A 543,436-nucleotide genomic window follows, 5' to 3' on the forward strand; every position below is an offset into this window, starting at 1 on the left:
TCTGACGTGTGGCCAGTGTGCCTGGAGCACAGTGAGGAAAAGGGCTATCTGACTCAGATGGAGGTTCAAGGTCATTTGAGGAGGTTGCATTGCATTCCAAGGGGTGACTAGGGAACAGACTCCAGAAGAGAGCTGGGGCACTTGGGTGGCTCAGTCGGGTAAGCATCTGACTCTTGATTTCGGCTCAGGTCATGATCTCACGGTTCGGGAGTTTGAGCCCTCCATGGGGTTCTGTGATGACAGCGCGGAGCCTGCTGGGCTCTGTCTCCCTTTCTCTAAGTCTCTCCCCAGCTTGTGCACACTCTCTCTTTCTCTCAAATAAATTTAAAAAAAAAAGACTCGAGGAGGGGAGGAGTGGAAGCAGAGAGAACTTGCTGTGATGTCATTGAAATGGAGTGATGTGGCCAGAGGGAGGAGGACAGGACTGGCTGGGTGGTGGGTGTGGGCGAGGCTGAGAGCGAACAGCGTGCTCTCTGCTGTGAGTGTGGATGACGGAGGGACCGGCCTCTGCAACGGGGAAGGCTGCCGGATGAGGGAGCTTTGGGGTGAGCTCAGGAGTTGAGTTCAGGGAGTGTTGAGTCTAAGATTCCTGTTGGAAATCTAAGTATTTGGAGATGTCAGGGAGGCACATGAAAATTGCAAGCCTGAAACTCTCAAGGGAGGTCTGGACTAGAAAGAAATCCGAGCTGGAGGGTGGTCAGCCCACAGCTCGTACTGAATGCCGTGAGAGTGCGTGAGGATATGGAATACACAGAGAGGAGACAGACCTTAATGCTCTGTAATTACACACGCTGTAACATTGAACTTGGGGACATGGCTATGTGCATTCTGCCTCTGCCCTTTGCAACTGTTGTGACTTTGGGCAAGTTATCGCGCCTTCTGAACCCCACTTCCCTTATCTATGAAATAGAATGTGAAGGTTTCCAGGAGGGTGAGAAATGATAGGCCAGCGCCCCTGGGTGCACCCTCTGGGCACCATTAAGGATAGCAGGCTTGTTGGGGCCCCTTGTACTTCCAGACTCTTCCCCAACCTCCCAGCCTGCGCCCCCATCAGGAGACACCACAATGGTCTCCTGATGTCATTCCAACCCCCCCCAGCAGCAAAGGCAGACCATTGATCTCTCTGTGGGGTACCTGTGATTTCAGATATCTGTTCAATTTTCCTTTCTCCGAGTAATTTCTGGCTCATCTGAGCCATCTCCAGACTTCTCATGTGGAAAAAGAAGAGACTTTTGGGATGAGCCACTTTCTAAGCTGCATGCTAATAAGTAGTGTTCTTATTGTTATTATATTTGCTTTCAAATCAGCAAGAATTCTGATTAGATTGTGTAGCTGGGGGACAATATTAGCCAATGGTGTGAAGAAAATAAAGGCTATTCTTAGAAAATCTCTCTTGATTAGACCCTGATGCTTATTGGATAGTGGATGGTGTCAGTAGCTGAGCCGGAGAGGTGCTGGTGGGGAAGCCGTAGGCGGCAGATGGAGGTGCACGCGTGTGTGCGAAGAGGGGCACGGGCTTCCTTGTGCAAGGCCGCCTCCCTCACCAGCAGGTGCTTCCAGCCCGGGACCCCCACCCGGTGCCTCTGAAGTATCTGGCATGAGGCCAAGGGAAAGACAATGAAGGGCTCAGCTCAGGTTCACACAGGGTGGGTTCCAATGTGGTCTCTTCCTGTTCCTGTGACCTTGAGTGGGATACCAATCACCCAAGGTTTCCACGTCCTCCTCTAGAACACGGGAGACAGGATGCCCCCTGCCTCGTGGCTTTGTTGTGAGAGTTCAAGTGGGACAATCATGGGAAGGACTTAAGGACTTTAGTTGGAACATGGTCACTGCTCTACAGATGTCGTTTTTTTTGTTTTTTTTTTTTTTACCATCTTATGATTTTGGGCAGGTGGTAATATCTTCTCTCCCTGTCTGCCCTTTGCCCAACTCGCCCAAAAGGAAGCTCCAAGGTGTTAAGGACTGATCTGGAGACCCAGAGAAGATCCACAGGGCCAGTGTCCGACTCAGGTTTGAGTTTGGGACTTCCCTAATCACGGCCACCGTCTTTTCTTCTAAACCCATAACCTGAATGCATGCTGGCAAACCAGTGACAGTGTCACTGGGGTGACGTAGAGCTGACGGGTGATGGTGTCCTGGGTGTGTGTGACCTGCCTGAAGACAGGCCTGCCGTGCTCGATGTGTACATTCACATGTGCGGCAAATACCCACCGAGCTCCCAGGAGGGCCACCTGCTGGGCCAGACGCCGGGGGAGTCAAAGTTGGGGAGTAAAAGGCAGCTCGAATCTCCGTCCTCCTGGACCTTACAACTTGTGGAAGGGGCTTGTATGATGCACATAATCACCAGATAAGGGTACAATTACAAAGCAGATAATTTCTACACTGGGAACCTGCAGGGTCTCTATTTTAACATGTGTGCAGACACACACACACTCACACTCACACACTGTGTCCCTGACTCCCTGCCCTAATCTGAGGGCTCAGAGAAGGCTCTCCCAAACAATGTTACTATGTAATAATAATTACTAATGCTTTCATAGCATTACTATGTGGGAGACTGAGTTTTCTTGTTCTGCATTACACATTATTCTCGCAGCAGCCGTATTATATATTGCTGCTGTTGGGCCCATTTTAAGAGGTGGGGACACTGAGATGCAGAAAGGTTAAGTGGATTACTTGCCCAAGGTCCCACGGCTAGCGAATGGCAGGGCCGGACCAGGCAGTGGGCTCCAGAGTGCATGTCCTTAGCCTTGCTGAGGTCTGGGGGATATGGGGCGATCAAGCAAGCAGAGAGAGGAAGTAGGGGGCTGCTCCGGGCTGAGGACGCCACGCACAGATCCCCTTTGCAGTAGGGGCCACAGTTTCTAGGACTGGATGCAGCTGGAGCTCGGGGAGCCAGGACAGCAGTGCAGCAAGAGGGGTCCCCCAAGGGTCTCCGAGGAGAGAGGCACCAGGGGGACCGTGAAGGCCGCCAGGTGGGGTTAGAGGTTTCGGTCGTTGACCTGAGAACTGTGGGTGTCCGTGAAGGGTTTGCAGACAGGAGCAAGGTTTGCATTTTCTAAAGTTCACTCTGGCTGCTTTGTGAGGACCAGGGTGAAGAGGTAAAACGAGAAGAAGGGGGAGCCCAGTGTTAACGAGAATCTCATCCTCGTCTGGGACCGGATGACAGGGGCCCAGACGGCAGGGTGATGGCGGAGCCAGAGGGAAGCTGGCAGATGAAACACACTGAAGGTGCGGGACAGACGGGATTTGTGGTTAACCGGTGCTGTGCGTGAGGGCGAAGCACCAGTCAGTATTTCCTCACTGGGTCGAGGGCATGGTGAGCTGGTCTCCAAAGCCAGTGCTGGTCCACAGAGAAAGGAAGAGGGATGCAATTGTCAACGGTTTGTGATCTAAAGACTCAAGCGGTTCTAGTTAACTGGTATGAGTATAGATCATTGGAATCGGGCCCCAAATACAAACTGTCCAAGAACATGACGGGGCTGTTAGTTCTCATCAGAGCACATAGAGGCAGGACTTTGGGCTCTGAGTCAGTGGGGCACGGGTGAGTCATCTGTGTGACACAGCCACTGGAAGATCTCCTATGATCTCTGGGTGCCTCCCCTGGGAAAGGGACACATACCCTTCTCTCTTTTGAGATTATCAGAAGACACAGTATGATGCCCAGTCCTACATATTATGCATTCAAGGAACTGACCCACTCTGGCCTGTTGGACCGGCATCTAGGACATTGATGGAAATTTAACACACATATTCTTGTTTTAGTTTTTTAAAAGTTTATTTATTTTGAGAGAGTGAGAGCACACAAGTGGGAGAGGGTCAGAGAGAGAGAGAGAGAGAGAATGAGAATATCCCAAGCAGGCTCCACACCGTCAGCACAGAGACTGATACAGGGCTCGAGCTCACCAGCTGTGAGATCATGACCTGAGCTGAAACCAAGGGTCGGATGCTCAACCGACAGAGCCGCCCAGGTGCCCCTCCAAGTGTTTATTCTGCATCAAGCAAGCATTTGCTAGGCTCTTCACAAACAACCCTTAATTTTCCTGACCTTGCCATATGTCATCCCTGTTGACCAGGGATGGCCACAGCTCAGATATTTAAGTGACTGCTGCTTGGAGGTGGTACAGCTCACAAGAGGCCAGGAGAAGTTTTAATTTGGGGCAGCCTGACTCAAATGACTACTCTTTGTCTACCCTACTGGGTAAAATGGAAGTATGGTTAGCCTTGAAAATACAGAGTTGGTATTTGTTTTTTGATACATGATGCAGACTCCCCATCTGTAAACTGGGGATGCTAAGAGTACCTACCTCGTGGGGTTATCATAGGAATCAATGACATATGTACATAAGGCACTCAGCCCCATGTCTGACACAGAGTCCTTCAGAAATGTTAGTTTTCATTCCCATTATTATTACTGGTAGTGGTGTTGTTGGAAGGGACTTGAACTTCTTTCAGACAAGTCCAGAAAAGAAGATGAATACAAATGGGTAGAAGGTGTGGAGAAATTCATTTGTCTCTGTGGGGCGAGGTGGGGGGGGGGTCCTTCCAAAGGTAGAGCTGACCCACCGTGCAAGGAACAGCCTCAGAAAGGGGTGAGCTTCCCATCACAGGAGCTGCCCAAACCTCGGCTAGACAGCCATTCAAGGAAATGGCAGACGGCAGATCTGCTCCTCAAATTGAGTTGTACAAACCCAGTGGCCCTTTAAACTGAAAATCTGATATTATCTCCCCCCCCCCCACTCTAAAGTGACAACTTTTATTGTGACGTGCAGTAAATCTAGGGCACCAGTTCCCAAAATAGCCTCAGAGTAAGGTGGGAGGAGGGATTGGGCTTGTGCACGTCACCGTCACTTTGACTCCCTCCTCTTGTCTGTCCCAAGGCCAGATGGGAGCTGGGAACCAAGGGGACAGTCCGTGACTTCCCCCACTGTCTCAACTTGGTTGGGCGCAACTCACTCCATCTGGTCCTGGGAGACCTGGCTCGGTGACTGCCCCTGAGGGACAGGCACTCTAACTTTGAGGCATCTGCCCCAGGGACATTGGCCTGCCCTCCCTAAGGTCCCGATTCTGAATGTCAAGAAGCTGTCATCCTAAAAGGATGCCAGGCTTCTGCTCTTAGGAACTTAGGGCTAATTGAGACTTCTTGAGGATTAATTGATACTAAGCCAAGTGAGGCTTCTGAAAGATAGGGATTATATTTTGTCTTCATATGCATCACCATTTAGTCCAGGACCTTGCACCTAATCGATGCTCAATGAATATATATGAATGAATAGATCAGGTAATGAGAAAATACTTGTGTTGGAATCCATTCACTTGGCAAATATGGATCTATTCAATGCAAGTGTTAGTGTGTGGCTACAGGTTCAGGCAATATCTATAGGCAAGGAAGAGTCCCAAAACTCCAAGGGGTACAATTGTATTTCTGTTTCCATGTGCAGGGCTTGGTTGGATGTAACACCCACTCCATGCAGCGAAGACAAGAAACAAGAAGAGTTGACCTACCCTGAGTAAAGTGAGGTCACACGTACTTGGCTGTCTCCTGTGCTTCACTCTGTCTTGATAGTGGGCTAGCATATGGCCATAAATTCTTTGATACTCTTCATTTCAAAAAGCAAAGTTTTGGGGCACCTGGGTGGCTCAGTCTGTTAAGCACCAGACTTCGGCTCAGGTCATGATCTCACGGTTCACTTCATGAGTTCAAGCTTCGCATTAGGCTCTGTGCTGACGGCTCAGAACCTGGAGCCTGCTTTGGATTTCGTGTCTCCCTCTCTCTCTGTCCCTCCCCCCACTCACGCTCTGTTTCTCTCAAAAATAAACTTGAAAAAATTAAAAAAAAAAACCCAAAAGCGAAGTTTGATTCCCTCTTCTTGAGTATGGGCTGGATTTAATGACTTGCTACTCTTGCATAGACTTTGATAGAAGAGCGGGGGGGGGGGGGGGGATCCAGTTCTGAGACAGTGTCCGGGAAGGCATGACAGTCATCTCGCTCATCACCAGCTCTCCCTGGACAAGCAGATTTCATGTCATGAGCATGCTCCAGCAGCCTCTGCAGAGGCCATGTGGCGAGGAGGTGGAGCTTCCAGCAGGCATGTGAGTGAGCCTGAAAGGGGATCCTCCAGCCCCAGTTGAGCCTTCGGATGACTGAAGCCCTTGTTACCCTCCTGACTGCAGCCTCGTGAAAGACTCCGAGTTAAAACACCCAGCCGAGCTGCTTTCAAATTCCTGACCCACTTTGAGGTATTGTGTGCCGTTGCTTGAAGCCGCTAAGTTTGGGGGGTGGTTGGTTTTGCAGTTGTAGATACCAATGCAGCTGTCATCCCCGTTCTTGGTCCACATTCTGTATTAGCCAAGGTCCAATCAGATTAGAAGCACAGGAGATGGATTTGTTACTGGGACCTGACGTCATGCGCTTGTGGGGGCTGATTAAACAGTGTCTGTCGGGTTTTGTTCCTCAGGGCTAATGCTGGAATCTGCAGGGAAGACGGCGAGGAAGGTGCAGACTGGTGTCATGGAAGGAAAGGGGAAGAGCACTGGGGAGCCTGTAGCATGAGCCCGGTACCCACACTGGGAGACTGGAGCCCGTGGTGGTTCTCACCACCTGCAGGCACGACGAAGTGAGCGGTGTCCTGCTGGAGAAACGGGCACCTTTGCCGTGGAGCCCCCAGAGTCAGAGGAGTGAGGGGGGTTCCTTGAGGGTGGTGGAGGAGTTGTGGGTCGACATGTGACCCACCCCAAGGAGGGGAGTGGCAGATGAGCAGCCCATGTGAGCCACCCTGACCTTGCAAGCATAAATGCCGTGACTGCTTTCCCCCTCCATATCTCCCTCCATTTCTCTCCTGGCCCAGCCGGTCCAGAGAGTCCACCCAGTGCAAATCCAACCCACTCTTTCAAGTGGGCTCAGCTACACCCATGGATCACGATCTCAGGGAACTTGCAGATTAGCTCAGCTTTGGTCCTGTGCCTCGTCTAGGTCACTGTCTTTTTTGTTGAACCACTTTATTGAAGTATGGTTGGCATGTAAAGAGCCTTACATATTTAATACATACAACTCGATGAGTCTGGGGATAAGTACGCACGCATGTGGCCATCACCACCATCAGGGCATAGACATACCCATGGCTTTCCAAAGTTTCTTCCTGCTCCCTTCTCCTCCTCCTTCTGCTGATTCTCATCATTACAAGAACACTTCACATAAGATCTATCCTTTTACAAAATTTTAAGCATATAATGCAGTGTATTTAGCTAAAGGCTCCCTGCAGTACAGTAGATCTCCACAATGTTTTTATCTTGCATAAATTAAACTTCCTATTCTTTGATTAGTATCTCTCCACTTTTCCCTCCCAAGCTCCCACCACCCCCCATGCCACCATTTTGCTCTCTGCTTCTATGAGTTTGATTATTTCAGAGTCCACATATAAGTGAGGTCACACAGCGCTTGTCTTTGTGTCTCTGGCTCATTTCACTCCACATGACGTCCTCCAGGCCCATCCATGTTGTCAGAGATGGTAAGATTTCCTCCTTTTTGAAGGCTGAGTAATACTTGATCATGTATGTGCCATATTTTCTCTACCCATTCTGCCACAGACCTGTTTTATCTGTGTCTTGGGTGATGTGCATGATGCCACACAGAAGCTTGGCATGTAGGTGTCTCTACAAGACAGTGATTTCATTTCCCTTGGATCTATACCCAGAAGGGGGATCGCTGGATCAGGGGTAGCTCTGTTTTTAGTGTTTTGAGGATCCTTCATACTGTTTCCCCTAGTGGCTGCACCAATTCACCTTCCCACCAACAGGGTAGCGGAGACCCCTTTGCTCCGCATGCCCACCAACATTTACCTTTTGTTTTGTAATAATGGCTGTCCTGACAGGTGTGTGTGGGGGGTGGTATGTTCTCGTAGTTTTGATTTGCATCTTCCTGAAGATTAGCGATGTTGGGCATCTTTTCACATGTCTGCCGAGTCATGCTGGCCATCTTCTTTAAGGGGAGCCTCACAGCAGTAAACCTATAAAGGGGTAAGTGACGTGCTACTCTGAAAAAATACACAAAAGGTCAGAGGAGCTCAGAAGATGGTGCTGCTACCTTTGGGGGGGTGCCGAGAAAGGGTTCATAGAGGTGATGTGCGAGCCAGGATATCTGTTTTTGCCAGGTGGTTGCAGGTTATTTATGAAGAGGAAACAGTATCTTTGGGGGACCATTTGGAAGGTTCCAGAGGTTCCTTTTGGCTATAGGTGCCTGTGTGTGCAAGGAAGTAGTGGGAGACGGGGTCAGAGTGCTTGCGTCTGCAAGAACAGACCAGGAGCATCTTTGCAGACACGTCACAGAGATGGGTCTTCACATTCTAGACAATGGGGAACTATTAGCAGTGCCTCCGTTGGGGATGGTGTGGTCAGAGTTGCACGGTAGAGCAATTCCTGCGGCAGGTGCACAAATAATGAAATGTGGGTCCGTATCGGGGGCAGGGAGACCCGTCACTATAGACTATCACAATCCATCACAAGGGAGAAGGTCAGAGACGGAAGGCCGGCAGTAGGGGTGGAGGGCAGGAGGCGTGTGGGATGCACAGGACAGGAAAATTAACTAAAATGGGGGAGTGACGAGAGAGAGGAGAAGAAGGGAGGGTCAGGACTTTGACCTGGTGACTGAGGGGTGATGTTGCTCCGCTCTGACACCGGAGACCCTAAAGGAGAAGCAGGTGCTGGCCTCAGGGGGCATGGATGCATTTCATTTTGAATGTGTTGAGTTTGGGGTGCCTTTGAGGTATTGAAGACACAGCCAAAAATGTATTTCTGTGTTATTTTTTTTAGGATTATATATGGTTTGTTTGTTTATTTTATAGTTTTTATTCTCAAGATAGTGAACATTCAGTGTTGTCTTGGCTTCAAGAGTAGAACCCAGTGATTCACCTCTTTACTTACCTTATCTTTGGTGAACGGAGGTGAACTTTAAGGTCCTGAGCTTTATCCCTTACGGCCAAACATCAAAAATGCCCAAAGCCAGTTTAACACCTTCCCATGTTTAAGGCAATATCACTGCTCACGCTTTTTTCTCTCAATTACTCTCCCCTGCATCTCATGATGGGAAGGATGGGGGAAGGTGTGGAAAAGGCTTTGCGGGTTGTGGATTTGGGATGCCCTGGATTCTCAAGCGTCACGTGCTTGTTGGCTACGTTGCAACAGGCTCATGGCACCACATCCCCTACTCTGATGATGTGTGAACAGTTTCAAGTCTGTCAAACATGCTGTGGTTCTCTGAGCCAGACTGGACCCAGACCTCTTTGTATTACTCTGAGCACCATAGGGAGGCCACAGAGAATCACCTTCTTGAGCAACAGTTGTTTTTAATTGTTCAAATTTACACCCAAGTTAGTTAGCACATGGTGCAACAGTGATTTCGGGAGTAGATTTCTTAGTGGCCCTTACCTATTTAGCCCATCCCCCCTCCCACAACCCCTCCAGCAACCCTCTGTTTGTTCTCCATGTTTAAGAGTCTCCTATGTCCTGTTCCCCTCCCTGTTTTTATATTATTTTTGCTTCCCTTCCCTTGCGTTCATCTGTTCTGTGTCTTAAAGTCCTCATATGAGTGAAGTCATATATTTGTCTTTCTCTGATTAATTTCACTTAGCATAATACCCTCTGGTTCCATTGACGTAGTTGCAAGTGGCAAGATCTTGTTCTTTTTGATTGCTGAGTAATACTCCATTGTATAGATATACCACATCTTCTTTATCCATTCATCCATTGACGGACATTTGGGGTCTTGCCATATTTTGGCTATTGTTGATAGTGCTGCTATAAACATTGGGGTGCATGTGCCCCTTCGAAACAGCATCCTTGTATCCCTAGTAATGCAATGGCTGGGTCATAGGGTAGTTCTATTTTTAACTTTTTGAGGAACCTCTATACTGTTTTCCAGAGTATAGAAAGCTGCACCAGCTTGCATTCCCACCACCAATGCAAAAGAGATCCTCTTTCTGTGCAGCCTCACCAACATCTGTTGTTGCCTGAGTTGTTAATGTGAGCCATGCTGACAGGTGTGAGGTGATACCTCATTGTAGTTTTGATTTATATTTCTCTGATGCTGAGTGATGTTGAGCATTTTTTCATGTGCCTTCTGGATGTCTTCTTTGGAAAAGTATCTATTCATGCCTTCTGCCCATTTCTTCACTGGCTTATTTGTTTTTGGGGTGTTGCATTTGATAAGTTCTTTATAGATTTTGTATACTAATCCTTTATCTGATATGTCATTTGCAAATATCTTCTCCCATTCTGTCGGTTGCCTTTTAGTTTTGCTGACTATTTCCTTCGCTGTGCAGAAGTTTTTATTTTGATGAGGTCCCAGTAGTTCATTTTTGCTTTTGTTTCCCTTGCCTCTGGAGATGTGTTGAGTAAGAAGTTGCTGCAGCCAAGATCAAAGAGGTTTTTGCCTGCCTTCTTCTCGAGGATTTTGATGGCTTTCTGTCTTACATTCAGGCCTTCCATCCATGTTGAGTTTATTTTTGTGTCTGGTGTAAGAAAGTGGTCCAGGTTCATTCTTCTGCATGTCGCTGTCCAGCTTTCCCAGCACCACTTGCTGAAGAGACTGTCTTCATTCCATTGGATAGTCTTTCCTGCTTTGTCAAAGATGAGTTGGCCATATGTATGTGGGTCCATTTCTGTGTTCTCTATTCTGTTCCATTGATCTGAGTGTCTGTTGTTGGGCCAGTACCATACTGTCTTGATGATGACAGCTTTGTAATACAGCTTGAAGTCCGGGATTGTGATGCCTCCTGCTTTGGTTTTCTTTTTCAAGATTGCTTTGGCTATTCGGGGTCTTTTCTGGTTCCATACAAATCTTAGGATTGTTTGTTAGAGCTTTTTGAAGAATGCTGGTGTTATTTTGATAAGTATTGCATTGAATATGTAGATTGTTTTGGGTACTATTGACATTTTAACAATATTCTTTCTCTCCAGGAGCATGGAATATTTTCCCTTGTTTGTGTGTGTCTTCAATTTCTTTCATAAGCTTTCTATAGTTGTCAGTGTATAGATTTTTCACCTCTTTGGTTAGATTTATTCCTGAGTATTTTATGGTTTTTGGTGCAGTTGTAAGTGGGATCGATTCCTTGATTTCTCTTTCTGTTGCTTCATTGTTGGTGTATAGGAATGCAACCGATTTCTGTGCATTGATTTTCTATCCTGCCACTTTGTGGGATTTGTGGATCAGTTCCAGCGGTTTTTTGGTGGAATCTTTTGGGTTTTCCATTTAGAGAGAGTATCATGTCATCTGCGAAGAGTGAAAGTTTAACCTCCTCGTGGCTGATTTGGATGCCTTTTATTTCTTTGTGTTGTCTGATTGCTGAGGCTAAGACTTCTAATACTGTGTTGAATAACAGTGGCGAGAATGGACATCCCTGTCTTGTTCCTGACCTTAGAGGGAAAGCTCTCAGGTTTTCCGTACTGAGGATGATATTAGCATTTCTCTGCACAACGGCCGGCTGCTGGCCACACCTGGGAACGTTCGAGGGACTCTGCTACTGCCGTCGCCAGAGACTGAGGCTGGGCGCCAGCCCGTCCCAGAGAAGGTTCATGCGATTGTGTAGCAGCAGCGTTGGAGGGATCATGGAAGATCACAACACACATCCGGTACCAGGCTTCGCCCTTCCCACCAGAGCACTGCCAGGTATGGAGGCGAGGAGTTTCAGACTTTGTGCTCCCCATTTATAGAGTCTTAATAGAATTTAAATTCTCTTCTTTCTCTTTTCTCCCTTTTTAGTTCAGTGTCTGTGGCTGTTTCCACTTTTCTTCTTTCTCTCCAGCTGCTGTTGGGGTGGGGGGTGCTTTTCCCGAATCTCTCCCTGTCTCAGTCCTCTATTGCACAAGCAGAAACAACTCCTGCCCTCAGCGGCTTGTCTCTCCCCAGTTTACCTCTCTGCACCATGTACCTGCTGAGTTCTGTGGTTCAGGTTGTGCAGACTGTTGTGTTAATCCTCAAACCAGTTTTCTAGGTGTGCAGGATGGTTTAGTGTTGATCTGGCTGTATTTCATGGACACAAGATGCAAAAAAACAACACTTCCATGCTGTTCTGTCATCTTGGCTCCTCCCGCACAGTGTTTGTTTTCTTTTGTTTTTGAGAGAGAGAGAGAGAGCGAGAGAGAGTGCAGAGGAGGAGCAGAGAGAGAGGGAGACCCAGAATCTGAAGCAGGCTCCAGGCTCTGAACTATCAGCACAGAGCCCAAGGCCGGGCTTAAACTCACGCACCTTGAGATCATGACCTGAGCTAAGTCAGATGCTTAACTGACCAAGCCACGACTCTAATTTTCCAGGTGGGAAGTCAGCTCTGCTCGGTGAAAGGGAAGACGGAGTGGGTTCAGGGAGTGGATTCTTAGGGGCTGGCCCGCTCTTCCTTCTCTTGCTGCACATCCCCATACTGGGCTCTTGTTCTGGGCTCTTGGGGCATTAGAGGCCCCAAGCAATCAAAGTTAACAGCGGCGGTGAGCACATCGGATCCCATCATTTCTGGGGCCCCTGCCTCTGATGTGGTGACTGGGATTTCTCCTCTGCTCTGGAAGGAATGTGAGAGGAGGAAGCTCTCCCCCTTCGAAGGGCTGCCCGCAGTCCCCTGAGTTAAGAAAAACAAGACTGCTGCTTCTTCCTTGGGCAGGAGCAGAGACAGAAAGGGGAGGCTTCCGAAACACAAAACACGCTGGTATGTCAGCGAGGGTTGGGAACTGGGAGAGACGTGGGCTCTTCTTCCAGGCAAAATAAAGAAGTTCAAATGGAAAGTCAAAGCATGGTCTGCTCCTGGTGTCTGTCAGCATGCAAGCTGGACGGAAGTTCTTGCCGAACCAGAGAGTGTAAGCGTTTGCATCTACCTCCCTAGAAATTTTAGCCCCTTGGAGCTTTCAGAAACAGAAATGTGGACCTCTTTTCTATCTGCCGTCTTAGGACAGTAGTGAGGGCTTTGCACAGTCAGCCCTGGAAATTTCAGCACCCCGGAGAGCTCAGGAACAAAGCCCGTTTTTCTACCTGCTTCCTTGGGGGGCGGGGGGAGGCCTGATCTGTGACCTCTGATTCACAGAACCATTGTCACCTCCAGTCAAAGATACTCTGTGTCTCCGGTAAAGCTGGCCAGATGGCATATGGACTTCCAGCCACTTCAAAAGGAAGTTGTTTCTCCTCGGATGTGCCCTGAGCACAACTTTTAAGTTCTGGAACTGAGAAAAGTACAAGGGGGAGTTATGTTTTGTATTGTATGGTTAGAAATGTTTCTGCGCATGCCAGTGAGGAGAGCAGGTTAGAGCCGAAGATGCTATTGTACAGATATGCATGAGAAGAGCAGGCAAAAAAGCGGAGGAGTAAAGGGATTGGCCAGAGGTCAAGCAGCTAGGATGTGGCCAAGAACCTAGACCTCCTGGCTCCTCTTTCTGTTACTTACCGAGCATCTACGGTGCATAAGGCATTAGGCACCCAGGCAGTTCCTGTCTGCTCTCTATCAGAATCGACGTAATAGCACACAAGTAGAGATGAGGGCCACCTGGGTGACTCAGTTGGTTGACCCTCGACTTGGGCTCATGTCATGATCTTGGGGTCCGTGAGTTCGAGCCCCACGTCGGGCTCTGTGCTGACAGCTCAGAGCCTGGAGCCTGCTTCAGATCCATGTCTCCCTCTCTCTCTGTCCCTCCCATGATCGTGCTCTGTGTCCCTCTATCTCTCTCAAAAAGAAATCAACATTAAGAAAAAAAAGTCGACATGAAAGATCACAGCGTGTGGAGTCCAGCTGACAGGTGCTCACCACTGACCCTAGTGTCACAGCCACCTGGGTCACCTCAACTCTCTGAGCCTTGGCTTCCAAATATGTCAAATGGGGTTTATAATCTCAGCTACAAAGAAGTGCTCTGAAGATTCTAAAAGGGTTTGGTTTTGTTTTTTTTGTTTTTGTTTTTGTTTTTTTTTTTTTTTTTACAAAGTTGGGTTAGTTTAATGGCCCCAAACAAATTTCATCAGACCTCTTGGAAAAGAAGACAAATGACCCCAAAACTGCATTTCTAGCAGAAGACTCCAGGGTCTCCCAAGAGAAATCTTTTCTATCCTCAGAATTCTAGCCACCTTGACTGATAAGTGGGAGCTTTTCCTCCCCCAGGACTGCCTGGTAATTAGGTTTGCTCGGCTGTCTGGCCACCTGACTTCAGCCAGCAGAATCTTGGGGCGTAAAGGCAAGAGCGGAGCTGTTCTGGACAGCCGCGTCACTGGCAGGAGCTAACGTCCCAAGTTCCAAGTATAAATCGCCTTCTAATTAGGAAATAATTATGTCCCCAAATGGGGCTACATGGATGTGAAGGCATCTCGCAAATTGCCGATTAGTTTCGTAGCAGCGATGGTGTTTAGTGCCACTTCAGTTTGTGGAAAATGTGTTGGAAATGGCCCATCTTCAGCCACTCAAAAAAGAAAAGAAAAGGTCACGGATGAGGAAAAGCTCAGAAGACAGGAATGAAGGAGGACAGGGAAACACTTGGCGTTTTTTTCACAGTGAGCTGTCCTGTCAGAGTCTGGGGCATGGTGTAACGGGGGTGGGGGGGGCGGAATTTTCCTTTTCTTCCGGCCATAACGGAAAGTGGTGTAGGCGCCAGAACAGGTGAGGGGTATGATCTAACGCCTGTCTTTAAAAGATTACCTGCGTCTTCTGGAGAACGGCGACCCCAGGAGGCAAGAGTGGAAGCAGGTGGAGGGTTGGAGAGATACCCCAGTTACATACGTGGGAGGTGGCCGACGGCTGTGATGGTGCCAGAAGAGATGAGAGGCGGTGGCTCCTGAGGGGAGTTTTTTTAAAAAAATGTTTATTGATTTTAAGTGAGAGCTCACATCCAGGGGCGGGGGAGGGGCATAGAGAAAAGAAGAGAGAGAATCCCAAGTAGGCTCTGTGCTGGCAGCACAGAGCCCGAAGCAGGGCTCGAACCCACAAACTGTGAGATCATGACCTGAGCTGATACCAAGAGTAGGATGCTTAACCGTTGACTGAGCCACCCGGGTGCCCCACTTCTGAGTGGATTTTAAAGACTATGCAGACTGGGCTGGCCAATGCATTGGATGTGATGGGGGAGAGACGGGTGAAGGACGACCAGTGGGTTTCTGGCCTGAGAACTCAGGTCAGTGGCAGTGCTGCTTCCTCAGATGGGGACCCTGGGGAGCATCAGGTTTCTATTAGGGGAGGGTGGTCTAGAGTACTTTTCAAAACATTTTAAAATGTGAATGTCTGGGGCACCTGGGTGGCTCAATTGGTTAAGCATCCGACTTCAGCTCAGGTCATGATCTCGCGATCTCGCGGTCCGTGAGTTCGAGCCCCGCGTCGGGCTCTGGGCTGATGGCTCAGAGCCTGGAGCCTGCTTCCGATTCTGTGTCTCCCTCTCTCTCTGCCCCTCCCCCGTTCATGCTCTGTCTCTCTCTCTGTCTCAAAAACGTTAAAAAAAAATTTAAAAAAAATGTGAATGTCTGTGACATCTCTAGGTGGAGAGATAAACTATAGGTGTGGATATATGAGTTCAGAGTGTATAGAGGAGGTTGGACCGCACATACGAAACTCGGGGTAATCCGTGACATTTGAAGTCAAAGGATTAGATGAGATATGGTAGATGAAGCAGGCAGTGAGGGAAACCAAGAACAGATTCCAAGGCACTCCATCTGTCTGCCCACCCAGCCCTCCGCCCACCTGTCAGCCACCCACTCTTCAACTAGCCATCCCTCTATCCGTCCAATAGTGTTTAATAAATGCCCTGTTTGGGTCAGATGCTGGGCTGAGTGCTGAGATTCAAAGGTGAATAATTTTATTAGCTCCCACCCTGAAGAAGCTCCCGGATAAGGAGGGAGAGCACACATAAACAATATAGCGAAGCCTCGTAAGTTCTTTGGTAGAGGTGTGTATACGGGGCTGGATCATGGAGAAGTCACCTGTTAACTCTGCTGCTGGGGAGAGTTGAGAAAGACTAACAGGTTTCATTAAAGATACACCTCAAAGGAGGTGGGACCGGTGTCCCAGGAATAAGGAAGAGCATGCGGGAAGGCAGGGAAGCAGAAGAGCTTATGGGGTCTCTTCGGAGGAACACAAAGACCTTTGATCCTAGGAAGGGCTGTGGCAGGGACGGAGGCCGTGTGTGCTGGGCTACGGAATCCAGGTTTTTCCTGTAAGCCGCTGTCTTTTTTTTTTTTTTTTTAATGTTTATTTATTTTGAGAGAGAGAGAAAGCAGGGGAGGGGCCGAGAGAGAGGGAGGGAGAATCACAAGCAGGCTGTGTGCTGACAGTGCAGAGCCTGATGTGAGGACTGAACCCACAAACTGTGGGATCATGACCTGAATTGAAATCAAGAGTCAGATGTGTAGCCAGCTGAGCCACCCAGGTGCCCCATGGGCCACTGCTTTAAGCTCAGGGTTTTAAAAGGGGCAGTGGAGCGGACATGACTGGATTTGGGTGTTAGAAATGATGCTTGATCTGGGAAAAAGAGTGATCAAATAAAAATACAATCTGGATTTAATAAGGAGAGGTCCTACTGAGGAAACTTACTTTAAGGGGGAGACAGGGACTATTATAGTGGGATAGGCCGCAAGAGTTTTTCTGCTACAGGGAGGAGGAAACAAAACCAGAAAGAAGGGAGTCAGGAAGTTATGTGCATTGGCAGCAGAGGGGTGGGGGGGGGGCGTGTGATTGGATGGATCAGAGGGTGTGAGATCAGCCTAGTCCTGGGGGAGGGTGTGTGTTGACTCAGGCTGATGGTGTTCAGGGACCTGGGAGGAGGAGAGAAGCTTAACCAATGTTCACTTGACAGGCATTTTGTTCTGATCGATTAGTGGGGACAAGAGGTTTGGCTAATCATTTATGAGCAAAGACAGGGATCTTGGAGGGTCTGTGTCTGGCCGTGGCATAGGGAGCCAGGGAGGGGGTGTCCGGGGGTCATATCTAAGTCCTATTGAAAAGGGTGGTTCTTTACAGTAGGCTGTTTCCTGGAATTCATAAAGGAGAGAAGGTCTTTAACTGCCCCCTTTTTCCCAGAATCATGAGTCACAGAAGCTTGACGAAGTTCAACATTATCAGAGTCAAGGCCGCGAGCGTGGGAAACTGCACAGGAAGAGGAGAACCAGGTAAGGGACGGCGGCAAAGCTTGCTGCTAAAACCCGAAAGCCGATCCCTGGATTCTTCCGATTCTCTGCTTCCTTCTGCACTCCTCCTTTGCACAGAGTGGGAAATCAAGTTCTCTGCCCCTTGTGCAAATACCGAGCCTGCTCGAAACATGCCCGATGGCCAGCGCAGCAGCAAAAAAGACCACAAAGACCACAACAGCATTTCTCATTTTCATATCAATCGGCAGAAATTATCTTTATTAGAAAAATGAAATTTTCCTGTATTTACATTTTTACACCATAGGACTGGGCACTTTTGTTGCCTGGGGAGTTATGTACATATATCAGTTTGCACACACAGTTTCAAACCCCATTCCTTAAAACAGTTGAGAACACGTTGAACAAAAAGAAAAGACATACTACAAGAAGACAACCATAATATATACTTCCTCTATCATAGAAAGGTGTTAAGCAAACGTGTAATTTTGTAGCTATGCTTGGAAATATTTAATACAGTTATCAGCACTTCCTCATGCGGTTGATTAAAACATGACAGGTATAAACTGCTGGGATTGGTAAGTGAGTGTCTGTTCCCAAATGAGGACCGTTGAGTGGAGCACACAGCTTGCTTTGGGCCCCACCATACAAGAGATCAAGCCAGTTCTGATGTGGGTTTTTTTGGACTGGGTTTGGGTGTCGCTGTGAATGGGAAACGCTCTGCATATGGAGTGTTCAATCCTGCCCATGTTGGGTGAGGGATGGACTCAGACATGGGTCTTCAAAGCTGCTTCCCAGTCCTTCCTTGTGGGTAAATGACCAGCCTGTGTGTTACGCAACAGGTCGTCATGTGTCTGGAAGGTGAATAGTTGACCCTCTTTTTCTGTCTGAGAAGGCCACTGTTGGTGACTCTGATGGTCTATTTCTTATTCCAACCACCCGTGAAACTCACCTCATCCTTTTGGAATATTCAGCTTGAAATACTATACATAAACACATATGCACAGACATCCTTTTGTGATCAACAGCAAATTCTACCGACTAAGTGATTTGGCAAGTGTATGCTTTTCAATTTGTTTTAGCAGGGGAAGGAACCGAGACTAAGACTCATAGCTTAAGAACAACTGATAAAGAAATCTTTGAGGAACCTCAGGCTTGGAAGGCCTCTGAGCCCCATCTAGCCGTGTAATTAGTTGTTACCGAGTAGTTTCCTGAATTTTCTAAGAAAATGTTATTCTTGGCCTTATCTCCGATTTGGGGAAAAAAAAATACGCACTTGGCATCCTTTCCCAGTGAAAAATGTGGGGGAACGTGAAAGTTAAAGTGCCATTTTCATCTCTGTAAATCCACCAGAATTTTCAAAGATGATCGTCTGAATTTGACCCCAAATACTCCGAGTCTTCAGTTTCTATACTGGAACATTTCCTTAGCGGCCAGGGCTTCAGAGCTATGTCCACAAACCTAATAAACCTAGAGTTGTTTTTTTTTTTTAATAAAATAGTTTTAAAAAGTCAATACCGCTCATTTATTTGAATTAGCTTAACTGAGAATAGAAATAATTCGATAGGTCTTAGATGTAATGCAATGTAAAAACCTCAGTTGAATTCAAAAGGCTATGATTATTTTTCACGGAAAAACTGACAATGTTTTTATATTTCTGGACCTTCACTATTTGCTCAGATACCAATAGTCTTTGATTTGAGCCCTTTAAAAGCTTGAAACAGCAAAATGTCAGATCAATGAGAAGCATTTAAAATGCCAAAGACAAACTTACGTTTGCTGGAGAACAATTAACCTTATTAATTTAAAAGGCAGCTGTGGTATTGGCTACGTGTTACGTTAATATTCTTTAGAAGGCTCGTCTTAAATCCTTCCCAAAGGTGTGAGAGAATTAACTGGAGGAGGTTATGACCCAGGGCTACTGCTAATGAGGAATGTTCCAGAATCGCGAAAATGCAAACTTACTGTTTCATGGACCTGGTCCCTAAGAGGGGTTTATATGAGTGATAATCTCAGTTTTGTCCTGTTTGTCTCTGCACACTGCGGACACCTTATTTGAGGAAGTTGATCTGAGAAACGATTCTACTGGAGACAGTTCGGTTCTGGCTCCCTGGAGAGCTGTATGCTTTGAAATACAGCCCCAGAGAAGAACCCCTACCAGCCAGATGGTTCTTTGGAGTGTTCCAGTTTCTGCACAGCTCATCATCCCCTGGAGAATGTTGTCATGCCCTTGTAGACCCAATGACAGGATCTCAAAAGAGCTATTAAATCATAATAACTTTTCTGTCTTAAGAGACTTTTGACTGCCAGCTTGGAAGATTGTAAACAGCTAGAGAACTTCTCAGGGACGAGGACACGGGCGCTCAGTTAGATGCACTGGCCCTCCAGAAGGACTGAATCACAGAACCTCCCAGAAGAACATTCCTTCAGATCTCAGCTCAGTTTCTTTATCTATAAAATGACCTTAATGTGTCCCCAATTCATGGTAAACATCAACGCCCGCTGTTCTGTGGCTCAGAACACAGGAGCCGTGCAAGAAAGGAACACACGGGCTCAGGGTCTTGGCCTCCCTGATGCGTTATGCACGCTGTCATCTTGGACTCCCAGAGAGCCCGATGGAAACATTCCAGATCGACACCCTTTAAGGAGGCAAACGGAACACTCTGTGGTTCAGTAGTTACCTTGGTGCCAGTGATGACCCTGCAGAGACGGTCCCTTGCAAGTAACAGGACCTTTCTGAAAATGGGCCATAATGTTTAGGGGAGCTTGAATGGGGGCACCCCGGGGCAGCCTGTGTGCCCGCACACACGTGGGAGAATACGATTGGCCCATGTTGAATGGAATGAGCCCTGATGTCTACTGAGAAAAAGAAGAGAGGTGTGGAAAGGGATAGTTGAAAGTAGGCACGTGCCAAGGAGAGATAGTAACTCCCCAGGAACCAAAAAAAGTGAATGCCGAGTGCAAGCGTATGGGGAGAGACGCAAAACCGCATTCGAGTCTCAAAAGGGACCTGAACAGAGGTGAGATCCCCAGGAGTTCTCAATACACCCCAAACCAGACAACGGGGGGGGGGGTAGGACACTAACAAACCTCCTCCCCACAGAGGCTGAAACTCCAGAGAGAGCCCCAGGGACCTCAAAACAGCACATCTCTCTTTCCGACTCACATTCTGACCTCCCTGGCAGAGATCAGGCACTTCAAGAATACACCCAACGTTAGGGGTTTATTAGCAAATTCCTGTTGCTGATGAGGCTGAGACGAACCTGAGCCTCAGTTTCCTTATCTGTAAAATGGGAGCAATCACACTTCTATCCTATGGTTATTTTGAGGATCTCGTTCTAGGATATGCCTAGGATAGTCTACACTCTGTGTGGAGACATTTTGGTACTTCCAAACTCAGGTGCTGACTGACCCAAGGCACGTAGCTGGGACAAGGAGAGACTCCAACACCCTGGCAATGCACAGAACAGGAGGGACAGAGAGAAAAGAAGCTCTGCCCCCTCCCCCCCCCCCCCCCCGATTCCTGAAACACATCCTGATTCTTCTCACCATCTGTTTGCCCCATTTTCTCTCCAGGGAACCTGATGAGCTCTCTTCTGTCAGCCACACAGTAGGCACTTGGGACTCAACAAGGAATTCTCCCCACTCCCTTCCCTGATACATTTATACCCTGAACTATCGAAAGTATTCTTCATAAGTCAAAAATAAAACGAACCAAACAAAAAAACCTTTCAGGAAATAGTTTTTTTATATCACGGTCTGTTTTCTAATCCTTTGGCGATTTCTTTCAACCTTTTCTTGAACCACACATCATAAAGTGGAGCTGGAAGGAGGCAGGATTTGGCAAGAGCTGGAGAACCCCATGGACCCAGATCTGAGTCTCCTGCACACAAACGTGAAGGGTAAGTCTGGTCACCTGTTTAGATGCTCTTGGCTTTCCCAGGCTCTGTCTTGGAAGGTTAAAATCATCAAGGGTATCTCCGGGAGACTGTCTTTTCCAGAGTTACTTACAGGTCTAAGGAAGGAGGGGTCTGTTTGTTTGATCCTGGAAAAAGTTAGATTTTTATTTCCTGGCAAGAACTTGATTTATCATTTCCAGTTTTTACACTCAGTCTCTGCTTGCGTTTCATGGGTCCTCAGTTATCTTTTGTCCTAGGGAGCTGAATTTCTAGACCGTAAGCTGCTCATGGGAAGAGACGATATATTTTCTATCACCCTTGCATCTCCCAAACCCAAATTGGTCTTAAAAGGAGAGTAGATCCTTAGGCAGGTGCTATCAGCTGGTCAGTGTCCTTTGTTCATCCTTGGCTCATGAGAAACAGGACTGTTACCTCCGTGATCGCTGCCAGCTTTCATCTTTGGTTTGAGGTTTTAAACTCTATTCCTTGTTGACTTTCCAGGGAACAGGTCCCTGAGAAAAGGTTTCTCTTCCCCAGGAATCTGAGGCAGGGAGTGTTGGGGAGCTTAAGGGAAAACCGAATTCAAAGAGGGATGTATGGGTCTGTATAAGGCAAGAGGCAAAGAAAGCGGGGTCAGTTCTGTGAGGTTCTCTGGCTCTTATCCCAGAGGTGCCCGGAGACCACTTGTGAGAGAAGCCTAGAACTGAGTCACCTGGTCCAGGGAACCAGATGAAGAATTACGTGGACCATACGTGTGGGTCTTGGTTTCCAGACCTGGCTCTGATACTGTCTGTCTGACCATCTTATACAGATGGTGCCTTTTTGGGACCTTCATTATCTCTTGATTTTCTCACCTCCCTTCCCCCCAAATCTTGGTGTGGTCCTATAAGTTCTGTTTTTCTAAGACCCTTCTGGGCAGGCATCTTTAGCTGATGCCAGATCAAGAGTACTTCTGGGCACACACATGGAGATGGGGAAGACGATGGGGATGATGCCCTTTGACGGGTTTGCAGAAATCACACACACGTCCATATCGGCACTGTCTTCAGAAGTAAGTGTGAGTAGAACGTGTGCTGTGCCCCTAACCCCACATACCGTTTTTGAACAGAAGCCAAGGACACCAACCCCCCAGATTCCACTTGGGCCCTGCCATCCTCCCTAGAACTGAGTTGTTGTTGTTTTTTAAAGAGTGCCCTCTCTTCCTACATATCCTTGCACCGATAACCAGAATGGGTTTTCCGCGGGTCCATAACCATCATCGTCACATAATTTTTAACATAAACTTTACACTATATACAATGTTATTTGGATAATACAGTTATGTGTGAATTGTAGAAATCAAGCATGTGTATGATATGTACATGTGTACCCGAGCATTGGTATTCACAGGATAAGTGCATTTTACCACGTCTGATGTCTATCGAGTGGGAAGCTGACCTCATCGGATAGGACTAGATGTGAACACAGCATGATGTGAGGGGGTTGAATGGAAAAGCACAGCTGAATTTTGGTATAGACCCCACCAAACCTCTCATTCAGCACCTCCAACCCTGTTGGCCAAAAGAATATGAGGCATCCGGAAGGCCTAATTTTGTCTCAGGTGGAAATAAACACTGCTTTTGCATTGAAGACCGCCTTTACGTGGAACCCTGGACTCCCATGAAATACCGACCAATCAGTTTTGTTGCCACACGTGCCATTTTTTTACCCCTAGAACTCTGAGTTCTGCCCACGTTCGTCGCGGTCAAACGCACACAGCCTCTGTTTCAGAAACAACTCCTCCCCTCGCAAGGATTCCTGAACAACAGCTCTGCACAAAGAAACAGTACAGGGATGTGCCTGAAGTTAACAAATATATTCAGCTCTTCTGAAAGATATTTTGGTTTCTCAAATGAGTATTTAGGTCTTATGCCATAAGGGATTTCAGTGCAAGGTATTTATTTATACGGCAACCGATTATTAGAGCTGCACTTCTTAGGTTGAAAGGACATAAATTTTTAATCACCATTTAATTAACACCAACTTTGTTTTTTTGTTTGTTTTTTTTTTTTTTCCTTTTTCATTAGCAATTCTATTTGCCAAGAATTCAGGGCATTTGTCATTTCCTGAGAAGGACGCAGAATATTAAACACACATCACTGGCAGACATATCAAATAGAATAAACAATGTGGGGCTGTATGACTGCTATGGATCTGTTGACTAATTAACAGCCTTGGCTAGAGTCCCATTTAAGTGAAACTCTTTCATTTGTAAACAAGGTGTAATTTTCTTGTTCCTTCCTTGAAAATGAGTGTGAGTCGATTTGACTGATTTTTGCTGCGATGATCGGTTTCATCAGAACAGCAGAGGGTGAAAACTTCTTAGGCTCTCTGCAACAGGGAAGAGAAACCTAGTCTAATCCACGAGACACCCAGTCACGTGGCTGGCTGTAATGACAAAGTGAGATGTGCAGAGGACAGAAGAGTGGGGAGATCATAATCCCGCACCTCTCAAGGAAGCCTCACTGGCAGAAACACAGACGCACGAGGAACCTGTCTTCTCAGATCAGTGAAGCCAGAAGTGGCCTAAGGCTGTAAGGATAGTGAGGACTCTTTTTGAGAAACTCAAAGGTTTCCAGGGTAGAATTCATGCCCTAGAAGGCCCTCCTCTTACACAGACTGTTTTAAGCTGGGCCTGTGTATACTGTTACCGATCAACAGGAATGTATGGATCTGCATTCAGAAGTACGAGCCGGATCCCTCTCAAGTAGAGAAGGCCAGTTAGGGTGGCCAAAGTACCATTATGGATGCCAGCTGTGACTTGAGTCAGGTGAAACTCAGGCACAAATTTGGGTTCAGAGATTCTGGCTCTTTGAGATCTAAGATCTCAAGCTGGAATGTCAGCGGAACCGTCTGTGATGGGTCCAGAGTCAAGGGCTTCCTATTTATGCCTTGATAGGCTTCTGCAAAGAACAGAACTGACTTGATTACTTTGGAATCGCTCCGCGTCATTATCTTTCTCTTGGCAATTGCCCATCTGATTCGACGGTCAATTTTCTGATGTTTGCGATCATCACCGTTGAGAGTCAACAAATTTGGAAAAGAGGGAAATTATACATTCATTATAAATAGCATTCCAATCCTCATTGTTTATTTTGTTTAAAAAAACCCTTTGGGTATTAAAGGAAGCACGTGTTTTTTTCAGTATGTTACTGTTGGTTCTTCAAAAAGCCCCATCTTTAGTTTCTTTACCTAGATAAACATGGGGTTAACAGCGGAAATTAGGCTGTTAGCAGGAGGGTTTTTGATCTATGGGATGTTATGAGTGTAAGTCACCTTCTCCCTGGAGGTCTCTGTCACAGTTGGCAGCCCCCTTGGGTTTTGAGGACACGGGAAGAAGACAGAAAACCTCTTTGGGTTGATGACACAACACTGCCGTGTGTGCTGGGGAGACTGTAATTCATTTCATGTCATGACACGCCAGTCTTGTGAGGGAAGGAGGTGATCCTGACTGGGGGGAATGTAGGTCTGGAAAGCAATGGGAGGGCAGAGGCAGAAAGTTCTAAAAGACAATACAGTCAGGGCTGTGCCTAAGACCGGAAATGGATATGGGGCTCTCGCAGTCTAGGCTTCTCCACTGTTGGCTCTTGGGCAGCAGAAGCATACCGTCTGAGAAAAAAAATACAATGTCTGAATACGTTTGTCCTCAGTGCCTAGCCAGCCTCTTGGGCCTCTCAACCGCAAAGGTGAAGAGAGGACTTTTGGCCCCTCTGCCTCCCCACCGATGACCCTGAAACTTACTGCGACCACTTCTCATTACTGCTGGGTGCACTGGCCCAACGATGGAGCTATTCAATGAATCCTGAAGCTCTGAAAGAATCGTTCCTGGCCCCGCCCCCTGGCAGGAAAACCCTGCCTACAAGACAGAACGTGCCATGTGTAAAAGAAACAGGGTAGCTACCCCTCCGTCCCCTTCTCTGAGAACCCGAAGCAAAATGCGGGAGGAAACCAGGAGACTGTCAGGTTCATCTTAGCTTAGGGTTTCCACAGTATCTTGTCAAGCAGACTCAGCTACTCTACAGAACCTGAGGCCTAGTCATCCCAGAAATCTCAGGGGTGATAATGAATGTAAAATAACCTAAATCAGAACTATATAAAATGTGCAACTAACATTGTTTGTGGGGGTTATAATATTTAGTTTTTAAACTAGGAAATTCTGATAAAGTGTCAGAACATAATTACCTTTTTGAGGGGGGGCGGCACTTGGTGTGAGCGAGGCACTGTGCCAAGAGCTTCTGATGCTGAAGCTTCCCCTTCTCCCCGCACTGGTTTTTAAAGGCGTATCATTTCATATCACACACGCACAGATCTGAGTAAAGCAAGAAACGGACAACGGGGGTGGCTCGGAAATGACAAATGCTCTGGGGAGTTTGTCATAGATCTCTGTTGGTGCTGGTGAAGCACTGTGCCTCCAATCAAGCGAGTATTTCAGAAGAGAGTAATCGTGTTTGCCACTAAAGTTTATCCACGATTTTGGAGGATGCTCAGGGTCGATGCATGAGGGTCTCTCATGTTTTGAAGGCTTTTGATCTGAGGAGGTTGGGGTGGGAACGAATGTCCAACTGAATTTCATGAGGTTAAGGACAATTAACCTAAAAGCGTGCCAGCCTTCAGTGGACAGACGGCATCATACTTTTTACAGATCATGGTACACATGTGGCTGCTGGCATATGCCACGATGTTGACAACCCTGGGAACAGTGACACACACTTGGACTCCACCATAGCTGTTCGGGGACTGAACGAGTGATGGTCACTCTAGGAGGTAAGGGGTAACAGATACTATACAACCCTGAGTCGTCACCAGAAGGGGGGGAAACACAGACTTACGTACATAGGAATCTTCGGGATAAACTACAACAGCCTCTGTGTCCAGAGACAGAAGATCCACAGATTAGGTGTCGGAGACATACACGTATCGGTTTGTGCAGCTCTGAACAAGACCATCGAAGCCAAGGGTGAGAGAGTGTCTGTGAAACACACAAGTTGACATCCAGAGAGATTCTCGTCGTTCTCCGTCTGAGGGCCCTCCTGGCTTTTTCCTCCAGACGAGTCTTGGAAACAGACTCTAGTGAAGGTAGCATGGTTACTGTGAACACGGGAATTTGCGATTCTTTGTGTGTGTGGTGGTGGTGGTGGGGGGGAGCCTGGGGCTGGTTCTGGGGTCGGGCCGGGGCAGTGACGGGAGGCATGACACTAAAGCTGGGATGGGTACAAAGCCAAACTTCCTCATCTCTTGCACGTCCATCTCGCTGCGGTGCAGACGCGTTCGTAACTGCTGTGTCTGTGTCGGGTTTACATGCGTACCATATTGCTTATTCTGGATGAGAGAGACCGTTAGGCATTTCTGATGAGGAAATTACATGGTGGACTGGTCTTTGTGGACTTTGGAATATAGAAAATCATAACATCACCACTGGCCTCCGACGCATCGTTATTGCCAACATCCCTAGAGGGCGTGTCCCGGAGACCTGCCCTATTATTTATTATTTATTTGCTTTTTTTTTTTTTTTTTTTTTTTTTTGGTTAAGGACTCACCTATCCGGTATCTGCTATGCTCAGCACACGCCTCACAAGATTCCTTGAGGGGAAGACTATGTATGGCGTGGAGCCAGGTGCAAAAGAACCAACAAAAAAAATACCTTCCTAAATCCCCTTCTCTTTGCAGGCACCATCGGACATCCGACATTTACCCTCCAGAACATTGGCCGTTACGTATGTTTCCCTATAGATAAAACATTAATGGAAGGTTCTAAACATCAGATTCGATACTAGGCATTTTCTTGTACACACGTCTACTGCTGCAGGAATTCAAAACCCTGGGGGTGGAGTACATATTGTTCTTATTTGCAGCATAAGGCCTAACATGCTCTGAGATATACACGTCGTCGTGGCCTCTACTGTCCCTGGAACAGTACGACGCTGTGGACCTCAAGGATGATCGAAGGTAGCTGTCATTCACGGCCTGGGATGGCAGCGAGTGTTTGTAAGGGTCCGAGGGGCATCTCCCAATGACTAAGCGTCGCTCGTCCCCATGGCAGCGGAGGAAAGGGTTCTCGGAGGTGTGGTCCGGCAAGAGAGACTTGCTCCGTTTGCTGTCCTGCAGACCCTGGGGTAAGAGGGAGCTTTTGTTCCCCAAGAGTTTGCTTGAGGGCACGCTACAGAGACTCCCATACAGGTTTCCCTCCAGAAGCCGTTCCCGGTCCTTGAGGCTTATGCTCCTGGAGGGCCTGCTAAGGTCTGTCTCCCGAGGTTTGTCGAGAATGTTGTCATAGGAGTGCTGACGGCTGATCCTGAGTTTGTTCTTCTGGAACTGGAGGGTGCTGTTCTGCGCCCAGTCCTGCTGGTAGACCTCCTCCTGGGCGGCCGGGCTCCCCGTCTCCTGGAGCATCTGGTCTTCGTCGATGTCGTACAGGTTCCCCATCCGCAGGCAGGCGTCGCACTTGAATGGGGACCTCACGGTGAAGTGGCCTGAGTAGGTGGGCAGGTTGGAAAGGCAGCTCCTGCAGTGGGTGGAGTTCTGTCGGTACCGCTCGCTGCCCTCGCTGTGAGGGGGACTCTTGTCTTTCAGGGTGAAGTGCTTAGAGTAGAACTTATACTTGTCATTGTTGGGGGGTCCGTCTTCATTGTGCAGGGGGTTCCTGGTGGCCGGCAGCACGGGGTCCCCCTTGTGGAAGTTCTCGTCGTGGTCTGCGTAGGCGTCTGTAAACTCCACGTTCTCGGGAAGGGCCATGTTTTCAACGAACTGGGGAGGGTCTAAGTGGAAACTGGGCTCCTTCTCACCATCGATGGTGTAGATCTTGTCCCTGGGGGAGCTCGCTTTGGTTTTCAGGTAGGAGCGCTCGACCTCACTGCAGTCCTTGGGGTATTTGGAGGCTGCTGACCTTTTGAAGTTGTCCTTGGTCTTGTGGTTCTTGTTGTTGTCTGGCTCTCTGTGGCACGTGGCCCGACTCGAAGTTTCCGAGATGTCCGAATGGGCCACCTCTTCTGGAAGGTATCTAGGACTCTTTAGGGAGTGGGTCCTGTTCTCCACTGCTCCCTCGTCCCTCTGGGAGACAGGGTTCTGGCTCAGGGAGTCTTGGCGCAGTGATTCCATGGATTTCTTCCAAAGCTGCCGGGGCCTGGAGTTGGCTTTGGATTCTGTGCTCACGGCCACCTCCACCGTGTTGGGGTTGGACTCATTGAGCGTGAGAGGGTGCTGTCCCTGGAACACATAGTTATTGAGGCTGTCCTTGTGCCTATTGGCCACGAATGTTTGCAGTTCGTTCATGTTGTCCCCAAAAATGGTGTCTTTACCCTGAAAGGACCTGTTGTCTGAATAGATCAAATTTCCCTTATCTGAAACCATGTCCATGATGAGGGAACCTCTTTGGATGAAGTCTCCAGCCCTTTTGGGGGAATCCATTCTTGAGGAGTTCATGTTGGACATGTCGGAGATGTTTTTGGCTGACCGAAGGAGTTTTAACATGTTGCTCTGGGATCCGGTCAGGTTGAAGTCTGGAGACTTCTTCTTCTCTTCGATGTGCACTCCATGAATGCAGCTGTAAATGCCCTGTGGGAAAGAACACGAGACATCATCAGTGGCAGCAGGGACAGAAAAACACTGCACACCCAGGCTTTACCTGCGAAGGTGAGATGTGTCCTTCTGGGAGGAGACTTGGAGAGATGGCGAAATCCAATCTGAATCCTGGTACTGTTTCTTAAATGTACCAGACCAGTGGCAAAGTGCCCGGCTTCTCTGGTCTCCCTGGCTCAAGATGATCTGACACTTTTGCCTGCGACACTCATACACAGAGTTTGAGAGAAGCTATCAACTAACGGTCACGTAACCATACAGGTCTCAGTGCCTCCACGGTGGAACCTGGGGTACTGGATTGATATGTGGGTTGCTAACTCATCTTTCCCCATGGTTTCTCAGGATCATCTTTGGAGTGTGGATACCAGGGTCAGTTATTAAACTGGCACGGGGCCCCTGGGTTGCTCAGTCGGTTGGGTGTCTGACTTCGCCTCAGGTCATGATATCACGGTTCGTGGGTTCGAGCCCCACGTTAGACTCTGTGGTGATGGCTCAGAGCCTGGAGCCTGCTTCGGATCTGTGTGTCCTTCTCTCTCTGCTCCTCTCCTACACACACACACACACACACACACACACACACACACACACACACTCTCTCTCTCTCTCTCTCTCTCTCAAAAATGAATTAAAAAGCATTAAAAAATAGAATAAACTGGCATAAAAGGACCACCCATTATTAATTCTTCAGGGGAGCTGCCCCAGCAACACACTGAAGCTGTCCGTCAAGGCACGAGACCCAAGCAGGTCAACCAGAAAACCCTTTGTGGTCACTCTAAGGGTGAACATCAAATCCATGGGTGATCAATCACACATTTTGGGGAAGGATAGATACAGAAGCTGGAATAAAAGGAGCAGATGCAGGCAACTAGTCTTGTCACCATGTGGGGATGTTAGCCTGAGAGTGAAGCCATCATAGGAGGGAGCACGGTACAGGGGATGGAGAGACAGGACATGGTTGGAACCCCTGGGGCCGCCACTTGGGACTTTTCGCTTATGCCGCTTAATATATTCCGTGTGTGTGTGTGTGTGTGTGTGTGTGTGTGTGTGTGTAAGAGAGACAGGGTGTTTCTGTGCATCTCTGTGCCGCGTGTGGTTCCTGCTTACCTGCTGCCAGGAGGCAGGGTCTCCAGTGTGCGCCCCTGTGGCTGCTGGGTGATGGGATCACCCAAATGCACTGTGCAGTTCACAGCACGGTGCTTCTGAACCTGGCCTGTGAACCTGCACCTCCCACCCAGCTCAGTAACATGGGAATCTTACACCCTGACCCAGTGAGATTCGGCTTGTGTGGGTGAAAACTGGTGTATCTCCTGTACGTTTGGATCAACCCAGATCTGTGCCTTGATTTCATTTTGTCAGTATTACAAAAAAATAGGAGTTAATTTTTGTTGTTTTCTACAGGCGCCTGGCTGGCTCAGTCGGTAGAGTACGCGACTCTTGGTATAAGGGTCGTGAGTTCAAGCCCCACATTGGGTATGGAGCCTACTTAAAAAACATTTTTTTTTTCTAAATCTGTAATTTTGTTCTAATGAGCTCCCCCCACACTGCTAGAGATTTTAAGAACTTCTGTCCCCCCCTTCCCTGACAGAGCAATATGTTAAAACCAGCCGAGATGGGCTGGCTGTCTGTTTGAGGGGGCCCACAGAGGTGGTCAGGGGGCTGAGTTATGTTTCAGGAGCAGGAGGGTAGCTGCTGACTGCTTTCGCTCTTCCCCAGTTTGCCCTAGGACTCACAGGATACTGGGAAGGCACTTCCAGCTGCTGGGGTGCAGGGGGAAGCCTCGGAAAGGAGGCCACGCGATGGACCCAGCCCATACCCCAGGCTTGGGTGCTAGTGTTCTCCCACTCAGTTGACCCACCTTCTTGATGGGCTGCTGAGGAGGAGGGGGTGCATATCAGAGACACACGGAAAGAGCCGGAGCCTGGAACCCACTGGAAGTGAGTCCCAGCTCCACCTGTTAGTAGCTCTGTGACCTTGGATAAGCTGCTGCAGCCTAAAAAAAATGTGTTTTAATGTTTATTTTTGAGGGGTGGGGAGGGACACAGGGAGAGAGGGAGACAAGAGAATCCCAAGCAGAGCCCGACGCTGGGCTTGAACCCATGAGCCGTGAGATCATGACCTGAGCCAAAGGCGAAGGGTCAACTGACTGGGTGCCCACCTTTTCTGGTGCCCTTCTTTTCTGTCACCTTTTACTCCTTCACACACTAGCACGAGACCCCACTGCACACTTCCCCACGGCTGCAAGAAGACGCATGCTACCCTTTACTACCGAAGGTTCGTTCTCCTCGGACAGCAGCCCAGACCCTCCCTCGGCCCTGCCGTGGCTCTCCTCAAGGGCCCCTGACCCCTCAGAACAACTCCTGATGGGGCATGCACCCTACTGCCCTCTGTGGTTCCCTGGAGTCTGGGCTTGACCCCTGATGTATCTTCCAAGGCCTACACGCTTGTGTCCCCCCAACAAATTCACATAATGAGATCCCGACCCTAAAAGTTGATGGTGTTAAGAGGTGGGGCCTTTGGGAGGGGGTTAGGTCATAATGGTGGGGCGCTGGCCAGGCAGATGACTGCCCTCGTAAGAGAGGCCCCACATTGCCCACGGCCCTTCCATGTCATGAAGACACAAGGAGAAGCCTTATGACCCAGAAGGGGACTCTCACTTGACCACGCTGCACCCTGATTTCACACTCCCAGCCTCCAGAACCATGAGAAGTAGGTGTCTGTTGTTCACAAGCCACCCAGTGTGTGGTGTTTGGTGATAGCGGCCCTGGCAGACTGAGGCAGTATCTACTTCTGCTCTCTTGGTCCTGACTGTGGGGGAGCCAGAAGCCCGTCACTGTCCCCAGGATCCCCTCCAAGGAGCCCACGGGACAGGCTGCCACCGTCTCCATCCCGTGGTCTCTGTCTTTGCTACGTCTCCAATTCCTCATGGCCGAAAACCCAGGTGGGTTATTTTGCTGGTGACACTATTTTCTTCTAGGGGAGAGGGAGAACATTTTGGAGAGAAAAATTAAGAGCCTCCTGGAGACTAGAGGGCACATTTATTTTTTAACCTGGAAAAGCCAAAGGCCCCGACTATGGGAGAAACTGGGTTCTCATGTGAAGTGAATGACTTCTTCAAGCTCTGGCCTGCCCCCTTGGCAGGCCAGGAGTGCCCATATGTCCAGTCTGTATTTTGCTGCACTATCCAGGAGCTTCCCGAGGGACATCGAGCCCACGGGGACAGCTGCATGTGTCTGCTGCGTGGCAACAGCTAGGTCCACAGGCTGGGTGTTGAAGGTGCTACCAGAACTGGTGAGTGGAGACCCCTGGCTGCTGTGCAGGAAAACACCTGCCTCGGGTGCAGGCACATTTCAGAGCATCCTGGATCCACGTTCCTACACTCAGAAATGGGCGGAAGCATGCGACCCAGCCTGGTGCACAAGACAGTCCTCCTCTTTCCTGCCTTGTTCTGGCATGATAGGTGAAGCAGGAGACATAACATGAGGCCGAAAGGGTCCTGTTCTGCCCTTCTCGGCCTCAGTTTCTCCATATCCATAGGATGGGTGTGGTCATGTCACACACACACAGGTGCTGTCAGGATTAGAGATGACAGGGAGACGTCAGTCACCTGGCCCTTATTCACATGCTGGGCATGATTCGTTGTGGGGTTGTGATCTTGGCTTGGTAGGAAAGTGGGTTCTTGGCTTGGGGATTCCCCACTGCAGGTTTGTTAAAGAAAATGTTTACGTGCCTACAATGAGGGCGCTTCTGTTTCTGTGTGTATGGCCTGCTCGGTGTGAAGAATATACATGTAAGCTGGCATGTGTGTGAATGCGCCCATAAGACGAATTTAAGAGATGTGTGTTAGCCCTTGATCAGAAAGGAGGAACATTTTTCTTGAGCAATCTGAAAGCCCTGCTATGCGTGAAATTGGGTGCTGAGCTCATTCTGAGTTCCCTAACAAATGAGAGAGGCAGGAAAAGTATATTAAATATGAAATCCTTCTCTTCACACATATTAGGGCTGCACTTATTTAAAACATAGTATCTGGGGAGAAGGAGGGTCAGTGCTCAAGTAGCATTCCCTGCAGCCTTTGAGGACACAGGAATGCTGGTGGATGGGAGTCCCCAAGGGGCACAAAAGTCCTTGCAGTGCTCCTGTGAGGCACGGGTCCTCCCTCCCCCAGGGAGGGGAGACTGAAGTTCAGATTCCAGCCTGTAAAGCTGACGATGCCTACTCCTGTGTGCCCCACTGCCCCCCAATCCTGCTCAAGATGCTTGCAAGAGAAGCGGGGGATTTAGTTCATGCCTCATAATGACAGTCCTCTCAACTGGCTGCCTTAATGGTATCTCAGAGGAAACGCTCTTCCAGATCCAAGCAGGATTTACAAGGAAATGCAACAGTGTGCATTTGCTCATTATAATCCCAGAGTCATTTGGGTATGGAAAGCCTTTAGTAATTGGTGGAGAGAATTAGCTTAAAGTTGGCATAATACCTAGCTAGATGCGTGCACATTGTTATTTTTAAGCAGTCTGTGTTTAGATGCCATCAAGTTAATTAGGAAATATGTATTTGCACAGAATGCAAGTTAAGAGTGCCACTGAACAGAAAAAAATAAATCTTCCTCACTAAGCTAATATGTGCCTTCTGAATCTCCAAAGTTCTTAAAATCACCAAATGCTAAGAAAACACAAATTCCTTTAAAAATGATTATTTAGTTTTCCCAATAACCATTAGCATATAAAACCAGGTGTTTGTACCCAAGTGTTTTTCACCATGTTTCATGTCTCAATTCATTAAATTCTTTCAGAGTGAAAACATTCCAAGGTGAGTAAATGGGAGAAATAGGTAGATAAATACATGGACCGGATGGATGGATGGATGGATAGGTAAATGGGTGTAGGGATGGATGTACAGATGGATGAATGAAATGGGTAGATGGATAGATAAAACAGGTGGGTGGATGAGATGAATGGATGTATGGGTGAAATGGGTGAGTGGATGGACGGATGGATGGATGGGTGGGTGAATGGATAGATGGACGGATGGATGGATGAAATGAATGGATGTACGGGTGAAACGGATGGATGGATGGATGAACTAGGCAGATGGAGGAAGGAATGACTGATGGGCTGTGAGGTAAATAGATGTTATATTCTGTTAGAAGATGAGTGAATGATATGTACATGTGATGTAAGTGATAAGATCATGTCAGTTGCGTGCACATATGTGTCATGTAGTATGATCTGTATCAAATCTCTTGTGTTGCTTGTATTTGATGTTTGTTGCTTGTGTAGGAACCTGTGCTCTGGCTGGTACCACACCACCTCGGCTCAAGTCCCGGCTCCACCAAGGCTGGGCAGCCGTGGATGATCCTCTAACCTCATTCCCCATCTGTAATCTGGGATGAAGAACAGTTACACGCCTCACAGAAATGGCTTGTAGGTGAAATGAGATGAAGAGGATGAAGTCCGTACAGGGTGCTTGGCACCTATCTGTGCTGCACAAATACAGGCATTGTCCATGATCGTTGCTATTACTGATGACCCATATGTGCTTTTTTATGGTAACATACACATGCCACATTGCGTAACAGGAGAGGGGTTTTCCTTGCATTGTGGGTGAGTTCGTTATAGCATGTGTGTTTGCGGCTGTAGTTCATGCTGGGTTGAATGTGTATTTTGTTTTCTGTTTGACATGTGTGCCTTTCCTCGTGGCCCTTCATGTCTTTGTTTCGTTGGAGGCTCTGTTGTAATGCAGACGCTCTTTGTGTTTTGTTAGATGTGCGGATGCAGAGCATGGCATGGGATGTATATTTGGTTTTGGCATATGTGTCCCAGGGGGATGTGTGCATAAACTGTAACATCCTGCACAGGAATGGTAGTCGTGTCGTAAAGCACATCGGCTGCTAACGGTGGATGCCACAGACTACTTCGTTTGGCCTACGTGGTATTTTGGTGTTGTATAAAAAAAAAAGGAATTAGTTACTAATATTTAAAGAGTGGAAAGGCTTCACATAAAATCAGATGACTACTTTCTCTCTGACAACCTACAAGATCTCATAGTATTGCCCTTGAATTCCCATAAGACCATACTCAGCAGGACCTGAGGACTGCCCCCTCCGGGTGTGGTAGGCATTCTCAAGTGTTCCCTCACCTTGAACCCCAGGGACATTTGCTGTTTTTATCTCACTGGTGCTATTTTTCTCATGCCCAGCCTGCATTACCCATTTTCCTTCCCTCTCTGGCTTCCGCAGTCACCTGGGTTTGCTACCCCTGGGTTAGGAACACACAGAATCTGGATGCCTTTACGACAAGCCCACCAGGGGTTGGTGAGCGAGGGCAGCATGGGCAGACCGCCCCCCACCCAGGAGTCCAGCGTCCTCAATTCTCTGGGAGCCCCGTGCTCTTCTGGACCTGCCGCTGCATCAAGAACAAGCCGCCCGAGGTACTGACCCTGCTGATGGAGAACAGCAGCCCCGGCCGGTCGGAGCACACGCCCGTGAAACAGAAGCGCAGCTTCCAGTAGAAGAGGTGTTCCCAGATGAAGGTGATGAGGCTGAGGGCCATGGCAGCTGCCAGCATGTAGAACACGCCCGCCATGTTGTCGATGTCCAGCTGACTGCTCATCACCTCGTTCTTCTCGTTGTGGCAGATCCCCGTGAGCCACAGTGTCTCCAGCTCCTCCATCTCGCCTGGACAGAGGACAAGAGCCACAGGCAGTGAGGAGCACGGCATGCACTCTGGTTCTGGACACATGCGGGTGACCCACAGCTGGACATGCAACCTGCAGGCAAGTTCCTGAGTGCACCATGTCTGCGTGCACTCACTCGATGGGCGAAGCTAGTAACGGTAACAATACCTACCTGGTCTCGTGAGGAGGATGAAGTGAGATAATGGATAGTTACGTTCAGTCCGGGTCATGTTTTTGTTTTTGTTTTAATGTCATTGCGTTCTGCCCTTCCTGCTTTTCTCTACCTGTGTCTCTGACACCCACCCAAGCCTGGAATAGGGCCCTACCATGGAAAGGCTCATGTTCCGGGTACGACTTCATCACTTCCTAGCTCCTTCAGAACTACATCTCTCCTGTCTATAAAATGGATATAATAATAGTGCATACTTCCTAGACTTCTGGGGAGGACCAAATGAGCTGATGGGTGCAAACTTGCTAAAGGTAGTGCCCGGCTTATGGTAAGTGTTCATAAATAGTAGTGTTCACAGGATGGAAACGCCCAGCACCATGCCTGGCACACGGCAGTCCTCGAATATATGTTGCTTCTTTCATTTTCCTTTAGAACATCTGGGGCTATTCCAAGAAGTCACCCACCACCAGTGCACTTGGGGCAAAAAGCACGAATGGAAAAGAGGCTTCTCGATCAGCTCTGAATGGCTCCTTGCAAACTAAACACCTCGCCACTTGAGCAGGCAGCTAGAGAAGCAGGTGGAGTTTTCAATGGAAAAGAAAAAGTAGGCGTGCGTAGCATTATTTCATCTTTTATGTGCGTTTCATCCAATTGCCATTTAGGAGGAAATTCTCTGATCTAAACGTCTAGCAATTAAACTGTCTAGCAGTTCACGAAACTATGGCACTTACGCTATGATTCAGACTTTAAAAATTATCCTTCAAGGACAGTGAAAATCACAGAAGACGTATATAATGTTAAACGGAAAGTATGATTTTGGGGCATGTGTGTGTTATCTAAGATATAATATGAAACAGGCAGAGAAAAGTAAATACTGCAAATGTTTCTTTGATTCCCTTTTGAAGAGGTTAGCACAATTAATGCTTTCAAGTTGCTTTCTTTCTCACTCTTGAATGATTTGGCTGAACAGAGCAATCTAGGTGGATAATGATTTTTTTCTGGACCTTTTGAAGATCTTACTGAGTTTTCTTCTGATCTGGATTATAGTCGTTGAGAAGTCGGCGAGTAATCTAACTGTTGCTACCTTCTATGCACTCTGTGCTTTTTCTCTGATTGTTTTTGAGACTTTCATTTTGTCTTCGGTGTGGAATTGAAATGTGGATTTGCTTTAGGATTTTTTCTGCTCTGTGACCCAGTGGCGTTCTTTGGCGTGTGACTTATAACTTTAATTCTGGAAAAATCTCACCCATCCTTACTTTGAATATCGACTCTCCCTCTCCCCCCCCATTTTTAAAAACTTAATAGAATGTAATTTTTAGAGTAATTTTAGGGTTACAGAAAAATTGAGAAGTACAGTGGGTACAGCAAGTTCCCATACACTCCTTCTCTCATCCTCCCCCCCACGCTGCCTCAGTTTCCTCTATTAACATCTGGCACTGGGGTGGTAATTTTTTTTTAACAATTCATGAACAGGTATTGATACATTATTACTAATTAAATTCCACACTTCACATTACAGTTCACGCTTTGTGTTGTATGGTTTTGTGGGTTTTGCCCAATGCTTAATGCCATGTTATATGCCATTACAGTATCGTATAGAATAGTTTCACTGCCCTAAAATTCCCGTGTGCCCCCGATTCACCTCTCCTCATGCCCCATCCCAACTCCTGACAAGCACTGATCTTTTAATGGTCTCTATAGTGCTGCCCTTTCCAGAACATCCCATAGTTGGAACCATAATGCACACAGTAGCCTTTTCAGACAGGTTTCTTTCACAGTAACAACATGCATATTTTTTATTTATTTATATTTTTTTAATTAAGAAAATTTTTTTAACGTTTATTTATTTTTGAGAGAAAGAGACAGAGCATGAGGGGGAGAGGGACCAAGAGAGAGGGAGACACAGAATTGGAAGCAGGCTCCAGGTTCTGAGCTGTCAGCACAGAGCCCGACGTGGGGCTCGAACTCACGAACCGTGAGATCATGACCTGAGCTGAAGTCGGACACTCAACCGACTGAGCCACCCAGGTGCCCCAACATGCATCTTTTTTAAATGTGGGCAGTCATCTGATTTATAAAAAGATGCAACAAAATTTAAAATGATACAAAATATCAATTTCAAAATGTCAAAAAGTGAGTGTATTTAACCATACTCAGCCCATAACAGAGCAAATGGGTAAGTGGAATAATTCAAGCTGGAGCATATTGCTATACGAACTGGCAGCAGTAAAAGTTGATAAATGAAGGCAGAGGAACTCTATTCAGAATTAGAACTGAGGGGCTTCGTAATCATCTGGCGTCTGTTCCATGTTGTACTTATGGCTGGAAATGCACATGATGGGAACTTCAGAGATCTTTTGGATCCTTCCTTTAAGCTCCTGGTCAGCAGTGGCTACAGTGCAGGGCTTGTGCTGAGAACAATATGCATTTAAGTTCCTCCACGTCCTTCCGTGGCTTGACAGCTTGCTTTTATTTGTGAATAATATGCCATTGCATAGATGCGCAGTTTGCTCATTCCCCTACTGAAGGATATTTCGGCTGCTTCCAAGTTGGGGCAATTACGAATAATGCCGCCATAAACATCTGTGTGCAGGTTTTGTGTGGACGTATGTTTCCAGCTCATTTGGGTAAAGACCTAGGAGCACGATGGTAGGATTGTGTGGTAAGAAGATGTTTAGCCTCGTGGGCAACTGCCAAGCCCTCTTCCGAAGTGGCCGTGCCATTTCGTGTCCCCTGTTGAGCTCCCGTCAGTCCACATCCTCACCAGCATTTATCAGTGTTGTCAGTGTTTCGGGTTTTAGCCGTTCTACTAAGGTGCGTAGTGGCATCACATTGCTCTGAGCTGCAAGCCCCTAAGGACACACGACAATTCTCTTTTCTTCTGATTGTGTTTTAAGTATTCTAAACCTTCTCATTCTGTTCTCTAGGTTGTTCACTTTGCTTTAGTATTTTCCATTCCTTTATCACTCTGTCCTGTGGTTAGATGCTTCCCGCAGATCTATTTTCCAGCTCATTTATTCTTTCATTAGTAATATTTAGCGTTATGCTCTCATTTAATCTATTCTAGTTCTTATATTCACCTGGCCATTTAAAAATTCTGCCCGTTCATTTTTATAATAATATCTCATTCTTCTGTTATGACTTTAAAAAAAAACTTCTATATTTAATAATTTCAAACCCACCATCTTTCAGATTATTCTCTGCCTTGCCTCCTCCCCCCAGTCTTTGTTGGGATTCACATACGTCTGGTTGCTGTGTGTGCTGACCTCATGGTGGATTTCTTCCTTGTGCTGTTTGTAACTTCTGAGTCTGAGCTAATACTCAGCAGAGGTTGTTTTCCCCCCAAAAGCATGGGACCCCCAAGCACACTGGGCTATAGGAATGTTCCTACAGTGGGGTTGAGTTAGCTTCTTCTGTGGTTCCCAAGGTACTCCCAAGGTACCAGTTTCTGTATGAAAAAAAAAATGTGACTGACTTTGCCACACCATTTAGTGTACATTTGGACCTCCATACTCATTTAGGTTTTTAAAAACTATTTATTTTGGGGGGCGGAGAGCACAAGCTGGGAAGGGGCAGAGAAAGGAGAACAGAGGATCCGAAGCAGACTCTGCAGTGACTGACAGCAGTGAGCCTGCCGTGGGGCTCTAACCCACAAACCGTGAGATCATGACCTGAGCCGAAGTTGGACACTTTGCCGACTAACCCACCCAGGTGCCCGGATATTCATTTAGGTTTTAATTTCTCACTCAAGAGCTTCAAAGAGATGGCAAGGCGACTTTTACTTCCTTCACTTTTATGGACAGCTTTTTCTAGTCTTTTCACAGATGCGCTGATTCACTGGAGAGCTCAGATTTATGCATCCACATACCTTGGATGTTAAAGCCACGGCCCCCACCCCTGCTGCCTAGGTCCCCTGAGGCTGCCGCACCTCAGCAGGAAAAGTGCCGTGAGAATATCCCATCCCCCTTGGTTTCCTTTCCCTTTGCTCTTTACTGTGCTTTGTGCAAGCGTGCATGTGCATATGCATGCGTGCCTACATATGTGCAGATGTGCGTGCGCGGGCGTATACGTGAGCATGCCCGGAAGGGTGCGCATGCACAGTCGTATGTGTGCGCATGCGCCTACTTCTAATCCTGCGCTGTGATGTGTTTGTAGCCCCAAGGGGGCTGCTGCTGATTTAGCCTCCATTGTACCGCAACCATAGAGGCATGTATACCTTTTGGTATCAGGGCTACAAAAGCATTGCATTTTTGAGGGGAGACAACAGAAAACCTCTCCCTTTGTAAGTTCATCACCTACAAGGAAGGGTGCTGGCTCACCAGTGGTGCAGGCTAAGTTATGGGAAGGGACAGCTCAGTTTCAATTCCTTTCCTTCCGACAGCCTCCAGAACTTTGCACATGATCACATTTGTCTCGGGATCCTGTGTATCATCATCTCATCGTCTAAGCCGACACCCCCACCTGCTCATCCAAACCCTTCTACGTTTTTGCTTCCTCTTCTCAAAAACACCAGTGCCGTCCCTTCGAAACTACTGCGTGCTGTTGACTTTCCTCTCCCTTTGGAGTTTGCGAGGACACAAAAGTGAGTCTTCTCGCCAGGTTTCCATCCATGTTTTGTATGCCCAGAACAGGGTCAGTCTGGGTAAGGAAGAAACATCATTAGATTCCTTTCACGATGTAAATACAAAGACTGCCTTCTCACCAAACATCTCTGAATAAGTCACCTCGGTAAACCAGACCCGTGTTGCAAAAGGAGGGCAGACGCACATTTCTCAATCCCAATTACAGCCTGTTCCAGTCATTTTGCAGTTACTCATTTCCTGCCTTGTGGCCTTCTACTAGTTCACTGAACTGTAGTTCAAATACTTTCTTATTTCGTTTTTAATTTACTCAAGTATGTTGTAATCTCCTTGGGGGAGATCAGGGACCGTGTTTCATGATTTTGATATTTTTCATGGCCTGCAGCACACAGCAAGCACTGAATCCCTATTTTCTGTTTCTATTTCTTTCCCTGCATCCCGGGGCTTAAATTAGGCAGCATTGCAAACATGTTCAGATCTGCCGGGTGAGTTTTTCTGCCATATAAATAGAGGAAACACAGATCAAAAGGGAACTTGCCGTGGGCTTGGGAGTAAGAGGCTGAGACGTATGCATGTCCTCAGCTGGGGTGAAGCGGCGAGGGTCATTTTTTGAAGGAACAGCTCTAAGATGCTCATTCCACCGTCCGTTTCTTCCATTACAAAGAGGCCGCGATCTTTGTCAATGTGGTCTTGTGAGCTGGAGCTGGTAAGTGGGACAATTAAATCTGTTTCCTGAAGCAGACTCATTCTTGCTGGGAAGACAAAAGCTAAGTGCTCTCCTGGGAGCACAGAGAGCCTGGGCCACTGTGGGTTTGTAGCCAGGCTCCAGTGTCGTCCTCCTTGGACCTGAGAGGACAGGTCCCTGCATGAAGCTGCAACACCCCCCACCCCCCCGCATATATACATTTAGGGGCAGGAGGCTCACAAGCACCTGAGAACACCTCTCCATCCACGTATGTCACACCTGTCCGAAAGTTCTTCCTGTATCTGTCTTCAGGGGGCACGATGTTGTCTGCCACAGGTAATCCCTGCCAACCTCTGAGTTCTGTGCCACCCTGACGAAGGCTGTAAGGCCCATACACAGAGCAGGCATCCCAGCTCTCTCCCTTCCCAGTGTTGCCATGAAAAGGCAGAGTGGTGGGGCTTTAAGAGGCAGGGGCCAGAAAGATGGAAAATCTAAAAGGGAACAGGTGAGAATAATTGAGACAGAATCAGGCATATGCCTGAGACTTGCTTCCATCAGCTGCTTGGATGATGCTGTGAGGCTGCTGAGTATGTATCCAGCCGCTCACTCAAAAGGTACACGCTCGTTTCTAGTTTGCAAAAAGGAAGCACTGCAAATTCAAATAGACACCTTCCCCAAAAGCACAAGAAAGAACGTTGCACGTAGAAAACACTAGGATGAGCCTCACGAGGGAGGGCCCTTACCTGACAGGTTTGAGGAGCAAGTCCAGGCATGCTGTCGGGTGGAGACTGCCCGCACTGGACTGCCTTCAGCACTTAGGACCCATTTGACCTTGGTCCTGGTACTCTGCTTGCCTACCCATCCACTCATCCATTCCTTAACCTATCTTCCTATTCTCATATTTAACAAAGTTACATAAATTCCCTTCCATTTCAGGCACTATGCCAGGATTTTCCAAAATTAACCCACGCAACCCTCATGTCAACCCAATGTGTTTGGAGCCATCACCACACGCATTTTACAGACGCACAGAAAGGAATCTGCGCACTCTCTCTAGCGCCTACAAGCAGCACGTGACAGCATCTCCTACGAGTCGTGCTGGAATTCAATGAGGTCACGTGCACACCCATTGCTCAGGAATCGTTGGAGATACTGTTAGTTCCTGCATGAAGCCAGGGCAGCTGGGGGTGTTGGTGGATCTCATTCCCCCCGCCCTCTGCCTTGCCAATTCGTGGAGTCTGTGATCCCCGGAGGGCACGTCCAGAGAGAAGGCTTCGCCCTCCAAGAGGAATCTGTTATGTCCAAAGTAAGAGAAATCAGTTCCTTATCTGTCCTCAGACTCCTCTGCACTTCGAGAGGGACTGAAGTAGCTTTTCAGATTAGATTCATTCTGCTCCATAAGACTGTCTGAGAGCTGAGGAGATTGCTTCGGGAAGAGATTTTATAGCATGTGGTGTGCCTAGCCTTCAGACTTCCTGAGCATTTCTCCCCCGAGGTCGCTTGTAAAAAGTTCATTTTGGACCTGTACCCTTTAGGCTTTGTCCGGGGCCTGAAAATATGCTGCAGTACATCTTGTGATACCAGCCCACACACACACCCTCGCTGGCACATATCCACATACTGCTTTTTCTTGGTGTCGGGCCAAAGCACCTGCCCCTAGGCAATGACGCTATGGAAGGATGTAGCGTGTGGTTTGAGGAAGCTGAGTGTGATGCCCTCTTTCATTTCTAGTCAAGGAAGCTGATGCTCTTTGGTTCTCCGAAGGCTTCATTTGGTCTTGCCTTACTCCCTCATTCATTTGCTCGCTCATTCATTCACTGAGAAAAGAACATTTTTAAAGCATTTAGATGGGGTGCCTGGGTGGCTTGGTCGGTTAAGCGTCTGACTTCGGCTCAGGTCATGATCTCACGGTCCGTGAGTTCGAGCCCCACGTCCGGCTCTTTGCTGACAGCTCAGAGCCTGAAGCCTGTTTCAGATTCTGTGTCTCCCTCTCTCTGACCCTTCCCTGCTCATGCTCTGTCTCTCCCTGTCTCAAAAATAAATAAAACATTAAAAAAACATTTAGCACATGGTTGGCGGCATCCCTGTATTTTCATGTAGAGACAAATCCTACGTAGTCTTTGGGTGCCGCCAACTCTGAGTCCTTTGGGAGGGAGCATCCTGCAAACCAGTAATTCTGGCAAGATGAGATGCCTGTGCATGGGGCTGGAGGCAGGAGAAATGTGGGGCACCTGGACATCAGAGAGAGGTGCAGAATTTTGCAGGGAGGAAGAAGTGATCAAAGGGGGCCCAATCACAAAGGACCTAGCTTTTGTGAAGAGCTAGGGTGTCCAGGGGGTGGGGGTGGGGGGGGGACACCAGATGAGACCAGCTGTATGCTTGCTGCATCCAAGATTCTTCAGTGGCCGTCTCCCCACACATAATGTAAGGCAGGCTGTTACAGGTGGGTGGGGTGGCAGATTTGAGTGATGGGGCTACAGTGCAGAGGTCTCCAGTAAATTCCATCCCGGTGACAGAATCACTGTTGGAGTCCTGTCCCGGTCTCGGGGGCAGGCAAGCCATGCGGATGAAACTCTCCTGCTCTCAGGATATATGGTAACTACAGAGAACTCTATCCGCAGGAAATCACTGGTAAGGATCCGTTGTGAATTGTCATCCCTGTCACCAGGGCCCATGACAGTTTACTCTGGATGTACCAGCTGTGTGGTATCATGCTGAAAACTGGCCAGTGGGTACCTCTTCAGTGCAGCTCAGAGGTCTCCACTTGCAGGAAGTCTTCCCTGAATGCACAAGGACATGGGTACGAGATCACGGTTTCTCCTTCCACAACATCCTGGGTCTTTCATCACCAGAGAATCTGTCGCACTCCAGTATAGTTGCCACTTGCTTCTAAGTCTTCTCCATTGGGAGGTCACTTTATTCCCCCATTTGGGGACTTTCTTCAGGGTGGGCATCCTGCCATATTCTTCTTATATCCCCAGTCCCTGGCACAGGGCTCAGCACACAGAGGATCCATACAACTGTGTTGACTGTGGATGACACGAGGCTCCTTTCCTTGATCAGCTTCCGATACACTGTCTGGAGCATCAGCATAAGACGAAGAGAGGAAGCAATCTGTGAAGTCCCAAGCAGAGGGGTCAGGAATAATTTCTGAAGCCCAGAAATCAAGGCCAACTCTCAGGGCAAGCGAGTTCCGATCAAAGATCCTAGCATAGATTTTGGTGGTTCCCCACAGGGAACCAACTTCCATCTATAGCCGAAAGACGTCAGGATGATGTCGCTGCTGATCCCATTAGGGTTTTGCTGTGAACGCCAAGAGGGGAGCTGACCCCGTTTCAATCCTGTTTTCATGTCTTGCCCAGGGACTGGGCACTTCATGTTTCTCAGAAGCCCGAATGGAATTGGAAACGGCAAGGGAACAATTTTCTTTGTCGAAATCTAGGGCACCGTCAATGACAGGCTCATGCTCTGGACGATAACAGATCCGGTCACTATGAGCTCTGAACTGTGGTCCCCAGAGTGAGGACAGTTTGGGGTCTGCAGGGTTGACACCACGTGTTCTCTTTGTCCAGTTGCCCTGGAAAGAAACTGCTGTCAGGTCTGGGATGGAGTCTGTGGGCCTCAGTGAGGTCAGCTAGATGGTTCGATGGCTGACCTTGGTGCCTTCCCTTTGTTAATTGTACACTCTTGACTCAAAGCCAGGTGACCTTGGATCTGGACATAGCATTCCAGAGCCTAGGACCTCTGTATCCATGACCTATGAGGGTCAATGAACAATTTGCTGGGGAGAAAAAATAAAAAAAACCTTCGGTGGTGGTGATAGTACAAGAATCTGGACACAAATAGACTAAATCTGGAAGATGCATCTCCCTTATTTAAGTGTCAGAATATCCCATTTCTGTATAATGCTGAGAAGTCACAAAAGCAAAATAAAAATAGGGCCAAGCTTAAAAGTGTCCAGTCAGATGCAGAGACAGGCTGTCTTTGGCATCAGTGTTTTACTACCACCTTCCAGCTGAGGTCTCTGCTCTGTGGACAGAGCCCGGAGCACTGCATGAGGCAGTGCTGCTGGTCGCCATCTGGCTGAGATGTCACAGGCCACATGATCAACGGTGCACTGCGGACTTGGGGACTTGCATGCACACAGGTCCCCAGCCTGTGTGCTCCTGAAGAAGGGGAAGGAAGAAGAGTGTAGAGATTGTGCAGCCCCATCAAACATCAGACGACATGCATGGTCGCAATTCTCCAACAGACGGTGGGGGTGGGGAGAAAGGATTCTCTAGAGTAAAACTGCAGAAAAATGGCAAGATGTCCAGGAAATCCTGTGTGGGCCAAGCACCTGTGGAGTCTGCTTAATGCATGTGCCTCACACATGTATGGATGGCCAAGGTGCCATGGCTTAGCAGGCTTATGCACTTGTGAGCATAAATGAATTCACAGTAACTTTTTGACAACTGCTCATTTCCCCCATCAATAGCCCTGAAAATCCTATGACTCATCTTGTATGAGTATGGGGGCTTTTTAATACCACAAGGGGGTCCTTGTGTCTTAAAAGGCCATAGACATAAGGGGCCGGCGCTGGGGGGCAGGTATAGAAAAGGAGAGCAATAATCCCACATGCCAGGTTGAGGAAGATCTTTGAGCAAGTAAAATGGTATTGCAACTTTCTGGTCTCCTTTTTATTGAAGGGTGGTCAAAAGGCTACCCGAGACCGTGGAGTCCTTAAGCAAAGGGGATCCCATCCAGTGTCCATTGTACCCACATTCCTCATCCTCAAGGACAGGGCAAGGACTTAAAGGGCACTCAGGACTTGGTTGTGGCATGGAGGAGAAAAAGGAGGACAGGTAGGAAGGAAAGCGGAAGGGAGGGGAAGGAGAGAAGAAGAGAAGGAAGAAGGAGAATGGAGAAGAACAGAAAGGGGTATAGACCTTTCTAGGAAGTCCCCTGTATCTGCTGTCACTGCTGTCCATAACCAGAGTGGAAGGAAGACCAGTCTGTTGATGGACAGGGTGGGCTACAACTTAAGAGAGCTCTGAGACGGCTTTGATGACAGCCCTCTTCCTCCATTAGGAGCAGCGGTGTTCCTCTGGCCTCCTCTTTCTTCTCCCAAGTCTGAAGTACCAGATAGGGGTGAGACCGTTGCCAGAGAAGAGTGGGAGAGTGGACAGAGATGGTTAGATTAGATGTCAACTCAGGAAAGTGTGTGGGGCAGACACCACAGTCCTCTTGCTCCATTCTACACAAGAAGGAAGGAAGATGGAGAAGGAATTGGGGGGTCTCTAAACTATGAGCTTTGATCGTACCAGAACATCCAACCAGTGCCATAATGCACACACCTAGCAATCAGTTATACAAGCCCACTCTGCCTCTCTCCTAGAAGGGAGAAACAGGGCACTCAGAAGTTTCCAGAACCACACGCTCTGCTGATGGGAACATAAACGGGTTGTACTTTCCCTGCAAATTGTTTGGAAGTGTCTACTGGAACAGAGTATATGCACACTCTGTGACCCAGCAATTTCATCTGTAGGTATATTCCCAATTAAGTGCCTACCTGCACCAAAAATGTACACGAATGTTCAAAGCAGACGAAATTGCAAAATAACACAAATGCCCATCGACAGCAAATGTATAAATAAATTCCAGTATGTTCATATAACAGAACGCCATGCAGTCCTAAATAAACGATACGCTTTAGTTATATGCATTACTATAGATTAATGTCCTAAAAGAAAGGTCAAAAGGAGGCAAAACCTGTCCGTGTTCATGAGGGGCAGAGTGGTGGTCACTGTGGGGGGAATACTGGCTGCAAGGGATTTTCTAGGGTGCTGGTCATGTTCTAGATCCTCATCTGAGTGGCAGTTACACAGCTGTATAAAAATTAATTGGACATGGAGATTTGTGCCATATAATGAACATATGTTCTAATTTACAGAGGGAAAAAATGGGCAGCCGTGGCAAAGTAGAGGTATAAAGCATTCTTCCATTTTGGGGGTCAAGAGAGAAAATAGTAAGCAGAAGAAAAAAGACTTTCTAAACCAGAAAGAAAAAAAACCCTCATTTTTTTTTTTTAGAAACATTAAATTTTTTTTTTACAAAGAATAAGTTCTCAAAGGATAAAGAGGAATGAGTTAAATTAAATTCTTCCATATTGTTGGAATTATTTTAAAAGAACATTTTGGACTTTAATGATTGGAGCCAGAAGCCACCAATCTTTCTATAAAGGTCTAATTAGTAAATATTCTCAGCTTTGTGGGCCATCTGGTGTCCGTTGTAACTACTCAGCTCTGCCCCTGCAGGACAAGAACATCCTCAGACACACATGGTGAATCAAAAGGATGTGTCTGTGTTCCAATAAAACTTTATTGACAAAAACAGGCAAAAGGCCAATGTGGGCCATAATTAGCAGAATCCTGATTTAAGCAATTTTAAAAAATGGGAAAAAAAATTTTTTTAAAGTATATACATGAACAAGAATAAATCCCAATTTAAGGAGACGCTTATCACTGTTATGATCTATGATAACTTGCTGAGTACTTACCATTTGATGGGTACCATACCTAGAAGTTCTTATACATTATACGATTCAACTTGGTGAGGTCGGTGCCATTATAATCCCTAATATAAAGAGGAAGGTGGCCCTTACAAAGGATAAATAACTCTCCCTAGACCGTGGAGCTAGAAGACATCAGTTGTTATATTTGAACCCAAAGCCTTTGGTCTTCACTAGACCCCATGTTGCCACATTTATGACTTTTTTTGTGTGTGAAATATTACAACTAGAGTCTTAATAAATTACTTAGATATACAAACTGTCCATAAAAATCTTTATGTAAAAATAGTTAAATGTTCCAAAAAGAGGAAAAGACAACTCACTTTTTTTTTTCCACTTTCACTACTATTCAAAGGAACTCAAATTAAGGCAACTCTAAGATAGCACATGCTCCTTCTAAAACAGCACAAAGAGCCATAATGCTCGAAGCTGCTTGACTGTTTTAAAACTGGTACATTGGTGCATTACTAATAGTACTTTTAGATGGAAATAAACTTTTGGGGTATTAATAGGATACTATAGATCAAGATTCCTAGACATGTTTATAGCCATTAACCCTTTGAATTCTACCTCCAAGGGCCTGTTACAAATAGACAAATTAAAAAAAATAGGCATGGGGGCCCCTGGGTGACTCAGTCAATTAAGCATTCAACTTTTGGTTTTGGCTCAGGTCCTGATCTCCTGGTTTGTGAGTCTGAGCCCTGTGTTGGGCTCTGTGCTGACAGTGAAAAGCCTGCTTGGGATTCTCTCTGCCCTTCCCCTGCTCACACGTGTGCTCTGTCTCTCAAAATAAACATTTTTTAAAAAGGGAAAATAATGTAATAAATTATGGCTTCATAATGTTTATGACATTTTATACACAATTGGAAAGAACCGTGAGGACTAGACGATGTAATGACCTGAAAAAAAAAGTTTAAAATACAATATAAATGAACACAGTGGAATATAAAAGTGTATATAACCAATGCTTATATATTTACAGCAGTGTTTCTGTATGAAAAAGGACCAGGAGGTATAGCTAAACTGAAAATAATTCTGTTGAGGTAGTAGGCTGGGAAATTTTGTATGGACATTAGACTGCCTTTCCAAATACGGGTTTTACAAAACGTAGACGGAAAGGGATTCGGGGCCACTGTTTATGCATCCTGTAATTCCCACATTGGGTTCTGTGACATCAGGGTTTGACTTACCAGCAAGCTATTCATTATGTCTCATTTCAACTCTGACGGTTCTCTTGACATTTGACTTCCCCTGGTTTGAGCGATTCACTGCTTGTCAGGCACGGATTTGGCACTGCTGACCTTGTTCTAATCCTGGCATCAGATTGATAATAAACACTGCAGCTCTGAATCTCAAGGGACCTATTGGGAAATTCACTGCTAACTTAGGCATATGAAACCCCTCCAGCACAGAGGGAAAGTCAATGGCCCTTCAGGATATTTATGGATTTTATCTGTTTCTTAAGTAAGTGCTGCTCCATTATTATTCCAAATATGTCTCTAGTTAAAATTAGGAGGGAGATAAACAAGTCTAATTTTTATGGTACCATCTGGTCACAGGCCAGTGAAGAAGCACTTAAACCCTTTGTGGCTAATGTAGGCTTAGGACTGACACATTTCTTCCTTTCAGAACATTTCCTTTCTGAATGCATGGTTTGCCGTGCGGTTACGTTTTACATCCTAGGAGGGTCAAAGTGACTTGGTTGCTGGGGCGTCCAAATGGCCATCGATCACCACGCCCTATGGGTGGATGGCATCAAAGCTGCCATTCTGTGTATTAGTGACGTCTGTGTGCCTGTCGCAGTCATCCACGCACAGGATGTCCCTGTGTTCCATACTGCGGTCACTGTGCGGGCTGACGCTTACACGTTCTACAGCACTTACTTCTTGCGTTTTCACCATCTCCAAGGTCTCTGGATATGGAAACCCAGCTAAGAGCCTTGAGAGACGAGGTTGGAGAGAACTCACGGTGAAGACCCAATTTCATGGACCCCACACGAGTGATCTGTTGGCCCCTGGCCTCTGTATCCAGTACTGACCAATCAGAGACGCGTGCTACTAAGGGCTAAATACTGTTATTCTAAGGAGTGGTTCTTACATCTTACTGCGTTTTAGATATCCCAGAGAGGATGTGAAAAAATGCCCCATGGGGTAAGAATCAGGTATCTATATTTTCCACACGTTCTCCAAGAGAGTCTGACGGACAGAGTGTGCCACGAAAGCACTTTGTAAGGAAAGTAACTATTAAGAGCAGTAGAGCAGGAGCCTCTCATCATTTTTATATTCCACCACCTGGAGTTCAGAAGCTGCTCAGTTATTGTTTGTGAATGAGTGTCTAGAGGCAGACTGAATGAATGAATGAACAACTGGGTTAATAAATCAGGGGGCTTTGTCAATGGCACCCGGTCTCGCTAACTTGATTATAAAGTTCATGATTTATAGAGTAGCCTAGCTCAGCCCAAACTGTGATTTCTACCTTTGAAGTCTCAATTTGATTAAAACACGTTTAGCAAGGAACAATAACCTTCTGAAATGCCGGGGATTATGCAGCTCCGAGGAGCTCTGTGGGGAACAAGCAATTCCGGCAACCAGGACGGGTCTTTGTGAACCTGGAGAGGCCTCTCTGCAAGCCTGTATCGGGGCCAAACATCTGACTCCTCTTAATTGCACTCTGTCCTTGCTCCATTCCTTCTCGTCTCTGGCTTCTGGGTCCTGAGTGTTCCCCAAACTGCCAGGGTTGAATGATCTCAAAAATTAGGCTGAGCCTGTCCCCGTGGTGCCGGGGCCTGGGGCATGGACAAGTCTCCTTCTCCGTGGAAAAATGGGAAAAAAGCCTAGGTCGCTTGCTCGCCTACCCTCAACCTCTGTTGCCAAGTTATTCTGCCCAGGGTCATCTGCAGGGAACCGATGCTGTGCCTTCAGTGAAAGAGGAATGAACGCTGAATATGGATTCTGGCCAATCTGCATTTAAATCGCAGATGTGACCCTTTCCAGATGGGAAACCTGCTGTAGAGATGTCGACGACAGTTGGGAGTAGACAAAAGGAGAAGCAGTACTGCCACATGGTTAAAGCCAAGGCCCTGTGGCCCGTTTGCCTACATTCCGATCCCAGATCTGCCACTTAGGAGCTTGTACATATTCCTTGACCTGCCTGTGACTCAGTTTCCTCATCTGCAAACAGGCGTTAATGATCATAATTCATGCCATTTAGCCATGGTGAGGACTGGGTAAAATTAATACCTAGATAGAGTGAGATTATTCTGTGACCCATAGGGCTCCCTCCCTAAGTGTCATCTCTTACTATAAACATCTATAACACCAGTGATCATGGTGGCTGTTGACCCACGGAAGCATTTAGAGAAGTGGAAACTGTCTCTTCCCCTGAAACGGGGCTCTCAGATCCTTGGCACCTCCTCTCCTCCAAATCCTCCCTGCTCACCCACCCCAGCCTTATTCTGGCATTTATCTCTTTAAACCGGTTGAAGCTGCTGGTTGCACGAGGGTGTTGCTGAGTCATCTGAGGACACGGGGACCTATGTCACGAAGAACTGCGGGCAGGGAGGCCAGCGGGAGACAGTTTAGAGGGCTCTGAGGCAGGAGTGAGTCAGCCCGTGGTCCGTGCCTCGCTCCTGCGTGGAGCTGGTCGAGATGGGGCGGCCGTGGGCTCTCAGACTTTTCCAGTTTCCACCGCACCGAGGCTAATTGCTCAGCGGAACAAATGCAGCTCGCTCTGGAGATGCCCGGGCTGAGTCCTGCCTCCCTCTGGCCTGCTCTCCGTGGCTCCTCTGTCTCCTCCTCCCTCCCCTTCCTTCCTGTCTCCTTCCTGTTTGACTCTTTTCTTTGTAATTCCTCCCTGCTCTGATTTCTGGCTTCCCTTCCTCCCTCTTTTCCCACCCTCCCCTCCCCCTTCCCTTAGGAGAACTGGAAAACCTCCAGTCTTAAGTCTTCTCTGCCCTCTCGTCTTTCTCCAGACAGCCTAAGACCAGGAGCCATCACACTTTTTCTATGAAGGGCCAGACAGTAAATATTTGGAGCTTGGCAGTCTGTGCGGTTGCTCTTGTGGCATCTCGACTCTGCCGCTGCAGCGTGAAAGCAGCCACGGGCAGTATCTGAGTGAGTGGAGATGGCTGTGTTCCAATAAAACTTTATTTTTAAAAACAGGCAGCGGCTGGATTACACGCCACGGCCATAGTTGGCCAAACCCGGGGGAAGATACTATTTCTCCTGTTTACTTCCTTGATGCAGAGACCACAAACTCGTTAACAATTGATGATCCATTTAGGTGCTAAAAGCTAGGAAATATTTAATTTTGCCAGTTATGTCCATCCCAGAAATTCGAGTTAAAAAGACGAGTGCACGACAGATATCTGACTACAAGAGCACACAGATTCAACAAGGCAAGAACTTGCCTCCATCTTATAGTGAATGAGGGGGTCAGAGGCTTAGGGAGATTTTCAGACTGGACAGTGATTGAGTGATTACTTTTTGCGACTCCCTCCCTAGAGAGGCACCTAATGTCCTTCCTAAAGAAAATGGCATCCCCTTCATCAGAAGAGATATTTGATGAAGTCAGCCCTGTAAAAGTGTGCCTGTAGTGTTTTCTTTAAAACGATGTTTATTTTGAGAGAGTGTCAGTGGGGGAGGGACAGAGAGAGAGAGGGAGAGACAATCCTAAGCAGGCTCTGCATTGTCAGCGCAGAGCCCAACACGGGGCTTGATCTCACAAACTGTGAGATCATGACCTGAGCCGAAACCAAGGCTCAGACAGTCAACAGACTGAACCACCCAGGTGCCCCCGCCTGTAGCGCCGGCAAATCTATGCGTTCGTTTGTCCATGTACCAGTGAGTTCTGTGTCAGCACCAAGCTCAGTCGTGGGTCCTAAGGGAGACAAAGGGGCAGCAAGAATGGACACGATAGCGTCTGCCCTCCAGGGACTGAGAACGCAGTGCCCCTTAGTGGCACAAGGAAGTGGGAGGTCCACAGTGAGCAGGCATGTAATACGTGCCAAGCAGTAGATTAGTTTGTGTTTGCTTTCACGTAAGCCCCGAACAGCTCCAATAGAGAGGTAAGGAAACTGGAACGCCGAGAAATTAATTTGCCCAAGATCACACAGCGAGGGAGTTGGGGAACCTTCCACCTTTCCCCTTCACGCGTGATGCTCTGCCAAAGGCCACAAGAACGCCGTGAGCGCGGCGCTAAAGGGGGTCACGGTTTATGAACGCTATCTAGTGGAGAGCTGTGGTCTTTAAGGAGACCTTAAAGGAGGACACATGGGCTGAAGGGTCAGACACCCAATCAGCAAACGGGTTCAGGAGCAGATTGGAAGAAGGAACTCCATTTTTAAAGGGGGTTTCATGCAAGAGTCCGTGCTTATCTGAAAAAACTTCTGTAGAATTTGAGACACTGCAGAAAGTTGAATGAGGAAAATGTTTAGGGGTCCCTCAGTGATCTCCTCAACCAGCGCTGCCCACACATTCCTAAGTCAGCCTAAGAAGACAGGCCAGGCCACCCAAGCTGTGGGGGTGTCCAGCTCTCCCCAAGACTCGGACGTGAGCGCAAAGATATTAAGCTGGGAAGTTGGACTAGGGCGGGGAGGAGTATATTAACGACCCATCCAGTGGCTCAGAGCAATTTATGAGAATCCTAATTAGATACACAAAGAGCTTCTGCAATCACAAAACCACTCTCTACTCTGGCTGGCAGCATGGGGGCCCTTCCCACCCAAACCCACCCTGCCTGCTTCACTGAAAGAGAGGCCAACAGATAAAAGAATTGGGAGCACTGATGGACCCACTCAGAAGTAGGGAGTGGGCTTCCCCACCAACTCCCTCCAGCACTCCCCAGTCCAAGGTCTGTGAGCACTGTTCTCCTGGAGTGGTGCTTTCCAAAGCTTTAGAGAGTCTGTTGTAGCAAGACGTCTTACTGACACAAGAGCAGAGTGTGCGGACCCTTCAAATCTCACATCAATCTGGATGAGTCTTTAAAACGATTGCTGGTGGGCGCACCTGAGTGGCTCAGTCAGTGAAGCGTCCGACTTCAGCTCAGGTCATGATCTCACGGTTCGTGAGTTAGAGCCCTGCATTGGGCTCTGTGCTGAGAGCCTGGAGCCTCCTTCAGATTCTGTCTCCCTCTCTCTCTGCCCCTCCTCACTCATGCTTGGCCTCCCTCTCTCTCTCTCAAAGATAAATGAACATTAAAAAACAATTTAAAACGACTGCTTGCAAAGTTGCAGTTACAAAGGGGCAAAGGGCCCCCAACGTACCTGTCCAAGTGAAACGATATATATATGGTATCTTTCAAATATGTCACATATGATATCTGTCATATGTGCTCAGATAGGATATAACTGGGGTCACTAGTTTTAAACTGGGAGAGTCCCAACAAAATGGGTTGAGTTAATCACCCTATTAATGCAATATTAACACAGGGGCTGTATGTGTCATACTGCTCAAATATTTGATATGATATCCATCATATAGATGTAGATATGATATAAGTGCAGTGGAATATAGCATATAGCTTATAAAGATGTACGATATACATACATATATTTGGTTTTATTTGTTCGGTGAACTCGGACGAGATACCAGGGACAAGTAATGTATTTCTGGGTTTAAAAATAAACCAACAATCATGAAAACTGAGCAAAGTACAAAGAGGAAGATTAAATGTGTCTCTGTGCTAGAGCATATTATTTATAGCTAAGGTGATCTGGCTACTAGCAACTGAGGATTTGCCCCTGGAGCATGGCCCCTGAGCAAGACGATCAGAACCGGAGTTACACGAACCATAAAAAAATCCATACAGGGTGTTGTCCATAGACCAACAGCAGCTTGTTAGAAATGCAGAATCTGACCTGTGCGCTTGCTCCCCCCATCCCCCGACTGACCCACCGAACCAGAATCTGCACTTTAACAAGATCTCCAGGTGATTCCTGTTTACGTCAAAGTCTGAAAGCTCTGCCTTGGCTCTCTTAACCCAACAGAGCCTCATTTTCCTGCTCTGCAAAATGGGGATAAGATCTGCCCCAGAGTAATGTGGGAAGGGCTGCTAAGAATATTTGTGAGGTACCTGGCCCTGTGCTGGGCCACTGACAACAGGCTCCAACAACAACTGTTTTCCTTCCTCTTCCCAACATCACTGGCTGCTGAACAGTATTATCATACAGTCTTGTTCTCCTCAATATCTACTTGCTGGCCTCTATACGCCCACAGGGCTTTAACCTCTATGATCTTCCATCCATCTCTTCAAATCCCAGGATCACATTTTTAAAAAGTACAAAATCCGGAAGATTGATGGGACCTAACATCTCTCATTCAACCTCTCCTGTGAAGCCAGAAATGCCGTTTTTTAGGTCCCAGACTTACTCTTTATTTCTCACTCAAGTGTCACCTTTTAGGTGCCAGGGAGATACCAGATACTCAACAGATATTTGCCACTTGCTGGATGAATTAATGAATGAGGCTCTATGAACTCAGGCCGTTCTATTTTTTGTCTAAATCCTACTATACCTATTCTTTATGACTTACTCTGCCTTTTCATTCTTCCATTAAAAAACTCAAGTGTATCCCATATTTCCTCTGGACTCCTCTCTCACCTATCCAAGATACCTAAGAATATATAGCTACATATATGTATATGTTACTTCATATTTATGAATTATTATAATAAGCTTGCATCTTGAGATTAGATATTTTAAGTTTGTACATTGCCAACCAACTGGGCTGTAAGTTCCCTGAAGGAGAGAAGAAAAAGACCATGACATTCCCCTCTAGGAAAGTGTGTTTCCCAGTAAATGTTGGATACTGATGATCAATGCTGAAAAGTACTCATGAGTGTTGTTACTAAAGTACTGAGAAGCAAAGATCCCCGTGGGGTACTCCACTATTTCAGAAAGGATACAGCAATTAGACAGGAAAAGGAAGGTGAGCTCTTATTGGGATTCTGTGTACCTCTTAAGGGAAATCAGCAGTCCATCTCCTAGGGAAATGCCTGGCAGGCTTCACGTAAGAGGCTCCCCCAATAACTAAATGCTCCACTCAAAGGTTGCATTTACACAGCTCATTAGGAGAATTTTTTATACTTTTTACACACATTAGACTCGTAATCGTCCACCAAAGCTACTCTATAACAAGAGATAAACACTCCATTCTAGAGGATGAATAATAATTAGGTACTGCTTAGCACTGTGCTCTTTACAGGTCTAATTTTAGAGCATAATTAATCCTGCTGAAGCTGCATAAGGTAAGTGAAATATTTATGCAGTTGTGTTAATTCATGTATTTACTCCTAGAGAGACATTCAGAATTGGACATGCCTTTGCGAGAAGATTATCTTAAGACACCCCCGGGAGCAACGTCATTTTCTCTCTAATGTCTTTGCTTCCAGATGGCCGCTAGAGATGAAGCCGAGAAGACACGTGTCCCAATCCTGACAGTCTGACCAGGAAAGCAATGATTGAGGACAGAAAATATGTGTAAGAATCTAGATGCTCTGCTACTACCAGAAACACACTTTTGACCTATCTGGATGCCTGTATTTTGTATTTTTTATTTGCCACAAAGAGCGCATTTTATGTTCAGCACCATAAAAGTTGTTTCCATGATACTACTAACCACCAATACAATACTAAATAGGCTATACTGAATATTGGAGTTGTGGATGGACAACAATGAGGAGGAGGTGGAGACTGGTAATGATGAGGATGGTGGTGACGATGATCATGCTGGTGATAAAATGGTGATGATGATGATGATGGTGGTGATGGTGATAAGGACAGTGATGATGGTGATGGGGATGGTCGTGATGGGGATGGTGGTGATGATGGTGATGGGGATGGTCGTGATGGGGATGGTGGTGATGATGGTGATGGGGATGGTCGTGATGGGGATGGTGGTGATGATGGTGATGGGGATGGTCGTGATAAGGACAGTGATGATGGTGATGGGGATGGTGGTGATGATGGTGATGGGAATGGTGGTGATAAGGACAGTGATGATGGTGATGGGGATGGTGGTGATGGGGATGGTGGTGATGATGGTGATGGGGATGGTCGTGATAAGGACAGTGATGATGGTGATGGGGATGGTGGAAATGGTGGTGATGATGATGGTGGTGATGATGATGGTGGTGATGATGGTGGTGATAAGGACAGTGATGATGGTGATGGGGATGGTGGTGATGATGGTGATGGGAATGGTGGTGATAAGGACAGTGATGATGGTGATGGGGATGGTGGTGATGATGGTGATGGGAATGGTGGTGATAAGTACAGTGATGATGGTGATGGGGATGGTGGTGATGATGATGGTGGTGGTGATAAGGACAGTGATGATGGTGTTGGGGATGATGATATAATGATAATGATGGTGATGACGATAATGGCGATGGTCCTGATAATGATGATGGAGATGATGATGGTAATAGCTAGCATTTATTGAACCACTTCTATTTCCAGGTGCTGGGCCTAGCTAAGCTCTTTACAGGTCTCCTTTCATTTCATCCACATGCCAGCCTTATCAAGGAAATATTTCTGCAAGCATTCATTCACAGATGAGTAAACTGAGGCTAAGGAAGATCACCCCCTTCATAGAAGTATTTGTCAGTGGGGCAAAAGATTTCAGTTCAGAGGTATACTAGATTACTTCTTCCTGAAGGGTCTATAAATCTCACAGATACAATTATCCAACTTTGATAGACATCGTTGGGAATTAAATGAAACAGGAGTGTGACATCATCGATCCCCTTCCAGATTAAGGCCCCTGACATAGAAGCTCTACCACTTTCCATTTCCCCCTCTGTGAAATGGGCATAAGCAACACTGAACGTCATAAAGTTATCATGAATATTAAAGAACACAGGTAATGTATGCAGTCTGGCAGCTGGCTCCCAACTCTCCACCCCTCTCTGTGTCCACACCCCTGGTCATATAACTCCAAACTCCTCCCATAAGAGGCAGAGTGTACCTCTGATCCCTTTACTTTGGGCTTGGCAATCTGACTTGCTTTAGACAGAAGGGTGTTAGCAGATGTGAACACGGCCAACCAGAGACGTGAACAGCACGTGTCCAGTTAGATGTCCTTCTCTGTGCCTGTGACATAGCCGAGAAAAGAGCTTCTGCCAGGCAGCCTGCTGCCCTTTTGGCCTGAGACCCAGAATAAACACACGCAGAGCAGAGACCACACATTCGGTCCACGGATGCACAGCAGGGGCCAGAGCCACCAAGGCCACCACAGCCTGACACAGAGCCCCTCCACTGAACCTGTACTCCCACAGGCAAAACAAATGCTTACCGGAATATGCCTCTAAGATTTCACAGCCAGAGCTGACCGACACAGCCACAAATCACGATTACACAACAGAGAACACAGATCGTGATCAGAAGAAGGTGCAAATGCCCCACAGGGAATTCACAGGATCAGACGTTCTTATTTGGGAGTTAAATATAAACACATTTAGATGTTTGATGGTACTTTGAGAGTCAAGGGCTTAATTCTGGGAGCAGAGAAGAGGGTGCATTGAATGATGCACCTTGTTCAGATCCACACCACGCTGTGTACTAACCTCTGCCCATTTCAGTATTCTGTCTGACTGCAGTGTTGACAGATCTGCCTCTCCCAGCTGCAGAGGCACAGAATCCTGTGTAACCATCTCTGAATAGGGCCTCCAGCCGTCCTTGAGTACAGCTTCTGCCCGGGGCCCAAACTTCTGTACCCCGCTCCCACCCACTCAAGTCTTCAGGCGTCACTGGCCATGAGGCTCACTTTGCTTTTCCCTTCTCAGTGTTGGCAATTCAAAGGGACACCCACATGCCATTGGAGCCAGGACGGGATCCTAAAACCCATGGCGTGGAACTCTCGTGTGCTGAGGTCACCGACCAGGGAATACGGAAGCCCAGACTGAAGGAAATGTTGGCTGGAGACACAGTCGGCCCAATTACCTACACCGATCCGTACATGCCAAAGTCCCATTAGACTGTGAGACCCACGGGGGTGGGATCTATCTTTTGGTCTGTTGAGCAAGAGGCAGACTTTATTCCTTTCTACAGACTGCTTCTCCTTCACCCCTCCACGGGATAATAACAGGAGCTGTTTGTGTTAGAACAACATAACCCCACCCCTCAGGCACTCCTGATGGGCCCAGGAAAAAGAGGTTGATTCAAAATGCATCAGGAATCCTTCCTCTGCAATGTGAAATTTAGAATTTAGAGAACAGAGCTTAGGACTGGAGCCGAGTTCATGCAGAGTCATGGTTTCTCTGGCCCAGCACTACTAACATTTGGGATCAGGTGATTCTGTGTTTTGAGATGTGGAGGGCTGTCCTGGATGCCGTAAGATGTATGCCAGTACCCTGGCCTCTACCCACTAGAATCCAGGAGCAAACAGCCTCCCAATCATGACAAAGATGTCTCCAGACATAGCCCAATACCCACTGGGGGCCCAAACTGTCCCCAGTGAGACCTGGTGCTCTAGGACAGATCTACGAATTCCTGCTATTAAGACTCCAGGATCGCTCTGGTTCCTGTTTTCTTTTCTCTAAACCTATTTGCTCAACCCTTCCCTCAATTCACTGAGATAGACACTTCTGCATCCTTAAAATAAATCGCCTTTGACAATTTCATTGTCTAAAACTGGTTTCTGTACAAGCAACCTAAAAAACGTGGTGTCGTGTGAGAGGCCCCTGACCAAGAGTGGGCGAGCTCACCCTACCAAGGTCTACTGGAAAGCCAATCAGAAAACAGAGCGCAAGGGTGTCACGTCCCCCGAAAGTTAGGGGGTCACCCAAGGTCTTACCATCACCCACAAACTGGAGCAGGGCCAGGTCAATCTGCCTCTTCCAAGGGGAGCCCTTCTGGAGAGCAATTCCGTAGCCAGTGGTGGCGAAGATGTACCCGCTCCCGATGGTCACCAGCTTGCAGCCTTCATCCCTCCCAGCCTTGTAATTCAAGACCGCAGCATCGTAGATGAAAGCGTCCAGTTTCCTGCAATGATAAAAAACCAGGGGGTCATGGGGATGGCGGGGTACCATTTCGGGGCCCAGCTCCTGGGGCCCGAGGCAGCACCTCGCACTGTCTTTCACACCACACGGGGTGACTCATGGCCACTTCGTCCCCTCGTCATAAAAGGATCTATTTTTAATGAGGAGATAAAAGCCAGAAGCATTTCTCTCCAAGTTACAAGAGGCAGCTAAATAAAGACATAAAGAATCCTTATGCCTAAGTGAGTAAACAGTTGAGTTTGCTGGTTTGTTAAGCACTTAGCACTCCCAACAGTGAAGAACAGCGGCCTATTTAGAAAGGTTTGCATCAGACCAAAATAAACCATTAAGGTGCAGGAGAATTTGGTGGAGGGTGCAGGAAGGGAGAGCTAGTACATAGGAATGATGTCTTTTCCTCCCAGAGGAAACATGTTTACTGTCTATGTATATTACAGAAATTATTACATTATAATTTTTAGAAACCTCAATAATATAGAAAGTATCAAAAATATAATTAAAATTTAAATTGCCCATAATTCCATAATTCAGAAGCAGAGGTTAACACACTGGTGAACAGCCTTACAAATTTCTCAGTCAGGTATACACATGTATGCTTGCACACACACCCACACCTTTAAAAAAATTCTTTTTAATTTTTAAAAATGTTTTATTATTTATTTTTGAGAGAGAGAGAGAGAGAGCAAGCGTGAGTCAGGGAGGGGCAGAGAGAGAGGGAGACACAGATTCCTAAACAGGCTCCAGGCTCTGAGCTGTCAGCACCAGGGCCTGACACAGCACCTGAACTCATGAACTGCGAGATCATGACCTGAGCCAAAGTCAGAGGCTTAACGAACTAAGCCACGCAGGCGCCCCCATACCCACGTGTTTTAAAACAGGGGTTGGCAAACTTCTTCTGTAAAGACAAGATAATCGATTAAGCTTTGTGGGCCACACAATCTCTATCACAACCTCTCAACTCTGTTGCTGTAGCATGTTTTGGGCTGGTCCCCCCCACCCCCAACAAATTCCTATGTTGAAGCCCTAACCCCCGGCATGTCAGAATCTGACCTCGTTTGGACATAAGGTCATTGCAGATGTGATTCGTTAGCCTAAGGTCACATGGGGGAAGTGTGGGCCCCCGAACCACTATAAAAAAAAGGGGAAATTTGACCACAGACACACAGGCAAGGAGACCACCACCATGGGGAGGCTGGAATTCACACTGCCACAAGCCAAGAAGCTACCAGAAGCTGAGAGAGAGGCCCCGGAACAGATACTACCCTTGTGCCCTCAGAGCCAGCACAGCCCTGCGGACCCCTTGGTCTCAGATTCCAGCCCCACAACAGTGAGACCAAAAAATTCCTATTGTGTAAGCCTCTCAGTTTCTAGTACTTTGTTCTTGCAGACCTAGGAAGTGAGTACACAACACAAAAGCGGCCCTAAATAATGCAGAAGTGAATGAACTCAGCTCTGTTCCAATAAAAGGTTATTTATAAACACAGATTGGCCCGTGGGCCATAGTATGTCCTTGTTTCAACCTGCAAATTGTCATTATTCCATACAAACCACTTCCCAAGTTGCCTTCTTTGCTTGTTGCCATGTCAATAACAGCACATTTTTTTCCCTTTGTGGATGTATTTATTTTTATTAAGGTCGAATGAAGTGCCACATAAATTTGTACCCATTCTACATCCTGGAAATCACCACACAGATTAAGGCATCAAAGTTATCATCCCAGAAGTCCTGCATGACCCTTCCCAGCCCACGCCCACAAAAGGCAAGCATCAAATCATCCCTCGATACCGTGGCTGTACCTCTTTCATTAACCAGGTCACTGTCAGTGGGTATGAGTACTGTTCGCAATTTTTAAAAACATTTAACAAGGCTGAAGTGGTCGCCCTTGTACATGGGGATGGATGGCTCAAAACTAGGTAGGGATGGGATGGGATGTCCTCAAGTAGATAGAAAAGCTAAATCGGAGATTACTCGACGTCCTGGTACTTTCTCAACTTTACTGCCTTTCTTTATTTAACAAGAACACATAAAACAGTGAAGCAAAGAAAAATAAAAGTGGCAGGGAAAGGAGGTAAAATGTTGCATTCTTTCAGAGACAGCTGCTGAAGGCCTCCCGATGGGAATAAAACTATTTGGAAGGTTTACAGCGGCATGCTTCATTTTAATTTTTCGTTTCTGTAATGGTTAGAGGTGGGGCAAGACTGCAAGGCTCATCTCACCAACACAAAGACTCTAAAGTCTTTCTCCCAAGGCTGCAGAACTGAGGGTTTGGGATTATAGTCAGAGAGTATTAAAAGGGGATGAGATCATCCAAGTGGAAGGGGAAGGAAACTAAGCATTGTTAATGGTGATGGTAAACCAGAGCTGATGAACCAAGAGGAAACAGCCTTCTGGACAGCCAGCAATGCAGAGAGCTGTGGAAATAGGAGATGGAGAGTCAAAAACAATTTGTACATGAAGGCGGAGGAGCGTGTGACAGGAGCAGTGGATGGGCAGGTAGAGAGGCTTGGGATTCTCTAGTAGACTCAGAGACGGTGGGACCTCGGGAAACTCACTTCCTTCTTTTGGATTGCCAGTTCCTCATCTGTGAGGTGGTCACTGGGGTGCTGCTGAGATACTCCTCTAGCTGTGGCATTCTGATTCCACAAGCCAAGAGTCATCTTCTGTGACTATCAGTAGGGAAACTGAGGCTCTTGATGACATGTGTATCCTGAGGACTTGGGGCCATGGATGGTATCTGTCTTCTTCATGAAACTTATGTGCTTGCAACGTCAATACCTTAACATTAAGGTTGCCATGGAGATGCTGGGAACGTGGGTTTTGCTGAGACTTCCTAAGCCTCATCCCACTCTCTCAATTCTCAAAAAGACATAAAACAAAAAACAAAAATACACACATACATGCATACAGGGGCATTCAAATGTTAAGACCATCTGTATGTGTGAGGTGAAATCTCTCTCTATCCTGGTAAGCCACCACACATTGAAGCGTTTCTGGGATAGAAATCCCAGTGCGGTTTTAACTGCACCTGGCAACCATCGAGAGCTATCCAACAGCAGCTTAAATCACCATTTTATGGACAGGCACAGATTTTTGCAAATCATTACCATTATCTCATGACGAAATACTCTTCAGCTGAGCACAAAACGACCAGATGAGCAGAGCAGAAAGAAAAAAGGAAGTTTTCTCAGGAAACAAAGTTTGCAAAAGTAAGATGCTGTTAAGGCAGAGGGAGGACAATCGCAAAAGACCCGAGTGAATGAAGCAGTTCCACACACTGGTGTGTCTGGTGTGGGCTGGTGGCCAGGAAGGGCCACAGGGAGGCCTGGCGCCGGTCTCAGGCCCGCATCAGAACCAAAAGGAGGACAGTGCAGGAAGGAAACTGCAGGGCCCTGTGATGTTGGTTTTCTCTCCCTCATCAGTGATTCTAGAGAGCTGAGGTCTAAATGCAATGGTCACAGACACCTGCATGTTTACAAACATCCTGGGGCTTGCACAGCAATCCCCCCCACACCCCCCATAGATAGCTGGTCCTCACAGTGCTTTGCAAAAGAGAAGGGAGATATACAATTGGTATTGTTCTTTTCCTATGTGGTCTATGAGCAGAGCGGGTCCCACGGGGTTAAGGCAAACAGAAGCCTGTCTATATCACTGTCTCTGTGACAGTGCTGCCCAGTAGAGCTTCTGAAACAAACGCTCCACGTCTACACTGTCTGATGTGGCTATCACGCATTTGAAGTGCGGTTCGTGCAAGTGGGGAACTGAGTTTTTAGTTTTATTTCCTCGCATTAATTTAGATTCTGTCGTTAAGTGGTCACTCACGGCTGGTTGCTCCTTAAGTGGACGGCATAGCTCCAGGTGGGCAGGAGAAGGCTGTGGGGAGCAGGTTCCCTCCTTGCTCTGACCCAAAGAGGTATACCTGACCTCTTTTCAATTGAGAGAAAAATGTCCCTATTTTTTAAAAGAAGAAATTGAGACGTGCTGACATCCTCAAGAGTGGGCTCTGTGCTCAAAGACTCGGAGCCAGGGGCCTGTGTTTCCGAGCCCCAGTCTTCTCTCTGCAAAGCGGGACAGACAATCTCTGCCCTTGGGGGGCTTTGGGAACAAGGTGAGGTTACGTGAGTAAAATGTGTGCACCGTGTCTGGCACAAAACAAATGCTCAAACACACCGATGCGTTCAATCGAATTCAGATTTTATGGCATTTTCCACGACGTTCTGTGCACTGCCTGTGACCAATCCTGTCCCGGGTACTTGACACGCATCGTCTCATCCCACTGAGTCCTGCTATCAGGGCACGGGTGGATGTGTGCCTGCCATCCCCATCGCCAGGTGAGGAAACGGAGGCAGCGGAGGGCCACGTGACTCACACCGTCTGGTGTCACCACAGTGTCTGGCCTTCCACACAGTCTGACGCCAGAGGCCACAGACACAACCACTGTGGCCACGACGTTCTGTGACACTTGCAGGGTAGACCAAGGCAAGTCTGTATTTTGCTCATGAAATTCAGACCGGCGGGCACAGCTGTGAGTCAAGCCCGGCGCTACGAGAGAAGAAGCCGGGATCGGAGCCTGGCTGCAACAGCCTCGATGGGTCAGCTTCACGTGTCTCTTTCCCAACAGATGCACAGCCATGGAGGGTCCAGAGTCTCCCCCGCAGAAACCTTCTCTCGCCCCCAGCACACCCCACCCCTGCCTTCAGGACACGTGTAGGCATAGAGGCCACAGCTCCCATTGGTGCAGGGTCCGGAAGAGAAAAGCCACCTGAAACGGAAGCATCTGGGGGCCCGGAGCTGAGATTTCGGGAGACAGCCAGCTATCAGGCCGCAGCGTGGTAGCTGACAGCCCCTGGGTGTGAAGCGGCACGAAATAAAGCCGACCCAGCAGGAAAGAGGCCCCAGAGCTCGCAGGGGTCCCCGGGACGCTGGGGGGCTCACAGGTAAGGAAGCCAGTCATGCTTCGCTGCTCCGTGCTTTCTGCTCCTGCTTTTCAAGAGGAAACCGTCTTCGTCCCGCCTTCCCAGCTCCTGCCCATGTCCCATGGCTGTCACAGGCTGGAAGCTTCTCCCACGGGCCGGGGGAGGCCTAAAGGAGGGGATCTGAGAATAGCCATGGGGCAAAGCCCCTACCTCATCCACCTCTCTGCCTGCCCTCCCCACAGAAGGGCCATCTCTTCTCCAAACATTTGTGACAAGTGAACGGCCACCTTGGCTCCCCAACCTGAGGCGCGGAACGGAACTGGAGCCCAAAATGAATGCAGTGCTGTGCTGTGTGTGCTGTGCGCATGTTTGCTGTGCTGGCCCACCCCCCGCCATGCATTGTAGAGGCGGTGTGGGTGCCCTCGCTCGCTCCCTGTCACTGGCAGTCCTCAAGGAAAGCAAATGATTAAAACCGACAGCCATTCGGGATGGGGGTGGGGGTGAGCAGTAACACTTCCGTCCGCCAATGTGCCAACAAGCAAAGTAAGGAGGAGGTCACACGTGCCCCGTGCTACTTTAACCGAGCACTTTCCTGCCAGAGTTTTCGACGGCTCTGAAGAGGCTGCTACAGCTTTCTTGAGTGTGTCGATTTGACGCTGTCACCGGGGTCGGTGTCCCTTCTGCCAGTGTGGTGGCCTCAGAGTTCACTCCTTGCCCCAAGACTGCCTGTCGGCCAATCTGATGCCCCCAACACGAGGGAAGGCCACGGCCGGAGGCAAGGCCTGGCCCTTTGGGGAAAGGGACTTGTATGGCGAGGCAGCTTGACATTTCCTAATCAAAAGTTTCCAGTTTTAGCTCATCATCTCCTTCTGCATGTTTTCAGATGCTCTCTGGGGGTCTCAGTACATTTAAAGGCTAATTATATCGTTAGAGTTAATTATTCATCCATTAACATTCAAGAAGCCTTTAACGAGACACTGACTTGTTCTGATGAATTAATGAATCTGGAGTGTGGACGGGTGTGTGTGTGCCTGCGCACGTGTGTTTTGGAGTCTAGTCTAAAGTGTTATGAAAATTAAACACCTCTTGGATGATAACTGGATGTACTTTGGAGGTCACGTGCGAGCCTAGCAGAGAAGGGAAATGCAGCGGCCAGAAATTCAGGCCAATCAGGGCGCTGGGACGCCTGGGGGTGGGGCTCGGGTGACTCGGCAGGCCCCGCCAGTGAGGCCCCCTCAGGGGACCTCTGTGAGCTTGGGTTTTCCCACGTGGAAGGAGAAATGACACCTCTTTCTCGGGGTGGCCGTTGGATGGACGAAGACAGATGTGAACATGTTCTGTAAATTCAGGGGCAAGTTCAGGGGCTGGCGTGGGCGTGATGACGTCAGTGTGCGCGCAGGCGAAGGCGGTATGGATCCTCAGCAAGCACCCAGACACAAGGCTGTTGGGGGGTTGAGGGTGTTCATGGGCCCAAGAAGTGGTACCACTGAGGCATGACAACCCTTGGAACCACCTGCTTGGGGAAGAGACCCTCAGCACGCACAGGCTGTACCTGCCGTCGGCACGGGATGGTCTAAAACTGGCTTTACAAAAGTGGCTTAGAATCACATCTGGACTCCCAGTTTGTGAATATAAGCTGTAAAATTAGAGTTATATGGACACGGATGCATTTTCACTAGGGAAACATTTTTTTTTTTTTTTTTCCAGAGCAAACTCCATTAAGCTAATCTAATTCCTAGATCGATGTCTCCTACAGCCTAGTTATTGTTTCCAACTTTTCTGGAAACTGTTTTCACTGGGATCAATTCTTTTGTGTTTAAATTTTATAAGGATTTGACTCACTGATCAGTGTTTGGACCACAACAAACTTGACTAATTTATAGCTGCTGCCATTTTGAGTTCCTTGTATGGTTATCATTTCCACTAAAGTTCAATTCTCCTGAGTCAAAATTGTGCAGAGACCCAAACTTGCTGGGGAAAGTTTGAGTCATCTATGGATTTTTAGTCAATAACAAATTTCACCCTGTGTGCTTTTAACTGTTGTCACTTTAATTGGTATAGATTATGTCTATTGGTGATGATAATGGCCGGGAACTGGGTTTAAAAAAGACCGATAGTTAATATTTATTTTTCAGCTGAGAAAATTCTTAGCGATTTTGTGAGACAGAGACAGAGAAAGGCAGAGAAGGAGGGAGAGAGAAGAAGGTAGAGATATGGATGGAAGTAGGCACCAAGGAAAACAGGAAGAGAAAGAGAAAGAACGAGAAAGAGGGAATCAGAAAAAGAGACGGTGAAGGGGAGACAGTAAGTCACAGACAAGGAGAGAATAAGAAACGGGGAGATGGGAGAGAGAGAGAGAATAAGAGACACAGAAGAGGGGGTGTACCCTTTGCCTACTGATGAATAACCTCAAAAGTAAGAAACAGTTGGAAAAAAAATACAGCAAATCCTTGCTTTGTTTCTGTTCAATTCAACAATGGACCCAGCTAGCCATGTCCAAGGAGTTGACAGGTCATGTAACGCTGTCTTTTTCTTTTACTATTTTCCAACAAGGCAACTGAGGCCCTAAGATCTCTGCCTAAGGCCTCCCACAGTCCAGGATTCCAGACCAGTCCATGACTTGCCCAAGCAATGCGCCTTCAGAACACCGTTGTGGGGCTTCCTCACATGGGATGTGGGGTCAGAGGAACAAGACCGTGGCACATAGAGTGAGTCTGTGTGTTTCTCTAAGCCTTGATTTCCCCACCTGACCAGAAGGAAAACAATCTCCCTCACATGGCTGTATACTGGTTGGATGAAGTAACAACTATAAACATGTTCTGGTGAGCTCTAAGGCGCTAGGCAAATGCTATGCTTCTTCACCCCACAACTCACGTTCTGACATTGGAAAAATACAGATTCCTTCTGGAATATAAAGCTTTTATACAGAGTCCCTTAGATTACCCTCTTCAAGGGTTGGGATCATGCTAACCATTCCACTGCTAATTCCGTGGCGCATGGCCTGTTATAAAGAATGCTCAGAGGCACCTGGGTGGCTCAGTTGAGTGAGCACCCGACTTCGGCTCAGGTCGTGATCTCACGGTTTGTGAGTTCGAGCCCTGCATCGGGCTCTGTGCTGACAGCTCAGAGCCTGGAGCCTGCTTTGGATTCTGTGTCTCCTTCTCTTTCTGCCCCTCTCCCCGCCCTCAAAAATAAGTAAACATTTAAAAAAAGAGTGCTCAAAAATTTTTTCTTTGTTAGACTTTTCTCAAATGTCTGCCATGTGCCAGACACTATGTTATTTGCCTACATATCTCATTTAACCCTACCTACCCTGTTTTCCTAAGCTGAGGAGCCAAAATTAGCATCATTTTATGCATAGGAAGACTGGGGTGTATGGGGTTGATTGACTTGTCCCAGGCCCCACAGCTGGACGTTGGCAGAGTGGGGATTCCAATCCAGGACACTCAGCTTGGAGGCATCACATTATACTGCTGCTAGTGACAATGACACTGCTGAGGCTGTCACACCAAAACTGAAAGACGGGCAATCGCAAGGACCGAAAGCCATATGAAAATGAAGGAAAGAATAGAAAAAAAAAAATCGACATTTGATAAAATGCTGTTATGCATCAGATACAGTGCCGAGTACTTTCCCTAGAGTCAATTCACTTAATTTCAGGGGATGGGACTGTACAGATGTGGGGAAAACTCAGAGAGGTTATTTATTTGCCAGAAGTCACAGAGGTGGTCGTTATCACAGCCAGGGTATGCATCTAGTTATTTCTCACTCCCAGGCAGATATTCTGCACCAAGAGTCCACCCAGAAAATAAGCCAATCAGTCACCCGAATAAGACTGAGCTTTTTCAAGAAGGTATATATATTTTGACTCAGATATTCTCCTTCTTGAGATTATCCCTAGAGAACTACAGAGGACTCATCCAGATTTTTTTTTCAGATTTTAAAATTTTCTTTTTTTTTTTTTTATTAAATAGAACTTATTGTCAAATTGGTTTCCATATAACACCTAGTGCTCATCCCAACAGGTGCCCTTCTCAGTGCCCATCACCCACTTTCCCCTCTCCCCCATCCCTCCATCAATCCTCAGTTTGTTCTCTGTATTTAAGAGTCTCTTATGGTTTGCCTCCTTCCCTCTCTGTAACTTTTTTTCCCTTCCCCCACCATGGTCTTCTGTTAAGTTTCTCAGGATCCACATAAGAGTGAAAACATATGGGACCTGTCTTTCTCTGCCTGACTTATTCCACTTAGCATAATACCCTCCAGTTCCATCCATGTTGCTACAAATGGCCAGATTTCATTCTTTCTCACTGCCAAGTAGTATTCCATTGTATATATAAACCATGTCTTCTTTATACATTTGTCAGTTGATAGACATTTAGGCTCTTTCCATAATTTGGCTATTGTTGAAACTGCGCTATAAACATTGGGGTACATGTGCCCTATTCATCAGACAGTCTCTTTAACATATGGTGCTGGGAGAACTAGACAGCAACATGCAGAAGAATGAAACTAGATCACTTTCTTACACCATACACAAAAATAAACTCAAAATGGATGAAGGACCTGAATGTGAGACAGGAAACCATCAAAACCCTAGAGGAGAAAGCAGGAAAAACCTCTTTGACCTCAGTTGCAGCAATTTCTTACTCGACTCATCTCCAAAGGCAAGAGAATTAAAAGCAAAAATGAACTATTGGGACCTCAACAAGACAAAAAGCTTCTGAACTGCAAAGGAAACAATCAATAAAACTAAAAGGCAACCGACAGAATGGGAAAAGATATTTACAAATGACATATCGGATAAAGGGCTAGTATCCAAAATCTATAAAGAACTCACCAAACTCCACACCCGAGAAACAAATAATCCAGTAAAGAAATGGGCAGAAGACATGAATAGACACTTTTCCAAAGAAGACATCCGGATGGCCAACAGACACATGAAAAGATGCTCAATGTCGCTCCTCATCAGGGAAACACCAATCAAAACCACACTCAGATACCACCTCACGCCAGTCAGAGGGGCTAAAATGAACAAATCGGGAGACTATAGATGCTGGCGAGGATGTGGAGAAACGGGAACCCTCTTGCACTGTTGGTGGGAAGGCAAACTGGTGCCGCCGCTCTGGAAAACACGGTGGAGGTTCCTCAAAAAGTCATCCGGATTTTTAATGGAGCAATATGACTGCCAGCCCACAAAGGGAAAGGGTTAAACAGACCGTGATGTGGATACCACCCAATTCTGTCCAGTAGTCAAAGAGAATGAAGGCAAAAGACACCTACAGATATGGAAGGTTCTCCAAAACGTATTATTAGTTGGACACCAAACTGTGATATAGCTTCATGGCTTGATAGCATCCCACAGAATGAACTGATAATGATGTGTGGACATATAAATATATACCAATGAATCTACCAAAGGTCGAGGAGAAATGGCCTGGAATATCAAACAGACAGCGGTGCCTATCTGGTGGTGTGTGTGGGGTGGTGATGGTGGTGGCGGTGGTGGCTTGGGGTTGGGACATGGTCAAAGGGATGCTCCTTTCTGTGGTTTTGAGTTTTTACAGTGAGAATTTACATTTCAATGAGAAGCAATGCAGCACAGCAGTTAAGGGCACAGGTGCTAGAGCCAGTCCGAATCCCAGCTCTGGAGCTTACCAGCCCTCGCCTGGCCAAGAGCATTGACCTCCCCGGTCTAGCGCCCCTGCCTCATAACAAAGGTGTCCATCTCTCCCAGAACTGTCCACCTGTCGGGACAAGCCAAGAGTTAGCACGTACGGGTAGGAAGAGATGCTGGGCTGAGTGTGAAGGCTGGCTGTGACCCTCACTCAACCTCTGGACAAGCTGCCTCTCCCCGTCAGCCTTGGCTTGCTCTTCTGTAAAATGGACAGAAGGCCTACTTGGCAGAGTTGGAACAGAATGAAATGAGATCACACCGTCGAAGCCTCCGTGTGAGTTGGGCAGGCAGTAAGAAGAGGCAGTCCCTCAGGAGAAGGAATCTTCCAGAAACCCCCTGCCTCTTCACAGTCTCCAGGAGGAACTTCTAACCACGCGTATCCTAATGTAAGAAATATATCCTTTGCAGGGGGGTTGTTTTGTCTGTGAGTCCATTCCCCCCATCTCAATGGAAGGAGAAATAGTGCCCCCTTTTTAAAGCAGCATTAAGATTTTCAAAGGAAAAAAAAAGACATTTTAAAGTATGAACAAAATTTGTTCTGGGTTTTGTGTAATAGTGGGCAATTTAGCAGGCTAATTGTACAGTGTTATGGGAATGTTCATATTGATATTCTAAGTCATGGCTCGAAGCATGGGCTCTGGAGCAAGTGTGACCCAGACAAGCTGTTTATTCTCTCTACGCCTATTCCTTCCATTGTATATGGAAAAACACGAGAGTCGTTGGCTCAGGGTGGCTGTGAGGTTTAAATAATGCAGGCACAACACTCAGAGCAGTCCCCAGCACATAGGTGAGCGCCCAGTAAATGTTACGGGCTAGGCAGAAATACCTCGCTTAGATCCCCGAAACCATTCAGGTAGCTTAATGCAATAGAGTAAGGTTTAAAAATATGGATAAAGAAATCCAATTGAGTTACGGGAAGTCAGAGGTGGGATAGTGGCTAAAGCTTCAGGGAAAGTCAGGAAGCAGATATTCAGGCCCTAAGCTCTCCACAGTTGCCGACAGAGGATCACAAGTCGAGCTCTGAGTTATGTAGTAGCCTGGGCCAAAAGAAAATCCCAGAGACGGTGCTGTGCACAAGGTAGAAGCGTGCCTTAAGGTGAAGGAACATGACACTGTGCGTGACGGAGACGTCTGAGAGGCGGTGGAGGCCAGCGATGTGAACAAACTGATCTACGATGATGGTACCAGCAAGCTTCCTCAAATAGCTGTTTCTTTAGGGGGCTCCCATGCCACCCACAGGGTGATGGAAATGCAGAGCAGTGAGTTACATTAATTTATATTCCTCTAACTCGGCGAAATACCGTCCAGCCGTTAAATGTGAAAACAGTCCAACACCACGGTACAGGTCGGAGAAAAGCAAAGCGCAGATGTGCATGCACGGCGATTTGAGGCGTGTAAGCCGCACAACGCGAGGACAGACACCGGGAGGAAACGGAGCGTTGTGTTCAGAAGAAACTTTTCTCTGATTATTACGAGTAATACTTTTGTTGCAGAACAGTTGTGACATACACAAAGATGGAAAGAAGATCAGACTCCCGGGCAATGAGCAGTATCTCTGATGCGTTTTGATGTATTTTCATTTTTGCCTTCTTTTTACCTCTCCCTCTCCCTCTCTCCCCATTGCTGAGTTTACAGAATTAGGATCCCACCTCTAAATCCCCCCCATTCTTTCCTATTTTTAACATTTTATGGGTGGCCTTGAAAATACATTAATATAGTTTTAATTGAGTTTAACAAGAAATAATTGCAACCACTAAAACCCCCCCCCAAAAAAAAACAAAACAAAAAAGTGCCTGTGCCTCCCTGAGTTTTTATTTTGGAAAAAAAAAATCCTAACTCTGTGATGTGGTAGCAATTATTTTTAAGCTTTATTTGCAGTGTGGGGGTGGATCTCAGAAACCAGGTCACTGTCGATCTGACTTTTCTCTGGAGATGAGGCTATCCCATTTAGGAGAACGGCTCGTGGAGCCCTGTTGTCTATGCCTGCTTTCAAACTCAGGAGCTGGAAATGAACCCTCTGAGTTTGATCCTGCCTGACTGATAAAATATAGCTAATATTTTAGCTACGTATGCCACTCAGATAGCATCCTGGAAAGAACGTGCCCCACACAACAGCTAATCATCGATGACAATCCTTACGCCTTCCCAGGCTACCTTTGCCTTGGCAACTTCAACATCTCCCAACCAGTTTCTTGTGGGGATAGAAAGGAGGATGCTGTGATCTTACCAACTCTCAGGTAAGATCTCAGTTGGTAGATATGTAATATATAATATAAAATATAAAATATATAATATGTAATATAAAATATCTGTATCTTATATGCAGTATTTTAAATATGCCTAGATACACACACACATATGTATCAGAAATAAAACTGTGGGCTCCAAGTCTTTTGAGCTCTAACCTCTTACACCCAGCTGCCTCACTGGCACGCCGCTGGGGAGAGGCAACCCCAGATACCACACTTAGTAACTCTACAAGGTAGTGACTTGGTTAAATAGCCTGTTGAGTAATTTAGTTAACCTCAGTTCTTCATCCCTTAAAGGAGACACCCAGCTCGGCAGCATGCTGTCAGGATTAAACGGGATTATTATGCATGTGAAACGTTTGGGGCTGTGTCTCACCAACTGCTGGGTCTCAACAGATGCAGAGGGGAGGTGGGTGCCCAATGATGGGGGTCCCAGAGACACTTCCAATTAAGCCTGCACAAAACCTCCTCCATGCCTCGTCTCCTCCGGGGCACGCCTTCTGAAATGCCCTTCCTCTTCAGACAGGACACCATCTCCCAACATTCAATGAACCTCTCAGAAGCCACGGACTACCTCTACCTGAGTCACCAGAAGTGCTAATAAAAGCATGGATTCCTGAGCCCCAGAGGCTTGGGGACCCTGTGCTCCAGAACAGGGGCTCAGTGCTCCCCTTTACCGCGAAGGCAGTGCCGTGAAGCTACGCAAGTTAGCTGCCTGATTTTATTTTTACAGACACATCCCTGAGCATGACGTGAGGCCTGCAGTAAATGTTTATCGGTCCAAAGGCAACCCTCCCTCCCCATCCTTCTCTCCAAATACTCAACGTAAGGGAAGATGAAGGATGCCTGCCTGTTTCCCAACACTCTTGGGCGGGACAGGAAATCAGATAGATAGGGGACGGCGTGGCCAAGGGCTAAAGAAGGATGCTTCCAAAGGAAATTAGGACTTTTCATAAACGTATATACAAATAACTGTACACGAACATCAGTGAAGATAAATAGAAACCATCCCACTGTGTCTTGAAAATTAGGCTCTGAGGAGTCCTGGGGATGGTGACGGTTTAATTTAAATCTGCCGTAAAATGCTGGGCTTGCAAGTTTGCCCATTTGCTAGAACCACTTGGAGAACATGAGCTTCTCATGACGGAGCATTTGGAAATCTAAATCTGCCTCCGCTCATTTCAGCTCCCTCTTCTAGAGCGGATGTCTTCAAACCTGGATGAGCCCAGGTCAGAGTTACCGAAGAGCTTGCTCTGGAATGCCAATTCCCAGGCTGCCGACCCCGGACATTCTGATTCTGTCGGCTCAGTGGGGCTCAGGAACCCACATTTTTGTTAGCACCTCTACTGACTCAGACTCAGGCCACCCTCGGAGAAATACTGGTCTAGAAACCCGGGGTCACAAACCACTCACCCACCTCTGATTCAGGAGGGCCCCTACCTGTCACAACAGACCCAATCCTGAAAAACCCTACCTCTGTCCATGTTTGCACGTCAAATCTTGTTTCCTCGTTGATTTGCCTGCTGATTTCTGGAATGGTTTATCTCGACTTAAAGTTTCAGTAAACAATGAAACTTAACTTAGTTTCAGGTTTCTCTCTACCTCTGGTCTTAAGGCAATTAGGGATCCCAGAGATAAGCTACGTGGTTACATTGACTGGTCTACTTTTTATATGTTGTCTCAATAGAATGTGTTTATGGAATCCCTTTAGAACAGTTCTCAAAGTTCAGCATGTATCAAAATCACCTGGAGAAGAAGGATGCTTGTTAAAATGCAGACTCACAGGGGCGCCTGGGTGGCTCAGCTGGTTGAGCATCTGACCTCGGCTCAGGTCATGATCTCGGAGGTCCATGAGTTTGAGCCCCATGTCAGGCTCTGTGCTCACGGCTCGGAGCCTGGAGCCTGCCTCAGATTCGGTATCTCCCTCTCTCTCTCTGCCCCTCCCCTGCCTGCGTTCTTTCTCTCTCTCAAAAATAAATAAAACATTAAAAAAATTTAATTTTAAAATGTTCTCAAGTTTAACAATTCAGGGGTGCATAGGACACCTCTCTCTACCTTCCAGAAGATTGGAATCTTTTGGAGATGCTGCAGTGAAGGAGGGGAATGGCTGGGTGCTGGGTATGTGACGACTTCATTTTGTTACTGTTATTCCTTCAACAATACAGCCTCATGATATTTACTCTTGTGAAATTATTGCCTAAGGCACATCATGTTTTAAAATAACCTATTTCCTAGTGGCAAGTTTTAAAAGGAGACGAGATGTGAGAGGTAAGGAAAATATAAGAAGCAAGGTGAGGCAGACACTTGACTTTGATGAAGTCTTGGAGCAGGAGCAGATGAGACCCCCATGGAGTTGCTGGGATCCTGGTACCATTCTGTGGTGGCAGGTTCCCACATTTTGCTTCTCATAATCATGTTGAGGGGTTGAAGTCACATCATATCAGGTCATGCCCCTTCCCTGCTCTATCTTTCTAAAATAAAAAAAAATGCAACTGGGATAGAAGAAAATTCAAGAAAGGAATCTCTCTTTTCGGAGTAGAGAAGGACTTCTGAATTACAACTCATAACCCAGAAGACTTAAAAAAAAAAACAACTGATAAATTTGACTACAAAAAAAAAAAAAAAAAGGCATGGAAAAAAAAAATACCATCTGGAAGCTTCAAAGACCAGAAAGCTGGGAACACCATTTGTAACTACACCACAAATAAAGGGCTTATTTCTGCACTACAAAAATTAATAAGAAAAAGACCAAGAGACCAATCGAGAAAATAATGAACGTTTTCAAAAAAGGAGCTGCAGAAGGCTTTTAATTATGCATAGATTGATCTGGAGGGACACAGGATGGTCAGGAGATGTGGTTGCTGTTGGGGATACTTGGCAGAGGAGAAACAGTGTGGGGGGAAGGTTCTTCACTGTTCATCTTTTTATACAATACTTTTTGATTTGGAATTATGTAATGTATTTTCTATTCAAATTTTAATTTAATTAATTTAAATAATTAACCAAGCAGTTCTTTAAAAAAGATCCATACAGGGGCGCCTGGGTGGCTCAGTCAGTTAAGCGTCCAACTTTGGCTCAGGTCATGATCTCACAGTTCATGAGTCCGAGCCCCGTGTTGGGCTCTGTGCTGACAGCTCAGAGCCTGGAGCCTGCTTCGGATTCTATGTGTCCCTCTCTATACCCCTCCCCTGCTTGTGTTCGCTCGCTCTCCATAAATAAATAAATAAATAAATAAATAAATAAATATTTTTAAAAAAAGACTCATACTCCTCCAACTCTGGTTTCTGAGTTTGCTGTAATAGCACAAATTATCTCTCACATGGAAAACTGAGTCTAGAGTAAAGCTGCCAGCTGCCCAGGTTTGCTGGGATGGATGTCGTAATTATTATATGGCTTCCAGAAAACAATGTGTACGATTTATGGCTAGGAACCGTTTCCATTCCTCGACTCCTTTTTGTTCATATTGTTTTTTTTTAAAAAAAATGGGAAAGCAAGAAAACAACCCATTTGCTGCACTGGGTGACAGATGGATAGAGATGGGGCCAGCGAGACTCCACTCGCTCTTTCTAACCACTGTCATCCACATTTGTGTTCATGGTCCGTCCAAACCGACAGTGTATGTTGAAGAAAAGACCATGGCAGAAACAAACATACAAAACCCATATCTGGGGCTCAACTGGAAAGGCATCAGAATTTTCTGGTATCTACCGAGATCAAACACACATGCATTTCACAGCTCGGCGATTCCTGTCTTAAGTATGTATCAAGGGCAGTGTACTCCCTTGTGCAGCGAGGGCATGTGTGAGAATGCCCCTAGAAGCATTACCCCAAACATCCCCGAATGGAACGCCACCCCAACGTTCACGACTAGCAGACGAGGATGACTCTGTGGCATGTCCCCACAGTGGACTTCCACACCGCCACGGCAATGACAGACCTGCAGTGACACGCGGCGATCTCGCAAACAGACTGCTGGGCTGAAAGAAGGCGAGTGGAAAAGAAGACGTCTGGTGTGATCTTACTGAGATGCTAGAATAACAGGCCAAATGAGTCTACGGTGTTAGAAGCGAGGCTGGTGGCGGGGGGAAAAGGGCGTGGCAGGGTTTCTAGGGATTGGCTACGAATGGTCAGTTTGGACAAAGTCGTCAAGCACTGTCCTTAATGTGTGTATCTTCTCTGCATTTGTGTCCGGCCTCGATGAGATGTTTTAAAAATCACTCTGAGCTAGAATGCGCAGCACGTGAACGAGTCTGGGGTAAGCCATGGCCTCGACTTCTCAAGACGTGTTGTCCCAGCCCCTGCTGAGATACCAAAGAGATTCCAAAGAGACTGAAGGGACAAAATGCGACCGGCCAAAGCTCCTGGAAATCGTGCGGAGGTTGGGCTTGAGGGTTTAGACAGGGCCCCTAAGGAAGAGGCTGTGGACAAAACTACGGGATGATGCACAACAGTCATGTCTCACACCCCCAAGATGCATTTTGCACATCCTCAGCATTTTGAAGAGGCCACAGAAGAGAATTTAACCTTTACACCAAATAAGAGCACTGGCAGTCGGGTCGTGTCTGTGCAAAATGCTTTCCGGCACATCTTCCCTCAATCCTCACAAAACCCCTATGAATTAGGTCCTGTTAGGATTTCCATCTTACATATGAGGCTGGGAACAACTCAGCGTCTGTCCCAAGCCACACACGGTATCAACATGGGGAGGAGAGGCACACTCCAGCTTCACCTCCCAAGATCCTAGCCTCTGCGGTCTTTTCTCAGCAGGTCCTCCCTCCGAGTAGGCTACACTCTACAGTGCCAACAGGTGGACGGAGACATCGGCTGCACCTTTAGAGACGCTGCTCTTCTCTCCAGCTTTCCTTTCTGCTTCGTCAGTGCTACACTATCAGCTTTTACATACGGCCACTCGCCAAAAACTCCTACCCCAAATCAGATAAAAGTCTGCAGCACTTTGTTTTCAGCACTTTCGAGAAGCTAACAGACCCTTTAGATCTTTCTCTCTGGCTGAAATATCCCACAGGGTTGCACCAACTTCTTTATCACTTGAAGAAACCCCTCTGGGTCTCTGCATTTTCAAGTGTCCTGGATTTGTGTTTCCTTAACACGACTCAGAAGGAAACCTGTGGTGCTCATGAGATTAACAAAAAGAGCCCTCACGTGGGGTTCATCTGAACCACAGCCACTTTCCAGAAAACACAGCTGCGAAGGCAGGTAAGCACCAAGGCACGCAGAGTCATTTTCTGTGAGGTTTATGGGCTGGCAGGCCTGCAGAAAAGAAAACAAATCCCCATCATCCTTACCCAGTTTTCAAGCTGACCAAGGCATCTTCCACTCCCTTCTGATTGAATTTGGTCATGTACTGATGCATGTAGGGGTAGTTATTACGAATGTTTCTCTCGGTACTGCCGTTAGGCACCGTGCCAAATCGGAAAGGTGGGGAATAGTCGTGAGGTCTCTGAAACTGGAGAGACAGACAGACAGACAGACAGGACAGAGACAAAGAAAGAAGGAGGAGAAGTCAGCCACCATTGTGTCTTGTGTCGGGAGTTAAACATAAGCACGCCCTAGCACAGGACAGCTGAAAAACCATTCATTTCTGTTTCCTTTTTTATTTAATCCCACCTGCCACTGGCCCGTGAGCTCTGAGAGGTCAGAAACAGTGTCTGTCTCATTCCCAACTGTCCCCCCAGAGGCGAGCACAGGGCCTGGCTGCGTGTGCAACAGGCATTTGTTGGATTAACTTTTTTCAGCCCCATTATAGACTGGCCTTGCGGTGGGCACACGGGCCGTGCTCAGGAAACACTAACTGTGCCGAAATGAAGGTGTTACTTTAACTCGGTTCATTTTATCTACCTTCTCATGAAATTTCTGTTTTCCCCACCAATCACTCCCTTGTCTGAACCTCATTCACAATTACCATGACCGCCCCTGAGCAATGATGAACAACACAATGTATCACGCCAGGATATGCCTCCTTGGCCTAAGGATTCTCTTCGGCTGGTTATTTTTACAAACAGCAGACACAGGACAAGGTCTGAAGAGTAAAAGCCCTTTTGTAAGAGACACACTGATATTGGTAGGCGTGTCTGCCTCTCAGCACCTAGAGAAGGAAGATGGCTCATCTCTAGAAACTCTTATTGTTGAAGGCACCAACTTAAGTCTATAGAACAGCCCTCATCCTTGTTTACTGTGCTTTTCCTGACAAGCTCCCCTAACAGGACTCCTCACCCCCGCCCCCCGTGTCTCTCTTTTGTCCTTAGCTGGTGACAGTGGTCAAGTTGGTGGCTTGGACCATCGCAAAGAGTTACTTGGCTTTCCTGGGCATGTCCCATGTCTACAGAATGTATCCATGCTATTAAACTTTTGTTTGTTTTTCTCCTGTTCATCTGTCTTTTGTTTTAGAGGTGTCTCAGCCAAGAACCTGCAAGGGTAGAGGGAAAATTATGTTTCCTCCCCTACAGTAACTCTGTGTTTGCCATTTACTCATTCCCTAGTCGCTCATTCATGCATGGCCCACTTATTGGGGGCCTAATATATTCCAGGCATAATGGCAGCCTCCACGAACGTTTCTTGAGCTGGAACCATTAGCTTCTTGGGGATGCCCATATCTTGAATGGCTCTCAAGCCTCCATTAAGGTTGGCTGTCCATGCTCCACTTGTCTTCCCTGATTGACTGATATTGTGTTCATAAGTGCAGTGCCTGGGACAGCCCAGTGAGATTAGGAGTCAAGAGTACTAGGTCTGAGTCCCAGAAACAGAATTAAAATCTAGAGTCAGCAGAGGGCAATAGGTACAAGTGTGAGCTCAGGTTCAAAAGTTACAAAATCAGGTTCTATCATTTATGAACTATGAGACCCTAGATAAGTCACTTTATACTGCCTCCATTTATTTTCCAGATCAGTACTCCTCTTGTAGGGGTTAGTGGGGCATTCTAAAATTGTTAAAATTTGTCAAGTAATTAAAATAGTGCCTGCAACAGAATGAGCACTCAAAAATAGTTATTATTACTTTTCAATTTTATTATCAGCATGGACAAAAAAAAAAGTAACTTGGGCTTCATTTTTCCATGAAATAGGAAATTCTGGAACTATACAGTAATGATAATGACTGGCACTTTTTGAGGACTTGCTTAGGGCCAGCATTGTGCCAAGGACTTTACAGATGCTGGAGCATTTAATCTGCACAACGAATCTGCCAGGTAACAAATCTTAGAGGCTCCATTTTACAGATGGGGAAACTGAGCCTGAGGGAGGTTACATGACCTATTTAGGATCACACTGCTTGCAAGCAGCAGCCCAGAATTCCATCGCACCTATGCCTGACCTCAGGTTAAAGTCTGAACTCTGTCCTTCCACAAAGTCCGTCGCTAGTAACCACTCCTCTTTTAGAGGGAGGACCGTGCGACCCACAGAAGGGAAGGACGCCCAACAAACCCATGGCGGGACCAGGGCTAGGATCCAGAGGCATCTGAGACTTCTAGGTCAGCATGTCTTACACGCAGCTAAGAACTGCTGAAGAAGGCATCCAAGTTCACCCGAGCCAGACCAACCACAACCATCATTCTTCCTTCCAGACTCACACTTCATTTCACCATTAATTAAAATTTCCACTTGAAAATCGTGTCCCCTGAGTTAGGCAAGCCGCTGTGTAATAAGCAGCCACCGCTGCATTTGGGGGGAAGTGGCCATACATTGGCCAAATGAGATCTTCCTGCTGGGTGCCTTGCATTGGTAGAGTGTGTGCGTGTGTGTGTGTGTGTGGTGTGTGTGTCGTGTGTGTGTGTGTGTGTGTGCACATGAACAACAAAATGCTCTTTGCACTCCCTCTGGCGGGCAGTGCCTCAATTCATCACCAAAAGAGGAAGAGGCACCAGCCCCGCTCGTGGGCACGGCAGCCGCCTGCTCTGGGGACACAGGTAAGTACTCTGTATAAATCCAGGTGCTGTGTCAGCTGCTTCCAATCTCCAAAGGCATGGGAGATGGTCCACTTGACCAGATGTCATCCCCTTCACTCCCTGTCTGCAGCAGAGGGGCCACGTAGCTCTTTACAGGTTTGCTTTGGTCCCTACCTTGGGTTTGCACAGTGACAGAGGCAGATGTTCAGCCTCAGTGGTGAACTTCCACACTTCTCAGGCCTTAACTGTACCATCACCCCCACAAAGTTCAGCCCAGCACCGAGATCCAAAAACCTTTCCCACTAGAGTAAAGGCTGTCAAACTTAAAAAAAATTTTTTTTTATGTTCATTATGCTTATTTACTTTTGAGAGAGAGAGAGAAAGAGAGAGAGAGAGAAAAAGCAGGGGAGGAGCAGAGAGAGGAAGACACAGAATCTGAAGCAGGCTCCAGGCTCTGAGCTGTCAGCACAGAGCCTGATGTGGGGCTCAAACCCACAAACAGTGAGATCATGACCTGCGCTGAAGTTGGATGCTTAACCGACTGAGCCACCCAGGTGCCCCAAGGCTGTCAAACTTTTTACAGCATGACTCTCAAAACACACTCTATGGACTAGGACATTCTTCACGTATACCCTGTCCACACACACACACACGTGCCACTTCCCTGCACTCTTTCTACATGTGATCTATTCTGATGTCACTGAGATGTTCTATTTCTTTAATGGCCACAACCCTTACATTAATTTCAGGGCTCACTAAAAAGCTAGGACCTACAGTGTGAAAAACAGACCGTAGGCACACGAGGCAAGTGTGGGTCATCTCTTAAATCCCGGGGCCTCCCACTGAGGACATCGTCCATGTAGTTTTCAGAATTGATTTCTTGTGCAACTTTCTCCCAGAGAGTTCTGTGTCCAAAGAGAACAAAACAGATGTGGGCTGTAGCAGAGGAAAGGGTGGTACAGAGATGTCCATGGTCAGCAAGACCACAGAGCAATGTAATCACGATGCCGGGGGTGGAGGGAGTCAGAACTCCCTGGGGCTTCTCTCTCTGAAGACTATACTCCCTGGTCAAGTTCATTGCCTTCACTTGGTCTTAGGCTTAGACAGTTCAGCTCCTCATCTGCCCCTTAGGAATTGAGTCATTTGGGGCAGCTGCCTAAGTTCTCCAAGCCTCAGTTTCTCCATGTGTAAACTGGGGACCGATTTTGCAATTAATCATTTGGTCCTTCAAAGAATACGTGGCTTGATACACATTGCCTCATCACCTGCTGTCACCCAAAGTGACTTTAGCCAAATAATGGAGCCAGTTTCCTTCTAATCTGGAGAACAAAGGATTAGGAGGGTTATATTCTAAACTTTTCTCCCATCCAGTATGTGAACAAGTCTGGAAGTCATCCAAGGGGGCAAGACACGGCAAGCCCTTCAGGACAGAGCAAGTACAGATGCAGATCTGGGGAATAAAATGCTTAGGGTAAATGTGGCAATGGACCAGGACATTTCTTTATTCCTCTTACACATCCAAACTACACATTTATTAAAAATAACTAGGGGCGCCTGGGTGGCTCAGTTGGTTGAGCGTCTGACTTCTGCTCAGGTCATGTTCTTGCAGTTTGTGGGTTCGAGCCCCACGTCAGGTTCTGTGCTGACAGCTGGGAGCCTGGAGCCTGCTTCTGATTCTCCATCTCCCTCCCCACCACCATCTCTGCCCCTCCCACTTCCCCACCCTGCACTGAGCTCTCGCTCTCTCTCAAAAATAAATAAAGACTAAAAAAAAATTAAAAATATATCTGTCTTCTGTGACTACAGATAAGGGTCACTGGCACGTGGAGCTGTATTTCGAGTATGGTCTGCAACTGCTGGTGACGCCCCACGAGCTTCTGGAGGTCAGCATCAACCGACTGCGGCCCTTAGAAGGGAGGAGAGGCTCAGAGGCCTCTGTGCAGCCGGTGCCCACCCAGCAGCAGAACCGCAGCACTCGGGACAGCACAACTCCACGGGACACATTCGTGGGCTCTGCTACTGAGGCAGGCTCCTGAATTCCCCCCATTGTCACAAGAGGCCAGCTGGTGCAGCGATGCTCCCAGCCCCCAGAGGTGCGGAACAGCTCATGAGGCAGCGAGGCTGAGGAGGAGGAGGAGGAGGAGGAGGAGGAGGAGGAGGAGGAGGCGGCGGAGGAGGAGGAGGAGGAGGCGGCGGAGGCTGGAAGGAGGAAGTAGCAGTTCTAACAGGACAAACTACCAAGTGCCGGGCACAGTGTGAGGATTATTGCTAATACTCATATTAACCTTGCCAGAAAGGTATTAATACCCGCCCCCACTCCTATTAGGTAATTAAGCCTTGGGGATACTGACATACCGAAGGCCATACAACCATTTTATGGCAAGGTTGAGGGTTGGAACGCAGGTTCATTTGACCCCAAACCTGGCGTTGCTCTCGCCACTACATTCACCTTGGAGCTCCCCCACCCTTTTTGGGAAGCTTCCCCATCAACATTTCAACTTTTCTTTAGTATTTCCTAGGGGAACATCTACCTATGAACCTGCCTATTTAGAACCGAAGCCCGAGCTCATCTGAGTGCGCCACGGGCTTCAACGGTGCTTTTCCCAGCAAGCACTAAGACTGCAAAATGCTTTAAAAGCATCATAAACCTGAGTTGTTACACAGGTAATCATGATTTAAAAAAAAAAAAGAAAAAAAAGGAAAAAAAAAACCTGAGTGTGTACAGTATTAAAATAAATTGATTCCATATAGATTTTTTTATTTTGTAAACTTTCTCGGTGTATCTGCTATTACTCTTCTGGGAGCATTTAGCTTATTTACTCCAAGAATTTTGCTGTTTATCTAATTGTAGCAAACATTTAATTAAACGAACTATCTGCGTGCCACTAATGCTCTGAGCTTGGGAGCTGAGCTGTGTCCCATGAGGATGTGGTATCTGTTACGAGGTGTCTCAAAGCCAGAGAAGGTCAGTCAAATTATTAGTGGTTCTAATTAGTTTTCCCACAAGCAGCCATGTTATTTAGACCCAAAACTACGTAGCAAGGGATTTTTTTTTCTCACCCTTGCCTTTGAAAAGAGCAACAAAAAGCAAAATAGGCTGCGAACTACTTTCCTGAAAAATCCTGGTTCCCAATGCTTCTGCTGTACCTCAACCTGCCTCTTCAAGGAACCGTATTTTCGTTCCCCTGATGTGACGGGAGGCACGAACCAGTGCCGGTGGCCGTGGGGGATTCTATGGACTACAAGGCACATTCAGGACTGCTGTCTGCCTCTCTCGCTACAATCTCTTCTCCTAAACGTCAGGGAGGAACGAGGAGGCACGGCCAGGTTCCGTGACTATGAAAGCATGGAGTAAATCGCACCTCTGAGTTTGCCCTGCCCAGAAGCAAAGGAACGGCTGGGGTTTTGTGCTCCCACACTGGTTAGCTGTTGTTGAGAGGTAACCGAAGGGATTGGGGGAACTTAACCTTTCCAGAAGTTTACCGTTCTAGTGCCCCAAGGTGATCCTCCTGTGAAGATCCCCCTTATGAGCCTTTGTCAGCAAAAGTGGGATGGGTACACGGAGCTGGAAGACGGATTCCAGGAGACCCAGGTGAGATGCCTACAGTGTCCTACACAGCATGCATTTGTCACCCAACAAACATATCCTGAGCACCTGCTAAGTGCCAGAGAACTCTCTCCTAAGCATTCCCCTGATAGCCCCTCCAGCCACGTCAACGTTAATCTCACAGGTTTTAGCTCCTTGATAATACTTGTTCCTGCCCGGAATTTTGTTCCCCGTTTACATTCATGCGTGTGTTGTTTATTTCTCTCTACTAGAACTGAAGTATCGTGGGAGTATGAGCGCAAGCTGCCAAGTTCGCCACAGTGGCTGGGAACACCCCTCCCAAGAGGTGACATTTTCCCTAAAAGACCTGAAAGTCAAGGAGGAGCCAGCCATGGATGATGGGGAAGAACATTCAAGGCAGAGGGCCGAGCAAGTGCAAGGGCACTGTGGTGGAAATCTGCTTGCGGTACTGAGGGCACAGGGAGGGGGGCTGTGCGAGCAAGAGGGAGGGAACACTTGAGGGGTGCACCAGATAAATAGAGGGCTCTGTCGCCATGGTAGAGTGGCATTTACTCCAGCCACAGTGGGAAGCGTTCAGAGAGAGGCCAACCACTCACCCCTGCCACTCATCATCTTTCTGATGACAGGCCTTCTCTCTACCTCTTTCAACCACGGCATATGTCACAGATAAGCTGTTAGGGCCTTTCATGGTTGATTTTCTATTCAGCAGTTTGTTGACGAATGCCAAAAGAATACATGTAGACTTAAGTCAGCAAGACATGCTGGTGAGATTTTATGAAGAGAGACAATTATCCATGTACGCGAGACAGAAAATCTTTGTGAGGCAGCAGTCCCCACACTGCTGAGCTTAGCAAGTCAGGATTTGCTTCCCGAACCTAAAATTTCAACGGAAGGCTGCACCCGGTTTACCTCTTTTCTTCCTCTGGGTGCCTTTCTGAACAGCCACTCCCACCCCGCCTCCCTTGTGACAGACATTCTAGCAGAGACTGGAGACAGCAGGTGTGACATTGGAAGCACGGCCCCGCCCCGAGAGGGAGGGCTGGAGAGGTGTCTGAGTAAAAAGGAGCCGGTGGCGAATGAAAAGCCTCTCTGCTCCTTTTGTGCCCTTGAGGAAATTTCAGGTGAGTCAGGAATGCAGACGGTGGGGCTGGCCGGCTACACGGGTACAAAGGCGCTGTTAGTTTGTCTCTGGGCAGGCCTTAGAGACGACTTTCTTTCGTGTCAGAGATGAGAAATCCAGGCGTGGGGCACATTAGAGACTCAACCAATGCCAGAGAACGGGGACGTCGCTACAGGCTCAGAGCACCCCACTTCCACCCCGCCCAAGTTTCTCCTTGTCCAGGCTCGTGGGTCTCCTCCAACACCACGCGCTCTCTTACAGGGAGAACCCCAGCCTGAGCTGGAACACAGTGCCACCGTCATCGTTCTCTAAATATGACAGATGACCGTTTGGGGAAACGGTGCTTCCAAATTAGACCCGGAATCTTTTAGATCTGGGAGGGCTAAGCCTCAGGTTCTGTTTCTAAAATTTTTAGAAAGATGCCAATTCAAGTTAAAAGAAAAAAAAAAAAACCCAACCCTCTGGCTTTGTGCTTTAGAGTTGATGGGTTTGGATGGGCCCTTCTGAGAAGAGAGCATTTAAGATCAGCCCCTCGGGCAGTGAGGGAAGTAAGGTGACCTTACCTTTTTGTCACTGAGTCCGGTCACTTGGTCCACAAACTCCTCCTGGATCATGAAAGCGGCCAGGTTGGCCGTGTAGCTGGCCAGGAAGATGACGGCGAAGAAGGCCCACACGGACACCATGATCTTGCTGGTGGTACCTTTGGGGTTCTGGACGGGCACGGAGTTGTTGAACACCAGGCCCCAGAGGAGCCATATAGCTTTTCCAATCGTGAAAGAAGGCCCATGGGGTGCTGCGAATAACAGGAAGGACATTCTCAGAACTTTCTCGAAAGGGCAATGCGGCGGCTGCCAGCAATCCTGCCAGGTGCCGGAAGATGGGACCGTCTCACAGTGGTACTTCATTGTCCCAGAACCACAGCCACCACACTCCCTGCATCTTTAAAAATGAGCATTTCCCCCACATTTCTATCTAGGTGGATTTTTTTTTTTTGCCACATTTCTTAAAAGAAGGCAAAATAAATAATAAAAAAAAAAGGGAGAAAGGAAAAGAAAATGGGTCTGCAAAATGTGGTTTTAAATTTGGATTCGATTTCCATCTGGGGGAGCCAATCTCCTTAATCAGCCTAGCGAGGCTTGCAGAAATGCATGTGTGGGGTCGCTTCAGTTCTCACAGGCCGTGCTACCCGTAAGAGCCACGCGGTCCAGTGGGACTGACGTGTGGCAGTCTAATCCAGTTGTCCCTCGCAACTGCTCCTGTTCAAACTCAGACGTAAAGTGTGCACAATATAGGAATTAAACCCAACTTTTCAGTTGTCTGCAATTGGAGACATCAAGGAACCCGAATAACAGCTGAATTCTCCCACCAGTTCACAGATGAAAGACATTTGGTTGCAGGTCACGGAAAATGCACCAGTTCACAGATGAAAGACATTTGGTTGCAGGTCACGGAAAATGAACTCTGATATCACAGCACTTTTTCTTCCTCGGTGTATCCCCGCAACAGCTACGTGTCCCTTTTAAGACTCTTAAATGTTCTTTGTAGCAATCTTCACTAAAGAGGCAGAACAACATGGCACAATATATTGGGGGTGGGGGTGGGATCTGCGGGCTGTAAAATACAAGCCTTTCGGCTTTCATGTCTGTTTTGCACAAGGGGGAAAAAAATCAATTTATGCCCTCATTTCACGGGAAAAAGGACTTCCTTTAACAGAAGGTTAATTTTTATGTCATTTAAGTAAATGAAGATATGAAAAAATGATCTACTCAGACTTCGGTTGGCAACAGCAGCAGAGTGGGCAATAAATAAAGTAGCAGAAGTGAATCATTGACGGGTGGTATGAAGTTCTGGGCAGGGAGCCTGGGAGAAGCAAGCTTTCTGCACACTGGAGGCCAAACCCAGGCTGCAGCAATATTTATAATAACCCTATACAGCACATCAAAGGGAAGGCAATTAATTTTGTTATTCTCAATCTCAAGCGCTTCTGTTTCTCTTTGCCTAGTTTTATAATCTTCTGGACTTATTCCCAAGATGCCAAGAACTCTTAGGAAAAAAAATAATAATTAGAGTCAATCCAGTTAACTTCATGAACTACTTAATTTTATTAGGGAATGAGGCTGACCAGAAGTGATGGCTATTTGGGAATCAGAAATAGGCAGCTGCAGGGGTTCTGTCCAAGACTTTTGTGAACTTCTGATTCATGAATACTATTACTGAGCCGGACATAAAACCTTCCCCATAACGTGCCGGGAAATGTAACAGAAAGCCATTTTGCACAAAGAAACCTGTAGCTGTCATGTCTGGAGTTTCCACAAGCAGATGAGCAGGAAACAAAAAGCCTCGAGGCAACGGAAGGGCTGGGGAGTTTGCTTGCTCAATTCCTTGCTTTACAATAGTCTTCCAAGTGTGAGCTTTGGCCAGAGAAGGAGTTGTTGCATGTGATGGCCTCTGGATTGTTTTTTTTGTCTTGAAAGATATATACCTGATTTATCCACTAATCTCCAGCCAAGTCCAAACCACTGTAATCCTTTCTCTCAGAAAACTAGCACCTTCCTTCCACTCCTGCCTGCCCTTCTCATTATCCCAAGAGAGCAGCCCCGTGATCCTCCTACGCTGTACATGTTCGTCCCGCCTTTCCCGCCATCTTGTATCACTGTCCACCGCTCTCACTCACGTCTTTTCTGTTTCATCCAGATTGATTCACTGTCAAGGTCTTTCTTTGTATTTGCCGTTCCATCTGCACAAAATGCTTGTCCCTCCATTTTTCACATGACTTCTCACTCCTTCGGGTCCTCAGCTCCAATGTCCTGTCTTCCGGAAGTTCTTCCCTGCTTGGCCATCTTATCTAAAGCAGTGCCCCCACCCGTCACCTCACTTTGTCTTTTACTCCCCTTCTCTTGACACTTATTACCATCTGTGATTATTAATGTTACGTGTTCATGTGTTATCTTCACAAGTAAGTTCTCAGCTCCCCGGCAGGGGGAGGGGGGAAATCAGGAAGTCTCCACCCAGATTATCATGTTGTCCCTCTGTGCTAGCACAGGGCCTGGGACATAGTACCTCCTCAAGAAATACTCGTCAGAGAAATGCATGAATTCACAAAACAGCACAAACTTGGATTCTACAAATGTAACTACAGACTCCACTCTGGTGCGATCACTCCCAGAAAACCCTCCCAGACCCCACTCTGTTGGAACCTCTGTACTGGTTACTTACATTGCCCTTTTAGTGGAGGCTGGTGATTCTCCCATTTAAAACAAAAGTTGTGATTACTTATGGCATTTTCACTATGTTAGCTTGACTGGAGATGGTTCATGTAGTTACCATCACTCTTCAGTGGTTAAGAAGTGGGAGGATTTCAAGAAAACTAAGTTCCTAGCAGATTCCCATGACCTGCTGACTGTTTCCAATAGTGAATCTTCCGGATAAGAATATGTGGCAAGTTGAAGCACCCTGATGTTGAATGGCTGTATGCCTACTGTCTTCCACCAACCTAAGTCATTTTTCAGGAAAGGGATTTGGTCCAAGCAGCCTTCCCGAGGCCATCCACTTAGAACGTGCTGTGCACTGAGGAAGAGTCACTCAGAGTGATGTAATGTATTTATGTCTCTAACATGAATATTGGTTTGCACAGGGGCCTCTTAATAAGTTATAGCCAATGAATGTCTCCCAGTGCGATTTTCTATCTACTGATGGCAGCTTTATCAAGTACAATGCACTAAGGTCAGGCACTATCAAGAGGAAAATGTAATTCTTTGGGGGAAAATACCACTTTATAACTATTTTTACCGTCAAATGAATTCAAGTGTGATTCAGTAGTCTGGAGAATGTTCTTAAACTAGTATCTATAAAAGCCATTTCCTCTGCCTGGACTGAAGTCGAGACTCAAAACAACCTGAACATTTCTTCTGACACAGATTTTAAATGTTAATTGCCAGAAAAACTTCTTCAAATCTGCTTTCTCAACAAATCGCCAGTGGTTTCCACCTAACGGTGACAGACTGCCACAGGATAACACAATTAAAAGTGTTCCGTTTTGTTTGATCCCCTCTTTAGTTGAAGCAAATAACCTGCAGAGTGTACAGGGTTACCAGTAGCATCGGTGACCTGGCACCGTTCATGGAACCCAAGAGCAAGCCCACACAGGAGGATGTGCTCTCCACCTGAAATCTTTGTCGAAAGTCAATGAAACAGGGTCAGTGTGAGGGAGGTCTCACCTTTCCCTTTGGCTAAGCTCCTGTTGTATCCAACGGGACTGAAGTACTCGAAGACGAAAACAGCTATGGCGGACACGATAAGCAGCATCACAAACATCATCACCCACACGGAGGCGCTGAACGGTTCTGCGGATGAACAGGCCAGAGGAGTGGAACATGGTCAGTTTGCGGATCCTCACAACCAGGGCCAGCAGGAAGCCCAGAGGTCTGTTGGCAGGCTCACCCCTCCCTCACGAGCATCTGATCATTCAAAAGAAGCTATGAATCCCTGTCGGTTCATACGTCTCCACCATTCTTCATGCTGCAGAACATTTGAGGCATTTTACAAGACTGTACATAACAGGGTAAAAATAGAGAAGAGCATAGGACACCGTCCAAATCGGGTCAAGGAAAGTAAAAACAAATGGGAAAAAGAAAGCAAATAGAGAGTCCGTCGGGTCTGATATGATTATAGCATCATCCTGGGGACCAATGCTATGGGGAAGCAAGACCCGGCCCAAAGAGTCAATTCTAAGGCTTCTGCTGACCAGCATGGGTTTTATTCTTATTTTCACTTGGATTCTTACATGCTGGAGGGACGATGTGTGGGGAATTCCAGAAGGAAAGGGCACACTATAACCTGGTAGAAAAGGATTGTAAAATCAGGGGGCTGACAGCAATCAATATTGGAAGGTCAACGTCTGCCACCACTGCTCGGACTACCACACTCTCCTCTCTGCCGTCTGCTCCAGACAGATGAGATCTCTACAATTTTAAAATCTTGTTGATGCTGTAAATGGGCTTGAATGCATTTGAAAAGTCAACTGAGGATATCATATTCGCATGGTAATTGGGTGAAAAAAGCATTGCTCAAAGAAGAGAGACAATGAAGGAGTATTTGGAGAGATGGTAATTTCCCCTAAAAGTAGTTTACATCAGCTCATTTTCATATGGATATCTCAGAAGGGCAGGCCAAGTCACAAGGTTCTAAATCTTAGAATGCTCTAGAAAGTTAAGAGATTTTATGTAAAATAAATTAACGCTTATATTCAGTCTGATTGAGGATATGAAAATGGGCTGAATGGAGCCATTGTATTCACACAGGTCACAGATTTGCTAGATAATCAACACAGACAAAAATTTTGGAAAATGAACATATCTCCACCTGAATGCATCATTGGGAAGAAACTGCCCTTGGGTACCAATAAAGTTATAATCCTTTTCATCACAAGCAAACATTTTCTGAGGGTAAAATATAAGAAGCCCAATAACACCCTGAATAGTAGGCATTTTATTATTTTTAAATTGTTTTTCTGATGAAGCTGGTAATAATCATAAAGAACGAGGCTGGTAGCAAGCCACCCTATCATTAAAGCCTGTGACTACCTAACACAGCTAGGGGTCATCATAAATTCCAGTGTAATGAGCTTACTATATAACAAGAAACGAATACGTCCGAAGCTTTAACTACATTGGATAATTTAAAAACTGGCAGGAATGCTTTGCAATGCAGTTTCCATGGTGCAGATATGTTAAAAAGGATCAGGTACCAGCACAGGCTACTTAGGTTAAATAACACATGGTGAGTTGGAAGAAATCAATGAGGTTGCAACCATGATATATCTTAGCTGAAATTAGCTTGGGTAATAACAATATTATATTCCTGAAATCATTGCAATTGGGTATTGAGGTGTGCCCAAAAGGGAGAAGAAATAAAGAAATAATTAGGAGATTAAACACACTCAATATTCAAGAAGAGAAATGGTGAACTAATTCTCCAAGCTGGGTATGTTAATGGCATGGTGCATCTGACGGGAGGAGGGTCACCACGATGAGTAAAAGAGCACAATCATGGAAAGCAGTTGATGGTGTGTGAAGTTTGCTGTGCACACACACACAGTACATCCAGTGGAAGCACTATGTGATTCCGCGGGGAAAGCCAGAACCAACAGTGGCAATGGCGGTAGCGGTGTGCTGTTCGTGGTCCTGAAAAAGGTGTCCTGGTTTCAAACATGCACATTTATTCATCGGATAACTTCACTGCCAGTGCAGGTGGCAGTAACATGATACAACATATTAGGGGCCATCCTTACTGAATACTTCACGCACATGGCTTCATTTGGCAGTTGATGCATCCTAATGCTGACACTAACTGTTCCAAAAGTAAGGTGGAGGCCTGATCAAGCAACTGATCCCAGACGTTTCCCCACTTGGAAGTGACACCTGCCCCTTGGCTCGTGAGCATGGCAGAGAGATAAAAGGATCCTGCTATAGTGTTCTGGTTTTTAAAAAGTTTTTTTTAATGTTTATTAAAAAAATTTTTTTAAATGTTTGTTTATTTTTGAGATGGAGAGAGACAGAGCATGAGTAGGGGAGGGACAGATAGCGAGGGAGACACAGAAGCAGAAGCAGGCTCCAGGCTCTGAGCTGTCAGCACAGAGCCCGACGTGGGGCTTGAACCCACAAACCGCGAGGTCATGACCTGAGCTGAAGTAGGCTGCTTAACCGACTGAGCCACCTAGGTGCCCCCAGTGTTCTGGTTTTGATAAGTTAGGTGCCTATGAAGTGCCCTTAAGGATTGCTGTTAACACACCACCGCCACCACCACCACCACCACACAGAAAAGCACTGGAATAATGGTGAAGCACCATCTATAGTGTCTAAGGAATGACCCAGAAACATTTGGGATAGCTCTGGATTACATCCTCGACTGGCTTAAAACAGATTCAACATTTGTCCATGAAGGGGCTTCCATCTAGGAGGCTCCAGATCAGCATTTCTTTGGCTCAAACAATCCAACCTGCTTGGAAAGTCTTTGGAAGTAAATGAATGAAAATACTGCACCAGGCGCCACCTCTGTCCTTGAAGAGTGGCTGGTTACGTTTGCACACAAAGCCTGGGAGGCTTTACCTGCAAGCGTTTCCGACGTGAGTTAATGGAGTTAGTGGAGAGAGGACAGGAAGTAATGAAGAGCAGTGCAATCAGATTTTGAATGTTTGGGCTCTTCCAGAAGACTGAGCCAGTGAATGGAAAAATGTAGCTTAGCATGGCTCATTATGACTTTCAAAACCTGCAGATAATGGCCGTAAATAAGGGGGTGCACAGTGAATCGAACAGGGATGTAATTTAGTGACTAGAAAACATATTAAGCCTACTGTGTAAAAACTGCTTTGAAAATAGTTTCCTCTGGCTGCAATTTATTTTACTTTATTTTTAAAGATACAGGAGGAAGAATAAGGGGGGGCAGGTAAGGAGGCTTGGCTAAACTTAGCAAAAATGCTTGACTTTTTATGGAAATGTTCAACTAATGCAGGTAAGATAAAAATCTAGGTGAAACTGGGTTGAGGCCAGATTTGATATCAGCAACACATTTTTTTTTTTTTTATGAGGCAAGCCAGTTGTTGGCATTTTTTTCTTCTCTGATTGAATTGGAAAAAACGTTCTCTCACTATGGAGGTATGTCAACAACTTGTGAAAGGGAACACATGTCTTTCCATTCTTTCCATGAACTCACTTCCTCCAACCTTTTCTTAACCCCCAGGGCCAAAGAGCTCTGTTACAGAGTCTGCCAGGTAATGGGAAATGGTGACAAGCAGTGGCTTGTGCATGAGGGTCTCCCGATCATCGTTAAGATTCTGCCCGTGTCATCTCTATTGGGCGGCTGCATTTCTCCTGGTGTAGTGAAGCTCTGTTGTTAAGATATGGGTCCATTATCCATATCAGACAAAGGCACAAAAGGAACATAATGAGGTGTGTGTGTGTCAAGGTCCATGTTACTCCAACAAAGGTAGGAGAATGGAAGCAAGGAGTGCAAAATCAAATCCAGGGAGTGGTAAGGATTTCAACAGCTTAAATGGATTATCAGAAACGAAAATGGCAAATCCATAGGTCTCTGTGAGTGAGGCGGCACCCAAAATCCTAGCCAATGTTCCACTGAAGGGAATGAAACACAGACGGTTTCACCGGATGCGCCATGACATATAAAAGAAGATGGTGGACAAGTAAGACTATGGGCTTGGAGCCAGTGTCCACAGACTGGCTCTCGTCTGCAAGTTTTAGCTCTCTACCAGACAAGGGTGTGTGTGTGTGTGTGTGTGTGTGTGTGTGTGTGTGTGTGTCTATCTGGAAAAATGTAACAAATTTCAGTGACTTTAATTAGTTCCCTCTGTCATGCAGTTTGCTTTTGGGGTCAATGTTCAATTTCATCTTCCCAAATCTGGGACAAACCCACTGATGGGGGTGCCAAGGAAAAGGGAATTTAAATCCCACCATCTTCAAGATAGCTACTGTCAAAAACCACTGATGGTAAGCAAACAGTCCACACAATACCATCCTTTAAAGAAAAAAAAAATAACACTTGGCTATGTCTCATGCAGTTTCTACACCTGTAGCCAGGCTACTTAATGCATAAATACTGGCACTGCTAAGGAAAACAAGATAGAAAATAGAGATCTACCTTGCTCTAAAACAAACCAAAACCAAAACACAAACACAAATGACAAAAAAACAAAACAAAACTTATGTCAAAACATACATTTATGGAATAGTTAAGAGTAAGGAATTTCCTCCCTTACAAACCATTCAGCTTGAAGGACAGTCACATTTAAAATACGATTCCATTAATTTTCAATCAGTGTATGCTCTTTCGGCTACTTCTATTTTGTTTATCAGAGTGCTGGTATAAATCACGGCACGTTCATCATTATTTCACCTTTACAGCCAGTAAATAAATGGCTGTCACATCAGCGAGGGGTGGAAGATGGGAACGAGGATACCATATAAAGGCTTATGGGCTGATTTAAATGAACTACGGACAGAAGATTTATTTTTTAAATGTTTTCAAAGCTCTAAGACATATATCTACTAATCTACATTGCACACAATCAAGACCAGTATCTGAATACATGCTTGTATTTTCAGCCAATAGTTCCAAGTTAGAGATAAATGAAAGATGTTAATGGGGTGACAGGGGGGATGTGAATTGGGATCATTCAAATATGACACACTTTGGGGGCGCCTGGGTGGCTCAGCTGGTTGAGAGTCTGACTTCAGCTCAGGTCATGATCTCACAGTTCGTGGCTTCACGCCCTGCGTCAGGCTCTGGGCTAACAGCTCAGAGCCTGGAGCCCTGCTTCAGGTTCTCTGTCTCCCTCTCTCTGCCCCTCCCACATTCACGCTCTGTCTCTGTCTCTCCTTCTCAAAAATAAACCTGAGAAAAAGAAACACACCAAATATGACACACTCTGGAACGCACTGATGTTGTTAAATGGAAGTGAGAAAGGTCCTCCTTGGTTCCATCCTTTGAGCCAACAAGACAAATACCTATAATTCCTCATAGGTAAATGGCAGCGACCATGGCGTTCACATACCTAGAAAAGCAGAAGGTGAGACCGTGCCGTTGCTTCTTGAAACCATGACGCTGATCCCCGTCTCCACGAAGGGCACAGAGAAGTCCACCACCTCAGAACGCTCCTCATTGATGGTGAGCGAGCCGACCGCCATGACCGCCCGTTGATAGACCACCTGCACACGAGGCAAAGGAGCACAGCGTCTTTATTCCTCCTTCCCACCGCCCCTGAGCACTGCGGGCCCCAGTCTGGATGACAGCCCTAGGGGGAGGAAGACCACTTACCTCACCGATCATTCCATTCCACACATTGTTAACTTTCTTGCCGTGCTTCCCGTTGGTCACCAGGTAGAGGTCATAGGTGAACTTCACAGTACGGGAGAGCTTCTTCAGGATATCGATGCAGAACCCCTTGCAGCACTTTTTAACATTCATCCCCTCGTTAGTTGAATTGCTGTAGGAAAACACCGTGAGACCGTAGAATATTAGTGCCGGAAGATTTGTTGGCAGTCATTACCTATACGCTTCCACTATATCCATGTGGGAAATAGAGGCTCAAAAACGAGAACGTGGCTTTTCCAAGGACATGCAGTAGTTTACAAGAGCACAGGTAGAAGGTGTTCTTAAGGATGAGCGTAACCATGACAATGGCTAACTTTTATTGAGTGATTATTATTTGTACCATGTACCATGCTTTCTACTAATTGTTGGATTACCCTTCATGACATTTCTCTTAGGTAGTATTTGTCTCCCCCATTACACTGATAAGAGTTACTGCCTCTTATTCTTTTTTTAAATTTTTTAACGCTTAATTTTGAGAGAGATAGAAAGGGGGAGGGAGGGAGAGAGAGAGAGAGACAGAGAGAGAGAGAGAAACATAGCGTGAGCAGGGAAAGGACAGAGAGGCATAGAGGGAGACACAGAATCCGAAGCAGGCTCCAGGCTCTGAGCTCTTAGCACAGAGCCTGACACGGGGCTCACACTCACACCCTGTGAGATCATGACCTGAGCTGAAGTCAGACACTTAACTGACTTATTCTTAAGTTTATAACACATACAACCTCTTTTGACCAGAGTTCAGTAACATGATCTAAGCCACACTATAAACGCTTACAGGAAAAGAGAAGAAGGAAGGAAGACATAAAACTCTCAGTGGGAGGAGAGTTTTGCTTTATCCTACCACTGCAGATAGAGGTTTGCAACCAAAGAGAAGAAATAATGGTTGCCTTACATAGGAAGGGCACTTTCCTTACTGAGGAAAACTTGGCTGAGAATCAGAAGACTTGGGGTCCACCTTGTGCCTGAGTCCACGGACTTAATGTGTCTTGATAGAGTCATCTGTCAAATGAGGGCTCATTCATTTCATTTTCCCTCCCTCCCTACATAGCAGGAGTGTAAAAGGTGACATACTAAATAGCAGTGTCCTTGATCAGGAACAAGCCCTGTTAAAATACACAGGGTACTGCTTCCTTAAAAGCTATCATCAACTACCAAGGTGACATATGTTGCTTTGCACCAGCCACCTTGCTTTATTAACCTGGCCGAGTCATATTCAAAGGACACCCATACAAATCAGGAATGCCTTAAAAAAGGAAGGAAACAGGGTTTTCCCAGTTAGACAGCTCGTGTAGGATGATGAACAGCTCTCTGGGCAATACACTTGGGCTACCTTGTGATGGGGCATCCCATTGGCTCAGCTCTCTGACTTATGCATGTCACGAGATATGTGCTCTGTCTGAATATTCTGTTGCTGGCTCATCTACACAACAGACTGTTACCTAAGCACCACAGTGATGTTTGTGGAAATCCAACATCACAGTAGGAAATCACTTCCATTTCCATATCATAGAAAAAAAAGTAGGTTACACAGTGATGTATACAGAACAGTCCTGGCTATATAAAAACAGATGAGCTTATAAACCATATCTGGATGGAAAAACAATGAAATATGAAGCAAAGCTATTTTTGAATGGCGAGAAATAACTTTTTCTCTTTTTCATATTTTTAGTCCTCCCCCCCAAGAACAACTGCAGTGAGTATATACTACATATATAATCAGATATACACATACATCAAGCACCATTGATGTATATCTTTGTCCATGAGCATGGGTTCTTTTGACAATGTGACTTTGAGTAATGGAAGCAGGTTGCAAAATGCCATAAACATGATAGAAATGTGTCCTAGGTACATTAAATCAATGGCATGTCCAAATAACGATTTCCTGCTGGGTATTGATCTGTGGCTCTTTGAAAAACATGGTCAGATCCAATTCTCTCTTTTTCTTCCTGGCCACCATGGGCCATGCATCAATGCTTCTTCTCTCCCTCTTCCCACCTGCGTCTCCTTCTCTCTCTTCCCCCTCTCTTCGTCTATCATAGGGTCTTCTTTCCCCTGGTCAGGATTCCTGGGAAAGTCTGGACAGGAGTTATGAATGCCCCAGGCTTAAGATTCAGGGTCACAGGCATACAGTGGTATTCTTTGGCATTGCTGGGAACCTCAGCCAGTTAATGAGTTAATTATCTCCCCTATGTCTCCTAATACTAGGTATATTTATAGATACCCATGGTCATTAATGCATTTTCACCCAACAAGCACCCACTGAGTACCTACTGTGTATAAGACATGGAATTAAACCCTAAGGACACAGGGTGAAAAAGACACATGCAGCGAATGCAACAGATGAATTTATCATGGGGATTCTGGAAACACAGACCCGCTTGTAAGTAGAAATTTTCAATTGGTTCCCATCACAGCCCTTGTATACGTGCGTGGGGGGGGGGGCATGACTTAACTACACAGCCATCTAAAAAATGTGCCCAATGCAATCTTTCCCCGCTCCCCACCCTCATCCAAAAGAAAGGATGACCCATAGAAGCCAATGTGGGGAAAGGGATCCAATAAGTGACCCAGCTCTCCAGTTCTGCAGTTTCCCAGTGTGGCGAGTGGACAGGATCACGGCCATGCAAGTCAGACGGAGCCATTTTTCAGGTCCTAGGTCTACCCCTAACAACCAGGAAGATGCAGATAAGTCTCCTCACTCGTAAGCCTCAGTTTACTTGTAAAGTGAAAAGGTGAGGGCTTACCTTGTGGGATAGTTGGGAAGATGAAAACAAATATGCAAAGAGCCTCTCAGGTAAGTGCTTAATAATACATATCCTCTATTCTTACCAACAATTTGGCAGTTTGGGGGATTCACTGGCAGTATGGCCGTTTTTCCCCGAAATATCAAGCCAGCTAATTTTTCCTCAATTCTCTCTTTATGCCCTAACACCCAACTAACAGATGAAAAGAAACGCTTGGTTTCTCAGCTCATTTCCTGTCACCTATGTTTTTAGAAGATTGATTTGTGTCCTCAAGACCCCACCATTTGCCAGAAGTGAGAGACAAACGCTTTACCCTGGGAGATTATCACCCAGAAAAAATATAATCATGTTACCTCACAGAATCCTTCTTAGAACCAACCGGCCTGCCTCAGAGATATTATCTTTAGGAAAGGCAATTGATCTGCTATGTGCTAATGTTGGGATAAACGGGTCCCAGTAATTGTCTATGGCTTTCAGACACTTTGATTTCACCTCGACATTCAGTAAACTTGTCCTGTCGCCAAGCGGGAAAAGGGAAGCCACAAGCTGCCACCTCCCACGGGAGCCAAAAAGGTGAATTTGAACCTGTTAATCTGTTTATATTGTCCAGTAAAAAAAAAGTCAGTTCTATTAAAGAGAGTAATTTATTGGGGGGTTCATTTTCTCCATGCGAATGTGGCTCAGGACTCGGTGACCTACCGTCGTCAACTCCAAGGCTTCTGATTGTAAAGATTTGAAGCTCCTGTTATTGACTGTGGATCCCAAGAGGCCCTACTGGATTGGCCCTACTGAGACAAAGCAGGCATTGCTGTCATAAAGGGGGTGCCCTACTGAAGTTACAGTCTTGGCCTCACACCCAACACTCTGCCTTCTCCATCAGACCACGCTGTACTCCAGGAACACCCGTCCAAATCAAAATCTCCTGGGACAACGTTCCCACATTTACCCCTTCCATCTCCCCCCGACCCCCTGCCAGCTCATCACTCTCTAGCCCTGCACTGGGCTTCCTTCTGTTGCCCAAACTTGCTAATCTCTCTCCTCCCTCGGGGACTTTGCAGCTGCTGTTCCCTGTACCTGGAAGGCTCCTCCCCGTCAGCCCCCCAGCTTTTCACACGTTCGTCATCCTTTTCTGGGTCATCTTGCATCTCATCTCAAGTTAGTCTCTTATCACACCGCCTTATTTCTATCCTTCACCAGGCGTATCGTAACACGAATCTGTCCTTCCCTTCCGGGCTGAGTTGTTTTTGAGCTGTGTACATGCTATACCCTAAGATCCCGTCCTTTGTCGTCCCAGCTCAGCACAGCTCTATGCCTCACACACAAACTGTGCTTCAAGTATATTTATTTATTGACTAATCTATTCAGAATTTTAACTCCAAAGAAGCTTCTCGTTGATAAAAAATAATTTTTTTCCCTCTAAACCAGAATCTGCCTTCATAATACATTTAACAATCATATTAAAAAAAAAATCTTTGTCCCAAGCGCTGAGCTCTGGGGATTTGCACCTTGTGTAATGAAGGCTTCGGTCAGAATCTGCAGAGTGGGACAAAAAGTATCCAGGTGCTCATCTGTTCAATCATCATCAACATTACCGTGTTATGTTTTGTGGGTCCCTGGCTGTACAAAGACTAAGAAGCCATGTTTCCTGTATGTAGGCAGCTTACCCTCCAGGGAGGGTATAAGCCATAAAATCGGGTGATAAAGAGATCGAGCGGTAGGGACTCCATGTTTGAGTTCCTTCAAATTCATGTGTTGAAACTCTCAACTCCAATGTGATGGGGTCAGGAGGTGGGGCCTTTGGGAGGTCATTAGGTCAGAGGGTGAGGGCCTCATGAATGGGATTAGCGTCCTTGGAAACAGACACAGGAGACCTTGATTCTCTTCTGTCCGTTCTCCACCATGTGATGCTACCGTGAGAGGATGGCCGTCTCAAACCAGAGGGCCCTGGTTGGACACCTTGACCGTGGACTCCAGCCTCCAGAATTATGAGAAGTGTCTGTGTTTAAGCCATGCAGTCTGTGGTGACTTGTCACAGTGCCCTGAACAGACCAAGGTACAGAGACACTCCAGGTTTCTTTGGAAGGAGGGGGAACAAACCCAACTTGGGGAGGGAGTGGTTGAGACTTAAAAGACACAGGAGAATTATCCAGATGAAAGGACACACTCAGAAAATACTCACAGAAATATTCCAATGGTAGGTCTTTTCCTTTTGGTGAAATCCCCCACAAGGGCCGTGTCTGTGTTTGCACCAGAAAACTATAACCAGGGCCTTAGACCTGGTCATGAAGCTTTATGCTTCACCAAAGGGCCTACATATTAGAGAGAAACTTAACCAGAAGCTCTCATAAAAATGGTCAGTTCTTCCTTTGATTGTTAATAAATGAGGAAACGGCCCAGAGGTGATGTGGGCTTGCTGTCGGTGAGCTGGGAAACTTCCAGAAGGTCAGTTCCACGCTGATCACATCATAAGGTCATATGTGAGGGGTAAAGCTGTATCATGACCTCCACACAGAGAGAAGTTTTCAAAGTTTTTGAAAAGTTTGTGTCTGGGATATATACAAGAGATGGAAGGAAGCAGATGTGCAGGGCTGGAGGAGGGAGCAGCCAGAAAAATTAAAACATAATTTTTGGGGGGCGCCTGGGTGGCTGGGTCGGTTAAGCTTCCCACTTCGGCTCAGGTCATGATCTTGCGGCTCATGGGTTCAAGCCCCACCTCGGGCTCTGTGCTGACAGCTCGGAGCCTGGAGCCTGCTTTGGCTTCTGTGTCTCCCTCTCTCTGCCCCTCCTCTGCTCGCACTCTGTCTCTGTCTCTCTCTCAAAAATAAATAAACATGAAAATTTTTTTTAAGGAAAGACCAAAGGGGAGGATCAGTTTGGCAGAGAGGTTAAGGACTGGCAGTGAAGCAGGTGGACGGCGTCTGGGTCCTAGGTCCTCCATTTACTAGCTGGATGGCCCTGAACATGTTTCTTAATCTGCCCATAACTCAGTTTAAATCTCTAAGACGGGTAATACCACCTACCTGCAATTGCCGTTGCCGGAAGTAAGTGAATGCAGACCAGCTGGCGTTAAGTCCAGCTATTTACTGAAGTCTTTTAAAAATCTAGTATCACAGGTTATGATGTATTATTATAATAAGCTATTGTGTATTAAATTTTACTATTATATTACAGATACCACTGTTGTCGATGATACAGGCTGTGTTAAAGGACTGGGCACGTCCAACCGACAGCATCCCCGGACTCACTTGATCTTGACGAACTTCCGACACGGCACAGTGTTCCTTACGCACGTCTCGGTCAGCGGGTCGATGTCTTCCACGATGACAAAGGGGGCCTCCTCCAGGGTAACGATGCTCAGATGATTGTCGTCCGGCTCGCAGTCTGAGAAGGACTTGTACCTCGGCCACACGGCGTGCCTGAGGCTCAGGCTCTGGTTCTCCCACTTGCCCACCTGCATCAGGAAGGCAAAGGCACACCTGTGATTTCTTGCAGCACCTTCTAGAAAGGCAAGTCCTTCCCCATAAGAGGTCTGGGACAAGAACCCTACCCATCCTGAGGGCTTTTCTGCTACATACTTCAACATACACTTTGGTGTAGATGCTAAGAAAAACAGACATAAAGGAGAAGAAGAATCCTGGACGGCCCCCAGGCCTGCCTCTCCCAGGCTAATTAATATGGCGGTGGTACCCAAGCACTGAGATTGCTAGATCTCCCCAGGAGATTCCAAGGTTCTGGCAGATTTCAGGACCACTGGCGGCGGGAGAACAGCATGGACCTTTAGCATCAGAGAAATCTAGGCTTGGATTCCCACCTCTGCCATGTACCAGCTGCACAACCCTAGTTAAGCTCTGAGTCATTGTGAACCTCTGTGTGTCACCTATAAATAGCACAACTCCACCTACTGTACAAGGATGTTGTGCAATTAAACAAGACCGTCTGTGACGAGCAGGCAGCGCAGAGCCCGGCACGTAGTAGGGACTCCACACTTTTTCTTTGAAGTACAGGAGAGAGACAAGGACAGGGAGAAACTTTTAGAAGGTGTCAAGAGAAAGGGTGAGGAGACAGGGAGATGATGCGGGAGAGCTAGAAGGAAGGAGGACGGACAGGAAAGTCAACACAAGGAGGGTGAGCAGGAGAGGAAATGAAGGGCTTCATTTCAACCTCAGATATCGTTCTACTTAAGTTGCAAATTAAGGTGAATTCCTATTAATTCGGCCTGGAGAGGAGACTTTCAGCGCTTAGCACCAAGACCCGTCAAAACAGCACCGACCTGTTCCCTCTCTAAGCGGCAGCCGGCATGTTAGTGAAATCAAACTGAAGCCCGTATGTTTTGAACCTTAATTTTATTTGACAGCTTATTGGCATTATTCAGACATGCACCGGGAAGAAGCTGCTCCCGGTATCACGCTTTTTTCCTTCTTCCTCTCGCTCCCACACGCCAATTGCTTGACACCGCGGGTCACAGCTTCGTTTGTAGTATCAACCTCAAGGAAACACCTTGTCTGAGATGCTAAGTGCCAAGTCCAGGCTTGTCTGCATTGATGTGACCTGCTCACCTCCCCTCCTGTAACCTGAGTGTCGCCAGAAACGAATTGCAGGCCCATAAAGAGAATTCAAACACGTCGGACGCCGAAAGGGGTGACGGCGTGGAAGGAGATAAGGCAGACGGAGTGCCCTCAGATCGCCTCATCATTTGGACTGGAAAATGTTTGCTGCTTAGAGCACAATGTTCCATGCGGCCAATGGCAAAACTGTCCAGCTTCGGTGATACCTTCTGTTTTATGGCAGTAGCATAAGCAGTAAGGTAATCTGGGCAAACACACTTGTTCATCTGCCTGTGCTGCTATGTGTAACACAGGCTGGGGAGAATGTTGAGCCCATCACGTTCTTCATTCACTCAACACAGATTTATTGAGCACTGACTATGTCCTGGCACCAGCCAGGAAACAATGATGGATAAACCTATCCATTGGCTGTAGGGCAAAGACAGAACTAATACCAATACATAAGCAAATAGGAGATCTCAAAGCTTTTTCTTTTGGGACAAGTTCCATCAATCCCTTTTCTTTCCACTTCTCTTGGAAAACACAAACCTTCAAGAGCAGCTGAGTAGTTTAGTTGGTAAGAGAATGGCTTACTGCAGTCAAACAGAACTAAGTGTTGATCCCTGCTTCACCCATGAGCTGGCTCACCTAAGGAAAGTCACTTAACCTCTCTGAGCTTTATCTGCAAAATGCAGATGGCACCAGGTTATGCCTTTCAGGACTGTGGGGAGCTCTGGATGAGCCAAAATGAACACGAAGCACTGAGCACAGAACTCAGCATGTAACGTACATGGTGGCTGCCATCACTTTTTTATTGTTGTAGTTAGCGTTCAAGACTTGGCTCAAATATCACCTAATCGGAAAGGGCATTCCTGCTCTCCCCACTAACACAGAACTTTGCACCTCTCCACGGCAGCTCTTTCATGCCGTCTCATAAGGGTGTCACTTTTGAGCACTCCTGTGTAGGCAGGAAATGTATCAATATTGCCAGTTACTCTGATCCCCACAAATCCTACAGGGTAAGGATTATTATTCCAACTTTACAGTTCAGAGAACTGAAGCACAGAGACGTTGTGTAACCTGCCCAAACTCAAGCAGCTGGGATGCGAGGGAGCCAGAACCCTACCATAGAGCTGTGTGAATCCAAACGTGCTTCTATTAAGTGATCCGTGGTAACCGTAGTATAGCTCCAAGACCCTTCCTTCCCAGCAGAGACAGCCCCGGATGTCCCAAGAAACATAAATTAATGCAAACACTATTTAGCCAGCAGAATCTTTGGTGATGTCATTGACCACATCTTGTCCCCTACACCGTGGAGTCAGACAAAGGTCCCCGCCCAAGGCTGACTGCTGGGGAGAGAGGTGGCGAAGGTTTCCTGGAGTGCAGTAACTCCCCAGATCTCCCTAAGTTAGTCTCTCCCTTCCCATGTCTACGTAAGCACCCACCGGTCAGCCAAGGAGGGTGGAAGCAGGTGGTGGTTGGAAAAACTTGATCAGGGCCGAAGCTGCTGCTTCCATGCTGCCCTACATCTTAAGAGCCCCCTCCTCCTCTGAGTCTGACAGGCTGCTCTGGTAGGCTCCCCAGATCCCCAAATCCTGGCTCCAGGATTCTAGATACCACATAGGAGAAAACAGAGTGCCTTCACTTTACCCTCCTATATGCATTTTCACAAGGGATTTGAACGGAGTCAGTCCAGTGTTTGTAGATGGGATTAACAGAGATTTTTTCACTCCATTAAGTATTTATGGAGTGGCCCTTCGGGTATCAAGCACTACACTAGACACCAAGGAGAATGTCAGGCATGCAGTGAAGTTTCTACTTGCATGGAATTTTTATGCTAATTGGGAAGACAGACATGAGTCAAATAATCACACAAAAACATACACCATACGAACTGGGAGGAAGAAAGAAAAATTGGGTCTAAGAGAGAAAATGGGGGGGAAGAAATCCCAAAGGGGTTCCCTGAGGAGGTGGCACTGAAACCAAGATTGGAAGTCCAAGATGAGTGGTGGGGGGCTGGTTTGGGGGAGCGAAGGAAGGAAGGGAAAGCACTCCACGCACGCAGGGGCCAGATGATGTAAAGCCCTGCAGGTCCCCGTGCGGAGCTGAGATTTACCTCAAGAGTTCATCCAGTCTGTTCACCAGGAGGGAAAAGATGAATGGAAGTCACTGGGGATATATGTCCCTCTGTAACCTGGATGAAGGTGGGAGTTCTATGACCCCTCAATTCATCCTTGTTTTGTTTTCTTTTCTTTTTTTAGAATGTTTATTTATTTTTGAAAGACAGAGTGCAAGTAGGGGAGGGGCAGAGAGAGAGAGAGGGAGACACAGAATCCAAAGCAGGTTCCAAACTGTCAGCCCAGAGCCTGATGTGGAGCTCGAACCCACAAACCGTGAGATCATGAGCTGAGCTGAAGTCGGGAGCTTAACCGACTGAACCACCCAAGTGCCCCCATCCTTGTTTTCTTTTTCTTGACGGGAAATTTTAAACTTATGCAAAAGTGGACTAGGGTAATGAATCACCATCTTCCCATTCTCTAGTGGCAATAATTACTAATTCGTGGCCAATCTTGTTTCATTTATACTGCCACCCACTTCCCCTGTATTACACTGAAGGAACTCCCAGACATGGTAACATTTCATTCACAAATCCTTAATTCGATTTAAATATCCAATTTCTGTTTGTGTAATAATATTATACCTCAATAAGCTATGTGTTTCTCTGATGAGATGACAATTTCCCAGGCTAGGAGGGATTTTCAAATACACACTGATGGATTTTGAGGATCACAGCTTCTAAACTCAGGGCCTGGCGAAAGGAGGGAGTTAATGGACAGCTGCTGATCGAATCAATGAGCACCTGACCTGAATTCTTAAAAATGTCCGTGAGTCGGAAACTACTAGTAGACTGATCAGTGTGTGCACGTTCGCCTCAGCTATGGAATCTTGCACCCTCAGCAAAACACTGAGGTACCGAAACCTATATTCTCCCCTTCACTCACGCTTCACATCGACTTCAGTCCCCCAGACGCAGAGCCACTGAGAGAGGCTGCCGAAAAGCCTCTGTGTATTACATTTTCCAGACACATCCAAGACCATCATGCCAATGCCAATGCAAAAGGGGCTCTGGCCGCTCTCAAGTGTTCGACAGGACATCAACAGTCAAAGGAATAAACCCTGAATTGAGAGGAACCTTCAGTCACATCACCTATGCTTGCCGCAGGGTCCACAGGCACTAAATGGGCACAGAATATGAATTCCGCACATGCCCTTCTTTAACAGTCGTGTCCCAAATGGAAGGACCCCGTGTACCCTGAGGACAGTAGTGATCCAGCACTCTCCCGGCTCCCATCTTTGTGCTGAGGGTGACTGTCCTGCTATTCTCTAAACTGGACCTTTTTCTTGCTCCAGGGTCGTGCACACCCCACGTGGCAGAGTCCATAACTTTAGGTCAGCAGTCCTGCCTGACCTGGAGGAGTCCGTACATTTCCTGGCCACGACAGTCCCCCTGGGGTAAGTTCTCAAGGCATCAGAGCAACTGAAGTGATACAGTCACCATGGAAGCCATGGTCCTGTCTTTGGAGCCCAAAGGGAAAACGAAGTTCCACAAGGCCTTGCCAAACTTCCAGTTAGATCTACACACGATCAGGACAGGAGGCCACACTTGTGTGTGTCTGTGTTGGATACATCCACGTGGACGCGCACATACCGACCCATCAACTTCCCAGGGATCAGCCTCATCCCCACAGGGACCGTTCTTTTCTCTCCCTCACATGGCACAGAGGGAGAGGAGACAGAATAATTAATACCATGAGCCTTGGGGTCAGAGAGACAGGCTGAAATCCCTGTGACCCTGTGCAAGCCACAGCATCTTTCTGAACTTCAGTTCCCTCAACCACCAAATGAAAATATTTCAATTTCATTATGGTACCTTGAGGATTAGCAGCGAGATGATGGTGGCAAACGTCTCTGGATCCACAGCAAGTTCTCCCTATGTGGCTCTGTTATCGTTAATCCAACCTTTCTTAAGCCTCTCTTTGGGAAAACGGTGAGCCTCTGCAGCAGAAGGGCTGGCTGAGGAGGCAGAGACCCGACTTCCCTTGACAACACGCCCTTGACCTTTGATCTCATTGGGTCTCAGTCTCTTCCCCTGTGACAGAGATGGGAAGTGAGGGTGGGCCCGATGATCTCTAAGGTCTTTCGGATCTAAACCTCCATGCAAAGCACGGGAGAAGTTGCCCTCCAGCTCCCTCCTTATCGGGATCAGGGTGACAGAGAATTAGAAAGGGGTGAATGAAGGCTGTGCAGCTTGCAACTTGATGTTTAATTATGGAGAATTCTGAACAGTGGCCGTGTCCCCACAGAGGCCCAGGTGACATGCCCAATTCTGAAGAAGACACGATGGCTCGGAGAACCAAGCTGGAAGACGGAGAAGAAAGAACGAGGTCACCAGAGCCTTTTTGGTCGGGAGTTGTCTGCTGCACAGAAGCCAGTGGTGCCCAAATCTGAAGCTTTGCTCAAAGCTGACTCTTGCTGGTTCTCTGCAGAGGGGCGTGGGTTCAAACCCTGACGTGGCCAAGCCCCAACTGTGGGAACTTGGACGATGATGATACAGCCAATCATTAACATTTATTGGGGGGTTTGATAAAGCCAATCATTAACATTTATTGGGGGTTTTACTGTGTGTTTCTAAGCACAGTGCTGAGAATTTTCCACGCATTATCTGATTCAGTTCTCAGAACAACTCCAGGAGGTGAGGAAGGATGATTGTCCTCATTGCTCGGTAGGTAAACTGAAGCTCAAAGAGACCTGTTTTGTGCAGGTCACAACGTAAATGGCAAAGCAAGAACTGAAACTCTGTCGGTAAAACCCAGCGTGCTGCTTAATCTCTATGAAATTTGGTTTCTCTCTTTATTTTTATTTTTTTGAGAGAGAGAGGGCACGAGTGAGATGAAGAAAGAGAGACAGAGACAGAGACAGAGAGAGAGAGAGAGAGAGAAAGAGAGAAGCGGGGTCACCTGAAGCGAGGCTCATGTTTTGCCTGAAGTGGGGCTCTAGCTCACCTGAGCTTTCTTTATATTTTAAAGGTAATTAATAGTGCCCTCCTTACAGACTGGCTGTGAGGATCACACAAGATGATAAAACTAAGACTTCCTGTTTCCACCAGTCTGGGGAGCTATACATATTAATTCGCGTAATTCTAAAAATAGACACATGAACAAGATGCTACTACTGTTATCTCTGGGTCATCGATGACGGGACCGAGGCACGGGCACAGGGCTTAAGCAGCTTGTTCAGTATCTATGGCCTGAGAGTGGGATAATCAGGATCTGAACCCGGGACTCACTTTTAAATCAGGGAAGAAATGCAACTAGAAGTTTTTGCTGGAGAAAAAGAAAGAAAGAAAGAAAGAGAGAGACAGAGAGAGAGAGAGAGAAAAGAAAAGAAAAATTTGATAGTGGAGAAACCCAATAAACACCTCCTCAGCCAGATGATTAAGATAAGTATCAACAGGGGTGGGCCAGTTTGGTAGTAGGTCCCCTCGATACGACATGAGGGCAGTGCTGCCCCACCTCTGTGGTCTCTTCTTCCCAAGACACGTAACTCAGTCCAATGATAAGAAAAATATCAGAAAAATCCCAGTGTAAGGACATCCTTAAAAATAGCTGACCGACACTCCTCAAAACTGTGGAGGTCATCAAAATACAAGGAAAGGCCGAGAAACCGCCACAGCCAAGAGGAGCCTGGGGAGACCTTCTAATTAAATATCGTGGGGTGCCCCGGATGAGGTGAGGGGATGGAACAGGAAAAAAGACATTAGATAAAAACTAGGGAGGGGCACCTGGGTGGCTCAGTCCATTAAGTGTCTGCCTTTGGCTCAGGTCGGGATCTTGCAGTTCATGGGTTCGAGCCCCGAGTCAGGCTCTGTGCTGACAGCTCAGAGCCTGGAGCCTGTTACAGATTCCGTGTCCCTCTCTCTCTGCCCCTCCCCTGCTCATGAGTGCGCACACGCTCTCTCTCTCTCTCTCTCTCTCTCTCTCTCTCTCTCTCTCTCTCAAAAATAAACTTAAAAAGAAAAGAATAGGCACATGGCCCTTACTTGGCAAATCAGTACACTTGGCGCCTGAGCCACAGTGATTGGCTCATGAATGTGCATGTGACCTAAGCTGAGCCAATGGGAGTTTTCCCTGGGACTTGTACTGGGATGATTAGCATAGGGTGGTGTGACAGAAGAACCTATCAGAGACTACAGAACTAAGAAATAAAGAAGACAGCAATAAAGTCTGGATGGCATTGCTTGAGCTCTTATAATAATAAAAGTTGACATTCACTGGGCACTTAGTATGTATTAGGCACTATTCTTAGCACTATTTTAATTCTTATAAACACTCTATATACAACAAATAGGCACAGGCAGGCAATTTTTTTAATCTCTATCATGAATTTTTTTTATAATTAAAAACAGTCCCAAACTCACCCAAATAGACTGTGTGGGAGGAGAAAAAGAATCTTTACCTTCAAAATAAACTGAATTTTGGTGATAAACCTTTGAGTGTTTTCTGCAAATATACTAAGGTTTTGAGGACAAAGAAAAATAATTGACCTCTGATGGAGAAAAGTGATTCTGTTAAAAGAACCATAAAGAGGGGAAATTAACTTTGTAATGATTTTTTTTAATCCATTTTTATTAATAAAATTTAAATACAGTGCCTTTAGAAAGCTAATCTCTCTTCAGCTCTTGGAAAATGTTTTGTGAAAGGGCACCGATTACTTATCAAAATGTTCAGCTGCTGTTTTCTCAGGGCAGAGACAATTTCATCTCCAGAAACTGTCATAAGTTGGCATTCACCCCTTCGTGTCTGGGTAAATTTGGAGAGATGTCACAGAGGCCACAAGTGGCTGGAAGAAATTAGGTGATGAAAAGATGTTTGTGGCTCTCCTTTCAAAGTGATATGTTTGATCTTATTTGATCTGTTCACGAAATGCTTACAAGAGACAATTAAAATCTCCTCATAACTGGTTTTCTGGGCTCCCAAGCCACCCCCTAAGAACATATCAAAATGCCAAAATCATACATCTACCTCTACTCAAATCCTTCCATGACTCATACTGCTTACGCAATCAAATGCAGACTCCCCTTAACATTAATGGACCCTACAACAATCAATCAATCTCACCAATTTCCCTGTTCTCTGCTTTCTGTCCTTTTCTTCTCTCTCAGACACCCTAGACATACCCTCATGCTAGGACATTTGCATGTACACCTGCAAACACAGATACACTCGCACCTACACATACTCATATATGTATACATATTCAGATATATATCAGTCTACCTAAACATCTACACATAAACCCAAAGACAAACCCACACCTATACATACACACACTCACACCTACCCAAATTCCCAATGCAGGCATATATACACTCATATCCACCCATACATGCACGACGACCCATATACACATACCCTGCACACACACGCACACCTCTACGCACCCGCAACAACGCATACACTTTTCCCTTCTCGTAAACACTCCCCGATCGACACCTACTTTCCTGCCTTTGCCTGCACTGTTTCTTCTACCTGAAATCCCTTCCCTTGTCACCTCCACAGATTGAAATCCTGCCCATGCTTTCCAGCTCTTGCATGGAGCCTAATCCTCCAGCTGGAATGCCTTTCTGCATTTCCTGTGCCTTTGGAACATCCCCTCCCGCCCTTGAATGCTCTCACTTCTTCATGCGTGGCTCGGTAGGTGCATCTGGTGCTTTACTGCTGTATACTCTTCCAGGCACCGCAGGAGGCTCTGGGACCACAACAGTGAACAGGGCAGGCCCAGCCCCCATCCCCAGAGTTGCCAATCTGGCTGGAGAAGAGGAGTCAAAGGTCAATGGCAACAAAGGGAGATAATGGTCACGCTGGGAGTGAGCACAGGATGCTACCGAAGACACAGCTTCCTGCTCTGGAAGGGAACCAAAAAATGCTTCCAACAGGAAGTGACTTCCAACTCTGAGCCAGACCAGCAGGGCCGGTAGGTGGCTTGTTAAGGGGTTCCGTCTTTATCCTCAGGGCGAGTGAAGTGTGTGGAGGGGTGGGGGCAGGGATTCTTGAATACTTTTAATCAGGGGAGGGATAAAATTGGTCTGAGGTATTAGAACACTTCTTCCCAACGCAGTGCAGAGAAAGGGTTTGGGGCTCAAAGTTTCTGGATGCAGATGGGCTGGGAGGCAGCTGCATTGATCTGGGACACAGGACCCCCTGGTGAGGCTGGAATGAACTTGAGATCTGCAGGGGGAACAACCAACACAACTTAGAGACTGACTGAATGGCTGGGGGCGGGAGCTGAGACCCAGGTTGTCTTGACTGGTAATTCTGTTGAACAGTCTGTCCTGGCCCAGCTTCTACAACCACACAACCCACTTCGGCCGCAGCACAGGGCTCACCCACCAGCCAGTTCAACAAATATTTGCTGAATGGAACTCGATTCAGACTGTAGCATACTGTCCTTTTTCACTTAGAATTCAAAGTTAAAAGAGGAGAGTAGCCTGTTTACCCAGCTCCTCTCCTTGGAGACAAGACAATAGGGATTGCTAAATTAAAAATCAGAGAGGAAATTTATTAAAACTGACAATGGAAGCAGAGTTCACACTGCCTCTGCTCCAGGTTGACCGGCCCTGCTTAGCTCATTTCATAACCAAAGGGCAAACAGGCCTTAAAACAAACACTTGGCGTGTGCGAAACATCACAACACATTTCACTCCAGATAATAAGCAGTGATTTACTCCCAAGCTGGAGAAAATATGAGTAATTAACTCTTCAGGAAGATGAATTTAAGGAGAAAAACAAAACAAACAGGAGGCCAATTTCTCTCCACCTGAAATATAAAGTCTTCCAAAGGACATGAGATAAATGGCCGTGAAGGGAATTTAAAATGATTTAATGTCCATACTTAGCATAAACAGCATCATCGATTAGCATCACTTCTTGCCTCGGCATGCAAATCTAACACAAAAACAAGCTGATGGCAGCTTTACACATGAGTAATTTTGTGTCTTGGGCTGATGCTTGAAAGCAAAAGCGGATGTGAATTCGGTTGATCTGGAAGCCACAATAAGGGTGTCTGAGTCACGACCGTGGCCTGATAGGAAGTTGAAATGTGTTCTACCTGGAGTGCATCGCAGTTGAGCCCAGTGGCTTCTGTTTTCAACCAAGACCCAATCTAAAGCTCATCCCAGATGGTTACAGTCTGCTGAAACCAGAGGTCACACTGACCCCAGCTTTCTCCTGCCCCGTATACACGAACAAGCTTCTACACAGAAATTGCTCAAGGGGCGCCTGGGTGGCCCAGCGGGTTAAGCGTCCGACTTCGGCTCAGGTCATGATCTCCCGGTTTGTGAGTTTGAGCCCCATGATGGGCTCTGTGCTGACAGCTCAGAGCCCGGAGCCTGCTTCAGACCCTCTGTCTCCCCCTCTCTCTGCCCTTCCCCTACTAATGCTCTCTCTCTCTCTCTCAAAAATAAATAAACATTAAAAATAAAATAAAGTTTAAAAAAAAAGAAAGAAACCACTCAAGAGCAGTGTGGGTCACTTTGTCTTCGAGGCCATGGGGCCTCAGATGGCCGCTGGCAGAGTGAAATAGAGAGCTGCTTTTTGCATAATGAGGCCCAGGGTCTGCTTCTTTTAAATGCAAGTATTCAAGGAGGGGGGGACCATGAGCCTTGGGTGTGAACAAGACCTTCTTGGGGGCCGATTAAGAATGCGGCCTCCTAGATCTCTGGAAGGCTTGCATCAGTAGGTCTGGGAGGAGGCCTGGGAATCTGCCTTTTCAGCTGGGATCCTAGGTCACTCGGCTCAGGGTGCTTGCTGTGAGGACTGTATGTTGGGAAGCACCTAAAAGGATCAGACCTCCGGCTACCAGCAGGATTAAAAACAGAAGTAAGTAAAAGACGGGGATCTTTTTTCTCAGGTTACTTACGTAACCAGTGGCAATTGCCAGCAGATCTAAAATGAGTTTAATCAGCTATTAGAGCCTTAATTAAATTCCTCTCAGTTGAACTTTCAGAATTGCCTAATTGTTACACAGCTCACATTGGAGGAGTTGATTTTTTTTTTTTTTTCTCCCAGAATAACCGCTCTCAGGATCATCTAATAACTTTACGGATAACAGCGTCAACTGTCTGAAAATCCAGCACTGATCTGGTCATTCACGGAGACATGCTTTGATGGCTGCTACCTCCAACAACAACCCGCGTATCTGCTCCCCTTCTCTTGAGATTCAGGAGAAGAGCGCAATGTTTGTTCAGTCTCACATTTAAAAGTGAAAGTCTCTGGAACAATGAGCTGCCATGTTCTTGCGAAGTTCATTTATAATCCTCAGGCCTCCAGAGTCCCTCTGTTCCCAGGTCCCCAGGGATGGATAAAAGTTCTATTTCTTTGGTTTACTTTTAATTTTTTTTGCGGGCTCTTAGAAGTGATGGGTCCTGGTAATTAGCTCAACAGTTAATAGCGTTTTCTTTCTCTTCTTTGGCTCCACATTGGAATGGTACAACATTAGAAACTTGAAAAATCAGCAAAACATTAAAAAGAGCTCTCTCATAATTAGTAATTAACTTTTTGCACATGCTCTCGGGATGTATTGGTCGGTCCTGCTCCCCACTGCAGTGATGACGATTAGATAATTAATAACTATAATAACCACTGTCTTGAGGTGCTGTCATCACCTGACATGTCTTTTGTCATCTCAGCCTGAGATGAGAAACCCAGAACAGGGCGCTGTGCTGAGGGAACATTCCATGGATTAGTCTGAAAGATCCTGACGCAGAAAGAGTCATGTCCTGGGGAGATGGGACTCCGGAGGCATGGGAGGAGGGGAAAGAACAGCTAGAGGTGGTGGCCTCGTAGGTCTCTTTCACGTACGCCCGCTTTGTTTCCTCAGTTTACCTGCGAGCTGATGCTTCTGAGGGCTTTGGATTCCTCCATGGGAAAGGCTCTTACCACAGGACTGCAGTCAGCCCTTGACGTTGAATCCTACTGCTACTAACACCCATCCAAAAGGCGATTAGAATAATAATAGATCAGGGGGGAAAAAATCAACCTCTCAAATGTGAACTGAGTGACAATTAGGTAATTTGGGGATTTCAACCAAGAGGAATGTAATTAAGGCTCTAACAGCTGATTAGACTTCTTCGCCTCTGTGGTAATCTCCAACCATTACATAAGGGGCCGTGGAAGGGAGGGTTCCATTGTCCCTTTGTATCACGGTGTGCTTGAGATGGTGACAGTCAAGACCGAGCGACTCTGTTTACATTGCTGCACGTGTGGCTATCATAACTCGAACATGAACTTGGCTGAGCTCTTCAAAAGGCTGTTGCCTTGGACAAGAAAACCAGAGTGGATCCAGGTCTGCAGAAAGAGCCCAGGCAGAGATGTGAACGGAAATGAGACAATCACACGGTTTGGAATGGAGTGGGGGGGATCGGGTGGGGGGGGGGGGAAGGCACATAACACAGAATGAGAACCTGACCCATGGTCGGACCTCTATAACACTAATAGCGGTAACCGCGGTCATTTTTAACCCCTTCACCAAGACAGTTTTGAAATACGCTCAAGGTTTCCCTTTTGACCTTCCAGTGTACTTTTTTCTGGGCAACTTTGAAAGATCAGTGTGGCTTCTGCTTGTAAGTGAAATGAAATGCCACTTGTGATCTGGCAGAGTAAAGAGCTCTCTGTTGATTGCTTACCGGAATGGTATTTAGCATTGTCAGCAAACGTTAGGGTGAAGTCTGGGCTGATACCTGGGGGGACCCCTCGTTGGTTGGGATTATCAAGTCATTCTTCATTCTTATCAGCCTGCAGATTCGGACAGGACTGGGCATGACTATGGATGGGACTCTTCCTTTTTACTCTTGGGCAACTTCTTCTTTTTAATGAAAACCTTGAAAAGTGGCAAAAATTTGGGACCGAGCGTGTAACAGTTTATAAAAGGAGATAAGTTCCAGGTAATTAAATTGCAGACCAGGTAAGCAAGAGACTTCAATGCATCAACCTGTCTGGGGGGATGGAACAGGCCAGAAGCTGATGGTTTTCCTCACTCAGCATTATGTAAAAAAGCCAATTCCAGTTGGACCTCTGCCCTGAACAAAGTTAACCTCATTGACGGTGTCTGCAGAGTTTTAAAATGCGGTTAAAAGACCTGAGGGTATCGATTCACTGCAAGGCATTTCAGCCCCTTGCCTGAGAGGCTCCTGGGTCGTCAAAGTGGGGCGTTTGGAGCTTGGTGTCAGGTCTCTGCTGGGCATTTGTTCTTCAGTATCTGGGGCAAAATAATAAATTTAAACCTTTGAGCTGCACGGTTTCCTTCTTCCAGACAAAAAGGGCGAGCCAGGGGTTGGTGTGTGAGGCCCTGCTGGTTATCATGAGGACACTAACCAAAGCCCCTGTGAATGGCTGAAATCCATTGCTCTGATGAAATGCACTGATCACACTTCCAATTCTCCTTAGGTAAGACGGTATTTTGACAATCATTTTTCTTTGCTCAGCTCTGGCCCCAAACTACATAGCTCCAGGCTTGTCTGAGCCCTAAAGTATTCCAGTGAGAGGATCCTTTGAAATACTAATGCCAACAGAAGATTTAACGGGGAGGAAACGTAATAAGCTTATCCACAGCTTTGCCCACTATTAAACTCATGATTAGTAGGAGGCAGTGGGGGAGAGGAGGATCCCCTTAGGATGGGCTAGATGAGACTCGCTATTGCAGAACACTGAGCCTAAGCAACCCTCCACTGTCAATCCAATTTCACCCAAACCGATTATTCTCATCTTGGACGCTAATGAACAATTCCAGAGCCCTGGAGTTACTCGGATGAAATTCGGATCTTGGTGACCAACCAGACAGCTACTTGGCATTTTCCATTGAATTATACTGGCAAACTCGTATTTTAAAAAACTCTTGGAGTCAGAAGACCCAAGTTCAAGTTCAACTACAGGGCCTACAAGCTGTGTCACCTAACTTAAAGCTTTCCAGATCTGCACAAATTGTTTCCAATGATTCTTTTTTTTTTTTATTTTATTTAGGAGAGAGAAAGAGAGAGAGAGAGCATGTGCAAGCAGGGGAGAGGGACAGAAGGCGGGGGAGAGAGAATCTTAAGTAGGCTCCACGCTCAATATGGAGCCCAATGCAGGGCTCAATCCCACAACCTTGGGATCAGGACCTGAGCTGAAATCAAGAGGCAGATGCTCAACCAACTGAGTTACCCAGGCGCCCCTGTTTCCAATGATTCTGAGCATTAACAACTGATCGGCAAAGCTAGTCTCTAGGCTTTAAGCCACTCAGGGTTGGATTACATGGATGCATAGACAAATTCATTCAATAAATGTTTACTGCATGCCTACTATGTGCCATAAACTGTTCTAACACTGGTGATACAGTAGTAAGGAGACTCAACACTGGGGGTCAGCAAACTTCAGCCAAAGGACCAAACGTACTTGTACAGCCCATGACCTAAGAATGGATTTTACATTTTTATTTATATATTTTTTAAGTTTATTTATTCATTTTGAGAGAGAGAGAGAGAGAGAATGAAAATGAGTGGTGGAGGGGCAGAGAGCTAGGGAGAGAGAGAGAATCCTAAGCAGTGTCCACAATGTCAGCATAGAGCCCGACACTGGGCTTAAACTCACAAACCTTGAGATCATGACCTGAGCCAAAATCAAGAGTTGGGCGCTTGATGAACTAAGCCCTCAAGCATCCCGATGGATTTTACATTTTTATTTTATTTTTAACTTTTTTTTTTTGAGAAACAGAGAGAGACAGAGCGTGTATCGCGGAGGGGCAGAGAGAGAGGGAGACACAGAATCCGAAGCAGGCTCCAGGCTCTGAACTGTCAGCACAGAGCCCTATGTGGGGCTCGAACCCACGAACTGTGAGATCATGACCTGAGCCAAAGTCAGACGCTCAACTGACTGAGCCACCCAGGTGCCCCTGGATTTTACGTTTTTAAATAGTTGAAAAGCATCAAAAGAATCATATCCTGTCACATGGGAAAATTATATGAGATTTGAGTTTGTGTCCATAAATAAAGTTTGATTGGAACACAGCCATGCTCATTTCCTTGTCTGTTGTTTACGGTTGTGTTCACGCTAAAACAGTAGAACTGAATACTTGCCATATAGACAGGTGGCCCACAAAGCTTACAGTATTTACTAGCTGCCTTTTATGTAATGTGTTTGCTAACCCCTGATCTAAGATCCTGTCTATACGGGACCCACCGACTAACCAGAAAAATGAAATTAAAGCTCCAAAGAATTAGTTGTAAAATAAAATAGAGAATGATAAGTACCAGAGGCAGAAAGGTGGAATAAATTGAAGTGGGCATCACAGGTGGGGGAGCAGATCTGCCGGGAGAGGTGAGAAATTACAGGGGTAGAATCAGGGGGGCGCTGCTGAGGAGGCACAGGGGTTGGAAAACCAGACTGGGGAGATGTGACTTCTAGATTGAATGAATTGTGTAGACAAATGCACCAAAGTTGAGCTCAAGGGACATGTTTGTTGAAGGAAGTTCAACAAACTGGATGAAGGAAGTTGCCCGTATTGGATAAAACACACAATATACAAAGGGGAAGAGCGAGAGGGATAGATAAAAGGAAACATCGGGACAGGATCACAGAAGCCCTTGGGTGTTGGGCTGAAATACGCACACATCAGAATTTGGTTGCATAGGAGTTCAAACTGGCAATTCGCCTTGGGGTCCCTGAATGATTTACTCAACACCTGGGGAGACTCTGGTGATTTCATCCATGTCTGGCTGGTATTTGTCATCTCCTACCTCTTTTGGGATTGCCCTATTTTCCAATAATTGTGTCATTTCCTTCATAAACACATTCATACTCGTCAGAACACATGGACACAGTTAGAGGTGGGTTTTTAAACTTCTCTCCATTGCCCTCCTCCAGGGCACGTTAGCCACCCTTTCTCATGGGGGAAAATTCACTTAGAATTGCTTGACTTTGATGATTTTAAATTTAGAAAATCCACAGCGCTCTCTTTTGGCTACTCTCATCTCTCTTCCCCAATATCCCCCTGGCCATGGGTCCCTGGGACACGCTGTCTTCCCCCAGTTGGTCTGCTCGTCACTCACACCCTCACCCCCTCCCTGTTCCAGCCTAGACCTCTTTGTCTGTCACATCATTCGATGTTGTGCCACATGCCCACAAGTATCCCAGCCCGCTTTGTCCTCTGGTCACACCCTCCTGGCACCAAACCCAGGTCATCAATCCAACCACTACCTTACCAGTAAGCCACTGAGTACAGGCGGAGACAACACACAACCACACAGATCAATACCATCCCAATGCAAGGACTCCCTCTCTGGCCAGAAATCCTTCTCCCCTTTCCTCTCTCCAATTCCCTGGAAACTATTTCAAACCTTAACACCTGCCCATGAGACCGAAGCTCCACCACCCCCATGCCGGCGCCCAGATGATGGATCTGTCTCTTATTTCATAGAGTCTTAGGGACAATCCACATAGCCCACAGACTTACCTGCCCCTGCACACATGTCTTCCTTCTTCTCTCCTCAGTAATGCAAGAGTCCCCCCTCTCTCCTCTAGCCTAACACCATCATCTGTGCTCTGGACACAGTCCTCTTCTGCAACCAAGACCACCAGTGGCTTTCTCATTCACCAAACCCAGCAGGTGCATCACATGTGACTCTGAGAGCCCCTCCCATCTTTCATGAGTCTCCCTGCTCTGTGCTGTCACAACCCTACCCTTTCCAGGTTATTTCTTAATTTTTGGACTTTTCCAGCTCTGCCAAAATGCAAGTTCCTCTTTCTCTGCACAGTTTACATGCCCTGCCCCCTCTCCTGGCCTCAGACCTCCACACTCATGTGTCTCCTACTGCCCACTCTTCAAGTATTACCTCTATGTTGACCACCCTCAGATCTGTCTTAGACCAGCTACTCTCACCTGCCTTAGGAAACCTCAAACTCAATAGACTTAGAGTAAAAGTCACCATGGTACCTTGAGTAAAAAAATAAAATGCACAACTTCTCTCCCATGGGTCAAATATGAGTTCTTGAAACCCCAACCCAGGAAATACTCAATTCATCCATCTCCCTGCACCCCCATATACATATTAAATCAATCACCCATCTTTGATAGTTCTAATGTTTGAATATTTTTCCTTGTCCATTTCTTTCCTAACTCAAGATCACCACTCAGCCCTGGCCTGCACTGCTCACAAGTTTCTGCCACAGCCTCCACACTGGTCTCCCTGCCCCAGACAGTGCCTCTCAGCCTGTCCGCCAAGCCAGCACTCTAAATATCTCCCTTAGAGCCCATTTTTTAAAGTTTATTTATTTATTTTGAGAGAGAAAGAGAGAGAGAGAGGCTGAGAGAGACAGAGAGAGAGAGAGAGAGAGAGAGAGAGAGAGAGAGACTCCCAAGCAGGCTCCATGCTATCAGCACAGAGCTCGACGTGGGGCTCAGACTCATGAACCATGAGATCATGACCTGAGCTGAAATCTAGAGTCTGACGCTCAATTGACGGAGCCACCCAGGTGCCCCTCCCCCTTAGAGCCTTTTGATGGCTTCTCACTACACTGGGAATCAAGGGGAAATGCCTGACCACAGTCTTAACGACCCAGCCTGTTCCCAGGTCTCTGTAGCTGTCTGCATCCATGCCAACCTCATTTCTGACAACCAAATCCCTGTTCTGCCCCCACCCCCTACATAGGGGCTCTAGAATCCCACAGGAGTAACCACAGCCTCTGAGTACATCACCTGCCTGCCCCAGAAGACCCACTGAGGGTGGGGACTGTGTTCTGTGCTTTAGTGTCCCTTTTACCCAGCCCAGAGCCTCTTACAGAATAGACACATAAATGGTTAGTACATAAGCAACTGAGTAAATAAATGTGCCAATGTGACCTCCATAACCCTGACCTCCCTGCAATCAATTATCAACTTCTTTTGGGCTCTGCTGGTAAAATGTACTGAGAATAATGTGGGTTCTAGAGTTGGCTGAACCTGAATACCAGGAAGTTTACTTCCTGGGCCTTAGTTTCCCCCTCTGTAAAGTGGGCATAATACAAGTAATCATATCCTCTAATTATTGTAAGAATTAAATAAAATAATGCCTGCAAAGCCCTTATTATCCTGTTAGCCTCATGGTCACGGCTCACGCAGTGTCAGCTGTTTTATTACATACAGGGCTCTTAATTCATTCATACGAACCTCCCAGCCTGGCCCATCACAGGTATTCAGTCAAGGTTAGGGCCATCCCATCTACGACGGGCACGTCTTCCTGAGGTTGAAGTTAACCCCTGAATGTAACTCCAGAACAGAAAAGAGCAAGGCATTAATTTGATCAAAACTCTAGGCTGAAAGCTTATGTACCAAGAAGACACTTAGGAAATGCGTTTGCTTTCTTCCCCGCGAGGGGAGACAGATATGATCGTCCCTCACTGCTCTCTTTTTTAGATGGAACTGATATTATCTATTAATAAAATTCTGTGCACAGAGAAGAAGGTCCTGCCAAGAACAGCTTGGTGTTATTTTAGCTCTATCCATAAATCCAAAGGCCTGACAATTACTTTTAATTCCATTTGCTAGTTTGAGGAGCTGCGCAATTAATCCATACCATTAATTTCATAACTATAAATACAACCCCAGCTTCCATGGAGCCTTATGCCAAAAAGCGCAACCTTCTGAATGTACTTGTTAGCTCCACTGGCTAAGAAGCTGTATTGGGGGGATAAAAGAGGAAAGAAACAGAAAAGGGAAGTTTCAGATAATAGACACACTTGGAAGGGCGTCCTGGCTAAATGCTCCATGTCATTACAGGGATAATAATATAAAACCCTGAGTTTACACAGGCCTTTATGGGCTACCCGTTGCTGTTTATGATCTCATTTCATTTGACGCTCATGGTAGATGGTCACATAAAGGTGAGGAAGATGTTTTTTACCATGTTTTCAGAGGGGTAGCACTAACGTTCATTCAAGGAATGGGGACCAGAAAGTTCAACACATATGTGAAAGGGCTGGAGGCGGTTCTGTGACCGCCAGACCAGGACCCGTGGGAGTGTGTGTTCCCGAGTTATCTCCTCGTGTGGGAGGCAAAGACAAAACAAGGGGATGGTGATGCTTGAATATGCTCATCTTCAAAGTCTGAGCCCAGCTCCTTTGAGAAAACAGAATGCCAGCAACAGGCTTCTAGAAATCCACTCAAAATGCAAATAATAATAATAATAATAATAATAATAATAATAATAATAATAAATCCTAATAATTGCCATTTAAAAATCCATATTGCAGGCGTGCCCAGGTGGCTCATTCCATTAAGTGTTTGACTCTTGATTTCGGCTCAGGTCGTAATCTCACGGTTCATGGGTTTGAGCCCTGCATCAAGCTCTGGGCTGACAGCTCGGAGCCTGGACAGCCTGCTTGGGATTCTTGGTCTCCCTCTTTCTCTGCCTCTCCCCAGCTTGTGCTCACTCGCTCGCTCTCTCTCTCAAAAATAAGTAAATAAGCATTAAAAAAAAATCCATATTGCACTTTGCACTTGTCATGTCCTCAACTCTTTCTATTATACGCCAGGCCCCATACCAGATGTTTGACATGCATTATTTATAATCCCCACAAGTTATAAAGTGCCTGGGTGATTATGTTCCAGTAGATTAATTTCTCTGGTCCTCAATTTTCTCATCTATAAAATAAAATTATAATATTTACCATTTAGTGTTCTGGTGAACATAAAATGTGGTAACGTGCTAATATGTTTGGCTCAAAGCTGATGTCTCTGTCAATGCTCAGAGGCTGTTAGGCATTTTGTTTTCACTGTTTGGAACTGTATAGGAAAAACAAACTCCATGCTTTTCTCACTCAAATCCTCTGTCTCCTGTAACACTAGGTGATGTCACCTGCGTTGTAGAATTTGGCTGAGAAAAATAATAGAACTTAGTGGTCAGAATCAGAATTAGACAAATGGGGGTCCAAATCCAGTTCACATTCTTGGAAATTAACTTGTCCCCTATATTCTTTAGTTTTCTCATTTATCAAATGGGGACAGGGGTGCACAGATGGCTCAGTTGGTTACGCATCTGACTCTTGATTCAGCTCTGGTCATGATCTCGCGGTTTGTGAGTTCAAGCCCTGCATCCTCCCCTGCGCTGACAGCACAGAGCCTGTCTGGGTTTCTCTCTCCTTCTCTCTGCCCTTCCCCTGCTTGTGCTCTCTAAATAAACAAACAAAATCGGGCTAATAATAGTACCAATCTCCTAGAATTTTTGTTTGAATTAAGAGAATCTTAAAGCTCTTTCTGGAACACAGAATGCACAGGAATCATTTAATAAATGGTAGCATTAACATCCTCACAGAAAGTCCATGGGGTGGATGTTACTGTTAGTTCCATTTGACTAATGTAGACACTGATTATATGAGAAATACAAAGAATGAAAACTTTTTAGGGTTGGTTTGGGTCTCAGAACTGTTACCCACGGCCAAACTCAATCCTATAAAGTTGATTGAACCCCCTTTCCTAAATGTCTCAGCTGCTAACCAATGCCATGCTCTAATTCCTGCTTTGGCAGAAGGAAAAAAATAGCCTCAGCCCATTTCTGCTGGCCATGGCGCTAACCTTTCTTTGTCTGCATGGACCCCTCCCCTATCTTTTGACAGTGATTTGGGATTTGGGGCTTTGTTTCCAACTTCTGTCCAGTTTGATTTATAGTATGACTCGATGAGTGTTCCATATTTTTGAAGCCTCATCCATTTTCAAAGACATGACAATTTCTGAAGGCAAAGCCTCGGGTGCCATTTTGGTAATGAAGCTCAAATCTCACGGTGATGATTCAAGTTACCAACTCAAATGTTACTTGCGGAGACAGATGTGTTCAGTCCTTGCCAAGAAACCCTGCACAAGTCTCTGATTCTGCCTGAATCTTGGTGTCCTCACCTGTCAAAAGGAGTCAAATGGTCCCGCTCTCCTTACAAAAATGGTGCTTGTCAGGATCTGATATCCACACCTGATTCTTGCCCTCCTTTCCCACCTTATATATGCCTGTCCTATTTTCTTCAAACACAGTTTAATCACAGAAAGAAAAAACCATACCATCAGCTATAATCTGCTGGTGCACATGGATGCCAGCACTGCGGGAAATAACGTGAAGAATCCAAATTCCTCCAACTCAGACGGCCCGCTTCAACGTGAAAATGAAACACAACATAAGAGAGAGGCCATCGGTTTCTTCACGTCACTCTAAAACTCCCTTCAAGGGAATACGAGTTGATTATTTCGTCTTTTTTCAGTTTCAGATTTCTCCCCCTCATACGCATTTCCAATGGAGTCTTTATTTGCACATTGAGAGCAACCAAGATGGTTCAGCCCCAGCCTCTTTCTTTCTCAAACAGGTCCATTCAGTCTGTCTAATTTGCAGAATTATAATTCAAATGGAAGGAAAATAGACTTCGAGAACTCTCTAGATATAATTGCGGTGAGTTTTAAAACACATTTTCAGAAGACAGTGGCTGTAGATAACGAACCGTATGGTGGAGTAATGGGAAATGAACAAGCAGCACACTGCGGGAGTCGGGGGCAATTTACATCTTCAGGTTTGCAGAGGGATGCTGACTGCCTGTGCACAAAGATGCAAGAGACTGATTATGTGGCAGATTTGCATGTGGCTCAGTGGGACGCTCTGAGTGAAGCTCAGGAAGACGCCTGGTCCAGCAGGGAACCTTGTACCTGTAATAGCTTTTCCTGCGAACACTGGGAGCATGTCAACCATGCAGGGATGGGGGTCTCCCAGGGTAGCTTGTCATAATTAAACCAAGGCCAACCTTCACCACCGATACACAAAGAACCTCCTTCTCTACCATATGGTGTCATCAGAGTAAAATGGACTTTAGCGTCTGACGGACACGAGCCGGAATCTAGAAGTTGCCACTTACTTGCTCTCTAACCTTGAGCAAGCCACCATATCTCACAGAGCCTCTGTTTCTTTATACATAAACTAGAGGGGGTGCTGATGGTACTCATGTTGAATGTCTGCTAAAAGAACAATCAGGGGCACCTGGGTGGCTCAGTCGGTTGGACGTCCGACTTCAGCTCGGGTCATGATCTCACAGTTTGTGGGTTTAAGCCCCATGTCCGGCTCTGTGCTGACAGCTCAGAGCCTAGAGCCTGCTTTGGATTCTGTGTCTCCCTCTCGCTCTCTGCCCCTCCCCAGCTTGCGCTCTGTCTCTCTTTCTCTCTCTCTCTCAAAAATAAATGAAAATTAAAAAAAAACTAAAAAAAAAAAAAAGAATCAAAGTGACCAATACAAAGCCTCTGGGCTCTAGCCAGGACACAGGAAGTATTTTTTTTATGATTAATATTTTATACAACGTGGGGAATTATCTCCAGGTGTAGATAGCCAATTTCTTTGTCTCCAGAGTCTGAAAGCACCGTAAGTCTTCCAGAGCTTAGAGCTCGCCACGGGGAATATCCTATCCCTCTCTATCTCTGCCTCTCCCTCTGGCCCACCCAGGCTCCAACAGCGAGACAAACAGCCTAAGTGGGGAGCGAAGCTTCTGCTGCCAACAGCACAGATGAGAAAGCCACACTCCGCACCTACAGAAGGCAGCCCATCACAGCCACTTGTAGCCAGAAGCAGATTGCTGGGGTAGAGCACTTCACTGTTCTGTCTCTTTGCTAACAGACAAATGTCATCCCTGTCTGCACCAACAGCGTGTGCATGGGGAAATAAGAGAAACCGACAGAGACAGCGTGGAGAGAGACAGGAGCAGGTCCAGACAACATACCTCTGAGGTCTGGTAGTTGTAGGTGGACTTGGAAACAGTCTACCTGCTGCCCACCACATGAACTGTGACATGAGAAAAAATGGGAGGGGCCTCAAATGTTTGTGATTCAGTTCAGAAAGTGGGTCACATGACCCACATCCCTTGGATAACTCGCCCCCGATCTTTAGGACTCAGGACACATGTTAGCTCTTTCAGGAAGCCTTTGTCTATCATTTTCCTAATAGCCGGGCTTGGTAGATGCCTTGCAGTGTCCAAAGCTTGTCTCTACTATTAGCATTCAACTTACTATGAGTATGTTGCAACTGCAAGTTCATTTCTCTGTCTCTCCCTCTAGACCGTGAGCTTTGCGAGGGCAAGGACATTGTGTGATTCATCTCTCCTTCACCCATACCTACCACACACTTGGCACAGCTAGGTAATCTGTAAATACCTGGCAAACAGATCAGTAAGGGTGAGTGGGTGGGCTGAAGAATGACGCCCCACATGGATGGATGAAAGACAGCTGGCCAAAGGGTTGACAGCCAATGGGCAGACGGAGGGTTTATTACATGACTGAACACTGGATAACTGGAGAGATGGACGTGTGGATAAATGGATGGATGAACAGTTCAATCGCATCAGACATTTGTAGTTAGTAGTCACTTCACCCCAAAGAGTAGTCACTTACCCCAATGTAAAGGCTAGGTATCGTCCTTTCTCCCCTCCACTCAACTTCCAAGGCAGATACTAGCCACAAGAATCTTTTAGCCCTTTCTAAAATTTCACCCTAGAAACTGTACAAAATGGTGGAATGAGCACCAGACGTGGAGGCTCAGAAGACCCAAATTTGAATCTTTTCGCACTATTGATGAAAAATGTCACTGAATATCTTCAAGTATTCCCTACTCCAAAATCAGAGAATACCACCCACTTCACAGGGTTATCATGTAGCTAAAATTAAATTGTGAATACGAAAGCTGATATTGTAAGGTCTGGCATAGAACAGGTGCTCAGCAACGCTTACGATTATGTGCGTTATATTCAGAGGGTCGCTAGAGTCAGTCTCCTAGTCTATTCATGTTCAGATTTGGAAATATGCTTTAGAAATATCATATCTGTTCCCCAAATGAGAGCTCACTTGGAACACCAATATACTAGACAGATAAAGCATTACCATCTCTAGTTAAAGCCAGATCCTGTCTCATTAGCTCCTCTCCACTCAGAGACCACTGTGGTACTCTGAAAGAATCTGGCAGCCCAGGGAACAGAGAAAATAAAGCTCTGTCCTGTGTGATGCATGGGAGTCTCATCCTACGTTGTGCAGTGTCGAGCTGGAACCATGCTGTTCTCTTTCTCCCTCTCTCCCTCTCTCCCTCTCTTCCCCCTTCTGTCAGAGGAGCCCAGGGCCTTGCCTTCGTCTATGCATAGATGAGTTGATGACCCTGTCAGAGAATAAAAATGGTTTTCATCTGTCTCTTCAGGAGTTGCTAGAAATATTTCTGACTGAGAAGCTCTCTGAATAATTCACTCATTTGAGATCATTTAAATAATCTATTCACTCATTTTCATAATTGATGGCAATGGCACGCTATCAAGGGTACAGCTTTTGTCTTACATTTATACCATCTGTCAGCTTACTCATGCCCCCCTCGCCCTCAGATAGCTTCCTTATCAAGTTGGGTTTAGGAGTTCCGTAGACACAGATACTCTACATGACATCATGGTCGACTCTGGCTCTCTTGAGAGAGCTCCTGCTTGGGTTCCGACTCTGCCTTTCTCACCGACCCCTTGGGCAGGTCATTTATCCCGTGTGGCTTCCAGTTTATCTCCTGTGACATGGAACCCCAATTATAACCGAAGCTGGTATTTATTGACCATCTACTGTGTGCCAGTCGGTGTTCTAAGTACTGGATCAACATATATTTAAATTTTCTCAACAACCTATGATGGAGGTACTATTACCAGATCCCTTTCAGATATGGTAAAATGCAGAGAACGTTGTGGTATTTAAATGAGATAATGCACTGAAAACATTTAACTGCATCACGCGACAGGAGCTCAACGAATGGCATCTGCCACAATCATGACCCTCACATCAACCAACATCAGCACAACCTCTATCATCATTAACAATCATCCTTATTAACTTTCCCATCGATGCATGCTCCCGCAGAGATATCTTGTCTGGGAATTGTTTGTTTGTTTTTTTTTTTAATTTCTGAAACCAAGAAAACTTTTAGCAGAATGTTGCCTTGCAGGAGAGAGTACTGGTTTAAATGCTGTTCATTTTGGAGTTGGTTTGAAAAAAGGGAGAGAAACAAGGTAAGACAGAAGGACACACACACACACAAACACACGGAGACGGTATCACTTATTTCAGTTTGAGGTGTTAATTTGCTAGAGACCTGCTATATTTTCCCCACTGTGACCTAACATATTGTACTGTGTAGGTATTTAAAATAGCCATGCTGCACGACTCTAGGGAAGTCAGATGATCATTTTAAATCTTTTGTGATGCCTTACCTTTCCCTCTCGAGGGCTCACATCATTTGAAAAACTTAATGATCATTACATAAGGAAAACAAGCTAAATTTCACACTTCAACTCTGCTAAGGTAGCAATACCACCAAACCCATTTTACAAAGGGGCCTTCGTCTTTAGATGTAGACTGCGGAGAAAAAGGCAAGAGTGGGGAGGAAGCGAAAGGGGGTGGGGGAGGGAGAGAAGAAAGACGAACGATGTCATTTACGGGCACGACAGATTGCTCTGGAAGTACTCAATCCAGAAATGCCGAAGCACACACCCACGCCTAAAAATTAAAAAAAAAAAATCTGATGCTTCTGCTCTGTCATGAATCTCTCAGCAAATCATCCAGTGAATTCCATGTGCTTCCAATCCCCTTCTGAGGTGCCTCTCAGGTGGCACTACCACTGTCCCTGTTCATGCCTGTACTCCCTCTAACCCGAGCGACTTAAACAGCCCCTGAGAAATTTCCCCAAAGATCCATGCCAATCACCATTTTTAAAGCAGCAGCAGAGTGCATGTGTAAGCGACCTGGCTGTGGGGTCGGTACCCTGGTTTTGCACCTTTCCAGCTCTGTGAGCCTGAGATAATTGTCGCATTTGTCTGGGCCTCACTGTCTAATTTATAAGAGAAGGTAACATGGCTTCTGCATCACAGTCCTCGTATCAGGATGAGATGAGTTTATATATTTGAACGCTTAGCGCCTTACGTGGTGCTTCAACAATACTAAACAAACGTTAGCTATTATTATTATCATCATTATTCTGTTTTCTCTTCTTCACTGAATAAAGTGCCGTAGCCCAGAATTCACAATCCAGCACGGTCCCTCTTTCCCATAATTTCCCTTGCAACAATCCGTATTATTTTTCTATTGTGTAAGCAACTGCCCCAAATTCAACTGCCTGAAACGGCACCCCTTTTTATGGCACCTCACAGCTCCGTAGGCCCAAAGTCCAGCAGGGCTCAGCTGGGTTCTCTGCTTGGGGTCACACAAGGCCAAAATCCAGGTGTCAGCCAGCCCGGGGTCATGGCTGGGGGATCTGGGAAGAACCCGCTTCCAAACTCGTTCAGCTTGGTAGCCGACAGCCTTGAGTCCCTGCTGGCTGTTGGTCAGGGATGAAACTCAGCTCCAGGTGGCCCCCCACATGCCCTGTCATGTGGCCCCTCAGTCCTCAAGCCTAGCAGTTAAATCCTCCCCACGCTCGAATCTGTCTGGCCTCCCCTTCTGCTACCTGTTGCAGAAAAATTGCTACTTTTAAAGGGTTCGCAAGATGACCTTTAGGTCCACCCTGATAATCTTCCTCTTGATTTACTCAAAGTCAGCTGACAACCCCTTTGGCTCCCTCACCTAAGCATCATGGAAGGTCTATCTCATCATATCCACACACCCTCCGAGGGGAGAGGATTAGGGGGAGGGGGCGGTGAGGGGCACTGGGGGCCATTTTTAGAATTCTGCCAACACACGAGCTATGTTTCAAACACACTGAACTCCTTGATTCTGGGCTTCACCTTACGATGCTCCTTGCACCTGGAATGGCTTTCCCGCACATACTCACAAGTCTGGATCATGCCTGTTCTGTGACACCTTGTTCAAGTGGGAAGTCCTGTGACCGAGATGCCTTTGATCCTTCTGCCTACAACATAACATGTATCTTCTCTAAATACTGCAGGGTTTTATCAGAACATCTTTTGTGGCACGTATCACACCGTCTTGCATTTATGAGCCTCTCTGAGTGCCCTGTTAGACTCTTTAGTATATTGAAGGCTGGTCTACATGTTACTGCAACCCTCAACAATGACTTGCACACGGTAGGCACTCAGGAAATGTTGTCTGATAGAATACGTGTGTGGATAAATAAGGGTTATAGACCCCCAATCCAACCATGTCTGCTTATGGGAGACAGATTTAGCAGAAAAATAAATCATTCAGTAACAATACAAATGGAGGACACACCAGAGGCAGGAAGTGATCTACACCCATAAACAACATTTCACTGGGCATCGATCGGTACGGTGTCATTCACCAGAGATGACTCAAGAGGCAACAAGACACCAATTTCCTTGCTTCCTTTTCCCTCATTACCATTCCTCTTAAACATTGCTACTATGCATTATATTCCAGAGGAAGAAAGAGGCACAGAGACTAAGATGCAAAAAGTCCCGACAACCAGGACGACATAGACTAAACCATTTCTTCACTGTCATAAAGAGTAAATCTATGCCCTAAAGCAGCACTCTACATCCTTAATGGGCATGAGAATCATGAGAAGAGCTGATGAAAAAAGCAGAACAAGAAATGATCATTCCACAGGTTTGAGGTAGGGATAAGACCTTTACCTCATTCCCATGGTGACTGTGATACAAGTTGCCCTAAGAACTACACTTGAATGGCCAACACTAAAAGATGTTCCACATGGGGGGAAATTCTTGAAAACCAATTTTTCCATCCATTCTCAAAACCATTCTACAGGTATTTTAAAAAGATTTTAATGTTTTATTTATTTTGAGAGACAGAGATAGAGAGAGAGAGAGAGAGAGAAAGAGAGCAAGCAGGGGAGGGGCAGAGGGAGACAGAGAATCAGCACAGAGCCTGATATGGGGCTCGAACTCATAATCCAGGAGGTCATGACCTGAGCTGAAATCAAGAGTCAGATGCTTGACCAACTGAGCCACCCAGGAACCCTTCCATTTTACTAATATTGACTGAGTCTTGGCTATTGAGCACCAGGCATAGAATGGTCAAAGGGCAAGTGAAAGCTTGAAAACCAACTTCATTCTCTCAGTGCTAGTCACAGCCAGAGCGCATGGCTTCATCAATTGGGCTGCCATTGTTTCTAAGTGAAGCGGGCACATGGTGGAAGTCAAAACGTGCTTGTGGCGGCTTGCAGAATGTGCAAATGGTGCGCTTCAGCAACGCACACAATTGCTCTATTGATTGTCACTTACTAGTCGCCTCTCGATTATAATTTTCCTCCATGACTTCCGTCACATGATCATTGGAATATGTGTCTGCAGAGGCCAAACACAATGCTTGCATAAATACTCCAATCTTTCAGCAGAACGAGCTTTTTCAGAGATTCTTGATATCAGACAAAAACACACACTAGAAATCTTCTGCACATTCTCAAGAGTTCCTGAGACTCACGGGGTCATTCTGGGCTAAGCAAGGTGGGAAAGTGGGGAGGAGTAATAAAATACAGTGATCTAGAAGGGAGAGGGCTGGAGCATTCCATAATTGGAAATGACATCATGTCACAAGTGCATGTGACAGGCAATTGTTTGGCCATCACCACCGCTGATGAAAGCCTCCCTAAGTCTGAGGACACAATGACATGCTACATCATGTCTTGGGTGGCTCAGTCAGTTGAGCGTTGACTCTTGATTTTGGCTCAGGTCATGATCTCAGGGTGGTGGGATCGAGCCCCATGTTGGGCTTGGTGCTAAGCATGCTCTCTCTCTAAAATACATAAAAACAAAAAAGAAATTAAAAGGAAAAGACTACCCTGTACCAAGAACTAGGGTGAGAATCTTACATGCATGATCCCATTTAGTTTTTTCAATAGCTCATCTCAAGGAGGCATTCTCAGCTCTGCCTCCCAAACAGAAATTCAGGTTAGTGACCTGTTTCAGGTCCCAACACCCTCTGCCAGGTACTACATGATGGAAGCTGGAGGCCTGAGAGCTCTCCACCTGGGGATATTCTACAAGCAAGTCTAGAGATGGGGAGGTCTGAGCTGCAGTGAGCAATCTGGGAGTCATCCTATGCGGAAGGCAGCTGGTGCCGAGGGCACCAATGAGAACGCAAGCAGACCGGAGAGAAGGAAGGGGAGGAGGGTGCTTCAGAGCACCAGAGTGGGACTCTGGGTTTGGGAAGACATGATATGTGCCTCTCATGTCTTCTGGAGCATTACAATCATCCTTAATTAGTGCTTCTCTGGAAAACAAGAGGGTTCTTTTACTTCAACAGGTATGGGTTTTGTCCTATTCCTGCTTGAGGTCAAAAATTCCAAACTGCCTTCAAAATCTTTCTTGGAATCTCTCTCTCTCCCTTTCTGTCTCTCTTTCTAAATCTATCTCCATTGTAAAGCTAGTATGTACATATGTGTATATTTGTGTGTGCACATATACATATATACATTAATTTAAAATTAAAACAAAAATTTTAAATGTTTATTCTTGAGAGAGACAGAGACAGAGACAGAGAGACAGAGAATGAGCAGGGAGGGGCAGAGAGAGAGGGAGACAGAATCCTGAAGCAGGCTCCAGGCTCTGAGCTGTCAGCACAGAGCCCAATGCGGGGCTAGAACCCATGAACCATGAGATTGTGACCTGAACCGAAGTCAGATGCTTAACTGACTAAACCACCCAGGCACTCCCATGTATATGTTCATTTTAAAGCTAGTATAACCCAAAATGGTAAATACAATTATTCCCAAAGCATTGCTTTCAAGTAGTTAAGAAGAAAATGATTCCACTTGGAGAAATGCAGTCTATACTCAAGCCCAGCTACAAAGCCCCTAACTTCTTGAAAACTACCCCAACTGGCCAAGTCAAGTTCACCCTTCTCACCCCGGTGAAGGCTTGATTATGAGCTACCTGAGGAGGGGGATGGTTTCTTACTCATCCTTGGAATGGCCCCGGTGCCTGATGGAATGGTGGCCACAGAGTTGGCCCGTAGTGGGCACTGGGGTGTCAATTGCCTTGTATCTATGGCACTGTTTTCAAATATCTCTGGGAAGCCTTGGACCCACCAAGCTCCAAGGAAGAGCAAAACCACTGCAGAAAAGGAGAGGCAAGGAGCATGGAAGTCCTGACTGGCAAGAAGAAAGCCTGCTTAGCACCGAGTTCTAGGTCTGCTGAACACAGGTGGGCACTGTGCACGGCACTGGAATAATGCCCTCCAGCCATACACAAAGGCCCCGCAGAGAGCAAATGCCCCTCCAACGGCTTGTCACGATTTCCAAGACACCCTCCTTACATGCGGCTGCTCCCATGATGCCACTGGGTGACCTCAGAGACAAAAAGAAGACGCCTCTGAGCCCCAGAATAACAGCTCCCTCCTTCGGCAGCCTGTCCCCTCTGACGACCTGCTGTACTGTGTCTCCTGCTGGGGGGCAGGTTTAAGGATGACATGACTGGTATTTAGCTGCTCCACTGGCTTCCTCTTTCTTCAAGACAGAAGCACAAGGAGTTTTTTCTGAAGCACTGGATCCCCTGAGTGCCGAGAAAACAGACCAACCACAGGAAGCAGTTGTACAGTCTAAGCTCCATTCGGCTGTAATTCCCCGAGCTGCCTTTTTGAGAAATTGTTATATTTCAACAGGAATTGGAAGGAGAACACACAAAATATTAAAAGGGCACTTTCTGCGTCTGGAAACAGCACATCAAGGGCAGCTTTCTTTTATGCAATGTTATCACCTGGGCTGCAGTGGCCTCCCTGTACACAGGCTCTCTGGCAAATGAGCCGGATCCACGGGCAGCACTGAAAATTCACAGGGGTGAGCCAAGTCGGACCCAGGACAGGTGAGATCCAAGCAAGGAGATGGATTTCACAGCTCCACAAGGGATCCTCAGGTTGTGTAACTTCAAACTGTTGAAAAAGAACCCCAAAACACAACACCATAAGGCAGAAAGGCCCACGTTCCCTACCTCCTATTAAGAATAAGAAGAAGGCAATTTGCATGTTGGCTTTGCATTTGTAAGAGGAAAGAAAACCCAGAACTTGAAGGATAGATATAAGGAGTGGGTCCAGGAAAACATTACAGGTTGAAAAAAAAATAAAAAGGCATGTCCTGTGTCCCAGATGCATTGAGCCCAGCTCAATGATGGAGATGTGGGCCACAGGGTATACCAGGTGCCAGTTAACTAGAATTCAATTCTTTCCTAAAACCTCACAAAAGTACACAGACTCCCACCCCACCCTCCTCCACATGCAGACTAGAATCTAAGTTCCATGAGTACAGAAGTTGTTTTTTTGTCTGTCTTGTTCACTGATAAATTCCAAGTATCAAGAATAGTGCCTGGCACGTAGTAGGCACTAAATAAGTATTTGTGGAAGGAAGGAAGGAAGGAAGGAAGGAAGGAAGGAAGGAAGGAAGGAGGGAGGGAGGGAGGGAGGGAGGGAGGGAGGGAGGGGGGAGATTCGGTGCTTGGGTGTACCTCCTACAGGAGAAATAGAGCAGGTGTTCAATAAACAATGGCTATTGTTGATATAATTAGTATTTGTTTCCGGGGGTTAAATACAAAAACTTAGGCAACACTGGTAGTTAGTTGTGCTGGGAATCTCAATATGAAGGGTTTCAAAAATTGTTGTTAATTAAGGTACAACAACATGCAAGGAAATAAACAGATCCTGGGTAAAAGTCTGATGCACTTTGACAAATGTCAAGATAGAGAACAATGCCGTAACTTGAGAAAGCTCCCTATGCCCCTCCTCCACAAAAGCAACCACCATTCCTGTTTCTAACCCCATAGACTGGTTTTGCCTCTTATTGAACTTTACATAGATGGAATTATATAGTATATTTCTCTGTGTCTGCCTTCTTTTGTTCAACATAATGCTTGGCAATTCATCCATGTTGTAAGTATTACCAGTTCATTCCTTATTAATGAGTAGCATTCCATTTTGTGAATATACCATAATTTATTTATCCATTCTTGTTGCTGCACATTGGCATTCCTTCTGATGTTCTATTATGAAGAAATCAAGTTGCAATGAACATTCTTATACAAATATTACTTTGGGGGTATATGCTTATATTTATTTACAGTAAATACCTAGGAGTGGAATTACTAGGTTGTAAGGTTTGCATATGTTTAGTTTTGTAAGAAACTGGCAAACACTTTTCCACAGTGATTGCAATTTTGCATTGTGATCAGCCATATTTAAGAGATTCAGTTGCTCCATATCCTTGTCAACACTTGGTATTGTCAGTCTTTCATTTTAGCCATTCAGTGGGTGTGAAGTGAAATATCATTCTGGTCTTAGTTTGCATGTCTCTGATGATCGACAATGTTAAGCATGTTTTCATTTACTTACTGGCCATTTGAGTAATATCTTTTGTGAAGTGTCTAACTTAATTTCACACTTCTGTGTTGTTTTTCTTTTTTATTATTGATTCATAGGAGTTCTTTGTGTGTATATGTGTGTGTGTGTGTGTATGTGTATGTATATGAATAAAACCATAGTTAATATTCTTTTCCCAGTCTGTGGCTTGCCTTTTCATTTTCTAACCGTGTTGGTACATGAGCAAAATTTAAAAATTTTTAAATTTTGGTGGAGTCCAGTTTATTATTTTTACTATATGCTTAATGCCTTTTGCATTCTACTTTCTCAGATCACAGCAATACCCTCCTAAATTTTCTTCTGGGAACTTGACAGTTTTAACTTACATTTAAGTTGGAAATTTATGTTAAGTAATTTTTATGTATGATGTGAACTATAGGTTAAGGTATTTTTTTTCTATATGGATATCTGGTTAATCTAGCAACATTTATTAAAAGGACTTTCTTTTCCCTCACTGTCATAATTATTCATCACAAATCACTTGAATGTATGTTTATAGATCTATTTTCATCACTTTATCACTATGCAAAATGTTACTTATAGGGCTTTCATAAATAACCTTTATCAGATTGAGAAATCTCCCTCTTTACCATGAATGGGTATATTAGATTTCATCAAATGCTTTTTTGGCAGCTATTGAGAAGACCATGCAATTTATTCCTTTATTATATTAACACGGTAAGTTAGACTGATTTTTTTGAACATTAACCAGTTCATAAGATAAACATCCTTTATCCATGATATATTATTCTTTTTTAATATATTGCTGTGTTCTGATTACTACTATATTGAAACATTACATAGAGTGGTGTCATTTCTTTTTAAAATGTCTCATGGAATTCACAGTGAAGCCATCTAGGTCAGGAGTTTTTCTTGTTTTTGAAATGGGAAAGATTTTAGTTATGAGTTCAATTTCTTAGCAAGTTTAGAGCTTAGAAACTTAGGGAATTCAGACAGTCTATTTCTTTTTATGTTAGTTTTGGAAATTGGTGGGTGTTTGTTTTTTTTTTCCAAAAAAACTTTGCCCATTTTATCTACATTGTGGAATTTGTTGGCATACATTTTTCCCAATTTTTTGATCATTTTAATGTCTACAGGATCTATAATGTCTGTGTTAATATTCCCTCTTACATTTTTAGTACTGATTATTAGTATTTGTGTTTTCTATGTTTTGTGTGATCACTCTTGCTAGAAATTACGAGTTTCATTAACCTTTTCAAAGAACTAGCTTTTGGCTTTGTTGATTTTTCTCTATATTTGTATTTGACTTTGATTTTTACTCTTATATTTATTTTACTCTTATATTTATTGTTTTCTTCCTTCTACTTCATTTGGGTTCCCTTTTCCTAGCTTCTTAATGTAGAAGCTTCAATCACTGACTTTACACTTCCCTTATTTTTTCTATTTATAAGCTGTCACAGCTATAAATTTCCCCCTTAGCACATCTTCAGTTTTATTCTTCAAATTTTGACATGCTGTGTTTTTCAAGGTCATTTCATTCAAAATATTTTCTTATGTCTTTTTTTCTTTGACCTGTGGGCTATTCACAGGCCGGACCTAATTTCCAAACATCTGGTGATCCTGTAGATATACTTTTATTATTAACTTTTGTTTTAACACTGTGTGGTCAAAGAAAGCATTCTGCATTATTTCAATCCTTTTAGATATATCGAGACTTGTTTTATGCTTGAGAACACAGTCTACTTTGGTGAGTTCCCTAAGTGCACTTGAAGAAAAGTTTCTTTTGTAGCTGTGGGGTGTAGCAGGCAAAATCTTCCAAAGCTTTCTCTTCATCTTCCCTTCTAGGAATGCATCATTGATCGTCCAGAGTCAATGCATCTGTTTGCACAGAACTTTTTTCCGATGCTAGTTAATTATAGGATGGTTCCTCACCACATCCTGCATCTTCCTACCCCTAAGATCTCTCAAGCCCATCTGATGTGCAAAGTGAAAAGAAATCTCAAGCTGCTGAAGCAATTTAGAAGCCATGCCTTGCTTGTCAAAAAAGACAAGATAAAGACACAGGCTTCCTTTTGATCTCTTTTATTCTGCTCTTTATGTGATAGTATGGCCACTGACTTGGAACTTGGTGGGAGAGTGGGAAAGTGGGACAGATACTGTCATCGTTCTCATGGCGTCATCTGTAAATCCTATGACATCTCCCCTCTCTGACTCAGGACATGGCCTTGGGTAAGACGTGTGATGATTTTTTTTCCCTGCAGTGGTGTTTTTCATTTTTTAATAGTTAATATACATATTCTATAAAATGTGCTTTACAAGAAATATAATCAACCTGTGATTTGTAGAAATGACATGCTTAAGTTTCGGAAATGGGTTGATTTAAAGTAAAAGACTACAGAGATGAAAATACAGGGGTTCCTCCATATGGCAAAATGTGTAATTATGGTACATAATATGGGGTTTAGGCAGACTCGTGTGATCACTGCTCTGTAGCAAATGTGTACTATTGTACCAACATGAACCAAACTTTAGTCTTTACATTATTTATCCTAAGTCCTTCAAGGACCCTTCCTAATGAGATGTGAGAAGCTGACACACAGAACAGCACACGATCACCACAGTTTACCCAGGAAAAGCATTCCGCCTGCACCTTATGATATTTGGTCTGCCTTGTTCCAAGAAACATCTGGTCCTGGTCATGGGATGGGATCTGGAGCCGCTCAGCAGAAAACATGTGAGGAAAAGGAGTAAGCCGAGCCCCTCTGTGGCCCCTGCTTTCATCCTTCCCCTATACGCGGCATGCCGAAGGATGCTCACCTTTTCCCATTCTCTGTCCTTGTTCAGCACAATCACCACCAGCCTGGGGTGCACCTGATAGCCTTCCTCAGTGAAGGACAAGTCTTTGCCATCCCATGTCACGTTGACCATAAATCTAGAGAGAGGAAGAGAGAAAGACGTGTTTTTAGGGAAGAATTCAAGAGGTCAGATGAGCGGATGCCACCATCAACATAACACTCAGAAAGTGAAGACTTATGTGGCTATCATCATGCACGACAGGTGGCCTCTATCCAAGGAAGTATTAGTACCCACGTGGGCACTGCTAATTGGCCAGGCACTCGTTTCCATGAACCTGTAATCACTCTCAGAATCCCCAATCCTGTTTAGGCATTAGTAATTGTAATTAGCACATGGGATGGACCCTTCCATCCTGCCATGCCCATAGACTTCTGTTCAAATGATAGTACAGGAGGGTCTAAAAGCATGTTCTATTATGTTTTAATAAGCTTCCCTAAAGGAAGCTGCTTGCTCATAAACCACATGGTATACAGCTTCCAAGAAATAGTATCCCATTTGTTCATTACTCATTCTACTAATACTTATTAGGTATTTGCTACAGGCCAGGACGCAGCCACTTGGATGAAGATAAGTAAGGAAACAGATAGGATCCCTCTCCCCACGAAGCTTAGAGTCTAAAGGACAGGACAGGCATTAATTAATTACAGATCCATGACAAGTGATATAGTAGAGAGGTGAGTGTGCCATGTGGAAGTGAAACAGGGGTCAGGCAAGGCTATAAGGAGTCAGTATTAACTAGGTTAAAAAAAAAAAAGGACATAAGCATATTCCAGGCAAAGGGCAGCAGCAAGTGCAAAGGCCTAGAACTGGTACACATGAGGGATTGACTGGGAGCGAGACCAAACCAGAGACCAGTGAAACCAAAGCAGACAGAGAGACAGAAGAATGTGGTATGTGGTATGGCTGAGAAGATGAATCGGTGAGATACAGCAAGACTTTTCAGGCCATGTTAAAGACTTTTGTTTTTGTTTTAAAACAGTAGGAAGATACTGAAGGTTTTAATCAAGGAGGTGGTAAATCGGACTTTTCTTGTATAATATGACTTGAATGTTGTGTACAGAATGAGTTGGAGGGGACATAGGGGGTTGGTTACATTGTGCTTATTATCCAGGTCAGAGAGGATGTTGGCCTGGGAACTGTTGTGGCCCCAAAAGAAAGGGAGGAGAAGGAGAAATGCCAGCTGCCACAAATAGGACCAAGTGGAGAATATTTAGCAGGTGTTTAGTGATGTGGAGGTTGGGGGAGAGAGAGGCATCAAGGACAACGCCTCGCCTCACCATCCGCCTTATATAACATCCGTATGGTCAACCCTTAGCCTAGGTGTTTTCATTGCACAACATCTGTCTTCCTTATGATACCCTTATCTCTAGCACCCCTCAAAGCCACCTTGCCTGTAGGCAAGGTGGATGCAGACAGGGAGGGAGGGAGGCAGAGGTCAACTCCCATGATTCGGGTGGGAGGGTCCCCGGGATTCCACTTCTCCTTGCAGCTTAAGAAAAAGGGGAAGCTGTCAGACTTGCATGGGAACATACCACCTGGCAGATACTCAGTTAATGTAGTATGGTGGGTTGAAATATTCAGAGATCCCAGACAGACTGACAGGCTATCTCAAGGCCATGGCATTTTCTTGCTTCACATTCCCTTAACACCAAAAGCAGCTAAAGAAGTAAAATATTAAGGAGGAGAAATAGACTATGAAAAAAATTCTAAAACCAGGGACTGTCCTAACTGGTCACATGTCTGCCCCTGGGCAGCCATAGTGGATACTGTGTTGTGAGGAGGAAGAATCAGGTCTCCAAGGACAAGGTGAAGAAACTGGGGAAAAGGCAAAAAAGCAAATATTGTGTATCCATTCAATGAACTATTTGTTTTTTTTTCTAAATCGTGTTTTGATGACAAGTTAAGGGTGAAGAGAAAATGCTCACTATTTAATGTTAAACAGAAGAGAATAAAAATAGGGTTTGTCTATGCACAGAGGGATTACAGGTACCTTTTATTTGTGTGTGTGTGTGTCTTTTTGTTCTCCAAGTTTCTTGCAAATAGTGTTTGTTAAAAAACAGAAAAATAAAGCACTGCGATTCTAGAAGGAGCAAGGAGTAATCACTCTATTTGGTGTGCATGCAAGGTATCTGTGATCATTTCCTCATAGGTATTTTGTTGATTCAACAACTATTTACTGAATGTCTATTATATGTCAGACCCTATGGGGAGTCTTCTAGATACAGGAATAAAAACCGCAGTGGCTGTCCGCCCTCCCACAGGTATCTTTACCGCTCAGTGACACAGGCACATAAACAATGACAGCACGCAGAACACCACTCATGCACAAATGCACAGTGAGTGGGAGATGTAACAATGCCGAGGAAGGCCCCTCACTCAACCTAAGGGATACAGGTGGCACTTCCTGGGGAATCTAGGAGAGTAAAAGGGTTAAGAAGAGGTGGGAGAAAAGAGTTCTGAGCCAAAGAATCACCCTGAGTAAAGAAGAGTCAGCAAAGGCAGTGACACATGCTAGGGAAAGCAGGGAATAGCTTAGTAAGCTGAGGGGCAGTGGGATTTGTCTGAAGAGAATCCCTGAAGCCAGATCGTAAACGACTTTGAATACTGCCCTAAAGGGTTTGGATGTTGTTCAGAAGACCATGGAGATCCATGAAAGGTTTTAAGTAAAGCGGTCATGCAGTCGGATTTCCTGCCAAGAGAAGAAGTAAAAATGCTTCTCTGCATTGAAGGACAACTCCAACATTTTTGTTTATGTCTAAAAACCTCTCACTAACTAGGGGGACCTAAATTACTCTGTTTGTATTTTTCCAGTTTGACTTTTGCTTTTGTTCCCCATGATTAATTTTAGTTGTGGCCCATTGTAGCATTGGAGTTTATGTTTGGTGGTTGAGTATGTTGACAGATCATCACCACAAGTGTCATCCATCCGTGTATACATCCATCCGTCCATCGTCTGTCCATCCATCCATCCATCCATCCATTCATCCATCCATCAGTCCATTCATCCTTGTATCCATCCATCCATCCATCCATCCATCCATCCATCCATCATTCTGTCAATCTGCCCATCCATGCATCTATCCATCCATCCATCAATCCATTCATCTATCTGTCCATCCATCAGTCCATCCATCCTTATATCATCTGTCCATCCGTCCATCCATCCATCCATTATTCTGTAAATCTACCCATCCATGCATCTATCCATCCATCCATTTATCCATTCATCCATCCATCTGTCTGTCCATCCATCCGTCAATACACCCATCCATGCATCTATCCATCAATCCATTCATCCTTCCATCCATCCATCCTTTTATCGTCCATCTGTCCATCCATCCATCATTCTGTCAATCCACCCATCCATGAATCTATCCATCCATCCATCTGTCAGTCCATCAGTCCATCCATCCTTGTATCATCTGTCCATCCATTCATCCATCCATCCATCCATCCATCCATCCATCCATCAATCCACCCATCCATGCATCTATCCATCCTTCCATCCATGCATCTGTCAGTCCATCCATCCTTGTATCCATCCATCCACCCATCATTCTGTCAATCCACCTACCCATGCATATATCCATCCATCCATCCACCCACCCACCCACCCACTCATCCATCTGTCCGCCCATCCATCTGTCCGTCCGTCCATCCATCCATCCATCCATCCATGTATTGATCCATTCACCCACCCACGCATCCAACCTATAGACATATTTGAGTACCTACTATGTGTCATGACCTGTGCCAAGAGATGTGATAGGAAAAATGATACAAAAGTAAACAAATACATTCCTGCAATAAATAATTGGAATAAATACAGTAAGGATGAAATTAGAGATTTGTATTAAGTAGGCTGGTGAAGAGCGTAAGGAATAGAATGGCTCTGCTCTGACGGCAGAGGTGGAATCAGGAAACAAAGTGGAAACGTTTGGATTGTGTCAGGAAGGGATAATAAGGGCTGGCTAGGTGAATGGCCAGGGGAAAGGGGTGGTGATGCGCTGCATGGAGGAACTCATAAAGCCAACAGCATAGAACCATGGAACAGGATGGAACACTGTTCATGGAATTTCAATATAAACAATGCAGACAAAGACCACCAGTGAGTAGAAGCTAGTATGAAATCAGTTGCCAAGTCACTCTGTATTTGCTACCCAAAACTTAGGGTTAGGCCAGCCAATTCACTAAGGTCTTTTATTTATTATCACTGTTGTTGTTGTTGAATCAAATTAGCTACCAAGCCAGGTTTCAATTTGTCCATCCCTTTGGGATGGAAAGAGCTCAGGATGGATCTATCTAATAATGGCCCAAATGTGGATGAACTGAAAATTTCAGTCAATTATCAAGAGGTTTAAAAATATCCAGTTTGTTATCTTTTTGGAAAAGGCAGACCAGAGAGCAAATGCTTTGGCTCTGACATAGACATGAGGCTGGGGAGGGCCGCTCACAGCATTACATATCACGACTGAACACCACAGTCGCTGTTTTATCCACGGAGCTGGCGTGTACCACGGAGTATCCATATCTTCTTTTGATATGCCAGCTGAATTTACTTAAGCCTCCCTCCTCTTTGATTCCCCATCATTATTTCTTCCACCCATTCCTCTTCTCCCCTCTTGTAGTGAGATAAGATGGAATGAGCAGGGTGATTATTTCGATGTGATGGCTCTTCTTCAGGTTATATGGAAACAACTATACGGACGTTCTCACACTCCCTCATTTTCTGTGTTCCTTTAAGATTTAATATTCTGGACCAATGAGTCTGTATACTCAATGTTAATATAGGTTCTTTACTTTTTCCTTTTTTTTAATTTTATTAACAGTCTTCAATCCCTTGTGTGTGTGTGGTTGGGCGGGGGGGAACCTCTACCAAAATTTTTTGTTAAACGGTAATTTCATTATGAAGTTGGCAGGATGCAAACACCTATTACCTTCAATTCCCCCATCCAATTTCTAGGAAGGAGAATCCATATTTTCTCAGGCTTTCTTCCCATTTAAACCAGCTCCAGAGCAAAATCCTTTACCTAGGGAAATGCCATTACACACCCCATTGCTTGGTCCCCATTAACACCTGCTGGGTACTTGTATTAAACAGCAAAATCTTATCATTGTTTTGTTTATCTCTCTAAAATGGATTATAAACTTTCGGTGATCAGATAAAATATTAGAAATTCTGGCAGCTGCTAAGCTTCAAATTACATCTTCAACATTTCCATCAGGAGCAATAAATACAGGAAAGCATGCTGGCAAAATTGAGCAGGGTGGAGGCTCCAGGGGTCTCCCGAGGGTCCGCTTGTGTGTTATTATCAACGACTGATGGTAAAGCCAACTAGTTGGGGTTTTCATCGTCAGTGACATACACAACATTAAACTAGAAAACATGTAAATTACGTGACATACATACGAACAAGTTTCCTTTAGTATCTACTTAGGTGTATGAGGCTGAAGTCCAGATCATCACTTGTCTACTGCTAGCATTGTGTGCCCTATGAATGGGTGATACGAAGAGATCAGAAATAACACTGAAAACCAGAGAGGGCCATTTTTCCTGTATTATGACTGCAAAGAAACTAGGCCTGAATTTCAAGCTCTCTCTAGACCTGAACTGTTTACTGTAACAGCCACCAAGTACAGGTGGCTATTGAGCACCTGAAGTAGTCTGAATAGAGGTGAGCCCTAAGGACATAATACACAGAAGATTTGGAGAATCTGTATAAAAAAAAATCATGTAAAATATCTCACGAATAACCTTACGTTGATTTCATATCGAAATATTTTAGACAGCTTGGGTGAAATAAAACAGATTATTAAAATTAATTTCATCTGCTTCTTTTTCCTTGTTTAATGTGCTGCTAGAAAACATAAGATTCCATGAGGCTTACATTCTACCAGACAGCTGCTCTAGACTGTCTTTGGTCTTGGGGTATTTTTTAACCAATAGATGGTGAGCATCATGAAGGCCTTTAGTATGGCATTTCCAGGGCCAAACAGAGTGCCTGGTACAAAGCCGATGCTGAATAAATATGTGGACGAATTGCTATTTCTCTGCTGTGGAAAACAGAACAGGAATCCAAGCCTGGCTTTGTGTTCCCGGCTGTGTCACTTTTGGCAGTGTATTTAAAATTCTCTGAGCCTTCATTTCTTTCTTTGTAAAAAATGGATCAGGTTACACTGCACGAACTAGCCAAGACAGCTGCATGTGGTTTGAGCTAACAGTTACCTAACTCCCGGGTTTAGGGGTAGCATTAGGGATAGTGCCCTTAAAATAGTGTTCTGGGTTTACTATGCCTGGTTTATAGCTATCACCTAATAAATAGTAGCTAATATTTACAGACATTTCCTATGCATTTTTTTTTACTAGTTTTCCACCCCATCACATTTTCTAACACCCCCACTCCAAATGCAATGGTCTTTTTAAGGCCATGCTTATGGTGGCCACTCAATGCACTTACTTCCAGGGTCCCTCTGTTCTCCCGTCAAAAGCTACCCATACATAGGCTGCAGAAGCTCCTCGCACTATCGCTTAAAATGTCTCATTCCCTCTGATTTCTATTTTCTCTTTTTTGCCTGTATAGTCCTAAGTCTCCTTTAACTTCCCAAATCTGATTATTTGAAATGTTCCCTAGACATATTTATTATTCACTATTTGCCTTCAGACTCTAATTCTCTTACTGTCTCACAAATGCCACCATAACCCATTTAGTGTTTCTCAATTTTTGGTTAATTTTCCATCTGCTTTGCCATTTCCCACATTCCCCTGGGGCTTTAGTTCCCCCCACCCCCCCCCCCATCACACTCTGCCTTCAATGCCTCCTCGAACGGCTTTGGGTATCACCCTTCTCCGTCTGCCATGTAATTTACATGTTTCTGAAAACAGAGTCTCTGTTTTCTTCAACCTCCTCAAGACACTCGATTCTTGAAAACGTTTTTTGCTCTTAGCAGCATTCTCCTGGCGGCCGGAAATCCCTTCAACTCTGATGCGTGTCTGAGCGCCCCCTCATCTTCTATTAACTACTCCCTGATGGCCACCAAACTCTTCCTTCTTTACGCCCCACGCATAGCGCTTTCACCCCGCACGCCAGCCCTTCCCAGCATGCAGCGTGCCCTGCTTCTCTCCAGCAAGCCTCCAGTTGTCCTGGTGCTCAATTTCACAGGCTCATCGGTGCCCTCCCATTTCCCCTCAACAATTACCAAAAGGCACGACCTCAGGGCTACGACTTAAATGTCAGGACAGAAATGTAATCACTCCAACACACAGATTTCCATATTCTAGGCCGGCAGCATCCCAAACGGGCTCAGAAACGACACCATAAAGACCAAGAAGGAAAAAAAAAAAAAAACTACTGGGTTAAAAAAAAAAAAAGAGGTAAGTATTTAGTATATGTGCTGCCCAAGCGAGCACAGGAAGTATTTACTCTTTAAACTCAAATTCTCTTGTGGCTGATTACAAAATAATAATGTCAGTTGCCTTGGCTGAGCAATTATATATAATATATACATATACATATATGTACACATATATTTATATATTTAATGTGCATTTATTTACAGAGAGAGAATAGGCAGGGAAGAGGGGCAGAGGGAGAGGGAAAGAATCCCAAGCAGGCTCCACAGTCAGTATTGGAGCCCCACGTGGTGCTTGATCCCACAAACCATGAGATCATGACCTGAGCCGAAACCACAAGTTGGACGCTTAACCGATGGGAGCCACCCAGGCGCCCAGCAATACTATAGTTTCAAAAATTGCCACAGGAGAGGGTAAGCTCCATCAAGGCAGGGAATCTTTGTCTGGCTTCATCACCGTGCTTCTAAAACACCGACAACAGTGTGTGTTCCAGTAGAAGCTTAAAAATATTTGTGGAATAAACAAACAGACATAGGCCTCCGGCACCTTGTTTGGTCAGTGCTTATTTTCCATGCGACAGCCTCACAGAGACGAGTCTGTGAGGCAACTTCTGAGTTTGCAACCACTCGGCCAGGGCTACGAGGTCTTGCTGTTGCTTCCAAACCCAGGAAAGAATCCTACATTCTCAGAGCTTCTGTTTCCCCTTCCGTAGAAATCAGGTTGTAACAGCCACGCCACTGTGTAACTGCAGGGATGAACTTTGATGGACCATAATGAGGTCAGTGAGGGGTGTGCAATGGCAGCCAGCATCTCGGTTTCACAGAAGTATCTTTTCTCCTCCGAACATTTGAGATTAAGGGGCTTTAATCTTTTAGATGCTGGAGGACTGTTTTGGCTACTAATCCCAGTCCCTCAAGGGAGGTGATGTGCTGCCTCAGTCCCTCACCCCAGGGAAAGAGAGGCGCTGGTCTGATTGCTCGGAGCCCGTGGGACCCCTGGACCAGGCTATCATGCACAAAGGGCTGCCATCCTCCCCTTCATGCCTCTTGGACTTCCTGTCTCCATTTGGTGAGCACATCTGAGCTGACGGTGGTTCTGGGGGACATGCCCCACATGCTGCCTTTTGTAACGCAACCTCCAAGTCTAAGACTTGTAGTACGTAATCAGGGAGAAGCTTTCTCTGTGAATATGACCGTCCCCCTGCCTCCATCGCCAGACAGCAGAGCCGAACCACTTGGCCAAGGCTTACGTGGGGAGCAGGACATGTCCAGTAGGCTCTAAGAGACATGCCCTAATTGTACTTTGTCAGGAGTCGTCAGAAACTTGAGTGTCCACGAATAACGTGGTTCTCAGGATCTCACATGTGTTCTTGTTCCTTATATGAGTGGTTCTCTCAGGAACCTGATGGGGGATCTGGAAGTTTTAGAAATGCTGGATCGCATTTTATAACACCACCCACGGAGCACCAAACGTATCACCATTAACCTCTAGTGACTCTGCATCACCTAACCATTTGGAACTGGCTGGCACCGGTGCTCATGGAGCCATTTCACCTAATGAGCTTCTATTCCAAGAGACCCCACAAAACCAGGTAAGGTGGCAAGCAGTTTCCAGGAGCTCACTCGATCACCTGTGTCTATGCAGCACAGGTCTTCAGGATCTCGAACAGGCAGATGTGCATGGAAGGTGCCTCCTCAGCACCCCTGACCCCACTCCCACCAACACAATATGCAAAATGACTTGATGTGAATCAATTCAACGTGCGATTTCATCCAAGAATGTCTGGATAGCCCCATCCAGGAACATGAGCCCCAGAGGGGCAGGCCATTTGTTGCCCATTCTCTGCTGCACCCCGTTCTAGAACGGGCAATGGTTCCTGGCATAAAGGAGATGCTAATCACCCACTTACTGAGGGAAACAAAGGTCTCTTCATATTTTCTCGCCTTCTGACAATGACCCTCCTCTATCTTTCTGTCTAGTGGGTGCCCACGCGTGCTCGGTGGATCCCGAGGGATCGGATGAGGTAACCCAAAGGCACAGGAGGAAGTTCGGGGGGGAGGGGGAAGCCAGTGGGTTTCTAGGACACCCACCTCTGCTCGAATCACAAACACACTGCACTTCCTGAGAAATTATTGGAAAAAAAAATCCTACTGCTTCTATCAGTCAGTTAAACTAACAAACCAGAAAACAATTAAGAACCTGTCCCTCCGTGCCACTGCATACAAAGACCCCGATCTTCAAATCAGGAGGCCAACGATCTTGTCCCATCTCCTTGGACATGTGAGTAATAACAACCGCTTTTTTAAAAAAAGGGACAAAAACATATTTAGCAACTAATATGTGTTAAATGTTGTACCAGATACTTTCCATATGCCTGAAATTTTACCCAAACAACTAAGTGTGGATTTTCTCCTTTCATGGAGAAAGTACAGAGGCTTGGAGAATTTTACGATGGTGCCACAGGCCTCACAGGGTGTCAGACACTTCTGGTTGTTCTTCAGTCCTCTCTCCTCTCCGGCCTTAGTCATCAATACCCCCATTTTTAGCTGTGCACATAGCCTTCTATAATAAAGTATACATTTTCCAGCCTTCCCTGTAGCCAGGCATGCCCATGGCTATGTTCTGGCCAAAAGCAGGGGAGAAGGCATAATATTTATAACAGGTAACATGTATCATATAAAGGAGGGGATGAACCCTTCTTTACTCCTTCCTCCTTCCTGATGGCTGGGATACAGACATGATGGCAGGAGCACTCGCTGCCAGTTTGGACTGTGAGGTGGAAGCCACCGGCTAAGGATGATAAAGCCAGAGGCAGAGGAGGCCGGGTCCCTGACATCATGGAACATCACGATGAAGCCTTGGACAACGCTTGGATTTTGTTTACAGGAGGGACAAATTCAATGCTTCTCATGTTTAAGTGACTTTTAGGTTTTGGGCTTTCTGTTGCTTGAAAACAAAATTAATCTTGGCTGGTTTCAGTGCTATAGGGACTATGTGAACCAAAGTAGAGTCCACAGACTTTGAATTAAATGGTACCAGTTCCCAATTAGCCTCTCTGCACCTCAGTTAACCTTCTCTGAAAAAAAGTGGGCATGGTCCTACAAATTCCTCCGTTTCCTTCCTAGCTCAGCAGTACTTGATCCTCGCTCCTGGCTCCCCCTCCCAGCACACAACATACTTGGTCTTACCCCCATCTCTTACTATCTCTGTCTCTCTCTCTCTCTCTGCTCCCTCTCGCTCTCCCTCTCCCTCTCTTCCTCTCGAGGAAGAGAGAGAGAGCGAGAGGGAGAGCAAGATCCCTCTCACTCAAAGTGTCTTCCCTCCCCACTAACTTCAACCCAAACCCAATATTTTTTTTTGGCGGGGCAGGGGTGTGCACAAAGCTGAGTATCAAGTTCCATTTCTCCCATGTGGCCTTTCCTGATAATCTTTCCTTTTCTTAGCTCATTTTAATCCACACCTCACATTATAAGCCCTTAGCAATCCATAGTCCCTGACTGTTTCCTAAGAATTTCACATTCACACATTTGCTCTCAACAGAAGCAAAGATAAGGACTTGGCTTCAGTCGTTCATGTTTGTCTAGCATCATGCTATCGGGCACAGCATGCTCAACAATTATTGACTTGATTCAAAAAGCAGCACATTAATCTTCAAGCCAGGACCATGTTTCTCCCCCTTAACACCAAACCCAAGACAGGGGTGACAAGAAGCCAGGCCACATGTCTTTGTCCACACAATATTTGGTGGCTATAGCTCCTTCTCGTCCCCTCCGCCATGTTTCTTGGCCACCCTTCAAAGGCCATCTCTAATAATGCCTCCCCCACAAAGATTTCCCCGACACCTCCAAATCAGATACCACCTCTCTCAGTGATAAACACTGATTGTTCACATGGTGTGAACCTTAGAGCACCAGCCACCCCCATTATTTATGTGTAGTCCCAACCACGTGGAGGGAATTTTTTAAAGACACCTCTTTCGGAAAACCCTTGGGATGGTTAGCTTTATGTGACTGGGCTATAGGATGCCCAGATAGTGGGTAAAACACTATTTCTGGCTGCCTCAGTGAGAACGTTTCCAGGAAGAGATTAGCATTTTTGTCGGTAGAGTATGTAAAGACGATGGTTCTCACCAACGTGCGTGGGCTCATCCAATCCACTGAGGGTCTGAATGGAACAAAAAGGCAGAGGAAGGGGAATCTGCCCTCTCTCCTCGAGCCTGGAGAGTATTTTCTCATGCCTTCCTTGTTCATCTATGCTTCTGCCTGGAACCATGCCACTGACTTTCTGGGGCCTCCAATTTACAGCACATTGGGGGACCTCTTGGCTCCACAATCCTGTGAGCCAGTCCCTCGTAATAAATCTCTGACTTTCCAGCTTCTTGGTTTTGCCTCTCTGGAGGAACCCAGCTAATACAACCATCTGTTGGAAAAATAAAAGATGAGTCTTTGATGAAGGTAACATGGAGGGAGATTCCTGGCCTGATGTCATTCATGACCTACGTGACTTTACCTGCTCTGCTGGACTATAACCTTCCTGAAGACAACAAGTCATAACCCAGGACTCTGAACTCGGGAAGCACTGTAGACCCAAGAGCAGATGTAGGGTAAATGAGCTGAGGTCGAGTTTTAAATCCACCATTTATGGCACTGTCCCCATGAGCAAGCCACCCAAGTCCTCGGGGGTCCAGCTCAGTCGCATGTCAAATGGATAACACCGCTGTCTGAGGCTGCTCGGGCTACCCTAACAAACTACCACAGGCTCTGTGGCTGAAATAATGAGAATTTGTGTCTCACAGTTCTGGAGGCTGGAAGTCCACGATGGAGCCCTGGCAGATCCCACATCTGGTAAGAGCCTGCTTCCTGGTTTACAGATGGCCATCTTCTTGCCATGTCCTCACGTGGCAGCTCGAGAGAGCATGCTCTGGTCTCTCTTCCTCTTCTTAGAAGCCGTCCCATCATGAGAGCCCCATCCTCATGACCTCATGGGACTCTAATCAGCTCCCAAAGACCCCACCTCCAAATAACATCACATTGGGGTTTGGAGTTTCAACATATGAATTGTTGGAGGACACAAACATTCAGTGGACAGGAACCACCCAGCGTAGCTGAGAACTTCATGGCAGTACTCATCAGAGCTTGATGAGGGCTTATCATTAATACATTTTTCGACTGACTTCCATAACTAAATGTGAACAATTCTCCCAGTTTTCCCAGCACTAAGGGCTTTCCTGGGGCATGGAACACTCAGTATTAAACCCTCCAAAGCACATCTAACTGAAATGCTTCAAATCCATTTCTTAGCAAACACATCCACTCAAACAAATATTAGGTGAGTACCGGGTATATGCCAGCAACATGCAGGCGATCAGACGGTAAATAAAAAACTTGGGATCCTTTCTTCAAAGTCACTTAGAGTTTAGGGAGAAATACTTATTATCAGGATGTAATTACAACAATATAAATAACGGTAATATATTTGCAGCTGAAGCCCCTGCTACTGTAGGAATATTAGCAGGAAGTCCTAACCTTTCAGAATACTGCTTAGACTCCCATTATCCCATTTCTACTTGTTTGTTTTGTTTTCAGGGAAAACACCAAGTTGAGTTCTCAGGAGGAAGCACAGAGTCTCATGCTTTCTAGGACAGGGCAGGTAAAATCCATGAGTGAAATGGGTTAGGTGCAAGATTACCTATGGACAGCAGGGAAAATCCTAGCGAGAGGCATTTGAGTTCATTTAAAAATAATACTTTAAATGAAATAAGCCACATCTGCAGACCCTTCATTTGAACTTTGTTCTAATTTCAAACTTAAGAATATTCATGTTCCTGGGGCGCTTGGGTGGCTCAGTCGGTTAAACGTCCAACTTCGGCTCAGGTCATGATCTCACGGTCTGTGAGTTCGAGCCCCACGTCGGGCTCTCTGCTGACAGCTCAGAGCCTGGAGCCTGTTTCGGATTCTGTGTCTCCCTCTCTCTCTGGCCCTCCCCTGTTCATGCTCTGTCTCTGTCTCAAAAATAAATAAACATTAAAAAAAAAAAGTATATTCACGTTCCTTCCCCTAGCAAAACCCAGGCTTCCTTCTATGCTGGTACGGTTCACAGGATTGCATCCCTCCTATGGTGGCTTACTGATATGCAGTGAGTCCTCTCCTTTGACAAAGTCCCCCTTTCTATATACCTGAACACTTATTCTTCCTTTGGACACAGAAAACAGATCTGGTGGGAGAGAGGGTGTGGCTTCCCAAACTCGAGCCACCAGATTCTCCTTCTAAGGAATTTGAAACCTGATATGTGACTGGGTGCCTGGGTGGCTCAGTCCCTTAAGCACCCAACTTTGGCTCAGGTCGAGATCTCACGGCTCATGGGTTTGAGCCCTGTGTCAGGCTTTATGCAGACAGAGCCCAGGAATGGTCCCATCTGGCACAAGGTAACAGTAACTTTGCTCCATCGATGACTATGCCTCACCTTCTGACCTTTCCAAACCTGGGCTGCTCAACTTCTACTTCAAAGTCCCATTATTCCTTCTTTGTTACCTCCTTTTGTTTAAATTAAGTCGTTCAGAGTTTATTTCCCTCGCTTACCACCTGAATACTTGAAACAGTACTCACTTTGCTCCTGGCTGACGGGTATAACTTCTTACCTGGTCTCCAGATTCCCTGTATATCATCCCCCCACACTCACATCAAGTCCACCTGCCACATAAATGTTCCGAAACCTCACTTCCGATTATGTAAAATTCTGTTCAAAAGCTTAAAGTGGGTCCCTATTGTCCAGAAATAAAATCCACACTCCTTGGCCAAATTTAACTTCCAACCTTGCTTCCTAAAACTATTCCTCACATATCCTGCATTGGAGCAAACCCAAACAACTCACCATGTCCTTGTGATTTCCCACTCTCTGGCTTTTGCTCCTATACACTGGGAAAGCAGTCAGAGCTGTTGATTCTGGCTACTACTCATCTCCTTGGAGCTTCCCCTACCTGGCCAACAGGAGGATCTCAGACCAAGGTGATGGGTTTCAGGGGTGGGTATGTGACTCAGGCTCATCCCATCAGATTCCTTCTCTGGGACCAGTTGCAGGTAGAGGGGAGAAACTGTGTCTCTTAAGGAGAAATGGTCACAAAAGTATGTGAATCCCACACCTATTTCAGATAATGCTTTTCCGCATCTCATGGTGGGAAATGAACCATCTCAGGCAGAAACATAAAAGAGAGAGAGAGAGAGAGGGATCCGAAGACGTCATTTGAATCTGAATCTAGATACGCCGGATGACAAACACACCTCATCCACTGTAGGTGAATGGCCCGAGAAATCTTTGTGTTGTTATTTTTGTTTTTTGTGGGTTTTTTTTTTGGGGGGGGGGGTTTGCTAAAGTCAATGAGAGTTGGTTTTCTATCACTTAAAATCACAAAAGTCCCAACTGATACACAAAGATTTTTATCCCCTCAGTAGTCCCAGGTTCAGACCCTCTACAGGTGAGTTCACCTCTTCCCCAGAGGCTCACTGAGCTTCCAGCCTCCATTCCAGCCTCGGAACTGCCATGGCTTCCTCTGCACCCCCCCTCTCTACCCTGTGATTTGAGTTTTTCACACACACACCATGTCCTTTGCTGGAGGCTAAACTCCTGGGGAACAGAGAGACCGCGTCTGAACTATCTCCACACGCCCCGCACCCTGGGCACAGCGTCCAGCATATGGCAGGGGATCGGTGACCATTCGCTGAATGAACAGGAGCAGATTTTCATCTGGCCAGTGCTGGAGTCCTCGGCAGCGTGGAGAATGTCCCGTTGTGCTGGACGGCACCTCAGAACCATCAGGACAGAGTTAAATATGTCTTGGCCTAAATAGCAGTCTAAATGCCACCCGGTCTCGTAATGAAACTTGACAGCTCTGTGTAAATTCAGCAATAATAATGTCTCACATCCCGCCATGGATTTCTGGTGTGGAAATGTGTCCCCCAGAAGACTCCGCTTTGCAATCCCAGCCAGTGCCCTGATATCCTATCTTCGCCCAAAATTGCTAAGCCACTTCCTTTGGTGGGGAAGAAAATGATGTATTTTCCTGCCAAGGAGCAAAGAAGAAATGTTAGATCAAGGAGGATTTGGCGGCTTTTTGTGTGTGTGTAAATTATAGAAAGAATATAGCTTGTTTCTCCTTCTTGTAGAGCTCTTCTATTTGTTTTCCAAATAGTTAAGGGTTAATTTTCGAACTACAGGGAAATAATTGTGGGGAGAATAGAATGAAGGGGGGGAGAAGGACAAAGAGGAGTAAAAGGACCCAAGAAGGAAGAGAAGTTACGGAGAAGGAAAAGCCAGGGAAAGGGAGAGAAAGACAGACACGGCAGTGTAGGGGGGAAGCACGGAGAAAGGAGGAGCTATGTCTTCTAACACTCAAATAACAAAACAAAATGGAGTGTGAAGCCGAGCGGGGCCCTTCAGGAAAGCTGGAAAGTGCTATGTGGGAGGAGATCCTCGCGTCAGTGGCACGAGAGGGTGAGAGAGTGGCAGGATGGAGTGAGGCCAGAGCTGGCTGAGGACAAGCAGGAAGGGGAGCGGCAAGAGGAGGCCCCACGCTGTGGTTTGGCCCCAAGCCCTCCCTGGTGACATTGGAAAAGTAGGTCAGTTTCAGAACTGGCTGGGGGATGAATGGTCAGCCAGGAACAAGTGACAAGAAGTGAGAATGCTGAGTGAGAGGCCGACTTAGGCACGGGACCTGGGGATAAGGAGCTTCCCTAGTGAAAAAGGAAGAAGAAAATTCAACTCTAGACAATACTGTCCAACTGACGTCTCCCCAAGGATGGAAATGTCATATATCTGTGATGTCTGGGATGGTGGCCACTCGTCAGCTGTGGGTCTTGCACACTTGACATGTGAACGGTATGACTGAGGAAATGACTTTTAAATCTTACTTCATTCTAATGAATTTTGATCTAAATAGCCACAAAGGGCTAGTGGCCGCCATATTGGACAGCTTAAATCTAGAAAAAGGAGCTATGTAGATCACATTCAGGAAGGAACCAATTGCCAAGTGGAACTGAAAGGGTGTTTTCCCAAATGACATCAGTGTATATGAGATGGTACACAGACAGGTGCATTTAGATGGCGCATGGGTTACCTTTAGTTTTAGAATTAAATTTGCTTTATTTAGTGCATATTTAAAAATGGAACTAGCATTATCAAACCCATTATTTTATAGACTTCATTATCTATGAAGAAACTGTGGTGAAATTTTCTATCTCCAAAAAAGTGAATCAATGTAAATAAAAAGTACTATGTGAAAAATATTACAGAGGACTTACAGAGATGATAAAAAGTACTGAACATATTTCATATAAGTGGAATCATAGATATCATAGATATGTGGTCTTTTGTGTCCTCAAGGTTCACCCACGTAGGAGCATGTATGAGTGTTCCATTCCTTCAGGGCTAAATAATATTCCATTGCATGGGTGGATATACATTAAGCTTATCCATTCATCTATCGGCAGACATTTGGGTTGTTTACGTCATTAGGTTATTGTGAATAGTGCTGCTATAAACATTTGTGTACAAATTTTTGTTTGAATGCCTGTTTTTAATTCTTTGGGGTATATAACTTTTGGGGTAATGAAAAAGATAGCAAAACTAGGTATCTCTTGAAACGAATACCTGGAACTAGATAGCCGTGATGGTTGAACCACATTAGCAATGTACTTACCGCCAATGAATTGTACAGTTTGAAATGGTGAAAATGGAAAGTTTCATTTTATATGTATTTTCCCACACTGAAAAAAAATTTTTTTAAAGGCATGAAAGCAGTATGTAGATGGCTGAAGAGACTGAGCCAATTTGAGTTGATAGAATAGTTGTCTAAATTGGGATATGAGGTTTATCAGAGATCCAAGTTTTTTAGAGTCAACATTCTACCCAAGAGTCATTTCTACAATATCTCTGACAGAAAGGTGAGCCTGGACACCAAAAGCACAAGCAACAGAAGCAAAAATAAACAAGTGGGACCACATGAAACTAAAATGCTTCTGCACATAAAAAGGAAAAAAAAGGGGCGCCTGGGTGGCGCAGTCGGTTAAGCGTCCGACTTCAGCCAGGTCACGATCTCGCGGTCCGTGGGTTCGAGCCCCGCGTCAGGCTCTGGGCTGATGGCTCAGAGCCTGGAGCCTGTTTCCGATTCTGTGTCTCCCTCTCTCTCTGCCCCTCCCCTGTTCATGCTCTGTCTCTCTCTGTCCCAAAAATAAATAAAGAAAAAAAAAAACGTTGAAAAAAAAAAGAAAAAAAAACCCAACAAAATGAAGAGGCAGCCTACAGAATGGGAGAAAAGTCTTTGCAAGCCATATAGCAGGTAAGGGATTAATACCCAGAGCATGAGAAACTCACACAACTCAGGAGCAAAAATATTAATAATCCAACTTAAAAATGGGAAAAGAAGTGGAATTTGTTCATTTTTCTCAAGAAGGCATACAAATGGCTAACAGGCTCATGGAAAGATCCCAACAACCCTTGTCATCAGGGAAGTATGAATCCAAACCATGATGAGATGTCCCCTCACACCTGTCAGAATGGCTGCTACCAAAAAGACAAGAGGTAAGTGTTGTCAAGGATGTGGGGACAAGGGAACCCTGGCGCACGGTTGGTGGAAATGTAATTGGTACAACTATCCCACTTCTGGGGACAGATCGGAAGGAAATAGAGACTCTCAGAGAGATCCCACAGCCCCAGGTTCCCTGCAGCATTATTTACAACAGCCAAGACGTGGAAACGTCAGTGCCCATCTACAGATGAATGGATAAAGAAGATGTCACACACACACACACACACACACACACAAATATTATTGAGCCACAAGAAAGAATAAAATCCTTCCGTCTGTGACAACACAGATACGCTTTGAGGGCATCATGCTAAGTGAAGTAAGTCAGACAAATTCAAATGCCATATGATCTCACCTACACATGGAATCTAGAAAACCAAACCAACCAACCAACCCTATAAATACAGAGAACAGATCGGTAGTTAGCCGAGGCAGGGGGTAGAGGGTAAGAGGTAGCAGAATGGGTGAAGGAATCAAAGGTACAGAGTTCCAGTTATAAAGCCAGTAAGTCCTGGGGACTTACTTACGCTGTAGCATGGTGACGAGTTAACAACACCATATTTCATGTTGGGAAGTTGCTAAGAGAACCAATCTCCAAAGTTCTCACCACAAGGAGAAAAAAAAATTGTAACCATGTAACAGATTAACTAAACTGACTGTGGTGATCATTTCCCAATATATAGATAAATATCAAATCATTCCATTGTACACCTGATTCTAATATAATGGAATATGTTAATTATCCCTCAAGTAAAAATAAATACTCCTCTCCGGGGGCAGCTGTCAGTATCTAAGGAGCAGCAGGAGCTATGCTATTCGGCAAAAGTGGATGAGGGAGATTCTGAGGCAGAGAAATTAACGGGCCCACACGGTCTCCACATAAAAGGGTCTTGGGGAGCCCAGGTGGCTCAGTCAGTTAAGCATCCTACTTCGGATCATTACCTGAGCCACGGTTCATGAGTTTGAGGCCACATCGCGCTCTGTGATGTCAGCACAGAGCCTGTTCTGGATCGTCCGTCCTCCTCTCTCTGCTCTTCCCCCCCTTCCTCTCTGTCTCTCTCTCAAAAACAAACACGAAAAGAGGGGGTCTTAAGGTTATTTATCTAAACCGAGGAGCAATCTCGCTCCACATGCTGCAGAACCCCTTCCTGACAGACAGAGGTCCACCTGTTGAGATGTTCCCAGGGTCCGAGGGATATCCCCCCACTTGCGACGACAGTCCCTCTCACTGACAGCTCACAGTGTTTAGCAAAGACCTCCTGTCGCTGGGCCAGGATGATTTCCTTGGAAACTCACCCTACTGGCTCCAGTTCTCTCTTATCAGCAAAGGACACGTACTCCACTCCTGTTTACAGATGACAAACCCTTGACCCTCCGAAGACAACTCTCATGTCACCCCTCACAGGCTCTTCCGTGGGGCCCTTCAACCCTTCCTTGGACAGATGTATATTAGACATGGAGTGTTGCCTCCCGTTCGAAAAACAAACTTGTCGGTTCTTCTCCCTTTTGTCCAGACAGGCTCCGAAATTTTCAGAACATTTTCAGAACGAGATCTTATCCCAGGGACCTTTTGGTAAAGATTTATTAGGCATTCATTACAAGAAATTACACCATCTTGCATTTCTGGTCAAAGAAGTAATTGAAATGAGCTGCTTTATATTTTCACCTCTACCGAGGTGAAATTAATAAATTAATAAATGATGGAGAGTTGAGGGTCCAACATGTGCCAGGCACGGTGCTGAATGCTTAACGTGAGTTACTCCATGTTAACAGCCCCGTAGCTAAGCAGCTAATATAACCGAGAGAGTGTTCACGTGTTTTGGAAATTGGGGCTTGTATCCAGCAAAGCAGCTCTATCCTATGCTTCATTTGCACTTCACTCATAAAAACACCCTTTGGTAAGAGCTATTTGATGTACAAGGTCCCTTTTTTTTAGCTTTTGGCTTTAAACTAAGAGGTCATGTTTTGCATTCTCTGACTCAATCCTCAAAGGCTCTCAGCCTGCTTAAAATGTAGAAGGCAGATCACATTGATGAGGGCTTGAAGTTGGGGAAAACATTTTTTTCCTCCACCCCTTCTTTGGGAGGGATACTGCATTTCATCCACAAGGGTGCTTTCTACCTGTTGCTAATTTTCAAAAGAAAAAGGGAAAGAAAGGAAGAAAGAAAAAATACAAAAAGCCATTAGGTGAGGGCATTAAAATCGAGTGTGAGAAAACCGTTAGGAACAGAGAGGCTCTTGAGAAGCTGTGACTTAAAGAGAAATAGAAAATCACTCCTGGTCACAAAGATGATGCACTTCCAATATTAACATGAAATCAGAGAGTAATCCCTTCTAGTTGGAGTGGACCTCCCAAGCCATCATTAAAAAACAGCAAATCTTAGTATCTCTCTCCTTGACAGGAACACCTAGAAAGACAACAAAACTTTCAGAACTGCCAGTTTCCACCACGCTGGCGGGCGAACCCCGCAGCTGCAGTCGCAAGAAAGGCCGACCCAACCAGCCCAGCAGGGGCACCATTTGGCAAACGGACCGCCCTGCCACCATACTGCTTTCTATTTCAGACAACAACATTGTCCAACACGGTCTAATAGAGTTAACTCAACCAGCTGTGTGGCTGACAGGTCCGCACCTGTTTTCAATGTCAGATCCGGCTCCTGAACAGCACAGTCTATTCCGGGCTCTTCTCACCATGCTAAAACACAGTAGAAAATTTCCCGGGGTACACATTCAGGAGCAAGCTCAGTGCCGATGATGGGCTGTGGCACAGAATTTAGGCTTATCAGAGATGTGCAAATGGCCCCAGAGTAAAAGGAGCTGAGGCCTAAGGGGCTTTCGGACCCAAAGCGGAGGGAGCCGTCAGGAACCGAACTTGCCGTTAATGCCACGTTAGCTCCCTCACCTGGATGTGAGGGTGGCGCTCAGACCAGGCCCCGGAGATGAAAGATACCCAACTGGAAGCTAGCGTTTCGCCCCGCGAAGGCAGCTAAGCAGCACCTCGGCCAACAGCGACATTTCCCACATGCAGGGAGGTGCATATGTTTCCATTTATTTGCATCCTATTGAGTATGCAGAATTCTTAATAAGGCAGGAGGAAGCAGCAGCAGCTGACAGCAAAAACAACTCAGGAAAATAGGAATCCGCTGGTTAAGAAACACACCAAAACAGGGAAGGCTGGCACCGAGTCGCGATCCTTAATAAGAGCAGCCCCTTCCTCAGGAAGAACGGCAGGGAGCTGATCCAAGTAGAAAATACGCAGGAATAAGTTTTTCTATGATGGCAGGTTAGAGTCTGATTATTTATTGAGGCAATTTCTCCAATAACTTGTTTCTATTTCCTGTGTGGAAAGAGCATAAGAGCAACCTGTTCCTAAGACTTTGACCTCTTTTTTTTTTTTTTAATGCTGATTTATTTTTGAGAGAGGAAGACACAGTGCAAGCAGGGGAGGGGCAGAGAGAGAGGGAGACACGGAATCTGAAGCAGGTTTCAGGCTCTGAGCTGTCAGCACAGAGCCCGACATGGGGCTTGGATCCACAAAACGTGAGATCATGACCCGAGGTGAAGTCGGACGCTCAACTGACTGAGCCACCCAGGCGCCCCACTTTTTATTTTTTTTTACACCAAGAGTAAGAGAAGAAATTCACAACCAGGAATATGGTCGATGCAATGAACGGGTGGGATTCCTATAAAGCAAAGAGCAGGGCATGAATAGAAGCAACATAGGTGGTGATAACAGTACTGTTGTGTAATTAAACTGCTGAAGTCTGAACTGTCCCTGCAACGTTCCAGTTATGTCAACTGGGATAAGTTGTCCCTTTACCTCTCTGAGCCTCAACTTCCTCATCTGTTAAACGGACAGAGCAGCATCTACTTCATGGTGGTGGGATGGGGAGGGAGTTGTTTAATTAGTAGCAAGAACCTAGCACAGTATGCCAGGCACACTCAAGGCTCCCCATAAACGCCAATGGTTGTACGAGTGGGAATTCTGTTAGTTCTTGTTATTAATTGACATCTTTACTCCCCCCTCCTCCCACCCATATTGTTGAGAGAGGAGGGAGCACATCAGGCTTCCACTGCTTTGCAACCTGTATCTTGTGGATTCGGAGGCAGAGAGTTCGGTCACTGTCTTTGTGTGGTCTAGATGACATCACATTGCCCCTGTGAACTTCATCACCTCCACCTGTTACGTGGGAATATACGCCACGTGACTTACAGAATTGTTGAGGATAAAAGGATCTTTGTATTTGAATCTAACAAGCTCTGAGTAATACTATTGTGACAGTTATTTGACTATGTCTCTGCAGAAGGGGAGCCGGGCAAAATGATGGTCCCGTTAATCACGGATCCTCCCACACGGCGCCAAGCTTCAGGACGTGACTCCTTGGGAAAAGCAAAAAGGAAAGTGACTTTAAGGTACCACCCAACCTTTCAAGGGGCCCAAGAGGTGGAGGGTGGGAGCTTTACCAACACCAGGAACGTGCAGCCATTTATTAATCTGGATCTTCTTGTTCTTTGCTTAGTTTTAGCACCTCCTGTGGGCAACGCAGGTCCTGGAGGAAGCCACCTGATGTCTAAAAGGCCCAACTTTAAGAGCCACGGGGGCAATGTGCCTCCTGCTCTGTGGATTAACAGTGACACCTCATGCCCCAGGGGGGAAGCTGGGAGCTGGCCCGAGACGTGGCTTTGACTAGGGGTTGGCTCAAGTCAACAAGCATCATTCACTCCAGCTCTCCTTCTGCCATCTTCTGTGTTCCCAACTCTTCAAGGAAGATTCCCGCCTGCCCCCAGCACATCTTCTATGGAAGGTCTCCAGATACCTCCTCCTGCTGTCACAGCACAGGGATGGGGCGGGTCAGGGGATGTCTGAAAGGAATTCACATCTGGAGGATGACGTTCTTGATGTGAGGAGACAACTGGAATCACTCTGACAGCCTCTGCTCTGTGCTTTCGTGACCGTCACTTAACAGTCCCTTGGGTAGAGGCAGTGTGGCCTCATGGTCAGAAAGACCTGAAACTGAGTCTACCCTCATAACATTTATGGTTTTCATTTCCTTATATACCCTAAAGGCTTTCCCATCTCAGAGACTTTGCACGCTCTGTTCCCTTTGCCTGGAGGGACTGTTTCGGCCTTTTCTCACGTCTGGTTCCTCTTTCACCTTTCAGTTGTGATGTCCCCTCCAGAGAGATGCATTTTCTTCACCCGCTCAAGTGAAGCCTTCCTCCCATCCTTGGAGTTTTCCATCTCAGGGCCCTGTATCCTTCCTTCTCAGCTGACATAACGAAGTGCCATTATTTTATTTATTCAATCCCCTTCTCATCTTTGTCTAAATTCCCTAGGAGACCGTAATCTCATGAAGGTAGGGACCCTACTCTGGTTTTCCCTCCAGTGTCCCCTGCAAGGCTTGGCAATGAACACGAGATAAGTTCTTCAAACACATGGATGAATGCAATTATGGCTCTTGCTCGCTCATCATATGACCTTGAAAAAGCCCCTTTCCTTTCCTGAACCTCTGTTTTCTTGTGTATAACATGAGGGGATCATCAGCTTATAGACAGAACACTGGATACTGTTAGTCTAGAGCAGCAATTGTGCAGATACTCATCTTTTGCATTTTGACCTTTTTTGAAATAAAGATCATTTTATAATGGCTTGGGTCTTAAGACTCTATAAAATACAGGAATATCTCAGGCAGGGACCAAGGTCTTAGACTTAAAAGAAGTCCTCTGGAAAGCCACGGCGATGTAGCTCCACGTACGTGTTTGTCATTTACGGAGCAAGTAAACAAAAAACGCTGATGCACTCTACTCCCCAATTTCCCCATCACCTCCCCCTCATTTCCTCTCTGAGGACTGCCTCCTCCCCACTTTCTTAGTTAATGAGACTACTTTCCAAAATTTTAAAAAATCCATTTTTCCTTCAAAAGCCCCAGGGAGTCCACATAATGAAACACACTTAATTAAGCCATGCAGAACAATCCTGCCACCTAGGAGGTATTTTTCATTCCATTTCCTTCAGTCTTTCGGAGAATCATATTCGTATCCAAGAACTAACATTCAGAGGCTCACATAGCACAGGCAGGGCAAGGAGCTAAGTGCTGTTCATGCCTTACTGAATTCTTACAAACTCCCCACTGTGAGAGGGGACCAGCATCATCTCTCCCTTTTATAGATGACAAAATGAGGTCCAGATGTAGTTAGTTCCTTGCTCAAGTTCTCACAGCTAACATGTGGCAGAAAAAGCTAGAATCTGATTCCAGAGACTGTGGATTTATAGGCTGGAATCCTCCAAAGGCTACAAATATATACCGAGCACAAATTATGTCCATCAAGGAGTCTTCTGTCTGGAATTACAGAGCCATAGTCGTCTTGCATAAAATAATCTTTTAAAAGTATTTATACTATCCCACTGTTGGTTAAATTCAGCTTCACCAAAGGCAACCACATTAATTTAAAGGGTATAATCCATGAATTAGTTAGCATAATGCTACAGATTAGCTGCCAAACATGCATATCCATCAAAATTCTTTTGGTTGCAAGCAGCAGGAAACAAACTTAAACAACTTAAACCACTAAGGGAGTCTGGTGGTTAATATCTGAAAAGATCAGTGATAGGGCAGACTTCAGGTACAGTATGATCATGGCTTTGGTCTGTTCTCCATGCTATGCTTCTCTTAGTTCTGTCTCAGGTATGAGTCACCTCTAACTGCAGCCTGATTTCTTTCATGGTAGAAAACTGGCAACAGAAATTCCAGGCCTCACAATCTGCACATTTCCTATACATCAAATGGCTACGATCTGCGGCCCATCAGACCAACTCAGACCCGTGTCTACTCATCAAGCAATCAGCATGGTGAGACGGACGGATGGATTTTTGTTGTTGTTGCTGTTGGCTGTGGCCAAGGGCCTGCCCAGCACACGCTGCACAACGGAAGAAGGGAGGATTGCAATCTGGAGAAGCCAAGTGCCTTACACTCCACACCAAGCTCAGGGGTCCCCGCAGAAGCCTACCCCACTCCCCTCCTAACACTTTCCAACACCTTCCCATAGCACTGGAAACAAAGCTCAACACCTTCACTGTGGCCTCTAAGACCCCCGTCTACCTCTCCAAAGGCATGTTCCACTGACGGACCCATCCTGCTTCTGCTGTTCCGACCTGACTGCTGTGCCTCAAGCCATGCAAGCAACTTCCCAGCTCAGTCCTTTGCCCACACTGGCCCCCCATCCAGAACATTCTGGCCCCAGATCTTCATATCACTTTCTTATTCGCTTCATTTGGATACGGGCCTAAATGTCACCTCCCCAACCATTGTATCTGAAACAACACCCTTGCATTCTCTGTCCCCTTATTCTGCCCTATTTCTCTTCCTATCCCATGTCAATACCAACCTGACATTATACGTTTGATCATATATTCTCAGTCTTCCCACCAGCCTGGGAACTTCAGGAGGGGAACCTTTGTCTGTTGTGCTTGTGGCTGCCCGTGTCCCATACCTACCACAGGGTTGAATACATGAACAAATGCATGTGGGAATTAAAGGAGGAAGGGTGGGAGGGAGGCAGAAGGGAAGGAAGGGAGGAGAGAAGGAGGGAGGATGGAGGGAAAGAGGGAGAGAAGAAGGGAAGAGGGAGGGAGGGAGGGAGGGAGGAAGCAAGGGAAGGAGGGAGGAAAAGAGGGAGGGAGGGAAGGAGGGAGGAAGGGCCAAAGGGAAAAGGGAAGGAGGAAGGAAGGGAAGCATGAAACGCAGACAGTCAGGGGATGAAACGTGTAACAGATACCAGGGACTCCTTTTGTTCTATTTGTTTTGTTTTGTTTTGTTTTGTTTTCACCTAGTCGGCTGAAGACAAACACTTTCTCCTAGTTCTGTGTTTGGAGCTCAGAGTCTATTTAAGAAAGGCTCTGTTTTGAAAGCTTAAGGTTTATTAAATTCAAGATCTGTAAAGGGCTCAGAGGCAGGCATGATGACTTCCTCCCCCGTCTCCTACACAGAGTGGAAGATGTTTGCCAAGGCTTCGGCCTCCCTGCATATGTGTGAAGAGAACACTTTAAAAACCAAGGCAAAGGCGCCTGGGGGGCTCAGTCGGTTAAGCATCTGACTCTCGATCTTGGCTCAGGTCACTATCTCACAGTTTGTGAGTTCGAGCCCCGTGTCAGGTTCTACACTGACAGTGTGGAGCCTGCTTGGGATTCCCTCTCATCTCCCTGGCTCTCTGTCCCTCCCCTGCTTTCTCTCTCTCTCAAAAATAAATAAACTTTTAAAAAAGATGTTAAAAATCAAGGCAGACAACTCCACTGGGACCTGCCCTACAACCAGCATCAAGATTAAATATTGCTTCTCTCTTCCTTTTTACCTTCTATTTCTTTCCTTCTGCCTGGTCAGAATTACTGAGACTCCCTTGCTGATGTTTTTGCTCAATTCTTTGCATCCAGCTAATATTTACTGGCGCTCCTCAGAGATGCACAGTCTGAAGGGACGCATTCTAGAACTCATCTAAAGGGAGCTGATGACTCTGCAACTGAGCTTTCGACTATTCTCATAAAAATTCTCCCAGGAAAGGTCAACCTCTACCCTTTGTTCTGTCCTCTCTTCATTCTTGGCAACATGCCAACGCTGATCTCTGTGCTAATGACAATAATAATAATTGATGTTGACAGTAAAACTATTAACGTTTTCAGGGAGGTTTTGTGATTTATAAAATGAAACCCCATGCATTGCATTTCTGTGACAAGTCAACTTGCAAAGCACGCCAATGACTCCTGCCCCAAATGGGGAGATCTCTGTACACGCTTTGGGGCACTGGGAAACTTCCTAGGGCCTCATGAAAACACACCTGGAGAGTCCTCTTTCCTGGGGCTGCCAGAGGGTCAGAGGAGCAGGTGCTGAAGTCAGAGAGGCCATCGTGGTCCTGGTTGTGCCACTAAATGACCCTGGGAAAGTCCTTTTTCTCCCTGAGATTTTTCTTTCTCGTGCAAAAAGAGGAAAGATGATACTATGGGTCTCATGGAGCTGTTGTGAGAACAGAATAAGATAATACACGTCAACATCCTTAACACAGCATCAAGACCAGAGCAACTGCTGTGTTAGCAACTATCACCACTCACCCACTGACACACATTTAAGTGTCTACATCATGCTAGGTAGTGGTGTATACAGTAACGATGACTAGGTCCCTGGAGATGTTCTTCTTCATCTCCACCAGCACCACCACATTATTATTATTCATCACAAAGGACCTAGAAGGAAAGAGGATACAGGTGCAGTGGAAGCAACCCATCTAGCTCTGGGAGAAAGAAAATCTGGGTTTCCCATGTTTCTGCCATTAACGAGTCTCTCATCAGTGAAAAATGAACCCTGTGTCTTCCAGGCCTCAATTTCCTCACCTGTAAAAAGGAAAGAGAAGCAATGGACAATCTCGATGTTACAAAACCAGCTGAAAATAATTTGTAACAACTAATAACATACTTGGCGAATTTGGGCCATAAACAAGGAAAAATCAGATCAGAACCACATACTTGACAAGGTGTAGGTGATCAAGGGACCCTTCCAGCAGTGACTGGTAACACACAGCATGGGCTCCATCAGACTCCCTTGTTTGCCATTTATTGGACAGGTTCTAGGATATTGCAAAAGGCTAGATCCCTGCCCCACCACCACTGAGAACAAATCTCTCTTCCCAGCTTTAGAAGAACATCTATGACTTAATCCACTCTGATGGGTGGGAACTCCCCATGGGTAGTTCAGGAAGTACTTGTCTTTGGGCAAAGTCAAATTCCCACCGGTAAGTTGAACAGAAAAATAGGTTTAGGACCCAGGGCCACAGAGAATGACCACTTAGCCCCTGATGACTATGTCCTAGACACCCCCAGCTGAAACTTTTAAAACACTGTGTTTGTTTGTTTGTTTTTGAGAAAACGTGAGTGAAAGATTAGGGGCTCCTCTCCAATATTACAGGGTGTCTCATCGCAGAGAATCACAGACTAGCAGATTTTTTTACATGACTTCTCTAGAATGTCTGTCCAATAATGTTGAAGGCATACAGAACGACAGAGACCTATGTTGTCCACAGACCTACTTGTTTGGACCCAGGTGGAAAGATCCCTGGAGGTGAGGTACCAAAACTTCCTGTTACCACTCATTCTGTTATCTACCACTCTTAAGGCTCATCAAGTTCTTATTTGGGTGATGATTATGAATGATGATGATGATTATGATAAAATAGCAAAATACAAGATGCATAAAGAGGCCATTGATGTAATACAAGTAAGGAGCCCAGGAGGGGATGAAAATAAACTGGGCAGGCCTTCTTGATAACACCCAGTTGACCATCTCCAGGTAGGAGGAAGGTTCCTATACAAGATGGCAGCCTTGGAGGCTCCTGAACTTACCTCCTTTCATGCACACCAAATCTAGAATTACACATGCAGCAATTACCTCTGAAAGAAATCCGGAAACTAGATCAGTGACTCCTATATATCAAGTGAACAATACCCACATCAAAGTGGGTAGGAAAGGCCGAGATACTCTTGCCATAAACACTACCACCTGCACAGCAACATACAGCTGGGACTCCCGACTCCCAGCTTCCTCCTGAGGAGTGAAGGGTTTGGACCCAACACCTAGAGCTCCAACCTTTAAAACTTCCAGATAGGCATGTGGAATTACCATCATCAGTGTTTCATATTTTTTAAGATTTGCTGAAAATATAATTTTTTGTGACACCTTTCAATTTTTAAATGTTGGGATTTATTCAAGTTTTGAAAACAATAAAAACATTCTGAGTCAAAAAAAAAGGAAAATACAACTTCAGGTCAATTTGCAACCTCAGAAAGTAGTGTAACAGGGTTTCGACCCAAACAAAGCTTGATTGGAATTCTAGCTTCATTTTATGTTAGCTGTGTGCCTTTTGTCCAGTTATATAATTTCTCTGGTCCTCAGTTTCACCAACTAAAATATGAGTTATTATGATTTATAATTGGCCTGCTGGTAATAAGTCTATTCAGCATCCATTGTCTTCTTCCTTGTTCTTAACAGAATTCACATTTGTTAAAACATCACGTTTGCCATAAAGCTTGATGGACCTTGGGGGGAACTTCCCCCATCTCCAATTCTTAGAGTAAGTCTAGATTGGTCTTAATGTATTCCTATTTGCCTTTTCAGTGACTGGACTGGGAATCCAGAATTAAGCCGGTGAGTACATGGCATTTTCAAAATGTCTGTTATTGGCCCAAATATGGACACATGACCTAATTTGGCCATGAACAAAGAAGTCATCCAAGGTGTGGCTGACAGCAAACTTAAGGTCCCAAAGAAAGAGGTTTGATAACAAAAACTACAATTACCAAAGAGCAGAGTCAAGAGATCATAGGGAAAAGAACAAGAGCCTTGATCATACTGCTTCTGAAGTCCACCCTACCTATGAAATTCCAATCAAATAATTCACTCACATACTGAATTTAGTTGACAGTTGCAGCAAAAATATCCTAGATGCACATCTAAGGATTATAGATAATTTATTTAAAGTGACTAGCACAGAAAAGACACTTAATACATGGCAGGGCACTTTAAAATTTCCATTACATCACATTTTAAAATATATATGTTTCTATAAGGTAACTTATGAAACTTGAAGTTACACACACACACACACACACACACACACACACTGATGTATTAATTAACTTGCTAAAACTTCCTTTTACTAATAGTGATGGAAATATAAAGGAAATGAGTCCACATCTCAGGAGAGCTGTTCTTCCTCACACAGGAAACTGAGTAGTGTGTGTATTTATTCCTTGTGTTTGGACAGGACTTAACCAAACGAAGCAAATCTCCGGAACTGGTGGTGGGGATTTGGACAAGAGTACACCAGACATGAGCAGATCAGCCAGTTCAGTCCCCAAACTGTGAAGCCTGGATAAAAACATGGCTGGCCTCCCCCCATGCCCATGCCAAACCTAGCTGGCAAACTAGCCTAACAGGGGCTCCTCCAGCCCTGGGATCCATGACAGGCGGTCAGGCACCAGGAGGCTGCATGGGGGCTCAGTCACACTGCAGGCAGGCAGCATCTATGTGGAGTCAAGAGAAGGGGACCAAGACAGAGAACAAGTGGAAATGCCCACCCATACTGGCTGTCCAGCACGAGGAGGGCTTCTGTCCTATATACAAGGAGGTGCATAGACAGACACTCTTCCAGGAGAGCCAACAAAAGACAGCCTGTAAATAAACTGGCCCTTCACATGTGCCCTTTACACTGTGGCACAGGTGCCCCCCTTGTGGCATAAAGGGTTTTTAACTTATTGTTTTGTATTGCATCAGATGTCTTCCAGATCATGTTAAGAATGAAGCAAAAGCAGGGGCGCCTGGGTGGCTCAGTCAGTTAAGCGTCCGACTTCAGCTCACGTCATGAGCTCACAGTTCGTGGCTTCCAGCCCCGTGTCGGGTTCTGTGCTGGCAGCTTGGAGCCTGGAGCCTGCTTCAGATTCTGTGTCTTCCTCTCTCTCTCTGTCCCTCCCCTACTCATGCTCTCTCTCTCTCAAAAATAAATATTAAAAAAATTCTTTTTTAAATGAAGCAAAAGCAGAGGTTTTGCCCCCTTCTTGAAGTATCACTTTCTCATCTCTCCAGATGCAAAGCTTGGCTTGCCATCTGTGTCCTGACTCCAGCCGAGTATGGTATTGGCTTCTTCTGACTCCAAGAATTGGCTGCTCGGATGATTTGCCTGGCACTTCATCGTGTGATTGGTCTTACTTTCTCCATGTATTGATTAAAACTGCTGGTATTATTATCTAACTCTCCTAGGGTGCACTCAACCTGGGCATACTAGCAATGGCCATAGATTATAGAACTCCGCAGGGCCCACAGTGCCTGCCATGATGTCTAGCATACAGCAGACACCATAAAGACACCCACCAGGCTCCATAACAGAAGCAGGGTACAGACAGTCTCCATGGGAAAAAGAGGCGGCTGAAGTTCCCAGCCCAACTCTTTCTCCCCAAGATTCTCCTTTCCCTTGGGGCTTATTTGCCAAGGAATGCTGGAGTTCCTCAAGGTTTCAGCCCCCGGTTAGTCTTCTGATTCTTCCTTACCCACCCCTAGGTGATGTCACCCAATCCTAGGGTTTCAACCGCCACCAATAAGCTTTGAAATGTGTGCTGCATATTTCGGTGTCAACTGAGACCCTCTTCTCCAATTGCCTACGTGAGATTTCCACTCGGGTGTCCAGCGTGTGTTCCATGAACACGCTCGAAATTAGATGCTCTTCCTGACCCCCTCCTCTCTACACCTGCTGCTTCCCCAGTTTTGTGAAAGGCACCACCATCTACTCAGCTGTATGAGTGCCAAATTCTTGATTAATATCTTTTATCACTTTATGTTCATCTGTGAAGCCTTGTTCATTTTACTGCACAACACACATTAAGCTCACTCACTCCTCTCTGAATACACGGCCATTACTCTCACACAAGTCTCTGCCTGCTCTCCCCTGGACTATGCCACAGTCTCCTAACTGATCCCTGTGCTTACACATTAAGATCCTCTGCCCCCAAAATACTGTCTGTCAGAAGGCACCAGAGTAATGAGGAGGGTGCTTTTTCTTTGCTTTATCTTCTCACAGAAGAGAGTTGCAGCAAATTATCAGTATACGTCACCAAATTAACAAGTTTCAAAATGAAAACTGTCTCAGCGTCCAACCCTGGGGGAAACAGATCGATCCATATTCTTGTTAGGCATGCGGGTCCCCAAATCCAAAGACTCGCATCGGGCAAATCTGAACAATATTTGTGCTGCATGTATGACCCCGAAACCACCTTTCCCTCAAGGTAAAGGCATGGCCAATTTCTGGTCCTTTCAAGTTGCCAGCATCCAGTTCCCACCATTTGTCAAGCTATTCATTGGATGCCAGTTGGAAATGATTGACTTGCATTGCAGGGTTGGCATACGGTACTTTTGACTTCCAGCCAAAAAAGACACGGCTGTGTTCCAGGAGAGATGCCACAGGCAGAGATGATGATGAAGAGAGGCTGTTGACTTAGCTGTCAGGCTGAACACCCAGGGAGCAGAGACCACCTCTCATGGGTCTGTCAGGACACAGGCGGGGTCAGCTCAAGCTGTGCACCCGGCCCTGGGAAGGAGGACAACTAACAGATCAGGTGCCAACTATAGCCTAGATGCTTGGCTGAGTGTATTACACGCATGTAAGTGTCACCACAGTCCCCTAGGGCTGGAATGATCTCTGTTTGCAGTCAAGAAGTGGAGGCTCAAAGAAATCAAGTAGAAATCAAGTAACTTGCCCAAGATAACCATGGCACTTTCCGAACTCACGTTCCACAAAGTCACAAAGTCTGGTGGAATGCACTTTGCGTTCTCAATCTGGCACTTGCACCTGGATTCTCTCGAATCTCATTTCTATATATCTCTTGCTGATTTGCTTTGAGGCTCAGCCTTTCTTCCTCATCATGGAGTCCAGAGCCCCAGTCAGATTTGCAGCACAAGCCCACAGGACGGCCGGGTCTCGTGGGTGCCTGGTGCCATTGCCAGAAATGTTTGTCGAGCATACAGTAATCCCACAGATAAATATTTGCAGAGTTATCACATTCACCCAGGGAAGTTTTAACTCCGGTCAGGCTCAGAGACTTAACGGAGTAGGCTCTTTTATTGGCAATAAAAAAAGAAACCAACAGTGTTAATTCTGACTTCTTAAAAACAAATAAACAAACAAAAAAACCAAAAAGGCAGCCCAGCTTAGTGCAGTCTGTTAATGGGTCGTTAAGCCAGGAACTTTTCCTGTGGTTATTTTAGAAATGAAGACTGAAAAAAGTATCAAGGAGGGGGGCCTGGGTGGCTCAGTCGGTTAAGTGTCCAACTTCAGCTCAGGTCATGATCTCACAGTTTGTACATTCGAGCCCCGCGTTGGGCTCTGTGCTGACAGCTCAGAGCATGGAGCCTGCTTCAGCTTCTGTGTCTCCTTCTCTCTCTCTCTGCCCCTCCTTTCTCTCTCTCTCTCTCTCTCCCTCTTTCAAAAATAATTAAACATTTAAAAATTTTTAAAAAGATAAAAGTACCAAAGTAACTTGGAAATGAATTAAGCTCACACATATAGATCTTCCTTCCATTTCGTTTTCTGTCAGGGTCATAATTTACAACATTATTGCTTCTTTTCGTTTAAATTTTTTGTTTGCTTGTTTGTTTATTTTGACAAAGAGAGAGCACAAGCTGGGAAGGGGCTGAGTGAAGCAGAGACAACCGGGCTCCATACCATCTGTACAGAGCCTTGTGTGGGGCTCAAACTCACGAACCATGAGACCATGACCTGAGCCAAGATCAAGAGTCCGATGCTTAACTGACTGAGCCACTGAGACCCCCCAATGTCGTTGCTTCTTAAAGCAGAAGCCTGATAAATCACAAAGTTAATTTAAAACATGTAAGTGCTCAAGCCAGATATCGTCAATTAAAGTCAAATAACTTCTCTTCAATAGGAATCCATTAACTCTCCTGGGAGAAGATGTTCTTTCCCCACTCATCTGGGCTAAAGATCTACTTGAACACTTCCGACCTCCAAGACACTTGTCCACATCCTGCTTCCTTAGCTAAAATGGAAGCCACGGGATGTACAGTCATAATTCAGTCGTTAAAAAGCAAGGTAGAAATCCATTTCTCACTTCCCTGCCTGTAAATAGCTTGCAGTCTAATAAGTATAATTAAAGAAACAATAATGACAATCACCACCACAATAATAATAACAACAGTAATTTTTGAAATGCCTCCTATCAGCCAGGCTTGTGTTTCAACATATATGCTTTCACTTAATTTTGGTACAATAAGATGACTACCCCCCTACACACACACACACACACACACGCACACACACACACATGTGTGTGTGTGTGCATTTTAGAAAAAATTATGGGTTTAGCATGGTTAGTAACTTAAACTTGGTAAGCAGTATGTGGCTAATTCCAAACCTGGCCATACGGACTTTTCTCTGTACCGAACTGCCTTCTTCCCACTGGCCATGCTCCTCCCAGGGTAAGCCTTTAGCAAGAGAGTTTAGGTCTAAAAAGAATCCACCTTTTGGGGTGCCTGGGTGGCTCAGTCAGTTAAGTGTCCGACTTTGGCTCAGGTCATGATCTCACGGTTCCTGAGTTCAAGCCCCGCATTGGGCTCTGTTGTAACAGTTCAGAGCCTGGAGCCTGCTTTGGATTCTGTGTTCCCCTCTCTCACTCTGCCCCTTCCCCCCACCAAAAATAAAATAAACATTAAAAAAATTAAAAAAAAAAAACAAAGCTACCAGAAAGATGTTTGGGAAATGTCAGCAAACATTGAGCCATCTCAACCCCAATCCACTTCTCCTTAGGTGTCATGATTCCCCAGAAGGACATCCCTTTCCTCCTGTACCTCCAACATAGTGAGACGAGCTTCCGCTATGAGATATTGCACTGCCCCTTAGGCCTCAAAGACAAGTCACAAATGGCAACACTGAACACTGCCTGACCCAATATTTATATGGGGGCTTTCTCTGTCTCGCCATCCAGGGATAATTGGTGTCTAGCATACAGAGGGACTAAATGCCCCGTGGGGAATGAATCAGTGGCAATCCTGTGGACTGTGGCATACAGACCCATCTGTTTCACTACCTGTTCTGTATCTACAAGTTATATTATAATAGTAACGACGTATAGTTTGCAGTCCATATGTCAGGCTGTGGGCTAAGAGGCAAATACTTCTCTTGTCCCCATGTTATGTCTCAGGAGGCAGCCTTGGAGGAATTAAGGGACTTGTCCAAAGCCTTCGATCTAGAAGAGTTCTAATCTGGGATTCAACCCCAGGCTTTGGTGCCAGACTTTTCACCCTGAGGCCACATTGCCTCCCAGAGGGCCCTATCCACCAGAGGCCTGGACGGACTCTTGGGACAGGACTGGACAGAACAGCCTCGGTTCCACACCAGCAGAACAGGTAATGTTCTACCTTCACAGCTCCAGGAATTACCAGTGACGTGCTCTGTGTTTGGTGAAGGGACAGATGTTTAATAACTTTGCAGTAGCAAGGAGGAGGTTACATAACATGGCTGAGCTATTTTTGAACTTTATAAAATGCTGACTGCTCTTTTCAAAGTGCCTTCTGTAAAACCAGGAATATTAAACATAAAGAACATTTTCCCCTTTCCCCCACCTTTTTTTCCCCCTGAAATCCCAGGGACAGAAACAGGTCCACGGCAAGATCATTAACACGTCATCCTGAGCAAGCAGTCTTTTCTACCAGGTCGCACGTCATAAGAAGTCATGGTTACAGTGCCCTAATGACACAAGCTCTGGGTAGGAGATCACAAGTCACGTCCCTGAAGACCACACAGGGACATGTGTAACTGGTTCCAAGATGGCACACTCAACCAGTCAAAGAGGGACCCCAGATCCCCACATCAATGTAGCACGACAGCCATCCATGTGAGTTTATCCGAACTTCTTCCAAGGTATTTGCATCCTCCTGACTACGTGGTGGGAGTAATGACACCTACTTGGTGACTGGATGCTTTGTGGAACCCTGAACTGGAGAGTCCTGGGATTCCAACTCGACTACAGACACTGAGGATCCCTTACGTTACCAACCTAAATGTCCATCCGAGGTGGATGGTTAAACAAACAATGCAATAGTTACATGCACAACAGAACGCAAGACAGCACCTAAGATGAATATGCTAGAAGGACACGGGTCCTCATAGATGGATCTTGAACCACAAGGTTGACGTAAAGGAAATTGGAATATATCAAACACCACTCATGTGCATTAGAAAGAACTGTGCCTTGGGTCTGAGGTTGCAGAGACGTCTGTACTAAAAGTAAAAACATGCACACAGATCTGGATTCCCACCAAGTTCATGGCAGTGTTTTTCCCTCCCAGGGAGAGAAAAGGAAGAAAGTGGGACTCGGGAGAGGTATATCAGGACTGCTACGTGGTCGGTAATGCGTATTTCTTTTAAAAATTTGAAACCAATGTGACATATTGGGGTGGGTGTTTCATCAGACTCTGTACTAGCTTTTTGTTCTTCCCTCATATTTTTAAAAAAGCCCTTGTTACCTGAGTCTGTCGCAATGCAAACCTCCTTCTTCAGCACACTGTACGTTCTTTGAGGACGGAAGTTATGTCTTCATTCCTGTGTGTGTTTTGGGGGCTAGCATGGGTTCCACTGGAAGGAAGGAATGACTGATAGAGGAGAAGAGAATGGTGTCCTTAATGCGTTTCTGAAAAACTGCCATTTGGGGGCTTTCTCCAGCTTCCAGCCCTTCCCTTGCCTGGCAAACTGCTCCTCTGGCCTGGATGAGTTTAAGAAACACCGTGCCAGTGGGCAAGTATAGTAAGAAGCCACCGCTTGCACCACATTCCAGCCTCGCACACAGGGCGAGCATTGCCAGTGGTCCACGGAAGGAGAGAGGTTTCATTAAACACCAGGCAGTGGATGACGGCTTACCACACTTGATCCATTACTACTCTGGGGCTGAAGCACCATCTACAAAAATCGCTGCATTCAAAACATAACTCCTAGAAACAGCATGACAGCATTTCACAGCAGTGGGGTTTTTTTTGTTTTTTTTTTTTTTTTTTTTAGGAACAGAATTCAGGATGGTCACTCGAAGGAGCTCTGTATGTCTTGACAATTATCCTTCTCCAATTCCTTTTCCTGTATACATTATATTTCAATTGCCCTAAAATTGAGTTATGTTTTCATCAAAATTATACATTTCTGAATATTCCAGCTGCAGGGCATTTTTGATGGGAAGTGAGTACTCATTAGCCCAGCCCTCGTGTTTGCGCTGGCAGAAATCCTGCCTCTGTAAGAGGCTTCCAGGCCTCATACTCATTTCCCGGAGTTCCCTCCTGATCTTTAGGCAATTCTTCAAAACGCTCAAAGCGGTAATGGAGAAACAGGATGGCTAAAGAGAGAATCCGAGGGGAAGGGGAAATTCTGAAGGACCACAATTTCTTAATTCAAGAGTTTATTTTCCATGTGTATACCAATTTTATTTTATTTTTTATTTTTTTAATGTTTTTATTTTTTTGAGACAGAGAGAGACAGAGCATGAGCAGGGGAGGGGCAGAGAGAGGGAGACACAGAGTCTGAAGCAGGCTCCAGGCTCTGAGCTGTCAGCACAGAGCCCAACGTGGGGCTCGAACTCACAGACTGTGAGATCATGCCCTGAACCGAAGTCGGATGCTTAACCGACTGAGCCACCCAGGCGCCCCTGTGTATACCAATTTTAAAGATGTATAATCTTTCCACATGTGCACACCTCTGGACTCAGAGATAATCCCTGCACTGTAGCAGATTCAAGGTCCTAAAAACACCCAGAGTCACTTTGGAGTGACGTGTTACTCTGCTGGTAATAAACCTACCTAGTCTGCCTACTGTCATTTCTAATGACCAAAAACAACGTCACTGGTCATTCTGACAAGTAGTCAATAATCACTGGGGGCCAGGCACGGCGCTAAGCAGTACTTTTCACGCATCGCCTCATTTCATACTCAGGACAATCCATGGAACATTGGTTCTCAGTGCATGGTCCCCAGACTAGCAATATCAGCAGCACCGAGGAACCTGCTACAATTGCAAATTCTGTCCCCGCATCTCCCGTGGCCCCCGGAGCTACTGAATTACAGACTGAGTGTGGAGCCCCAAAATCTGTGGTTTAACAAGCCCTCCTGGTGATTCGGATGCACACTCAAATTTGACGAGCACCCCCTAGGAAGCAATGCTACCATCGCCACTTGGCAATGAACAACCGAGGCGCGGAAAGGTAAAATGGTTATCCGAGGCAAACAGAAAGTGAGCCAGACAAGATTTGAACCCTGATAAATCGAGGCCTGGAGTCCAGGCCCTTAACCACAGAACTACACCACGCATTACGTACAGAAGGAGCATGGATTAAATCACCAGACGTCAGGCAAAAGCATGCAAAATGGGTGCAGGGGTGATCATTCTAAATGTCAACAGCCAAGCCATAATGATGGGTCACAAGGAACAATGACACTCCTGAGAAACACCGAACTTAAATGTCCACCAAGATGCGAGTGGTTGAATACATTAGGATACATCCATGTGATGGAATACAATGAGGCTTCAAAAGCAGTATCTGCCAAGATTTCCAATGACCTACAAAAATAGGACACAAGAAGGGAAGAAATTCAGACACAGACTCAAACAGAGGATGGAACACCCAGCGTGGGCAGTTTTCCCAAACTGTGACATGTTGGTGGGGACGTGGGAAGCCTGGTGACTTCACAAACTGCTTGCGTGGATATAAATTGGTAGAGTTACTTTGTGGGACAAATTGGCAACAGACACTTCAATTTTTAAATGCGTGTGCTCTGTGACCCCAGAGTTCTACTTCTGAGAATCCGCCCTGGAGAAACCCTGACACATGTGCACAGAGACATGTGGGAGGGTGATCCCTGTGGTTTAGTTTGTGATGGAAAAAGAAAAATCAGAAACAACCTGAATTTCTATCATTATGGAGACTGGATAAACAAACCATGGTATATCTCTATTGAGAGAGGTAATGTGCACAGGTTTGAAAGAATACACACACACACCCATACGTATGTATACCGACACCCACATATGTATCTGCATACATTCATACATATGTACGTGTGTATATATATACATCTTTGTACATATATTCATATATGTGTATATATCTATATATAAAAATATATGCATATGTACACACACATGCACGCTGGAGATACGGTTATAGATAGAAAATGGATAGATGGAGAGATACGTAGATAGATACGGAGACAGGTCTCGTATGTAGGTTTCCAAGGTGTATCATTGAGTAAAAACAGAAGGTTGCAGAGAACGAAGCATGATGGAACTTAAAAACGAAAGATGAGCCGGGGGGTGAGGGGAGGAGAGACTAAGATCAATGGAACAAAGCAAGTCCCGTAAGCGCACGCACAACACTCCCTACCGTCAGCGCACATTTCCAGCAGCAAGTACGTATGTGTTGCTCTGAGTATTTCAACAACCAAAGAAGCAAACAAACAACAAAACACTGGTCCCATTCTGGGACACAAGCAAAGACGGCCCTCTTACTGGTGCAGGGTGTGTGGTGGGGCCTCCGGCTTCTCTGTCTGTCCGTAGCAGCTGGCCTTGGCCTCAGGGATATAGGAGAACTTCTCCAACATGGAATACGCGGCAGTGGTTAGGATGCCCAGGCCGTCCCTCACTCGCGCCTCCAGGCTGTAGTCCCAGTCGTCGTAGGAGACTGAAATGAGTCCTGATGGAAACTCTTTGGGGATGAGCTCCGTGTTCCCAGAAACCAAGCTGGGGACAATCCAGAAGAAATCATATCCAGTGAGGCCCAGGGAGCGGGCCTCACTCAGGATGAGGACGGCCTCATCTTTGGAACAGTAGAGCAGGATGACGGAAGAGTGGATCTTCTTCAACTGGACTTGCGTCTTTGCGTCCTCGAAGGAAGTGTCCAGGGTGATCACGTTCTGCATGTCCCAGCCCACAAAGCTGTTGTCCACTGTGGTCTTGATGAAGCTGATAAAGTCCCTGTAGCCAGGGAAGATGGTGGTCACCAAGGAGAAGACATGCCAGTCGTAATCCTGCATGATCTTCAGCATGACCGTGGCTTGTTGCTGGATGGACGCTCCAAATTGGAAGAAGGTTGACGTCGGATCCTGCCAACAGGTTAAAAAAAAAAAAAGAAAGAAAGAAAGAAAGAAAGAAAGAAAAAGAAAAAGCAAAACAGAGGATGAGGCAGAAGGTGGTTTATATATAACCATCTGTCTTTATAGGCTTTAAAAATGCCTTCTTAGAAGGGAGGGAAAACATATCACACACGTATTCATCCCAAACATTCTTGAGCACCTACTATATGCCACACTTGGGAACAGATGCCGGGAATACACTGAGGAGAGAGACCCTGAACTTGGGAGCCCACAGTCTGGTGCCTGAAGGACATCTGTTATTTGTTCCAGCTCATTTTCCTCTAGTTCATTCCACAACCTGCCCCCCACCCCCACCTTTGGGCCCATGTGGCTTCAACACAATGAACTCTATCTGGCCCCAGGCTCTGGACTGGAAAATGAATTCAGGGGAGACAATATCAGGACACAGAGACACAGTCCTGATGACATACTTGGAGCACCTGGAGTCCGCTATGCCTAAAGACTTTCACTCTAGACCTGTTGGCTGTGTGAACCAGCAAGTCCCCAAGTTCACCTGAGCCACTTTGAGTAGGATTTCTGTCATGTGGACTCTAGACTCCTATGTAATATAAAGTATAATAAATGCTAGGTGGACATCTATCTGGATGTCTATGTGAATCAGCAAGTATCTGTTGAACACTTACCTAACTATGCAGCAACACCATTTTAGAACTTGGGGAAACAATGATATATAAGACAGACAAAGACAGGGTCTCTGCCTTTGTACACGTGGCAGGAATTTGAGGAAGAACAATTTCCAGGGACTAGAGGATGAGAGAGGCACAAGGAGATGCCGAAGGAGTATCGGGGTGAAGAAGAGGGGAAATGAATGGGCATTAGAGTCAGCGGAGACCTGCGGATACACCTTGGCTATTCTAAGAGCTGGAGATAAATCATTATGGCTCATGACGTAGGAGGGAGATGAGATGATGGTGAAAAGGCTTGGCAGAAATCCCATCATGTGTGGCTTCAGGGATATGTTCAGAGGCTGAGACCTTATTCAAGCATAAGAGGGAGCTGCTGGATGCTCTTACTCTGGAAAGTGACATGGCCATTTGTGTTGGGTTAAAGGGCCCCTTAATAGTCCTAGCATCTCCCCAAGTCATGATCTGATCATGAGAACATACTTCCATTTAGAAAAGGCAGGCGATGCCTACGGTTATGTCATTTACAAACCACCTTCATGCCTCTTAACTCGTTAAAGCCCCCACGAGATCCTACGAAGGTGGTGTTATTGGCAGGGGGAAATGAGGCTCAAAATGAACTCAGGTTCTGGTTCCACGGCCAGCCCCCTTTCCAAAACACAGCCACGACTTTCTTGGGATCATTGAAGATCTACAGATAGCAGATGCTGAAACCATGCTGTTGACTGGCTGGCCTGGCACAAAGATGCCAGCTAAACAGAAGGTATGCCTGTGTGTTACAGCAAAACACAATTTGACAAGTGCTGAGATAGATTCCTCCCCCTCCCCCACCCCAGGGAACTAAAAGGATTCTCAAGGGGTCCTTATTATACTGCAGCCATGTTTTCATTTTCCATTCTGTAGTTACCATACGCATTAACCTCAAAACTATGAATACAGGGGTTCCAGTGCGTGTGTGTGTGTGTGTGTGCATGTGTGAGTGTATTAAGAGTGGATGATTCCATTCATCTTTCCAAACAATACCTTGTAGCTGTGCATGGCACTCCTTTAAGAAGTCTGCAGAGTTTTCCCCCTGGGTGCCCACAGAATAGAAAGTTTTATCTGAACGGGCCAAAAGCTACATAGTTCTTCGAAATACTTCCCTTTTCTAAAATGCATGAGTTTGGGGGATAATTCAAGTGCAATGTGGCCTGAAGGCAGAGAGAAAAAACACAGGAATAAATGCCTCTGGGCTCCTTCTAACAATACAGTTTTATGAATTTTACCTCATTAAATCAATTAAAGTGGGTAACAGATTTAAAGACTTTGGATAATTATCTTTTTCCCTACAGTAGCTTTTGGAGAAATCCAATGTTCGTGGATTGATTAAACGTCTTAAATCGTGCTTCGACAAGACTGAATGGCTCAAGGGCAGAGATTCTGCTGTGTCCTCATCTCTCTGTCCCCCAGCACCCAGTGGAAGACTTGGCACATGACCCATCAGTAAATGGAGGATGAAGGAATGCATGAGTAGATGACGGTGTGAATGGAGTCTAAGAGGAATGTCCTTGGTTTAAACATAATGCCAGACGGGAGAAGTCCACGTCGGAGCTTTTGCATTTTTTTACTCTTCAATGTCACGCCCAGAAATTAAAATCTTTCAACATCACCAACCTACTACTCCTCCATCCAATGTCTGAAATTAGTGGAGGGTGACCTTCATTGATCAGAAGAGGAATCGAGAAGTCCTACAAGGCTCAACAGCTGTCCAGGGAACCTCATTAAATATCAAAGACAGCGACAACATAAAGAACCAAAAGAAGACACACAAGTGAAGTCCCAAGGCAGTTATAGCCACCAAACTTAGCACTGCCAAGTGTTTCCTGGGAGGGGACTGGGAAGTCCCAAACTTAATTACAAAGGGTATGTAATAATTCCCATGGAACCAAGATGCTCCAAGGACGCTGGTCAGCAGGGTTACACTATGACTGCACAAGGCAGTGAGATCAGCATCTTCCTGTGAGCACACGAGGAATGGAGAAAGATCTCAGGAGGGCATATGCTAAGAGCATGGCTGAAACCCAGTAAAAAGGATCTCTGAGATGATCCGTATGTACACACACACTTCCTAGGGATAACCGGTACTGGTGGAGAGGTGGAGATCGAACCTGCTAGGGGGGTGCTGGTGGTGTTGGGGTTGCACCAGCACCCCTGCTCCATGTGCTGTGAGCAAATGCAGCCTCATCTGGCTCTCCATGTAGAGAGGAGGGTATGGCTGCCTTGTGAACTTCATGAAAGAGAGAGATTATAGGACAGCAGTCCATTAGCCGGGAGCTCGCCTGGCATAGCTGTCTGTGTAAAAACACGTGCGGGTTCCTCTGCCTGTGGCGTCCCCAGTCCCTGGTCCTGTGGTGCTTTAGTCCAAGCTGAATCTCTCCTGTTACCCTCTTCTGATCCCCATTAACGTCTTCACCCCAAGACGGAAAACAGTCTAACTTCCGGGGTCACGCTGTCCAGGCACCAATTCTAATTGTAACCTTGGGAAAAATCACTTCACCTTTCCAAGCCTCAGTTTCCACATCTGTATAATGGGTGTGGTAATGCCAATAATTATACCACTTAACGTGCCAGAAGGACTTAGCCTATGAGAGTCACGTGGCTCAACACTTTCAATGCAGTATCTCATTTAATCCTAGCCCCAACCACCTTCCTAAACTGGTAATAGTATTATGCCCATCATACAAACGAAGAAAGACTCAGCAGTAGAGGGAGTCCTGCAGGGTCATACAGGCACTGAATCGGGCTTGCCTGCTTTGGGTGCAAGCTTTTCACCCCTGCACCACACTGTTGGTGACAACAGCACTTCCCCATTGAGCTGCAAGGATTAAATGACCTCCTTGTATAAAAGCTTCCAGCGCAATAGCCATCACATGTCAAGTGCTCAACAAATAGATGTCACTGTTATTCTCCCCGTGGGTCAAGACTCTTGGTATTTCACATCAGGGGCTTATGCTACCCACTTCCCACTCTGGACATGGACATCCCAACAATTCACCGCATTCATGACTGCCTGATTGAAATTCCTAAACGCTGCTTTGATCGTGCCACTTGTCTCCTCTATGGTCATCAATGGCTCCCCTAGACCCTTCATCACATTAAGGGCAGACCCTCCAGCCTACCCCTTTATGCACAACAGTCAAACTCTATAGCTGAAATAGTATGGGCCCCCGGGTTTGCTGGACTTGAATTCAAGTCTCAGCTCTGCGTTAACCAACCGTGTGACCATGGGTAGATTCTGAAACTTTCTGCATCCGAGTTTCTCTGCCTATAAAGTGGGTATAATAAGCACCGTCCCAGGGTGGGGTTGGGGGCTGCCATGAAGAGTGAAAAAGGGCTGAACTGGCAGGCTGACAGACTCATCTATGGCTGCCCCCAATAGGCTGGGGACTCCTCTCCATCGTCCTCATTCCTCTAGACAACATGGACTGTGCCAGAGACCTAAGGGGACCCGATCCTATTTCAGAAACTGGTGTGTCCGGATCTACTGACATGCTGGTTTCACATTGCCCCTCCCCTCCGCAAACCAGCCCACTCATTCTGAGCCCAAGGAGGCTGCATGAAGAGAAGGAACTGTCTTTCCTCACGGTGATGAATCATGCTTTGGAGAGAAACCATCACTCATGTCCTTCATAGACCTCCCACAGCTACCCTACACCACTATGGTTTCCACTGGCATCTGAAACTCCAGAACGCATTATGGACCAAAGGCACCCTATACCTTTTGGAGGAACGTAAGCGAGAAGTTATTTGCCAGATAGAACTGCACAGCGAGACACTGAAGAGGCTCACGTTCGGCTCTGGATTTTTCAAAGGTATTTTTATGGATTGGCAGGAGGTGATGGAGGAATTTGGACACACTCCCAGGGCCTGGCATCTGATATGCCAAATGCTGCCCTCTTTTTCAAGGCCCTGAACGTTCTTCCCGCTGCCTACCCGAACGACAGAGGCTGTCTCTCCTGCTCCTACCACCTCCTGCCATCACTCAGCCTGTCCTTTTCGGATTCCACAGATCCGTCTCTGACCACCTCTGGCACCGGCTTCCTCGGCAGTGTGCAGCGGGGGGAGAGGAACAGATTTCAGACACCCACTTTGGTTCTGAAGCAAAAGCAGCTCTCTCCCCGGGCTCACTGCTCTGCTGAAGACAGAACAAACTGTTTTAAACACAGAGCGAGGGAGGCAGGGGGTGTGGTAGATGAGAGTTCCTGATCTAATGTTCTAGAATGTTCCAGAGCTTGCTGAGTGCTCAGGGGAAGACCTGACTACCGTGGGTATCAAGGCATGATGTTTAATAGGAGTCTAACCCCAACTTTCATTTCAGTTACCCACTCACAAAGGCTGTTCGATTCTAACGACCCAAGGGATGAGGTATTGTAAGTGGTTATAACCCTCACGGATGGCGTTTCTCATGAAGACACAGGAAGAGAGGTTAAGTGACTTCCCTCAAAGCCACATGGCGCCATGCTGACAACAGCTTTGTTACTGCAAGATGTCATTCAAAGTTCCCTTACACACACCAGTGGCTCTCACTCCTGGCTACATAGGAAAATCACCTAAGAGTTACAAAAAAACAAACAAAAAACCACTGCTTCTGCCCCATGCCAGTCCAAATGAAACTGAATTTCTGTGATCTGAGTATATGAACTCCAATGGTTTGTTTTCCTTGGTCTCATCTCAATGGCAGCATGAGTAGTATCCAAGTTAGTATCGTCAAAGCCTAGAACAATGTTTGACACATAGCAGGGGCTCAATATATATTTGGAGAGGAAATAAATGAGCAGGAAGTTCATTCCTAGGAGGCATGAGAGAATTGGTCACCTGTTGTCAACGCTGCATACATTTCCATAGCTTATTTTCCTTGGGGTACCAAAACAAACAAAATATAATGATGTAGGTGACCCAGCAAACATGGAGAGGGACACCTTGGGGATTTTCTTTCTCTTGGTAGAGGACTGTCCTGGTGAGCCTTGATGTGTTTTCTGCCACTCTTACTGTGTATGGACTGAGCTTTTAAATATATTTTATTTCTGTAAAGGCACCAGACGTGATAAGCCTGAGGATTCAGAAGAATAGCACTCTCACATACATATAAGCTCTGTCCCACTGGAGGATCTCTATCCCATCATCAGCCACTCTCCTCTTCCTCTTCCTCTTCCATCACCACCACCACCATCTATCATCACCATCATCATCATCTACCATCATCATAATCCACCATCACCACCATCATCATCCATCATCACATCATCTATCCATCTCCCTCTCCTCCTTACCCGAATTACCATCATCATGGCCAACATCACAGCTAACCTTTACTGGGCATATGCAATATGTAGGACAACGTAGCATGTAGTAAAACGTCTTAATATTATCCATGTATTACAGATTTTAAAACTCAGGTTGAGAGAAAGTAACTTGCGTAAACTCATACAGCTGGTACATGGCAGGGCCAGGATTCAAGACCAGGCAGTCTGAATGCAGAATTTGGATGCTTAGCTACTAGGACACCCTGATTTCAGGTGTGCAGAATAGGAAACAGAAGAGTGGGGGGGGGTGTAAATAACCACCACTTCATCATTTTTGAGGCATCCAACTAGAAAAGAAAATGCCCCAGAAATGGAAAACCATTGCCAATGATCTCCCATCAACTGGCAATCAGGTGGTGCAGAAGACTGGGGCTAAGAGAGGAAACCATACCCGGGTACCATTTCCCAAAACACATCAGCTTCATGATTCACAAACACAAAATTTCATTCCAAGCAACCTCTACTTATTGAACTGTTTCACGATTTGTGTTTTATCCCTCATTTTTTTCCTTTCAGGATAGGAGGGATCTCTTCCCACATTTAGTACAACAGGTAACCACCATTCAAGCTAGAGGCATCCATTTTCTTTATCACCCCACAGGTTTATTTCTTTTTCCTCTCCCTATTACACGTGCTCATGTTCCAGTCCCACGGTGGTTCTCTCTCAAACAACACCAAGAACCTCCTGTGTGGAGTCCCTATCCCAGTCCTGTCCCTCTCCCACCCACCTTCCACACTGCTGCTCTAGTTACTTTTTATAAAGTTCAAACTGGAGCATGATGTCCTCCTGCTTAAATTTTTTTCAGCAGCTCTCACAACCTTCAGGATAAAATAAAAACACACACAGCCCCATCACAGTTTGGACTCAAGGTCTGGGGCTTAGCCTCCATCTGAGTACCCCGAGTAAGGTCAGGTACCCAAAAGCACGCGACAAGACGAATCACTGAGTGAGCTAATGAAGATAACGAATGCGTGCTCAGAAGGAAAACCAAAGGAAATCTTCCTCCCTCTGGCTATCATTTCCCAAAAGCACATTCGCCCCATCACCCACCAACAAAGAACTCCTCTATCAGCAACCTGTGCTCATTGCACCATTTCATCATGTCCATTCTGTCCCCCATTTTGCTTCTCCCAGAAGCCAATCCACCATGATTCTTCTAAAATGACCTAACACCACCGTTCTCTGTTCTCTCCTTCTCTCTTCAAATGAGAAGTTGAATCTCAAGTGTCTGGTGACTGGTGGGTTCCCAACTAGGGTGGCTGCTGGGCTCTGGGTTGAAGACCAGGACAGACACTCCAATCTTAACTCAGAGTCTGTGCTCTAGGCTCTCACACTGGGCTGCAGGAAATGAGGAACACATAAGATAAATTCTAAGATGAGCTCTATGGTTGGGGATGGAGGAAGGAATGGACCCTCCTAGAATGACCAAGTCTTCAACCTCTTCCTAGCCTGGCTGCAGGTGAGAATTCAGCCTTACTTTACAAGAACTGAATAAAATTAACTATGGCTTCTCAGGCACACGAGCCACATCTCAAAGCTAGTGCTCTCCCACCCCCACCAGCCCCACACCTAAAGATGCCAACTGACTTGGTCTGGGATAGGGTCTGGGACTTTTTAACTCCCGGGGTGAATGTAATGTGCAGGCAGGGTTGAAGACGCTAATCTCAGTCTGGTATCCAACCTTGTCGCTGTGCTCCCTTGGGGAATTTCTCAAGCCTTCAGATCTCTGGGCTCCGGGCCACCCCCACTGGATCAGAATCTTTGTCTAAAATATGTATTTTCTCCAGAATATGCTTATGTTCAGCAAGACTTTGTACCTCTGAGTCCACTTCCTCTATCTTCTAGGGGAGGAAACAGGCTTTAAAATCTTAATGACTTGCTTCAAGTTTCACATAAATCAGTGGGATCTCAGCAACAGACCCAGGGTCTCTCACCTCCTAATTCAGAGCCATCTTTACTGTGTCATGATGCCCTCAAGGGGGAAATGTTTTCTACACAGAGAAACCACAAGGAACAGGGGGTGTGTAGGAGGAACAGGGGCTTTGCAGACAGCCTGAGCAGGATCAGCTTTTTTTTTTTTTTTTTTTTTTTAACATTTATTCATTTTTGAGAGCCAGAGAGAGCCAGAGCATGAGTGGGGGAGGGGCAGAGAGAGAGGGAGACACAGAATCCGAAGCAGGCTCCAGTCTCTGAGCCGTCAGCACAGAGCCCGATGCAGGGCTCGAACTCATGAACTGCAAGATCATGACCTGAGCTGAAGTTGGACGCCTAACTGACTGAGCCACCCAGGCACCCCAGGAACAGCTTCTTAATGCAAGAAAGTTCCTTCACCCGAGCCTCTGTTTCCCCATCCAAGAAATGGAAAATGACGGTAACGGTCACCACCCCAAAGGGCTGCTGCACATATTTTGTGAGGTGATGTACATAAAGCCCTTGGCATATAGGAAGGGCTCAGTCAGGCTGAGTTGGCCATGACTGTGGTGAAGATGCCGGCCTTGACCATCAAGCCACGACTCCCACATCCATCATGGAGTCCTTAGCACTCCCACTTGTGAATTTCCAGCATCTCTGCCTTTACACGTCACTCCTCAGCCCTGACTGGTGGGTGGTTGCCTAGTTACTGGGAGGCACACATCTTGCCCGGCTCCTCAGACTAGAATTTTTAAGGGCAGGGCACAATGTCCTTCCGAGTCCCTCTTAACACCCTCAGGGCACTGGGCCGCTACTTTGGGGATAAAACTGGAAGCATCATTCTGCATCTGCAAGGTTGCCCGTGGGTAGAAAGAGAGAGACTAGTGCTTTATGCATTTGAGCAACCCACTGCTCCAGAAACATTCATCTATTGATTGCTTTTCATCCATTCAACGGATTTAACAAACTCCAGCTAGGTGCCAGGCGTTGTTCCAGGCGAGTGAATCTAGGGAAAGAGGCTACCAAAAGTGAAGGTCCCTGCATTCTCAAGGGAACAGACAGAAGAGAAAGAATGACATCGACACACAGAATAACTTCAAGGAACTCCGATGATGTAACAGTTCAGGAGTGGAGAGGAACACCACTTTAGATCTGCCGGTCCGCCGCGCTGGAGCCGATCAAAAGAATGTGAAGCAGGAGTCAGCCAGGCAAAGCTGAGGGCCAGGGCGGGGTAAGGAAAGCCATCTGAGAAGAAGGAGCGGCATGTGGTAGGAAGGGGTTTGGCAAGTTCAGGGAACAGAAGGAAGATCAAAACAGCTATAGTTTAATGAGCGAGGCAGAGAGAGAGAAAGGTGAGAGATGAATGAGGGCAGAAGGCAGAGACCGTATCACACACAGCACATGTCCTGAAGATCATGGTAAGGGGTCTGATTTAATTCCCAGGTCAGTCTCACTCCAAACAATTCATCTACTAAATGCACCAAGGAGTAACTTCTGGCAGGGAAGCTGGGAGACGACCTGGGGGTGTGGGGGTTTCATGTGAGGCAGCCCAATTCTTTCCTTTGTAATTCTGAGCTGTGCCAAGAGAGGAGCCTACATGGGTGGTACAGTGAGGCACAGAACTGTTTGCACATAACGATCAACTGTTGAGTCCACTGGTACCCTAACGTCCAATGGTGTGCCTAGAACTCCCATGTCTGCCTGGGCATTCCAGACCCAGTCCCAGTCCATCATCCAGACCCAGGCTCCTCCTCTAGCAAGTGATGCGATGCCAGAGGAGAGAATACACAGAGAATACACAAATGCATGGGGAGATGCATTCCTTGAGTCCCACTGCAACTAGATGGGGACAGCCCAACACCCTCTACATGCTTCAGAACCACACGATGATTGCTGCTCTGGGACCCAGCCCTGCTTTCTAGATCGTTAGCAGCCTGGCCAAGAAGAGACACCTGCTGAGACCGAGGCTCTTATTTCTGTGCAAGGACACAGCAAAAGCCTAAACTGGCTTCACCCGGTGTTCTGTCAACCTGCGGGTGAGGGTCTGACTCAAGGCTCCTAAACCGGGTCGTTCGTGATGATGGATTGTCTGAGGCTGGGTCCAGCCACTCTCACATAGAAAGCCACAGGGAGATTCTACCTGACCAGAGACCAATGAGCACTGAGTCAGGTCTCCGAGCTGCTGATAAACCCAAGTATGGGGCATCTTTTTTCTTTTTCTCCCAGTCCCAACCGTGACTGAGCTACCGGCCTTGCTCTATTCACCAGAAGCCCTTTCTTTCAGGCTTGTTTTCTTAGAGAAGCACAAGCCTCTCTGAGACACGTGACGGGCACCTGTTATTCCAACCACCGAGCATCCCCTCTCTTCCCTTCCTAGTAATAGTGAATTTCCACAGAGAGCCGTCAGCCAAACCCACTGGCTCATCCAAACCCCACAGTGTCAGCCATCAGTTCAGGGGGAGGAATGTGTCCTAACAGGTCCAATCAGAGTGACTCTTGGGATTTCTGGAAAAAGTGACTAGGCAAAGACAGTTTCTCTTATTGTTAAACTTGAACCTGGAAGGATGCTCAGCCAGGATTTCTGGCAGCCATTGGCCACCATGCACCATCTTGAGCGCCAAAGGTGAAGCAGAAAGATAGTTACCAAGTCCTGATACGCTTGGTGAGCATCTTGTTCCGGTCACACCTGAAGCCATCGCACCCTCGTTGCCACTGCATGTCCCAATTAATCACCTCATTTTGCTTAAGCCCATTTGAATGAGCTTTTCTGTCACTGGCAAACAATGATTCCTGACATCACGTTGGCTAGGAAAAAAGGTGGGAGAGTGACGGCGTTCATTCTGAGCTTGGATTACAAAACTACGCTGTCCCTCCGCTTGTCACCCTTCCTGTCTCTGACCTGCACTTTTTCCCCAGGATCAGCTGCCTCTCCCCACACAGCTCCCTCCTCCCTGCATGAGCCCTTCATCCTTCCTGTGTTTCTGTTTTTCCTTTAATATGTCACCGAGACTGGCTCCCGCTCGGGGACTCTGACAGCCACCGCTGCCATGACCCAGACGAAGACAGGACAAGTTGCCACCAACAATAATCGCTTGTTGTTATGCTGTTGCAGCAAGGAGAAAACACAAACAGGTCCTGTTTGTTAAGCTTTTGTCTCTGGCTGTCACACTCAGAGGGCCACTGCCGGACTGAAGGAGGCAGCTTTGTTTGTGGAAAAAGGAGAATTTCAGGCTTTCCCATAACCCTTGTGAGGGGCGGGCCCCGGCCGTAAACATTAGAGTAGAAATGTCTTCAAAACGCCCCTGGTTCTCTAACAAATGTCTACGAAGAGCTCTGAGAGCTGAACCTCAGGAGGTAATTACCTCTCCCTTTGGGGGTCTGTCTGTAGGCGTGACTGAAGGCACAGAGGGCTCAGCCTTGGCCCCTTCCTCTTACTCACGTCAGAGGCCTGGGCAAGATATGGGGTACCTGCGAGGCTCCATTTTCTCGTTCGTGAAGTGAAGGGAATTTGTTCCCTACTTGAAGGAGCTTGTTGTGACTGAGATAATGCATGTGTGGCTCTCGCACGTTAAGAGCTTGATTCATGAGAGCTCGGATTACGGGGGTTGTTGTCCTCGCGAAAGAATCAACCGGGCTGGCGACAAGGAAACCCACAGCACTACCACCCGCCAGCGCAGCATTAATGCAAACGCAAAGAGCCCTCCTGTGGCTCCTCCCCACGTGTTTCCTAAATGTCCCAGTAAGGACACAGGACTCCGCAGCTGCTCTGACTGTGTGCCGGGCACCGAGCTGACAGCAGGTAGACAAGCTGTCCGGGGCTCGCGCTGAGAGCCTAGCACCCCCAAGCCCCGCAGGGCTGGGCAAACCAGGATGGCTCGCCAGCTAAGCAGAGAGCTTTGCAGCCATTTAATCTGCAAAGTGACCTTTCGGGAGAAGTGCTTCGGTTCCTATTTTACAGGTGAGGAAGGTGAGGCTTATCGAGAGGTCCTTACTTATTTTAATGAGCCCAGGAATCCCTGGGGGATCTTGCTCCACGGCAGATGCAGATGCAGATGCAGATTCAGCACACGGTGGCAATGAAGATGCCGGTCCCGGGACCGAGCTTGGAGGAGTGGTGCTACAGGGTTCTTTCCATCCAGCCTCCCCGGCTGAGACAGCCACGTGTCACAGCCTGTCAGTCCCTGTATCTCACCTGACAAAGGGCTTTGGGGCGGTGGGGGCCCGTGAGTCAGAACTTACTGTGGGGAAGCCAAGGAAGAGGGGCTTCCCCAGGGTGAACCGTCCCCACTCCCGGGAGAGAGCCGGAGCCACCCAGGAACCAGGGGAGTGGTGGCCGCCACCCAGATGGTGTCCGTGCCCATGTGCTGTGCGACAAAGGACTGCACGGGGCACGGCCACCCTCTCTCCTGCTCTCTGGCCCGGCTGCAGGCTGGAGCCAGTCGCCGAGTCTCTCCACACCTCCACGTTTTCATCTGTAAAATGGACCTAGTGGGACTCTGGTTACCTGGAGGGGTGCTGGGTACCCAGGACTTGGCGACAGGCAAGAGCCCCGTGAACCACGGAGTGCAGACAAACGAGCCAGCTCACCCACCGCATGTGGAGCGGCCGCCTCCTCTTTTGTCCTCCCCCCCCCCCCCCCCCCCCACGGCGCTCGCGGAACACGCTGTCCAGGCCTCTACCGTCGATCTCGTCAGCAGGTATTCCGAGTGTCTATTTAAGTATCTGTCTCCATGCAACTAGATTCATGCTAATTCATCTCCGCAGCAACAGCACCCAGCCCGGCTCCGCGTATCTGGTGGAGCTCAGAGCGCGTTAGCGGAAGGTATGAGTAAGCGGAAGCATGAATGAATGAATGACAGAGTGAAGAAAGGAGTGAGAGAAGCAGCGGCTGAGTTAAGGGCGCGGATGGAGCCGGGGACGCGTGGCCGCCTGCGTGTGGCGCGAACGCGGGCGAAGTCGAAGGAGCCGGAGGCGGATCTCAGGAATCCTCTCCTGCCCGAGCTCTGACAATCTGAACGCGGGAAACAAGCGCACAACTTCGGGGGAGGCTGGGCTCGTATCCCTCGGTGTCTCCACTCTTGCCACTTGCTGTCCTGAGCTCGGGACTCCAACAGGTTCAGACAGAACGGTGGCCCCGCCCCTCCACACCCAGGGAACAGATCCGACGTCCACACTGCTCAGGGCTCTCGTGAGCACAGGGCATCTCGCTCCCCTCCCCAGTCCACACCTCACTTCCAAGCCCCTCTCGCTACCTCTCCTCGGCACAAGAAGCCAGACGCAAAACGCGTGACGCCATGTGCGCGACGCGACCGGAACAGGCGAACCGCAGAGGCGGGACGCGGTGCCTGCCCGGGGCTGGGATGGAGACAGAAATGAGAAACGTGGCCGATGGGCCCTGGGTTTCCTTTGGGGGCGATGAAAAAGTTCCGGAAATAGGACGGTAGTTGCATCACACGGGCCGTGTACTTAATGCCACCGAGTTGTACGCTTTAACAGGATTGCACGGTAAACCTTACGTTATATGGGTTTTACCGTAATAAAAAAAAAAAAATCCATGAAGCAAGGAAGCAGAGCCTGAAGCTGAAGCTAGAGAGGCTTCTCCCAGGTTCCTCCCTGGAGTGAAGGGGGACCTTTGGACCTCATGGACCTCCCTGGAGTAAAGGGGAGCCCTTGGACCTCATGGTGGCCTGAGGCGCTGGACCAGGTGGAAGGAAGAAGCTCCTGGGGGCGGGGGTCCTTTCAGAGAGCACACTGCCACACACCTCTCTGTTCCCCAGGGACCCAAAGTCCCTGAGCAGCCTTGTGGTCATCAGTCACCCCTGACCCTGCGGAGCCTACAACTTAGTGGGCTATGACAACAACCTTCTCTGGACGGGGCCACCGAGCAGGCATGGCCATTCCCGTTCTTTCACACGCTGTAACAGGGGGGCTGTAACTGCTTTGCAAGAGCGCAGACCCCGCAGTCGCGGGAAGGGAGTCGGTGTGGTGGCAGGCACACTGATCTGGCGATGAGACAGAGCTGAGTTCAAACCTCTGCTCTCCCACATAGCAGCTCTGTGGCCTTGAGAAACTGACTCAACAGCGTTAAGCCTCCATTTCCTCCGCCGAGAGACAGGAAAAGCAACCGCCACCTACCCGCCTGGTGGATGAGATGAGCCCTGCGCACAGCCCGTCAGCATCGTGCCTGACCCACACTGGCTGCTGTCTCCAGATTGTTGATTGCAGAGCGCTCGCCTTCCCCACGGCGTCTCATTTAACCATTGGTACAAACACATGCAGGAGACAGTGTTCACGTCCGAGGGCATTAATTTGGATTTTGTTCGATCCCAAAGCATTCGCTCCCCACCACCGAGCAATGGCACCCCTCCTCTTTATGAATTTTAACCTGCTTGCTAGGTTAAACGGGGCGGGTGGGGGGGGTGGGGTGGGAGGGGATCCTGTTACATATATTCAAATACCGCCCCAAGATCATCCTTCACTGTCTTCTTCCTCTAAAAGGGATGTTTCCAGATAGCAGAACGAGCCCCAGACCAACACCAAGAGATTTAGCCACCTCTCATTGGCCCCATTCCACTAGGACATAACATTCTGCGTGCTAATCACTTCACCCACAAAGCTAACAGCACGTGGAGCTTCCTGTAACACACACAGACCCAGGAATTTTAAGAGCATCAAGCTTGCTCATCTCTCATACTCTTGAAGACCAGGAGACCAAACATGGATGCCACTGGCCCCTCGAACAGGACGACACTCCATTCTCACGCGTCCGCTTGTGCTCTGTGTGCACACGCACGCATCCAAAGGCTACGCCCGTTTGTTTCCCCCAACGAGTAGGAAGCAGGACCCGCTGGAACTCAGAAAAAGAGGATGGACTCATTGTGACCTGAGTTCACCATCACATTGAACCCCGCGCTCAAAAGGCATTAGGAAATGGTAAACAGGGAGTGGGAAAAGAGAGGTTTTAACAGAAAAATTGACGGTTTGAGTGTTTTCCTAAGAACTGGCATAAAAGGGAAAATTGAATGTCAATTCAATGTGGATTCAAAGTGACGTGCAGCCTCTGGAAAGGGTTCCAAATGACTGTTTGAAAGGAAGAAAACACAATCGATGACGGCCCATTTGTGTTCCTGCTCAGCCCCGGGGGGTTCCAGTTCCGGCCACACTCAGGGCTGGCGTTGGGCCAGGACCCGGTCGGCTGTGGAGCTCTGCAGGCTCAGTCTGGTTCATCGTCTCCAGAGTCGTTGGGCATGGCAGGGACCCCTTCTTCAGAGTCTCTGAGGCAGGGAGCACCCCAACATGTCACCCTCAGGCATTCGGTATTTGCTGCAACCCTGTGGCAACCATGAGAAACCCGTGGATGGCTTTCTTCCCGCTTTATACATGAGAAAATCAAGACCAGAGATAGGTGAGGGAACCTTGCTGGCCTCCTAGACTCACTCGGTGACAAAGCCACAGAGCTTGGCCCATCCTCAGGGGGCCCACAGTCCAGAAGGGCTGACAGCCAAGACCCGGGAATGAACAGGGAACCAGGGGTGGATCCAGAAAGAGGGAGTCCACCTGACCCAGCGAGAGGGGGCATAAGGGTCCAGAGCAGGTGACCTCTTCGCTGTTTCCAAATGGAAGGCAACTGGGCACAGGCCAGAGAGGCCCATAGAGAGTGTCCATGCAAAGGGGACAGTGTGCAAACTGCAGAAGTATAAAGCATATGGCGTGCACAGAGAACAGCAAGCAGCTTGGGGCCAAAGAAACGTAAGCAAAAATGCCTGGACTAGGGGAAGCATGAGGCTGGGGGGCAAGGGGGGAGGGGCGAAGGGGAGGCCCGTGCTTCTGGCTCAGATGTAGAGCACCATAGGATCTGGTTTCAAACACTTAACACCTTCACGTTCCATATAACTCCTATGGCTTCCTTACCATGTTTACTGTTTCCTGTCTGGTTGTCCCTGGTAGAATATAAGCTCTATGAGGTCAGGAATATCTTGTCTGATCATTTGCTCGTTGATGTATCCAAGGTATTTGTAGTCGAGTCTGTCATATAAGGGAACTTAGTAGATAATATTTTGGCACTGAGCTGAAGATGTTCAAATCCTTGCTGGAAGGAGATGGGGGGGGTAGTCAGCTAAGGAGAAAGTGGGGGAAGGAGAGAGAAAGAAGAAAAAGAAGGAGAGAAGAAGAAAACAAGGAAGGAGGGAGGTGAGAGAAGTATGGAGGCAGGGGTGGGGGAGGAGAGACACAGAAAGGGAGCAGAAAAAGCAGATAAGGAGCTAAGGTTTTCTGGGGTTGATGAGAAGAATCCTTACAGAATTTTAAGCAGAGCTGTGATGGGACCAGATTTCTGTTGTCTGAAAGGACAGCTCTGGCTTGAGGACGAAATAACAGAGACAGAAAGAGCATGCGGAGAGGCCACTGAAGCAATCTCAGGGCAGGGAGAGACACCTGAACTTGGGTAGTGGTGATGGGGACAAAGCAGAGGAGAAAGAGTCCGGGGGTCCTAAGCAGGTGGCATCCAGTGGCTTTGGCAACCAACTGAGGGGACTGGCAGGGGGTTCTGGGGTGTGGAGGAGAGGGGGATTCAAGGGGGCCGGCTGGGTGAATGGCAGTGTCACTTAGAAATGTGGAGAACAGGTGACACACCTTGCTCCCTACCTCATGGTTGCACCCCTGCCACCTGGCACCATGCCAGGCAAAGAGTGGTGGCTCGGTGAGGGAGTGAGCCAGGGGGCCAAGAGGGTCCGAGGCTGGGGTGGGGGGGGGTCCCTGGGTGGCTCAGTCGGTTAAGTGTCTGACTCTTGATTTCAGCTCAGGTCATGATCTCATGGTTCATGAGTTTGAGAGAGGGTGACAGGTGTCTCGAGGGTCCGGGAGCACAGAGACTGGAAGGTACTGCTGCACGGGGCAGGGAGAGGCTCACTGGAGCATGACTGGAGGGGACAGAAGCCAGGCCTCAGAGTGACCCACAGGAGGGAAGGAGACACAAGAACGGAAGGAGACCATAGAAAAAACCCCACACCTCCTAACTGAACCGTGCACCATGCTTCTTGTCAAACACGAAGATATTCTCAGACAGAAGAAGTCCTCTCGATCATGGGGTTCAAACGGGGGCCAGGCAGCTGTCCCACCCCTTGTTCTCTCTTCCCGTTCGCGAGGTCCTCCACACCCTTCCTGTTGTGCTGGGCAAAGCAACGTGTGCAAGGAAACACAGAAAAAGTCCGAAAGTAGCTCCCTCCATGCAGAAGGACGCCGAATGATTCTCTTTAATTCCGAAATGTACGCTCACAATACACCTTCGATGCTGAAGGAGTGGCCTTCCTTAGCTCTTCGCTCTGGACATCCCTCTTTCTTCACAGGGCAAACAGACAACCTAGCTGGGATCTGCTCCCAAGAGCACGAGGAAGGTCTGCAGAGGGGGACCACCTCTCAGACGTCCTCGGGGGCAGAGGCGGCGGCTTGTTCCAGCTCGCACACACCGCATCACCTTTCTGGGGCTGTCTCCTTGATGGCTGCCAGCACCTCCTCGTCTGAACAGGACAGACAGACAGAACACCGAGGGGCCATCCGACACTCGGCTCATTCACAGCTCGCAAAGGCGTTTCCTTTCCTGAAACTCATGTGAGACTGAGTTTGGACGGTTCTGATATTAGAGCCCAACTGTCTTTGTTTTGCTCATCCCTGGCCAGGCGAAGCTTTCAGCCCACAAATCAGAAAAGCAGAGATACCAGAGGGACGAAAAAAGAGTTGGGGTTGTAATGAGCCTTCTGCCTCTAAGGGACACTACCTTCCCGACACTCCGATGCGGGAGTGTGGGGAGGGATGTGGTTTCCCTCACCTGGGATCATGAGATCCTTATCCCGCAGGCTGTCTGGTTGGGCTGGGGGAAGGATTTGGTGGTGATCCTATGGACACTCAAATCCCTACAGCCAACTGCCTAAATCAGGAGAGAGTTTCACCCTCCTGGCCCCATGAGTTTACCTCCACTCTGGCACTGACCACTCACTGTCAAAATGCTCTACAGTGTGGCCTGTAGGTGCCAGCAGGGTCCGAGTCTTGTCACCTTGTAGGCTCGTCCCAGACCACATGCTGCCTTGCTTTCTCCTCTCGCACTACAGTGATGACCCCTCATCCCCTCGTGCTCATGCTGTTCCATTTCCCTTGGAAAGCTCCCTCTGTAAGCAGATAGGGTCAGGGGTTTCCGGAGAAAGAAAGAGGAGACACAGTTTTCTTAACATAAGAGAAATCGTTTTAGACCTCCAGACATTTTGTGATTGATGCCTGACTGGCACTACTTGCCTGAGCACATTTCTTGTGGAACTTCCTGGGATATGTTACAATTGCAGAAAAATGGACCTCAGGAATTAATGGTTTTAAGGGAACAGAAAAATGTAAAAACAAACAGGACTGCCAAGCCAGGAAATGCCCTAACTATATCAGAGACAATAAATCAGTGATAAAACTCGTGATGCTGTTTCAAAAGTAAAGATTGACCCAACACACATTTTGCAGTCATTTTTTTTTTTTTGCAGGATTTAACCCTCTTTGGGCAAACAATGGACCAAACGGAGCCAGAGAACTGATGATGCCAATTCTTGCTGGCCCCCAGGACTTTGATCCACCAGGACCCCAGGATTTCGACCCTCCAGATCCCTGGGACTTTGATCCATCAGGACCTGGACTCTGTCAACTTACTGGGTGACTTGTGCCCCAATTCTAGACTTCCCTTGCCACGCCCATCACGAATGTGCATGCATCTTTAGCTTAAAACTTGCCCAATTTTGTTGTTCGGGGGGGAGGGCACCGTTTGGGGAAAAATCCCCAGTAGACTCCCTATTTGTTGCACGCAAACCACTTCCTGATCCCAGGGTCTGGCTTGGTTGTGTCTTTTGGACCCACTTCTGCCAAGAGACGAACCCACTTTCAGGTGGCACCTTCTCATTTTCACTCAGCCTTTATTTCATTGCCAAATTCTCACTTGTTAAGAGATGCTCTTCCAGACCTCCTTGTTTAGGTCAACGTCCTCCCTCCTAAGGCTCTTGTATTTTCATAGCACGTCATGTGGCTGTTAATTGACATTTATTTATAGGCTGTTTTGAGTGAGTGCATGAGACTGAGTGTGTGAGTGTGTGTGTGAGCGTCTGTCCCCCACTGGAACTTACACTGACTGCAGACAGGCAGGCACCACGTGTGATGTTTTATTTCATCTGTTCTACTTCGTCTTACTAATCACTGTATCCCCAGCACACAGAGGGGTCTGATTCAATTTTTGCTTTTGTTTTGGTTGACTGGTTTGTTTTGAATGAGGCGAGGAGTCTTGCCCGGGGTGGGTCAACGTGAATTAGGTTCTCAAGTCACACAGCACCAAGGAAGACACTTAACTCAGGTTCCCTCCCCACCTCCAACTTCCCTATGCCAGGAAGCCTAGCAGGCTGCATGGCCTTTGGGCAGAAAGTTCCGGCACCTTATGCATCATGCTCACGAATCTCGGGCAGCCACTGGGTGTTGGTTCCTACCACCGTTTCCACGTCGTTCCTGAAAGTCATTGCATCATCCTCAGAAGGTTTTCTGGCTCAAAGTGGTGGTTAAGATGCAAAACTATTCCCGGGGCTGGAACCAGCCCCTCTGAGCTGCTGGCCAAAACACCAAGGTTTGTACCAGGCCAGTTAAAGGCAACAGGCAGACCTTCTTCACGTGTAGCTGATCCTGGAGTATGGAGCTTGAACAGAATCCATTGTCGTCTGTCTTTCGTTTTTGTTTCTGTTGTTGTATGCTTGTTTTCGTCTAAACGTTTAAAACTTCTACTTTCGCCAAAAAGCAACATGATGCCCGTGTTTAAAGCAAAGAGGAATAAAATCTCAGATTCTCAAGGGTTCTGTACAAATGCCAGTTTATAAGGCATGTACGTGTCTTGGGAAAGTCACTTGATCTCACTGATCCTCAGAGCCTCAGTTTCTTCATGGGAATGACAAATAGCAACAGCTTCACCAACTTCAAAGATCACTCAAGTGTGTCTTTAGCTAATTAATTCCATTATTTGTTCATCTCTGTACCAGGCACTGTGCCAAAGAGTGGGGATCCGTGGTGGAAAAAAAGAAAGAAAGAAACCAGCCATGGAATCTGTATCCACAGAGCTTATGGTCTCAAAGGGAGAGACAACCATTAATCAAATAGTCACATGAATGTAAAATCAGTACTGACATTCATAATTTGAAGGAAAGCTTTAGGGTGCTTGAAAAACCCACACTGAAGGAAACTGAACAGTCTAGATGGTCAGTGATACCCCCGAGGAAGGGAGGCTGGAGTAGGAGTGATGTAGGCACAGAGGAGAAGAAAGCATCGTGTGCAAAGGTCCTGCGGTGGGAGGCAAGTGTGAGGGTCTGAAAGGAAGCCACTGGGGCAGCAGTGGGAGAGATCCATTCTCCACTTTTAAAACACATATTGATTCCTTTATGCACAGAGTACAGGCTATTTGCTTTCTCTCACTTCTCAGTTGCCCACGATCTTTTCACAGCTCTGTTTCATCTCTTTCGAGAATTCCCTGGCAGCTAATCGGAGAAAAGGTGCTAATTACCTTATTAGCACTCTGCTTTTCTGTGATTGCAAAGCGCTCTTAACTTTCTCCACCGTGGGAGTATCACTGGCTTGTCACTCTGGCCCTGCGTGCTCCCTGCCCCGCACCTATTCTCAGCTAGGAGTGTCGGAACTACCTGGCTCCAGACCCTCGTGGTTCTCGTGGGAAAGATACATCAAAGGCTCTGCCTCGGGTCCACCCACAAATGGTGGATCCAGGCCGGCCCTGAAAAGCCAGGGCTGCTGGGGCCACACGGCACAGCCACCACCTGCCTCACGGGCCATCCAAGGAGGAACAAGGTTTTTCACTTCTAAAAGCCCTCCTCAGCATTTGGATCCAATACTGCGATTTCCTTCAAGGAACCTTCTTTTTCACGCCTCCTATCGGGAACAAAACTGCAATCCACAGTTGTCCTCTGCTTATACCAAGCAACCAGAGCAGCAAAAATGAAGCAAATACAGACCCTGAGAGGCAGTTGATACGGGACAGGACATTACTAGGACGATGCAAGTGCATCGTGCCCAAACATGGAGCCAGAAATCCCAGCCACTGGAAAGGCAGCAAGGGTTGGGGCAATTCCAAGTCTTCTTTAACTGGGCAGGTTGACAACACTGAGGTGACCAACGACAACTCAGAAGGTCTGGGTGGCTCACAGAGGTATTTCTTGGACCTCTCTTAACCTTGCCTGAGAACCATTCTAGAGCCCCAGGCAGGAGAACATCGCCTGAACCTCTTCCCGGAGGTTTCTATCAACCACACTCTTAGGGTTCCAGAGCATGACACAGGTCACCCTCATGAGAGGCACTTGCCAGTGAGATGACGGTCCTCCCCAAAGGGCAGGTTGGCTTGTTTTTGACATTTATGGTGTGTGCCTCTTGAGTCTTTTCTCTCGCTTGCACTGGAAGCATAGTAGGATCCCAGCTCTGCAATCTCCAAGCTGGGTGACTGAGAGCAACGTGCTTCACCTCTCTGTGCCTTGGTTTCCTCTTGTGTAAATGGAGATAAGAACTATACATTCTGCATCGGAGACTAGGAGGATCAAAGGTGGCGATGATGCAAAAGCACCTGGCATGCAACGAATTCCAAATACATTTAGTTGTTACCATACCTGCCATCTTATGTCATCCAGTCTACCCTGAACTTCCTACCAAGTCCATCTGCCTTAAACACTGACTTGCCCCGGGACTCTAGCTTCCCCTTGCTGGATTGGGCAGTGTTGGGTCTCTAAAGCCACCTCTGTTGCCACACCACATTGCAAGGTGCCAAATGTATTACTGACTACTCCTCACACCTATCGGTGGCCACGCATGCAAACACACACACAGATACACACACACACACACACACACACACACACAGGCATATATATGCATTCGTGCACATAAGTTCAGCATGCCCCTCCATATTTTTACCCGTGGTCTCCGAGGGACCTATTCCCATAGATTTTATCTGGTATGAGAGCCTGCGGTGTGTCACAGAAATATTTATTTTGTTTTTTTTTTATAAAATATTTTAATGTTTATCTTTGAGAGAGTGACAGAACATCAGTGGGAGAGGGGCAGAGAGAGAGGGAGAGACAGAATCCCAAGCAGGTTCTGTGTTGACACCAGAGAGCCCGACGTGGGGCTCGAACTCACAAACCGTGAGTTTGTGACCTGAGCTGAAATCAGTCGCCCAACCAACTGAGCCACCAAGGCACCCCAGGAATCTTTATTTTAAAAGGAGATTCTCAGTCACCTGGTCCTCAAATTGGCCCTACGACAGACCCAGGGGATGGAAACCTTCTTGCCAAAATGAACTATCAAGAATTACAGGGAGGTGAGGAAAGAGTATTTACTACACCTTGGGCATCGTTGCATATCTTAACTTTCACACCAGATTGCGAGCTACTTGAGGGGCGAGATTAGAACTTGAAGAGCTTTCTACGTCTCCCTCCCCCCCCGAGCCCCATCTATCACGTGCTCAGGAAATATCCCAAGGATTTATTTGGGCAGCTGCTCTACCCCAGCAGACTACAGAGCCCCCAGGCATGGTGCTGCTCACAACTGTACTGGCTGTGTGGACATACGGGAGGTGTTCAACACAACCTGCCAAATGAATTAACGAGTGGATGAATACAGAGGAACTGGTATGGAAAGGGCACCAAAAGAGACAAATGAGCACTAATTTATGTTGGTACAAATGTTCAGTTATGCCCCTCAGCACACATTTGTACAGCCACGGAGCCTCTCAGCAGGCTCAGGAGTACCTGTTGTCCATTCCAATATTTGGTCCTGAGCATCATGAGGATGAGTAGCGGTCCAGGCCACAGAAATAGGCTGGATTTGCATTTATCTGCTTCAACGCAATGAAATCTGCCTCGCAGGACTCAACAGCCCTCTCGAAAAGAGCTCCTTCAACCCTCTAGGGGCTAAAAAGACTAACTTCATCGGCCCGCCCCCGACCCATGCACCAACTCTCCTCTCTGAACCAAGGGGGAAATTAACCTGACATCTGTCCCCTAGTTCAATTCCTCCTGCAAGCGTTCCCCAGGAAAAGCTCATAATAGGCTGGCGGTTCACACCTGATTTTGAAAAACAAGTTAGACACTCGGGGGTTTGGAATCCCTTCAATCTATTTGCAGAGCAAGGCTTGTTAGTATTTAAATATGCAACCCGAGCTCCTGGTGTGTGATATCTGAACTCCTCACCTGTGATGATGGATTCCAGAGTCCCTGCTCCCATTTGTTACTCGGGATTCCGGGTGAGCAAACCAAAGGGCCCAAGGAGTCTGCAGGGAATCGGTGATAGTGTTCTTGTGGTTGAGTTCTCTGATTAATTAAAAAGGTAGCACACAGCAGCAAACCTAGGAATCCATTAAAGGCAATATCCAGTAATGCCCACAACCTAAGCAAGAGCTGGTGTGGCTTCCCGGTTGGGACCTAACTACACTGGCTCAGGTAGGGGACAATAGAGCCTAATAGTGAAGAACATGAGTTTTGCATGGTGCCCTGCACACAGGAGGGGCTCAATAAATAATGTCACACAGTAATCCACAAACAGCAGTCGAATGAATATTGAATGAAATTCATCACAGCCACTGACTTTATAACAGCCCAGGAAAAAGTTACATAAAAAGGTAAGATAAAATAATAAAGATTATAGCAGAAATAAATGAAACAGAAACTAAAACAACACAAGCAAAAACAAAACAAAAAACAATAGGACAGATCAATGAAACCAGGAGCTGGGACTTTGAAAAGATCAACAAAATTGATAAAGCTTTAGCCAGACTCCACGAAAAAAATAAAAAAGGTCTCAAATTAACAGTATCAGAAATGAAAAAGAAATACAAGGGATTATAAGAGAACATTATGAAAAATTATATGCCAATAAATTGGACAAACTAGAAGAAATGGATACATTTCTAGAAACACATAACCTTCCAAAACTGAATCAGAAAGAAATAGAAAATTTTAGCAGATCAATTACTAATGATGAAATTGAATCAGTAACCAAAAAACTCCCAACAAACAAAAGTGCAGGACCAGATGGTTTCACAGATGAATTCTACTGAACATTTAAAGAAAAGTTAATGCCTATTCTTCTCAAACTATTCCAAAAAATAGAAGGGGAAGGAACACTTCCAAATTCATTCTATGAGGCCAACACTGCCCTGATACCAAAACCAGATAAAGACACTGAAAAAAAAAAAAAAGAGAATTACAGGCCAATATCTCTGATGAGCATAGATGCGAAAATTCTCAACAAAATATTAGCAAACTGAATCCAACAATCCATTTAAAAAATGATTCACTATGATCAAGTGGAATTTATTCCCGAGATGCAAGGGTAGTTCTATATTTGCAAATCAAACAACATGATACATCACAACAAGAGAAAGGATAAAAACCGTATGATCATTTCAATAGATGCAGAAAAAGCATTTGACAAAGTACCACATCCATTCATGATAAAAACTCTCAACAAAGTAGGCTTAGACAGAATATACCTCAACATAATAAAAGCCATATGTTAAGAAGCTACAACTAACATCATACTCAGTGAGGCAAAACAGAACTTTTCTCCCAAGGTCAGGAACGAGACAGGGATGTCCACTCTCATCATTTTATTCAACATAGTACTGGAAGTCCTGGCCACAGCAGTCAGACAACAAAAGAAACAGAAGGAATTCACAATGATTACGGAAAGAGTAAAACTTTCACTATTTGCCGATGACATGATACGATATATAGAAAACCCTAAAGACTCCACCAAAAAACCCGCTAGAACTGGTAAATGTATTCAGTAAGATCACAAGATACAAAATCAATATACAGAAATCCATTTCATTTTTATACAATAATGAAGTACCAAAAAGGGAAGTTAAGAAAACAATCCCATATACAATTGCAGCAAAAAAAATAATAAAATGCCTAGGAATAAACTTAACCAGGGAGGTGAAAGACCTATACTCCAAAAACTAGAAAACACTCATGAAAGAAACTGAAGATGACAAAAACAAATAGAAAGATATTCTTTGCTCATGGATTGGGAGAACAAATATTGTTAAAATGTCCATACTACTCAAAGCAATCTATAGATTTAATGCAATCCTTATCAAAATACCAACAACGCATTTCACAGAACTGGAACAAATAATCCTAAAATCTGTGTGGGATCACAAAAGACTCTGAATAGCCAAAGAAATCTTGAAAAAGAACAAAACCGGAGGTATCACAATCCCAGATTTCAAGCTGTATTACAAAGCTGTAATAATCAATACAGTATGGTACTGGCACAAAAACAGACACATAGATCAACAAAACAATACAGAACTCTGAAATAAAGTCACATGGCGACCTAATCTTTCACAAAGATGGTAAGAATATGCAATGGGAAAAAGACAGTCTCTTCAACAAATGGTGTTGGAGAAACAGGACAGCCGCTTGGAAAAGAATGAAACTGGACCACTGTCTTACACCATACGCAAAAATAAATTTCAAATGCATTAAAGACCTAAATGTGAGACATGAAACCATAGAAATCCTGGAAGAAAGCACAGGCAGTAATTTCTCTGACATCGGCCATAGCAACAATTTCCTAAATATGTCTCCTATGGAAAGGGAAACAAAAGCAAAAATTTTTGGGACTTCATCAAAATTAAAATGTTCTGCACAGCAAAGGAAACAGCCAAGAAAACAAAAAGACAACCTATTGAATGGGAGAATATATATGCAAATAACATATCTGATAAGGTGTTAGCATCCAAAATACATGAAGAACTTACACAACTAAACACCAAAACAAACAAACAAACAAACAAACAAACCTCCTAAGTAACCCAATTAAAAATGGGCTGAAGATGGGGTGCCTGGGTGGCTCAGTCAGTTAAGCGTCCGACTTCAGCTCCGGTCATGATCGCCTAGGTCATGATCTCGTGATTGGTGAGTTCATGCCCTGCGTCGGGCTCCATGCTGCCCGCTCAGAGCCTGGAGCCTGCATTGGATTCTGTGTCTCCCCTCTCTCTGCCCCTCCCATGCTCATGCTCTGTCTCTTTTTGTCTCTCAATAATAAAAAAATGTTAAAAAAATTTTTTAATGGGCAGAAGACAAAAATAGACATTTCTCAAAAGAAGACATGGAGACAGAACCACAGACACGTGAAAATATACTCAACGTCACTGATCATCATGGAAATGCAAATGAAAACCACAATGAGATACCATCGTCACACCTGTCAGAATGGCTAACATCAACAACACAAGAAACAAGAGGTGTTGACGAGGACGTGGAAAAAAAGGAACCCTTGTGTATTGTTGGTGGCAATACAAATTGGTGCAGCCACTGTGGAAAACAGTATGGACGTTCCTCAAGAAATTAAAAGTAGAATTACCATGTAATTACCATAGAATCTAGTATGGTAATAGAATTAGCACATAATCCAGTAATTCGACTACTGGATATTTACCCAAAGAATATGAAAACACTAGTTCAAAAAGATACATGCACCCGTATGTTTATTTCAGCATCATTTACAATAGCCAAATTACGGAAGCAACCCAAGTGTCCATCCACAGATGAATGGATAAAGAAGATGTGAGATAAATATGCAATGGAATATTCCTCAGCCATAAAAAAGAATGAAACCTTGCCATCTGCAACAACATGGATGGATCCAGAAAGTATAATGCTAAGCTAAGTCAGTCAGAGAAAGACAAATACCGTATGATTTCACTCATATGTGGAATTTAAGAAACAAAACAAAGAAAAAGGGGGGTTGGGGGATGGGTGAAACAGGTGATGGGGATTAAGGGTACACTTAGGGTGAGGAGCACAGAGTCAGGTATAAACTGCTGAATTGCTACAGGATACACCTGAAATAAACTTTAAAATAAATAAGTAAGTAAATATAAGTAGACAGCTCAGATAGGTGACGGGAACATATTCGTTGCTATCAACCTGTCTCTCACTTTTTAACACAGGACCTGGACCCAACTTGCAACTTTCTTGGTCTCAGTTTCCTGACTTACATACTAGAGATAATAACATCTACCATAGGAGTAAGTCATTGTTTCCATTTACATGAGATAATGAATGTAAAATATGCAGCACTACAGTGCCCGGGGTATAATAAACACCCCACACATGTGAGAGCTTGTTCAATGTACTCACTTATTTGGTGGCCCCTTCATTAAGTCTCGATTAGGTACCAGCAGCCACTTTCTCACTGATGCTGTCACCCATTTGCAAGACATCCTGAGCCTGAATCACCAGCTGCCATTCAGATGTGCGTAAGGAGCCATAATCCAGTAAGAGGCTCACCATCCAGACCGGGACTCATCTAATAATATGGGGATCCCTGGTGGAGAGCAGCAGTCAAGAGCTTTCTACACTCAACATTACGGGTGAACCTCAAAAACATTCCACTGTGTAAAAGAAGCCTGCGACAAAAAGAATGCATACTACATAACTCATTTATCACAGAAGAGGACAAAAATTTTATATAAAGTTCAAGAACGGTCAAAATTAATACATGGTGATTGAATTCAGAGTAGTAGTTGTCTTGGGTTTCATGAGAAGGGAGCAAAAGAGAACTTTCTGGGAAACTGGGAATGCTCTGTGTCTTGATCTGGGTGCTGATGCTACAGCTGTATACATGCACAAATTCAATGAGCCGTGTGCTTCAGATCTGTGTTACACTATATGTAAATTATACCTCCAGAAAGTCTCATTGAGAAAATAAGTAAAAGGATTGTAAGCAATTACCACAGGTTTACTAACTCTCATGCTCTGTATATTTATTAAAGCCATGCTACTCACTAAGTCGTCCATTCCACAGACATTTATGGTGTACCTACTATGTGCCAGGCACTGTTCCAGGCACTGGAACCCAGCAATGATGGGCAGGCCAGATCTAGTGCTATGTCCTGATAAAGACAGGTACTGCAATCCAGGAGCTGGGAGAACTCAGTCTGGTGGGAAGACAGACACAGGCGATGCCATTCTGTGTGGCAGGTGCTGTGATGGGACGTGTGGACTTCTTTGGTGCTACTGATGAATAGGAGAAATGGGTCCTGTGGCCTGACCGCAACTCTGGAGACACATCACAGCCTGAGAGTTGAGCAGAGCTCCCAGGTGGGTCTCGGGAGGAGGCGGGAGTGTCCTCAATGGCCCGAGAGCGAAAGCACAGTTTGAATCAAATGGCGGAGGATGGACACTCGGGTCTACACGGAGTTTGATACCAACATGAAGTCTCAGGACCAGCGAGGCTCTGGAACCCAACGGTCCAGTCTCGGCTCTACCACTCGATAAACACGTAACTGTGCAATTACGCGGCCTTGGATTCCGCTTCCCAAAAATGTGACTGATGCTAATAGTTAACTCACAGGGATCCACTGAGGATGTAGGGAGATCAACCACGGTGTATTCGTTTCCTCTTGCTGCTCTAACAAACTACCATGACTTTGGTGGCTTAAACAGTACAAGTTTGTTATCTTACAGTTCTGGAGGTCAAGAGTCCCTAAAGGGTCTCTGTGAGCTACAATCAAAGAGTTGCATTCCGGGAGGTGCCTGGTGACTCAGTCGGTTGAGCGTCCGACTTCGGCTCAGGTCACGACCTCACGGTCCGTGAGTTCGAGCCCTGCGTCAGGCTCTGGGCTGATGGCTCAGAGCCTGGAGCCTGTTTCCGATTCTGAGTCTCCCTCTCTCTCTGCCCCTCCCCCGTTCATGCTCTGTCTCTCTCTGTCCCAAAAATAAATAAACGTTGAAAAAAAAAATTAAAAAAAAAAAAAAAGAGTTGCATTCCTTTCTGGAGGCTCTAGGGGAGAATCCACCCCCTTGCCTTCCAGCCTCTAGAGGCACCTGCGTTCCTCAGCTCCTGGCTCCTTCCTGACCTATCTGTCCTCATCTCTCTCTCTGCCCACAGCCTGGAAAGGTTCTCTGCTTTTAAAGACCCATGTGATTAAATCAGGCCCACCTGGAAAATCCAGGCTAATCTCTCCATTTCAAGGTCCTTAACCTTAGTCACAACTGCGAAGTCTCTTTTGCCATGTAAAGCAACAAATTCACAGAATCTGGAGATGAGGACACGAACAGCTTGGGGACCATTATGGTGCCTACCACACACCATATTCGTTTAGCACAACGCCCGGCTTGGAAAATGTGCTGGAGAATGGTTAGTTGCTGTGATATTACTCTCGCTATTATGACACCAGATTCAAAGAAGGAGAAAGAAATGCCAGAGCCCCGGGGGCCAGTAAGCATGCAAATCTGAACCAAACTAGCTGTCAACCCTGGGAGTGCTCAGGTCTTCAGAAACGGCTCCAAAAGGTGGGCAAATGTGGGATTTCCATTTGGACAAAGTTTTTGCTGAAGTAAGACTTTCTCATGCAGTACCATCTAGTGCGTGCTCATGAGCTAGCAGAACAGACACTGAGGGTGCTTCAGCATTTCCATACCAACAGCAAGAACAAATTCCTCTCCTCACTCCCCTTGCCGGATCAACCAGCTGGTCTGGTCTGGTCTGACTCACAGATGATGATGGCCTGGTGGTGGGTGACAAGAGCCATGTGAGCCATTTGCAAAGAACCCCCAGCAACTGATGGGGTGGAACGAAGCATGCGTCCCCCCAAATTGCCTCAACCTCCTTAAAAGTTGGGCAGCTAGGAAGCCAAGAAATTGAGTACAAGCCTATTGGGCTGGGCTACAAAGTAGAGGGTCTTTGGATAGCTAGTAAACTCTATTCCCTGCATTATAACCAGACGTTTTCATAGATTTGGACACCGTTTAACTGTCTCCCCCCAACACACACACACGTACTTGATGAGACCACCAGCTCCATGAGAGCAAGGACCTCAACAGCAATCAGCAGCCAATCTCCCTGTGTGCCTGGTTCAGTGTCAGGCACACGGCTGGGACCCACTAAAAGATGTTGAACTAAAGAATGAATGGATGGGTGGGTGAAGAATGACTGATGGAAAGATGAGCAAACCAGGATCACACCCAAGGGTGATACTTAGATTCTAAAGCTGGGATTGACAATCTGGCCCACAGGCCAAATCCACCATCCAGCCTATTTTGTATGGCCCCCAAAACACAGCCACACCCATTCTGTAATACATTGTCAGTACTTGTTTTCTGCTACAACAGCAAAGCATGTGGTCTCTTTGTCTGCCAAGCCTAAAATATTTACTGTCTGGCCCTTTACAGAAAACATGTGTAGACCCCTGCTTTAGAATACATTATTGTAACTCAACAGAATAACTTTGGGACATTTTAAATATGTAGTCACATAGGGCCAGGGTCTGTATTTTAACTAGTTTTGTGCTAAAAGGGTAGTGAACTGCTTTCACAAGGACAGGATTCTAAATGCTTACATTGAACCACAATCACCCGAAAGGCTTGTTGAAACGCAGGTCGACAGGCCCTGCCCCCAGAGTTTCGGATTCAGTAGGACTCGTATGGGCCCAAGAATGTGTACTTTTTGGTCCTATCCCCAAGTGATGCTGATGTTGCCGGTCTGGGGACCACACTTGAGAACCACTGCAAGCGGGTGACCCAGGATCCATTACTGTTCAAGCATCACTCCTGTTCCACACTGTCAGCAGTAGAGCCTGGGTTGAGTAGGGGTGAAATCTGGGGTAAATTCTTCCTGCAACTCTGTGGCAACAAAGAGCATAAACTGAGTCCATCAGGAGGTAGAGGTAGCAACCTGGCAGAGAGGTACTTGGTGACTGTGGCTGAACTACTTTCATCCAGTGTTTCAGCGCCTACAAGGCTGATCTTCAGCTATCATTTCATTTGAGTCCCAGAATAACCCTGTGGGGAGGCATTATTATTACAGGCTCCTCATCCCCATTTTGCAGGAGAGAAGAATGAGCCTCAACAAGGTTGGGGGGAGAGATGGAGAGACAAGACCATCTCCCCTCGATGCCACCAATCTGATCAATGACACTATTTCTCGGCCTGTCTCGCTTCGTTCTTTCTTTGTGACTCACCACCACTTCTTCTCTATTGGCTGTTTTGCCCTTGGCCTCAAACACGCCGCCCAAGCCTCCCTTCCTAAAAATACACTCTGTAGTGCTGCCTTTTCTTGTAAGGTAACAAGAAAAACATAATGCCAGCCACATATGTAATTTTACATTATTTTGCACAAACAGGTGGAATCAATTTTAATCATGTGTCTTATTCAACCCAGTATATCCAAAATATTATCATTTCAATGTGCAATCACCATGAAAATGATTAAGGAGGTATTTTATGTTCTCTCTTTTTCCTAGCAAATGTGAAATCCAATGTGAATTTTCTATTTACAGAACATCTCAGCTCAGGCTAGCCACGTTTCCACTGTTCACGAGCCGCAAGTGGTCAGTGGCCATCACATTAAATAGCTTTAGTCTCTAGGTTCAAGATGATCTCCTGGTGGACATGTTCCACGAACCCTTTTCAGATCTGGTGTTGGTGAATCTCTTTTCTGACTGTTACCCCTTTTTTTTCTCCTTGCCCATTTTCCTCTATTGTTTTCTGTGACACTTACTCTCCTTGTCCTTCTCCTATATCCCTGACCATTCCTTCTTGCAGGCACCTCTTCCTTTACCCACCTCTGAAAGAGTTGATGGTTCCCCACGTTGATGGTTCTATTTTCCACCCATTGTTCCTCTCAGTTCACATTAACCTGGAATTTTTATTCATTCTTTGTGGTTTCAAATATTTGCTGATGGATCTCAAATCTGTATCACTAGACCTGACCATTTCACTTGGTTTCTATATCCAAATAACTGGGCTTTCATGGTACTCTATTAGCCAATTGAACTCAACAGGCTCTAAAACTGACCTTATAATCCACTACTGCAACTTGTTTAGTGAATGATATATCAATCCATGGGCCATCCAGACCAGAAACCCTCAAGGTGTGGTTCTTAGCAGGGAGTGATTATGCCCCCCACCCCCACATGGGGACATTTGGTGACATCTAGAGGCATATTTAGTTTCCATAGCTTTGGAGGAGGCAGTGCCACTGGTACTAATGGGTGAAGACCAGGGATGCTGCTAAACACCCTGTAATGCTCAAGAAACTCCATATGACAAGAATTATCTGGTGAAATTGGGTCCTTATCTTATGCCATATGCAAAAATCAACTCAAAATGGATTAAAGGCTTAAATGTAAGACCTGAAACTGTAAAATTCCTAGAAGAAAACATAAGGGGAAAAGCTTCATGACATTAGTCTTGGCAGTGATTTCTCGGATATGACACCAAAGCACAGGCAACAAAAACAAAAATAGACATGCAGGGCTACATCAACCCAAACAGCTTCTGCACAGCAAAGGAAAAAAAAAATCAGCAGAGTGAAAAGGTGATCTCCGGAATGGGAGAAAATATTTGCATAACATGTATCTAATAAAGAGTCAATTTCCAAAGTATATAAGAAAGTCCTACAACTCAGTAACAAAAACCCAAATAACCTGATTTTAGACTGGGCAAAGTACTTGAATAGACATTTCTCGAAAGAAGACATTTCTCCAAAGGCCAACAGGTATATAAAAAGATGTTCAGCATCACTATTCATCATGGAAATGCAAATCAAAGCCACAGTGAGATTTACCTCACACTTCTTAACATGACTAGTACTGAAAAACAAACAAACAAAAGATAGCAAGTGTTAAGAGGATGAGGAGAAAAGGGAGCGCTTGCTCTGGCACACTGTTGATGGAAACATAAATTGGTGCAGCCGCTGTGGAAAACGCTAGGGTTGTTTTGCAAAGAAATCAGAAAGAGAACTACTGTCTGATCCAGCAACCCCACTTCTGGGAAGCTCAACAAAGCTATTGAAATCAGGGTCTAAAAGAGAGATTTGCAAGCCCATGATCACTGCAGCATCATTCGCAGTAGCAAAGATACGAAAACAATCTAAATATCCACTAAAAGATGCATACATAAAGAAAACGTGGGGGGCGCCTGGGTGGCGCAGCCGGTTAAGCGTCCGACTTCAGCCAGGTCACGATCTCGCGGTCCGTGAGTTCGAGCCCCGTGTCAGGCTCTGGGCTGATGGCTCAGAGCCTGGAGCCAGTTTCCGATTCTGTGTCTCCCTCTCTCTCTGCCCCTCCCCCGTTCATGCTCTGTCTCTCTCTGTCCCAAAAATAAATAAACGTTGAAAAAAAATTAAAAAAAAAAAGAAAACGTGGGATATATACACAGTGGAATATTATTCAGCCTTTAAAATAAAGAAATTCTGCCACTTGCCACAACATGGAAGAACCTGGATTTTGCTGAATGAAATAAGCTGGACACAAAAGAGCAAGTACTACGTGATAGCACTTAAATGAAGAATCTAAAATAGTCAAACTCATAAATGCAGAGAGTAGAATGGTGGTTGCCAGGGCCTGGTGACGGTGGGAGACGGGGAGTTGCTGTTCAACAGGTATATTCTGTTATGCAAGATGAATAAATTCTAGTGATCTGTTGGATAACACCATGTCTATAGTCAACAATATTATGTAGCACACTAACTTAACACTCATGTTAAGTGTTCTTACCATAATGATAGTAATTTCAAAAGACTACCCACCCTAAAATGTCAAGACTTCCACTGGTGAGAAACACTGCTTTAAAGCCTTGTCACTCAAAGAGTAGCCTAGGGACAAACTCCACATCAGAGCCTAGTGGATATGCCTATTCGTGGGCTCCACACCAGACATACTGGACTGGTATCTCTGAAGTGGGGCCCAGAACCAGTGTTTTAATGAGATCTCCAGGTGATTCTTAGGCATTACTCAAGTTTGAGAGTCATTCCTTTAGGTGAGACAACCTGATGTCAAAGACATCTATTGAGGTTTTGTTCTGTGCCCGGCATCAGGAAAGTGATACAGATAAAGAAGCCCAAATTCAAAATCTGACGGAGAACATGACGTCAACCTTCGGGATTCAACCTCCTGGGCCTCCAAGTGAATAATTTAACTCTTTCTTTATTATCATTATCCCGGAAGAAATTAACATGGAAGTTTTGTGGTCCAAGGTAACTGGTATTTGATGCACACGGTGCTTCTTGGTCATAGAGCTCAGGGTTGACTTCTTCAAGTGTGAAGCCAAAAAGAGAACAGATGCTTGGTGCATTGCTCATTAAAGAGACTGGGGTAGAGACCAATGAAGGAAAATCCCCAACCCTTTCCACCCCATTAAACTCAGTTCATATTTTCAAACATGAAGGGAGGTGCTCTTGAGAAATAGGATAAAGGTGTAAGCTGGATACGTGAAGGAAAATGGACCTTGAGGATTGTTTAGACTCACTCAGCTGCCAGAGAGCCCTAAAAGGAATTAATTTAGAGGGAAAACATATCTGGAATCTACTTCTGGTTCTGCCTTAACTGACTGTGTGAATTAAAAAAAAATCGATCTAGGACAAGAAATGTTTACTAAGCATCTTGATGAGCCAAGCACAAAGCGAGGCGCTGGGGACATAATCACCAAACCACGCATAGTCCCCAGCCTTAGGGAGGTTACAGGCTGGTGAACTCTCAACTGAAGAAATGTTGGATGTATCAAATATGGTTCCTTCCCCTGAGAAACTCAGACCAGTTAGTGAGGAAGACAAATAGATCTTATAACTGCAGAACGATGTGGTAAATGCTAAAGTACATTCAGGATGCTGATGACAACAGAGTGATGGAAAGTTCATTCGCTCTAGGTGATAAAGAAAAGGCTTTCTCGAGAAGGCAAGGAGTGGTGCAGGTAGACATTTAAGAGAGGCAAAGAGGAAGGGAGTGAAGGGGACAAGTTAGTATTTCAGGGTCCTGTAAAGAGAGGATGAGGACATGGACAAAGGCCATGTGGCAGGGATAGGGAGGAGCTGTCAGTATCCAGCGGAGTGAATTACAGGTGGCCACGTATTTTTACCAGCCTCCCTACTGAGGTGGTTGATTTCTCTTTCCTCCTCTTAAAACTGGCCCTCTGACTGTGGGACCAATAGAAGGGGATCTGAAATAAAGGATTTTACTGGGTAGGAGAATAAAGATGACATAAGAAAGAATCAGAGAACTTGGAGACGGATCAACAGAAATTACTCAATCTGAAAAGGGGGTTTTTAAAAATTAAGAGTGATGCCTAACACTTTTGATTAAAGTGCCTGAAAGAGAGAGAATGGGGTAGAAAACAATACTTAAGAATAATGGCTAGAAATTTCCCAAATTTGTTGAAAGACATAAATTTACAACTGCAAACATCTCAGGGAGCCCCAAAAAGAATTTATGTGAAGGAAACCATGCTAGGCACATCAAAGTCAAACTAATGAAAATCAAGGGCGCCCGGCTGGCTCAGTTGGTTGAGTGTCTGGCTCTTGATTTCAGCTCAGATCGTGATCCCAGGGTTGTGGGATCCAGCCCTGCATCGGAGGTAGCCCCACGTCCATGGTGACATTGGAGCCTGCTTAGGATGCTCTCTCTTTCTCTCTCTGCCCCTGTCCCCAACTCATGTGCTCTCTCTCTCTCTCTTCTCTCTCTCTCTCTCTCAAAATTAAAAAAATAATAACAAACTAATGAAAATCCAAAGAAAAAAGAAAATCTTGAAACTAGCAAGAGAAAAAGGACACGTGATACCAAGACAGCAACAGTTCAAAGCTTCCACAGACTTAACACCAGAAACTATGGGGTCCAGGAGACAGTGGAATAACATCTTTCAAGTGCTGACAGAAAACCAAATTCTGTATCTGGTGGAAATGCCCATCAAGAATGAAAACAAATGAAAGGCTTCTCAGATAAAAGAAAACGAGGAGTATTCATTGTCAGCAGACCAGCACTCGAAGAAATGCTAAAGGAAGTTCTTCATGCTGAAGGGAAACGATTACAGAGGGAAACCCAGATTCTTCCAGGAACAAATGAACAGCACTAAAAATGCTAAATATCTGAGTAAGTGTTAAAGACTATTTGCCCTCGATTTTAAGAAATACATATGCATAGGAATGTTTAAAGCAAAAATTCTTAAATTGTCTCCTGGGGTTTTAATGAATGTGGATGCAATACAGATCACACTATCGTCTGAAGGATGGGGAAGGGTGGTAATGGGTTTATACAGTGAAAGGTTTTGACTTTTCACAGTTCACATGAACTGGAGCAATATTAACTCTACACAGCCTACGAAGAGCTAAGGATGTTTACTGGAATCCCCGGCACAATCACTTTAAAAAATGCAAGATGTGTAGCTAACACTAATAAATAAGTTAAAATGGAATTCTCAAATGTCCTACAATTTTTTTTTCTTTAAAGGCAGGCGTTGTAGATAGAACAGCCCCCAAAGATACCCACCCTAATCCCTAGATCTCATAAATACGTGGTTACATGGAAAAAAGACTGCAGGGGCGCCTGGGTGGCTCAGTCGGTTGAGCGTCCGACTTCAGCTCAGATCATGATCTCACGGCTTGTGAGTTCAAGCCCTGCATCAGGCTCTGTGTTGACACCACAGAGCCTGGAGCCTGCTTCAGATTCTGTGTCTCCCTCGCTCTCTGCCCTTCCCCTGGCTCACTGTCTCTCTCAAGAATAAATAAACATTAAAAAAAATTTTTTTTTAAAAAGACTGCAGATGTATCTAAGGACCTTAAAAACTGGAGATTATCCTGTTGTGCCTTATCTAATCACACATGTCCTTAAAAGCAGGGAATTTTCTCCATCTAGAAGCAGAGATATAGCAGAGAAGCTAGAGCCTTTCAAAGATTCAGTTTGTGAAAGGAACACAACTCGCCATTGCTGGAGGGGCCACATGGAAAGTCTGAGACAGAGGTGGGCAGCCTCCAGGGACCAGTCCCCAGCCCCCAGCCCACAAATAAGTGTCGACGTCAGACCCACAACCTTTTGCGGTAATTTGTTACAGCAGCGATAGAAAATACCACAGCAGGACAGGGAGAAGGGAGGAAGGAAAGCAAGTCATGAAAATGGTATATATAATCCAAACACATCAACAGTCACATTAAATGGCAGTGGATTACAAAGGCAGATATGATCATAATGGATCATAATGGATCATAATGGATCAAAAACTCCTTGCTCTCTCCAAGGTGCACTTTAAATATAGAGACACACACAGACGGAAAGTAAGTTAATGGGACAAGATATTCCGCACAACCAGCAAATGCTAGAAGGCTGAAGCCTCTGTATCAGATGAAACAGACTTCAAGACAAAGAGTACAACCAGAGGGATGTTGCATAACGGTAAAAGGGTCGATTCATCAGGAAGATATCACAATCACAAGTGTGTGTGTGCTTAATTACAGAATCCCAGAATGTAAGAGGCCAGGCTTGACCTCCTCCTGGCTGTGTGAACTTGGGCAGGTCACCGACCTCACTTAGCCTCAGCTTGTAAAAGGTGAGTACTGATTCCTAGCCTGGCTGGGGTTTTGTAGGGATGAATGGAGTACGTAACGTGCTCCCTAAGTGTCCTCCTCCCCTCCTCCTCTCCTTCCCCCCACTCCTTCCCCTCCCTCTCCTCCTCCCCTTCTCCTCTCCCCCACTCCTCCTTCTCCTCCTCCCTCTCCTCCTCCCCCACTCTTCCTCCTCCTTCTCCTCCGCCACTCCTCCTTCTTCTCTTCCTCTTTCCCCCTCCTTCCCTCTCCTCCACCTCCTCCTCTTCTCCATAAAGGAAGGGTCTACTCTCAGTGACAACATCACAGTTCTCCCACTCTCTGACCTGGGTCAAGTTCACCATGAAGACAATATGTCAGTAGGAACATTGCTCTAGAAGGCTTTCTATCACTTTTCTCTTTGAAGGAGAGCGAGCCAGGAATCAACAGGTGGCATCTCTCACAAGATGAAAGTTGCTCCGTATTCTGAGCTGAGACTCCACAGGCACCAGAGCGATGCCTTCGTCTCTGCTCTGATGACAACATGTGTCTTTGGATCTTCGTCTCGAGTGGCAGGTTCCTCAGCAACACAGAGGGACAGCAGTAGATGGATGTGACAGTAAATTCTGCTATGTGCCCACAGACACTCCTAAGACATTAAAAAGTTGTGCCCACATTTCCTCCTCCGCAGCAAAACCTGTGCAGAAACCCTGATGTCAGCTTGCAGAGCACACACTTGGCACCTGGCTTCTCCGGGCCACCCGAGTGCCTCCCTCTGGTCCCGCGAAGCACAGCTCAAGCTGACCTCTCTGGCTGTGACACACAAAGGAGCCCAAGACCGTAATGGACTTGTTCTAACTGTGTGGGAGGAACACCAGCTCTGGAGTCTGAGGAAAAGGATTCGAGCTTTTGTTCTACGACGTGCTGGCAAGGACACGGGAGGGCTGCCTTATTTCCGCCATCCGTAAAACGGGAAGAACGAGAGAGCAGCCCACGTGGTTATTCTGAAAACCAAGGGAGACCCCTCCCTTGGGCCACTCACCCTCTTGCTGATTATACTCTAACCACAACAGACCTTGACGGTTTCCAGGCTGTGATCAGCTGGTTCCCGGCTCAGCAGCTCTGCACTGGCTGTTCCCTCTGCCTGGAATGCTTTTCCCCCAGCTCTTCCCATAGCTAGCGGCCCCTTTTCATCCTTTGGGTTTTAGCTGAGGTGTCACCTGCTCTGAGAGGCCCTCCTTTTCTAGAACAGGGCCTCTGCCCATCAGTCTTGACCACAGCTCTGCTTTTTTATTCCCCATAAGACTTTTCCAAACCTGTAATTCACTTCCTCACTTGCATATCGATGTCTCCCTCCACTAGAATAAACTAGAACCTAGTCTTTTCAACTGTAGCCTCATCATCTAGCACCGTGCCAGCCACCGAAGCATTTCGTAAATCTTCACTGAGTGACTGAGTGTACTAGAAAGCACTTGGGCCCCGTAAAACCCTATATACATGTAGGGGACACACACCCTCATACCCGATGGAGACTGAAATCACAGACTCGTGCTGGTGATCCTGGAAACCCAGAGATCACTTCACCCAGGGGTCCCTCCGCCCATGCAGACTCAGAGGAGGGAAAGAGGCAGACACAGCTGTAGATTGAAAAGATACCAGTCCTGGTGACTGCCCTGCTCCCAGGAGGAAATGCACAAATTAGCATTAGGATAAAAACGGAAATGCCATCCGGTTGTCTGATATCAACTTCCTGACTCCCTGGATTCTCTACACTCTGAAGGCAGCACGGCCACGCTGTTCAGCATTTCCAGCGATGAAGAGAAGAAACTGGGTTGGTAGATTTTTACCCATCTGCACGGCTTCGTGACAGCCCAATTAAGTCGTTTACAGGAACATTTACATAAACTCAGGTCACTATACTCTTTTTAAACTTGCCATGATGAGAAATGGCAAACACGGGAAAGAGAAAGAATATTGTAATGAACTCCCACATACCTGATGAGGGAGCGTGTTCCTCTAACACTCCTGGCTACCCAAGAATAAAGGAAGGGGGCTAAGTGCTTGCCACGGTAATGTGGGAAACTAAGGCATATGACAAATTAAATCCCCTTAATGCCTGCAGCCCATTGACAAGTCCTTTAAACCGGCAGAGTGACCTCCCTCTAGGAGCCCAGCTGCCTCGGTGATGACACTTGGCTGGGAGCAAAAGAGAATCTTGGCTTAAAATTATCCCAACCTTGAGGAGCCTCTAAAGTCTACTTCCTTTACCTCAACTGCCCCAAGTTATATGCTGGCAGTCAAACTCCAAGCTTATGCCTCCCCCCCACCCCATATACACGAGGGGTTTCATGACTGAGGTTTTACTAAATGGTAATAAATGACGTTTTCCTAGCGACAGCTAGACCCTCAAGGTCCTAGAAACCATGCTTCCAAAATACCTTAGAGACCTACTCTACCCCTGACCAGCTCCCAACCTGAGGGTATATAATGAGTTACCTGGCTCTACCCCAGGGCAGCTCTTCCTGCCGATGGGTCCTGTCCCCGTGCTTTAATAAATTCACCATTTTGCACTAAAGACATCTTCAAGAATTCTTTCTTGGTCGTCGGCTCCAGACCTCCCCACCATCACCCCAAAACTTCATCAATACCCATCACCTAGTTTCAGTAATTTTCAGTGTCTGACAATCTTGCTTTTTGTCCATATTCTTACCAGTGACTTCGTTTCCCTGGATTATTCTAAAGAGAACTGGCCCCCCTCCTCCCCAGACATCAGGTCAGTACACGCGTCAATATTTTAGTATCTCTAAAAGCCAAGAACTGTCCTTTTCAGATATCCACAATACCATCATCATACTAGAAAAAGCTTTTAAATCCTTAATGTTATCAAGTGTCCGTTCTATAGTCACAATTCTTGCATATATGTTTTATTTTAATTTTACTTCTTTTAATTAGAAACAAACAGGATCCATATATTATGATTAGATAATATGACTCTTACCTCTTTGAATATATAGGTTCCCCTTCCGATTTTTTATTTCATTGGTTGAGAAAACCGGGTTTTTCTTCTCAGTTTCTCACCATCTGGATTTTGCTGATGGCATTCCCGTGGTGGTGTTAAAAAGAAAACCACAGGTCCCAACTGGAGTCATTGAGGCCAAATCACGAAACTGGGGCTCAAAGCCTAATCTGATTTCAGTTACAACCACCCCCAGAAATGTAGTCTTCACTGGTCAGTCTGGCATTTTCTGAGAAGCACCAGTGAGGTATTGTCACAGGGGCCCTCTCCAAGCCTCCAGAGGAAGATGAGGTCATCTGCAGGGTAAGAACCCCCGCTCCTCCCCCTAAGGGTAGGTGACCTTGCCTGCAACAATCCTTTCTTTCTTTTGGCTAATAACTTCCTTGCCCCACCCTCCTTTCCATAAAAACCTTCCATTTTCTACAACTCCTGAGCTCCCCTCTGCTTGCTGGATGGGATGCTCCTGGGTTCATCAATCACTGAATATAGATCTTTGAATTTACTCAGCTGAATTTTTGTTCTTTAACAGACTTATGTCCCCTCCCGTGTTTGTTAGAAATTGGTAGTTTAAGCTAAAGGTTTGCTCAGATCCAGATCTCATTCATTTTTCCAAGACTATGTCATAAATGATATGCATACTTTCCTTAGGAGATGAAAATTTGTAGTTGGCTCTTTCTACAACATGAACAAGCACTGATGATCATTGCCTGGATCCATTAATTCATTGGAGTTTGCAATGCAGTATTATTCCAATTCTATGACCTCTTTTCTTCATTAGCTAGGAAAAATACCAATTACTACCTTTGGAACAATGACAAAACGAGAAGAAAATCCCTCTCCTCAACCATTTGGTTAGCCTGAAAGATAGTTTATCTAAGAAAGGCAGAATAAACGCTGATGCTTTCCCTTTATATAGGTTTTAAAAGCAAAGAGTTGGTTTCTTAGCATCCTCCAAAGGTTCGCTGTGAGGTATCTTTTAAAATATTTTAGGGGCGTCTGTGTGGCGCAGTCGGTTAAGCGTCCGATTTCAGCCAGGTCACGATCTCGCGGTCCGTGAGTTCGAGCCCCGCGTCAGGCTCTGGGCTGATGGCTCAGAGCCTGGAGCCTGTTTCCGATTCTGTGTTTCCCTCTCTCTCTGCCCCTCCCCCGTTCATGCTCTGTCTCTCTCTGTCCCAAAAATAAATAAACGTTGAAAAAAAAAATTTAAAATATTTTATTATAGGGGCACCTGAGTGGCTCAGTCGGTTGAGCATCTGACTCTTGCTTTCATTTCGGCTGAGGTCATGGTCACATGGTTTGTGAGATCCAGCCTAGCACTGGGCTCTGTGCTGACAGCCAGGAGCCTGCTTGGGATTCCCTCCTTACCTCTCTTTCTGCCCCTCCCTCACCTCAAAATAAATAAATAAACATAAAAAAGATAAAATATTCTATTTGTAAACTCATGAATGTCTTATTATAAACTCATGGATTTTGTGTGTTTCAGTCCCTTGCAGTTTACTGACACCCACATTGTCCCATCCCTGGCTGACCGGGCTTCACTTAGCTTCCAGCTCCTGAGACCCATCGCTGTGTTCCCTGCTATGGGCATCTGCTCTAAGAAGGATCAGCCCCTCACCTTGAAACAGCCACTTTCCTCACTAGAAAATGTTCTCTCAGTGGAAAGTCGTATTTAAAAACCCCAAACTGAATGCTAAGGGTGTTTATTGTCATGTGGCTGATCAATGCTTGAGTAAATATATTTTAAGTTAAAATGCATCACACAGGACTGCTGACACTTCTTATTCAAGTTCAGGGGCTCAACCTCACAGGTCTCTTCTTTCATGACAAAATGTTCATTCTTAATGTTGAAGGCGGAGCAAAATATATGACCCCAAAATATGCCCCTTTGGCTGATGGATGACATTGGGATGGTTAGCTTCAAGACAACAGCAGACACGGAGAAGCTTTGAACCCCAAGTAAATAGTAAAAGCTACCCTTTTGTAAGAGGCATTTACATTTATAAGAAAGTCTCTGTTTGCAGTGGTGTCTCCCTCTGGGTACCTGGAAGAGGAGTAACAAAATCTCTAGAGAAAACAAGGACTGAGACCTGCATAGCAACCTCACCCTGTTTATGGTGCTTGTCCTGACACCCTCCCTCACTGCCTCCTCATCCCCACCCCCCACATCTCTCTTTGGTCTTTAACTGAAGATGGTGTGTAGGCTGGCGGCTTGGACCATTCTGGGGAGTTATTTGGTTTTCCTGGGCATGTCCCCTGTCTACAGGAGGTATACATGTTTGTTTAATTCCTGTTTGTTCAATTCCTGTTAATCTCTCTTTTATTACAGGAGGGTCTGAGCCAAGAAGCTGGAAGGATAGAGGAAATATATATACGTATTCCCCTCTATGTACAGAGGACTTTGTAGTTCTCAAGTGTTTCCTAATACATTCACTGGGTATTCTAGTCTGCATTCTTTTTTTTAGCCTAAAGCCTTTGTATGGGATTCGACCATGATCCTTTGTTGTCCTTGTTGCTCTTTTAAAAGGGAAATTCGATACTTTCAGGAGGGACAGGTGGGCCATGGTAGCTTCTTGACCTCATGGCTCTAGAGCTCCCTGTTTTTATCATGGCGTGATTAAAAATATGGCCTCTAATTTCTTTGAGAGCTTCCTCTCTGTTCCTGTCATCTTTTTTCTTTTTAATGTTTATTTATTTTTGAAGGAAAGAGACAGAACATGAGCAGGGGAGGGGCAGAGAGAGAGGGGGAGACACAGAATCCGAAGCAGGCTCCAGGCTCTGTGCTGTCGACACAGAGCCCAGCATGGGGCTCAAACTCACAATCTGCGAGATCATGACTTGAGTGAAGGCGGTCGCCCAACCAACTGAGCCACCCAGGCACCCCATCCTGTCATCTCTTTTCATCTGGACGTTTTCTATGGCTTGTCCATACTGCCTCTGTCCTGCCTGCTCTGGTCCCTACCCCCAGCTCTTTCTCCTCAGTGCAGGAGACAACACTCAAGCCCATCACTTCAGAGAGTTTGTAGGCCTGCGCCCTCTAGACTGTTTGGGTACCTGCAGCCCCCTTGCCCTCATTCTCAATTAGACCCTGCAAGACACTCTCCCCCATCCTCACCCCCTCACCACCCCTCCCCACCCCCCGCAATTTCTGCTGTCATCCTAGAATGGTCTGCCTAGCTTTCCAGGAGGACCTGACAGTGATTTGGGACTTCTCAAAAGCTCAGCGTCACCGTCACCGTAAGCAACTGTCTTACCTCGCCTTTCTCGCATACCCTTTCTAATGCCACACCTTTCCTAACAGGTGGGGTTTATCCACACACTCATTTGCGGCGCTGGCGGGGACATCCTATCTCGTAACTTTTTTGCAGATATTACCCTTGAGTGTTGTTTGTCCGTTTTATTACTTTTGTTGCTCTTTTTACAGAAAGTGGTTTCAACAATGTTCAAAAGCTAAGCCGCTACTCCATTCCAGATGTCCCCTGTAAGCCTATTCTTAATGGGACACTCTTCCGGCTACAAATACACATGTACCAGTATGCTCTCCTTTTCTCACATATACACACATGTGCACACACATGCATGCACGCTTCAAAGTAACAACTCTGTGAGGCTGTTCCAGAAATGAAACTAGGGACCAAAGCTGCCAGATTCAGGAACCTTCTGACTGTGCCCCTCAGTCGATCTCCTAAGGAGATCAATTCCCTGGCCATTGGTAAGAATAAACCAAATGATGTTATTACAACACCCAGCTATGGGGCCAAATAATCTATATGCTCATTTCTATTTGGTTCTCCATACAGAATGGGAAGAAATTTCAACTTATCCTTCTGGTTCCTATCTGCCTTCAGCATTGGGAAGTAATGTTTTATTACTAAGTGCTGTAAAAGGAAAATACACTGGAATGAGGCTGTTACCTGGCCAAAGCCTTATGCAATCACAGTCATCTTGCTCCTGGCAAATGGAGCGTTCTTAACCATTTGGCTGGGATAACAACTTTGAAAGAAAATAGAAGCAACTATCTTCATTTGGAAACAGAAACCATCAACAACCGCACCCCTTCTGCCTGGGTACTAAGATATGCTGATAAGAAAGGAAATCCCCCAAAGGAATATTCTACACCCAATAAAAAGGGATTCCACAGCCAAGAAAAAAGTGTTGGTGGAAAGGGTATAATAACAGGGGGCATGCTACGGTATCAGGTGACTACAAGCAGGTCACAAAATGTATGTACAAGACAATCTTAAAGAAAAAAGAAACACTGAAGACTAAACCACAATGTTACAATAGTGATGAGATTACAAGTGATGTTCTTCTATAGTATTTTTTAGTACTTTCGTATTTACCAACATTTATTTATAGTAATACCCAAAAGTATTTTTAAAGAAATAAAATATGCTAATTTTGTCAACATTTTGTTCGTCCAGCAAGATCTAGATGTTACTCACCCTCTTCCATAAACCCTACAAGCCCACATAGGGATGTCCCCTTCCCCACATTTTGCAAGTGCCGAAGGCAATAATTCAATAATCTGATGAGCATCAGAATCACCCAAATGAGCTCTTTTGAAGGCATATACCTGAGTTCCGCTCACTCCAGCCCCACTGAATCAGGACCTCTGAATATGGTGCCTGTATTTTAAACCAGCATATCTGGTGTTAATAATGCAGGTGTCCCGTGGACCCCACTTTGAGACACTGTAATAAGGACTTGACTTTTCACTGGGCATATAATTTGATACTGGGATAGCCATTTGTTATTGCAGAGGACATCTAGTGCCTGCAACCAGGTTAGCAATTATAGGAAAACAGCCAAAACTTATCCCCGAATCCTCTAAAATGATCCTGGGTGACAAACCAATAAAGATGACCCACAGATGTGCTTACCTCTTCCTTTTTTTTTTTTATGGAGTTGCATATCAAAGTCTACTCATTTCCATCTGTAATTCGGAAACTACCAGAAGTGGGGAAAATAGATAGAATAATGGGGTTTTATTTGTATACCTTCAGGCACAAACGTGGAATTCTACCTCTTCACTAACAATAGTATCTGTCTGATAATAGCTACTTTTGAGGGCATATGAAGGTAAACAAATACGCCCACACATATTTTAAATGTGGCCTATTAAAAATACCTACTCACCTCTGTCTTGAGCTAAGTTAAGAAAATAAAACCAACAGCCCCAAAGAGAAGCAAATTGTTAGACAAGTTGTATACACTGGGCTTAAATAAAAGCAAAGGAAAACAAAACAAAAAAACAGACAAGTTCTCATTCACATGAGATCTGTTTATTCTGCCCAGCCCAATTCAGAAGTCATGGTCTTACACAGTCCTAGAAGGACCTAGATGAACTCACACCCAGATTGGGTATATATTCACCCATTCCGGGAGGGGAAATTTCCCAAGCATGGAGACAATATAATGAACATCAAGACGCTGTGCTACAAAAGTCGATGTGTTTCCAGACTGGGGGTAGGGGGTTGGCTCTATCCACTCTTAAATCTGAAAAGTATGAGGCTAATATTTTAATGACCAGCACTGTGATAAATGGTTTACCTGAGTCATCTCTAATCCTCCAGGGGCCGTTCTGCAGACAAGACATCTGAGTCTTGTACTAAATAAAGTGAAGATTCAAACCCTGGTTTCTCTGCTTCCAAAGTCCTTGTGGCTTTTCCACTACACCAACCTACCACCCAACAGAGGCAATGGAAGAATGCTGGGCCCAAAGAAAAATATGAGCCTAAGTCACAACCTACATCAGGGCAGGAATCAACAGTGCAAGAAAGGAGGTGCCAAGATGTTCTAGGATTGTGTCTCTCCTGGCCAATGAAAGGAAGAGCCCCATTGTTCTAAATACTCCTGTGTAGGTGTGATAGAGCTCACAGACACACATTTTTAGTCAAATTTTAGTACATGAGGACAGTGGACAAATCATCATGGAATACCGCTCAATTAATTCTTTACAAGCTGAACACATCACTGAAACCACTTCCCAAACCAAGATACAGATGGAAACTGCCTCTGAGTCTATCCTACCCAAAGGCTCTCTGTGACTCTCCAGTCGTATCTCTCTCTCTCTCTCATGCACACACACACACACACACACACACACACGCAATCACACACACACACACTTTTAACAAGGACAAAGAATATGTCAAGAGCAACTTCAGTTTACCTTCAGCTTGGCAACAGCCCTCTAAAGAAGCCAATATTACCTTCCTCATGACCAAGAGGGAGTTTAGGTTGAAGATGCCAAATAATTTGCCAGGACGATGCAGCTAAAAAGAAGCCAAGGCAGAATCTGACCTCAAGTCAGACTAACCCCCAGCCCATGGTCTTTCCACAACACCAGAGAGGCTTTAGCACTCCCACTTTTAGTGTAATGTAGCTTAAGACCCCCCAGAATCAAATGTTGTCAACCAGAAAGGCAAGGAGGAAGAAGGGTATCATCAACATACCCGTCTAGCCAGTAGTTTTCATCCTACAACCAGCCCCTATTTTTGCTACAAGTCAACGTTGAAAACTTTGTATGTTGGTCCATTTTCCTACCTTAATAAGGAGGTGAAATCTTAAGGTGTGATGGTGACTCCAGCACGGCTTGGGTACCCTTACTCTGAACGTCACCAATCTTTGGCCAGGGACCAAAAATAAGGTTGTGGTAAAAATGAACACTGACACGAAATTCTGTCTAGATACAGAGAATCTGTATCTATGCTTATATTCTTTCAACCTGCCTTTCTCATAAAGGTCAAGTGTAGGAGAAATTTTGCCTAACAGAGCTTATAATGTACGTGTTAGATAATACGATTTTCTTGTTTTAACAAATAACCTGATATTTATAAGATGCCAATGTCCTCATTAAAAGGAAACCGGAAAAGGCAAGGGCCTGGCATTTCTTAACGAGGCTCTACGCTCAGCATATCACAGGAGTTATCAGATTTAATGTTCCCAACAATCCAATAATACCACGTACTATTAACTCCTATTAACTATTTCCTAAACTGCAAACAGTTTAGGAAAGACAAGAAATGACATCTCCAGGGTGGAAAAAACAACCGAACCTTGGTCATTGGACCTCAAAATCTAGCTCTGCATGATTAAATGGCCCAACTGGTAATATAAATGCTGAAATTTCAAGCTGCAATCATGGTTTTTAGGAAGAAGGCCTCTCAGTTACTCAGACAGCTTATAGAAAGAGCGGACAGAAGTGGAGGCGGGGATTTACATGCCTAGAATCTCCTGGAGCTTATGTTCCCATGTGAAGATAGACCAGGGAAGAGATATTCTATTTGCTCAGCAGAAAAAGGGCCCTTGGCCAGTTAACTACAAAGTGTTTGTGTCTTATTTCTTTGTGCCATCAAAGGTAAGAAACAGGTCAATATACTTCTCAGTCCCCAACGTGCAGGAGGAGGTATCTGTGGCGAAAATAAACTGTTCTGCTTAGCTCCTTCAACCCGAGGCAAAGCTCAGGACCAACTAACTCATTTATTGTGAATAATGTCCTGGGTATTTGCTGATGGGGCAGGTTATAAATCGTTGTTGATTTCACACAGAAGTTCGCTTTGCATCAAGCAAGGCTGATAAATCAGGCCAAAGAGGAATCAAAGCAGCCATACAAAATGCAGTTCATGGGGAAATGGTGACACTGGACAAATCTGAGACAGAGAGGCACCGTTCCACTAAGCAACTGAACAGGACGCAACAGGAAGTACAATGCTCCCATGGTCCACACTGGGGCCCCAATTTATCTCCTGTCTTTTTAAAAAAAAAATTTTTTAATGTTTTATTTATTTTTGAGAGGGACAGAGACAGAGTATGAGCAGGGGAGGGGCAGAGAGAGAGCGAGACACAGAAGCAGAGGCAGGCTCCAGGCTCTGAGCTGTCGGCACAGAGCCCGACTCAGGGCTCAAACCCATGAACCGTGAGATCATGACCTGAGCCAAAGTGGGACGCTCAACCGACGGAGCCACCCAGGTGCCCCTCCTTCCATCTTGTTTCCAATACCACTTCTTCATGCAATAGATAATGGTGATATACTCTCATGTTGTCAAAAAATACTGTTTTCTCTAAGAGCTGAGACTCTTCTATTTCAAATTGCTCCCATGCCTGGGATGCGTCTCTGTCCTATACTTCAGGTAATGGAACTGTGACACAACCGGGTAACTGGGTAACTTCCCCAAAGGCACTGAACAAGTCTGCCACAGGGAGAACTAAGGGCATAACCTAAAACCTACCCCATTGCCAACCCCCTCCCCCACTGGCAAAGACCCCGGGCTCCAGATCAACAGAGGCAAGAGACCTCACGGTACATTGTGACTCAGTAAGATGGCCTGCGGAAGGAAGAGAATACAGTCCCTGTGCTTGTTATCACCCCAGATTTCAGAAACGTCACGGCAATTGTCTGGTGCTCTGTTGCACTACCATTTCTACTCACTTGCAAAGATTAGTAGTTTGATATCTTACAGGAATTGCAGGTGGACTTATTCTTGAACATTCTGGAGCAAGTGAAGGAAAAAAAACCCGTTCCACAGGTATCATCCTGCATCCTATAACCTGATCTCTTTGGCGAAAATGTCCAGCAGTAAGGATTATGCTGTGAAAAGCCTCCTTTCCCACTTAAGAAAAAAAATTTCTAGATCTTCAACTACGAGGTTCATTTTCCCAATTTCAAAGGCAAACTGCTGAAGAGGACCTCACAGCTGTCAGAATACAAAACCCGTTGGTCGGCTCTTGGAGAGTTTCTTTCAGTTATTTGAAGAGGTCACTTGGGTTACTCGTCTCATACTGCCTGTGCCTGTGCCTCGGGTCTCCTTCTCTCCAAGGCAATAAAGCAACATGTCATTGTTCGGGGGACCATGGAGCCCTCCACATCCCAGGTGAGAGGTGGAATGAAAGGTCCTCAGAAAGGGGATCCAATCAGTTAGGAGGAAAACATTCTCTTAACTAAGTTTTGCCCTAAGCATCTACTTCCCCAAGATGCTAGCCTTTGTGTGTCAATGGAAAGGGGAGACTGGAGAGTTGATTCACTTTTCTAAATGCAGGTGTGAGATGAAGGGAACTATTGATTTCTATCAACATAGACAAAGAGCAAATAGAAGTGAAGACTATGGACACAGACAGACTGGAATACAAATGGGAACCACCAGGTGTAACACTGAGAGTTTCTGGACTCAGTTTCATTTCAGAAACCAGGGAACTTAAATCACCACAACATGAAAAAATAGTAAGCAAAATTCTAGGCTCAATAGCTCCATGTCATTGGATTTCCTTTATCCTGAATGTGTTTCCCATTATCTGTGGTTGCTATGGTAATGAAGGTGTTCTTGGCCGGGATCTTGATGACAATAAGTAAGCAAACAAACAACCTGGTTTCAGCTAGTTATAACGGTTAAGAAGCAAATGAATCAAGCTGATGGCATACAGGGTGACAAGGGAGGGGGTCACTCTTAGAGACGGATCTGGCAGTACAGATGCCCAAAAGGTCCAGGGATGGGCTTCAGGGAGCTAAGAAATCCCTTGAGATTGGGGAAAATGAAAATTGATATGTGTACGTGCACATTCCTCTGAAGAGAGTCCCAGGTTTTCATCAAATTCTTTAAGAGGTCTCCGCTCCACATCCGCCCCCACTGCCCTCCAATAAAAGGATAGGTAGGGATAACTGCAAGAAAGAAGCATGAGAGAAGGCCACTCCAAGGACCTGGATGACAGGAAGAAACCAGGCAGGTTTGGAGAAAATCTAAGGGAAAGTAAGGCTAAGCTGATGACACAATTGATAAAGAGATGGTCAAGAGAAATTTGGGAACCAACATGAGATGAGAGATTTTTAAGCAGGTTCATGGAGGAGACAGAGGAGGAAACAGGATTCTAAAAAGACTTTCTAGGAGTGCCTGGGTGGCTCAGTCAGTTAAGCATCTGACTCTTGACATCATCTCATGTCATGATCTCACAGTTTGCAGGATGAAGCCTCCCACTGGGCTCTGTGCTGACAGTGCAGAACCTGCTTGGCATTCTCTCTCTCTCTCTCTCTCTCTCTCTCTCTCAAAATAAACATTTTTTAAAAATTCTGAAAAGACTTTGAGGTGTTCATCCCTCGGGAGTTTCAACAAGGACAAAAAATTTGTTGTTGCTATTTGGGCTAAGATATGATGAGGGAGTCCCACTTTTTCCAGCTACACTGGCCAGATTCAAGAAGGAAGGCTTGGACACATGTGAACAAATAGAGGAAAGGTTCAAACCAGTGTGACCTGTGGCCAGAATGAAGCCTCTTTAAATAGATAACTGTACCCAAGGTCCTGGTCATCTAGTTAAACACCTACTATGTCCTTGTCTCCCTGACACACCCCAACATAATGAATACTGTGCTTAAAACGTTGAGGATTCTTGGGACACCAGGGTGGCTCAGCTGGTTAAGTGTCCGACTCTCAATTTTGGCTCAGGTCATGATCTCACAGTTTGTGAGCATGAGCCCTGTATTGGGATCCACGCTGACAGTGCAGAGCCTGCTTAGGATTCTCTCTTTGTTCCTCTCTGCCCTCCCCCACTCACACACACTCTTGCTCTCTCTCTCAAAATAAATAAACTTTAAAAAAAGATTTGGTGGGGGGGCGGTGCGCCTGGGTGGCTCAGTCGGTTAAGCGTCTGACTTCAGCTCAGGTCATGATCTCACAGTCTGTGAGTTCAAGCCCCGCATCGGGCCCTGTGCTGACAGCTTGGAGCCTGGAGCCTGCTTCAGATTCTATGTCTCCCTCTCTCTCTGCCCCTCCCCTGCTCATGCTCTGTCTCTCTCACTCTCAATAATGAATAAATATTTTTAAAAAATTAAAAAATTAAATAAAAAATTTAAAAAGTTTTTTTTTATGTTAATGATTCTTGCACTCCACATTCCCTCCTGTTCTTGCTTTTCTTTGAGTGGTTCTCCTAACCCTATAACCTCAGAATGCTTTTTCAATGCAAGGGGTAAGTGGTCCCTAGAATGCTAACTGGCACCTGTGGTCAGAAAATAAATTAATGCTTACAGGGTCCATGTGGCACCTTCAGTGCAACTAATACACAGTGGGGGAGGGGCTTGGAGGGACGTAGAGAAATATATGACACAAGGATGGCCAGAAGTTCGCTGAACACGAGTGAGAAAGGAGGCAAAATAAGAGACTAAGGACCAAAGGGGATGGGAGGGTCAAAGAGAGAGCAAGGAGTACGAGGGAAGAGAGAAGGAAGGAAGAGAACAGAAGGAAAGAGAAAGACAAAGAAGGGTTGGGAGGGAAAGAAAGTGAAGGAGCAACCAATGTGGAAATAAAAGAATAAAAGCATGGAAGGCAAGGACGGCAGAAAGGGGAGAAGCAAGACAAGCAAGAAAACCCAGAGCTGGGCACGGTGGAAGGTCATCGGCAACCACTACATCCACCTGTGTCATGATATGCATCTTCCTGCCTTGAAGGTTCAGCTGTAGATGGAAGAAACCCGAGTCTCTTCCATAACATTGCACGGGGTGAGACCACTCCGGCCATCACTGCCATGATGCATGTTCCCCACACTCCCCCAAACAGCTATTCGCTCTGACTTGGGCATGCATGGAAACTGAGTTCAACTAAATGCACACTGACCTCCACAAGACCTGCTCCTGCCATCACTACAGTCATTAAGGGAGAAAATTAATTGCCTGAGGCCAGAGTACGGAAATCCAACTAGACATCTCCTCCTAAGTGATCTGTCCCTGAGTGGACACTGGTGGACACATCTGTAAGTAATATTCCAAATTCACTTCCCTACACAGAATTTCCCTCTTCAGGATTTATAATAGTTGTGGTGGGGGTTGTTGAATATCTGTCTCCCCCAATGCACTATAAACTCCATCCATGGGAAGAATCCATGGCTAATTTTTAATCCCCTAGCATTTGGTGCCTACTAACTACTCATTAAGTAATTCTGAAGAATGAGTAAATGAATAGGGGTGGAGATCCCAACCCAAAAAAGTAACACTGCTCATTTTTTCTGGTCTGATTCCTCTAACAAGTTTGTTTTTTTTTTTAATCTTAAAATTAAGGGTACCTGGGTACCTCAGCTGTTTAAGCATCTGACTTGGGCTCAAGCCATGATCTCATGGTTTACAGGTTGGAGCCCCACATCAGGCTCTGCAATGACAGTGTGAAGTCTGCTTGGGATTCTCTCTCTCCCTCCCTCTGCCCCTCCCTCACTGGCACGTGCTCTCTCTCACTCCCTCAAAAATAAATAAATAAAACTTTTTTAAAAATCTTAAAATTATTTCTCCCAATAGTTAATGGCCATAAAGTTGTAAACAAAAGGGGCCAATCTTTATACAATTCCTAAAGCTATGCTCTTCCGTTCTTTTAGGCAAACCGTAATTTTTTTTTATCACCACCATCCCCCAAATTTATCATCCTGACAACACAGAAAGAACAACTTGATTAAACATGGAAAACTTTCTCCAAAATCGAAACACTGATTGTTGAGTCAGACTTGAAACAGTACATTTGTCCTGAACCGGCCTCTAGACTTTCTAACACTGGAGCAAACCAATAATCACCAGTGTTGGAGATGCTATAATTAAAGTCGGTTTTTACAATGGGGAGAAGGCCAAATCTAAAATCTCTCGCTGTTTGACACTCCCCCACTCATGTTGTTCCGCTCCAAAGGGTAGAGTAATGATGTGATGGATGGTTTCACCCAAACTCCACCCCAGGGCATCTCTGCCACTCTGTGGGCTTCCCTCTGTGCCTCTTTGTTGGTAGTGCTGGGTTCTTTCTCTCTGTCTTTCACTCTCTTTTTCTTCTTTCAGTCACATTCAGTATATAAATATATTCTCCTCTAGCAAATCCAGACATTGAGAGACAGAGCCAAAGTCCCCTTGACCACCATCCATAATCCCAGGTCAACCCCCACAGCCACCACCACTGTGTTACCTATTTGTTGTATATCCATCCAAACCTCTGCCTGTGCATTTATGTTCCTATATTTATACGGAGAGTTATGTCATCCTGTTTCATAACTTTTTACGTAAATAATAGGATATACTTTTTGTCCTATAACTTGCTGCGTTTACCCAGAACAGTGTCTTAGAGACCTCTGTACATCAGCATAAGACTCTACTTCATTCTACCGAGTGTGTTTTCCCATGGTGCAGGTGTGTCATAGACTAGCCACAGCCCTACAGTTAATATCTAGTCCATGCCTAGTTGTTGTTGCCATTGGCACACACGACAACACGATGAACCTCAAAAACACTGTGCAAAGTGAAAGACGCCAGACGCCATGTTGTCGGTAGGATTCCATTTACAGGAAATGCCTAGAACAGGTCAACGTATACAGAGAGAACACAGATCAGTAGTTGCGAGGAGCTGGGGGAGGGAGGGAATGTGGCGTGACCATTTGATGGGCATGGGATTTCCATGTGGGGTGACGAAAAGGTTCCTGCACGACACGGTGAGCGTACTTACTGCCACTGAATTGTCCACTTCAAAAATGGTTATTATAGTAAATAAAACAAGTATAGACCTGCTGGCTCACAGAGTATATGCTCTTTTCATTTTAATAAAGACTGGTAAATTGCCTTGCAAAATCTTCCTCCTTTTCTCTGGTGTTTGTATTACTGTATGTCCTTTCTTCCTGTGTATCTTTCTCAATTTACTCCAATATCTGTCTCTCCCTCTCCCCTTGCCTGTGCCTCTCTCTCCCTCTCTCCCTGCAGCCCCAGTGTTCTGTTCAAATACCTCCTCTGACCTTCCTCTCTGACTCTATGAATGGTTCTGACCAAAATCAGATAGTCACAAATGCTCCCTCCATCCCCCCCCACCAAATTCAGATGACATATTGGTTCACATTACACACATGGCATTCCCCTTCCGGTGGCTCACAGCTGACTCCCTGGACAGCTAGTTGAACAACATAAACATGCTAAGCGTGGGGATGTGTGGAAACATTATCCCTGTAGTCAGGTCAGAATCAGGGGGAGCACTGCATCAGTAGAAGAACCAAAGTTAAGTCATGGTCCCAGTGTACCACAACTCCTATTACACGGGAAGGATTTCCCTAAGAACAGCACGAAACTGTGCACTTAAGGCCATTTCCCAGGTACCTGCTGGCCTAGAAAGGGCGTTTCGATGTCCAAGATGTCCCAGATATGTTAGGGAGGTAGTACACAGTGCAGTGGTTAAGAACCCATGTTCTGGTATTAGACTGCCTGGGTTCAAATCCTGACTCAACCACATAACCAATGAAGTGACTCTAGGTACATTAACTTACGTCCCTGAGCAGTATTTGGTGATCTTTGCAATGAAGGATTGGTTAAAAAGTAACCAAGAATGTATGCAAACCATGGAGCACAGGCCTTGTCACATGGAGTATTAGTTACACCATTTGCTGCTAGAACAAATTACCATAAGCATAGTGGCATCAACCAACACATACTTATCCTACAATTCTGGAAGTCTTCAGTTATAAATGAACTCCACTGGGCTAAAATCAAAGTGTCCTCAGGGCTGTGTCCCCCTGGATGCTCTAGGGGAGAATTCACTTCCTTGATTTTTGTTTTCCAGCTTCTAGGATTTGCCACATTCTTTGGGTCCTACCCTACGACCTCCAGCAATCTCACTACTCTGACCTCTGCTTCTTCTGCCTCTGCTATCATGTATCCTCCTCTGCCCCTGACCCATCTGCCTCCTTCTTTCACTTATAAGGACCCTTGTGATCACATGGGGTCCACCCAAATAATCTAGGTTTATCTTGCCATCTCAAGATCTTTAATTTAATCGCATCTTTGAAGTCCCTTTTGCCACGTGAAGTAACATATCCACAGATTCTGAGGACTAGGATATGGACATCTTTGGGAACCCATTATGGCACCTACCACCTATGGGGAGACTCATGTATCACCTGCTGCTTCTTCTGTGTTCCTCCTACTACTACAGAGAAAGAGAATTCCTTGTCCTCCTAAAAGGGAAATGAAAAGCAGTCATGGCTCAGCTATCAAGAAACAATATCCTTCTCTCTTGACATTTCTCTCAAATTACTAAATACAACATCTCCTTTCTTTTCATCCATGGGCCACCTGTTGAAGTACTAACCACTGAGTTATGTTCTAAAGCATTATTTCGTGGCCCTGAAGTACCAGAAGGTACTTTGGCATAAAATACCCAAGGAAACAGATGAGGGAAGAAGTGTTCTGGGTAACTCAGCCTAGCTAAACTGCACTGATTTCATTGTCAAGGAAGAAAAAGGTAAAGATTCTTCTCCTTTATCCTTCATCCTTCTTTTGGTTTAAAAAAATTTTTTTTACATTTATTTATTTCTGAGAGACAGAGCGTGAGCAGGGGAGGGGCAGAGAGAGAGGGAGACACAGAATCTGAAGCAGGCTCCAGGCTCCCAGCTGTCAGCACAGAGCCCGACGTGGGGCTCGAACTCACTAACCGTGAGATCATGACCTGAGCTGAAGTCGGACGCTCAACCAACTGAGCCACCCAGGCGACCCAAGAATACCAACTCTTTTTTTTTTTTTGAGAGAAAGAGAGACAGAGCATGAGTGGGGGAGGGGCAGAGAGAGAGGGAGACACAGAATCCAAAGCAGGCTTCAGGCTCCGACCTGTCAGCACAGAGCCCGATGCAGGGCTTAAACTCACAGACCGCGAGATCATGACCTGAGCCGAAGTTGGACGCTCAACTGATTGAGCCACGCAGGCACCCCTCTTCTTTTGTTTTAGATAGCATCTCATGAGCATCTTTCTCTTCTTTCTCTCTCCTTTTTTTTCTCTTTTCCTTCCCCAATGTCTTCACTCACTCCCTTCTCTCTCACTGTCCAAAACCTGTTGCAATACTGGGTATCTTCCGCACATAAACGCCAGACTCCTGCTGGCCCCAGGAAGTTTGTCTCCTTCCCCACTGTAACTGTGATCTGTAGACAAGGGCTCGGGATCAATGAGAAGAAACCCATTTAACTAGTATGATAAACAGAAAAAGGAATAAAGGTGCTGTCATGTTGAAAAGAGCCATGCACCGGGGTCCAGCCCACCTTAGCCTTGAACCCAAATTGACGTGGACAAGTTACTTTTCCTTTCTTGGCCTCAAGTTCCTTGTGTGTAAACATCAAGAGTTGGACAGTACAATCTCACTGGTCTCTTTCAGCCATGAAACTCTACGATTCTATGGAAAGGTGGTCTATCCAAATCAAGCACAGAAGAGCAGAGATGGCATCAACTTGGGAATCAGATGGTTCTCGGTTTGAATCATGACCCCAGTGCTTACCAGCTGAGCATATCCATCAATCAGGATTCTTCTGGCTGCAAATGACAGAAAATTCAGACCATCTTAAACAATAAAGAACATCATCAGCTCATGTGACTATCACGCTATCATGTGAGCATCAGTTCATATGACTGAATGACCAGTGACAAAGATAGCTTCAGAATTATTTTGAGTTGGTGGACCAATGATGCCATCAAGATTTTGTTTTTTTCCAACTCTTTGTTCTGCATATCTTATGCTAAAACCATGCCTATGGACACAAGATAGGAACATGCCACCATTCCAGAAGCCATATGCAAGCTTCCCCAGGTCCTGGATAAGAAGAGGGTCTCTTCAGAAGCTTCTCAGAATTCCCCTGACCAAATCTTCTCCAACGCCTTGTTCTAAAACTGTGCCCCAGGCTAAGCAATGAACCAATTGCTGTGGCCAGTAAATGGGAATTGTACCGATTGGATGAAGCCTGAGTCACATGCTTCCTTGTCCAAAAGACATGAATTATGTGGGGCGAGGGTGGACATCCAAAGGGAAATTTGGCAGTTACCAGAAGACAGAATAATCAGTTCTGGAGAGACAAACACAATGTCTGCCACAATGGACTTTGAGAATACATTTAACTGCTTTGAGATGCAGTTTACTCATCTATAAACTAGGATGATACCTACCTTTAATTAGAATTAGATACAACAATGCTTATTAATCAATTGTCTTGGCATATGGTTTACCCCAGATGTACTTTTCAAATTAAAGGTAGCTACTAATATTATCGATGCCATCACTATATATCATTATCAATATATATCGTATTATAAAACACTAATATATCTTCCTTTGGGTCCTAACAAGTGAGCCTTGAGAAATCTCTCAGATGGGTTCACACATCAGACTGGAGCTTTCAAATGGCATAAAACAATCAGATAAAGAACGTTATAGGATGCAGAGGCATCCCCTGGTGCTTCATAATTAACATGGTGCAAATGTTGAATTACAGCCCTTAATGGGCCTGAGCCCTGGGGAATGCAGTGGAAATCAATTTTGGGAGGCATACAATAATCCACATCCATGCCCCACAAGTATACCTTCAACCAAAGGGTAGAAGGACTCAAGAGATGAAAAAGTTACTTCAGTCAGTAGAAGAACTTTCTTCCAGGGAGATCCGATTATAAAAGGAATAGCTACAATGGAGAAACAATGAGCACTTCATCTCTGGAGGCTGAATGACCAGCTTCAAGGTGTAGGAAAGGGACCCTGGTGGATCGGGTGGGTGCTGGAGGGATCAATGCAGATGTCTCCATGGTGCCTTCCTCCTGTGAGCCCACAACTCCATGAGAGAAACTGCACACGCCCACATCAGGCAGGCAACATAACCTAGCAGAGAAGGGTAGATCACTACCAGATCAGAAAGAACCAAAGAATGCCACCTTATCCCCACAGACAGCGGGGATATTCAACGCCAGCTACCTGTGGCCACACGAGACTACAAGCTTAATGTTGCCCGATCTTTCAGTATTTTAAGAGAATCCAAAAATCAGGATTGTGTAAGAAGTATTCCTATTTTAAAACTGGGCACCTCAATCACATTTATGATCTCGTGTAGGTCAAAGAGAACCATTGGTGAACCAGAATCATCCAATGGGCCCCCCATTTTGTGGCCTCTGTAAGAGAGGTAATTTCCTCATATGACACCATGAGGTCTTTTATTCATGTCAAAATTCATCAGCACTTTACAAAGCGTAATAAACTTTTAAGCTTAACTGCTAAAAGTGTCTCGCATATTGCTACAGAATAAGTATGTAGCTGCAGAGACTAACACAGACATTAAGCCCCAACCTAGCTCTTGATGCATATTTAAAAAGAAATAGGGGCACCTGGGTGGCTCAGTGGGTAGAGTCTGACTTGAGCTCAGGTTATGATCTCATGGTTCCTGAGTTCGAGCCCTGCATAGGGCTCTGTGCTGATAGCTCAGAGCCTGGAGCCTGCTTCCAATTCTGTGTCTCGCCCTCTCTCTGCCTCTCCCCTGCTCGTGCTCTATCTCTGTGTGTGTGTGTGTGTGTGTGTGTGTGTGTGTGTGTCTCAAAAATCAATAAACATTAAAAAATTTTTAAATAAAATTAAAAAAATGAAATTTACGGCAGTCAATGTAAAATTAGAACCACATTTCTTGGGAGGCCTCCATTTGTCTTTCTATACGGGGAATCTAGACTCCCTAATCCTCTATCCACTTGGATTCATGCAGTCCAGATGGAGGGCAGAAACAGAAACCTTGGATTCCAAATCCAATGCAGAGGCATGTAGCGGTCAAGAGTGGAGAGGAAGAAAGAGAAAAGCCCGTGTTGAGGATGTTGAAGGTGGTAAGTATCCCAGAGGCATTTCAGATAGCAAATCTATTACAAAGGAAAAGACATGATTAGCTAGGAGGAATTAAAGAATGAAGTCAGTAGATTCAGGAAAAACTGTACAGACCTGCTAAAACATTCATTAAAAAGATAACAAAAATGAACAGGTTTGACCACGGAATGGTTTGCATTATTTTGGCTCCAGGAGATAGGAAAACCAAGAACACAGTGGGAGCGTACCAAGTGGGTCTGAGTTCTTGGACAAGATTGAAGTTGTGCAGGCTTGCACTTCTGGTTGCCTTGGCAATAAGACTCCTACTTTATACTAATGACATTAGAATGAGTAAAACCCCATGCAAATGAAGTACACTGTAATTAGAGGCTTCACCGCATGTAATCTAGATAACACCATGTCAAAGGAAAGTTTAGAAAATAGTTTGGCTGGGCCTGTGCAGCAGAGAAGGAGGTCATAAAAGCAAGGAAATTGAGTTAGGAAAAAAAGGGGGAAATGCTTGAGACAGACTGAGTTTTACTGACTTGTTGGCTCTCCCATTGATTTCGGTCATATAGTCATACGCCCGCAACACCTCATCTGCTCTGTTTGCCTATGTCTCTCCTGGGAAGTAACCAAGGAATGGGGGAAGATGGTGATTTACTGTCTTAGCTCCCTGTATGCACTGCCTGCTTGTATCCATAAAAGAGAATCAAAAGGAACCTGGAGAAGTTTCGTGGAGTGGCTTACAAACACGTACGAGGCCGGTTATGGAATATAATGCTTTCTTACGACGGCTGTAACAAACTACCACAAACTCAATGGCTTAAAACAACACACGTTCATTCTCCTATGGTGCTAGCCGTCAGAAGTCCTAAATCAGCAGCAATGAGTTAGAATCATGCTATCAGTACTCTGTCCAGAGGCTCTGGAGAAAAATTTGTTCCCTTGCCTTTTCCAGCTCCTAGAACTGGAGTCCTTATTTTCTTCAGCTTGTGGCCCCTTCCTTCCTTCATCTTCAAAGCAAGAAATGTACCATTTTGCTTCAGCCATCAAATGCCTTCAGCCATCAAACGCTGTTCCTGTGGTGGAATCTCCCTTCGCCTTCTCTTGTAAGAATATTTCCGATTATATTATCCTGCATAGTCCAGGATAAGCTCCCATCTCAAGATCCTTAATTCAAACACATCTGCAAAATCCCTTTTTGCCCCATAAGGTAACACACTCATAATATTCACACAGTCCAGGGATTATGACATGGACATTTTAGGGAGTTATTACCCAGCCACACCGTGGGGCAAGAGAGAGCAGAAGTGGAGAGGAGAGGTGATTATAACAACTGTTCCTTAAAGTGCATTGCAAATTAGATCCCCACTAATGTTATTGGAAAGACACAAGTAAAGATGGGAATTTCTTTTTAATAACTGTTAACTAGGTTTCTCTGGATTTGATGCAGTTCTGATACTGGACCACAATGAGCACCAGCATATATGTAGGTTACACACACTAATCCATTAAAATAATCATTTGAGGGGCACCTGGGTGGCTCAGTCAGTTAAGCGTTCGACTCTTCATTTCGGCTCAGGTCATGATCTCATGGTCATGGGACTGAACCCCGCGTAAGATTCCACAATGAGCGTGGATTGGGATTCTCTCTCTCCCTCTCTCTCTGCCCCTCCTGCATGCTCTCTCTCTCTTTCAAAATAAATAAACACTTAAAAAACATTTTTAGTTTAAAAAACACCATGCAGGCCAAATGAAGCTCCTGTAACCTGTGGCTTGACACTTGATAAACTCCATTATAAATTGTTAAGTATTTTTGACTTTTCAACCTGGGCATACAAAGAGTTTCACCCAGTGGCAAGATACAGCCATATATGCATTGGCTGTGTTTGTTTTTAATGCAACCATGTGCATGCACACATAAGCACATGTGCACATGCACACACATGTACACACACACACACTCATACATAAACCTATGACTGTGTGACTTAATTACTTTTGAAACCATAAATTCTTTAAAAAAATTTTTTTAAACATTTATTTGTTCTTGCGACACAGGGAGAGACACGATGTGAGCAGGGGAGGGGCAGAGAGAGAAGGAGACATAGAATCTGAAGCAGGCTCCAGGCTCTGAGCTGTCAGCACAGAGCCCAATGCAGGGCTCGAATGCACAAACCTCAAGATCATGACCTGAGCTGAAGTCAAACGTTTAGCCACCTGAGCCACCCAGGAGTCCCTAAACCATACATTCTTAAAAGACAGCTTTTACCCTCATCTTACAGCTGTGGCCAGCACTGACCAATCACTGTCTGCCTACATGAAGATCTATACAGGCCCAGGGGTTGTTGTAACATTACCCAACTTCATGTGAGAGAAATGAGCCCCCCAAATGCAGTGTGAACCACCTTAGAGGTTAATCTAGGTAAAAGACCTGGCCAGTGAGGCCACTGGTCTTGAATGGAACCATCTCAGTCATAGAAGCTTCAACAGATTTCAACACAGTTTTTAAAAAAGTGACTCCAGTGTCCACACCAACAAATAAAACCTGTGAACCATGAAAACAATTTTGCCGGATCGTGAAAAGAGATCTGTGCAAGACAGAACAGGGCAATGAGCTAGAGTGCGATAAGAGGATCAAGTCGAGAAAGGTGTGCCACTCCTGAGGAGGTGACACACCGTGGAAGAAACCAACCATGTAAAACATAGGGGGCTAAATGTTCTTGGCAGAGGGAATTAGAAATGCAAAGGCCCAGTGGTAGGAATGAGCTTGGGGACTGACATGGCAGGAAGAAGGCTATGGCACCTGGAGCGAGATGGGAGAGGAAGTAAATGGGAGTAACAAGAAGCTGAAGCCACTGGCAGAGGCCAAGTAAGAACCTGGGAGCACCTGCAACCGGAAGGTCTCAAGCAGGAAGTGACTTTGTCTTACTTACGTTTTGGAAAGCTCACTCTGGCAAGTCATTCTATTTCTTTGAGTCTCTGTTACACCCTAAGACACAGCTAATACGCTTACTTTACAAGGCTCTTCACACAGATAAATTGGATCTTGGGCAAGAAGGCACCTGGGGCATACGAGGCACACTGAAAATGAGCTGAACCTCAACAAAGTGAGGGGATAAAGCACTGACTCCCCGGAGAGGAGGTAGGGGCTGCAGCTAATAGAGGAAAATGGGTCTCCTGATCCCTCACAGCACCAGCTCCTAAGAGAGACTATGATTCCATAGTCGTGCCTCCCCCCACGCTTGAGGGGACGGCTCATGCCTATGCTACAGCTGTGCCCCAACTAGCATCCTATGGTGGCTTCCAACAGGAAAACTAATTTAGTCGTATCACACTGAGAAATCCATCTTCTAATACCAACCTAACAGGTCAGCATACAAAGAATGGACTGCTGGTGACCACAGGGGTTAGCAAGACAGACTCCAGAAGACTGAGCGGTGTGCAACCACTCTCCCCCCCACCCCCCCCGCCCCACTGCTGCCCTGCAGAGCCCAAGGAAGTGTGTGGATTGTTTCTAACAGTAACGACCCACATACGATGTAACAGTCAGGCAGTATCTACTCAAAATCACAACACAACCCATCAGTTCATTTTGTAGGACATGTCATATAGGTACAGAAACCCATAGATGAGGAGATCTGTGCAGAGATGTTCAGGGCATTTTGTCTGTGACGGCAAGAGATTGGGGACAATCTAGACGGCCATCGGAAGGGGATTAGTGGCATCAGTTAGGGTACGTCCTCATCGTGGATGCACATTCTCTGCAGCTGATTAGAAAGCACAACTGATTCACCTGCACTGACAAAGAATAATTAGAGAAACACAGCACCACATGAGGAAGGCAAGATCTGGAACGGTGTCTAAAGAGGGCTACCATTTGTGAAAAGGGAGTGAGTAGTATGTTCACCTACTGAGTGAGAGCTTTTCCTGCTGCCAGGCACTAGGGTTACAGCAGTGGGCAAAACGAGACCTGAGTACATGGAGTTGACAATCTGATGGAGAGAGACAGACAATCCGCATGAGAATCCATCATGTATCAGGTGGTGATACAGTACAGATGCCAAATTTCTGCTTGAATTCAACTAAACCACGCAGACTTTCCAGCCTGTGACTGCCCTGCCCGATAAATAGTTTCATAAGGTCTAACCTGACACATATACAGACTGAATGATGGAAGACAAACAGCGCACCCCCCCTCCCCCTCCCCCAGGTAGGGAGACCAAAGAAGAAAAAATGCTTCTCTGCACGCGGTACGCTAATTATCACACACATGCACCGCCTATTCAAAACAAGTAATATCTTAAAATACATAATCATAGGAGAATAGAGTTGGCGCACAGAGAGAGGGGAGAAGGTAGATATGGACGGAGTGACGATTCAGAGCTAAGAAGGGGTGGAATTTTTTAAATGCAAAAGTCAGCACATACAGTGACATAGTGCAGAAGGGTACACTCAGCTCGAAACCAAAAGTAGTTTTTTCTTTGTGATTCAACTCAGTCCCCAAGGACAGCATAAACCCTAGACACAGATCAGGAGAGACCAGTGGTAAGTGGGGAGAGACCTGGGCAGGACGGGATGCGGTGGGCTCTGTGGCTCAGCTCACCAGTGCACCTGCCCCAGATGACCCTCGTCATGGGGCTGATTTACACCGGACTCGCTGATACAAAAAGGGACTGCAAAAGGCCACATCCCATCGTCACCCTCCACATCTTCACATGAGCAAAACCTGCTGACGGATCTTTCCTGCAGGAAATGAAAACCAACACATTGTTCCAGCCCAGAACAGAGAAGCGTCCAGGCAGCAAGGTCTCGTGGCCAGAGGCAAACTCGGCAGGGAGATGATCTTGTGGCACAGGGATGAGCGAGAGGGAGAAACAAGACGGGATGACAGCCAGACAGACACAAAGACTGGACGTGAGGTTCCTGAAGATGCGGCCTGGCATGGAGTGGCCACTTCTCCAGGGCGAGACACAAACCCAGTCCGCCCTGTTCTATGAGTGAGCGGCGAGGGACACAAAATGTGTAACTTTGAACCTGGTCCACATTCCTGCTCTCTACTTCCTAGCTTTGTGCCCTGGGGCACACTGACGAACATCACTGATCCAGTCTAAAAGGCAGCTAAAAACAAGCCCTATCTGGGGCACCTTGGTGGCTCAGTCAGTTGGGCGTCCGACTTTGCCTCAGGTCATGATCTCACAGTTCGTGGGTTTGAGCCCCGCGTCAGCTCTGTGCTGACAGCTCAGAGCCTGGAGCCTGCTTCGGATTCTGGGTTTCCCTTTCTCTTTGCCCCTCCCCCACTCACTCTCTATCTCTCTCAAAAATAAATAAACATTAGAAAAAATTAAAAAAAAAAAAACAAGGCCTATCTGATTAGTGTCCTCATCTCAATTGCCTAGTTATTCATTTCAGCATGTGTGTCTAGCTTTTTATAGTACTCTGTATGCTTCTGCAAAATAGACTCCGCCTAGGCAAATACCCACATCCTTATTTTTCTGAGCCCGGAACTCTCAAGGTAGGCACATATTGTAGAAACAAGATAGTATTTAGCCTTGAAAGAATTAGCGATTGTATCTACCTGAAAATTATTGTAAAAATGTAATGAGATGATGCATAGGAAGTGCGAAACACAGCTCCTAGCATCTAGTAGACTCTTGATAAAGGCATTAGTCCCTATCTGTGAATACCATGGGCAGGCAGCTTTAACAAGTGATAGCTAACTGAAAGAACAAAACCTGAACCCAAGGCACCTTTCCCTTGCCCATCTAGGGCTCTTCCCCTGGTCCCCAGGGATACCCTTTTGTTCTACATTGTGCTAGGCTCTTGGCCAGGACTACCATTTTGCACAAACCCAAGGGGAAGCATTTGGATTGTATTCCACGAGCACGGTCTCCCACTGGCATCTGGGGTTGTGCAACATGGCAGCCCTCGCTTGTCCAAGTTTCAGGTTCACTGGGTTCTCACCACAACATCTGCTTCCATGGAACCCCACCTGGACTCTTCAAGGCCTTCCGTCAATGCCACCTTCCCTCCATAGCAACCATCACTCCACAAGCAACTGGGCAGATACACACCTACCTCTCCCCCTATTTTTCTGATTCATGAATCAATTAGTAATTATCAGGAATAGCTGTGCCTTTACTGAGAAGATGGCTCTTATCGTTAATTGCAGAAAAATGCTAAACTAAAATTTTGAATGCTGAGATGATCTACCCAGGGCCAATGCCAAACAGACCTCTAGGCTGGGGGGTGAGAGTCATCTTAAAAATGCTCCAGGCTGCACCCCCCACATTTTTTTAAGAGGAAAAATTGAAGCCCAGGGAGGAAAATGTATTTGACCAAATCCACTGAGCTCACAGCAGCTCTCCTCACTATTTCCTCATCACCAGTTCACCCTTCTGGACTCAGATGCTGAGGGACTTTGGATTCATCCGGGCCTCAACCTAAAAGCCTTTTCAAGTAAAAAGCTGACATCAGTATCCAACCCTTCTTGGAGTGTGGAGACATCCCGTTTCCCTTTGGGACTCACCTCTCCCCATTTACGTTGGTGAGAGCATCAATCAAGGCTCCTGACCTCCTCAGGTCAAGGTGGGACCCACATCAACCCATCAGACTCATTCCCCCAAGAATTCACGTCTCAAGGGGGAAACACAAGTTCAGGGCTGATTCACCCTGAATGCTGAGCGCAAAAGTAACTGCCCATCAGATCCTGCCTCCTTAGTCCCCAGAGCAGCCCTCCTTCCTGTTCTCATAGAGGTATGTTTTTTCAGAGCATCCCTGACACCGGCCAATGAATCATTTTTCAATCTGACCTAGCCAAGCGCTTTAAATCAGAGATCACAATTGCGAAAGGTCTACGGTGAGGAGGCAGGGAAAGGAAACACATAAAACCCTTTCAGCAGTCTACAGGGGCGGCCACATGGGGTGCACAGAGTGATGGCCCCCAAAGATGTCCATACCCTTATCCCTGTTACCTTGCATGGCAAAAGACCCAAGGACAGAGACCTGGGACATACCACCAGAGACCTGCCTTCAGGTGATTTATGTCAAGTCAGTGGCAACGACTAGCTCACCCAAACAAGGGGAAAAAAAAAAAAAAGACTTGCTGCTGATTCGGAAAGCAATTCCAATGTCTGAATATCCTTAAATTTGGAAAATCAGTTTGCCCTTCTGCACACTTTGCATTAGATTGATTTGCATGCATTTAACAGTGCTGTGTGAGTGTGCTCCTAAGCCCTTTACCTGCTCAATCATCCATTCACTGCATGACTTTGGCAAACATTTACTGAGCATGTACTACTTACCAGGCTCTGGCAATCGCAGGGGACAGGGAGGCCGAATCACTTAGCCCCAGCTCGCAGGGAGCTTAGGGTTAGGGTCCGCGTGGGAAATGGGCACCCACGCAGACCCCCTCCGCCGTGTTCATAGGGCAGATAAACATCCAGCAGATGACATGTGACACGTGTTCAATATATGACAGCTACTGTTTATTTTCCTTTCGAAATCATTGCTGTCATCGTTATTATGAGATTGTGAGGATTAGGTCATGCATGTAAAGCATCCTTAACAGTCTGGTGCAAGGCATTTCAGAGAGGAAAGCTAAGATAGTATTTCTAAGAAGAATCTGCGGGCACACTTCGATGTAAAGCCAAGACGCATTTATAATTAGCAGCATTATTTGCAAGTAAGACAACTTATCTACCCAAGGCAAAAAACAAAACAAAACACTGTTTGCTCTCAGGTGGATTAAACCCGCCCCGCCCATGCCCCAATTCCTGATTCTGCTCATTTGCTTGGCTTTCCTCTGAGACTGCGGCCAGATCAATTTCAGCCTAGCTTCAGGACTCTGGGTGTCAGAAGTGGCTGCTGGATTTGCCTCATACTGACTTCCATGCCACATTAGAAACCACCCCGAAGAAATGAAAAGTCTCTGTAGCTCCGTGCTCAGGGTCTGAAACCACAAAATTGTACTTTTTCCCCATGGGTGGCTGCTTTAGAACATTTAGTCTCCGATTTTCAAGGAATATTTTTTTCACAGATGCCACTCTGGGCCAGAAACGTGGGGGAAACGTTCAGTCTAGGAGATGTTGCTATAAAACAGCGATCTGCGTTTTTCCATGTTGGAGACGGTTCATCAATAAAGAGGGAGAAGAATGAAGCGGGCTCACGTCACCCAGGCTGCTGAGCTCAGTGATGCTGGAGTTACAAAAGTGGTCCAGCTGCTGGCTGGTCGAGGCCCCCCTCCTCTGCAAGTCCCTGAGGATACACACAAACTGTCCCTACAATTACACCTCACCTTCCTGCCAGGTACTGACTTCCTTATTCCTTTTCCTTTTCCACCATCCAGCCGGGGTTCCTGGCAATACATGAGGACCCCCATGGAAACGGGCCCCAATGAAGCAAGGGGGCCCCCAGGATCCTACAAGAAGGAGGCTTTCTCTGTGCTACAAAAAAAAGAAAAAAAAAAAAAAAAGACAGCCCTGAGTTGGGATTGGAGATACTGGGTACCAGACCTGGCTCCACCATGAACCCAATCTCTCAGTTTCCCTGTCTGTTAAGAAATGGGGGAAAGAGGGAATAATCCCTGTCTGCCACCTTTAACGAACTATTTCAAGTGAAATACTGGACATAAACATTCAAAGCCCATCTCAGCCTTCACTGCACATGAGCATCATGTAGGGTACATTTTAAAAATTCAGATGCCTGGGCCTCACTTCAGAACCATGAAATCAGAGAGCGTTCTAGGGTGGCTAATGTGCATGTGGGGTCGGGGGCCAGCAGGCAAGGAAAAGACGAGAGACTGGAGAAGCGGTGGGTCCTTCTCAAGGAGTGCTGCTAAGTGTGGCTCGTGGGCCTGTTCGTTATGGGTCCCTGACGAGATGATGCAGAAACCGAGGGTTTAGTGTGAAGACACTCTCACAAAGAAATGTAGCACTGCTTCCATGTCGAACTGTAGGATCATTTTGGTAGTAGTTCATGTTTGTTGCACATTATAAATGTTTCAGACAATGAAGAATTAGTAATTTAAAAAATAAAAGCAGGGGCACCTGGGTGGCTCAGTTGGTTAAGCGTCCAAGTTCGGCTCAGGTCATGATCTCACGGTTCGTGAATTCGAGCCCTGCGTCAGGCTCTGAGCTGATTCTGTGTCTCCCTCTCTCTCTGCCCCTCCCCCACTCACGCTCTATCTATCTCTCTCTCTCTCAAAAATAAATATTAAAAAACGTTAAAAAAAATAATAATAAAAAGTAGGGGCACCTGGGTGACTCAGTCGGTTAAGCATCTGAGTTTGGCTCAGGTCACGATCTCACGGTTTGTGGGTTCGAGCCCTGCATCGAGCTCGCTCCTGTCAAGCCCGTCAGCACAGAGCCCACTTTGGATCCTCTGTGCCACTCCCTGCTTGTGCTCTCCCAAAAATAAGTAAGTGTTTTTTAAAAATAATAATAATAATTTTTTAAAATAACATTGAAAACAAATTAGAAGCACTGCTGTAGCACTGGGTGACCAGCTGTGTGAAGTCAAGTGAACCCCTACCAAGACCCAGGCTCTGTCCTTCATTCGCTGCATGCATGCACATGCTCACTGAAGCTCTTTGGGTCTACTTTCCTCATCTGGAAAATGAGAATCTGCATACCTGCTCTCTGCTCTTTTTCCAACAAGTCCAGGGGTCATTTATGTAGAAAACACCTTTAACAGTGCCAATACACGATGACCAATAAATCTAAAACAGAAGTCCTGCATGTCACTTTAGTACAAGGGGGAAGTTGAATGCATGGGTACACAGTAGATGCTCCATCAGTGCAAGGTTAGAGTCTTTTCCTCACTGAGTTTCTGCACAACCAAGGGGAATGTGGCCTCTGGAGCCAAGAGATCAAACGTGCTTACTAGCTCTAGGATACAAGGCGGGTTAATTAAGCGTTCTGATCCTCAGCTGCAAAATGAGGGTAAGTAATCACGGTGTAACCCGTGATGTTACAAGGATGAAATAAAATTAAGCACGTATAAAGCACCATGCATAGTGCTTGGCCCCTGTTAAGTGTTGAGCAAACAGCAATGTTGTTCTGTAATAATACTCATCAGTGTCATCCTTCCTTCTCTCCCGCCAGGTAGGGCGGGGATCCTGGCTGCCGCAGCCCCAGCACACGGGAGCGTGCACGGAGAGTCTGGACACGTCACTGAGCTGCTGTGGGTCTCAGTCAGGGCCCCTGCACTTCCACAGCCTCTGAGTGGTACCATCCCATGGGCTTCTCTCTCTCACCTCTCAGTATGTGCCAAACAGCTCACCCAACAGCCTCAGACTCATTAACATCTCATCGGTCGCAATGAGCTGCGATCCAGCAGGCGGGGCTCCAAGAGCAGGCCTTCCAGGGCGCAGGTGGCTGCCAGAATCCCCACAGAAGCATACCCATGGCCTTTGGGGACCAGCCACTCAGGGCGTGGGACAGGGAAGCCCAGAATTTAGGTCCTTTAAGAAACCCGAGGCAGCCACAGGAAGTAGGCATTGAATGAGGGACTGAAGGATACATGTACTGAGCACAGTCCCACTCCACACATATTTATGGAGCACCTACTATATTCCGGGTGTTGTGCTAGGTACTGGTGTGTACCCCTGAAGGGCACAGATGGAGTTTACAGTCCCGTGGGGGAGATCGATCAAAAACCAAGGGAACAAACTCATCGAAACGGTCAGCATTTATTGACCACCTATTGTGTGTCAGACTCTGCCCTCCTGGATGACCCTATGAGGTCACGTGTATCATCATCCCCATTTTAGAGAAGAGGAAAATGGAGCCCAGGAAGTTGGCCCAATATCCCAGCCATTGATAAATGGTGAAGCCAGGAGTCTAATCTCGGCGATCTGCTGCAGAATGAACCACCACCAGACATCAAGATGGGAGGTTCCAACTAGGCTCATCTCATGCCACAATGTAAACAAACAAAATGATGACCTCGGGTTGTTCGGGCATATTCCAAAGCTAGACACTGAGGCACTTCTGAACTGGGAGTAATTCGGCCAACCAAGGCAGTGGTTCTATAAACACCACCAGAAGCCCAGTAGAAAACACTGGATAGATATTACATGGCCTATTTGCTATTTTCTCTAGGACTTGTGGTTTTTCATAATGCCTCTTCGGCGTCTGTATTATGGTGACAAGTTTACAGATGAGGAAACGAAGGACAAGATTTGTTTGGTGGTCTGGCAAAATTTTAAAACCAGTAAGGGGACACACCAAGATTTAAACACCAACACAAACTCATTTTCTACTGTTACCACGGACGGTTGAGTACTGAAAAGTCCTCCGTAACCAGTGATGAAAGAAATAGGCAGGACAGAATTAACACAAGCAGAAAGCCTTCTCATATTTCCTCTTGCACTGGCTCAAGGGCCTCTCGTGGAAGGAAAGCTGTCAGTGTAGACTGATCTAAATGGGCATTGGTGTCCTGCTAGTTGAACCCACAGACAGAAATAATAGCAAGTCCATGGGTTTCCATACACATTCTGAAGAGGTCTTTGATATACGGCCCTGGGAGGTAGGCTCTGGTGCCATTTTGCATATAAAGAAAATGAGATCCCAAAACAATGAGAATCGTGATGACCAATATACATTAAGCAAGTGCCTTACGCCAGGCACTTTACGCATTGTGGCATTTAATCCTCTCATATGAAGCTGTCACAGTGCCCACTGTTTAGAAGAGGAAATTGGGGCTCAGAGAGGTGAAATGACTCACCCAAGGTCATCTGGGTGGTCAGCAAGGCCTGAACTCTAACCCAAAGATACGCTCTTAACCAGCGAGGCCTCCTGCCTCTTCCCAGGACAGACAAGGGCTCAACCTGCGTCCATCAGACTCCCCGTGGACACCGGCCAGTTCATTTGGATTTGTGGCTCATAGAGACTCTTGTGAAGACTTTATTGATGCCATACACGGTCCTGAGCAAAGATGTGTTTCAGTCTCAGCCAACCTATGTCCCTGCCACCTCTTTCCTGTCTCCTACTGCCTGTCGGAAACCACACGATGGACCACGGGGGCCTGGCTTTCAGACACTTTCATGCTGCTGTCCCATCCAAGCCACAGAGTTAGAGTGGCATCTAGATGAGAGGCGTCGACAATGCTGGGAAGGCCCACAGTTGAGCACCACCCCCTACTCCCCACTCACTGAAGAGGTAGGCACAATAGCTTTCCCACTGCTTGGCATTATTTTATGTCAAGTGAGAGTCATTGAATGGCATGGAGACCACTTGTCGTCACAGAATGGCTCTTGGGTTCATTGGTTGTTCATTCTTTGAGGAAACAAAGAGAGCTCTGAATTCAAACACAGCCTCCAACAAATTAACCCAAGAGTGAATGAGAAGGAGGTGATAGCTGAAGTGGGGGAAGAGTCTGGGAGACCAAAGAATTTGGCTGTGAGAAGGGTCAGGGAATAGGAAGAGAAAGGGAGGGGTGAGGAGGAGAGAGGGGAAGGGAAAAGCGTGGGAAGAGATGGGGGGAGACCATGGAGGAGAAAATAAAGAGACGTGGCATAGATCGGGGGGCTGACAAGGAATAGAAATGATCACCGGTGCAGCTGAATCATGAAATTTCCATGTTTACTGGAAACGTGGCTCTGGGGTTTAACAAAAGGTGTAATGTCTCAACTTGCCAGATTGGGGAAACAGCAGGACTTCTGGAATCTGTTGAAGGAGGCCAGAGTGCCTACCCATTGGACTCCAGGAAAGGGACAGTTTGCCCCAGAGGTGACAATGAGAACGCAAGGGTAGCGTATCAGGCAGGGTCCACCCAAGGGTACTGACAACAGCCACCACCCCGCTGTCTCGGGTGGCCACGACAGGCAGGCCAGGGGGTGCAAATGCCCCCCGGTGGACACACAGCCTTTTTTACAAGGAATCTTGCTGCAGACCCAAGAGACTCCCAGACCAGGGCTTTGGACAGGATTGCAATGACGTTATGTATCCCAGGCAGTGGAAGTTTCCTCCAAAGGAAACAGGAAAGCAAGAGGCTTCAGCAAGTCAGGCAGCCTCTCCGACTCACAACGCTGTCTCACTCCACACCATCGCTGCTCCCAGCCCTGCCTCCTTCCTGGTCATAACAGCTCTGTACAGTCACATAGAAAGCAGACACAAAGGCAGAAGGATGCGGAGAAGGTGTCCGGAACCCCCCACCCAGTGGCGACCACTAGGACACAACCCAGTGGGTTGAGAGCAGGGTTCAAATCCTGACTTAGGTTCTCACTAACTGGATGGTTTGGGGGAAAGGTACTTCACCTTCCGGGGCCTCTCTTTCCTCATCAGTTCCACGGAAGTAACAAAATACGAAACAATAAAATGCCGGGGGCACTGTTTGGCGCTTATAGGAAGCTACTGCTGTTATTTACTAGTGTTACTATTTGCACCTGTTCTTTCCTCTCTTGCACCTTCTCCCAGTTAATCCGTTTTCAAAGGGCTGCGGCCCAGTGAAGTCCCCTCTGATGGCTCTGTCCAGAATCAAAAACCCATGCACCAAGATCCTAACCTTCCCTTCAGCCCTTCCCTGCTCTGTTTCTGCATAGTGTTTACCGGTTGACATATTATACATTGTCCGTACTTATGTCTCTCTCATCTTCCCCCCACCACTAGACAGGAGCCCCCGAAAAGAGACTTTTGCCTATCTTACGTATCTGCAGCACTCGGAGCTGAAAGAGAGAGAGAGAGAATGTATGAGTTGCTTATAGCTCCCCCCAACCACCGCATCTGCACGAAGGTTTGCAGGACCTTACAAAGCAGCTGTCCATATTACAGATGAGGAAACCAAGACCCAGGGAGGAGATCTTGTCCAAGATCTCACAGCAAAGTTTAGCAGTTCGGCCGGCAAGAACACCCCGATACCAATGGTGGAATGTGGCGCATTTCCCCTCGGTGCTGCCTCGTCTCAGAAACGACTTCCGTTATCGAAGCAGCCCGGCTCCCAGTCCTGGGTCTGCAGCAACTAGCTATGTGAGGTTGGCGTGTCCCTCAGTGATTCCATCTGACCATCTGCAAAATGGAACAATAAATCCTGCTCTTACCATCAACTGGTGCTGCGCTGAGCATCGGTAGGACATTTTGGAAAGTTTCTTGGCTTCCGTGGTGAGAAGGGAACCTAGTGACACAAGAGGAGCCCTTGCTGGTGTGCTACAGGGAGTGCTGAAGTCAGCGTGCTCCCAGCGGGGGCTGGCCCAGTGCCTCGGTGACTTCCCATTCAGGGACTCCCCCGCCACTTGTCACAAGCAAGGGGATGCTGTCTCAGTAAAGGACAGGACCGAAGATGCTGCTGCTCCCATGAACCAAGCACTCTCTCTGCTTGGCTGTGTTCCTGCCCTTCCACTTCCCAGGCATTCCACAGACACCGTGTACCTTACCCTCTGTCCATCCCCCCTGCCTTGGCCTGGACAAATCTCTCCAGGAAGCATAGCCTTTCACATCCACGCGGCTTCCCCCAGGGAAGAGCTCTGCTTGTTACAAGATGCCCTAAAGGGCGTGGCTCGGCTCACACGCCTCTGGTTTTCTGGCAAGTCGCTGGAAATGCCATCATTATCGCTGGTGGCTGACTTTTTCTCTGTACGGCCCCAGGCCATACCTGTGCCAAGCACTCCACACGGCACACAGTACCGCTCACTCCTACAACAACTCCATGAGGCAGGCACTGCTGTTACACCCATTTCAAAGATGTGGGAACAGAGACACAGAGTGTTTAATTAAATTCCCCCAAATTCCACAGTCAGTAAGTGGCAGGGATGATTTAAAGCCAGGCATCCAGCATAGCCAGAAAAGAGTAGGACGGTGATAGCTATCTGTCCAAACCACGTGTGTGCTCCTGTTTACATGAATAGTATGTCCTTGTCCCTGGAGGCAGTTGCCTAGCCCAGAACTACATTTCCCAGCACCCCGTGCACCTGGGTGTGGCCATGTGACTCATTCTTACCAATAGGATGTGAGCCAGAGTTTAAAAAGGTAAGAAGATTTCTCTTCTCCTTCCTTGCTCCTTCGGCTGGTGTAGGACATTCTGAGGTACTGAAGGATGGCTGGGCCACAAGACGATAGGGACTGCCTTCCTAAATCCCCACATGATGGTAAGCTTCCTGCTGACCTGCACTGCACCAATGGATGAGCAAGAAATAACTTTGATTGTTAAGTCAGAGGTCAACCAACTTTTTCCAATAACAGGCCAGAGAGCAACTACATGCAGCTGTATGGTTCATAAAGTCTCTGTCACAATGACCCAACTCTGCCATCATACCACGACGAAAGCTTCTTCAGGCAATCTATAAACAAACACGTGCAGCTGTGTTCCAATAAAACTTTATTTACAAAAAAAACCCAAAAAGACAATGGGCCAGACTTGGCCCACAGGCTGGAGTCTGGGAAACTCTGTGTTAACCCGCAGAATTGGGGAGGCGGGGGGGAGTATTGGTCTGTGTGGCTGTTAATCAAGTAATATGGGGCAGGGGAGAGGAATGATCACAGTCCTCAGTTCCCTGGTCACCCATGACCCAACACACGTCCCCATCCTTCCTCCCCAAAGCTCGAGCAGGCCATGAATCCAGGCCATAGGCTTCACTGCCTGTGGAAAACCAGAAGGGGGAGTCCCCAAAGGGGACCCTCCATTTCCCAGCCAATTCACACAGCTTCCCAAAGGCTGCACTCATGTAGATTCAAATGAAAAAGGGCATTTTTTAAAAAGAGGACAGAAACGCTGAATAAAACACTAAATAGGAAAACCCAACGCAGCACTTAAAAGTTAATGTCCCAACATTTATTTGGGGATGAAGCGTATGTCTCACTTCATCTGTGGTTAAAAAGTTCCCCGCCTTACTCGTGCGGTGGCTTTTTGGTTGTCTGCACGACGCAGCTGATGAGAGTAGAAACTGCACGCGGCGATGGGAACGGAGCGCAGGAAAGGTGCCGCACCTGACTGCCCGCAGGCGGGAAGGAATCCTTCCAGAGCCTCTCCGACTCATCTGCACATTCTTGCGAGACTTTTCCTTTTAATCATTAAAGGCCGTACAACGGCGTTTCTCTCGTCACTCAGCTTTCCTGACAGTTCTGGCAGAAAATATAATAGACACGTGCTGAGTTTCCCCACCTCTGCTCCGGACGGCGATGCGATTGCTTAGCGACGTCTTGACAACCAGGATGTGGCTTGTCAGATGCGGTGGCCGCGGCTCTCTGCAGCCAGGTGCTCTGTGGGCAGGGGGATGCGAAATCCCGAGGGTATTCATTTTGGTCCCCTGCCCACACTTTCTCCTGCAGATCCATGCAACCTGGGAAGGTCCCAAACAAGGACCAGGGCATTTTCAGACAGAAAGGTGTGTCTTTTAAAGCTTTTTTTTTTAAGTTTATTTATTTATTTTGAGAGAGAGAGAGAGAGAGAGAGAGAGAGAGAGAGAGAGAGAGAAAGCAGGAGAGGGGCAGAGAGAGAGAGGGAGAGACAGAGAATCCCAAGCAGGCTCTGCACTGTCAGTGCAGAGCCCAACTCGGGGCTCAAACTCATGAACCGTGAGATTGTGACCTGAGCCAAAACCAAGGGACCGATGCTCAAGTGAATGAGCCACCCAGGTGCCTCCAGACAGAAAGGTTTTATCTCAGGTTCTTTCCGCGTGCATTCTGTCTTTTTCTTTCGCACGTTTATAGTGATGTGTTACAAAGGGGCCTATCTTCCTTCCTTGTCTTTTTTCTAGCCATCTCCCCCCCCCTGTTTCTCTGCCGAATCTCTGCTTTTGGGCCGGGAGGCATTACCTAGAAATGTAAGTGCAGCGTGATCATCTATTCACTCAGCAAATAGTCACTGACATCTACAATCTCTGAGACTGTTTCAGGCTCCGGAGATACAGCAGTGAGCAAATCACAGTCACTACCAATGTGCCTACATTCTAGTGGGGAAAACAAAACATTTATAATGTGTCACCCAAAAACTTAAAAAGTAAAGCCTCTTCGGTTTAACATTTCCTACACTGTTCAGGGGGTGGGGTCTGCCACCCTGGCTTCTGGCATTAAAATATGCTAATGTTCATGGGGCCAGGGAGAATCTGAGCTTGGGAGAACGGTGCGGGGGGCCTCAGAATTGGAGATTCAAAGGCCTGGGCTGGAGTCCTTCTGCCACTGAGTTCACATCATTTCCTGGTTTCCACAGGCTTCTTTTCGCTCCCAGAATAGAATCTAACTCCTCGACATGGACTTCAAGACCCCACATGATCTGCTTCTGCTACTTCTCCACTCATACCTTTTATTCCCTCTCTCTGATCCACTGGCTTCTTTCCTGTTCCACACATACAGAGCCTATTCCCACCTCAGGGCCTTTGCACCTGCTGGGCCCTCCACATGACTGCTCTTCCTCAGACACCCACGGGGCTGCCACATTCACTTCCAATGTCAGCATTTTTAAGAGGTCTTTCCTATCTAAATGGACAGTCGATATGTTATTGTCTTGCCCTTCTGCTATGGACTGAACGTTTGTGTCCCCCCAGAATCCATGTTGAAATCCTAACCCTCCATGTGATGGTATTTGGACCTGGGGCCTTTGGGAGGCGATTAGGTCATGAGGGTGGCACCTGTGAACGGGATCCGTGCCTTTACGAAAAGACAGAAGAGCTTTCTCTCTCTCTCTCCCCCTGTCCCTCTCCCTCTCTGCCCTCCACCATGGGAGGGCACAGCAAAGAGACAGCCATCTGCAAGTGAGGAGACGGGTCCTCACCCAGAAGTAAATCTGTTGGCACCTTGACCTTGGACTCCCCAGCCTCCAGAACTGAAGAGAAGTAAGTGGTTGTTGTTTAAGCCACCCAGTCTATGGTAACTTGTGGCAGCAGCCAGAAAGGGCTAAGACACCAGCTTTCAGCTTTTCCACCCAGCCCACATCATTCCCTGACACGTTATCTGCACTCGCTGGCCTCTGTGGCCTGTCCTCCTTCTCTAGAACATCAGCTTGTGAAGGCTGATCCGGGGGTGACGAACACCACTCAGCAGCTGGAACTCAACGTGCCCACTCTCCTCACCCCCTGCCAGCTTTCCATGTGGCTGTCCGAAGGTGCTTCGAGAAGGTACCTCTGATGCTTACCACTACCACCGCCCCCCCGCTCCCCGCCACGGCTGTGAAATCTTCGCCGGCTTCTCTCTCCTCTTGGAATAACGATGCAAGTTCCCAAGGTGGCCTGCAAGTGCCTGGGCCTCCCTACCTTCACCCTCACCCTTCAAGCGGCAGACTCTTCTGCGGCCTGTTTTTCAGACTTTATATTCGCTCCAGTCCCTCCTGCCACAGGGCCTTTGCCCAGGCTACTCCCACCACCTGGGACACTCATCCAGTCACCACCTCCTCGTCCTCATAGGCCAGCTTCTGTCCACGTCCTCAGGCAACCTCAGACCTCCCCGACGGGTCAAAGCCCCTATCACCTACTCTCACAGTGCCTGTGGTTTCACAGGACTTAGTATAGGAATTGTATTTTTATTTAGGTGACACTTTTTCTCGTGTCTGCCCCCCTCTCCTGGACTGTAAGCGCCACGTTAACAGAGAGACTACTGCTTTTACTCCTATTATACACTCAGAGCCCAGCACATAGTAGGCTTTCCAGAAATGCATGAACAAATAGCTAAAGGAACATGATTTTCAAACAAGCTACTTAATGCTTACCGAGCCCCAAACAGCAATAGCAGTATGTCGGGGGTGGGGGGGGCATTGATGAGATAAAACTTAAAAGTCAGGACGATGCTTTGTAAAATGCAATGGGTAGGGTTGCACGAATTAACTGGTTACTTAAAAACGCGGGCCCAAGCATCTCTACACCTCCCCTCTGACCCACTGAATCTGAAGGCTTCCAGAAGACACCTGAGCCCAAATACCACTGGTGCTCAGTTTCCTTAGCAGACTTTTGCTCTATTAAAAGTCAGTATATCAGAGGCTCTCCTCACCAACCCAGCAAGTCGGGCATTCACCACGTGTTCTAAGTGCTTTGTACAATGAACGCATTTAGCCCTTGCAGGCTATCATTATCCTCGTTGTACAGAATGGGAAACGGAGGCAAGAAGCAGCGAGAGCACTTTCCAACATACACGTAACTAGAAAGTGGTGGATTCGGGGTTTGAACCCAGGCCTTCAAACGCTAGTCCCTGCAACCATCATGCAGTAGGGCGGAACCCACGCGCAAATGACAAACAAGGAAACTGAGGCCCAGGCAGGGTTAGTCGCACGTTCTACCTGACTCCCAACCAGAACTCAGAATATGAGACCAGTGTCCAATGCCCTAGCCAATGGGGACCCCCAACCCATCACCATGCTATCCTGCCCAGCACACCAGGATCCCAGGACCCTCCCAATGCCCCAGCAAGGTTGCACCTATGGGTGTGTTCACCTGCACTCCTGGGTATACGTTTGCATCTGTGCTGGGCCATTTCTGTGACCTGCCCAGGTGCCTGTCCCTGGTGTCCCCACCTGTCATGTCAACCTTGGACTGTAATTCAACTCCATCAACATTCACCAAGATTCTAGCGCATGTAACTGGGCAGAGAGGGAGGGTTACAGTCAGGCCTGTGTTCAAATAATTCATTCCTACACTCCTTCATTCATTCATTCAGTTGTGGAAGCCTGGCCAAATGATGGGGCTTCCTGATACACTCAGGGTACCAAGGAGAACCCAAGAGACAGGGACGCTGCCATCAGCAACTCAGAGCCACTAAGACCCTAATCACATGAAGAGACAAGAGAAATGACTTGCAGTGATGGAAATCAGGAAGGTGATGTGGCAGTAGGAAACTGAGTGGAAGGTTGGAGAGATCTTTAAAACAGGGCTGGGATCGGTCCCGGACAAGTTCCAGGCCTTTGTGCAAGTCTCTTAACCCTGCGAGCCACGGTTCCCAAATCCATGAGTGGGGACGGTAACATCTCTGCATATGTTTAAGGGTCAGAGATGAAAGCTACGCTTTTGTTAAGCCAGGTACTAGGCATTCAGGTGTGAACAGGACGCTGTCTGCAGCCCAGAAGGGGAGACAGACCACAGGAAGACGTGTGCCACCAGCATTAAGGGGACACCACAATCAGTCCCCTCTGGAGCCCTGCCCCCTGCTCCCCCCAATGCAGCCTTCTATGCCCAGTCCAGGCCTGTTCACCCCCTACCAGAACTGGCGAGCTCTCCAGCCCCAGCCAGCCTGGCAGCCAACCGGAAGAAAGGCACCCACCTCCTCCCACCTCGCTGGGTCACCGAACAAAGAGTAGACAGAGGCAGATGGGTGCACTTTCGGCCCCTTCCTTGGTTTTTCTCTCTTGCCCCAGGCCGAAAAACCAGCAAGGAGAACCTGCTGAGAGTCCTCACAGGAAGAGGCCAGACGTTGGCAGAGATGGATGTCTTCATGAAGCCAGGCTGCCACGAGAGCCAAGATTAGCAGGGCGATGGGGAGACAGGGCTACGTCCCGTCTGACCACATCATACTGCTCCAGAGACAACGGCCCGTCGTTCTCTGCCTTCAGGCTGGGTCGGCGATCGGGGCAGCTTAGCAAATTGGGTCAAAACCGACCCAGATAGGATAGAGCCAGGCTCTGACGGGGGAAGAATCATGGTTTGTTGGCTACTGGTCAAGGTCAAGAGACAAAGGAGTCACTCATCTTTTAATAGCCCCAGGTGGGAGAAAACGGGTGTATCGATTTGGCAGATTTGCTGGCTTGTGGCCTTCTTAAAGACTGCCCAAATCAAGGCAGTCCTGGCATCGGCACTACACACATAAGCGCACACACACACACACATGCACACACATACAGACACACATGCATTGTATACAAAGAGATATAAACATGTGTGTATAGACACATGCATATGTATACAGTGTAGAGACACGCGTATTGTACATAGACATATGCAAACATGTATACATAAATACACACGTGTGTCTGTGTAAAGATATACATGCATATGAACAGAGAGACATATGCATACATAAAGACACACATACATATAGAGACAGACATACAGATATGCACACAGACATTACCTATATATACAGACATATATATATGCAGGTGCTGGTGTCATATTCTACATCAGCATCTCCTCAACTTCCATCGTTCGGACACCATCTTTGTGATTTTTGCCGTGGGTGCAAACCACCTATTTTATTAGCAACATGATACCTTTTTTTTTTTTTTCAACGTTTATTTATTTTTGGGACAGAGAGAGACAGAGCATGAACGGGGGAGGGGCAGAGAGAGAGGGAGACACAGCATCGGAAACAGGCTCCAGGCTCCGAGCCGTCAGCCCAGAGCCCGACGCGGGGCTCGAACTCACGGACCGCGAAATCGTGACCTGGCTGAAGTCGGACGCTTAACCGACTGCGCCACCCAGGCGCCCCACATGATACCTTTTTTAAATTGAGTTGGGTTTCATCTAAATCAATATATTCTGAAAGACAGTCAGTGAAAAACCAGCACCATTCACCATGACATAGAGGCAGCCATAAAAATAAATACAATGGATACAAGACAATGCCGGCAGATCCCAGCTGGGGACAGGAGCCTCAGTCCCAGATCTACCAATGGTTTGTTAAGAAGGGAGGGCAAAAGCTGGGGCAGGAGGTGGGCAACCTCCAAGTAAGACCTTCTCCTTGACCTGATCTGGAAAGAATTGAGCAAGAACTGAAATGGGGGTCTGTGATTCTGCCGGTCTAATGTGGTGCTAGCCTAAGCCCCTGCCTTCATCTCGGGAAGCACCTGTCTGCGGCCTCCGCTGGGAGAAACGGGCCGGGGGCACATGCCCAGGGATGTGTCGGGTGGCGCATCCAAAGGGGTTGAACCGGCCCGAGTGTCGCTCGCACCAATTACCCAGCGACGCGTCCTCCTACCATAATCGTCCTGAAACTCCTTCAGGGGCTCCCCCGATTAAGTCTGAGCTCTCCTGTCTTTAGAATCCTTTACAACTTGACAACTTCTTTGGCTTTGTCCTCACTTCCCACCTTGTGCCTGTGCTCATTTCCTCCCCTCTTCATGTGCTCCGCCCCCAGGCAAACCGGCCGCTCCGCTTCCAGACACACAACTCAGGCTTCCACACCTCCCTGCCTCTGCACCATCTGACGTGTCCTTCCCTGCTCCTCCCGAAGCCCTGCCCATCCTCCAAGGTGCATCTAGAAGGCCACCTCCACTGGGAAGCTTCCCCTGCCTTCTCCCGGGTCTCACATACCCTAGGCCAGTGGTTCTCAAACTTGGGCATCTGGCGGCACCACTGGGGGTTTCCAGTGCAGGAGGTCTGGGGAACTTGCACTCCCAGGAGATGCTGCTGCTGCTGGTCTGGGGACCACACTTGGAGAACCAGTGCACTAGGTAATTAATACATTTCTGCGGAATTTAATTTCCTTTCTGCCTCCTGGTTCAAGGTGAGAGTGGCAACCACATGGTTGGTCAGATGCCCCTGCTGACAATCCCTCGCTTGTGACCCTGAGGTCTGAGGGTCTCTCTGAAATACACCAGGACCTCCTCTGTTCGTAACCACTCTGCGTGCCCTGATACATTCATTCCTGGGGCTCACACAGCAAAGATCCACCAACTGAGTGGCTTAAACAACAGAAACATATTCTCTCACAGTTCTGGAGGCTGGAAGTCCAAGGTCAAGGTGTGGGCAGGGCTGGTTCCTTCCAAGGCTGGGAGGGAGAATCTGCTCCAGGCGCCTCTCCTGACTTCTGGGAGCCTCAGGAGTTCCTTGGCCTTGTAAATGGCACTCTCCCATACAGGCCATCATAAAAATATCAGTACTCGCTTATTTTTAATTTAAAAACAATTTTTTTAATACTCATTGTTTTGAGAGAGAGACAGCAAGCAGGGGAGGGGCAGAGAGAGAGAGAGGCAGACATAGAATCAGAAGCAGGCTCCTGGCTCTGAGCTGTCAGCACAGGGCCCGATGCGGGGCTTGAACTCACGAACCACGAGATCATGACCTGAGCCGAAGTCAGACGCTCAACCGACTGAGCCACCCAGGCTCCCCAGTACTTCCCTGCTTTTTAAAAAAAACTGTATGTGTCTTCACATCATCTTCCCCCTGTACGTGTCTGACTCTGTGTCCAAATTTCCCCTTTTTCTAAGGACACCAGTCATTTCGAATTCAGTCCCACCCTCATGACCTCATGTGAACTTGATTCCCCCTGTAAACACCCATCTCCAAATGAGCTCCTACCTGGGGTCCTGAGGGTTAGGACTCCTACATGTTGTGGGAGGCTGGGGGACACAGGGGGACCCATGATACCCCATCAGGTCACCCCCGATCCCAGGGGACCCATGTTGTAGAGACAAACAACTCACTTGCCTTGATGACACATCATCGCACAGGTGTCCCTTGTCACCAGTCCAAAGCATCGGGGCTTGGGCGACTGGAGAATTCTGCTCAGGTTAGCAGAACTGAACTGTTCGTGTCATTGTGCAATGTGCTGACCTGGTTGGTAACTTAAATGAAAGGGCGCTGGCAACCATGCAAAACGGTGGATGCACATCTCACCAATGCTTGTCTTTCCAGAGCTTTCTTCTCGAAACATAAAAAAGACCCTGTTATGTAACTGCGTTCCGCTGCACCGAGTTAACTGAGCCGATTCTGAGCCCTTCTGTGGAGGCAGTGATTGCCTCCGGGTTGCCTGCAGTGAGGACCCCCTGGCCTGGGCCAGCCCCGCCCCCTCAGCACACCTGCTGGTCCAGGTGCAGAGTGATCTAAAACCAAACTGGACCCTGACACTCCCCTGCTGAGAACAAGTTAGGAGACCCCCCACCGACCTTGACCTAGCAGGACGGTCAAGGGTCTTCCTTAACCGGCACAGGACAGCTTCTCCTCCCATTTCCAAGCCCTTTCCCACACTGGCCAGTCCTTCCAGAAAGACCCAGCTCCCTGCAGCTCCTCTCATGTTACATGGAATGCCTTTCCCTCCTGCTTTGCCCGGACCGGGGTTTCTCAACTCAGCACTGTTCACCTTTAGGGCTGGATAATTCTGCCTCCTGAGGGGCTGTGCTGTGCACTAGAGGCCAGCAGCAACTCCTCCCCCACCCCAGTATTGACAAGCAAAGATGTCCCTAGACATTGCCAAACGTCCCCTGGCCTGGGTAATTCCAAGTGGTCCTTTAAAAATCAGGGCCGTGTCACGTCCTCCAGGAAGCTCTCCAGGCCCCAGGGTGCAACGTCCTGTTCTTTGTCCAGCACACTGCTAGGTGTTTACTTTGGGTCTCCCCCAAATCAGAAGGAACCACGTCTGCTTCTATTTTGTGGCCCTGGTGCTAACAGGGTGCCTGCCCAGCGGGAGGCAGATGCCATTTGTGTACCAAGCAAATGAAAGACCTGGAAGGGGGGCAGGTCCTGCCCACCCCTCCCCCCACCACACCCCATGCCAGGACTGAAAGAGGTTGCACGGTGTCTGGGATGTTTCTTCTGAGCTTCTCACCCTCCCCACTCAAAGGCAAGTAAGGAGCTACCTACCCGAGCTACCAACCAGCTCTCTATTCCCAGGGCTCAGATAAAGGTTGCCTCGTTGCAACTACACTCACTAGGTTTTCTTTTCTTTTCCTTTTTAAACTTTAAAAGATAGGGCTGCTTCTTCTTCTCTTTTTTTTTAAGGCAAGAAGCTGAAGTCTCCAAGGCTTTTGCTGAGGCTAATGTCCCCAGATGCAAAGATGGGAGCAAGGCTTATCAACGCTGCCACCTACAGAGTGGTATGGCGGCAGCCTTGAGCTCCACAGGAGCAGGAACAGGCTGGAGGGGCCAGGCGAGGGCCCTCCAGGACCGGGGTGCAGGGTCAGCACCACAGATGTGGGGGGGGGGTGGCTCCTGGCCCCTCCACTAGCAGGAGGAGACTGTCTCACAGAAGAGCTCGGAGAACAGGGTGCTGGGCAGAAATCGGTCCCCTCTCGGCTACGAAGACGCTGGGCTAAGAGGGGGAGAGAGAGAGGAGCTCTTTCTCCACTCACTCAAAGGAAGGGGGGGGCGCACACACACACTCATACAAAGCCAGATTCTCACACACACACACACACACACACACACACACACACACACACAGAGGCCCGCACACATACCACACATTACAGGCAAAGCACAACACACGTTTGCACATACGTTCACACGGACACACGGAGACACCGAGGACACTCACACATTCGTGCCTCTGGTTGTCTTTACATCTGCCTCTGTGCCTCAGGAGGTCGTTCTGGAGGCTGAAATACAGCCATGGGGGGGGGGGCGGGGACACAGCCGGGAGGCCCCACACTGCTTCCAGGTGAGGCGTCCAGGCCAAGTAAGCTTCCCTTCTGCCTCAGGTTGTTGGTGGTTTGGGTCTGGGTTGTGGTTGCAGCAGAGGGTTTTCTCTGTGCTTTCTGTGAGCCTTTCCCAGCCTCTACACCTGATGCCAAAGCGTCTTGACAAACTGATCAAGGGTGACGCCTTCTGTCCTCCCTCCGGTGCTCTATTCCCATTCCCGAGTGAGCTCCAAGGGAGAGGCTGGGGTTCTAGCTGTTAATTAACAACAATGAATGGGTTTTTACTTCAATAAACCTTATCATCTTTGTAATTAAAAAAAAAAAGTGAATTCACTTTTTAAGACCTTGCTTCTGCCACGAGGCCGTCCCAGTCTTACAAGCTAATTCTTCGAAGCTAATTGTTCTAACAACCAAGCCTACAAAAGCTGGAACACAGAGTAGGAACTCCAGGGGGAGAGATGTGCAAAGTAAATCTTAATCAGTTTTGAATCCTATTTCCAAATCCACTGGGTGGGGGCGTGGGCTTGGTGATCAGGGAGACTCTTCAGTAAAGGTTCAATAAAATGACAAATTCTTTTGTAAAGAGATTACTCACTGCTGTACCTACTCCCTAAAATGAAATTATTATATAAAAAGCCTGACTTTGAACAAGCTAGCCACGTTTCTCAAGGCAAGACGCTGGCCCCCAAGCTGGCTGAAACACAATCTGAGTGGAGCCTCTTAGAGGCTACTGGTCCTCTGGGGAGTCACTTTATGCCTCCGAACTTGTTCTTTCATCTGTAAAATGGGGATAATATTGCCTCTCCCAGAAGCGTCATAAGGGTTAAAAATATGCATGTGCTGTGTGTGGTATATATTAGGTATTCAATAAATGCTAGCTAACACCCTTGGTGTCATCACGATCCTCACCAACCCCAACCCCATCTCTGCCAGTTTAAAGCCTACCTCCTCCATGAAGCCTCTCCATGAAGATGCTTATTTGAAGTAAGCCAGTTCCTTCTATAATCTACACCCACCCTTTGGGGCTTTATCTGTCCCTTTCCTGAGACCCATTTAGCTTTCTAGATTGTGCTACAGTCCCCAGTATGTCTTACCAGAATTACCGGGGTCTGTGCCTAACTCACCCCCACGGCTCCCTCAGCACCCAGAACAACGAGACGCACATGAGCACTCCATGTGGGCCACTGATGTCAGCAGCGGTAACAGCATGGCAAACAGGGTGGTTGGTTCCCCGACGTGCACTCCACCCCTGACCAGCAGACCACTGTTCTAAGACAATTATGGGGTTTCTGTTGCATCGCCCATGCGGTAGTTTTAAAACATGTCCACAAAATATTTACATACTGCTCCCCCTTCAGAGGGCGGAGCCGGATCCCCTCCGATGCGGTCAGTGATTCACTTCTCATAGACAGAACGTGGCAGAAGTGACAGTCTGGGGCTTCTGAGATGAGATTCACAAAAGCACCGTGACTCCTTTCTCTCTCTCATTCTGAGGGAAGCCAGCTGCCATGACACGAGGGCATTCAAGTAGCCCCCGTGAAAAGGTTTCCCAAGGGAAGAAGGGAGGCCTCCTGCCAACAGCTGTGCGAACAAGCCATCTTGGCAGCAAGGGTTTCCACCCTGGTCCAACCCCTAACCAACTACAACCCTAACCAATGTACCAACTTCAACCTCATGAAATTCCCAAGCCAGACTCCACCAGCTAAGTTGTTCCCAAATTCCTAACCCACAGAATCTTGAACATAATAAATGTTTGTTGTTGCAAACAGCTAAGTTTGGGGATTGCTTGTTACGCGTCATTAGCTAGCTAACACAGCCCATCAGTACGTGGTTCAGGAAGTTGATCCAGTCCTGGATGATACACTTAGAGGAAGCTACTGAGGGAGAGGGGTCTGCAGAAGCCTATTTACTCACTCCTCAGGGGGCCACAGGAAGATAAAGTCTCTCTTCTGCTACGAGATGTTTGTGTCTGGATGTGATGCCGTTTGGTACCAGAAATCCATTGGTCCCAGCTTGTGAATGGAGCCAACACCAAGGATGGCAGGACAGAGAGAAGGAAGGAAGCTGGGTTCTTGATGATGACAGTGAACCACTGAGTCCACCAACCCCAGAAGCCTGATCTACTCCAGTTTCTGGTCACGTGAGATAATAAACTGACACACTGTACAAGCTACTTCAAGTAAACACACTCCAACTCATTCAAAGAGCTACATGTAATCCCTGCCTGTATTTTACATTAAATACTATTCTTTTTTTTTTCAACGTTTTTTATTTATTTTTGGGACAGAGAGAGACAGAGCATGAACGGGGGAGGGGCAGGGAGAGAGGGAGACACAGAATCGGAAACAGGCTCCAGGCTCTGAGCCATCAGCCCAGAGCCTGACACGGGGCTCGAACTCACGGACCGCGAGATCGTGACCTGGCTGAAGTTGGACGCTTAACCGACTGCGCCACTCAGGTGCCCCAATTAAATACTATTCTTGACACTTCCTACAGATTATTTCTAATCTCCCTAGGATCCTGCAAGTTAGGATCCTTATCCTTATTTTAAAGATGAGGGGGGTGCCTGGGTGGCTTAGTCAGTTAAGCGTCTGATCATTATTTCGGCTCAGGTCACGATCTCATGGTTTGTGAGTTCAAGCCCCGCATTGGGCTCTGTGCCGACAGCATGGAGCCTGCTTGGGATTCTCTCTCTCCCTCTCTCTCTGCCTCTTTCTCTCTCTCTTTCCCTCTCTCTCTCAAAATAAACTAATAAACATTTTGTTTTTAAGATGAGGAAACTGAAGCCCAAAGAGGTCAAATAACCTGCATGAGGTTCACACAGCTAATGAGAGGCACAGCTGGGATTCAGCAATTGCCTGTACTGAAACTCCAGGTCTATGTTCTTCCTGACATACCATGCCGATGAGCGCACAGAATGCGAAAACGCTTCTCCAAGATTCACCCAGACGGGCAGCTAGGACTACGTCAGCAGCAAGACTGAGCCTTAAATGTTAACTTCTTATCTTTGTGTGGAGCTGAACTCTGCCCTCAGCCATGCTGCCTCCCAGAGCTGGACAGGTCTTGATGTGATTCTCCGCTTCTCACTATATAAGGTATTATTTCTCAATACCCTCCAAAGACACCACCAACCTTCAATGATCTCAGCTGGGTACGCTTCTGCAACCACTGCAGCCCACAGAAGGTCCCCCACTCTGAAATCCTACTGTATGAAAACCGGAACCACATCGTTTCATGCCGAAAGGGTTTTCAAATTGCTTCAAGCATGCAAACCTGCCTCCATCACCCCAGCTGTCTGCTTCATAAGATCAGATCACTGTGCGGAATGCTTCTCGCGTTTGGCTTCCAATGTAGGTGTCAAAGTATTAGGCATAATGTGGGTACCTAATATACGTTTTCACACTGTCTGATTGATGGAAAGTGGCTGCAATATTTTTTAAATCATGTCTACATGGCTTTTTTGCTGCATCAGAAACTCTAACCTGCCTGCCCTCCTTTATGTTCTCTCCCCAACGCCTTTGCTCAACCCTTATGAAGTCTTCCCTAATACCATCCTCAACCCCCAAATCAAGTTATTTTCCTTCTAGGCTATCATTGTATTCTATATATTTAATAAAGCAAGAATTGTATTACTTGGGACACCTAGGTGGCTCAGTCAGTTAAGCATCCAACTCTTGATTTTGGCTCAGCTCATCATCTTGTACAGTTGTTAGATTAAGCCCCACATTAGGATCTGCACTGGGCATAGAGCCTGCTTGAGATTCTCTCTCTCCGAACTCTCCCTCTGCCCCTCCCCACTCATGCTTTCTCTTGAAAGAAAGAGAGAGAGAGAGAGAGAAGAAAAAAGAAAACAATCCTATCACTTTATGATTATCTGCCCTTGAAAAGCTCTTGGTGAATCAGGTATGTGAAAACAATAACAACAACAACAACAACAACAACATATTTTCAATTCCCCCAGTACCAAAGGTTGATATTTAGTAGATACTTAATAAATGTTGGGGAAATGAATGAGCACAGTTATGATTCAAATGACATCTGCTGTCTGCTGTGTTTCTGTATCAGTTACCACCTGTCTCAGACCACTACACTGTAGTTGTATGTTTGAGACTGTCTCATTGGACCCAGTTTCTAAGAACAAAAAAAAAAAAAACAAATTCTTTTCACCACTGTGTGTCTAGAGTCAAGTGTAGGGCACAAGGCAAGCATTCAAATGCTTGTACATAAACGTATCATGGTTGTTACCTGTTTCATTAAGTGTAAATGAGTTATCGTCCCTCAACTGGTGACCAGTGGATTACTGGACAATACAAAGAAAATGGTCTTGAATTAAAAATTTACTACACACAATAACCTGGTGGAAATAGTTCAAAATTTTTAGGAAACTGTTTTGGAGGGAGCAGTTGATGGCATAAACTTCTTGAGTTGGTGACAGCTCCTTGCCAATTGGCCAAAGTCTTTCTTTTGTGGTACCTTTCATCACAAGGTAGCAAACCGGGCTCAAAGGTCTCTGATAAGGCCTGCCTATGAAAATGTACCTCAGGAGTTCAACACCACAGAGCGGCATCTGAAAAAATACAGATAACTCTCTGCCAGGAAATTATTTCCTTCCCTGACAAAGAAGCAAGTTAAAGACGTTCTGCCTTCCCGTTACGCTCACCAGGGGTCTCTAGCTGGTTTGGGGCCTAGAGCAGGCTTCATCTCTGGCCTACTGGAAACCGGTCAGTACTGCTCAGGCTGCAGAAGAGAGAGGTTCAAAGTGGGACACAGCTTCACCATCAATTAATCCTGACTGATCTCCTGCCAGAGGTGACGTCCTATCCCCAGGGTCTGGCAGCAAGCCTGACGGAGATAAGAAATGCCAGACTGGGTCAGACCAATGGCCCGTTCGGGCCACGGCAATGTCTGACAGAAGAATCCAGAGATGTTGTGGAGACAAAAACTGTATGCGTCTCCTGTGACATCAGTCATCAGAAATGTGCAAAGTCCTTCTGCAGTAGACGATCCTGGTGGCCCATCCAACTTCCGTGCCTCCCTTCTCCATGCTGATGGAGTCCCCGTTTTGTTCAGGCACCCATGCCCCTGCCACAAAGCTTGGGATTAAATCCCTCTTGCCCCACACCAGGGTATCTCAACCTCCGCACTACTGTTATTTTGAACCAGATAATTACTTGCTGTGGGGACTTTGTAGAATTGTGCATGACAGGATATTTTGTAGCAGCCCTGTCCCTTCAGGCTATCTACTGGGAGCAACCCCCACCCCCCAACACCAGTTGTGACAACCAAAAATACCTGTAAACATTGCCTTTAGGGGAGAGGGAGACCAATTCTCCTCCAGCTAAGAACCACTGCTCTAAGCTAATATGGTAGCCCCGTTGCCTTAGCCAGCCACTGGTCGAAGGGTGAACTTGTGATCCAGTTCTGACAATGAACCATGAAGGAGGAAAGTCATCTGAAGGGCCGCTTATGACCACCCTGTGGTCATAATGCAGCCAGTGAAAAGGATACAAAAGTTACTTTAAAAAAAATTTTTTTTTAACATTTATTCATTACTGAGAGAGAGAGAGACAGAGCACAAGCATGGGAGGGGCAGAAAGACGGGGAGACCCAGAATCTGAAGCAGGCTCTAGGCTCTGAGCTGTCACCACAGAGCCCGATGTGGGGCTCGAACCCACAAGCAGTGAGATCATGACCTGAGCTGAAGTCGGACGCCTACCTGACTGAGCCACCCAGGTGCTCCCAAAAGTTACTTTTTAAAAACCATGCTTCCCAATTCACTTAACCAATCTGAGGGTCACCACTCCTCCAGACTTTCTGTTATTTGAAATAATAAATGTAGTTATTGATAAAACAAATTTGAATTGGACCTTCGTTCCTTGTAGCCAAAAGCATCCTAATGGATATACCTTCTTATCTTGTCCATAACGAACCCACTTTGCCTCACTCACTCAAAAGTAGATCCAAATTTCACCCTAGAATGCACTCAAAAGCCATGTAGAATAAAGGGCCCAGGATGCTGCATTAGTAAACACAGTGCAATCTGTAAATGTAAGCCAAGAGGCACGCCTCAATATTATACAATGTTATATGTCAAATATCTCAGTTAAAAAAAAAATTTTTTTTTAAGGAGTCCTGGATTCTGAGTCAGACAGAGCTGAGTTCAAGCACCAACTCCACATACAGCTCTGGCATCTCCAGAAGTCACTTAATTTCCCACCTCTTTACGACAGTGGTCACACCATCAACTCTGCACTCCTTTGGGATCTTATGATGGCCAAATGAGATAGTGCATATAAATATGCCTGGCAAACTCTACATTCTTCATGAGCACATTTTCTTCTCAATCCCTGCCATGCTATACATTCATCATCCAACATTCAGACATTCAGCCGACGTGTATGAATGAAGCCTGACGGTGAACTAAATAACCACTGAGTACATCGGTTTCCCAGAGCCAGCACTGTTGCCGTTTTGGGCCAGATACTTCTGTGTGGTACGAGGCTGTCTTAAGCACTGTGGGATATCCAGCCACCTCTCAGGCTCTACCCACTAGATGCTGGTAGCCTCCACTCCCCCAGTCATGACAACCCAAGATGTCTCAGGCATTGCCACATACGGGACGTCTGTCTCTGAAAGATAGAATCGCTCCTCATGGGAAACCACTGGTGTGGATGATGATGGTGACATACGGATGAAAAGATTTGTTCCTTGACCTCAAGGAACTTACATTCTTGTGTAAATCGTCATTTATTTCCACACTGCAAAACCACCATAACCATTACTTGGCAGCAGATAGATCACAGATCGAGAATCAAATGTGGATTCCACTCTCAATCAGCCCGAGGTGTTACTGTCTCGGGCTCAGTTTCCCCACCCAGAAAACGGGGGTAACAAGGCCTACCCCTCTGGATCATTTTCAGACTTCAATAAGATAGCATGTGCGAAATGCCTAACAAAATGCCCAGCATACAATTACTACTCGATACACGTTGGCTTTGCTTATTATTATGTTCTTGGTTCAAAAATTGGTGCCTGGTTTTGGGAATGAGGACTTAGCTCTTGTCAACTTTCTTTACTTGGTCCTGTGACTTTACAGACCTGGGTCCCACACCTGACAAAACAGATGTTGGTGGTCCCCTGAAGGTCTTACCATTTCAGCAAGGCTGGCTTGATTCCCACCAGCCAATACCTGCCTCTTTGCCAGAGGGCAACCCTGTAGATGTTGGGCCCCCATTCCCCAGATCCTCTGACCCCCATGCCTACTCCACCCTGGAACAGCTTTTAAGTGAGGACTGATAATGGCTGTGAGAGTATAAATACCCCCACTTATCCCCCTTCTTCAGCAAGGATAACTCTCAGGCACGTGCTTTACATGGATTCCCAGAACTTCCCCGCAGGATTCAGTTTCAGATGCCCACCACACTATCTGGCTTATGAACATACCCCTCCCTGTATCACCTCTACTCTCCCCTGCTCTCCTCGGCATGCCCCAGATGAACAGCCACACACGATCTTCAGTCAGGGTCTGTTTCTAGGGGGAAGGCAAATAAGACACTCTTCCTTGAGTTTCGTGATTAAGATTCCAGCCTCTAGAGCTATACCATCTGGTTAGAATCCCACTTCCAACAGTCATTAGTTCCGTAGCCTTGGGCAAGCTATGTAACCTCTCTAGGATGCTGTTTTCTTTATATAAAATGGAGAACATAACACCTACTTCACAAAGTTATTATGAGGACAAAATGGGTTAACATTTGCTAAAAACCTAAAACAGTGCTGGATAACTCGTCAGCCCTACATAAGTAGTTACTCCTTTAAACACCTTCAGAATCAATCTCAGTCTCCTTGGCAGTCTGGGTCAAATTTCCTTCCCACCATCTGAAGCCAAACACATGAGGATTGTTTAAGAATCTGATTTTCAAACACAGCCAACAGCAAGCAGGTAGCTTCTCCCATTTGCCCCAGTCATCCTTGGCGGAGACATATGTGGGGACATGTTGCTTGCAAACTGCCTGGGTTTCTGAACTTCAGTTAACACTCAGGAAATGTGCCCGGCAGGATCTGCATGTGCTGAATAATCCCTCCCACCGGGGAAATAGACTCCTGCTATCAGTGTCCCCGGAGGCTGACACACCCCAGCACTGTGCCCTGAAGACGTGGGCATTTATTTCTGGGGTGGTGGACTAGTCCATACTGCAAGACAGCAACACGACCACACTTAACCTTTCTTGGGTGGGCGCTGTAAGGGGCTCAAACGTCTCGATCCATGAGGGATCTGTCTCCACACTTCCTCTCTCCATGTCAACCCTGTAGGAGTTCTATCTCCCCAAACCTTTCTACGCTGCAGTTTGGGGCCTCACTGCAAGCTCCAGGGCCAAGTTCCCCAAGTGTGTTTCCTGCTGACATGGGGGAAGGAGCAGGAGGCCCCTACTCCGGCCCCACCTGTCCAATATTCTGGCCTCAGAAACTGACCTTCCCTACTCTGAGCCTTCCTCCTAGTTGTTGCTATTCCAGAAGAGAGCCAAGGGGGAGGAAAATCTCTAACAGTATTTTAATTTTCTGGTATGTCATACTCCATACAGAAATAGCCCTTCCAAAGTTAAGAGTGCCTCTTGGCAAAAGCCCAGTGAATTTCAATGAACGTCACCATCCAGAGAGACCAGGATTTTGTTTTATGGGGGGGAGGGGGTGACAATAAGGGGATGGATTGCCTATTTATGTGTTTAACTTAATTTCTTTTTTTTTTAATTTTTTTTAAACATTTATTTATTTTTGAGACAGAGAAAGAGAGAGCATGAACAGGGGAGGGTCAGAGAAAAAACACGACACAGAATCTGAAACAGGCTCCAGGCTCTGAGCTGTCAGCACAGAGCCCAACGCGGGGCACGAACCCACGGACCACGAGATCATGACCTGAGCCGAAGTCGGACGCCCAACCGACTGAGCCACCCAGGCGCCCCATATTTAACTTAATTTCTAATCTACATTTAAGAGGGTTTACTCTGTGCTGGGCACTGTACTAGGCAGTTTATACTCATCATCTCAGCTGTCACCTCCTCAGTGAGCCCCAGCGGGTCCACCTTGTTTCAATGGGCAGCACCTTACCCAATACTCTGAGTTCCCCTTCCTGCCTTGAACTTTGTGCATCACACTCAATACCCTCCCATATATTGCATCATGTATAGCTTTTAAGTTTTTTTAAACTTCAAATTTTATTTCACTAACTTAAAATGTGAGCAAAAGGTATACTTCAAATCTTATTAAAGTCATCTATCTAAATATGGTTACATAGAGGACAAAAAGATACAAGATTTCAGGTAACTTATTGTAGAGTCCACTGTGCATTTAAAAACAGGGTTCTTTCTCTTTTTAAAAATTTTTTTAATGTTTATTTAGTATTGAGAGAGAGAGAGAGAGAGACAGACAGACAGAGCATGAGCATGGGAGGGGCAGAGAGAGGGGGCGACACAGAACCGGAAGCAGGCTCCAGGCTCTGAACTGTCAGCACTGAGCCTGACACGGGGCTCGAACTCACAAACCAGATCATGACCTGAGCCGAAGTTGGTCACTTAACCTACTGAGCTACACTCTTGTTTTCTTTTTAATATTTATTTATTTTTGAGAGAGAGAGAGAGAGAGAGAGAGAGAGTGAGCGAGAGAGAGAGGGAGGGAAGAGAGAGTGAGCGAGAGCACACAAGCAAGGGAGGGGCAGCGAGAGAGAGACAGAATCTGAAGCAGACTCCAGGCTTCGAGCTGTCAGCTCAGAGCCAAACATGGGTCTCAAACCTACCAACCTTGAGCTCATGGCCTGAGCCAAATTAACTGAGGCCCCCAGGCACCCCCAAACACATGCTTTTCTTCCACAAAACCTCTGTGTTGAAAGGCAAAAAAAAAAAAAAAATTCTCTCCTACTGCATAAGAACTAGATGCAAACTTCTGATGTAAATTTCCTCCGCTGTCCAGTCTGCTGCTGAAGCTGGAAGAGGCACCAAACGGTCGTCGTCCAGTTAGATGACGCAAACGAAAAGCTTCTGTTTCTCCCAATACCAATCAAAAGCCTCCACTCATGCCTCCCAGTGAAAGGACATATTTGGCTCTCGTGTCAGGGCACTTCTTTCCTTCCCCTTTCTCACTTCCTTCTCCTTCCTGGAGACCTTGGTCACCACCTCGTGTGGTGGGGGTCCTCGTGTTTAGTTGACGTATCATTTGCACTGCGCACGACATTACCGACTCCAGACGGAAGCCGTGTAAGACGGGGGATGCCCTCTCCCTGTTTGAGCCGGACCTGACTGCCCCTGTACAGAGCACAGTCCCATTCTCTAGAGTATATTGTATTTTTCTCAAGAAAGACATGAAATGCAGCTACTGAGCATGCATCTTGAACCTCTGCAGCTGCAGGATCTCAATAACATTACTTTGTAAGCTGCTTCCCCTCTGCGATGGTCTTCTTTTATTTAAATAAGCAGGCCACGTACAAGTGAATCCGTCCTGGTCAGTGCACAGACATCTTTACCAGGGCCCACACTGCACCAACCCAGGGCCAGCAGCGGAAACAGCGGCCCTGCTCCCGTATTTTGCTTGTCTGTTTCCCCTGATTCCAATGGAGGCTCTGGGAGGACATGGAATTCTGTACGTTTTTTGTGAGTAGTGCCCAGCTCAGAGGAAACATTCAATTACTATCTGCTGAACAAATGAATAAATCAATCTCCTGGGACCCTTCTGATAGCCCAATAGAGAAGCCAGGGTTATCATGATACCTTGCCATTTATAGCTGCTAGGCAGAATGATGCCTCCTCCCCCTGCCCCACTTAAAGATGTACATGCCCTAATACCAGAAACCTGTGAATATGTTACCTTTCATGGCAAAAAAGACTTTGCAAATCTGATTAAGGATCTTGATATGGGAAGGTTATCCGGAATTTTCTGAATGGGCTCAAGGTAATCACAAGTGAATGTCCTTGTGGCAGGAGGTTCAGAGGGAGAGACATTTGAGGACGCAATGTGGCTAGCTTTGAAGATAGGAGTCATGAACCAAAGAATGAATGCAGGGGCCTCTAGAAGCTGAAAAGGGTAAGGAAGCCTATTCCGCCCTAGTTTACAGTGAAACACAGTCCTGCTTTTACACACCTTGATTATAACCCAGGAAGACCCATTCTGGACCTGGGTCCTCTAGATCGTGTAACTTGTATGAAATGATAGGTATGTGTCACTTTAAGCTAATACATCTGTGGTCATCCGTTACAGCAGCAAGAGGAAACTAATACCCCCGCTACTCAGATGAGGAAGCCAGGACTCAGGATGGTGTCCCAGGTCCTGCAGGCAGTTAGCTGGTGGGTCACAGATGCAAACACAATCACCCCAACCCCCCAGCTCTCCCTCTTCACTACTGTACAAAATAGATCAGTTGGAGCTCAGTGTACTGGTCAAATGAAAAGAAATAAACTGTGTGTAACACTCAGCTCCCGGGATGTTGGTGCTAATAATACATCATGATCATTCACTCCGCAGTCACTTAGGCACCTACTATGCCTTCAGGGCACACTTTTCCCTCCGTGTGGCACTGCCCACCTCCCAGTGCAAGTGCCTGCAGTCAGCAGCGAAAATGTAGAAATATGAACAAGACACTGCCCAACGAGGATCTCAGAGTTTAGGGGAGCAGAGTCATAAGTGAACAGGCATAAAGTTCTGGAAAGATAAACCCCGTGGGTGCAGGGACACTGCCGTTTCAAAGAGCCTAGATCGATGCCTGACACATAGTAGGGGCTCAACGAATATTTGTTCAATGAGCAGATGAGTGAGTGGAATTCAAAGTAATTTTTTATTATAAAAGGCTTTTTCCGTTCAGCAAATAACATTTCTTCTACGGTTGAAAATTTTAATATGTATGCACTCAATTCGCAACACTGCATTGTCTCGTTCTTGATAGTAAAGCTGTCATAATCAAAACACCAGCAACACTGGGGCCGTGGTATTTGCTTCTGTCTCCTCCCTTCCTTTTACAGAAAGTCTACTTCCTTCTTAGACCTCAACAAACAATGTTAAGTCTGGGCATACAAGAGGTCAATGTTCCTAAGCCCTTGGGACTCACTATTCCTTCCTCAGCTACACCGAAGTATAACTGACAAATACATTTGTATATATCTAAAGTATACAACGTGATGTTATATGCATACACTGTGAAATGATGATTGCGATCAAGTTAACAAATACACCCATCACCTCACATAGTTACTTTTTCTATCCCCCCTTTTTAACCTCAGAATATTTAAGATCTATTCTCTTTGCAAATTTCAGGTACACGATACAGTATTGTTAGCTCTAGTCACCATGTTTTACATTAGATCCTCAGAACTTATTCAGCTTATAAATAAAAGTTTATACTCTCTGACCAACATGCCCCCACTGGCCCCTACCCAGTTACTCTCTATTTCTATGAATTTGACTTTTTTCTATCTTCTTTTTTTAAGATTCCACATTTAAACAATACATATACAACATCTGTTTTTCTCTGTCAAGCTTATTTCACTTAGCAGAATGCCCTCCTGGTTTACCCATCAAACTATTTTTTAAAGTGCTCTGGGCACATAAAGCTGGAAGAAATTAATTCTTCCCTGGGTGTGTATATGGGTAGGGGCACAAGAAGGGGAGATATCAGGGAATGAACCATTCAAAGTGAAATGTCCAAGATTCCTAAGATTCATCAAGGAGAAAGGGCATTCCCAGGCAGAGGAACAGCATAAGCCAGGGCTAGGAGGTTGGAAAATCCCAGAGGAAGGATATTCCAGGGCAAGTGCAACACTGGACAGGTAGCTCAAAGGGCAGGACTCAGGCTGACCAGGTCCTACCTGACCAGCCACGGGGCCAGCACAGATATCCAAGCAGAAGGTGACACAGATCGGTATTTTACAATAAAAAGACTACTGTTAGAGCAGTGTGGACATCCTCATGATGCATTTCCATTTCTCAGATAAAAAAAAAAACCTTTCTTGTGTGCTGAGAGATCCCAAGCTACCTGTTTTACTGAAGACATTAGTAGGAAAACTGCAGAATCATAATGGACTGGAAAGGTAAGTCCCTGAAGGACAAAGATTGAGGCCAGAAGACATCACGCATGCTGAAAACAATGTCGTCAGGAAATTCGAGAGGTTATTAAATCTTACCGCAGAGGAAAATAACAGAAAGATAATCTTAATGATAGATGTGTTCTTGTGATAATTTAAGCCATTCCCCATTTGGAATAGGAGAAAAGGAAGCAATTCTTCAAAGAGCCTATGATGTTCAATCTTTCCCTGAAGACCAGCGAGGTGGACAAAGCTATCACCACTTTATAGGTAAGACTGAGCATCCACTATGGAAAACAGCATGTAAGTTCCTCAGAAATTTAAAACAGAACTACCATATAATCCAGCCACCCCTCTTGTGGGTATGAATCCAAAGGAAATGAAAACAGGATCTCGGAGAGATGTCTGCCCCCCACCCCGTTCACTGCAGCGTTGATCACGATAGCCAGATATGGAAACAACCTAAATGCCCATCAATGGATGAACGGAGAAAGAAGTTGTGGTGTGTGAATACACATACACACAGACATGCATGCACACACACACTGGAATATTATCCAGCCACGAGACAGAGGGACATCCTGCCATTTTTAACATGGATGGAGCTTGAGGATGTAAGTCAGAGAACGACAAGTGTGTATGATATAACTTACATGTGTAATCTAAAGAAGCCAAACTTGTACAAATAGAGAAAAAAATAGTGATTACTAGGGGTTGGGAGGTGGGGGACAGGGGATGTGTTTAAGGGTACAAAGTTGAAACTACTGGATGAGTACATCCTAGAGATCGAACGCACAGCAGAGTAATTACAGACGGCATTGCTGTATTATAAACTTCAAAGTTGCTGAGAGGCTAGATCTTAATTCTTCCCACCACAACACAGAAATGATAAGTATGTGATGGAATCAGAGGTGTCAGCTAACAGTATGGTGGTCATCATATTGTAATATATGAACATACCGAATCAACACAATGTATACCTTAAATTTATAGCTATATGACAAATATAAGCTATATATCAATTGTATCTCAATAAAAATACATTTTTAAAAAAGAAGAGGTTGAGCCAAATGTACCAGATCAGAGCCAGGATATGAACCTGGGTAGTGACAAAGTTGTGTCTGCTCCACAGCTATGGCTATCCATCTCATTCAAAATATTTTTTAAAAATGATAAGGCACTCAGGAATGTCAAATAAGATAGGTGAGACAGATATGTAGAAGTTTTAAAACTCCACTGAATGACTTAAAACATGTCTGAAATAAATGAAAAGGCTATACCATACTCATGAATAGGAAGATTACCTATCAAATGCTGATTTGCTCTAAATTGATCTGTAAATTCAATACAACTCTCATCAACCAATGGAATCAGTGGAATGTTTTATAGAATATGACAAGCTGAATTCAAAATTTATATCTGAGGATAAAGGCCAATGAAGAACAAAGGACATTATAATAAATACAAACAAGAAGGGCTTACACTCAGAAATCAAATCTTATTAAAAGCTACATTAATGCAAAACAAGCAAACCACCAAACCCGCATGAACAAGTTAGGAGGATAAACAAATAGTTCGATAGAACAAAAGAGAATCCAGAAAGAAGTGTATCACTAAGGAATCACTGAAAATTTGTGAGAAAATGTTGTCGATTTAAGTGATTCACATTTGCCAATGTGAAGTTAGTGACTCTTTGCATGAAAACTAGATCCCTCATTCATGTCACATACATGTTCCGGATGGTATAAATATCTGAATGCAAAATGCAAACCTTTAAACTTTAAAGGGTCTACCTTTATGTCTGGGACAGGAAATGAGTTCTTTTGAAAGATGCAAAAAGCAAAGCCCATTAAGAAAAAGTGTGATAAATTCTCACTTTTTAAATTATGAGACTCAATTTATAAGTCTAAAAGACAAAAAAAGATTGGGATTTTAAAAATGTGCAATGGAGTTTTTTTTAGGAGATTCAAAGCCTAGGATCTATGATTTATTTAAAAATGCCTCCAAATCAATAAGAAAAAAAATAAGCACCCCAATTAAAAAGAAACCCAAATGGCTAAAAGACATGAAAATATGCTCAATTTCCCAAGTAATAAGATACATGCAAATGGAAAAAACAGTGACTCCATCTCACACCTATCCTGGAAGCAAAAAGGGACAAGACAAGATTTGAAAAGAAGGCGGGAAAGGTGCATTGCTGATTCTTTGGTGTCGGACAATAAACTGGCTAAGTCATCTTGCAGAACGCACTGGCCATCTCCAGTGATACTGAAGATGCCCACCCCTTATCTCTCTGAAACTACCTACAGGTAGATTTTCTTGAGAACATCTCTCATATGTGCAAGGATCTTCACTGCTTCGTTGCTTGTCATAACAAAAAGGTGCCCACCATTCGGATTATGGATGGGTAAAATGTTTACACATTTGTTCCATAGATACTATAAAACAATGAAATCAACCGGAGTTAGACATAATTGAATCTCAATAACACACTACTGAGGGGAAAAAAACAAGCTGTGGGAGGACATGTAAAATACAATATTGTTCATAAAAACCTTTAAAATACCAATACCAAACACCCTCTAGGTTGGCACACACATATGGAAAGACATGTTTATCTGCTTCAAGTGAGAGGTGTCCTCTGAGGAGGGAGACAAGGAAATGGTATGAAGGTGAAAGTGTTCAACAATATCTTTATTCGTATTTTTTAAACTGAAATAAAGGCGACAAAAATGTTCACTTTTGTTAAATCTAAATAGTTGACCCATGGCTGTTTGTTATTTTATTCTCTGTCCTTCTCTGGATGTCTGAAAAAGTCTAGCACTTATAAATCTTTCCTCCTTGAACAGAAAAGGAAAAGTTTTCAAGTGCAGAGATAAGAGTACTTCTCTGAGACTTCCGAGTTCACGTACCTGGACCTATGCTAAAGAATGCTCTGAGCAGACAAAACACCTGACATCTTTGGCATCTGATGAAGTGCATCCATCTGGCACCAACCTGCAGCCCTCCTATTAAAAGAATGCTGGCAAATGCAAATCACTTCAACAGACAACATCGGAGCAGGTGCTTTTAAATTCAACTAAGCCCTTCTTCAGACAAATAAAACCTTCAGGAGAAATCAACACTCAGGGCGTCTGGGTGGCTCAGTCAGTTAAGTGTCCGACTTCAGCTCAGGTCATGATTTCGTGGTTTGTGAGTTCGAGCCCCGCAACGGGCTCTGTGCTGACAGCTCAGAGCCTGGAGCCTGCTTGGGATTCTGTGTCTGTCTCTCTCTCCGCCCCTCCCCCGCTTGTGCTCTGTCTCTCTCTCAAATATATATGAAAACATTTAAAAATTTTTTAAGAAAAGCAATCAACACCAAAATTTAGAATTATCAAAACTGTAACATTAATCATTGTCCAATCTGAAACAATGAGAGCAAATGTGCATACTTACTGGCATATTTATCAGATTTAAATTTTGAAATACATAATCACTAGGATATGAAACAGGGGTGTCTGTCTATGTGTCTGTGTGTATGTATGTATACATATATGTATGTATACATATATTTAGTTCCTAAAAAACAAATTATACCCAACATGTAATTTCTTAATCTAGTTGCCCCAGATGCCAGAAGCACACTCCAATCTGCACATAAATCCAGACTGGATATCACACAAGTGAATTCACACATGCGCAAGCATATGCGTGCGTGCATGCACGTGTGTCCACACACACACACACACCTCCTATAGAGGTTCACAGACCAGGAAAGCTGTCAGTAGTCACTCCAGTGAATTTCTGAATGCAGAGAAAACAAGACAACAAATATTTAATAAGCACTTCCTAAATGCAAAGAATCATACTAGGTAATAAAGACAGAAGATAAACATACATGCCATGAATTCTACTATGAAGAAGTTTATAGTCTAATTGATTCATCCATACATCTATCCAACCAGCCATATCTCCACTCATTTACTCTTCTGCCCACCCGACTTTCCACTCTCTACCCACTCAATCCTACATCCTTCCAGTCATCCATACAACAACCTCTTCACCCATCCATCCTTCCAACCTTCCAACAAACTTGATCCCCTCTTACAACTCTCTAGTCACCTACTCAACTCCTTCCATTGAGCCACACATCCACCCCTTCAACTCTCTGACCATCTGTACTGGGTTAAATAGTGTGCCCCTAAAATATTTGGAAATAGAGTTTTTACAAGTTTGATTAGTTAAGATGACATCATACTAGATTACAGTGGGCCCTAATCCAATGACTGTTGTTCTTACTCGAGAAGAAAACAGACACAGAGAGACACACACAAGGGAGATGCCATATAATAAGGGCAGAGAATTGCCAAGGAATGCCAAGATTTGCTGGCAACAACTAGAGACTAGGAGAGACAAGGAAGTATCCTCCCCTAGAGTCCTCAGAGAGACAGCACCTGCCAACACCTTGAATTTAGATTCCTGAACTCCAGAACTCGGGTGCAATAAATTTCTGTTGTTTTAAGCCACCAAATTGGTGGTACTTTGTTTCAGCAGCCCTAGGAATCTAATACACCACTGTTCCCATCAACTACTCTTTTCCACCTCCAACCCCTAACATGTAACCCTTCCAGTTATCCAACTCTCCACCCATCCACCCATCCACTATTCATTCCATCCACCCATCTATCCATCCATCCATCTATCTTTTATTTCACTCATCCATCCACCATTCACTCCATCCATCCATCCATCCATCCATCCATCCATCCATCCATCCATCCTTAGTCTATTTAGGGTATATCTGCCAGGTATTGTTCTGTGTGCTAAGGTATACAATGGTAACAATGGCAGGGGCAAGGTGTCATGAGTTTTGCCTCCCATACATGCTAACATCCACACTAATATCACCAGACCCCAAGTATAAATACCAACTAAGTAAATATCATGGCTTGCTAAGCAAAATGAGCTTCAAGGCAAGTGTCCCAGCCATCCCTGCCATCCACAACACAACAATGGCACTTAGGCCCTTCTAAAATAAAAATTCTGAAGCATCTACCAGGTGATGAGCAAAATACCCGTGTTCTCTTCTATAGAATAAAGACATTAAATAAAAAAATCCCACAAATAAATACACACTCGTAAGCTATGCTAAAGTCTATGATGGATGGAGAAATCTCAATTCTGTGAAGGAGATAGCAACACTGCAGGGGCCAGGGTGCAAATTACAAATGGGAAGGCCTCTATGAGTTGGAAAATGGAACACAAACTCATAAAAAGTGACACATCCCCTCCCAAAAGGGCTTAATGCAGGACTGGGTATTTCTTGGGTTTGCCAAACATATGAGTAAGTGCTGAATACTTTCAGAGGAGGAGGAATGTACTGCGAGATGCAAAGACTTCTTGGAGAAAGACCTGTCTGGACCCTGAAGGATAAACAGGACTGAAGTAATTGCAGGGGGTGGGGTGGAGGGGGTGGAGAGAGATGTTCCTGTTCTCAGTGTGGTCCTCAATAAACAAACGTACAGAAGCTACTCATCCATTTGAAGGGATCTTGACTTTCTGAGCCAAGGACCACTTTGGCAGGCTGGTGAAGCCTCAGATTCTTACTCAGAACAAAGCGATTATGTGACTAAAAACACGTGAGATTACAAGGGAAGCCAGTTATGTCAAAACACACTCATATCAACAACGTGAGAAATGATAATAAATTTGTGCAATGTAGATGTCTGCATTAGCATGTCAAGTAAAAAGATCTATGCTGTCTACTGACGACAGTGACTTCAAAGATAGGTGATCAAAGTATGCAATAATTCTAAGCTATCTGCAATGATGGTGATGTCATATGAAAATATAAGTGATGCCTCTTGGTGAAAAAAAATCACAACTATGGTTTGTTGCTACTATCATGGTGGTAACACTATCACGGGGGTTTGTTGGTACCACTCACAATGAAACAAAAAGGAATTTTCAGTTCCAGGTGAGTGGCAATAGGTAGTTTTCCCCACATCCAGGCTCACAGATCACTGAATTCTATCCACAGGCCCCTTGGGGACCCCTGGACCCCAGGTTAAGAGCCCCCAATGACGCGTTTAAATATTTATTCAGTGACCCAATCGTTTCTCCACTCATTCGTTCCCCAAGTCCCAAGAGCTTAGGACATGCTTGACAATGTGCTTACGCACTAGGAACACACTGGTACAAGAAGACAGATGTGGTCTCTGCCCTTGGAAGGTTATATTCTAGGAGGCGGAAACAGTCAATGCAGGTAGATACACAAGATGGCTACAGACCGTGGTAAGTTCTGGGAAGGGAGTCCAAAGGTGACATGGCAGAGATACACCGCACTGGGGAGAGAGCATACAGTTGGCGGGAGAACCCATGAGGCTTCAGCCACGCCAGAGCCTGGGCAACCGGCAGGTGGAGAAGACTGCACAACACAAGGGCCCCACGACAGGAGAGGAGCGTGGGTTCTGAGGCACAGGAAGAAGGCTTGTCCAGCTGCAGTGAAGACGGCACTAGGACAGGCAGGAGGTGAAAGCAAAGACAGGTCAGCGGGACCTCGAAGACCATGGGAACAGGTTTGGGTTGCACATGCAGGGCAGTGGGTAACCGCCACGGTCAAGCAGAGGAATAAGAGGACCTGATCGTATTGTTTTCAAATATTTCTTTGGCTGCAAAGTGGAGTGGATGGTAGAGGGAGAAACATGACTGGCAGGAGTCACTGGCTCAGAGACACTTGTATTCATCCAGTGACAGGCAATGTGGCTTGGGTTGGGGCTGGGGCTGAGGCGAGGGAGGCATCGCGGGTACAGAATTCAAGGAAGCACTCACTCTCGGGGCCGTGCAAGTGCAGGGTGCAGTTAGCTGTGGCTTTCCCTGGTGGCAGAGATAGAAAAACATGGGCCGTTTGAAGATACGTTTTGGAGGTAATGGGCAAGACAGAAAAAAAAATTATTCTGGGAACATTAAGGTCAGAAGTGAGTAATAATTTCACAAAGGAGCTTATGCAACAGTCCATGGAGGGTCTGAATAACAGAAAAAAGGAATTTTAAAGATTCTCCAGGAGCTAATGAAGACTCGTGGAATTAAAGAAATTAAATGACACTCATCGTCCTGACAAAAGGCTGTGGAGCTCCAACAGCCATTTGGGACCAAGAAGCAACTTTGATGATGTAAACCACTTGCCCAGGAATGCAACAGAAATACAGAGGGGGCCCTGATCTATGATGACAATGGGAAGCCACCAAGCCACCATGCCAGCCGGAACCACCTACCCCCAGGCTGCTTTAAGCTAGAAGGAAGTAAGCTTCTATTTTGTTTTAGCCACTGACTTCCAGACCTGCCCACTGGCAAACACAACTCCTAACCGATGCAGGAAGCTGCCCACGGTGCTGACCAAAACCCAAAGGAAGAGAGATCTCTCTACATACTCATTTCCGCTCACGCACTCTGCTTTACAGGCAGTCAACCAGGTGTCTCCTTTTGGTTGACTGGGTGCCATCTGAAGGAGACCTTTTCCCCTGTTGCTCTCTGAAACACTCTCAAAGCCAGAGTGAAATAACAATGGGGCACAGAGAGGTGGTGTCATATGATATTTGTCATCATCAACTCTGACTCGGCGGAGGTTAGCATTGGCGAAGGCACCAAAAAATCACAGCGATGAAGAGAACATGGTGGAAAGGGGATGGGGAAAGTAGGAACTGAGAAGCGTCATCTCCCACAAATGCCAGGCGTCAACCAAAAGCGAAGAAAGTGAGGTGTTGCCTCCAAAGGTGGGGATGGGGACCCCTTCATGAGCAGAACACAAAGAGAGCTCCAACCCAGCCCTGAATGGAAGGCATTCAGCCCGTGCCTGTCATCCTGTAAAGCCATAAAACCAGCTTCTCTGCTGAAGTCAAGGAAGTTCTGCAAGGGGCTTCTGAAGCCAGCTGCTCAGTGCCCCCCATTCTCTAAGTGAGGAAACTGAGGTCCAGACAGGGTAACGGCCTGACCAAAGTCCACATTGAAAATCAGTGGCACAGGACAGGAACCTGGGTCCCACGCTTACACACTTCTCTGTTGATATACCACTTCCTCATGGATCGTGAGAATCCCCTTTTACCCAAGGCGGGGTCTGCAAACCCTCCTGGAGGGGGTCAAATAGTATATTCTTTGGCTCTTTGAGCGAACTCTCAACTCTGCCATTGTTGGAGTAGAAAAGCACCCTAGACAATGGCAAATAAACGGGTGTGGCTGTGTTTCAACAAAATTTATTTACAAACACAGCTGGATTTGACCCATGGACCACAGGCTGCCGCCCTGTGACCTAAGTCATCGTATCCATGTGGTCCCCGGATCAGCAGCATCGGCAGCATCTAGAACTTGCTAAAACTGCACATCCTCAGTCTCTCACCTCCAAACCTAATGACTCATAAATGCCAAGGGTGACATCTAGAAATGTATTTTTGCGACCCCTCCAGATGATTCTGGCCCACACCAAAGTTTGAAAACCATCAGGCTCAAACAGAATGTGAGCAAATCGCTATCCTGCATGGTCACGCCTAGTACAGAGTCTGGTGCCTGTGACAGCAAATACTAGCTTCCCACCCAAAAATATCTATTCTCTTCTTTCTTACTGTTAGAATCCCAAGTCTCACCTGGACTTAAGAGCTACCCAGAATAAAGCCTACATTTCTACGTTTTTCAGGTTCCCTTATGGCTCGGTTTTGCCATAGAACTACATTCTGTCAAGTAAGGTGTAAGATAAGTAGTGAGTGGCAGCTCCTGGGGGACTCCATTAAAAGACAGCCTCTTTTTCCTCTTTTCTCTGTCTGAAATGTAGACCTCATGGCTGGAGCTCTGGCAACCATATTGAACCATGAAGTAGCCTTGGGAATAGAAGCTATCCAGTAAAGAACAACAGGAGAGAAGGAACTTTACCCTCCTCATTGTGTAGCCACCTTACAGGAATTGAGTGAGCTGTCGACAGGTTTCCTTTATGCAGAAATGAAATAAAATTCTGTCTCACTTAAGCCACTGTAATTTGTGTTTTCTACCATAAGCCACCAGACCTAATTCAACTGGCTCATTGTCCAGTGAATATTTGTTGAATGAACACATCAGCTGCAAGCAAATTAGAAGAATCTGGATTGCAAGTTAGAGAAGATTTGATTAGGAGAAACAATTCTTCAAAGCAGAATGTTGCACAGAGGCCAAAATAAGAACTGCATTTGGTGGTGAAACCATTGGAAATTTCTACACATATGGGAGACTTCATTTCTTGCACGGCCCAAAACCAGACTGGAAATGGAACAAAACCCCCCTCCTCAGACTCCCAGAGGAAGAGGCCGCTGTATCCCTGACCCCACAGTCACTTCACCCTGGAAGCCTTTCCTAATTAGAGCATTCCTAGCATTCTGGGGTTCTGTGTCTCAAAGCAATATGCATGGGATTGTTGTGTCCTGTGTCATTAGACTCACACTCATCTGTCACTTGGCAGTGATTCTCAAGTTACTTCTCAAGGAGAGAGCTCTGCTAACCCAGCTCGACTCTCAATCGATACTGTAGAACTAAACTAGCTTCGTTGGTGAGCGTTTTGTTTCTCCCACTAGAACAGAAATTCCTTGAGAAGCTGGGACTGATTTTTCTGTTTCCACAACAACCCCCCCACTAGCCACAAGCTCTGCCCTGGTAGGCATTCTATGCTCCTCGGTGCGTCCCAGGCACTTCCCCTGCCTTGCCCACCTTCATGCATCAGAACAACTTCCCAAACGGCCTCTTTTCATCTCACTTTCTGGGGACTAAAGCCTGGCCTGATCCCCAAGGCCCTGCAACAGAGTCCTCTAACATTTTCAGCAAGGACCTTAGGTATCAACCAGGAAAAAAAAATGAATGGTTTGCTCTGTGTCACCCCCAAACCTACAACAAACCAATGCTTATTTCTACTGTTCATGCCTTTACATGCGTGTTTCTCAAGCTTTTATAACCCATGCCCCTTTGATACATTTTCAATAGGTTTTCAACAGCTTTACTGAGATCTAATTGAATCTACAACAAACTGTCCAAAATGAGAGCACAGAATTTGATGTTTGGATATATGGATATACCTGTAGAACCACCACCACAATGTCAAGGTAACTGGCATAGGAAAAAACCTTGCGTTTCTATGTGTTCCTGTGCATGTTTGTTTTGTTTATGGTAAGAAGACTAACAATTTAAGAGGACAGACCTCGTGTTAAGTGCATAATACGGATCTGTGGACCACAGGCACTGTATCTCTAAAACGAATTTGTCTTGCAGAACTGAAACTTCATACCAATTGGACAAGTCCCCAGTTTTCCCTCCTCTTGGCCCCTGATAACCATAGTTCTATTCTCTGCTTCTATGAGTTTGACAATTTTAGGTACCTTCTATGAGTAGAAAACCACAATATTTGTCCTTCCAAAGACTGGCTTATTTCACTTAGTGTAATATCCTCCAGGTTCATCGATGCTATCACAAATGTCAAGATTTCCTTCTTTTTTTTTTAAGGTTGAATAATACTCTATTTTATATAGAATATATACTTTGTATATATAGATAGTCCCTTTTCTTCATTCATTCATTCATTCATTCATCTTGGTACACATTTTTTATTTGCATCTTTTGCCAACGTTATTTGAAATTTTCAAGATAATTGACATTGTGACTAAAACATATCAAGTCAGGTCAATGTTCAATGTTCAGCAGCTCCTACAATCAGCACCCCAGGATGGTCTCAACTGAAAATCTTTGCTAACGGTGCTATTCTCTGACTCTTGCTCAGTCTCTGGTTTCGTTTTTTTGTTTTATTTTGTTTTAAGTTCATTTACTCAGTTTGAAAGAGAGAGAGTGTTGTGAGCAGGGGAAGGGCAGAGAGAGAGGTAGAGAGAAAGAATTCCAAGCAGGCTCCATACTGTCTGCACAGAGCCTGATGTGGGGCTTGAGCCCACAAACCATGAGATCATGACTTGAGTCGGTGTTTAACTGACTGAGCTACCCAGGTGTCTCGCTCACTCTCTTTTTTGACTCCAGAGACTAAAGCAGGGGAAAATCTCCACTGCTTTGGGGCAGAACTGATATCCAGCCAGGTGTTGGATGGCTGGAATCCATTCATCTGGTCAGTGCATCCATTCAAACTGACCAGCGCCCATGGCTGACCAATTGTTGTAACATATAAGGAGGCTCTCCACACAGCGTCTCACACAAAGCAAGAGTGTAATAGATCTCGGGTGCAACTGTGAACTCAAGCAAGCCAGTTAAGTTCTGTGCTTCATTTTAAATAAATATATGCCTGCTGCTACCCACCTGGAAGCCTGCTGTGTGGAGGTACCCACATGAGACACAACCAGTTAGCAAAACAACGCACCCACAACTCAGTGTATACCCTTATGACTTTCTATTTAGGGCTCCTTGTTCGAATCACGGTTTCTTTCTCCATCACTGCCCACCTCTCCAAGGTGGCTTCAGGATCCACCCACCCCAAAGTTCATTTAAGGTTCATTTAGATAGTTTAGAAGTTCATTTAATAGCCTCTACCTCCTAGGATTTAAAAGAGTTCAGGGGGATCATGGATAGGAAGCAGCACCCAGTGTGGGGCATGGTGGACAGCATGTTTTCAACAGTGTCAGTAATGATGGAAGATTTCATTGGCCACCAAGTAGAACACTAAACTGGAAAAGAGTTGGACGCACCATTTACTGGGACTTTGGCCCAAAGCAAGAGCATACAGCATGCTGAAAGCGACCTGCCCATTCCGTAAAGCCTGTTTCTTGAGACACCTTTTGGAAATGGATTGAGACATCCTAACTCCCATGGCCAGGAAATCAATTCTCCTGTCCTCCCAACACCTTCTATAGCCCCTCATGTGCCCACCCCATCTAAGAAGCTGAATGGAAATGTCCTTCAGGCTCTAGAAAGCAGAGGACACTCTGTCCTGCCGCAGGATTTCATATCTCCCAGTGTCAAAGCGGGAGCTTGACAGCCTTCGAAGTCTGGGATGTGTCTCCCTCTCTGTGCCTCTCAGGGGCCTTTACTTCTGCTACACTGCACTTCTGGGGAGGGTTTGCTGAATGCTAGCTCACAAAGCGGCCCCCGGGGTCCTCCCCAGATTCTGATCCTGTCTGTCTCATCATGTCCTTCTTCCAAAGAGATCATCAACTTATTTATCTCCCTGCCATAAAAAAGGAGAGAGGAAAGGAGTGGCAGAGAGCGTCAAGGTTAGCCAACATTTGCCGAGTAAAAATGGTATGTTGAAGGAAGATGTGTGCTATGCAAATACGGGGGGGTGGGGGGCGGCATCGTCAGCAGAGTCAAAACTCTGGGCCGTTGCATTTTCTCCACTGAATAACACCTCTCTCACAGTTGCTTATTCTGCTTATAAAAAGGATGAGCCACATGGGGCACCTGGGTGGCTCAGTTGGTCAAGCATACAACTCTTGATTTCGGCTCAGGTCATAAACCCAGGATCGTGAGATCAAACTTCACATCGGGCTCTACACTGAGCACAGAGCCTGCTTAAGATTCTCTCTCCCTCTTCCCTTCCCTGCCTCTCTCTCTCTCTCTCTCTCTCTCTCTCTGTAACATAAAAAAAAAATAAGTGATGAGCCACAAAGAGACTAGTGTTCCCACCCAGGATCTATCACCTCGAGTCCTTGAGACAAGTGGCTGGACCAGGTTAAGCCTCCAGGTCATCCTCACGTGGGAGTAAGGATCAAATGAGAGAATGTGTGTGCACACAGTAGGCACAGAGCAAATGTCAGCTGTAACACTGATTACTAAAATCAGCCCATTGTAGCACACTACTCACAACAGCCATAAGGTGCAAAGAACCCCGATGGCCATCAACTGATGACTGGATAAACACAATGTGGTCTATCCATCCAGTGGAATATTAGTCAGCCTTAAAAAACAAAGAAATCCCATCACATCCCACAACATGGATGGACCTGGAAGACATTATGCTAAGTGCAGTCAGTCACAAAAGGACAAACAGCGTATGATTCCACTTATATGAGGCACCTGGAGTCATCAGATTCATGGGCACAGAAAGTAAAATGGTGGCAGCCAGGGGGAGGGAATGGAGACTTGCTTAATACAGACAGAGTTTCAGTTTTCCAAGACAGAAGGTTCTGGAGACGGATGGTGGTACCACAGTGAGTGTACTTAATGCCACTGAATTGTACACTTAAAAATTATTAAAATGGTTAAAAGGTACTGGGAAGGCCTGAAACAACCTCCAGATTTTGGCAGAGAAGTCGGGGGAACACATTCCAGGGCTCTTCCTCTTTACCTCCCACTCTGAGTTCCAAGATGATGGGGAAAGTGGCCCTCACCAAAATACCCACTCAGCAAACCAAAAAAAACAAGCCTCAAGTCAGGAATGGACAATGCAGATCACAATCAATCAAGGCTGGAGAGGGGGTGTTCTAAAACCAATGACCGTCATCGGACACTCACAGGGATGGCTCAGGACCCCTCAAGAAAATCAGTTAAAAAACAAAACTTTAGCCTATAGACCCTCAGGTTGCTTCCTGAAGAGTATAAAGAGGGCAGCTTTGATCTCAGAAAAGGAAGAAGAGGGTGAACAAGCTATGCTCAGCAACCAAGGGACAGTTCCTATGTTAGCAGAAGAAATCCCCACAGGTAATAACAATAATAATATGAAGCAGGTATTGGGCACCAGAGACTTTAAATACATGCCCCTAATTGTTATAATAACCCTGAAAGGTAAGTACAGTCATCTCCACCTCTCGGGGCCTCAGTTTTACCTGATGGTAGTGCTGACCTCATAGGGAAGCAGTGAGGGCTAAACCAGATCCCCTGTGGCTAAGCATGGCATTCAGGAAGCTCTGAGGACACTGGCAATAACAGCAGTGAGTACAAACAGCTTGCTCTCTGCCCCCTTCTAAGTGGTCTGCTGAAAGTGAGCAACTCTCTACTCAAGGCATTTCCTGCAGCTACAAGGAAGGATGAGGACCCCTGGGGAACCCTCAGTTTACCCCTTCCCGGAAGTTTTCCCTGATTTCCCAAGACCGGGCCTTGACCCCTTCCCCTGACTACCCTAGTCCCTATGCTTCCCTCTATCCCACCATTTGACAGACTGTGTGGTAATGTAGTAAGTGCTGACTTGTATGTCTTCCACAAAATATACCTAGAGAGTGGGAACAAATTTGTGCCCAGCCTCCAGCACCACCACACTCCCTAGCATTATATATTTGGTAGATGAATAGATGGACAGAGAGACAGATGTATGTGAGGACGGAGGGATGGACGGAAGAATAGATGGACAACGCATGGATGGATGGATGGATGGATGGGTGCATGGATGGATAAAAGGAAGGAAGGAAGGAAGGATAGATGGGTAGGTGGGTGGATAGATGGATGGAAGAATAGACAGAAGGATGGAAGGAAGGAAGGAAGGAAGGAAGGAAGGAAGGAAGGAAGGAAGGAAGGATGGATAGATGGGTAGGTGGTTGGATAGATGGATGGAAGAATAGACAGAAGGATAGAAGGAAGGAAGGAAGGAAGGAAGGAAGGAAGGAAGGAAGGAAGGATAGATGGGTAGGTGGTTGGATAGATGGATGGAAGAATAGACAGAAGGATAGAAGGAAGGAAGGAAGGGAGGGAGGGAGGGAGAGGGAGAGGGAGAGGGAGAGGGAGAGGGAGAGGGAGAGGGAGAGGGAGAGGGAGAGGGAGAGGGAGAGGAGAGGAGAGGAGAGGAGAGGAAGGAAGAAGGAACAATGGATGGAAGGATGGATGGATGGAAGGAAGGAATGGATGGGTAGATTGGTAGGTGAATGCATGAGCATTATATACTTGGCAGATGAATAGATGGACAGAGAGACAGATGTATGCGAGGACGGATGGATGGACAGAAGAATAGATGGACAACGCATGGATGGGTGCATGGATGGGAGACCTAGGGAGACCTATCTCTCTCTGGATCCCCTGGCTAGAAACTCACACACATTCTCTCTCTGGCATACACACTCCTTTTCTATGCCTTTCTTCATCCCTTGGACTTAATAGGACACTTGCATTTGGACCTTGTTCTGAAGCTTCGTCTCTTGTGCTTCAAAAGACCCTTGCATAGGGGGCTTTTACCTGCCCCCCAAAAGGCAGGAAATAAATTCTTACCTTAATTCCACATAAAATGTCCAAGACAAATTCACACTCGTCTTTGAATGAAGAAAGGCTGGGAGGCTAGGCTGTCCCAGCGGTGCAGCCACGAGTGTGTTTTGACAAGTTATCTCCTCGTAAACACACGGGTTTATCTCATGCTAAACAATTAGACGTGCCATTTAGGCAAAGGAAAAAAATATATTGCACATTTTCTACACAGTCTGTTAGTGTCCATGCCAATGACACAAGCTTCTCAACACAGGGCTGATGTTAAATAAACCAGAAAAGCAAATGTTTATTGCAACACTTGGAACACACCATCCATTTGCTGCATTCCCAGAGGGCTGCGCGGGAAGACTGCAGGAAATGAGGGGAGGAGGAAGAGCCCACAAGAAACAGCGGACCGGGACAGGCAGGGATCAAAGTAGGGGGCTTGTGAGAGGCCGAAATTATCCACGGGCTGAGCTAGTGATCCTCACCCGGGGTTAGTTTGGCCCCCAAGGGGCGTTTGGCAGTATCTGGAGACAATTTGGGCATCCTAAGTTGAAGGGTGCTACCAGCATTGATAGGGTGGAACCCAGGGACTCTGCTAAATGTCCTACAATGCACAGGACAGCCACCTCTTGCACCCCACAACAAAGAACGACGCAGACCTAAATGTTGTAATGTCAAGGTCAAGAAACCCTAGGCTGAGAATAAGGCAGGTGCAAGCCAGCTGTGCTGCTCACAGGCTGTGTAACTTGGGTAAGCTGCTCTAAGTCTCTGGGCCACAGATGAACATGACAGCAACCAGTGGGGGAGAGTAAATAAGAGAGGAGAGGTGTAATCCACGCACAAGTAGGCGCTTCAATGACCATGAGCCTCTTTCATGCACTCAGCCCTGTCCCCCGCCTTCCCAAAGCTTATTTGTTCATTAATTCACATCCTCCTTTAATCAATATGTGTTGAACATCTACTATGAGTACAGACCTGGGCATTTCGACAGTAGACAAGCAAGGCAGGATCCCTGCCCTCATGGAAGGAACACCCAAGCAGGGGAAGGAGGCAATCGATGATGCCAAAACCAAACTTCTGGTTAACGCCATGAAGGAAAATTACAGGTGTTAAGAGATGCATCATCTCTAGGGAGGTGAGGGGAAGCCTCTCTGAGGACAAGACACCAGAGAGCTGAAGGCAGCAGGAGCTAACGGTGAAAAGAGATACTTTTTTTTTTTTTATTTTTGTGTATGTATGTATGTACGTATGTATGTATGTATGTATTTTTGCTGGTTCTAGGCTGAGGGAACAGAATATGCGAAGACTCTAAGAACACAAGGGTGTGTTGGGAACTGGCAGAGAGCCAGTGTGGTGGAGCACAACTGGCAAAGGGGAGAGGGGTAAGAAGGGTGGGGCTGTGAAGGTCAAGAGGAGGCACCTGGATTCCAGCCAAGATGTAGTGAGAAGCCTCTGGAGGCTATCAAAGAGGGCAGTGACCTGACTGCAGTGGGAAAGACGGAGTAGAGAGGGATGGAGGTGGGAACAGGGAGACCAGGTGGAAGGTGACACCAGAGGTCCAGGGAAGTGGATATGGTGATGGGGAGGAATTTGAGATACATTTTTGAAAGACAGTAACTATAAATAGCACTAGACTAGGTATGAGGGAAGAGAGAAAAGAGATACCTCACTGTTCACTGGGTGCTCAGGCTGTGTGACCAGGGTTAAAAGCCAGGTAAGTGTCACCCATGGAAGAGATAGATGCATGACTCAAGATCACTGGGAACAGAAAACACACACACCGTGTTCAAATGGTCCAGTATTTACTTACAGCAAGAGGAGAAAGAGAATGTAAAAGATCCAATCCCTTGCAATATGTCAATCCCCACGGCCAGGGGATCCACGCCAGAGCCGATGCTGCTGTGTGGCTGCATATACCCCACTTCAGGCTGCAGGAACAGATCCCAATCCCTCCCCAATGGGAACAAATATAGCAGTGGGGGGTGGCCGGGTGGCAAACGACACACATGCATAAGCAGAACTAAGAAGTGCACATCAAGCCCAGAACAGAGGAAGATACACCCAAGCAAGGAGACAGACCCAGCACAGGCTGTGAGGGCTCTTTATCTCGTTGCGAGAAAATGTTCCAGGCCCAAGGCCACTCTTATGCAGCCATGCAGGAGTAGTGCAAGCCACGCAGGACTGCCTTTCCCAGCAGCAAAAAAAGGACAGCTCCCACATCTCCGGCTTACACAGCTGGATGAATGGTGGGTGCAATTATTGAGCAGAGAAAAAAACTTGAGAACAAAGAGTTGGGAGTGGGAAGTAAGAGGAAAGACCATCAAGAAACAGTATCTATGGGTTCCCTCCTCCCTGACCCCCCTCCTCTCCCTCTTCCCTTATCACCCTCTCTTCTCCCTCCTCCTTGACCCTCCCCTACTCTCCCTCCTCCCTGACCACCCCCTCCACTCTCTTCTCCCTGACCACACCCTCCTCTCCCTCTTCCCTGACCACCCTCTCTCCCTCCTCCCTGACCACCCCTCCTCTCCTTCCTCCTTGACCCTCCCCTACTCTCTCTCCTCCCTGACCACCCCTGCTCTCCCTCTTCCCTTACCACCCTCTCCTCTCCCTCCTCCCTGACCCCCCTCCCTCCTCCCTTATCACCCTCTCCTCTCCTCCTTGACCCTCCCCTACTCTCCCTCCTCCCTGACCACCCCCTGCTCTCTCTTCCCTGACCACCCTCTCCTCTCCCCCCTCCCTGACTATCCCCTATCCCCTCCCCTCTCTTTCCCTAAGCTCAATGGCAATGTTCTCAACTCCAGCAGCCCTGGGATCTCAAGAGCAACTTCTTCCTGACAGATAGCCAGAGAGGCTGACTCTTCACGCTTGGCTAAAGGCGGTCCCCCAGCCCTCTCCTTGACAAGGGCCCCAGAGACGCCAGCAATGCTTTCTGGGTACCCCAGCTGCTTCCCTGCCACCAGGAAATGCCTCCAACTCAGGCCCCTGCATCTGTTTACCAAGCATTCCCGTAGCCTCACTACTCCTGGTATGATCCACGGACCAGCAGCACAGCATCTCCTGGGAGCTCCTTACAAATGCGGAGTCCTGGACTCCACCTCAGACCTGCTGAACCAGAATCTGCATTGGAACCAGATCCCAGATTCCTGAGCATATTCAAGTCTGAGAAGCGCTGGGCTACAGCTCGGAAGCCAGCCATCTATAACGTTCCTGTATGTCACGTGTTTGTAATTATGGTAAAAAAATGCTACCGGCGTGGCCTGAGATGATTTGTTCTTAAACTCCAAGCACCGCCTGGGGCCCAGGATCCTGGTGACATGGAGAGATTTACGAATTTCCCCCTCTTGTGTTGTCTAACCACTAATCATCAGATTTCCCAGGTAGTAAATTTTAAGCAGGTCCTTCTCTTCCCCCTGCTCCCGTCTGGCCCTCCGTGGCTCCGATCTGAGATTTCGTGAACTGGCTCAAATTGCTGGGCCTGTGCATTAGCCAGCTCTGCAGGCTGCCTCACACGCAGACCATCTGGGCCCTAACAAGAAGACACGTTCCAAGTGCCCTCTTTCCTTCATTTGTTTTTCCCAGGGGCTGTTTCCCCTCTAAGAAGTCAGCTCCCTTCAGTCTCTTTGGGTCTGTCCTCCTCTGCATCCGGGGGAGCCGCTGACATCAACGTGGGTGTCCCCTGCGAGCCGGGGGCGTGGACATCGTGGGGATTCCATGTCCTCCCCGAGTGAACACTGTCATCTATCCAACACTTGCCTGGTGTGAAGCGACAGGCAGTTATCGATCAGAAGGGGAAATGTAGCACGTTGGAACTGGGAAATCAGCTGAACTGACTGTACATGAAAGAACCATGCCAGGCACACGGTCAAGGGAGAACTCGGGATCTGTGGTCAGAGGTTTTGTAAAAGCATAGTCATGCAGATCCGTGCAGGTGGAGATACTCTAAAAATTACATGAGTAGAAATGCAGTGCTGCAAATTTACCAGCTCCGGGAGCACATGCCATTGTCAGTCACTTGGACCCAGAGCCAGGGGAGGTGAGGGGAGAACCCTAAGGGGTCTATACTCTGTAACTACAATGTAGTCAAGCAGGGTCGTTGGAATCTGACCAGATGAGGCATGGGTCTCCCCAAGAAGGACATGTGTCTCTTCTGGTTGCCTCGACATGAACAGCCCCTCCTCACAATGTGGACATTACACAGAGTGTAACTTCAAGTGCACTAGGAGGCCAAGGTCGGAGTCCACAGTGTTATCACAAGCTGTGCCTTCAGGGAGGGGCTGACTTGGAACGAGGGAAGGTGTTAAATAGGGGGCCCATGACAGTGTCACCAGGCAGGGCTGGGGCAGTAAACGAGAGGGATCTACCAAGCCTGTAGATCAATGACCCCTGAGATCATTCTGGATGAGGTACCCAGCCACTGTTTCTGTTGCTGGCACGGTCCTAAGCACCTGCCCTACCTGTCAACGCAGCTGCTTGGAAGGTAACCCTAGAGAAAGAATGGGAGTTGACATCAGCCATGGGGCTAAATATTTTACATGGATCCCCTTTGTTTCATTCTTCATCAGGCACTTCTTTTCTTTCATTTTTGCTTTCTTGCTTTCTGGAAACTTAATCACATTTATTCGTTTGTTTGCTTATGTTTAATTTTATTTTATTGTGGAAGGAAGACTTCACACGAGACCTACTCTCTTAAGATACTTTAACTACACAGCATAGGATCACTGGCTGCAGGTAGAACATATTCACCTTGCTTAACTGAAACTTTATTCCCATTGATGAGTAACTCCCCATCTTCCCCTTATCCCAGCTCCTGGCAACCATCATTCCACTCTCTCAATCTATGACTTCGATAGAATAAAAATCTATTTTATTAAAAAAATTTTTTTACTGTTTATTTTTGAGAGAGAGGGAGCGACAAAGTGAAAGCAGAGGAGGGGCAGAGAGAGAGAGAGAGAGAGAGAGAGAGAGAGAGAGAGAGACAGAATCCAAAACAGACTCCAGGCTCTGAGCTGTCAGCACAGAGCCCGATACAGGGCTTGAACTCAGGATTGGCAAGATCATGACCTGAGCCAAAGTCGCATGCTGAACCAACTAAGCCACCCAGGCACCCCTATTTTATTTTATATTGTTCAATGCTTATTTATCTTTGTTGGGGGCGGAGGGGCAGAGACAGAGGGAGACACAGAATCTGAAGCTCCAGGCTCTGAGCTGTCCGCACAGATTCCACACAGAGTTTGAACTCACCAGCCATGAGATCACGACCTAAGCTGAACTTGCACACCCAATGGACTGAACCACCCAGGTGCCCCTGACTTCGACTATTTTAGATACTCCATATAGCTGGAATCATGCAGTGTTTGTGACTGGTTTGTCTCACTTAGCATAACGTCCTCCGGGTTCATCCAAGTTGGCCCACTGCAACATTTCCTTTTTTTTTTTTTTTTTAAGGCTATTATTCCACTGTATGTTTATACAACACTCTCTTTATCCATTCATCTACTTAGGACAATTCTTCAGTACTTTTACGTGTCCCCACTGCACAGATGAGGACACAGAGGCTCAGGGAGGACCAGAAGTTCACCCCCCTGAGCAGTAGAGCAAAACTTCAAACCAGGCGGCCTGACTCCAAAGCCCACACTTCGACCACTTTGTAGAACAATCCCCAGAAAGACCACTGTGCCACGGGTTCCTGATCAGAAGGTGACAATCCCTTTATCTGGGGGCTGGGGATATCAGTGGCCCCCTCACAAAGTCCAGGTCAATCTAGCATCGTCATGATAACAGGCAAAGGTGTGTCAAGTGATGCCCTGTGCAGCCGGCCAGCCCCCTGTTGTAGGAACTTGGAGAGGTGTTCACACTCCCTCTCCCCCAGTTCTGCACCCTCCATATGCAGCACGAGGACAGGGTAAATTGCAGCATGGGTAAAAGGGAAGAGTAACTTGCAGAGTCCAGCTCACCTGAGGGGGGTTAGAGGGCTTAGCAAAGGAAAACAGCACATAAAATTTTATGGCTGCCGGTCGAGGCTGGTTGTATAACCTCTGATTCTCAGCCTTAGCCGCACCCTGGAACCACCCAGGGAGCTTTAAAAACTATTGATGTCTGGGTCCCACGCTCAGAGATTCTGATTTGACTGGTCCATGCTGTGGCCTGGCTGTAGAGAGGTTTTAAGTTTCCCCAGGTGATTCTAATATGCGGCCAAGTTCAAGAACCACTAGGCTTACCCTCTCTGGGGTCTCAGGACACATTTGAGTGGGTAGCCTTCTGGACCAGGGTGGGGCCTCTCAAGAATGTGGCCTGTGGAACCCCAACATCTGAGTTGCCCGGGGGTCTGGTCAAACACACCCATCCCTGGGTCCTCCCCCAAGAAATTCAGATGCAGTGTTTGTGGGGAATGGCTCAGGAACCTGCACGTTTACAAGTGTGCTGGGCAGTCCTAACACACACTGGAGCTTGGGGCCCCCGAGACTTGAGCACAGGCGAGTCTGCAGCTGGTCTCCATCGCGGAGGCTTGGGGACGCAGAGAAAAAATGAGCTGTGGCAGACACAAGGAAGGACTGAGGAAACGCAGGGACGAGACCCCATATGGCTTGAGCACTCCCGACACCCAGGGAGGGAGAGAGTTGAGGGGCTCACACGCATGGCCCAAGGGAAACAGACAAAAACGTTCAGACAGGTGTTTCCAAAGACTCGAGGGGCCACCTCCTCCCACACTGATGTCATACAGGGTTGGTCTGGGAAAAGGATTCTGAAGCCGGGGGAGGTGACGGAGGCCAAGAAGTCCTAGCCTCGAGGGTCTCTTGTCCCGTGTCATCCTGAGTCTGGGGTCTGACAAAGCACAGAGGGTTGGTCTTCCTCACCCCCAGAACTAACATTGCGCTAACAAACTCCCAAGCTGCTGTCTGAAGACAAAAAAAGGAGGGGGACCAGAGGGGGAAATGGATCATAAACAATACTAGGCATGCTTCATCCAAACTAAAGTTTTCTGCAAAGGGTACTATCAAGAAGTGAAAAGACAACCCACAGAATGGAAGGACATATTTGAAAATCGTATATCTGCTAAGAGTCTATTATCCAGAACATATAAAGAACTCTTACAACTCAATAAGAAAAAGACAAACGATCCAATTAAAAAACAGGCAAAGGAATTCAATAGACTTTTCTCAAAAGGCAAAATACAAATAGCTCATGAGAAGACAGATTCCCAAGGGCACCTGAGTGGCTCAGTCAATTGAGTGTCCAACTCTTGATTTCATCTCAGGTCATGATCTCATGGTTTGTGGGTTTAAACCCCGCATTGGGCTCTACACTGGCAGTGTGGAACCTGCTTGGGATTCTCTCTCTCTCCCTCTCAAAATAAATAAATAAACTTAAAAAAAGAAAAGAAAAGATGCTCAACATTGTTGGTGATGAGGGTGGTGCACCCCCGCATCCACCTCAGCATTATCCACAAGAGCCAAGATACAGAGATAGGCAGAGAGGCTGTCGATGGAGGAGTGGGTAAAGAAAATGGAATATTATTTAGACCTTAAAAGAGGGGAAATCATGCCATTTGCAACAACATGGGTGAACCTGGAGGAAATTATTCTAAGTGGAATAAGCCAGACACAAAAAGACAAGTATTGCTTATATATGAAATCTAAAATAATAATAATAATAATAATAATAATAATAATTAATAATAATAATAAAAGCTAAATTCACTGTGACAGTAAAAATGGTGGTTACCAGAAGCTAGGGTGTGGGAGAAAGGGGGAGAGAAAGAAAAGAAAAGAAAAGAAAAGAAAAGAAAAGAAAAGAAAAGAAAAGAAAAGAAAAGAAAAGAAAAGAAAAGAAAAGAAAAGAAGAAAGAAAACAAAGACAAGACAAGACAAGAAAGGAAGTCTGTAGGTAGGTGGCAGGTGCAGGGGACCGGAGGGAGGGGAAATGGGGACTGGGTGTGTGTAACGGGCACAGAGCTTCAGGTCTGCAGGATGAAGAATGGCTATGGACGGCTGGTAGGGGTGTTGCACAGCAACACAATACACTGGATACCTTGGAACTTTACACATAAAATGGTTAAGATGGTAAGTTTTACATTCTGTATATTTTACTACCATAAAAAATTGGACCAAAAAAAAAAAAAAAAGCCCTCAGCCCTGACCTTGCTGGCTGTAGGACATTACATTGGCCATCTCATCTCCCCATGCCTCAGTTTCCTATTCTGTATATTGCGGGAAACATTAGTGCCCAGTACCTGGCACACAGTAAGCATCTAGTAAGTGCTGGCGATTGTTATTTTCACAACCACCCGCAATCGGGCGAGGAAACTGAGACCCAGAGAGATGACAAGACCAGTCTCGGGTCCCGAGGCCAGCATGTGCAGATCTAGGCTCTGCATGAAGGCAGAGGGACTCCAGAAACTGTTCTGAGCCACCGTGCTTCTAGAAGGACAGTGTGAGAATTCAAACAACATGAAGAAGTCCGTCCAAAGACCCACGTGCAAAGGCAAAACAGGTGCCCGGTGCGCTGCCCTGAGAAGGCACAGAAAACTCCGGAGGCTGCTCACGCTGGCACACAGAGCAGAAAAGACCACAGACTGTCCCAGCTCTGCACTTGGGACGTCAGCTAGCAAAGTGGGGGGAGGATCCCACGCCCACGGGCCTGGCTCTGAGTCACCGGGAGGAAGTCTCTCCTGCTGTTTGTTTGTATCTACCCTCTCCGCCGTTGGGCACTGTGAAACTTTGCAGAGTACCTCCCGGCAGGATCCGGTGGGCCGTGGAGGTGGGCTGGGACCCGAAAGCCATCCACAGGAGTGTGTCCGTGAAGCAACATCTGCTGCACCCGCCCCACAGAACTGCGAGCCACGGTCCAAGCTCGTGTGCAGCGACAAAGGTGGGGACTTGGTGGGGGGGTCTTTCCGCTCTGCAAAGAACAGGTGTTGGTGGCTGCCCCAAGAGCTAGGACCTAGATCTTCCCTGGGTGAGAGATGCGTTTGGTGCGAATTTGGTTTCAAACTATATTCATGTCACAGCTCATCTGGAACATTCTTTGGGGTATCACTCTGAGAAAGACAAAAAGGAAAAGACACACGCTCTCACTGTGCCCGTGGTCTGGAGGAGAAAGAGCTGCGGGCACAGAACAAACACAATGTGTGAGTCTGGGAGAGTGGAGTTGAGAGGACTATGGTCGGTCTGTTGTCCGTCTGTCATCGGTCTCTGAGCCCCCGCCTCAGTTGCTCAGGCCAGACACTGCAGAGCGTCTCCGACTCCTCCCTTCCTCTGGCAGCTTGCATCCCATCCACCGGCAAATGCACCCAGCACTCAGCACAGCCACTAGCAGCCTGGTGCATGCCATCTCACCTCTCCCCAGATGAGCATTCTGTTTCCACTTTTGCCCTACTGCAATCGAATACCGACAGAGCAGCCACAATCGCCCCACCTCCCTTATAGGCCCCAAACCCTGCAATGGTTCCCCAGGCAAGACCTCACCCCATCCCACAAGGTCCTCTACAATCCAGCTGGCCTCCAACTACCTTTCTGCTATCATCTCCTCTCCCAAGCGATCCTGGCCTGAATGGTCTCCAAACACACCTGAAATGCCCCCCCACCTCAGGGCCTTTGCACGTGCTGTTTTCACTTCTCAGAATGCTCTTGTGAACAGTGTACTCCCTCACCTCTTTGGAATCTCTATTCAGATATCATCTTCCTTGACATCATATTTAAAACTGCAGCCTCATGTCTGACATTCCTTGTCTCTAAGGTGAACATGTAATTGTCCAAACTAAGATGTTTCTGAGACTATCAATAATCACCCTGTAACAGACCTAACCTGGGACATGATCCCAAACCTCCCTCCCTGGTTCATTTTTCTCCATAGCAATTATAACTTTTCAAACTACAGATTTTACTCATCGGTCTTGTTTATTTTCTGCCTCTTCCCCCTCAAGAAGGGAGGCATCATCACAGCAGGGATTTGTGCCCACCTTGTTCCTTTCCCCAGCACATAGTAGCTGCTCAATAAACATTTGTTGATGGAGAGAATGAATGGGCATCAGAAGAGTTCCCAACCCAAAGGGTGAGTCATGTCAGAGGAGTCTTCTGGAAAAGGTAACACCTTGAAGGGCAAACAATGTGACAGTCACATGGAGGGGGAGGAGGAGGAGGCAAGAAGACGTACCAGCTGGGCAAATGTGTGGTATTAACAACAAACACAACCACCGACAGAAACAATAACGGCGGCAACGTATCCCGGGGGCTTTGCTCTGCTCCTGACACCGTACTAAGCATCTGTCGTGCGTTGCCATAGTTAGTGCATGTAACACGCACGCGGGGTCAGCGTTGTTACGATCCTCACTGATGAAATGGAGGGCCCAGAGACTGAGGAGCTTGTCCAAGGTCATGAAGCTAGCAAGTGGGGATTAAACCAGGCAGCATGGCTGCATGGATTAAGTCGAGGAGATGGATAAAAGATACTTCGGGGAAAAACAGCAGCCTAACCAGCGCATGGAGTCTCAGGAACGCATCCAAAAGCTCTCCAGAGTCTGAGCTGAAGAACACGCCCAGGGTCTGGGGGAGAAGGGAAGCAGCTGGATGGGCACCAGGTCTCATGCCTTTGCAGTTTCGAGACCTCTGGAATCCAGCGTTCTGAGGCTCCGGAACTGGGATGCCACGTCTGGTAACACCCGTAAGGTTTTCCCAAACATTCCCACGTGTCTACGGTGTTCAGACGCACCCAGCAGGCCTATTACCCACCGGAAAAGCTGGAAGGCGGCCTGGCTTGCTGAGGCCACCCTCTCCCCTCACAGAGTAGCCTGCTCATTGGGAAGTGAGCTCGGGGACACGGTTTCAGGCTTGCAGGTCACAGCGCCATGGCTAAGGGGACCAACTGACATGACTCCGGTTGTTCTGCCCTTCGGCGCTCCAGACCTCCAAGCAGGTGTGAGCAACCACGCCTGCTCCAGCATCACCAACAGGGACCATCCGCTATGGTGGGTGGGGGGGGGGGCGGGCAGTGCACGCAGTGGCCAGGAACTCGGGCCCAGATCGGACAGCTCTGCCCCTGGCTGCCCTGGGATCCAGGAGAAGACACGTGTATCCCTAAGCCCCTGTTTTCCTCATCGGCACCAGGGGGATGTGATGAGGCTTGATTAAATCACAGTGATGGTTTCCTAGGGGCACGTGTGTGTCAACACTTGCAAAGTTGGACAACTGTGCCTCAGTAAAGCCGTTACAATTGCAGACTTTAAATCTTAATGATAATGAGCTTATTCCAGTACCTGAAACATCTTCATTCTACGTAAGATGTTGATTTGTTGTCGTCAGTAGCATGGGATGGGCACCTCAGAACTTTACCGGCCGAGTGTCCCAAATGGTGTTGGAGAAACGGCAGCCCTATCTAATCCCCATGGCAGCACCACCAGTCAGCTCAATCCCCATTTCACAGAGGAACAAAGTGAGGCTCAGTGGCCATGTTCGAGGATGTTCTAAATTTTTTTTAACGTCTACTTATTTTTGAGAGAGAGAGAGAGAAAGAGAGAGAAAGAGTGCAAGCAGGGCAGGGGCAGAGAGAGAGGGAGTCACAGAATCTGAAGCAGGCTCCAGGCTCTGAGCTGTCAGCACAGAGCCCTACACAGTACTCGAACCCATGGACCATGAGATCATGACCTGCACTGAAGTCCAGCATTACACCGACTGAGCCACCCAGGCGCCCCACAGAATGTTCTAGAACAAAGTCCTGTTTCTAGCATGTACTAGTGACAGACGATGTAAGGCGTAAAAGAAGAAACCAAAACCAAGGGCTGCAAAATAAGGTGCTGTGAGGGAGGCAGCGATTAGAACCAAAGATTCTCCGAACGCTGGACGGGTCCTGAAGTTATGTCCTTAGGGAGAAGGCAGCCTGGACCCCCAGTTCTCTGTTCCGTCACTACTGCCCTGCGGAGGCACCGCCACAGACCGGGACTGCTCCCTCTCTCTGCCTGCAGCAGCCACAGAAACCTACCAACCCACCTTGCGGTGGGCTGATGGAGTCCCCTCCTATCACCCTAGGGAGAGGTGCCCATTGACAGACTCTCATGACGCTGGTTCGGCACTGCAATCCCACATGTTCCGTCATGTTCCATTGTGCCTTTGGAGTCTCCCGTGCCCTCTCTCTTCCCCAGCCGTGGCTAACGACAGCATTAACGAGGACCACACAGCCTCACGTTCACAGCTTGTCATTCTAACGACAAGGCATTCATGGTACCTGAAATGTGGTCTGTACCTGTGCCCCTCCCTGACTGCCCGGTAGCCATTTACTGAGGACCTGTCATGGGCCAGGCTCCACCCCAGGGCTGCAGATGTGAAGATAATTAAGGCACACAATGTCCATGCGTCTGGGAACTTCAATTCCAGCGGGGACGGGCGGGGAGGGACAAGTGGATTAAAGCAAACGTGGGGACGTCACAATATGATAAAGGTTATGAAGGAAATGAAGTGTTGACGGACAGAGTGAGATGGGAGAGCTTAGCAGATGCTCTGAGAAGGCCTGCAAAAGAGTTGAGAAACTCAATGTTTCAAGGAGGAGGGAAGCCCCTGGGGTCAGAGAGTTCTGGAAAGAAATGACAGAAGACCATGGTGATGCCGGAATGGCATAAGCATCGTGATGCTTACGTGGTTCGTATCAGAGAACCCCGGGTTCAGTTCCCGACACAGCTACCTAGCAGCTTATATGAGCTCGAGCAAGTTACCCTCTGTACCCTATTCCTGTGGTTCTTAAATAGCAAACGAGGTTCCTAATGGCACCCAACTCCTTGAACCATTGTGAAGATTGATCTAGTTAATTCAAGTGAGGTGCTTAAAACACAGCATGTAGTAAGTGCTCAATAAATGTCAGCTATTATTTTTATCACGCCCCTGCCTGGTTGCCAGGATTCAATACCAAAGAGTATGTCCAGGGCTAAGCGCTTAGATCTGATTCAACCTCTGCGCGATTCCCCCCATTGAGTTTCTTGTTGTGCTTCTTACTTACAAGGCAGTCAGCAAATATTTGTTGAATGAACAACAAATAAGTGAATGAGGGACTTCCTGATTACCTTATCTTTAAGCCACTGAAATGCACCATCAGGCCAGCCTGACGATCAAGGTTTCCCTTTGTAAGCAATGTGATCTGGCCTGGAATTTTGCGTTCCTGCAACTGACAGGAAAGAAAGGTGGAAGGGAGATGGTTATTAGCCACTGTCTCTGCAAACACTAAGCCATCTGCACCCCGTTACCTAAGCACAGACCTCTGTGGGCGCCGAACTTCAGAGCCCTGAAAGTTGGAAGGGATTCCGAGCTTGGATCCCTCGGGCTAGGCTATTCTTGGAAGCTGAGTGCCGCGCCTGCCACAGGGAGGTGAGTCATGTGCAGGGTAAAGGCTTGATGGATTTCTCCGCAGCAGCAGCAGCAGCAATCTATCAGGGCAGATCTATAGGCCACAGAGCACCAGAACACGAAGTGGGGGGGTGGGGGTGGGGGGGCTCTGATCCGATGCTGCTAAAAACAATACCACCCCTGCCTGCATCCTTGCACTGTTTCCAGGTAACGCCAGGGACCCCCTCACCAGGCAAATGCCCACCCCAAGGAGGCCAAATGCGGATCTGTGACATACTGTTCCCCCATTATATATACACGCAGTCCTCCGAACAGCTGGTAAAGTGGGTGCCCGGCCACATCTCCACCCTCCGGGCCCGAGTAGCCATTTGTGAATCCCTGTCACGTGGCTTCTATCCTGTGAAGGTCCTCACTTCCCTGGGGGACTCGGAGTTCTTGGAAGGTCTTTTACGCAGAGTTCACTGTTGCTCATAAAACTGAGTTGTGACTGGAGGCGGAATAACAGGGGTCTTACTTCATTTTGTTTTTGCAATGTCCCAACCGTGGAAGAGAGGGACGTGCCACGAATGGCTTAAAAATCCAGTGACATAAATAGCCACTATGGGGCAGTTCCCTGACATTCCGTGAGCTTGGTCCTGGGTTCAGCGCCAGGCAACCCCACCCCCCTTGAGGCTTCGCGCACTCCTTACAAGGGACAGCAGGCTGGGACCTGGGACGGACTGGGAGGTGGCACACCACCGATGAGTCCCACTTTCCTGGTGTCCTTTGTTCTTCCCAAACTGCCTGGTGACGTGTCTCTGAAGTCAGCCTCCGGTGGCACTTCTGAAGTTGTGCTCCTTACATATGCTCCCGGAAAGTTGTTCCAAGTGAAAGCAGCTTAATTAAAACCACATTCCATCAAACTGTCACTTTGTTTATGAAAAAGCGTCGAGTGGCTGGAAATGGCAGGAACAAGCACGGAAGAGAAATGCTCCAGATTTGTTCTGATTAAAAGTGCGATCGAGGCATTAAGAAAGCAAGCCCGTGAACCCAGGGGGCCCCTGAGCCCGACACTCCACTCCGCCATTTCCGAATACAACCGAGGACACTTGTCAACACAAAGAGAACTTGTCCCTGCCTAGAGAGGGTCTCCGCCTTCACGAAGACAAAGCGTCCAGCCAGGACTGGTTAATTTCGAAGGGCAACATACCTGAGAGGTGCTCGCCCGTATCTCTCCGCATACGTGCACCTGCTTCTTAAATACGACATGCCCCGAATGTGCTAGCCCCGGACCTGGGTCACACCACGGAAGTGACACGGACACGAGTAGGAACCTGACACCCCTCTTACCCTACCCCCTCACCTTTCAGAGTGGGAAGCTGAGATGTATGGACAGAAAACAGCACGCTCAGGGGCACCCACGGAAACAGACCTGGAGTCGGGAGGCCGGAGGTCAACTTCACCTCTGGAACCCGTCAACTCCCAGAACCCTCGTCTTGCCACAGGGTTACAAGGTCACTGCTCTGTTGTCTCCAGCAGAGAAATCAGTTCTGACAAAGCCCACCTAGAAACAGGTGGCATTGGCCTGGCTCTGGAAACCAGGGATGCCTCTTCTGCATCTGCCGGTTCCATTTCCCCCGTATCTCAAAACTCCAGAACTTCGTATGTCACACTCCACCTTCTCTGATGATGCAACTACGAGAGGGCTTTACGAAACAGCTGTTGTCCAAGCCACGCGCTTAATCCAAAGTTCGGAAGAACAGAATAGAGTCTGAGACTTAGGTTATTAGCTCTTGCAGGCAGAAATCCAAGATGACCACCCATGACCCACACCCTCACAGGGTCTCCTCCCCTTGAGTGTGCTCGGCACCTGGGAATATGACGGGGGATCACTCCTGTGACTATGTTACCTCATATGACAAAGGCGAAGGGAGCTACAGATGCCAGGAAGGGCGAGTAACCTAGGTGGGCCTGACCTCCCCAGGCCAGTGCTTTAAAAGAGGGCTTACACTTTCCCTCTCCTCCCCCCAATCCTGCTTTTGAACCAAGAAGCCTCTCTGAGCTCTAAAGCTGCAAGGAAATGAATCCTGCCACCTGCCAGCCACCTTGTGAGCCCGGAAAAGACCCCAAGCCCCAGGCCAGACCGTGTGGCCCCACCAACACCTGGACTGCAGCCCTGAGCAGAGAACCCAGCCAAGCCACGCCCAGGCTCCTGACACAAAATCTGTGAAATACGAAGTAGGTGTGAACCACCAAGTGCGGGGCAATTCGTTCCAGGGCAATAGGTGACCAATACACCAGCTGGGCACCAGCACTTTCTAAAGAGGCCAACGTGGGGATGATGTCAGTGGTACCAAAATGAGGCAATGGCTGGCAGCAAACATTCCCCTCCACGGGCCTCCTTCAATAACAATAAAACAGAAAGGACTTCAAAACCTCACTGGCCCATTTCCTTTACCTGTGGTGCTCCTTTTGAAAATTAAAGGCTAACACAGGCGCCCCGGGCTGACTTGATCCCACCAGGAATAGACAAGCTTCCCCTAAGAGTTAAGAGGACTTTGTTAGCTTAGGAGGAACAAGTTGCTCTTTGAGAGACAGAGAGAGAGAAAATACGTTTTCAAAGGAAACACTGGAGTCTCAAACCTAAAAAAACAACAACTTCAGCCAAGAAGAAACTCCCACCATTTGGCATTTGCAGGCGCTAGAGGCGATGATGCAAAAGAGACCGAGCTCTGCGTGTGCAAATCTCTGACAGGTGTGCAAGACCCAACACTCCCTGTGTCGAGCCTTCTCGCCCTGGACCCCAAAACAGGTGCCTGTGCATGTGGGAAGGCAGGCCTGGCTGCCGGGAGGGGGGATGGAGTGCGTGAGACGGCATTTAATTAAGTGCTAACCTGCTGGTCACGGGGTTTAAGCGGTGACCTTTGTGCGGAGCCAGTTTGATCGTGGGACACTTCCGTTCCAGAAATTACTTGCATGGTTACTCAGTGCCATCAAGATGAAAATCCAAAGGACGGAGCAAGGCCTACAGGGCTCCCTGTGCTCCCCACCGTGCCCACCTCTCCACCCCCACCTTTCCTCACTTCCGGGTCTACCTTCTGTCCTGCAGGCTCCCCAAGCTCTCTCAGCAAGCTGCTTCTGCTTGTAGTGCCCTCCTTACAATGCCCTCCTTGGCTCCCCTTTTCCCACCTGGACAGCTGCTAGACACGCTTCAATCACTGTCTCCAGGAAGCCCTCTCTGACTCTTTCTCCAGCTATCCTAGGACAGCCTGCGTTCGGTTTCCCTATCTGTTTGACGGATAGCACATCAGCTGTAAAAATTAGGTAAGCAGACACACATCAAGCCCTTACAGGCTGGTGACATGTCTGCGGCATATAATAAGCACTCAGTGAATATTTCTGTTATCTACTGAGCACTTAGTACAAAATATCGCATGGGCCGCTAACGTGCAAAGCAGGCATCGGCCCTTCCCTTCTCCCCAGGTCCTGATGTGTGGGGTCCAGCACAGTCCCCTGCACAGAGCAAGCCCTTCTCGTGTTGTCAGTCGGGCTCACCCCAAGCTGGTGCATCCTCTCCGGGAATCAGAGGCTGGGACAAAGCCCTTCCGGAACTCTGGACCCAACACCAACATCATTAAATCCAGAAATAAGCCCTGGGTCCCGATCTCATTTAGAATCCCTGTTTACAGGAGGCGAGGAAAAAAAGGAGGTGACCAACACAGCTCCTGAGGAGAATATTTCAACATCCCAGTGAACTCTCATGTGAGACTGGAGGCTGTGTGGGCCTCACAGGATTACGTCCTCATCTCGGCCACCGTCACCCCCTCTGGGGGGCTTTCCGCAGCCTCTGCTCACTAGGAGTTAATCCCTCCCTCCTCTGACTTTCCTAGAGTCTGACAGGTATCTCTTGTGCACATTTCTTCCAAGCCTTAATCGCTGGCTGATGCATTATATATTTATTTATTCTCTGCCTCTGTCATCCGTCTGAACTATATGCTCCACGGGGGCAAGGGTCTGCATTTGGCTCACTGGTCTGTGATGAGGACCCAGGTCAGCACTTGGCCTATAGTAGAGGCTCACTAAATAATCTGCTAAGCGAATGAATGACAGGAGGAAGAGAAGGAGGAGGAGTCGACACATCGATAGTGTTTCCTTCGCATCAGGATCTGCTCTGAGTGCCTTTTGTAGATGAGCTCTATAAACAACTCTGTGAGCAGGGTACTGTTATCAGCTGAAGCATGGTGGGCTTCAGTCACTTGTCCTGCCAAACAGCCAGGGAGTTAGAGTAAGGATTTTGAGTCAGGCAGTATGGCTCCAAAGTTTATGCTCTTAACCACAACACTGGCAGGCAGGCAGGCAGGCGGAGAAAGAAGGAAGGAAGGAAGGAAGGAAGGAAGGAAGGAAGGAAGGAAGGAAGGAAGGAAGGAAGGGGGAAGGAAGGGGGAAGGAAGGAAAGAAAGAAGGAAGGAGGAAGGGAGGGAAGAAAGAAGGAAGGAGGGAGGGAGGAAGGAAGAAGGAAGAAAGAAGGAAGGAGGGAGGGAGGGAGGAAGAAGGAAGGAGGGAGGAAGGAAGGAGGAAAGAAGGAGGGAGGGAGGAAGGAAGAAGGAAAGAAGGAGGAAGGAAGGAAGAAGGAAGAAAGAAGTAAGGAGGGAGGGAGGAAGAAGGAAGGAGGGAGGGAGGGAGGAGGAAGGAAGGAAGGAAGGAAGGAAGGAGGAAGGAAGAAGAAAGGAAAGAAGAAGGAAGAAAGAAGGAAGGAGGGAGGGAGGAAGGAAGAAGGAAGGAAGGAGGAAGGAAGGAAGGAGGAAGGAAGGAAGAAGGAAGGAGGGAAGGAGGAAGGTGGGAGGGAGGGAGGAAGGAGGAAGGAAGAAGGAAGGAAGGAAGAAGAAAGAAAGAAGTAAGGAGGGAGGGAGGAAGGAAGAAGGAAGGAGGGAAGGAGGAAGGAGGGAGGGAGGAAGAAGGAAGGAGGAAGGAGGAAGGAAGAAGGAAGGAAGGAAGAAGGAAGAAAGAAGGAAGGAGGGAGGGAGGAAGGAGGAAGGAAAAAGGAAGGAGGAAGGAAGAAGGAAAAAAGAAAGAAGGAGGGAGGGAGGAAGGAGGGAGGGAGAAAGGAGGGAAGGAGGAAGGAGGGAGGGAGGAAGGAGGAAGGAAGAAGGAAGGAAGGAGGGAGGGAGGATTTAAAAGCTAATGTCTATCACATCCTGCAAATATAATGCCCAGGTTGTTGAGGGATGTGCTTATCTGCTCCCCAGGTATCTTCTGAAATGTTGTAACCTCTACACAAAGCAAAACCCTATGTTTTGCACAGAGTAGGCACTCAGGAAGTGTTTCTTGAATTGGATCACACCCGGGCTAGTGCTGCAGCTATCCCAAGGACCTTTGCAGGCACCTCCCCAGCTTCCCTTGCCATGGAGATCCACAACACCTATGCCACGAGCTGCAGTGTCGCTGGTCCTTATCTGGAGCTTTTGACAAGAAGCAAACCAAAGCCACCACGCCTCGCAGTGACACTGCCACCAGTTTCTGGACCATGAGAGTGTTTGATACTTGTGGACGAGTCTGGAGGAGCAATGACACTAGAGGAAATCACCACTCCCTGAGCCTTCTGAATCCTCATTCTCCCTGGGGAGGGAGGGTGCATCCCGCCTGCCCAGGAGGGTAGGCGAAGCTGCAAAGAGAGAAGATGTCTGTGGCAAGAACCAGCAGCTTCCTGGCCAGACTCAACTGCAAGTGAGCAAATCCCACTATCTCAGCCGGCTCAGAAGCAGCTGCAAAATCACGGTGGGTCCTCAGGAGAAGCTACAACATACAAGGGGGAGGAGCAGCTCTGAGGAGGAGGGAAGCAGGGGCGAAAAAAAAACCTGGCTACATATCTACCTGGGACAATCTGTTTTCCCAAAAGCACAGAGGACTGTGTACCAGGACCAGGCGGGCAAAGCGTGGGCATATGCCACTCCCGGGTTAATCCAGGGACCACAGGGAAGAGCAAGCGGCATTGCAAGGCTGCCGAGATCTAAAAATACCCAGCACATCCCCTCCACGGTGCGAACGGTAAGCTCTTAGCGGACAGGCACACTGCCAAACAACGCCTAGCTGGACACTCCAGAAGGAGTCTCGAGGCTGGGGACCCAGAAAACGTGGAAAGCAGCTAGGGAAGTGCACTGTCAGAGATTGATGAAGCTTTAAGAGACTGGTTTGTTTGGATTGACCTGAGCTGGAGAGAGGGAGCGAGGGAGAGAGGGAGGAGGAGAGGGGACAGAGAAGGCTGCTGTCGCTCTGGCAGTGGAAGTCAATGTAACGCAGAGGTTAAAGCCACAGGCTCTGGGGTCACACTGGGTCTACTCAAATCCAGGATCCACCACTTAATAATTACACAACACTAGAGAAAGATGTACTCCGTCTGAGCCTCTGTTTCCTCATCTGTAAAAAGGGAGCGATAGTGATAATCGACACCAGCTACCTCATTGATTTTTGTGAAGAGTTCAGTAGGTGACGTTATTGTTCAAATATCCACTGGCCCTCTCTGCAGGATCCCTCCGTGCCGAGCAGCTAGAGTGCCTCCCGATGTCAGCCCTGGAGCCGGGAGAAGTGATGTGTGCCACTTCCAAGAAGAACCCTTAAGATCCATCTCCCGGTCTAATGCCTCTCATTTTCCTATGCGAGGAGACTAGGGCTGACCCAGACAGGGCCACTTGTTCAGCCTGAGTCCTGGCTCTAAGATTTGAATGAGGCAGAGCCACAACTAACCCAACATAACCTGTGGGCAACAAATAAATCTTTGTTTTGTAAGCCGCTGACATTTTGGAGCTGTTTGTTACTGCAGCATAAAGAAACTTAAACTGACACAATGATTAAATGAGATAATGTACCTGATACACTTACCACATATCTGGGATTTTCTACGCACTCAAAAAAGGCCACTTATTTTGACCATTATCCATATTGCCACCACTGGTTCTTACCCTTTGGAGACGTCACCTATCACCCAAGTTTCTCGTTGAGAAACTAGTGACAGCTCTGGACACTCTCCCTTAAGACACAACGACGCAGGCAACTACAGATGGTTCACACGTCCCAGGCTCAGGAACCCTGGGAGAGGCACTCAGGTTGAGCAATTCACGTGGCAATCCTGAAACAGATTCCCTAAGCTTCGGCATGGGAATTGCCGTCATAGCGCGTCAAGTATCACTGAGTCCCGATGGGTAAAAATGCCACAGGGCAACCTTCTATCCTAGACCAACAGGCCATGATGCACAAGAAGCATGAATCAAGAGGTGTGTAAGGGGACTGGCCATGGCTAGGTCTTCACTCCTGCACTTGGGCTGTCTGTGAGGATGGCAAAGAGAAAATTCCACCCCTCCCTGGGACCCGTGGTAATTCTTGCTCTGCTCCTGTAAGATAGCTCCTGGCTCCTGATCCTGGTGCCCAGGGAACATGCAGTTCTTCAGTGTTTAGATGCCACCAGCCAATTTCTGTGTCTGATTTCAGAGGAACTGCTCTTTCCTGGGGGAGTTTCTACTCAAGGGATATGCTATCTTTGGCTCCCACCTACTCAGCTTGGTTGTGGGAATGGCTTCCCACTCACTGCCTTCCAACCCTCACCTTTACCCCAGTCTGAAGCCACAGCATTAGAGTCCTAACAGATGCCCCAGACTTCTCCATACCTTGTAATCTCATCCTCCCACCAAAAAGGCAACTCAACACTCTGTAGAGGCCCCATTCCCAACTACTAACAAAGGAATCACTTCATCCATTCCTTGTTTTTTTATTTCTCCATCCACTTTTCATTTACTTGTTTTAAACTTATTTATTTTAGGGGTGCCTGGGTAGCTCAGTCGGTTGAGCATCCAAATTCAGTGCAGGTCATGATCCTGCAGTTCATGGGTTGGAGCTCCACATCAGGCTCTGTGCTGACAGCTCGGAGCCTGGAGCCTGCTTTGGGTTCTGTGGCTCCCTCTCTCTCTGCCCCTCTCCCACTCGTGCTCTGTCTCTGTCAAAAATGAACATTAAAAAAATTTTTTAAGTTTATTTATTTTTGAGAAAGAGAGAGAGAGGGAGGGAGGGAGGAGCAGGGAGACAGGGAGAGAGACAGAATCCTAAGCAGGCTCCGGCTGTCAGCACAGAGCCTGATGCAAGGCTTGAACTCATGAACCATGAGATCATGACGTGAGCCAAAATTAAGAGTTGGATGTTTAAATGACTGAGCCATCCAGGTGCCCCTCCATCCATTTTTTAAATAAATATTTATTGAGAAGTTTCTAAATGCCATCAACTATTGTCTGTGTGACTTTGAGTGACATAACCTCCCTCTCTCTTTCTCTCTCCATGCTTCAGTTTTCTCATCTACAAAATGGGATGTGGACTATCCCAGTGAGGTACAGTAGTGATTAAATATATTAATATATGTACAGGACTTGTCTGATTTCTATTTTGTGAGGCACTGTACCAGGCACGAGGGACAAAAATGGTGAGTGAAAGCAAATACTACCCCTATGAAGCTGATGATCCCTTGGGAGTGACATAAACTAATCAAACAACTGTACTAATTAGTATTTAAAAAGTGTAGCTCTCATTAAGCGTTACCAAGAAGTACATGGTACTACGAGGGTATACGACACAGTAAAGGATCTAGGAGATTCTTCTCTAAGGAGGTGATGATGCTCCATTTTATCCTACCCATCCCCAGCCCCCAACAGACACCGGGGGAGCAATCTCCAATAGCTGCAACAAATAAGATTAAAATAAACGGCAGAGGAAGCCTTCAAATAAAAATGAAGGGAGCTGGAAGAAGTGAGGGCAAGAGGCAGAGACCATTACCCCCCAGTGAGGTGGAGAAGGCCCTACAGCACCACAAACTCGCCTTTTCTCTAGAGCAGGAACGTGTAGTTCAAGTCGGGACAATAAAGTTCCACGTGAAACTTACGACTTTTTTGCCACTCTTTCTGTGAAAAATGCCATATTTAATAGGTATTTCAAATTATCGCTTTGGGTAATATGGAGATTCTCACATTCTGACCGTACTATGTCTTGGGGTGATCTTCTTTGGGTTGATCTTGCTTGGGGTCCTTCGACCTTCATATACCTGGACATCCATATCTCTCCCAAGATTTGGGAAGTTTTCAGCTATGATTTCTTCCATCAAGTTTCTGCCTCTTTCTTTCTCGCTTCTCCTTCTGGGACTCCCATGATGCAACTATTCACTCGATGATAGCTCATAATTCGCACACAGCCTGTCTTCACTCTTTTCCATAAAAGTTATTTCTTTTGAAATATACTTAAACTAGACTGACCGAGAAAATAGGAAAAGACTTCAAATTACTAAAATCTGGAATGAAAGGAGACATCGCCACCAGCCATACAGAAATCAAATGGATTAAAAGGGAATATGATGAACAACGTTATGGCCACAAAGTTAACAACTTAGACACATTCCTTAGAAAGACACAAATTATAAAAACCGGCTCAAGAAGAAATATAGTATTTTAATAGACCTATAGCAAGTAAAGAAATTGAATTAGTAACTAAGAATTTCTCAGAAAAGCCTAAGCCTCGATGGCTTCACTGCTAAATTCTATCAGTTATTTATAGAATACATAATACCAATCTTCCACAAACTCATTCAGAAAATAGAAGAGGACACACTTCCCAACTTACTTATGAGGGCTGTGTTACCTGATATCAAAGCCAAATGTGGACAATAAAGGAAAACCACAGCCCAATAACTCTCATGAACACAGATGCAAAAATCTTTAACGAGATACTAGCAAACTGAATTCAGTATATATTAAAAAGGATTATATACCATGACCAAGCTGGATTTATCCTAAGAATGCAAAGTTTGTTAAATATCTGAAATTCAATTAATGTAATACATCATATGAATAGAATTTTTTAAAAGCCTCGTCACCATCTTCATAGATTCAGAAAAAGAATTTAACAAAATCCTACAAACATTTATAGTAAAAACCCTCAAAAAAAAAAAAAAAACAAGGAAGAGGGGTGCCTGGGTGGCTCAGTCGGTTGAACATCCAACTCTTGATTTCAGCTCAGGTCATGATCCCAGGGCTGTGGGACTGAGCCCCACATCTGACTCCACGCAGAAGGTGAAGCCTGCTTAAGATTCTCATTTTCTCTCCTTCTGCCCCTCTCCCCCACTCACACTCCCTGTCTCTCTCTAAAATAAAAAGTTTTGAAAAATAAACTTTAAAAAACTAGGAAGGATACATTCTCAAACTGGTAAAGGGTTTCTACAAAAAAATCCACAGACAAAACCACACTCAAATAATATTTAATTGACTAAATAAATATTATTTATTTAATAATTAGTTAATATTAGTTAATAATAATTAACTAGTAATTAAATAAATAATGTTTGATTAAAGCTTCAGGATAAGAAAGGAAGTAAAACCTTGTCTTTATTCACAGGTGACATAATACCATATATAGAAAATCGTAAAGAATCCACCAAACACAAGTTGAACTAGTGAACAAATACTAGAAATAAAATTCAGAAAACACGCTCATTCATAGTAGCATCCAAATGAATAAAATACTTAGGGACAAATTTAACAAAAGAAGCACAAGATTTGTACCCAGATGACGGCAAAGCATTCTCTAAGAGAATTAGAGAAAGTCTCAATAGAAGGAAAGACAATTCATGGTCATGAATTGGGAGACTATTAGATCCAATACAATCTCCATCAACATTCCACCAGCAGACTTGTCAAAATTGACAAACGGATTCTAAAATTCAAAGGTGAATGTAAAATATGGAAGAGTCAAACTACTTATGAGGTAGGAGAACAATGCTGGAGGACTTCACGCCCCCCAATTTCAGACTTAATATCAAGCTACAGTAGTCCAACCAAGTGTGGTGTTAAATTAAGGATAGACATTGGCGTGCCTGGTGGCTCAGTCGGTTAAGTGTCTGACTTCGGCTCAGGTCACGATCTCATGGCTCATCGGGTTTGAGCCCCACATTGGGCCCTGCTGATGGCTCAGAGCCTGGAGCCTGCTTCGGATTGTGTCTCCCTCTCTCTGCCCTCCCTCCTTTGCTCATGCTCTGTCTCTGTCTCTCAAAAATAAACATTAAAAAATAAATAAATCAATGAAAATAAAATAAAGGACAGACATGTAGATCTGTACATAAATAAAAGTTCAGAAATAAACTCTTAAATTTATGTCAAATGATTCTTGACAAAGATGCCAAGACAATTCAGTAGGGAGAGAACAGTCTTTTCAGCAAACAACGCTGGGAAAATTCAGTATCCATATGTAACAGAGTGAACCTAATGCCGTATCTCAAATCACACACAAATAGTAAGTCAAAATGGATCATAGACATCAATGTAGGAGCTAAAACTATAGAGCCTTTAGAAAAAAAACTAGAGAAAATCTTCATAACTTTGGGTCAGGCAATGACTTCTTAGACACAGTACCATTATAAGCCATAAAAGAAAAAAATGGATAAACTTCCATTCAACTTCACTAAAATTAAAAACCTTGGCACTCCAAAAGACATCATTAAGAAAATGAAGACATACCAGAGACTGGGGGAAAATATTTTCAAATCATATATATATATATATATATATATATATATATATATATATATATATATATGATAAAGCACTTGTATCAAGAATATATAAAGAACCCGTACAACCCAATAATAACAAAAACAAAAGACTCAATTGAAAAATGGTTAAAGGAGTTAATGGGTACTTCACCAAGGAGGACCTACAAGTGGCTAACAAGCACGTGACAAGGTCCTCTGGTGATTCTCCATTAGGGCAATGAGAATTAAAACCACCCTGAGATCCCAATTACATATTCAGCAGAAAGGCTATAATAAAAAAGACCAGTATTGGCGAGGAAATGAATGCGGATGTGAAATGGGAAAGCCACTTTGGAAAACAGTGGCAGTTTCCACTCCTAGATATCCACCCAACAGAAATTAAAACTGTCCACACAAATACTAGTGCGTGAACGCTTGTACACTGTTACTGACAACACACAAAGGGGGAAGCAGGAAGCATCACAAATGCTCAGGGGCCGATGAAAGGATACACAAAGTGTTGTATATCCATACAATGGAAGAATATTCGGCAACAGACGTGGATTAACCTCAAAAACGTTATCCTAAGCCAAAGAAGCCAGACTGGAGAGACTACATCCTGTGTGACTCCACTTACGTGAAATGTCCAGAAAAGGCAAATCTAGAGAGACAGAAAGCAGATCGGTGGTGGCCTGGGGGCGGGAAGCAATAATTGACTATGAACATGCTTGGGGGACTTTTGGACGGGTGATAAAAAATGCTCTAAAACTCCCTCGTAGAGATGGTTGCAAAAATGTGTAGATTTACTAAAAATGCATGGAATTTACAAAGAGTGTATTTCATGATTCGTAAATTGTACAGCACTGGATGTGTGAAAAGAGAGAAGGTAATTCACCGCCCCCTGCCCAACCCCCTCCCCCAATAATCTAGTCTTCTCTGTGGCCTACCATAAGCCCCAATCTGCTCGTTTCAACAAGGGGTAGGAGAGTTTAGTCAGAGAAGTCTGTAAAGTTGGAGAAGTTCTAACCTCTTTCTCTCTGAATAATCCTCCCCAAACAATAGTTAGGAAGAGGTTTTTTGTTTTGTTTTTTTTTATAATGTTCTCCTTTCTTTAATGTTTACTCATTTTGAGAGAGAGAGAGAGAGAGAGCGAGAGAGAGAGAGAGAGAGCGAGCACAAGCAGGGGAGGGGCAGAGAGAGAAAGAATCTCAACCAGGCTCTGCATGGCCAGTGCAGAGCCTGATTCGGGACTTGAACCCATTAACCGTGAGATCATGACCTGAGTGGATATCAAGAGTCAAGCTTGGTGAATTCTCTCTTCTCGGAAATATCAGAACAGGAGGAATCCTCCTTTATCAGATACAATAACTTCGCAGTTCCAAGAAGAGAATCCGAGATTTTTTTTCTCTCTCAATGATTTGTCGTTTAGTGATAAGTAACTCTTAATAACTGCTCACTATGTGTCAGGCAGTGCTCTAAGCACTCTCTATATTATCTAATTTCATGCTCATAACAACCCTGAGGTCAGTTGTATTTTATTCCCCTTCTACAGATGAGGAAATAGGGAGCATAAGATTAAGTGACTTGCCCAAGATCACACAGCAAGGTGGTAAAACGTATAGGCACCAGGCAGAAACTAACTCTGAACACCCTTTCTGTAAGCCCAGGACCTCTTGTACTCAGAAGCAGGAAATTTCAAGATGTGAGAAAACTGGAAGTAGTTTTTTTTAGTGTTCATTTATTTTTGAGAGAAAGAGAGACAGAGAGAGTGTGTGTGAGCAGGGCAGAGAAAGGGGGGAGCAGAGGATCTGAATCAGGCTCTGTGCTGTCAGCAGGGAGCCTGACATGGGGCTTGAACTCACGAACCATGAGATCATGACCTGAGCCGAAATCAGATGGTTACCTGACTGAGCCACCCGGGCGCCCTATTTATAAGTAATTTTTAACACTACCTCCTATCCTTCTGAGGCCAGGAAGGAAAAAAAAAGCAAGTGGAACTGAGAGTTACAGTTTCCTTCCCTTGCTGGTGGGGTCAGGATGTTACAATGGCAGACTTAAGATGCTTTAGGTAGGATATGTTCGCAGCCTACAGGTCCTGGAAGAAACGGTGTCCTCTTTTCCTTGCCTGGTCAGAACTCAACTCTCCGAGGCACATCATGGGGGGGGCGGGTGTCCTGTTTTTCACCTCGTCTTCCCCCTCACTGGACCCCTGAGTTCATCCCTGACTTGCAGGAAGGGGTGGGCATCGATAGCTTCTAAAAGTGCACAGCTAAAATTCAGTGTCACTCCCCCGTTTGCCACACAGCACTGGCACCTTAACTCAAGTGACTGTGTTATAATCATGTGGCATCAGCTAGCTTTATATTTAAGACCTACAGTCTCTGGTTATTTTAGGGGACACCCCGGCAACCAAAAAAGCAAAATGGGGGAGGCTTTTGTGGAAGATTATATTCTCAGCCCAATTCTTCACTCCTTGCCATAGATGCATGGATCCCATGTCATGTGATTCTGTGGTCCTTCCACTAAAGGAGAAGGCAGGGTGTGTTCCCTACCCCTTTGCTTTGGGTTTTGTCACGTGACTTGGTGTGGCCACTGGAGTGACGCAGGAGTGACCATGTGTTGGATCCAAGCCTGGGCATTAGGAGACCTTGCACGCTTCTGCTTCTTCTCTTAAGTCCCAATTATGATCAGGAGGAATTTCCCCAGAGAGCCAGCCCCTGCCTTCTTGGTCTCAGCCACAGAACAAACACACCTGGGCAGCCCTAAGCCCAGCACCCACAGAGGAGCTGAGCCCAGCCGAGATCAGCCAATTCCTGCCAACCCACAGGTATACAAGCGATAACAGCCAATTCCTATCTTCAGACACTAAATTTCAGGGTGGTTTCTTACACGGCAAGAGTTAACCAGTATACTTTGTTACAGTGTGGCTTTTGCTTGGGGGGGATGCCCAGGGAGGGGACGGTCCTAGGGACCACTGACCAAGACATCCCCATAGAGCTCACGTAGCTTCGTTTCTCTCCTCTGAAAAATGGAGAATGCGGGGACGCCCGGGTGGCTCAGTCAGTTGAGCGTCCAACTTCGGCTCAGGTCACTACCTCACGAATTGTGACTTTGAGCCCCGTGTCGGGCTCTGTGCTGACAGCTCAGAGCTTGGGGCCTGTTTCGCATTCTGTGTCTCTCCCTCTCTCTGCCCCTCCCCTGCTCACACTCTGTCAATCTCTCTCTCTCTCTCTCTCTCAAAAATAAATAAACATTAAAAAAACTTTTAAAAAATGAAGAAGGTGGCCCAAAGAAGATAACTGATGTGTCATCCACGATCTATGGTGGAAGCCCACATCGCCTCTATTTGCCTAGAAGGTGGCTGCCTTCGTGCTGTGTCCTTACATGGTCTTTCGTCTGCACACATCTATGTCCTAATTCTGCTTCTTAAAAGGACACCACTCATAGATTAGGGCCAGCCTCATAACTTCATTTTAACTGAATTACTCTGTAGTTCTTTTTAATGTTTATTTATTTTGAGAGAGGGAGCAGGGGAAGGGCAGAGAGAGAGGGACAGAGACTCCCAAGCAGGCTCTGCACCGTGAGCACAGAGCCTGACCCACGGCTTGAACCCACAAACTGTGAGATTACGACCTGAGCCGAAATCAAGAGTCAGATGCTTAACCGACTGAGCCACCCAGGCGCCCCTGAATGGCCTCTTTAAAGACCCTGTCTCCAAATACAGTCACATGCTGAAGTCCAAGGGATTAGGATTTCAACATACAAATTGGGGGTTTGGGGGTGCGTACAAATCAGGCTGTAACAAGAAGTGACTCTCCGCTCAGCACTGTGACAAGCGTTATGAGGGAAACATATCATAATCAGAGACCCAGTCATGCTCTCTGTTAGTATCTCCCCCACAGCATTTGGCACATTAACCTATGACAGAGCAAATGAGTCACACGCCTGAAAGAGTGAGACACTTACACAGAAAACAGGGGGCAGCAGGGTTTGATTTTCAACAAGCAGGGACCCAGGAGCCAGGAGATAAGGGTCCTGGGCTCAGTTCTGCCACCGGCCTGCTATGGGACTTTAAGCGAGTGCCTCCTTGTCTCAGCTTCCTCCCCAACACACTCACTGTGGGTGTATAGGAGGGAGCTGCTTTAGAACTAGAGTTCTCCATTCGGGCTGCGTTTTATTCCCACCTGGGGAACGTATTTTTTAAAAAGGAACCTAGACACTTGGAGAAATCGCTGATTGCTGACTCCAGGGTTAATGCAAGGAAAGTACAAGACGAGCCTGAAACGTCTTGTTGTTCCAGAAAGTAAGTACGCAGAAAGCCACAGGGAATGGTGTGAACTGAACTGTGCCCCCCAAACTCATCTGTTGAAGCCCTAACCTCCAACGTGACTGTATTGAGAGACACGGCTCTTCGGAGGTAGAATTAAGGTTAAATGATGTCATAAGGGTAGGTCCTAATCTGACAGGAGGGGTGGCTTTGTGAGGATAGGACGATGTTTTTCCCCTCTTTCCCCCTCCTGCCACCCCTTTACTGCTGTCCACGCACAAGTTCATGTACCAAGGAAAGGCCATGTGAACACACAGCACACCAGACTCTAACCACACGAGAACCCTAATCTTAGACTTCCAGCGTCTGTAACTATAAAAGATAAATTCCTGTTGTTGAAGCCACCCAGTCTCAGGTGCTCTCTTATGGCAGGCCTAGCTGACTAAGCTAGTAATAGAGCCAGGGTCGCCTGGGTGGCTCAGTCGGTTAAGTGTTCGACTCTTGGTTTCAGCTTAGACCACGATCTTGCAGTTTGTGAGTTCGAGACCTGTGTCGGGCTCTGTGCTGACAGCTCGGAGCCTGGAACCTGCTTCAGATTCTGTGAGTCCTCCTTCTCTGCCCCTCCTCCGTCACACTCTATCTCTAAGTGCGTACACACACACACACACACACACACACACACACCCCAGGCTGAAGAGGGGCTGATTGGCCAAATCTGGGAAAATTTAAGCGTAAAAATAAATAATGATAGTAGCAGACTACTCTCCATGGAAAAAATTAAGAATCCTAGGTCCATACTGATGTAAATAAATGAAGAAACTCTTCCTTTTTGCAGACTACCCACCAATGAAGAGAAGGAACGATGTATTTAGAAAACATCAGTGGATGTTAAAACTCGTGAGCAAAAAAACACGGTGGGGAACCGGTGTGCACCCAGTGTCACCTCACCTCCCTGCACACCACGTGCGGATTACAAAGAGAAAAACGGTAACTTCGCGGTGAAGACTGCAAACACTGCCTGAACCAAGTAACCCAAACAATTCCCACCAACATCGGGGCTGGCGGACGTCGCGTGCCCCCGACACGAGGACAGAGCATCACTTCAGCGATCTGCCTGCCGAAATGCGTGAAGGAAACAGGGCAAAATGTAAACAGGGGGTGAATCTGGTCAAGGGTGCATAGGAGTTCTTTCTACTCTTCCAACTTTTCTGTACACCTGAATTACATCAAAATACACAGTGTAAGAAAATACATAGGTCCAGGTCCCATCCCAGACTCACAGAATCAGAGTCACTGCGTGTGGGGCCAAGGCACCCACGCACATGCTTTCATTTGCCTTGTTTAACTTCCCCAGGTGCTCGTAAAGTGCCTCCTGGGTTGAGAACTCCTACAGGTCACGGAGGACACTTCCATTCCGACCTTCTCTAGAGCAGGGCACACCCAGGTGAACAGTCTCCTTCAGCGTGGCTTGCACTACAGCCCCCAGCCAGCAGCAGGGGGCCCTGCTAGAAATGCAAATCCTTGGGCCCCAGTGACAACTGATGAATCAGGCCCCGAAGAGGTGGACCGGCAAGTTTGGGTTTTTTCAATAAAAAATTTAAAAAAAAATTTTTTTTTTTTTGCTGTTTATTTTCGAGGTGGGGGGGGAGGGGCAGAGAGAGGAGAAAGAACATCCACACTGTCAGCACAGAGCCCGATGCGGGGCTTGAACCCAGGAACCATGAGATCGTGACCCGAGACGAAGTCAGATGCTTAACGGGCTGAGCCCCCCAGGCACCCCAGCAAATTTGTTTTAACAAGTCTCCAGAGGGTTCTTTTGCTCGGCAAAGCCTGAGAACCACAGTCTACACGCTTTCTCAATTATCTTTAAGGTGACTGACTATAATCCTCTTTACCTTTTTAATTTGTTTTAACCTTTCACTGTGGTTTAAAAGAAAAAGACTACATAAGATAAAATTTACTATCTTAACATTTTTAAATGTATAGTTCCATAGTGTTAAATGTATTTACAGTGTTGTGCAACAGGGCTCCGGAATTCATTCATCTCGCAAAACTGAAACCCTGTGCCCATCACACAGCTCCCCATTTTCCTCTCCCCACGGCCCCCCACTGTCCTACTTTCTGTTTCTACGAATGTGACAACTTGAGACACCTCATCTAAGTGGAATCATCTGGTGTTGGCCTCTTTGCGATTGGGTTATTTCATTTAGCATAACGTCCTCATGGTTGATCCATATTGCGGCATGCAACATAGTTTCTTTCCTTTTTTAAGGCTGAATCATATTCCATTGTCTGCACATACCACACTGTATTTATCCAGCAATGGGGTTGCTTCTATCCCTTGGCTACTGTGAATAGTGATGCCATGATCATGGGCGTCCAGACTCAACTGTAACATTTGCACAAATCACCTATGCAGAGTGTTAGAGTGCAGACAGTGACTCAAGAGATCTTGGTGGGGAATCCCCAGATTGTGCATTTCTAACAAGCTCTCAGATGATGCTGATACTGCTGGTCTACAGACAGCAAAGGTCTAGACCCAGTGGGAAGAGATAAAGTCACTCAGAAAAGTTTTAAACCAGAGTAGACCCCAAGCCCCAGATCACCTTTCCCAACTCTCTCCCAGAGGACAAAGTCCAGGGACAACAGTGTGATCACGGATTTAGCCTCTGCTATTCCAACCCACGCCAGATACCCTCCGGTCCACGCTCGAGACCCCCATCTCTTTTATTTCCCCTGCTGGTCTGCCCCCCATACACCACCCTGCTACAAGGACCCCTGATTCTTGGAAACAAACTCGCCATCATGCTCATGGCAGAGCCCCTGAGCCTGCGTTGGAAACAAACAGTCTATAGAATGAACTGATTTGGGGCTGTCTGCTGGAAAAGGCTAGAACCCTTCTCCAAGTGTGAGGCTGTAACACCAGGGTTAATTGGGACGGTTTTTAGGTAGTACAAGGATACAGAATTAAATAACATCAAATCACACGGTGAGAAAGGTGCTCCCTTTCAAGTCTGTTTCAACCCTTCTGAAAACGTGGAGGAAAAAGTCCCGGGCGCCCTCCAATACTTGCTGATCCCCCTTCCGAACAGAGACCAGGCCTCGGGCTCACAGCCCTAGGCAGGCAGCAGTCTCCAGCTAGAAATGAAAAGCATGTTTGGTCTTTGTTGTATTTATTTTTGTGCTTACTTTGTATTTGTGGGAAGTGAAACTGATTTACCATGCATGGCTCTGATGCCAAGTTGCTTTTTTTAAAAATAAATGTACTTAAATTTAAAAGCAAGTGATTTAAAGCACACATTACACAAATAACTGGAGATGTCTGAAGTTGGAAATGTGAGAGGAGGAGGACCCGGGGGCCTCTTCCCTGCGAATGTTCAAACCACACGCGTGATCCTGTGTCTCCAAGATGGCATCCTCCCATGATGCCATGCATCAGAGGCATGGCTTCAGAGAAGGAACAGAGCCCCCAGCCTGGAGTACCCATTCCACTAGAGGGGCCAGCAGAACCTATTTTTGTCCCTCCTTCTGGTCCCTGAAACTTGGGGACTGGAAAAGGACCCTGACCAAGTCGGCCACTGTGAGAGGACCCCAGATTCGTTAGAGCCACAGGTGGGCAGCAGTGGAGACAGGATACGTGTGGTCAGATCCTTCAACTGCAGACTGGCTTTCCACACTTCTCTCTTAAACTCCCCCCTCTACAGGAATTTGGATGAAAGCAAAGACGTTTCTAAAATTCTCCCTACCTTGTGCATCTGACCAAAGATTTCCTCCTTGACCTTAAAGCCTTATAAAGGGCATCATTATGGGTGATTGCAAAACCATTATGAAAATCAACTACCTATTTTGAGATGATGCCACACACATTCAGGATAAAAGATACGTACTCTAAAGCTTTTGGTGTTTTCATTCCAATGGGAACTTCTTTTAATGCTCGGAGCAGCATTACAATTCTAAAAGAGAGAAACATTCTCAGTAATTAAATGCAAATCACCAGAGCTCCAAATTCAAGGCCCTGTCTCCGGAGCGCTTCGCCTGGATTCAGCACCAGGGGAAACAAATAACTCAGAAAAGGAAAGAGGATGTTGTCCTCCCTCTCTCCCTCCCACGCCCCTCCCTAGCTCACCGGTGCCCCCCTAGCTCAAGGAAAATAGGGAAGCAGGTGCCTGCTGCTAGCCGGAGCTGTTTTCTTCCAAGAGACGGATGGGTCATTCTCTGCTTCCCAGTCCTGCTATCTCTAAGGTGCTGATTTGCTGACCTGTATACTAAGGCCAAGAGACACAACGAAGTAACTGGCTTCAAAGGCCGGATTCCGGGGCTACTTGCTGCAGAATGCCATCAGGACCCTCTCTCGGTACCACATGAAGGGACTCTGGCTTTCCCATGGCGGTGAAGTCAGAACGTTCTCAGTTCCAGCACCAGTACCAGAACATCTACCCTCTCCACGGAGCTCGTGAGCACCTGCTATGGACAGAACAGCGTGCTGGGTGTGCCTGATACGACGGTAAAGACAAATGGATAATTCTATATCCCTCTGGAGCTTAGAGCACAGGGAGACAGGGGCTGGTCAAATAATTCACCAACGTGTATGGAACACTAGAAATTGTAGAGAGTGCTATTAAGGCACACGAAAGGAATTTGCTCCTCAAGGACGGATTGCAGAAGCAAGGCCAGGTTCAAAGGGCCTGTGTCAGAAAGGAGCAGGGGACCGTGAGGGGAACTTCAAGGCCAATATGACCTGTGCAGAGAGCAAGCGAGCAGGGGAGAGATGCGGCTGGGGGAAGAGCTGAGCCCCACCACGCAGTGCCTGGAATCCCACGGAGACCAGGTTTGCTCCAATCACCACGGCAAGGGAGCCATCAAAGGGGTGTAAGCAGAGGAGCGAATGACAGGTTTGCCTTTGGAAAGATCCCCTGGCTTCAGCGGACAGGGGGACGCGAGAGGGGAGCCAGCATGCACCTGGGACAGCAGGCTAAGGACGAGCAGTGGTTCCAGCAAGAGGCACTGGGGGGCGGCTGTGGGGAAGAAGGGGTGATGGTGGAGACGGAGACAAGTATTTGTACGGGGGGTGCGAGGTCAGTGCACTCACTTCTCTCCACCCTCCATTTCCCCATCTGTAAAGTGGGAATAACCACACCCACATCTAATGACAGGAGATGCCCTGTGGCAGCTGGCCCATCGACAGGACCCCTTAAGTGACAGCGACTGTTACAGTGACATTCCTCTCTGCACCTCTTGTAAGAACCTTGTCCGTTGTGCTTTCGGTGACTGTCTGTCCACACGTCTCATGTCATCTGTGAGGCTTTCTGCTCTTCGAAGGCAAGGTCCCTGCGGGATTCACCGTATAGACAGCAAAGCAGACTGCCCACCAGGATGACCTGCATCCAGGAAGTGAGTAGCTATCTGTGGAGGGAATGGACTTGAATGGCCCAGACGGTGGCCCTCAGCCAGCCTCCCTCATCTTTTGAGTTTATCCATCACAGACATGCTGGCCTCCAGGTGTGGCTTCCAGGGAGGTTCCCCTCGGATCTGCCTTCCAGAATGCCTTGCTCGGCCGGAGGAGCACAGTTCACTCAGCCTCCAATGAGAGCGCCTTCCAGATGGTTTCTGCTTTGGCCACGCTCCACCCGGGCCAGTGCCTGAGCACAGTGGGGGGCAGGGGGGCTGGGCCACTTCTCCCCAGTGTAGGACCCCGTCGTGGGTGATCTCGGCTCCAGAGTTTCTGTTGGGTCGGCTGAGGCTCCGTCAGATCTGCATCTGGGTCTCCCCCTTGCCCAATCCTGCTTGCTCCCTCCCTCATTTTATTTTCCACAGGCATGTAATGTCCCTCTGCCTCCTCCCAACACACCTCTTGCTCTCCTGACTCTGGCTCAGCCTCTGCCTCCTGGAGGAGCCAACGGGCATGCCCCTTGGGGAGAAGAGAAACTAACCACTACCCACATGAAGAGACACAGAAGAGAGCCAGGTGAGATAAGTAACTGAGTGCTGTCTGCTCACTCAAAGGGTTAAAAGCTCCAAGAGCTATAAAAGAGAACGGTCTCATTAACTCAGTTGGCTCAGATTGCTGGGAAGCATTCTGAGTAATAGCAGATGTTGAGGTTCCCTGCTTTTGGCCAGGATCCCAGGGGTCATTTAGGTCTGGGATTAGGTAGTTCTCTCTTTCTGGCCAATCCCTCTCAATCCACCATTCTGGATACTAATTATAAACCTGGGACAAAAGCCTAATCTTTCAGCACGGAAAATCCAAAGATGTCAGTCTAATTCACCTCTCCCTGCCTTGAAGATGAGTCTCAGGCGAAAAGAAATCAGAGAGAGGGAAAAAATATATATGCATATTGTACCCCCATCCCTAACAGAACTTCCAAATCTCCTGCTGGAACGTAGCACCACTCTAAGAGGGGACCGTTGTTGGTATAATTGGGGGGATAGTTTGGCAGGTTTAGGGGGATCCGTGCCAAGTTTAGTCTAGACTCAATTTCTAGGACATCAAGCCACCTTCGAGAAGGCAAAGGTAACAGGCAAAACTGGAAACAGGGTGGTAATCTTAAAGGTAATATTAGCAACTAGTATTTTTGGAGCAACTGGTATATTTCTAGCACAGAGTGAGGTATTCGCGTAATTAACTCATCCGCTGATGCCAGGAACTTCCTGTCCTTGGTAATCCTATCGCTCATTTTCTTTCAATAAGGACCCAGAGGCTCAGAGAGGTGAAGTCACTTGCTTGAGGTCACAGAGCTAGGAAGTAGCAGAGTTAGGATTCAAACTTAGGTCTCTCTGGAATCAAAGACTACATTTACCATCCTGCCTCCATGGTCCTAGAGCTCTCTCCTTTTGGGACGTCACTCATTCTCCGAAATAGCCACCCACACGCAGACATACAGGAGTGCTTTGGTTGCAGCATCATTTGACAAACATTTATTGTCTGCTCTAAGCCACACGCTATTCTACACAGTGGAAAGAAAGAAATGGGCGATCCTCAACCTCAAGAAGCTCACAGACCAGTGGAAGAGATGCTATGTAATAATTTCTCTTACACTCTCAAATGGGAGACCCATTCTCACTCCGAAGTGCTACATTTTTTTAAGGATGGAGAAACAGAGGATGCAGGGATGTAGACTTGTCCAAAGATGAACATCTAGTCTTAACAAGGCTACGGCTCAAGCCAGGTGAGCCAAAATATCACAGCCTCTGGGTTACCACTGCCAAAAGAAACAGCACATGTGGGGATGGGGAGGGCTCTCCTTGCACAAGTCAGAATGCAACCTGTAGACGTTTTGCGGAGCAGAAAATATAGGAGTCTCTGAAGGGTGGTGATCAATCATTTCAGCCATCCTAAGTGAGACCAGAATAGATCCAAAGAGAATCACAACAGTACATAATACTAACAGTCAAGGGCATTAACTAACCTCCAGAATCCTCCTCCTTGAAATTCTATGGCCACGGTTCTAGAATTTGGGAGGGTGGGGGGTAGAAGGAAATAGTAGTTTAGACAGCTGAAGCAAAACCTATTTATACGATGGGACTGTTGCCAGAAGTCCTGATACCCTTACAGAACCTGAGGCCAGGTTACACGTATGCAAGTGAAACCCAACACAAGAATACCCACCAGAGCCTGTGACATACGCTCATTATGCCCAATCAGCCTGATGATCTTCCAGTGACAAAGAACTCTAAACTTAATGAGCCCACCCACTGCTCTTCTCTATACGTTTTGGAGCCAGATCTTAACTTGTCTGGGTTCCACTTCTCTTTAGATTCTAGAGCATGGCAGAATACATCTCTAGCCCTTCAAATAATCTATACACAAGCTACCGAATCTTCTCCCCCTTCTTTCTCCACTCCCAGAAACACACACATTTATCCTTCCTTTGATGTTCCCAGGAAACCATTTCAGGCAGCCTGCTCACCAACCCCCCCCCCCCCCGCAGACATTTTCCTTTTAACAAGCTCAGTTTATCACCAACCTTAAAATACAGAACCCAGAAATGAGCACAGCCAAAGAAAACATATTTGTGAAGGGGCTTTGAAATCTGTAATATATTAGGCAGAAGCAAAGGAATTTTTTATTCCCCTGTAGGACCAAGCAAGAATAAAAACGACGATTCTCAATACAAACCAGTTTGAAGAAACTATTAAATTCATTCATTCATTTGTTTGTTCACTCATTTCACAGATCTCTGCTGGTTCTAATCCTGTGGCCTAAGAGAAGGACTGGCCATAAGATGGTAAAGAAACTCAATCTTTGTTCTGTACTGGTTATCATCAAGGCTCAGCCCACGACCTTCTTCTCATCCCTTCTAGCATGATTGTATCTACCTCCGGTGAAGCTTCCAGAACGCTCGTGTGCCACCCAGCTCTAGACTGCTTCCCCAACATCTCCATCAGGATCCCCTGCAGCCTCTTCCAATGCAGCACGTGCAAGAAAAAAAAAACCATTTTCTTCTCTTTGAACTAACAACCCCCGCTCCGGTACATGGCCCCACCACCCCACCACGTGCCCAAGCTGAAACTCTGGGGCTCTTGCCTCCTTCGTTTCCCTCACACCCATGCCCAATCACTAGACCTCCTATGTATCATTCCTACCCATCAATCCACTCTTCTCTTTTCTCTCTTGGTCCAACTCCCTGTAATCTCTCAGCTGGACAAGCTCAGCAATGTCCTAGCCTCTCTTCCCACTTGCGTGGTTGTTCCTATAATTCATTCCCTACCCAGCAACCAGAGAGCTCTTTTAAAGAATGAAAATGTAAAAAAAAAAAATTAACTAAAATTTTTTTTTAAAGAACCAAAATGTGATTGTGTATCTTTCCTGCCTAAATAAAAAGCTTCATGGATCTCTGCAAAGGAGCCCGCTTACCTACCCTCCATGGCCTGGAATCATTCCATTCCCTCTACTCCTATCCCTTCATCATCAGCATCATCACATTGACCTTCTTGCAGCTCTTTAACGGGGTGATAGGCCTCCCGACCACAGGGCCTTTGCACATGCTGCAATGCTCGGCTCCTCTGCCACTCTCTCCTCTAAACCTTGTCTTTACCTAGCTAACCCCTCAGAACTCTTCAGAAGTGGTTCAAACATCACATCCTTAGAGAAGCCTTCCCTGAGCAGTACCTTCTACTACCCTGAAACCATACCCCCAAACAGCAGCCTGAAATTCCCACGCACTGCAATATGGTAGTTACAATTAAATAATCTGTTGCAGCATTCATTATGTGGTGTTTCTCTCCAATGAGACTGGAAATTCAATAAAGCCTGATACGTCATAGCTAGCACCTTGCACTGTACAAGACAGGTGGTGAGTAACAGGACGAACAGGGGTAACAAAGTCAAAAAATACAGATACAGCAGATGGAGAAAAAAAGCGTGAATCAATCCCATCAAAAGTACACCAGCTGGGTAAGAAAGTTGAGTTCAAACCCGCCTATGTATATAGACACGACCATGGTTCAGACACAGCCATGAACAATTTATATTCCCACCTCAGGACCCAAAGCAATCTCACCAGACATGATGTTCACTTTTCATCGCGCCTCAAGAAACCCTCTCTCCCCCATCCTCTCCCAACTCCGAGAAAGCAGGAGGGCGGGAGATGCGTACGAAAGGACAAGCGGGGAGAGGACCCAGAACATCATGTTTGTTTGCATTGCTGTTGGAGGATTTGTGTTCCGCTTTGTTCTTTTGCCAAGAACCTGGCATGACGGCAATGCTCGTACCTTCATCACTCTGTTCCTACCATGGGTGAGAGTCAGTGTGCTCTTGCCGGCTAGTTGAGGGACGTACCCCCGCCACTCAAACAGTGGTAAGCACTCCACAACCGTGTGCTACATGAACGACTTCAGATGCGAGAGCTGCGTGGGCAGGAGAACACAGCATTTTCAACCCTGGTGTCCCCGGTGCCTCGCAGAGGGCCCCGAATGTCACAGGAATCCCATCCACGCCAGCGGGATAAATGGTTTCCTAAAATAACTAAATAATCAACACACAAGCCACACTCCTTCTCCTGTGTCACTTCATTCCCATCTGACGAAACACATTCTTTTATTTGGGGAGCTTCCGTGCACACGATTTTGGTTGTAGGGACAAATGCTGTCCCCTGTGTGTATACGTGTGTATATGTATTTGTCCAATTACTAGAATTGGTCACCCGCACGACAATGCCAAGTCTCTACACGGAGGCCCGATTCCCTGGAGGAAAAGTGCAAAGAATATGTATAAATAAATAAAAACCCAACCTTAAAAATCAATAAAAGGATCCCTCAGCCCCCTGGCAAGTCAACACTGCAGACTCAACTGTGTGTACAGGTGCAGGGAGCTCAGAGTCTATGAGGAAGCCTGATGGGCAAGCCAAAATGAGATAAAATGGGAAAGCAGCACAGTGGGATAAACAGCGTAAGAGAGACACGTGCAAAGTGTTACAGGAGCACAGAGCAGGTCTAAGAGCCTGAGGTAAACTTTTAATTAATTGCCAAAAAAGTCTTTGGCCTTCTCCGCCAAGATTAATGCAGCGCTGCCCTGGGTCTGCAGCCTGCAGTCATGGTCCCAAAGGAGATAGGGTTCATCCTAAATCTTTTCTGTAGGTGAAGCCCGAAGAAGTTGGTTCACCAGAGGAAGGTTCTGGAACCTTGACAAAAGGCCTAGAGATCGTCACCCAGCAATGCTGATGATGACAGTGAAAACCTGAAGCCAGTCCCCCAGAAAGGAAAAGCCTTGCCTTTTAGTGAAGCTGCCAAAACCCTCCAAAGTTAAGCCTGTACTGAGAGGGGAAGCCTAAGGGTCACTTCTGAGCCAGAAGAACTTTGGGTTGCGAGGCATCAGTCATCCCAGGCCGGAGGGGGTGGGGGGGTAGGACCAGCTGACCCAACGTTAATAGAGATACATACTGACTGGGGCCCTGGGTGCTCAGTCAGTTAAGCCTCTGACTCTTGGTTTCAGCTCAGGTCGTGATCTCAGGGGTTTGTGAGCTCCAGCCCCGCAGCGGGCTCTGTGCTGATGGCATGGAGCCTGCTTGGGATTCTCTGTCTCCCGCGCTCTCTCTCTGCCCCTCCCCTGCTGGTGCTCCCCCCCACCCCCGCCATCAAAATAAATAAACTTTAAGTAAGTAAATAAACAACAAAAATATACAAACAGAAGGAAACCACATTTAAAAATCACAATGAGGGGTGGCTAAGTTAAATGCATATGAACCCAGCCACAAGAAGGAGCACGTGGTGGCCATGACAAACGTAGATAATTTTAATGGCATAGGAACTCCTTATGACATTCCTAAATAAATCAAGCAAGCTAAGAGTTATATAGCAGGCCATTGCATTAAAGTTTCTCCTATAGCCGCCTAGTACACATGAAATTATGAATGGGGAAAGACTTGCACCCCCAGAACTCTGGCACGGACACTGAGGCAAGCATACATCCCCATCTAAGACATCCAAGATGACAAGCATCCTAGAGAAAGAAATTAATGGGAAGTTTTCTTGGTTTGGGGTTTTCTTTTTTTTTTTAACTCCTGTTAAAAAACTGGGGGGCAGGATGGGGGGTCGTCTGGTGGCTCAGTGGGTTGGGCATCCAGGTGGGTTGGCCTGGTTGAAGCCAGATCAGCTGGCTTCAAATCCACAAAACTCTACCCCTAAAGTAACATCATGAAGCTAGACAGCATGGTGCCAGGGGGCGGGGGCAGGTGGATGACGGAGACCAGACTTTGCTACGGAAGGGAGGTCCAACCAAGCATTGTGTGCTGCAATCCTAAACCCACAGAGGGAAGTTCTTTCTGCATTTGGAAGGGATGGGTCCACAAGTCTACACAGCACTGTTTCTATACCCTGCTCCTTCTACTAGGTGACAAGACATGTGAATGTAGGAAGACGGGGGAGAACAGGAGTATGGGTCCGCTTGCACCAAAGGAGACCACGGAGTACGAACAGCAGCAGCACCCCGGCCCCCTTATCTGAGAACATGACCTGTACAACCTCTTTCCTCAGCTCTGCTATGGAAACTGCCAAGAGCCAAGCTTAAATTCACGGCGTGTGGTTGCATGAAGGGTGCTTACAGGATCCTGCTGGGTCTGTTTTTACTTTTTATCACTGAGTCCTGCAGCCTCGGAATAAATGCCGGGGCTCCTGCCAGGCCAGGTTAGCAAACAGCCACAGTGCTATGTCTGGAATTTGCAAACCCGGGCTGGAGGAAGATGGGCACACTCCTGTGCAAAGGAACTGCTGTTCTCCTGGTGTTTGCAACATCCCCAAGTTCCTGGCCCTCCACAGGGGTCCCAGCAGTCTAGAAGATTCTTGAGAGGAAAATGAGCAGCTCACCTGAGATAAACAGGTGCCAGGGAAGATAACCAGGGGCTAGATTCTGAGGCTACTGTCCACCTGCTGGGCTTCAGGGCACTGAAGTCAGAGCACAGGCTTAATAAACAAGGAGAGGGGCGGCCGGGGGGCTCAGTCGGTTAACTGTCTGACTCTTGATTACGGCTCAGGTCATGATCTCACAGTTCGCGAGTTTGAGCCCCGTGTCTGACAGTGTGGAGTCTTCTTGGAATTCTCTCTGCTTCTGCCACCTCTCTCTCTCTCTCTAAGCAAATAAAATAAACTCAAAAAAAAAAAAATAAATAAACAGGAAGAATCCATTTCACAAGTACTTCTGAGAGCCTGCTGATCTGACCACACTGTTCTATGTGGTAAGGATACAGAGATGGGCAAAACACACAACACTGACCCTCTGATGGGAAGAACTGATGTGCTGGGAGATGAAGTCTGAGGGAGCACTCCATACACACCGACCATGGGCGAGGGGCTCATGTGGGTCGCAGGCAGGTCTCCCGATGACCCCATTGCTAAGTAGTCTGTGTATGAAATCATTTTATTTATTTTTAATTTTTTCACGTTTATTTATTTTTGAGAGAGAGAGCGCACACAAGCAGAGAGGGGCAGAGAGAGGGGGAGACACAGGATCTGAAGCAGGCTCCAGGCTCTGAGCGGTCAGCACAGAGCCCGACGTGGGGCTCGAACCCAAGAACCATGAGATCATGACCTGAGCCGAAGTCGGACGCCCAACCGACTGAGCCGCCCAGGCGCCCATGTGTATGAAATCATGTTAAAGAAGAGAAAGTAATTGCCTGCAGGGTCACACAGCTGGCAAGCTGGCAGAGACAGACGTCACACCTCAGGCCTCCAGATCACAGCCAGTACTCTTGGCTGCTCACACGGCACAGCACTTATCTTGGGAGGGAACAGAATCCACAGGCAAGGACTTGGTGATTCACAACATTTGTAACCTGTGCCATGGTGCAAAATTCTTGGCATCAGCTTCCTGTAAGACGGGAATAACTGTACCTGTGGCTTGTCACAGGAATCATGAGATCCCTAAGCCACACCCCACTGGCACATTCTGGATGCTCAGCTGGGCTTCCCTCAGTTACAAGCTTTAAGCAGCAATGATTCAGAGGATCTCATGCCATTTTTGTCAAAATCATAAACATTCAGGGCAAAAATCAATTTCCCCAAATGTTTTCCATGTAACTTTATTCTGCAAGATGCTTCTCAAAGAGCTGTAAATAAAAAAAGGCAGCTTGCCATTTATTAAGCTCTTACTGTATACCAGGTACCCGTGCTGAATACACATGAACTCATACATTTCCCACAACCCTGTGAGATAAGCACCATTATATTTCCATTTTACAGATACAAAAACTGAGGCCCAGTGGAGTTGACCAAACTAAGGTCACACATCTAGTGAATTGTAGAGCCAAGATTCAAGTCCAGATTGACAAATTCTAGAGCATACACTCTTAATCACTGTAAATAGTGCTATTCCAACACATTCAGAAACTGCCTTGTGTCCCTGGAAATCTGCAAGGCACATTAGCATGTTGGGTAGAAATATTACTGTTCACAAATACCTGAAAATTATATAACAGCAAGGAAGGTACACAATGAACAGATGATGAACAAATAAAAAATAATTACACATGCCACTTTAGGCAGAATGGAAACATCCTTCTGAGAAGACATTTAGGCAGAGAACTAAAAAATAGCAGAAAAACACCAATGAAACCCAAAGATGGTTCTTGGAAAAACAGTAAAACTGATACACTTAGATTGGACAAGAAAAAGAAGACAGTAGCAAAAATAAAATAGGAGACATCACTACAGACCTTTTGGATATTAAAAGTATAGCCAAGGAATATCATGAACAACTTAGAATACTCTGACAGCCTAGATGAAATGGACAAATTCCCGGAAAGACACTCTTTTGGTGTTCTGAGACAAATTTCAATGTGTTTGAGGGGGAGGGGGGAGGGGGGAGGGGGGGAAGGGTGGGTGGAACCATTCCAACAAGCAATTCTCGGTCACCAGTAGGGTGTCTCAGAATTCACCTCAACTTCAACTCAGTTTCACCTGTGTCTACCCACAGACTGCATCAGATCCCACAGGTAAAGGTCTCAGTCCCACACCATTGCCCCCCTACCCCCTTGAGACGGGTCATAAGTCCAAGTTGTCACATGTGCTTTGAACCAACCAACCATAAATCAGTGGTTCCCATAACATCCTCCCTGCTTTGATTAACTTGCTGGACAGGCTCCTGAACTCAGAAAAACAGTTTACTTATTAGATTGCCAGTTTGTTACAAAGGATGCAACTCAGGAACAGCCAGATAAAAGAGAAAGAAGCATAGAGCAAGATCTGGGGAAAGGCTGCGGAACTTCCTGCCTCTCCTGGCACGCCTCTCCTGGAATCTCCTGGAAGGTCTTTTGTGTTTTTACAGAGGCTTCATTACACAGACATGACTGGTTAAATCACTGGCCCTTGATGACTGATTCAACCTCCATCCCTCTTGTCCCTCCCCAGAAGTTGGAGGGGGTGGGGCTGAAAGTTCCAACCCTCCAATCACAAGGCTGGCTCCAATGGCAACCACCCCACCTTCGCCGTCTCTAGCTTTCCAAAAGCCACCTGATTAACATAACTAAGGATACATTTATAACACTTAACACGTAGATAATTTCAAGGGTTTTAGGAGCTCTGTGCCAGGAATGGAGTTAAAAACCAAAAATATATTTCTGGGGCGCCTGGGTGGCTCAGTCAATTGAGCTTCTGACTTCAGCTCAGATCATGATCTCATAGTTTGTGGGTTCGAGTCCCATGTTGGGCTCTGTGCTAACAGCTCAAAGCCTGGAGCCTGCTCTGGATTCTGTGTCTCCCTCTCTCTTTCTGCCCCACCCCCAGTCATTCATTCATTCTTTCTCTCTCTCTTTCTCTCTCTGTCTCAAAATAAATAAATAAAAATTTACTAAAAATTTATAAAATTTGGGGCACCTGAGTGGCTCAGTCAGTTAAGCATCCGACTTTGGCTCAGGTCATGATCTCAGGGTTTGTGAGTTTGAGCCTGACATCAGGCTCTGTGCTGAGCCTGCTTGGGATTCTCTTTCTCTCTGTGCCCCTTCTGCACATGTGCGTTCTCTTTCTCTCAAAAATAAATACACATTAAAATATAAATCATATTATCTCAAATGTAAATTACCAAAACTCTCCCAAGAAGAAACAGAAAATCTGAACAGCCCTAGATCAAGTTTAAACATCAAATTATTCATAATTTAGAGCCTTCCCACAAAGAAAACTTCAATCCCAGATGTCTTTCCTGATGAATTTTTATCAAACACTTCAAGGGGGAGAAAAACCCAATCCTACACAAATTATTTCATAAACCAGGAGGGAGCGTTACACTCCCCAATTCATTCTATGAAGCTACCGTTACCCTGAATGCAAGGCCAGACAAAGCCTTGGTAACAAAACTGGAGCCCGATATCCCTCATGAACACAGATGCAAAAATGCTCCACCAAATATCAGCAGATCAAATCTAAAAATATATCACCACCAAGTGGGTTAATCCCATGAATATAGGCTGAGATGGATGAGTCAAGGGATACTTTGAAGACAAAACCAACAGGGACTAGATGTTGGAAATAAGAAGAAATTGTGTAGCAGAGTCTGTGTAAGTGATCACAAAACCCACTTTTCCCTCTTGGGCACACTGGGTCCTTATAAAACCTCTTGTGCTCCACCCATGCCATACTCCATGTAGATGAGCCCAGTAGCCCCAGAAACCACATATGGTAAAGCAGGCAGAGACAGAAAATGGAACAGAGTCCCTAACTTACCACTTGACAAAACAAAACAAAACAAAACAAAACACTGCCCTCTGAACATAAACACCCACATCAGACTTCCAGTGAATAAGAAATAAATTTCTACCGGGCTAAGTCCCTGATGTTCAGGGCTTTGTGTTTTACAGTAACCACTCTTTACCTATTCAATCTAGAGAAAAAAACAAGAAAAACTAGTTTACTGGCTTGAACAGTTGACCAAGGAGAGCTTAAGAGTACTGTCACTTCAGCTCTTATAAGAAGAAATGATTGGATTTAACAGAAGTTAGATGGTTGAGGCACTCTCAAGAGATGAATTTGATCCCATTTCTATAAGGAATCCATGTCGAGAAAATAATGAGATATGTAAAGATTTATGCACAGAGATGTTTGTGACAGTATTATTCATATTTAGTGAAAGTTTCCATGAAAACAGCCAAGACATCCAACACTGGATAAGTGGTTGAATAGCAGTGTGAGGATATGGCCTTAAGCAGGCATTAAAAACGATGCTTACAGAGAATTTAATAGTAAGTGAAAAAGGCAGACACAAACTTTATGAATGAATTATTCTCAATTACTGCTATACGTTTACATATGTTTACAGGTGTATATAAACACGCACACACATACGTACACATTGCCACAGACTGAATGTTTCTGTCCCCCCAAATCGTATGTTGAAAACCTAGCCAGTTGGGAGGGGAGGTGCCTGAGAGGTGCCCGGATCAAAAGGGCAGAGCCCTCATGAATGGGAGAGCGCGCTTAGAAAAGATGCCCCAGAGAAATGACCTGTCCCTCTGCCGTGTGACGACAGGAGGACTAGACCGCCATCATCAAGGAGGCATGCCCTCACCAGACACCGACTCTGTCAGCGCCATGATCTTGGACTTCCCAGGCTCCAGAACTATGAAGAGTAAGTGTTTGTTGTTTATAAGCCAGCCAGTTTATAGTATTCGGGTCATGGCGGCCTGAACAGACTAAAACACATACAGGTGCACACCAACAACACATATTTAGAAAGGAATGTTTAACACGTATGGCAGGATTTTTGACAATTTTCATTTATTCTGTACTTCCCAAACAATGAGCACGTGACATTCTTGGGATCAGATGAAAATAAAATAAATCAATGAGTATCATTTGTAACTTCTTTAAAAGACCATCTCGTGATCTTGAGAAGAGGCGATTCGATCCTTCGTAAAACCATACGGCGGGACCCAAGGTCGCTGTGCCCTGCATACTGTTGCTGAATTGTGCTCCTGGGAAAGCCCCCACAGTGGGAAACCTGCTTGCATACCTGAGAGAGGCGTGAACGGGTTATTTTTTATCTGCCCAACAAGGTGGAGGTATGCAAAGCCAAGAGAGCTCCAGACTTGGAAGGTCCTGTCTGGACGAGGTAAGCCAAGGGAAGAAGGGCCAAAAGAGGATGCCACAGGCCAGTCGCCCACAGAGGAATCCTAACCTTTGAGCCTTTGAGAGGTGACTGTGTAAACACATGGGGCGGGGGGAGGGTGTAGACTCTGCGTCCCCAGCAGTCCCCGGGCCCCAGCCATATGGATCCCTGGACGTCCACGGTGAGTTTGTTCGGGGGAGCTAAAAAACACTGCCCACTTAACCAAAATAAAAGCGACTTCTGCAAATGGTTATGCAGCCATCGATGTCTCCAGCAAGTATTTCCCAAACAAAACCCAGACCTCTGCTCCAAACTCTGGTGATTCAACCAAGGAATCACAAATGAAAGCATCCTACTAGAGTCAAGTCAACTCAACACCAACAACATGGAGAATCCATGCCTCCTCTGATAGCGTGACGTCAGGCCCCCAACCTATCAGGTCTGAACACTGTTTTCAAAACTGTTTTGTTTTGAAATGTGTGTGTGTGTGTGTGTGTGTGTGTGTGTGTATGGGTATGGGTATTTCATCTAAAAATCCCACTTGCCAGTATTTCCCTGGAAAATTGGAAGAGCTGGCAATGGTGGACCCATATTCCCATGTAGCACTAACCAGTTGACTGGCCTCTTTTCACTCACAGTTCTCGGCTGTTTCCTTTAATTTTTCTGAGTTTGTAGCCCCTACTGTAGGGGACTTAAAATGTGGTGCTCAAGGGGCACCTGGGTGGCTCAGTCGGTTAAGCACCAGACTCTTGATTTTGGCTCAGGTCATGATCCCAACGGTTTGTGAGTTCGGGCCCCGCATTGGGCTCCGTGCTGAGAGTATGGAGCCTGCATGGGATTCTTTCTCTCTCTCTCTCCCTCTCTGCCCCTCCCTGCCCCTCAACAATAAGTAAATAAATATTTTTTAAAATGTGGGACTTCCAATCCTCTGTTGGAATTGTGTGTCAAGTCAGAGGATTCTCCTTTGAGTAAAGTTCACAGAGCTTAAGACGGTTGTCCACCATTTAGGATTGTTTTCCCCTTTCTCATCTTGCTGTGTGGGTTTTCATATGAGCCCAAGGTGCTGGATAACCGGTCTCCAGGTTAGTGAAACGCTGCTGGGACCCTTCAGCGAAGCTGATGGTTGCATCGCCGACTTGGCGTTTGTGAGCACATTTTCATTCACAGAGAGTAGGAAAGACACCTTTCTTAGAGGATCAGGAAGCTTGGTGGCCAGGCTCCACAGCACAGAAGGAGAAGACGACGGGCTTCTTGGGACGACACTCAGGCTACCCCATAGCTCGCTTCCTCCTCTGGAGTCACAACAGCGTCCAGCCGGGGTTCTTGTCCACACATCTTGTTCCGGGTCCCTGTGACCATGGAAATCAGGCAGCTCTCTAGAAGCTCGGGGACACAAAGCCACAAGCTCATGGACTGCCAGAACACCGACACAAGTGCGGCACTGGCTGGGGCCAGCTGCGCATCAGTTTCCAAGCCACTCTGCCTGAGTTGAGGTTTCTTTCACTGCCCAGGAATGCGGGGGTTTCTCTAAACTATGACTCACAGCAGAGCATCCAGGCAAACATGAAGAGAAACCTGTTTTCCCAGGGAAAGGAGGTAAGCAAATGTTAAAACTTCTGACACTTGAACACAGCACTGGCTTTGGCGAATCGGACTCAATGTGAAAGGTGTCAAGTCATGGGAACACATCAGGCAAAAAGAAAGGGGTGGGGGGAGAAAAAGCAGAATGTGCATAAAGTCTCCTAGGGCCCTGCAAACAAGAGGGAAGCGGTGGTTTCATTAAAAGAAAGTTAAAGCTTGTTTTCCAGGCTCCTGAATACCCTCTCCGCAAGCTTCATGCCAAAGGAGTTTCATTCACCCTGCAGCATGAGTCCGGCTGCCGTTCATTCAATGCCTTTTCTTCCGGGGCACTACCCGCTGTGAAATTGGTAACCTATGGATAAATATGTTATTTTTTTTCCAGCTGCACCTGTACTCAAGAACTTAAGCAGCAAAACTCCCTAATAATATTTGGCCCCAAGTCAGAACGCATTATGCCCCTCCTGCAGCCAGAGCCAAGAAACTCAGAGGAAACCTGGCTCTGTGCAAAAGGTCCCCTTTTTAGCACTGGCTGTCCCCTTTTGCAGTTTGTTGAAGCTGGAGGAATCGTAATCCAAGTAAAATCTCTTTCAGGAGATTCTTGGGAAAGAAGCTACAGGGGCGGGGGGTGCGGGGGGCCTCTGCAAAGTAAAGGAACATTGCAGCAGGTTACGTTATTCAGAACAAGCTATTTTCTCCCCAATCCTGTAACTGCCTAGAGCATGTGATCTTCCTGAAGGTCGTTAAAGACATGCTGCTGTCCGGCTCCTCCCAGAAAGTTTCTGCTTTGATTAGTTTCCTGATGCTTATTTCCTAAAAGGCTCTTTTTGTCCCTAAAAAAAAAAAATGAGGAGCATTAAAATGTTTAAAAAGGAATTCGATGAGTAACCTGCTACAGGTAACTTGGCAAGATGAAAGGAAATCGCAAAGTAATGTGAAAACGGCACTGACCTTCCTGGGGTCCCCCGCTGGCTGGCCAACCTTAGAGACACCGACGCACGGTCAGCATATCCCCTCCCCCAAAGTAAGACGCCTCAGAGGTACATGACATGAATCATCTTCTGCACAACCACTCATCCCTGACTCGAGCATGACCACATACACCTCTGGTAAAGTTCACGCGGCCTCACAGCCCACGGGGCATTTATAGACTGGAAACGATTAAAAAAACCCAAAAACCTCTCCTTGTCTGTAAAGGTGCGGGTGTCTCAGGGTGCATCTACAAGGCCCTAATGAAAAAGCTCGGAGACTGTCCAGTGATGGTGATTAAATCTACAGCTCACAATGCCCATGTTTTGAATCAAAGAAGGAAATCAAAGTATTTCCCCCAACACAATAAGATAGAGCTGTTCCTCTGGGATCAAAGGCTCCTTTTGTGCTCACCACCTTTGCAGATGTGTGAGTCACAGGCGGACCTGACGCGACAGTTACCTCTCTGGTCCATGGAGATACCGTTTGCCAAAAATCAGCCTGCAGCAATCCTAGTTCAGGGGCTCCCTGGTGACCTGGATGTAACACTGTGTCAATAGCGTCCTGCAGACGATAGCAGCCTCCTCTTATTTATTTTTTTTAAGCCTTGGATCAACTTTGCAAGTTCAACTGGCTTTTATTTTTGTTGAAGGCACTAAATTAATTTGTTATGACTCATCCCTCGAGCAAAGGAGATGACTGCTCATTAATGCCATAATTTGTAAGATCCTGAACTCACGGGCTGTCTCCGACAACCCACACCCCCTAAACCCCCAGCTTTTGACTCCATTGAGGACACATTTGCTTCACGTTTGCACGGCTTCTGGAGCAGAGCCTCTCAAGACTTCAGCGGCACACGGATCACCACCGGGGGACTAGCCAACATGCAGATTCCTACCCAGGTGTTCCAGCGCAAGGCCTGAGATCGGGCATCTCTAACACGCTCCCAGGGCTGCTGGCCCACGGATCATATCCTGAGGGGTAAGGGCCTGGGAGGCGGAACTCCGCTAGTTAGGAGGTACATGGCAGTTGAGCCCTCAAGCTCTGAAATCAGATCGCCTGGTCTGATAGCCAGCCTCTGCTACTCACCCTCTTGAACCTTCCTTTTCCCCCTTTTCCTCACTGGCAGCATGGTGCCCAAAATAATAGCAAAAATAGAGTTGCCGTGAAGATCTAATGAGGCAATACGCATAAGCGCTCAACACTGCATGTGGCCCACGGCAAGCATCCAAGATGTGAGCTGTGGCCACTCCAGTACCTTCGTGCGGTTCCCTTGGGTCCCCTCCTTCCTGGCCGGAAGAAATCGGTAGAGTCCCAGAGGGAGAGGAAGTGAAATCGGAAGTTTCTGACCCCCACGACTCTATCCACCAGCTCAGTCTTCTTGAAAAGTAAGGTGTTGCCAGAGTATGTGTTTGTGTATGTACACGTCTTCCCAAAGCCACACTGTAGAGTGGAGAAAGAACGTGGGCTTTGGAGCCCAGCAACACCGTGTGCAAAAGAACCTCTGACATCTTCTATTTCCTTTTTTTTTTTTTTCCCTTCTTTTTTTTAGAGAGAGAGAGCAGGGAAGAGGCAGAGGGAGAGGGAGAGAAACTTAGGCAGGCTCCACACTCACAGTGGAGCTCAATCTCACGACTGTGAGATCATGACCTGAGCCAAAATCAAGAGTCAGGTGTTTAACTGAGCCACCCGGGTGCCCCAGCTTCTATTTCGTCACCTGTTCCGTGCGGATGGTAAAACCCACCATACGGGGACGCCAAGAGGAGCAGGGATAATGATGCCAAGTGCATCCACCCCCCCCCCCCCACGTACAGCAGACATTCAGTAAATAGTCTGTAATACGCTGCCACCAGAACTCCATATGCATGACGGCAAACAGGAGAGGAAGCCGGCATTATTGGCGACACAGCCCGGGTAACTCGGTCCATCCAGGGCAGGCAGAGGCTATTCGCCAACCTGTCCAGAATGACCGACGGGGCCAGGACTGCTTGGTGTTGGGCACAGAGCGTTTCTGTGACCTCAGATACAGGGGCACCGAAATGAGTGGATGTGAGTGGCTTTTCCCTGTGGCCCCGGTGTGATGGAGCTGGGCGAAGACAGGGAAGATGTACTCACGATGGCTTTCCTGGAGAGTTATCCAGTCATTCATAATAATTTCAGGTTGGCCCATGTGCCAGCTACTCTAGCAGACATCCTGGGGTGAACGAGGCAGAGGCCGCACCCTCACAGAGTGCCCACGTCATGGAGGACAAAGAACCACGTAGAGGAAACAGGTGAGAGTTAAAGTTGTAGAACAGCCCGTGACGTCAGGGCTCCTAGGAGAGCAGTTAACAGGACTGTCATGGAGGGCCTTTCTGAGGAAAAGACCTTGAAACAAGACAAGGGAAGGATGATTCTTGAAGGATGGGAAGGAACCAATCAGGTGCAAAGCAGAGGAAGAGCATCCTAGGCAGAGGGAACAGTGAGTGCAAGGGCCCTGGGGTTAGAAAGGAGGAGGAGAACGGTAGGAAACAGAGCCTAAGGCAGGTTTTAAACAGGAGAATGCCACACATCTGTCCCACAAACCCACAGACTGAGCACCACAAGAGTCAAGTCCCACGGACAGTGGCCTGAAACCATGGTTGTCCGGACTGGTCTTCCAAAAAGCCTCTGCCTCCTCCTCCTCCTGGAAATGGAAAGTCCTTGACCCTGGGGACACCACCCTGGCATGGGATTTCGGAAAGCCCTCTGCATTCACTGCCAAAAGAACAGGAGAAGCAAAGTACACGCAGAAGTCCCGGGAGGCGCTGGACAGAGTGGCCCCGAATGCTGGTTTGCGAGACGAGAGCCTGCGGGAGAAGGTTCTGAGCAAACACGCCACTGACCATCCCTCCATCGCGGGCCCTGCGCTCCGGAGGAGGAAGCAAATCCGACGTCAATTGCCCTGGCAGCCTCCCCAATTACACAAATCCCAGACATTGACAGGGAGCTGCAGAGAATCTCCTCCAGTGACTCGGAAAGCCGAGAGCAAAGCAAAGGAGCTAAGATCTAATCCCTGTGCCTCGAGCAGCCAGAAGGAAGCGGGGCTCCCCCGGGGGTCCCCTGTGCCCCGGCTGTTTAGCTCAGCCCTAGGTCGGTCTACCTGATGCAGGGTCGTCAAAGGCAGAGGGGCTGCTTTACCACTATGGCGATGTCTCAGGCACCCTGGGGCAGGGGTGGGGGGTGCTTCCTCTTCTGCACAGAAGCTCTGCCATCCTGCGGGAAGAGGCTGGGGGACAAGGATGCTCAAAGGGGAGTCTTTCCCTGTCCTCGCCTCACAGGAGTGCAGAGAGTTCTTGCCCACTGAGAACGGAAGGAGGTCTGACACGCGCACACCTGCCAGGGAACCAGCGGGCAACTGGTGGGAGACAAAAGGAGGGCACGGGAAGCGGCCGAACCATAGAGCGGGGGAGCCCAGACCTCTGTCCCCTGCCCCGCTTCCCGCCAAAATGAAGTAGGGAGGCCGGGAAGAAAACCCCTTCCCAGGGCCTCATGTCACTTGCTTACGATTTTGCTTTCCTTTCGTTGTAAACATAACACAGCGCCCCTCTTTTTTAAATTTTTTTTAATGTTTATTTTTGAGAGAGAGAGAGAGACAGGGCGTGAGTGGAGAGGGGCAGAGAGAGAGGGAGACACAGAATCCGAAGCAGGCTCCAGGCTCTGAGCTGTCAGCACAGAGCCCCTCGTGGGGCTCGAACTCATCAACCGTGAGGTCATGACCTGAGCTGAAGTCAGACGCTCAAGCAACTGAGCCACGCAGGCCCCCTAACACAGCGCCCCTCTTAACCACACTTTTGTGTTCACAGATGGACTTCGATGTTTCATTTAGAAAATCTTCCATTATTAGCGGGCCTTAACATTTCCTCTGAGGGGTTATTAACCTTTGTGTTTTTTTTCTCTAGCCATGTATTAATTTTCCTGGCCTGTTTTTCATTTGGCACATTCGCCCCTTTCTTAATTTGTAAGTAATCTTTTTGTATAAACAATACTAACCCTTTGGCCAATACTGCAAACTTTTTCCCCTCCTGTTTGTTGGTTTCTATTGATTTTTTGGGGGTATTTCTTGAACTCTCTGAAAGAACTGCAAAGCAGCCATCTAATTCCCCCCCCACACACAAAAAAAGCACATTCTCTGTCTTTGAAATACAGTGTTAGAATCCCCATGAATCACCTGCTCCTATGCCCAAAATATCTCAGAAACCCTTTGCTTTCATAAGCAACACTGTGGCCCACAGCACCAGTCTACTCTTTTTCTTCTGTGGAGGCTGCAACCAGATCTGGGAAACTTCCTAGTCACAGTCTGAAGTCCTGAGGTCACTGTAGACCAGGGACAGTTCCCTGATGGCTTGGAGAAGCCTTAGAGTCAATGAAAACCACAGCTCACATCGCTGGCCTCCCTCAACCCCTTTCACTCACCTCCATTCCTTTTTGTCTAGAAGACAGCCTAACAACAACAGGACCAAGAATCCCTCACAGAAACTCCATTGCGTTGGTTTCCTAACCCAACTGCGCTGGTTCAAGATGGAAGAAGCTTCGATGGTGTTTACTGACCATGTGCCGAATATGAATCACCTGTGAGCTGTGGCATCCCCCAAAATAAAAACGGAGCGCTCCTCGTGCCCATCACATGCTTTCCCATCCCCGTACCTTTGTAGGTGATCTTCCTCTACCTAAACACCACCTTCCACCCCCATACACCACCCGGGGTTGGCCACCTTCCAGTCATCTGTCCAACCTCAGCTTAACCGTCACAACTTTTGGAAAGCCTTCACCATCAACCAGTCTGGAACAGACACCCCTCCACTAAGAACTTTTAGAATCATTTCTAGCACCATAAGCGTATAATTATGTACGAGTATAATTGCCTGTTTACCCATCTGTCTCCCCAGCCTTTGATGGCTTGAACTATGTCTTTCACCACGGTATCCCTAGCAACTAGCAAAGAGCCAGGCTCGTGGCTCACAATCCATATACATTTGGGGAATCGATGGATCTTGTCAAGCGTTAGAACAAGAAAAGGGCTAGCCCCATTGCCATCTGCACAAGTCTACACCAGGAACATCAGGTTTCACTTTTGCATAGTCAAGAATTGAACCTTACCCAAAAGGAGATCCGGTCATTCCCTAACTTTTCACTCAACCCTTGGGACGTCATGGCTAATAGGAGTGTTTTTGTCTTCCAAAGTCTCGGCTCACACTGGAGAGTCTGTCTAACAACGTGATTTAGGGTGGGGGCACTGTTGAGTTTAGGACTCAACTGGAGTCTGAGATTAGCCATGTGGGTTGTCAACCGTTCTGAGTCCATACCCTGAGCGTGAAGGCTCAGGCACGCTTCTCTGGTTGGCAACACTGCACGCTTATTGTCACATTTCTTTGCTGGGAAAGTAGCACTATGCATGACTCCTTGGGCAACAGTCAAATGGAGGCTCCACATTTGGAACCTTCCTGGACTCTGCCCCTTGGTCAATTTTAGTCTGAATCCTTAGCTATAATAAAACATATCCTTGGGTGTAATAGCTTCCAGGGAGTTCTGTGAGCATCCACTGAATTGTTGATGCCATGGGTGTTCTTGGGGAGTCCCAAACTTGGAACTTGTACCAGAAATGAGGGTGGTTTGGGAGACTGTGCCCCACCCCCCTCCTCCAACTTTACAGTTCCACTCCTAAGGACATTCTGAAGACAGTAGCTGCAATAATAACTCTTCTGGAAAATGTGAACCATAAAGGGCAGGCCCAACGCATAGAAAGTAGAAAGTCGAGACTCACAAAGCCGCTATTACAGATGCTTCATTCATTAAAACCAGCCTTGGAAATGCAGACTGTTCCCCTGTGTCCCACCCTTCCGGGACCAAGATGGGCAGCACCCTCCAGGCAAGAGAAGAAATCATGAGTAGCTGTTCACCACTCCCCCTCTCTCTGACAGATGACTGGGAAAAAGTAGATGAGAATTCCTCCTTTATAAATATCTTTACGTGCTAAATGTCTCTAAAAGGCACCATGTGCCAAGCTAGTCTGCTAAGACACAGATGCAGAACAGATGCAATGGCCCATGAGGTAGCTGAGAAGTTGCAGAATTTTTCTTCAACAAGAGGCAGGAAAGTTTCTTGGGAGGAGAATACGATCCAGGACAGGCCCGAGGCCACTGGCAAGCCATGGAAAGTCTGGCTCCCAGCTGTGAACATAGCATTTCTTACCACGGCACTTTCAAAACCTACATATGTGTATACTTTTATCTCCTCCCCAAGTTCACTCTGCACCCATTTGTTTAAAAGATATTTACTAAGCACCTACTATGGGCAAACTCTCCTCTTAAAGGATACAGAGATAACCAAAATAAGTACAAAGGACACACATTCTAATAGAAGGAGTCAGATAAAAATATAAACAGAATAATGTTTATAATATTATTATAAATATAAAGTATAAACAGGTAGACCTATGCTGTGGAAAAAAATGGAGCTGATGTTATAGTAATGCTGAAGGAGGAAGCAACTTGAACTTGACTGATCAAGAAAGGCCTGTCGGAAGCAGCAACGTTTCAGATCAAACTTGAAGGATGAGAAGAAGCTAGCCAAGATCCCAGGCAGAGGAAACATCAAGTGCAAAGGCCCTGAGGTAGGTGTTAGGATTGTTTCAGGAAAAGGAAGAAGGAACAGGGGAAAGGATACCTTCTAGAAGAAGGTCTGCTATGTGATCAGGAGATTATGGCAAGCTCTCTAGGCCACGGCAAAGAACTGATTTTCATTCTTACATGGAAAGCTGCAGGAAAGTTTTAGTAAGTTAATATGATCAGACTTAGGGATTTTGTTGTTGTTCTTAATCACACAGTCAGCTACGTCATGTATTGACCATAGGGTATTGAGGCTGGAAGCAGAGACCCCCTGAAGAGGTTGCTGTCATCGATGGTGGCTTACAGAGTTGCAGTACAGATGGAGAGATGCTTCATGGCTATGTTTTGAAGGCAAACCTAGCCGCACTTCCTGATGACTTGGATGTAGCCTGTAAGAGGGAGAGACAAATCAAAGAAGACTCCCGGTTTGTAGCTTGAACAGCTTAACGGGAAGTGAAGTCGTTTACTCAGATAGGAAAGATAGAGGGAGGCATACATCTGGGGACAGACTAAATGAGAAAATGAGACTCAGAAAAGCCAAGAGACTCGTTCAAGGCCACACAGCCCGGACACGATGGAGGCAGGGTTTGAACTCTGGCCCACGGGCCTCCAGGGCAAAATTCAAATGGCAAAGCAAACCGAATGTCCAAGCCAGGTTCAGAGAGGCCTTGAAGGAAGAAATCAAATCGGTAACCCAGGCAAATTCAGGGCATGCCATGTGGCTGATCTATTTTCGGCACCCACTCTCGTGAAGGCTACTTGGAGAATCAGAGAATTAATAGAATTTTCGAGCTGAGCAGATCCTTAGGCTCAGAAGGGCACCTGCGTCTTTGCAAACATGATTCACCGAACATCCCCTGAGTAGGCAGATGGGTCAGGCTGCTGAGTAGACTTTGCTTTGAATGGAGCTCCGGACACAGACCCATCTTCCAAACCATCCTATCCGCTTCCTCCCCCCCACTCCTCCCCCGCTGTCAAAAGGAACAGGACATTATATAAACCTTCTGAAATGCCAAAAGGAGGAATTCTATATTTAACTCCCCTCCCAGCATCCAAACATCACGTGACGGGACGGTGAGGATCCAATTCAACAATGTTGAGTAACAGGGAGATAACTAAAGGGACTCTCCTCTTCTCCCTTCTCCTCTGACTTCCTGTCTCCTGCCACCCACGGTCACATCTTCATTAAGGAGGTTCGGAAGCAGCAGCGTGGCTCTGGCAGATCCCAGGGAAAGCAAACCGCTGTTGGGGGGGGGGGGGGTCAAAGGATTATGCTAATAGAGATGCTATTAACACAGGCAGCTGCTGCCACCACCGCTGCCCGTTGCCTGCCGGGGAAGCTGGAACTCAGAGCCAGTCGTGGGCTCTTCCCGCTCATCAGCCTTCCCAAGAAGTGTGGGGACTGAGGAACAGACAGCAAGGGGACTGCTAAACCAGTGCCCTCAAGGCTCAGGAGACAAATAAAATGGAACTTCAGCGACCGTATCTCCACAGCTGGGACTTCGGTTAGAAACGCGCCCCGTAAAAAATTAATTACGTAACAAAAAAAATCAAGGCATGTCTACAAGGTTGCAAGCGCTGGGGGATGGAAGGAGCCTGAGGGGCAGATGGGGAAGGCTGGGAGAGAGGCTCCCAAGCTCACTTATTGACCAGCCTGCACGCTGTGGGCGATCGATAAATATTAAACACTGAGGCTGGCGGAGAACAGGTTTTAATGAGGCCGGGAACACGGATAGAGCGGGCCGTCGTGGTGAAGGGGCCATGGGCAACCAGCCTCATCTCTGCAGGTCCTGCGTCCACGCCTCTCCCAGGGGTGCTCTCGTCACAAAAGGAAAAGCAAACCAACTCAGGGGAAATCCACGGGAAGCTGGAAGGCGAGGGGCCCTCCCTGGCGTAGCTTAGGTCTCATCTTGTCTTTTGTTCAATTAAAAAAACAGAAATCCCCCAGGACACAGCAATACAGGAGAGACTGAGGGAAGCTCCACCCTCAGGAAGTTTCCAGGCCCCTGGGGGAGGTGCCAAGCCTACCGCCAATAGCAGAGTACCAAGCCCACAGGAGAAGGGCGTCTATTCCAGCCAAGTCAGGGAAGACTTCCCAGGAGAAGGGGCCCTGGAATTCAGAAATGAGGGCTCCAAACAGAGTAGCCAAGTACGCAGCAGAGAAGGGCGGTCCGTGGGGAACGTGGCATTTGCAAAGGCTTGGAGAGCCCATCTTCCCCTTTGCTTGTGACATGCGTGTACCTCTTATCCGCCAGGGATCCTGTGTCCTTTCCCCCCCCCCGTGTCACTTCGCCTAGAATTTTGTGACAGGGGAGTAATCCACCACTGTTATCATACAATTTGGTTGTTTTGTCATTGCTATTACTACTATCGTTGATGTGAATTACGTGCCAGGCACTGTGCTAAGCATTTGACCCACGTCGTTCTCTTTTAAGCCCCACATCCTCGTAAGAAAGATGCAACGAGCATCCCCATTTAGAGGTGAGGAGAGACTGAGGCCAGAGAGGTGACAGCTCACCTGGCCAGTAAAAGTGGCAAAGCTGGATGTGAGCAAGGTGATGGGCCTTCAGTGCCCTTAAACATCTGTTCTAGCACTTTCCACTGAGCACCACACACACCCTGGGTAAAGCCTCCAGTGAACTTCGTCTTCACGGCTCTCTGGCATCGCTGTGTGTGCCCCTGGTGGCCCTCAGCATCTATCATTCGGGACCTAGTCCATAAACACTGGGATCAGTTGGACATGAGGTTAAACCCCTGGCCCACGGCTTACGGGCTCCACTGTTTGAGGCAAGCTCTCCAAACTCTCAAGGCTTCTGTCTTCACGGTCACACAGTGACTACACGGGGCCCACCCGGATAGCCAGGGTACGCTTCCTATTTCAAAGTGGGAAGATTTTTCACTTACTCATGTTGTCAAAGTCCCTCTGCCATCAAAGAGAACCTGTTCTCAAGTTTCTGGAATTGCAAGGTGGATATCTTCGGGGGCCTGTGATTCTGTCTACCACAGTCCACTGTCTGCCCCAAATGGGTCACAAGTGGCTCACACATAGAGCACATCCGCCCCAGCCCCGAAAGTTTCAACCTGTTCCAGCACCAACTCAGAGTCTCATTTTAAATCTCATCTGTTCATCTTGCTCAGGTGGAAGTAGGAGACTCTGGGTATACGCCACCCTGGGGCACGATATGAAACGACAAGGCCAGGTACCCCTCTGTTCCCAACATCCAATTGTGGGGCAGGCATAGGAGCCCAGCTACAGGCATTCCTGACCCGAACAAAAACCAAAACCAGAACGACAACAAAGCGATGGAAAGAAGACACGTGTTACCACACCCGAGCCATTTGGAAATCCAGACAAAGAGTTTGCCTTCCTTTTCCATGAGGGGTGGCTTGTGTTGCAGCCCTAGTATTTTTAGCAGTCTGTTTCCAGCCTGTAGAACTTGGAGAGCGCGTGGCCTTCTTTCTCTCATCCTCTGTTTCCTTCAGTCAAAGTTGGCCATGTTTCCGCGGATGTGAAATTTCAAGAACCTTGCGGGTCTCCTGTGTATCCCACAGGGACTCACTGCATCAGACAAGAGCTCTGCCTCTATCTTTCCTAGATAATTCCATCTCTATCCTGGCTGCTGAGTAGATGACTGAGGGGTTCAGGAGTCACGTACACCTGGTCTCTTTAACGATCCCTCTGTATGATCAAATACTGTTACTTATTTTAACTTTGTTTATTCTGAGAGAGAGAGAGAGAGAGAGAGAGAGAGAGAGAGAGAGAGAAAACATGAGCAGGGGAGAGGCAGAGACAGAACGAGAGAGAGAATCTCAAGCAGGCTCCATGCTGTCAGTGCAAAGCCTGATGCAGGGCTCAAACCCACAAACGGTGACATCATGACCTCAGCCGAAATCAAGAGTCAGAAACCCAACCGAATGAGCCACCCAGGCGTCTGAATACTGTGACTTCTTGATTCTTTCCAGGCACTCAAGAAAATGTTATCTAGCCACACCCTTGGCTTTCTCTCCAGACTGCCTTTCCGGGCAGTGAGTCTCCTAATTTTAGCATCTTTTACCACTTGGATAGATGGAGAATTTCCCAAGTCCGCCTTTCTGCCTTACCAGTTTTTCTCTCAATCTATCTCTTTCCTCTCACATTTTCCTAAAAGCAGCAAGAAGAAATCGGGCTGTACCTTCAACACTTTGTTCAGAAATCTCCTCGGCTAACTATCCAAGTTCATTGCTTTACAATGGGATTCTCTCTCTCCTTCTCTCTCTGCCTCTCCCCTGCTCATGTTCTCAATGTTCAGATTCCCATGGAACCGGAGGACACAATTCAGCTAAATTTTCTGCCACTATGTAAGAAGCATTGCCTTTCCTCCAGTTTCCAAAACATGTTCGTCATTTCCATCTTAGCGAGCCCTCACTGGTAGTGCCTTCTGTAACAGCCATATCCCTATGAACATTCTGTTCTTGAGGATTTAGGTATTCTCTGAGGCGATACATTTTTCTCTATGATGCCTCAGTTCCTTTGGAATCCTTAATACCAGAGTTATTAGCACCCCTATTTCTACTAACAGTATGTTCAAGGAAACCTAGGGGTTTCCTATGATGGGACTCAGAATTCTTCCAGGCTCTGTCCACTGTCCGACTCCAAGGCCACTTCACTCTTGTAGATATTTGTTACAGAAACACCCTGCTCCTGGAACCCAAATCTGTATGAGTCACGGTTCAGTCGGAGAAACAGACCGATGGGAGATGTATAGGAGGAGATTTATTACAAGGACTTTGCTCGCATAATTGAGGAGAATGGGTAGACGTGTCTGAAATCTGTAGAGCAGGCTGGAACCCTAGGACAGGAGCTGAAGCTTCTATGCTCAGTGGAATCCCTCCGGGGAAGCCTCAGCTCCACTCAAGTGACTGAATCAAGCCCGCCCGGATTATCTCGGATCATCTCCCCTAGAGCCAACTGATGGTAGCCTTTCACCACATCTGCAAAACCCCTTTACAGCCACACCTGGATTAGTGTTTGGCTGAATAACTGTAAATGTAGCCTAGCCAAGTCGATGCAGCAGACGGATGCAGAATACCCATCAAACAGGTGTTATATTCATCACACTGTGTTCTTAACCCTCAAGACAGCCTCTCCGGGGGTGCCTGGGTGGCTCCGTCGGTTAGGCGTCCAACTTCGGCTCAGGTCATGATCTCACGGTTCATGGGTTTGTGCCCCGAGTCGGGCTCTGGGCTGACAGCTCGGGGCCTGGAGCCTGCTTCCGATTCTGTGTCTCCCTCTCTCTCTGCCCCTCCCCTGCTCACTCTCTGTCTCTGTCTCTCAAAAATAAATAAACATTAAAAAAACTTAAAAAAGAAAAAACAAAGCCAGCCTCTCCTTCATTTCTACATCCCCTCCCTGAGAGCCGGGGTCCACACCAAGCACACATAAGTCAAATGGGTAAGTTCACGGGCAAATGGGCTTCCTTTATCACTACTTTTTATCACCCTATCTCTCCTGCTCCAGCACCCAACCCCGCCAGTTTTAAAGACTCCTCGTCCCTCCCTCCCAGCAGACGCATCATCTTATAACTGTTGGGAAGCCAGTATCGCAAACGCTGGAGCATTACAACCCACAGCACAGACCCTACAATCCCACCTCTTCAACAGGTAAAAGCTAAAGCAATAAAAATGCGAGAGTAATTCTCTCTGGCCCACGACAAGGAATACAAGCTCGAAGAGCAACAGCAACTTCCAAGATGAGGCTCCTTTGCAACTAGGTTCTAACGAAACCAGTTCCCCTTCCAAGAAAATCAAAATGGGGAACTCAGAATGACCAAATTAGGATGCAGAAAGCATCTGACTAATCATACTCCATTGGAGACCTGCTATCTGTGGTGCTGCACAAGGACTGAAGGTTACAAATACTGATTAATAATTAATAAACTGCCTCCTTAAAAAAAAAAAAAAGCAACAATTTCAATACTTTGCAGCATACTGCTGGGTGACCTTTTCTATCACATTTTTCTTCGTAATTTCGGACGAACTTATCTGTCAGCGCAAATGCCTTGAGAGAATGAGCTCATTCTACCTTCAGAATGATGAGGATTGACGACGATGATCATGACCGTGACCGTGGTGATGGTGATGACAGCGAGGTACCATTTACCTTGTGCCAAGTTACTGTGCTAAGCACTTTACATACAGCATTTAATTCCATTGCTTTTACAACCTGTCGTACATTGACTTCTCCCAGCAGGAGACACTGAGACAGAGATTTGAGACATCTGAGAAATGATCCCAGAAAACACTGGTAGGGGCGGGCACACAGATGTGACAAAGGGAAGGAGAAAGAAACAATTAGTGATGTTTTTTAAAGCAAACTCCGGGCAACTGCACCTTAATACCAGTGGGGACATTTTGACCCGAGCATAAAATATCTACATCTCGGTCATGCCACTTAAGAGGCGAAGGCCTGGCGGACTTACCCGCAGACCCCTGCCTGTCATTGGCTGCTTCCCTCCCCTCCCTCCCCTGTACAGCCTGAGGTGCTGGGAAGGGGCTGGATGTAGAGCAAGAAACCAGAGGCCAAATCCCGCTCTGCAGGTTTCTGACCGTATCAACCCCAGACCCCAGTTTTGTCATCACCAAAGAGGGCCCAGCACCATCCCCATGGCAGGAGCAAGACTTAAAGACTGTTGATAATGGGGGCGCCTTGATAATGGGGGTGACTCAGTCGGGTAAGCATCCGACTCTTGATTTCGGCTCAGGTCATGATCTCGCGGTTCATAAGTTCGAGCCCCATGCCGGGCTCCACACTGACAGTGTGGGGCCTGCTTGCGATTCTCTCTCTCCCTCTCTCTCTCTCTCTCTGCCCCTCCTCTGCTTGCGCTCTTTCTCTCTCTCAAAATAAAGAAATATGCTTTCAAAATTAAAAAAAATAAAGACTGTAGATAATGTTTCCTGAACAGCGAGTCCCCTTCATCCAGTTGGACTCATGTTCGTGTATGACATGGTGTGCCCCTCTCTGACTCACAAGTCAGAGACAGCTGGGTCTGGATCCAGGTCCAACCACTTAGCGGTGGTTTGGGTGCTCTGTTTCGCATTGACCAGCCTCAGTTGTGTCACCTGCCAAATGGGGCTAAGAATACTGATAGCATCACACAGTTGTTTTGAGGGTTAAATGAGATATTTACAGCACTTGGTAGAATGCCTGGCACATAACACATTTCCAGGACGTGCCAAATATCACCATTATCGTTAGTATTGGTATGCCGTCATTACCAGAATGCGCTGAATGAATGAGAGCTGAGAAAAGAACATTATCAGCTCAGGGCTGGCAGTGCCTAGATTTCAGAATTCTTCATATGGAAGTTCTCCGCCGGGGAAACAGAAAGCCTCGCAATTAGGAAAACTGAAAAAGAACAGGACGGGCCTGGCCAAATTGCCTAAGCCCAGTCGTGTGTGAAATGCTTCAGAACAATTGATGGAGACGATGCAGAGCCTGTGCCAAAACAGATCATGAGACAGGCCCGGGGCCTGGAGTCTGCACACAGCCGGAGGACCTGGGGGTCAAGTCTGCCTTCTCTTAACGAGGCAAGAGCTCCCGCTGTTTAGATTCTTCTCTTTAGATTCACAGAGCACCTTTCCAGGTCGTCTCTGAGTGGCGGGAGGTCGGGGTGAGCATCCCCCAGGGGTGGGACAGGTCTCTACTCGCCTCCCCCCCCCCACCCCCAAAGGCGGGAGACACGGACTCTTCTGAAGAGGTCCGGGGCAAGGAAGGCTGGTGAGGAACCTACTAAAATGAAAACAGAAAAGAGGTCAAATCAAAAGCCAACGTACTACGCTGTTCAAATGCCGATTCTGGTTGTCTCGGGTAGGGCTGACATTCGTGACTTAAGATACCCCAGGAAATACAGACCCTGCGGGGCCACTGGTCCCACTCCGAACAGCGAGATTTAGATATTACTTAGTCCCATGCTTCCAAACTATCTTTTATTTGTTTTTAAGTTTATTTATTTGAGAGAGAGGAGGGAAAAGAGCACACAGAGAGGGAGAGAGAAAATCCAAAGCAGGCTCCGTGCTGTCAGCATAGAGCCAGAAGTGGGCCTTGATCTTATGCACTGTGAGATCATGACCTGAGCCAAAATCAAGAGTCGGACGCTCAGCCGACTGAGCCACCCAAGTGCCCCCTCAAAACTTCTGGGACTGGGGCACCTGGGTGGCTCAGTCGGTTGAGCGTCCGACTTCAGCTCAGGTCACGATCTCGCGGTCCGTGAGTTCGAGCCCTGCGCTGGGCTCTGGGCTGATGGCCCAGAGCCTGGAGCCTGATTCCAATTCTGTGTCTCCCTTTCTCTCTGCCCCTTCCCCATTCATGCTCTGTCCCTCTCTGTCTCAAAAATAAATAAACGTTAAAAAAAAAAAAAAACTTCCGGGACTACGTCATTAAAAAGGCAAATATCCGGGGGCACCTGGGTGGCTCAGTCGATTGATCATCTGCCTTCAGCTCAGGTCATGATCTCGCAGTTTGTGAGTTCGAGCCCCGTGTTGGGCTCTGTGCTGACAGCTCAGAGCCTGGAGCTGCTTCAGGTTCTGGGTCTCCCTCTCTCTCTGCTCTTTCCCTGGTTGTGCACTCTCTCTTTCAAAAATAAATAAGCATTAAAAAAATTTTTTAAGGCAAACATCCAGCCTCTGCAAACCCACTGAGTCAAAATGGGTGGGATGGGGGATACCCCAGAAGCTGTGTGTTTAAAAAGCACCCCCCAGTTATGTTTAACATGAAAGTTTAGAAAAATGCTGATGTGGTCTGTGTCCGGCATAACAAATTCAAATACCGTGGAACCCAGACATGAGATATGAGCGATCTAAACTGTCCACGTGTAACAACAGATCACGATGACGGTAAACTTGGAGGGGCAAGCCCCAGCTAAAGGAGGCAGCCAGTTTTTTGCTCACATCAGACGCTGCCATGAGGAAATTCAGGCTGCACGTTTGCAGATCTTTTGAGTTTTCAGCAGAAACTCCAGATTCAGATTTTTCGGTGAACTGTCTTGACATATTTTAAGACTCCGGCATGAGCAAAACAAACACATCTGCAGGCAACCATCTGTAAGTCCTGGAGCTCAGTCGATGAGAAAGAGAGATCCATGGCTGTTTGAATATTCATAAGGCCTGGCAGAACTCAGGCTGCCCCTGGCCAATCTGTGCACTCTGTCCCTTGGTCACAGTGACTGGCTCAGGGATGGTCACATGATGCAGAGGAGTCCAATCAGAGTCTGCCCTGGGTCTGTGGATGGAGTTACCATGAAGAAAACTCTCTGCACTCTGTAGTTTCTCTGAGTCATTTTATCGGTGGAATGAGGGTCCAGAGCTTTCTGGCAACCATCTCGCTACACTGAGAGCTGGGGGGAAGGGTATTCCCTGGGAATTAAGCCAATACAGAGAAAAGCCAAGCTGAGAAATGGGAGAGGCCAATGGCATGGGGATCTAGCCAGGCTAGAAGATGATTCCTGGCATTTTCAGGTACATCACCCACCTCGTCTGACTTTGTACAGCTGCCAGCGGTTAATAACCGCCAAAGCGGATTTTTTTTTTTTTTTTTTGTACTTAGATTTAGATTTTACAGATAATGTTCATTTGCATTCTGGCATGCCACTCTGAAAGCAGCTCTATGAGGGAAACAGGCCACGGGCTGTTTTCCACATTTTACCGATGAGATCCCAGGGCAGAGAGGGGAGCGGTGCCTTACAGAAGATCACAGCTCACCAAGGGCAGGACGGGGGCAATAAATCTCATCTGTTGATGCCAGTTCAGAGTGCTTTCCACCCTCTCTTCCCTGCCTCAAATAGGACACGTGTCCGTCCCTACTCTAACACTCAACAGGCATGTGTCTGGGGGGCTGGCTGCGGCTCCCAGCTCCACTGCAAAATCCTTCCCGGCTACTTGTTCCGAGAGACAGAAGGAAGATAGGTACACCCGCAAATGCCCATTTCCACACATTCCAGGAAGTGGAAGGGCACAAGCCCACAGTGAGAAACTGGAAGATTTATGGCATCACAATGAGTCGAGAACAAAGTAAGTGGGACAGAGAAGACAGAGCCCAGAGTCCCAGTCACCTGAACAAACGGAACGTCAACGCTCAAGTTTAGAAAGGGGAGCAAGTTTTAAAAACAAGTGAACAGTAAGGACTCGGGGCTCCACAAAGGCAAGAGACCCACCTTACCTCAGCCACCCAGGCTCAAGTTCAACCCACCCTAGACATCCCAACACTCTCCAGTTCCCTCCCCGGTGCACACAACCCCTGCCTCGGAATCGGGCCCCCTTGCCATGATGTCCTCCATCATGTTCCCATGTAAAATCCTCGGGTCTCGTCCCTTTTCCAATTAGGTACTTAATACAACTTGGATCCCTGTGCCACCACATAATAATTTACACAGAACACTTAATTAGCTTCTTAGATAAAAATAACATGTAATTTGTTTCGTAATTATATGTTTCCACAACTGCTGAAAGCAACTCATTACAGGAATTTGGTACACTTAGGATAGATTACCTTAATTCTATTTTCTGTTTATCCAATTCGATCTGTCGGTCTTAATTGTATTGTAAATTGTGTGGGGCTGGTGAAGGTGACTATGAAACTGTTGTTCCCTCAGATTTTGTGGTTGGTTGGCATGTCCCTGGTGTTCGCTCCAGGCACTGGCTGGCTCTGTCGGCCTGGTGAAAACGAGGGCAGGCTGAGACCCTTCACACGAGCGAAGAAGAGAGTCAACACAACTTCCTGCCAAGCGCCTCCGGTAACATGGCGTGTTCCAACCTGAGGGTACATGGATACATTTTCCTCCCAAGTGTTTAATAATTCAGGAGTTCGTCTAATGTGTATGAGAAAAAAATTATAAATGGCACTTCCAGACCATAATTCCAAGCAAATTGTTGCTTGGAATGAAGCTTCAGTGGGTATTTATGTTTAAAAACATTGAGGCAATTTATGGGTAATTGATGGTATTAGGGATTTATTACCTTGTTAAATGTAATAACAAAATTACGTTTATATTCAGTGAATGGAGCCCTTATCTTTTAAAACATATACTGAAATTCTGTAATAAAGTGGCAATAATCCCTGGAATGTGCTTTAAAATAATCGAGGCGGTGGTACTGAGGAAGATAGAATATTAAGAAAATAAAATTAACCATGAGTTTAAAGCTGCATTGAATGTCCATGAGGGTTCATTGTATTTTCTCTCTACTCTTTTGTGTTTGATAATTTCCATAATAATCTAAAGATCGACTCAATTTAAAGAACAAGTTGGTTAAAAAATAACGTAGGCCAGGGGTCAGTACGCTTTTTGGTAAAAGGCCAAATAGTAAATATTTTTTAGGCTTTGGGAGTCATACAGACTCTGTGACAACTACCAACGGCGAGGTTCCGCGAGAGCAGCTGTGCACACCATATTCATGGATGGGTGCCATTCTGTTCCGGTAAAACTTTATTACCAAAACGGGGGCGGGTCACGGTCTGCAGATCTTTGATGAGGTGATACAATGATATGGCAAAAATCATGAAAGCAGTCTAGAAAAGGCTGTAAGAGGGAGAAAGGTGCCCAATTCTTGGGACCCTGAGACTCCTTCCTTGAGGGTAGCAAGTTCTTACCGATTCAGTCTGAGAAGCAACAACCAGCCAGGCCCTGTGCTAGGCAGGGACACAGATGGAACGGAAATGGGGATAAGGCGGGAGCAGAGAAGTATATCCATCCATCCATCCATCCATCCATCCATCCAACATTTTATAGAGGACATCACATCGTGACACCATCAGGGGATGGTGAAAGGGGAGGTATTTAATCCATTCCTTGTCATCTCCGGCTCCTGCTGAGGCCAGCCCACAGATATCCCTCCACTGTGTCTAACCAGCGTGGGAATAAAGGCTCCCCGACGGAGTTTAAATTGCTACAGCTATTGCAGAGTGAGCGTTATTAACATTATTATTGTTCTGGCTCCAAAAGGCCGTTCACCTTTGGGTTTCTGTCCAGAGGTGAAGGACAGATGTTGGCGAGGTGACCCCAGGGGGGTTTCAAGGCACCAGCTTGAATACTAGAGCTCACAGTAAATAATCACACTTGAGATGAAGAGTTTCCCCATCTCTGATGTCCACTTGCTTCTGGAGAGACTACATGACACTGGCACTCCCCAGGTGCTGAAGGAGGCATGAGGCGAGAGACCTCAATAGTCCAGAAAGTGCAAGAGTAATGACAGCAGGATGTGGCTGTCCCCATGATGATGTCTACGCAGCCCTCTCAGGTGCAACCTCAAATCCTGGATCCCCAGCAAAGATCAGACGTGCTGAACTCTTTCCCGTACACCTCCATTTCTTCCCCATTAGATCAGCCAGGTATGATGTGGCTTTGATATCACACAATCAAAACACCACTCACTCAACAAAATACTTGCTGAGCTGTTAATATGCACCAGGCGCAGGAGTGGGAACCAGAGCGACCAAGCAGAATGCATTGAGTCCCTGCCCTCCCAGAGCTCACCTTGTGACTCAGCGGTTCTCAACTAGGAACAATGGCATCCCCCGGAGGTACGTGGCGATGTCGCAACACATTTTTGGTTATCATAACCAGCTGAGGGGGGGCTATCGTCATCTAGTGGGTAGAAGCCAAAGATGTTTCTAAACATGCTACAGTGCCAGAACGGCCCCCTCAGCAAAGAATTATCCAGCCCAAAATACAAAGGCACCAAGACCGAGAAACCCAGCTCTCAAAGAAGACACAGATTTTAAACAAATGGCCGTGTGGAAGATTCAGTTATAGAAGCGTGTGCAGCGTGTGGCTGCAGCACAGGGGAGAGATCAGTGCTGAAACACAAACATGGTTTCGACCTTAAAAACAGAAACAAAAGCCCTTATTTGGTCCCGTGCCCACCTCTGGATAAGTCTGTTTCTCTGTTCTCTTTTATAGCAAAATGGGTCCTAGTTGTCTATAGCAACCACCTCCACTTTTTCATCTACCATTCTCTCCCCTACCAATTCCAGGCAGGACTGGTCACCACCACGCTGCTCAAAGTCTGTCATTAAGGGCTCTGCACCTCCATGCTGTGGATCCCACCCGACACCTGACCCTGCGGACCCTTCCTTTCGGTGACTCACTGGCCCCCAATTGGTTCAGGCTTCTTGCTGATTCTTCCATATCCTCCTGACCTCTCAACATGGGAAGCACCTAAGAGTTTACAGCCTAAGGGCCAAATGTGGTCCACCACCCTGTTTTTTGTAAATAAAGTTTCATTAGAGCCCAGCCATGCCCGTTCATTTAGATATGGTCTAGACTGCTTTCTTTACACCTCAGAGTTGAGTCATTGCAAAAGAGACTGTATGGTCCACAAAGACTCCAATATTTTCGATTTGGCCCTTAAAGAAAAGTGTGCTGACCCCTGGTCTAAATTATTATTTAATTTCATTATTTTTGTTTAAATTGACTTCATTTTTTTTAACATTTATTTTTGAAAGAGAGAGAGAGAGAGAGAGTGCACACAAGTGGGGGAGTGAGGGGGACAGAGGACCCAAAGCAGGCTCTGCGCTGACAATAGCAGGCCCAATGAGAGGCTCGAACTCACAAATTGTGAGATCACGACCTGAGCTGAAGTTGGAAGCTCAATGGACTAAGCAATCCAGGTGTCCCAAAATTGACTCCATTTTGAAATGAATTTCTCACTATAGAAATTATGAAATAGGGGCACCTGTGTGGCCCAGTCGGTTGAGCGTTCAACTCTTGATTTCAGCTCAGGTCATAATCTCATGGTTTGTGAGATCGAGCCCTGCGTTGGGCCCCATGCTGACAGTGTGGAGCCTGCTTGGGATTCTTTCTCTCCCTCTCTCTCTGCCCCTCCCAGGCTCTCTCGCCAAATAAGTAAATAAACTTAAAAAAAAAAAAAGAAATTATGAAATGTATGAGTAGAGAGTTTTGTGACATTAAATACCATGTAGATGCCTGCAGCAATGTCTACTACCCAGGCTCTCTCCTGACTTTCAGATTCACACATCCAGCCAATTTATTTGACATCTGTCTCGACTTGGATGTAAAAACGACATGATAATAGGGGCAAAGCAGAACTAGAGACACCCCATCTTCTCTACATCTCCCCCCCATCTCAATAAACAGCAACTCCACCCACCATGTTAACCACATTAAAACTGGGGAAGGGAAGACCGGGTGAAGGGTCTACTGATACTGTATTACTTTTGCAAACTTTCTGTAAATCTGAAACGACCCCTGAATCAAAAAGTTTGCTGAGCAAAAACCCTAGGGGTCCCTCTTTGTCCCTCATCCTTGATCTCGCTCTCTTACTCCTCACATCCAGCCAGTTAGCAAGTAAGAGCTGTCTACCTTCCAAGCATATCCCAAATCTGATTCTCACCACGCCCACCAGCACGGAGTAACCACCAGCCCAAGTAACTCTGCCCAGCCTAGCCTCCCGCCCAGATTACTCCAATCCCCTCCCAACTGGCCTCCCTGGTGCCCCTCTTGTCCCCTTTGTCCCCTTCTACTGTCAACACAGCAGCCAGACTAATTGTGAGAAAACATAAATTAGGTTATGTTACCCCTTTGTTCAAATTCCTCCGATGGCTTCCCATTGCCCTTGGAATAAAATCCAAACCTCTCTTCCTGGCCCACAAGTCCCATAGGAGCTGCCTCCGCCCACCTCTCAGAACTTGTCTCCACCCACCTGCCATCTGCTTACTCTGCTCCAGTCACCTGGGGGCCTGTTCCCTGAACGTGCCAAGCCTACCCACTGCCACCCCAGGGGCAGGACACTTGCTGCCACCCTCAGATCACACAACACCCCCACCCCCCCTACGCTGGTCTCTACTGAGATGTCACTTCCTGAAAGAGACCTTCCCTGGTCAGTGTATCTAAAATCCTGCACCTCACCTATCCCCGGTATTCCGTCTCTCACCTTACCCTGCTTTGTTTCCATGCCTAGCACTTATGGCTACCTGAATTCATCTTAAATGGTTATTCATTCCTTTATGATCTATCTTCCCCACTAGAAAGTAAATTCCCTGTTGGCAGGGGCCTTATCTATCTTGTTTATCGCTGCACCTGGTTGCTTTGAACATATGTGTTGAATGATACATGTTGAAGGAACTCTGTCTGGAGAAGTCAGAGAAAACTTCCATGAGGAGACGATCACTGAGCTGGGGCCTGAAAGATGGTGAAATGTTCATATGTTAATTTCTTTGGCAGCATAGCAGCCATCACTCCCACGAATGCCTTTGGGGAATCTTCTCTCTTGCCATCCGCCATCTTGGTGAATCTATTAAAGGCCCTTCCTGGTCAAGATCTGAGACACAGGTTTGGGAGGGAGGGGTGTGTGGGTTTTGAGTGGTTTTTGTTCCCCTAACTTCAGGGGCTACCTTGGCCCTGCCCCTTCTGCCTCTCAATTTTATGAGCTAACCCCTCTTTTCTTTTTTTTTAATATGTTTTTTTAAGTTTGTTTATTTTGAGAGACAGAAAGAAGGAGAGGGGAAGAGAGAGAGAAAGAGAGAATCCCAAGCAGGCTCCACACTGTCAGCACAGAGCCCAATGCAGGGCTCAAACTCACAAACAGTGACATCATACCTGAGCCAAAATCAAGAGTCGGGGGAGGGTAGATGATAGGTATTGAAGAGGGCATCTTTTGGGATGAGCACTGGGTGTTGTATGGAAACCAATTTGACAATAAGTTTCATACATTAAAAAAAAAAAATCAAGAGTCGGACAGTTAACCGACAAAGCCACCCAGAAAACTCTAACCTCGCTTTTCCTGGCCAAAGAATATGCTTACAAGTGAGTTTGCCGATTGGGTGGGGAGGGGCATTCTAGACACTGGAAACAACTTGAACCAAGGCACTGAAGCATAACACAAAAGGAAATGATGAGGCATGAAAATCAAATGTGACTTCAAGGTATAGATGTTTGTCCCCAAACTCTCGGACTCCCTAGGGACCTGATTCAAATGTTTTGGAGCTGTTTTCCTAGAACATCTCTTACCTGCAAGAAATCTGGACATTTTCTGCAAGATCAATGTTGGGTTAATATCATCAGCCTCCACTTTGACTGATATGCACTGGACAACTGAAACTTTCCTCTTTATCATAATGATTAACAGCCATTCCCATCCTGTGTTGGTCTAATAAATTCAGCTTTTCAAAAGCTTCCAAATCCACTAACATAGAGGCCTCCCCAAAGCCTCTGAGTTCAAGGCATTAAAGGTTCTCCAGGTAGCTATACCGACACGTTAAAAAAAAAAAAGCCCTCAAAGTCACCAAGACTGCCCACCCTTGATCTGACCCCCAACCCTTCTCATCAGACACTAAAGCTTTTCTCAAGGAAGCTGCAGGTGAGACATTCATTCAAGCCAGCAGGAAGATAAATGCTGAGCCTACATACTCAGAACCTTCTGCTGACTTAGCGTCATGCCAACAGAGATGCTGAACCTGTCACTCATCCTGAGAAGGAGTCACCATGTGCCCAAATGAGCCTGTCTCAGGCAGCCTCTCCCTGGCAGTGGCCACCAGGGAAGCTGGTACAGTGGTGGTCTGAGTAGACAGGCCTACAGGACTGAGCAAGCTGTCACAAGAAAATCAAGACACCTGGCAGATCCAGGAACATGGCTGGTGCCATTTCCACTTGCCCCAAATGAGCATCAAAGTCAAGAAGACTTAGGGGTAAGATGAAAAGACACCATGCTCCAACCACAACCATCTACATGCGGTTCCCCATACACATGGTATACTTGGCCACCTGCATCTTTTTTCTTTATTTTAATATATAATTTATTGTCAAATTGGTTTCCATACAACACCCAGGGCTCATCCCAACACGTGCCCTCCTCAATGCCCATCACCCACTTTCCCACTTGTCCAGAAGTGGGACCCCCACCAAACCTGTTTGTTGTCAGTTTTTAAGAGTCTCTTTTGGTTTGCTTCCTTCCCTCTCTGTAACTTTTTTTTCCCCTTCCCATCCCCCATGATCTTCTGTTAAGTTTCTCAGGATCCACATAAGAGTGAAAACATATGGTATCTGTCTTTCTCTGCCTGACTTATTTCACTTAGCATAACATTCTCCAGTTCCATCCACGTTGCTACAAAGGGCCATATTTCATTCTTTCTCACTGCCATGTAGTATTCTGTTGTGTATATAAACCACAACTTCTTTATCCATTCACCAGTGGATGGACAATTAGGCTCTTTCCATCATTTGGCTATTGTTGAAAGTGCTGCTGTAAACATTGGGGTACAAGTGCCCCTAGGCATCAGCACTCCTATATCCCTTGGGTCAATTCCTAGCAGTGCTATTGCTGGGTCACAGGGCAGATCTATTTTTAATTTTTTTGAGGAACCTCCACACTGTTTCCCAGAGTGGCTGCACTAGTTTGCATTCCCACCAACAGTGCAAGAGGGTTCCCGTTTCTCCACATCCTTGCCAGCATCTATAGTCTCCTGATTTGCTCATTTTAGCCACTCTGACCAGTGTGAGGCCACCTACATCTTTATTCATGCTGTTCTCTGGCTGGATAAGCCAGGGAAATGCTTATTTTTGCCAACGTCAGCACTTAATATGGACATAATTATGGTCAAACGCCATGGATCCAACGTGTAGCTCCTGAAGCTCCACAACTGAAATTCTACTCATCCATCAAGCGTGTTCTTCCTCCCCAGAAGCTCTCACGGTTCCTTTCCCTGTGGCCTCAGCTAATTGTTCTCAAGCTGCATCATCCTCCTTGATTTGGTGTTCAGCTCACCATTGCCCTTCCCAGATAAATTCACTCTTCCTTGCGTCAAATCCATTTTGCCAATCGACAGGCCATGGCGCTAAAGTCAGAGCTCTCTCCATACCCAAACCCTGAAAGATGCATGGCATCCTCTTCCCTCAGCCAACCAGTCCACAGGTACTGGATATACTGGTGGTCCATCCCTTGTCAGACACTATTCTAGGTGCTGAGGACACTCAATGAAGGAGACAGACAGACACACCCCTGCCCTTCTGGGGTGGGTAACAGGTCTTCTGGACAGACAGAGTCACTACAAACATGATAAACTCATCAGGTATACACATGGATAAATACTCGCTTTCTTTTTTGTATGCATTTAGTAAACATTACATGGTTAGAGTGACTTCACATGTTTCTTGTTTCATGGCTAAAATCTAAGATCCCTGAATGAAAAGCCCCTGGTCAAAAGACAGGTGAAAATAAATCATGCAGCCAGAGACAAGTTCAATTAACTGACTGTAAGTCTTTTAGGTGAGAGCCTCCCAGTATCAAGCAATCCTTGTTTGGGCTGGTTAGATGTGCTGTTCCCCAAAGCATGCACTCACCTCTGTCACTTGGGCAGCTAGAAAAACAAGATCTCATGAATGGAGGAAGTCCAGGAATTCAAAACAGTCATTCAACAAACATTGTCTGCTCACCTGCTCAGTGCTAAACCCTGTGCTGAGGGGTGAAGGATCGGTCTTTGTACGTGCAGTTTCCTCCACCAGGAAAATGCTCCTCTCCCGGGGCCCACCTGGCTCCTTCCTCTCTCATTAAGGTGCCTGCCCACACAGTCTCCTAGCAGAGAGGGTTTCTGTGTGCTCATTACTGCCGTCCACCATCCACTGCAGTTTCTTCTTTCCAGGCACAAGGAGGACAGCGCTTTCCTCCGCCCTTTAGTCAGTTGTAGCCAACCAAACATGAGCCCTTAGGAGCCAGTATGGGACTCGCTACCCCCTTTCTCCTCCGTCATGACAACTGGCCACACTCCATGTGGCCTAGGCCCTGCCCACCTGGGTCCCCAAGTGAAGGGATATGGAGCAGAGCTCACTGTCCCTTCGTGGGCGTGTTGCATAAATGAGCACCAGGCCATGGCTATTATAAGCCGTTGAGATGTGGGGACCATTGTTTCTGCAGCAAAACCTAACACATCCTAGCTGACTCAGCTTTTCTGAAATCCCTAAGTCAAAGGGCATCTCCTGTCACCCTCGGTCTCTTTCCCGGCTTCTATCTTAACTCTTAACAAAATCTAACAGTATCTATTCGACTCCTTGGATGTAAGCTCTCTGAGGGAAGGGACTCTGTTCCCCGAGGAACCCCAGGATCTTCAGCAGTGTTCCTGGACACAGAAGTCACAATACGAATTTAGGGAATGACTCCATGAGTGAATGAACAGAAAGAGGTAACATGTGGCTCCTACCCTCAGTGAGAACATCACCTGCAGAAGCTACAAAAGCCCAACAGCACAGCAAACACACCTCATCCCACGGGCTTAGCAGCACATGTTTTCCCAAAGGGCCTGCCTTCTGAGATGAGTTTGGAAGGACGCAGAAGCAGCAACACAAGTGCCAGACATCGTGGAAGACGCCCAGAGTCCTGACACCACCAGAGCAAGAGTTCCTGTTACCTTTTATCAAACCACCGACAACAAACACTGGATGAGAAACAAAAGGGGACTTTTGTGATCAAATCGATGTAGGAAACACGTCAAACACAGTTTAAAAGCGTAGGACCTCTCAGAGCCTTGAATGGGCCAAAATGTACTGTAAAGGCCCAAGAGTTTTAAGACATTCAGGATCCCCTAACCTTATTCTGGTTTAACCTCTTCTCTGGAGGGAACACCTTCCAGAACTCTCTTTGGGGAATACAGGACTAGAGCAAATTGCAAAAGGGGGAGAGAACTGAGCAGAGTCTGGAGACGTGGGCAAAGGTCAGAAATCAGGGAGAGAGGATTCGTGTGGCCAGAGGTTTACATTTTATCTGAAAGCAATGTGGGGTAAGCGACGAGTTTACGGCAAGAAGAGATTTTCTCACTATCCCCTATCACAGGAAAAGGATGTCCTTGTGGGCCCTTTCAACAGCACCATTAATCAACATCTGATGGGCCAGGAGGCTCGTGGGCTGGGACTCAGGAAGAAGGGTGCCTTTCAGCAAGTCCCTGGACCTCTCTGAGCCCCGTCTTCCACATGTGCATAACCACTCAGCTAAATACATGCTCTCTATGGACCCTGCCGATTATTATGTTCAATAATGTGACTCTGATACCATCAGTGATTATGGTGTTGGGTGGAAAGGTCTAAGGACCCACCTTTCCCCCTGAAAGAGCTCAAAGGCTCAAAAGACTTGAAAAGAAGCAAAGAGAGTGAATAACCATGCAAAAAATCTACTTTAAGTGGAAGAGACCCCACACAACGAAAGGGATGGTCTAGCCTAAGTTTTGCAGTCAGCTTCTCGGAGCGGGGGAGCCTCTGCACCTGCATGCATTCCTGCCTCCTTCCTCCCCAGGGGTGCTCGGGTCCCCCAGGGCAGGTGAGTTTCAACACTCCTGTCACTCACAGGATCAGCGGCTCTGCGGCTCCACCCGAATCTTCCAAGGCAAAGAGCAAGAGGGAGGGAATCACGCTATGGGGCTGGGCTGCCTGCACATTACATGTGGTCAGCGGCGTAGCAGAGGATACATTTTTAAAGCCCAAATGATTAAATCGTCACTCCCTATTAGAGGAAACACATTCAAAGGTACAGCTAACAGAGGAAGAAGCAGGAAAGAGGATGGAGCCAGACAGCGGCAGCTTCCTCCACTCCTGGTCTAGGAGACGGGATGCTCTCTCACAGGCGGGCACAGATTCGCTCTTTCAAACTGCAGGTACTAGGCACTGGGGACGGACAGAGATGGCTACAGCAAGGACAAAGAAAAGGAGTATGTTCAGCCACGTGGGGAGGCCGTGCTGTGTGCCACGAGACATGAAAGATATGGAGGGCACATGACACAGGGAAGACAAGTGTTTCGAAACTAAGGGGTTGAAAAGGCAGCTTGGAGCCCCTGACGAAGAAAAACCTAAAGACTGCAGAGAAAGCAGGACCAGCAGTGACGCGTTTTGCATTTGTACTTCTTTTTAAAGGATTCACCATCTCTGTATGCCCTACCTCATTTGATCTTCCTAGGAGCCCCTGGGAGTTAGGTCAACCGACAGGAACGCAGGTGAAGGGGGGAGCCACTCGGCGACAGAGAACAGCATGCCAAGCTCTAGTTCACGTGATGAGGACAACACTGGGAGGTGGAAAGAACTGGAAGGTGATGGGGAGCAGAGTGTGGTGATTCTTGGGCACCTGGCTAAGGGTTTAGACTTCATCCCAGAAATAATGGAGATATCACTGAGTCGAGAGTAATATGCTCCAAACCCCCTTTTGTGATGCGAGTGGTGACTGATGGTGAAGGAAATTAGATGACTCAGGTCAGGATCTGAGTGAGAGGTGATAAGGACCTGGCGACACAGAGACTGAGGGAGGTCGCCAGGAGTTGGGGAGTGGAAGAATGGACAGAACCAGAGGGCCAGAGGTGGTAGCAGAGATACTTCTGTCCTACATAGACAAGGCATGCAGTAAGATTAAAGCATACTAGGTAAAAAGCCCTGATTCTCTTTCTTTTTTTTAATGCCTGTTTATTTTTGAGAGAGAGAGCAACAAAGCACAAGCAGGGGAGGGGCAGAGAGAGAGGGAGACACAGAATTGGAAGCAGGCTCCAGGCCCTGAGCTGTCAGCACAGAGCCCGACGCGGGGCTCGAACCCACGAACCATGAGATCACGACCTGAGCCAAAGTCAAACTCTTAACCAACTGAGCCACCCAGGTGCCCCACGCCCTGATTCTCTTTCGATCCTTCTAAGTAGTTGATAAGAAAGTCTCATTTTGGAGCTAACAGATCTTCAATACCTTTCTAACACTTCCTAATTTCCTTTTTAAGGAGCGTGTAATATGCTGAGCCTTGGTAGGAAATAGCACCTAGTTATATTTTAATAGCACTGTTGTATTTCCATTTTCATTTTTGAGTTTTTTTAATTTGCATGATTTTATTTGTAAGTTAACTGTTGCCATCTATCAATGGCGAAGGAAACTGGTTTCTTTTTCTTCCCCCCCCCCCCAAGATTTTATTTTCTTTTAAATAATCTCTATACCCAACTTGGACCTCGACCTTACAACCCTGAGATCAAGAGTCACATACTCCACTAAATGAGCTAGCCAGGTGCCCCAAGTGAATCTGGTTTCTATTTTTTTAGTGATGATATAGCATTTCCTTTTTCAGTATATTTATTTTAATATGTAACCAAAAGCGCTGTGGGAAGAAAAAAAGGAAAGAAAAAAAAGTCAATCCCCAATAAATTCAACATAGCCATTTGACCCCCAATTCACTCCTGGATAATGTATCCAAATAATTGAGAGGAGGTGTTCCAAGAAGAAAGTTATGCTAACATGCATAGAGGCACGATTGACGATCGCCACATGGTAGAAACAACACACGTGTCCACTGAGGGGTGAATGGACACACTAAATGTGGTCTATCCCCACAATAGAAGAGTATTTGGCCATAAAAGGGAATAAAGCACTTGCTATAACACGGGTGAACCTTGAAAACATCACACTCAATGGAAGATGCCAGACCCAACACGTCTTACAGGATTCCATTCCTTCCTTTCCACCTGGAACAGGTAAATCCACAGAGACAGAAAGTCCAGCAGATGCCGGGGCTGCAGGGAAGGAAGTGGGGGCATGACTCCTTCATGGTTACGGGGCCCCTGTGGAACAAGGAAGACGTTCTGGGACTAGAGAGAGGGGAAGGTCACATGATGGTATGAATGTGCTAAGCACCAATGAACTGTTCACTCTACGGTGGTTAAAATGACCTATTTTATGTTATGTGTACTTTACCACAATTTAAGAAACAATAGTCAAAAGGGTCAAAAACTCGTGAAGGTGGGGAAGGACTGAAGCTTAAGAAGCTCTGGCGGGGGGGGGGGGGGAAAAACACAGGCTGTGGAGTCAAGAGACCCGAGCTCAAGTCCCAGCTCCGTTACCTCCTAGCTGCGTGGCCAAGAGCCCTGGGTTTCCCTGGGTTTCCCTGGGTTTCCCTGCCTTCCACAAGGTGAAGGCGGTACTCCTCCAGTCCCTGCCAGCAGCATGGTGCCTGCACATCTAGGAGCTCAACGGACGTCCACCCTTCCTTCCCCTTCTGAGAACAGGTGACTCCAACAGCAGGGACATCACTGACACAGAGATGGAACCAAGTAAGAGGTTCTAGGCAGGTTTGGCTTGAGACACTTGTGGCTCAGTGGCTCAGGTGTGGCCTGTGGCTGGTGGATCACTGCGTAGGGTATTCTACGTTACATCAAGGGGAGAAGCCCCCCCTCAAGCAACCAGGGGGATGGAACGTAACCCAGGGCGAGAGGTGGGGACTACAGGTGTGGACTGGGCATCTAAGCAGCTCCAGCCACGGAAGACCACATCTGGGGAAGGGAAGCTGCCAGGGATGCTTTGAGGAAGGCCCTGCCTCTCCTACACTGGGGCACAGGCCCTCCTGAGCAGAGAGAAGGCAGGCTGTCATCAGCCACGATGGAATGATTCCTGACCCCCAAGAAGCAGCAGACACCCCACTGTCAAGGGGGGGGGGGGTGGCTTAGCCAATCACAACCCCACTCTAAAGATGAGGAAAGGTAAGGTCCAGAGAGGAGAAAGAAAGGAAGAAGATATACTATCAGTGTATGATTTCATTTATGTAAAACTCCTTTTTGACAGAATGACAGAATGTTGACTTGCAGAGGCCATCCCAGGCCTAACTCAACGCCCCCAAAGGTGACCAATATGACCTGCTGTTCTGACCTCACAGAATTCCCCCAGAGAAGGCAAGATGTTAAAGCTGGAAGGGCACTCAGTCCCACCTCTTCACTGGCAAATGAGGAAACTGAGGACCAGAGTTTGCCAAGCCTGCCCACCCAAACTCATCCTACCAGCATGGTGACATGACAATGGTTAGCACAATCTTGCCATGCCTCTACGGTGAGTCAGTTATAATGGCCCTGTGGTCCACTAAACCATGGCCCCCAAGATACCCAGGCCCTAATCTCCAGAATTCTTAAATGTTACCTTAAGTGGCAACAGGGTTTTTGCAGGTATGATTAAATTACAGGTCTTGCGGGTGGGGGCCTGGCTGGCTCAGTCAGTAAAGTGTGCAACTTTTTTTTTTTTTTTAGAGCAGGGGTGAGAGCATGAGCAGGGGAGGGGCAGAGGGAGAGCGAGAGAAACTCCCAAGCAGGCTCCGTACCCAGCGCAGAACCAAACACCGGGCTCGATGTCATGTCTGTGAGATCATGACCTGAGCGAAAATCAAGAATCAGACACTTAACCAACTGAGCCACCCGGGTGTCCCAAAGCATGCGACTCTTGATCTCAGGGTCTTGAGTTCAAGCCCTAAGTTGGGGGTGGAGCCTACATACACACATACATACATACATACATCAATGTCTATTCACTTATAAAATAAGGATCGTGGGTTGGGGAGACTATCGCGGATATTTGAGTGAGACCTAAGTGTGATCACAAGCGTCCTTACAGGAGATGTGACAAGCGAGGCAAGATGCTTCTGGCTTTGAAGGTGGAGGAAGGGGCCACAAGCCAAGGAGTGGGACGCTGGGAAAAGCCAGGAAATAGATTCTCCCACAGAGCCTCCAGAGGGAACACAGCCTTGCTGATTTCGGCACAGTGAACCTGACTTCAGATTTGCCCTCTGAAGCTCTAAGAGGATGAAAATGCAGTGTTTTTGGACACCACCAGGTCTGTGCTAAGTTGATACAGCAGCCGTGGGAAACCAGCCTAGTCCTGGCCCTAGCACTTCCGACTTACCTGCTTTTTTATTTAAATATCTATTGAGTGCTCACCCTGCCCCAAACCAGTGTCCTGGGTCCTGGGAACAGGGAAAGACAGAGTCCTAAATATAAGTGGGTACAGTGCTCACAAACCAAGTGACTGGGAACACACGCCACATGGAAGAGTGGACCAACAGCAGGTGAATGGTGGATGAGACGTGGGCGAGCCTAGGTCCAGCGGAACTTCTTCTGCCCCAGCCAGGACACCAGACACGGCTTTGGGAATGAAAGAGAAGGCTGCCTGAAGGGGCTTCGTTACAACCTGCATTCTAAGTAGGGTTCCTGGTAACAGGTGGGATCAGAGATCTATCTAGATCTCTGATGTTGTCACCGTGCAGCTGATGATTCGTATTCTTTGCTTGGAGGGGGAACGTACGGTCAGGGAACAAAATCGTTACCATGTGCAGTTGAACCAGAGATCTTGGCTGCTTTAATGAGTTCTTCCAACCAATTGCACTCACCCAAATCAACCATAAAAGTTAACAGGTTCGTTTAAGAAATAAAATTTGATCTCAGTCTATTTTGGAGAGATGCCCAAATTTACAGAAAGCTCGTTATTAATTTGTTTTTTTCTCTTCCCCAGGTATCCTGAATTTCTTGGTTCTCCCCCCCACCCCCCGCCCGCCCTCATCCAGGTCCAAGAGAGATGGAGAAACTGTTCATAAAGAATTTGGTGGAGAGGCAGAGTAATCGTTCCGACAACTCCCCGTAAGGCCATGTGTGAGCTACGTGAATCATCCTTCTCAAAAGAATATTAAGCGCCTATGTGCACAAGCATCTGTGTCTTTTGCAATCTGCTCCGTGCCCTTACGCACTGTGTCTCAGCATTTCTCAGCTGCCAGAGGAGCCAAAGAAAAGTGTTAACACCCTTGTGCAAAACGTCTCTCTTGGTCTTGACACCAGCCCCCAAATAAGGGAGTAGATTCCACTAGAGAAAGAGACAGGCACATTGACTGACACTTGTCTGGTCCAAGCTGCAAAGGTTTTATGAAGCGTGGAACCCCAAGTGTAATGATGACTTTACTTATTAAGCACCCGCTGTGTCTCCAGGATCACACAGAGACCAGACCTCAAACCCTGGAACCATGGTTCTCCTCCAGGAATGAATGCAACCCGCAGGGAACATTCATCAGCATCTGGAGACATTTGGGGCTGTCACAACTGGGGGTGGGGCAATGCTACTGGAATCCAGTGGGTGGAGGCCAGGGGTGCTAACCGTCCTACAACGTACAGAACAGCTTCCACAACAAGAGACTACCCAGCCAACACGTCACGAGTGCGAGTTTAAGAAACCCCGCCAGAATGCCAGACTAGCCGGGTTCCGATCCTGGCTCCACCTGTGGATTCACACACAGGCCAAAATAATGAAACCTACTGCATCACGCTGTTGCAAGATGCCAAGTGTTGATACGCAGAAAAGATTTGTATTAGAGCACGTTCTGCTTTAGGGGCCAAGCAATGTGCTATAAATGCTTCTCACAGATAATTATTGGTCTTCACGAACGAGCACAGGAGGTTGTTGCAAGACAGAGGTTACTATTAACCCATTTGATAGCTAAGAAGTTGAGGCTCAGAATGGTGAAGTGACTTGTCCACAGACAAAGAGCCGGTACGTTCGGGAGCCAGGTTTTGAGCTATCTGGATTCAAGGCACACACTCTCAAACTGAGGCAGGCACAGCCCAGCAGGTGCAGGGAATGAATACAGGCGTTTCCTAGAGTATCATTTTGCTCGACTATTTGGTGAAGGGAAAAACTGACCCGTGTATCTGGTAGGCCATTTTCAAATTATTTTGGCCTTAATACCAACAGAGTTACACCATGGGATGGGATTCATCACCTGCATGAATCTCCAAGGTCAAGTGCAGTGAGAAGGCCACCTGGGCCACAGCCTGCCGTCCACACATGCGTACCAGACTCTCCACTGTACAGGATTCCAACAAATCCCCACAAACTTAGTGGCTTAAAGCGACACAGATGTGTCCCCTTACAGCTCCAGGGTTCCAAAGTCTGGAATGGGCACCCCTGGACGAAAATCAAGGTCTCGATGGGGCTGTGTTTCCTCTGGAGATTCCGGTGGAGGATCTGTTTCCTGGCCTTTCCCAGCTGCTGGGGCCACCTGTGTGCCTTGGCTCGTGGACACTGCCTCCACCTTCACAGCAAATCACCCGCCCTCTGCTCTGTCATCACCTCTCCTTCTCTGGCTCTTCCAAGGATCTCTACGATTCCATGGGCCCCACACGATGATCCAAGAGAATGTCCTCAAGTTGGAAGATACTTGACCGCATCCTATTCGCACAGTCCCTTCCGCCATACAAGGCAATGTATTCTTGGGTCCAGGGACTGGGACGTCTTGGGAGGGCCATTATTCTGTGTGTCACAGCCCCTAAGGCTCTCAGAGTAAAAGTTTTTGGGAAGCACTGAACCTGGACGTCCTAGACGCGTTCCAGGAAGGATTCCAAGACGAGGAAGGACTCGGTTCCTCACGCAGGAGCCCTGGTGCCAGCACAGAAGCCCCATCGTGATGAGGGGAAAGTCAGTTTTAGCACAGATGGGGGTCTGGGGTCTGGGCTGGGCACCTAAGCCCTCCCAGCTCAGGAGACGAGGGGCACTGAGGAGCCTTGGAATGAGCTACCTCCCAGCCTCTCCAAACCGGTTTGCTGGGGCCGCTGTAACAGAGCGCAGCTCTGAAGGCTGGAAGCCCAAGACCAAAGTGTCAGCAGGCTGGTTTCTGCCATGGCCGCTCTCCTTGGCCTGCAAATGGCCGTGATCTCCCTGTGATCCTTACACGTCTTTTCTCTGTACCTGTCTGTGTCCTAATCTCTTCTTAGAAGGACACAAGTCATATCATATTAGGGCCCATTTTCATGTAAATTAGGACCTCATTTTACCTCCTTACCTCTTTGAAGACATCCATCTCCAGATACAGTCACATTCTGAGTCGCTGGGGGTTAAGACTTTTAGGGCGACACAATTCAGTGCATAACCTCGAAAACGATAAACTCCAACCTATTCCAGGCTCCTCCTACCCTTAGATGAAGTGGGAGACATGCCCCTTTCCCCCTGGAAACTATGAGAATTTGAAAACCTCCATGCACCCGTCTGAGAATGGAGAATTTCTCATTCTGAAGGAGAGAAGGAAGCCAGAGATACTACCAGCAAATAAGCACATGATCCCACTAGGGCATCCATGGCCCTCCTCTGAAAGTTCTTCTTCTTTTTTTTCTAGAGACAGTGTGTGCACATGAGCAGGGAGAGAGGGGTAGACAGGGAAAGAGGGAGAGGGAAAGAGAGGTAGAGGGGGAGAGAGGGAGAGACATGGAGGGGGAGAGAGGGGGGAAGGGGGAGAGAGGGAGACAGAGGGAGAGAGAGGGGGAGACAGGGAGAGAGGGAGAGAGGGGGGAGAGAGGGAGAAAGGGAGAGGGGAGAAGGGGGAGAGGGGGAAGAGGGGGAAAGGGGGGGAGAAGGAGAGAGAAGGAGACACAGGGGGAGAGAGGGGGAGAGAGGGAGACAAAGGGAAAGGGGGAGAGAGAGGGGAAGAGGGGGGAGGGGAAGAGAGGGAGAGAAGGGGAGAGGGGGGAGAGAGAGGGAGGAGAGAGAGGGGGGAGAGAGAGGGGGAAGAGAGGGGGAAGAGAGGAGGGGGAAGAGAGAGGGGGAAGAGAGAGGGAGAAGTGAGAGGGGGAGAGAGGGGGGAGGGGAGGAGAGGGGAGAGAGAGGGAGAGGGGAGAGATGGGTAAGAGAGAGGGAAGAGAGAGGGGGGAGGGAGGAGAGAGGGAGAGAAGGGGAGAGGGGGGAGAGAGAGGGAGGAGAGAGAGGGGGAAGAGAGAAGGGGAAGGAAGAGGGGGAAGAGAGAGGGGGAGAGAGGGGGGGAAGAGAGAGGGGGAAGAGAGAGGGGGAAGAGAGAGGGGGAAGAGAGAGGGGGAAGAGAGAGGGGGAAGAGAGAGGGGGAAGAGAGAGGGGGAAGAGAGAGGGGGAAGAGAGAGGGGGAAGAGAGAGGGGGAAGAGAGAAGGGGAAGGAAGAGGGGGAAGAGAGAGGGGGAGAGAGGGGGAGAGAGGGGGAGAAGGGGGGAGAGGGAGAGAGAGGGAAAGAGAGGGAAAGAGGGAGGGAGAGGGAGAAAGGGAGCCGGGGAGAGGGGGAGAAGGAGGGAGTGGGAGAGAGAGGGAAGGAGAGATGGCGGCGGGAGGGGGCAGGGTGAGAGGGAGAGAGAGGGAGAGAGGGGAGAGGGGGAGGGGGGAGAGAGAGAGAGAGAGAGAGAGAGAGAGAGAGAGAGAGAGAGAGAGGAGAATCCCAAGCAGGCGCCACCTTCAGCCCGGAGGCCAACACAGGGCTCCATACCTCGACCCAGGATCTCGACCTGAGCCAAAACCAAGAGTCAGACACTCAATGGCCTGAGCCGCCCAGGCGCCCCCCAGGGTCCGTCTTTGACGAAGCTCATTTAGGTTGCCGAGTATTTCCACTGAGTTACAAGGTTATTTTTTGCTTCGGCAAATGGCCACGTTGCACCCCAAAACCAGAGACTGAAACAGACCCTTTCATCCCCCCCAGTGAAGACAGAAGTTTCTGGGGAAGGTCTGGCTGGGAGGAAAAGGGGGCGGGGACTGGGGACAAAAGCCGGCTTTTGGCTCCCTGCCTGGGAGGGAGGCAAGCTTGTGGGGAAGGGCCTGGCAATTTCACAGCGGAGAAAGGGAAAGGGCCGGGCTCAGGGGGGGAAGCTAACGAAGCACATCTCTGCTCCGCGTTTTAGGACGGGAGCGCCAACATGTTTCCAGCCCCACCTCCCCATCTCAGGGCACAGCTGACCTATGGCAGAGGAAAGAGCCATCCTCCGCCACGTTCTGGACGGTTCCTCCAGAAACCCACGGCACACGCTTTGGCATGAAAGACGCAAGAGATCTCAGTCCTGCTCTAGTCTGGGGTCCAGCTGATACACGAGAGCACAACCGTTCTGGTTGCTGATACGTCAAAAGGTTTTGGTTTTGACAGTTAAGGGCCACAGTCTCCAGGGTCTTCAAGTCCCTCTGCCCCAGGAAGCCTCTACCTTCTCATAACCAGCACCAGAGGACTGACACCTGACCCAACAGGGGCTCCGGGGGCACCTGCTCTGATCGGTCGTGATTGTTTCAGTTGTAACAGAAGGCCACAGACTGGGCACGGGGGGATTATTAGCAACACACATTTGTTTCTCACAGTTCCAGAGGCAGAAAGTCCAAGATCAAGGCACCAGCAGATTCGGTGTCTGAGGACAGTCCACTTCCCAGTTCACGGATGGCCGTCTTCTCGCCGGGACCTCACATGGTGGGAAGGGCGAGGGAGCTCTGTGGGCTCTCCTTTATCAGGGCACTTATCCCATTCATGAGAGTTCCACCCTCACCCCCCCAATACCCCCCTCCCAATACCATGCCATTAGCGTTAGGATCTCGACACAGGATGGGGTGGGCAGTGGGGTGACAAACATCCAGGCTGTAATAAGGATCATTCTATACTAATAAATATGTTGGAGATTCCCCCCACGCCTGTTAATGTCAATCCTAAATACCTTCTACTTTCCTTTAAGATCCATTTCACTTCCCTCATCCCTGCCATGGGAAAGAACAGCGATGACGTGCCGCCCACACAATATCCCTTTCGGATCACAGGGCAGTTACCATCACATTGTCACCCTGCCTTTGCTCTACTAGAGAAAGGAGCAAACCATAGCACCGCATCCCTACTGCTCACCACAAAGCCCGTGACATGAGCACATCCCAGGCCCACCACGACAAGGTTCTCTATCTTCTCTCCTGGCATACCACAATAGTCAAATCCCACAAAATAATTCTCTGCTGGGAAATCTCACATTTTAAAGCAATTCTTGAAGCGACGCTGATACAGACACAATGGTTGAGCAATGCCTAGTGACTAAGAATGAATAATCGCAGAACTCCCTGCCAGGCTTCAAAATATTTATTATTTTTTAGAAATTCAAATTATTTTACTGTACTTTCTATTGGAATCCATCATTTTCTGAGGCTTTCCATTCACACAATGAGAAATATCAAACAGGCTAAGATGTGCAACACCTAGGGATATAAAAGTCTGACTAAATTAAGATGCATTCTGCAGCAGGTGCCGTAAAAGAGATGCAAATTAAAATAATGAGATGACATTTTCACGGAACCAATGAGAATGACTTTTGTTTCAAGTGTGGGCCAGAGTTAGGTGAGGGAGCTACTGTCACATAGCTATCCGAAGTGTCCAGTGGTCCAATCCTTCTGGAAACCAATTAGCAGCATGTATCATGAACCTTAAAATTCTTCGCGCACAGTGGCCCGGCGATTTCAGACGTAGGAATCAATTCAAAACCAGTAATCTGCAACTCAGACGTTTCATTATAAAGCTCTTGAGCTGAGGCGTTGTGTTTAACAGCAACGAATGTGAAGAAAGCTAAATCATCAAGGAAATCATGATGTGTCCGCAGAATGGAAAAGGTGGCAGGTAAGAACGCTTACAAATAGTCTGTAATGCTAGTGATAGAATGTAAAGTAAATTAGAAGCTATACATGAAATTATGTAACCGATATGTATCTGTGTTTGTACAGCAGGCAAAGAAGACTAGAAGAAGAAAAAAAAACAACTAGAACGAAATCCATGATAATGTCAACGGTAGCTGTGATGTCCAAGGTGATTTTTATTTTCTTTATACGTCTTTCAATCTCTCACGTCCTCTAAATTGTACACTTGTTAGATTACTTTTATGTTAGCTGAGGTTTGTTTGTTTTTTTTAAGAGTTGCGGGGTTTTTTAACGTTTATTTATTTTCAGAGAGAGGAAGCAAGCAGGGCAAGGAGAGAGAGAATCCCAAGCAGGCTCCGCATTGTCAGCACAGAGCCCGATATGAGGCTGGACCCACGAACCGTGACATCAGGACCTGAGCCCAAACGACAGCACTACGCGGGCGCCCCAGCTGAGGTTCTGTCTTTTAACAGTCTGTAAAATCCTCATCCTTTGGAGATACACGCTGACGTATTTGTAGATGAAATAGAACAATATCTGGGATTCGCTTTAAAACGATCCAGCTGTGGGGCTGGACGTGAAACCAGAACGGTCATGCGTCAAAGCCAGGTGACGGGGACGTGAGGGCTCACGCTATTGTCTCTACTTGGGGACGTGTTTGAAATTCTTCACGGTAAAAGTATGTCTTTGAAGGCTACCAAAGGGTGTCACAAAGGAACGAAGAAAATAAGGAAACACCAACAGAAACAAAAAGCACCAATGAGCCAAGGCAAAATCAACAGCCATCAACCAAAGTGCAATTGGACCATGAAGCTCGGCCTTCACCCAGGGGCTGCCTTTTTCAGAATCCCACTGTCAGAAACCATGCCTATCACCGAGCACCAGAGCCGCGGCCAGCGGGTCGGTTTCTAGAGCTCCACATCCTGTCCCCTCTCCCCGTGCTGTGGCTCTGTTCACCAGGGTCAACCAAAACCACGTTCCTCAGCCCTACAAATATCTTAGCTTTAAAACAATTCGCCTAGAAAATATGTTGTTGTTTTTCAGCCCGAGGACTACAGACATGCAAGATGACAGGGATTTCAAATGCCACTCACTCTTTCTGGCTAGAGTTTCCTAATTTGGAAGAGGCAAGATACAGCAGGAGACATTCAGCCATTTGTGACAACAAAACAGAGATCGGCAAAAAGCTAAATGTTTTGATTGTGAGAACTGCCATCCAGAGGAACATTCAGGAGCTATCAAAACCACACTCAAGCCTGGCAGCTCGGTGGAACACGTTAAGGAGAAGGAAAGGCCTAGACTGTAGGCCGGCACCTGGGCCTCCGTGAGCCAGCCTCCTCTCCTCTCTGCGGCTTGTCCTCTGCAGCCACGGATGTGACCTGCAGGGGCAGACACATGGGATGCCAGCCTCTTCTGGCCAGGAGTTCTCGAATGCAAATCGAGCCCAGATTTGACCTTCTAGCACCTTCTCTGACAAGCTCCCACCCTCACGCCTCTGGATGAGGTGCCCCTCTGCTATGTTCCCCAGCCCCCCTGGAGCTACCCCAATCACAGACGCACCTCTCTGGGCTTTAATTGCCAGTCTCCTCCAGCTAGATGCACATCAGAGCAAATCTGATCACTGATATATCTACAGAACATTTTGGGACAGGATACAGGCTCCATAAACGTTTGAAGAATGAACATATTTATAAACCAATAAACCAATAAATAAATAAATTCCAAGGAGGTCTACGAATGAGTTTCAGGGGACCTGTGAACCCCTAACAATTGCACATAATATTGAATGCATGTTTAGGAATGGGCATCCCTCCGGGGGGGGGGGGTCCATACCTCCTATTAGTGTATGAAATGATCATGACTCCCCAGCGGGCTCACCCCAAATTGTCTTAAATTTCTTGGGTGAGTATGTGGGCCTGGCTTTAAGGTGTCAGTGATTTGCACAAGTCACCTTAAATTCTAGAGTGAATTTTTATTTTGTTTTGCAGAAACAAGCACAGTAGGGGACCAATGGAAAATGATTAAACCTCTTTTTTGTTAAGTCAGTGAGACTTAAGAAGAAAAGATCCTTGTTAACATACCAATAGCCTGCAAAAGTTACAAATGGAAACAAACTTCCACTCCCATTTCATATTCTTCCTCTTTGAACCGGTGACCTGGTCACCCCCTCGGAGAGGGGCACGTGTGTGAGGACCTTCCATGCATGCATTGAGCAAACATTCTTTCTCTGAATTCTATATTGTATTCCTTGGATTTTTTTTTTACTCTAGTTCTAATAAATAAATAATTTGAATATACCCATTTCCATCATATGGAATGCTGTAACATTTGAACACAAAGACAACGCTTTTGCAAACCAATTCTGGATTTTGTTTCTTCCCGGGATGTGTGAAGGAAGAACAAAGGACGTGCCCAACAGTGGACGAGCACCCAGAGCCACTGCTGCCCTAAGGAAATGCTCAAAATGCAGGGGGTACAGCAGACAAGAAAGAAAGATTTGGCAACTGGAAATTCAGAGAGGGTTCTGGCTCTCTCTTTAGAATATGAACGTATTCTTACAATAACGTGTGCAAAAACGTGAATATACTTTCGTAAGTAATCATGATTAACTGGGTGCGGTTCTAAACCGCCCCCCCCCCCATTTGGAGATCACTGGCAATTATTCTAAACATCATCTCTGGTAGCTGTGCTTCTTAGCCAAAAACATTCCCACTAGTAAATATGACGTCGGCTGACCTACTTATGTTTATATTTATATATGTGTGTGTGAGTTGATATATACATAGGTTTTCTGCTTTTCAAATGCTGTCTACCCTTCAGGATGATGTAAAGTCCTTTGGAGATTTGAGGTGATGATGCCAGGATCATAAATTCCTCCCCCAAGCCGGGCAAGTTTATACTGAATTACTCACACACTTGCAGAAAGTGAGGATGTTGGTTTTCAGCCAAATCCAAGGGCCTGAAGTACCAGGACTTGGGGATTTAAAAAACAAAAAAACCAAAAAAAAACCCACAAGGATTTGAGAGGTGCAGAGCTTCTGAGTTAGAAAGAACCTCAGAGGTGACCCCATCCAATACTTCCATGAGTCCAACACCCCCCCCACCCCCCCCACCCCCGATCCCGCTCCTAACAGACGACAATCACTTTCAGCCCAGCCACGTCTGACAGTCACTCATTATTCTCCGAACCATTGCGGTCTTCGGTCACAGACCTAATTGCCAAAGCTTATCTTACCATATGTCATTTAGATCCTACACAACCCTGAAGGCCCTTCCTCTGGACACACTGTCGTTGTTCAATATCTGTCTTTAAATATTATCCACCCCCCCCCCCCCCGATCCCTGCCAAACTAAGTCTATGGATCATGGTGTTTGTGTGGCTGGAGAGATCATCAGTTATACCACTCAGCCATTGCTCCTATGCTTCTGCTAACAGAAGCAAATTTTGCTTCATTGGCAATTATCCATTCTTGGCGAAGAATCTTGATTGTTAATCTCTATCAGTGATGTTCAAGGGGAGGCATGTGACCCAGTTCTGGCCAATGAAATGTAAGGGGAAGTCAATTCTAACACAAGAGGAGAGGGCCTAGAAGAAAGCTTCTTTTCCCCCTCCTTTTTTTTCCCATTTTAAATGCTGGCATGTGAAGATGTGATGGCTGGAACAGAAGGCTGCTTCTGTGACCAAGAGGAAACAGCAAATAGAGGCAAAATAGAAAAATGGAAAGGACCTGAATCCTTGGTGGGTTACCGAGTTACTAAATCACATCTGGGACTCCTTGCTAAATAAAAAAAAAAAAAAAAACTACCTGTCTTAATTGTTTAAGCCATCATCGGCCAAACATTCTGTTATTTGCAGCTGAAAGCACCAATAACAACAGAAAAGGTATAATGCAGCTATCACCTCTCTTGATTTGGACATTATATTTCTAGAAATATGGACTTCACTTTTTCTAAGAGCCATATCACTACTTAGAATCTGCTGAGCATCGAGTGCAAAACAAACAAGCAAATAAACACAACCCCTGTGACTGGAGATCATAATCTCAAACGCTTCAGACACCACACAATTAACATAAATGTGTGAATCTGGATGGATGTCAGATAACAGGGAGCAAGGACATTAAAATGCAGGCATTTTAAAGAGCTTATTAGAAAAATAAAATACTAATGCATTTATGAGGCTGATCCAGTAGGCAGTTCATGACTCTTGCGAAAACCATCCTCAAATTGGGGAGCTACATCTCCCCCCTTCCTATGAGAAAGTGCCATTTCTTCTTAAATCCTCCAATGTAGTCGGTAGTATCTGACTCTATCTCTTCAGTCCGGAAAGACAGTTCTGAGTTTTAATTCCATCACCCAACATCTTAATCAATTTAGTTAACCAAAATATTAACATCAAAATCCACTGTCCCTCTTGAATGTAAGCCCCTTCCCTAACCCTAATGGAGTCCCAGTCATTAACTTGAGAAGGCAGTAAGAGCAAAAGAACAGTGGATAAGGATTCTCTAATCAAATACCTTTGGGGCTGCCAGGTTCCCCAGGCTGTCACCGAGTCACTTAATCCTTGGCAGAAACCAAATGAGAGACTGTATCTGTGCACAGCCTAAAGCCCTAAGCCCAGCGCAAATATATAGTCTAGTCGGTGGAGTTATTTACTGCAAGGCTCACGGAGACAGTCTCCTGTGGTGGTCATTTTCACCCTGGCCACATCTGATCTTCAGTTTGCCAGGATAAAGCCCACGGCAAATTCGAAGAACTAAAAGCCCCTGGTTGTCCCAGGAAACTCATATTCCCATTCATGTTCATATTAAGGCAATATGAACCGTCTCATGTTGGACTCTCCACTTCTAACACTTCTGTGGGATTCGTCCCCCGTTTCTTGCAGGGGTTACCATCACATCGCCACACGACCCTTCATCATTTTTTCTGGTGGTGAAAAAATGCAAGTGCATTGGACACAAATAAAAATGACATGATATAGACACAATAACAAAAGTGTTCCTGTAATAATTATTACGAGCCAAGCACTGAGCTACCTGTTATCTCATTTAAATCTTACAGCTCCATGAAGTACATACTCTTTCTGTCCCCTTTTTAAAAACAAAGACATCGAGGCCAGGCTGGGGTCAGAAACAAACAGTGAGGACACTGAGACTCAGAGCCATTAAGAAGCTTTCTCATGATCAGCCAGCTGGTAAGTGAAAGCCTGAATTTAAACACAGACAACCAAACTCAAGGTTCAATTTATCAACCACGTTATAATGACATTAACAAAATTTTTTTAATGTTTATTCATTTTTTGAGAGACAGAGAGAGACAGAGTGTGAGCAGGGGAGGGGCAGAGAGAGAGGGAGACACAGAATCCGAAGCAGGCTCCGGGCTCTGAGCCGTCAGCACAGAGCCTGATGCGGGGCTCGAACCCACAGACTGTGAGATCACGACCTGAGCTGAAGTCAGCCGCTTAACCGATTGAGCCACCCAGGCGCCCCAGTATAATGACATTTTTTAAAAAGACTGAAATAGCAGGAGTCCACCACTCAAAGATAACCACGGCTCACATTTTGGCAGGTCTCTTGCCAGTCTTTCCTTGAAGGTGGTAAAATTTTCAGAGCTGGAAGAGGCCTCAGAGATAGTATCACCCTAAACGTCATTTCACAGGAAAGCCTAAGGACCAGAAAGGTGAAGGGCCTTTCTCCGGGTCACACTGCTATTTGGAAATGGAACTCAGGTCCTCGGACCCTCTGTCCAAGGTTTTCGGGGGCCTTTGACTCAAGTTGGTTGGTAGTGGCTTCCTCGAGTACCGTGTTGAGAAGGATTTAAGGTCCTTAAAGATTTAAGGCTCAGGAGATCAGCGATGGCAGCAGTAAACACAGCAGCACAGATATATGCACATCATGAGTTTGCCACTTGCCAAGGAACAGCCCTTGGGAGAGAAGCGGAGTGCCCAGGAAAGGCTTTCTTAATAAAGACCAGCTATATTCTTCACCTACACCAGGGTCTCAAACCCCAGCGCCTTCAGGGATGAGGTTCTAGCATGAATGAGGGAAGTGGGCAAGCAGAAGGCTGAACATGGGAAGAGCGCCAGCCCTGAGAGGGTAAGGGTGCTATTCACCTCCAGCCGCCTGTTGCCTGCTGAGGGGAAGGGCAGGGCCCATGTTGCCAGGCCTTCTGAATTCTTGCAGTGAAGCATGAAATCTGGATTTTTAAAAATGTGAGGTCTCCGGGGCGCCTGGGTGGCTCAGTCGGTTAAGCGTCCAACTTTGGTTCAGGTCACGATCTCATCGTCAGTGGGTTCGAGCCCCGCGTCGGGCTCTGTGCTGACAGCTGGGAGCCTGGAGCCCGCTTCGGACTCTGTGTCTCCCTCTCTCTCTGCCTTTCCCCCGCTTAGGCTCGCTCTCTCTCTCTCTCTCTCTCTCTCTCTCTCTCAAAAGCAAACACTAAAAAAAATTTTAACTGTGATGTCTCCTAACTTTAATGCTGGCAACGAATCCAAATCTGAATAAAAAACAGGGAGTGAAGAACAAAGAAAACCCACGAGCTAACAACATTATAACCGCTCGTTTTCACTATGGGCTTACCAGAAGCCATCATTCTGCACTGCAAACCCAAGATGCTATTTGTATGTCTTTCTCCCTCTCTTTCTTTCTGCCTCCCTCCTTCCCTCCCAGCCCCCTGATCCCTTCCATCGCTCCAGCTAGAGAAGCCTTTCCCATCTGGGGCTACCAAAAAGAACATCAACACTGTACCTTCCAAACCCACCAGAACACAGCTGCCAAGAGTCCAAGCGATTACCAATGACCCCCAAGGGCCACTTGGAAAGTGAGTCATGCCTCTCGGGGTGATGCCTTTTCCTCTCCAATGACTTATGGAAGGAGGGGTAGATGATTGCATCTGATACGCCTCATCGCAAAGGCTCAAGATAGGCCTCCTCACTCTCTCTGGAACTACCCAAAGCCTGAGTGGGCTCCACCAACATTCTGATGTGCACGTCTACCCTTCCCATGAGCTTTGAGGGTCTCACTCATAGCCTAACTCTGGAGGTGCCCGGTTACAAGAGAAAGTCCCACTTCTGGCTAATGACCTATTACTCAGCCGCACTACCTGGGCCTTTTGTATGGAACACCCCCAATTTCTGTTAATCCCAAGGATGGCTAGTAATTATCTGCCCACTAGAAAGAAGAGGAGACTGACACACACCTATGAGATCAGTCAGCAAGTAGGGAACAAACACTGCATGGGAAGCCCTGAACCACAGTGTGTTAAGTTCATCTGGAAACTGCAGCAAGCTGGCATTGGAACCAGGGACTTGATTCATTCAATCAACAAACATTTGCCAAGAAACAAACGCAAAGGGCGAGATCAGCACAAGGTGCTGAAAAGAACACACACGCGAACCAGAAATAAACCTTAATAAAGGTGGAAAATAGAAATATTAGTCACAATGACTGTGGTATAAACAGAATACTCCGCAGCCATTTAAAATCATGTTTGAGAAGTCTATTTTGTTAAATAGGATTTAAAGGGAAAATTCCACAAATACATAATCAAGCTTGAAAAAAAAAAATGAAAGCAGGTTGTGAAATATAACTGGGTCAAAATCAGAGTGAACACACTCAGTAATTCCTCCCCTGCTCCTAAGATGCAGAATTTATAGATAAACCTTTAGATGTTTTAAATTTTACATAATACTGCTTGGAAATAAGACAAGGGAATCACGAATTAAAAATAAAGAGGACTCTCTAAAAATAAATGAATCAAAAGATGGGACTCTACAATCTCAAGCAGGACTCAAAGTCACATAGTTCATGGGGGATGGGTCCAATATGAGCCAAGGAAGCAGAGGTCCCAACATCTACCCAGGGAATTAGAGGCAAAACTGGACTCAGAGTCATGCTTCCAGGAGTCACAGTCAAAAAGGACGCCTCCGTCTGTGCCAAGGAGCAAAAATGAAGCAACTTACATGAGCCTGGGACCCAAGCGGGCACCATAGGATATACAGAGCAGAGAGAGAGCTCTGAGTTGAGCTGTTGACATGAGCTCTAGTTGAAAAGCACATATACCCTTGCAGACATAGGGCAGAAGATATCATAAAATCACCTTGAAAATAAGTTCACAAACAAAACACATGAGGACATAGGAGACATTAGAGAACACATGAGGACATCCAATGATCAGAATCTGCAAAATGAAAGAATTCATATCTGAAGAAACAAAGATGCTAGAGCAATCACAGAAGGACTTCACGGTATTTTTTTTAATCCTCAAAGGGATAGAGGAAGAATTTATATTCACAAAGTAAAAAGAGGGTTTTTAAAATAAAATAAAGAAGCAGGAAGGTATAAAAAGGGGCCAATTATTTATCTTGAAAATACGGTGAACATGTGAAATTAAAAGCTCAACAGACAGGTAAAATAACAGACAAGATACAAATAAAAAGAGCTGGTTAAGGCAAAATAATAGACCAGATACAAATAAGAGTTGGTTAACTGGAGTACAGAACTGGAGAGACCTCCTCAAACATAACACAGAGAGATAGAGAACTGAAAAAAAATGTTTAAGATACATGGAGAAACTACATACGGAGAGAACAGAGAAAATACTGGACAGGAAACAGCCAACAGATAATGGCTGAGATTTTTCCGCAATTAAAGAAAAACCTGAATCTTATGACTAAAAAAAGCCCACAGAGTGCAACGTACAAAAACAAAACAAAAACAAAACATATATACAGTATAATCCTGAACTGATAACTAACTGAATACAGCTTAGAAGAAAGAGACCCTCATGTCCAACAGTGGCTGGCTGCTCCTGGTGACAGAACTTAGAGGGAAGAACTTTATTTTCTTCTTTAAAGGTTAATATATTTTCTAAACGCTCTCCGGTGAAATGACATTATTTTTATAAACTGTGGAAGAGTAGTATTCATTATTTCAAATACACATAAACACACTTTTTAAAAAGACTATCCTCAAGGAACTTCCACTCGAGTAGAAGAGGTGAGGTATGGATCGACACAACATAGAAAGTCCACGCAATAAGCGACATGGCTAGATGTAGCTAAAATCTAAGCCTTGTCTTTTCCCCCATGGACTCGCTAGAAATAGAAAGGGAGGAGGAGGTGAGGGCATTGAGCAGAAACATGAAGGTCTAATGCATATGCCTGGTTTATTAGGGGCTATTGCTGCAACCAGAGTTGTGTTCCATTTGGAGGGGATCAAAGTGGCCAAACCAAGATAAGATTAGAACTTTATCTACATCAAACATTATTTTCACCTCTACTTGAATTATATTTCAGGACCACCCACTGATAGAAGCAAAAATTAACATCTCTACTGTAAATGAACATCACACAAATCTGCCACTTAACACATTTCAGTTATTAGAAGGCTTTGTTCTTTCTCACACGGGTCAGGTAGACTGAGGGAAAGGTAAAAATGGGAGGGGGGGGCATGTTGAATTTAACTGATAATCAAGTTAAATACCATTCTTATCCATAGGGGCACTATCAACTATCATGCTGCCAATTTGGAAGTGAAAACAACACAGGTACGTTCTGGGCTTTACCAAATGAACATCGTCTTAGCGGGGAGACAGAAAGGCCTGTTCAGTCTGGGGAGATTCAGACTTTGTGGCCGTAACGCTGTTGGCACACTCAACCAAGCAAGGTGGAGTTTTAGGCAACATCTCATGGCTGCCTCTTCAGAGCCAAACAAACTGCACTCGGTGTTCAGCTCCAAAGGAAACAGGCAGCAAAGGCACAAGCCAGAGAGATGTGCTACTAATCTGGAAGGAAGGGCTGTTCCCATCTCAGATTATCTCTTTCTTTGTTTTAAGACATTCAGGTTTCTCAAAATGCCACTCTTTACCCACCTCCACCCAACATCACCTGCACATCCCACGCGTGGGGCCCAACACGTACCCCAACATTATCTCCGCTCCCTTCTTTGATTCCCTGCCATCAAGACCAACTTGGCCAGCCCTGACAATTCCCTTCACAATTTTTGAACCAATGGACTCTTTCATTCCTCTCCCAACACCACCTCGTAAATCTCTCTCTTAACAGGACTTCTCTGAAAACGTCCTTTCTTATCTTCCTCTTGCATTTCCGGAATCCCTTTTTCTTCTTTACTCCGAAGTGGGGCCACACTCTTGCCCAATCCCCAGAAGGTGGTTTCCTTTGATAGAAGACGAGGATACGTCCACCCACACCCTCCCAACTCCCTTTCTCACGGCCCTTTAAGGGAGGAGCAGCCGCGGGTCCAGTTGGTCAGAGCCTGGCGTTCACAGTGGACAGGGTCGCCATCTACCAAATGGGTGGTCAACTCTGAGCCCACTCCCTGTTCCTACTTATTTGCCCACAGTCAGATGGATAAAATCAGGTAAGAGCCTGAGCCATAGACCTGCCAGATCAGACCTCCCAGACTCAAGACACCGTCTCTAAGTCAGATTACAACAGATTTCTCCATTGATGGTGCTGGGCCCTAGTCAATCCACAAATTTCACTTTCCACATGGCAGTACTATCTTTCGTGTGCTGCTTTTTTGGTCAAAACTTCAGAAGGGAGGTGGGATCAAGGGTGATATTTAGATCCCCAAATCACCAACCCCCTGCCAGAAACTACAGTTCTCATTCATGCCTTCATCAGACGACTGGTCATCCTTACGCATGAGCCCTGGGCTCTGATTCACTGCACCTCTCCATGGCTCACTATCTCCTATAAACTGAGATTAATTCCTTGACCCTCCTGAAGTTAAGATGACAAAATTAAAGGACAAGCTTAATTTGCTGGAAAGTGAGATCACAGCTTGAGACCAGAAGACCAAGATCTAGTCCCATCACCCACTGTGTGGCCTCAGCCAAGTCTTTAACTGCCCGCGCCACCACCCCCCCACCGCTATGCCTCAGGTACTTCATCTGAAAGTTGCAGGATGCTCTAGGGACTCCAAGACCTTCTCCAGTTCGTACACTGGTGGCAGGGCACAGCTGTTCCCTACTTCGTCTTTTTTTATCCCAGAAAGGAGCTCCCCAAAACAGAGAGGTGGCTGGGAAAATGCTCGGCCGCACGGAGGAATCCTGCTAGACTGCAAAGCATTTCAAATGAATGTTTAATAAGATACCGCATTGGTTGTATACTTCGGCTGAATGTGCTGCAGCCCAGGAGACCTGAAAGAATTAATACAGTTCCCAAAGGAGCTGGTGGGAATTGCTGAGGCAGAGGCAGAGGCAGAATCTGATTTGATGAATATAAAAGTGCTTTGAGAGCGTCAGAAGGAAAGTGCTCTGACAAATGTCTGCTCGTTCCATTAGCATGTCTCCCGCTATTTAAGGAACACATTCCAAGAAGGTCTCGGGACTGGGGACCACAGCACACAAGGGCACGCTCCCTCTCCCTGCCACCCCCCTGCTTCTGACCCCATGTGAGGCCCTTCCTGGGGCTTAGAGATACAGTGCACCCATGACTCCAGGTTTTTCTCCTTCCTCACTGTGCTTCTCCCTTCTGATCCTCAAACCAGGCCCTCATAACATCTCACCCAACCTTCAAGTCTCTCCTCTTCCCCAAACCAACACTCTCGGATGGTTCGCAGAATAACCTTCTCTCCCATCCTAAACCAAGAGATGGGGACACACCTTGTTTTGTTCGGACACTATCCAAGTTCATACCAAAACCCATCCTTGGGAAGCAACCCCTCCATCTGACGTTCTGGGCGCCCCTGACAGCCCCACCCAGGGAACATGTAGGAAAATGCCAGGCCCTCCATACTCAGGGTCTACAGTCAGTTGTCTCCACTCGCACCCACTCCTTAGAGGAACGCTCTGCTGTGCGCCTGCACAGGACTTCTCAAACTCTCCGCCCCTCTTCCCCCAACTGCGGAGTCTGTGGAAGCATATTTCTCTGCCCTTTTGCGCTTTACCTAAAGACTATGCGTTTTATTCCATAACATAGCCACGTTTCAGCTTTTTGAAAATAGTTTTAGTCGCTTACCGCAAAGGGGGAAAATGGACACTTTTCCACAAATCAGGTAAAAGTGACATTCTAGAAATACGAGCTGGAGGGTTTCAAGTGTCCCCAAGCTCACCTCTGTGCACTATCTGGAAACCTCCAAGCGTTCCACCACTTCCTCACAAATCTGCATTCACTGAGTTCTCCCTGGCATACCCAAAGTGCCTGAGACCCTCAGAACCAAGGCAGAAAGCGTTTCCATTCATTTCTGGGTTGGAAAGGCAAAACCTGGCTTTCACCAGAGCCAGTGGCCACGACCCTCTCTCAGATCAAAACAGATGGCAGAGGCTCCCCAAGACCTGTGGTGGCTGTGGTATGATCAGCACACTCCCGGGGCCTGGCAGCCTATCACCTCTCCCACTTACCTTGTCAGCCATGATCATAGATGCGCCCCCGTGGATGCCCAGGATGGGGATGAAAGTCTGCGAAGAGATAAAATCCAGCATCTGAGCCACGGCCTCCTGGTCGGTGTCGTCCCCAAACACAAGGCCATGGATGCGCGCCCCAGACATGAGGTCGCACACATGTGTGATGAGGCTCTTGGGGTCCGTGCGGTTCATCAGCAGGGCCACCACGTTCACGTCCAGGGGCAACCCTGCTGCCTGCTCGGGGCCCCACAGGTTTCGCAGTTCGCGCTCCGTCACGTCGTGGCTGTGACCCAGCAGCACCGCAATGTTCAGCGCCGGGGGACCCTTCTCCGCCGCCGCACCCTGCGCCGGACCGCGCCAGACCAGAAGGGCCGGCAGCACCAGCAGGGTCCAATAACCCAGTCTGCCCATAGTCGCCACTTACGGTCCCTGCAAGGCGGAGAGGGAGAGTCAGGGCCGCGGGGAGGAAAGGTTCCAGAGGAAAGGGATTACAGACCCAGCCCCTTGCTCTAGGAGCCCGGTATACAGCCCATCCCCAGCACGAGCTGACAGAGTCACTGACTCCATTCCCCATTCCCGCCGCCATCCACATCCCTCCACCCAGTTCTATCCACAACTCCAATCGGAGTTAAGTCTCCATCACTATCCCTAAACCCATTTTTGCATCCAGCCTCCGTCTCATCCCCTGTCTCCAGCCTCCTCTCCATACCCAACTCTGCCCACGTTTCCCACCACACCCCCAAGTTAGCTGTGGACCACAGCCCCTGAGCGTAGGCGCACAGAGCAAAACCTCCACCCACCCCTCTCCCACCCGACTAGTTCAGACCAAGTTACCGACCCCGCCCCCTGCTCAAGGGAGCCAACTACAAAGCAGCCCCCGCGTGCGGAGGCGGTGCTGAGACTCCGCAGCCCTGCTCCCGCGCTGTGCTAGATGACTGACCCCGCCCCCTCTGAATCCTCCGGGTACAGCACAGACCTGGCTCCACGCGGCACGCGCTGCAGACCCCACTCCTCTCCTGCAGGGTGGCCCCCACCAAGTTCACGGGAGTGCAGACATTCACCCATGCGCCCCAGGCGCGTGGGGGAAATTGGGCCCCCCCCACCTCGCGCGGGGGTACAGTGAAGCGATTTCCACTCAACTGCAAGCGAGCCCCAGGACCCGCCCCCTACACGCACGCATGCACACACACACGCGCGCGCACACACACACACACACACACACGCCCTCTCTCATGCGCACCGCGTGCAATGCAGAATCCCAGAGCGGAGAGCAGGCGCTTCCACCCGTGGGCCGGTGCGTGGGAGCTGGCAGGGAACTGCGTGGGGGGAAAGGTAGGCTCCTAAGCGGCTCTCCGACGGACACGAACTGTACAGACCCTCCCCAGGCTTTCCACTACAGGTCCTGTTACCAAGTCTTAGATGCATGTGGGTAGTGGGCTGCACAACCTGACAGGCACGCCCGCCGTTCTGCGCACAGCCGCAGGCCGCTGTGGCGGTGCCCACGGCCATCCGGAGTCCACACACGTCCTCAGTCGGTGCACACACATGTATCGCGCCAGGTGCACAACTGCGCGTGCCTGCAAATACCAGCACAGTCGTGCACGCGTGCACAGGCGCGCGCCCCTCGGGCCCGGCGCTGCTGGAGCCAGGGGAAGTTAGGGAGAACTCGTTCTGGCCGAGGCACTCTTAGGGTGAGCACAGCGGAGCGCGGAGCCGCAGCGCCCCCTGGTGCTCCTCCCGCGCCTCGCTACAGATAATCCCTCTCCCGCTTCCTCTCTCCCTCTCTCTCCTGTTCCTTCTCCCGCTCTCACTCTCTCTCCGGTTGAGTCTTCCTCTTCCCAGGCCGGCCGAGCCCAGGTCTCCCGCTGGGACGTACCTGTAGCCGGAGAAGGTCGAGGATGCAGTGGGGCGCGCTGCGCGCACGAGCATCTCGGCCGCCTCAGCAGCCACCGGGTTTAGCGGGTTTCCGCATGCTGCGGCCCCCGCGCGCTCCCCTGGCTGTCCCGCGCTGTCTGCATCGCCCCCACGGGGGGCGGCTATCCCAGCCGGAGGCTCTGCAGCAGGGCTCTACCGGGGTGGAGAAGAGACGGAGAGGCTGGGTCAGCCCGCGGGCAGGAGAAAGGGGACCGGGGGGGCAGGCTGCAGTCTGCAATGCTCACAGCCCCCTGTGCGCACAGGGGGCTCAACCGAAGAGGGGGAGCTGAAGCTCCATGCCCAAGACCCCCTGTGCGGATCCTCAGACCCCGTGGTCGATATGGAGAGCTCCGCTCCTGGGCGCACAGGAGAACCCGAGCCCCAGGTTCGCCACGCACGAGAAGCTAACTGGGCATCTCCACCCTCACCCCCTACCACCTCCCCGGCGCCGGCTGCTGGCAGTTGTTCGGCCAGGAGCTGCTGAGCGAGGGGGGTAGGGAGAGAAAGAGGAGGGAATGGAGGGGGGTGGCTGGCTGAGTTTGCGATGAGCCGGCAGGAGAGGGGGAGGGAAGGACTCGGGCTCCCGCGATCCCGGATCCCCGAAGGAGGTGCGATCATTCCCACGCAACGACCCTCTTGCGGTCCTGCCGCCCCCTCCTATCCAGGCCTCCCACCATCTTTTCCCCCAAAGGGGGCCTCCCAGGCCCCGCGTCCCGCGCCAGCACTCACCGCAGCCTCTCTCCACATAGTTCTCAGCAGTGGCCGCTCCTGGTCATCTCCAGGGCTGATGGCTGCGGCCGCGACTCTCAGCGCTCACCCAGCCCCATGCTCCGGCTAGCCCCGCGGCGCCTCCCTCCAAAAGCCGGAGCTCGGCTTCCTGCCCCACTCCGGACAGCAGCTGCCCGGTCCTCTAAGCGCGCCCGGGAGCCCTCTCCGCAGCCCAGGCTCCGGCTGGTGGTGTGCGTGAGGGCGAGTGTGTGTGTGTGTGTGTGTGAGTGAGTGTGTGAGTGAGTGTGTGAGTGAGTGTGGGAGCGCGCGCGCGTGTGGCCGGGGATCCCCGCGGTCCCCGCTGGAGAGAGGCGCGGGCGGGGGATGGCAGCTCCCTCTGGGCCCTTCGCTGCGGGGCCAGCTCGCCACCAGGCGTTCAGCTCCCCATTTCCCGACGGGAGTCCGGAGAGCGCCCAGCCACCCTGGTTCACAGCACTGGCAAAACCGGGCTCCTGAGGCTTGCTTCTGCTGCGGTCGCCTCGGAGGAAGAGGAGGAGGAAGGCAGGGGCGCCCCCACGTCAACTTAGGGGACTTGTTCTCAGTCGGCTAGACGCAGCAGCCCCCGCGACAGCCAGGGAGGCTTGGAGCTCCGGTGGGCGAAAGCATCTCCCGCCCGCAGCCGCCCTCCCTGGAGGCGGGCCGAGGCAGACCCCGCAGTCCCTCGGCGGCGGCGGCGCGGAGCACTGCCACCCTTTCCCGGGGCGCACGGCGGCGACAAGGCCAGGATAGGCGACTGCCTGGCGAAGTGGGTGCCTGCGGCGATGTGCCGCTGTCCCTGGTGCTGAAAACGCGCTCTCCGCCCGCTCCTGAGCGTCTGGTGCGGCTGAAGAATCAATTATTCAGATCTCTGCTACCGCTTCCTCCTCCCCCAGTGCCTTGCGCTGGGTACAGCAATCCCCCCTCCACGCACAGGCGCGCCGACACACACACACACACACACACACACACACACACACACACACACCACAGAATCTGCTCCAATGCTTCTCCCTGTGTCTCACCACCCCCGTAAGGGAACCCACTCCTCTGATGTCAGGGAGCCAGAATCCTAAAAGTAAAGACATCTCTACATCCCCCACTTGCTTCCTTCTTGTTTTCTAAGTTATAACAAAAGTCGCCCTGAGGCTGCCACTTCTAAGCTACCAGCAGGGGTGAGCCAGAGAGCACGGGACTGCCTGGGTGTGTGGGGCCTGGCTGGCTTGAATTCTGGCAACTGAGCATGAAAAACATTGTCAAATGAGCACCTTTGCCCCTTTTACACTCAGCTGTATCTCTCCTTCCAACTCCCAGGTCCCTGCTTTCCTTACCTCAGGCCCTGAAATCAAAGAGGCCTTAAATTATAAGAGGTTTTGCAATCACAGTTTTTTCTAACCCTGTATCCTCCACTCATCAGCCTGATATCACCTTTGGGCTTGCTACATATTTATCTTTCCTTATCAACCGCTAATCTGAAAAGCAGAGAAGAACAGTAAAAGTATCTATTTCTTAGGGTTATTTGGAAAAGAAAAGGAGATAGCTTCAGTAAAGTAGCCAACAAAGTCCAGCACACAGTAGATGCTCATTAAACATGAGGTCCCTACAAGGTGGTCTAGGAGGGAAGGGCCTCTTTCCAAGAAGGCTGAATACTGAAATGGAAACAGTAAAGGTATACAGTTCCAGGAGACCTATGGGTGCATTAGTAAGCGGATTGTGTACGTTAAGTTCTCTAGAGTTTTATTATTCAAAAGACAGAACGGAAGAAATTCTGAAAGGTAAATGAAAATGGTGGGTTGTATGACATACAGCAAAGAATAGAAAAGTGTTTCATTTCTTGAGGCAGTAACTGGGCTGAGCTAGATTGAGTGAAAATGATCATTTCTTGGATTTTGGCACAGGTGCAGAACCCCGGTTTGGAGACTTACAGGGAAATTAGGCTCTTTGATTTAAACGATGTGGAAATTATATACAATAAAACACACATCTCTTAGGGCACCTGGGTGGCTCAGTCGGTTAAGCATCTGACTTCAGCTCAGGTCATGTCTCCCTCTCTACCCTTTCCCCGCTCGTTCTCTCTCTCTCTCTCTCTCTCTCTCTCTCTCTCTCTCAAAAATAAACATTAAAAAATAAAAATTAAAAAATTAAAAATTGAAAAAAAAATCTCTAAAAAATTCAGTTCAAGTTTTGAAATTACACGCATCTGGGTAGACCATCACCCAAAACAAATATTTTCATCACCTTCAGATAAAATATTTCATCACCTTCAGATAAAATATTTTCATCACCTTCAGAAAGTGTCCTTGTGGCCCTCTGTTGTTAATCCCACATCCCCCTTTTAGAAACCACAATTTTTCTTTCTAACACCATTTATCAGCTTTGCTTATTTTCAAACTTTGTACAAATAGATTCTACATTGTACATTTTTTGGTGACTGGCTTTTTTCACTTAACCTAATGTCTGGGAGATTCATTGATGCTGCTGCATGTAACAACAGCTTTTTCTTTGCTGTTGGTGAGCAGCTTTCCATTGTATGAATAAACCACACTTTGTGTATCCATCTTTGATGGCTGGACATGTGGATTATATCTGTGGAGCTTTTTTTTTAATTTTTAATTTAAAAATTTTTTAATGTTTATTTTTCAGAGACGGAGCATGAGTTGGGGAGGGGGAGAGAGAGGAGACAAAGAATCCAAAGCAGGCTCCAGGCTCTGAGCTGTCAGTACAGAGCCCAATGTGGGGCTCAAACCCACGAACCATGAGATCATGACCTGAGCTGAAGTCACACCCTTAACTGACTGAGCCACCTAGGTGCCCCTCTGTGGAGGCTTTTAAAATACAAGCGGTTGTGCCCACTTTATAACTTCTCCATCAAAATCTTCAGGGGTGACATGTTTATTTGTTTTAATTCCATAGCTGATTCTGATGGTGCCCTGGTTAATAATCCACCATACTTTCCATATTTGCCTATCAATGCTGACCGTGAAATAGTCTTTGATAAAAACTATTGGTATGGGAGACTTTGAAGTCATTTGTGACCAGACTTGCAGAAAGGTAGATCAAACTGATATGGTCTCTTTTGAATAGAGAAAGAACGCAGTCCCCCATTTGAAAGAATAGTCTGTCTCTGCAGACACAGGCAACTACAGCTGCCCCAGGGTGGACATCTCCCCAGTGTTGAGAACTACTTAGGGTCAGACATCTGGAACCCCACCATACAGGTGGAAACTGTAATAGTGTGCATGTGATCATGACAATTTGCCCGATGCTGTACTGCAAAAGCTAAACCCTCCACAGAAGTTAGGACACTGAGCAGGATTTTGCTACTTGACTTTCAGATGAAAAATCTTCATAGCAGCTATGCTGACAAAGACTATGTGGGGGGGGGGGAGGGGAAAGCCCCCTAGTCACACTGTTCTGCAGTCAATTTTGCCAATTGGTTTTATTGCCAGTCACATCAAAGTAACAGAAATTACCTAGTCTAGTCTTAAGGAACAAATTGTTTCCGCTGTTTTCAATCTCATCGATTTATCTTCAAAAGCTTTACTAAAGAAATGAGCCCCCCTGGTTGCCACTTGCTTTGAGCCACTTGAACTCTGTGGTTAAAAACCAACCACCAAATCATGTCTATAGCAGAGAAGCAAATTAAGCCAATCACTGATGGTGCTTCTAGTGCTACCTCTATTCTCAAGGGAAAGGAGCAAAGAATGGGAGCATTTTGAAGCTGAAAGACCTTTAGAGACTCTACTGTATTGTGCATTCTGTTTTCAAATAAGTTTGGGAAGCTATCTTTTTTACGTTTATTACTTTGAGAGAGAGAGAAAGCCTGAGAGGGGGAGGGCAGAGACAGAGGAGGGAGTGAATCTCAAGCATTCTCTGCACTGCCACTTTGAGTCCAATGGGGTGCTTGAACCCATGAACTGTGAGATCATGACCTGAGCCAAAGTCAGACGCTTAACCGACTGAGCCACCCAGGCGCCTAGTACCGAGTCACTTTAGTGTGAATTCTGACATTAAAGGATCTGAGAAGTCCCATGGGTTAAGACAATTTTTTTTTTAATTAATCCAGCAATATTCCAAAAGAAATTGATCATGGAAACTTATGTTATTCCACATAATAGCTGTTAAAATCCTATGAGAATTTCAGACCTTGACCAAAACCTTTATTTTGCATATGGAGAAAGTGAGACTAACTTTAGTACTATATGAGGCTAAATCGAAGGCAAAATTTGGAGTAGTATCCAAAATTTTTGTTTTACATGTCTACTGTATAAACCAAAGTACATGTGCATTCTCATTCTACAAGGTTACGGGGATTCCAAAGCAGTACAATACAATCCTGAGAAAGAGTAAAAAAGTAATTTAGGGTGGCCAAGAAGCCTAAACACCAGCCTAGCCACCACTGGTAGTCCTTGGATTGTCACTGGTGATCTAGCTTCACTGTCCCTCCAAATCCCAGCCTGTGGATTCTACCTCTTTGGCTATCCACAGTCCCAGACTTATTGATGTTCTATTTTACATAGTAGCAGATAAATAGTACTCATCTATCCTGTGCCAAGGCAGACGTCATTAATCAATTCATGAACTATTTCTCTCAAAGTTTACGTGGAACATTCTAAGCTTGCTCAGTTCTAGGTTCTGGGTAGCCCCATCCATTGATTACGGTTGGTTCCAATGTGATATTCCTAAATAAGTTCTCATAGATTCCTGAGTTTAGCATAACCTGACTCTGATGACATGTATCTCCTTTACTTTCCCTTGGATCCCAACTTCCATTTAAAACCGCCTCCTCTTTAGACCTCAGTTTATCCATTTGCTAAATAAAGGCTGACACTAGCCATGATGAGCTGCCTTCCATATCTGATGTTGAATGGTTCTGTAACTTTTTTGGAAGGTCTTGACCTTGGGATCAACCAAGGTGCTAGTTAACTCTCCTATATCTTATCCAAAAGGTTAAAAATCCCTTCCTGCTCCCATTAGCCATTCAGATATCAGTAGTTCTAATCAGAGAGGAAGGCTTTTTCTAAACAAATCCACAGTTAGTCTTGAGAACTAAAATTAAGACAGCAGCAAAAGATTGAGTACCTGACTGGTTTTCACCCAATGCAACCCACTGTCCGCCCTTGTATCAGGCAGGAGCCTACACATACCATTGGGGAAAGAATAATGGTACATTCTAGCACTTTGGGAGAAGTCATTTTTGACATTTTGAAAAGGCCTCAGTTCCTTCATCAGGAAAATGGGAGTAAAATCACCCTGCCTCCCCCAGCACTGTAGTGAAGGTCGCATAAGTTAGACGTCTTAGTGTGAATCCTTCCATGAACAGTAGGGGTTATGCACCCAGTTCCAAAGTTGGAGAAGGGGTGGCTTCACCCACATCAGCAAGCAACTCTTAGACACCAGTGGGTGTCCCAAAATTCAACTCAAATCTGACCCTACGTGGAGATACCGTCAGACTCCACAGGTTAAGGGCTCCGTCCCACAAGACCACCTTCCACTTCAGATGCCCGTTTGAAGTCCAGGTTGTTTCCTGTGCTTCCGACTGGTTATAAATCAGAGGTCCCCACAATGCTTTCCTTGGGGTTGATTAATTTGCTAGAGGAGCTTACAGAAGTTAGGAAACCAGTTTAATGACTAGATTGCTGGCTTATTACAATGGATACTATTTTTTTCAAGTTTATTTATTTTGAGAGAGAGAGCACGTAAGAGTGCACGCAGAGCGTGAGCGTGCAGGTGGGGGAGTGGCAGACAGGGAGAGAGCCAGCACGGAGCCAGATGCAGGGCTTGAACTCATGAACCACGAGATCATGACCTGAGTCAAAGCCAGATGCTTAACCGACCGAGCTACCCAGGTGCCTCTACAATGGATATTAAAGGATACAAATCAGATGAAGAGATTATATATAGTATTACATACATAATACAGATACATGGAATATAGATTATTATATATAGGGCAAGGTATGGGGAAAGGGTGCTAAAACCTCCACACCCTCCCTAGATGCCCGTCTCTCCCAACATCTCCACAGGTTCACCTGGAAACTCTCCAAACATGTCCTTTGGGTTCTTCATTACACAGGATGATTGATTAAATCACTGACCATTGGTGATTGAGTTCACATTTCCACTCCCTCTCCCCTCCCCGGAGATCCAGGGATGGGGCTGAAAATTCGAACCTTCTAATCACAAGGTTGGCTCCACTGGCTGGATGACCAGCCCCCATCCTTAGGTGCAAGCCAAAATTCACCTCATTAGCATAACAAAAGACACCTTGGTGCTCTCATCTCTTAGGAAATTCCAAGGGTTTTAGTTCTGTGCCAGAAACAGGAACAAAGACCAAATATAGATTTCTTATTATAAATCACAATACCACAAGCAGACCCTGAGACCAGGATTTGAGAACCTTAGTCTATTTGGGAGGTGATCCAGAAAGAGGAAGTGGGCAAAGAGGAAGCCAATAAAAGGCGTGTGGCCAATATGGCACTTCAGTCGCAATCCAGCTGAAGACTGGCTAGGAGACAGTGCACAATACACCTCAGGACTATCCCGCTTGGCGGCAAAGAATGAGGAAGGGTGGGTGGAATTAATCCACCTCCTCCTCCTTCATTGGTTGGAGCTGTTAGCTGGGGCTGCACACAGACTTGCTACGAGTGACCTCATAGACAGGGTGGGCCAGGGAGGTCCAAGGGGAACGAGGAGCACACTGCCTTCACCTAGAGCAGGTGAAGGCACCTAAGTGAGGAAGACACAGGGAGAGAGAAGGTCAGGCGTCCTCCATCGTGAAATGATCTGAGCCTTTTAACTACTTGGCTTCAGAGACAAGGAGCCCAACACGTGCGTCATCTCTCAACAACCAGACATGCTGCTCACTAGAAGATATGGCTCCAGAGTGTTCCGGAATCTGACCAGCCAGATCAGCAGCAACCTGTCCGAGGGAAGGAATGAGAACAAACCCCTGCAGTGCCCACGCAGGCCATACTGTCGTACCCCTGAGGAACTGCCCTGGGTACACCTTCCCCACTCACCCACACAGGGCAGTTTCTGTGCCCAGCGGAAGGCAGGCCTCTCCTTTAGAAAATCTCTTCCCTTACAGTCTCCCACCTCCTTGTGTGGAGACTCTGGCCTGACCTAAAGGTCTCTCAACCTGACTGTGGCTGGGTTGTCCAGAGCAGTCACTCAGGATAGCGCTTTGAAAACCCTGCAGCCAGACCATTTGAGGCCAATTTCCCAAGGCCAGGAATACTCAAAAAGTCTCATCACTCACCCCACAGATACAGAGGGAGACTCAGTCTATTATGACTCTGCCTGATTCATGAGTCTGCACGTAGGGAGGAGACTTCTCAGAGAAATGTCTGGATGCCAGGGAGAGAGGTCATATTTCCTGGTGCCTAGGATCACTGAAGCATGCCATCTTGAAGCTTCAGGGGCCATGGGGATCATCAAACCTCCTACACCGCTCTTTAAAGGTGAGGCCGCTAAGCCTGGAGACGTGAAGCACGGTGCTGAAGGTCAGTTATGACGGGTCACACACAGTCTCTTATCTGTGTCTTCTTGTCACAGGGACGGCCCTTTCCCTACCCAAGAAGACAGTCCCTGTGGGGCATGAGTTCCAGGAGAGGCTGCCACACGGAAAGTCACTACAAATTACTCCTGGAGGTGGTGACGGTCTTTGGGTACCCCTGGCATCTGCACCTAACTGGGCAAATCCAAAGGCCTGGGGTTGGGGGTGAGCAAGGGAAGCAAAGACGACCCAGTTACCGAGTCCTTTCATCAGAGAAGTGACTTGGGGCCTCACTACCCCACTTGGAGCACTGAGTGGTAGTAAAACAGGGATTATGTAGTAGTCGAGAGCTGCCCTAGGGCCAGGGACACCTCTAGGGCCAGGCAGAGGTAGGGCTTGCACCCACCTGCATCAGGTCCCAGAACCTGCACTTTGAAGCACTCCATTTTCTGCCTGAATCACCAATTTGCTGGACCTCTTCGGATGGGTCTCTTCCCCTCTCTGAGGCTTACTTTCCTCCTCTCTTTGGGGACAAGAATGTTGGATCGGCAAACGCTAATGCTCAAACTTATCCTAAGCAGCAGAACCCCTTCTGCACGCCATCCCTCATGCATAACCCTCCTACAGGAAGCAGGGAAAAGAGGCACTTCAATCCCAAGATGCAAAGGGGTAGGAGGCTGGGGGTCGGGTCCTCATCCTCAGCTTTCCCTCGCCCCTGCCCCAACTCCACCCCAACCAAAATAGCTACTGATAGAATGCCAGCATTCTGATGAATGCAATTCAAAACTTTATTATTTTTTTAATGTTTCATTTATTTTTGAGAGAGAGAGAGAGGGTGCAAGTAGGGAAAGGGGCAGAGAGAGAGGGAGACACAGAGTCCAAGGCAGGCTCCAGGCTCTGAGCTGTCAGCACAGAGCCTGATGCGGGGCTCGAACTCACAAACCGTGAGATCGTGACCTGAGCCAAAGTCAGACATTTAACCAACTGAACCTCCCAGGCGCCCCCTGATGAGTGCATTTTGAAAACGTGGTCCTACCCCCACATTGCACAGAAGAACTGTAAGGGACCGCAAAGATGTTACTCATCAGTGACAGGCTGAGCAAAGATCAGAATCTGGGACTCATGAGTGAGCCAGGCATTAAAAACAGAATCTGAAGTCTGGCTCTTGTAACTTAGAAGCTGCATGAGCATGGGTAGGTCCCTTAGCCTCTCTGTGCCTCAGTTTCCTCATGTATAAAATGGGGATCATAATAGTACTTAAATGTAGGTGTGTGTAAGGAGTAAATTAAGTAAGACAACACACACACCGCACTTAGCATAGGGTTTAACAAACGTCAGTTATTAGCTTGCTTATTACTGCCTGATAGGGCCCTGTGGGGCCTAAAGAAGAGGTTCCCCTGGGATGATCTGTCCTCTGACAGATCCCTCCCTCAGCTCAACACTCCTGGTGGGTGCTCAGGGAGGTGAGGCCTGCAGGGCGGGGGAGGCAGCCATTGGCCGGCCCTGGCTCCCAGGCTCAGTGCATCCCAGATGGCGCCCGCAGGGGAGCTGGCCAGGGATACGCTGGCAGAGTCTCCCTTCCTTACACAGTTCACCGAGCCACACGGGGCCCAGGAGCCTCAGGCTGGAGCCCACTGTGCCAAGGAGGCAGGCTGCCCGGCCCGGCCCGATGGAAGACAGGCGTGGTGAGCCCCAGGAAGCAGCCTGGGCCTGCAGCCTCTGGGGAAGGTACAGGTGGGACACTAGTGCGGCCACCTCCCGAAACTCCTCCTCAGCTTCTCTCTGGGCAGGACAGGGAGGGACACAGACAGAGGCCAGCCCCCGCTCCACATGACTGGAGTCCATGGGCCGCTATCTACCTTTACTCTTTTTCTCAAAGTGGTAGCTCTTAGAAACCAGCCGTGCAGAGGAAAGAGATAACAATAACTCATTTAAAGAATGAGAGGTCAGGGTGCCTGGGTGGTTCAGGGGGTTAAGTATCTGACTTCGGCTCAGGTCATGATCTCACAGTTTGTGAGTTCGAGCCCCATGCCGGACTCTGTGCTGGCAGTGCAGAGCCTGCTTGGGATCCTCTCTCTCCCCCTGTCTCTCTCTGCCCCTCCCCCATTTGTTCTCTCTCTCTCTCTCTCTCCCCCCCCACCTCAAAATGAGTAGACTTAAAAAAACATATATGAGAGGTCGATTTCTTCAACTGAAAATGGACATATGATAGCTACTACATAGAGTCACTGAGGGGATTAACTGCCATATTGGATACAGTGGCTGGAACAGTATATGCCACATAGAAAATGTCCAATAAATGGTAGCCACTGTCTGTGTCTGTATGACATTCATATTTGTGTCAATACTGTAGCACAGTGATAACAACACAGACCTGGAACCCCTCTGCCCAGGCCCAAATCTTGGATGTATCTCCTTCTACTTGTGCGGCTGTGGGCAAGTGGCTCCATACCTGAGGCCTCAGTTTCCCCAGCCTCAAAATGGGAAGGATATTTTTACCTCTCTCCCTGGCAGGATTTCTGAGATGAAGTCAGGTGATACACATAATATCTTTAGCACAGCACCTGCTACATAATGAGAGACCGATAAGTAAAGGCTATCACTATTATGGATGAGCTTAATATTATTGCCCAATGTCACACAGCCAGTTAGGACTGGAATCGGAGTCTTCGGCCTCCCCATTCGGTGCTCACGCTGCTACTTGCTGCTGCCTCTCCCCCAGATGAAGTTCCCAGCTCTGCCTTCCGAGAGTCACTGTTCCTAAAAAAGAACTCCATTTTTACTGGGAAGTCACAAAATAAATTGTCGCCAAGTCCAGCGGTCAGGTCCAAGTTGCATAAAGAACATTTCTGTCCATTAGGCAAAGCTGCCCAGGGATCCAGGCCATGGGGAGAGGAGGAAAGACTGGAGTCCCACAACCAAAGTTCTCTTGGGACATTCGCTATTGTAAAGCACGGCTTCCATGCTATGAGGAAGCCTAGCATCCAATGGAGAGACTTCCACGTGGAGGAACCGCGGACCACAGCCCACAGCCCTGGAAGGATACAGCACACAAACCTGCGAGCCGTATGAGTGATTCACATCCAAAGTGGACCCTCCAGGTCCCAGCTGAGCTGCCCCAGCAAAGATAAGGGGTTACTGTGGTGACCCTCGCTTGAATTTCAGATTCATCGGCAAAATGTTGTTTTAAGCCGCTCAGATTTGGGGCAGTGTATCCCACTGCATTTTTTTTAAATTTTTTTTTTTTAACGTTTATTTATTTTTGAGACAGGGAGAGACAGAGCATGAACAGGGGAGGGTCAGAGAGAGGGAGACACAGAATATGAAGCAGGCTCCAGGCTCTGAGCCGTCAGCCCAGAGCCCGACGCAGGGCTAGAACTCACGGACCGCAAGATCATGACCTGAGCCGAAGTCGGCTGCCTAACCGACTGAGCCACCCAGGCGCCCCCACACTGCATTTTTAACTAGTCTCCCAGATGGTTCTGTCACAGGTGATCAGAAGTTAATATTTTGGGACAGAATGCCCTGGGCCAACCTCTGTGAACCCGGGAGGCACCTTAGTGAACCCACCATAGGGTTTATAAACACCAAGCCCACCTTCATAGAGAAACTTCAAGAATCCCTTTCTCTATATCGGTTGGTTTTTGTTCTTGTTTTTTCTACCTCGGTTTTGATGGGCAAAACCTGGGCCGCTTTTGCACCCGTATGTGTTTGCACCAATGGCTTTCCCAAGAATGTCTGCAGCTCTCGCCCACTTGTGAATAAGCAAAGCCAATTTTCCATCCATATTTACAGAAGCATTTGTTACCTAAGCAAGAAGCAGCCTTGCAGATTCTTGGGTAAATAACACAAGTCCAAGAACAATACTCCCATGCCAGTAGCCACGAGACACTGGAAATTACAGACCTCTTGGGACTGCTCAAGCTCACTCACAGACTCAGCAAGGCACAGGCTCCAAGGAGTGTGTGGCCACTGCCACTCTCAGTAGAGGAAGAAGCCAAAGACAAGGCAGAGGGCCATGATCAACCACGAGGACTCGGGTGTGTGTTCTGACTGTGGGACTCATTAGCTGTGTGACTTGAGGCAAGCTGCTGAACTTTTGCAGACATCAGTTGTCCACTGTGCAAAATGGGAAAAACGGCATTTTCTTCACTGGGTTGCTATTAAGATAATGTGTGAGAACCACCAAACACAGGGAGGAACTTAGTACATACTCAGTAGATAGTAAGAGTTGCCATTTTTTCACATGTTTTATGATTAGATGCTGTCCAAATAAAAAGTAGGCAGAGGAGACCCTGGGATCAAAGTCAGGAGATCCGGATTCTTGTGTTGGTTTCGCTGCTTCGCTGGCGTACCCGAGCCAAGGTGGTTAACATTGCTGGACAGTGGGTGTAAAATGAGGTGGAGGGACCGGGAGGTGATCTCTGAGCTCTGGGTACATTCTAGCTTTCTCCTTCTTTGACCTGCTGAGAGGATCCTATTGCCTAGTATCTCAGACATGGTTTTAGACAACTTCAAAACCACTTAAGCCGAGAGAGAGAGAGAAATGGTTGGCTCGGAGAGGCCAAAACTGGGTTGTACAATCAAACCCCAGGAATGCAGCTTGATCCCAAGAACAGCCAGAACCTGGCTCTCACATGTCTGCCTCTCTCCCTCTCGCTTGCTCCCTGCATTCACCCTCCCTCACCAACCTGCCCTCCTCTATAGTCAGAGAGCGAATCAGTGTCCCTGTCCTCAGTTTAAACCCAAACCCAGAGGGAAGAATGACTGACCACGCTCCCTCCCCAAGCGCCAACAGGCCAAGGCAATGATTCATTGGCCCAGCCTGGCTCAAGTCATCAACACCTTGACCAATCAACCATGGCACTGGGGTAGGGTCATGTCAGAAGGTGACAGCTCTCCAGGAAACCACACGCTGCCACCTCCCTAGCCAGGGTAGTGCCTCTGAATTTGCAGCTCCTATAGTGCACCCTAGAGGGGACCTCTTATGTCTCCACCATTACTTTTCAAAGCACTCCCACTTGTATTCCCATATAATCCTTATAACCACCTCACGGAGGAAATAGAACTGACAGCTTTAAATCTGACCTAATGTAGGAGGACAGCGGGACGTGCGGAAGCTGGATGCCACGGCCAAAGACACACAGCCTGTCCACGGCAAAGGCAAGACTAGTCCAGAACCCAGGTGCCCAAACGGTTGTTCTTTCCCAAAAGGCACTGTGCACTGTGCCTGATTTTTCCAGAATGAGCATGAAGGCAGACCCAGGAATGGAAGAGTTGGTGAATCCCATGTGTCCCTTACTCTGGCAGCTACGGAGACTCTCTTGAGGGCTGCTTTCTGGGTCTGATGTCTCTTCGCCTATAAATAGCAGACTCGGGAACGCTCAAGCTCAGATAAGGAAAAGCGCAAGCTTCTTAGAGCCCTTCCAATCTGCTAAGAATGGAAGAAAAGGAAAGGAAGCAGAAGGAAACCCTGGGAACGTCCAGGACAGCTCCAAGCTCCGGCTGAAGGAGAGATGTAATCATTGCAGACAGCACGCCATCCCCTCCATGGGCATCACGGCACGGTCCACCCCTGGGAGATGTCACCGAGCATCCCCAAGGGAAGGCAGCATTGGCTTCCCTACCTTCCTCCTCAGCTTAAAGTGCTTCTTTCAGTTCTTTTAATGCAGCATGGCGGTTAAGCATGCTGGCTGGAGGGCCGGTCTGCCCAGTTAGCCGGCCCTGGCAAGTTATTTCACTTGTGTGCTCATCTTCATCGTTTATATAACGATTGATTTAACACGAAAGAAGTATTTATGCCTTGGGCTTATCATGTTCTGTGCACAGGGCACATGTCATTGCTGTGTAGTTGCTTACACAGTTGGGACAGTGCCTGAGAAGGACAGAGGGGGTATTTTTTGTATTATATCATTTTCATATTAGAAAAGCAATGCAAGCACTATGGAAAAGCTAATGCAGAAGTTGAGATTCAGGGGAACAAACGGCTAGGTCTGTTCAACAGTCAGTGGGATGGAAAAAAAGGCAGCAACTGTGCTATGCTTGATTTGAACAGAGTGAAGGGACAGGACAACCAAATGAAACCATAGTGCTTAATGGATCCTGGCTCAAACGAACCTACTTTAAAAAAAATGTGAAGTACAATTGGGGAAATTTGAATATAGACTATATATCAGATTTGTCACATGTGACCATGTTATCACGGTTAGGTAGGAAAATATTCTTATTTTTTTTAGAGATACATACTAAAATATTTAGGGAAAAAGTATTGTAATGACAGTAACTTTAAAATATTTCACCCAGGGGCACCTGGGTGGTTCAGCTGGTTAAGCATCTGACTCCTGATTTGGGGTCAGGTCATGATCTCACAGTCGTGAGACCGAGTTCCACGTCAGGCTGAGCATGCTTAGAGCTTGCTTAAGATTCATTCTCTCTCTCTCTCTCTCCCTCCCTGCCCCATGCCTCTCTCCCCTATTTATGTGCACACGCTCTCTCTTGAAATAAAAAATTAAAATAAAAATTAAAAAATACATATTTCACCCACAAAGAAAAATGAAGCAAATATGGCAAAACATTAACAATCACTAAATCTAAGTGATGGGTTTATGTTCATATGTTCCTAATACTTATCTATTTAGGAGTAGGCTGAGAAATTTTCATAATAAACAAAACATACTTATGTAAAAAAAAAAAAAAGCTACAGAAACTACACTGAAGAAAATAATGGCTCTACAATCTAGAAGAAAAAAATCACCAAAAATGTTTTGCTGTATCTCCATCCTGCTTCTGTTTTAACATCACTGCAGTCACAAAGCACAAGACACCTTCCAGTCTGCTTTCTCAACTTATCAGAACATAAGCACTTTCCCGTTATAAAAATATGTTTGCAAATATCCTTTTTGACGACTCTGAAATATTCCTTTGAGGGGATGAACCAGAAAAACCTTTCCATTCCTCTGCATACCAAGTTGCAACTGTCATGATAAGGAAGGTGCAATGTAAATTATGATAATGAAAATGGCCGTGATGAAACTGATAACGACTAATAGTCTCCGAGTGCTCTAACATACAACACCTCTTTTCATCTTTGTAAGCTGTGAAGTGGCTACAGCTGGTATCATTACCATATCACGGAGGAAAAAACATTCAGAGAAGTTCAGTGACTTATTCAGGGTCTCACAACTAGCAATTAGCAGAGCCAGACTCCTGTTCAGAGGTACGAATAGAAGCTCACACCTTTAATTCTGCTCATTTATTTATTCGCCAAACAGAACAGGGGCAGGTACTCAGCGGGGTGGTGGCCCGCACTGTGATGGTCTGGGGCAGGAACGCTAACAATTGAGATTCGTGGGAACAGCAGTCTCAAGAGCCGTGATTCCTGAGTCTCCAAGACTTGCATTCCTTCTCCAAAGGTAAAGGAGCCAAATCCCACACGTGCAGTAATGACTGTTCCTGCCCAGGGAAGAAGGGATCCCTGACAGCCAGAGAGAGGGTAGGGGTGGGGAATAATTTATTATTGATAATTAATGACACCCGAAGCCTTTTAATATTCTTCTTATTTATTCTCCGTCCTGCCTGCCTGCACCGGCACTAACAGTTTGTTGTTAATGAGACTGAAGCATTTTTAAATCAACTTAATTGACATTTTTATGGTGTTCAGCAGGCCCTAAACGCAGGATTTTCAGTGGGGAGCTGATTATGAACTATGGGAAGGGACGGGGCCCTGCGGAGCCTGGTGCAAAAGAAGGTCACTAAGGAGCAGCCTGAGGGCCAAGGAGCCTCATGGCTCCAGAGCTGGTTATGCAGGAATTCTGTCCCATGGCTCCATCTTGGTCCTCCGCCTCATCTCCATCACAGCTACGCTGCCCCTCTCCACCGAGCCCTGGAGGCTCCCCTCGTTCTGCAGTGTTGGGCATGGGACTTTAACTGCTCAGGGCCTCAATTGCCCCATCTGTAAAATGGGAACGATAACAGCACCTCCCTCACAACGTCGTTATGAAGGTTAAATGGGTTAACTTATGAAACCACGCCTGTACTGTGCTACTGTTAATATTGTTGTTGTTCACAAAATGAATTTTATAAAGTTTCCATGGTTGATTTTAATGGTGTTTGCCAGAGATCCTGGACTACCTCTTACAAGAGTTTTAGATCTCCAACCTAGAGAACTCAGCAGTGGCCACATGACTTGTTTTGGCCACTCACAGGCAGGTGAAGCTGACATGTGTCACTTCCCAGCAGATTTAACAGCCAATACACTATTTACTATGTCTTTTTTTCCCCTCCGCCACAAAACTGGCAATGTTCCACAGACAGGTTCTTCCATCTGCCAGGTCCCAGAGTCAAGAGGACACGGAGAGAGGCCACTGCCAACCGACAGTGGATATGCAGTGTAGGGAAGAAATGAGCCTTTGCGGTTGGAGGCCACGAAGCTTTGGGGGTCATTCGTTACTGCAGTAAAACCTCGCCTATGGTAACTGACACAGTACCTTGCCTTCAGGTGCTCTCAGTCCAGAGGGGGAAAACATCATCAACAGAGAGGGCCGTGACAGTGGAGAGCAAAGGGGCTGCTGGAAGTCCCAAGGAATAACACCAGCCCCAGCCAGGAAGGACAGGGGGGAAGGGTCCCGGAAACCACCCTGCCAATTTGAGCTGGGAATAAAAATTACATCACAGGACTATGTGCTTTTATCCATTGCTTTCTCCGCTCCAGGGTAGTCTTTACCTGTTCTCTCATTTAATCTTCAAAACAGCCCTATAAAGTAGTTATTGTTATTATGATGCATCCTTTTTTAAAAATATTTTAATGTTTATTTACTTTTGAGAGAGGAGAGACAGAGGCGCAAGTAGGGGAGGGGCAGAGAGAGGGGGAGACACAGAATCTGAAGCAGGCTCCAGGCTCCGAGCTGCCAGCACAGAGCCCGACGTGGGGCTCAAACTCCCAGCCTGTGAGATCATGACCTGAGCTGAGGTCGGATGCTTAACCGACTGAGCCACCCAGGTGCCCCGTTCTTTTTTTTTTTTTTTTTTTTTAGTGGGGGTAATGAAACTTTAAAAGTGTAGGTAGCTTGCCTCAGGTTCCATAGGAGAGATCTGGACTCAGGCAGAGCGTACCTACTTTCCACCACATTGTATGCTCTCTTGTGCATGTCCTCATTTTCTGCCTCTATCTGGACCACTGGGAGCATGGTGGGTGGGGGCATTACTAAAATGCAGATTCACAAGCCCACCCCAGATCTGCTGTGATAGGTGGAATTTTCAGATGCCTCCCAGCACCTCTACCCCACGGTGTTACGCCCCATACAGTCCCTCACCTGAGTGTGACCAGGGTCTGCGACTTGCTTCTAACCATTAGAATACAGTGTCTATAACTGGGTACCTTACTGTCATCTATGAAGTAGGGAAGTAAGGCTACAGCTGTCCTTGAGGAAGATCTGGCAGTCACACATATTAGGCAGGATGGGGGCTGCTCGGCCACTTCCACGGTTTGGACAACGTTCCTGTTTTGGCTGTGTTCAGACGTGATTGCTTCTCTGTGTTGACCCATCACAGTCACAGAGCAGCCTCATCTGATGTTGGTGATTTGTCAAACCGTTTCTGCTCGACACCCACCAAGGCCCAGCTATGAGCGCCCGGCCTGCTCCCAGCCATCAGGGGCCACTTTTCTCTCTCTTGGGAAGGTTCAAAGTGAGGAACACAACAAGGTAAACTGAGAAAGGAAGGCAACAGCCAGCTACCTAGGGGCTTCCCCATCAAGACCTGGCCGCTTGGAGGCTGTTAAAGAGCCAAGGGCTGGCCGGTGGGAGCTCACCGAGGAAGAGAAGGGATCTCTCTTTCCTTCCCTCCCACCACTGCTAGGATCTGGCATTATTTAGGACTCAGTCAGGGAGCCTGTTGTTGTCCAAAGTCAATGGCTACCCACCTTAGAAATGTAAGTACGGACCACCCAGCTGGGCTTTAGATCTCCCCTGCCCCAGCCCTGCAGACTGAATAATCATGGATTCCTTAATTCATGCGCTCATTACTTTATCTAATATTTATTAAAGGCCTACTGAGTGTCAGGCACTTTGCCTGCGCATTGCTGATAGAACAGAAAACAAGACCAGTGATTGTGTCAGCCAAGCTGTTTTCAACAAAACCCCTTTTCCCCAGATCACATGCTTCCCTCTTCTGGCCTGCACTGCCCTCCCTCTTCTCTACACCATGCCTGTCTGTGAAAACCCCAACTATCCTTTGAGGTTCTTGCCGGAAGCCTCCTTCTTCTCCATGAGGATTTCTAGATCCGTCCTGGTGCCAAATAGGACACCACCCCCCATAAAACCCTTTCCCCGAAACACTTTCCTATGAAAAGGTGCTGTGTGACAGGACAGGGGTCTGACGGTCGATACTCATTGGATCCGAAAGACAGCCTAAACCAATAAGAAGAGAAAAAGGGCCCAAAGGGTCAGTGACGGCTGGGTGACATTGCGCCCTAATGACTATGGAGAGGCTGCACCCAACTGGGAAGCCGTAGGAACTCGGCCCAAAGAGCCTGCCCACCCGGGAGCAGGGACCCAGGGCACGGGGTTGCAGAGCCGCCCAGCTGAGGACTCCGTGAGCTGGAACACCAGACTCAGACCTGAACGGAAGGACTTCGTTGTGCATTCTACTGAACACTTAGTCATAGAGACTGTTAAGCGTGGCCCTCCCTCAGGTGCAGAGCGGAGTCAATTATATTCAGGAATCGTGGTGGTTGCAGGGTTGAGTTCCCAGCACGCACCGGGCTCTGGGCCAGCCACCAGACAAGTTGAGATCGTGCTCCTAAGAGCTGAGACATTCACCGCAGGACTGGGGCTCCCCAACATACTTTTTGCAGGCTTCTTTTCTGCTTAATCAGCCCAAGCTGGCTTCTATTAAGAACTCTAATGGGTACGCCCACAATCCCACCTACTTGGGGATGATTGCCGTTTAACTCCATGGGGTCCAGACTTCCAAATCTTTTTCTGGTCATATATGAATTAATGCTTTCTCATAAAAGCGGAATTGCATTTTTATATAATGTTGTGTAACCTAGCACAATTTATTTGAGCAATTAATCCATTGTTTGAAGTATTAAGCTTTTTCCTACTAATCCTCTATTTTTGAACAATTTGATTGTGCCACCTAATCCTTGACTATTTCCAGCGCTCACACTGAGGGGAACTATTTGATTGATAATGGTTTACAAAAGAAAAAAAGCCCCTCCCCACCCCCTAGTTCTTTAAGGCAGACAAAATATTAATGGCTGACCAGCAGGTTTTGAGTGCTTACTATGTATCAGGTGCTGTTCTAAATTCTTAACGTGTATTATCTCATTAAATCCTCACCAATATCCAGCATGGGTTGGAAGAGGTGGGTCATTCATTCTCCCCATTTTCCAGATGGGGAAGCTGAGACCTAGGGTACGTCTGATGCTTGCCCAAGGTCACACACACAGACTGTGAGTACCAGAGCCAGGATTCAAACCCGTATACTCCGACAAAAAGCTCTTGGCACACTGCAGCAGGGAGGATTTAAAAACATCGGCCTAGGAACAGCTCTTTGGCAGCCCTGACCCCTCCAATATTCAAATACCTGATAAGGTCTGCACATACGCTCTTCTAAATTTCTTCCTAGCCCTGCCATTCCCTTCTCTTTTCCTCTCCAGGACTAACTCGGTAACAGAGAGAGCAGACCCCAGCCTTACATGCCAACCCTCCCTTATCTAAAACCCACTATGGACATTGCTAATCAATCATGTTATTTTTCCTATTGAGTCCGAACTGATTCTCAGCATCTCTTTTAATACGGTACCCCAAGCACCCTCTATCAGTCAGAGAGGACAGATGAGATGAAGCCTCTTGGCCATCTCTATTCTCGGCTGTGAGTGCTTCCAGGGCGGGAACTGGACATTATTCAACTCTTTAATACAATTTCTTAAAAATACTACCAGCAACAACATTTTGGATGCTTGTAATATGCTTCAGACACTGTGTTTAGTGGTTTATATGTATCCTTTCCCTTAATCTTTACCAGGGAGATACTTATAATGCCCATTTCTCAGATGGGCAAAGAAAGGCACCGAGAGCTTAAACGACGCATGAAAAATTGTCCTGCTGGACCCCAACCCATGGAGTCTGAGTAACAGGAGACCCTCTTCACCACCATGCATCATCGCCACAGTCTCCGGGCTCCATACAGCGGGCCTCATGCAGTAAATGCAAAATCAGCGTTTCATAAATGAATGCATGCACACATAAATAAACGGATTGGATCCAACTCGGGCTCGAAGCGGGAAGGGCAGGCTGGGATCAGCCTCTCTAGGAGGCTGGGCTGTGGGAGATGGTTTCTGACTCAGACCCAGCTCCCAAACCCGGCAGGAAGAACTGCCTCCCTGCTTCTCAGCCTGAGATTCAAACCTTCCAAGATTATAATTATCTGGCTCGCCCCGCCCACGGCCCTGCTTCTCCATGGAGCCACCGCTCACGGCCTGGGGGGCTCCAGAGGAGAGGGGGCAGCTGAGGGTTGGCAGAAGGAGGGCCTCCGGGGTTCTCTTAGTCAGAGAGGGGGAGGAACCAGCCAGAGAGAGCCGCAGCCTGGGGTGGGGGAGGGATGCCACAGAGAAGGAGCCACAGGTCACCACGAGTCCCCCAGCAACCTCTAAGGATACAGTACAGGGCACAGGCATCATGGCAAGCATGTGCAGAGAGCCAGGACTCGGTGGGTGGGGCCCTGTTGCGCCCCAGAAAAGCACGGGGTCTTATGCCGTTCATTTCCGCCACCCCGGCCTCCACTGCCCCGTCGTGAAAATGGCAGAGGAGCAGGATCATCTCAGAGGTGCTCTGAGCCAAATGTTCTCTACCTGGCGGTTTGTGGTTGCACAGGAAACACGTGTGCTTTGCCCGCACGCCTGCACGCGCGCTCTCCGCTTGGATCAAGCCCAGCACCTTGGTGCGCAGACCTGCCCCTGTACCGCCCTCAGCATTTTCACCACCCAGAGTTGCCTGCGACCTTGGTCGTTGCCAGTCCGTCCCCCGCCAGGCACACACAGGGAGGCCAGAAGGTCTGGTGGCACACGTTATTCAGGCATGCATTTTAACATCAATAAATCTAGGCATTCTCACCTGTGCTTCTGGACTTCATGGCCACGCTCCGGAAGGCACGCTGTACATGCTAGTGGGAACCTCATGGGCTTTGCGTTCACACAGGCTGAGCTCCAAACCAATTCCCACGCTTGCCACCTGCGTGGCTCAGGGAGTATCTCCATCTCCCAGAGCCTCAGTTTCCTCTTCTGTCCAAGGGGGACTGGACGGGTCCAAGGATGACAGGCAGACGTTACTGTGACTATCATGTTTCCTCAACCGTTTTTGCTAATTATCATTTTTGCTAACTCTTTTGCTAAGAGGTTCTCCTACACAAGATCAGGCAGGTTAGCAAAGGGACCACAAGGAACAAACATCTAGTGAGGCCCCGGGCTGCCCCCTTGAGCAACTGAGCACACAACACGATCCAAAGAGGCGAATGAATGCGTACCTGTTCGAGGGGAGGGGACAGGTGACGTGGTTGTGGCTTGAAGCCCAGTTGCACCTTGTGCCCGACTATGGCTACCTCTCTGAGTCTCGGCTGCCTCACCCGTAAACAGAACGCTAACAGAATCTAGCAGGGGGCTGGTCATTAGACTTAAGTCAAGGTGAGCACCTGGCCCAGAGCCTGATTTACAGACTCAATTAATGTCAGCTGTAGCCACCATTACAGGGGAGACATTAGCCCCCAGGCCACCCGATGGAGCAAATAATCTGGCCACGTTCTTGGCTCACAGCATGGGTAATTGGATTCAGAAGAAGCAGGAGAAAAGAGAGGGGTCCTCTGAGCGCCGGTCTAGCCTGAAATGACCCTGGAGGGGTCAGGCGGCCAAGAATCCGCAGCTTTTCTAGCATTTTCGTCTGACCGTGCCCAGCTGCCCTGCATCTCCTTTTAGGCTGACACGGAGGGGAACGAGAAGAAAATGCAGAGTCACGGGAGACCCAAGGGAGAACTTCCTGGCTGCAGTGGAAAGGCTTGGGACTCCAGCACAGGGGCTCTTCCTTCCTCTGACGTGGATCCTTCCTCCACTCCAGCCTCCCTCCACCACCACCTCTGGCTGCAGCCGCACCTCCTCAGGACTCCATGTCCCTCCACTTTTCCACAACTACAGAAGCTCACTCCGTTGGGTCTCCGCCCGCACACAGGGCAGGCTGGACTCTCAGAGGAGTTACATCCTGGTGCAACCGGCAGCCATCATCTGTCAGTGCCCAGGCTCCCATGCTCTGGAGGGACAATCCTCAAGTATATTCTGGGTTCCAGACAACCGAGGCCCCGTTGCCCACAGGTCAATGATACACTTTTTACTGGCTTCCTCCCTTCCAAGACATGCCCTGCCTTCTCCCTCGCTCCTGCCTCCTGGGATCCTCTCCCAAATGCAATAGCTGCACCCACATCCTTGTCTTGGGTTCTGCTTTCAGAGAAGCTTGAACTAGGAGTAAACCTAGAGTGACATCACCTCTGCACCTGCTCCAGGACACCCCTGCTGACCTCTCCCCCAGGCTGACTTGATCCTGTGTCTCCTGCTCTGTCAGACATCTGTGCAGACACCTGCATGACCCACCCCATCACATCCACAGTCACGGTGCATTTGTGAGCTCGCTCCCCGTGGGGCTCCGAGATGCTGGCAGATAGGACAGTCTCATCGCCATAAGGTCAAGGGGCTCAAGACACCCCTTATTGTATTGCAGTTGTGATCATTGTTATCAACAAACACAGGGGCTCTGGTGGCCTCCACACTGACATTTTGCTTTCCTAGATGGTAACGGGGTGCTATGTGGGAAAAACAGGGTTGACGGTTACCTTGATTGCCTGATTCTTAACTATTACCTATGGGTTTAATAAAGGAGTAGTTACATGAAAAATGACATATTCACTCAGTAGACTACTCTGCAGCCACTTATGATTTTAAAGTGTTTTATTATAATTTTTGCTGAGCCCTTAATATATACCACACACTGGGCTGAAGGCTTTTACACACATTATCTCATTTAACCCCCACAACAACCCTATCATATAAGTTCTGGTATTACTATCATTATTATCATTGCTGTTACTTCCATGTTACAAATGAAGAAACTGAGTCTTTTATAAGATCAACTCATGCTCATAGTGTAATACTGAGGTAAAGAGTAGGATATAAAATGGCTTATTCAATATGTTAACTGTTTATATATATGTGGAGGGGAAAAAAGACTAAAAGGTAATGTCAGCCATTGTCTCTGGATAATGGGGTTATAGACAACATTTCTTTCCTCAGAGTATACTAGCTTGGTGATTGAAATCATATACAATTAACACGTGGCGGGGGTGGGGGGGTCCCCAGGGCATCTTCTCCCTGACATGCAGTCTGGGTCCCCACGGCTCCTCCTCCTCGCTGAGATTCAGACTAGGTCCCCAAGGCTCCTTCTCCTCCTCCCTGAGATGCAGGCTGGGTCCCCACAGCTCCATCATCTCCTCCCTGAGATGCAGGCTGGGTCCCCATGGCTCCATCATCTTCTCCCTGAGATGCAGGCTGGATCCCCACGGCTCCTTCTCCTCCTCCCTGAGATGCAGGCTGGGTCCTCACGGCTCTTTCTTCTCCCTGAGATGCAGGCTGGGTCCCCACAGCTCCATCATCTCCTCCCTGAGATGCAGGCTGGGTCCCCACGACTCTTTCTCCTCCTCCATAAGAAACAGGTGCCAGAGCCAAGAGTCCTGAGGGCCCTCCTTGGTTAGATATGTCAGGATTCTATAATTTCGGTGTGAAGAGAGGAAATTTCCAGGAGCCAACACCCAGCATATAAGAGAGGCTGCAGCAATTACAAACGATTCACAAAACCCAGTACGAGTCATGGAAGGTTTCGTTGTAGGCAAAGTGCACTGAGCGACAGAGTAAGGCAACTTGGAGCAACTTGAGGAAGATACACAACATCCATGAGCAGTTCCCCCTCTCGTTCACACAGGCCTAGCTCGATCTCTGGAACATTATCACCTAAACAGGTATGGAGGGCCTCTGCCTCAGGGATGCCAAGGCATAACTTTCAATGAGACATTTGTTCATTTTATCTCCCCAAACTGGCTGAGTTACCCCGCATAATAACTGAAATCAGGTGCAGACCATCTATGTTTTTACAATAAACTATGTAGCAAGTTAGTACGGGGCACCTCCAGGCAGTTTTGGACTTCAGACAGCACGCTATAAATCACTGATTAATACATCCCATCCCTTCTTGGCCACGTCTATGGCTCCAGTGGCTCCGGAGACAAGCACAGAGTTACACAGACCAGCTGCAAGTTGGCCCTGTTCTTACAGAGGCCAACACTGAAGATTGGTCTTCCTGGGCCCCTGGAAGTTACACCCAGCCGCGCCTCAAATAAGAACAGCGCCAAGTATGCAAGAAATATGGTCATGGGGAAAGCATTCAGATATGTCCCCCTGGAGCCTGAGTCCAGACTGGAGTGTCTCTTTCAGTCACCGCTGATCCTCTGAATCTGGCAAAGTGACAGCAGTGGAGATGGGGATAAAGCCTAATTTCCTGCCTCCTCACTCCTGCATCCTCTCCCTCCCCCCTCCCATAAAAGCTCTCTGGCAGAATAGAAAAAGCTTGGCATGGAGTGGGAGCCAACCAACTCGAATTCCATCTCCACTCAATAACTAGTAACTATTCCCGTGCGTCAAGAACTGTGCCAGATCCTGTAGAGTATGGAACCAGGCAGAGGTCATCCCTATTTACATGGGATTGGCAGCCTAATAGGGGAGACGGATATTTAACAAACATTCAAATATACAAGTTCAAATGCATACAAGGGAAAGGAAACAGGTTGTCATAAGAGAATAAAGGGGGCTGAAGCCTGCAGGAGATCAGAGGCCAAAGGAAGTGATACTCTTTAAGGGACTGACACAGACAGGAATGAGGGAAGGGCATTCCAGTGGGAGGGGACATCATGTGCAAAGGCCCTGTGGAGGGAACACTTGTTAAGTTAAAAGAAGATTAACTTAACAAGGGAGAGGGGGGCGTGGGCAGTGTGGCTGAAAGGCAGCAGGTGCTGGGGAGGGTGGTAGGGGTGAAATTGGAATGACAAAATCCCATCATGCCTGGCCCTGCAGCCACAGTCAGGAGTTTGGATCTTATTTCAGGCCTAATGATATCGTGAATTGAGTTGCCCCCTGAGCAACTGCCCCCTGAGCAGAGCCTGAGACAAGGGTTTGGTGCAGGTGGTTTATTTTGGAGGTGATTTCAAGAAGTAAGAATGAAGCTGTGGAAAGATTTGGGAGGGAAAGCCATCCACATTCATCAGTGAGGATAAGAGAAGCTCAAAATGCTGTTGGGACCTCTGAGAAGTGAGCAAGGAGCCTTCTACAAGTCTCCCGAAGGAGGGAAGGTAGTGCGTTTGTCCACAGGCTCCCTTTCCCTGCTGCTTCATGGGTGCCTCCTGGGCTGTTTACTCAGCACTTTTGCACAACTTGAGCTGGTACTGGCAGTATCTGAGAAGGCCTCGGGGCAGAAAACAGAAGATACTGGACACACTTTCGAGGTGAACAGCTGTGAGCAAGAGAGTCTCAGCTCAGAGGAGGACCACTGGGATAAGAAGCAGGCACAGGGGACCTCTGCTGTCAATGGGGAGTCTCAGATATGTCTTTAAGCAGAAGAGGCCCATGTGATCTGCAAGGCAGGGGTCATGTGCCCAGCTAAGCACACAAAGGAATCAGGAAGAATCTCAAATGTATTAAGCATGTCCTAGGCACCAGTACTGGGGCCTTCACGTACGTTACCTTTAATTCTTCACAGCAGGAATATTATCCCCATCTTACAGATGTGGAAACTGAGGCTCAGAGGCAGGAACTCATTTGCAGGAGGGCTCACAGACAAGGAGCAAAGGAGCAAGGAGCTCCCATCCCAGCCCCCACTGTTCTCGTCTGAGCCTCCCGCAAGACCAGGGGGTCTCTGCCACTGTGTCCTCCTCTGAGGGGCTTCCCTCCCCACGGGCTCTCTGCAGCCCAGGTGGCACCGAGAAGCCAGCTCTCCAGATCACCCAGGGCCCCACATCTTGACTTTCTGCCCCTGCAGGTGTTTGCCTCCCCCACGCGCAGAACTGTGCCGCCAGGAAGACTAATTATAAATGCCGGATATTTATAGTGAGTTTCTCCACCCAGTGCCTCCAGCACCTCGAGGGAACTATTTACAGAATCCTCCCAGCACCTCGGAGAGAAAGGCAGAGCCTAGGAGGGGAAACTGAGGTGAAGCAGAGGGGGTAAGGCGTCCCCAAGTAAGGACCCTGGGTGGAGGGGACTTTACAGGTGTCGTCTGGTGCAGCTCTGGGATTTGACTGGACAGCCACAGGGGAGAGAGCTCGAGAGGAAACCTGTGACTGCACACTTGCCCGTGACCACACACTGGACCATTCCCAAGCATCAGCCCACTTAATCTCTCAGCCTTAATTTTCTCATCTGTGAAATGGAGCTAGCGTTGCACTGCTCCCCCCACCCCCGACTTGTGAGATTTGAATGAGTTCAAACAGGTGAAGAAGAAAGCCGAGCAAGGAGTGAACCTCAGGACACAGTGGCTATTTCTTACCATCACTGTGATCATCCTTACCACTGACCCGATCATGCAGGTAAGTGCGCTGCAGGGGGTTTGAACCTCAAGAACTTCATAATCATAATGAAGCTCCCCAATGCTTTCCTCTGTGATGTACGGTTGTGCCACGAGGATATTCGGGAGCCAGATTAATCAAGGCAAAGGCAGGTGGTTTCTCCATGCCTCCGCCCAAGCCGGAGGAAAAAGAAAAGGAAGAAAGGACGTGGTCAGGGGATACACAGTGACTGGTTTCTGGTTCTACGCTGATGGCCACAGCATGTGACAGGTGGGCTGGTAGAAAACGGGAATTGGGACAAGATCTCTGGGGGCTGCCGCACACCCACACCTCCCACCTTGTAATAGGGGCCGAGCAGAGAGCTGGGCCCAGGCCATTCAAGTTTCCAGCTGTCGCCCAGGCTCCAGTGCCTCAAGCACAGAACTCGGGAGATCCTTCCCAAAACGTGCAGAATGCCGCAATTATCATCTCCCACCTTGCCAAGAGCCAATGAAGACCGACCGAAAAAAACACGTACGAAGTTACTGGCGCATGGTGGGTTTTCCAAAAATGGCCACCATTATTTCCTTTATTATTTGTTTCTTGACCAGTCTCTAGTATTTTCTGTATATAAAAACTACAGCACGCTTGACATTAAAAACAATTCAGACTAAAGAAGGATAGAGGCAGGGGGAGAAAAGGGCTCCGCCTACCCCCCTCCCCCGCAAACTGTCACTGATATTGTTACAACTCTTTCTGCTTCCCTGGGTAGGGGCAGGAGTCCTCGATCCAGAAAGTCAAGTGTCTCACTCCTCTCCTGGGATGGCCAGCAACCCTCTGGGCGACCCTGCGCAAGTCAGTTTTGCTCTGTAGGAAATGTCCTGTATTGCACCAGGAGGAAGCTGGACTAGACCCGGCAGTCCCAAACCGTGATGCACGTTAAAATCACCTGGGAGAGCACAACAATCCCAACGCCCAGAGGCCGCACCCCAGGCTAGTGAGTCAGGTGGGGCCTAGGCATCAGTGTGGTTTCTTATTTATTTATTTTGAGAGAGACAGACAGCATGAGTGGGGGAAGGACAGCGACAGAGGGAGAGACAGAATCCCAAGCATGTTCTGCACTGCCAGCACAGAGGCTGATGTGGGGCTCGAACCCACAAACCGTGAGATCATGACCTGAGCCAAAACCAAGAGCTAGATGCCTAACCGACTGAGCCACCCGGGTGCCCCAGCATTAGTATGTTTTTCCAACACTCTAGGTGATGTCCATGAGCCGCCATGGTTGCTGGGAACCACCCCAGGGCCTTCTCAAACTTCAGTGTGTGTGTAGATTGTCCTAGGCCCATGCTAAAATGTAGATTCTGGTTCAGCAGGTTCTGGGCTAGAGCTGAGATTCTGAATTTTTAGCAGACTGCCGGGGATATTCATGCTGCTTTGGAGCCGTAAGGGACTAGACCGCTGGCCAAAAAACTGTTAGCCTTGGAATACTCTCTTCAGAGGACATTTTACATGGAAACGTATTTAACAGAACTCATCTAGTTGAAGCAAGGGATTGGACACGGGGGTCCCAAACTCAATCTCACCTCAACTCCCTGTATGAGGCAGAATCACGGTCCCCCAAAGATGTCCTAATCCTTAGAACCCATGAATATATTGTTATGTGGCAAAGAGGGAAATGAGACTTCAGATGAAATTAAAGGTTGTTAATCAGCCAACTCTAAAATAAGATTATTCTGGATGATTTGGGCAGACCCAATTAATCAAAGGAGGTCCTTAAAACTGGAAGAGGTCAGAGAGATGATATGTGAGAACTCACCCCACTGTTGGGGGCTTTGAAGATGGAAGGGGCCATGAATCAAGGAGTACAAGTAGCCCCTGGAAGACAGCATGAGGAGACAGTCTCTCCTCCTGAAGCTCCCAGAAAAGAGCACCTTGATTTTAGCCAAGTGAGACCCACACCAGACCTCTGACTCCCAGAACCATAAGATCAATATATGCTTTTCTGTTAAGCTGGTCAGACCTTGTGTCACTTTATTACAGCAGCAACTGGAAACTAATACACCCCAACAGCATCTCCTGTGACGTCCTAACTCACTGAAAACGGCTGGACCAGATGACCTTCATCACCATGGATCCGCGGGGCTGAGATGCGCAAACCTGCCCTATGCGGCCTCCTCTGAGGCAGTCAGTTTTCCAGGGCTTGCTGGCACATCCTAGTCTAGTGGTATCAACTTCCCTGGGATTCCAGGACCCCGCTGCCCCCTTCTCTGGCAGGAGGGGAATCCCCAATCGCCTCCCTCAGCAAAATGGAAGCTATTTTCAGCTCAGTAGCTGAGCATCTCAGCAAAGAGCAGCTTGGAAGTGTCTCTTGGCCCCCCGGGGGACCTCTGTTCCTCTCCTTGTGGTATGCGTGCCAGATTTAGCCTAACACCTGCCTGCTCCCCACTGCCGTGCTACTCACAGCATCTCTGGTCCAGCCAAGCAGCCCAGGGCAGGGTTAGGAGGAGACCCTGAGTCCTCCCCAGTCTGGTCTCTATCCCAGAGGTGGGTGCTGAACCGTTCTGTAGAAAAGCAGACGGACGGGGGTCCCAAGAGGATCCTGGAACAGACGAAGTCTCAACAAAAAGCACTAGAAAAGTGGTTCCCGGCCCTGCTACACACTAGATTCACTCAGGGAGCTTTTACACGGATGATGCCCAGACTGTGGCACCCTAAACCAGTTAAATTAGAATTTCGGAGGCAGGGCCAATGTGGCGGGTGTTTTAAAGCTTCCAGTGTGCAGTCAGGGGTAAGACCCACTAGATCAATGGTTCTCAGAGAGTGGGCCACAGATCAAAAACACAAGCATCTCCGTTCTAACAAGCTTAGACCCATCGGAGCAGGCTCTGCATTCTAACAAGGTCCCCGTGAGTCCTTGGTACACTAAGTTTGAGAAGCATGACAGTGGGGCATAATAGTTCAGGCTCTGGGTCAGACTGCCTGAGTCTGCGGAGGGTCTCCATCACTTCTTAGCCACAAGGCCTTGGACACATGACTCTGAACATCTCTGTTGCTACCGTTGGCTTGTTCCCACATCCCATGGTGGGGTTGAGCCAGGAAACCTCGGGGTCCCTAATACTTCAGAAAGGTTAGTGGGGAAATCCCAGAGACTCAGGAGAACCCACAGCCTATCTTGGAAGAAGAGGTTCAGGTGGACCCAGAAGCAGAAACAATTTGGAGGGCCTCCTGCAGAAAATGAATATAGAATTCCAAATACAAAATTGGATGCATCAGTCAATGGGTCCAATTTTAAGTGCTCTGCCTCTCAGGCTCTTTAAATGAGCACCCCACCGGATCCCAGGTCCTGACTTCCGGTTTCAAAAAAAAAAAACACCCCAGCCTTTGCGTATAAGTGGATTTACAATCTTAGCCTCTGGAAAAATTAACAACCCATCCATAGTAGCTGAAAAATACCAGAAGCTTCAGGATGTTCAAGGGAAGGATTACGGAAAGCACTTAATTGAAGCTCCTCCATTGATGTCATCAGAGACCTGGAAGAATGTTGGAAAAGCCAGCGCTTCAAGAGGGGGAACCAGGCAGCTCTCCGAAGAAATTTTTAAAACAGGAACAAGGATTTCTCAGTTTGCAGGGCTCTCTGGAAGCGGGCCCTTTCGGATGAAGGCAGGCAGGCTATACTTAGGCATGGTGAAGAGCAGTTCTGTTACTATAAATTCATTTCCAAAAGCCAAACATATGTGTGTGCACACACATAAATACCATATATATGGAGGAGATAAATCAGCGTATGACATTTAGCCCTTCCTAAATTGGGAAATATATAAAATTACTATTTTTTTTTTTCTGAAGGGTGGGGATTAGAAGGAAGGCCTCTCACTTCAGCAAGATCGATCCGATAGAGAATAATCTATATTCCCGAGGGGAGCTCATTCATTCACTCATTCAGGACGCGGAGTTGACAGCTTCCGTGCGCCGATGAGGAACAAGACCGGTGTCATTCGGGCCTTCGTGAAGCCCGCGACCTAGCACCCACCACTCCAAGTGTGGTCCTAGACCCAGCTGCGTCAGCCTCTTCTGGGAGCTTGTGGAAATGCAGATTCTCAGGGCCCCTCGTAGATCTACTAAATGGGAATCTGTACTTTACCCTGGCAGCATCTCTTGGAGACTTGGATGCACATTAAGGCTCCAGAAGCACTGATCTAGTACAACCCAGTTTCCAAGTCTGCTGAGCCACAAAGGAAAGCTGCCCGGGGTCGAGATTTCACCCATGGCCCACCGATAGGGTATCGTGAAGTGGGAATGCTGACACAGAGTTAGCTATGTCCAGCCCAATCACTGCCCCCACCGATGCAGACACTGCCGATTTATATCATTGCAGAAGACCATGGAAACTGGCAACAGTGATTTGGGAAGCTGGGAGGTATTATAAAACCATTTCATGATTCATGGGTCCAGGAACCGTCTCAGGAAGGAAGAGATGAGTTCGAGTTGCTGGGTAAGAGGGTCTGGAGGAAGAGCTTGCTTATCTCGGTACAGAAACTCCAAAGTGTCAGGTTCCAGCTCCAACACTCAAGCCCACTAATGGATGGCCTGGCTCCAAGATCGGCAGGGTAACAGATGGAAGTGGAAGGAAAAAAATATCATTTCCCCCAAACTTGCTGAGTCTGAGGAAGATGTCGGAAGATTTGGACGCAGCCAGCATGATTAATCTCACCGACTTTACCTTGAGTTTCGTTTTTGGCGGGGGAATGGCATCAGCTTAAAAGTTAATTACAAGCAAGAAACAAATCATGCAGCTGATGTGCACATTACAAACAAATTAAGTTCTTAAAATAGGCAACACACCACTTGGAACAATGGTTTATGAGCCCAAGGGTGCATGAAAATAATTGTGGAAGGTGAGCAAACTAATAGCTAATATATATGAATTAAATGAGGACAAATTACAGATATCAACCAAAAAGGAAAGAGAAACATGGTCAACCTCTCATTTTATAAACAACAAGCCAAGCAGAACGATCCAGAACGCAGCCCCTCTGTGGAACGAGGAGGGGGGCCCCTGATGGAGACAGGGCTCCCCAAAGCTGTAGAAGCAGCCAGAGAACTTCAAATCAGGGCAGGAGGAGGGGCCACCAGCGGGGAAAGCTCAGAGCAGCGCTGGCAGGCAGCATCCCACCGAGGGTAAATTCAGAGGTGTGTGGGAGAGGAAGTTTCAGATGTAGAAAGTTGGAAATTGAGTCCAAAGTCCCCATCATGATACGAAGAAAGCAGGCACAGAGAGGGGAGGTGATTTCCCAAGGTCACACGGCAAGTGTCGGGGAGAGCCAGGCCTTGAACCCTAGTCACCTCGCTTCCTTCTCATTTGGCAGGGACTGCAAATTCATGTGCCCACAAAGTCGGGCAGACAGCAGAAATGCAAGAGGCTGGCCTGAGGTGGGAGACTGTGGGCCGGCACTGTCCACAGGAATCCAAGGGAAATGCAAGGGCAATGGAGCTTTCCGGAGACGCCCTTATAAGGCACTAATCCCATTCATGAGGGCTCGGCCTTCATGACTTACAAGCCTCTCAAAGGGCACCCCCCTTCTAATACCATCACCTCTGGAGGTTAGGATTTCAACAGATGAACTGAAAGGGAGCAGAGGAGGACACAAACATTCTGACCACAGCACTAGGCTAGCCTAGGCTAGACTCCCACATCTGAGAGTCATCCGGTGGGCCACCATTTTGCAAACTTTATCTTACACCATGCCGCCTCAGAAGCAAAAGACAACTTCATCAAATAAGCACCTTTTTAAAAAAAAAAATTTAATGTTTATATATTTACCTTGAGAGAGAGACAGAGAGAGAGCAGGGGGGAGAGGCAGAGAGAGGGGGGAGAGAGAAAAAATCCCACACTGCCAAAACAGAGCCCGATGCGGGGCTCGAACTCGCAAACTGTGAGATCATGACCTCGGCCAAAACGGTCAGACGCCTGACTAACTGAGCCACCCAGATGCTCCCACCAAATGAGCATCTTAAGCATCCTTAGGAACCCGATTAAGCCCTATCAACCACTTTTACTGAGAAGTTCAAGTCCAGCCCTGTCACTCCTCCACTATAGGAAATTTGGTGAGTTAACTCCTCTGGACCTCCATTTTCTCATCTCCGAAATGGGAATAATCTCTTGCATGGGCATGTTTTAAGGGCCACATGAGAAAACTGAATGGAAAAGCCACTCCTAAGTGTCAAAACACTGTACAAACACACTTGTTATGGAGACACTCTCAGAGAACAGGGCATATGGCCAACGGTCATGATGCATCTGAGACCCCACCTGCCTTTGTCACTGGGATTCCAAGCCCTGCCTGTACACACCCCATCCATGAAGAACGGAAGGCCCTTCTTCACTGACAGTTTTCTGCCCTTCTCGTCCCGTTGTATCCACGGCAATCCACACCAGTCTGGAATCTAGGACACTGACCCTCTTGTTCGTTCAACAAACACCACTGAGCACCCATGTGGCATCTGTTGTTCTGGGGACTGAGGCTAGATGGTGTGCTGGACACTGCCCGTGTTCCTCCCATCCCCTTTCTCAGTTCTCTGTTCCTCTCCTGGCTTCTACGTGCCCAGCTCACTCCTGCTACCGTCTTCAGAGGGTCACCTTTGAGCTACAGGATCACTGTCACCCGCAGCTCAGCCATACAAGTGCCTGTGAACCGACCTCCCCAATGACTCACGTGGGCAGGTGTGGACAAGCCCAGCTGCTCCATGGCTCCAGGTGGGACACACTCTAAAATGTCATTTATGTTCCAGAGCTCCCCATGGGATCAGACTGAATTGGTCTGAAATCTCACCCTTTCTGGCTGTGTCCCCTCCCCGGTCCTGTTTCCCCACACCTTGGCTGTCGATCTCTCCTGGGAACACTTTCCTAATGAATCACGTTCACGTGCTCTGGAACCCTCATCCCAGGATCCGATTCTGGGACCATGTGACAAGGACACAGGCATTCACACACAGCCCCTGCCCTCAAGCAGCTCTCCAGCTAACCAGGGAGGCCGGCAGGCCACAAAGTGCAAAGGCTTTATTCACCGGATTCTTTTTGGGGGAACTACTGTATTTGGAAGGATGTCTTAATGAAGTCACCAGGGGCCAAACGGATTCCCTACGGGCATGACTGCTGCTGTTGCCAAGACTTCAAGAGAAGAGGACGGAACTGCTCTGTGAGAGGCCACGGGAAGGATTTGCTCGTTCCCCAGAGCAGAAAAGGAAGGAGAGAGCCAGGAGTGGAGGGCAGGCCAGGCGCAGTGTGATATGGTGCGATGTTCTCAGCTTCCACACGTTGTCGAGGCAGCACGCAGGTGCAGGGGCTGGAGACAGAAGAGACCACAAGGAGCCAGGCCCTCGAGAAACCTTGGAGAGGGCTTTGGACCCTCCCAGGCCGTGGTGTCAGGGACCTTTGAGGCAAGTTTGCAAACGGACACCAATGCCCATGAGGAAGCCTGTAGTAGGCTCCTATGTGGGCTCCTGCTTCTATGCCTGCCACCTCCCAGCTGTCGGTTCCCGACCAGCAGCCAGAGGGGGCTTCTGAAATGCAACGAGGTCTTGATATCTACATTTATGAAGTCCAGGTCTGTTTCAAACCCTCCAATGGCTTCCCGTTGCATTCACAGCAAAATCCTGGAGTTCTCATCCTGGCCTTCCTAACCTGTAAGGTCCTTCGTTCTGTTCCTTGAAAAGGCCCATCTTGCTACCTACCACCCCAGTGCCTTTGCACCAGCTGCTTGTTCTGCCTGGACCACTCTCTCAACTCTCATACCTTCCCATGGCTGGGTGTTTTTTGTCATTCAGTCCTCAGCTCAACTAACACCTCCTCACTTAAGTCCTTCCTCTCCACTCTGCACTTGGGCACCTCCCTCCTCAATTTATACCATGTAATTCTATATCCATTTCTTCAGAACATTCACCGTCAGCTGAGCTTGCACTATTGGTTCACGTGTTGTCTATTATCTCTCTGTCCCCAGAACACAAGCTTCATGAAGGGCAGTGACCTTATCTTACTTACCAATGGTCTACAGGGTCTGACCCATACGATATGCTCAAGAAACACTTGCTGAGTGATAAAACGGGCTTCTGAGGGACAGGGGTTGGGGGAGGGGTGGGGACAGATGGCATTTGGATGATGCAAACAAGTGATGCTGACCTAGAGTGCATAAAGGAAGGATGTACCAAGTGCTGTGAGGGAACAGAAGGGCCAGAGGAGGTTCCGCAGAGGAGAGGGTATCTGAGATGAGCCTTGGCATGCCAGCCTTTACCTTGTTGAGAACGTTCAGATTGCTCCTCGAAAGCACAAAGCTCCTTGTGATTCGAGCCTTTCACGGATGCTGTTCCCTCTCTCTGGGAAGCTCCTCTCCATTCTTCACCTGGCAGATTTCTGATCGCACTCCAGGCTTCAGCTAGAATGCCACTTGCTCAGCCACACACTGATTCCTTGACCCCCCCCCCCACCCACCCAAATTAGGTCTCCCTACCCTTCTCTCTCCAGGCATCCTATCTGCATCATTCTCCTCCTCTCTGGGGATCCTCGGTTTAATGCCTGGCTCTCCCCACTAGACTATAAGCTCTGTGAGGACAGGAACTGTGTCTTCTTCACTGTGGTATCCTCCACTCTGACAGTGCCACCCAGGTGCACAGCAGGTGTTCGATAAATCTTTGTTAGCAAATAAATCAATGGGAGCCCACAGGCAAGACAGAGGAAAGGGAGATTCCCAGTGGAGTTAAGAGCATATGCAAAGCTAGTAAGCTCTGGTACATTTGGGAAGTCACACATTGCTGAGTGTGCCAAGAGAGTAACGTGCACAAGGAGAGAAGACACGAGGTGGGGTAAGAGAAGAAGATAGGAGGTCTGGGTGGAAATTTTCCATCACCTCTGTTTTCCCTGCTGGCCAGACAGATCCCTACAATTACAGGCTGCATCTGCAACTTTAAGTGATAAAGGAGAGAGTGGGTTTGCTTGTGCAAGTTCTCCTGAGACCAGAGAAGAAGTCTGCAGCTACCAAAGGGAAGAAACATCCCATGTGCGAAGAAGGCAAAAATGCAGACAGAGCGAACAGTAGGCGACTCTAGTAAATTATAGGTTACCATGGGTCTGGACCAATGACGCCAGGCGACACACACACTTTGGAAGAAGACATCCAAACAAAACCCAAGCAAATGTGGGTCCATCTGGGACACTTTGGATCTGCTCGCTTTCCCCGGTGATGATGCTTTCTGAAAAGTAGGCAGACTATGTTGGGAGAGATGACTGGATGGGAATGTGGGCACAGAAGGTCCCGTGAGAAGTATCTGGAATAATCCCAGTCAGAGAAGGTTCGGGTCCCAAAGGTGCCTGTTGTGGTCATCAGCACTGTTTCACCTGTGTTTTCCGGTTTCCGTCTTCCAAGTTCATGGCAGGATAGTACTTCCTGTGCCTTTGCCGTGGAGTGGGGCCACATGACTAGTTCTACACAATGAGTCAGGCACCGAATGACAGGTGTCACTTCTGCACTGGGGCATTCGATCGACGGCACAAACACTTCCGCAGCTCTCCCAATCTTAGTGTTTCCGCAGGACGCACCATTATTTCTGCTGAACTCCCTTCTCCCCAGTCCCTGCCACCCAATCTAGGGAGAAGCCCCAGTCTCCTTAAACACTACGCCAGCCACCTGGGAATTCTTCCGAATCCTTTTCACTCTTGCAATGGCTGAGATGTTTGAGCACTAAAGTCAGGCTCTTGCAGACTTTCTTCTTTATACTGCCCCATATATTTTTTATACCATGCTATTCCTCCCCCCCCCCCCCAGGAAATAGCCCAGCCATCTGTTTAGCTCGGGGTGAAAGAAGCATAGAGAGAAAAAGGAAAATGGAGACAAAGTACATCAACTAATACTTCAAAAATACCATTGATCTATTTTCAAATTCACGGACACCTTCCTCTGTCATCTTTATTCTGCTGTTAACTCCTTGCTATGGATATTTTATTTCAGATATTTTATGTGTTAGCTCGAGAATCTCCCATTTGCTTCTTTCCTATCATTTCTATTTTTGGCTGAGATTTCTTATCTTTTCATTTATCATGAGCAGATTTTCCTTTACATCACTGAGCACAGTTACAGGAGCTACTTTAAAAATCCTTGTCTGCTAATTCCCACATCTGGGTCATCTTGGGCTCAGCCTCCATGGATTGTCTTTTCTTTTGAGAATGAGTCACATTTTCCTATTTCTTTGCATTTCGAGTAATTTTGGATTGTATGCTAGATATTTTGAACGTTAGGCTGCAGAGACTGGATTCTGTTCCACTTCCCCCAAAGAGTGTTGATTTTTTAATTAGTATTAGGAGGCAGTGAACTTCATTGAACTCAAACTGCAAATTCTACCAGGTGGGCAGCAATGCAAGTCTTTTAGCCTTATCTGGGCCACTTCGGGTTTGCCAGAAGCAAGGATGCTTCACAAGTCAGCCAGAGACTTGGGCAGGATTCACCCACAGATATGAGTCTCCCCACTCTGTCTCCTTTCCTGTGGCAGCAGTAGTCTGGGACCCTCTGTCCTCTCCCTGTTGAGGCCAGAAAGAATGCAGTCTTCCTATCAGAGTTTCCTGCAGGCAGTTGGGTATTTTGTGTGTGTGTGTGTATGTGTGTGTGTGTGTGTGTAAGCTTCCCCCCCACTCCCCAGGGTAGATAACTGTTATCTACGGGAAGATCCATTCAATCAGCACTTACTTAACCATTATTAATAGAGCAAAATTCCACATTTCGCTTAAGAAAGGATTTTAAGGGGTGCCTGTGTGGTCAGTCAGTCATTTGGGTGTCTGACTTTGGCTCATGATCTCACAGCTTGTAAGTTCAAACCCCGTGTTGGGCTCTGTGCTGACAGCCCAGGGCCTGGAACCTACTTCAGATTCTGTGTCTCCCTCTCTGTCTGCCCCTCCCCTACTCTCTCTCTCTCTCTCTCTCTTTCTCTCTCTCTCTCAAAAATAAACATTAAAAAAAGAAAGGATTTTAAGCTAAAAAAAAGTCAAAAGCACATTATCCTCATCATAAAGGATATGCCTTGAGAGGTTTATGCATCTCTGTTAATAACCACCATTATTTTTCATTTTGTTGCAAACCTGTGAAAACTTCAGCTGGGATACACGACAGTCAGAGAAGAAGTCTGGGAATGACTCTGAAATTTGTAACCATTTCCCACCTTCCCCTGCAAGCAAGGCTCCTCTTTAGAAACCAAAGGACAAAATTAGTATTTCTAGAGTACCTTCTAAGTGTCAAGGTTTTTGCTAGACAATCTGCCAGTTTAAGAAGCAGTCTCATCCTCATTATACTGATGAGAAAACCTGGGCTTTGTGAGAACAAGCGGGTTGGCAAAGTCTTGAAGTGCTGGCCCTGGAGTCTGCCCTCGGGTGATGAGGGTGTTCCAGAAAGGCAGGTGCTATCAAAGAAGACACCAGCCAGGACACCCCCTGCACTGGAAAAAAATCACGTGTCCATCTTTTCTAAACAACGCTACTGAAGCTCAGCCAAAGGTGATCGGGCAGGTCAAGAGTATTGGGACCCCCTCAATGTCATTTTTAATGGAGCTCCAAATGAGTCCAGGCTGATGGTCCTGTGTGAGCCACAACCTCAAAGAGATCCCAATCCCTGTTTGCCTGCTCTACAATTTCCCCAGTGTGCCCTTATTATCAATTACAAATACCAACCCCTCTCCTACTCTGCTGGGGGGGGGGGGCACAAATTGCCCTTTCTGGGGGGCAATTTGGCAATACCTTATTAAAACTGTCCAGACCTTTTCACCACTTCTAGGAACATAGCCTGAGGGTACAGTCATAGAAGCACACTGAGATTTATGTACAAAGATGAACATTGCAGTATCATTTATAATGGTGAAAAACTGCAAAAAATTGAAATGTCCAAAAGTAGGGAATGGCTAAATAAAATATGATACAGCCATACCATAGAATATTAATGTGCAGCTGCTAAGAATCATGTTCCTGGAGCATATTTAAGGACGTGGGGAAATGCAGATGGTATATAGCATTGAGCTAAATAAATAATGCAGAACACAGAGCTCTGTGTAATATGATCCCACGTACAGGGGTGTGTATGTGTGTGCATATGCATATATAGGTATGGATCTACCTCTGTATGTAGCTAAAAGGATATACAACAAAATGCTAACTGATTATCTCTGGGGGTCGATATTACACACTTCAAATTTTTACTTTCTCATAGCATATGAGTACATATGAAATGAGTATGTATAGTTCTTAAAAAGAAATACGCAACCTATAAATGCTATCAAGAGAAACCAAAGTGTCAGAGGGTAGAGGAGATGGTAATATAGACCCTTAAAAACCAGAGTTTCAAATATTTCGGGAGAATAAAGGCATTTCAAATCAAATAATTAACAGGCATGTATCAATTAGCTCTGCCACATAATAACCACAAAATCTCATGAGTTATGACAAAAGGCATTCATTAAATTCATGTGTCTGAGTTGACTGGGGTTGGCTAATGGACACTGAGCTCACTCATGTACCTCTGGGCTGGCAGGGTCTGGATGATGGAGGCTGAGCTGCATTGGCTGGGCTGGGTAGCTACAATGGTTCTGTTCAACTTGGTTCTCATCCTCTCCCCGGGACCAGCAGGTAAGGGCCTTGCAAGTTTTTCCTGTGGTGATGGGAGCATACAAGATGGCAAGTCCTTTCATGCAAGTACCTTTTTAAAGAAATTTTTAATGGTTTATTTATTTTTGAGAGAGAGAGAGAGAGAGAGAGAGAGAGAGAGAGAGAGAGCATGAACAGGGAAAGGGGCAGAGAGGGAGACACAGAATCTGAAGCAGGCTCTAGGCTCTGAGCTGTCAGCACAGAGTCTGACACGGGGCTTGAACTCACGGACGTTGAGATCGTGACCTGAGCCGAAGTCGGACTCGTAAACAAATGAGCCACCCAGGCACCCCATGCAAGTAATTTTTGACTCTTCGGTGATATCACGCATGTTGCCATTCCATTGGCTAAAGTGAATCACATGACCAGTCCCAAATTCAAGGGGCAATCCTGCCTCTTTAATAGGAAGAGCTGCAAAGGCACATGGCAAAAAGTATGAAAACCTGGGGCTATCAATTCCATTCACACGTGGTCACCACTCTACTTTGATAGACGCTTCCATGTGGTGTTGAGTCAGAGACCATGACTTAGGAGGGCCATCCCGTGTGGCCAGAGACCGATTGCCCCAATTCTGCCACCTCCACCTCCACCAACGCCACCCAGCTGATCCTTCTGTGTTCCATGGATATCAAGCAACGCCAAGTTTCTCGATGCCTGGTTGTTTGAGTTTGTCTGTTGTTTGGTTTGCTGGTTGGTTGGTTTGGGCTGTTTTACATCATTCACGTTATTAATTGCCTTTGAGATGCCTGTTAATTTGTTCCACTGCACGTGTCACTCTAGCATTCCTGGTGACACAAAGAAAAAGAGCAGTGTTCTGAGAGATGTGTGGTGTGCCCAAGAAACACAGAAGTCAAAACCACAACTTTCAGCAACGCAGGCTGGGCGCTGTAAGACTCCAGGCCTGTGCATCCAAATAGTGGTTGCTACTGGGATTTCAATGTAAGTTAGCTAAAACTAGATGAGATTTCATGAAAATTAAATACAATTTAAAGTGCAGTTTCTCAGTTGCACGAGATACATTTCAAATGCTCAGTGGCCACATATGGCAGGTGGCTGCCCTAATAGACAGTACGGACGCAGAATGGCTCCATGTTTGCAGAAAGTGCTGATGGACAGCACCGCTCCAGGTGGCACCATAGACGTGGACCAGGACGCGGATGGCGCCCCCTGGAGTTGTGCGATCCAGCAATCCTGGTCCAGGGAAAGCTTACTTGTGTCTAGGTCTCCCGGCGCTCAGTCTGTGCTAAGTGTCTGATCAACATTTCTAAAGGCACTGGCTTCTTCCGTTCTTTCAATGCAACCAACGTGTACCTGCTGTCCTTTTAATTTAACGAGTTTCTGCCAACCCAGTTCAACCTGGATGTGTTTCAGGAAGTAACAGGTTTCTCTGACATTCTAGTTCCTCCGCTAGGCAGCCCCTGGCCTTCGACCATCTCAAGGTTCCCACCCCCACACTCCCTGCCTCACACTCCTTTGCTCCAGCACTCTGTAGTTCAGTACACATGTTACACTGCTCTGTGTCTCTGGACTTGGGGGCCTCTAGACATTCTGTCCCTCAGCTAGAATGCATTTTCTCACTCATCACCTGGTCTTTTAAGACTGAGTTCCAGCCTACATTGTGGGGATGCTTTTCCTGACCACACTGGCTCAGATGCTTCTCTCCACCCTCAGGTACCCAGAGTATCTTGGGTTTACCTTTATCGTTGGTCCTTTGCTCTATTGTCTGGCTTCCTTTCTAGGATGTGAGCTCCCCCAAGACAGGATGTTCAGGTTATTATTATCTGTCCAACTCGTATTATTAAAATGGCCAGGAACCTGACCCGTCTGGGTATGAACTGCTGCTCTACCACTTGCCGGCTGTGTAATCATAAACAAGTTGCTTAAGCTTATCTGTGCCTCATTTTCTTCATCTGAAAAATGGTGATAACAATAGGGGTGCTTTGAGGATGACATGGGATGACACCAAGAGGAAACTGAGAACAGTGCTGCACACACACTTTAAGGGTCTGTTAGTTATTTCTCTTTATATGGCAAGAGTCTGGCTTACAAGAGGTGCTCGGTTATTGCTACCTGAATTAGTAAAATGACAGAGAGACCCAAATTACTTTAATGGATAGTCCCTATGGGTTATCATGGTGCTACAGAAGAAACAGGTACTTCTAAATAATCCCCTCCCGAGAAAAGCTGAGAGTTTTCCTCCTAAGGTCAGGAACAAGACAGGGATGTCCACTCTCACTACTTTTATTCAACACAGTACTGGAAGTCCTAGCCACAGCCATCAGACAACAAAAAGAAATAAAAAGGAATCAAAATAAGTAAGAAAGAAGTAAAACGTTCACTATCTGCAGATGACATGGTACTATATATAGAAAACCCTAAAGACTCCACCAAAAATCTGCTAGAACTGACAAATGAATTTTAAGTCGCAGGGTATGAAATCGGTGAACAGAAATCCTCTCTATACCAATAGTGAAGCAGCAGAAAGAAAAACTAAGAAAACAATCCTATTTGTAATTGCACCAAAAACCGTAAGATATCTAGGAATAAACCCAACCAAAGAGGTGGAAGACCTTTAAAAACTAGAGAGTACTGATGAAAGAAACTGAAGATGACACAAGAAAACAGAAAGGCATTTCATGCTCACAGACTGGAAGAACAAATATTGTTAAAATGTCTACACTGCTCAAAGCAAACTACACACTTAATGCAATCCCTATCAAAATATCACCAGTATTTTTCACAGGGCTAGAACAAACAATCCAAAAAATTTTCATGGAACCACAAAAGACCCCAAATAGCCAAAAGCAATTCTGAAAAAGAAAAGCAGAGCTGGAGGCATCATGATTCTGGACTTCAAGCTGTACTACAAAGCTGTAATCATCAAGACAGTATTGCACTGGCACAAAGACAGACATATAGATCAATGGAACAGAATAGAAAACCCAGAAAAGGACTCACAACTATATGATCAATTAATCTTTGACAAAGCAGGAAAAAGACAGCCAATGGGAAAAAGTCTCTTCAACAAATGGTGCTGGGAAAACTGGACAGCAGCTACATGTAGAAGAATGAACCTGGACCACTTTCTCACACCAGACACAAAAATAAACTCAAAATGGATGAGAAACCTAAATGTGAGACCTGAAACCATAAAAATCCTGGAAGAGAACACAGGGAGTAACTTCTTTGACATCAGCCATAACAACTTTTTTCTAGACATGTCTCCTGAGGCAAGGAAAACAAAAACAAAAATAAACTGTTGGGACTCCATGAAAATAAAAAGCTTCTGCACAGCCAAGGAAACAATCAACAAAACAAAAAGGCAGCCCACTGAATGGGAAAAGGTATTTGCAAGTGACATATCTGATAAAGGAACAGTATTCAAAATACATAAAGAACTTAAAAAACTCAACATCCAAAAATACAAATAATCCAAGTAAAAAATGGGCAGAAGACATTAACACATGTTTCTCCAAAGAAGACATACAGAGGGCCAAGAGACACATGAACAGATGTTCATCAGGGGCGCCTCAGTGGTCAGTCAGTTAAGCATCCAACGTTTGATTTCAGCTCAGGTCATGATCTCACGGTTGGTGGGTCCGAGCCCCACATCAGGCTCTGTGCTGACAGCATGGAGCCTGCTAGGGATTCTGTTTCCCTCTCTCTCCCCCTCCCCCATTCACCCTCCATCTCTCTCTCAAAATAAATAAAAATAAACTTTAAAAAAAAAGAATGCTCATCATCACTTATCAGGGAAATGCAAATGAAAACTACAATGAGATAGCACTCATGGGTATTGTATTATCTCACTGATATCTCATGTACAATGAGATATGGTAAGTATTCCATTATTTACAATAGCCAAGATATGGACGTAGCCCAAGTGTCCAGTGACTGATGAATGGATAAAGAAAATGTGGCCTGTGTATACAATGGAATATTACACAGCCATAAAAAAGAATGAAATCTTGCCATTTGCAACTGACCTGGATGGAGCTAGAGGGTATAATGCTAAGTAAAATGAGTCAGAGAAAGAAAAATACCATTATGATTTCACTCATATGTGGAATTTAAGAAGCATATCAAACAAGCCCAGAGTGGAGGGACAGGTGGAAATGAGAGAGAAACACACACAAAGTTAACAGACTCTCAACTAAAGAGAACAAACTGATGGTTATCAGAGGGGCAGAGCAGGGGGGATAGATGATCGGGATTAAGGAGGGCACTGGCCATCATGAGCATAGGGTGAAACGTGGAAGTGTTGAATTACTATATCGTACACCTGAAACTAATGTAACACTCTATGTTAACTACACTGGAATTAAAAGTAAAAATAAAATAAATAAAATAAAAACAAACCCCCCAAAAGGAATTGGGAACAATCTCTCCTTGCCAAGGAGAAAGCACAGCTCTTTGGAATGGTTTTCAAGCCACCCTAGCCAGAGAGCAGATTTCCCCAAGAGGCTGCCCTCCTGGCTGCAAGAGACATTACGGAATTCCCGAAAGGACCTTCCCGCAGACCAACTTTGAGATGGCTTCACGTCCAATCAGAACAATCATCATCAAATGCCTACCAGGTAACAGGCACTCACTATGTGCCAGTGCTTCTCAAGTGAGGGCAGTTTCTCCCCCCACAGTGGACATGTGTCAACATCTGAAGACATTGTCGGCTGTCACAACTGGGAGTGACAGTGTTCCTGGCACCTAGTGGCCGGGGCACACAGGACAGCACGCCCCCGGCGGAGACGGGTCCAGCCCCAAATGTCAATGGCGACAAGGTTGAGAAACCCAGTTAGGTTCCAAGACACGGGGCATCGGAAGCACCGTCTCACGTGATCCTCACAATGGCACTGTATGAGTGAGGCATGGTTGTCTTCACTGTCCCCATCCTCCAGTGAAGGAGCTGAGGCTCAGTGATGCAATCCGCCCATGGTCACACAGCCGGAAAGTGGGAGAGGCTTGCTTCAGACCCAGGCGGCCTGACACGGAACCCAGCCCGTGCTCTTAGCATCTGCTACACAGTGGGGGGCACCCTTGAATCCCCTGTCATTTAACGGTGAGAACCCCAGGCTGTCATCACCTAAACCTGGGTTGGAGTCCTCACTCGGGCCATGTGATCTTGGGCACACCATCTGTTAAGCCGTCTGAGCTTCTATTTTCCCATCTGTACAATGGGGGAAGGATGCCCACCTCACAGGGTGCTTTAAGGGTTAAATCTGACCATGACTGTAAAGTGCCTGAGGAAGAGTCTGACACTCATTAAATGGCAGCTGCTTCTGTCACTGTTGTTGTCCTTGTCGAAATCACTATTACCACGCCCATTCGCCTTGGAGGCCTGGACTCCCTCCCACCCAATCCCAAGGAAACAAGAACTGGGTTTTGAGGCTGGTCCCAGTGCGCCAGCTGGTGCTGGGAGACCAGTGGGATGCTGCCTCCCCAGCGCCAGATTTGTCCCCTGGAGAAGGGGGCCTGTGCTTCGGGAGTGGTGACAGCAAGCAGCGGAGGGAGAGAGGCATGTTGCTCACGTGCCCGGGGCTGTGGGAGCCCAGGCGGGTGGCCAGACCCCTCGGGCTTCTCTCTCTCTCTCAGGGGGTGGTCAGTTCTTTCTGGGAAGCACTGGGGTCCTTCCACATGGGAAGCAGTCATCCTTCGGCCCGCCCCAGATCCACGCTGCCCTGAGAGGCTTTGTTCCCCGATGCGGGGAGGGAAATGGTGGCCAAAGGGGAGAGCAGAATTCTTTGAAGAGAAAAATGATTTCTCTGCTGTCTGGGAATGCCTATATTCTGGAAGGTGCCAAGAGGATGCAACAGCCAAACTGGAGAGAATATGCTAGAAGAGCTTCCAAAACATGGGAGCCGGGGTTGATTAAGGCAGTGCTTCCATGAGGCTTCGCAGACCTAAGGCCAGCTTCACGGCACGTTTCTGTTCATAACAGTGAGAAGCAGGAGGCCCGCCATTTGTAGCCCACTGAGTCTCAGGCACTGTCACAACCACTTTGCGCACAGTCACCAACTTTAACCCAGCAATCGGCACACCCAGCAGAGGACTGTTGTGTCAACACGTGAAAGATGCTTACGAGGGGGCCAACGGGAAGCAATACGTCAGGATCCGCCATCAGCATCATTGTTCTCACTACAGCTGTGATCCTACTACCTCCCTGCAGGATGCGTGTTATCTCCACGGAACAGTGGAGCAAAGGGAGGCTCAGAGAGGCTGATTTGCCCAAGGCCACGAAAGAGGCAGGAAAGCACAGTGGCTATCGCACTGCCAACATTCAAACCCTGATCTGCCGGTTTACTAACCAAGCGCCAAACTTAGGCAAAGTTATTTCCCTCTCTGAGCCTTGGGCATCTCTCCTGTGGAATAAGGTAATAGAATCAAGGCTAACACGGTGATTCAACCTGTTTCATCCTGAAAACGCGGCTCTCAAGTACAGGAAGTGGAAATCAGACAACTTATGTTTTGTGAAGACTGAGCCCTCCCCGCCCTTACAGAAACAAGAATGAACTTTTTACGGCCAATATTATGTGAGCTCCTCTGTTAATGGTCAGAGAGGATCATCTTGCTCGGCCACAAAGGCTACCGTGAGAGACAAGAAGGCAGGAAGGACTGGGGTTCAAAGGGGCAGGAAGGAGAGGCCGGAGAGGGGTGGGGGAGGGACCCAACACCAGGGGCCCTGAACCAAGAGTGGTTCTGAGTGGGGCCAATCCCCAGGAAATGCCAGCCGAGCGGGACCCTCTCTCTCCTGCGGCCTGCCCCTGCGGTCATCCTCTAGGGCAAGGGAGGCATCCGCCCAGGACCAAGGTCTTCATTCCTGCCACATGTAGACAGCTCAAGAGCACACCCCTCCCCACCCCTTGACAGCCAAGAGACCAAGGTAACGTCCGGGATAACCGGACACCTAAAAGGTCAGTGAGAAAGACACACACACACACACACACACACACAAACACACGCATGCACGCACATCTGGTGGGTTAAAGTGATCTCAACTGGGGATTCTGAGCTGAGACAGTGGGGAGTGGATGCCACCAACCCATTAGCTGCTGTCATTGTCACTATCCATCATCCTCTCAGGCTGGGCTGCAGGTTGAGGAAGAAGCCCCTGAACTCTGCTGTCAAGTCCCTCCAAAGCCTCTGACCCTCTAGCGCTGACCTCTTTCCTCTGCTCATCCAGAAGCCCGTCTCTCCCCCCACCCCACCCCCCTACCCCCGGCCAGCTCTTGCAGGTTGGTCAGCAAACCCGCCCCCAGCAGGGAATGGGAGCGCAGGAAGTAGCCTGGGCGCCCCCCTTGCTCAGCCTCTAAGGCAGGGGGTGGTGTTGGGGGAGGACAAGGCTTTTGTACACAAAGCAGATGCGCCAGAAACTCATACTCCCCAGGCACAGACACTCCGGGGGAAATGCTGCCGATTTTACCCACTCATTCTTCTGAAAATAACTGCACGCGCTCCCTGCCAAGTTTCCGGAGCAGAACGAGTGCTGAGGAATAGGGACCTGATGGAGAGATGGGGTTTGGGGCGATAGGAAGTCAACCACATTGCTCTGCCCAACTACAGGTCTCTGACAGAGGAGAAGGATTTGCAGCGGACGCTCTCATGTCAAATGTTTTTAATAACGGCAATACTAACTGCTACCATTTTTAAAGCAGCCGCTCTGTCCCGGCTCCATGCTTTACCTACACAGTTCCGCTTAACTCTGCTGCCAGTGTTAGTGTCCCCAGTTTTAGAGATGAGTAAAGTGGGGCTCAGACAGGTTAAGTTACTGGTCCAAGGTCACACCAAATAAAATCACAGAATCATGATTCAAAGCCAGGCCTCCTTGGCTTCTGAACTCTTCCTTCTAAAGCTGCCTCTCAAACAGTCCATTCACCTGTGTTTCTCAATGATAGATGGGTGGATGGATGGATGGATGGAGATTGATAAGATAGAGATAGGTAAGTGGTAGGTAGATAGATAGGCAGGCTATAGATGGATGGATCCATAGATAGATGATAGATGAGATAGATGGATAGACAGACAGATGGGTGATAAGGGAAAGAGAAAACTGGAAATACCTGTGATGAATGTAAGATACCTCTACCACCCACTTTTCTAGATGAGGCAGCTAAAGTGCCTAGAGGTTGAATAAAACTTGCTCTAAGTCACAGAGTCAGCTGAAATCAGAACTCATCTGTCTAGAATTCAATGACTATGTGTTGAGACCCTCAACGTGTCAGGCACTAATGACAAGCCCGGCTCCCATGGAGCTTAAAGTGTGCTGAGTGGACAGATTGAAACGAGTAATAACAGCAAAGGTGGATCTGTGCTGCAATAGGGAGAACGTCTCTGGTCGTCCCGGGCGAGGGGCGGGCATCCTTGATGGGGAAGGATTTAGCCAGATGGTCTCTGGAAGGGCAAGTGTTGGGGAAGGAGAGAGGGGCTGGAGACAGGGGTCAGCTGAAGCATCTGCTGGTAGGACCAGGGGCAGTAGAGAAGACTTAGTTTAGCAGCCGGACCACATAGGACCGTAGGGACCATGCTTATGCCTTGGAACATTAGTCTGAAAGCACTGAAGCCTTACTGCAGTCTGCCAGCTGGAGGCTAACATGACCAGTTTGCATTGAAGAAAGATCCCCTGGGCTTCTGGGTGGCTGCACAGACAAGTTAGGGGGCCACTGGAGTCATCCAGGGGAGGCACGAAACTGGCTTAGAAAGGTTGGCAGCCATGGGGACAGCAGGAAGTGGGAAAGTTGGAAAACGTCTAGAGGAAGAAATGACAAGATTTGGTTAGATGTGGAATCAACGGTGACCAGATGGCCCAGACATCTGAGGAACGCCCTGCTTGGAATACAATGTTCTATTATTTGACCTTATTGACCTGATTTTTGGTTCAAAATCTATAGTCCCCTTAAACAGTTATAGGTAGGTATCCCAACCCCTAGATTGGTATTTATTCCTATTCTATTGCCAGCTTTTGTATGAGGCGACATCCTCTCCAGAGAGAGATCTTTTGAACACGTGTAAAAGCAATTCACCATGGGTGTGGCCCCACCATGATGACAGAATAATGTCCTTGGCCCACGATGTTCACATCTTAGTGCCCAGAACCTGTAAATACGATACCTTAAATGGCAAAGGGATTTAGCAAAAGTAGTTAAGTAACAATCATGAGATGGTGAGATTATCCTGGATTATACAGGCGGACCCAGCGTAAAGCAAGGGTCCTTATAAGAGGAAGGCAGGAAGAAAATAGAGATGATGAAGGAAGCAGAGGTTGGAGTGATGGACTGTGAAAGTTGAGGAGGGGCCAGGAGGTGGGGAAACGCATGCAGGAATGCTCCAGAAGCCAGGAAAGACCAGGAGACAGATTCTCCCTGGAGCCTCCAGAAAGAATACAGCCCAGCTGACCCCTTGACTTTAGCCTCCATAAGCCTCACTTTGGACTTCTGACCAGAACTGTCATGTCATAAATTAACGTTGTTTTAAGCCGCTAAATCTGTGCTACTTTGTCACAGCGGCCATAGAAAAATAGTACAATGGGCTTCTTGGTTTAAAATAAAACTGCATTTCACAAAATAGCAAATACAAAGATATTTCGGGTCTGTATTACATTCATGCAAGGAGAGATGGAAAGGAGCAGCAGTGTGGGAGGAGATTCAGAAAGAAACAGAGAGACACCATCACAAACAGAAACGAGAACAGAGTACAATAGATACCTACCGTTTCGGGGACTGAACTGTGTTTCCCCAGAAGAAATATATTGAAGCCTTAACCCCCCCAGTACCTTCTGACTGTGACCTTATTAGGAAATAGGGTCACTGAAAACACAATTAGTTACTATTCAGTCTGATTGGAGTAGGATGGGCCCCTAAACCCATAGGACTGGTGTCCCCAGAAGAAGAGGGAAATTGGGCCACGGGCACACAGTGGGAGAAGGCCATGTGACGACAAAGGCAGAGACTGAAGGGATACAGCTGCAAACCAAGGAAGGCGAAAGATCGCCAGCCACCACCAGACGCTGGGAAGTCGGGAAAGGATCGCTACAGGTTTCAGAGGGAGCTCTGCAGACGTCTTCATCTCAAGACTTCCAGCCTCCAGAAACACACATGAGAGAACACACCACACCTCTGTTGTCATCCTTTGGAAGGGTAGCCCTAGCGAACTAGAAACACCTGCTTTCATGAAGCCCCATCTACTGGGTTCTAGGAAGGCTGTTACGAAGCACGTCGCATACCTTCGGCTACAGGATGTATTTTTCAGGGCCCTCCAAAACTGAGACTTATATAGTTCCGTGTTTCTGAAACTTCTTACCCCAAGTATTCATGTTTAATAGAGACTGTCTCCTTTTCTCTGTTTTTTCCTTTCCTTTTACCACCAGGGGCCACTCTTCAACTCATGGTGCATCTCATAATCAAGAGCATCGTAGAATCAAGAAAATAAGAGGATACCCAGTAGACCTTAAGCAACATGAACGCGAGGGTACCTCTGCACCCCAGTACTTACAGCAAACACTGGCAGGTGGTGGTCCTGTTTGATAAATAACTGTGTGTTGAAAGAGAGGCAAGAAGGGAGGTCAGGGAGAAGGGGGAGAGACAGAGTCTGGACGGTTTCCAAGGGACTGGAAGGAATTCAGATAAGGCCTGGCTGAGACCCCAAGTAGAAATATCCCCCACCTGCATGTAATACTGGTTTCTTCCCTAAGTGCCACTGAGCTCTGTGACTCTGAAATTCTAAAAGAACAATTAATTTCCTATTGGGAACACCACGTGGTCCCATAAACTCCCTGAAGGGCTGGAGAAATCCTCAAAGCCATACCAGTGTGTGAAGAACTGTACCTGGAAGTTAGGGGAAATGACAAACCCCCTGGGGTTGGGGTTGGGGAGACGGCAGCTGGAAGAGTCTCAGAGGTGCATAAATCCTGGGGGATGTTCCCAGGGGACATGGCAGTACGTGCACAGGAATAGGGAGCTCAGCCCCCCAGATACAGGCCTGGGACACCGGTTGGGACCCTCAGGGTCTTCAAGGGTTTGCAACTACAGCTGGGGCCATGCTGGTAACTTCACAGGGAAAGTAGGTCAAGTGTGAGGCTGGTAGTCAGGGGTGACAATGGGAGCGTTAATGGCCCACAGCAGGGGTTCTCAACCTGGGACAACTGTGCCTCCCAGAGGGCACTTGGGAATGTATGGAAACATCTTTTGGTTGCCACAGCTTGGGAAGGAGGTGTTACCAGCATCCAGTGGGTCGAGGCCAGAAGTGCTGTTAATACCCTAGGATGCACAGAACAGCCCCTCTAGATGACAAAGAATTATCGGGCCCAAGATGTCAATACTGCCAGCCTGGATAACCCTGGCCTCAGTCTACCAGCATTCAGATTTGTTCTGTTAAAAAAAAAAAAAAAAAAAAAGTTGGTGTAGGGGATAGGCAGAAAGATAAAATAGGTGGGTGGGTGGAGAAGAAAGAAAGAAAGAAAGAAAGAAAGAAAGAAAGAAAGAAAGAAAGAAAGAAAGAGAGAGAGAGAGAGAGAGAGAAAGAAAGAGAGAGAGAGAGAGAGAGAGGGAGGGAGGGAGGGAGGGAGGGAGGAAGGAAGGAAGAAAGAAAGAAAAAGAAAGACACAGATAACTTCAGTGCCATTAGTCAACAGTTTGTAACTGGGACAGAGAGAACATCTCACATTCTACTTTGAGGACAAGCACATCCCAAGCAGGGTTACAAGACCTTGCCCAGGGAAGGTGTGCCCACTTACCAGGCTAACTCACAGCAAGTAACTGCTGGGGAGCAAGGGCGCCTGGTTAAGTCATCACAGCCGCCCTCACTCTGTGGGCTCACCTCCATCTGCCTTGGTTGCATGTGGAAAGGACTCAGGGTCACAGAACCACCCAGAACGGTCCGCAGCTAGGCAGTGAGTTGGGAAGGAGACACACTCCCTAACGACTCCTCCAGTTTGAGTCAGGTCCCCCTTTTAATGCGCCCCCACTCTTCTTAGGGTGCATTACACTCTTGCCAGGGTGTAATGCAGTAATATCCAGTATTATCATTTAAGGATTATTTCCAGCCACACCTTAAGCTCCATGATACTGGCACCTTCTGTGTCCTGCTCACTGCAGCATCCCCAGCAATAAGCAGCATGCTCATTAACTGTTTGTTGAGTGAATACGTGACCACAGGTGATGACGACTGCATCCTGGGAACCAGATCCCAATGAACATAGCTCCGACAAAGGAGATGCCCAGAGGAGGGCTGTAATCAAGGCTGCCTACCAGTATCTGGGTCACCACATCGCCACCCACGGGGGTCACCTTTTCTTCTCTCTGCTAAGCTTCATCATCTGGTGCCTCAAAGCCAAGGGGCTCACTTGGAGTCACTCCTGTCCCCAGCCAAATCCAACCTAGGGAGGAGCATGGAAAACAGCGCTTGAGAACCCAAGTCGGAACGCTTGGGGCCACATGAAATCAGGGTCTGAAAAAATATAAGCATAACTAAGACATGTGTGGACATGTTTGGCATCTTTATTTTCTTCCTAAGTACCAATTACTCATCCCGAACCCAAATGGCGGCAAGTTTCCTTCCCAGGAGGACAGATTGCAGACGCCAGAGGAGAGGGGTGGGTAGAGGAGGGTTGAGGAGGGCACAGGATGGGAAGACTGGACGCCACCTTCGCCACAGACGGGGCGAGGGAGAGCGGCAGGAGTGGCTACCTTCCAGGACAGCTGCAGCCCCCTGCAAGGTTATCTGCGGCACAGGCTTGAAAGCGACGGGGCAATAAAAGTGAGTCATCGTCACCCAGCGAGAGCCGACTCAGCCGCCCGGGGCTCCGTGAAGTGTGTCCCCAGATGCAAAGTTTCTCAAACGCTGGAAGGAGTTTTGCCTGAATAAAGGGCATAAAAATGTCCGTGCCCCTAAAGACCGGCTGCTGTGGCTAGCCGGCGTGGCTGACTCCACCAGGGCGATCAGCTGACAAGCCCCACCTGAAATGAGCCTCGTGCTGGAGACAGACAGTGTCATACCCTTTGGAGACATCTGTCCTCGGGCTCCTAACTTAGCTCCCTGGCTGCCTAGCTGTATGACCTTGGACAGGGACACCTCCTCTCTGATATTCACGTTCCGCACCCCTAAATGATCGCTAAAGTGCCCTTCGTACTCTGAAATTCATGCAACAGTTATGAATAGCTCTGTGTATTGTTCTTCCCAGGGTTGATGTGTGCACTTGAACCAGAAGTATTTGCTCGCTCCAGTAGCCTATCGGTGAAAGTGACAGGTCCCAGAATCCAATGGTCCAGGTTCAAATCCTGGCCTCATTAGCGGGTACCTCCGTGACTTCGGGAAGATCACTCAACTCCTCTGAGTCTCCGTTTCTTCATGCTAAGGATAATATAACCAATGGAAGGGCAGGGAGTCTCCTCCCAAATCCCCATCTTTTGACTGGATTCCCCATGGTGCAACATCTTTGGGCTGAAATTTCTGGGCCCTAATGTTTGGGGCAGAAGCCAGAGCATCATGATAACCATGCCATTCGCTCCACAGATAACAGCTTGCAAGGCCCTTGGCCAACATGCTTTCTCTCTCATTACTCAGTGTTATTTTTCTTTGTATACCTATTACCACCCGGAATCATCTCCTTGTTTATTTACTCATTTGCTACCCATCTTCCTCCAGGGGATTTAAGCACCGTGAGATCATGGACTTTAGTGTAGTTCATGACTATGTTCCCAACAACTAACATATCCCCTGGCACATGGCAGGTGCTCGATCAACACCTACCATCGCATGAATGAAAAAATGAATGAATTGCCATTCACGGGCTGCTTCTCACATCAACCTTCACACAGTCACTTTTCTCCATATTCCCACTTCGCAGATGAAGAAATGGAGCCCTGTGGGGTGGGAAGGACCCAAACTCACCGGGCAGGGACTGATACCCAGGTCTCCCTGACTCCAAATCCCACGCGTCAGCCCCTCCCAGCAAGGTGCATACCCTTTAACAAGAATGTTTTGATGAAGGCAACAGCACCAAAGAGGTTAGGGGTGTGAGCTTTGAGCCTGCCACTCCCAGGTTCCACTCACTTAGTCAAGGGACTTAACCTGGGCCTCGGTCTCCCCATGTGCAACATGAGGATAATACTGGGAATGTGTTCTTTAGGCTGGGATTATCAGGAAGATTAAGCACACTGTGCACCATGCACATAGCAGGCCCTCAATAAGTGTTAGCTCTTATGCGGTACTACTTCTAGAAGCTTGCGGAAAACCCCACCGGGCTCTTCCACTCCCCCCAAAGGCACGTGTGGCCCTGCGACAGCCCACACCAGTCTGCTGTCCACGTCTGGCCGTGCACTCATGCCAGCCCCCCGGCCCCCAGCCTCCCCTGCACCCACCTGCGTGCGTGTGGCACGCATGGGCACCTGCGTTCCCGTCAGGCCCGCACCCGTGGGAGGAGAGCCCCACTGCCAAGGCTGACTCGGGAGAGCAAGCCTCACTGCCCCTCACTCCTTAATCCATTGCAATGTGGCCTCCTCCCCGGGCCGCCCCGGACCTGCCTGAGCCGGGGCCATAACGCCTCCCACTCACCACATCCACCATCTTCTGCAGGGTCCTGCGTGTCTCCTGGGAACACTTAATTCCGATGACCACCACCTCACCACCACCTTATTCTCACCGCCTCCTCTCCCAACTTCTCGGACCCTGCACGCGCCGAATGTGCTGTCCCTTCCTGTCCAGATTCACTCACTCCCACACTCTTCCCTCTACTGAGGTTCCGCCCCGAGCTGCCAGGGCAAGGTGAAGAACAGGGCAGACCCTCGGAACAGTATGCTTCCAGGGCAGGAGATGGCATCGACACCACCTGGGATCGAATCACAGCTCTGCCTACCTGCTAGCTGTGTGTCTTTGGGCCGCGTGCTTGCTACCCTCCCTCGGGCTCAGTTACCCACCCTGTAAAATGGGATCAATTGTGGGGGTTGCATGCATGCCTATAAAGGCTTTAGCATGGTGGGTTTCCATCGTCGCCCCACCTTAATCCATTTTCTACACAACAGCCAGGATGATGCTGAAACATAAATGAGGTTTTAGCAAGTGCTCACCTAAAACTCCTCCAAAGGCTTCCTGCTGCTGTAAGCATAAAATCCAGAGTCCTCGCTGGTGGCTTCCCCAGCCCTGGCAATCGTCGAACCTCATGGTGGGCCTCTCATCTTGGTACAGAAAATTACAGCCACACGAGCTCATGCCTTCATCGTGATGAATGCACTGCTGTTCCCTCTGCTGGGAATGCTGAGCTCTGCCTTCCCCACCCCTCCTTACCACCTCAGATCTCAGCTTCAATGCCACCTTCTTGGGGGCCCTTCTCTGACCACGAGGAAGCAGATACCGTCCGCCCTTGGGAGAGGACCCTGACTTCTCTAGCTCTGGCAGGGACAGCAGGACCAACGCTGGAAGCCGGGGTGTCGCTGTTAGGTCGCTCAGCCCTGCCACGCTGCAGGCAAGAGGTGGCCCAGACGGGTCCAAGCCAGCACATCCACACCATCCTCTCCCCCACATTCTGTGCCCACAGCCTTCAGGCCAGCTCAAGCCCATGCACAAAAGCCCTGAAAGTCCACAAAGCCACGTTCCAACGCTTTGCCTTAGCCTGGCACTCAAAGCCCCCAGTGATAAATCCTCAAACCACCACTTCCGGGCTTTTCGAGTAACATCAATAGTGATAGAAAAGGTTTACAGAGCTCTACATTGGGGGCTGCACGCCTCCCTGAAACACGGACGGCACCTGCCCCCCACATGACAGCTACTCGATATAGATTCCATGAGGAAATTTTTGCAATGTGCCAGGCATGTTATTTACACTGTATTTAATCTGCAAGATAAGCCTACAGGGTGAGGACAGTGAGGTTCAGAGACATGATCGCTTCCCTCCAGGCACCAAGCTGGGGCGGAAATCCAGGGCTGACCAAGCGGAGAGCTGGGCACTGAACCACTATGCTCCCAGCCGCAGCGCCCCCGCCCCCTGGCTACAGCTGAACCAGGCTACATTCCCTATCTCACACTATACCCCACATCCCCATGCCTTCCAACCTTTGCTCAAATGAAGCCTTTGCTTAGAATGTCCTCTCTGTTCCTGCATATACAGACTCTGCATGGCCTCTCTTGGAAACATCACGTCCATCAAGAATTCTTTCAGATCTGTCCCCAGCCAGTGTATCTTCCATCAAATCCCCAGGGGACTTCTTTCCAATGCTTGCTCGTGGAGTCATACAGTCATTCAACAAACATCACCTGAGCGCCTACTCTGGGCCAGGCCCATGCCAGGTGCTCGGCAGAAAGAGATGGATGTCACAGTCCCCTGCATTCAAAGGCCTCACAGTCAAGTAGAGAAATCTGTCCATCCATTGATCCAACTACCCACCTATGCATTCATTCAGCAAATACTGACTGAGCTCCTACTGTATGCCAGGCATTGCTCCAGGGGTTGGGTGAACAGCAGTGACAAAAGTGGTTACAGTGTCTGCCCTCAAGGAGCTTATATTTTGGTGGGAGAAACAGACGATAAATAATAACCCCCGTGTACAGAGGAACTCCTCTAAACACCCCACACCCCACACCCCACGCTGACTTAATCCTTACAACCGCCTTACGCTATAGGTGTGGTTATCTCCATTTCACAGATGAGGAAACTGAGACTTGGTGCAATTCAGTAACTTGACCAAATCATGTCGCTTGTGAAGGCCAAGTGGACTGAGATCCTAACCCAGGACCAAAAAATCTAAGCTCTTAACCACCCGATACTGTTTCCCTGGTAATTATCCAAACAAACAAGGAACATGTCAAATGATAGAAGTGCTCTGCACAGAAACAACATAAAGTAATGGGAAGGAGACAGGCAAGGCTATGACGGGTAGCTTTATTTTTCCTTCTTCCTCTTCCCCTTCTTCTTCTTCTTCTTTTATTTTTTAAACAAACCCTCTAGGACATTCTGTAGTCTGGCTTACAAGCCACAGGTCAAGGAACAGACAGATAGATGTACAGGGAGACTTACAAGTCAGAAAGTTGTAATTATGATTCCCAGGACTATGTCCAAGCAGCTAGAAGCACAAAAGCCTTGCGATCCTCTCTCTCGGAAAACCCAAGAAGGCATCAAGGAGGAGGGGACTTTCGAGCCACATCTTACCGGGGGAGGAGTTTGCAAAGCAAAAGAGTAAGAAGGAGAGCCCCAGACAGACAGAGCAGCCTGCACCAAAGGTCGTGGGCCGTGGCAGTGCAGGATCACAATAGGGAGCTGGGACTTGCTTAGGAGCAAGGGTTGGGTGCAGGGGTATGCAGTGGCAGGGGATGGGGCTGAGGCTGGAGCTGGGGTAGTGAGGGCCGGACGGGGAAGAACTGTGGGGTCTCAGTAGGCTGGAATTTCTCCTGAGGTCGCCCGGAGGCACCATGGGTCAAGCTGGGGACTGGTTGGAGTAGCTTCCCTCGTCTGGGAAATGGCCCTGAGGGGGGCTGGTAGTGAGGTGGCTGTAGCAGGAGAGAGTTTATAAAGAAAGAAAAAGGCCTGACTGTGGGCTGTAAAGGCGATTTACAGCTCCCACAGAATGTCTTCTGGCTTGCATTACAATTAGTGTGCTCCCAACAAACAAGAGGCCCGGGGCCAGAGGGCTTTCCAGGGGAACTCTACCAAACATTTAAGGAAGACTTAACACCTATTTTTCTGAAGCTGGTCCAAAAAATAGAAATGGAAGGAAAACTTCCAAACTCCTCTTACGAGGCCAGCATCTACCTTGATTCCAAAACTTGACAAAGGCCCCACTAAAAAAGAGAACGACAGACCGATTTGCCTGATGAACACGGATGTAAAAATTATCAACAAGATACGAGCCAACTGTATCCAACAATGCATTAAAAGAATTATTCATCATGATCAAGCAGGATTTATTCCTGGGATGCAGCGCTGGTTCAATATCTGCAAATTCATCAATGTGATACATCACATCAACAAAAGACAGGACAAGAAACACATGATCCTCTCAATAGATGCAAGAGAAAGCAAGAGTATTTTTGGCAAAATATAGCATCATTTCTTTTTTTTTTCCTGTGCTTGTTTTTTTTTTTTAAATCTCATATATCGTCAAGTTAGCTAACATACAGCATATACAGTGTGCTCTTGGCTTCGGGAGTAGATTCCCATGATTCGTCACTTACATACAACACCCAGGGCTCATCCCAAAAGTGCCCTCCTCAATGCCCATCACCCATTTCCCCTCCCACCTCCCCCCATGAACCCTCACTTTGTTCTCTGTATTTAAGAGTTTCTTACGTTTTGCCTCCCTCTCTGTTTGGAACTACTTTTCCCTCTCCCCTTCCCCCATGGTCTTCTGTTAAGTTTCTTAAACTCTATATATGAGTGAAAACATATAATATCTTTCTCTGACTTATTTCACTTAGCATAATACCCTCCAGTTCCATCCACATTGTGACAAATGGCAAGATTTCATTCTTTCTCATTGCCAAGTAGTATTGCATTGTAGACATATACCACATCTTTTTTATCCATTCATCACTTGATGGACATTTGGGCTCTTTCCATAATTTGGCTATTGTTGATAGTGCTGCTATAAACATTGGAGTACATGTGCCTCTACCAATCAGCACTGCTGTATCCTTTGGATAAATTTCTAATAGTGCAATTGCTCGGTCATAGGGTAGTTCTATTTTTAATGTTTTGAGGAACCTCCACACTGTTTTCCAGAGTGGCTGCACCAGTTTGCATTCCCACCAGCAGCGTAAGAGGGCTTCTCTTTCGCTGCATCATCAACATCTGTTGTTGCCTGAGTTGTTAATTTTAGCCACTCTGACCAGTGTAAGGTGGTATCTCATTGTGATTTTGATTTGTATTTCTCTGATGATGAGTGGTGTTGAGCATCTTTTCATGAGTCTGTTGGCCATGTGGGTGTCTTCTTTGGAAAAGTGTCTATTCGTGTCTTCACTGGATTATTTATTTTTTGGATGTTGAGTTTGGTAAATTCTTTATAGAATTTGAATACTAACCTTTATTTGATATGTCATTTGCAAATATCTTCTACCATTCCATCAGTGCCTTTCAGTTTTGATGATTGCTTCCTTCACTGTGCAGAAGCTTTTGATTGTGATGAGGTCCCAATACTTCATTTTTGCTTTTGTTTCCCTTGCCTTCGGACACATATCAAATAAGAAGTTGCTGTACCTGAGGTCAAAGAGGTTGTTGCCTGTTTTCTCCTCTAGAGTTTTGATGGTTTACTGACTCACATTTAGGTCTTTCATCCAATTTGAGTTTATTTTTGTGTTTGGTGTAAAAAAGTGGTGTAGGTTCATTCTTTTACATGTTGCTGTCCACTTTTCCCAGCACCATTTGCTAAAGAGATTGTCTTTTTTCCATTGGATACTCTTTCTTGCTTTTTCAAAGATGAGTTGGCCATACATTTGTGGGTCCAATTCTGGGTTCTGTATTCTATTCCATTGGTCTATGTGTCTGTTTTTGTGCCAATACCATACTGTCTTGATGATCACAGCTTTGTAGTAGAGGCTAAAATCTGGGATTCTGATGCCTCCTGCTTTGGTTTCCTTTTTCAACATTACTTTGGCTATTTAGGCTCTTTTGTGGCTCCATACAAATTTTAGGATTGTTTGTTTTAGCTCTGTGAAGAATGCCGGTGCAATTTTTATTGGGACTGCATTGAATGTGTAGATTGCTTTGGGTAGTATCGACTTTTTAACAATATTTGTTCTTCCAATCTATGAGCATGGAATGTTTTTCCATTTCTTTGTGTCTTCTTCAATTTCTTTCATAAGCTTTCTATAGTTTTCAGCATACAGATCTTTTACCTCTTTGGTTAGGCTTATTCCTAGGTATTTTATGGTTCTTGGTATGATTGTAAACAAGACTGATTCCTTGATTTCTCTTTCTGTTGCTTCATTATTGGTGTATAGAAATGTAACTGATTTCTGTACATTGATTTTTATATCCTGCAACTCTGCTGAATTCATAGATCAGTTCTGGTAGTTTTTTGGTGGAGTCTTTTGAAGAGGATCTTGTCATCTGCAAAAAGTGAAAGTTTGACTTCTTTTTTGCCAATTTGGATGCCTTTCATTTCCTTTTGTTGTCTGATTGCTGATGCTAAGACTTCCAATACTATGTTAAACAACAGTGATGAGAGTGGACACCCCTGTCGTGTTCCTGATCTCAGGGGGAAAGCTCTCAGTTTTTTCCCATTGAGGATGATATTAGCGGTGTGCCTTTCATGTATGGCTTTTATGATGTTAAGCTATGTTCCTTCTATGCCCACTTTCTTGAGGGTTTTTATTAAGAAACGATGCTGTATTTTGTCAAATGTTTTTTCTGCATCTATTGACAGGATCATATGGTTCTTCCCCTTTCTTGTATTGATGTGATGTATCACATTGACTGATTTCTGAATATTGAACCATCCCTGCAGCCCAGGAATGAATCCCACTTGATCACGGTGAAGAATTCTTTTAATATACTGTTGAATTTGATTTGCTAGTTATCTTGTTGAGAATTTTTACATCCAGGTTCATCATGGATATTGGCCTGAAATTCTTTTTAGTGGGGTCTCTGTCTGGTTTGGGAATTAAGGTAATTACAGCATCAATAAAACCCCTCAAGAAAGTAGGGATAGAAGAATCATACCTCAAGATCATAAAAGCCATATACAAAAGACCCACTGCTAACACCATCCTCAATGGAGAGAAACTGAAAGCTTTCCCACTGAGGTCAGGAACACAACAAGGATGTCCACTCTCACACTGTTATTAAACACAGTATTGGAAGTTTTAGCCTCAGCAATCAAACAACAAAAGGAAATAAAAGGCAGCCAAATAGGCAAGGAGGAAGTCAAACTTTTACTCTTCACAAATGACATGATACTATGTGGAAAACCCAAAAGACTCCACCAAAAAACTGCTAGAACTGATCCACAAATTCAGCAAAGTCGTAGCATATAAAATCAATGTACAGAAATTGGTTGCATTTCTATACACCAATAATGAAGCAATAGAAAGAGAAATCAAGGAATCGATCCCATTTACAATTGTACCAAAAACCATAAAATACCTAGGAATAAACCTAACCAAAGAGGTGAAAACTTTATACACTGGAAACTATAGAAAGCTTATGAAAGAAATTGAAGAAAACACAAAAAAATGGAAAAACATTCCATGCTCATAGACTGGAAGAACAAATATTGTTATAATGTCAATACTACCCAAAGCAATCTACATATTTAATGCAATCCCTACCAAAATAACACCAGCATTCTTCACAGAGCTAGAACAAACAATCCTAAAATTTGTTTGGAACCAGAAAAGACCCCGAATAGCCAAAGCAATCTTGAAAAAGAAAACCAAAGCAGGAGGTATCACAATCCTGGACTTCAAGCTATACTACAAAGCTGTAATCATCAAGACAGTATGGTACTGGCACAAAAACACTCAGATCAATGGAAGAGAACACAGAACCCAGAAATGGACCCACAAACGTATGGCCAACTAATCTTTGACAAAGCAGGAAAGAATATCCAATGGAATAAAGACCTACCTACCCTATGACCCAGCAATTACACTACTAGGAATTCATCCCAGGGATACAAGTGTGCTGTTTCAAAGGGACACATGCATCCCAATGTTTATAGCAGCACTATCAACAATAGCCAAATTATGGAAAGAGCCCAAATGTCCATCGATGGATGAATGGATAAAGAAGATATGGTATATGTATACAATGGACAATTAATTACTCGGCAATCAAAAAGAATGAAATCTTGAAATTTGCAACAATGTGGATGGAACTAGAGTGTATTATGTTTAGCAAAATAAGTCAGTTAGGGAAAGACAAATATGTGGAATTTAAGATACAAAACAGATGAACATAAGAGAAGGTGAGCAAAAATAATATAAAAACAGAGATGGAGACAAACCACAAGAGACTCTTAAATACAGAGAACACACTGAGGGTTGCGGGGTGGGCGGGGTTGGGGGGGCGATGGGCTAAATGGGCAAGGGGCATTAAGGAGGGCACTTCTGGGACGAGCACTGGGTGTTGTATGTAAGTGATGAATCACTAAATTCTGTTCCTGAAATCATTGTTACACTATGTTAACTAACTTGGAAGTAAATTTAAAAAAGAGAGAAAGAGAGAATTAGTGTGTGCATCTATCACATCTCCCCACTAAACTGAGAGACTCAGGTGGAACTAAAACCTGTGTAATGTGTTGGCTAACGCAGGGTTTCTCAGCCTCCTCACTAATGACATTTGAGGCTGCTAATTCTTTGTTGTGAGGACCGTCCTGTGCATTGTAGGATGTTCAGCAGCATCTGTGCCATACCCATTGGGCGCCGAGAGTAATCCTATCTCAACAAGTGACAAGCAAAAATGTCTCCACACATTGCCACCTGTCCCCCTGGGGACAAAATCACCCTCAGTTGAGAACCTCTGGGTTCAAGTAAAGGGCTGTGGGGCTCTACCCAATCCTGGCTCTGCCAGTGCCTGGCTGGGTGCCTTCAGCAGACTGATATCCCCATTTTACAGATGAGGAAGCTGAGAGTCACTTCTCTGTGCTCTGTGTTCTCATCTATCAAGTAGGGACAATAAAGTCTTTATAGTCATTATAAGAATTACATACAGCAATTCATGTGACATGTACAGGTGGTGAAGAGCAGCTACCTTGGGCATTATATTTTAAGGGAACAAGCACTTAGCCTAAGGCTGGACATACGTGAAATGCTTAACAAATGTTAGCTACTGTCACTTCCATTATTATTTTCTTACTTACAACTGCTGTACCCCCCCCACCCCCCGTCCCCTGGCACCTGGATGGGTCTCTTGCACATACTAGCCAAAAGAAGGTCAGTGGATTGGAATGAGAAGGGAGGCACCTATTTTCTAAGACATGACCTTGACCCTACTGGCACTGTTTCGTCATCCTTGAGCGCACTAAAATTTTGGGGTGGTTGTGGTACCCACGATGAAGCCACCACACCCCCAACCCAAGAATCTCCTAAAGGCACATTCCAAGGAACACTCAACTTGAGAGGTATTTCTCCTAGACAGAGTTTCCAGGCCAGAAAATATAAGACCCCCCCCCCTTCCTTTTTGAGCCAATGAGGCATGTTAGGTGAACAGAAGCCCTCAGAGGCCTAGATTCTAAGCTCTGGAAAAGCAGGGGCCAAGCCTAGCTCACCACAGTATTCCTGCTCCTTGAACGATGCTGAACAAAAGGGGCACTCAATGAGCATATGATCAATGAATACATGAATATTTACATGAGGGCACGTGTTCGTTAAACAAGCCATTTTGGCTGCATCTAACGCAGTGCTCCCAAACTCTCTGGATCACCTCCCATGGACATTCCCTACAACTAGAGCCCCCCCACCCCACCCAGACACGCTGGAAAATGTGGCCCTGCCCGCCCCCCCGGGATGACAAAGCAAAGGTGACTGACTTGGAAGGCAGGAGTGCCCACAGTACACGTTTCTGGCTTCTATGTTCACAGGAAGTTCATCTGCACCCAAAATTAATTGAAAACATTTTCTTTTAGCCCCCAAAAGAGCCCACAGTGATTGAAAAGAAAATACACTCTTCGGGACTCTTGACCAAAGGGTTCCATGTTCTAAGAGAAGTGTGGCACTCCGTGTGCTGTGTTGTGTACAGTGACATGGCAAAGCAGGTGTCATCCACAGAGGGGACATCAGCCTCACTCCTCACATCCACAGAAGCATCTGTCACAGCACAGGCCCTGGCCCCTACACCCCAAGAAACGAAGTTTTTCCCAAGGCCTGTTTCTACTCACTGGCAATGCTGTCCAACGGCACTTAGGGCAAAGATCAAGACACCCGCCTCTTGCAAACTCAGTTCCAGGTCCAGAGTTTTCAGGTAAATATGTTTGGACAAATGCCCACCTTGTTTGCAGCTACAATGTCCACCGGGATAAACAGTAAGCAAAACTAACCACTGCAGGAAGCGTGCACAGCAGACATCCATCACTGGATGTCAGATTCTGTTCCAGAAGCTTCTCAAAGGCAAGCTCAGCAGACCCTCCCAGCACCCCTCTAAGGGCTGGATGCTGGTATCATTTCCATTTGACAGAGGAGCCCATTGTGGCTCTGAGGGTAAAGTGACTGGGCCCAGGACACACAGCCAATAAGGCGGGAGCTGGCATTTGCACCATGGTCAACACCACACTATGCAGCCTCAGGAACTTGCAGTAATCGCGGATGCTATTTTTTATTTTTAAGAAAAGTTTTAACACGCACTTCAGTGACCCATTTGTACCACGAATGCCTGGGTTAATTATTTGCTAGGAGTATGAAACGTATGGGGAGAAAGAGTCCCTGTCTATCCCCAATATATACTAGATAGCTTCACTCCCCTTTGACCCAGACGACATACAAGTCAAGGTGTAGTTACTGTTTGGCAATAATAGGGAGTTACCAAATCTATCCCTTGCCTTTTTTCATGCTCCGTGTATGTTCCAAATAGGTTGAAAACAAACAGAAAACTTCTGGGATGCCAGCCCAACTTGCATAATTTTAACGAATCAATGCCCAAAGACATTCAAAACAGTAATATCCCCACCTCACACACTGCCCTTCCCCCAATCCACCCCAAAATCACTTGATCCCTTTCTAAACAGAGGCATAGTAGTAACATTGCCTGTTGTACCTCATTTAAACCCTGGCTGAATCTAAAAAGCAGAGCACAGTCCCCATTCTATAGATGAAGAGACCAAGGGTCAGAGTGGTTGAATGTCTTGCCCAAAGTCACAACAGCTAGTAAAGGATAGTAAAGGTTCTAAACCGGGTCTCTGTTCCAAAAACTCTAGGTCCTGCTGACTTACGTAGTTTCAGGTAAATTCACCAAAAAAGCCCAGGAAAAAAGGTTGTTTGTTTGTTTGTTTTAGTCAAATGTCCTCACAAGGGCTCGAGGTACTGTAAATGTTATTGAACTTGCGGTTCTGTTGACTGAGAACTGTGACCAATTACATAGCTGTTTCTCTGTTCTGAGCTACATCAGGCTTGTTGATGAGACTGGCAGGTCAGCAAAGTGAACTTACTAGTAACTCTGAGGGGTAAGGCCAGGAATCTTATGGGGGAAGACAGAGGCCAGGTAATCAAACTTAACATGGGTGGGGCCCAATACCTTTAAAAATACATTAATAGTGGGGCACTGGGTGGCTCAATCGGTTAAGCGTCCAACTTTGGCCCCGGTCATGATCTCATGGCTTGTGAGTTCGAGCCCCGCGTCAGGCTCTGCTCTGACAGCTCAGAGCCTGGAGGCTGCCTCGGGTTCTGTGTCTGTCTGTCTGTCTGTCTCTCTCTCTCTCTCTCTCTCTCTCCCTCCCTCTAAAATAAAATAAACATCAAAAAAAAAAATAAAACTACATTAATAGTAACACTTCTGATATCCTTCCTGTCAATGAGAATGTGATACATATATATAAAAAAAAATGTATCATCTTTCCCACATTAATTCAGATCCAGTGGAGACGTGAAATCTCTCTGTGAGTTTCATTTATTTTGGGTACAGACACATTCTGTCATATTCAAACATAAAATCTCTGAGACTAATGCTTGCTCTCGAACAGCTAATAACGATGCATCCACTGATCCACTGCTATAAAAGCTATTTCCTGCTCTGGTTGAAATTTTCCCAAAATCTCTAGGTGGACCATTTCTTCTAGGGCTTTGACAAGGTTGCCGCTGTTTTCCAGGGCACACATCCCAAACTGTGGGAGTAAGAGGGAGGCTGGGGATGTGTCAATGCCAGACCTTCCATCTGAATATTTCAATCTGAATTTCAAACATATTTATTAATTCAACAAACTGTTTCTGAGCAACCGTTTTGGGTAGAGAGCACGGTTCTGGCAGTGGGGCTAGCCGCAGGGAAAGGAGAGGATCCGGTCTGCCTCACGGAAGCTTACATCCTAGGGAGAAGGGGTGGGGTAAATAAATAAAAAAGCTAACCTCTGTAATGGGTAGAATTATATCCCCCCCCCAAAAGATATGTCCAAGTCGTAATACGGAGAACCTATGAATATGACCTTATTTCGATAGAAGGTCTTTGTTTATGTAATCAAGTTAAGATGAGGTCCTGCGGCCTTAGGACGGGCAATAAAGCCAATGACTTGTGTCCACGCAAGAGGCGGGAAATCTGGGTACAGACACACAGGGGACACGGCTGTGTGAAGACAGGGGCAGAGATTTGAGGGATGGAACTACAAACCAAGGAAGGCCAAGAATGTCTGGCAGCCGCCAGAAGCCACGTAGGAGAGAAGCAAAGAAGGATCGTCCCCTGGAGCCTCCAGAGGGAGCACGGCCCAGCGGACACCTGGCCTTCAGACCTCTGGCCTCCGGAACTATGAGAGAATAAATTCCTGTTGTTTGAAGCCACTGTGTCTGTGGTACTTTGTGACAGCAACCCCGGGAAAGGGATGCAACGCCTAATGAACGTGGTATCAGAGAGTAACAAACGGTGTGAAGAAAATGAGCAGGACAGGAGCCGAAGAGTGACTGGGGAGGGGGCTACTTCTGACAGTGGACTTGGGCGAGGGGGGAGGGCACCAAGTTGGAATTGTCACATCAGTGCCACCCGAAGCAGAGGCCATCTGAGCTCCAGCTGCCCCGAAAGATACCATAGACCCGATGGCTTGAACGCAGAAATGTGCTTCTCACTCTTCTGGAAGCCGGAAAAGTACCAGATCAAGGTGCCAGCGAGGTAGGTTGGACGAGGCCTCTCCTCTGGACTTGTAGGAGGGGAGCACACATCTGCTGTGTGCTCACTGACCTCCTCTTTGTGCAAGTATGTAACCTTAACTACTTCCTTACCCCACACACAGCCACACTAGGGGTCAGGCCTTCGACATTTGGAGGGGAGGAGGTGGGGGCGGCCACATATACACAGTCCCTAACAGATCTCACCCAAAAGTAGGCTCTACCAAGACTGCACGAGATTCAGGTGACTCTGAGACGCAGGTGCACAAGCAGGAGTCTGAGACCCCCAGGCCCTGGATTCACAAATGCCCCGGCCAGAATTCACATACGTGGCCTCTAAGCGATGCAGGCAGGACAATTCTGTGACACAACATCTCCACGTTATATGCCAATAATTACATGGTCGACAAGGACGTTTTCCAAAAGTCCATTCATTCCGAGTAAACTCAACCAAGCAAGTCTAGCCTGCTGAAAGCATTCCATCCCAAGAATAAGGCCCAGGACCGGCTACACAATGCCAGCCCCAGGGCAAAATAAAAAGGAGGGGTGCTCTGTTCAAAACTTACTGAAGAATTTCAAAGATGGTGACTGCAGAACATTGAACCGGGGGGTCGGGAGAGGGGTTTCTAACCACAGGGTCCTGTGTGACTGACAAGGTGGTGAATCCCACCAGGAGGAGTAAGAAGCTTGTTGGCTAGGAGGTCTGACCTGACTGTTTCTTTTATTATCTTCTCTCCCCTGGCTTCTTCAGGTCAAGGACAGTGGACCAGAGGCCAGGGGTAAGGCTCCCTGAGTGAGCAGGCATTGGACCACAGCCTTCCGAGGGGGAGAAGAAAAGTGAGAGGTCCCTAGGGCCTGGCGGAAGGACTTTGGTCCTAGTTCATGGTGATGAGGCCTCAGTGGCAGGCTTTGAACGCAGGGGTCACGTGATCTGACATTTGTGAACGCCCCCCCAGCTGTTGTTGCGAAGAAGCAGCAAAAATTAAGGCATTCCTCCTGCTCCTCAAGGTTATAATCATAGGAGAAACAGCCAGAGCTGCCATTCTGACCTAACACAGCAAGTGACACGTGGTCCTGTTGAGGGGCTGACTTTTGAATCGTGCTTTTTTTTTAACGTTTATTTATTTTTGAGACAGAGAGAGACAGAGCATGAACAGGGGAGGGGCAGAGAGAGAGGGAGACACAGAATCCGAAACAGGCTCCAGGCTCTGAGCGGTCAGCACAGAGCCCCACGCGGGGCTCGAACTCATGGACCGTGAGATCATGACCTGAGCCGAAGTCTGACGCTTAACCGAACAAGCCACCCAGGCGCCCCTTGAATCGTGCTTTTACCCTCGGGGCCGTTTCATGTCTGCCCCCCTCCCCAGTCAACCCTTAGCTCAATGAATAAATCTGTCTCTAGAGCCCAGCACCGCGTCTCACACACGCTAACACTCCGTAAATACTTGTCGAATGAAATAGTCCTTTTGAAGCCAAATGCTCGTGCTGTTGTCTTTGTTATCATTATTAATTATGCTAAAATACACATAACATAAAATTTGGTATTTTTACCGTTTTTTAGTGGCATTAAAATACATTCACGTTGTCATCTCTAGAACTTTTTGTCAGCCTGAACTGAAACTCTGTCCACATTAAAAATAACTCCCAGGGGCACCTGGGTGGCTCAGTCAGTTAGGTGTCCCACTTCGGCTCAGGTCATGATCTCGGGGTTCATGAGTTTGAGCCCCGCATCAGGCGCTGTGCTGACAGCTCAGAACCTGGAACCTGCTTCGGATTCTGTCTCTCCCTCTCTCTCTGCCCTCCCCCATCATACTTTGTGTGTGTATCTCTCTCTCAAAAATAAATAAACATGTTTAAAAATTTAAAAAAAAACCCACCTCCTATTATTCCCTCCCCTCCAGCCCCTGGTAATTACTGTCCTATATTCCGTCTTTATGAATTTGACTACTCTGAGTACCCCTATAAGTGGAATCACACAACACTTGTCCTCTTGTGCTGGCTTATTTGATCCACCTTGGTATCTTCAAAGTTCATTCATGTTGTAGAACATATCAGAACTCCCTTCCTTTTTAAGGCTAACGATTCATTGTACGGAGAGACCCCATTGTGTTGACCCATTCATCCATTGATGGACTTCGAGGTTGTTTCTACCTTTGGGCTATTGTAAATAATGCTGCTCAGATGGGTGTGCAACTATCTGTTTGAGGCCTTGCTTTGGATTCTTTTTGTGTATTTTTTTAATTACACTTTTTGGTTTGAAAAAATTTAAAACCTCAGAAAAATTGCAAAATATCACAATGAAACCCAGGCACCCTGTACTTCTACACTTCATGTTAGGTTGGAAAACAAATCTTAATAGCTTTTCTCAGTCACCTGGATTCAATTGGGGGTGGAGAGGAGGTAGGTAAGAGGGAGGGTACTGATTGCTATTTGAAAACAAAAGGAAGTTTCTTTTCTTTTCTTTTAATGTTTATTTATTTGAGAGACAGAACATGAGCAGGGGAAGGGCAGAGAGACAGGGAGAACACAGAATCCAATGCAGGCTCCAGGCTCTGAGCTGTCAGCACAGAGCCTGCCGCAGGTCTTGAACTCGTGATCTGTGAGATTGTGACCTGAGTGAAGTTGGTTGCCTAATGGACTGAGCCACCCAGGCGCCCCAAGGAAGTTTACTTTCTTGTGCAATGTTTAAATGAGAATGGCAGCCTCATGGGGGCAGCATGACTTTGGGGACGATACAGTTTCCCTGAGCCTTACTTTCCTGGACTGTAGAACGGGAATAACTCCTAGAACCTAATTCACAGGATCATTATTAAAATGAACTGAGATGATCACAAGTTCAAGCTCCGTGTAGGGCTCTGTGCTGACAGCTCAGAGCCTGGAGCCTGCTTCAGATTATTAGTCTCCCTCTCTCTCTGTCCCTCCCCTGTTCGTGCTCTGTCCCTCTCTGTCTCTCAAAAAAATAAATAAATAAAACATTAAAAAAATTGTTTTTAAATGAACTGAGATGATACGGGTGCTGGTCTTACCCATTAGTGCCTAAATACCCATAAGTGTTAGCCATTCTGATCACTGAAATGATCGGCATTTCTATTTCCCACCCGATTTCACTCGACTGACCGCTCAGAGGAACTGTAACTTCCCAAGGTCGCTAGAGGCAGGCTGGGATTGGAACATAAGTTTGGACGGTGGAAAAAGGCTCCGAGAGACCTGAATGGTTTGCTTTGGATCTTTCAACATAATCTTGACATTTAACCAAGAGGGAGCTTTATTCTTTCCTAAACTCTGTGTCCTTAACTCATATCTTGATGGGATCCGGACAGTCAAGCAGGACTAAAATAACACATTTACAAGAACAGAAATGCCAAGTGGGACATAGTTTCCCTTTAAATATGATAATAGTCAAAATCAGTAAGTACTAATTCCCCCCTGCCTATGAGCACGCATCCTGGACTCCTGGGCTTGTTTTTACTGAAGCAACAACTTCAGGAGGTTCCAGAAGTCATCCAAGGCCACCAAGAGTTTAAAACACCTCTTGACAGCCACACTAATTGATCAGACTCACCAAAAGTGGCTGAGCAAATTAGATAGGATAAACAATTAAGCACACTGAGTTTTCATACTGAGAAACCACAAAGCCAAAATTGCTTCCTCTGGAGTTGATGATCCATAGTCATCACTGGGTATTCCTAATCAAGCCAAAACCAACTCAGAGAAATTAGCAAGCTTCAACTGACAGATTTGGGCTCTTCCGCAAAGGAATGTAACGTCTGCATGTATATCTTGCTTGTAATTTTTAGCCACTAGGTAGGATTAGTGTTAGATTAGCTGTATGAATTCACAGGAGTCTGATTTGACACGTCAACTCCTTGCGCTGACACAATTTTCTTAAGGAAATTTTCTCCAAGTGAAAATTACATACAATTTTGAACCTGAAAGAAACTTTTCAAAAATCGAAATTGAGTTTTTAGAAACTGAAATTTTGGGAGTGGGAGGACAAGTTTGCACCCTTAAAATTCTGATCCGTATTGCCAAGTTGTCCTTCCTTCGGGGACTCTTAGCCATTTTCAGTGACCCCCCAACAGAACATAAGCATCTCCCCTCCACACATCCCCACACACTGGCTCCAGGCTCAGCACAAACTTCGCCACTGTGATCGGTAAACAAAGGTATCTCCCTTCTGCAGTAAGAATGATGGGATAGTCTAGGGAAGAGAAGTCAACAAAGTCTCCCCAAACTAGGACGCTACTTTTTTGGAGGGGCCAGAAGAGCAGATTGACTGCCAATCAGCCACGCCCCTGTATCTGCCTTCCCAAAGACCTAACCCTAGGCACCTGCCAACCACTGTCTCAGTTGTACCTACAAGCAGACTTTCAGTAAGAGCGGGAGCCTTTGGGCCAAGTGAGAGAGCCCCATGTGTACAGAAGCCAGAGCACTGAACTAGGGACAAGAGCCCTGGTTTTTGCTCTCTTGGGCGCGCCATTTCCCTTCTCTGGGATACACAGTTCCAGGGGCTAGTAGTCGTATAGTCCAATGAAATGGTTCAAATGAAATGAATTTCAGAGACAACTCTGCAAGTCTCCAGTTGTACAGAAGAGGAAACCAAAGCTCAGGGCATTTAAAGTTCATCTTTGATGAGTGATGAGTGATGGAGGTTTCATCACTCAAACACTTGCAAATAACTAACATATTCAGTGTCAGGCATTGTGCTAGAAGGGGACGGTGAGGGAAACTGGATAGGCTTGTTCCTGACCTCACAAAGCTCACAGTCTAGCGCTACAAAGGACCCCTGAACATAATTTGGGGTCAGGGACTACTTGGAAAATCTAACGAACCCTCTTCTCAAAAAAAAAAAAAAAATTTAATTTAATTTAATTAAATAATTGTACATGCACATACCCTCACATAAACACAATTCAGCCTATGCATTCTGGTAGATTCACTGCCTCTTGGAAGCCCATCCATGGATCCCTAATTTACAAACCATTCATTTATATGAAACACACTGTCACTGCACCCAGCCGTTTCATTTTGAATCTTTCCACCAACCCATCAAGTAGGAACTCACAGCCTCATTTTACAGAGGAAGAAACCAACACACGGCAGAGTCAGCAAACCCGCTCAGATAACACTGCAAGCTGGTGTTACATTAGTGATGTTCTTTGGGTGCAAGTAATGGAAATTTGCTCTGGCAAGCTCACGAAGAAAAGAAAGGAATGGAGAAGGTATCAGATAACTTGAAGAATCAAAACAAAGCTGTAGAATTGGGCTCAAAACCGTTAAGAATCAGGGCCACTGTGCAACTCTACATTGTTTCCCCAGACCTCTGTATTAGTCTTGTTGAAAAACAGGACGACAAAGTGGAGTTGCTTATGCTAAGCCTCAGATAACCAAATCGAGACGGAACTTAATCACAGTGTTGGCCTCTCCCAGAAATGGAATTTTAAACCAATCAGGAATCATCTGCTTGGCACTATTGAGGTCCCCCTCCTGACAGACCCCTGCCATCCGCCAAGGGAAAATGACCTTGCAATAACCAACCTGGTTCTTGCCTAGTACAATTTCCTTGTTCCTGCTCCCTTCTGCCTGCGACACTCTCATTTTGTACAGCTCCTCAGAGCTCCTTTCTATCTGCTAGATGGGATGCTGCCTGATGCCAATCAATTTTTGCTCAAATAAACTCTTAAAACGTTTAACATGCTTTAGTTTATCTTTTAACACAGTCCTTAAGCAAACTGGAGTCAGGTTCCTCTGAACCCTCTCCTCAAGTAGGCATGAACCTTTGGGTTTCCTTGCTCATCACTACAGGGCCTCATTTGAGTGAAATTCCGCACCTTCCGCGTGTGATCAAATTCCTCGCCTGCCACCATCCCGGAGTGCTGTCTGCTCACCTGCTGCCTTGGGCAAGAATCCCATTAGGCCAGTATTGGAAGAATGACCCTACCTTCTTCCACCCATGCCTTGCTTTAAATCCCCACTTTTTGTGCTACATTAGGAGCTGAGCCAGGCTCTCTCCCCCGCTGCCACGAATCAAGTTCTTGGCATTGAATCAAGTCCCTTGAATCAAGTCCTTGGTATTGTTCTTCACCAAGTGTCAGAATAACTTTTTTTGACACCATGGAGCAGATTCCTCTGGGGTGGGTGCTATGTACACGTGAGGCCAAGGGAGGGCTTTCGCGTAGGGTCTATGTGCTCTATGGGGAGGCACATCGCTGAAAGGCAAGTGCAACGCAGTGACTACAAACCAAGTAAGGAGGCCAAAAGTACCAACAAACTTACAGTAAAAATGGCACGTGTAGAACCATGGTTTGGGAGTAAATCCAATAAGGCTATCTCCATCCTCCTTTCGAGATCCTCTGATTTTACCAAAAGTAAGGCTCGTTGGTAATTAGTCAATGTATCTAATTGATGCTTCTCTCCACCCTGAATTTGTAATTCAATTATCCTAATGATATGCCAGAAATTTTGAACCTCTCTGACCTGTGAGCACTCAGAAAGTAAATCTAAAGCCAAATGGATTGTTAGGCTGTGTCCCAGGCCTTGGATGAGTCATGAATGTGCAGATGTCATAGAAGGATGTAGTTCTGCCTTCCCAGCATCTATCCCTCCTTCTTCTGATAACAGCATCCTGATTTTCCCCTGCTCTGTACTCAAGAGGGAGTATAGGAACCAGGCAGAAATAACCAGCATTACTCCCAGGACTGAAAATATTTGGCAAATTATTGGGAAATGCATTTTTTTTCTGGGTTTTCTAGACTCAGGCTAATGGGTGTTTATTTCATCATTTAAGCACCTAGATCCAGCCATGCCTGAAGCTTCATGAACTTTTCAGTTAGGTCATTTGATGGTGTGTGTGTGTGTGTGTGTGTGTGTGTGTGTGTGTGTGTGTTTTAATATTAAGTCTATCACCTGGATATAAATACATATACACATATTTTATTAGCATACACACACATACATGCATATATAAATATACATGTATATATAGGCTAATATAAAGGTGTTTTACCATGTCTAATCATGTAGTGATATCGATGATTTTAGTATGATAGTAAAGGCATTTTGTTTTCTTTTTTTAAATTGATCACATAATATAAAACAGACACAGAATAAAAGGAAAAACACAAGATAGCAAACACAAAGCCAGCTCGCTCTTTTCCTATTCTATCCCTGTCTATTTCCAGGCTCCTTTTTATAGGCACCCAATATTATTGATGCTGGGTTATCAACCACCCACAACTCTGAACCATGGGAATATACCGCTGATTTTAAATAAACTAACAAAATTAAATAACTAACGACCCAAGACTTGAATGTATTTTTGTCACTGCAAGGGTGTGCATTTTAAGAGGCGGCTTTAGAGGCTGGCTCAGTCTCTAGCACCTGTGACTCTTGATCTCAGGGTTGTGAGTTCAAGCCCCACACTGGGTATGGAGCCTACTTAAGAAAGTGTGGGGGGAACCTTTTAAGGAAGGGCATTGTAAGGGCGCCTGGGTGGCTCAGTCGGTTAAGCATCCAACTTCAGCTCAGGTCATAGTCACACAGTTCACGAGTTTGAGCCCTGAGTCTGGCTCTGTGCTAACAGCGTGGAGCCTGCTTCAGATCCTCTGTCTCCCTCTCCTTCTGTTCCTCCCCTGCTCACGTTCTCTCTCTCTCCCTCAAAATAAATATTTTTTAAAAGAAAAAAAAATCACCATTATAAAAAAAAAGGGCAATGTATAACCTAATGGAATCAATGAACAATGGTGAAATTTCAGGTAAGGGTCTAATGCAATGGACTCAATGTTTACGTCCCCCTCTGATTTCATATGTTGAGATCCTAACACTCAATGTGATGGTATTAGGGGGTGGGGCCTCTGGGAGGTGACCAGATCACGAAGGTGGAGACCCCATGAATGGGATCAGTGCCCTCATAAAAGGGACCCCAGAGGGCTCCCTTGTTCCTCCCTGTCTGCGAGGACACAGCGAGGAGACGCCATCTGTGAGCCAGCAAGGGGTTCCTGCCAGACACCGAATCTGCCAGCACCTTGATCTCACAGCCTCTAGAGCTGCGAGAAAGATGTTCCTTGTTTACACCACCCAGTCTGTGGTATCTTTGTTATCGTGGCCCAAAGACACAAAGGTATCTAAAGATTTACTGAGCACCTACCCTGTGCCAGACCGCATGCGTGATACGAGAATATACGGGTGTCTGCTCTCAGAGAACTCGCAGACAACTTCGGGCAGCAGCTAAGTAAGCAGACTGTTCCACAGCGGAATGGTAAGGTTAACACGATGCTGGGAAAACATTCCCTGGACGCCTCACCTCTGGAGGAGGGCGACGGCCACCGGGAGAAGCTTCCTCCAGCCCCGCACATTATGTCGAGCCCTGGCACGCACAGGGTGTTGGCTCCATAGATATTAATTATGCAACGAAACAAGCTGATGTGAGACCTGGGTGTCCGGGGGCTGCTGGTCGGCCTCCTTTGCTGCCGCCCCTCCAGCTCTCTGAAGGGCACCCCGTCGGGCTGGGCAGTGTCTTCCTCAGCCTCAGAGGGGCTGCCAATCGGCTAGCTCTGTTTACTTGGCTGTCGTCCCCCTCCCAGTCATTAATGTCCTATTGTCAGGGCTGGAGGCTTTTGACTACCAGCAATTAGTCAGAGAGTTCTGCATAGGACAAACAAACAGGGAATTGCATCAGAGCCAAACTCAGGCACCGGGCGTATGACTTTGAAGGCTTGAAGGGAGAAGGGCTGAGCCCTGGGCCTGGCTGCAGCTGCCCTAAAACGACTACAAGGGAAGCGGAGAAGGTGGAAACATGGGCCAGCAACCCCGATTATATTGATCAAAGTTAACGAGTTATGATGAAAAGGCACCTCCATGGGACGGGAGGACCCAGTATGGATCCAACTGACAGCAGTTTTCACGTCCAAGAACAAATCCCACACGTGAAAAACAGCATACGTGAATATTGCCACACAAAGGGAATAAATGGAGATGTAGGCAGGTCGGCAAAGGCTTAAGAGATGAACAGGAGGAAACACTCACGGAATTGGATAGAAGCTAAGGGTGTGTAAGTGGGGGGGAGGGGCGGGCATGGTGGGGGGTGGGGCGTGTGTTCACACATCGTGGCCTAGTCAGGGCAGAATTCCCCATTAGGGGACGCTTGGGTGGCACAGTCAGTTGAGCATCTGACTCTTGATTTTGGCTCAGGTCATGATCCCAAGAGTTGTGGGATCAAGCGCCATATCAGTCTCTGCACTCGGCATGGAGCCTGCTTGGGATTCTCTCCCTCTCTCTCTCTCTCTCTCTCTCTCTGTCCCTCTGCCCCTCTCCTCCACTTGTACTGTCTCTCTCTAAAATAAAAAAAATTTTAATTTAAAAACAAAAAGAAAAAGAAAAAATTCCCCATTAGGCACAGTGCTCACAATACCTAGAGCCCATGATACTTTTAAGTATCATGTTTTAATTTTACTCCATGGTCACCTCTGTGACTCAGCTGGTTAAGCGTCTGACTTTGGCTCAGGTCATGATTTCATGGTTCATGAGTTCAAGCCCTGCTTTAGGCTCTCTGCTGTCAGCACAGAACCTGAAGTGGATTGTCTGTCTCTCTTTCTTTCCCTCCCTCCCCCAATGGTGCACGTGCACTCTCTCTCTCTCTCAAAAATAAATATTTTTTAAATTAAAAAAAATTAATAATTTTACTTTAAAATCAGAAGAAAGAAATGAATATGACAATAATTATTCCAGCTTGCATTTTATTCACCTTTATGCCACCAGGGCTGCAAAATATTTTATATTTTTTTTAATTTTTAATGTTTATTTCTTTATTTTGAAGGAGAGAGAGAGAGGGAGAGCCCAAGCAGGGGAGAGAGAGAATCCCAAGCAAGCTCCATGCTATCAGTGTGGAGCCCTACTCAGGGCTCGATCTCATGAACTGGGAGATCATGACCTGAACTGAGACCAAGTCAGATGCTTAACCAACTGAGCCACCCAGGTGCCCCCAATTTTATATTTTTTTATGGAGGAAAGGGCCTGTAACAGCAAAAGTGCCTAGAGCCCATAAAACCACAGACGGCCATGGCCCCCCAACCCCATCTAGAACAGCACACGTGCTGGCACTAAATAAATTGCTGAATGGATGAATGAACTGTCAGTGGTCCCCCTGACTGGAATATGGGACAAGTGTTAGATGGACACGAGCCGCAACTGTGGACGATCTTGACTTTTGGTTAAAGACCTTGGTGAGGTGAGAGGTGAGTGAGAGGTGAGTGTCACTCAGAATGGAGTTTGGAAAAGCTCCCTCTGGCTGTTCTAGAAGAAGGTAGAGGCTGGAGGCAAGGCAACCTCTGCGGTAGAAGCAAGGAAGACACTCAAGGAGCAGGAGGCCCTTCCGGTTGGACATCACTCCTGGCCAGTGTTTCCCATAGCATGGCCACCAAAACCTCCGCCAGCACTTGGACACTCAGGGGCAGCAAGTTCCTGCGGCATCAGACAGACTCAGGTCATATGGTTAGGAAATCCCTCCCTTCTCGTTCATCTCCCAGCGCTGCCCATGACAGCACAGAAAAAGCCTGTTTGGTGGTAGTCTGTCTGTAGACCCCTCTCTAATCCTGGCTAACATCCCTTTGTGACAGTAAGAACAGGACCAATGTCTTCAGGGCCAAGTGTATCCTACTATTTGATAACCTTATTTTTATATCCATTGTATTTATTTGCAAAGCTGTCTTCTGACAGCAAGCAATCTGGGATTTCCCATTCATCATAGGGATGTCAAGTCTCTTGTTGAAAGAATTATCTAAGTAAATACAAAAGCAAGTTGATTAAAACTGACATTATGGGGGCACCTGAGTGGCTCAGTCGGTTAAACGTCCAACTTTGGCTCAGGTCGTGATCTCACGGTTTATGAGTTCGAGCCCCACATCAGGCTCTGGGCTGATAGCTCAGAGCCTGGAGCCTGCTTCAGATTCTGTGTCTCCCTTTCTCTCTGCCCCTCATGCTCTGTCTCTGTCTCAAAAATAAATAAAACCATTAAAAAATAAAAATTGAAATTAAATTATGGAAAGTAAAAAAAAAAAAAAAAACAACTGTGAAGCCACCTGGGTGGCTCTTGATTTCTCAGGTCATGATCTCAAGGTTCGTGACTATGAGCCCCACATCAGGCTCCACACTTATCGTGCAGAGCCTGCCTGGGATTCTCTCTCTCTCCCCCTCTCTAACTCCCTCCCATGTTCTCTCCCTCTCTCAAAATAAGTAAAATAAACTTAAAGAAAAAGAAGTGTGAAGGGTCAGAGATTTTAGCCCTCTTACGTGCTAACAAGTTAGCCAACCACAATTTAATGGATGTTGGTAAAAGACACGATACTCCTGGGTGAGAGAAAAAGAACAATTGTTACTCTCGGGAGTAGCCAGAGTATTAACATTTTTGGTACCAGTGTGCCCAATCCAAATTCTCACAGGGCAACACAAAGAGGGTCAAATAACAGCTGTACCCATAGTAGATAATATAGGGAGGGCTCCTGAACTTGGGGAACCTAAATGTTTTATAACAAGCAGTAAGCAAGCTGGCCTTTTGTTCCAGAGAGAGCACCATTATCTTAATTACATTAGACAGTAAGCACGCCTGCCTTTTGACCTGAAGTCAACACCTCTATCTCCCAGAGCTGTTCACTACACAAACATCCCTGAAAAGTCCAGAATAAAAGGCAGTTACTTCCTTGCTTCATATGGTATAAACAAGAGGCAAATGGAGAACTGTCTTGCGATAGCCAGCAGCTGATACTTTACCATAGTTTGAACTGCCTTTCAAGGCTGGCCCCATGAGCACATTGGAGAGTTTATAGCCAGATACACATAGTTAACACTTACTGAAAATTTCCTGGGTCTTATGGGTGTGTTGTTTCCCTGCAATAGCTCTTTTGGGTAGATAGCATCCCCACGTTACAGATGAAGAAGCAAACGCTCGACGAAGCTGACTACATTGTCCGTGATCACCCAGTGAACAGTAGGGAGACTGGATGTGAACCCTGGTTGGTCTGACTTCATCCATCGGAACACCCATTACCCAAATAAAGTTAGACAGCCAGGAATACTTGTACTTGTTTTTCACCCACTATACAATCCTGCACTGCATCTGCAAAGATGAGACTGGTCCAGAGAAAGGCTTTGCCCCGTGCCAGCTGAGCCCTGGGCCAGCCCAGGTGGTGATCTAGGGGTGTGCAGCACCTCCTTGTGGACCTGGCTCCATGCAGGTCAAGGTTCCAGCAGAGCCACACTACTGTTAGCACCCCTGCAGCCAGGATGGCTCTTCATTGACTCAGGAGCAAGGAAAAGACTCAGGTGGGAACAGGGCACTAGGGTCAGGATTGGGGGAGCAGGCACACAAGCCGGGGTGCATGACTGCCTAGTGTCATAAATAAATGAGGCTGCCTCACTGAGTTAGAAAAATGCTTAAAGGAGGGAAGGAGGAAGATTAGTGATGAGACTTCACTCAATCACTACATACTAATTATGGTTGCTTGTTACCCTAATATCCATTTCTTTCCCTGGCAACATCAGCTCCACTTAACAGATGAAAACGTTCCTGCCCTGAAACAGACAGACCTGAGGTGATAGGGCAAGGTGGTGATAGAATGAGGGGTGGAAACCAGGTCTCCCACCTCCCAACCTCAAGCTCTAACATGCGACGCTATCTGCCTGAGCTACATTACCTGTCAGAGAGAGCCCTGAAAACAAATCACTGATGGCAGGAAGCAACATCTACAAATCAAGAATAACAGTTTATATGGGATGCAACACCATCATTTCATCTCTCAGATGATCAATGCATCATCCCTTTTGGGTCCTGCTCGGCCCCACGGTGACTTCTGCAGCCTGTGCTGATTAAACTCAGGATTCACTAGCACACAGGCAAGAATCTGTATCTTCCAAGAAATATTAGGATCATAAACTATCACCAGGGAGCTGAATACCACGGCTCCACCAAGCTTGGGGCCTCCTTCCTGCCACCTAAACCCAGCGGAGCAAGGTTTACGGTCAGCACTTAAGGTGACCACCACCTGTAAACAGAATTCCCTTGAAGGCTCCATTTGGAGAGCACTATCCCGCACTATCTGTATTAGGCCCACTCCAGCCAGCGTTGCCTACTTCCAGTAAAGAGAGACATCACCATCTCCTTTGTTATGTGTTAGATGGTATGGATAAGCTACATTTAGGGGCCAGGTTGCACCTTAAAACTAAACTAACCCTTCATATGCAGCAATCGGCTTATCTATTCAAGTTCTCACTCTACAAGAGCTGTGCTGGCCCTGACTGCCCAAGGGGCCTGTGGTCACATCTCCCCATGGCACAGTCACCCCAGAGCACAGATCACAGATTGGAAGGTGGGATGCCCCACACTATTTTAAATTCCCTCCTTCCTTTTCTCCCTCCCTCTCCTCCTTGAGTGAGTATAGCTGACTTTACAGATGTTATTTGCATCTAGGATGTGACTTCACATTACTCAACAGAGTGCAGTCTTTGGAGCGGTCACCTCTGGGTTCAAATCCCAACTCTTCCACCTTCTAGCTGTGAAGCCTCAGAAAGGTGACCTTGCTCTGCTCTAAGCCTTAATTGCCTCATCTGTTAAGTGGGAATAACACTCGGGAATAATCTGTTAAGTGGGAATGATACAGGTTCCTATGCAGGTTAAAAATCATTTATGCGTTATCAGGTCCTTAGTGAGGGAAGGGCATTATGGCATAGCAAACTCTGTCCCACGGGCCAAATCCAGCCTGCAGCCCATTTTTATCGGAACATGGCCACATCTGTTTGTTTATACATTGTCTACAGCTACTTTCCTGCCACAGTGGCAAGAAATGAGTAGTTGCAACACAAAAATGCATGGCCCACAAAGACTAAAAGCTTTACCATCTGGCTCTTTGAAGAAAAAGTCTGCTGACACCAGGCATAGCTCATTGCAGTAATAATAACATTAAATTAATTGAACAAAGAGGCCTGGGCTAAGTTGGTTCTAATACCTTGGCACCCTACATAAGCAACCCAAAACCTAAGCCAGGCAGTCAGAATCCACCTGCTCAGCTGGATACCTAACCTGACCTAAAGGTCCCTTGTTATTCCAAATAAGGAAGGTCATGCTGCGTTAACCAATCAGGGTTTCCCTAGGATGACTTCCTTCCTCCTGCTTACCTTGGCTATGAAAGCCTGTTGCTTTGTGCTGCTCTTCAGAGCTCCTTTCTGTTTTCCAGAATGGATGCCTCCCGATTTGCTAAATAAAAGTCAACCGGATTCGAAAATTAAGTGTCTGTGGGATTTTAATCATAATAATTTTTTTAATATTTATTTACTTTTGACGGGGGTGGGGCAGAGAGAGGGGGACACAGAGGATCCGGAGCAGGCTCTGCACTGACAGCAGAGAGCCCAATGCGGGGCTCGAACTCAAGAACCGCAAGATCTCCACCTGAGCGGACTTAGAGATCACGCATGACACTTAACCGACTGAGCCACCCAAGCACCCCGACGATAATTTGTTTTAATGTTTTCAAGTCCAAAAGAATGTAAAGATCTTTTCTAGAAGGTCTAGTTGCTTTTGTAGGGGTTCAGAATATGTCCCCCAAAATACCACTTTGTCATACTGATTATTCTGATTAAAGGTACTTCAGAAATAGCCAGAAAAACACTCTGAGCCTCCTATGTCCCCCTGAAAGCAGGACATAAACCACCCAAGTGAAAGGTACCCTCCCTGTCCCAGGCGGGGAGAAGGCATCTTTACTGATGAGGAAGCATAAGGCAAGCTGAGGGCAAAGTGCAAGCTAGCAAACCCTGGCCCCCAGGTGGGATTGTGTGACGTTCCTCAGGTACTCCTGGCTGCCCAGGAACAAAGGAGAGGACAGAAAATGATTAAACTCATACAGTCTCCATGGGTCTACCAATATCTTAGTAATTTTACAAAAAAAGATCTGATGAATAGCCTAAAGTCTAGGAACTCCCTATGGTCTTAATGTTAATACTTTGCTAGAGGGAAAACAACCTCAGCTTGACAAAAGCTAGGCTTCCAGTAATCTAGAGTCTTCTTTAGCATATGGAAATGCCTTTAAGAAACTTCCTCTTGGGGCGCCTGGGTGGCTCAGTCAGTTAGGCGTCCAACTTCCGCACAGGTCATGATCTCACGGTTTGTGAGTTCGAGCTCCGCATCAGGTTCTGTGCTGACAGCTCAGATTCTGTGTCTCCCCCTTCTTTCTGCCCCTCCCCTTCTCATACTCTGTCTCTCTCTGTCTCTCAAAAATAAATAAATGTTTAAAAAAATTTAAAAAAAAAAACAAAAAGAAACTTCCTCTTGGGGCACCTGGGTGGCTCAATCTGGTTAAGCACTGGACTTTGGCTTAGGTCACGATCTCACAGCTTGGGAGTTCAAGCACTGCATCAGGCTCTGTGCTGACAGCTCAGAGCCTGGAGACCTTTTCAGAATCTGTGTCTCCCTCTCTCCCTGCCCTTCCCCCACTTATGCTTTGTCTGTCTCTCTCTCTCTCTCTCAAAAATAAATAAATATTTTTTTAAAAAGGAGAAGAAAAGAAACTTCCTCTTGACTTTCCCTCCCCCAGCTCCATAGTACGTAAGCAGTCACTCTTCCCAATCCCAGGACAGTTCTTCCTGCCCATGGGTCCTGTCCTCATGCTTTAATAAAATCACCTTTTTGCACGAAAGACATCTTCAAGAATTCTTTCTTGGCCGTCGGCTTTGAACCCCCATCATTATCCCCAAAACCTCATCATTATCACCAGAGACGGGGAATTTAGGGCCAAGAAAACTGTATAGAGAAACAAAACTTGCTACTTCTTCACCATTGTACCACCCCTAGCCTGAACCCCTTTGTCTTGTCAATTCCTCACAAATTGTGTCTTTGCCCAAAAGCTATAAAAGCTTCCTGCTTTGGTCACTTCTTTGAGTCTTACATCTTTGTGGGGCTTCCGTTTGATTATAATGTAATTAAACTTCTTTTTCTCCTGTTAATCTGTCTTAATTATGGGGGAGGGGGTCTCAGACAAGAACCTAGAAAGGAACATTTTTTTTCCTCCCCTACACTTTCTCCAAATACAGGAAAGTGAATGGAGCCCCTCCTCTGCCTCTTTCAGCTCTGTAAGCGAGGGGCTTCAAATCTTGCCTCTGTCACTCACTTGCTTGGAAATCTGGACCAAGATGTTCATTCTCTGTATAGCCTCCTTGCCTTAAAGTTACCTCAAGTCATCCCCCAGGCCCCCACCCTACCTGGCAGAGTCTTTCCAACAAGCACTCAACTCCCCAAACCCCTGGTCTTCGCTTGGGTAAGTTCTCAGTGTTTAGTGTCTGGCTTTGTAGAATAGACCTTCATGAAGGCAACCTGGGACCCCTGGGGGCAGAGACTGGGGGGATAAGAGTCTCATTCCCAGTTTAAGGTGGAGTTTCTACACATGGGTCAGACCTCCCAGGAAGCCAGGAGTGGTCTCTTCCCAACACCTGGGCTTTATCATACTATTAGTCCCATCTTTCTTTTCTCCTCCTGAGTCGCCTTGTGAAAGACTCCTGCTACCTGGGCTGGGGAGGGGCTGACTCAGGGAAAAAGGGAGGGGGCTGGGGAGGAAAAGGAGGGATGGAGCTTTCCACCTCAATCTGGGTCACACAACTCCTGGCACAGACAACAGAGGCCACCTTAACAGATTTGTACTTTGAGCCAGTCATGGCCCTAAGAGCCTTCGCGGACTTGTCATCCCAGCTCCACTTTGAAATTGGCTCTGTTCTTACTCTTTTTCTTATGAATGAGGCCAAAGTGGTTAAATGACATGTGTCTGATCACAGAGCTGCAGTGTCAGACCCAGTCCTCAAAACCAGGATGCCTGAGGCCAAACCTATACTCCATCAAAGCGTTAAGTCTCAAAAACAAAAAAGTTTTTAAATAATTCGCATTCAAACAGATATTATGCATGTGTCCAAGTCTTATTTGACTTATGTATGAGGGAAGCAAACTAATGACAAGACTACTGCACTGTGGGAAGTGGAAATGTTGGAAACACTTACCAAAAAAAGAAAGAAAGAAAGTTAAGATAGGATTACTATTACCAAATTAGGACACAAAATCGGTTAATATCCTGTAGGGCAATGAAACTATAATTTTTGGGTTAATGATCCCTGTTAGACAGAAAAGAAACATCACCAACCCTTACTAATTTTACAGAACAGTAAGATGTCTGGGCACGAATCGACTGTGCACAGTGGCATTCCCTGAGGGTGTCAGCTAAGCTTTAGGAGGGCTCTTTAGATGTTCTGGCAGGCTGTGGTCATTTTTTTTTTTTTTTGCCTTATTTCCAAGTTTTAGATGGATCACCTTAGCAACTCTTAACCTCCATATTATTGTTGCTGCTGCTGTGGATGGTAACGGGGCCCTGCTCCTTGGTCCTCTCAATAAATCTCCACTATCCCTATCCCGGGCATTTCCTGTGGTCCCATTTCTCTACTGTGCCCAAGTCTGGTCAGGACCAAGATGTGGAACTATCTCACCAGGCAATAATCAAGTCTGACACTTGGTCAGGAGCCGGGGACATGAACTTCCTTCCAGCTTTCAAGGATGTGACTCATAATGCAATCAGACAACAGGGAAACTTACGTACTGGGATCTTCACCCTTTCTGCTTTGGCCACTGCTGTATTTAAAATGACTTCTTCTCGCTGCCTGTCTCTATTAACCTCAGTTTCTATTGGAAAGTCAAATGCCTCCAAGGAAAGTCATCGTGTTCAGAGGCAAATGAGCAGAAAATCTGCTACTGGCTAATTGGGAAATGTACCGTGAGCATAAAGTCTTCGGCTCAAAAGGGGCCCTCTGGTCTTGCCCTTGTTTTCTGGGGAGGAAACTAAAGATGAAATTAGGGGAGAAATGGCTCTGTTTCTCCCCTTGTTGAAGTTCACATTTTTTCCCTTAGAATTAACCTCCCAGAATAATTTTAACCATCACTCATGTGATATGAATTTAAAACATTCCTGAATCTAAAACTTAATCCTGATGTTGTGGGGGTCGTCAAACACAATGGCCAAGAAAGAATTCTTGAGACACTGTATGGTGCAATTCAGTAAGTTTCTTTAAGTAGCTCGGGGACAGGACCCATAGGCAGAGCCGCACCTTTGCTGTGTGAAGCTGGTGGTTATATGCTTAGTGCTCAAGAGGGAGGGAACGTGCAGGGAATATTAGATCATAAATGTCTCCTTCAAATTTCTACTCATAAAACTACCTTGGCAACATTTCTCTGGTGCTTATCATTCACTGTGATTTTAACTATCAGTGACATACACAGGCAGTCCTGAGACCCTTTAAGAGGATAGCAACCAGCACTTACTTATTTGATCCTCATCGAAACTATGCATGCTATCAGTCAGCCTTCCACACTAAAGGTGGACATTTTCTGCTTCTACCCCTCATCACTGGTATTTCCTCTGATTCAGAAGATGGACCTTTGGACATGGTAACATGGTAACAACTTGTAATAATGTTCACAGTAAGAACAGACACTCGCCCATGAATAACAGAAACTCTACATTACGATGGCTTATAAGAGCAAACATGGAAGTGTATTTCTCTTTCCCCCCAAAAGCCAAGCAGCTTTGGTGGTTCTGCTTTGAAAAGCTGTCAGGAGCCTGGGAGCCTTTAATTTTATTGCGTTTTCATCTCTAAGGTGTTATCCTTGTTCCTGAGGCCCAAAGCCCACATTCCAATTGGCAGAAAGGAGAAAAATGACAAAAGGAAGATACACAGCTTACTTTATAAGGCATAACCTAGAAGCTATCCATAGCACTTCCTCTCACAACCTACTGGACAAAATGTAGTCACGTGGACATATCTTATCACAAAGGATCCTGGGAAATGTAGTTTTTATTCTGGGAAGCCTAACCAGCAACAACCTCGCAGACCTCTTAATAAAGAAGAGGGGGATGGCTTTTAGAGAACAGCAAGCAGTTTGTGCCATGGCTAGGTTGCTGAGTATTTGACAATTTCCAGACATGACTGATGATTTTATTGCTTTGCCAGGAGCTTCTTTCAGAGAAATTTATCCAAGACAAAGTTGTTAAATACTTGAAATTCTTTCCAGTGAATTATGTAACAAATGAAAAAAGTGAGTTTCTTTTTATGGATGTGTGTGTGTGTGTGTGTGTGTGTGTGTGTGTGTGTACATATATATTTATCTGCCCTGGAAATTTCTGAAAGGATACTCCAGAGGCTGTTAAAAATGGTTAACTTTGGAGAGTAGAACAGGCTGTGAAGAGGAGGGAGGCTTCACATTTCATTTTATTCCCTTCTATGCTGTTAAAGACACTTACCATGTATATGGGCTTTCTTTATAATAATGAGAACTAGTTAATGAAAGTAAGTGAGCTTCCGGCTTTGATTCAAAAGCATACAATTTAAAGTTGGGAAAAAAGGGATTCAGAGGAAACTCAACTCAAGATATACTATCAAATGGAGGGGGAGGGGGGAGCAGTTGATGATTCGTTTGACTACTATGATCCTGTTCGGGTTTTTAAATTAAATATAGGATATAAATATACATATGTAGATGTGAATATAGATAGACATCGCTACATTAAAAAAAAAAAGAGTAACGAATTGGAGGAGTACATATCAAGTCGTGAACTGTGCTTATCTCTGGAGATTAACCGTGTGGAGGAGTTTACTTCCTCTTTTATTTATTTTTGTAATGACTTTATTATTATATTGGCTCATATTTTAATAAGCATGAAAAAAAACCACCAGAGATAAAAATGGAAAGATTCCAAGGAGGCTTTTTTTAATTCCTTCCCCAACAGCTCTAGCATTTAGGCTTTCATGAAATAATTTCAATAAAGAAGAATTCATTCATTTATTACAGAAAAAAAGTATGAATTATGGCCCACGGGGCTCGGCCCTAGGAATACAAAGAGGAAATAAATCCAGAGGATTTCTGGAGGATAGTTCTGGAGCCCCAAGTAGTCAAACGAGGGTAAGGACAGAAGAGGAGGTGGGCCAGGAGGAGGAGAGTCAAGAGAAGAGCAGCGTCAGGGCGGATCATGCCTGTCTTTTCATGGTTGTATCCCAGTTCCTAGACTAGAAGCTGGCACATAATAGGTGCTCAGTAAATATTTGTTGAACAAACGAGTAGCAGAGGAGGAAGAGATGGCAAATTATGTGATCTGCCAGATGGAAGGGTCATTCTGCCGGCGGTAGAAGGAAGAACCAGGGACAGGATAAATGAAGGCAGCAGGGATGGTCAGTTGGTGGCGGGCGGGGGGTGGGGTGGGGGCAGGGAACACACAACTGGACGTCAGAGGAAAGGAACTGGAAGAGAGACAGGGTTAACCTCTAATTCTCAGGCTGCCCTTTCTTTTGTGACACCTTCCTCCTTGTGCCTTCCACTCACTGGTATTTTGCTACATAACTAACAGTGTTATGCTGGTATGGTGATCAGAAAATTAATGATAATTACAATCGCTTCCTTTGGTTCTCTTGCAATTGGTCTAGATAAGATATTTCATTGGGTATATACATTTTACTCAATTATAGTGAGCTAGCTTTGATGATGGAAAAATACAAAAGAGTTCACTGTTAATTATAACAGGATATTTACATAATTTCCAAGCAGTCCCAGATTTAGTTCATCCTTTTAGAGTGAACCTCAAAGGATGATTTTGAGTTTCCTTATATATTTTTTTTTTTACTTCAGCAATCTCTTTACAGTGAAACTGTGTTACCTTTATAGTAATACTTTGGAAAAAATTGACCAATAAAAGTAAAACCACTTTAGATTTTATTCCTTCTGTTCTAATCACTCCTAAAGTTTGGGGGGCATTGGGTATCACCTGCAAAGGGGAAAAAAAAGAATTTTCCAGGCTGCTAAAATGGAAAGTGACCACTTATCCCCTTCCCTGTACCAGAACATTTCCATTCACAACCATAAACCCAGAGATTGTAAATCCTTTCTCTAATCTTTCAGTATGCCTGTAAATCTCTTTAAAGGTTAAAAAAAAAAGTCTCTTGACCATTTTACAACTCAGAAAAGTTTTTGGAAAGGTCTGGAATTCATCCCTTTTGAAATGTGAACTTCTGAGAAGGTAATGGTCCAGTCTCCCTGTCACTGTGGGTACTTTTCTCTCAGCTAGCAGGGAAGGAAAGAGAAGTTTTACTGCAAATTTTCAACCCACTCAGGCAAGGAAGCCCAGCGTCTTCACCATCTATCTAAATAAAAGAGAAACTCATCGATCCCTCAATAAAAAATCGCACATAATCAATACCACTGGAAATGGATGGGATTCTCCACGCGACATCTAGAGGTTGGATCTTTCTAGCAAACCAGACAAGCTGTGCCCATGAGATTTCCTAAATCTGAACTGGAAACCAGGACTCTCAAACGGTAGTCTCAGCTCTACTGCTGATGAGAAGAGGGACTGCCTCTCAAAGGTCTTCAATTTCATCCCCCATAAAGGGGAAGTGGTAAATCCTTTCCACTTAAATTACCATGAGATTCATTCAGCCTGAGCTGGGTAGTGCATCTGGTATCTTTTCCTCCCACTTTAAGGAGACAGTGGATTAAATCCTCAACCGACATTAATATCCCACAAGCCTCTGCCAAGAATTTGATTAATGTCTGCCTCAAAGTGCTACAGACAACCAGTGCAAAAAGTGTAAGTTGGCATGCCCCACCAACTCTAATGAATCCTCTCCCTCCTTTGGGTAATGTCTTTTTGAGCACTGTGGGCAAATAAGGGATTTACGACAAATAAGATGACGGTTTTCCTGTCTTGTCCAAAACCCTAGATGGTAATTAATAGCCAAATGACTCAAAAAGAAAAAAATGAATGGGTGGTATCATCCAGGCGATGCCTACCAAGCCGGCACTTGGTGTTGAGTGGGCTGGTTAATGCTGTAATAAATATTCATCATGTTTCTGGGAAATTCAACCTAGGAGAAATACAAATTCAAACACACACACATACGCACACACACACACACACACACACACACACACAGAGTTTTTTAATTTATCTCTTATCTCAGTTTAATGGTCTTCGCAAATAAAGAGCATAATTTGGCAAAATGAATAAATCCAATACAAAGGATGAGGTAAGATGTATCTTAACCAACCAGGTGCTCTGGAACAGGGACCAGACCAGGCCTCGGATGTCACTGGACAGTGATATTTGGAATAATATCAAAGAAACCGCAGGTCTATAAGATTCAGAGTTCATTAGGAGTGCCTGAGTGGTTCAGTTGGCTGAGCGCCCGACTTCAGCTCAGGCCATGATCTTGCGGTTCATGAGTTCGAGCCCCACGTCGGGCTTGCTGCTGTCACCCTATCAGATCAGAGCCCGCTTCCGATCCTCTGTCCCCTCTCTCTGCCCCCCCCCCACTTGTGCTCTCTTTCTCAAAAAATAAAACATTGTTTAAAATTTTTAAAAAAAGATTCAGAGTTACTTAGCTTTGGTGAACATTCACACAGTCAGCAAATATTTATTGAGCAGGGATCACTGCAAGATATGACGGTTAGTGCTGGAGCAAAGCCACACATGATCCCTGTCTTCAAGGAGCTCACTGTCAGATAAGGGAGACGGGCATTTATCAGACACCCAGACACAGGTTTCATCTCCCATATACAGAATGAAAGGGTCTCAAGTAGGTGGTTTAAACCCAAGGAGAGAGCAGAGGAGTCTCTCCTGACGAAATGACGCTTAAGAAGGGTGAGAGCCGGAAGCAGAGAGGAAGCAAGAGGCCAGTGCCAAAGTCGTGGCCAGAGGGTGAGGGGCAAGTACACAGGACAGAAGGAGCCCATGCGTGGGCAGAGCAAAAAGAGCTGGAAGGAGGACAAGGACAGCTGATTTGCATGTTAAAAGAACTCTCAAAGGAGCTACCAAGCCCTGAAAAGACACAGAAGAACCTTAAATGCATATTACCAAGGGAAAGTAGCCGGTTTGACCAGACTGAGGGGGAAGGGAGGGATGAGGAGATGGAGCACAGAAGATTTTCCGGGCAGTGAAACTATTCTGTGTGATCCCATAATGGTAGAGACATGTCACTATGCATTTGTCCAAACCCAGAGAACATACGACACCAAGAGTGAAGCCTAATGCAAACTATGGACTTTGGGGGATAATGATATGGCCATGCTGGTGTCAGAGGACAAGAATTCTTGCCCTCTCACAGGTCCTTCTAGCTGGACTAAGAATCAAACTGACATGAGATGTATTAACAGGAGAAAATAAAATTCAATAGGACACACACGGGGAATCCACACAGACATGGAAATTCCAAAGACAGGCAGGCAACGTGAGGTATAGGCGTCATCCTGAACTGAGGAGAAAGGGGCAGGGGCTCTGGGATTTCAGAGGAAGGGAATGCACTTCCCAGGAAGATAAGAAGAGTGGATGTTCAGTAATGAGATGTTTGTCCTGCCATACAGATGGGTCACTCAGATAAAATTTATCTCTGGTAATAACCCTCATTCTGGGAAAGACTCCCAATCTAGATTCTTCTAGGTAGTTAAGAGAGAGGCGAAAGTTTCTCAAGTCTGTAGGGTCTTGATTGCCTCCAGATCAAAATAATCTGCATGCCAAAGTGGTAGCTGGGGGCAGGGGGCTGTCCTGAACTCCATCATAGGTTCATCAGTTATAAAAATGTGCCATTCTGATAGGGACGCTGATAACTCAGGAGGCTGTGTATGTATGGGGACAGGAAGCGATCAGGAAATATTTCTATCTTCTGCTCAATTTTGCTGTGAACCTAAATCTGCTCTTAAAAAATAAGGTCTATTTTTTAAAAATGCATCTCTAGCTTCATAATCAAGAATGGGACCAGTGGGAAATGTATGCAAAATCAAACTTAGAAGGGTGTCTATAACAATCCAGGCAAGAGACGGCCAGGTCTTAGACCAGAAAGGTGGCAATGAAGACGTACAGAAGACAAGTGATTAAAGGAGATATTTAGGAGAGGAAATCAATGGGACCGGGCGATGACCGGATGCGGAAGTTGGGGAGAAGCAGGGGGGCATCGGCAATGATGTGCTGGGGCCTGATTCAAACTGTCTCATGTGAGCCAATGGTTACATTTCTGGAAATGTTGCAAGCTGATCGTTAAACAGCCACTATTAGAAGTTATAAAATGGCAAAAATTATAGGTCATATTAAAAGAGAAAGATAATACTCAAAATGTATCACCTTCTAGTTACTTCAGCACATTTTACTATTATGTACACCCTCGAGATTAGTTATGCCCGCAACAGCTACAGTATCTATGTGGCGGGAATGCTGTATCACAGGTAGCTACTGCAAATTTCTTCCCAATTCCGAGTTCCATGACACCATGTTGGTAGCTTGAAACTGGCCGTGGTAGAAATATTTATGCCACAAAAGTTGGCGAAGAACACACATCGAGGCTTTCTTTTCCCGAAAGAGCAAGTTGTTGAACATTTACTTGAAAACCACTGGTCAGGGAATAAAACAGTAACAAGGTTTTCTGCAAATCCTCAAGACAGGAAAATCATTATAAGGGTCTCTGTACTAGAAACGAGTTATTATTACGCATCATGATTATTCTACCACCAAACATTTACCAAGCCCTTGCCAAGTGCCAACGTTGTGTTCACTGCTCAACATGGGAGTCTTCTAATCCTCACAGTCATCCCATGAGATCGGTGCTCTCGGTGTCTCCGCTTTGCAGATGAGAAAACCGGGGTTCGAACAGGTTAAGTGACGTGCCAGAGGCAACGTGGTGAGGAAGGAGCAGAGCCAGGACCGCTGCCCAAGCCGATGCGCCTGGAGTCCTACTCATTCATTCTCTTAAGGGATTAGAACCAAACTCCATTCTGAGACATCTTGAAAATGGATCCAGCGTCTCTTAATTCAGAGACCAGGTGAGCTCTAGAATCATCTACTTCCCTCCCCATCTATGTCTCTCTTCCTCTCTCCACTCCTTCCCCATTTCCCTCCATTTCTGTCTCTCTCTGCCTCTCTGCCTACAAAACGGCTCACAGTTTCCTCACGGAGTAACTAAGAAATAAATGCTGGGGCGCCTGGGTGGCTCAGTCGGTTGAGTGCCTGATTCTTGATTTTGGCTCAGGGCATGATCCCAGGGTTGTAGGATCAAGCCCTGAAGGGGGCTCCACGCTGGGTGTGGAGTCTGCTTAAGATTCTCTCTTTCTCTCTCTCTCTCCCTCCCTCTCTCTCACTCTCTCTCTCCCCCTCTGCCCCTCTCCCCCGCTCACACTCTGTCTCTCTCAAATTAAAAAAAATTGTTTAATTTAAAAAAGAGATTTAAAAAAGAAATTATTGCAAACTGTCATTTTATTCAATTAATAACAAATATTACAGTTATAAATTATAAAGGCAACACTGAAAACAACTAAACATCACAGAGGGCCAAACTTACTTCTGCTTAAAAATTGACAAATGAGGGGCACCTGGGTGGCTCAGTCGGCTGGGCGTCTGACTTCAGCCCTTGGGTCATGATCTCACGGTCCGTGAGTTTGAGCCCCATGTCAGGCTCTGTGCTAACAGCTCAGAGCCTGGAGCCTGCTTCTGATTCTGTGTCTCCCCTCTCTCTCTCTCTCTCTGTCCCTCCCCTTCTTGTGCTCACTCTCTCTCTCTTTCTCTCTCTCTAAAATAAATAAACATTAAAAAAAAAAAACCTGACAAATGAATCACATTTTTTTCCATGAAATGTGTATCTTTGCTAAATTTGTCCCAGGAAAACAGGACTTGGCAGAAATAATGGTCTCAAAATGAAATCAATAGTAAGTTGTAAGCAGTATATGCAACATGGGGGGAAATAGATTAAATAAAATTCATTGCAAAACTTAAGTGGAAAAGAATCGATTCCCATGCTACTAATTTCAGCAAAATTAACAAATGAAAAGATTTAAGAAAAATTAAGACAAGCTTAATGGACACATGTAGATCACTGATCACAGAATTAAACTGGTTTAACAGAATTCACTTTGGATAATGCTTTCCCACTCACTGGCAATTCATCTGTGTTGATATCGTTCTAATAAAAACATCTGTATTCAAAATATCCTTTGCATCACACTGGTATGTGAGAGAGGGTACAAACATTTTCCATCTCCTGGGGCCAGTTCTACCCTGAACATCCTTGTTTTAGTTTCTTTCCTCCCAAAGTGTCCTGACCAACCCAGAAAACAATGAAGACCTTTGGGTTTCCTGTAAAGGGATGTTTCCACAGTCAATACTGAGGAGGAGTGACAAACCATCCTGACGTCTTCGGAATTAACTCTGGTCCAAAGCACTTCTGAAAGTTGAAGATGAATAAAGATTTTGCCGCCATTTACAGCACCTGGCATATAGCAGCTGTTCAAAAACAGTAGCCGGATAGATGGGTGGATGGGCAAATGTATAGATTTACTGGGAGAACAACAACCCCTTAAGCACCCATTTTCTGTCTTGTCTCCTTGGTTTACAGACAAAAGCTAAGTATGGAGGTACCTCGATCACCCAATCTAGCCAATAAAGTAGCGGTCCTAGAGATAATAATGATCAAGGTAGCTAAAACGTCAAGGCTGCTGACACTCCAGACACCAAGAGAGTTTGAGGAAAAGTGGATTACTCACACGAGGACATCTGGGGAGAGCAGGGTAGGCACGGGCAGGTCCGGACTGGCAAGAGGGAGGCAGAGAGAGCAGGTGTGGCCTTTGAGGAGGCTAAGGGGTGAGGCTGGCGGAAAGTTCCTACACACAGGCTAGAGACTGGTGAAGTCGGAATTTCCTACCAGCACCAAAACAGGACCAGCATGGGGCCAAAGGAGAGAGGGAGGGCGAGGTCAAAAGAACACCACCAAGAACCGCAGTTGGGACTCTGTACTGTAACCAGGGCCCAAGGGTACAAGAGCACCTGGAGTCCCAAACACACCAGGCTCGGCCACCCACTCCTGACAAAATTCAAAGGCAGAGAGATGAGTGGAGGTGAAAACAAGGGGTTTACTGCAGGGAGGCCACCACTGGGAAGGCAGTGGACTAGCATCCCAAAGACTGTCTCCCAAGTGCTGACAGTACGTCTAGGTTTATGTGAGGACAATGTGGGACAAAGGCCGGTGCGTACATGCAGGTGGGCAGTGCAGGTGGCCTTGGGGTCAATTCATCAGCATCTTGCTGGTGTCAGGGGGCAGGTGTCACCGCGACCAGGTAGTTTTAGCTCCTGTCCTGAATGTTTGCCCACCAGTCTTTTGCTTGAGTTCAGAGATGTAAAGAAGAACTTAATCAGTTAGAAAGTACAGACGGAGGTCAGAGTGGAGGCAGCGGAAGTCCTCTCTCATTTTTACAATAACATATGCCCTAACCTATCACACTGGCTATCATGAAGATAAAAGGAGAGAAAGTAGGTAGCTTTGACTTTTTTAAGAAATTTTTTTTTCAGTTTATTCATTTTTGAGAGACAGAGACAGAGCTGGAGTGGAGGAGGGGTAGAGAGAGAGAGAGAGAGAGAGGGAGACACAGAATCCAAAGCAGGCTCCAGGCTCCAAGCTGCCAGAGCAGAGCCCGATGCGGGGCTCGAACTCACAAACCTCAAGATCATGACCTGAGCCGAAATTGGATGCTCAACAGACTCAGCCACCCAGGTGCCCCAAAAGGTTTTTAAAATGTTTTTTTGTTGTTGTTGAGAGAGTGAGTCTGAGTGGGGGAGGGGCAGAGAGCGAGGGAGACAGAGGATCCAGAGCAGGCTCCGTACTGGCAGCAGAGAGAACCATGCAGGGCTTAAACTCACGAACTGTGAGATTACGACCCGAGCCGAGGTCAGACACTTAACCGACTGACGCACCCAGGCACCCTGAAAATATTTTTTATTTCATATTTGCATGTGACTTTATCATTACCAAGAATGCCACAGATTAAGGGTCACCGATTTTTTCTGTAAAGGGCCAGACGGTAAATTTGTTAGGTTTTGTGAGCCACTCAGTCTCTGTCACAACTATTTAGCTCTCTTCCTGTAGTCCAAAAGCCACCTTGGATAATACCCAACACATGGGTGTGGCTGTGCTCCCCTTAACTAGGATGCATCAGGGAGTTCTCAAATAAGAGAGCTGAGTGTTATGGCAGAAGGGAGAAGGGGAGGGGGAAAAAGCAGAGAAGGGATGTGTTTTGCAGACCCAAGAAACCAACAGTTCCAGCCAAGAAGATGCCCACCTAGGTGTCTCGCCTGAGAGCCTCTTAGGTGAGCCAGTTTGAGCCAGCCTGGAACTAAGGACCCACGCAGAAGCCCCCTGAGCTGACCCGAAGTGACCTTTAGCTCATCACAATACTGAGATCTCCTATGGGCAGTCTTCTGCCATTTTTTGAACACACAATGCGTGCACTAGCATGTTGACATGCTAGGCGTGTGCCATTGAACCAACGGTGCCTCTCCAACCTCCCTGCCCCTACCCAACCCCTAACGCACTGAAGAAGGGATTCCTGTAACCCTACGGGGAGACAGTATTTTGAGAGCTATCGCTCTGTCTGCTTACTTGTTAAGTAATGAAAGCTCTTGGCTTTCAACACTTCCTTGGATTGTGTTCCATTTGACATACGTGAGGCGGCGAACCTCCTGAGTTCAGTTACGTTCCTGTAAAACTGAAGGGGTTCAGAACAAGTCTCCCCAAAATGTGCCGCTGTGGCATGTGGACTATTTTGAGATGAAGGCGACCAAGACCCAGCAGTTTCTAGAAAAACTTTTACCTCGGCCTGCCTACAAGAATTTAGATAGAGGTCCTGGTCCAGAAAGAGAACTGTCACCAGAGACAACTACCAAAAATATGGACCAGGTGTGGTAAATGGCGGGGAAGGGGGGGGGGGTGGCTCAGCAGGGCCCGGAGATCAAAGGCCTCTCTGTGCCCCACTGCTTCTATATGGCCCAGCAAACATCTGTTTACCAAACATTTACTCTTCCTCACCTTCCTGTGAGTTGTCTCTCTCTCCTTTAAAGTCCCAGACCCTGACCCCTTCTGCTCAACTCTGGATGGCATAAAAGCCTCAAATGCCTGATCGTCTGTCTAGTCTTAAGGAACCCCAGAATTAAATTTGCTTTTCTCCTGTTAATGTGTCATATGTTAATTTGATTATTTGAACAAAGAATCAAGAAGGGTAGAGAAAAAATTGTTTCCTCCCCAACAAAATTTGATTGGTGGACACCGAAATCTGAATGTCACATAATTTTCACGTGTCTTGAAATGGTATTCTTTTATTTTTTCAACCCTTAAAAAATGTAAGAAACGTTTCTGGCTCCTAGGCCATACGAAAACAGGTAGCGTTGTTGAAATCAACAACACAAGAAACAGGTGCTGGTGAGGATGTAGAGAAAAAGGAACCCTCGGGCACTGCTGGTGAGAATGCAAGTTGGTGCAGCCACTGTGGAAAACAGTACGGAGGTTCCTCAAAACGTTCAAAAGAGAACTACCTTACAATCCAGCAATCGCACTACTGGGTGCAATCCAAAGGACACAAGAACACTAAGTCAAAGGGATATATACACCCCTATATGTATAGCCACATTATTTACAATAGCCAAGGTATAGAGGCAGCCCAAGTGCCCACTGACGGATGAATGGATAAAGAAGATGTAGGTGTATATACATATGTGTGTGTGTGTGTGTGTGTGTGTGTGTGTGTGTGTGTGTGTGTGTGTATAACGGGATATTATCCAGTCATAAAAAAGAATGAAATCTTGTCATCTGCAATAACATGGTTGGAGCCAGAGAGTATAATGCTAACCAAAATAAGTCAGTCAGGAAGAGACAACTGCCATATGATTTCACTCATATGTGGAATTTAAGAAACAAAACAAAGAAGCAAAAGGGGGAAAAGAGAGAGAGAGAGACAAACCAAAAAACAGATTCTTAGAGACGACAAATACGGTTACCAGAGGGGAAGTGGGGGGAAGGATGGCGGAAGTAGGTGATGGGGACTAAGGAGTGCACCTGTTGTGATGAGCACAGGGTGATGTATGGAAGTGTTGAATCACTTTACTGTATACCTGAAACCAATATCACTGTGTATGTTAACTACCTGAAATTAAAACAAATAAAAAAATAAATAGATGAATGATAAAAGCCAAGGGTACAGCTGGTTTCAAATTAAAAAAAAAAAGCTCTGTAATTAAAAATATATATATTCTCTCCCCCTCTGCAATTTCCATTGATGGAGTATATTTCCCAGCTCCTCCGATGCTTCCTTTGGACAACGAGATGTCAGCAAACATGATGGATGTAAACAAAAATAGGGAACTGTGATTTATAATAAGAAATACATATTTTGGTCTTCATCCCCATTTCTGGCACAGAGTTCCTAAAACCCTTGGAATTTCCTAAGTGATTAGAGAAATGAAGCCTTCTTTTGTTATTCATAACAAGTCCCTTTCAACCACACCGGAGTTTATGGAAATGAGGTGGCTTTCAGAAAGCCTCCAAGGAAGGGAGCCGGTTGCCAGGGGGATCAAGCAGCTTATAAAGTTAGAACTTTCAGCCCCAACCCCACAACCTCCAAAGAGGGGGAGGGTGAACCAAGGGCACGGTGGGATGGTGGGTGCAACTGCAGAGGCCAAGGGCAGGCCACTCCGAGACGAGTCACCTTGGCATGCAGACTGTTTTGACCTGAAAGCACTCAAGACCCTACAGGCTCAGGGGAAATTTTCTGTCCCTCCCTTAACTACACAGAAAAGTCTAAACTAGGGGTCTTTCCCAGAATAACGGTTATTAACAGAGATAAATTTTACCCGAGTGACCCATCCGTATGGCAGGGCAAAGATCTAATTTCCCAAACATCTGCCCTTTGAATTGCCCTGGAAACTGCATTCCTTCCGGCTGAGATTGCAGACCCCACCCTTTCTCTTTAGTTCAAGATGACCTATACACCTCATTCCGCCTGTCTTCGGAATTTCCATGTCTGTGTGGATTCCCCCCCCACACGTATGCTATTAGGCTTTATTTTCTCCTGTTATTCCGTCTCACGTCAACTTGATTCTTAGTCCAGCTAGAAGGACCTAGAAGGGGACAGGAAATGCTTGCTCCCCACAAATCCTTAAGCTGCGGGATCTAAGGCTATCTGCAGGCCGACAGTGTGAGAATCGAGTTAAATCTTTGGACCCCCAGTCAAGGTGTGCTGGGAACTGCAGAACTGCTTGGTGGAACTGACAAAACCCCCAGAAAGGGTCCGAACGGCACTGACACGGTTCTGCCGTCACCTGAGGGGGCTTGCCATGGGTAGCTGCTGACACTTGGCCTGGGCCCCGGAGTGATGACACACGAAGCAGACCTAACTAAGCCCAAGTGCCAGCCACAAGCCAGGCCCAGCTAGACCAGCCCCCCAGCCTGAAGCCCAGTCACCCAACCAAGTTCACCAACCCCTAGCCAGACCTGCAGATGCCTGAGAAACACACACTTACTGCTAAGTGCCACTGAGACTCTGAAGCTGATTACTACTCGGGAAATGCTGACTGATACAGGCAACATCATCATTTGTAAACTATACAAATGATATAGTTTACATATCGTTTTATTATTAGGCATCACATAGATGGCTTTATCTTATTTTTTCTTAACTTTTTTAACGTTTTTATTTATTTTTGACAGAGAGACAGAGAGAGCATGAGCAGGGGCAGGGCAGAGAGAGAGAGGGAGACACAGAATCCGAAGCAGGCTCCAGGTTCCAAGCCGTCAGCACAGAGCCTGACGCGGGGTTCGAACTCACGAACCGCGAGATCATGACCTGAGCCCAAGTCAGACGCTTAACAGACTGAGCCTCCCAGGCGCCCCTACTTCATCTTATTGAATCTTCACTTCAAGAGACGAGTATTATTATCTTTCCATGTTATAAATCAAGAAACTGAGGCTCAGAAGTTTCCAAGAGGCTTGAAGAACCAGGAGACGAACCCAGGTGTATGTGGCCCCAAAACTACTGTCTTTTCTGTTATGGTCACAAACAGCAGTAGTGCTGCTCACTTGCAACCCACTTGCAGCCTCCCCTCGGAGACTTTTTGCATCTGAAAAACCCAGGTAACAAACAGGGCAAACTCCAAGAGTTCCTTTGGGGACTAAGGAGAAAATGTCTATAAACCATTAATTTCATCACGTGGCACACAGTGATAAACAGAGTCGCTGTTGTTATGCTGAAAATATTATCAATAGGAATATTGTGGTCTGTAAGTATTGTCTACACTGCTTCCTCTCCCTGTAATATCCTTCCTCCTCCACATTCTTGAGGGGAATAACCCATTACTTGCCCTTCCAGTTTCAACTCCCCTGAGCTCTCCTGGCCTCCTGGACTGACCACCTCACAACTCTTTTTCCCCATTGCACTTGTAGGAGATTCTTTCCAACACCAACCAACTCTGACACCAACTTAGTGCAGAGGAATTCATTCCAATTCTGACACTAACTCCAGATCCCACGAGTTAAAAGGGCTCCATCCCAGAAGACTGCCCCCATTTCAGACGTTGAGTCACAAGCCCTGGGCCGCCTGTCCTTTGGACCAACCAGCTATAAATCAGAGCTTCCCAGGACTCCCTCCTCAGGTTTGATAATTTGGTAGAATGGCTCTCAGAACTCGGGAAAACACCTTATTTATGTTTACCAGTTGTGAAAAAGGATACAACTCACGCACAGCCAAGTGGAGGGGACGCACAGGGCAAGGTATGGGAGACGTATGCATAGAGCTCCCACGCCTTCTCTGGGTGTGTCACCTTCCTGGCATCTGGAAGTGTTCACCAGCCCGGAAGCTTCCTGAAATTCATTTCTCAAGAGCTTTTCTAGAGCTCAGTCTCAGCTCAGCCTCCCCTCCCCAGGGTTTGGTGGGTGGGGTTCAAAGTCCCCATCTTCTAAACTGCTTGCTCTCTCTGGTGACCAGCCCCATCCTGAGGGGATCTAGGGGCCCCATCCTGAGGCAATCTAGGGGCCGCATCCTAAATTACCTTATTAGCATAACCTCAGGTATGATGGCAAAGAGTTCCTTATAAATAACAGGACATTCTGATCACTCAGGAAAGTCCAAGGGTTTTAGGAATTCTGTGTCAGCAACCAGGAACAAAATCCAAATACTGTATATTTCTTATTCTTCCACCACATGGCTCTCTGTTTCTCTTACCCCTGGCTTTTGAATGCCCAAGGGATGAGTCTAGTCACTTGGAATTCCCACCGCTTGGCACACGGCTGAAATCAATACACAATTGCTGGTGTTATTAATCGTCCCATGATGGTTGTTCTTTTATTAGGAGTATAATGTCTACCTCATCATTCAGTGACATGAGCTCTGTGAAGTTATTTAGTAGAGGATTTAATGAGTATTGCTCAATACGTTTTCCATGGAAGTCCAGAGAAGGCTGGCTACCCACTGTCTGTCTTGGCCAAAGCACCCTAACTATTTAGAACAGAACTCAGATTTCTTGACTCTGGAACACTGATTTCATCTCATCCTCAAAGACACCCAAAGAACCTTTCAGCATACTGGTGACTGAGACAAAAGAATTTCCAAGCCTAGAGACAGATCCCAATTCTGGCTTCCTGACTCCCTTTTTCATACCATCTTCCCAGGTCATCCTTTCCCCACGTCTGCATAAAATAGATGGAATCAATTGGACCCCATGATACCCACTGCTTCTCTCCACTAGGGCCGGGAGCAGCCCAGCTGTACAGCACCAGCTGAAGACAGACCGTGGTCAGAGGGCTAGGCTTCTCCTACCTCCAAATAAACGAATGAATGAATGAATGAATGAATGAATGAACGACGTTTTAAAAAAAAAGTCACCCAAGTTCACAGAGAGACTTTACAGTGACTTTAAAGTTGCAAGAGTAACTTTACAGTGAAAAACCTGACAAATACTACACCAGGGTCAGCGTCAACCGTGATGAGTCGTGATGGGATGAAAAATGGCAGTAGGGCGCCTGGCTGGCTCAGTCAGTAGAGTGTGCAGCTCTTTATCTCAGGGTTGTAAGTCTGAGCCCCATAGTGGGTGTGGCGATTACTTCCAAATGAAATCTTTTGGCGGCACCTGGGTGGCTCAGTCATGATCTCACGATTCGTGAATTCAGGCCCAGCACCGGGCTCTGTGCTGACAGCTCGGAGCCTGGATCCTGCTTTGGATTCTGTGTCTCCTTCTCTCTCTGCCCCTCCCCTGCTCACACTCTGTCTCTCTCTCTCTCTCTCTCTCTCTCTCTCTCAAAAATAAATAAACCTTAAAAAATAAAAATAAATATAAAATTAAAAAAACAAAGAGAATCTAAGGAACTGTCACAGCCCAGAGAAGCCTAAAGAGACATGACAACCAGATATAATGTGGTATCTTGCATGGGTCCTGGAACAGAAAAGGGACATTAGGTAAAACCTAAGGATATCTACATAAAGTATGGACTCCAATGAATGATGCTGCATCAATACTGGTTCATTAATCGAAATAAATGTGTTACACTAACACAAGGTACTGACTGGGAAAATCGAGCAGAGGCGTAGAGGCAGCTTTTAGACAACAGGCTTGAGCAATGGAAACTTGATCAAGACAAAAGGGCCCATGGCAACCCCCTGGTTGAATACAAACAGGCCCATCCGAGGACCCCCTCAAAGTATCCATGAGCCCTAGGTGACCAATGGGCTCCTTACAACCAGGCACAGTTACCAGAAAGGGAAATTCCATAGTTGCCATACCTTCATGGGTAGGAAATCTGTCAAGAGCAGATTAAAAAAAGGGGAGGGGGAGGGGCAGCCAGATATCTGAGACCGGATACTCCCCTTGCATGCTTTTGGCTTCCGTAATCTGGCTTGCCACCCCCCACCCCCACCCCAGCATCCACCAACTGCCTGTGTAGCACAACCGGTAAATCCTCCCCCCACCGTTTTTTTCTTTGAGCCCCTGCAATCCCACCCATAAAAGGAGGCCAGCACCAGGGCTGGGGGCTCAGCCTGTGGAAGTGACTCCATTGGGCCCCCACCGGTGCGAAATAAAGTCTTTTCTGATTCCCTGAGTGCGCGTCGCTTGTCTCCTCCTGGACGTCGAGTATTTGCTGGAACATCCTCACCTTCTCCCTTTAAAAACAGTTCCCACCATTGCCTCATAGCAGACAGCCTCTCCTCTGCTGTCCTGCCTGCCCGCCCACTCCCCTGCAGCGTATTCAGTAAACTTCTATTCTCCGGTGAATCCTTTCGGGGCCCACACCACCAGCTTCCTCCCAATCGTCGCCCCGCTTTTGGTGGAAGCCATCTGAACGAGAGAGAGACAGACACCACACAAGGTACATGTGCACCGTCTGTATTAGCCTCACAATTTTTCTTTAAATCTAAAACTATTCTTAAAATGTTAAGTTTATTTTTTAATGACAATTTTTTAAATCTCTCAAAAATACCATATCGATCTAAAATATTCCTTAAAATATTTGTATTCAAGAAGGAGCTTCAGAATAGGCCACATGAATAAAATATAATAAAAGCTGCAGAGGAATTGATTTCTCTAGACAGTAAGAAAATAATAGCCAGGACCTATTTTACGATACGAGGGATCAAAGAAAAGAACATGGTTAAGGAAGGGAAATTATTCTAACTGGTCTCCTCCTGCAGAAACCATAAATATAAAGATGAAATTGTGCTATGAATCTTTCTTTGAAAAAGAGGAGGTGATCAATAGCTTACATCTACTTTCACTGGCCTGCTGAGATGACACTCTTTCGAAAGGGGGAAAAATGAGCTGCCAATGAGAAATCATTCAGATGACTAAGAAAGACATTGCCTCAGTAACTTCTAAATGGAGTCCGTTAGCCCATGTATGTCGGTTTTTCTCCAGAAGATGGAGCTTTAATCTAAAGTATGGCTGCAAGACAAGTTGGCAAACAGAGCCCAGAATGATAAAGTTCAAAGAAAATGCATAAAAATGCAGTCTATATCAAGGAGGGTTTCAAAAGGGTTTTAAATCTCCTTGGAGATGAGTTCATTTGACCCGATTCTCCTACCCATTATAAACAGCCATTGCTTCAACTGTTTTATCCAGGCAAAAGGGAACATTGCAGTGGGAGTCATAAAAATAATTATGTATCATCTTTTCCTATGGCATTTCTCTACCTTGAAGTCTAAAGGCTCAATATGAACTTGTTGTGCACTTTGTATGTTGAAGGAAGTGAATTTAAGTTCATTGTTATGGTAAACTTATGACACAGATAGGCGTTTTCTCTAAAATATTCAGATGTAACGTTCACCTCTCATGCTTTATTCTAAAACAGATCAATCCGATGGAGCCCGCAGCTCAGTCACATTTTTCTCATTTCTACCCTCACAGATAACACCCTAGGGAAGAATTCTGACCGGCATATGTTATGGACTGAATGTTTATGTCCCCCAAAAATGCACAGGTTGAGATCCTAACCCCCAAGAGGATGGTACAGGACATAGGGCATTTGGGAAGTGATTAGGTCATGAGGGTGGAACCCTTATAAATGAGGGTTCCTTATGAATGAGGGCCCTTATGAAAAGAGCCCCAGAGAGCTCCCTTCTCTCTTCTGCCATGTGAGGACACAGCCATCTATGAACAAGGGAGCAAGACCTCACCAGACACCTAATATGCCAGCACCTTCATCTTGGACTTCCCAGCCTCCTCCAGTCTGTGGCGCCTAGGAATTCCCAGTCTTTGGTATTCTATCATAGCAACCTGGACGAAGTAAGACACATTATCCTTATTCACTTGCTCATTTGGATTTATTGTAGTGACTGACCAGGGGGATGGTCCCTTGAGGAGCCAGGATGGTTCATGTGCCTGCCTGTCCCCACGTGTAGCCAGCAACGTGGGATAATGTGACTGGCTACTGCCCACCTTCTTTGAGGCCAAGGAATCTGAACAAAACTCATATTCTGTCAGTTGGGAAGAGGAGAAGGAAATAGATGTTTCCAGGCAATAAACAGTCTCCACCACATTCTACGTATCGGTTAGCAACTGCCCCACAACACACTACCCCAAAACCCAGTGACTTAAAACAACAGGCAGTCGCGTCTATACAGCTCGGCTGAGTGGTTCCGCTCATCTCAGCTGGGCTCACACAGACATCAGTTAGGTGGCTCTGCTGATCTAGGCTGGGCGCTCACATGATGGGAAGTGGGCTGGCAAGACTGAGGTACCCTGACTCATTTCCCAACATGGTCTCATTCTCTAGCAGGCTAACTTGGGCTCGTTCGCATGACGGGATCAGGGTTCCAAGGGAAACGGTAAAAGCCAAAAGGCCCTCTTGAGACCTCGCTCCAAAACTGGCATTCCCTCAGTTCTGCTGGAGGCCATTGGCCAAATCAAGACATCGGACCAGCCCACACGGAAGGGCCAGAGAAAGTACTCTGCCTCTTGATGGGAGGGGCTGCAAAGTTACACTGTGAAGGGGAGTCAGAGAATGAGAGAAAGAATTACAGCTTTTTGTGCAATCAGTTCACATAACTTTTTTCACATAACGTTTTTTATAGAGAGTAAACTTTGCATATGTTTATAAGGCTACACCATATTTATAAGTGTAGATGGATCACAACTGAGATGAAAGACTGAGCGTGCAAAGGGGAAGTGCACGATCCTGACAACCACCCACCACACACACACAAACACACATTTTATGTAATCTTATCATTTGGAACCCTGCATTTTGGTGGCGGTTTTACTGCATTTTTACACTGTGCACACACGGTCTATAAGGCCAGCCATCACCTCTCCAAGGATCGCAGATTAAGCAAAGCTAAATTTACTGTAGCCACTGGAATGAGGAAGGACATCATCTTGACAGGCAGGGTCTTTGTAGAACCTCAAAGTGGAGACATTAGCGTCGGGGAGGAAAAATTTTTTTTCTCTACCTTCTTAAGTTTTGATCTGGGGCCTGTGAATTAAACTAGCACAAGACAGATTAACAGGGGAAAAGCCACACGTCTGATTAACCTTTGCATGCATGGGCGTTCACAGAAAGGAGTGAAAACTCCAAGAGGCAGTTAGACTCAGGGGCTTGTATACTCTTTTAACAAAGGAAAATGGGTTTGGGCTCCAAGGGACAATAAAATATGGGGGAATAACTATGAAATATATGGAGAAGACCAATGGGAAAACAGTTATCTTAGTAGGTTCTGTTTCTACAAGTTCATGTTGCTGTAGACTCCCCGTCTATCATGATAAGAATTGCTTTTATCTCCCTGGTAGTGGGGGAAGGTGGAGAGGGAGGGTACCTTCCTCAAAGGAACATTCACACCCTGCACTCACTCAGTTTAGGGGAGGGCAGGGAACTTTTCCTACATCTGTTGATTTTTTCTTTATTGTATTTTTTAGTAATCTCTGTGTCCAACGTGGGGCTCGAACTCACAACCCCGATATCAAGAGTCGTGCGCTCTACCAACTGAGCCAGCCAGGCACCTCCATCTCCATAGTCCATATCTCCATAGTCCTTACACCAAAGTGATATATTTGAGGGTGGAATCCTCTGATCTCCTTCGTTAGCAAAGGGCATGTGTAGGATTTTAGAGCCCGGGCTGGGTGATTTCAGGGTGGGGTTTGCAAGGTAGGGAACCATCAAGGATAGGCATAGTTTAGGACAGAACTGCTCCGGGTAGGCGGACCCAGTGACTCGAAAGTTTTAAGGCAAATCCTAATGAGCAACCGATTTTCTCTGGTTTACAGTCTTTATCTCGCAAGAGCGGCTATTTCCTGGAATCAACAACTAAATGTTTTATGCCTGGTCTCTGTATTATTTAATGTAAACATAGCAGAGTATTTCTGTGCCCGGTATGGTTAAATTCAAGGACAGGAAATTATGTCTGTTTCCATTCTCTCTACCTTCAACGTATTCTACTGAGCCCCTGCTTTTCTTGAACTCTGGCCGTCTCTGGGTAAAATATCCCATAACCTTACTTCTTAAAAGCATGAGATGATTTAGAACCGCACACAGAGTTTAAATTTGGGCAACACAGTCAACAAAGTACTGAAAAACCGAGCTTGGTTCCAAGTAGGGAATTAGTTGAAAGGCCAGATTTCACTATTTTTGCAAACAGGACATAGACTCCCACACGACCTCTTTTAAAAATCACTTTATCTTCAGAAAAGCCAATTCTCTCAACCAAGGGTCAAGTACATTTTTACAGTAACCCTGTAAAAAGCTCTGACATTGACAGATTCCAAAGAAAATGAGGCAAGATATAAAACTTAGAATACTACTCATTGAACATATGGCTAGACACTTTATTTAAAGGGAGAGACAAGGCGTTCAGAAAGGCTATAATTGGAAAATGACTTCATGTACTGCTCACAGGAGCAGGGAGCTTTGCTAGGACCCTGAATGTTTGAGATAATGGCCTCTGACATTTTGAAAAATGGCCACATTATACCACGTCAATAAACATGAAAAGGCACACTCCATGAGCAGAAAACTGTGTAATGTGACATACTTTTTGTCATCTGTTGACAGAGTAGGATGATAGACTGTATTTTCTTTGTAGCTATGAGGCTCACTTCCCTTTGCAGGATGGACACCTGCACCATGATTTGGTGAGTTCAGCCAATACCAAAACACGCTAAGGTGGGTAGAAACCAGCCTCCTTTGCTGATACAATCAGGAAGGTCTACTATTCCCACCCAGCTCCATTCCGTTCTTGAAGCAGCAATGAACACCATCTCTGACATGATAAATCATTATCTACAGAAGTCACACCCCTATTTACAAAACCCATTAGTGGTGCCTCCCTGGATTAGCCTAACCCCAAAAGCTGGTCCTCAGCAGTTCTACTTTGTGCCAGTCTCCCCAGAACCAGTTTTCCCATCACTGGAAGATGTTGTCTATCCCAGCGTAGCTATTCCTTCTGCTTGAAATGCACTCCCCCCAGATCCCTGCATGGCTGACTTCTACTATGCCCGAGGGTGGCAGGAAATCTCACCTTTACAGAAAGGCCTTCCCTGTCACCCTAGATACTGGAAGTCTTCCCCCAGCCCTTGCCTCCGTTTGTTTTCATCATCATTACCCCAAATTGGAAATATATTATGTATACATCCGTTCACTAATTTATTGTCCTTCTCTCCTAATAAAACATGACTCCCACGAGAATGGGGACCCTGTCAGCCTTTTTCATTGAAGTATCCCCAGGGCCCGCCGCAACTAAACCCAACAGATATCTGGTGAATAAAATAGATGATAAAGGTCCAGCCAGCAAAGAAATGGAGAAGAGAGAGAAAGAGAAGAGAGAAAGAGTTATCTGATCCCATGATTCGAGCACCTATATCCAGCTGTGCCCGGATACAGTGCCCCTAGGCTTTTTAATTACATGCGTCAAAAATTCTATACTTACTGCTTAGGCCAGTCTGGCTTGTATTTCTGTCCTTTGCCACTGAAAAATCACTCTAAATATGTATTTTTGGTGGTGGTGGTGGTGGTGAATATCCTTCAATTTTAGTATCTTTCTATAGATTTTGCTTTTGAAATGGCCACTACTGAATCCCTATGTGCAAGCAAGTTTTTTGTCTGGTTACTGGGTCTGTCCACAGACACTCTCCAGAACTGGTTGTTGACGAAGGTCATAACTACAGATTTTTATTAATTCTGATTTTCTCCAGAGAAAAACAGCTGTAGCCATAAACAGCTGGAGGTGGGGGGAAGGGGTGCACTCTGAGGAGGGAGAGAAATCTATGACCCTGTCAGCCGTGAAAACTCAAAAAGGAGTACCGAATCATTATAAAGTCCTTGGCTTTCCCCGTGACCTCAGACTTCAAAAACCGATTCAAAGGGGGGGGGGGTCCCCAGTTAGGTGCCTTCTCAGTCCCCACTTCTCTCAAGCTTCTGTCCTTAAAGCTGCAAGAGAGTGTAGTTATTCTACTCAGGGGCAGGTGCTTGGCACTGGGAAGATGGATAATGAGCCCTGCCTGTGAGGATAACAAAGCCGGTTGGCCTTGGGTGCAAGGGAGTGGAGCAGGTAAAAGTCCCTGCAAAAGGAATAAGGAGCTGAAAAGTATCACGTGTCTTTGGGAAAAGAGAGAACATTACAGAGCAAGACAAGCGAACACTCAGAGCCTGGGTTGGGAGGGAAACCAGGACCCCACCTCTTGGGCAGGGAGAGGTGCCCTGGGGGTGGGTGTGCTCTGGGAAGAGCAACTTGGGAAGAGAAGGGAAAGGGATAGGTCTGCAGCTGGCTCTGGGACCTCAGGAGCAAACTAAGCCACACAGGGCTTACTGGGTGCCGGGCAGGATTTTAAGTGCTTTTCATACATTTACCCATTGAACCCATCGAAGAAAACCCAGAGCTAGACAGCGAGGTGGCAAAAACCGATTTTACACAGTAACTAGTACAACCGGGTGGAGAAGGAGGGGCTCAGTATAAAACCAGGCTTGATTCCAAATACGACAAGAACGAGTAAGCGGCAGTTTGTAGCCCAGGAGCAGGGTGGAGGTCAGGGGGTGGAAATTTCCTGAGAGGAACCGTCAGGGGTCAGGGGGCATTCTGGCTACAGCGACCTCACAGGACTGTCGCTGAAGGCAGGTCAGGGTGTCAGACACCAGCTGCGGACCAGCAGGGATGGCGAATGTTGTTGGGTACCGATGATGACGAGATATTGAGGTTGGGGATTCTGGGTCCAACTGACGTACTTGACAGGATTCTTGCTAAAATTGGGTGAGGCACAGAAGAACACAGAAGTCCAAAGTGGAGGCACCTGGCTGCAAAGAGTCTGGAGGAGCTTGACTGAGGTCTGGTCAAGGACAGCGTCTCTATCAACCCTTCAAACAACTCCCTGAGACAGACATTACCGTTCCTTCTACAAATGGCAACACTGGGGCACAGACAGGCCCACTGGCCGTGGACTCAGCATTCCGTGCTCTGAAGCATATTTTACGGAGGGGTTGGGGAGTGGGGGTTAACCTGCTGGGCACACGGCCAGTTTCTGCCCATCAGCAGTCCATGATCCTCTCCTTGTACCTCAGTTCCAGTGGTGTAGACAATGCCCACTTTTTTGAAGTACCCCCCGCAAGGCCTCCCAAAGTGAAAACTGTGTATTCAAGTGACAGGGATTGGGATACGCCACCCCAAAACATGTCACTTTGGCATAAGGATTGAGCCGAAGGCATTTATGCTCCTGAAATCCCGTATCAACCTAAAAGCAGAGGCTCCCAAAAGAACTTACTTGTGCTGAGAACCCTCTCAACCATACCCAGACTGACACCATCACAAGACTATCCTATTTCCCAGTCACCCTTTATCTTTCCAAAAAGTCATTTGCTTTTCCATAAAAACTCTTTCTCCCCCTTTCCTTTGCCAAACTAATTTGGGAGCATAGACCCCCAAATCCCAACCACCCCTTTGAACTACTCACCCCTGGGTATTCCCTTGAGTATGTGCGATGCCCGTGCCAATAAACTTCTGTTAGATTTTTCTCGTTTGCGTTTTGCTTGTTTGTTGGTTAATTTTCTCTTAATTTGTCTTTTGTCAGTCTAATTCACAAGGACCCAGCTGGAGAATCAAAGATTGATAAAGGAAAATGGTTTGGTTTTTTTTTTTTTTTGCCTCCCCTGTATAAGTCAGACCATCTTAAACACTCCCTCCATGTTTGGTGTAAATTCGTCCAGTCTTTCTTGCACAATGAAGCAACAAGTACTTTTGGAACCTGGTTTTCTCTCCACAGACAAGCACTCTCATGGCATAGCTACATTCCCTGATGTCTCAGCTCTGAGGTTTGGAGCCTAAAGGGTTGAGACAATAGGTTACACTGGGTAACAGGTTATTTCTTCAGATTTTAATCCCAAGTGGTACCCAAATTTTACAAGACCTTTGCATTTTAAACTGTCTTAGCAGAATTGATCTGGAGAACCGACCCAGTTATTTGCTCCTGTCTAACAAGACTCCACAAAACTTAGTGGCTTAAAACAGCAGTAAGTTATGATCTATCATGATCCTGGGAGATGACTAGGCCATTCTTTCAACTGGCCTCACCCGGGGTCACTCAGGTGGCTACATGCAGCGGGAGGCCCAACTGGCCTATGATGGCCCCATCATGGCCCCACTCACCTATCTGCAATTGATGCTACCATTATCCAAGGCACCTTCATCCTCCTCCCCGTGGCCTCCATCACCAGGAACTCGCTAACAAGTTCCAAACCAGCCACAATAAGCCACTTTTCTAGCCCAGTTTATAGGTCACCAGAAACTAAGGCCAAATGCCAGAAGCCATAAGCTCCAAAGATGCCCCCATGATCCAATTTTCAACCAGTATGATCCAGTTCAGAAGCTGCTGACCTTCCAGATGACCTTGAGATCACTGCCATCTAACTGTAATCACAAAAAACATACCCACCAGGGCCATGACAGATCTGACTGCACCCATTTGAGGGAAGAAAAGAGGGGGCGCTCTGATTCTGAGAAGCCTCCTCCCCTATCCCTAGAAAACCCCAACATCAGCTTGCTTACCAGATCTTTAATTGCCCTCACCCCAAAAAACCCTGACCATGAGACCTAATTGCGGTGAAGGTGCCTTTGAAGCACAAGCTCTCCCTTCTCCATTCTCTCCCCATTGAATAAATTACCAATACTGTTTGGTTTTGTTAGAAATAAGCCCACCGACCCAATCAAAGGAGGGATAGGGAGACTGGAAGCACAATGAAGCCAGGCTTTAATCAATGTTCTTGCGAGAGCAGGTGTCTGACAGACAGACTCAGGGCAGTTACAGCAGACAATTTATCTCCTAGCATGAAGTCCCTCCCCTGGCTCCTCATTGGCTGAGCACTACAGAGGTGACAGCCTTACCCGGATGTCACCTATGCCCATGTAAGGCAAAACGTAGTCTGTTTGGAACAAATGTACACTTCCTGAGGTGAGGCAGAGACTTTCAGCCCCTCCTCCCTTTGTTCTTGGGCACACGCTCATTGCAAAGCCCACGAAAATAAGCCCGGGAAATGGAGAGGGGAAGAACCAGGAAGTGAAGCGTCTAAGGGCTTGGGGTTCCACTGCTGTACATATTTCCAATAGCTCATAGACCTATTGTTAATTAGACAACACAGCTTTTATTTGGTACTTCTGAAAATGAATCATCTCCTTTACTTCTCACAGTTTTTTGGGGAACAGACCCTACCGTAAGCTCCGTGGGCTTCCTTACCTGGTAGTCTCGGGGCCACGCTCCAAGAGAGCAAACGGAGAAGCTGCAAGCCCTCCTGAGGCCTGGGCTCAGAAGTTACACAACATCCCTTCCATCACATTCTACTGATCAAGGCAAGTCACGGGCCAGTCCCAACTCACGGGCAAGAGAAACAGACTCTGCCTTTAGATTCAAAGAGTGTCCTATTGCAAGTGTGTAGATACACACAGCCAGGGGAGGAACTGTTGCAACCATTCGTGCAAACTACCACAAATCACAGGCATGTGTACGGTACTGTGGGCTTCTTAACAAAAGGAACCAACAAAAGCAAAAGGGTTATTTGGCCATAAAAAAAGACGGAAATCCTGCCATTTGTGATAACACAGGTGAACCCCAAGGGTATTATGCGACGTGATAAGTCAGAAAGAGAAGACCAATATACCGTAAGATCTCGCTTATACGTGGAACGTAAACCAAACCCCCCAAACCAACGTCATAGATACAGAGAACAATGGAGTGGCAGGTGCCAGAGGCAGACTGCGGGGGAGGGGGAGGTGAGAAACGTGAAGGGGGTCAAAAGATACAAACTTCCGGTTACAAAATAAGTAACTCCTGGGGATGTGAAGTGCAGCATGTTGACTACAGTGAATAGTACTGCTTCGTATATTCTAAAATCACTAAAAAACTGGACCTTAAAAGTTCTCTTGGTAAGAAAAAACTGTGTATGGTGACCATATGTTATCCAGATTTATTGTGGTGGTCATTTCACAAGGTATACAAATAGCGAATCATTATGTTGCACACCTAAAACTAAGATAATGTTATGTGTCGATTACATACAATTTTTAAAAAAGCAAAAGGGACAATTTTATTTATATTTTAAATTCTTTTCAAGTTTATTTATTTATCTTTGAGAGAGAGAAAGAGCAAGTTGAGGAGGGGCAGAGAGAGAGAGAGTGAGTGAGAATCTCAAGGGGGCTCCATGCTGCCAGCATGGAACCCAGTATGTGGCTCCATCTCAGACCATGACCTGAGCTGAAACCAAGAATACGAGGCTCAACTGACTGAGCCACCCAGGTGCCCTAAAAGGGACAATTTTAATTTTCTCAGCACATTCCCCTTTCTATCCCCAGCCACTTCCCATATCCCGGCTTCCTGGATAAATATACCAGTGTGAAAATTAAATCCTGTTGAACACCGAACACATAAAATATTTCCCCCTAAGCAACTATATTTGCAGCATTTTTCAACTCTTTTTTTTTAAAGCTTATTTATTTATTTTGAAAGAGAGAATGAGCAGGGCAGGGGCAGAAAGAGAGGATGACAGAGCATCTGAAGCGAGCTCTGTGCTGACAGCAAAGAGCTCAATGTGGGGCTCGAGCTCACTAACCGTGAGATCATGACCCAAGCTGGATGCTTAGCCAACTGAGCCACCCAAGTGCCCCTTTCAACTCTTAATAGTACATCTGTGTACATGTGAATTTGAATAATAATTCCCTTCCCTCTTTGGCTTTTTTCTTGGTTTGCTTTTAGTGGTTGCCTTGTCATTACATCAAATGCGATGGCTGTACCTGCTAGGATCCTCTCAGTATCAAGCAACAGAGATCCATATCTACGGTCTTAAAAAATAAGCAGAATGGGGGCACCTGGCTGGCTCAGTCAATAAAGCATGTGATTCTCGATCTCAGGGTCATAGCTCAAACCCCACGTTGGGGATAGAGTTTACTTAAAAAATAATACTAATGAAAATAATAATAAACAAAAAGAATGTATTGCCCACCAAAATCAGTAAGCCCAGTGAACAGAGCAAACTTTAGCTGAGACCTGGTAGTTCAGCCATGGCACCAATGACCTGATTTCTTTTGAACTATCTTTTTTTTTTTTAGATATTATTTATTTATTAAATTGAGTTCGTACCAAAGAGAATTATGTTGCAAAATCTATGTGCATTTTCTTTTGAGACCTGTGCTGCATACTTTCTTTTTTTTAGGTTTATTTATTAATTTTTTTTAGTAATCTCTACACCCAACGTGGGGCTCGAACTCACAACTCGAGATCAAGAGTTGCATGCTCTTCCAACTGAGCCAGCCAGGAGACCCTATTTTGAAGTATTTTTGTCTTCTCTACGACTGTCTTCAACATAAGGCTATAGTGGCATTCACAACATGCGACCCCAAAATGTGCGGCTGTAGGGGCAGAAAATTTTTCATTTTACCCTTCTAGGTTCTTTGGAAAGTCTAACAATAAAATGACAGATTAATGGGAGAAAAACAGATTTAATTTTGGACGGCAGAGGCCCATTAAAAATAGGAGACCCAAAGGCAGTCAGGCAGTTGAGGCTTAAATGCCTTCCTAATCTAAGTAATGCAACAGGGGCCTGGGGCTTCAAAAGAGAGGAGGATTCACAGGAAGATCAAAAGAGCAGATGTTTGATCATCAGGTTTAGTCGGATAAAAATTTATCGCTGGTAGTAGCTCTCTTTCTGAGCCAGACCCCCCTGATCTAAATTCCTGTAGGCAGTTAAGGAAGAGGTAAAAGTTTCTCTGGAGTCTCCTGGGTTTCGATGGCCCTCAGCTCAAAATCATCCACATGCTAAAGTGGCACACTTGAAGGTGGCATGTTTTACCCTCCTTCACCACTTTGGCGTATTGATTACCTTGAGCTGAAGGCACCTGAGAAGCAGCAGATGCCCAAAGAGCTTTCTGATGGCTCTTTCTACCTAAAATCAGGTCGTAAAACTTCACACGGGAGAGGTGCTCGCTCTTCCAGGAAGAGAAGAACATTCTTATCACAAAGACTAGGAGTCAATTCCAACACGGATCTGTACACACCAACCTGCTAACATAACCCTTGTCTTCCATCAGCTCCCCCCACATATTTCCTAGTCATGGTTCCACAGTTTACTGCCCCCAGCCCAAGCCCCTTTGTCTCTTGTCACATCCCCATGACTTACTGCTCCTTGCACACTTTTGGCTCCAATGGTTTCTTGGGGTCTTCATTTTCCTCTTGAAGACTCCTGTGCACACGTTAAAATATTACATAAAATACATAGGTTTTCTCCTGTTCATCCATCTTATGCAAATTTAATTCTTATACCCGACTACAGAACCTAAGAGGGTAGAGGGGAGTTTTTCCTCCCCTACATCTGCCTCCCCGTGTGGTCAAAAAATGGCTGCCAGGAGATCCAGGGCTACAGATTTCATCCTGATTAGAAGAAGCCTCTTCCCCTGCATTTTCTTGGGAAAGGGAAGAAATCTTCTTCCCAGAATTCACCAGCAGCTAATTGCCTCGTGTAGGCCAAATCTGGTCCCATGGACATATAGATTCTTAAGACAATCACAAGTTTTGGGGGATGAAATGGTTCTTGATGATTGTATTCAACTGAGCGTGTACACCTGCCGAATCTGTAGCTAATTTTGTTCCAGGAAATCCAGTGGACAAATGCCAATGGAAGGAATGGGTGCCGGGCAGCAAGCAACAAGGTTCAGTTACAACAGCTTCACTTTTACAACTGTGAAGTTCTTTAGACTGTATCTCTGCCTTCTGAAACACAGTGGGACAAAAAAAGCTTAACTGTTAGTAGAAAGCTTTGTAAAACTACTCCTGTTCCTATCACATGTGAATGATTGAGAAATGCTGTCCCTGTTTTACCATTTATTGCCTCTCATTTCCTCCTTAGAATATGCAAATAATAAAACACAAGTCTTTTTTTTTTTTTTGCCTCTTAAGTCATCAAATGACCCAGCTAATCCTGTGCCCTTTTCCTCTCTTAAATCTGTCTTGATGCCATGTGGACAGGCTCTTTTTGCTGTTTTTCTTCTTAACTTATTTTGGGGAACAGCTCAGATCACTTTTCCTTCATTAAAAAGGTGATATGGTACCTTGACTGGTCCTGGGATGCCAGGAATTCAGGATGAAGCAGAGAAATTATTTTATGGGTGTTATTGAGAAAACAGGAATTGGTGGCTGAAGGCACATGCACCAAGCCTGGAGGAGATCATAGAGACTGGATGGTAGCAGGTGTCTGCCCCCTCTCCCCTCCAGTGCTCATGGCCATGTGGAGCAGAACACCGACTTATCTGAGCCAGATAGGGGTCCAGATGAACCCTAGCCTCTAGGCTTACCAGCTCTGTGGCTGAGGATGCATTATTCTCCCCTAGATGTGTGCTCTTGGGCTGTGGTTCGAGTCTTACAGATACAGCCATTTGATAGGACATACCCCTTCAGCTCTATTCCACCACATCAGCATCCTGCCAGAATGTTCATTCTTTCCATGCTCAGCTTTAACCAGTTTCCATAACCCAAAGAGACCTTTTCCAAAGGAAGCCAACTTCCTTCCTAGGAGGCCAGTCTGTGGGGGAGCAGTCTCTGGGCAAGTTTATCCTTCCTTCTCAGTCTACATGATTTCAGAGGAGAGCTGCTGGGTGTCATATTCTATCCCACCAGCTGACTTCTTCCTGTACCTGTTGAGCCCATAAGGACTGTGGAGCCAGTGTCTGGCTTTGCTGTAGGAGACAATGAAAGATAATTAGGACAAGTAGGAAAAGGAAGATCATAACACCTGAAGTCCTCCCCAAAACTAGGAATCAAGGGATCCCAGAGCAGACAAGAGAAGAGTTTCCAGGCTGCCAATCAGGGCCCCTTAGTCAGCTGTTCTACCTGTTTCTACATATAGGAGTCTCATTGCTCTACCTTGCTATCAGTGTTGACCTAAACATAATACAGTTTGGTCAGGGTACAGTCCACCCCTTGGTTGGCCAACAGTGAATAGTAAGCAACAATTCTGTTGTCTAAGACCACTTTGAACCAAGACATCCAGAATGGCTTGCCTGGACCCTAAGACTTAAGCCACTTCACTGGCTACTTGCTCTAGCAGGGTAAGAGTTCCCATAGGGATGTCACCCGATAATTAACCTCCCCAACCCAGAGATAAAGCCCCACATGAAGTTGTAGTATCATGTATCATGTACAAAAACTGATTCCAGGCCTGAGGATGCATCGTTGCAGATCCCAGGAGGGAGTCCTAACAAACTTGGAATAGTCACCCCAGAGTGATGATCAGATGAACTAAAGGCAGACTGGAGATGATTATTTGTCTAGATTCTTATAACAGTCCAAGGACACATATTCCATTCCAGGAAGTCAGAGTCATTTGTAGTCACTGTCAGAGGTGTTTCTATTGGTGAGTATAAGCTCTGAGTGTAGTTGAATAAGAATAAATCTGTAGCTATGAGTGGGGAGCATGCAGGTCTGGAAAGAAGACAAGGTGTTCTGAAGGACCCACTAGGCCCTGGAACGTAGGTCCATTCTTGGTGTTTTCATTGGCAGGCATCAGGCAGGACAGCACGATAAAGTATGCCAAGTGGCCAGGAGAGCTGGAAGCAGACCCTGGGACAGTGGCCAACTTTCTCCCTCCACATCTGGTTCCAGACTGATGTCCCACCTTAGAGACCAGCATACCTTCTCTCACATAATCAACACAGAAAGTCCTTTCTCTGACTTTAGATTAGGTTGTACTCTCACGTACACCAGACAAAGTATTCAGTTTGTGTTTGGAGGCATGCCAAACAGAAACGGCTGCTTTTCACATACTAGAGCCACATTCTAGGCTACAAGATGTACATTGTGTGACAAGCATCATGTCAGAAGCGAGGCCTAGGAGAACAGCAGATTCCTGTATCCCATTCAAACTCAGGCTCGTTGGACACAGGTCATTGAGTGGAAACTGGGGTAGAATCCACTGAGAAAAAAACACATTAAAGGCCTGATATATAAGGGAAGCCATTTTAGGTTTCTTTCGAAGTCAGCATGTCTGCACATAAAGTTTGTTTAAACCAAAAGCCTGATTTATGGCCGGTCGGACATGCATTGTACATCTGCTTTGTAAATGAGGAGACTAAGGAAAACATCTTGTCCTTCAGATATCGATGAATGTCCCTATTCCTTGCATTCCATGACGTTAAAACTTGTGACTCCTGCCTACATGTTAATCTATAATCTTTTTGAACTTTTACAGTAATGTACTTCTGACGTATTGATCTATGATTCTTTATGCCAAAATTATACATACACACACACACACATACATACATAATCCCTGTAAAAACTGTTCCTTCTCTGGAGCACAGTCTTCCCTGTGAAGATCATGTTTCCCAGGGAGCTGTCCAGCTAGGCTCAAATAAAACTCTGTATTTTCTTCTTATATTAGAGTTCTTTCTGGTCGGTTTATGTACACATGTCTTGGCATAATCAGCAGGGAATCGCAGAAACCCACATGAGGCCATCTAAGGTCCTCTGGAATCCAGCACCTGGTACTGGCATGGGCCCCCTGTACCCCTCCAGCTTCTCAGCAACCTTCGGGTGGATCAGTGAGTTCTCCTCATATTCAGACATCCTTATTTTAACTTGATAGTCTTGAGTTTTGTTGAGCTGTTTTTAGACTGATTTTGTTTGTACTGGTATAATTTTCTAGGTAGGAAATCTAGGGGAAAGAGGCTAATACTTGGGATGGCTAATTCATATCTGGCTTTCATTTGGCAATAAAACTTCAAAGGCTGGTCAGAAAATGAGAGATTGAATTATTTAGTTTCAAAGCTAAGGGACACTTGCTCCTTTCAGCCAAAGGGTATCCTCGGGCGACTGAGAACGTAGTGGAAGGGTCTGGGGTTATTCCTCAAGACAAGAAACAGTCCCATAGGGAACTGCATCTTCTTCACATAGTAAATAAAGTTTGGCTCATCCAGAGATGCACACATAAGGGTTTTTCATTGGGTACTCACTGCCCACAAGGTGGTTTTAGACTACAGGTGGAAGAAACTGAAACTCCTAAGAGAGTGTTCCACAGCCTTCTAGAAGTGACGCTCATAAACAACACACTTTAATCCACGACATTCTTCTCTTCTCCCAGGAAAATAGCCCAGAGTTTATACCAAAACTAAAATCAAAAGAAGATAAGAAATCATGCTTCTAAAGCAGAACAGCTCCCAAACACACAACAGCCCCCCCCAAAGGAACTCCAACAGGTTTTACATACAATACAAATGGAATTTCTACTTGCAAGTGTTTGACTAAATGAGAACATTCAACAAAAGATAATCTAAGTGTTAGGTGGCCAAAATGGCCAAAATTTGTTTTACCAAAAAGTTTTCTTGTGTGTACAACTGGAAAAAGCCACCTATAAAATTAAACGAATAGAATAGGAAGTTTATTTTAATAGGTATTTAAAATGTGGCAATGATATCTTTTGACAGGAAACTAATAAAAAAACTTTTAGAATCCATTGCTGAATTGGAGAAAGCTTCAGAAACAACTGCCAGTAGCCCTTTACCCCCTTAGCTCCTATATATCGCCTTCTTTCTGAACTCAAAGGATGAAGTCTACAAAACTCAGGGGATAAATATGGAAGGACCAACAATTACTCTGGGCCTCTTTAAGGAAAAACCTGTGTCAGGGAGAAGTGAGTCAGCACTTCTTTATACCCCCTGGACAAGAACAGAGTTTAAATATTTAACTAGAGTTCCTGGACCCTTTCCAAGCTCCCACAGGCTTTGCTTCAGAATTCAGTTTAACTGTTAGGGCATATGACCTGGATATCCTGACCTATGCTGGCTTGAGCATATGCTTGCATCTGAGAGTAAAGCAAAGGAATGAATAAGGAAGGCAAAATGGAAAACACCGCCGGAATGGAAAACACATCCCTAGATGTGAAGCCTTGAAAATTACAGAATTGCCCATACGTTACACCATGCCATCCCTGAGATGTCCCCCCAAAATTCAACAGTGTAAACAAAAGCACGGAGAAACCATTTTTCACTATTTTGAAAGACTCAAAAAAACACTTAAACAATATTCTAGAAGGACTCCTGAGACTTTTCAAAATCATCAGAGTGATCTTCTCTGAAATTCAGCCTTTGTAGAAGGTCTAGATGAAGAACTGGCTTTATAAGGAAAGCAATCGGTCTTGAGATAGGGGACACTACCTCCCAACGTACTTGTTTCCCTTGTGGATCAACTTTCTAATACTTTACACAATAAAGAAGAGGGGAAAGCAGTGAACGTTATAAATCTACAATTATAAGAGCCTAATAATGGTCCTACTCGGATGCCTTTCCAAACACCCAATCAAAAGCTTGTGAATACCATCTGGGGTACTAATCATAGACAACCTGGGCATTTTGAGTGAGACTGTTACAAATGCAAATGGGCCACTGAGCATAATAAACCTTAAAATAAAGAATAGGGATGCTCCAAGGGAACCGAGAGGGCATTTCCCTTCTTCCTCACTGACACTTTAGAAGACATCAACGTCACTACTGGGGGGGGGAGGTACTTCAAGGACCCTAAACATACACTGGGCTACCTTATTCTGTTCTTATCTCTACCTTCCCCCATTGCCCTTTCCCTCGGAGTAAAAATTCAGTTCAAATGGCAGAGGTAGCAAATCTGACAATTTGAGTATTTGAATCAGAACCACAACTTTCCAGTTAGGAAATATTACTGGAAATCATGTCTTTTTGTTGGCCAATTATTCCCCAAATCATCTTACATGGCAAGATTTTTTTAGAAACATATAATGTTCAAACATTTCTGAAAAGGGTAAAATGTTTTTAGATCTGGAAGACACTGATGAAGGGGCGCCTGGGTGGCTTAGTTGGTTACGTGTCCAACCTCGGCTCAGGTCATGATCTCACGGTTCATGAGTTCGAGCCCTGCACTGGGGCTGACAGTGCATAGCCATCTTGAGATTATCTCTCCTCCTCTCTCTCTGCCATGCACCACTTGTGTGCTCACACACACACACACTCTCTCTCTCAAAATAAATAAATAAACTAAAAAAAAAAAAAAAGACACTGACGAAGACAGATGAAGACCACAATCTGGTTTCTGAAAACTTAATGGTTACAAAAACAAGTAGACCAACCGGAAGATAACCATTTGTTATTACAAATCCCCCCCCCCACCCCGCCGCCCCAAATTATGGTCTTCTTCTCGTTCTGACACTGAAAAATTAAATCAGTAACTCCTACTAAGGTGACTGATGATAACACTAAACTATTACCTAATGTTTGAGTATATATATTCAAATCATAACAAACATACCTCTGTAATACTCCTTGATTTATTTTGTAACCACAGTACTTTCCATCATAATGCTACTGCTATATGGGTACTATTCAGGCTTGGCAACTCAAATTGCCTGATGCTAACAAAAATTATACAAATATTATACCAATTATACTAAATTTATACTATTATTGACTTCAAGGGCCAAATATTTTGGAAGATAGAATAACAACCACTACAAGATATACATCTATGGAAATGAACTGCCCAGAGAAATCATTACAGATAGTAACAGAAAATTTATTTACCATTTTAACCAATCAGCTCAAACAGATCACAAAGCACAAATAACTAGATACAGGAGGCAAACTGATACTCAAACTAATTCAAGATCATTAAAATACCTGTAACAGATTTTTTGGATTCTTCTCTTATCTAATTTTTTTTATTTATTTATTGAGAGAGAGAGAGAGAGAGAGAGAGAAAGAGAGAGAGAAAGAGGGGCAGAGAGAAAGGAAGAGAGAGAGAATCCAAGCAGGCTCCATGCTGCCAGTGTGAGATCATGACCTGAGCCAAAATCAAGAGTTTGATGGTTACTGACTGAGCCACCCAGGCGCCCCTTGTTTTTCTAATTCTGTAAATACTCCCCATTGGTTGCCTCAAATGTTATTAATTGGATTTTTATTGCTATTCCATATTTATGCTATAAATGTGTTGCTGGGTGAACTGGGGCAACCCCGGGGCCCTGAGGCCTCGATCCAGCCCGTCCTAAACTTGTGACCAAAGGCTCTTGGTCTCCTCACAATAAAGAGTTCAAGAATTCAAGGAGAGACACAACACAGCAGAGGAACGACACAAGCAGGAAAATGTGAGTGCAGGTCTAGCAAGGGAGAGAGAGAGAGAAAGAGAGAAAGAGAGCGCGCAGGCACTCACAAGCAAGAGCTACATGAGCCCCTCAGGGGTTGGGTTTCTATCTTTTAGGTACAGTTGCTAAATAGGAGGTAGAATATTCATTACTTAGGGGAGGACTTCTTGAAGCAGAGTTTAATGCTTTTTCTTCCGTATTTGGTCACGAGTTTCTGGCTGCTTTGTCAGCCATCTTGGGCTTGTCTGGTTTCATCCGGCTTCTTGTGGCTTTGTTTTGGAGTGCTGCCAGGACAGACCTCTGACTTTCCCAACAGGCCATGACTTCCTCTTTGGCCTCCAGGCACCCTGTGAGAATCTAACTGCCTCTACCAAAGGTTACAAAAATGCAAAGGTGGGGCCCCTGTGTGGCTCATTCGGTTAAGCATCTGACTTCGGCTCAGGTCACGATCTCACAGTTCTTCAGTTCAAGCCTCTCATCGGGCTCTGAGCTGATGGCTCAGAACCCGGAGCCTGCTTCAGATTCTGTGTCTTCCTCTCTCTCTGCCCTTCCCTCATTTGTACTCTGTCCCTCTTTCTCTCAAAAATAAACATTAAAAAAATATTTTTAATGCAAAGGCAAAAGCTCATCACAAAGCACACATTATGATGTTTGCTCGACAATCCAATTCCATTGAAAAAATATATATAAGGGCGCTTGGGTGATTCAGTCGGTTAAGTGTCTGACTTCGGCTCAGGTCATGAGCTCACAGTTCATGAGTTTGAACCCCACATCGGACTCCACGTTGACAGGTCGGAGCCTGGAGCCTGCTTCAGATTCTGTGTCTCCCTCTCTCTCTGTTCCTCCCCTGCTTGCACTCTGCCTGCCTCTCTCTCTCAAAAATAAACATTAAAAAAATTAAAAAGAAAAAAAGAATATATATATATATATATATATATATATATATATATATATATATATATATCTCAACTGTAATATTCCCCTGAAAGACCACACGGTTGATCCCCCCAAAGAAGACTCCTCGGTGACCTAAATCTGGGCATGGAAGAAACAGCAAGATGGAGCCACTCACATCAAGCAGTAACTTAGGTCCAGCAGTGGTGCAAGCAACCAAGGGCACCGCAGCGAAGACCAGATATCGCTGAAACCAGCACCAGCTGACAACACACTCAGAACTGATGAGCAGCTGAACCAGAGGTCTGCAGTGCCCAAGACGGATCAAGTCACTTTACAAAGGAGGGATTTTTATAGCAAACTGTCAAACCTTCTAGACGCTGACCCTTTTCACGTATGACCACATCAAAAAGGCAACTGCCGCTGAAGGTTGTACCCAACTAATCTCTGCACATAAGAGAGCTCCTCTACTGCCTGAACATAATCAGCAACAAGAGCTGAGAGCTGACCCAGACTGGACCAAGGCTTCATCTCAACTTCATGGTCACAGATAGACCTGGAGTTTGGTTCCTTAACTTCTCATCCCACCAAGCCCACCACCTCCCCGCAGCCCTCAGCCCCCTCCCCCACTCTATCTTATCTTGTTCATTGTAGGACTGATCTTGTGCTTTGCTGTGTATGACCCGTAAGAAGCCAAGTAAAAATACCCAAGGAAACATCACTGAATCTGGAATCCTGAACCTGCTTTATGATTATGGCGACTGTATGAGTGAATAAAGCTGATGGTGTGGAAAGATACAATTTCACGTGTGTCTTCATAGCATGCTCAGGACACCTAGCATCAAGGAACATAACGAAACCAGGGCAAATAAGCAATCACCCTGACACCGAGGGACAAAATAATATGATCAATCAATTCTTTCTATCCAAAGAATTTATTTTCTATAATTTTTTTAATGTTCATTTATTGTTGAGAGACAGAGACAGAGCATGAGCAGGGGAGGGACAGAGAGAGAGGGAGACACAGAATCCGAAGCAGGATCCAGGCTCTGAGCCGTCAGCACAGAGCCCGACGCAGGGCTCAAACTCAAGAACTGTGAGATCATGACCTGACCTGAAGTCAGACCACTCAACCGACTGAGCCACCCGTGCGCCCCTCGAAAGACTTTTTTTAAAGTAATCTCTACGCCCAACGTGGGGCTCAAACTTACAACCCCGAGATCAAGAAACGTATCCTCCACTGACTTGGGCCAGACAGGCACGCCTCTTTCAAAAGATTATTAATCAAAAGGGGGAAATGATGAGAGAAAAATTTTCGAAAGGCATGATATATATGGGAAGTCATTTTAGATTTCTTTCTAAGTCAGCATGACTGTATGTAACCTTTGTTTAAATTGAAAGCCTGATTTATGACCGTTCAAGCATGCATCGTACATCTGCTTTGTAAATGAATAGCCTAAAGAAAACATCTTGCCCTTCAGATATCGATCAATGCCCCTACTCCTTGCATTCCATGACATTAAAACTCATGATTCCTGCCTACATGTTAATCTATGATCTTTTTGAGCTTTAACAAGAATGTACTTCTGACATATTGATTTATGGCTCTTTATGTAAAAAAAACATATAACCCTGTAAAAAAGTGTTCCTTCTCTGGAGCAGTCTTCCCTGTGAAGATCATGTTTCCCCAGCAACTGTCTTATCCAGGCTCAAATAAAACTCTGTATTTTCTTCTTATATTAGAGTTCTTTCCAGTCAGTTTGCATCAATAAGTTGAGGGAGCATAAGGCAAGCTGAGGGCAAAGGGCAACCTAGCACACCCCCGCCCCCACCAGGTGAGAGATGTGGGATGTTCCTCAGGCACTCCTGGCTGCCCAGGAACAAAGGAGAGGACAGAAAACAAACAGTTAAACTGCCAGGAGTCAAGACAGGTATCAGTGATGAGGGAGCATGAGGTAGGCAGAGTGAGTACCCTCCACACCCACCCCCCAGGTGGGATCTGTGTGATATCCCTTGGATACTCTGAGCTATCCAAGAACAAAGGACAGGGGTTTAAGTGCTTGCTGTGGTGATGTGGGAAACTGAGGCAAATGAAAAATTAAATTCCCTTACTGCCTATAGCTTGACAAGTCCTTGAAACAGGCAGGGGGACCTTCCTCTAGGAGCTCAGCTGCCTCAATGATGACACTTGGCTAGGGGCAAAAGGGAATCTTGGCTTAACATTATCCTGACCCCCCAGGATCCCGTGAGTCTCCTTAAACACATAAAAAATCTTTTGCAAACCTTATATCTTTAACCCCCAAGTGTATGTTGGCAATTATACTCCAAGCATATGGCCACTGATATACATCTGAAGGGTATCATGACTGAGGTTTTATTAAACAGTAATAAATGACATTTTCCTAACAACAGCTAGCCCCTCAAGGTCTTGCAAACCTTGCTTCCAACATTCCATCGGGACGTGCACTGTCCCTACCCGCCTCCCAACCGGAAGGTATATAACCAGTCACTTTTCACAATCCTATGCGGCTCCTTCTGCCCACGGGTCCTGTCCCCATGCTTTAATAAAATCATTTTTTTGCACTGAAGAGTCTTCAGGAATTCCTTCTTGGTGGTCAGCTCCAAACCCCACTATCACCCCAAAACTCCATCAAATACATCCCAACGTGGAGGGGGTGAGAAAGTCTAAGAGAGCAAAGAGCGTTCCTAGACCCTCTTAGAGCAAGTCTCTGGCTGGATCTAAAAATTTACTCGGGAGAAGAGCAGACAAATCTATTTAAAGTCTGTTTTACATGACACAGCAGCCTTCATAAGGAAATGAGGACCCAAGGAAACAGACTTGAGGATCTTTATGCTGCATTTGAAGAAGAAAGGGCATCACGGAGGACAGGGACAGGTTCAGCAGCAGGAGAGTCCACTAATCTGAGGGAAATTTAGCAAGACCTGTTAGGATTTTTCTGTGTCCCCTTGACTTGCTCCTTTCCTCCAGGTAGAGGGAGGGGGTCTCTCACAGGAGAATTTTATGGGCTGTTTCAGGGAAGAAGGGCAGGAGGGAGAAGCTCAGAGTGATCTTTCCTGTTTCTGCCATTTTCTCGAACTCCTCCAGCTTAAGATAGTCAATACAAGAAGGGGCCGTATTTTAGGGGAGCACGTCCTGAACTCTGTCACAGGCAATCACCTCCTTTGTCTTTACTAAACAGAGAAAGTCGGATCGCCTCACCCTGCCTTCCCTGCTCTGTTCTCACCTTGGCTGGCCTCTGGTTTCCCAAGCCCTAATCAAGAAACTCACCCAAGTCAACTATTTACGCAGAAAATTTACTGAAGGTGGAACTGAGGAGGGAATCCTAGATTTCACCAGTGCGCCTTGAGTCAAAACACAGCAACAATTATTGTCACAGCAAGCATTAATTGCGTTGTAAGACAAATAAGAAGAAAGTTGCCAGAATCTACTATATATGGTATATGCTTATATATATATACATTTACAGAATACACGAATACATTCCTGTCAAGTTTTCCTAAAAATACAGAAATATGTAGAATTAGAAGATGAAATGTCCTTTCCTTTCCTCCCTTCTCCACCCGTAGCCCCCCACCCCCACCTCTACTTCCCCCTTCAGAGGTGACTCTGACCTTTTTTATGCATATCAAGAAACAGAGGCCTAAGTGGTCTGACAGTTTGGGTGGAAGCCTCTGGCTTCCTGGGTCTTTTGCACCTCAAAGATGGTCTCTGCCCTCCAATCAAAGCCCTGCAGGGGGTGGGGAAGGCTGTACTGAAGGCTATGTATTTGTGTGAAGGTTTTTATTTATTTATAAGGAACTTGACCTGAAAGTCAGACCTTGCCAGACACAAACCCCAACACCTTAATCAATAAATCACAATCTGCGGTGGAGGCGGGGTCTGGTTAGGATTCTGGGATGTACAGGTGAACTGTGATGTATTAAAAGATACGAAGAGTACCTCTTCCCCTTCTTTATTGTCTACCCCCCCTTCCCTCCCTTCTTTCTGGAAACCTTCTTCAGGGCCCATCTCACACATTCCAGAGACTTCAATTACCACCTTCATGATAATGACCCCCAAGCTAATGACCCCCAGTAATCTAACCCTCTGGCCAAGAGCGATCCTGTTGTGTTTTAGCAAGAGTGGTGCTACCATCTACCCTGTCCTCCAAGCAGAAGCCTGAGTGACCCTTCCATCCTGTTCCACGTCTCCCAACCACATCGGCCACCAAGTCCAGCGGCTTCTTCCTCCTTGGTAGCCCTTACATCCACAGCTTCCCGCCCAGCGGGCCCTACACACTGGTATGCCCTGGCCTGGATCAGGGTCACTGATGGGGCAGCTGGAGGTGAGGGGCAGCTTCCCAGGGCCTTCTCGTGAGTTCGGGTAGAAGAATGAACACTGGAGGTCATCGTCCCCAGGCCCGGCCGGGCCTGCCAAGGAACAACCCATTGGCCTAGGCTCAAGCGATGGGCATCCTCCCTTATCGTTCATCGGAACCTGGAGGAGGAACGCACCTCACTCACTTACAAGTAGTTAATCAGCACTACCCTAAAGATAGAATTACCACATCGACCTAATGAAATCTCTAACATATGGAACGAAGATACTTTTCAGATTCCAAGTCTCTTGAAATGGAACAGAGCTCCCTGGTAACAGGCGAAGCCACACTAAGTTATCCAGTAACATCTGCTAGCCTGACCTCCTGGGCCTCCCATCAGCTGCGCCCAGTGTCTCAGGAGCGCCCCCCCAAAGTCGGCCTTTAAAATCCTCACTTGCAAGCCATCAGGGAGTTGGGACTTTTGAGCACTAGCTCGCCCTTCTCCTGGCGAGGTTAAGCTCGTATTTTGCATTTACTCATGTTAAAAAGAAAACCTCGGGCCCAAAATGTATGCTAGACCACGACACCAAACCAGGGTTTAACTAATCTTATTAAGCTTTCAGCCTCCCCTAGAAACGTAGTCGTGACCTGTCACTAAGGAATTTTCTGGTCAGAAACAATAAGGTGATCTGTCACATGGGGCCTCCCCATGCCCCCAAAAACGCTGAGGTCATCAACCTACCACGAGAAGCTTTCGCCTCTAAAAGAAAGTTGACCTCCCCCAAAATAATCCTTTTTTTTTTTTTCTCCTGTTTATGACTTCCTTGTCTTGCCTTTTAAAACCTTTCCCCTTCTGTAGCCCTGCGGAGTTCTCTTCTACTTGTTAGATGGGATGCTGCCTAATTCAGGAACTGATTCATAAAGCCAATTAGACCCTTAAAATTTCATTTGAAATTTTTGGTAAGACCCACTGGGGATGTTATGAAAATATGGTGTAAGTACCATTTCAAAAATTCCAAATTCTAAAATCAGAAATTCTGAATTGTGAAATACAGCTCACCTTGCGGATTTTGAGTAAGTGGGTATGAATCTGTACCAGATATTAGAATTGTTTGGGGCCAAGACAACTGCCATTTCTTTGGCTCCCACATCTGTGCTGGGCTCTGTGTGCTGGGCTCAGGCTTCGGCAGGGGGAGCTTGCCTCTGCTCCCCACCGCATGGACTCGGCTGGTGGGAACGGGGACCGCCTGGCTCGTTCACCCGGCTGGCAGGTGGGGCTGACTGCTGGTGGGGACCTCAGCTGAGGCTGAGGGCAGGGGCCGAGGTGAATTTTCACAGGAACCTCTCCACCAAGCCTTCTCCACCAGCTGCACAGACTTCCTCAAGCATGGCATCTGGGTTTCAAGGAGAGCGTCCCAAGAACAGGAAGTAGAAGTTACCCATTTCTGTTGGCACAGCATCACTCCCACCTTGTTCTGGTGACCGAGTATCACATGGTATGTGTTGGCTGGCTGGTTCATACGAGCACACCCTGAATGCCCCTGTTAACCATTATGCTGAGAATGTACTGATCCCGTGTTCCCTCTGTATTCCCATCAAGCAGGATATGAAGAAAAACGTGTTGTTCAATATTCAAGGTCAGGACACCAGGGGTGGCTAACCCGGAGCATCTCCTTTCTAACAAAGAACGTTCTGCATGGCAGGCCTTGACCTCCTTGGAGCGCTGGCCTTGATCTCCGAGGAGCACTGCTCATGCAAGGAGGGAAAAGGCTTCAGACAGTTGCTGGGCTAGTTGTCACACTATAAAAGTCGGCTGTGTGCAGATCCGGTAGAATGTTTTGTCAGTCTGCTGCTTCCGACCCCCTGTACGTAAGTTCCCCCAATAAACCAACATCTGGATCACTACTCTGGGTCATGGCTTTGGTCTTGCTGAGTCCCCACGCGTCCTCGGTTTAGAGTCTACAGGGATGGGGCCACACGGTAGCCGTGGGTAACTAGTCACACAGATCTTAAGGGGAGGAGTGTCACAGAATTTTGAAAACTTGCTTTAAAAATTTTTTCTAATGTTAACTTTTGAGAGAGAGAGAGAGAGTGAGAGAGAGACAGAGTGTGAGCAGGGGAGGGGCAGAGACAGAAAGGGAGACACAGAATCTGAAGCAGGCTCCAGGCTGTGAGCTGTCAGCACAGAGCCCGACACGGGGTTCGACCCACGAACCACAAGATCATGACCTGAGCCGAAGTTGGATGCTTACCCCCTGAGCCACCCAGGTGCCCCCCCCTTTTTTTAACGTTTATTTATTTTTGAGAAAGAGAGACAGAGTGTGAATGGGGGAGGGGCAGACAGAGGGAGACAAAGAATCTGAAGCAGGATCCAAGCTCTGAGCTGTCAGCACAGAACCTGATGTAGGGCTTGAACCCATGAACCACGAGATCATGACCTGAGCTCAAGTCGGAGGCTTAACTGAGCCACCCAGCCGCCCCAAAACCTCGCTTTAAATGGCCACACCACCCCTACTGATTCTTCAAAGAGCAGCTCTGACATCGTCACGTTGCTGGCACTCTTCAAACAGTACACAACAGACCTCCTCAGTATTTACCTATGGTGTTCAGAGAATTTCCTTTTTGACATCAGCTTTAATGAGGTATAATTTACATACAATAACATTCCCCTATGGCAAGCCTACAGTTTGATGGCTTTTGACAAATTATATACACCTGTATAATCACTACCAAGATCCAGATATACAATATTTCCATTACCTTAAGTCCTCTCGGGTCTTATTGATTTCTTAAAGAGCTCTGTTGAGGCTCTCTTTGTTTGCTTGTTTGTTTCTAGCTGGGAAAAGGGGAAGTGAGTGTCAAAGAAAACCTGATTAGAAACTACTCTTCTGAGATAAGGAAGCAGATGTAAGCATGTATTTGTCAGCTATGGCTAACCACAAAACTTTGGTAGCTCCAAGCACTGCTATGCTTTGCCTCAATAAGGAAGTTGGGTAGTGACCAGTGACAAAAGGAGCCCCACAGTAGCAGGATTCTCGCATAGAGAGACGAGATACTGGGGCTCTTCTTTCCAGGAAGCATGTTTATTTGTGCTGGCACAGGCTCAATGGGTTCATACCCAAAAAACAGCCCTGAGCGCAGCGGGGTATAGTCTTTTATACAATTTCTACTTCATGGTCTCCCATACATGGTAACACACAGACATCCAGTCTGACTGGGAGGTCTATGTAACAGAGTCATGAGGAAGGTCACATACATGCACATGGCCAGGTTGTCTTCCCTTGTCTTGAGGTTTTCATCACATTCCTTAGGGAGGGGCTCTACCACACCACCTCTCTGAGCACAGTGCAAGTCAGATCTGATCTCCATTGAAGGTAATCCAATGGTTTTCCATTACCTTTAAAATGAAATTTAATCTTGCTCCAAACTATACCACTGTGATCTGCCCTATACAACTCATTATGCTTCGGTCACATGGCCTTCCTTCAGGTCCTCTAAATGCAGCACAGTCCTACCCCAGGGCCTTTGCATTAGTTGTTTCCCCTTCTTACCAATCAGATTTCTCTTTGAATGTCCCCTCCTCAGGGAGGCTGTCCTTGAATTCCTGACGCAAAGACATTCCCTTGCGTATCAAGATATCAAAATTACATCAAAGACTCTATATTTGAACAGGAACATAGAAAGATCTGGATTTCATGCTTTCTGTCTAGAGTATTTCCCTACTGTGTGTTTTGGCTGTGAGCTCTGTATCTTAGCGCTAAGGATCCCTGGTGGCACTCTATTAGTGAAATTAAACTATGACACATCATGGGATTGTAGCATTGATCAGACTATACTAATGTTAGGAACTTACTTGTCCACCTTAACTTCCGATGGCAAATCCCTCGAGGACATGGACTGGTTCTTGCTCAGTGTAATCGTGACAAACCATAGATGCTCATTAAACATGTGTTGAGGGACTGAAGGAATAAACAAATAAAAACCCTATAATCCCAAACCACCAGTACAGTGTGTGAAGCCACTGTCACTGGATGACATCTGAACTGCATCCTAACAAGAATCTTCCCAGTTGTCCTGGCCGCCTACTCTAGTGGCTGCACATGATATTTGATTTTATGTGTCAGCTTGACTGGGCTAAGGGATGTCCTGATAGCTGGTAAGATATATATGTTCCTAGTTTCCCGGTATCCTTTTTGTGGCCCCTTGTTCAGATATCTACAACATCATAATACCACCAAGCTCTTGTGCAAAGTGGTCGTGCCATTTTACACTCCCACCAGCAGTGTACAAGAACCCAGTTGCTACTGGGGTGCCTGGGTGGCTCTGTCGGTTGGGCGACTGACTTTGGCTCACATCATGATCTCACAGTTTGTGAGTTCGAGCCCCGCATTGGGCTCTGTGCTGACAGCTCACAGCCTGGAACCTGCTTCAGATTCTGTGTCCCTCTCTCTCTCTGCCCCTCCCCCACTCATACTCGGTGTCTCTCTGCCTCTCAATAATAAATAAACGTAAAAAAATTATTAAAAAAAAAAGAATCCAGTTGCTGCCTATCCTCACCAACACTTGGTGTGGTGAGTCTTTTAAATGTTTGCCATTTTATAGGGTGTACAATGGCATCTTACCATAGCTTTATGTGGCATTTCCAACTGTGTTGAGTGCCTGTACATGTTTTTATAGGTCACTCCTAGATGAAGAGTAAAAAGCTAACTTCAATCCACAGGCAAAAATGAAACAAAACACACCAAAAAAACAAGCTTTTGGGACAAAAAGGGAACTCTCATGAACTTTTGGTGGGAATGCAAAATGGTGCAGCCACTGTGGAAAACAGTATGGCAGTTCCTCAAAAAAATTAAATACAGAACTCCCATAAGACCCAGCAATTCCACTTCTGAGTATTTATCTGAAGAAAACAAAAACACTAATTTGAAAAGATAGATGCACATTTAGGTTCACTGCAGCACCGTTTACAATAGCCAAGATATGGAAGCACCTGAGGTGTACCCAGATGAATGGATAAAGAAGACGTGATATGTGTATATATAAAATGTAATATCACTAAGCCATAAAAAAGCACAAAATTTTGCCATTTGTGACAACATGGATGGACTTAGGAGGTATGATGTTAAGCGAAATAAGTGCGACAGAGAAAGACAAACACTGTATGACTTCACTTATATATGTAATCATCTAAGTAATCATCTAAAAAATAAAACAAAGAACACAAGAAAGAAACAGACTCATAGATATAGAGAACAATCCAGAAGTATGAAGAATAATCTGGTCATTGCCAGAGAGGAAAGGGGTATAGGGATGAGCAAAATAAGGGAAGGGAGTTAAAAGGTACAAATGCCCAGATATAAAATAAGTAAAACACGTGAATATGATGTATGACTTAAGAAATATAGTTAATAATCTATGACTTTGTATGACGACAGAAGGAAGCTAGATTTGTAAGGTGATTACTTGGAAAACACACACACACACACACACACACACACACTAAAGAACACAACTTGTGCTGTGAAACCTCTAAGCAATGGGTTGAAAGGCCACATGCCTCAGATGGGTAACTCTGCCTCCTCAGAAGTGTGTAGAACCCCTTCCTGCTCCCCAACTCTTAGAGATGACTACACAATTTCTACCACTCCTATAATACAGTACAGCGACAGTCCTGCCCCCAAGATGCCTAACAAAATGGAACCAGACATAGAGCGAACAACCCATCGTTCTTATCCGGATGCTCTCACTACCACATAGACCAAGACTCAGCAGCAACATCTAGTGTTCATCTCATTGATGTGGATATTGTGCAAGTATTTCACTTGGAAATATTTATAGAGTATAAGTGAAATCATTCTGTTATCTACATATTGTCATATTCCAAATATATTTCAGAAACTGCTATCTTTTCTTGAAAGAATCTTAAGTGCTAAGATTTTTTTCATGTGTGTCTTGCATTTAATCAGCTGAAGATGCCTGTGAATTCTTTTTTTTTTTTAAGTTCATCTATTTATTTTGAGAGAGAGAGAGAGACAGTGAGCAGGGGAGGGGCAGAGAGAGAGAGGGAGAGAGAATCCCAAGCAGGCTCCTCACCACCTGTGTGGAGCCCGATGCAGGGCCTGAAGTCACCAACCATGAGATCATGACCTGAGCTGAAATCGAGAGTTGGGCGCATAACCAACTGAGCCACGCAGGAGCCCAAGATGCCTGTGAATACTTAAGAAAAATGTCAAACTTCTTCAAATAAGTGGGTTTGACAAGATTAACAGAAGAGAGGATACTTCTGTTAGAGTTAAGTTACAAAAAGAGGAATGACAGTAAAGCAACTAAAACCAAAACAAAACAAGAATTGGAACAGATTGGATCTTGACAAGAACTCCATGCCTGTGAAATGATGCAATTTTGGACAAACACAACGTGAGGCAGGAACTTGTGACACACGGCAAACTGGCATGTGGCAAACTTGTGGAACTGAACTTGATACACGCCTCATCTGAATGGATGTTTTGAGAGCTATTATTTATTCCCGCCACAAGAACAGCACACGCTGAGTAGGAGGGCCCTGTTCAGTTTGGGTCCAAGGATGCAAAGACACGTCTAGGAGGAGCAGAGCCACCACTGACCGGCAACTGTTATGAACTGAACTGTGTTCCCCAAAAAGATAAGGCCTAGTCCCCCGCACCTGTGAATGGGATCTTATTTTGAAAAGAGTCTCCATAGATGAAGGAACCTTCTAGGTCCTATATCTGTATACACAGAACTAAGCAAATGTTTTTGTGTGGTTAAGATTATACAGTATGGCGGTGCCTGGCTGACTCGGTCAGAAAAGCATTGACTCTTGATCTTGGAGTCAAGAGTTCAAGTCCCACACTGGATGTAGAGACTAATAAGTTAAATAAACTTAAAAAAGATTATATCATGCATTTTCACACACCATGATCATGAATATGTACAAATTCAAATATTTAGCAACTCAAAGTCCAAAAGCCATGAATATTTTGATAGCCAAGCGTATACTATACCAACTCAATCAGAGAAAAAAAGAAAGAAAGAAATCCTGCTTTTCTTGGTGTGATAGCTAATTTTATGTGTTAACCTGACTGGCAACAGGGTGCCCAGATTAAACATTTCTGGATGTTTACAAAATGAAATCCAATCAATCCATTAGTCCTACTCATTCTGTTCTTCTGGAGTACTACTATTAACTACTACTAGTAGAAATTGATAATTCCCTGATACACTTGTAAACAAAAAAGTCATAAAAACCAAAACAAACAAACAAGCCAACAGGCCTCTATTCTCCAAAAAAAGGCATCCAAATGGCTAACGGAAATATGAAAAGATGCTCATCATCACTTATCATCAGGGAAGTGCAAATCAAAACTACAATGCGAAATCACCTCACCATTGGAATGGCTAACATCAACAACACAAGAAACAACAGGTGTCGGCAAGGATGTGGCCACAAAGGAACCCTCAGGCGCCACTGGTGGGAATGAAAACTGGTACAACCACAGAAGAAAACGGTATGAGGGTTCCTCAGAAGTTAAAAATGGAATTACCCAATGATCCAGCAATTGCACTACTGGGTATTTACCCAAAGAATATGAAAACACTCATTTAGAGGCATACATGCAACTCTGTTTTTAGCAGCATCATTTATTATAGCCAAACTACGGAAGCAGTCCATGTGTCTGTTGATAGATAAATGGATAAAGAAGATGTAGTATATATATTGAATGGAGTATTACTCGGCTGTAAAAAAGAATGAAATCTTGCCATCTGCAACAACGTGGATGGAGCTAGACAGTATAATGCTAAGCAAAATAAGTCAGTCAGAAAAAGACAGATACCATATGATTTTACTCATGCATGGAATTTAAAAAACAAATGAGCAAAGGGGAAAAAGAGAGAGAGACGAATCAAGAGACAGACTCTTAACTCTAGAGAACAAACATGGTTACCACAAGGGAGGTGGGGGGAAGGATAAGTGAAATAGATGATGGGAATTAAGGAGGGCAACTGTCGTGATGAGCACATGGTGACGTATGGAAGTACCAAATCACTGTATTGTGTACCTGTGGGGCGCCTGGGGGGCTCAGTCGGTTATGCTTCCGACTTCGGCTCAGGTCATGACCTCAGTTCGTGAGTTCAAGCCCCACGTCGGGCTCTGCACTGACAGCTCAGAGACTAGAGCCTGCTTTGAAGTGTGTGTGTGCGTGTGTGTGTGTGTGTGTGTGTCTCTTTCTGCCCCTCCCCCGCTCGTTCTCTCTCTCCCCCCCCCCCCTCTCAAAAGTAAATCACATTAAAAAAAAATTAAACAGGGGCACCTGGGTGGCTCCATCAGTTAAGCGTCCGACTTCAGCTCAGGTCACGATCTTGCGGTCCATGAGTTGGAGCCCCGCGTCGGGCTCTGGGCGGATAGCTCAGAGCCTGGAGCCTGCTTCCGATTCTGTGTCTCCCTCTCTCTCTGCCCCTCCCCCATTCATGCTCTGTCTGTCTCAAAAATAAATAAACGTTAAAAAAAAAAAGGAATGCTTCTAAAAAAAAATTTAAACAAAAAAAAACTATATTGTATACCTGAAACTTTACAGGGTATGTTGACTACCTGGAATTTAAACAAACAAATAGATGAATCATGAAAGCGAAATCCTGGCATTCACTGCCTAGTGGTTGCCTCACAATTCCACCTTCAAAATGCTTTTTTTCAAGTTTATTTTTATTTATCTTTGACAGAGAGAGAAAGCACAAGCAGGGGAGGGGCAGAGAGAGCGGGAGACAGAATCCTAAGCAGGCTCTGTGCTGTCAATGCAGAGCCCAACCCAGGGCTCAAACTCACTAACTGTGAGATCATGACCTGAGCTGAAATCAAGAGTCTGATGCTCAACTGACCGAGCCACCCTGGTGTCTCTCTAGTAATTATTTTTAAAAGATATTTACAAGTTGATTAATTCACTAGCTCTACTTTTTATCATACACTGTCACCTCAAGACATCCCAAATCTTTAAAGTTGCAAAATAAAGACTGGGGTTTGTCCTCAGTAGACACAGGCCCTTTAAAAAAGCACACATACAGAACTTCGGACATAATCCACAACTATCCTCCAGCTGCGGAGACCGTAGCAAAGCATCCCTTTCTCTACCCTTCCTCTCTGACCGATTCCACCATGGCAGCGACTCAAGGACAGAAACCCCTCTAGCACCAGGGGGTGGATTAACCAAAAATTCAGTTTACTAACTCCATTTTTGTCACACACTGGCAACTTCTTTAACATCTAGAAAGGCGAGACATTGTAAAATTTGAACACGTTGATCTTTTCCATGTACTGTATACATCGCAGGTCAGAACAGTATACAGAGAACACAAGGGGTGGTGGTTACGCTTGTCTAACTATCAACAGACTGGCATCCAGCTCCTGGCACCTTCTGCCCTTCCCTCTTCCCTGAACCGGCACGAACACAACGTGTTCTGCTCAGAGAGGTAGTTTGACCATTCCATTTCCAAAATACACGGTTCTCGTGTGGATTTTAACAATAGACGATTTATAAAACGTGTCATTTCACTACTCCTGTTTTTAACATACTTTGTGTCCTTCTAGCCACCGAGAAAAGCTACGTGTCTCAAATAAGGACTGAAGTTTGTCCACTATACACACAGTAGTGTTGAATAAACTACACTCCTGTGACAATGGTTATATCTGAAGGTGACTTCTGATTAGGGACGTTAGTTATAGCCTGGAATCCTTCAACTCGCTCGATTCCTTTTCTCCAGAAACGACCCACTAAATGAGATGTGGTTTTACAATTTCACTCCCAAAGCCATTTTCAGAAGACAATCTTTCTACAGACTCCTAACAACACAAGGTGAATAAAACGTGTTAGATTACTAACTCCACTCCACTGTTGTCACTGCTGGGGAAATACAATTATGAACAAAATCTTCTCCGAACCCAAAAATCCTCTCTACAAAAGTCTTAGAGAAAGAAAACAGCTTTATGACTGAATGAGGATTAATCCAGAACGTGATACACATCACGGGCAAGCTGCTAAGAGACTGCAAACAAACAAACGAAATCGCTCTCTGTTCTATAGCCAAGGAGATACAGCCCGTGACTTAGATGTTCTCAAGATAAATGCGAACTATTCTCAAGTAAGAGGACCTGATACCACTCTTTGTCACACACACACCCTAGATTCACCTGGTAATTGAGGTGGCCATCTGTGGGTGCTAATTGGCTTTATCCAAAGGAAAAATAAACTTATTTTGAGCGCTTATGACAGAAGGGAGTTTTGCAACTTGGTAGGCGTCCGCTGAAGCTAGGTTTCTACCCTCCCACAGAAACTGGGAGCTGTGGTGTGACATCATAGAAAATATATATATTGGTCTCTGCTCCCAGTTTCTGGTACCGAGCTCCCAAAACCTTTTAGTTCCCTAAGTGATATGAGTATCTTTTGTTCTGATAATTGTCTTTAACCCTGTTCCTGACACAGAGCTCCTAAAACCCTTGTAAATTCCTAAGCGATCCGAGTACTAGTCGCACCTCTTGTTGTCCTGAGGCGACTCTGGGTGGGTGGGGGCGGGACTAAGCCAAGATCAGAAGCTTCGAAGGTTCAGCCCTATGCCCTATCTTCCAGAGAGGGAAGAGGGGTGGAAATGGAATTAATCATTGATCATGCCTAAGGGAGGCAGCCTCCCTGAAATCCCAATAGTGTAGAGTTTAGGGAACTTCCAGGTTGGTGAACGTATCCATATACTGGGAGGGTAGTGCAACCCAACTTCCTGGGGGCAGCAGCTCCTCCACTTGGGACCCTCCCAGATCTCGCCCTATGTATATCTTCACCTAGCTATTCATCTGGATCCCTTCGCATACCCTTTTTAAAGTATTTTTTAAATTAAAAAAAAAAAATTTTTTTAAATGATCTCTACACCTCACATGGGGCTTGAACTCAGGACTCCAAGAATTGCATGCCATTCCAACTGAGCCAGGCAAGCACCCCTTATCATATCCTTTATTTAAAAACAATTTTTTTAATGTTTATTTATTTTTGAGGGGGAGAGGCAGAGAGAAAGGGAGACACAGAATCTGAAGCGGGCTCCAGACGCTGAGCTGTCAGCACAGCTGACAGGGCTTGAACCCACTAACCATGAGATCATGACCTAAGCTGAAGTCAGACACTTAACTGAGCCACCTAGGCGCCCCAGTGGGATTTATCATTGTAATGCCCGAAGTTCTGAAACCTCCCACAAAAGACCACCAGAGCCGTAAGTCAAAGCCAAGCAGCAAGGGTCGTTTATTGCAGGTTTGAACCTGGACCTCCGCTCACTCGTTGCCGGTGACGCTAAGAGGCCCCGAGTGAGGTTTTTACAGCCTTTTTATAGACAGATACAAACAAGTTATGGGGAAGTTAGGGATTCTTCGCGGTTATGCCAAGCAGTTGTACAGAAGCGGAACAAGCTGGTTAAGCAAGCGGATTGAAGCTAAGTTTGTTTTTCACAGACCAGGATGACAAGGCAAAACAGTTTGCCCAGGTCTCTCATTTCTCCCCTCTCTCAAGTACCTGAGGAACCAAGGGGAAGGGGAAAATATGTTAAGCAAGCAGGTTTACAGAAGCGAGAAATGCCGGTTAGTTCATGTACAATCACTTATTCTATTACATACCAGACTACATTTAGGAAGTTTCACAACTTATCCTATTACATAGCGGGTTACATTAAGGAAGGTTTCACAATGCTCGTAGCAAACAGCAAGCAAAACAGACTTCTCAGCAATTGTATTTCTTATCAAAGATCCATAATAAGCAGAAAAGAGAACTTAGCTTTAAACTAAGGCAGGGCTGTCATTTGGATTTAAAGCTGTTCTTTTCATCATGTCCTTTAATAAACTGGTAAACATAAGAACAGCAGTTTCCCCTTATCTGGAGGATATATGTTCCAAGACCCCCAGTGAATGCCTGGGGACAGTACCAAACCCTAAATATACTATGCTTTTTCCTATATGTACACACTTCTGATAAAGTTTAATTTATATAGCAGGCACAGTAAGAGATTAACAATAACTAATAATAAAATAGGACAATTATACCAATAACAGTAATAAAAGTTATGTGCATATGGTCTCTCTCTCAAAGTATCTTAATGTACTATCATGGCCTTTCTTCTTGGGATGATGTGAAATGATAAAATGCCTAAGTGATGTAAATGACTGTAGACACTGTGATGCAGCCTTAGGCGACTACTGACCATCTATCTGATGACCTGTCCGAAGAAGGATCATCTGCTTCCCTATTGTGGTTGACCACAGGTCACTGAAACTGCAGAAAGCGAAACCTTAGCTGAGGAAATCTCTGAAAGTGTTTCCCTGAATTCTGTGATCTGTTCTGGCAAATGTCAGATCCCATGGGAGAGGAGGTCATGGGAACCTCCAAATTGCAGCCAAACCACATGGAAGTTGTGGGCAATGTGGGAAACCTACCACTTGCAAATGGCATCTTAAGTCAGGGGTAGTGTCATTAAGGATTCTCGAGAATCCTTAACCTGCGAGATCTGGTTCTAACTCTAGGTAGACAGTGTCAGAATTGAGTTGAATTATAGGAATGTGGTGTTGCAGAATTCTTTGGTGTGGGGGGCAAAACCCCACTATTTAGTGCAGAATGTTATAAGGGAAGCATTCTACACGAAAATAAAGAAGGACACAGGAGGAAGGAACACTGGAAGGTTTTCAGATACATAGGGGCTACTACCCTTGATGATTACATATCGGAGATGGTTGCCAAGCCCTTAAGGAAGGTATTCCTGGATGTACACATGGTACAGAAAAGTTAAATGGAATGTACAAGGGGCACCTGGGTGGCTCAGTCAGTTAAGAGTCCGACTCTTAGTTTTGGCTCAGGTCATGATCTCGTGGTTTATGAGTTCGAACCCCCACATTGGGCTCTATGCTGACAATGCAGAGCCTGCTTGGGATTCTGTCTCCCTCTCTCTGTTCCTCTCCTGCTTGCTCTCTCTCTCTCTCAAAAATAAACATTAAAAAAAAAACATTAAATAAGTAAATAAATAAATAAATAAATGGAATATACATAACATATTGGCAATGTGTTATAACATGAAATCTTCTAGAACATGCCAGTAAAACACCTCTTGCAATTTCTTCTCTCCCACTTCCCTCAACCCAATGAACAAGTACATAGAATATAGTGTCCACAGAGGTGGTTTAACAATCCCATTTGCAAAGATAAAATTTCCCACCAATTTTTAAAAACTGTTTATTGTGGTAAAATATACACAACATAAAAATTTTTTTTCAACGTTTATTTATTTTTGGGACAGAGAGAGACAGAGCATGAACGGGGGGGGGGGGGGGGGGGGGAGGGGCAGAGAGGAGGGAGACACAGAATCGGAAACAGGCTCCAGGCTCTGAGCCATCAGCCCAAAGCCCAACGCGGGGCTCGAACTCATGGACTGCGAGATCGTGACCTGGCTGAAGTCGGACGCTTAACCGACTGTGCCACCCAGGCGCCCCATACACACAACATAAAATTTATCACTTAAACATTTTTAATTCTCCAGTCCAGTGGCATAAGGTGAATTCACCTTCTTGCGCAACCACCACCATCATCTGTCTCCAGAATTTTCTTCATCCCAAACTGAAAAGCTATACCCATTAAACGATAAGTCCAATAGCACACCCCTCACACCCGATAACTACCATTCTACCTTCTGTCTCTATGAATGTGACTATACCAAGTACCTCATATAAGTGGGATTGTATAACATTCCCATCGATTTTTAAAATCTACTTATACAATGTTATTCTACTACTTCTAATGGTAGATCAAGCACTTCTAAACATCCAGAAAGACTAGGTATTTCAATAAAGACTTAATTATTCACTATATTTACAAAGTACTGTAAAATAAAACGTATACACATGGCAAGGATTATGATTGAGGTATCTTCTAAATACGACCACTTGGGCCTTGACCATTCCTTCCTGACTTCCTTCTCTCTACCACAACCCAGTGGGCAAGCACAAGCTTAGAGGTGGTTGGACAAATTCATATCCAAAAGTCATTTATAGAAGACAGGCTTTCCTATGCTTTTCAACACAAACTGTACAGAACGTGCTGATTTTACTAACTCTACTCTGTCATACATTGGTAACCTCTTTACCATCCAGAGACTAGATGGCACAAAATTAGGACTCACTTGTCTACTGTATGCACTATATATACAGCAAACACGATGCCTATAACACACAAAAGTGGTTTTGTCTGAAACTATCCAAATGCGGACACATTAGCATATTACCTTTTGAATTTCCTTCCCTCCCTCCTCCAAACTATGAAACAAGTACAGACAGTAGCATACTACTCACAGAGCTGGTTTAGCAATTCACCTTCTAAAAGATATGTCCTAAGAATTTTAGCACAAAGATATGAACAGAGTGGTATTTCACGACTTCTACTTTAAGCATATCTCATTGGATGTTTCAAAACATCTGGATAGACTAGCCGTTCCAAATAAGGACTATGCCCACTAGCAAGACAGCAGTGCTGAGTAAACTGCACACATAGGACACCCTTTATACTCTGAAAGTACCTTTTACATATGAACTTCTGGCCTAGAACCCTTCCTTCTTCTCTCCCTCCCCACCGACCCAGTATATGGAATGCGCTAGATGGATGGTTTGCACAAGCACACCCTGAATGCCCCTGTTAATCGCTATCTTGAGAACGTATGCATCCTGTGCTTCATCTATATTCCATCAAACAGAATATGTAGAAGAACGTGTCATTCAGCATTCAAGGTCAGGGGCTCTGGGGGTGGCCAACCCAGACCATTTCCTTTATAAGAAAGAATGTCCAGATGGCAGGCCTTGATCTCCCTGGATCGCTGGCCACGCAAGGAGGGAAAAGCTACTTATAACTTGCTGGCCATGTTATGCCCAGAATTCGTGATCCCCAAATACCGCCAGGGAGCCGAGTCCAATGTAAAAGCAAAAGAGCCTTTATTCGAGCTACCTCGAGCTCAATCCCCTACCTGCACCAACGCAGCGGTGAGATACCGGGGAGAGAGGGCGAGTTTCAAAAGGACAAAGGTTTTATTGGGGCCTAGGGGCAGTTGGTGAGGTAATGGCTGTGGCCTCAGCCGATTGGCTGGGGAAGGGTCCGAGTCCAGTTAGGCAGGTGAGTGGGAGGTTACTCAAGGGGAGGAGGTGTGGTCAAGGTGAAGGACACAGAACAAGATGGAGTCGGCCGGCATAGGCCCGCCCTTTCAGCCAGTCGCTAGACTGTAAAAGCTTGCTGCGTGTAGATCCCAGTAAGGGGGATTTTGTTTTGTCCAGTCTGCCACTCCTGGATTCCCTGTACATAAGTTCCCCCAATAAACCTGTGTCTCCATTGATATCACCAGGTCGTTTCTGAGGTCTAGCTGAGCCATCACCCACCCTTGGCTTAGAGTCCACTGGAGTGTGGCTCCAAGTGGGCTATGTTAGGATGTCCTTGGAACCACAAGTGAGGGGACGGCCATCTTGCCATCGCAACCCAACAAAAAGTTGCCAGAACGAATTGGAGGTCAACCAATCACTGAGCGACAGCACGACCTGACGTGAAAAAGGCCCACCCGGACCTAAACCCGGAACCGCTGCAGCTTAAAAACCCCACCCCACTACACCTGGGGGCGACTTCCCTGACTCCTCTCTCTCTCCCTGAGTCACAGGGAGAGCCTCTGACTCCTATCTTTACCCTGCCTTACACCTGACCCTAACAGGCTATACTGCTCAAATTCTCAGGAGACATTCTTTCCTAGGAATTTTAACACAAAGCATACAAAATGTATTAGTCTAACGCCTATAGCATAAACTGCCAACCTCCTTAACATCCACAAAGATGAGATGCTATGAGCTAGGACTTGGTTGTCCATTATACGCACTACATACACAGCAACGCAGAATGCAGAAGGTAACGTATAAACCAAGGGATAGTGGTTAATCTTGCCTCTGTGTAAATACACTTAGGCCTTTGCTGCTCCTCTCTCCCCCACCAAACAAGTGCACAAACACAATGAGTACTCAAGGAAGTGATTTGGCCGTTCCAAAAGAAACAAGCTGTATTTCTTATTGTTAACCTTAACAAAAAAAGCCAGGCAGTTATTTTAACCAGCAAAATGGGTTTTTTAGGAACAGAAAAGTGTAAGGGGTAAATTGTAGTGTAGGGCTAACCTATAGCTTGAGAGATACCAGCTTTGTGTTGACACTGAAGGTTAAAGAGATAACACCTTGCTTTACTCTTGTAAATTACGCTTCATACTCTTGTAAATTAGGCTTCACCAATTAAGGGAACAAAAGTTCAAAGAAAAGTGGCATCAGAAGCAGGGTCAAGGAGATCAACTGGTTGCGACTTAACGGCAGAAAGTCTAAAATAATCACCCCCATCCGGGAACTGTTTCCACCTCATCTGGGAACTATTTCTTTGTTCTGTTCCCAGGTGATGATAAGACGATGTGGTCGGCTATAAAAACTCTGTACCTGGGCTGTTCAGGGCCGCACTCTGATCAAAAGTGTTGGTCCCGATTGGTAGGACTTGCCTCTCCTTGCAGTAAACTTTACTGTGACTGTCACTGGTGTCCATAGCATTCTGTTTCAGGAGTCGTGTGGATGCAACAAAAAGAATTGCAACCCAGGACATGCAAGCTATAGCAAAACTATAGACCAGTCTGACAAAACAAAAAAGAAAAAAAAAAGAGAAGAAAAAAGGAGACGAACATCATCCTATGGAGAAGAAAAGGGATTTGGGAGGAGTTGTCCATCAGAGAGAACAGAGTTCCAGGTGATGACGGGTTCTCACTGGCTGGCTGGCAGGGGTATATTTCTTGCAGGATATGCAATTACATCCGGGGCCTCTAACTGATGGTTCTTTCCTGTTGGCACTTCTTCCGCCGGGGTCTGTGATTGACAGTTCTTCCTGTAATTGACCCGGAGTGGCACTGAAGCCGGCATCCATCTTGTTAGTTCAGGTGAAGGAATGAACAGTAGCAGGGATACTGTCTAACCAAGGAACTTGGAGGCTTAGCAACAGCAGTGCTTGCTGAGGGTGCAAAGGAACACGCGAGAATGCAACCCCACTAGCTTATGCACATACAAGTAGTTAATCAGCACTGCCCTAACAATACGATCATCACATGGACCTAATGACCTAACAAACAAAGGTATTTTTCAGATTCCAAGCCTCCTGAGATGGAACAAGGCTCCCCGTGACCAGAGGAAACCGCACCAGGAGTTGCTAAGTAACATCTGTTAACAGGACTTTACAGACCAATCAACATGGGCCTCAGGACATCTCTGCCCCAAACTATGCCTTGTAAAAATCCTCACTTACTGGGGTACCTGGGTGGCTCAGTCGGTTAAGCGTCTGACTTCAGCTCAGGTCATGATCTCACGGTTCGTGAGTCCAAGCCCCGCATCAGGCTCTCTGCTGAAGGCTCGGAACCCGGAGCCGGCTTCGGATTCTGTGTTTCCCCCTCTGCCCCTCCTTCCCTCGCACTCTGTCTCTGTCACTCGAAAATAAACATTAAAAAATAGAAAATTAAAAAATCCTCACTTACTAACCATCACGGAGTTCAGGACTTCAAACAGTACATCCCCATCCTTCTGGGTGCCCCACATCAATAAGTAGCCTTTCTTCATGGCCAAAGCTCAGTGTTAAGTTTTTGTTTTTGCTTTTGTTTTGACCTCCTGTGCAGCCGGTGGAGGAACCTCCTTTTGTTCAGTTACAGCATGTGCTCCCTTTCTTGCCTCCTGACACCCTTTTAGTGAGGCCTCACTTTATTTTCATATTATAAATTTGAACAAAAAAATTCACAAAGTGTATTTTTATGTGACTATGATAGGGAAAGAGAAGGTTAAAGAGGTAGCGAGGGAAAGGTTAGGACTTGAGGGCCCCCAACCCCCATGCAGAAGAAGGAAAACACATTATTTTAAAACAATGCTGGGAGCATGTGACTAGGAGAAAAACTCCCTCAGGCGTAAAGTGTTTCTCTTAAGAATGTAATAAACCACCTACTCCCCGCCCCCCCAGGTCTCCCTCAGGAATTTGACAAACAGACTAAAGTAAACCATAAAACTTATGTTGTTCCAGGGACAGTATGATCATGGTCCTCACAGTCCGAGCCCTCACACCACGGAATCAAGCCCATCAGGAATAAACTAGTCAGCACCTACAGTTATCAGGCCAACGAAAAACAGAACCTGGAAAGGAACAAAGGGGAAAGAGAGGGGAGGGAACGCGATGTCCTATAAAATGAGTTCCTCACCTACAGTCGGGGCTATTCACTTTGCAATGCCCTCTCTCTGCAAAGAAACCTTTTGTACTATTCTTGCTTTTATTTAAAAAATTTTTAATATATATTTATTTTTGAGAGACAGAGAGCAAGCCGGGGAGGGATAGAGAGAGAGGGAGAGAGAAATCTCAAGTAGGCTCCACACTGTCAGTGCAGAACCCTATGTGGGGCTCCAACTCCCGAACCACGAGATCACGACCTGAGCCGAAACCAGGACTCGGGAGCTTAACCGACTAAGCCACCCAGGCGCCCTGCTAATCTTGCTTTTTAATAAAATTCTTGCTGCCTGCTTACTTCCCTCCGAGTCTACCTCTTCATTCTTTGAAGCCACAGGAGACCACGAATCCCAGGTACTGAGGTAAAAGAATCCTGCAACACTACCACTGGTTTTATATCGCACTTCTGAAAATCTAGACAGAAAATATTTCAAACAAAGTATTTAGCAGTGTCAACCCTAGGTCAGTGAGCAATCAAATGCACTGTACTAGAGCAATAGCTTTAATGTGACAATGTTTCCTGAATACAGCTGCTCTGACATAGAAGCTTCTTCTCTTCCTCCTTGTGACCTTATCGCTCCATGACCTCTAAGCCAGGGTGCCAACGTGCACCTGTGTCACACCTGATGCTGCTTCTAGAGGTGGTCCAACAAGGACCAGATGTAGCAGATAGTTTCTTTCAAAAGGCTGGGGGGGGGGGGTGGACATGGAGGGGGGACCTTTTTCGTATTTCATGCTTGAGCCAGCAGACCCACCCAAGGGTGGTGGCCCTCCCTACCCGCCTGGAGCCACGCCTTATTCTGCCACCTGAGGGCCACCAACGGTTCCAACCTTCATCACCCCAACGCTCTGTTCGCTTCCCTACGGAGGCCTCTGTGCGCGCTGTCGGGAAGGGGGTGGGGGGCCGCTTCGTCTGACTGGGACCAAGCCATCAGCCCGTGCTCGTGGGCCTCATCCAGGCGGCCAAGCTCGAGGACCAGACCAGCCCTCTCGAGACTCTGCCCTGCGCTTCTGCTGTCGCCATTACGCTTGTGACACCACGAGCTCCACTCAAACAAACGGCGGCCCCACGGTCCAACCAGAGCGTCACGGCCTGTGGGGCTGGGCCAGCTGGGACCCCGGCCCTGGGGTGAGGGTCGGCCGCCGCCTGAGGCCTGGGCCAGGAAGTGGGCCATGGGCCGCCATGGAAGGCCCAGGTCCCCAGGGGCAGGCTGCACGTCCCACCGCGCCGTGCGCCCCAAATCGGCACCTCGGTCGTTCCTTTCTTAACTGCAGCAGAGCAAACACGATCTGCTGAAGTTGGTACCACCAGACGACCTTGTGTTTCCACCCCACATTTTGGAGTTACTCTGAATCCGCAGGATCTGAGTAGGTGTACTGGGAAAGGAAAAGGAAGTGAAACTGGCATCCACATGGACACTGCAGATGAAGGAATGGACACTAGAGGTCTCACCGTCCCAGGGCTGGGCTGGACCTGCCAAGGAACACGTAAGCCTAGTTTCACCAGATAGAAAGGCTCGCTCATTCAAAGCAACACGCAGGAATGCAAGCCTACTAGCTGCGGCAGGTACACGTAGTTAATCACCACTACCCTGAAGATATAATCACCAAATGTACCAGGTGAAATTTCTCCTCTAAAGAACAAAGACATTTTTCAGATTCCAAGTCTCTTGTGATGGAACAGACCTCCTTGTGACCAGACAAAGTGGCACCAGAAGTTATTAGCATCTGCTAACAGGACTTCGGAGCCTCCGGGAGCGTCCACCTTCTCAGGAGACCCCCGCCCCAAATTATGCCCTTAAAATCTCTCACCTGCAACCACGGAGATGTTTGGGACTTTTGAGCATTAGCCGCCACTCTCCTGGGTGGTACCATACCAGTATATAGCCTACCTTTCTTCACTGCAAAAGCTCAGTCGTCAATTTTTATTGGTTTACTGAGTGATGTGGGAAGGAACTCTCATTTGGTTCAGTTATAGGAACACTACTTTGCAATTGCTAGCTTTTTCTAGATGTTTGGGCTACTTTCGTTTTTTTTTTTTTTTTCTGTTACTTGCAAAACATCCCAACTGATAAAAGTGTGTTCCTTCTTCCTGGAACAACTTCCTTTTTAGAACAACTTCCCATCATTTGGCACTTACTGTCAAAATCTGATGTATAGATAGCATTTAACTGAACTTTTTTTTCACTCCTAGGTCTCCAATTGCTAGAACTAAGAGGAAAAGACTAAAAAGGTATTTATTATAGTAGAAAAAAGGAGAGGGCATTATCCTATGTCCTCCAGTTAGTAATTGGTTAAATTACATCAACATAATAGAATACAGTGCACTTGTTAAGAAGAATGAGCTAGCTCTACACTGACATGGAAAGAGCTTCAAGAGATATATTTTGATTGATAAACAGAATGGTAAGACGAGCCCATTCATGCAATAACCAAAACTCTAAGTTTGTATACGTTTATGTATAGAGTTGTGCGCATGTGCGTGTGTAAATGGGAAAATGTCTGGAAAGTCACGTTCTGAAGGTTAGAGTAGGGGTGTGGGTAAATTCAGTTGTGAACAGGGGATTTCAATTTTTATTGTATAGAATGCTATATGGCTTGCATTTCATAAGGATGACATATGGGGGCGCCTGGGTGGCTCAGTTGGTTGAGCATCGGACTTCAGCTCAGGTCATGATCTCATGGTGTGTGCGTTTAAGCCCTGCATGGGTCTCTGCTGACAGCTCAGAGTCTGGAGCCTGCTTCAAATTCTGTCTCCCTCTCTCTGCCCCTCCCCCACTCACACTCTGTGTCTCTCAAAAACATTAAAAAGAAAAAAAGAAAAAAAAAAGGATGCCTATGGATAGTGGCTGGGTACTTTTTAAAAATCAAAATCATTTAATGGACTTGTGGGGGTTTTAACATATGCCTACAACTTCTAGAACATTCTTCCATGGATGAGGTAAAAGGTCATTTCCCTCCTCATGAACATCAGACGTTCCAGGTTAACTTGTACTTTCCTATGTACACCTGGACTCAGCTATTTCTCCAAGCTCTGGTTTCTTGCAGTGAGAAATAATATGTAGAATGAACACTGGGAAAGTCTGTTGACCTTATATTGGTCACAGTTCCTTGGCTTTTCTGTGAGGAAAGTTAGAAATACATTATTTCTTCTGTTTGCAAAAGAAAACAGATTACAAATTCACAGTGTACAAAACCGTTATTTGCATGAAGGTGCTTTCATGATGTAGACGAACAGGCAGTTCCTTATTCTTTTTTCAATGATATTTTTAAAGTTTAGTCGCTAAGGACACACCATCAAATAATTTTTTCTTGTGGTAATGAATCTTCTATTTTAGTTGGAAAGACAGAAACAATTATCCTCTCTTTTTCTAATATAGTTACTTGTCTCTGAATCATTCAAATTAAATTGAGCTGTTGCATAACCAAAATTAGTATCTTTTTTTGGTCTAGCTAAATATTTTTAAAATAATATTTTTGAGACAGAAAAGTAAAAAGAACAAAAGTATTCTATAATCCTGGCACTCAGAGAATTACTATTAATATTTTTAATAAAAATTACGCATATACATGATAAGCAGTACTTGTCAGAGTATTAACTACTTACAGATTAGAAGACTCAACCCTGTTAAAATGTCAATTCTCCCATATTTGTCTACGTGTTCAATCAAAATTAAAATCACTACAGTTTTTTTTTTTTACATAATGTAATAAGTGGATTTTATAATTTTCATGGAAATGAGAAGGACCCAGAATAGGCAAACAATTTTGAAACAGAAAAACAAAGCTGGAGGATTTACACCCTCAAATTCAAGGCCTATTATAAAGCCATAGTAATCAAAACCATGGGATGTTGGCACGAGGATAAATATATAAATCCATAGAAACACAAAGGGAGTCCAGAATTATATCCATATATATATGGTCAATTGCTTTTTTTTTTTAAGTTTATTTATTTATTTTGAGAGAGACCACATGCAAGCAGGGGAGGGGCAGAGAGAGAGAGAACCCCAAGCAGGCTCCACACTGTCAGCACAGAACCCAATGCAGGGCTCAATCTCATGAACCACCAGATCACGACCTGACCCGAGATCAAGAGTCAGATGCTTAACTGACTTAACAACTGACTTTTTTTTTTTATGTTTATTTTTGAGAGCACGAGAGAGCGTGAGCGGGGGAAGGGCAAAGAGAGAGAAGGGGACAGAGGATCTGAAGCAGGCTCCATGGTGGCAGCAAAGAGCCTGATGCAGGGCTCGAACTCACTGAACCACGAGATCATGACCGGAGCCAAAATCAGAGGCTTAACCGACGGAGCCACCCAGCCGCTCCTGAATGTTTTTTGATAAAGTTGCCAGAGCAATTCAAAGAGGGAAAGAAGTTTTTTCAATAAATGTTACTGAAACAAGAAAAAAGAGTATGAACAAAAAAATGAACCTTGATCCTAACTTCACACCATCTACAAAAATTAACTGAAAACTGATCTAGATCTAAGTATAAAAGCTATAGCTATAAAATATCTAAAAGAAAACACAGGACTGAATCTTTGAAACCTTGATTGCCAGGTTCAGCAAACTATAGACGACATCCCAAATCTGACCCACTACCCATTTTTTGTAGATAAAGTGTTTTTTCTTTAAATATGAAATTTATTGTCAAATTGGTTTCCATACAACACCCAGTGCTCATTCCAACAGATGCCCTCCTCAATACCCATCACCCACCCTCCCATTTCTCCCACCCCCCATCAACCCTCAGTTTGTTCTGTTTTTAAGAGTCTCTTATGTTTTGGCTCCCTCCCTCTCTAACCTGCTTTTTTTTTTTTCTTCCCCTCCCCCATGGACTTCTGTTAAGTTTCTCAGGATCCACTTAAGAGTGAAACCATATGGTATCTGTCTTTCTCTGTATGACTTATTTCACTTAGCATCACACTCTCCAGTTCCATCCACATTGCTACAAAAGGCCGTATTTCATTCTTTCTCATTGCCACGTAGTATTCCATTGTGTATATAAACCACAATTTCTTTATCCATTCATCACTTGATGGACAGTAAATAAAGTTTAACTGGGACACAACCGTGCTCATTCAATTATGTACTGCCTATAGCTGCTTTCACATCACAATAGCTGACTTGAGCAGTTCTAACAGAGACCATATGGCCCACAAAGCCTAAAATATTTACTTTCTGGCCCTTAGAAAAAACTTCTGCAGACGCCTGAAGTCAAGCATATATTTATATGACCTATAGCAGTTCTACTTCCAGGTAGAAAAAAAAAAAAAACAAAAAGCCATACTTCCTGAATGACTTGTACACAAATGTTCAGAGCAACTGTATTTATAATAAACAAAACTAGAAACAACCCGAATGCCCATCAGCAGGTAAATGGATAAACAAAATGGAGTTCATCCATAAAATAAAATGTTATTCCCTATTAAAACAGAAAAAAAACCACACAGCAACATGGATGAATCTCAAAAACATTATGCTAAACAAAAAACATAAAAGAGGATATACTGTACAATTCCATTTATATTAAATTATAGAAGAGGAGCAACTAATATATTTTGATCAAAAGCAAATGAGGAGTTTCTTGGAACTGGGGTTCAGAGTTTGGGGATGACTGCAACGGGTACAAGGGAATTTGAGGGAAGGAAGTGATCTTGGCTGAGGTGGTGGTTACATTTCTCAGAACTCATTGTAACTTGAAATGTGTGTATTTTATGTAATTTTTTTTAAATGTTGATTTACTTATTTTGAGAGAGAGAGAGGTGGGGGAGAGGCAGAGAGAGCAGGAGAGAGAGAAAATCCCAAGCTGGCTCTAGGCTCAGCATGGAGCCCAATGTGGGGCTTGATCTCAAGCCTGCAAGAACATGACCTGAGTTGAAATCAAGAGTCACATGCTCAACCAACGGTGCCACTCAGGCACCCTCATAAAGTTGATTTTAAAAGTAAAAAAAAGAAAAAAAAGTGAATGAATCAAATTTGAACTCCTACAATAGAAACAAATAGTAAAGCAAAGTCTCACTGTAGTACAACACTTGTAATAATCTATGCAGAAATGGACCTCAGGTCTAAAGCCTATTTCTGATATAAGCACCTCGGAGATTAACCTTTGATCCCTTCAAGTAAATGGTCAGGAATGTGCTGAGTTGGTTTGTGCTAGTGACCAACTGACAAGCATAAAATAACATAAGTGTTTTGAGTTGTTTGAAGATCAAAGACTTAGGAGAAGCAAATGGTAAATAGGCAGATATATAAGTATGTCTTCCTTCTAGGGAGGGCCATAAGGAGAGGGGAAAAGAAAAGCCTTAAAGAATCCCCGTTCTAGTTGGGCCTGATCATCAACAGCCACACTACCACTGAGGAAGCCCAGGGAACCAACACTTGGTTATCTTTGCCTGTTTGCATAGTTATCACCCTGTAAATGTTTCCATAAACTTTGTCATCAAAGACACCTTTACATTCTGTAGCACTATCTATGGACATCTTTTAATCACATGACTACCCTCAACTGTGATACCCATGTGTCCTGAATCCCAAAAACAAGACCTTTGACAATAATGGAATAATTTCAGAATTGGCAGGCTCAGTGCATCCTAAACATATATTTTGGTATATAGTGTTTTCATTTTTCCTCAAAGCATATTCTGATTTCTCTTGTGATTTCTTCTTCAACCTATTGGTTGTTTAAGAACATGTTGGTTAAGTTCCACACGTGTTTTCTGGTTTTCCTTCTGTTTCTGATTTCTAGTTTTATTTTATTGTGTCCCGAGGAGATACCTTGTGTGATTTCAATCTTTTTAAACGTTCGTGAGTTTTGTATTGTGGCCTAACATCTGCTCTATCATGGAGAATTGTTCCATGTGTACTTGGGAATGTTTATTTTGCTGTTTTAGTATGGGATATCCTTCAATGGTCTGTTAGGTCTGGTTGGTTTATATTGTTGTTCAAGTCCTGTATTTCCTTACTGATATTGTTTCCGTTGTTCTATTCACTGTTAAAAGTGGGGCATTAAACACTCCGAGGATTGTTGTAAATTATCTATTTCTCCCTCAGTACTGGTCATTTTTGCTTCATGTATTTTTTAGCTCTGTTGTTTGGTGTGAATATGTTTATGACTATTGTATTTCTTGATACATTGACCTTTTATCAATATATAATGTCCTTCTATGTCTCTTGCAATAGTTTTGGACTATAAATCTATTTTGTCTGAAATTATTACAGCCACCTCACTTCTCTTTAGGTTACTGTTTGCATGCAATATCTATGTTTATCTATTTTCAACCTACTTGCCTTTAGATCTCAGCTGAGTTGTGTACAGGAGGCATATAGTGGGACCATGGTTCTTGATGTTGTTTTTTCATCTATTTTGTCAATCTAACACTACTTTTGAAGAAAGTTGAATCCATTTACATTTAAAATAGTTACTGATAAGGAAAATCTTAATGCTCTCAATTTGCTCCTTTTTTTTCTTGTTATTATTCAATTTTTCCATTACATCCTTCTTTGGTGTTTACATGACTTTTTTTTTTTTTTTTGGTGTACCATTTTTATTCCATTCTCATTTCTTTTGCTGTGAAAATTTTAAAAGTTCTTTTCTTACTGGTTACCCTAAGGGATTACAATTAGACTCTTCAACCTATTACAACCTATTTTGTATTTATACCACCTTAACTTCAATAGCATACAGAAACTTTGCTCTTACACAGCTCCTTCCCTCCCCCTGTATGTATACACAAATTTCATTTTTACACATTGACTTTAAAGTCAACTGATTTGTAGCTGTCATTAAATTTACAAAATATATTCACAGCAACATCTAGAATAGTATTTGACCAAACAACTGGGCACAGAGTCTTGCCAAGTTGACATATAAAATATAACCACCATGATAATCATAGTAAAAATACATATATTCAAGATAATAATAAATTGCTTAACTTCAGAGTTATTTTTCACAGTTGACAGTGCTGAGTGCTATATATAATCGTGACTTCTTATGTTGTAAAGTACTTTGTGGCTGCTAAAACTCCCCAATACATAAAGTAGTGACAATGTGTATGGGTTTTTTTTTTTAAGATTTTTTAAAAGTAATCTCTACAGGGGCGCCTGGGTGGCTCAGTCGGTTGGGCGTCCGACTTCGGCTCAGGTCATGATCTCACAGTCTGTGAGTTTGAGCCCCACGTCAGGCTCTGTGCTGACAGCTCAGAGCCTGGAGCCTGTTTCAGATTCTGTGTCTCCCTCTCTCTCTGAACCTCCCCCATTCATGCTCTCTTTCTCTGTCTCAAAAATCAATAAAGGTTAAAAAAAAAAAATTAAAAAAAAAAAGTAATCTCTACACCCAACATAGGACTTGAACCCACAGTCCTGAAATCAAGAGTTGCAGTTTCTCAGGGTGGCTGCGTGGCTCAGTCAGTTGAGTGTCCAACTCTTGATTTCAGCTCAGGTCATGATCTCATGGTTTACGAGTTCAAGCCCGGAGTCAGGCTCCATGTTGACAGGGCTGAGCAGACTTGGGGTCTCTCTCTCTCCCTCTCCCCTCTCTAAATAAATTTAAAAAACAGTTGCAGCCTGTTCTATGATGGAACCAGCCAGACACCCCAGGGTGTACGTTTCTTTGTTTTTAACGTTTATTTTCATTTATTGTGAGACAGAGCAAGCCAGGGAGGGGCAGAGAGAGAAGGAGACAGAGAATCCCTAGGAGGCTCTGCGCTCAGCATGGAGCCCAACCCTGAGATCAATCTCACAACTATGAGATCATGACCTGAGCCAAAGTGAAGAGTCAGGCACTCAACCAACTGAACCACCCAGGTGCCCCCCAATGTTTTCAAGGTAGGAATGTGGATGAGAGGAAAAAGGCAGAATAAACTGGCTTTTTGGTAGTGCCCATTTGGTGACCACATAAAGAGCCCTTTGGAAAAAATAATAATAAACATTTATTGAGCACTCGCTGTGTGTTAAATGCTCTACTAAGCACTTTAAATGGATTTTTAATCCATGTAATTTAATCCATGCAATAATTCTAAAAGGTTACTTTCTTTTTCTTAGAGGTTACTTTTTTTTTTTTGGTAGAGAAAAAGAGGTTTCCTTTTTTTTTTTTTTTTTTTTTTTTTTTGTAAAGAGAAAGAGAGAGAATGCAAGTAGGGGAGAAGGGCAGAGGGAGAGAGAGAAAATCCCAAGCAAGTTCCATTCCATGCTCAGCACGGAGCCCAAAATGGGGGTGGATCCCATGACACTGATCATGACCTAAACCAAAATCAAGAGTCAGATGCTCAACCAACTGAGCCACCCAGGCAACCCTAAGACATCATTTTGTACTATGTTTCTTGTATTACAGGTAATTTCATTTCACAGATGAGGAAACTGAGTCATGGAGAAGTCTACCGATTAGCGTACAATCATGAAAATAGAAAGCACTCCAGATGTTTCAAGCATAAGGGTATTTGGTACAGAGAATAGGTACTTTAAAAGACTTTGGAAGGGCTAGAGGAGTTACTGTCACATTAGTTTTCATTTGTGTCACTGCTTCTGTGATCCAGAGCGTAGGGAAGTTGCTGCTGCTGGAAAGTTCAGAAAAACCACTGTTGACTGTCCCAGCTGCCTTATGTCACTGCAGGGACGGGCTGTGAAGAGAGCCAAAGCCAAAGTGAAAAAACACAGAATGATAATTTGTGTTTCTTCTACTTTCCAAATCTCAGGATGTGCATTCACTGGGCAAAATGTAAATGAATCCAGAACGCTGGCCATAGGTTATCTAGGAAATGTAGCTCCCAGGATTCCAGCCCTGCCCTTGAGATTGCTGAGAGGGGTATGAGAATGCTAGTATTTATTTTCTGTTGTTGCCATAACCAATTACTACAAACTTAGGGGCTTAAAACAACACTCACTTATTGTGTCATAGTTTTAGAAGTCAGAAGTTCAGTGGGCTCACCAGTAGAGCATGCACCTCTTGATCTTGAGGTCATGAATTCAAGCCCCATGTTGGGCATAGAGCTTACTTTAAAAAAAAATGGGGGGCGCCTGGGTGGCTCAGTCGGTTAAGCGGCCGACTTCGGCTCAGGTCATATCTCGCGGTCCGTGAGTTTGAGCCCTGCATCAGGCTCTGTGCTGACAGTTCAGAGCCTGGAGCCTGTTTCAGATTCTGTGGTCTCTGTCTCTGACCCTCCCCCGTTCATGCTCTGTCTCTCTCTGTCTCAAAAATAACGTTAAAAAAAAATTTTTTTAATGGCACACGATATACTATTTCCCTAAATGGACATGATATTTCTTTTTTTTTTTTTTTTGGTAAATGTTCTTAATGTTTTATTTATATCTGAAGGAGAGAGATACAGAGCATAAGTGGGGAGGGGAGAGAGAGGGAGACACAGAATCCCAAGCAGGCTCCAGGCTCTGAGCTGTCAGCACAGAGCCAGAGATGCAAGATCACGACCCGAGCTGAAGTCGGACGCTCAACCCACTGAGCCACCCAGACGCCCCATGGACATGATATTTCTAAAGGCTACTTATTCGCTGTTGACTGAATTAGGTCCA

The 543,436-nt window shown here is 46.5% G+C and overlaps 1 protein-coding gene, 2 long non-coding RNA genes and 1 other non-coding gene across 4 annotated transcripts; 3 read left to right on the top strand and 1 right to left on the bottom strand.

Annotated features, from left to right (window-relative positions):
- Positions 1–16,328: 16,328 nt before the first annotated feature.
- Positions 16,329–29,110, top strand: LOC128313711 (uncharacterized). Its single transcript, XR_008294765.1, has 5 exons — positions 16,329–17,110; positions 20,663–20,988; positions 25,667–25,788; positions 25,955–26,100; positions 26,692–29,110. It is a non-coding gene; the product is annotated as an uncharacterized LOC128313711 (long non-coding RNA).
- GRIN2A (glutamate ionotropic receptor NMDA type subunit 2A) lies at positions 26,517–390,148 on the bottom strand. Its single transcript, XM_027043273.2, has 14 exons — positions 389,874–390,148; positions 389,107–389,297; positions 387,228–387,659; positions 175,046–175,638; positions 135,990–136,104; positions 100,542–100,747; positions 94,496–94,664; positions 94,233–94,386; positions 88,885–89,010; positions 85,231–85,460; positions 77,386–77,546; positions 59,045–59,232; positions 35,031–35,269; positions 26,517–28,575 (listed from the first exon to the last, which is right to left on the bottom strand). Exons 3-14 carry the CDS (start codon positions 387,639–387,641, stop codon positions 26,776–26,778), a joined length of 4,395 nt encoding a protein of 1,464 aa, XP_026899074.1. The 5' UTR covers positions 387,642–387,659; positions 389,107–389,297; positions 389,874–390,148; the 3' UTR covers positions 26,517–26,775.
- LOC128313710 (uncharacterized) lies at positions 31,865–36,953 on the top strand. The gene is made up of 2 exons (XR_008294764.1): positions 31,865–35,124; positions 35,230–36,953. It is a non-coding gene; the product is annotated as an uncharacterized LOC128313710 (long non-coding RNA).
- TRNAR-UCU (transfer RNA arginine (anticodon UCU)) lies at positions 81,532–81,616 on the top strand. The gene has a single exon. It is a non-coding gene; the product is annotated as a tRNA-Arg (tRNA).
- Positions 390,149–543,436: the final 153,288 nt, after the last annotated feature.

This window comes from Acinonyx jubatus, chromosome E3, assembly GCF_027475565.1.
Source record: "Acinonyx jubatus isolate Ajub_Pintada_27869175 chromosome E3, VMU_Ajub_asm_v1.0, whole genome shotgun sequence".
Taxonomy (NCBI): Eukaryota; Metazoa; Chordata; class Mammalia; order Carnivora; family Felidae; genus Acinonyx; species Acinonyx jubatus.

What these genes read in the sequence shown, in the direction of transcription:
- GRIN2A (XM_027043273.2), bottom strand. Translation starts at nt 387,641, where the DNA reads ATGGGCAGACTGGGTTATTGGACCCTGCTGGTGCTGCCGGCCCTTCTG. An exon ending in CCACCACACACCCTGCACCA is followed by an intron (nt 136,105 to 175,045) that starts GTAAGAGGGCCG and finishes TCCTCTCTCTAG; the next exon opens with ATTTATGGTCAACGTGACAT. An exon ending in CTCACCTTCTGCTTTTCTAG is followed by an intron (nt 89,011 to 94,232) that starts GTATGTGAACGC and finishes GTTCATCCGCAG; the next exon opens with AACCGTTCAGCGCCTCCGTG.